The sequence below is a fragment of the Stegodyphus dumicola genome, chromosome 4, assembly GCF_044657685.1.
Source record: "Stegodyphus dumicola isolate Sdum_Otavi_A_Nest chromosome 4, ASM4465768v1".
NCBI classification, from domain to species: Eukaryota; Metazoa; Arthropoda; class Arachnida; order Araneae; family Eresidae; genus Stegodyphus; species Stegodyphus dumicola.
This window is the reverse complement of record NC_140771.1, coordinates 75314747-75734534: the sequence shown is the minus strand read 5'-3', so window position 1 is coordinate 75734534 and position 419788 is coordinate 75314747. Positions and strand designations below refer to the sequence as shown.

At 33.3% G+C, this 419788-nt stretch overlaps 1 protein-coding gene and 1 non-coding gene across 2 annotated transcripts; one reads left to right on the top strand and one right to left on the bottom strand.

Moving 5' to 3' along the window:
- Window positions 1–73008: 73008 nt before the first annotated feature.
- On the bottom strand, window positions 73009–359935 carry dysf (neuronal PAS domain protein dysfusion). The gene is made up of 10 exons (XM_085815098.1): window positions 359718–359935; window positions 214751–214932; window positions 155624–155682; window positions 128165–128254; window positions 115128–115313; window positions 104954–105138; window positions 88533–88639; window positions 86552–86705; window positions 83061–84263; window positions 73009–77443 (listed from the first exon to the last, which is right to left on the bottom strand). Exons 1-9 carry the CDS (start codon window positions 359753–359755, stop codon window positions 83063–83065), a joined length of 2202 nt encoding a protein of 733 aa, XP_085671224.1. The 5' UTR covers window positions 359756–359935; the 3' UTR covers window positions 73009–77443; window positions 83061–83062.
- A 51160-nt stretch (window positions 359936–411095) lies between these two features.
- On the top strand, window positions 411096–411354 carry LOC146997581 (RNase MRP). Its single transcript, XR_015040934.1, has one exon.
- Window positions 411355–419788: the final 8434 nt, after the last annotated feature.

The following is a 419788-nucleotide window of genomic DNA, read 5'->3' as shown; positions in this document are numbered from 1 at the left end:
TTTCTAATTTGCATGCATTCTAATATTTTGAATAAAATGGCTGATGTCTGTTTTTGGACTCTTGTGTTTCTGAAATTCATTTTCAAAAAATGTCATAAATAATTCATCTCACGTATTGTTGTTTATCTCGTTCAAAACTATATTGTAGCTCAAAAATGTGTTAAAGACTTTTTTAATAATAAAATAATTTATTCAGAAAGTATTAGAATTCATGTGTGGTATTCGTATACTTAAAAGACAGAATTAATATTTAATAAAAATAAGCAAACGAAAGAATGCTTAACTGGTTGTCCTAGCTAAAATTCTACTTTTCGAAAGCACCTGGCACGGATTCATTTTCCTTTTCTTGTAACAGTAATTTATCATGTTTTCTTCCTCTGTGAAAATTACTTCCAGTTGGGCTTTTGATGAAGACGAATATTTAGAACTGTGTGTTTAAAATCATTATTCTGATATAACTTTAAAATGCATTTTGTATTCATTTCTCAGTAATTCATCCGCAGGGTTTAAATATGTTAATGTGTTCGCAGTTAATCTGTTAACTTTGAACTGCCGAAGTCCCACACATTTGTATACGAAAACATGTAAAATAAATGGCTTATTATGATCAAGAATTCGGTCAAGAGGATCAAAATATTATAGAATATAATTTTTAAAGCGAAGGTAAAGTTGCTATAGAAAGTCAAAATAGATTACAAAATTTCGAAATGACAGAGAAATGTCGAGAAATAAGGGATTTAAGTTGCCAAATAGCATGGTTTCGATTTCATTGAACCATTTAAATGTAACAAAAATGCAGCGGCGTGGCTAGAGCTTTTGCCGCCCTGAATGGTCCTTAAAGTTACCGCCCTTCTTAATATACAAACAAATAAGAAATGTCAAAATAACGTATGGGACAATAAATTTAAAGTATGATTATTTTTTAATAAAAAATTTTAATTCCAACTAAAAATTATATTATTATCATTTTCCCCTCAAAACTATGAATGACACTGGAGCTTGATTGCTATAGTTGCTGTAATGCACTCAATATAAATACCAATTTCCCCTCCTCAATGGCGGGCACTAGCCATTATAGGCTTTGGCTACTACTAATGTCGGAAGCGTTGGTCACTTTAATTATGGAGGTTCCATATAGGTGGTCCACTATTGCTTCCTGCGCAGGAAAGACAATTTACATCCATGAATTCGGTCTGGCAGTCAGAGTCACTAACTACTTAACCACCTGGACGGCTCTTATATGCAAAGTAAACATTTATTAAACACTTCTTAAATGAAAAATAGCATTTATTGCTTTTAAATATTTCTGAAATGCAAAATTAATATTTATAACACTAAAATACTTTCTAAATAATTTTTATTTAAAAAATGGCTCACAACCAGCAGCGCTTATAGCAATTGTGAGAAAGTTCCCACTAGTATTTCACATTCCTGTTTTGTTTTCCTTAGTAATAACAGAAATAAAACTCTTGAAATTTTTCTGCTTTAACGAGGAATTCTTCCTTATGAATGTCGTCCTGGTCATAATGCATTCACGAGCTTCGCCGAAATAAAAAGGGTATAACATGAATATGTAACTGTTAAAATCCCGCGCTGATTTCTTTGAATACTTTATACCATGAGTAAAAACTTTTTCCCTCAATTTAATTGGATATGCAGTTCAGAATTCAGTTATCCTTTATATGCCTCGACGATCCATATGACTAATTCCTATAAAATAATGTTCCACGAGAAAAATGGTGTATCTCCGAAAATGCCCGCCTGATGTAGACCTCCCTTCCTCTACTCTCTAACTATGCCACTGCAAAATAGCAGCGTTACTTTGACGAGATTTTCAACAGCTCCCTTGATTTTCAGAGATTTCAAATACATTCTTCTTCTAAGTCCTTCTTCTTCAGGAGTAAAAAAAGATTTTTGCAAAAATTTTCCTCCCTGAAATAAAAATTCTCTGAAAATATCTATACTTAACATTGAGTAAATCGGTTCTTGGTAATTTGTAAAAGCCTCTTAATCGTATTCTTCACCAACGCTGGATTGGACATGCTTTACAACAGCAGATAACAGCCGTTTGCCTTGGATACACCAAACTAAAAGTTTTGCTAAAAGTTGCTAAAATTGCTAAAAATTGTGCATTGCCAAATTCACTTCCAATGGATGCTCCCCGAGCATCAAGATTAGGATTGCTAGCATCGGTCAAATAATCTCCAGAAAAGTTATGAACAGTTCATAAATGCACTTTTGTATTAAAGACATTATGAACACTCATAAACACGCTTTTGCATTTCTCTAACTAAAATTCTGTTGAACTTCCTGTTTATGTGTTTCTAATTAGTTAAATCCCGTTCATTGCTATTTTGAAGGATATTTTTTATCATCTTTTAATGTTACCATTCAGTTAATGCTATCAAAATAGCCATGGACAAACGGGATCACATTAAGCTCGACTATTATATTAAATTGTGATTCTTTTGCAAATGTTAAAGTATGCCAATGTGGTAAAACTTTGTTTTTCATGGATTTCGTATACTTGTTTATTGTTTTCTAGCAAAAGTTTTTAGTCCAAAGGGGCTTTGTCTCTGAAGGACTATTGTTTTCGTTTTGCGATTTTGCGTCGGACTCATAAACGTCGGTTCACTTTTCCAACTGTTGCCACAAAATGTTAGAGTCCTGCATTATATTTGAAGAAATTAAATAATGAAAAATCTGCATAAATGATTGTCTATTTCTCGCATTGTGATAAAACAATGGTACATAGAGCCATCGAATTTTGAATGACGAAATCCTACTGCGAATATGGGCATCTGAAATCCCAAATTTGGAATTTGTTTTATTATAGATTTTATATTTTGTAAAACTTTAACGAATTTTTGATTTACAAACTCAATGCTTTAAAAGCGAGAAATGGCAACGTTATATAGAAAGAAAATACTTTTATCTCCAGCTCGCGAGACTGTGTATATCGGAAATTCTAAAGATATGCTTAATTTAACATTATTTTGCGATATTGCTCTTGAACTGAATTTTATGGTTTAAGTGCAAAGAACATGATATTTAATAAATAAAGGTAACACTCAAAACGTTAAAAAAACGCTCCTTTGGACGTAATTTAAAATCTGAAACATTTCAGATTTCTTTTTTCAATTAAAATTATCCTTAAAAATGCATAACAGCTTCTGAATTTATTACAGATGACCATTAAATTTTTGCGTAGCATAAATATGCTCTGAAGTTTTATGATTTTCTATCGTTGCCATTCTTCCTGAGGTAAATTATCTATATATTTTTTTTTCCTTTCAGCATTCATTGTTTCCAGATTCATTTTGCTTAAAGTTTCTTTAAAATCAGTGCCTAGAATATACATAACATGCCGAGTTTATATTAATGAGAAGAAGGAAATAGTTAAAATATTTTTAACTTGGTTTTATCAAATTTTTATTGTAATGTTCTTGGCTACTGTTTGCAAAATATCTTCATACGCATTTACTTGCACTGACAGATTTCAAATAATTCTTACCAAGTTAAAATTCTAAAATTAAGAATGTATCAGGTTAAACATCGATCAAAATCATAATCTTATTCACAAATAGCTTAAAACAATTAAAAACATTAAAAATAAAAAAAAAATTAACATTAAAAAAAATTTAAGTACATAGTTTTTTAGTAAAAAAAAAAAAAAAAAAAAAATCTGAAATGTTTCAGACTTTAAATTACGTCCAAAGGGGCGTTTTTTTAACATTTTGTGTGTTACCTTTCTTTATTAAATATCATGTTCCTCGCACTTAAACCATAAGATCCAGTGCAACAGCAATATCGCAAAATAGTTTTAAAACTAACGTTGCCATTGCTCGCTTTGAAATCCTTGAGTTTGTTAATCAAAAAATTCGTTAAAGTTTTAAAAAATAGGAAATCGATCATAAAACAAATTTCAAATTTCAAATTTGGTCTTCTACATGCTCATATTCGTTGGAGGATTACGTTATTCAAAATTCGATGACTCTATGTACCGTTGTTTTATCACAATACGAGAAATATACATACATTTATGCAGATTTTTCATTATTTAATTTCTTCAAATATAATGCAGGACTCTAACATTTTGTGGCAACAGTTTGAAAAGTGAACCGACATTTATGAGTCCGACGCAAAATGCCAAAACGAAACTAATAGTCCTTCGGGATTCAAATCCCTTTGGACTAAATATGTGAAATATGCTGTGAATATTCACTCTACTTCTCTTCTCAAATAAAAATAAAATCTGAAAGCCTTTCATTTACATACACATACACGTTTCGAGAACATTTGGACTAATGTTCCTCTAGGCTAAAAATATTTAAAAATAGCCTAAATTTCGCGTGCTGGAGATATATGTATATATTTCTTTTTCTCCGTACAGTGTTGCCATTGCTCGCTTTGGAATCGTTGAGTTTGCTAATCAAAAATTCGTAAAAGTTTTACAAAATCTGAAATAGACAATAAATTCGAAATTCAAAATTCGGACGTCCAGGTGTCCACGTTTGAGTGGAGGATTACGTTATTCAGAATTCGATGGCTTTGGGCACCGTTGCTTTTTTAACAATACGAGAAATGAAGAATATTCATGCATATTCTTCATTATTTAATTTCTCTAAATATATTACAGGGCGATAATATTTGGTGGCAACAATTTAAAAAGTGAACCGACATTTATAGTGAAACACCACAAATGTCGTTTTCAGACTAATAGGCCTTCTGTGCTACCACCCCCTTGGGCGAAAATTTTCTACTATTGCTAACTCATAAAAATAAAAGTTTTGTATCAAATTACACTAAAATTTTTAAAAAATTAATTTTAAAATCTCTAGCTTTTGTTTTTGCCTCTCAATTTTTAGATGCAAAACGGTGTAAATATTAAAATGTTAAAAAATAATGCTACCATATTTTAAAAAAAAGTAAAAGAAGAAATGTGTCATAACAATATTTCATCGTCATCATTTGATTTTATTTTAGATGCAAAGGATAAAATTCACAAAAGATAAAGATTAGAAACTCTCTGAACGATGTTAGAAGCCTATTTTACTAATGCATTGATAAATAATCCTAAAATAACATTTGCTGCAAAATGTTACTAAAAAGTCCGGGTAAAAATTTTTTTCAAATGTTTGGATTGACACTCTGTTCAGTAACGCACTATTTATTAAAGATAAATTAAAGGTCTTAGGCACCGTAGATTGGCAATAACATCTATTTATAAAGATTATATTATTTATAAAATTATATAGTTAAATGAAACCAAGAACATTTCTTGGAAATATTAAAAATATGCTAGCATTGATGGAATTAATTTTTTTATTTTTGAGAATCAAACTTGACACAAGAATTACTAACAGAAGATTATTAAAATTATAAAATTTGGTTTTTAATTTCTTAGTTAACTTATTATTTTCTCTGTGTGGGGAGAGGGGTAAGAGAATCTGTTGTTTATTTGTTTTTTGAATTCACTGGAAGTTTTCACAAACGTAATATTGAACGAAGTTAGTGAAGGTTTTTCGAACTGTTACTATTTAACCCCGAAGAAATTTGAATCCATTATATGTACTTAAAAGTTACAAAATGTGTTCCCGCTGAAAAACCCTAAATCAAACATTTTATTTTACTTTTCCCCTCTCTCTTTAATTCTGATATGGCATTTTAGTTCTTTATTATTATTTTTCTTTTTTCTTTTTCTTTTTTTTTTTTTTTTTCGTGCATAATTTCCAGTTATAGAGTTATAATGCTCAAAACTTATAAGAATTTAGTTACAGAATAACAAAAGTTTTCACTATCGAACGGCAAACATTTCACCAACTATCTAAACAGTTTTGCATAGAGCGCGATATGCTGTACCCAGATATGACGTCATTTCTTTTGCCCGGGGATCGGAACCCGGATATTGAGCTCGGTATCTGATGACGTTCTCGATTGGTCATCACAGCTATAAAAAGGTGGGATCAACTCAATGCGTTTCAACCTATGAACAACTTCGAAGGCGTGTTGTCATTCGCAGAGGCGTATCTCCTTCCCGGTCTTCAAGGTTTTATCTTTCAATCCGAGACTGGGATGCCACGCCTTAAAATCTGGGGATTGCGTAATGGGCGGGGTCAAGGGTTCAAAAAGAAGTTCCAGCAAGCTGCCTGAAACGGCATACCATCACGTGATGGCATAGCTCGGTAAATTAGAGAGTACAGCCGGTTTGAATGATAGATTGAAAGTATTTCGGGGAGGGAGTATAAGGATCTAAATATATATGTGTATAAAATATAATATCGGCGAGCCTGGGAAAGCGTAGCTGTGGAGATAGATGTATTGCGGTGTTCCACCCTTTCAAAATATTGCTCAGAGGTCAGACGAGGTCCGCCGTTTTACTGCCACTGCTATTGTCTTTTCAAATAGAATACGGAGCGTTCATTAATCTTTCTGATCACTTCGCGGATGCGGTGCAGAAAATGCTACGAACCGCTTATGCGAAAGTTTTATTTATTTATTGAAGCTTTGTTCTCTGCAATTTATGTAAAATATGAACCTTTTATATTTTTAATAGAGTGTAAAAACTTTGGTTGCTCTTTCCATTTGAAGATTTAAGACTGGGAGAAATCTAATAAACATTTTTAGAGTTGGCAATGGCATCCACAAAAAATTTTCCAAGGAGCGGGCATCAACAAAGATTTGCTTAATTTAGAAAAGGGTCTTCAGAATAATGGTACAATCCGACTGCGATAAGTTGGCATATATCCTTGGAGCCATTCGTTCAGACGTTACTTAAAACTTGTAAGGGTAGACTCTGCTTAGGAATGCTAAAAGCAGATGAGGCTTTGCGACTGTACTTTTCGCTAAACGGCTTATTTGATTATAACTGTTATATTTACTAATAATAAATTTATCATCAAATTATAATTTCTCGGTTAACAGTGCCAAATCAAGAAACCAATATGGTTAGGTTACCACAGAAACATCTCTCATTGCATTTGAACGATGGAATCGTTTGCAACAGCGTGCGGCTCAAACATTTTCTTCTGAAAGCGAGCTACAGGTAATAGAAAATATATAAAGCGTACATCCATCAATACAAATACATCTTTTTTTAATCGATTCTGGGGATTCTATTTGCTTTCCTTATTCTCTGAGAACTGCCGTGCTTATTAGGCAGGTTTTCCTTTTCTTATGAAATTTGAAGGTTTAAGATCAGGATGAAGCTTTAGTTATGCATACTCGGCTTTTTAAAACAACTCGTATTCCTTTGCTCTATAAAAAAAAAAAAAAGACGCTTTTGAAGAGTATACGGTATACACTTCTGATGCAAATTTCCTTCATTAGAAAGAAATTTTGTAACAGAAGTAAATATATATATATATACTTAATTATTATTGGTCTGGCAGAGCATCGGGGAATAATCTCGCAGACCGAAATAATAAGATGAAATTCGAATATGTTAGTTAAAGGGGGAAATCTTGGGATTTGCGAGAAGACGAAACTCACGTTTTATGAATTGTTGATGGTTGTATGGAGAGATTTCAAAACTCCCCCTGAAAATTCGGGATCTTTTCATGGAATCAACCGTGAATCTTTTATTTTATTCTACTGTTTTATTTTCAATTTACCCCGCTGCTTCTTTATTCATTCCAATTATATTTCTACAATGCTTTCAAAAATGCTTTCTTAATTGCCAATTTTTAACACAATATCACACTTTTGCATTCTAAGTTTCACTTCGAATTTCCGAGAAGATAATTTCCTTTATTTTTCTCGATTACTATATTGAATTATATATATATATATATGTATATTTCCCCTTTCCTGCTTCAAAAATGCAAATTCTACAGAGACTTAGATGGGAAATTTCCGATTTATAATATATTTCTTCCTATTATTTTTTATTCCTAAAATATCTCGTTATTTTTATATAGCTGAGCTTATTATTTCGTTAGTTCCTCCAAAAATGTGATTTCTACTGTCTGAATTCATTTGAATTTCCGTTCTATTACTATAAAAGGAAAACAAGGTCATTTCTCCACACAGATACTGTTTCGCCTTACCTTAATTAAGTATGGCCTGTATCTATGGCGCGTTATACCTGTCTAAGAACGTCATGCCCCCTTCGAGTTTGCTCAACGTAGTCTTACCCTTGTAACAGTGATATGTGATCGAAGTGATTTGTATACACTGATCAAGAATGCTTAAAAATTGTTTTAAATACTTATTGCACTTGCATCTTATCAAATTATTAATTAAAACTCATCACGTCTCAGGAGAGGGAAAAAATGCTAACTATTCTCAGAAAAAGAATGCTAACGATTGAAGATTTCTCAGAACATGAGCAGATTCTTGCTACAGAATACTGTTGCATACAGAATGTCACAAAAGTGTTCGCACACTTTGGCAGAAAAAGCGCTGTAACCCGGAATTGAATTCGAATATAAAGCCCAATATTTTTTCATAGCATCTTCATGTGATTTTGAATAAAACCAAACTTCTTAATTTTTAATACTGACTTATTTTCTTTTTCTAAAATTGAAAATGTAAGGAGTCGCGAAGTCGTGGCATAGATAAAACACCCCATAAAACCGATCGTGCACCGAAACATTTTCGTAAAATTTCGTAAATAAAATTAGCGTCCACCACTTTTTTTATTTTTGCATTTTAGGGACGTTTAAAAAATTGTTTCGCTTTATTTTGTGATTGTTTATTTCGTTATATTTTGGATGATATTTAAAATGCCTCGTAGTCGTATAAAGAAGCAACGAACAGTTTTCGAAGATTGATTTTTATTTTAAATTTTATCTTTTTATCATGAGGATAGAAATTCGATCCGGGCTATCACTAAATTAGTAAATTTATCCCATTCTGCGGTGCAGTATGTGATAAAATGTTCTAAAGAAGAAAATCGGATCTAAAGTAAAGTAAGAAGAGGTTGTACGGCAAAAATAAATCGATGTGACTCAACGTGATCAGAGATTTATAGTTCGAAAAATCTGTGAAAAATCCACGTTTGAGTGTTCTAATGATTTCTACAGAATTTAATAAAACATATTCTACTTCAATTTCACTTAAAACTGTTCGATGAGTGCTCAGATTAGCTGAATTACATGGGTAAAGCTCGAAGAAAATTTTTTGGAAGTTGCAAAAAATAGATACCTTAGGCTTTTCTTCTCAAAATCAATGGTAAATAAGCTCAAAGCGCATTGGTATCAAGTCTTATTTGCAGATGAAAGCAAATGTTTTCATCCATACAATTATATTACAACCAATCATTGGAACCAGAAAGCATTTTTGGTTCCAATGAGCATATAATTGTATGGAGGAAAAAAGTAGGGAGCTTAATCCCAAGGCCCTGGTTGGCACAGTAAAGCATGGCGGTGGAGGTGTTCTAGTGTGAGGGTCAGGATTAAATAATTTAGCATTTATTGATGGCGCAATGAATCACCACTTCTGAAAACACCACTTCAGTAGCCAGATTTAAACCCAACCGAACACGTTTGGAAAGAATTAAAGTACGAACACACAAAATCAAAAAATAAATAAATAAAACTAAAAAGAGTAATGATGGAAGAATGGAGGAACACTGATGCAGATATTACAAAAAAGCTGGTTAACTCTATGCTCAGACGTTTGAAAGCTGTCATAAATACTGCAGGATAGACTACAAAATACTAACTAACAGATATGGTACAATAATTATTAATATATGCAGATTTCTTTAAAGCCTATGAAGACTTTTGTGAGCCACTGTATATATAGCGCAAGTATTAGGCAATTTATTACGATTAATTAATATATATATATGAATAATAAAAAAGAGAAGGGAAAAAAATCTGAAAACTTTCAGATTTTATATTACGCCCAAAGGGGCGTTTTTCTAACGTTTTGTGTGTTATCTTTATTTATTAAATATGTCCTTCGCACTTAAACCATAATAATAAATTCAATAGCAGTATCACAAAATAATAAAAAAAGAGCATATCTTTAGACTTTCCGATACACAGTCTCGCGCGCTGAGGATGAAATTCCTTTTTTTTTCCCCTTCTTTTTTCCATACAGTATTGCCTTTGCTCGCTTTGAAATCGTTGAAGATAATAAAACCGATTCTAGATTTGGGCTTCCAGCGGACCATATTTGAATAGAGAACTACGTTATTCAAAATTTCGTGTCTCTAGTTACCGATGTTTTTGCAATTCTACAAGACGCAGATCTGTTACTTATTCAGAAGCCATACTTAAAAGATGGACAAGTAGCCAGCTTTCTTTTCGCCTGAAGAATCATTCAGGCTACTAGCACCAACATCGAGCAAACTCCTCGAGCCGCCATTACATGCTGTAACCCAGATTGGTTCCCTATTAACATCATTATCATACTACCATCCTTCTGGAGTCTAACACCTTTACGGCTTACCTCATATCAAAGGAGGCGACTTCATCGCGTTTAATATAATATTGGGATATACTTCTACCAATCCAAAAGGACAGTATCTCACAGACTACACTGATGCGGTTTCTTTAATTCAGAACTGGGAAGCAGCAGTCGCAGAAAGCTGCTTTGACCATTAATATCACCACTTTCACATCTACACAGTTACTTCAACCATCACCATTAAGCGCTACAGACTACCTGGCAGCAAACTAAGTATTCTTAAAAGACTTCTGTCTGAAAATCTTATCACTAAAGAATTACACCTTCAGAGTTGCTCCAACCAAACGCAACTTGAAACTTTCACACAGACCTTCATAAAAGATTTACAATGCTGCTGTGACATACCCTCCAAGAAGAATGGTTAAAAAAAAACTCCAAGAGATCCTACTGTGGTCAAGACGTTTACATCAACAGAGGCCAAAATGCAGAGCATTGAAGAGAAGAATTGCCAAAACAATTGAATATTCCGAAAAAACCCATCTTCTGTCTGTTTACAGACAAGAAAGAGCTAATTATGGTAAGGTTGCTATCGATGCGGGCCGGCTCCTTCGTTGAACCACCACCATTATATTCTAGATATTGACAGTAGTCACTACCTGTTGATTGTTTAGTATACTACTACATGAAGCTTGAAAACTGCCATTTTGAAGGAAATTGATCCGCGCCCAAACAAGTTTGCATTATAAGAAAAAGAGATTTTTTACTTTTCTTCTAAGTTATCAGTGCAAAGAAAATACAGAAGTCAGTGAAACGTTAATAGTGTGTTAGTTGTTATCGATACACTTAAAACTGAGTCAAATCAGTTTTATTTCGATATATTAACAATGATTGTTTACTTTGTTATAACCGAAATCACGGACATATTACATACTGACTGCCGCTTGCTTTCAATGAGCCAGCCTGCGTTGCTATGGATGGGCTGATGGTTCAACCATGGAAACCATATCGAGGCTAATATTTTGTAACTTTTTCAGGTTGAAAAATAAAATGTCATTGTACCTGATTTAGCAAAAATCTATGAGGAGTAATTAAATCTATAATTAGATAATGCTCTCATTTTCTTTCTTATAAAACTTGACCCGTTGACGTTTCGTTCATCAAGGCATTGAGCAGTTATTACGTCAATGAAATGGAGCAGCTTTTACCACAGAGACGGGGGAAAAGAAGTTAGAAGTTGTCATCCAGTTCTATAAAGCAAGATTTTTTGGGAAAGCATATGAACAAACAGCAACAATAGAGACGTCAATAAATGGTTTTGCTGAAAGAGGATTTCTCCCAGTGAACAGAAATGTATTTAAAGACTCTGATTTTGTTGCAGCAGTGCAGTTTGGAACAAATGATGTTCCTGTTGCAGAACTTCCTGACATAAGTCTAATTGCTTCTACTAGTAGACCGTCACATCACATGCAGACTCCAGGGAGAAAATCTGTAGCAACGACCAGTGGAACAGAATCAAAACCGCTTTCAGTTGGTACTTCAACATTATTGTTAAATTTAAAGTTTCTCTTGGGTGAAATCTCTTAGATTCTATCTAAAGTCTTAGTAGGAAAAGGCTCAAACAAAGCCCCAAAACCAATACTGATAACAAGTAGCCCATACAAGCAGATCCTGGAAAAGGCTGAAAAAAAAAAAAAAAAAAAAAAAAAAAAGGAAAAAGAAGCACCGCGATGAAAAAACGACTCCCAACTTCTGGACCGGAGAAGATAGTAAAGACTAAACATTCATTGCCTTCAGTAAATAGGCCAATCAATTCCAAGGAAAATTCATGGCTCTGTACTATTTGTTGTGATGATTTCAAAGAATACTATGTCTATCTTGTAAAATGTGGATTCATAAGAAGTGTACTAGTGTCAGAAAGGTTATCAAAATGTATTATTGAGAAAAATACAGCTGAATTCATCAAGAACAAATAATTAATGCAGTAATTTGTATAATATTTATAGCCTAATGTTAAAAGTAGGCTTAAAATTTATTTTATGGTATTTGAAATTTTCAAGTTATGGTTGTTGTTCTTTTCATACTAGCCCAACTATAAATTACCTCAAATTCTAATTTTCATTAAATTGTTTCCAATAAACGAAATTCAATGTTATTTCGTAGATTCTTACATTAGGCCTATTTTATGATTATAAAGACTAAACTAACTCCTGATTCCTTGTGATTCCTTCCAACTCCTGATTCCTTGTGAGTAATACGAAGCTAGCAATACCTTTCAGTGTATTTTCAGTAGTCTGTGTTAGTTTCTAACCAGCATTTTGCATTTACGAATCATGCTCAAAATAGTTCTAAACATTTTATTGACTTGTATTAAGATTGTACTGTATTAAAAAGAAAATAGTTTCCGGCCCATTCATAGAAGCTCCCCGGCACAATGAAGGCGACCGACTTTTTTCACTGGGCCACTGGCACCTGGTTTTTTTTTTTTTTTTTTTTTTCCTAGTATTTACTGAACATCTCATAATTATAACGTCTATTCTTGTCTATTCTTAGATATGTGTAGTATGGAATGTAATATTTATATTACGTAATATGTATAAAACTGTAAAATTGCTAAATCTGGCGATTTTAAGGCTCATTTTCTAAAAGTGGCCCATTGATAGCAACCTTCCTCTATAAGCGCAACATCCTTACCGCCAAGACAAATAGCTGGAGGAAATTCTGTACTGCAAATACGAATCCTTGTGATATCCCACATCAGCTATCAACTAGTAGAGTATTCAAGACCAACCAACTCTTTTTGCAGGAAGATCAAACAAAGCACTGTAACCGCTGTGTCTCCAAAACGGCAAAAATTATTATGAATACAGTATTTCAGCAGATGGACTAGCTAATGATACTTCCATGCAGAAAGCTATCAGACAGAACATCTCTACACCCTTGACACCTGATGACATCCTCTTTACGAACAGGAGGTTGGACAAATTTTCTGTTAGTCTGTTAGTTATCTAAGTAGAAAGTACCGAGTCCTGATAACCTGGATTATAGTATTCTAAAATTAATAAAAAAACAGTTCTCGCCCTTCATTGTTCCTGCAATATTTTAACCCGCTGTTTAAGCAACAACTCTTGCCAAATCTTTCAAAACAGGTCAATAAGTTTCTGTTTATTAAAAAATACAAAGACCTACAGGACCCACTCTCCCTATGTACCATCTGCCTACTTCCAACCCTAGATAAGGTGTACGAAAAACTCTTAGTACAACGCCTTGCGTACCATCTTCAAGTCACCAACTTCTTCAGCCCATTACATGGTTTTCAACCAAGACTCTCCTCCCTACAAGCTTTGGAAGCGATACGACTCAACACCGAATTCAATAGAATACATCAGCTCCACACAGCGCCTTTCTCACAACTGACTTTATAAGCGCCTTCGATACGGTCTGGAGGCTATTCGTCAGTTATCCGCATTTAGTCACTGCACACAACCAAGCTATAACCACCAAAATAAGGAGCACCAATATCCAATAGTCAATTTACAGCTCTATGTCAACCTCAAACTGAATATCTCAGCAGAAAAGTCAACAGCTCCGATAATCCCTTAGTAGCGTACTCACCCCACACAAAATCCTTGCATGCAGCTTGAGGAAAAGAATATCAAGATCATTCCGGAGTTAATATTCTTGGGTCTTATATGGGATAAACGACTGACATGGTTTCCTCACCTGCATTGCTTAAAAACCTAAACTTAGCTATAGCACTAAAGGTTCGCCAATTACAAGGCGCAATATGGGAACAAAACCCCAACATTCGTAAAATTATCTTCAGCACTGTTATTGAGAAGATCTTCCTTTATGCAGCTGCTGTCTGGGCTCAGCCAATGAGAGGTCGAAAACGAAAGCAATTGCTTACAATCCAATGGCAGTTTGTTCTGAACCTGTGCGAGGCATACAAAACAACAGCCACAAACACCTCCACTGTTTTCGCAAGACTGATTCCTTTCCACATTCGAACAGAAGAGTAGGCCGCCTATACCAGGATCATACACCTAAGATGGTATGCCAGTTCCCATAATGAAATATGTATGGTATGAATAATTCAGTTCATGTACAGTATGAATGCCCTATAAACCCCATGCTCACGTACAGTGGCATATCTAGAGTGGGACAACGGGGGATATCTGTCCCCGGGCGCAGCATCCAGGGGGCACCAAATTGATGTTACGAAAGTTTAGAATGAATGGTTTCCATTTTTGGCACACAGAAGGAGGGAAGGCAAAATCTTCAGTTGCCCCTGGGCATTACAAATCCTAGCTACGGCTCTGATGGCTTAAGAGATTGGACACGCACGTTGAGATCAATAATGTAGTGCCGATCGCTTGGAGCTGTGAAGAAATCCAGATGACATGACGTCATTCTCTCTACTCCTACGGGCTCCTAAGGTGCCAAGCAAAAATAGGGTAATTACCGTTTTGAGATGATGGACGATTGACGTGGGAGAAGAGACACTGCTTCTGTTTAAAATGAACTTTGACGAATCATTACTTTTTTCATTCTCGTAAATGTTAAATTTATGTAATAATCGTTTGTCTAATTAAACTGTCTTTTGTTAATTAATTTGTTCATCGTTTAATCCCCAAAAAAATTTTCTCCGAAAGTGGGATGTAGCACTCCAAGGAACTGTAATTTTATTTAGGATCTAGGATTGTATCTTTTCTTCTGGCATCAACTTCTGAGAGTTCTAACCAGTAGTTAAACATTTTACCAAAGGCCCTTAGTAATCATAATAAAATAAGAGGTGTATTGAAAAATACACCACACTCGAAGGCGAGATCGCAGTCATGAGATAAACTCCGTAAATAGTAATTTTTAAATGCAATTAAATGGCATGTCATTAGCAGTGGTTGGTGCAAAATAAGTCCTAAGTTTCATAAAATTGCTGAATAAAACGTAAAATAAGACTGTAGAAGTTCAAAAAGACGAATTTGAAGAGATAATAATGTCCTTCTTCTTTAGAAACACAATTCGGGTACAGTACAATTAATTAATCACGCAAGAAAATTTATTTCCTTAAAGTTGCAGAGTAAACACCACGTGATTCGAGATGGCCAGTAGCGAGTGAAGGAGTCATAAGACCGCGAATTAAAATGTTTCACTGTAAGCAAAGTCTTTGCTATAAAACGCTACACAGTACTAAATAAATTCTTGGTTAAATAGAAATAATAAGTAAAATAAGTAAGTAATGTACGTTGCAATCAAAGTCCATAAGCTTTGTCAGAGCATAGTCCAAAACATAAGCAAAACTTGATTAAATGAAGAGTATTAAAATACGTGAAATAAGTAGAATAAAATATATATACTGTACACTACCACCATAATGCATTATGATGGATACTTCGAGGTCTTTTTACTACATGTTCCTCTGTGGGATCATAGTTTGTGAGTTCTTTAATAGCCGGGTATTGCGAGTTTTTCTTTTTTTCAAAGAAGTTGTGTGCAGTAGTTAGCATTTGATCGTGAATCGGTAGAATCTTTAAATCCTTATGAATTTGCGGTTACGCACAAACCAAGGTGCTTTGGTAATGCTTCGAAGAATCTTATTCTGTAAGACGTTTATTTTCTGACGTTCAGTTTTTCCAGCAGTCGCCCATGCAGGAACTGCATAAAGTAGAATTGGTCTGATGAGGGTGATGTAAAGTTTTCTCTTGGTGTTTAGATTTAATTTAGATTTCCTTCCAAGCAGGGAGTAAAGATACATGAATGCTGCATTAGCTTTATTGATGATATACTGGATATGATCCTTGAAATTTAAAGCTCTTTCCTGAATTACTACCGGTTTTGAAGATTTACTATTGCTCTGCTGGACTATTTTGCGATGTATAATGAGCTATGTTTCGAACAGAAACCTCGTCAAACTCATGGGAATGTATGCTGATTTACCTGAACCGAAACTGCGTAAAATAGTGAGTAAATAGTGTGCAGCTCTATTAATATTCTAGCCTGGTCCTTCATAACGCTCTTCTCTCCAAATGTTTTAGGTCGGCAGTTTTCATCATACGGGTTCGTTCTAACGCCTTTTATGGCTTTTCAGTGTGCTGATTAATTTGAGCAGGAAAAAAGTGGGTATTGTCATTCGAAAATTTCAAAATGCTTTTACTGTTACCGTTTTGTTGTCTTGAATATCGAGTGTGTACTTTCAAAAGGGGTGTGGCTTCGTAAACGAGGCGAGTGCTTATGCCGGTTATTTTTATTGTAAAGTGAGGGCAATTTCTCTAATACGTAGAGAATGAACTTGTATATATTACAAATTAATATGAGCTATTCGAAGTGGATGTCGCGCAGCACTGAACGTCTTTCCTCGCTTTAATCAATCAAGCATTTATAGCCAGGCTTGTAAATAATTCTGCTCTTGCCCTGTCGCACATGAAATAGGTTTCAAGCATTTTCAAGTTGCTCTGTTGATTCATTTTCGGGGAAATTGAAGAGTAGCTGACATTTTGTACAATATTCTATCTAAATGAAAATTTACACAGAACCTTAGAATTTTAGTTAATATTAGTTAAACAGTAATAACAGTGCAAGTGTTTGATACAGATAACTTTAAGTATTTACATACCAGACTGAAAATACGCAGGTTTAATTTCAACTTAGCAAAAATCAGTCTACACTTATCCCGCTTCATCTCATTTGAAATTTCATTTCGATTGGTTGAGCAGGTCAGGATGTGCTGTTGGGAAACAAAGTTCAAAAGAAAGCAAGTATTACGCAGAGTTTACTTCAAATAAAAATAAAACGCGGGGGGGGGGAGAGAAGAAAGAAAGAAAGAAAATCTGATGAAAAACTTCAGATTTTAACGTCACAAAAAGGCTTTCTTCAGGTTTTTTTATGCTCTTCCTGATCGTCGTGGGTTACTAATCTGCTCTTGACTCACTCCTGCTCAATTTTTTTTTTTTTTTTTTTTTTTCATTTTAGCTTTTTTACTAAGCATCGCTTTGTTCTCACTTACGCCCCATAAAATTCAAGAGCAATATCACTAAATATTAAAAAGCAGCATATTTTTCGATGAGTCTATTAAACAAAAATTCGTTAATTTTGTACAAAATATGAAATAAATCAAAACAAATTCGAAATTCAAAGTTTGGGTTTGGAAGTGTCCATTTTCGAGTGGAGACCTACGTATATGAAAAATTTGGTGGCCTCGGTGATATCGTTTTTCAAGAATGCGAGGAACATACACACATATATACACTAATATTCTTCATTATAAACCCAAAAGGAGATATTAGTCTCGAAAAGAAATTTCGCATCAGTTCACCATAAAGGGCTAATCACGTTTCGAATTGTCGCCAACAAATGTTATTGCTCTATATTATTTTTAAAGACATTAAGTAAAGAAGAATCCACATATATGTATATATTTATCCGCATATGCATGTATATTTCTTTCATGATGACGGTACTTAGAGTTATTTATCTTTTAATAACGTAGTCCTGCATCCGAACATGAGCCCGAATTATAAATTTCGAATTTGTTAGTTCAAACGGGAAGTTAAATCCGAATGAGGTGTTAATATTGAAACGGTATTTTGCATTGATTCACTGTAAATGGCGAATCATTTTTTAAATTGTTGTCATCAAATATTAGAGCCCTGTATTATATTTAAAGAAATTAAATAATTAAGAATCTGCATAAAAGTACAAATTTGGAATTTGTTTTATTATATGTTTCATATTTTGTAAAGCATTTATGAGTTTTTGATTAAGAAACACAACGATTTGAAAGCGAGCAATGGCAACACTCTACGCGGGAAAAAAAAAAAAAAAAAAAAAAAAAAAAAAAAGAAAAGAAAAGAAAAGAAAAGAAAAGAAAGGGGGAAAAAATATTTCCAGCGCGCGAGATTTTGTATCGGAAATTCTAAAGGGATGCTCTTTTAAATATTTGTGATATTGCAGTTGAACTGAATTTTACAGTTTAAGTGCGAAGAACAAGATATTTAATAAATAAAGGTGATGCACAAAACGTACAAAAATCTTCCCTTTCTGAGTAATATAAAATCTGAAAGCTTTCAAACTTTTTTTTTAAAAATGATTTCTTAAATAATACATCGCCGTTGTATTTGTTGGCAAAAGTTTGAAAATGTTTCGGACAAAAAGTGAGTTTGGAGACTCAAGCGCCGTTCCCACTGGGGTTTATCTGAGCTAACGGAGTCGGTTCCATGTGCCGAGTAGCTCCGCTGTGCCTGCAGTTCAGTTTTTTTCAACTTGCTGCCCTATGGGGAAAAACTGCTTTGGGAGATGGGTCGACTACGTTAGTTGTGTTCGTTAGCTCAGATAAACCCTAGTGGGAACGGCCCTTAATAGCACTTCTGGGGCTAACATTCGATCAACATAACCTTAGCGAAACCCGAAACTGAAGAATTATTATCGAATACATGTGATTCGAATAAAGAATCTTTATAAATAATTTTATCAAACGTATGAAATATTCATATTTGAAACGCAAATGTGAGTATTTTATACTGTTTATGGAAGAGATGCACGAATAATTAGCTAGTACATGCTGATTATAATTACTGACCACTGCAGAATCTGATTTAACCCCAACTAAAGATAAAATTGTCTGTGCATTAAGAGGAATATAAGGATAATCGCTGAAATTACCTCGAATTTGTTACTTAGCATATAATCGTTGCCCACTTAGACCAAAAACAAATTCTAGCATAAACAGGAAAAGAAATAATAATAATTACTGTACATCTGTAAGTATACAGCCTTTTTTTTTTTTTTTTTTCGCTCAATGCTTAGGAAAAGTAAGTTTGATAGAACCGTGATTCAGATTATTCTTCTGTACATATAAAGTGGATATCACTTAATATCAGTTCTATTTTTCTATTATCAAAATCGCTCTATTTTTCTTTCACATACATTACTGGCTATGTATGTTTTACAGTTTTAGAAAAAAATATTCGAAACGTTGTTAAAAAAAAGTAATTTATTCAAAACGTTTTGAAAAGAAACTCGCACAAGTATTCGGATACTTTGAATAAAGAATTTATATTTAATGAAAATAAGAAAATAATGATGCATTCAATATTTTGTTGAATACCCTTTAGCCAAAATTTTGTGCACTTTGCCATGGATTCAACTAATTTTTTCCCTGTAAAAATGTTTCATTTGTTCCATTCCAACGTAAGTAAAGATTTCGAGGATGTATCATATTTACTCGTTCTTTTCTCCAACTTATTCCATACATGCTGTATAGGATTATAATTAGAAGAATTTAAAGAAGTTTGATTACTTTAGGATAATTGCATAATAAACTACAAGCAAACATTTAGGGCTGAATGTTTAGATTGTTATCTTGATAGAATTTGAATACATTTTGCATTCCAATTTTCTTGCAGTTGTTTTCAGGTTTTCCATAAGAATATTTATATATATATATATATATGTCCTAATCGACAAATATATAAATATATAACACTAAATTTCTTGTTCCAAAGCCAGCAAAACTTCCCCAAACCATAATGCCTCTGTCCCTGTACTTAACATTCAAAAGGATTTCGAATTCAATCCTAAATTCGGATTTTGCCACATATAAATTCGCCTATCAGACCCAAGTACAATAAATTTTGACATATCTGCAAATGTAACATTGTTTCAGTATGAAAAAACTTAATTAACTCTTCCGCTAACGCCAGATGTATTTCCCATGTTTTCTTAATGACGAAGAATTCCATTCTTGCTCGTCTTATAAAATCTTCAAGGTCTAAATTTTCTGAACGTTTTACATTCAGTTTTTGTATCTTATGTAATTTTTCATAGAATAAATCTGAGATTCCTTGGTGTTAGCTTAGAATATAATCCAGACTTCAGAACATTTGCAACATTTCTACGCAAATTTCCATCGTTTTAACAGATTAAATATAGTTAAACAAAATATTCCAAAAAAATTCTTTGACGTATCAAAGAATTTTTTTTTTGAATATTTTGAACGCTTTAATTGTCTTTAAAATTGTAAATAGTTAAATTTCGAACAGAATTTCGAATCATCAGTTTTTAGCGTCTCGCCATGTTCACTTCAGATACGGAATTGCTAATTTATTTTACTAAAAAAGTAATAACTTCCAAATGCAGATAAAATTCGTGTGACCTATTTTCATTTAAAACAAACAGTTGTAGCAAGAAATATTGTCTACCGAAGCATTTCAACAAAAATTTGGGATGTCTGAATTATTATATGATTTACTGGTTAATACTTCTTGAGCAAATTATTTCAGTATAAGGAATATTTGGATGCTATTTATTTTACAAACAAGCAAGGCTTCAAATTGAGAAAAAATAAAGTATTAGGAAAAAAAATTGAAGTATCTGTTTTAATTACGAGTTCTTTGCAAATAAATTTCTAAAAAAAATTATCCGACAACAGTTCTGTATGTGTGATTAAGAAAAAGAGGAAAAGGTTGGGTATCGGTGACATGTATGGATCGATTATGACCTTAGTCTGCTTATAAGTTGCAACTGATGGACTGATATCTTTACTTTTCTGTTGGCTCAAGCGATGAAAGAATTCGAATCGCCCACAGAATAACCAAAATATTGTGTTAAATAATTTTTCGATGGCGTTTTAAAACGCGCAGAAAACATTTCGATATGAGCATTTCATCATTGAGATAAGTATGTGTAAAAAATAAGTAGCTTAGGACTCATTTAAAACAGCCTGGAGCTCTAGACACTTCGCCCTTCAGAGATCTCCGGTGACTCCTTTTCTCTTGTTTATGAAGCAATATCAGGAACTAGAAGATTAATTTAAATTTAATTTGAGTCCTAGACTCAGGCTAGTAGGAAATTAAAACATGCCTATTTTTTTACTTTATAGAAAACTTAAATTTGTTTTAAGTCAATGAAAAAAAAAGCGTAATAGATAATTTTCTATTTTATTGAAAAAACAGAAAGGAAAGCTTTAGTTCAGGATATGCCTCATATGTTAGTTGAAGACTCGTATGTTTTCAGCTCTCAGCAATACGCAGATTTAAAACAGTTTTCAGGGCTTTCATATCAGCTGCAAAATGTTCCGTCTAGCTAACCTTGACGTCTGGTTCAGTGAAACATGTTTCGGCTAGGAATCCTCAGTGGTAAGAGAAGGAAAAGCTCTTTTCTCGGAAAAGTTCATCTTAGTCTCACTCATCGTTAAATGTGAGAATCCCGTTATTAGTCGTCCCGACTCGTATCCCGGCTATCGAACTCACTTCATAAGTATTTTCCTATTGTCCAAGACAAGACAGTTCCTTTAGTAAAGTTCTCCATCCATTCTTTTAAGCAGGTAACTCGCGTTTTTGTCCTAACGCGTGTTTTGTCCTAATCCGCATTAACTAGTCTGTCTTATTCAAACCTTTCACATCAGTGAAAGCAGGCAACAAACTTGGACTTTGTCAGTGTGGCTCATCAGTGGCAGAATAGGTATGATCAATGAAAATCTGTAGTTCAATGTGGCTTCGAATCTCATTAAAGGCCCGGTGAATGGAGGTTTTGGGGTTTTCTCCCTACGCGCAATGTAAATATGATCCATATTCTCTTAAAAATCCCCTACGAAGACAACTCTCTCAGTAAAGATAGCCTTGACGTGCCTTACTATATTAAACAAAGAAACAAAAGGCATAGGAGTGATAAAAATTGACAAAGTAACATTTATGCAGGTGACGATTCCTTTCTGTGTGAAATGGAAAATGTATTTTAATACTCTGGGAATAATTTCATAAGAATTAACTGTCATAAAGGTTTCAGCACCCTTATGCAGATCGGCTGCATCGCATCGCTTTCGCATTTTTAAACATACAATCACCTCTAAGTAAATTTCAGGGGAGTAATTTAGCATAAAGCTCCCAAGATTAGCTTCACCCCACCCTTGCTTAATTAATCCGTCAGTAATGCGGATGGAAATCGGACTTGTAATGAAGAATGTAAAGAAGCCCGCACCTTTATGAAGGTTGCTTTTTTTCAAATTAGAAATTGATTTCCTTACAGACAGGCGACATAATTTAAATTAATGCTGTTGAGTTATTGGGCATACAAAGCCTTTTCGAACAGTGACCGACCTGCATATAAGGTCGCTCTTATGAAGCGGTTCCAAACCTCTTATTCTTACTTAATTATATCTGTATTCAAATTAAAAAAAAAAAAAAATATATATTATGTGGATCTTGTGCTGGTGTCACTTCTACACCGTATCGATACTCTTTGATGTCGATTGTACACTGTGATTGTAGTATTCCTATGTATATAGACCGAGAAAATCACTCTCCGCTAAGATCTTTCTCATCTCTTTTTCGGTTAATTACAAATTCTCTGAAGAGATCACTATCACGAGGTCACTACATAAAGGTTACTATTCGTTTATTCATTTCGAGAAAAGACGATTGGATATAGTTGAAAGCGGCAGTCTCAGAAACTGATTGAGACTCATTCTTCAGCTATAGTGTTCGCTCTTCTGTTGACATACAAACCCCACCCCTTAACTTTCCCCCAGCACCTCGCACCCTAGCCACCGAGGAGTGTAGCGTTCTCGGCGGGTCGCATGCACCTGTTGCCGCAAAGGGAGAGCGTGGTTTGGATCCGGTTGGGGGGCAGGTGCCAGAGGGCGACCTTGAATCATCGTCCCCATGAGAACGACGCAAAGGTGAGCGGCCTTGGCACCCGGAAACAATTAACCCGAACATTTTGCGCCGTTTGGTAATATCCCTTGGCCCGAAAAAACAGGGGGAGACATGGTTTATTCGATTATGGTTGCAATATCAGGAATGAAAATGCTACCTAAGAACCTATAAATGTACACAGATGTATTTATTTATTGATTTATTAGTTTTAAACAGAATAACATGTATACTAGCAGAAGATTATTCGAAGCTTATACAATCCTAGAATAGTATACGAAAATCGAACCAAGGAAAGAAATAATTAGAGCAAATTACAGAACTGATCTTCGTTCGCCTAGTTTCTGAGTAAAAAAGAGAAAAACTTTTTAGAAATTATCTCCACCTATTTTCCTTTATGTAACACATCATTCCAAAAGTGCATATCCACTTACAGCAGACATCCAATTTTTTCCTTGGATCTTCCCTGGAACTTCATCTCCTTTGTAATACAATTTTCAAAGCAGAGTAATACTTTTGTATAAGCACTGCAAGCAGACAAGATCAAAATCATTGTTATACAGTCTTAAATTTCGCTTCGAGACGCAAAGTGCATCCCGTAAGAGATGAAAGGTATTTAGTTGTCTGATTCTTATACTAAGAGCATGTGTATAAGAATTCATATAATTTTCTGTGTACATTTATACATTGACGATAGAGCATGCTCATGAAACCCGGGCCTACAGCCTCTTATTTAGGGAGCCCTGAACGCTGTTTGCTCACAACGCTGTTTCTCCCTGATGAAAACAGCCTTACCTTTGGCAGAAGTAGTAAGCGGAGGTAACCGGGCGGCGGAAGTGACGTCACAGAAAAGGGGCGTGGGCTCCGCCATTTTGAATTTCTCCGGAAGTGACGACACCAGCGCCATCTTGTATCACGTGTTGGAATGACATCATTAAACTTTCGTTTTGATTCTGTGGCAACGATCATTTCAAAGTTTTTATTTTTTGTGGCAACGACACTATTTTTTATGTTTATGGCAATGAGCTCTTAACCACGTGTTTGGAATGACATCACTTTTAATTTATTATTTTTAATTATTTGACATGTGATTAATATTATTTTGTTATTTGATTAATTTTTAATACGTCATTAATTTTAACTTTTTAATTATTAACTATTTAGTACATCATTATTTTACTTATTACCTTTAATGAATTTTTGTGGAAATTAATATTATTTTCCCTGAATTTTAAAAGTAACTCCACCGCTGGGATTCCAACTCGCCATCTCTGGGATGGGAGTCTAGCGCTTTACCGCTCGGCTACCCTGTCCTCTTATCAGACTTGTTATTTGATACTCTCTTTGTCCCTTTGAGTTTTTGCACCATTGATGACATAAGGCTGAAAGTCTGCGCATGCGCTTTGACATGAAAACCGCGTCACACATTTGTTTTTACACGACGGCTAGGATTTCTTTTGGCTTCTTAATCATTACTTTATTCATTGCTGTTTTAAATGTAAGTTTTTCCCACGGTTTAATTTTTTTATTATTAAGATATTTTTAATTGTTTTCAATTTTCATCTCATTCTTACTTTTTTTAAGTTATTAGTTAATTTATTAATTTTTATTTTATTTTTTTCCCTTTCCCAAACATAAATTTTATTTTTAACTTCAACAAAAGTGAATTTAAATTTTCTTTTTACTTTTTATCTTGCAAAGTTTATTTTTTTTTATATTTAATTTTCTTTTTGGTTTTACAAAAAGTAATATTTATTTTTACGAATTGAATTTTTCCTTTTCACTTTTTTTATTTTGCAAAAGTTTTTTTTTTTTTTCCAAAATATTTTCCCTTTTTGTATTTTTACTTTATTTTAATTTTTTGTTTAACTTTCTTTTTGGTTTTACAAAAGTAATATTTTTATTTACGAATTGAATTTTTCTTTTTCACTTTTTTATTTTGCAAAAGTTTTTTTTTTCCCAAAATTTATTCCTTTTCGTATTTTTACTTTACTTTATTTTAATTTTTTGTTTAAACTTTTTTTTTTGGTTTTACAAAATTAAATTTGGTTATTTTTCCAAATTTAATTTTCCTTTCCGCTTTTTATTTTAAAAAAAGTTGTTACTACACTTTTAACTTAATTTTTTTTTACAAAAGTAATATTTAGTTTCATAATTTTAATTTTTTTGAGTTTTTTGTTTACACAAATGTTTTTTTGTTACATTTTTATTTTACCCTTAACTTTTTTTCCTTGTTTTAAATACAATACGATGTTACATTTCCATTTCTCCAAAAGTAAACTTACCTACATTTCTGTGTCTTTGAAATTTTAAGCTGGAATTTACATGCATATAACTTCACTAGATAATATTTTCTGTAACATTAAGCCAATATACACAATGCTCTTTCTATATAGTTTAACTGGAATACTACATTTTTTACTTTTTTTACTACTAAGTTGGAGATACTCAGAACTTTTCCTTCTAATGCATTGTACTAACTATTAATGCCTGTATTAACTTTTTTGGCCAACTATACAAAACTTTGTTGATTCCCTTTTACACGTCTTACTTTTATTCAAAGGATTCACCAAACTATGTCTGACAAATGTAATTTTTACACTTTCCATTTACACATTTACCCTTATATTTAACTTATAAAACATATTCATGCTGTATTTCTGATTCCTTTTTCCCACAATAAATACAGACTTACACATGTTTCTTTATTGTAAGACTTACTAACTTTAAAACAAATCTTACAAGGAGCAATAAATTTTCATGGTATGAAGCCCACTCAAACCAATGCATGGAGCATTTCTACCCAGTTAAGTTTAGATACATACCAATAGTACTTCATTTTTTCTTATTTTACTCTACAGATATTTATACATATATATTCAGAACACTCCCTTTCATTCAGTAAGATTCATTTATACTACTAACACAAATTTTGCTAACTCTTTGAAATATTTTACGAAAATATCTTGTATTTTCTTGCACACATCCTACTTAAATCACCAAACATACACTGAACCTTGATTTTTCCTTCATGTGAAAACGTCACTCGGATTTTTAATATGATTCCACCATTTACCGCAGAACTTTATAAACACTACTCTATTTGAACTTATCACAGCCTAACTCTCTTAACAAGGTACAGAAGATTGAATTATATTTTAACTACAGAGAAGAATATCCACATTGTAATGAATTATTTTAAATTTGAATTATAATCACATTTTGTGAAGGAGAACTTAAAGTCTATAATACACATGGAATTAATATTCAGCCATGGAAATGAAACTTTATTGCCTTTTTCCCAATTTGAAATATAAAAATTTGTTAACTTAAAATATTTTTAACGTATTCATTGTAACTTAACTGAAAAATACTCATATTTCCCATTGTCAATAATTTATTTAGCACTGAACTCTTACAGCCTTTTGAGAACGAAATTTAATTTATCATACCTGACAAATGACTCCTACATAGTTATGATACATTACACGAAATACTGAGTAGAGTTCCAAATAATGATCTAACATAGTAATTAACATAAAAGACCTAACACAAATAATTTTAAGATAGAAATTTCAAACTGACATTGCTTACTAATGAACTTTTACAGCTTTTTTTGACTGACATTTAACTTCTCATAGATAATAAATAAAATTACACACAAATAATTATACAAAATAGGTAATAATGACAGAAAGTCCATATAATGATCTACTATAGTCACCAACTTTAAAAATTTTAACGCATTTCTAATATAAGAAAGACCACACTTTTTTGAAAAGCATTATTTTAATTAAACATTGGAGCCACGCAGTCCTGCGCACATGCATAACATCTTTATTTATCATGAGCATGACACATAATAAGTAAATAAAATTTTCACAAAGTACGAAACACATTTCTCTTTTTAACTGAACTGTACTCTTAAGAAAAATGCAGTATGTAATGCTTAGAACACTCAGGGCCACAGTTCCTCATTTCCCCACGCATTGACCAAAATATACATGTACTTTAAAATCAGTTAAACAAATTCAAATGTTAGTATTCAAAGAGGAATACTTCACAAATTAGATGAAAGAAAGGTACACGATGAACTTGAGTGAAAAATACACAAAAGCATGTAAGGACCGAGAAAAAGATGTATTCGTGGAGAACTTTTTTAAGATAAACTTGCTCTATTTTTGCACATGGGTTACATTTTGCATTTCAGATTAAGGAAACATTCAAGATAATTCCTGTATAACTAGGGATTTTATTCACACTTGTTAGTACTGTAATTTATTAGAACAGTCACAGACATATAGGACAAGTATGCCATTTCCAAGGAAAACAATTTTCCCAAGCCAGACTTTAACAGTGAAATATAAAAGGGAATAAGAATATCCCATATTTCAAACAAAATTAGTATCTGAGTATGCAAAAACATGAACAAGAAACGAATATATTTTCTGAAAATGTTCCGAATGGTTTAAGTCAGGACTAGTTTCATGAACAGAGCATGAAAAATAATGATGAATTTTTAATTTTATTTTGTCTGTAGTACATTTACTTATGCTAAAATCTTCCATTTTGGTTGACTGTACTTTACATTCAGACCTAAGTTGATAAATCAGAGTGATTTTGTGTTTTAAAGCTTCAAATTCAGAAATACTACAACTCAAAAGCAAAAAGATTAAAACGACAAGAGAATATACTGCAAGCAAGCGAACGTGATAAATGACTTTTTGGGCTGAATTTCATGAATTCATAGATGGGGTGCAAAATTTTAATGCACTGTATATGAACTATTTTTCAAATGTATTACGATCACAAACTTTACATAGACTTTAAGTAAACATTTCATGTTAATTTACCATTTTATCTATGTATTTACTAAATTTTTGCATTTTGTTTATAAATATAATAACAAAAGGACATAAGAGAACATTTGTTTCTTGAAAATGTCCATAATTTTACCCAACTGTTATTTCTTTCATAGCTTTGAAGTAACCTATTAAACACATAGTTATCTTGTATTGACCAGACAGCCGTTGGTCTTGCCAATGTCTGAGGGAAGTCACAAAGCTAGAGAATTTAAGTAATATTTTACCAGTACGGAGAACTTCTTACGGCGTTTTCGATGAAAATTGACCGAATTTAGTAGTTCATTACTAACTTAGGAGCCTTTAACTATTTTTTTATTCGAAAAAAACACACCAGAAATTATCATGAAGATTTTCCATACAGATATATTGTACTACTTTTCATGCCATTACATTTCAAATGAAATTTGATTCATTGTCAGATAGTTAAATGTTTGTTATTTTTTCGCATACGAATGCATTTTCGTGTCTCACATACGCTCATTACATATGATTTAACAAAATTACGAACAAGTTAGAAGTTAAATGAATATTTCCTGAAATACTGTACATTTCATTCCGGAAAGTTTACATGAGTACCTTCATTTCGAAACCCCTAATGTTTCTTTTCCTGAATTCAAAGTAAATTTTGAGTGTAGAATTTTCAGTTTTGACAGAAGTTATTTGTAAGTGGCTGTGATGTGTTCGTGTTTTCATAAACCGTTTTTGTGAAACACCCTATTGGTAACCTTTAGAACAGTTTAAATATTACCATTTTTTACCTTACTGCCACTGCAAATCATTGAATTTTCAAATATTTTCCTTTTCTATCGTTTACAGTGCCTCGTAAAGTCTTGAGAACAAATTTTTACTAAATACTTATATCATTCGATTTAATAATTTTGTTACACGTTTGGAAGATTTAACTTCACTATCACGCTAAACCAGAAGTTAAGAAAAGAAATGTAATTGTTATCTTAGTATTCTATGGGGATAGATTAATTTTCTCTGACATTGACGTATTCGTATGTAGATAATAGAGACTTTTAACCCAGCTCATACAGACTTGGAATATTTTCTCTAAGTCACCACGATGACAGACTTGCATTGTCATAGACGTTTTTCTCGTGAAATATATTTCTTTCTTAAAAGTTTATATACTAATTTCTTTAGAAACATGTCTAAGAAAATACCTCATCTTCATAAGAAACATCAGATTTGATTTAAATTAATAATAAAATAAGAATCATTAATTTGTAAATATATTTCTCTTTGACTCAAAAGTTTTTTATCATATTCGAAATGAACAATTAATTGTACATAACTAATATATTGTATTGATGAACCAGAGTTATATTTTACCTTACTGCATTATATTTCAAAGTGAATGTGTTTTATTGCATATTTTAATAAAATCTTAAAAGCTTAAATGAGTGTTTCATTACAAAATTTGTACTTTCTAACTTCATTCTACTGAAACGAAAAAATTCATAACTTATTACGAAGAAAAAGTTTTACATATTATACTTTTTGATTAATTTTCATACCACAGTAATATGTTTGAAAATTTGTTTCCTAATCCACTGCTAATATATTACTAATTTTCGCTCTTTCAATACACTTCGTACGTGATAAAAAAACTCAGTTTAGAAACTTTTTTTCTTTAACGCCTTGTATTGCATTGCTGAACCGGGGCCATGCTTTCATTTTTATTACATATCATGCGAATATTTTAAAAAAAGCATATTTTTTCCTTCTTTTAGCACAATTTTAACCAGCATTTTACTATTACAGAGACTTCTTTAGTAAAATTTCAAGGGTTAAATTGATCGTTTCATTATTAATTTTGAAGATTCTGGATATATCCTATTTAAAAGTTCATAACCGATTAGCAAAATAATTTATATATGTACTTTGTTGTCCTCTTGGTTAAATTTTAAAGCGTTTTTCAACTATAACACTTGATTTCTAGCGAAGTATCGAAATGATTATTTACATTCCACTTTTTCCAAAGAATTTCGTAGACACATATGTTCAGTACAGAATATTTTCCTAACTTAAAAATATTATTACCAAAATAGAAAAATATGCAAAATTTTCCTAAAAATTTATATATTTGTTTTTTAAAAACATGTACACGAATATCCACATTTAATTACTTAATGTGTACTTTCCTATATCAGAACTAAAATTTCGAACGAAAATTTTTTAAATAATGTCATATTCCATAAAATTTATGTCTTTGTGATGTCATCGTCTTTTCGCAAACGTTTTGAGAGTAGACGTTTAGACATTTCGAAACTGTTTTCTCTTTGCTATTGGAAACTATTTTATCTTTGCTGTTGGTATATGCCAATGAATTCTGGATACTTTTTTCTCTTGGTTTATCTTCAGCTTATGAGTTATTTAAATACTTAAAAATATATTTGTAGATCTTTTATGTTGACACTTGTGATAGATTTTTTTTGGACGTTTTTGGAAAATGTATTTTATTCACGTGAATGAAACTGATGTTTTCTTAAAATTTTATTATTCAGAGTGTTAGTCAATTACGATAGAATGCCGGATTTGTTCTGTTTATTCAACATTCATATGAACTTCGGTATTCCAAATCCCTCACACAAAATGTAATTTTTCTATCAGTAATAGGAAGACGAATGGAATAAATGCAGGTTATGCAGACATAAGATAAAAAATCTGGAAGTAAAAGACATTCTCCAGATCTAAACAATTCAGTAGAATGTACAAATTTTCATCCTATTCGAAGCTTATTTTTTCAATTACATAGAATATAAAATGTAAATTTAATAAAAAGAGATATAATGAAGATCGAGTATTCTGCAAAATCTGGATGGTAATTATACAAAATTAGTCATAAAGCAGGTTTTCGTAAAAAGTGGCTCCAGCGGAGGAAACACGCCGGCAGTCTCCTGAAACTCTAAGTGGTCATTTGATCTTCGCTCTTACGTAGAATTTACAATTCTACTTAGTTTTTTAAGAGCAAAGATCAGGTGCTCACTTAGAGCTTCAGAAGACTGCCGGCGTGTTTCCTCCGCTGGAGCCACTTTTTACGAAAACCTGCTTTATGACTAATTTTGTATAATTACCATCCAGATTTTGCAGAGTACTCGATCTTCGTTATATCTCTTTTTATTAAATTTACATTTTATATTCTATGTAATTGAAAAAATAAGCTTCGAATAGGATGAATATTTGCACATTCTACTGAATTGTTTAGATCTGGAGAATGTCTTTTACTTCCAGATTTTTTATCTTATGTCTGTATAACCTGCATTTATTCCATTCGTCTTCCTATTACTGATAGAAAAATTACATTTTGCGTGAGGGATTTGGAATACCAAAGTTCATATGAATGTTGAATAAAGAGAACAAATCCGGCATTCTATCGTAATTGACTAACACTCTGAATAATAAAATTTTAAGAAAACATCAGTTTCATTCACGTGAATAAAATACATTTTCCAAAAACGTCCAAAAAAAGTCTATCACAAGTGTCAACATAAAAGATCTACAAATATATTTTTAAGTATTTAAATAACTCATAAGCTGAAGATAAACCAAGAGAAAAAAGTATCCAGAATTCATTGGCATATACCAACAGCAAAGATAAAATAGTTTCCAATAGCAAAGAGAAAACAGTTTCGAAATGTCTAAACGTCTACTCTCAAAACGTTTGCGAAAAGACGATGACATCACAAAGACATAAATTTTATGGAATATGACATTATTTAAAAAATTTTCGTTCGAAATTTTAGTTCTGATATAGGAAAGTACACATTAAGTAATTAAATGTGGATATTCGTGTACATGTTTTTAAAAAACAAATATATAAATTTTTAGGAAAATTTTGCATATTTTTCAATTTTGGTAATAATATTTTTAAGTTGGAACATTTTCTATACTGAACATATGTGTCTACGAAATTCTTTGGAAAAAGTGGAAAGTAAATAATCATTTCGATCCTTCGCTAGAAATCAAGTGTTATAGTTGAAAAACGCTTTAAAAATTAACCAAGAGGACAACAAAGTACATATATAAATTATTTTGCTAATCTGTTATGAACTTTTAAATAGGATATATCCAGAATCTTCAAAATTAATAATGAAACGATCAATTTAACCCTTGAAATTTTACTAAAGAAGTCTCTGTAATAGTAAAATGCTGGTTAAAATTGTGCTAACAGAAGGAAAAAATATGCTTTTTATAAAATATTCGCATGATATGTAATAAAAATGAAAGCATGGCCCCGGTTCAGCAATGCAATACAAGGCGTTAAGGAAAAAAAGTTTCTAAACTGAGTTTTTTTATCACGTACGAAGTGTATTGAAAGAGCGAAAATTAGTAATATATTAGCAGTGGATTAGGAAACAAATTTTCAAAGATAATACTGTGGTATGAAAATTAATCAAAAAGTATAATATGTAAAACTTTTTCTTCGTAATAAGTTATGAATGTTTTCGTTTCAGTAGAATGAAGTTAGAAAGTACAAATTTTGTAATGAAACACTCATTTAAGCTTTTAAGATTTTATTAAAATATGCAATAAAACACATTCACTTTGAAATATAATGCAGTAAGGTAAAATATAACTCTGGTTCATCAATACAATATATTAGTTATGTACAATTAATTGTTCATTTCGAATATGATAAAAAACTTTTGAGTCAAAGAGAAATATATTTACAAATTAATGATTCTTATTTTATTATTAATTTAAATCAAATCTGATGTTTCTTATGAAGATGAGGTATTTTCTTAGACATGTTTCTAAAGAAATTAGTATATAAACTTTTAAGAAAGAAATATATTTCACGAGAAAAACGTCTATGACAATGCAAGTCTGTCATCGTGGTGACTTAGAGAAAATATTCCAAGTCTGTATGAGCTGGGTTAAAAGTCTCTATTATCTACATACGAATACGTCAATATCAGAGAAAATTAATCTATCCCCATAGAATACTAAGATAACAATTACATTTCTTTTCTTAACTTCTGGTTTAGCGTGATAGTGAAGTTAAATCTTCCAAACGTGTAACAAAATTATTAAATCGAATGATATAAGTATTTAGTAAAAATTTGTTCTCAAGACTTTACGAGACACTGTAAACGATAGAAAAGGAAAATATTTGAAAATTCAATGATTTGCAGTGGCAGTAAGGTAAAAAATGGTAATATTTAAACTGTTCTAAAGGATACCAATAGGGTGTTTCAGAAAAACGGTTTATGAAAACACGAACACATCACAGCCACTTACAAATAATTTCTGTCAAAACTGAAAATTCTACACTCAAAATTTACTTTGAATTCAGGAAAAGAAACATTAGGGGTTTCGAAATGAAGGTACTCATGTAAACTTTCCGGAATGAAATGTACAGTATTTCAGGAAATATTCATTTAACTTCTAACTTGTTCGTAATTTTGTTAAATCATATGTAATGAGCGTATGTGAGACACGAAAATGCATTCGTATGCGAAAAAATAACAAACATTTAACTATCTGACAATGAATCAAATTTCATTTGAAATGTAATGGTATGAAAAGTAGTACAATATATCTGTATGGAAAATCTTGATGATAATTTCTGGTGTGTTTTTTTCGAATAAAAAAATAGTTAAAGGCTCCTAGGTTAGTAATGAACTACTAAATTCGGTCAATTTTCATCGAAAACGCCGTAAGAAGTTCTCCGTACTGGTAAAATATTACTTAAATTCTCTATCTTTGTGATTTCCCTCAGACATTGGCAAGACCAACGGCTGTCTGGTCAATACAAGATAACTATGTGTTTAATAGGTTACTTCAAAGCTATGAAAGAAATAACAGTTGGGTAAAATTATGGACATTTTCAAGAAACAAATGTTCTCTTATGTCCTTTTGTTATTATATTTATAAACAAAATGCAAAAATTTAGTAAATACATAGATAAAATGGTAAATTAACATGAAATGTTTACTTAAAGTCTATGTAAAGTTGGTGATCGTAATACATTTGAAAAATAGTTCATATACAGTGCATTAAAATTTTGCACCCCATCTATGAATTCATGAAATTCAGCCCAAAAAGTCATTTATCACGTTCGCTTGCTTGCAGTATATTCTCTTGTCGTTTTAATCTTTTTGCTTTTGAGTTGTAGTATTTCTGAATTTGAAGCTTTAAAACACAAAATCACTCTGATTTATCAACTTAGGTCTGAATGTAAAGTACAGTCAACCAAAATGGAAGATTTTAGCATAAGTAAATGTACTACAGACAAAATAAAATTAAAAATTCATCATTATTTTTCATGCTCTGTTCATGAAACTAGTCCTGACTTAAACCATTCGGAACATTTTCAGAAAATATATTCGTTTCTTGTTCATGTTTTTGCATACTCAGATACTAATTTTGTTTGAAATATGGGATATTCTTATTCCCTTTTATATTTCACTGTTAAAGTCTGGCTTGGGAAAATTGTTTTCCTTGGAAATGGCATACTTGTCCTATATGTCTGTGACTGTTCTAATAAATTACAGTACTAACAAGTGTGAATAAAATCCCTAGTTATACAGGAATTATCTTGAATGTTTCCTTAATCTGAAATGCAAAATGTAACCCATGTGCAAAAATAGAGCAAGTTTATCTTAAAAAAGTTCTCCACGAATACATCTTTTTCTCGGTCCTTACATGCTTTTGTGTATTTTTCACTCAAGTTCATCGTGTACCTTTCTTTCATCTAATTTGTGAAGTATTCCTCTTTGAATACTAACATTTGAATTTGTTTAACTGATTTTAAAGTACATGTATATTTTGGTCAATGCGTGGGGAAATGAGGAACTGTGGCCCTGAGTGTTCTAAGCATTACATACTGCATTTTTCTTAAGAGTACAGTTCAGTTAAAAAGAGAAATGTGTTTCGTACTTTGTGAAAATTTTATTTACTTATTATGTGTCATGCTCATGATAAATAAAGATGTTATGCATGTGCGCAGGACTGCGTGGCTCCAATGTTTAATTAAAATAATGCTTTTCAAAAAAGTGTGGTCTTTCTTATATTAGAAATGCGTTAAAATTTTTAAAGTTGGTGACTATAGTAGATCATTATATGGACTTTCTGTCATTATTACCTATTTTGTATAATTATTTGTGTGTAATTTTATTTATTATCTATGAGAAGTTAAATGTCAGTCAAAAAAAGCTGTAAAAGTTCATTAGTAAGCAATGTCAGTTTGAAATTTCTATCTTAAAATTATTTGTGTTAGGTCTTTTATGTTAATTACTATGTTAGATCATTATTTGGAACTCTACTCAGTATTTCGTGTAATGTATCATAACTATGTAGGAGTCATTTGTCAGGTATGATAAATTAAATTTCGTTCTCAAAAGGCTGTAAGAGTTCAGTGCTAAATAAATTATTGACAATGGGAAATATGAGTATTTTTCAGTTAAGTTACAATGAATACGTTAAAAATATTTTAAGTTAACAAATTTTTATATTTCAAATTGGGAAAAAGGCAATAAAGTTTCATTTCCATGGCTGAATATTAATTCCATGTGTATTATAGACTTTAAGTTCTCCTTCACAAAATGTGATTATAATTCAAATTTAAAATAATTCATTACAATGTGGATATTCTTCTCTGTAGTTAAAATATAATTCAATCTTCTGTACCTTGTTAAGAGAGTTAGGCTGTGATAAGTTCAAATAGAGTAGTGTTTATAAAGTTCTGCGGTAAATGGTGGAATCATATTAAAAATCCGAGTGACGTTTTCACATGAAGGAAAAATCAAGGTTCAGTGTATGTTTGGTGATTTAAGTAGGATGTGTGCAAGAAAATACAAGATATTTTCGTAAAATATTTCAAAGAGTTAGCAAAATTTGTGTTAGTAGTATAAATGAATCTTACTGAATGAAAGGGAGTGTTCTGAATATATATGTATAAATATCTGTAGAGTAAAATAAGAAAAAATGAAGTACTATTGGTATGTATCTAAACTTAACTGGGTAGAAATGCTCCATGCATTGGTTTGAGTGGGCTTCATACCATGAAAATTTATTGCTCCTTGTAAGATTTGTTTTAAAGTTAGTAAGTCTTACAATAAAGAAACATGTGTAAGTCTGTATTTATTGTGGGAAAAAGGAATCAGAAATACAGCATGAATATGTTTTATAAGTTAAATATAAGGGTAAATGTGTAAATGGAAAGTGTAAAAATTACATTTGTCAGACATAGTTTGGTGAATCCTTTGAATAAAAGTAAGACGTGTAAAAGGGAATCAACAAAGTTTTGTATAGTTGGCCAAAAAAGTTAATACAGGCATTAATAGTTAGTACAATGCATTAGAAGGAAAAGTTCTGAGTATCTCCAACTTAGTAGTAAAAAAAGTAAAAAATGTAGTATTCCAGTTAAACTATATAGAAAGAGCATTGTGTATATTGGCTTAATGTTACAGAAAATATTATCTAGTGAAGTTATATGCATGTAAATTCCAGCTTAAAATTTCAAAGACACAGAAATGTAGGTAAGTTTACTTTTGGAGAAATGGAAATGTAACATCGTATTGTATTTAAAACAAGGAAAAAAAGTTAAGGGTAAAATAAAAATGTAACAAAAAAACATTTGTGTAAACAAAAAACTCAAAAAAATTAAAATTATGAAACTAAATATTACTTTTGTAAAAAAAAATTAAGTTAAAAGTGTAGTAACAACTTTTTTTAAAATAAAAAGCGGAAAGGAAAATTAAATTTGGAAAAATAACCAAATTTAATTTTGTAAAACCAAAAAAAAAAGTTTAAACAAAAAATTAAAATAAAGTAAAGTAAAAATACGAAAAGGAATAAATTTTGGGAAAAAAAAAACTTTTGCAAAATAAAAAAGTGAAAAAGAAAAATTCAATTCGTAAATAAAAATATTACTTTTGTAAAACCAAAAAGAAAGTTAAACAAAAAATTAAAATAAAGTAAAAATACAAAAAGGGAAAATATTTTGGAAAAAAAAAAAAAACTTTTGCAAAATAAAAAAAGTGAAAAGGAAAAATTCAATTCGTAAAAATAAATATTACTTTTTGTAAAACCAAAAAGAAAATTAAATATAAAAAAAAATAAACTTTGCAAGATAAAAAGTAAAAAGAAAATTTAAATTCACTTTTGTTGAAGTTAAAAATAAAATTTATGTTTGGGAAAGGGAAAAAAATAAAATAAAAATTAATAAATTAACTAATAACTTAAAAAAAGTAAGAATGAGATGAAAATTGAAAACAATTAAAAATATCTTAATAATAAAAAAATTAAACCGTGGGAAAAACTTACATTTAAAACAGCAATGAATAAAGTAATGATTAAGAAGCCAAAAGAAATCCTAGCCGTCGTGTAAAAACAAATGTGTGACGCGGTTTTCATGTCAAAGCGCATGCGCAGACTTTCAGCCTTATGTCATCAATGGTGCAAAAACTCAAAGGGACAAAGAGAGTATCAAATAACAAGTCTGATAAGAGGACAGGGTAGCCGAGCGGTAAAGCGCTAGACTCCCATCCCAGAGATGGCGAGTTGGAATCCCAGCGGTGGAGTTACTTTTAAAATTCAGGGAAAATAATATTAATTTCCACAAAAATTCATTAAAGGTAATAAGTAAAATAATGATGTACTAAATAGTTAATAATTAAAAAGTTAAAATTAATGACGTATTAAAAATTAATCAAATAACAAAATAATATTAATCACATGTCAAATAATTAAAAATAATAAATTAAAAGTGATGTCATTCCAAACACGTGGTTAAGAGCTCATTGCCATAAACATAAAAAATAGTGTCGTTGCCACAAAAAATAAAAACTTTGAAATGATCGTTGCCACAGAATCAAAACGAAAGTTTAATGATGTCATTCCAACACGTGATACAAAATGGCGCTGGTGTCGTCACTTCCGGAGAAATTCAAAATGGCGGAGGCCACGCCCCTTTTCTGTGACGTCACTTCCGCCGCCCGGTTACTTCCGCTTACTACTGGCAGAGTGTTTACAACCACTGAATGCTGAGAATTCGATCCAGGTTCTTCTATCTTGGGCTAGCTGTAAGGTTAATTTTCGTGGTTTTTTTCAGATACGTAACGTGAATATGAACCAGTTTCCCTAAGCAAGTCCTCGCGAAGGCATTTCTTCCTCTAGGCAGATAGCCCTCGTGTACTTTGAAATATTCAAATAGCTTTACTTTATAGAGACATGAGGTAATTTTTGGAAGCAGGAGGCTTGAGAAATGAGCAATACCCTCGCCGGGAATCGAACCACGGACCTCAAGAATACGCGCCGAGCGTGCAGACCACTACACCACGAAGGCACGCTAAGAAGGTTGGAGAAATACCTTTGTCTTAAACTAGGCAAGCAAGGCTACAGGAAGAGCCCTTAAAAAAGGCTGTGATTAGGGCAACAGTCGGCGCAGAGAACAAACAACGTGAGGCTAATAGACGAACTGCAGAAAAAGACTTTATTTTCGTCAGGCGTTAATTTCATCAGGAAATAGTTCTGGTGGGTAGTTCAGATACGTTTACCTGATTGGGTTTGGAGTTTTGGCTAATGGATACGTTCTCAAGGTAGGAGCTGAAGTGTTCATTTTTATTCTTTCCTTAGAAAACACAATCTATTTTTAAATTTGTCGATTTATTGGTGATAGCTGGATGGAAATAAGAATTCACACAAATTAAAAAATCATATCCAGTACTAATTGTTTTGGAAATGGAGAGTATGCTAATACAATAAACCCTCGTTAACAGTACTCTCAACCGACCAATAAATCAAGAGCTCATGTTAAATCCGTCTTAACTGGGGATTCAAGTTTTATTTTTGGAATATTTTTTTTTCCTCTACATGAACCATTTAAAGTATATAGTGACACAAGCACTATAATATATTATGCATGTTGTCATAGAAAACACTGTAGTACTACCTGAATTACTATACTGTAATTTGAAAAAATGAATTCACAGATAATTTTTTGGTGAAAAATTCCTGTATATTGCGCTGCGAAATACGAGAGCTAAAATGCCTGGTAACTTCACGGCCACCTAAACTTATGGTTTCTGTAAAACTAGAGGTCAATACGGATGTTGCAGCAAAAAATGTTACAGTGCCTAAGACGTGTAACATTTACCACATATTTTAAATACATTACATATCACATATTTTTAATTAATTTTTTCTAGATAATTATAAGTGTATATACACACGGTAAAATCATCTCTTGTAACCGGCATTCAATTTAGTAACCGACAATGAAAAAACAAAATCTGAAAGTTAGTTTTTAATGATCGCCAAAAGGATTTGTTAAGATTCTTTTACACTCTCTCTGAACTAGCAGTCTACTGCTGCACTCACTTCTGCTAACCCATTTCTTTTTGCGCTTTAGCTTTATTATTAAGCAACATTTTCTTCGCGCCTACGCTATATAGAAATCAAAAACAAAATTACAAAAAAATTTTAAAAGCATTTTTTTTTTCAGTCTTTGTCACATTCTTCGCACTTACGCCAAATAAATCCAACTCAACAACAAAATCATGAAATATATATACATATATTAAAAAAACATATCTTTAGAATTTTCGATAGACAGTATCACTCGCTGGATGTAAAAATGTTTTACTCCTTTCACTTTGATCTTAGCCAAGAGGCCGTACTCCGCATAGTGTTGCCACTACTCGCTTTCAAATCGTTGCGTTCGTTAAACAAAAATTCATTACAGTTTTACAAAATATGAAATATAAAATTCGAAGTTCCAAATTCGGGCTTTCAGATGTATACGGTGGGGTACTCGTTTAAAATTGAATGGCTCGCACTTTTTTCAGTGCAAGCAACATGCATAAATACATGCAAATTCTTCATTGTTTAATTTCTTTAAAAATATGTTCACAGATGATGAGTCCAGTGGATGACTTTCACAGATTTGTATCTGTGACAGTAATGACTGACTGTAATGATGAGCCAAAAATTTCCTTCATTATAAAAAACTTCTGGCACTCGTGCCCAATATCTTGGATTTAGTTACACATTTTCGAAGAACATTAATATTAGTGAAGAGGAGCTGCAGACCTGGATGGACACAAACAATTATTTTCCCATTATGCTCTCGCAAGATGATGACGAATCACAGATTTGTATCTGTGACAGTAATGACTGACTGTAATGATGAGCCAAAAATTTCCTTCATTATAAAAAACTTCTGGCACTCGTACCCAATATCTTGGATTTAGTTACACATTTTCGAAGAACATTAATGTTAGTGAAGAGGAGCTGCAGACCTGGATGGACACAAACAATTATTTTCCCATTATGCTCTCGCAAGATGATGACGAAATAATCGAGCATTGGGAAAGGAAAATGATGAAGGAGACGATGAAGATGAAGACACGCAAAATAAAAGTGTTACATTGAAGGAAGTTAACGCAGGATCGCAAACTTTCATAAGATTTGTCAAACAACATTCATCTGTGCCAGTACGTGTTATTATGAGGCTACTTTGCATACATAGTAAATTTTTAGAAATTTGCAGACCATCTCGCCAGCAGACACAAATTCGAACCTATATGTCATCACACTAAAAAACTGGGAAAATTCATGTAATATTATATATATAGAAATTCTTTTAATTTATTTTATTTTGAAATATATAAAAAAAAAAAAAAAAAAAAAATTGTAGCCGTTAAATTTATATAATCTGTACAATTTTCGATATTATTTATTTAATACTAGTTGATATAAAAAGTAAATAAATAAAAAAAGACGAACGGGCTTCGCATGCTGCAATTTCTATAGTTGGCATCACAAAGAATTAAAAGGTTAAGTTCTAGAATATTCAGTTACCCAGAATCTGTGAGGTGGCGTTGTTGCTGCCTAAGAGAGATTCTATTGCATATATATTAATCATGAGATAATTAATTTTATTAATTTACTTCAATTATTATTTCATTACACATTGCGTTTTTAAAATCCTTCTCAGGTTCTAGCTTCTTTTTAAAGAGGAAGTATACTTTGTGGGAGACTTGCAATTATACATCTGAAACTTCAAATTTATTTAACTCAAATTTATGACTGTGATCTCAATACTAACATATTTTGGGAAAGATTGTTTAAACAAATTCAAAAACAGTCAACCTCTGTAAAGCTAAACCTAGCGATTTTATTCTTCTGTAATGATACAAATTTTAGACTGCTGAATTCAATAATGGAAATCCTTCAAAATTCGTGCCATGATTATGAAATGTAATAAATTTTATTATTAACACTTAGCTAACGATCAATAACCTAGTGAGAGACAAAATAACCAAACTATCCTTCACATTTGTAATACTTAAGAATCGAAATAAAAAATACTGGCGTATTTAAAAATTGTGTGACATTAATCACTTTCCTTTCTACATCCTTGTGCGAAGTATATAAATCATTATAATCGAGAAAAATTTCGGGTATCATATTTCAATGGAAATATCCATTCTGAGAGTTCCTGAGCCAATTTTGATTATTTTTGTGCTTTTGATGGACGTTTGTACGTATGGACAAAATAAAGAGCTCTTTATTCCATAACAGATTCTAAAAACAATTTGAAATGGGTTCAAAATGATATCTCCATATGTATCTTGCATAACTCGGAAACGATTAGGCATAGAACTTACAAATTTTGTATATGGAACTGCTATAACATCTAGTTGCTCACCTGTCTTTTTTTATTGCAATTAAAAGTATTACTACACGCTGTGTTTTTTTTTTACCAGAAATCTCCTTAAATACTACACGCTTTCTATAATAAAATTTTATGGCAACTGCTTAATTATTTCCAATAACATTATAAACGCTCCCAAATTATTAAAGACCTAATTATTGATTTCTGTTATTTTAAATAGGAGAAAAGCAAAATTCTAATTAAAAAGCTGACTGCAATAAACATCCGGTTTATTTTTATTTATTTGAGCAATGAAGCACAGACATTCTAAAAGTATTATCTAATTACATAGCACATATTTTGAATTTTTTTTTATATAAGTATACATACATACAGTAAATCATCTCTTGTAACCGACATCAAATTAATTAACCGGCAATAAAAAACATCTGAAAGGGCTTTAGTTTATAACGGTCGCCGAAAGGATTTGTTACGTTTCTTTTACACTCTCAGGGAGTAAGCAGTCTACCACTCTACTGCTGCACTCACCCCTGCTAACCTATTTCTTTTTTAGCGCTTACGCCATACAAAAATCAACAGCAAAATCGCAAAAACTGTGTATTTCGAAAGTGTGAAGCAAACAATGCTTAATAATAAAGCTAAAAAGCTCCTCCCCCCCCCAAAAAAAAGTGGTGTTCGCAGACTGAGAACTAAACAAGAGCATAAAAATCTTTAATAAACCCTACTGGGCGACCGTTAAAATTTGAACTCTTTCAGATATTTTTACTATATTAATCTGTCTAATAATTTTCTTTAGACTGTATTTTTTCATTGTTGTGAGCATGCTTAGATATTTGTTTTTATTTTGCGATATGTGCAACTGCCGCTTTCGATGGTATAAGAATTTTCTTAATTTAAACCCTTCATAAAGTTATTATTTTAACAACTTATAAACAAAGCAATAAACTGCCTTTCTGCTTTCTAAACATTGACCGCTTTATTTTCTTTTTTGTTCCATTCTCATTTTCACTTGAAAAATAAATAAATTTAATGACAATTTTCATTTTTATGATCATACATACTGTAAAGTACGTATGTTGTGTTCGCAATAGTTTGAATGCACACAGAACCGATGAGAGCCTGATAAAATTTATTTTACCAAAATGAATGCTTTACAGTTCTGGAACTTTCCTCAAAAACACTCGTATATCTCTTCCCAGTATCACAGAGCACAATCAGTAGTTACAGTTCAAACTACTGAGAGCGTTAAACGCAGCACTGTGCAAAACCCATCTAAAAGGTAAAGCTCTCATTGATATCTCAATACTCCGAAGTCAGCTCTGAACTAACAACTGAGAACTGATGTTCTTGTACAGTTTTCCCCCGGCTAATGAAAAATCTCTAGTACTTTCTATTTCTCGAAATTACTGGAAGGTCTATACGGTTAAAGCTACATATAACGTCCGAATACGGTTACAGTTACATACACGGTTCAGTTATAGCAACTGCAAGAATTAGTTACACAGGATTGGATCCAAATCTCGCCAAAAGGTCTCCAAATTTGACGACTTTTGGAGAGACAAAAATTTCCCAGAACCATCGTCAACTTACCGATACCTCGCAAGTTTAGCGAGATAGCTATTTACCTCAAAGTTAAATAGACTTGCTCCTGTATTCTTATTTTTTTGGCATAACTTAGTCTCTTTCAAGCATTTAATGTTACACTACATACACCCAAAAAAAAAAAAAAAAAAAAAAAAAAAAAAAAAAAACTGAAATGTTTCAGATTTTAAATTACGTTCAAAGGGGCGTTTTTTAACATTTTGTGTGTTACCTTTCTTTATTAAATATCATGTTCCTCGCACTTAAACCATAAGATCCAGTGCAACAGCAATATCGCAAAATAGTTTTAAAACGAGCATATCTTTAGAATTTCCGATACAGAGACTCACGCGCTGGAGATAAAAATGTTTTTTTCTGCACAACGTTGCCATTGCTCGCTTTGAAATCCTTGAGTTTGTTAATCAAAAATTCGTCAAAGTTTTAAAAAATAGGAAATCGATCATAAAACAAATTTCAAATTTCAAATTTGGTCTTCCACATGCTCATATTCGTTGGAGGATTACGTTATTCAAAATTCGATGACTCTATGTACCGTTGTTTTATCACAATACGAGAAATATACATACATTTATGCAGATTTTTCGTTATTTAATTTCTTCAAATATAATGCAGGACTCTAACATTTTGTGGCAACAGTTTGAAAAGTGAACCGACATTTATGAGTCCGACGCAAAATGCGAAAACGAAAGTAATAGTCCTTCGGGATTCAAATCCCTTTGGACTAAAAAAAAAAAAAAAAAAAAAAAAAAAAAATTCATGAATAATTTCACAAAAATTATTTACATATATACAAATTTCATAACATTACACTCTTCCCAAGGACGACAAGTCCTGAGCAGTACAATCCCTGTCAGGTGCTCACTTAAAGTTTTAGGAGACTGCCGGGGTGTTTCCTCCGGAGGAACCACTTTTTATGAAATACTGCCATATAACTTATTTTGTATAATTACCGTCCAGATTTTGCAGAGTACTTTATCTTCATTATATCTGTTTTTATCAAATTTACACTTTATATGCTATTTCATTCCAAAAAGTAAGCTTCGAATAGGATAATATTAGCATATTCAAGTGAATTGCCTAGATCTGAAAAATTTCTTTTACTTCCAAATTTTTGACCTTATATCTGCATAACCTGCATTTATTCCATTCGTCTTCCTATTACTGATGGGAAAAATTACATTTACGTGAAATATTTGGAATACTGAAGTTCATATGAATGTTGAATAAAGAGAACAAATCCGGCATTCTGTCATAATTAACTAATACTCTGAATAATAAAATTTTAAGAAAACATCAGTTTCATTCACGTGAATAAAATACATTTTCTAAAGACGTCCAAAAAAATCTATCACAAGTGTCAACATAAAAGATCTACAAATATATTTTTAAGTATTTAAATAACTCATAAGCTGAAGATAAACCAAGAGAAAAAAGTATCGAGAAATCATTAGCATACCAACAGCAAAGATAAAATAGTTTCCAATAGCAAAGAGAAAACAGTTTCGAAATGTCTAAACGACTACTCTCAAAACTTTTGAGAAAAGACGATGACATCACAAAGACATAAATTTTATGGAAAATGACATTATTTAAAAATTTTCGTTCGAAATTTTAGTTCTGATATAGGAAAATACACATTAAATAACTAAATGTGGGTATTCGTGTACATGTTTGTAAAAAACAAATATATGAATTTTTAGAAAAATTTTGCATATTTTCTATTTGGGTAATAATACTTTTAAGTTGGAACATTTTCTATACTGAACATATGTGTCTACGAAATTCTTTGGAAAAAGCGGAAAGTAAATAATCATTTCGATACTTCTCTAGAAATCGAGCGTTATAAATGAATAACGATTTAAAAATTAACCAAGAGCACAACGAAGTACATATATAAATTATTTTGCCAATCCGTTATGAATTTTTAAGTAGGATATATCCAGAATCTTCAAAATTAGTAATGAAACGTTAAATTTAACCCTTGAGATTTTACTAAAGAAGTCTCTGTAATAGTAAAATGCTGGTTAAAATCGTGCTAACCGAAGGGGGAAAAATGACTTTTTTTAAAATATTCGCACGATATGTAATAAAAATGAAAGCATTGCTCCGGTTCAGCAATGCTATACAAGTTGTTAAATTAAAAAATTTTCTAAACTGAGTTTTTTTTTGTCACGTACGAAATGTATTGAAAGAGCGAATATTAGCAGTGGACTAGGAAACAAATTTTCAAAGATGACACTGTGGTATGAAAATTAATCAAAAAGGTATATCACGTAAACATTTTTCTTCGCAATACGTTATGAATGTTTTCGTTTCAGTAGAATGAAGTTAGAAAGTACTAATTTGGTAATGAAACATTCATTTCAGCCTTTAAGATTTTATTAAAAGATGCAATAAACACATTCACTTGAAATGTAATGCAGTAAGTTAAAATATAACTCATCAATGCAATATATTAGGTATACACGGTTAATTGTTTATTTCGAATATGACAGAGCAGAAACTTTTGAGTCAGAGAGAAACCATGTTTACAAAACAATGGTTCTTGTTTTCCTAGTAATTCAAATCAAAGCGTTGATGGTTTTTATGAAGATGAGATATTTTTTAGACACGTTTCTAATGAAATTAGTATATAAACTTCTTTTAAGAAATAGTCTTTACGAGAAAAATCTATGACAATGCAAGTCAGTGATCGTGGTGACTTAGAGAAAATATTCGAAGTCTGTATGAGCTGAGTTAAAAGTCTCCATTATCTACATTCGAATACATCTAAGTCAGAGAAAGTTAATCTATTCCTATAGTATACTAAGATAAAAATTCCATTTCTTTTGTTAATTTCTGGTTTAGCGTAGTAGTGTTGTTAAATCTTCTAAATGTGTAACACAGTTATTAAATCAAATAATATAACTATTTAGTAAAAATTTGTTCTCAAGTCTTTACGAAGCGTTGTAAACGATAAATAGAAAAATATTTGAAATCTCAATGATTTGCAGTGGCAGTAATGTAAACGTGGTAATCTTCAAAGTGTTCAAAAGGTTTATGGAAACACGATAACATCATAGTCATCCGCAAATAACTTCCATCGAAACTGAAAACTTTATGCACAAAATTTACTTGAAATGCAGAAAAAAAGAAACATTAGAGGATTCAAAAAAGATACTTTCCGGAATGAAATGTACAGTATTTCAGGAAGAATTCACTTAACTTCTAACGTGGTTGTAATGAGCATATGTGAGATACGAAATGCATTCGGATGTGAAAAAAAAATAACAAACATTTAACTATCTGGCAATGAATCAAATTTCATTGGAAATGTAATGGCATGAAAAGCAGAAAAATATATTGGAAAGATTTTCACTTTAATATTTTAAGACGAAAAATCTCCACTGTTATTTCGTCTATGAGACCATGTTATAAGTTAGTATAAAACTCGTGTTAAATTCAAAATGTAAGGGGAAAAATTTACACTTTGATTTTGAAAAGTCGAAAAAAATTCATTTAGATTTTTTTAGGTCGAAAAAATTTCACTTTAACTTTTTTAGGGAGAAAAATCTCCACTTTTATTTTGTATATGGGAAAACCCATGTTAAATTAAAAATGTAAGGGGAAAAATTTACACTTTGATTTTGAAAAGTAGAAAAAAATTCATTTAGATTTTTTTAGGTCGAAAAAGTTTCGCTTTAGTTTTTTTAGGAAGAAAAAAATTTTTTATTGGTTACGGTATACTTCATTCTTGCTCTAACCTTTTTTCTTTTGAGTTGTAATATTTCTGAACCTGAATCTTCAGAAAACGAAATCATTCTGATTTGTTAAATTCCTTCTAAGTGTAGAATATAGTCTTCAAACAGAATAGTTTAGTATAAATAAATGCATTATAGACAAATAATAAGATAAAAAATACTTCATTATTTTTCAGGATCTATTCCTGAAACTGTTTAAGGTTCTTACTCCTGACTTATCCCATTCGGCACATTTTCAGAAAAAATATTCCTTTCTTATTCATGTTTTCCATACTTAGACACTTTTTTGCCCTTCTTATATGTTATATTTCACTATTGCTCTTTGGCTTGGTAAGAAGTTTTTTCATGGATATTGCATACCTCTCCTATGCGTCTGCTGCTGTTCTAATAAATTACATTACCAACAAGTGTAAATAATATCTCTAGATATATAGTATTCTCTTGAATGTTTGCTTAATATGTAAAGTTGTGAAGCATTTCCGTTTGAATACTTGCATTTAAATTTTTCTTTTTAAAAATAATTCATACTAAAATGTATTAAAGGTTCATTTAAGTTACCAACGTTGGATCATGATATGGAGTTCGTGTCAATATTATATGTTTTGTATGATACTTATGCAAAAATGTTTCTCATATCTGTGAAAAATTAAATATCAGATGTGCTCAAAGAGCTGTAAGAACTCTAAGTAAAGTAATGTCAGTTTGAAATGCGTATCTTCAGTTAAATTGAATATATTGAAGTTACGTTGTATTAATATTTGGAAATTCATGTCAATATTTCCTGTTATGTAGGATTTTATTTGCTATGTATCATAACTTAAATCATTCTCAAAAAGCTGTAAGAGTTCAGTGTTTGTCAATTTGAAATGCATATCTTAAGTTAGAAAGAATATATTAAAAAGCTTTGAGACTTGTAAAAATAATGATATATATATATATATATATATATATATTTATCATTATATATACAGGGTGATTATAATTAAAGTTTAAGTTTAAAAACGCTATAAAAAAAGAACCACTGATGAAAATGATGTGAAATTTGAAAGGAATGTTATTGAAGAAGGCGGAAAGCGTATGGCAGAAGAAAAAATTTAGTTTTGAAAGTTAGCCACAGATGGCGCTGTAAGCGGCCGAATCACGACTAGAAATGATTCGTAAAACAACGGCTAAGGTGGAAGTTACACATTAAAACATATTGACAAATTAGAATTGTTGAATAATTTTATTTGCATGACTGTACATATCACATCGAAAGGGACAAATCGGTTTCATGAGTTTTGCGGCGACGTACCGCATAAGAACCATTCATCAAAGAAGTTCGGAACTGTCACGAGACTGGCGCAAAACATGTTCAATATGGTGTCCACCATTGTGTGCAACAAGTTGAAAGCGACAAACAGCATGTTCCACAACGGATCGCAGTGTCTCTGGGGTGATGTTCAGAATGTGTTGTGAAATGCGTGCCTTTAATTCCGCTAATTTGCAATTGGAGCACAGAACACAACATCCTTCAGATATCCCCACAGCCAGAAATCACACGGAGTAAGATCAGGCGATCGGGACGGCCAGGCTGTAGGGAAATGACGGCTGATAATTCGAGCATTTCCGAAATGGCGCCTCAGCAGCTGCTTCACGTGATGTGCAATGTGCGGAGGAGCGCCATCTTGCATAAAAATGATTTCATCCACACATCCATGCTGTTGCAGAGCTGGAATCACGTGGTTGCGCAAAAGAGACGCATACCTCTGACCAGTGACGGTTGCGGTAACAGGATCGGAAGCACCCGTCTGCTCGAAAAAATATGGTTGTAGGATGAATGATGCCGTAAAGCCACACCATACAGTGACCTTTTCAGGATGAAGTGGTACGGGGTGCTTTGCCAATGGATTTTCTGTTGCCCGTATTCGACAATTCTGGGTATTCACGTATCCTGTCAGATAGAAATGGGCTTCATCTATCCACAAAATTTTCCACGGCCATTCATTATCCATTTCCATGCGAGCCAGGAATTCTAACGCAAACGTCTCCCTAGCTGTCAGGTCAGACGGAAGCAAATCCTGCACATAGCCAATTTTGTACGGATAGCATTGCAGGATGTTTCGTACAATTTTCAGCACCGTGCTCGTAGGCCTGTCCAATGTTCGGGCAATTCCTCGTGCACTGCACGGTTGCACACCACCGGCCGACCCCTCCTGTAATGCTGGGGCCACTTCTTCAACTACCGTCGAATGCACTCGTTTTCTCCTTCTACCAGATTGCACATCAAACGAACCTGTCGCTTCGAATTTTTGCATCATTTTCTTTAGACATACGGCACTCATTGGACCAATGCCTTCTTTTATACCCTTCAGTGTCCTGAATTTTTGCAGAGCTACTCTTGCACAATCATCATTCTTGTAATACAGCTTTACCAGCAGAGCGCGGTCCTGCAGTGAAACACCCATGGCGAACGTCTGAGACGCAAAATGAGGAACAGCCTGGTACCTGACGGCTTTATAACACTGAAATTTAACTAACATTTTAATTTACGTCTTCTTCGCGCCATCTGTTGCTAACTTTTGAAACTAAATTTTTTCTTCTGCCATACGCTTTCCGCCTTCTTCAATAACATTCCTTTCAAATTTGACGTCATTTTCATGAGTGGTTCTTTTTTTATAGCGTTTTGAAACTTAAACTTTAATTATAATCACCCTGTATATATATTCCTAGCTGAGAAAGTTTTATATTCTAAGTTGGGAAAAAGATGACAAAGTTTCACTTCCGTGACTTAACTTTAATTCCATGTCCAGACATCCTTTCTTTTTAGATGTTTTACACAAATATGGCTCTATAATGAATTTAAAATATTACATTACAATGTGGATATTCTTCTCTGTAGTTAAAAATTCTGTAGCATGTTAAAAATAATATCTGTGTTAAGTTCAAATAAAACAGTGTTTACGAAGGTCTGCGGTAAATGGTGCGATCACATTAAGAATCCGGATGAAGTTTTCCCATGCTAGAAATCAAAATTTAACGCATGTTCGGTGATTTAAATACAATGTGTACAAGAAAATCCAAGATATTTTTGTAAAATATTTCAAAGAGTCAATCTGTTAGTAATATATCTGAAACCTCCTGCTCAATTAAAAGGAGTGTTCTGAATATATTCATGTAAATGTCTGTAATGTAAAATAATAGGAAATGAAATGCTGTTGGTACGTATTAAACTGGGGTAGAAAATAATAAGAAATTTCATATTGTTTCGTATGTATTTGAACTAAACTGGCTAGAGATGTCCATATATTAGTTCAAGTAGATTTTATGTTGTGAAAATTTATTCTGAATTAGAAGGTTTAATTCAAAGTCAGTAGATCTTTAAAAATTCCGTATAAGTCTGTATTTATTTTTAGGAAAAAAAGAATCAGAAATATTAACAGGGATATGTTTTAAAAACATGATAAAGGTTAAATGTAAGGCAAAATGTCTAAATGGAAAATAGAAAGTTAAAAATTTACATTTGTTTGACACATTTCGTGAATCCTTTGAACAAAAATGAGATCTGTAAAAGAGAATCCGCGACGTTTTTGTATAGTGTTTCAAAAAGTTAGTATAATACGTTAGAAGAGAAAGTTCGGAGTTTCACCCGTTAAGTGCTAGTAGTATGATGTAATACATTAGAAGAGAAAGTTTTGTATATCTTAAGTATTAGTAGCGTAAAAAAATAATAAGGAATATAATATGCTAAGTAAGCTATATGGAAGGAACATGGTACTTATTGGTTTAAATTTACAGAAAACATTATCCATGAAAGCCTCTAGAAGGAAATTATATGCGTGTAAGTTCCAGCTTAAATTTCATAGACAGAGAAATATATATGTAACTTTACTCTTCGAGAAATGGAGCTGTAACATCAATAAGTCTTTAAAACATTAAGAGAAACCTTAAGAGGAAAATAAAAGAAAGAAAAAAGAAATGAGAGAAGAAAATTCTTCAAAGAATTAAAAAAAAAAAAAACTTTCATATAAAAGAAAAATTAAAAATTACTTTTTGAAGTAAAATATAGGAAAAAAGACCGAGTTCGTAAAAAATAAATAAAATATCGTATGAAAATAAGTACAGCTTTTGTAAAACAAATAAAGTAATAAATGTAAAACATGGAAAGGAAAGATTAAACTGAAGGGAGAAAAACCTTTTGTAAAATAAAAAATAAATAAATAAAATTGTGAAAACGTATTACTTTTATAAAATCTATTACTTTTGCAAGTTAAACGTAGGGGAAAAGAATGTAAAATTTTAAAATATGGAAAAAAAAGAAAATCTTATGTTTATATATAAAAAATATGGTGTGAAAATTAGTACATTTAATTTAACGGCGAGAAGAAAAGTTATGAATTCATTCATTATCGAGGATGTACAAAGGTCTGAGCAAGTTGGAACAGAATTGCCTATGTGCAATCCATCAGCCTCATGCTGGTTTCCGCTAAGTCAGGTGAACAAAGAGGATAGATACAATCAAATAATAATCAAATAATAGGATTCAGGAGATAAAAGCACGGCTTTGTGTTATCGTCCACGTTCCGCATGCCATAGATCGCAAATACATGAAATTTACATGTAAATACATGAACGTTTTTCATTAAATACTACTATATTAAGTCAAATAGTATAATCAATTAAAAATAATGGTTAATAACTTCGTTAGGATCCACGAGTACCAATCAGAATGCACTATGGGTAAGACTACTGCCCTCTAGCGGTGATTGCTGAACTAAACAGAATGTTCTAGAAATCCTAACATGTATCTACAAGCTGCAATCAGGTTGCGGATTAAGTACATCAGAGCAGCGGGGAGTTCTACGTTAATGGATAAGCGCGGACATGAAACCGGATTACAACACAAATAGAATGAAACATGCGGCTGACGTAGCAATAGCAAGATAATCCGAGGTGATAATGCGGGATGAGGTCACGAACAGGATGCGACGCGTCCGTAGTTGGTGACATATCAACCCACACGGGCTCCTCCGTTAATTTCCTCCCCCCCCGTCCGTCGTCTGTGAGTGCCACAGCGCCACATGGCTCCAAACCGGCCTTATACTCTTATACTTACTTATACTCTTATAAATTGTAACGGTTACTTGTAGCCTATTACTTTCTTTCTTATATTGTACAATTAGTCGGTTTTATTTGTGAACTACATAGTATTTGTTGAATGGTACTGAAATCGTTCTTAATCTGTATATCATGATTGTTTTGTTCAGTTTTGTTTTGCATTTGTGAATTAAATTTAAGAGAAAGTTTTTGTAACAATTTTTAATTATTTTGTATATCTTTATGCACTTTTCTGAATTGAATTGATTCGCTTTGGTGAGTTTAATAGGTATTAGTTGTACATTATATTGTAAAAATTTGCATCCATGATAGTTGTTTTATATTAATTTTCTTTGCTTTAATCTTGAATGCATTTTGTATTTGATTTTGAAGTTCTGCATGATTTTATGTTGAAATTTTTCTTGTATTGTATTTGTTTTAGCGATGCCAGTGAACCTAATCTAGAATAATTATTTTGTATATCTTTATGCACTTTTTTGAATTGAATAGTTGACCTGGTTTAGTGAATTTGAATCGTATGACTTGAGTTCTATATTCTAAAATTTGCATTCAAGGTAGTGTTTTATATTAATTTTCTTTGAATTAATTTTAAATGTATTTGGTTTTTGAATTTGAAATTTTTTATAACTTTGTGTTGGCATTATTCTTGTACTGTATTTCTATCGCGTTGCCAGCAAACCTGATTTAGAGTTTTTATATTACTTGGAGTGGTTTTGTTTTTAAACCGAATTTAGGTTTTGTATTGTAGTAATATCTCAGGTTCTGTCTATTTTATGATAATTTTGTTCAGTTATCAAAGTTATTAGTTCTCAGTTCTGAATTTATATGACGAAATATTATTTGGCAGTTTATTATTGTCTTAGTTTATCTTTATGCATTTTTTCTAAATTGAATGGTTTTTCTTGATATTGTGAATCTAATTGAAATTAATTGTGTATAATACAGTAATGGATGCATTATATTTTGTTCGCTTGTTTGTACAATAGTTTTTATTTAAATTAGTTGGACTCAATTTTGAAAGTCTTTCGTATTTGCAGTGGAAATTCTGAAAGTATACTCGGTTTATTGTATAAATATTATAGGTACTATTTGAAACATGCTTTCTTTAGGGTTTATTAAGGATTGCAAATGGCTATGTTAATTTTACCTTATTTTAGAGACACCGTTGATTTTCTGTTCTGAATAATTGTGTGGTATTTAGATGCATGATGTAGTTTTGTTCAGAATTTTTTGTTCATCATTTATAGAAATCTATTGAATATATTTTGATTTATGTATTGACCTCCGATTGTCTCAATATGCAGCTACTGCTGTTTTAAGCCGGTCTTTTCCCTTCTTTAACTATGCAATATGGAGTTGCACTAGACTGTTTGCTTTTGTTAGGAATTTTTTTTTTGGAGGGGGGGGGGGTCTTTGATGAAAGAAACTGTTAATCAATGACTGTGATTCTGTATTTAGGTCCTTAAGGCCATTTTGGTCTTTTGCGTTGTTATTGTTAAAGTTCGATGGAATGTCGTATTGAATCAGGTTTCACCGTTTGCAATTTTATTTTTGATTGTATTGCACAATTTTTGATTCCGTTTAAAATAATATGATTATTCTTATAAAAGGTATCTAAAATTTTGCATGGTTTAATGTTGTATATTGTTAATCTAGTATGAGTCTTCACTAAATTGAACATTGGTCATTTAAAGTGTCTATCGTCCTATTTTTCATCATTGAAGTAAATTTTATTTAAAGTTGTTATTATGGTATAGTGTATTTGTTTTGATACAAATTGATATTCATGAAAATTGTCTATAATTCTGATTTATTTGATGCATTGGTAACTTTCTAATGTAGGGGTCATAGCATTATGCTCATGCATGCTCATGTATGTAGTTTTGATGTGTTTTTCCTTGAAGATAAGGTTGATTTACTAGGCTAATGGTAAACATTGATTTTTGACCAAATGTTATTGTATATATGGTTTTATTGTTCACATTTTTGTTTCCTTTTGGATTGTCACAAGTTTGACCTAAAATGGTTTATCTTAGCATTGTCTTGGTCTGGTATAAGTTTTTGTTGTTACGTTCTTTTGTATATCTTTTACGGCAGAGATTTGTCGTTTTGTTGGCAATGTAATAATTGATTATAATATTTTATATCTAGAGTAAGTGGAATTGTCACAAATTTATGGGTTCATGTATATCTGTATAGCGTAGGTAGTCAATTTCCTTATCGCCATTGATTTATTTTTCAAGTTGGAGTTAATAGACTGTATTATTATTTGTCTTCTACTATTATGGTATCAAATCTAAAATTCGAAATCTTCTGACTACTGTATATCATGACTATGTCCTGTTACTTATGTTCTTGAAGGCCTTGTATGCCACTGTAAACTTATTTTGCTTAGTGGTAATACACGGCTTCTGGAGGCAGGGCCTTTATTCCGTGTAAGGCAGGCATAATGTCAGCTAGGTAATGGAGCCTCTGTTCTCTGGTTAACAGTCTCACGGGCAGCAGTGCGATAGGTCAGTAAGAACAGAGGTAACTTCTTGTTCCAGTTCTGCTGCTTTCTGGAAACCACCCGCAAGTGGTTATTAAGGATGGTTCTATTAAACCTCTCCACCCTGCTCCTCTGAATGCGGATGTAAAGGTGTCGTTTGGGTTTTGTTAGGCCACTTTGTAAAGTAATCAATGATCACAAGGATGTAGCAGATCGTGGCAAATGTCCCAGAACATCGAATGCGATGTGTTCGAAAGCAGATCCTGCATTGGTAATGTTTCAGTTTCCTTGGCTTCGTTTCGACGGTCCTTTCCGCCGGGCACAGGCAATGCAAAATTAGCACCACTTTTGCACATGCGCCCTTGCATTTCTTCAGTAGAAGAGCTCTTGAACTCTCTGCAAAGTTTTCGTTATTCTGAAGTGGCCTCCTGTAGGGCTGCTATGTAGTTCTTTAAGGACGTTCGGGACATTGGAAGCACCAGCTAGCATTGGAACTCTTTTCACTTATGAGATTCGAAAGTCAGGTACAAGACGCCGTTTCGATTACTGAGTAAGTTCCATAGAGTCCAATATTTTCTTGTCTTAGGACTATAGATCGAAATGCCCTGCCAGGCAGATTTCTTATTTGAAGACTTCTTTAACAAAATTATGGGTTTAATGTCGTTGGCTTTCAACCAGTCTTTTCTGACTTCTTCTTCACTTTATGAATCGGGGTCAGACATTGTTCAAATTGCAATTTGACGTGCGACCGTATTAAGAAGCTCGTATTTCTCTTGACATTTTAAAAATATCCGCAACCTTTCAGGGTAGAGCTTTCTAGACTGAGTGTCTGAGAAAACATTTTGAAATTCTCGAATGACATATTCTGCAGAGTTTCTGTTTTCATCGCTTAGTTGTGCATTCTGAAACAACATTATATTAAGTCTTTCTGAAGCAAAGGAGTCCGGAAGGCTACTGTTTCCTGGAGTACATGCTGCAATCATTTCACTTTTCCATAATGACTTTCGCTTTATCACTGGCGTTGGCGACTCTAATAGGGATAACTGTCCTCCATAAGTTGACGAGTACCGAGGCTACTAGTACTCCTCGCGAGGTGTTTCAGTTCTAAGGATATTCAATTATAGAGTAGCGGAAATTTCTGTTTTCGGCTGTAGATCCAGGAAGTAAAAAATCCTGCTGGTAATTGTGGTATGGTCTTGAGCTAAGATTTGATGAACAGATTCAACTCCTTCATCATTAATTCCAAACAGGGTTATGTTCTCAGAGACAGAAAGCTGTTCGTTATTTTTAAAGTCCAAGGTAAAATTATATTTCCGTAGAAATTCAAATCCCGGTATACAAGGGTCTGTATTATTTTCTATATATGACGTATAATTGTAGGCGGCACTTCCGAACGTGATATTTACATTTAATTTTCCGTCGATGCTGATTTTATCTCCAGACGCAGTCTGAAGCATAATGCAGGGCGGCACCCGGATGAATTTGCCTTCCAATTGTTGAGCCAGATCCTTTCGGATGATAGTAGTATTGGGTCTTATGTTGATGGCTATAAGGCAAGGAACTCCATTGATATGTCCCATGATGAAAAAAAAAAGCCCATTACGGCCGCCACTCATTGCAGAAATTTGAAGTGCTTTAAAGTGCGGTTTTTCAGTATCTAACAATTATGTCTTTGCTGGCGTGGGTCTTATCTTCCGTGCCTTAGTGTATTCTGCAGTTCCTTCGCGCATAGCCTTTAGCACCGTAATTCCAGCACTTTTGGGACGGTTTCTCGTCATTCCTATTCAGTCTCACGGCGTTAACTTGCTTGTTTAAATTATTTAGACAAGAATTCACTTGACCCACTGGCTCCTGGACTTAGGCATCTGTGACTAAGTGGCGGCCGCTGGGCTGCCTCGAATTTCCGGGAGTAAACTAGATTGCTTTTTAAATCCTTGACATTCACCATTCGCAAGGCTTACTCTATCTTAGGATCCCGAATGTCAAGGTATGTATTGCAGGAACAGGGTTTCTTTCGTTTCTGATGGGCAGTTCGAAAAGGGAAGATGAGATAGCATTTCAACATCCTTGATGAGCTACTGGATTGTTTTCGAGGGCTTCTTTTGCGGAGATTTTAACTGATGCCTGCTATAGTCTTTTAAACACTTTTCGTCAAAGTGCAGCTCCAACGCCCTATATAGAGCCTCTGGTTCGAAGTCTAGCCTAGGGTTTTCAGAGTTTGGAGGATATCTGCAAGATGGCATGCTTTATCTTCGAAATCTCATCCATTTGCGTTTGCCACAATAGTGTACTGCGTCTTGAACGCTTGCCAAAAAAGCTTTCCATCATATAAGGATACTTTTAGAGGGGTTAAAAAAAATATATGTTCAAAATTTAAAGATGTCAGAATTATGACCAGCTGTCGTTATGGACTTCTTTAAACTATCAACTTTCTTGGCGACAAGAGCAGAAATTCTGTCGTTGATTTGTCGTTCAACAGCAAAAATTCTTTCTTAAAGTTCTCTATCTTCAACGATCTCTACTCTGCCTTCCATAAGGTCGAATTTATTTTCTATTCATCTTTTTATTTCCTTTTGATCTTATAATTCTTGATATTAATAATTTATTTCCTCTTGATTGGCTTTTACCTTTTCTTTAATGGAATTAAGGCTTCTTCCATCTGCACTTGGCTCGCTTTTATCTCTGCTTTAACGGAGTTGAGAGTCTCTTCCATGTTTTCGTGGAATGCAGCAAATGCCGTCACCAGCTGTCTTAGTTTCTCCTCAATCATTCTTGTCACTGGCAGTCAACCCCATTTCTGATATGAAAAGTTGCTGCGTGCGTATAGGTTAGTAATAAATTGAATTTGCACAGAATTTATGATAGCTTGATAAAATTTATTTTATCAAAATAAACATTTCACAGTTCTAGAATTTTCCACAAAAATAGTCGTATAAATCTTCACAGTATCAGAGAGTACAATTAGTAGTTACTCAACAAACTACAAAGACTGTTAAACACCATGCAGTGCAAAGCGCATCTAAAGAGAGAAGCTAACTCGGAGATATCTCAAGATTCTGAACTCAGGCTGAACTAACAATTGACAGCAGATACTCTCTCCGGTCTCATATAGTTTTCACATCGCTGTCGATAAATGTCTAGTGCTTCTCGAAATTACTGGAAGGCATATTAGGGCTGAAGACTATTACAGTTGCATATGAATACAATTACAGTCATATAGTTACAATATTTACAATATTACGGTGATAAAGGGGCCGAACCAAAGTATAACCAAGTTAAATTAACTTAAAATACGTGTATGTAAAGAATGCAGATCCGCGGGATAGCTTTCGAGAAATCCTACGTAGACAGTGACCTTCCTGTTCTTTTGATCGTCGCGTGTGCAAATTGCATCGAGACCGGAATGAAACCGTAGATTTGGATGAAAGACAAATATAATTACACTCTTCTTTATTTAGAGAGATACTTTTTATGAAAAGTCTGGATTAAATTCTCATGAAACAAGAATGATTTTAAAGACATACGTTATTATTTTTTGTTATTATTTTTTTCAACTAAAGTGAAGTTTAAAAACTGTTGCATTATTGGTCACAATTAATGAATATTCTTTGGGAGATCAGGGAAACCTTCATAAAGAAGTCAGCACATTTAAGTACATCGACTACGTTTCGAAAAGACAAAAATCTTCATAAGTGCTTGGAAAACGAAATCTGCACTAATACGCGGGCACGGTCTCGCCCAATTACTGCTGTGCAAATAGAATTGTCATTTGATTTGCAGATAAGAGTCGTGAATTTGCGCAACGGTGCCCTGATATAAAGGCAGGAGCATCGTTATGAAGGCTGCTTTTTTGCAAATTAGGAATACATTTTCATTAGGAAAACAAAACCTTCATAAAGGCTCGGACACCGTTTTGCCGGAGCATATGAAGGCTCGAGCAACTTTATGAAGTTTGCTTTTTTGAAAATTAGAAACTTATTTGTGTAAGGATGCAGACAACTTTATATCAATGCACCTTTATGGTTTTTCTAAAAGCAAACGATTTTGCTAAAGGTGCCAGTAAATTCATGACAGCTAAAAATAACATTTAATTAAAAATGTATATAAACTATATATTTCTAAAGCATTCAGTTGTCCAGTCTAGGCAACTGGATCGATTTAAGTTCTTAGTATTACGCATTTAGTCATATTCCCATAATTTAATATCACTATTACAGTAATGCGCAGCTAATCGTCCACTTCTAATCTGTGGTCTTCGAGCCTCCTAGTCGTCGCCAGCTGACCACCCACGTTGACCTTGGATTAGATGCCAGCCTAAAATCTCTCTTTTAACGATGGAAGATCCGGACATATTTTCTGAGCAGGCTTTCAAGAGCCGGGTCGTAACTTTTTCTTAAGAAGGTTGCTGGTGATATAATCCCGTCGTTAGAAGCGTTTAAGTCAGAAAAATAAACCTCGGCCGTAACCGAGTTGCCATTTTATTTCCCCATTTTCCTTTTTACACATTTGACGCAGATGTTTTTAACAGTGTAGGCTTCTCTTTAGTGTTTTCTAAAAACAGAATATTTTTGAACAAAAATTATGTTCCACAACATACAGTTCTTCTTTAGGCTTTTAAACAGTTCTTCTTTAGACTGGTTTCTCTGCTAGTTTGCATAAAATTATTAAATTAATGTTGGATCTTATTTTAATAAATTTATGTTCTTAAAATTTTGCTCACGAGTGTATTAATAATAACAGTACAATATTTCAGTTACTTTTTATTTTTTATTTATTTCCTTTTTTATTTATTTTTATCAGTTCTATTAGCTTCGACCCTAACTAATTTTCGTCCGTATCGTTTTTTAAATAAAGAGCTGTTGCCACCAAATGTTATCACCATATATTATTTTTAAAGAAATAATAGAGAGAATATAAAATAATAATTAAAAAAAGAAAGGAAGGAAAAGAAAAATCTGAAAGGATTCAGATTTAACGTTGTACCAGAGAATTTGTTAATGTTTTCTTTATGCTCTCGCTGAGCATCATAATTTACTGGTCTGCTCTTTGATCTTCTCTTGCTAATGAAATATTTTTGTCTTTTTAGTGTTATTATTAAACATTACTTTCTTCGCACGTAAACCACATAAAATTCAAGAGCTAAATCACAAAACATCTAAAAATAGCATACTTTTAGAACTGCGGATAGAATGTTAGGCGCTGTCATACATTTTTTTATATTCGCTATATTATTTCTTCGAAAAGTAGCCGCTCGAGCAATTAGCCACCTAGAAGATTTATCTTTAAAAATCTACATAACGATTTCAATGAGTCGAACTAGTGTCATTCCATAAAAATATTTAATATTTATAATTAGACATCCTCTGATTTAATTCTAATTTTACATCGCGGCAAAAACATCGCAGACGAAAACATAGCAGAGAAAACAACGCAAGGCAAAAACTTCGGGGTACAAAATATCCGTGAGAGAAAAGAAAGCACAGAGAAAACGTTGCTGTTCTAAAACATCGTGGTACAAAATATCGTGGTCGAAAATAAAGCGGTTGAGAAACGTCGATACAAGATAAATAACTGCATGAGGTAACCTCTATAAAACTTGCTTAGTTAATGATCAAATTATTTTCTTTCACATTTGTTAATCTGATATCGTTTTAGTGAAAATTATATGTTGTTTTGTTTCCGTTTATTCTTAAACTGTCATTAACATTTTTATGTAATCGCGTGCAATCAGTTTTTTTAATGTCTATTTATTAGTTAAGACGAAAGTCTTATATAATATGTCCGTATGGGATTTCAAAAACGCATGTGTGCGAAGTTATCCTCCTACGATGATTTGTAGGTACTGTATTTTTTACCACAATATTTTCGACGACGATGTTTTTAAACTGCGAAGTTTTTGAACCGCTTTATTTTCCACCACGATGTTTTCTCCCAAGATGTTTTGTACCACGACATTTTTACCTTGCGTTGTTTTCTCCGCGACGTTTTCGTCCGCGGTATTTTTGCTGCGATGTTTTCGGCTGCAACCAGCACACGCTACAGGAAATAGCTGTGCCTCCATATCTTCAAGAAATAAATTTCCAATAATATAGATCTCTTCCTCACCTAAAGCAATAGCTGCATGAAAGTCTCGTCCTGATGATGGGTCAGCCGGAGTTCGTCAAAACAGAAACCTTAAGGGGATTTTGTAACCATCTCGGCACTTTGATAATGACATATGCTTACGTGATCTTAAAAATATAATTTTTATGTAGGTACCCCCCCTCATGCAAGTAAGATTTTCATTTGCAATCAGAGTAACATACTGACACATTACTTGCGTAAGAATGACTGGCATAAGAGTGATGGAACCTTCATAAGGATATCAGTACTTTTTTGCTTAACAGTATTACTTGCGTAAGAATGCCTGGCATAAGAGTGATGGAACCTTCATAAGGATATCAAGTACTTTTTTGCAGTCAAAAACTTCTATGAAGGTTACTTATGCAGGGCACTGCTATGTAAATAATGTTTTATTTAACCCTTTGAGTGGAAACGATAACTCCCCCCCCCGCAGATATTTTCAGCTCCAAACTCGAGTTTGAAAGGCGAAGCTCACCGCATATTTAAATGCTTAAAAATCACATTTCTTCTAATTTGATAGATATATATTTACTAGTTCTTTTGCCTTCTTTTCTTTCCAAAATTGTTGTTTCATTGCATTGGGTATGTGCAGAAGTTCTACCCATTTGTGATAGGTCTCTGAAGAAAAGTGTTTTGACGTATAGATGGTACTCCAAAAGCTGGAATCGATTGTCATGATATTGTGAGAACTATAGATCAGCAACAGCAATGAGTGTGGAATAATCCTCGTATATGAATAGAATGTTGTGCGGATCAAATTTAAACTCTAGTGAGCTTGATAAGGGCAGTACTGCGGGCTTTTGCTGCACTCTCTCTATCAATGTTCAAACAAAAACTTCATTCCAAGAAGGTATTATTGAGTTTGTGGTAGGATGTGAAAGGAATAATTCATTGGGAAGTCCTAGAATCTAATAAAACCATTAATTCAACCTTTTTTTTTTATCAGCAACAGGACAGACTGAAAGAAAAATTACGATCAAAGCCCCAAAGCGTTTATCATTCAACATAGTAATGCTAAGCCTCATACTGTTGTGATGAGACGTCAGAAAATTACAAGATTTGATTTGGGAGGTTTTACCCCATACGCGATATTCCCCTGTCTTAGCCCCACAGACTTCTACTTTTTCGCGCTTTCCAAAACAAATATCTCCACTGGAAAAACCTTTGATGATGTGGAGGCTACGAAAATTGCCTTACATGTGTCCTTCAGCTTTTGAGTTCCGTTTTCTGTTGTATTCACACCAAAACCGGCTAGAACTTTTGCACGCATCCAAAAAAACTGTGAATCGTTTGAAAATAAATCATAAGGCTTAACATTACGCAAAAAAAATCAACCTTAGTTCGACGTAAATTTACATAAAAGTCGGTTTTATTCAAAACTTACGTCTTGCTCTTTTTACTAATTTTAATTTTTTCCTTGGCATGTTTCTCTTCCGGTTTCAAGTTATGTTTTAATCCTTAAAGCTCTGGATTTATTATTATAATGTATCAATAAATCGAGGAGTGTGATTAAAGTATTATAGCATATTCATAATAATTAAATAGTACAAAAAGTACATGTTAACCTCACTTAAAGGAACGAAAGCTAAGAAAGATACAGTATAAAGTTGGAGCTACTCTCCTTTATTACGGAATTAATTTTGATAATTTTTCATGGTATGTAATTTTACAAAATAGTCTACGAAGGTTGTCAGGACATCGCCATGTTGAACAATAATGCTGATGTTTGTTTGCATCTTCCTGCGATTTTTCTATTGGAACACACTCGACAATCCTTTTTATTTTCCTAACGTAAAATGTGTAGTGTTCCATGAAGTCGCTTTTCCCTCACGAACGTATATTACAGGTGGGACCAAATTTCATGTCAGTAACAGTCCCATGTTAGAATTCAGGAAAGTTGCACAGCGGCAAAAGCCAATTTTTTAAAAACCACAAATCCATATTTAAAAGTAGCGAAATAGGTTTCAAATGGAAATAATCGTGTGATTCTAAACAATCATATACTGACACTTTGCCATCAGAGTGTGATGATAAGTCGAAGACAACGCGAAGTTTTGTGACATCTTTGTTATCTCTAACTACAGCTTGTTGAGGTAAAAAGTACTCTTTTTCATTTGTTAAATACCTCGATTCTTCCCCAATATACCTTCTTAGCACAGCTTTCTAATACTCATGAAATTTCGGATTCTTAAGGTAACGCCGCTTCGACTCGTATAATTTTTCTCCGTTCTCAAAATTATCCCGCAATTCCCCTGCATGCTTGTTCCATGGCAAGTAACCTGCAAATCTCTTGTTCACAAATTTTGGGGATTCTCGAAATATTCTAAAGGAAACATCCTCTTTTAATCTGCAACTGTCTTCCGATTTTTTAGAAATTCACTAAGCTTCAAATTGCCATAAATGTTTAATCCATTCAGACTTCGATTTAACTTCTAAATTACTTTTAGCTGCCAATGTAATGTAATACACGAGTGTACTGCAACTCTCGGCTCGTGAACCCCCGCACTATTGGAACCCCTGGTACTTGATGTTGATCTGATGGTTGCCTTTTCTTTCGAAAATTTTCTCTGAGTTGGATACCCAACTACTTCACAAATTTAAAATGATTTAAACCTATACCATGTTTCGGTTTACATACTTCTTTGTACAGAATTATCCGCACAAATCTCCATCCTGAAAAGAACTGTTTTTGCCAACATTTAAGGCTTCTGAGTCAAAAAATCAGTAGGAAGCAGCACAAAGATTTGCTTGATCTACGCCGTCAATATATGCAGTTTATACAAAGAAAGCCACACTGAGCATAACAACATTTACTACCGTGAATTATTTGCACCAGCATTTTGCATCTCTTTGTTTTTAGCACTGAGTAATGTCACAATTTGTTTAGCTTTCCAGGCGAATAGTAAAATGATATTTTTTTATAAAAACAAAAATCGTTCCAATAGTTAACTCTTTCCCTTCTGAAGGTCTTACTCTGAAACCATATTGTCAAAATTCTACAGAATATAAGCCGATGGTTTTTTTTTTTTTTTTTTTTTTGCCCAATCAAATGTATAAATTAAGTAGTGTAGAACACCATCTTTTAGTGCCTAACTGAAATTTGGGGATAAAATGCAGCCTTTCATCAATATCGGCATTTTCTTTTTGTGATAACACTTGTAGAGTGCCAAAACTTTGCCTTTTGTGTATTTTGTGGAATAAAATTTCAATGTTGCTTGTGCAACGGCCAGTAAGTTATTTTCTGAACGTTGGTGGCTTCGTACATTTTGGTATCGTTGACGTGATAATTACAAAATCGTGCATCTTGTTCTCCATAAGAAATGAAGATCAATCCTTATAAATGGAAGATTTTCGAATTTCTGTAACGAGAAGATTGATAGCAGTGCGATAAAGTCATAAACATGGATGAAAAAATGAAGACATCAACACCCTGTTCCAGAAAATATGGTCGTTTTTCTCCACCTGAGACTCATCAAAATGAAGCAATGCATATGCTAATATATAGAATATCTTTGCAGTATGGCTTATGCAGTATAAAAGTTTAACCCCATAAAAAATAGCAATGCACAGTTTGCAATGTTAGACTCTGCCTGAATAATAAGAGCTGCTTTCTACTGTATCCTCAAAATTAAATGAAGACGTATAGTCTTAATTGTATTGCAGTGTAGATTCCCCATATTTTCTTAAGGAAAAAAAAATCTGAAAGGTTTCAGTTTTTAACGGTAGCCCACAAAAGGGTTTGTCAAAGTTGTTTTCGCTCTTTCTGAGCTCTCAGTTTACTTAGTCAGCTTTTGCACTTACTCTTGCTAACGCATCTGTTTTGCCTTTTTAGCTTCATTATTAAGCATCATTTTCTTCACACTTACGCCATATACAATTCAACACCAAAATACAAAATTTTTATTTAATTTAATAATAATTAGAATTTCCGATGCAGTGTTAACTTTTGGCATAAATTTTTTATATTTTTTTCGCTCTTTTCTCAGTTTGTCTTATATCAGTGTTCAGTTTCCTTACTAAGACGGCTAGCATTAACTTTTTTGTCTTTTTATTATTAACTTTGTAAGGATCTTAAGTTTTACTAACGTTTATTTTATTTTAAATCTTTACTATCACTTCTTATTTTCTACTTCCGGCCAGAATTATAAGCGTTAAGGTTTTTATGCAAAGTTTGTCTGGCGAACGCCAAGTACTTAAGTTGTGGCTTTTTGCCAAGCAAGAGAGAGAGGAAGCAGTGAGTCAAAGCAGGCCGCTTATCTTAGAAGTTACGCAGTTGCTGTTTGCCTTCCAGGCCAGAGGTTTTAATCCTCTTGATAAATTCAAACGTATTGTAATGTTCACAGTCTCTGTACTACATACGCTTCCTGTTATTATAAGGCCAATCTTCCACGTTTATTATTCTAAAGTTAAATTAGAGTTTAGTTTTATTTTTATACTTTTACGTTAGACCCCGAGTAGCGGGTCAGTGTATTCCGAAGTACGGAAGTTCTTGTATATAAAGAAAAATAAAGGGTTTTGTATACCTTTCGTCTGTATCCTGTCTACTTACCACAATTAGTGAACATAGCTTTAGTAAGCTCTCTGTTCCGAGTCAGGTCCTTGTATGTTCCCGAAGAAGGTAAGAAGGAACATTGACCCTGATAGTGGCGCCCAACGAAGAAGAATAACCATGGCCGAGTTTCAAGAAGAACCTGTGCTGCCTGCAGAAACGGCTCAGAATCCAGAACTGCCAGCTGCCGCCCTGGAAGGATTTGGTTACATCGTCCAGACCATGCGCGCTTCGATGAAACCAGAAGCAACATTTAGTGGAAACTCACCGGTAACCAGTTTTTTGGAAAAATGGGATGACCACTTCATGCTCTACCCCGTGCACGAGTTTCAAAAAGTTACCTTAGCTACCAGCGCTTTGAGGGGCCAAGCGCTTAACTGGTTCAAATGTATAGGCAGAAGTCTCTTGGGTCAAGCAGGAAGTTCCACCTATATTTACGAAAATTTCAAGACTGCCCTACTAAAAGCCTTCCCTATTGTAAGGGATCGTGCGAAATTAGAAACGGAACTTTTCAGTATATATCAACAAAGAATTTAAAACCTCTCGAGCTTTATTTTAAGAAAAATTCACGTTTTCAAGCTCTTGTATGGAAAACGTCCGGATCCTGAAATAATTCAAGTGATTTTGCCGAGGTTACTACCCCAAACGCAAGACTTTATTGAATTAAGAAATCCGACTACACTGGAAAAGTTATTTATGCTAGCAATCCAGTTTGAAAGTAGAAGAACGGCGGACGTCGAAAGAAGACGCCAGTATCAACAGCGAAACCAATTTGGTACGCCAAGACTACAGCAAACTCAAGCACATGGCTACGGAGAAAAAGCGAATCAGTGGGCAAGGAAACCCGAGCATTCAAAAACAGCCGGCGAACGTCGACAGTTCAATAGCAACCTAGGAAAAAAGTCTCAAGGCCAGTGGAAAAAGAAGGAAAGCACGGAAAGAAAAAATAATTTAAACTAAAACGGATTTCTGCTGACGAGAGGGTGCGGAAATCCGAAGGCCAAGAAAACCCCTCTTCCTACAAGTTAAATACAGTAATGGTGAAAAAATTTGACTCTTCCGAAGATTGAAGTCTTGGTGAATAATATCCCAGCCACCGCACTCCTGGATACCGGCGCGCAGTGTTCCTGTGTGGCAGAAGAGTTTTTTAGGAAGTATTTTCGCAAATACCGCATATATAATGCGGATAATACGACAGTGTTAGCGGCGCAAGGAGAAAAAGGTAAGTGCGTAGGTAAAGTACCTTTGTGTATCCGTATCAAGGACGAACAAATAAAGGTGATGTTTTTTATAGTAAAGAATCTGCAAGCACATTTAATTTTAGGAATAGATTTTCTTTCAGAAGCACAAGCTACGCTGGATTTTAATGAAGCGTCCCTTAAGCTGACAATGAAACCAGTTCGTACTGAAAACGCTGAACCGCCGATGTTAAAACTTGACCACCTGCCTAATGACGAGCAAGATAGAATCCGACAAGTGGTAAGTGAATTTGCTTCGTTATTTAGTGATATTCCAGGATTTACTCAGGTTACTAACCATAGTATTGACACCGGAGATGCAATGCCAGTTCGCCAAAAACCATACCGGTATGATAAGAATAAGGAAAAAATTATAGAATGGCATATTACCGATATGCTACGTAAAAAGATCATAACGCCCATCTCAAGTAGTTATGCTAGCCCGGTGGTTTTATGTAAGAAAAATAATGACTATCCTTTGGAGCATCCAAAGGGTGGAGATTCGCTATTGATTACCGTAAATTAAATTCCATAACGAAATATCCGGTATATCCGTTACCGATCATAGAAGAAATTTTAAGGAACATAAAATCAACCAAATTTATGACGACTTTAGACTTAACGACTGGTTATTTTCAAATAGGGGTGAGGCCTGAGGACGTGCCTAAGACTGCTTTTATAACCAAGTCTGGCACTTATGCATTTTTGCGTATGCCGTTTGGCCTTTCAGGGGCCCCAGAAACATTTCAGCGATGCATGGACATTGTGTTAAGACCTGTTCTTGGAAAGTCCACATTTATCTATTTAGACGATATCATTATTACTAGTGATAATCTCGACCAACATGTACAGGATTTAAGACAGGTGTTTTCTTTATTAAATGAGGCCGGTCTAAAAGTTAATGTCGAAAAGTGCAAATTTGCAGCCCCTGAATTAAAATATTTAGGTTACAAAATATCTCAAAAAGGGATCGAGACAGATGAATCAAAAATAATCGCTGTACAAAAGTATCCGACTCCAAACACGGTAAAGAAGCTCTCTTCTTTTCTAGGACTTTGTTCATATTATAGGTCCTTTATAAAAGATTTTGCGGCTATCGCGGAGCCATTGTTAAAATTAAAAAGGAAAAAGGCAAGATTCTCGTGGACGGCCGAAGCCAATAGTGCTTTCGAAAAATTAAAACAAGCATTAACGCAAGCCCCTGTGTTGAAATTTCCTGAAAAGGATGAGAATTTAGAAATTTCAGCGGTTCCTTCGGATTATGCGGTAGGAGCGGTACTTTCGCAAAATCAGCAGCCCTTGGCATTTTTTAGCCGAACTTTAAATCAAACACAAAGAAACTATTCCGCGATCGAGAGAGAGGCACTTGCAGTTCTGTTAGCAGTGCAAAAGTTCCGAGTCTATTTTGGAAAGGCGCCGATAACAGTGTACTCTGATCATGCGGCGGTAACTAGATTGTACTCAGGGAAATATTTATCCCCAAGGTTAATAAGATGGGCACTCAAGCTGCAAGAATATAATCTGGTAATCAAGCATACCCCCGGAAAGGAAAATATCGTAGCAGATGCCGTATCAAGAATTAAAATTGACGAACAAGGTAATGCCGTAAAGGTGGCAATGCTTACAGCATGTACAATAAATTCCCGAGAAACTGTAATAACCGAATTGGGTAAGGATCCTGAGTTTGGAACTATTTATGAGTATTTGAAGGATCCTGAAAATTTTAGCCACCAAGATATTGTGGCGATAAGAAATAGCGCGGCCCATTACGAACTAATAGATGGTCTATTATTCTATACAAAAACTACGAATTCCAACAACGAATTTCGACCTGTTATCCCAGCTAGTCTTAGATTAAATATCCTGCAGGAGCTCCATGACAGCCCTTTAGCTTCTCATGCTGGTATTCGAAAAACTATCCAACGCGTACGCGAGGCAGTCTACTTTCTTGAACTGCAAAAGTTAACAAGGGCGTATGTCCAGTCCTGCCCAACATGTCAAGCAGTTAATTATATTAATTTCCGCCCGGCCGGGTTTCTAAATAGTATTAAATCCGAATTTCCAAATGAAATAATTGGCATCGATTTATTAGGCCCTTTCCCAAAAAGTCAGTTAAATAAAAGTCGCTATCTCCTTGTTATGGTTGATCATTTTAGTAAATGGACCGAAATTGTTCCCTTAAAATGAGCCTCCGCGAAATTAGTTACTGATTCTATTTTAAATAAATATATTTTAAAATACGGGGCGCCCCTAAAAGTTATATCGGATAATGGTCCTCAATTTGTAAGTAATATATTTGAAGACATGTGCCAAAAACTGGGCATACGTCATTTAAAAATGGTCCCGTATCGGCCGCAATCAAATATAGCGGAACGGGTCAATAGAAATATAGTGAAAATTATCCGTAGTTATGTTAAAAATTTTCATAAAAGCTGGGATAACTATGTCAATGAATTTGCTTTCGCTCTTAGGACCGCAAAACATGATACAACGGGCAAAACTCCTGCTGAGTTATTTCTAGGCAGAAAGATTATAACACCATTAGATAAATTATTTTATGTGCAACAAAGAGCCCCAGAATTTAAAATGGGTGATATTGAAAAACTAATAAAAGAAGCAAAAAAGAATACGGAAGTAGCACAAAGAAAACAGAAGCTCTATTATGATTTGAAACGACGGGGAGTAACTTATAAAGTAGGGGATGAAGTTTTAAAAATTAAGCATTCACTTTCTTCAGCACCAGAAGATAAAACTGCCAAATTTTTTCCACGATTTGAAGGACCATATGTTATAGAAAAATTAACTCACGCTGTAGTAGTGTTAAAAGCCAGAAATGGTGAAACCTGTTCCGCAAACATTGATCAAATCAAGCCCTACTTCGATCGTAATAAAATGCAAATCTTTTCAGATCTTTTGCAGGATCCGGCACGGCAGACACCGCAGGTACAAGCTCCAGAGGTGGAAAAACGACAAGTACAAGGGCAGGCCAATAAGAGACAGAAGCAAGTGAAAAGAAAATTGCCCCGCGGAAAAATTGAAGGTAACAAGAAAAAGAAGCCGTTCCACCGTCCAGAAAGGAGAGTTCACGAACACCCCCAGAATGAAGAAGGGAGAAGGACGACGTATGTGAAGAGAACCAGGAGAAATGACGGCAACTATAACCCGGCTCTAAAACGAAAGATCTACTCATCCGACAGAACTCTCCGCAGCAAAAGTCGCCGAACTGCGGAAGGGCCATCCGCGGCGGAGGAAAAAGTACAAGGAAAATTTGAACGGCCAGCAACGAGGTCCAAGCAAGAACACGGAAGAAGTTTCCCGGTTCCGCCAAGACCAGCTGCCATCAAACGGCCAAGACCACAAGCAGAGGAGAAAAGGAAGGTATTCAAGGGTGGCCGAACTGGTGAAAAAAGGAAGCTTCCAGAGGAAAGCACTGAAGGGCGAGCCCGTACAAGAAGGAGGATCAACCAAGCTACTATCTGCTACACCTTTAAAGACTGGGCCCAGAAAAGGATGTCCGAATATTACAAAGATAAGTAAAATTTTATGTTACTTTGCAAACTTAAGTTAATCTTTCATTCTTACTGCAAGTGGCAGATTTCAAGAAGTTTTACCTCATGCTAGGTCTACCTTTATCGCCAAAAGGGCGAGAAATGAGTTGTGACCGATTTTCTTATTATGTTTTTCAATTACTCGCGCGTAAAACTAAAGTTGATGTATAATAGCGTTGTGTAAAGACTTAAATATTGTAAAAAGTTATTGTATAAATTTTATTTAAAACATTCTAGCAAGAGAGAAGTTTTAGTCTGAAAGACTTTTTGAAATGTATTATTTCAATGTAGAAAGAATTGGCACTTGCTTTGAAAAGAATAGAAGTTAACAATGTACTACTAATGTATGTTTCCAAATGTGTAAAATTAACAGCATGTTGATATGTTCTTATATACAATGTGAACTGTTATTTTAAATGTTAAGAAAGACCGTGATATGGTAAAAGTGAAAGTAATGTTAAAAATTTGTTATTCGTGTGACTGTAAAGACTAAATCATGGCGAATATGTGTTAAAGGTTGAATGATGTAGTTAGGCTCTCTGACGCTACACTTTAGAGTTAGCCACTTTTAGAATAGTACCTCAGGGTTTAGAGTTGAAATTAGGGTGTGTTAAGAGGTCTCGTTATGTTGAATTTTAACACGTTAGTGTTTTGATTGTAGGAGGAAGTGTGGAACACGTAGACAGAAACACATTCGTGTTTGGTGTTCTTTTACAACACACGTCAGAGAGCACGGGGAGATATAATTAAAATAGTCATGAATGAAATAAGAATGTTAAGAGAAGTATAATTGTATATGTTACTTGCCATTTCATTATGTAACATTTCATTAAACTAGTTTTCCTTCCAGATCTCTGGAAGGAACCAGAATTGAATAAAAGCTCCTGTTTAGATGCAGTACAGATGAAAAAAAATTGTTGTATATCCTGGGAGCTGCTTGTGTAAAAACAAATTTCTTTCTTTTAAATTTCTAGTTTCTAGCGAAGTATGTTTGTAAAAGATTGGCCTCGCGTTAGATTCTAGAGCTAAAAGTTTTCAACAAGATCGTTTTAGACCTCAGTTTCAAACTAATTAACTCTGGCGGGAAGTATGTAAGGATCTTAAGTTTTACTAACGTTTATTTTATTTTAAATCTTTACTATCACTTCTTATTTTCTACTTCCGGCCAGAATTATAAGCGTTAAGGTTTTTATGCAAAGTTTGTCTGGCGAACGCCAAGTACTTAAGTTGTGGCTTTTTGCCAAGCAAGAGAGAGAGGAAGCAGTGAGTCAAAGCAGGCCGCTTATCTTAGAAGTTACGCAGTTGCTGTTTGCCTTCCAGGCCAGAGGTTTTAATCCTCTTGATAAATTCAAACGTATTGTAGTGTTCACAGTCTCTGTACTACATACGCTTCCTGTTATTATAAGGCCAATCTTCCACGTTTATTATTCTAAAGTTAAATTAGAGTTTAGTTTTATTTTTATACTTTTACGTTAGACCCCGAGTAGCGGGTCAGTGTATTCCGAAGTACGGAAGTTCTTGTATATAAAGAAAAATAAAGGGTTTTGTATACCCTTCGTCTGTATCCTGTCTACTTTCCACAATTAGTGAACATAGCTTTAGTAAGCTCTCTGTTCCGAGTCAGGTCCTTGTATGTTCCCGAAGAAGGTAAGAAGGAACATTGACCCTGATAACTTTTTGTTGTTAACTTTATTAAATATCAAGATTCTTGCACTTACGTCACATGAAATTCAATTCAACAGCAAAGTCACCAGATATTAAAAAGAGCATATCTTTAGAACTTTCGATAGACATTCTCGCGCGCTGAAGATAAAAAATGTTTTATTCCGTACAGCATTGCCATTGCTTGCTTTCAAATCGTTGTGTTTATTATTAAAAAATCATTAAAGATTTTCAAAATATGAAATAAATAATAAAACAAATTCGATTCGGGCTTCTAGGTGCACATTTTCGTTTAGAGGACTACGTTATTCAAAATTTGATGCCTCTAGGGACCGTCGTTTCAGGTCATTCAGATCTTTCATTACTTAATTTGTTTAAAAATAATACAGGGCGATAATGTTTGGTGGCAACAATCTGAAAAGTGATACGTCGTTTTATAGTGATTCAACGCAAAATCCCTTATCAAAACTAAGCCTACTTGGGCTAATGTCCCTTTTGAGATAATTAAAAAAGGATTCAATTAAAATGTTTTTATTTATATATATTATTACCAATATGTTAAACTTATGACAAGCAAATAAACCTTTTTACTGACTACGTTTTTGTAGAGGAAGTCAAAGCGTAAAAGTAAATATTGTTTTTTTATTTATACATGCAGACCTTTCCTACTTTTTTTATTGTAACACTTGAGTACTTCTTATCTTTTAGCAATTCCTTTGCTAATTCGATACTTGTGTAGCATCTGTCGGTATACATGTGTAATCCTTCTGCAGTAAGAATTTTATTCAACAATTCTTTTTTTATATAACGTTAATCATCTGATGGTAATCAAGGAGCCTAGCTCGCTTTCTAGTTAAAGCACGGCAGTGGACGTAAACACAGCTCGCACTACAAATTTGCGAATTACAGATATCGTGCATATTTGGGAAGAAAAAATCGCTTAACCTCGCAACCGCCAAAGGGTTAAATGTTTCTGCAGAGCAGCCTTTCGAACGTTAACGGTCAGTATGCGATTCAGAAAGTAAAGCAAATGAAAATTCTATCTGTGTGGTAAGGTCCGTACATAAAAGTACCTGTAATTTTATGAAGGCTGCTTTATTTTTAAGTTTAAATCTAAAAGATGCAGGTACTGTTATAAAGGTTCTGTCTTCCTGAACACTTGGACGATTGCATAAAGATGTTGACGTCAGGAACGAATCCTCAGAATCTTCATATGTGGGACATTCAATTGTAGATTCCTGACCTTTTCATGCGATCAGTCACAGGCTATATTCCTTGTAACATTTTGTTGCTGGAAAAGTTACCAATTCAGATAAAACTTTAAAATTACGCAACTTAGCAACTAAGAATTCTTGCAAAAGTTTCTTACTGAGAATATTATTCGAAAAACCTTTGCGAAACGAATTTAAAAGGAAAAACAAAAGACAACTCAACAAGAAAGAAATGACAAAACAAAGGTGTGAATGAAAAATTAATTTAATTTTGTACATAAGCATCACTGACATCTGCATAATATTATAAAAACAATCGAAAACGACATGCTGATTTACATGGAGACAATGATACGCTACTCTCTTGTACAGTAACTACCATAAAAGGCGCCGGGAACAAAGTTTGTCTGTTTTATTGCTTAGCCCAGCACCAACCGGTTTGCCCCATCACGTGTGTACCTCAGAGCAACCCTGGTTTATATGGCTTTTCATAATTTCCTCGTCAAATAAAATTTACTTATAAATAAATGTAACAATACATCAAAAATACTATACCTTTTTAAGATTTAAACTTGCTCTCATGCATTTTGTAAATACATTCAACTGATTTGGTTCTTCCTGCTAGGAGAAAACTACGGAATTTATAATTTATTAATTTTAATTTTTTACGATAAGAATGATGAATTTTTGTTTACTTATAGGGAGTAATAACATTGCTTTGATATTAAAAATTTTTAGAGCATGAATTTTATCTTTTTTCATAAATGTCTAATACTTTTTATTAAGCATTTTGTATTATCATTTTTTTAACCTGTCATGAATTTCAAATTAGAGAATTTAATGTGCAAAAAACAATTAATTCTATTCTTCAATATAAAGATCATTGTTTTTTAAACATTGTTTTGTAATTATTATTGCCGACGCATGTTGCACATTAAGACAAGAGTTTTGTGGTCATAGGTCTCTGCGGTTTGAGGCATTAAATTAAATTCATTGAGTCCGTTCGCCTCTGTGTAATAGAGTTTAAGCCGCAGCCAATCAGGAAATGTGAAGTTGTCCGTAGGTAAAGTGCAGCTAACACAAGCGAAACCGTGGAAGGAATGACACTTCATGTTTGCTTTCGCTGTGATTGATCAGTTCTTATTCGAAGTTGGAATAAAGTCGAAATGTTACATTTAAACATTGGAGAACATTTAAACAAAATCCTTAAGCCAGTTTTTATAACATAGCAAGATTTGGTTTTCTAGCAACAAAGCTTGGTTTATATCGCTTATGACCGCATTGCCCTTGTCTCTTAACGAAGCCTATGTGTTCTATTAGTTAAAAGAGGTGATCAGAAGAAGTTGCTGTAACTTTTAAAGCGTATATATTTATACCTAAGCACATTGTGTACTGTGTCATACACAAATCAAGGATATAATAATTTCTCCCTTCTTGTATGAAAGAGAAACATATTTCGTTAGAAGGTACCATAAATCAGGACAGGTACTTATGTATTAGCGCAGTTACCTTAGTGGAAGTCGTAAATTTTCAGGAATGGGCCAAACTCTGGTAACTATGAGGACAACAATTCTTTAGTTTTTAACAAGTAACGCTGTCGTTTTCGTATGCGTTCTTTTTGTTGTATTCTAAGTAACAACGGCTTTTGTAAACAAATTATATCTTTGTTATAATTTTAAAGTGTGAGATTATGGAATTTGCCTGCAATGGAGAAATTGCTGTAAAATTCTAGAGGAATAGATCATTTAGCAGCGAAATCACTTAACGGAACAATTGTTTTGAATCTATTTTTTAAATTATCGCCGCGCAATTTCCACTTGAACTAAATAACTAAAGACTCACTTGGAAGTTATAAATTGTGATAAATTTTTTGGGAGATAAATACCTAATTAAAATGTAAAATGCGTATATATGCAATAAATGGTTTTATAAAACGTCATTCTTATTCTTTCTTAAAAAAAATCATCAAAACTGCACCAATGTAGTTGCACTAATACGTTAAGTACCTCGGGACACTTTTTCATATCAGCGTCTGAAAGGTGCCTATACATTTTTTATGCAATTCAGCCACCGATCGAAAAACAAAAAGCTTCATAAAGGCGCTCGTGCATAAAGATGCTCGTATCCTTATGTAAATACGTTTCTAACTCCAAACATGCAACTTCGTAACAGTGCGTTCATCTTTACACTTAGCCATTACTATACAAGTAGAATACTCCTTTGTTTTGCTAATGAGAATAACAAATTAAAATGCTACTTTTATAATGCTGCCTTGGCATAAAGATGCCAGCACATTCATGAAGTTCTTTCCTCGAATTAGAAACTGATCTGCAAAGGGTGTTGCCACATTTGTGCCAGGGCACACTTATGAAAGTTTCTTCCTTTGCGAACAGTGGCCGACTTGCATAAACTTTTATTACCATAATGAGCTTCATAAGGAACATTCTTAACTTTCGCTGAACAATGAAAATTTGCAATTGTAAAACAACATTACAAAACAAAAACAGAATAACATTTTGTACTGAATACAGGCAGTCACTTAGTGTGATGGATGTGCAGCGTGTGTACAAGATTTTGGAACTGAATTCGTAACAAATTAATGTTTGGGAAGAAAATAAAACTTTATCAAAATTTATCTTCCTATGCACATTCCTCCTAATTATACCCGTCTCATATTACTTTCGTAGAGCTTCTGTATGTCTTCAAGGAAGTAAATGCGTCACTTGTTGGCCCACTCTTTAATTCTGCCTTCCAGATAAAAACTTGCAGATGTCCAGTCTATGAGTTACTTCAAAGAGGATGATTAAGAACAGTTTTGAATTTTATTGCAGTAGGCTGGTAGAATACAGCTGACTGCACACAGAACTATTGCTGCTCAGTTTTTGAGCTTAAGATAGTATATAAGGTTATTTATAACGAATGAATCAGTTTTGAAGTCCAACTTTTATAATCTTCAAGTATCTTCATTGGAATGAGACCCTGACCATTTAAAAGAGTAGATTTCTAAGTTTTGGATTATTTCTAGCAAGTCGTTTTAGATGTGTCATCCCCTCTTTAAATTGCTTCTTAACGTCAAGGTTACTTTACTACAAGGTTTGCTCTTCCCGACAAAGAAATCTTTGAGTTACTGGCTTTGTATGACGTTATTATCTGATTCAGAGCTGTGTCTTCGTTGCTCTCAAGGTCAGTAGACAAAAAAAGTTTATGGTATTCTCAACGCTTGAATTTGCAGTAATAAAGACACAAAAGGAGTAATTGTTTTGGAGCAGACTATGAGCCAGCAACGTCACATGCTCAAAGATTTTCGGCTGGGAAAGGCAAACCTTGTAGTATAGTAACGCTGGTTTCATCCACTTTCATAAGAAAAGTGACAGGACTGAATTCCAATTTTGGAAGGAACCTTGTCTGTCTATTGACCTTCTTTTACGTTCTGAATTGCTACTCGTCAGCAAAAGGTGTTGTTCTGTGTTCTCGAATTGGTGAACATTCGGAGAGGTCTCCACAACTTCGACACTGTGGATATTTATGTAAAGGGACGAGCCTCGGATGGCTGTAAATCTAAAATATTGGAAAAAATCCAGAAAGCATTTCAGCGGAGCCCATGGCTATCCACAGCTCCAGCTAGCCGTAAACTTGCGGTACTTCAACGTGTTTGAATATTTATAGAATAAGAAAGAAAACTTTATTATCAATTTTTTACCTTGTTAAAAGTTTTAAGTTCTTAATAAAATATAGCTCCACGAAACTGATTCATTTTTTTCAATAACCCTGTATATCAACTGGGGGAAAAAAATCCCACTTAAATATTTTTTCGTAAAAAAACTGTGTTTTGCATAAAACAAATTAAAATGTGTTGGTAATCAGTGACACTGATTAGCATTAAATAACTTTGCTAAGCTTCGTAGAAAGAATTCAGTTCCAGAATTTTATAGACACTGTATATTTTATATGCTTTAAAAGTCACGATATAATCGTAAATATCAAGATCAGAACAAACTGTTACTGTCTTGCAGGCTTTGTGTATGTCAGAGGAATTCAAAGGTGCATTCTTAGTATTATATTTTCAAATAATTTATAATAAGATGGTGTTTGGAAGCAATGGAAAATTATTAAAATTTTCAATTAGATGACATCTTATTTACCAGATGGAAACGAGGTATAAGAAGATTTACATAAGTGTCAACTAAAAATCTTAAATAATAATACTGAATCGAAGTAATTTTTTGAAACTGAATAGGACAGAAATAAACGATTAACACTTTTACTCAAGGCATAAAATTAACTGATTAAATTGAATTTCTCTCTTTAAATGAGGTAAAATTTTCAACATCGCAGTGTCTCTTGCTTGTGATTTTTCACATATTATAAATAAACATCCAAATCTATTTCGTTCAATCACATAGTTTGCATACTGCGAGTTCCCAGGGAGAGAGGCATATTCTAAAACAATACTATAAGAACGAATGAAATATTTGCAGCTCTTCAATTGCTGTTGTCATTATATGAGAGATGCGAGGTGGAGATGGAAAAGTAACGGCGTAATATTCTGATGTCCAAGGAAGCAGGGTGATGAGGTAGCAGCTGGGTTAGAATCTCAGGAACTGGGTCCAATATAAAATTTTCTGGCAATATGCCATACTTCGTAACTCCTTCAAGACAGGATCATTGAAGAGTCTGTAGATTGCTAAAAAAAGGAAACAAAAATTAAATAAAGCGTTTTTTTCACTTTGCTTACAGAAGGTGATCAAAGTAAAACTAGACAGTTTTGATTTATATTCATAAAACCTTGAGGTATCCTCAAAGGAAAGGGTCTGGGGAAGTAAGGTCCAATGATGATCTAGAAAGTTAGGTCATGGGAAATTATAGAGTCTTCGAAGAAGTTTGTAAAAGTGCTTTGAGCCTTACCTCCTTTTTGATTTTTTGTTATTTGCCCAGACACTTACCCATGCACCTTAGAATATGTAAAGGAAAATATCGGAAATGAAATTAGCCATAATGATAAGAAATGTTTCGCAGTAGCATTCCAGGCTGTGGAAAGTATATGGATTATATTTGAACATGCTAGCTTTTTGCATGCACGGTAAAGCTTATTCTACCCTGGTTTCCAAACGTTAACACGCAAAGCAAATTAGCAATTTCAGAAAGCGTAGTTGAATCTGAGCGTTTGAAAGTCGCTAAGGATGCAGATGGCAGCATGCCAATATAGCATGTTGCACGTATGATGTTTCACGATTGACTGTCCGAACATATGCTAATAAGTGCAGTGGTTGAAGACGCCAGCCTTCTCAAGGGTTTGAAAAGATTCATTTAATGTTCTGGTGATATTCGTGTTTATATGGCTGAAAGAAATTGAATGGCAGACAGTGAATGCTGATATGCTGTCGAAAACATTGAAGCAGGACTGTCAGTTAAACATGTCGCTCATTTCATTGGTGTTGTTTAGTTGGTAATATGTCGAACATAGAAACAATTCCAAACAAATCAAACAGTTGTCCTGAGACCTGTGCGTGATCAATCAAGCGTTACCAACCTTATGAAGGTTGGCTACCTATAGCAATATACCAACCTTATGAAGGTTGGCTACCTATAGCAATATACCAACCTTATGAAGGTCGGTATATTGCTATAGGTAGCCAAGTGGAATCGATGAGCCATCTCAACAACTGTTATATTCTTGGTTTCAGCCTCACTTGGTAAGACACTATCTGCCAGTGTTGTGCGCCGAAGGTTTCACATGAAAAGTTTGCGTTTTAAACCGTCCAATCCATAAAAGCAAGATTAAATTCGAGTCGTCAACATCTCAATTGGTTTGCTTCAGATTGGTCAACGTCCTGTTCGCGTACTAAACCAGATTTTCCCTGGAATCGGGTGTTAAGCTTATCAAGCGTCTGGAGAGAATAAGGCACATTAAGTCAGGCCCAGAACAACACGCATTCAAAGGTGGTAGTATGGTATGGGCTGGAATTTCAATGGGATATATCACCTAGCTATATGTCTTTAAAGAAAGACAGTACTGTGACGGCTATGCGGTATCGAGAGAAAGTCCTACACCTCATTGTGAGACTCTATGCTGCAGCACTATTCCCCCTCCCGAACTTAATCCCAATGAAAATCTTTGAGATGCTCCTCGGGCCTGCTGTGTCTTCACGTTTATCTTCTCCAGCCAATCTCAGACACTAGGAATCTGCCCTAATGGAGGAATGACTATTGCTAGCACTTACCATGGTTGATCACGTCATTGAAAGCATGGGCAATCGCTGTAAAGTTCATGTATCGCTGTAAGTCCTTCACACAAACTTTATTAATGTAAGTTTAGTTTGTTGTTTTTAGCTCAATCTTTAATAACCGAAATGTGACATCTGTGTGTAATTTATGAAAATTCAATATTGTTTTTTCCTTTGTATTTAATGGTTTTTTTTCATCCATAAACACATTTTCTACCTTCCAGTGAGGTTTGGTGTTAATTAAAGCTTTTGTTTCATTTTTGTTGATTTTACTATCGCGTATTGAATTTTTGGAAGCCAACGTAGATCTTCTCTAGTTTTAATAGATTTCGGAAATAAAAATTTTCCTAATTAAATAAAAATCTCTAAGTTATGCAGATTTTAAACGATGATCCAGTCTTATTTGAAATACCCGTAATAACATTGGGATTGATGAAAAAAATAAGATAAAAGATTAATAAAAATTATTTTCCTTTCTTTTGTTTCTAATGCTATATATTAATAAAATAAATACAAAATTATAAAATGAAAATAACAGTATTAAAACTGAAGCTCCTTTTTCATGTTGGTAGTTGGTATTTGATAGGCGAGGGCACCAATGCTTTACTATAGAATCAACAGGTGCTCTTCGACTGCACTTTTTATAGCGTAAACTTATGATGAAGCACTGCTTGCTATGATGAGTGCGTGCATGAAATGAGGCTTACAATAGACCTTGTAATTGGAAGCTAATGATTTAATGCGCGTTTTATACGTGCACAAGATCTGAAGGGTGGTAAGAAACTGCTGAAGAAATGGTGTTTTTCTTCAGATGGAAAAATTCTTCATCAGGAACGTCATAAATATCTGCCTGTATTGCTACCATATTCATTATTTTGATGATGTTTCTGTATTCTTTCCTTTTCAAAAGGAGAGCCATGATGGACGACGAATGTGGAAACATTTTTTTTTTTTTAATGAGCATTTGAATAGATCATGTGGATCGTCGCTTAATTCGCCGCAGTGTGGGTATCTGTTGAATAAATGCTTCTGGAGTAAAAGTACATAGAGAATGGACTATTACCAGAGAGAATTCAATTTAATTGTGAAGTAGCTGTAAGTAGCTCTACTGGTATCACAAATGGTAAATATATTGAAAGTTCTTCTCCCCTTTTGCATGACATGATGGACAATGATATCCTATTCTCACATCCATGTTGTCATTGCTATTTTTTGCAAATTGGATTTATAGCGATACTTCCAATCTGCAAAAAATAGCAAGGTAAGTATAGTATTAGCAAGGTAAGTATAGTTGGCCAAGGTAAGTATAGTATGTCGCTGTTTATGTTTGCCTTTTCCTTAGGCACCCCCCCGGGGGTCGACGTAGAGTACTCTGCGCAGTACTGGCTAGAATCTGTACCTAGGCAGTCTCGGCCACGGGGGTATATAATTTATGAACTTGGCGGTTCCTGATGGTCCATGGGGTAGGTTTATACTTGCTCTTCATGGGCCGAGAGGTGTAAGTCCTTTCCACCAGGGTATTGGTAGCCAAATAGCAAACTGGACCATTGAGAGTCTGGTCACTGCTGTCCTTGGAATTCCATGTAAAGCCTAAGGAGAGGGGCACCCGTGTAGTGCTGGCAGGTAGCCCAAAATAACGGCCGGTCATCGACCCTAAGTTTCCATCGCCCACCCCACCGTGGTCTCGGTCCGGCCGGGACGGTGGTCTTGACCGGCCCGTGTTTAGCGGTGGTGCTTTTTGATTGTTGAGCGATCAAAAGAGGGTACCATAAAATTGTTGGTGTCTCGGGGGTGTGGGACTCCGGGCCCAGCAGGAGTGTTCGACGTCATCGTTGGGTGACGCCTTCGGGATTTATCCCGTTCCCAGAATGTGATTAAGTTCACGAACTGCGGTATAAATCTTCGTTCGTTCGTTCGTTTTCCTTAGGCAGGTGACAGATGACGGAACGCGAAGACTCCTAGTGGCTAACAAAGGTTAGAAAAATTGTCTCAGCCTTCTTATCAGGACTTTATTACAACAAAATTAATTCTGACATGGCCAGAAAAAGGCGAGAGTACATAACGGATGCATTATAGATGATTATCTTTTCCTGGTGCATAATGAACAGTTTAGTTTTACAGAAGTTATGCGAGTTTTCTAACTAAACATAAAATATGAGAGCTTGCTAATTAAAATGAAATTAATATTAAAATTTAACTAAAAAAGTATTTTTGACACAAATTATAAATTTACATTCAAAAAATTAAAAATTGTAACTCAAGTGCTAAGACTAAATACAAATTCATTTAAAGATTTTGGTGCAAACGGGTCTTTTATTTATGCATTTATATGTACAATTGTATCTAAATATTTTAAATTATGCTTAAAATGCCCATGTTATAATTATTATAATTTAAGGTAAAATTTTAATTATTATATTTAATAGTTAATTATCTGTGTCAATTCTTAGAATTTGATTTAAAGTCCCTTGGATAGTTCTTTAGCACTTGTTCTATTATACTCGTAATTACCACTTCTGAAATGAATCTATTTCTTTGAAATCTGAATCTTTTCCTTAGGCAGTTAAAAAATGGGTTTTGTGCTTCAGCAATAAAAGAATACTAATTTTTTATAATTTTTCATTTTTGATCCATCAAAGACCATGTTATATAAAATCATTGTGTAGATTTTTTAATTAACTCTGAGAAAAATGATTTATAATTTTCCTCAAGCAAACGTGAACTAAACAGTCTTATCTTCATTATAAATAATTTTATCGCAATCTTGTGAACATATACTAGTAAATGTTTAAATTGAAGAGACGGAATATTTAACAGGAAAAAAAAAAAAAAAAAAAAATTGCTACGTCCTTTGCTAGTTTACTGCTTTTTCTTTTTCTTTTCTTTTTTTCTTTTTCTTTTTCTTTTTTTCTTTTTCTTTTTTTTTTTTTTAATATAAGAGTGAATTTCAAATCAAAGTAAGAAATTCTAATATATATAGTTAATTAACTTACTTTGATTTGAAATTCACTCTTATTTTAAAATTTAAAGTAAGAAATTCTAATATATATAGTTAATTAACTTACTTTAAATTTTAAAACAGTACATAATTTTTCACTTAAAATTAAACAGAAAGATAAAAGGCTGTCTAAATTAAAATCAAGTTTATTCATTTATTGCTGTTTCAGAACAATAGCAGTTCTTTGTTACCGTTGTAGAAAAAGCAAAGAATAGTATGTCTCATTTGCTTTTAATTTGCGATATAGTTAGAAATAAATGTATTACTCTCTTTATCTTAATGAATAATATCCAGTAAATAGAACTCAAAACACCTAATGGTATTTTTTTAATGAAAAAAGCAGTTCCTTGAACGTTTTGTTCCTTTTATTTGAACATAGAAATTAATTGATTTTAATATTTCAACTTCATGTTGAAAAAAGTGCTATTTCCTACATGTGTTTTACCCTGTTTTTGTAAAACAATATAAATGTCTTATCGCTTTTTTTTATTTAAATGAAACTTTAAATATCACATTTGGCAATTCAGAATTTAATCCCATATCCATACATATTTTACAGCGAATTCCTTTGTGTTCTAGGATAATGGAGAGAAAATATGTAAGATTGTATAACATAACAGTTCGATTTTATCCGTTTTCTTTTTAGGCAGCCTTTTTCTTTGCTTCAAGTTTTATAACACTAATTGCACAGAATAATTTTAAAGGTTGGTGCAATAAGAAAACATACTTGTGACTGACATAATGAATTTGTCAATTGAATTTATTTTCTCTAATATCTGTATTGTTCTCAAATGCAGATGCAATGGTGAAATAAATGAAACTTTGACTCCTCAAGTTTTATTTATCAGATTGAAAAACTCGCCTATGCAAAATTTCATTGATAATTGTTACTTAGAGACATTTCCAGACCAAATTTACACTGAAGCAACTTACTATCATAACATCACACGTATGGAACAGTTTGAAATATAGGTTGCTTATGTAAAAGTATGCTTTCAGTCACAAGTATGTTTCCTTTTTATGGCATTCATTTTGAATTATCTTATATATATTTTGTATTAGAATTTAATGAATCGTACCGTCAGCAATCGGAACTTGCTCTGCTATGTGGAGAAGGGCTATTGCTTGGTCTGACTAGACAAGGCCTAACACCAGCATGGCCGTTACCATATACTTCTTGTTGACTTTCAACACTGCTACTATGATGGCTGTCGGAGGAGAGCCTGAGTATGTCCTCTCTCCTGGGTAGGTCGTAACCAAGGAACCGAGCCCTGAAACTCTGCTCTTGGCTCAGATCTTGATACATAGGACCTGTCTCCATGAAAGGAGATTTTGTGCACCCACCATCAGAGTAAGGGAAACAATCACCTTGAATAGGTCCTAGGTGTGGATGTGGCTCTGGACTTCCCCAGAAACTTTGTCGAATGTCCTTATCCCACTTAGAGAATCTTCTCCTGTGATCGAGATCTACTAACGGATAAGGATTCCCATATCGAACGTAAGGCAGATCAAATCGATTTGAAGCTGACCTTGGAGATGAACAGAAAAGATGACTTCGAGACCCTGTGTCATCCTGTCTCCGAATGAGATCATCTGTACAACTATCAGAAAGGACTCGGTTACTTTCTGACAACACGGATGCGATGGGTATGTAGGAAGATGGCCGATTGGCCAATGAAATCATAGCTGAAACGTCCTCCGTGTTGGCTGGGGTTAGTGACTGTTCCACGGATTCATCGTCTACTTGTTTCTGACTTCTTAAGGAAACGAGGTGTGGGTAAGAAACTGTTGCAAATACTTGCGTGCTTCCGTAGTAAGCGGATGGAGGGACGACAACTTCAGCACCGGCTGCCGTATATCCACTAGAATTCCGGATCAAGATACCAGATGTCGAAGACGAAGATGAAGCTGCTCGTGGCGGTGATTTGCTAGGACTACTTAAAGCGGGCGATGCTGACCTTTTCACTCCAGTTGGCCATCTGGCCTGCTCTGGCTCTGATGGTAAACTGGTATATGGTACACCACCATATTGTAAAACCGTTGGTGGTGGGGGAGGCTGAGTTTGTGCTGTTCCTCCATTGAGAGGAGGAGGATGTAGATGGTAAGGTGAATGGGGTACTGCGGCTTCTGTTGGCGATGGATGATAAGGCATCATAGCTGAGTAATACGTTGGCAGTCGGGATGGATGTGCCTCGTATGCTAGGCCATAGTGCATTTTGGAATGAAGTGAATAGTACTGGTACAGCCAGCTGTTGGCACGCATCACAGCTGCTTCTTTCTCACTGCAAAAAAAGGAAACATTAAGAAAAAGGCAAATAATTTCAAAAGGTAATTGCTTAATAAATAGGCTATGATATGATGAAGTAATATGTTTTATATTCTGTTAAAATGCGGTATAATTAGAAACTGCGTTACCTCTGAAATAGAAATATATTACATAACGAAGAGTTTTAATTAGGAATGAAATAAATGGCTTTACACGAACAGGTGTTCTATCTCGGTAAAAATTGCTCTTAACTGATAAAAAAAGAACTTTAAAGCATTATTAAATTTTCATGCTTTTTCATATAGATGATATTGGCATATAGATTGTGATGCGTACCCAAACATGATGCGATGTAGTGTGAACCCAAATTTCGGTCAGGTAATGGGTAGATTATTCTCATTGATTCACAAAAATGCTTGAGAAAGTTGCATGCAATGCCACATAGTGACTTTTTTCCCACCCTTTCATTCATTTTTAAACTGCAAATAAATGTGATTTATCTTAACACTTTTCCCTCCTAATTTTAATCAGATAAATATTCCTAGATAGATATAATAAATAACAATAGAATAGAATGTCATCGTGATTCAAAATTTGAAATATATTTTAAATGATAAATATTTTTATTTTTTAATACCAGTTTTTAATCTTTACTAATTAAATGTAAGAATTATTGTTTATTGAGAATATTTCATTTATCAAATACATTTACTTAAAAAGAATCTGTAAAGGCTTAGTAACAATGAAAGATACTTAACGAAATATTGCGACTAAAATTAAATACAATGAAACACCACAAGTTATTCGAACGGATGTATTTTTAAAATCATTACTAAGAATTTCAGAAAAGCAAATTGTTATATGCCATTCCGAAATCAAATGAATTATGATATGCATTGTTTGCTGTAACAAAACTTTCTTTTGTTTTTTCATTATATATGAAACGAAATCTGATGAGCTAACGGATAAGATTGGGCCCTTGTAATGTTTTCCTTGTAAATGCGTATCTCTGATAATATAGAGGTTAAATTAATTGAATATGGCAAAGCATGCGAGGGCAATTTGCCTAAGCGAAGGAATGTGTAGTGTTATTATTTAAATTAACTAGTTATTTATAATTTAATCTTCTACTATAACTCATCCTTTCCGTTTCCTCACCAGAATGTTAATGAATTAGTTAGTATTTAAGCTGAGGAAAACATTAGTGGTTCATGGCAGCCTAATTCAAGCATCAAACGATAAAGTTCATAAAAATAAAAAGATTCATGCTCGACCCCTAAAACTACGTATTTTGGTTCATTTTTGATATTTCACTCGAATTGTTTTAGGCTCGTTTGGTTTGATTTGATTTATTTGATTATAACAAAGAAAGCGAGAGCTATCTGTCTGAGAGGAAGGATGCCTTCGCGGAGGACCTTTTAAGGAACTGGCTCGCATCCACTTTACACATGGAGAAAACCACAAGATCCTATGCATCAGGGCCCGGGATTCTAACCCTTGCCGATTGTTTTAGGCATCCATTTTACTTTTCAGTATATAAAAATATTTTTAAGTTTCATTGTTAAAGATAGAAAGTTAAACATGAATTAATTAAAATTAAGCAAATCAGCAACCTTATGTTGATGTTAAAAAGTTTCTATTTGATGGACTGGTTTACTTTTTCTGTCTTGGATAACAATTTAATTATTTAGATACGCTATTTAAATTTTCATTGCATGTGGCAATACTGATACGAATTCCAATGTCACTTTTCCTACCTGTTTCTATTGAAAAACTGATAACAAGATAATCATCAGGCAACAATTAAATATTATTTCTTCAGTAAAAATCTTTCTTCCTCCATGGAACCAGTGTTGACAAATTTTTATATGAGAGCATTATGAAAGCACAAAAAACACTGCAAAGGACTTAACGGTATTAAAAAAGTTTTAACGGTAATATAGACGGAATGCATTTAATGAACACACAAAAATGTTTTAGCAAATATTCATATGAATGTAGCTAGTTAATAATTATTCAAATAAATGATCTGTAATTTACTATACAGAATATTCTGCAGTTAAAGCAGCGATGGAATTCTTCACAAGACAAAACGCTGAATTACAATTGCTCGTTAATGTTTTATACTTAGTACTAAATTTCCTCATCCGCCGCCAGAAAGTACCTCGCTTTGAATTAATAAACATGACTGACGACCTATTATCTTTGAATGTAATAAAGGACCGCAAATGTCTTTCTTTGTTAGAATAATCACCCATTTTATAATGTTAAACAAAGACATGTTTACTAAATCCTTGTCTTTACCTGAGTATTTGGTTGGTGCAGACTATCACTGATTGCTGAGTGGTGTCGGTACCGTCTTTGATCTGTAGAACCACGTGCACCCACAACCACCTCCCGGAACTGTCCTGGAGTCGAAGCAAGATGATGCAGGACCGTTCTTGTTCTGACTGCGTAACTGTAAAAAAGAGAGAACAAAATTTCTGAGATCGCTCTCTGGGAAATTTATTAATAGAAGGCCACATCGTGGACAGTTTGAGAAACGGTTGCTCTTAATGAGCAGATTAATGGGACAAGAATTAAAAAAGATATGAATTAAAAATGGCTAGGTATTGCACTATCACATTAAGTCATATTTTTATTCTTTTATATTTTATTACATATTTGCTGGGGCTTTCTTATCAGAACATGTATCAGTGATTTATTTTCTTTAAACTCTGAGAATCAAATAGGGTCCTAAACTTTTAATTCGTAATTATAAAAACTTGTGAAGGAAAAAAAAAAAAAAAAGTTTTCTTTTCTTTTTTTTCTTCCCCCCCCCCTATCTGTTTTCAGCACCACAGTGCTGTTAGTCTCAAATTTCATTCCCTCCCCCCGTATTTCCGTATCATTTTTTTATCCGTATCAATCATTTTCCTTTCCGTATCATTTTTTTATCATATCTCACTTCTCCGTATTATTTTTCAAATGTTGCCATCAAATGTCATTGTCATGTATTATTTTTAAAGAAATTACATAATCAGTATTTAAAAAGTAGGCAACATTTAATTAACATTTTACCTAGAATTATAAAGATACCTGATTTTAATTTCCATGCTTGTTGCCATTTTTAGAAACTTTAAGATATACTTAATTTTTCTTTCAAATTTAATCTGCCTTTTATTAATTAACAAACCAAGCGATTCAAAACCAATAAACGCAGTTATTTATCTTTTTTATAAATTACCAGCTGGACCCGTGAAATGAAGCCAACTAGATTTATAAAAAACATTATATATATATATATATATATATGTTGTATGATCTTAAATCCATTTAGTGCGAATACAAGTTATTATTACTTGCGCAATTATACATATTTCTTATTTCTTTTTATAGTAACTATTTTAGGCGGTCAATGATTTAAAAAATGATATGGATGGCAGAAGTGACTCTACGCAAAGTGAAGTTTAAGGATAATAGCTTTTCTAGGCTCTTAAGAAACTCTCTGGTGCGATGTTAATATCTGAATCCTTTCAGTTTTCTTTAACAATGTTTGAACTTATGTCATACTCCTAGCAACAGCTAATGGGAGGATGGGGGAGCGGGGAGAAACAAATTGGACAATTGCATTAACTAATTATTATCCTCTGTGCTAGAGATAAAACCTCATTATTATTATTTAATATCCTTATCATAATTTACCAGTTTTAAAGCAGGGCAATATTAAAAGCAAATTTTCTTATGCGCCTTTTTTTATTTCTGGACCCAACAAATTGCTCCTTAACGGTGCTCGGTGATGCAGGTACTGGCATATTTATGAGAGTTTGTTCACCGTTTGAAATGGCAGAAACTTTCATTTGAGCGCCACGGCAGTAAAGGTACCTGAACCTCTATAAAAGGATAAAAAGACATTTATGAAAGTTATTTTTTAAAAATTAGTTGGTTGCTTTTAATAAATTAAAAACTAATCTCATTATGATGTGGTCACTTCTGTGGCCGGCACGTTTTATATAAATTTTTAGATTTTCGAACAGTGTTCAGCTTGCATAAAAGTGCCAGCACCTTTATGTTGGGCCACCCTCATGAATGGACTCACTGCTAGTACTTCCATCAGTGGAGATCGGGAAAAGGGAAAAAAATTTCATCCGATTCACATATGTCATCAACTGACGACTGGCGATTAAGTTTCAAAGTTTCACGTAAATAATTGTCTGATCTTTTTTTTTCGGGGGGGGGGAACGTTGGCCATTGAAATAAGGTCTTAGAATACTACACGAGAATTATCATAAAGAAAATAACTTACTTAGTCTGTGTTTGGATTGGGCTTCCCTGAGATGCTCCCAGTGGACAAGTTCGTACCAAGAGATTCCCTGAAGACTTGACTTGCTGTAGCCCAAGTGAAACTCACCTCTAAAAGATATGAATCACAAATGAAATCATATTTATATAAAGAAATACGCATTATAAGTCTGCAAGAATTGTTTTATTTTTAATGGTAGTTCAACTTCGATTTGAGCTTTCCAAGCTTTAGCTAACCTTAATAACATTTATAAAAAGGTTTTAAACAGCAGATAGGAAAGGTAAAGTTTTTTTCAACGATTGACATGGAGGATTACTTATAGCGCGATGCTGATTCTTGATTCTAACTTAGTACTGATTGTTTTCAATACCGAACATAGTTTAGTGCTGATTATGGACAGTGTAGCCAGTACGTCCCCATTACACCTGAACTAAATGCGTGTAACAGTCTAAAATGATAAGATATTTAAGATTTGAACCTCTCATCTTGATCACTGATATGGCAACAGTGCTTATCAAGTGAATTTCAACATGGCTGTCGCCTAACTGCCACGTGACTGCCCGGGGAAGAGAATAAAGTCTGCAAGTTTACCAATTCATTGTCTCGCCTTTCTGTGATTGGTGACGAACAATGGCAGATACCAGTGACAAACAATACTGGATACACTGACTTCACATTGGAGGAGGGCTTAATGACAAGTGTGTCGATCCATGAACGGAAGCACAACAGCCAAAATATGACACAGGTGATAAATAGGTTTCGTGAAATGTCCCGTCAGAAGCCGCCAAGTCGTCAGATTTTAATCGCGTGGGGGAAGGAATTTCTTCGCATGGGAAGTGTTTTGGATTCACCAGCCCCGTATACTTGGCCGCCTTGAAGTCCGGATCTTACGACACCAGACAATAACCAGTGGGCAGGGGCGTAGCTAGAGGGGGGCAAGGGGGGAATCTGTTCCCGGGCGCAGAATCCTAGGGGCGCCAAACTGATGTTACGACATTTTAGAATTAAATGTTTTCCATCCTTGGCCAAGCAGAAGAGGGCGCGAAATCTTCAGTTGTCCCTGGGCGCTGAAAACCCTACCTACGACTCTGCCAGTGGGAGATGATCAAATCATATGTCAGGAAGAAGCGGTACGTGAACAATGATGCTCTGCGGGCAGGAGTGCTTGAAGCCTAAAAGTATGTGACACAACAGCTGCTAAAGCATCTGCATAGGAGAATATTGATGTGTATCAAGGTGTGCAGGAATAATGATGGTGCACATACGGACGTTTTAGACAAATAACTATAAGCGTTACTGAAGCTACAATGAAATGATTGCACGGGTAAAGGGACTTTCTGGCCACCCTGTATATTCTGGATTACTATTACTACCTTATTGCTTTAATTCTAGCTTCATGCTAACTACCTTCAGTACTGAAGCTAGTTAGTGCTGAATTCTAGTTTACTACCGACTCTGGAAGACTGTTGTAAGCTTATTGCTTTGATTCTGACCAAATTTTGAAGATCTTCAGTGCCAAAGCTACCTTAAAGCATCCACTGGATGTTTATCTCTAGCTTGTTGTTGCTTTGTTCTAGCTTAATACTGCAGAACCAACTCTAGATTACATTAGCATTAACATTTTTTTTTTTTGGTTATTAACTGCAGTAGACAGATATTTAGAAAACAGTAGTTCATAATATTGTATAGACATAAGGTATTTTTTGGAAGCAGGCAAGATGAAAAATGAGCAAAGCCTTTGCCGGGAATCGAACCACGGACCTCTGGAATATGCGCCCAGCGTGCAGACCACCACACCACGAAGGCATGCCAAGAAGGCGGGAGAAATACCTTATAATATGACTACACATTGCGGCAGCGAATACTTAGGTAGGTCTTGCAAGTAGCCTTATAGAAGAAAGTACTGATTTATTCAGTCAGAGAAAGTGTGAATTTATAATTTAGTTGTTTTGTTGAGTTGTCAATTATTGAACAGGAAAATTCTGATTCATAATTTAATTACTTTTAGAAGACTGAAAACTTCGTTGGTTCCTTATGTCTTTCACTTTTAATGAAAAATATAAAAAGCTAAATTTTAACCTGTCGGAACAATACTTTTAATTATAGATAAGACAAACTTAATCTTATTTATTCTTTTAATAACGCTGTTAATAAGAGATTTGATGAACATTATCTTATTTTCTCTTAGCAGCATTTTGAAAAGTACATGGCATAAACTAAATTTTATCTACTCTTTTAATTAACACTGTTCATAGCAGATTTGAAGGATTTAATTTTATCCACTTTTAGCAGTACTAAAAAAGCACATATGATCACCTCGATTTTTACCATTTTTAATAAACCTTTAATAACAAATATAAACTAATTTTGAACTTTCTTAGTAATATTTTTAAAGACATGATAATTTTATTCATCTCAATAACACTTTTATAACAATTTTAACAATAGATGTGATATATTTGACTTAATGCCCTCTTAATAGAGCTTTTTAATAATAACTATGATAAATTTAATTTTATTTCCTCTTAAAAAGATTTTCATTAACAAAAATATAAACTTAATTTTCTCCACGCTGTATTTCTGGATTTATTAGCTCCAAAGAGCTATTAATCTCGAAACACGATTTTGCATTGATTCACTTAGACTCCTAAATGTCGTTCACTGTGAATGCGTTGTTTCATTTTTCGTACAAATCTGTTGCAATTTGGCAAAAGAGATTTATTAATATTTCCAACTGTATCATTTTGCTATAAATTAACAAACTATTTAAACAATAATTGCAATTCTAAAGAATATTACTTTTTTTTACTTCTGAATCGAATTAATTTCAATAAAAATTCATTTAATTCACAATATATCTAGTTAAAAACTTTCAATATTTTCATAGAATGACGTTCAAATATGCGGAAGATATGGAACATTTCCATGTTAGTCCCAATGTCTATTCATTTAGTATCCTCTAAAATGTTTCGTTCGTCCACCTGCGCTATCTCTATTGGTAAACTCTATTGATAAACCCTATTAAACTTTAAAAGAACTTTTTTGGGCAACTGTTAAAATGTGAACTATCGTTTTTTTTTAAAATCATTATTACTGTAATTTCTGTCTACTGCTGAAAGGTATTTAATTCGTACTCATACTGATATTTTCTTTCGTCGTAATTAAGTTTGGGATATATATCGTTAATTATTCATTTCTCTGTTCACTGAATATTTATTAGAATACCAAGTCTGTTGCCATCGTCAAATAACAATGTATTAGTGTGGTGGTGAAAACAGCATAAATTACTGACGTTTCATGCACTTCATCACGCCGGTGCTATTCATCACTGCATATGAAATGATTTTTTTTATTTGCATGTAATTTATTCCGTGTAGCACAATTTGGTCTTCTGTGTCTCTTTGATTGCAGCTTGCATCTCATTTGCAGTTCTGGTCACTCGGCAAGCGCAGACTCCGCCCTGAATCCTGAGAAATCCAATAAATAAAGCGAAGTTTTCTATTTCAAATTCCGCCCCTTTTTTGGCTGGAAAACAAAGAGCGTAACAACGGTGATTTTCAATGAGACACGGTCGCAGTGAAAGCAGAGCGTAATGAGAAGATTAGATAGCCTGGAAGCAGGTGCATTGACGTCTGCCTTTGCGCAGAGAGGGCCGTGGGAACTCTCCCGGCCTCCTTGACCTGTGGTCAGCTACGCAGGTGGCGCAGGTGGTCACTTCTGTTTCGGTTAGGTGTGTGATGGTCGTCGTTTGCTTCTGGTCACGAAAAGCAGCTACCGAAGGTTCTTTTCATTACTTAAGTGGCTGCGTTAACTAAGTATACGTAGAAACGTGACTCACCCCCATTGGACCAGAACGTCTACCCTAATCAATATTGCTGTTTGTACAGATTGCACAAATGTTCTATTTGCCAAAAATGCAAGGAAGTGACTTCTACTACTTAAAACGATCACTTTCATCCTAGTGGAAAAGCTAAAACTTTTGCCTCCCTTCTCAATGCACACTAAAAAACTCAAAACTATAACAGACCGAAATGACGTATAGGAAAATAAATAAAACCTGTGCGCTCATTTTTGAAATAAAAGTTTAATTCCAACATTTTAAAGTGCCATTTTACTTATTTTTAAGTTAGCAAAATCGTGGATGACATTCTAGAAGTTTGCTTCGTGACTTCGCTCATTCTTCTCTGAACAGCACAATATTTATTAAATACCAGACACTCATTTTTAGATCTTTGGTGATTCTTCTATCTATAAAACCTCTTCTCACCGTACAAGTAATACTTACAACAGCTGTATTGGAAAATATTACAGTATTTTGAATTTCGTTTTGGAGACTATATTTTAGAATAAACTGTCAAATTTCAAAGCGATTACTTTTCGGTTTCGTCTTCCCGAGCAGTAACAGAAATAAAACTCTGAAGAATTTCTCTCTCAGTGAAGAACTCCTCCTTACTTATTCCATTAAAATTATAATTTAACTGTCATTCGTATTTCCCATTCAAAAGTTTCGATGGAAAAAGGAAGGCATAGAAATGAAGACGCTTTGTAAAATATTTATAAAATAATATAATATAAATTTCTTTATAAAATATTTTCAGTGTAAAAAGAATTCCTTTCTCAATTCCGTTTCTTATTACTATTCGGAAGCTTATAATTCTTCACTCTACAGATAACCGAGTGGTTAAGATAACTGAATACTGGTAGTTCAACCTGGAGTCAAATCCCAAACAATGGCCTGGCTGCTTTATGTGGTTTACTCTTGTATAATATAAGGTATGTAATGTATTCGAGTACGCATGATGTGGATACAAGTCAATACTCTTTTCGTAACGTTGTAGAGACATTAGGTTATTTTGAAGAAGGCGGTGTGAAAAATGAGCCATGCCGTCGTCAGGACTCGAACCACGGACCTTTCGAATACGCGCCGAGTGTGCTGCCCACTACACCACGAAAGCATGCTAAGAAGGCGGGAGAAATACCTTATAATGTGAAAATGAAAAAATGAAATGTGAAAATAATAATGTGAAAAAATTAAAAAGTTTCCAGTTTTAAGCCCTTTGCGCGGAATTTTAGTCCTTCACGAAAACATTCTGCTCTTCAGACAGATAATCGAAGAAATTTCTTTATAATCCAATAAATCTCGATTAGTCGTTCTGGTAAGAAAATGCATATGATTAGCCCTTATATTATATTTCCCATGAAAAATGTTGCCCCCCAAAATGAACCGTTCCTCTGCTGAAGCTTCCTCTGCTGTTCAAAAACTCATATTATTTCAATTTACCTTCTAACATGCATTTTACAGCTTAACAGAGTGAAAGTTAAAATAATTTTCAGCGAAGGAGGCATTATAGAAATCCACGACGTGAAAAGACAAGAAATCAAGACGATGATTTTACTCTGAAGAGGAAGGTTTTCAACAAGAGGTGGCTTTTAATAAACGTATTTCCAAATTTCCTTTCTCTATCTGAAATCGGACTAGTCTCAAAACTCTCAAAGCAGAAAGGAAAGTTAAAGCAAGCAAATAGGATGACTAATGATAGATAGCATTCTTACTGTTGACCGAGAGTAGATAGAAAATACGGGTTCACCGACACGCGGTGTGCGGTGTGGGCGTGGCCAATGACGTCACACAGAGGGCGGGACCAAAGGCAACGTCATCACACTAGGAGGCGTGGTCACGAGAGGAGTTGAGGTGTTGGTAGATTGCTGGTTGAGTTGTAGACCTCCTGCTTTTCATTTAAAGTTAGTTTTTTTAATTTGGCAACGGAGTCATGCCGTCCTCTAGGGATGAAAAATGAAAATAATCTGTTTAGGAATTGCTCATGGCGTCCTCTACGGACGAAAAAAGAAAATAATTTATTTTAGAAATTTCTTTAAAAAAAAATATTCTATTATTCAAAATATAGAATTGAACTCTCAAACAAAATATCTCACCAGCTCAGTAGTTTGAAGATTTTAACCACTAAGCTGATGTGATACATTCAGATTCAGGTAAAAAAGCCTATTTAAGAAAATGGAATTTGAATCGACTCATCAATTTATTCTGATACTTTTATCCTTTCTAGTTTTTCATGAAACTTTAACTTATTTCTCAGGTTTTCTGTTTCATAATAACATATTCATTTACTGTCATATTTTTTTAATACTTAATGTTTCTAATTTATTTGTAATATTTTATTTAATTTCCACATACTACTTTTTTTCATACCTTTCATAAATTTCAGAATACCTGATTTTTAACTTATACGTTATATTTCACAAACGTTCCCGCACGTGCTGTTTATTTGTTACATTACTTAATTTTAGATGCAATTTCACACTTTTTTTAACGTTATAATGTTCAATATATTCTGAATTTTAACTTCATTTACTTTTTTTAAACCATTCTAGTATTCTATACACACTTTAACTTAGTGGTATGAAATTGTATTTAAAAAGAAACGTTTATTTTTCATGATCTTGGTTCATTTACTAAATTTTCTACAGAATTTCTAATTTCTTTCACGTGTTTAACAATATCTTCCTTACATTACCGAATATTTTTTAAAAAAACTTAAGTCTATAACTGCTAATTGCTTTTCTTACGTTCATGATTTCCCTTCTGTGTTTATATTTCTTAATTCTAGCTTAACTTATTTATTATAATGTTTTTATTTCTGTCTCATCACTCGTAATTCCAACATTTTATCCCTTTTTATTCATTTTAACGATATGGATTGTTTTCATTTACTCCATATTCAAATATTTCCTTACAATTTTTATAATACTTGTTTTATTCCTCGATCATAATAGATCATCTACAGGTTTTACTCAGAAATTTCCATTCACAACTTTACAGTTTAATACCATTTATATCTAAATGTATTTCTTTCTCATATAGTTTTATGGTCTTCAAAGTTTCTAACATCATGTTTAGTTTTAAATCCCGATTACCTTTAAGTGTGTTGATAATTTTCATTTCTAATTTTACAACCACGTTCAGTGTTTCATCCACACATACCAAAATATTTCTTACATTTTCTGATATTTAGTCTATGTCATATTTCAGTACTTCAAATGAATTTAAACTGCTCACACTATTATTTTTTCATGTTTTAGAGACACTAACTATATTAATTTTACTATTTTTCCTGCACTAATTGCATTTATGTCAGCACTCATGATAAACTAGCAATTGTTTTGCATCACATGCATAAAGAAATTCTTAAAACCAACTTTTTCAATATCGTACTCAAATTACTGTTTTCCAGATGGGAATTACCAGTATTCTTTGGTTTTACTCTGTTACATCTTTTTAAATTTTAACATCTTACTTTTAATTCTAACATACATCTTTTAAACAGTTTTTTCTTTTAATGATAGCCTTACCTTATTTGTTCAAATTAATTCTTTCATTCACCTTCTTTACTACCTTTCAGTACCTTCATAATTCACTATGCAAACGCAATGTCTTTCACTGACATTCTGTTTAATAATACCACAAGTTTCCTTAATTGACAAAAAGCGAATTATTTCTCATTTCAAAATAGAACTACTATATTTTTGCACAAACATTACCTTTATCCATTCAAGCCACCCCTTAACCTGTAACTGACGTAGCGATAGGAAAGGAGATTCTTATCATATGCTCTTTCGACATTTGAGGTTTCTAGAACTTCTTTGACAAGTATATCAATACCATCAGAAAATATACTTAACACTTTTACCCAGTTTAAAGGCAACATACTGTTATAAGAATGGTTTTAGTTAAATTTATAGCACAAATAAACGCATTTTGTGCTAAATAGGCATAAACATTTAGATTCAGAATATTTCTTTTTAATCCGATGTAAGACTTGAATTTCATTCATGATACGGATTGTCTCTTGATTTTCTTTTTGTTTACCTTACACTAATAGAAAATTTTTATTTTACAAGTTCAGCTTTTAATGAAATAGAAATAAAAACTACGATACACCTGCTGTTTTTAAGAAAAGGAACTTTGATATATTTCTGGAAATGTAAATGCTTTTAGAGTTTTCTTTCAATAACGTTGATTTTCATTACTTTACTAACTTCAATAATTCTCTTATTAGCTAATATGAATGAAAGAAGATTGTCAAAAATGTGACACAGTATAATTCTTACGAACATACGTACCTTTACCAGCATACAGATATTACCGATTGAAATGAAGAAAGATGCAGATATTTTACTCCAATCTACATTAAATTAAAAAAAAAATATTTAAACTTTCATACATTCCAAAGAATAAAAGAAAACTCAATAGATATTGTCATGTTTGTATATATGAGATAAAAGTTTTATGAATGGTATTTAAAGTAATGCTTAGAACTTCATAAAAGCGAACATTCACTATGTTAATACACATATCATCAGTTATTTACATTAATCAATGTAATATTAATCATTACATGTACTATATGCATATATATTTAAAGTTTAATTGTCTTACAATTGAATAATTAACTATTGAGAGAAAGAGGTTCTTATATCTTACACTATTTAATTCACTTACACTATTTAATTATATATATCTTACACTATTTAATTCACATGGAACAAATTTTTCCATCAACCACATTGAACCACGTTTATTAAATTCGCCAAAGCTCTTTTATTTCTGCATTTTCACACTCACGACACATTTTAAATGTAACTATTGATTACCATTTCAAACACCGATATCATAACTCAGTGTAAAACTACATCATAACTCATTTTTTCCCTACTAACTACAGTTTTATATATTCAAGAAGTACATCTAAGACATGTTCATTTTCTATGTTCTAGCAAATCGATTCAATTGCGAACATACTATTAAGACTTGCGATTTTAGAAGACTTGCACGTATTAACTATGTCAACGTTTCTTCGTTTTTGTAAGATTCGTATCAAACCATGTCGCATTCGAATGTGGTGTAAGAGATCACTTTTTCTTTTAAACACTTGTAAACAATGGATGCAATTTATAAGAAGAGAAGTATCATGCTGTTTCAAAACATCATCATCAGCATACTTCTGTTTCTTTTGACACCGGCAACATTTAAAAAAAAAAAAGTTTCCTGAGATATTCTTCAAATTCTGTTTTACTTGAAAAAATGTCCGAACATTCAATACGATGTAAAGATTCATATTGTTTTAAATTCTTATGCTCACTAAATATTTTTTATCATGATTTACTCTTAAAAGTAACTTTATTAGTTTTCATATCCTTTTTACATGAAAAGAACTTGTGATTATTCACTACAAAATTCTAAGACGAGAAGCTTCGCGACTTTTCAAACTATAAACTTAAATTTCTTAGGACATACACTACATCTGATGTTTCTTTCATGAGATTTCAAATATCTCTTCAGATTACTCGTATTCAAGAAACCTCGCAAATATATCACATAAGTTCAGCGAATAATCGCTTCATAAACTCTTAAATTTTCAACACGAGTGAATCACTTGAAACATATACTGCACTGTAAACATACAATACTTAAAAAAATTGTTATAAAAAATAAAAATACATTCATTTCACCAAGAAGCTTTTCTATTTAAATACATTTATTTATTTCCAAAGAACAAGTTTCTGTATTATACATAAAATATACTTAGAATTTTCTTTCATTAGTTAATATCAAATTAACAACAATATCCATTTACTGATATTTGATATACATGTTTGCTTTAAAATTAAAACTAAAATTTCAATATATTTCTATTAAAAAAAACATAAGGAAAAAAAATACTCATAACATCAACCAAAGACCGAAATTTAAATAGAATAGCTGTACTTATATTAGTGCATTTTTATAATCTTCATAACATTTCAATTCAAAAAACCTATTACAAAATAAATGAAACATTTTTTTTCTGCCTTAAAGAACCTCTTATATTTTCAAAATTAATACATAAAAATATATCTTCACCAATATATTTAATTCTATCCTCAACACTTATTATAATGCAATCATGTCTTGTTTGTGAAGGATGATTTACAATGCAACCTTCGGATTTATATAGCATTTATATAACGTTCACGTTATGATAACGTTATGATAACGTGAAGCGCTTATCAAGGATCTTCCATCACTTCTGTATGTACTGTCAAATTTGGAATAGCAACAATAACCTTAAGATAATACATTCTTTCGCGTATGATTATCAGAGTTTTAGAAATTTTCCATTACTCTATCATGATAAGTGGATGATGCTTTTAAGATTCTCCTTATGCATATATGTAATATCGAGGTTCAGAATAACAACATTAGGACACTATAACTCTTTCCCACTATCCTATCATGATTATTTTTACACATATGACGCCGGAAAGACTGGCTTCACAAACAAGACAAGACAAGAATGTTTTACGATAAGTGTTGATGAAATCATTTCGTTAATGTATGTTTTAGATAATTTTTGCTATTTAAGAATGCTACGTATTTCTATATCATTCAGAATTGTCGTTAGATTCAAAAGCGAATATGAGGAATATATGTGATACAGAGTTAAATGTGGAATTATACGAAGAATTTTATTCACGAAATCAAGCTGATATTTTGCTAGATGAACTATCAAATTATGATTTTAAAAATATTAGTTTTGAAATTAATGGGACTCAGTATGTTCCACGAAGAAAAGTACTCGGTTTTGGTGATGAAGGACTTAGTTACGAATTCTCTGGAACGCGCATTTGTGCAGAACCATGGACTCAAACTCTTCTAAATGTAAAAGATTATGTTGAAACGATAACTGGCAAAAAATATAATTTTGCTTTATTGAACTATTATCCTGACGGAGTGGCGAAAATTTCAACACATAAAGACAATGAAACTTGTCTCGAACATGAAAGTGATATACCTATCATCAGTTTAGGTTCAAAACGTCAAATGGTATTTACCAGGCGAAATTTCACATCTCGAAGCGTGGACTTAACTCATGGAACTCTCCTTGTAATGAAACCCCCAACGAATCAATTTTGGATGCACGGAATACCCTCTCAACCTGACGTTAAAGATCCTAGAATTAGTATCACATTCCGAAACATAAAAATTTCGAAAATTAAAAAACGACGCTTGGAAGATAATGAGGATGAACTTCCAGAGGATGACTGGTTTGCCCACTATATGAAGTCTGTTCCTGAAAATATCTTCGTGCCGAATAATCGAGAACAGAAAAAAGAAAGTTCGAAGTTGATTGCACAGTGGACTCTTGGTTGGGGATATTTTGTGTCCATAAATCAGTTTGAAAACAGAATGAACATTCATCTACGTGAATGTGTGGAACAAAATAAAATATTATACCCTACTACACGCGGTGTTGTTATAACTCCTGCAACATGGCAAGAATTTTCCTAAAAAATATATGAATTTAATCTTGTCTATACGACTGCCAGCATCATTTGCAATAATGAGTTGGTAGTTTTCAACAAAGAAGGTGAGTGTATTTTTACACAAGTTTTTAAACAAGATGAAAATTCTTTTAAACTAAAACCTACATACCTAAAAGTAAACTGTGATATTTTAAAAAAATTGAAAGAAATTATTCCTGATGTATCTAATACTTTATATAAAAGTATTTTTGAAATTATTTTACCGTTGCAAATCAAATGTAAAAACAATTGTTCGGATATGGTAAGTGATGATGATGAACTTTTTAAAGAACTCATAAACTCTATCAAAACTGAATTAAATTCAGTGATAAAAAAGCTATATAAATGCGAAGATTGCATTGTAAATCATCCTTCACAAACAAGACATGATTGCATTATAATAAGTGTTGAGGATAGAATTAAATATATTGGTGAAGATATATTTTTATGTATTAATTTTGAAAATATAAGAGGTTCTTTAAGGCAGAAAAAAATGTTTCATTTATTTTGTAATAGGTTTTTTGAATCGAAATGTTATGAAGATTATAAAAATGCACTAATATAAGTACAGCTATTCTATTTAAATTTCTGTCTTTGGTTGATGTTATGAGTATTTTTTTTCCTTATGTGTTTTTTAATAGAAATATATTGAAATTTTAGTTTTAATTTTAAAGCAAACATGTATATCAAATATCAGTAAATGGATATTGTTGTTAATTTGATATTAACTAATGAAAGAAAATTCTAAGTATATTTTATGTATAATACAGAAACTTGTTCTTTGGAAATAAATAAATGTATTTAAATAGAAAAGCTTCTTGGTGAAATGAATGTATTTTTATTTTTTATAACAATTTTTTTAAGTATTGTATGTTTACAGTGCAGTATATGTTTCAAGTGATTCACTCGTGTTGAAAATTTAAGAGTTTATGAAGCGATTATTCGCTGAACTTATGTGATATATTTGCGAGGTTTCTTGAATACGAGTAATCTGAAGAGATATTTGAAATCTCATGAAAGAAACATCAGATGTAGTGTATGTCCTAAGAAATTTAAGTTTATAGTTTGAAAAGTCGCGAAGCTTCTCGTCTTAGAATTTTGTAGTGAATAATCACAAGTTCTTTTCATGTAAAAAGGATATGAAAACTAATAAAGTTACTTTTAAGAGTAAATCATGATAAAAAATATTTAGTGAGCATAAGAATTTAAAACAATATGAATCTTTACATCGTATTGAATGTTCGGACATTTTTTCAAGTAAAACAGAATTTGAAGAATATCTCAGGAAACTTTTTTTTTTTTAAATGTTGCCGGTGTCAAAAGAAACAGAAGTATGCTGATGATGATGTTTTGAAACAGCATGATACTTCTCTTCTTATAAATTGCATCCATTGTTTACAAGTGTTTAAAAGAAAAAGTGATCTCTTACACCACATTCGAATGCGACATGGTTTGATACGAATCTTACAAAAACGAAGAAACGTTGACATAGTTAATACGTGCAAGTCTTCTAAAATCGCAAGTCTTAATAGTATGTTCGCAATTGAATCGATTTGCTAGAACATAGAAAATGAACATGTCTTAGATGTACTTCTTGAATATATAAAACTGTAGTTAGTAGGGAAAAAATGAGTTATGATGTAGTTTTACACTGAGTTATGATATCGGTGTTTGAAATGGTAATCAATAGTTACATTTAAAATGTGTCGTGAGTGTGAAAATGCAGAAATAAAAGAGCTTTGGCGAATTTAATAAACGTGGTTCAATGTGGTTGATGGAAAAATTTGTTCCATGTGAATTAAATAGTGTAAGATATATATAATTAAATAGTGTAAGTGAATTAAATAGTGTAAGATATAAGAACCTCTTTCTCTCAATAGTTAATTATTCAATTGTAAGACAATTAAACTTTAAATATATATGCATATAGTACATGTAATGATTAATATTACATTGATTAATGTAAATAACTGATGATATGTGTATTAACATAGTGAATGTTCGCTTTTATGAAGTTCTAAGCATTACTTTAAATACCATTCATAAAACTTTTATCTCATATATACAAACATGACAATATCTATTGAGTTTTCTTTTATTCTTTGGAATGTATGAAAGTTTAAATATTTTCTTTTAATTTAATGTAGATTGGAGTAAAATATCTGCATCTTTCTTCATTTCAATCGGTAATATCTGTATGCTGGTAAAGGTACGTATGTTCGTAAGAATTATACTGTGTCACATTTTTGACAATCTTCTTTCATTCATATTAGCTAATAAGAGAATTATTGAAGTTAGTAAAGTAATGAAAATCAACGTTATTGAAAGAAAACTCTAAAAGCATTTACATTTCCAGAAATATATCAAAGTTCCTTTTCTTAAAAACAGCAGGTGTATCGTAGTTTTTATTTCTATTTCATTAAAAGCTGAACTTGTAAAATAAAAATTTTCTATTAGTGTAAGGTAAACAAAAAGAAAATCAAGAGACAATCCGTATCATGAATGAAATTCAAGTCTTACATCGGATTAAAAAGAAATATTCTGAATCTAAATGTTTATGCCTATTTAGCACAAAATGCGTTTATTTGTGCTATAAATTTAACTAAAACCATTCTTATAACAGTATGTTGCCTTTAAACTGGGTAAAAGTGTTAAGTATATTTTCTGATGGTATTGATATACTTGTCAAAGAAGTTCTAGAAACCTCAAATGTCGAAAGAGCATATGATAAGAATCTCCTTTCCTATCGCTACGTCAGTTACAGGTTAAGGGGTGGCTTGAATGGATAAAGGTAATGTTTGTGCAAAAATATAGTAGTTCTATTTTGAAATGAGAAATAATTCGCTTTTTGTCAATTAAGGAAACTTGTGGTATTATTAAACAGAATGTCAGTGAAAGACATTGCGTTTGCATAGTGAATTATGAAGGTACTGAAAGGTAGTAAAGAAGGTGAATGAAAGAATTAATTTGAACAAATAAGGTAAGGCTATCATTAAAAGAAAAAACTGTTTAAAAGATGTATGTTAGAATTAAAAGTAAGATTTTAAAATTTAAAAAGATGTAACAGAGTAAAACCAAAGAATACTGGTAATTCCCATCTGGAAAACAGTAATTTGAGTACGATATTGAAAAAGTTGGTTTTAAGAATTTCTTTATGCATGTGATGCAAAACAATTGCTAGTTTATCATGAGTGCTGACATAAATGCAATTAGTGCAGGAAAAATAGTAAAATTAGTATAGTTAGTGTCTCTAAAACATGAAAAAATAATAGTGTGAGCAGTGTAAATTCATTTTAAGTACTGAAATATGACATAGACTAAATATCAGAAAATGTAAGAAATATTTTGGTATGTGTGGATGAAACACTGAACGTGGTTGTAAAATTAGAAATGAAAATTATCAACACACTTAAAGGTAATCGGGATTTAAAACTAAACATGATGTTAGAAACTTTGAAGACCATAAAACTATATGAGAAAGAAATACATTTAGATATAAATGGTATTAAACTGTAAAGTTGTGAATGGAAATTTCTGAGTAAAACCTGTAGATGATCTATTATGATCGAGGAATAAAACAAGTATTATAAAAATTGTAAGGAAATATTTGAATATGGAGTAAATGAAAACAATCCATATCGTTAAAATGAATAAAAAGGGATAAAATGTTGGAATTACGAGTGATGAGACAGAAATAAAAACATTATAATAAATAAGTTAAGCTAGAATTAAGAAATATAAACACAGAAGGGAAATCATGAACGTAAGAAAAGCAATTAGCAGTTATAGACTTAAGTTTTTTTAAAAAATATTCGGTAATGTAAGGAAGATATTGTTAAACACGTGAAAGAAATTAGAAATTCTGTAGAAAATTTAGTAAATGAACTAAGATCATGAAAAATAAACGTTTCTTTTTAAATACAATTTCATACCACTAAGTTAAAGTGTGTATAGAATACTAGAATGGTTTAAAAAAAGTAAATGAAGTTAAAATTCAGAATATATTGAACATTATAACGTTAAAAAAAGTGTGAAATTGCATCTAAAATTAAGTAATGTAACAAATAAACAGCACGTGCGGGAACGTTTGTGAAATATAACGTATAAGTTAAAAATCAGGTATTCTGAAATTTATGAAAGGTATGAAAAAAAGTAGTATGTGGAAATTAAATAAAATATTACAAATAAATTAGAAACATTAAGTATTAAAAAAATATGACAGTAAATGAATATGTTATTATGAAACAGAAAACCTGAGAAATAAGTTAAAGTTTCATGAAAAACTAGAAAGGATAAAAGTATCAGAATAAATTGATGAGTCGATTCAAATTCCATTTTCTTAAATAGGCTTTTTTACCTGAATCTGAATGTATCACATCAGCTTAGTGGTTAAAATCTTCAAACTACTGAGCTGGTGAGATATTTTGTTTGAGAGTTCAATTCTATATTTTGAATAATAGAATATTTTTTTTAAAGAAATTTCTAAAATAAATTATTTTCTTTTTTCGTCCGTAGAGGACGCCATGAGCAATTCCTAAACAGATTATTTTCATTTTTCATCCCTAGAGGACGGCATGACTCCGTTGCCAAATTAAAAAAACTAACTTTTAATGAAAAGCAGGAGGTCTACAACTCAACCAGCAATCTACCAACACCTCAACTCCTCTCGTGACCACGCCTCCTAGTGTGATGACGTTGCCTTTGGTCCCGCCCTCTGTGTGACGTCATTGGCCACGCCCACACCGCACACCGCGTGTCGGTGAACCCGTATTTTCTATCTACTACCGAGTTCGCAAAACAACAGAATATAGTAATACATGCGGCAATAAGTAATAGAATTTAAATTACTGGTTGCAAAACAAACTGGATATATTGTCTTTAAGCGATATAAAATCTTAACTAAAGCACCACCCTAGGACGAAAATTTCTGCGATTTTACAGTTATAAATTACCTACTCTCGTTTTCTATTTTGGATACCGGGACATCTCTCAATACAGCTTTAGATAAAAGAGCTTACAACGTGAGATCCATATTACATGGGGTTGAAGAACAAGATACTTACATTCTGTCTATGTGTAGGAACTTCATATCCATGGAATGGATGGTTGTGAAGACACTTGTGCTGCCCTGGACGACGCATTCCCTAGTTTCGGGCATGGCAACTGGGGTGCAAGTGGCTAGAAACACGGGTTCGTTACGACTACATAGAGGGAGGAAGCTCACAAAATGACCCTCTACCAGCACAACCTAAAAAATACAAGAGACCGTTAAAGTATTGCAAGTTGCTGTGTCCATTATGAACTATTGCAAATCATAGCTTATTTTAGGCAACTTCAAAAAGTGGATACCAAAATAACACTCTGTTTCATACATATAAATGTAACGAATGTTAATTTATGGTATAGTTTAAAAGGTCCTTTCTCTTCAGAATGCGTGTCCATCCAATATTTTTTGTTTTGTTTTGTTTTGTTTTGTTTTGTTTAGAACAAGTAACATTGCTTATAATATAAGATATGAATCATAAAACAAACGAAAATAGCAGTCATTAAAATGGCGAACATACTTTCTTAAACTGCACATGCAGTCAGAGCACAAAAATGCAAAATAGGCGTGATTTGTTAGTTGTAAATAAAAGCGAAAGCTCCATAATACGGTGTATCTGCGTAGTACAGTAAAATGAACAGAATTTTACCTCTTAATTTACAAAATACTGACAAAAAAGCTCAAAACTGAGGATTTGCATTGAATACATATGATATATATACATATTGGTTATAAATGGTGTGAAGGTTATAAATGAAACAAACTGTTTAAAAGCGGGAAAAGTTTTTTATGTGCGTTTAATTATATATACATGTAAACTGTTAGCCATATGAAAATTGCTGATAAGTTAGGCCGAATAAATACTACCCATCAGAAAATAAGGGGCACATGTCTTTTATTTACTTCGTACTATATAATCTTAATGTATCAATAGCCCCATTTTGCATGTTTTCAAGCAGATTGTCACAGTTTATATTAGTCATCTTAAACTCAAACTGCAAGCACGTCGAACGCATCACCTGAAAACAAATGACGGGGCAGAATTTTTTTTTTTTTTTTTTTTTTTTTTTTTTTTTTTTTAAGTGAACAGCTTTACTAACATAATAAAATAGATTTTAAATAAATTTTAAATTTCGCTTACTAAATATTTATCAGCACATACTATATAAAAAATACAATTGTATTGTAAATGGAAAAAAAAAAAAAAAAAATTAGATTTACTTTCTGTCTGAAATCTAGAGTCTTGTAATCGTAAGGCATTTTTGTTGCTTTCAACTTTGTAATTCAAATATACTGACAACTAAATATTAAATTCTAAGACTGATATTTCCTTCAAATAATTCCAACGTATTTAATTAGTGAATAAATTAATTAATTTAAACTAAAAATAAACAAATTAAGAACTTTCTAAGTTTCCAGAGAAAATTTACCAAGTGAAATGGAAGTTCATTAGGAATAATAACAATTTAGTCTCCTTCCCTTATTTATTAAATTTTTCCTCGATGCATAAATAAAAATCTTATATACAAACCACGTGACTTCCTTGTACGGAATATTAAATTATACGCATATTTTTCTGCACTTCTTTAAACTTAGTTCCTCGAATTTCGTTACAGATATATTTCTCATTCAATTAATTCAGTTCTCACTTCGTGGGAAGGCAAAGATACATAAACACTCAAAACATCTTTATTAAAAATTGAAAAATATAGATAAACATAAAACACCAAATAGAGTTAAAAACAATTTAAAAAAATTTACAATTAAAATTAGAGTTTCTACGTAAAAATAAGTAATTCGGCCAGTGGGTAAGAAGGCATATTTTTCGGTGCACAAAACTAAAAGTTTATTTTTCCTCTCACTCCGCAAAAAGACACTGAAGAAGCAGAAACTGACTTAATTCACTATTCTGCTAATAAAGTTTGAAATGGAAACAAATGTCGCTCTCGTTAGTCTTAGAAAATTTAAACAATTTTTAAATTCTTGATAATTCTACAACTATTGCATACAAATTTACAAAAGACATAAAAACCTTAATTGGAACAAAAGAACAACATAATTCATTCATCAACATAAAGCAAAAAAATACACAATTTACCACCATATAACTATTAAAATAATGAACTCATCGAGCCGAGTAACAGAGTGGGTATACATATATATTTAAATTTGGTGTGGCAGATTGCAACCAAAAAGAGAGATGCACAATTGTATGCTATAGTTATATGCAGAATTTCAAGGTTCTGAGGCTACTCGTTTTTGAGTTATGCGAGATACATACCTACATTTGTACTTACAGACGTCACGAAAAATTATCTTCTAAAGCCATTTTAAATCAATTTTATAAGCCATTTGGGGAAAAAGAGTCCTTTACTCTGTCCTTACGTACAGATGTCACGCAAAAATGTCGTTAAATTGCATTAGACAGCGGTCAAAATAGATATTTTCGTTGAAATGTAATACTCGAAAATTTTCGCGATTAAAATAGTTCCTTTGCTTCATACAAGGAAGTAAAAATACATGTGTTTGGTATGTAAATAATTACAAACTTATTTCTTGACACTTGAAATCATATCGATTCTGATAAAGTTTGTAGTCTTGGAGAGGAATTAATAAAAATTACCTTCGGATTGTAAATCGGATTCTAGACTCTTACAGGATTGTAGATCGGTCATTCAGGTTCTTTTCTTGTTAATTCTCAACTGTGAATAAAAGCTGTTCCGTATAAATGCTTTCACAAGCAAAACGATTATTTTTTATATAAAAATTGGTAACTGAGTTTGTTTATATTTTGACAAGTACGATTAAATGTTAATGAAATCTGTATCTTCAAATCTTTGAATAAGATTCATGCCACATTGTAAATTAACTGCAAATTAATTACCTCCATTTATAGATTTACTGAAGCATTATTCATGCTCGTTTTGAACAGAAGTAAAAATACTATAAACTCGGACTTCAAATAATTAAAAGCTTGAAATCTTTCCTAATCCGTATTTGGAACAAACACGTATAATTGATATGATTCTTGAGCCGCGTAAAGTTGCTTTGGGGGCCGCTACTTTGAACCCACTGGTTTTATTTGACTTATGAAATATCAAACTGTTGAAGCAATGTATAAGGAAATTTAAAAAAAAAAAAAAAATTGTTAAAACAATCAGTGATAGGCAACTGGTATTCTTCTTACGAGCAATGCAAAAAAAGAGCAACATGTTGGAAAAATGTGATGAAAAATATTAACTTTTAGGTTTTCTTTAGAACTTACAACTAAACTTTCGTTTTATTAGATACAACAGAAAATTCTCCCTGATTCAATTTCTGATCAATTTAAGATACATATAAGAAACATGGCTAACAGTTTACCACAATTTTACAATTTGGCGTCCACATCACAATCAAATTCTTCTTTCGCACACTTAAGCTAGTCTGAAGCTACCGAATCACGTCTGAAAAGTTTGTTTACTCTCCGTGACCACGAAAAGCCTCTTTTTAGCAGTTATTTTATTGTCAAAAAACCGCCCAACTACCAGGTAAATGGCTTTCCGTGGCTAGAACACATTCCGCAGTCCCAGTTGCCCCAATTGCTGCTTTAAAAATCTGATTCCTGGAACCCTTTATGAAGAACAAACCTCTTCTGCCGCGATGAGTTTCTTTGTGGTTGCAAATGACTGACCAGCCAGAATGGGAGTGCAGTACAAAGTAGTCGGCAGAGATCACAGAAATTTCCGTAATGATTCTCCTATGATATCTACTCCTTCAAGATCGCCGCCTCTATAGAGCTGACGGGTGAAGATTACGCACGCAACAGCAAAGCTGTAGGCTACTTATTCACTCACTGGAAGTTACTCCTCCGATATTCCGTTCTCTTTACCCTCAACAGAACCCCTAATGAGACAAAAGATTTACCGTTCGGGAGTAGCACTTATACTGGAAAAGCATCGGATTATGTTGCCAGAAACAGGTCTTTAATTTCTCCAACAAAATGATATCATTGTTTTATTATCTTAGCTTTCTTAGGAAGGGTGCCTTTTGTTCTTGCTCCAAACAGAGAGAGGGACTGTATTTTTCATAAAAACTTTCCTAACTCACGGGCTATATTTTCTTATAATTACTTTTAGCAATAATCGGTATCTGTATTTTTTAACAGTCACGAAAACGTTTTAAGAAGCGTTATTTTTTTTAAAAATGGGTCATTTTGACCTTCCTCAGAAATTAAAAAATTATGTAATAGAGAAGATACAAATAATTTGATTATACACCGTGTCCACAGATTTACTTCCCCGATATATCAACCGTTAGCTGTCTAGCCTCTCAACTATTTCAGAATGAAATTTCTGATATTGTTATCCGAAGAAATGCGCCAGAGACTGGGATGATTTAAAAAATAGAGCTGACATGGCAAGGACACGTACCACAGACCTCTCGAAGACGCGTCCAGGGTGCTGACCACACCACGAAGGCATGCTAAGGAGGCCAGAGAAATACCTTATACACTGACAGAGAAAAATTTTTGAATAGCAACAATTTTTTTTTTTTTTTTTTTTTTTTTTTTTTTTTTTTTTTTGCGCAAATTGATTAGCGCATCGAAAACCATAAATGGCATTGGAAAGATTAGACATCTGAAAACATTTGCAAAAAAGAGCATTGTAGAGGACCCACTGACAACACAAGAAAGTGCAGGGAAAAGAACTTTCATTGCAATTATAAGTTTTCAGAGTGTACCACGTTTCAACATAGAGTCATGTACCGTAACTTCTCAGTTTCGTGGCCATGCGATTTCCCGACCTCACTCCGGTAGATTTCTGGCTCTGGGATTATCTGAAGACGCCCTCATCAAATCCACGAGATTTGTCATCGTTAAAAGATGCCATAAAACATGAAGTTATACAGATTCATCCTGCGATGCTAAGTTTGTCATTGTTATCAACAAACTCTCGTATGCGATGCGTTATCGTCTGTGAAGGTGGGCACGTTGAAAACTTTTTATTCCAATAAAAGTATATTTCGATTCTTCTCTCTTGTACTGTCACTGGTGGTATTTTTAATGCTTTTCTTTGCAAATATATTAGCCAGCAATTTTCTTCATACGTGTATCGTTTCACCGCCATTTATGGTTCTTCTATGCGCAGCGAGGAAAAAATGGCTGTTGCATTCGAAAAGTTTCACTATAACCGTAACGGTTGCAACTCTATTGTTTTAAATTATCATAATGTCGAAGGTATGGCTTCAAATAATAGTATACGAAATTTCATTTCGATTGGCTGAGCGGTTAGCTCTCTTTTAATTCATATATCGGAAAAATTTTCTTATTATTCCTTGTACTTCCAATAAAAAGAATGTTTTAGATGACGCAAGGATTCACGTTTCGACCTTTTTACATTTAAAGAAACCAGTTTTATGAAAATTACGAAGTCTAACTTTTTATATGTCTTCCCTATCCCTGTGCTTGTATTTAGGAAAATGTTACAATCCTTATAAGAAGAAAAACACGAAAAAATTCATTCTCGTGTGATCAAAATGGACTAAGACATTAAATTCCAAAATTTACTATTTCTGACCTCATTTTCAATTTAGTTAATATCAATTAATGTTAAGTTAATTCGAAGTTGGTTTTTGACCCCCTTAAATGCTATTCAGTAATATACTTTTGTGATTTATTAGTGCCTTTATTTATAATTTTTAATATTTGGTATGCCAAAAGAATGTTTACGTAAGTAAATGATACGTTTTCAAAGTTGCACTATTAATATTCTCCTGAAGTTTTATTATATTAGAATCGTAATCTGAGGATCCAAGTACAAATAGATTTCATTTTTAATTGAACGTAGCACATTTTTATCATTATTTATCTTATTGTAATGTGATTAGATTCGAAAACAATACTGCATAAATATTTTGATTATAGTTTTATTATATATATTTTTTAGTGGAAACTTTCAACCTCATTTTTCAGGTTTCCGAGATATACCCTAACAACCCTTGTTATCATCTTTCAAAAATCTTAGCCATTAATAATATTTAGTCATAATTTTGAAGCTATGGAAGTAGATTTGTTTAACTTCGTCTTCTCAAAATTAAAATCTTGGATTTTTGAAAATATTTTCGCATTGGAAGTTAGTATCAATTAAAAGTTAGTTAAAACTTCAAATAGATGTATTTCCCTATGTACTGAGAAAAAATCTAACTACTACTCTAATTAAACTCATCTTCCTTTACATTTATAGGAGATGACAGAAAACGAAGGTTGAATTGGAAAAAATACCAAAGGCATTTTCCGGGTTGAGCTAAATCGGAATAAAAGCATAAAGGCTGTTTGAAGAAAATGTTGATTTCAGATATCACCTTTTTATATAGCGGGTGGTTCGATTCTCGGCAAATGGGCTAGTTGCGTGTGATTTTTCGTGAATTTCCCCATGTGCAACGTAAATATGGCTTCTTTCATGGCGTAATTGGAAGCATATTCGGCTCGCAGTTGGAACATTCGGCGTTCGATTTCATTCGTTTGTTCCAATTCGTCTTCGCTGAATTTTCATCTTTCCTGTTTTGAAACATTTAGTAGACAGTACAATATTTGCGACCGAGCGGTAAAATCCCTGAATACTGACAGTTCGAAAGGGGCTCAAATGTCGACGAACTGCATTTACATGGGCATTTTCCTGCTATTCCCCGTGTATAATGCGGATTTGAGTCAGTTTTCCTTAGAACTTTAAATTATTTCAATATGGCAAAGCTCACGATGGCTATCTGCCTAACAGGAGGAATGTCTTCGTGGAGGACTTTCTAAGGGATCGTTTGTATTCACGTATGCTGCTGCCGATCCTTTGCAGGTACTGAAAAATAGCAATTTAATCAAGTTCTTTTCCTTTTCGTTATGCATCTTTGTTAATTATAAACTTTATCTATTATACACTGATGTTAATAATTGACGATGTCGGCACTATGCAATGTCGGTAACGTACTTCGGAAAATTTTGTACAAATGGCAACTGTTTACTCTTTCTTCTTATCCTTTTACTTCTTATTGCATCATTTAGCGTAAGCACTAAGAATTTTCTTTTAACTTATTATCCACTTATATTTGGTGTGTGTATGTGTGTGGCAAATCATATACAAATAACTACTGTCGGTCGTATGTCGGTATCCAGTCTACACAGTATGACGGTATGTCATGTCTCATCCTGTGAAATGTCGATTCTACGCAGAGATGGTTTTATGCAGTGTTGATCGTACGAAATGTGGATCCTCTGAAATGTCGATTCTTTGCAGTGTTGATCAAGTGCAATGCCGATTCTACGCAATGTCGATGCTATGTAGTGTCGATTATACACTGTGTCGATCACGTGCTCTGTCGATTCTGCGTACTGTCGATCCTGTGCAGTGTAGATTCTGTGAATGTGAGCGTAATAATTATTTTAATCCGAATAACTTTTGCATAATGGAAATATCGATATTATACTCACAAGTGAAAAGGAATATTGATATGCAAAAGAATTCCAAAGCTTCCGGCACGGCGTGCCGGAAGCTTTGGAAGGTCTTGATGTTGTTACGATATCGGCTGCACACAGTCTTCGACGAGTTCTTCGTTTCCTAATGAACAGAAAATAGCCGCTGGTGAGAGAACGAAAGAGGAGGCGGGAAACCGTAAGAGGGGAGTTGCTTTGATATCAAAATTTGCTCGGGTCGCCCCACCCCCTGAACCCGCGAGAGGTCACGAGGTCGAGAGATGGGCTCGTAAATCAATAAATACGAGGATCCTGTTGGGGGTCAAGCCTCGGGGGCACTCCCACGCCACCTGGGATGACCCTCAGTTAGGATTTTTCCAATGCTCCGCGTTTTCTTGGGTGCTGATTGAGTGCGATACGGGTCTGGGAAAGTTATTACATAACTTTTCTGTGCTGGAATTTATTGTCTGTTTATTTGTTCTTTTGATTGCTGACTTGATGATGTTTCAGTTAAAATTTAATATTCTCGTTTCCCTCTTCCCTGCTTCTTAAGAAGAAAGAATTCCAAATGAGAGAAAGCTGTGGAATATTTCGTTAGTATGACGGGGAGAATAATAGGAAGCGGGTAATAATAACTGACGATAGAGAATGACTTGTATTTAATTTCTAGACAGAGAAAACTCTCCGCAAGAGGGTAATAAATATAGTTAAAAGTCTCCGCAAGAGTGTAATAAATATGGTTAAATGTGGTCTCGTATTTTTCAGTTTTCCCAAAAAATAAAATGACTCTTCTTGAGAAAAAAGAATTTGTAGACAATGCCTATATGCATTTGAGTTTATTGTGGCACAGCATGTCTTCATAACCGTGTCCTGCCATAAAAGTGCCCGAACTTTTATGTAAGTCAGACATAGTACGGAAAGACAAACTTTCATGAGGAAACAGCAATATAAGTATGCTAACACCTTTGGGAAATCATTTTCTAACTCTAAAAAACAGTCTTCAGAAAGATGTCTGCACCACCGATGGATGGGTTTCGTAAAATTGGTGCGGGAAGCCTGAAAAGGTTCCAGCACCCTTTTCACGCTATCCGTCTTTTCCCAATGCGCAACGATTCCACGGCATAAAGTTTTCAGCATCACTAGGAAGTTCGGTATCGTGAGGAAAATATCCGTCTTGATCCGTCCTGATCAGGATTGCCCGGCCATCTATGCAAAGGTTAGCCCTAGCTAGGAATCGTCAACATGCACAAACATGTTGGTACCTGACTCAAGTTAGCAATTGCTCGCCAAGACACAGGAGCGGTCTGTCATAAAGTTACAAATGTGCTGGCATCCACATGAACACTCATCAAGGCTGCGGAGTTCTTAATCTTGAAGAGCCGTTGTCTGTTCCATAAAGTTGCCGGCACTTTTGCAATATTCTATGAAATCATTCATGTGGCGGGACATGAAAAATGCATTGCTTTTGTGCAAGGGAGCAACGAATTAGATCCAATAATTCTGAATTCGCGACGAGCTAATGACATCATGGTTAAGTCTTTGAGTTCAATACGGTTCCCATTAGTTTATGGGCCTACCAGCGGCCGAGCGGTAAAATCGCTGAACACTGGTAGTTCGGTCTGAGGTTCGAATCCCGCAAACGGGCTGGCTGCATGGGCGTTTTCGTGGTTTTCCCCATGTGTACCGTGTATACGAGCCAGTTTCCCTTAGAAAGTCCTCCACGAAGGCATCCCTCCCCTTAGGCAGATAGCCCTAGTGTGCTTTGCCGTATTCTCAATACACCACACCACCACCCATTAGTTTATCTTCTGATTCTTTTTAGGATGCAATTAAATCTTTTTCTTCTTTTTCTTTGAGTTTACCGTTTTTTGATGCACGAATTCTACAATTATGATTAACATTTCATTTTTTTTAACCGTCGGTATCAGGTAATAAATCAGCATCACACGCACCTGCTCCTCGGGAAATTTCGCTAGTGCTCGCTAATGCTCGCTAATGCTAATGCTCGGCTAATGCTATCTGTCCCAGGTTGACATCTTTAAGCCAGGAAACCACTTGCAAATAGGGTTTTAATTTGCAATCTGATTAGTAAAGTAAATGAAAATTATACGTGCATTTCACTGACCAAATGAGAAATATTACATTATAGTGACTACAGCTTTACAAAGGTTACTTTTTTAAAAAAAGGCTGGATATGGATACAAGTAACTTTTTAGTGCGGCCAATTAAATTATACACTTTTTTTCACTTCATTTAAACTTATTTCTTCGAAATGTTTTAAATTAACTAATCGATCCCTCGAGGCGGACTGATAATGACATCAAAACCTGCAAATTTCAAAAGTGAATATCCCAGTCAATTTTGTTTTACGGGAGTCAAACTTCTTAGTGTTTTAGTGTTTTATTTTCTTGTAACCAGTATAAAACTTTTCCAGATTTAGTATAGGAACTAGGAGATCGCATTAAAAGTTAAATCTTTGTTATTTGTCGAAAAAAAAATTTTTTTTCCAAGTTTACATTGCCAAAGCAGGAAAAATTTTTTCATTTAATATACTTCTGTAATTGGAAGAACGTATACGACTACAAACTATGATTACGAAATAAAGCCCTGGTAAAGAGGTTTTTAAGCCAGTTAAGGGAGTAGGTATATAGTTGTATATACATATATAGTGGTACTTGCGATAAAAAGGAAAGAGAGATGCATAACTAAGATGTTATAGTTTCAGCAAAAATTCGAATAAACAAGTACATACCTTCTGATCGCCGAACCTCATTTGCCTTCTGGCGTTCCGGGAAACGTTCATCCGACAAAGGAACATTCGACTATCGTTCATGAGGTTCAGCGGATTGGAGCTGCGCATCAGCTCCGTCTGTATGGCCTGGTGGTCTTGCTTCTCGATGATATCGTAGACACTGTCGCCGTGGATTAGCAGATCCTCCTGCAATATAAGAATAATCGTTACATGCAAATACCTCTCTTACTTTCTGTAAAACAAGAGCAAAATCTGGTATAATAGTAAGTTTTGGGCATTAATTTTCAGTTGTCTTAAAGAGAAATGTCTGCCGATTGTCCAGTGGCTACAACCGTGAAAGAATGGTAATTCACACCAGTTTCTGTTGCAACTGTGCCCATCAGTGTTCAAATTCTAGCGATTGTTTTTTTTTTTTTTTTTCCCTATGTGTAAACTGAATGTGGGCCGATTTCCCTTAGAAAGTTCTTTATGAAGTCCTTCAATTTCTTAGACAGATTGCTCTTTTGTATTTTGTCTTAAATCAATTCATCTGATATAATCTATAACCAACTATTAAATGAACAAGTTCCATGGGATGCAAATGAATGGAGACGAACATTTTTTGATAAATCCTCCACGATAGCATTTCATCCTTTTAAGCGTATTATCCAAGTATGTTTAGTTGTAATTAAAAATTCAAATTCAAACCTCAACGAAAATAGTGTTAACCTCTTAAAGAGCACATTCCAATTAACTCTAGTGAACGATACTAGAAATATGGACAGTCTAATTTACTCGAGAAGGCGTTATATGCAGAAGTATGCGCTCTCGAGTTAACTCCAGCAGCTCTGCATTTTATGTCACCATAATTACACATGGGCAGCGAATAATAATTTTAAGAAAGTCGAGATTGTAGAATAGAAAATTGTACTATTTCCCTGTTTTACAAAAATTTTTAATAATTTCCAAACGTGCATTGTGATTATTTGCATGCACCCATTGACAAATGTCATATTTCCTTTTCCCTAGATTTTCAGCCCCAGCTTCTGAAAGTTTTTAAAATATTCGTAAAAATTTCCGCTTCCCCGAGGCATTCAGAGAACGAATTCCTCTAAATCAGGAATCTCTAACTTGTTAATACTTTAGAGCACACTGTAATATGTTACTAACGGGAAGGCGGGCACTTGTGCATTTTCAGAGTTAATGTCTGGGCTGACATAGTTAATAATACACATAACATACAAAAAAGTATTCCAAAAATATAATATTAAGATATAAAAAATTACTGATAATATTTTTATAATTCTTTGTAAAAAATATAATTTTGAAATTAATCATGATATTCGCAATTGTATTTCATTGGCCGTTGCTTCATATTTAAAAGGATATGATGATGTTCCTTTTGGTAAGCAGTCATCGAGATCCTCATCTATAAGTCGAAATCTGTACTTTCATTTTATGACATTCATTAATGATTCACACAAGTATGTTAAACCAAAAAACGATTTTGTCGTGTACGATGCTTTTTTCTATTTTGCTTTATAGAAGTAGATGTTGAATGTTGTTGTCTATCTCTCCATTTGATGTTTTGATATTATTTTCTATTCTAGCAACTTTGCATTTTCAAGAATGGAAATTTGTTTCTGTCAGCTATTTTCAAGAAGTCCTCAAGTTATACACTGTATTTTAGGACAATGCTATTTTGAAGATACAAAATTTTTAGCTCCATTTCTTCCGTTCTTGCTTGAATAAGCTCTGCAACGCATGCAGTTACTTCGATTACATTTACTCAGTAAGTAAAAGGATTGATGAAAAACGTAACCATCGACCCGATAATATTAAACTGTTAAAATAGTTTTCGAGCTGGTCTTGAAGTAATTGAAAGTTGATTACAAATAAGAACAAGTGAGACTTCGCCTATCGTTTTTTCCTATTTGGGAAATGCCAAATGACTTCATCTGCAGATGAGACATCCACAAAACTAGTTCAGCTTTAAATGACCTAACAGACCCTATCATCAAAGCTATATGTTTATCTTTTTCCTGCAGCTCCAAATTTAAATAATTAAACTCATCAATGACGTCTGTGATGAAACCTAAATCAGCCAGCTAGTAAAAGTCCGTTCGTTTTTTTTTTTGTTTTTTTTAGTGATTTTTGGTATTGAGATAATTTTTTATGTCTTCAGTAAAGTTTACAAATCTTGCAAGAGCCAATGTACTTCAATATGCAGAATAAGATAATAATTTTCAGGATTTTCTTACAGGGTCTTAAAAAGGCGGTATTCCAAAGGGCTGCTCCAATAAAGATTAATTTTTGTAATTATTTTCATAGCATTCCTGGAGAGCAATATTCTACCACGCAGAGCTTTCTGGAAGAGAATACAGTGATACTAGTAGATAGAAAACACGGGTTCACCGACACGCGGTGTGGGGTGTGGGCGTGGCCAACGACGTCACACAGAGGGCGGGACCAAAGGCAACGTCATCACACCAGGAGGCGTGGATCCGAGTGGAGTTGAGTTGTTTTTAGATTGCTGATTGAGTTGTAGACCTCCTGCTTTTCATTTAAAGTTAGTTTTTTTTTTAAATTGGCAACGGGAAATATTTTCTGCATCTTAATTTTGATGATATAGCGATGCTGCCCTCTATTAATGAAAAAGTGAATTATATGTTTTAGAAATATATTTTTTAAGTCTGGTGTTAAAATTATTCAATGCGCGACTCTGAAAACAATGTAAAAGAAACAAATATAAAGAAAAGACTTTCCTTTAATGAAACTACAAGATAATTTTTTTTTATTACTCAATTTTATTCTGATACTTTTATTCTTTCTAGTTTTCCATGAAACTTTAACTTATTTCTCAGGTTTTCTGTTCATAATAACATATTTATTTACTGTCATATTTTTTTAATACTTAACGTTTCTAATTTGTAATATTTTATTTAATTTCCACATACTATTTTTTTTTCATACCTTTCATACCATTTCAGCATACCCTGATTTTTAACTTATATATTATATTTCACAAACGTTCCCGCACATGCTGTTTATTTGTTACACTACTTAATTTTAGATGCAATTTCACACTTTTTTTAACGTTATAATGTTCAATATATTCTGAATTTTAACTTCATTTACTTTTTTTAAACCATTCTAGTATTCTATACACACTTTAACTTAGTGGTTTGAAATTCTATTTAAAAAGACACGTTTATTTTTCGTGATCTTGGTTCATTTACTAAATTTTCTACAGAATTTCTAATTTCTTTCACGTGTTTAACAATATCTTCCTTACATTACCGAATATTTTTTAAAAAAACTTAAGTCTATAACTGCTAATTGCTTTTCTTACGTTCATGATTTCCCTTCTGTGTTTATATTTCTTAATTCTAGTTTAACTTATTTATTATAATGTTTTTATTTCTGTCTCATCATTCGTAATTCCAACATTTTATCCCTTTTTATTCATTTTAACGATATGGATTGTTTTCATTTACTCCATATTCAAATATTTCCTTACAATTTTTAAAATACTTGTTTTATTCTCCGATCATAATAGATCATCTACAGGTTTTACTCAGAAATTTCCATTCACAACTTTACAGTTTAATACCATTTATATCTAAATGTATTTCTTTCTCATATAGTTTTATGGTCTTCAAAGTTTCTAACATCATGTTTAGTTTTAAATCCCGATTACCTTTAAGTGTGTTGATAATTTTCATTTCTAATTTTACAACCACGTTTAGTGTTTCATCCACACATACCAAAATATTTCTTACATCTTCTGGTATTTAGTCTATGTCATATTTCAGTACTTCAAGTGAATTTACACTGCTCACACTATTATTTTTTCATGTTTTAGAGACACTGACTATATTAATTTTACTATTTTTCATACACTAATTGCATCTATGTCAGCACTCATGATAAAGTAGCAATTGTTTTGCATCACATACATAAAGAAATTCTTAAAACCAACTTTTTCAATATCGTATTCAAATTACTGTTTTCCAGATGGGAATTACCAGTATTCTTTGGTTTTACTCTGTTACATCTTTTTAAATTTTAACATCTTACTTTTAATTCCAACATACATCTTTCGAACAGTTTTTTCTTTTAATAATAGCCTTACCTTATTTGTTCAAATTAATTCTTTAATTCACCTTCTTTACTACCTTTCAATACCTTCATAATTCACTATGCAAACGCAATGTCTTTCACTGACATTCTGTTTAATAATACTACAAGTTTCCTTAATTGACAAAAAGCGAATCATTTCTCAGTTCAAAATAGAACTACTATATTTCGCACAAACATTACCTTCATCCATTCAAGACACCCCTTAACCTGTAACTGACGTAGCGATAGGAAAGGAGACTCTTATCATATGCTCTTTCGACATTTGAAGTTTCTAGAACTTCTTTGACAAGTATATCAATACCATCAGAAAATATACTTAACATTTTTACCCAGTTTAAAGGCAACATACTATTATAAGAATGGTTTTAGTTAAATTTATAAGACAAATAAACACATTTTATGCTAAATAGGCATAAACATTTAGATTCAGAATATTTCTTTTTAATCCGATGTAAGACTTGAATTTCATTTATGATACGGATTGTCTCTTGATTTTTTTTGTTTACCTTACACTAATAGAAAATTTTTATTTTACAAGTTCAGCTTTTAACGAAATAGAAATAAAAACTACGATACACCTGGTGTTTTTAAGAAAAGGAACTTTGATATAATTCTGGAAATGTAAATGCTTTTAGAGTTTTTTTCTTTCAATAACGTTGATTTTCATTACTTTACTAACTTCAATAATTCTCTTATTAGCTAATATGAATGAAAGAAGATTTTCAAAAATGTGACACAGTATAATTCTTACGAACATACGTACCTTTACCAGCATACAGATATTACCGATTGAAATGAAGAAAGATACAGATATTTTACTCCAATCTACATTAAATTAAAAAAAAATATTTAAACTTTCATACATTCCAAAGAATAAAAGAAAACTCAATAGATATTGTCATGTTTGTATATATGAGATAAAAGTTTTATGAATGGTATTTAAAGTAATGCTTAGAACTTCATAAAAGCGAACATTCACTATGTTAATACACATATCATCAGTTATTTACATAATTCAATGTAATATTAATCATTACATGTACTATATGCATATATATTTAAAGTTTAATTGTCTTACAATTGAATAATTAACTATTGAGAGAAAGAGGTTCATATCTTACACTATTTAATTCACATGGAACAAATTTTTCCATCAACCACATTGAACCGCGTTTATTAAATTCGCCAAAGCTCTTTTATTTCTGCATTTTCACACTCACGACACATTTTAAATGTAACTATTGATTACCATTTCAAACACCGATATCATAACTCAGTGTAAAACTACATCATAACTCATTTTTTCCCTACTAACTACAATTTTATATATTCAAGAAGTACATCTAAGACATGATCATTTTCTATGTTCTAGCAAATCGATTCAATTGCGAACATACTATTAAGACTTGCGATTTTAGAAGACTTGCATGTATTAACGATGTCAACGTTTCTTCGTTTTTATAAGATTCACATCAAATCATGTCGCATTCGAATGTGGTGTAAGAGATCACTTTTTCTTTTAAACACTTGTAAACAATGGATGCAATTTATAAGAAGAGAAGTATCATGCTGTTTCAAAACATCATCATCAGCATATTTCTGTTTCTTTTGACACCGGCAACAATTAAAAAATAATGTTTCGTGAGATATTCTTTAAATTCTGTTTTACTTGAAAAAATGTCCGAACATTCAATACGATGTAAAGATTCATATTGTTTTAAATTCTTATGCTCACTAAATATTTTTTATCATGATTTACTCTTAAAAGTAACTTTATAAGTTTTCATATCCTTTTTACATGAAAAGAACTTGTGATTATTCACTACAAAATTCTAAGACGAGAAGCTTCGCGACTTTTCAAACTATAAACTTAAATTTCTTAGGACATACACTACATCTGATGTTTCTTTCATGAGATTTCAAATATCTCTTCAGATACTCGTATTCAAGAAACCTCGCAAATATATCACATAAGTTCAGCGAATAATCGCTTCATAAACTCTTAATGCTATTATGCTTTTCAACACGAGTGAATCACTTGAAGCATATACTGCACTGTAAACATACAATACTTAAAAAAATTGTTATAAAAAATAAAAATACATTCATTTCAGCAAGAAGCTTTTCTATTTAAATACATTTATTTATTTCCAAAGAACAAGTTTCTGTATTATACATAAAATATACTTAGAATTTTCTTTCATTAGTTAATATCAAATTAACAACAATATCCATTTACTGATATTTGATATACATGTTTGCTTTAAAATTAAAACTAAAATTTCAATATATTTCTATTAAAAAAAACATAAGGAAAAAAAAATACTCATAACATCAACCAAAGACAGAAATTTAAATAGAATAGCTGTACTTATATTAGTGCATTTTTATAATCTTCATAACATTTCGATTCAAAAAACCTATTACAAAATAAATGAAACATTTTTTTCTGCCTTAAAGAATCTCTTATATTTTTAAAATTAATACATAAAAATATATCTTCCCCAATATATTTAATTCTATCCTCAACACTTATTATAATGCAATCATGTCTTGTTTGTGAAGGATGATTTACAATACAACCTTCGCATTTAAATAGTTTTGTAATCACTGAATTTAATTAAGTTTTGATAGAGTTTATGAGTTCTTTAAAAAGTTCATCATCATCACTTACCATATCCGAACAATTGTTTTTACATTTGATTTGCAACGGTAAAATAATTTCAAAAATACTTTTATATAAAGTATTAGATACATCAGGAATAATTTCTTTCAATTTTTTTAAAATATCACAGTTTACTTTTAGGTATGTAGGTTTCAGTTTAAAAGAATTTTCATCTTGTTTAAAAACTTGTTGAAAAATACACTCACCTTCTTTGTTGAAAACTGCCAACTCATTATTGCAAATGATGCTGGCAGTCGTATAGACAAGGTTAAATTCATATATTTTTGAGGAAAATTCTTGCCATGTTGCAGAAGTTATAACAACACCGCGTGTAGTAGGGTATAATATTTTATTTTGTTCCACACATTCACGTAGATGAATGTTCATTCTGTTTTCAAACTGATTTATGGACACAAAATATCCCCAACCAAGAGTCCACTGTGCAATCAACTTCGAACTTTCTTTTTTCTGTTCTCGATTATTCGGCATGAAGATATTTTCAGGAACAGACTTCATATAGTGGGCAAACCAGTCATCCTCTGGAAGTTCATCCTCATTATCTTCCAAGCGTCGTTTTTTAATTTTCGAAATTTTTATGTTTCGGAATGTGATACTAATTCTAGGATCTTTAACGTCAGGTTGAGAGGGTATTCCGTGCATCCAAAATTGATTCGTTGGGGTAGTTGAGTATAGAATTAAATATATTGGTGAAGATATATTTTTATGTATTAATTTTGAAAATATAAGAGGTTCTTTAAGGCAGAAAAAAAATGTTTCATTTATTTTGTAATAGGTTTTTTGAATCGAAATGTTATGAAGATTATAAAAATGCACTAATATAAGTACAGCTATTCTATTTAAATTTCTGTCTTTGGTTGATGTTATGAGTATTTTTTTTTTCCTTATGTTTTTTTTTAATAGAAATATATTGAAATTTTAGTTTTAATTTTAAAGCAAACATGTATATCAAATATCAGTAAATGGATATTGTTGTTAATTTGATATTAACTAATGAAAGAAAATTCTAAGTATATTTTATGTATAATACAGAAACTTGTTCTTTGGAAATAAATAAATGTATTTAAATAGAAAAGCTTCTTGCTGAAATGAATGTATTTTTATTTTTTATAACAATTTTTTTAAGTATTGTATGTTTACAGTGCAGTATATGCTTCAAGTGATTCACTCGTGTTGAAAAGCATAATAGCATTAAGAGTTTATGAAGCGATTATTCGCTGAACTTATGTGATATATTTGCGAGGTTTCTTGAATACGAGTATCTGAAGAGATATTTGAAATCTCATGAAAGAAACATCAGATGTAGTGTATGTCCTAAGAAATTTAAGTTTATAGTTTGAAAAGTCGCGAAGCTTCTCGTCTTAGAATTTTGTAGTGAATAATCACAAGTTCTTTTCATGTAAAAAGGATATGAAAACTTATAAAGTTACTTTTAAGAGTAAATCATGATAAAAAATATTTAGTGAGCATAAGAATTTAAAACAATATGAATCTTTACATCGTATTGAATGTTCGGACATTTTTTCAAGTAAAACAGAATTTAAAGAATATCTCACGAAACATTATTTTTTAATTGTTGCCGGTGTCAAAAGAAACAGAAATATGCTGATGATGATGTTTTGAAACAGCATGATACTTCTCTTCTTATAAATTGCATCCATTGTTTACAAGTGTTTAAAAGAAAAAGTGATCTCTTACACCACATTCGAATGCGACATGATTTGATGTGAATCTTATAAAAACGAAGAAACGTTGACATCGTTAATACATGCAAGTCTTCTAAAATCGCAAGTCTTAATAGTATGTTCGCAATTGAATCGATTTGCTAGAACATAGAAAATGATCATGTCTTAGATGTACTTCTTGAATATATAAAATTGTAGTTAGTAGGGAAAAAATGAGTTATGATGTAGTTTTACACTGAGTTATGATATCGGTGTTTGAAATGGTAATCAATAGTTACATTTAAAATGTGTCGTGAGTGTGAAAATGCAGAAATAAAAGAGCTTTGGCGAATTTAATAAACGCGGTTCAATGTGGTTGATGGAAAAATTTGTTCCATGTGAATTAAATAGTGTAAGATATGAACCTCTTTCTCTCAATAGTTAATTATTCAATTGTAAGACAATTAAACTTTAAATATATATGCATATAGTACATGTAATGATTAATATTACATTGAATTATGTAAATAACTGATGATATGTGTATTAACATAGTGAATGTTCGCTTTTATGAAGTTCTAAGCATTACTTTAAATACCATTCATAAAACTTTTATCTCATATATACAAACATGACAATATCTATTGAGTTTTCTTTTATTCTTTGGAATGTATGAAAGTTTAAATATTTTTTTAATTTAATGTAGATTGGAGTAAAATATCTGTATCTTTCTTCATTTCAATCGGTAATATCTGTATGCTGGTAAAGGTACGTATGTTCGTAAGAATTATACTGTGTCACATTTTTGAAAATCTTCTTTCATTCATATTAGCTAATAAGAGAATTATTGAAGTTAGTAAAGTAATGAAAATCAACGTTATTGAAAGAAAAAAACTCTAAAAGCATTTACATTTCCAGAATTATATCAAAGTTCCTTTTCTTAAAAACACCAGGTGTATCGTAGTTTTTATTTCTATTTCGTTAAAAGCTGAACTTGTAAAATAAAAATTTTCTATTAGTGTAAGGTAAACAAAAAATTTAAGAGACAATCCGTATCATAAATGAAATTCAAGTCTTACGTCGGATTAAAAAGAAATATTCTGAATCTAAATGTTTATGCCTATTTAGCATAAAATGTGTTTATTTGTCTTATAAATTTAACTAAAACCATTCTTATAATAGTATGTTGCCTTTAAACTGGGTAAAAATGTTAAGTATATTTTCTGATGGTATTGATATACTTGTCAAAGAAGTTCTAGAAACTTCAAATGTCGAAAGAGCATATGATAAGAGTCTCCTTTCCTATCGCTACGTCAGTTACAGGTTAAGGGGTGTCTTGAATGGATGAAGGTAATGTTTGTGCGAAATATAGTAGTTCTATTTTGAACTGAGAAATGATTCGCTTTTTGTCAATTAAGGAAACTTGTAGTATTATTAAACAGAATGTCAGTGAAAGACATTGCGTTTGCATAGTGAATTATGAAGGTATTGAAAGGTAGTAAAGAAGGTGAATTAAAGAATTAATTTGAACAAATAAGGTAAGGCTATTATTAAAAGAAAAAACTGTTCGAAACATGTATGTTAGAATTAAAAGTAAGATGTTAAAATTTAAAAAGATGTAACAGAGTAAAACCAAAGAATACTGGTAATTCCCATCTGGAAAACAGTAATTTGAATACGATATTGAAAAAGTTGGTTTTAAGAATTTCTTTATGTATGTGATGCAAAACAATTGCTACTTTATCATGAGTGCTGACATAGATGCAATTAGTGTATGAAAAATAGTAAAATTAATATAGTCAGTGTCTCTAAAACATGAAAAAATAATAGTGTGAGCAGTGTAAATTCACTTGAAGTACTGAAATATGACATAGACTAAATACCAGAAGATGTAAGAAATATTTTGGTATGTGTGGATGAAACACTAAACGTGGTTGTAAAATTAGAAATGAAAATTATCAACACACATAAAGGTAATAGGGATTTAAAACTAAACATGATGTTAGAAACTTTGAAGATCGTAAAACTATATGAGAAAGAAATGCATTTAGATATAAATGGTATTAAACTGTAAAGTTGTGAATGGAAATTTCTGAGTAAAACCTGTAGATGATCTATTATGATCGGAGAATAAAACAAGTATTTTAAAAATTGTAAGGAAATATTTGAATATGGAGTAAATGAAAACAATCCATATCGTTAAAATGAATAAAAAGGGATAAAATGTTGGAATTACGAATGATGAGACAGAAATAAAAACATTATAATAAATAAGTTAAACTAGAATTAAGAAATATAAACACAGAAGGGAAATCATGAACGTAAGAAACGCAATTAACAGTTATAGACTTAAGTTTTTTTAAAAAAATATTCGGTAATATAAGGAAGATATTGTTAAACATGTAAAAGAAATTAGAAATTCTGTAGAAAATTTAGTAAAAGAACTAAGATCACGAAAAATAAACGTTTCTTTTTAAATAGAATTTCAAACCACTAAGTTAAAGTGTGTATAGAATACTAGAATGGTTTAAAAAAAGTAAATGAAGTTAAAATTCAGAATATATTGAACATTATAACGTTAAAAAAAGTGTGAAATTGCATCTAAAATTAAGTAGTGTAACAAATAAACAGCATGTGCGGGAACGTTTGTGAAATATAATATATAAGTTAAAAATCAGGGTATGCTGAAATGGTATGAAAGGTATGAAAAAAAAATAGTATGTGGAAATTAAATAAAATATTACAAATTAGAAACGTTAAGTATTAAAAAAATATGACAGTAAATAAATATGTTATTATGAACAGAAAACCTGAGAAATAAGTTAAAGTTTCATGGAAAACTAGAAAGAATAAAAGTATCAGAATAAAATTGAGTAATAAAAAAAAATTATCTTGTAGTTTCATTAAAGGAAAGTCTTTTCTTTATATTTGTTTCTTTTACATTGTTTTCAGAGTCGCGCATTGAATAATTTTAACACCAGACTTAAAAAATATATTTCTAACACATATAATTCACTTTTTCATTAATAGAGGGCAGCATCGCTATATCATCAAAATTAAGATGCAGAAAATATTTCCCGTTGCCAATTTAAAAAAAAAACTAACTTTAAATGAAAAGCAGGAGGTCTACAACTCAATCAGCAATCTAAAAAACAACTCAACTCCACTCGAAACCACGCCTCCTGGTGTGATGACGTTGCCTTTGGTCCCGCCCTCTGTGTGACGTCGTTGGCCACGCCCACACCCCACACCGCGTGTCGGTGAACCCGTGTTTTCTATCTACTGATACTGCATTGGAAATGCATTATCTTTTTTACAGAGGGTAATATATAGATTAAAATTACCAATGTCTGATGTCTCTTGTCAGTGGTTACGCCGAACAGTTTGTGCATATCTATCTACTTTGCATATGCTGTGAATATATTGAGGATAACCACACCTCTTGTTTGTCCTTTGATAGGTAATATTTTCCGTAGATCTTCTTTTACAGTAAAGTTACTAAATACCATTCTTATTATAACTGCTAACTGTGCAGCGTCTGATGTACCTGTGTACTCCTGAATACTGCAGTCAGAACTTGTCACGTATTTTCAATTCACACTTTAACGAAGTGTGTGTGTCTTTTGAAATGGCATCGGACACCGTATTGCTTATGTAGTCTCAGATTTATTAGAAAATTTTCTTAAAATAAGGAACCAGTTAAAAATGCTTCTTTTAACAATTCATCGTCCTGGAAAGGCATTTTACTTCCTTGTACGATGTAAAGAAAGTACTGTAATTGTGAAAAATTTCGAGTATGTTATTTCAAAAAAAAAATATCTATTTAGACCGCTCTCGAATCCACCTTTTTGCCTGACATCTGTACGAACAGAAAGAGTAAAGAACTATTTTTTCTAAGACGGATTATAAAATGGATTCAGAAGGGAATTTTTTTTAAATGCCTGTATGTATATATGTATGTATGTATCTCGCATAACTTAAAAACGATTAGTCTCAGCACTCTGAAATTTTGTATGGGAGTGCTATAACATGCAGTTGTGAACCTCCTATTTTTGTTGCAATCGGCCGCACAAACATATATATATATATATGTATGTACATTTTTCTTTCTCTCTCTCTTTCTATATATATATGAATATATTGTAAGTTTTCATGTATTTTTGCCTTCCTGATGTGAGAACTGAACTGATTGAATGAGAAATATATCTCTATTGAAATTCGAGGAAATGAATTTAAATGAAGTGCAGTAAAAAATATAATTTAATAGGCCATACATGAAAAATGCTCCACGAAGGCATCCGTCCAACGGAAAATAGAAATATTATCTTTTAATTAAAGTCATTCAGCCTATTAGCCTTCATTGAATTTTTAAATTTTTTTATTCCTTTCCTAAGTTCCATTTTTTCCCGAAACTTACCCTCCTTCGTTTCTTAAAATTTTCTTACTAATTCAAAAATTTTAAGATTAAAGAAAATTACAAACTCTAATAGTAACTGTTATGGTAGAATATGTTGAGAGCATCTTGAATCGTGAAAGAACTCTTTAATTATAAAATTAAAAGAACTTACCATGGAGTGTCCCAGATATTCTGCCGCGTTATCTGATATGTACAAAAGTTTTCCGTTCTGGGTCATCATCATGAGGAAACCGCTCAAAGCCTAGACAGAGGGGATAAAAGAAAGTATAAAATTAGAATCTTCATTAAAATAAAGCCATCCACTTTCATTTATCTCTTCTCTTATTATTAAGCAATGAAGAATCTGCATGTTTCTTGCATAATGGAAAAATACTCAATTTTGAATACACGTAATCCACTACTCGAACAAGAGCACCTCTCAGCCAAAATTCTAATTTTCGGGTTCGTTTTTGATTTATTTCATATTTAATTTAATGAGTTTTTGGTTAAATAAACTCGGTGATTTAAAAGCGAATAGTGGCAGCACTATTCAGAGTAAAATATTTGTAACTCCGGTGCTTCATACTGTTGCCATTCGGCGAAATGTAAGATATTTATCTTTCAATTTTTATAATATCCAGCTTTCAGTTCAGTAATAAAAGCAACCAAGACAGCTAATAACTACTACCCTTAGGTCATATTTACATTATGAATCACCCTGGGGCGTTTTAAATCGCGAGCATGATATATATATATCATAATCATAACTGTTATATTTTCATTATTAATTAAGGAAGATTTTTTAAGAAATTTCTCGGCTAGCTTATAGTACATACTTCTACAGCATTTAAATCTTCATGTATTTTATTGTTACGAATATACAAAGGTGAATTGCATATTTGTCGAAGAACATTATTTTGGACAACATGTAATTCCTTTCTATTAGTGCGGCTTCAATATGATCAGGCAGGGTACAGGCATGACATAACATGGAACGCTAAAGGGCTTCATAGATAAGCAGTTCGTTGTCTACAGAAAGAACTCTGTTTCTAACAATTAGGTGTATGCTCTGGAAACGCCTGAATAATTGATTAATATCAACCAACGAATTCGGCTGTTCAAAAGACACGTGGTCACTGCAGAAATAAAATACTAAATACTTTCATTTTCCATTGCGCCTGAGTGTTGTCATTCTGTGAAGCGTTAATACTTTACTTTCAAATTTATTGTATCTGATTCTGATTAACAAACTAAGCGGTTCGAAAGCAATAAATGTGTTTCTTAAGAACAATTTTTTCTACTTTTTAATTAAAATGATGTGAATAATAATGAAATTAAATCATATTAGAAATATTAAATATCTTTATGAAATGACATTTTAAAACCATTTACACTTTTTTTCTTCACTTGTTTGTACGAAGTATTGTAACGAAGTATCGTAATCGCGAAAAAAATTTCGGGAATAATTTTTCAACAGAAATATCTATTTTGACCGTTCCCGAATTCTTTTGGACAGTTTTTTTTCTTGACATTTAGCGTACGGGTAGAATAAAGAAATCTTTATTTCAAAATGAATTCAAAATGCATTTTTTCATGGTGTCTGTACCTGAGTATAAACGTATGTTTCCCGAATAAACCAAAACAAATTAGCCGTAGAACCATGAATTTTGTACATGGCTCTGTTATAATATGTATCTTCTTTTTTATCGTAATCGGCAGTATCAGAAATATATATATATTGTTTCCCTTGACGAGTCAACTGATATACGGTCAATGACAATAGCTACCTTTTCAATACTTTAATTTTAATTATTTAGAATTTTTACGGTTCAAAATATATTAATAAATAATATTTAATTATTTAGAATTTTTACGGTTCAAAATATTATTTCTTTACAGTTAAAAAAAAATTTAATTACAGTAGAAATTTAAATAACTTATACTTCAAATACTGACTAAAATTTATTCTAATAATTCTTCGCTTTGATTAAATTTAATTAAAAATCATTCAGCCTAATAATATATATATATATATATATATATATTATACGATAATACGGTATATAGTATATATATATATATATATATATATATATATATATACTATATACCGTATTATCGTATATTCCGGCGTATAATGCGCACCGGTGTATAGCGCTCACGTTTACTTTCAAACTGCATTTATTAATTTTTAGGTATATTCGCCGTATAACCTTTTTCTTTAGGAAGAAACCTGAAAGATAAGTGAGTATATGATGCTTTTATTTTTCGAAATCATTCATTCGAAGACACAGGCTTTCGGACAATGGTATACTGTAATGAAAAGCGATAAGGGGAATAACACGTGTGCACTGGTAAAATACTTGAGGGAGTAAATAATTTTGCAAAGAGAGTGGGTTGTATTCAGTGCAAGTAGACACCAGAATATTATTCCAAGTTTTTGAGAAAAGATGGATAGAATTTGGGGTAAAAATGCCTTTCCGACACGAAAGAATTCGTAAAATTAAGAGTCAAATGATTCCTCTTTCTATAGATGTTTTCTCTTTCATTTGAAGCCGTGATTTTTAAATAGACATCGAAGGGTTTAATAAAACACATTTGCTTTATTTGAAATACAGTGGATTTGGTGTTCCTTTTAGCATTATATATGGTTCCTGCCAAACTAAACAACACAGTGCTGGTTTCAAATACAAAGCCATTTAATTTGCAAAAGAAAATGAAAATCGTACTGTAGTAAGAGTGCTTGGTTGTTGGTGAAAGATGGAGTGGATTATGATTATTTATTTATGGATCAGAGTGACAATGATGGTGAAGATGAAACAGAATTAGATGATGTGCCTGAAGATATTACGTTATAGATAAGCATGACGTCATGTTATCCGATAATGAAAATTTCGCGGCTCATAATATATGTCACTTCTTTTAAATAAACAGCATTTAGGTTACATGTAAAAATCTAGTTTTGTACACTGATTTTTTCCTTATTTCTAATCTATCATTTTTATATCCTGTTTATATACCACGCACCTGTAAATTTCGAATTGATGTTTTGTACTAAAAATGTGGGTTATACGCCGGAATATACGGTATATATATATATCGATGATTTCACCAACTTCGCGTAATATAAGTCGGATTGCCTTTGACACGAAATTTAATTTTCTTTTCACCTTTTTTCTTTCCCTTTGAAATTGATTATATATATCTATAAAAACATAAAGTAAGAAATTTATAGCTAATGTTCCACAAAGACGAAATTTTGAAATTTATAATTAATAATTTACTGTTATTATTATTAAAATTGTATTTATTATTAAAAAATTGTTTTGTAAATATATATATATAAATATACATATATGTTTGTATGTGTGCCCGCCTCCTTACTCGGCTTAAAAGTTCTTAAACGGCTTTTGTTAAAAAAAAAAAAAAAAAAAAAAAAAAAAAAAAAAAAAAAAAATTCCGACAAACAACGAAGTCTAATTTTTCCTGTTCCTATACCTATATTTGGGAAAGTTTTTTAAATAAAAATACAAGACATCTGACTCCCATACGAGAAAAACTGACCGGGATCTTGAATTTCACAATTTGCAATTTTTTATGTCATTTTCAATTTCCCTCGACGAACAGCTTAATTAAGTTAGAATAATTCGAGGAAATACGTTTAAATGACGTGCAGGAAAAAGAATGTATGTAATTTAATAGTCGGCTAATCTTTTTGTATTATGTGAGATACATAGATATGTAGGTACGTACAGAATTCACGGAAATGTAATGTTCGAATCCATTTTACAATCCGTTTTGGAAAAAAGAGTCCCTTATTCTATCCATACGTACAGACATCGCGCAAAGAAATAGTTAAAATGGATTCGGGAATGGTCAAAATGGATATATTCGTTGAAATAATTCCCGATACAATACTTCCTTACTTCGCAGAAGGAAGTAAAAAGGTAAAGAACTACCGAACTGAATGGTGTTTCTACTAAAAAGCGGTAAATCTGCCTGCGGCTGTTTCTCCAAAGAAGATAATCGAATTCGTTTATCGAAGAAAACGTTTAATCTATAAAAGCCCTCCGGCTATTTCCCACGAAACCTCTCTGTTTACTGCTCCATGATCAAAGCGATACGTCAGACACATCCTCCAATATATATTAAAAGTGCTGCCCCAAAATTTTACGATTTACACTCCGGCGTTGAGCGAGGGGTCGGCTTGTCACCCAAAGCGCGGTGAGCAGAAGAAATAATCTCTAACCGCGTCTAAGAAAATTGACAGCCTCAGGCTGTTGTTTGGATCATTACATGGAAAATTGCGATTCATTTTATTTATTTATTTTCCTGTTAGTTACTGTCACTCTTGAAATATGGCCTAAGCCCGTTGTCATTAACACGATCATCTTTTAACTACGGTCTTAAGAACTTCTTATGGAATAGCTTCATGTCGTTAAGATTATGCATTAAATTCGGACAGCTTTCTAAGTATTTTTAATAATAAGTTTCTTTTACTTTTATACACCGTGTTCACAAAAGAAATCCTTTTTCGGCCTTTATTTTCGCAAACGTTGCTGTAAATATATGCTTCCAATTACAAAAATGTTTCAAATAGCGCAAAGGTTCATGTTTTGGTATTTTTAAATTTAAAGGCGTCAGTTCCATAAAAATTACGAAATTTAAATTTTGATACATTCCTGGGCTCCTTGTGACCAAAATTTTGTAGTTTGGAAGGCTCCACGAGTGACACAGCAGTTAAGACCTCTATCTAGGTTCGATTCCCAGGCGAAGGGGCTGGTTAAATAGTTAGTTTTCACGGTTTTCCAATGCGGAACGTGAATCCGTTAGAAAGTCATCAAGGTTTAGCTCATAATTATGAAATGTGAATTTTTCTTTTTCATTTGATACTGACACAAATTCTAACTATGTGTAATTTCTTTATATCCCATATTTGCAAACAAGTAAATATGTACATTATAAGCAACCTTTATTACGCATTACTTTTCTACTTGACGGCGAAGCAGCGGTTCTCAACCTTTTGACTAACGCGTGCCATCTAAACAAAAATTGAAAAACCTTTTGTACACCACTACAAAGTACTACTACCATAGCTTACGAGTGTTAAAGAAAAACCTCAATCAGGATGTTGAGGTTTTAATTTTTGAATTTAACAGTTAAAAATACTTTGATTCTCGCGTACCAACCATTTTTCTCTTTCGTACCACCGTTTGAGAACCCCTAGCCTACTGTAAATCAACTGTTGACTCTTTATTTTGTCGGCGAAAGTTCTAGACCCAAATTTACCTTACAGCGTCCCCCTCCTCCAGTGTCTTCCCACCAGCTATAATGAAAGATTAAAAATAAAAAAGATAAAATGGCACGAGTTTTGATTTTCTCGTCCAAAATACCCTTAGAAGTGAGAAAAAAGCCTAAAATGGTACGATTTTGTTGTCACTCCCAGAAAGCCTAAATCAGGAAAGTTCGATATAGGATATCATGTTTTTAATATACATAGCCCTCCACCCGAAATTATGCACCTCGATGCTCGAAAATTGAATTTCGAATACATTTTCGATTTATTTCTTATTTTGTATGAATTTAACAAATTTTTGATGCACAAACTTAGCGATTTCAAAGCGAGCAGTGACAATTTTATTCGAAACAAAATATATATAATTTTTTTTAGAGTTCCAGTCTCTTGCCATTCGGCAAAATGAAAAATATTTTGGTTTTCTGTTTTAATCAGTAAACTCGGCTATTTAAAAGCAACTACTCGAAATAAAATATTTTTATATTCCACGTCCCAGCGTGCTGCCCAGCTCACCGTCAAAGCGTAAGATATTGAACGTACGAATTTGATCGGTCTGTTATCGAGTTACAAGCCAAGCGATTTCAAAGCAATAAACGCAGTTCAAGAATATTTTTTTCTACGTTTTCATCCGACTCATTTAAATAAAAATGTCTTTAAGCCCAGAGCTGTATCATTAAAAATTAGTACTTTTATGAAATGGCATTACTTTACTTTTGGACTCCATAAAATTATTTTATATTTTTTTGTATTATGATCAACTATTCTAGGCACTGGCCACGGAAGCGGCTAGTTAAAATAAAAACAAAGAATTCAGGTTTGCATTCACACGCACGTATGTGCTTTTTCTTTATATACCACTTTCCTCGCGGACAATACAAAACACGATTACGTTTCTTTCCGACCAATTTAAAATTTATAAAACAACGAAACAAACTGGAGAATATTCGAAGTTGGGAAACCGACCATTCCGCCAGCGGCATAAAGTTTTTAACAACAAGTATAATTGCATTACATGCGCTGAGCAGTCAAAACATATTACCAGATTTATGCTTCCCAAATAACCATTCGCTTTGTAGAAAGCTGGAAGTCAACACGTGAAACACAATGCGGTCGTAATTCACGTCGCATCTTTCCATCAAAAGCACCGCTTTGTCAAAGAGCTGCTTTCGCACCCATATTAAACCTCGGGTGGAAAAAAGCTAGAATAAAAAAATGCACAAGAAAAAGAAAGGGGGGATGGGGTTTTTCCTTAAAAAATTCTTACCAGCCATTGTTTTATTGAAGGAAGAATCGGTCAATTGCATTGAAAAGTCTGCGAAGAATTTCTCCATGTTCTGCAAGATTATGGCGGGAAATGACGCCATTGATTTCTCCATAAAACCTCAGCCCACAGCTATAAGCATATAGGACTCCTATGCATGTCGTCTGCGTTTTTCTTCCTCCCCCCTTCCTTCTCGAAATGATAGCGATTGTTTGTTGTTGCTCCGAAATTTAAAAGGGACTGACTCATTGTAAGAAAGCATTTTAACGTTGCATTTGTTTCTACTGCTGTTCTTCGGTCGAGCCTCGTTACCGGAGTGCTTTAAATCGTTATTTACTTTCTCCTAGCGGAAGCAGTAAGCAGCTATGTTCAAGATAAAAAGACATTTATGTCCGTAATCGGAATGTCTAGCTACGGGGCTGGAAAGCTCTCGACGCGTTGCAATATGTTTCTCGCTAAAAGGATAATATATACTCTAGAGTATTAATCAGTTTGTCTGAAGGCTTTGGAAATATGTTTCTCAAATAAACATTCTATAACCGTTGGGTGCTGTGAAAGATCCGAAATCATAAGGAAGTCGTTCTCTCTATTTCTGTTACTAAATAATGAAGAATTTGGATTCATATAAAAGTATATGTTCCTCGTATTGTAGAAAAACGACGGCATCTTACGGTTCCCAGATTTTGAATACACGTCCTTCACCCGAACATGGACACCTCAAAACAAGCATTTTGAATTTAGAATTTTTTTTATAACTTATTTCCTATTTTGCACGAATTGAATGAATATTTGATTAATAAACACAGCGATTTAAAGGCAAGCAGTGGCAACACTGCTCGAAATAAAACATTATCACCAGTGCGCCAGATTGTTGCTATTTGCCATAGTTTAAGATATTTATCTTTAAATTTGAATCAACAAACTCCGCTATTTTAAAGTAACATCTTGCCTCTGCTTAAAATAAAATACTTTTATCTTTCCAGTGCCACATGTTGCTATTCGGAGAAGCGTAAGATCTTTAACTTTCAAATTTAATCTCTCTCTTATTGATTAACAAAACAAGCGATTAAAAAATTTTTAAGAATATTTTTCAGCCTGGTTAATTAAATAGAAGTACATTTAACTCTTAAAATGTCTAATTAAAAATATTATTTTTATAAAATGACAGTACCTAATTAAAAAATGGGATATTCAAATCAATTATATATATATATCTATTTTTTCTTTTTTATGATAACCATTTCGGCCGGCGTCTTTTCCCACAAATGCGAGAAACATACATACGTGCATACATCCACATTCTTCATAACTTAATGATATAGAGATGTGTTAATGTTTTTTTTTATTTATTTTATTTTTTATTTATTTATTTTTGAAAACATAATACTTCCCAGCTTTTGAATCATGAATCAGTATTTCACCTTAGTATGCGCTCTTTCTACTGAATTTAAGACTTCCGCGAATTTTTATTTTAAACTCGGAAAAGAAATCCTTATAATTAATCGTAACTGTTTAGTTAAACGGGCGGCATCTTTAAATTTTGATCATTTTAGTTCTTGCGAGCCACACTAGATGCCACTGCTCTTCATAACTGACCGCTATGAGCATCAACAGGTAATAAGCATACGCCCACGCACTTTCACTTACCTCCAGAGCCAGTCGAAAAGAATCGTATTTGAATGGCAACTAATTTTAAGGCAACTAACTTCATTCTGAGAGCTACCTGAAAGTCGGTAGTCAGGTTCGGAAATTTTCGGCCAGCAAATTCAGATTTTATTTCATGTTGTTTTTTAAGCGTTGATATTTAAACATTATGAAATTATTTGCAATTACAATAACCGTTTCATAGATTTCGCCTACCTGCTCCACTTAAAAGATTGATTAGTGTATTGTTATTGCAATCATAAGTATATTTAAAATGTATTAGTTTATCATTATTGCAATTATTAATTTATTATTATGCTATTATAATTTATTAATTTATTGTTTATTATGTCGTCAAGTGCATGTTACGGAATCTCCTTTGTTGATTATTTCCTCTAAACAACATTTCATCGTATCAACGTCATACATGAGCATCGCAAAAAAACTTTGAACAACATTTTAATAAATAAGCTTCACTTGTAATAAATTTCTTAAAATTATATTTGCTGAGTCAAAATACCTTTTTGTTATAAAATCATCGCAAATTATTAAGGAATTATTATGAAACAGCTTAATTAATTCATTAAAAAAAGAAACATAGAAAGAAAATTTGAAAGGATTCAGACATTGCAACGAAGGAATTATTAACGTTTATTATGCTGTTGCAGAATATGGTAGGTTAACAGCCTGCTCTTGGACTCAAATACCTACTAATACAATTTGCTGTCTTTTTAGTTTTGTTATTAAGCATTGCTTTCTTCGCATTTACGCCACGTAAGATTCAATAGCAAAGTCACACAAGAATTAAAAACAGTACATCTTTAGAATTCTGGGTAGAGTGTTGAAGACTGCTATACGCTTACTTATATTCGCTATATTATTTCTTTGAAAACTAACTGTTGGAGCAGTCAGCCGCCTAAAAGTCTTGCCATTTGAAAAAAAGTATATAATTATTTTAATGAGTTCAGCTAACGTCATGTCATAAAAACATTTAATATTTTTAATTAGACATCTCAAGATTTAAATACACGTTTATTTAAATCCATCGGATTAAAAAGTCGAAAAAATATTTTTAAACATCTTAAGCTTTACTGAATGGTAAAACGCTGAAGCTTTGAGATAATGAGTATTTCGTTTGAGGCAGTGGCAACACATTGCTTTCAAATAACTGAATTTGTGGATTAAAATTGAAAAATAAATATCTTACATTTTGCATTATAGCTCGAGGGAGATGAAACTCTTTTATTTCCAGCAGTGCTGCCACTTCTAGCTTTCAAATCGCTGAGTTTGTTAGACAAAAGTTTGTTAAATTTGTACAAAATACGAAATAAAAAAAAAAAAAAACTAATTCGAAATTAAAAATTCGAGCTTCCAGGTGCCCACGTTTGGGTGAAAAAAAAAAAATCTTTGCCACTAGGTGCCGTCGTTTTTCCACAATGTGACATACATACATATAGGTTCTTCAGGAAAAAAAAAAAAAAAAAAAAACTAAAAGATTTTATATTGCACGCCCAAAGGGGCTTTTTTTTTTAATCTTTTGTGTGTTACCTTTATTTATTAAATATCTTCGCCCTTAAAAGCATAAAATTCAATTCAACAATGAAACTTAATGATGTTTCCGTAACTTTTTGATGGTTTCTGTGATGATTTATGATGTGATGTGGTTCTGTGAATCCTTTATGATGGCTTATTTTCCTTTGTGGTTCTGTGATTCCTTTATGGTTGTATAAATTTGCCAGAACCCTTATGAAGTTCACTTTAGAGCTTGGAGAAAGCAACTTCCGTCAAAGTGTCGCATCTTTTTGATAATTTCTAGGATCACCTATGATGTAATGTTGTCGTGTAATTTCTTTCATGATATTTCTATCTTGGAGAAGTATCCACCACAAAGGTTTCACTAACCTTTACACAAACGGACCGCTTTTTACCAAGCGTACTTTGGCATAAAGGTACCTTATGAAGCAAGCCGGCACCGTTATTAAGTTTAGTTTATGTCTTGAAGAAAGCAACTTTCATGAAGGTGCTGCTACCTTTATACCAGTGCATCTTTATTAGGAATCTTCGCAAAACTCCATTATAAAAGTGCCGGCATTATTTTGAAGTTAATTTTATAACTTTCAGAAAGCATCTTTTCTGGGGGTGCCGGCACCTTTATGATGAGTTCTGTTTTGACGAACAATCGCCGAGTTGCATAAAGGGGACAAATACTGGCAAGGAGGACCTTAGCTACCAGCAATTACCTTAGCTTTTCCGAATTCTCGAAAGTCCCATCAGCCACTGGTTATGAGTCATAGTTTGAGGGAAAGAAACGGCCCTGAAGTGCCTGTTCTGAAAAAACCGATTGTAGTCCAGTATTTGTCAGTTTTACTCACTTGTCCAGCTAGACTAATTTTCATGGCGCACTTTCTCTAATAAAAGTTTTAAAAAACAGTACTTGCAAAACACCTTCAGTTATTAGATACAGTAAATATCGATAAACTTAGAAATTCTCGCCTTCACTAATGTCAAATTATAAAATATAGCAGATTATCTGACTTAATAAGATACTGTAGAAGAAACAATTTTATAAACTTAATTGAAGCAGTTGTTTCTTATAAAGGGTTACATTCAAATTAAGCAAGATTTCAAAATTTATTCATGGAGTTGCCGACGGAAACGGAGCAGCTGCTCAAAGAAGGTACCCCTTGAGCATCATTCTTTGTATACCCTTTGATTAACTGCTCCATTTTTAATCCTAGAGGTAAATAAATATTATGTCAGTGAGTTTCGCCTTCCTGTAGGGTTACATAATATTCGAAATCCACCCACGGAACCCACGGAATGCCGATTTACATCAGCAAATTGTTTGTCTAATAATCGGGCTTCTTAGCACCCGACGAGCTTATTTTGACTGGAAACTTACCTTTTTGTTGGCATCACTTTTATGTCCGAATCGCTTCAAATTGTTGCCACAGAATGGCATTATTATTTAAAAATTATTATTATTTTTAAAAAAATAAGTACGTAAGTATATTACGCACAAAGGGGCGTTTATTTCGCGGGGGCTTCAAAACTGGATTTGAAAAGTGATACAGACATTCAAAATCATTCCAAGCAAAATACCGTTAGACAAGTTAACGTCTTTGCATTATTACGCTACCAACATAATACCACTAAGAAATGTAAAGAAACGTCTCTCAAAAAATGTCCGTGCTTGAAGATGCACGCGATGTGAGCGTTAATGGAACGCTTTGAAATCGTTGGTAATCAAAAATTCGTTAAATTTTTCCAAAATATGAAATAAATAAAACAAATTACGAATTTGGGCTTCAAGATGCCCATATTCGAGTAGAGGATTACGTTATTAAAAATTTAATGTCTCTAGATACCGTTATTTTTTAACGATGCGAGAGACATACATACATTTATGCAGATTCTTCATTATTTAATCTCTTTAAATATAATGCAGGGCTCTAAAATTTAGAAGTTAAAATTTGAAAAGTATTTCAGACTTCTATAGTGAACCAACGCAAAATGCCAAAACGAAATTAATAGCCTTCTGGGCTAATAACGAAGAATCAGTCTGCATGTATACGTATGTACGCATATATGTATGTTCCTCACATCATGGAAAAATGACGATATCTAGAGCCACGGAATTTTTAATTAAGACCGAATTTTTAATTGCGAATTTGTTTTTCACTTCTTTCACACTGTGTACAAATTTAAAAAAAATTTTGTTTAATAAACTCAGCAGTTTGAAAGCGAGAAGGGCAACATAGTTCGAAATGAAACATTTTTAGCCATTTGGCTAAGTATTTGACTTTTAAATTTAATGTGTCTGCTACGAGAAGCAAACCAAGTGATTGTAAAGCAGTAAACGCAGTTTTTTAAAAATATTCTTTTCTACTTTTTAATCTGAATGATTTCAATTAAAATACACTTAAATCATGACATGTCTAATTAGAAATATTAAGCATTTTTATGAAAGAGCGCTAACCAGACTCATTAAAATCATTATATACCTTTTCATTTTTATGATAACTCTTTTAAGCGGCCGGCAGCACAAACAGCTACTTTTCAAAGAGAAATAAGAACTTGTACGTAGTTTCTTCCGGTGTCTACTTTAGATCATCTTTTTTGCCAATGTTCTCATCCTTTTCTCTTAGCAAGCAGATATTTATTATGGAGCTGGGATAAAAACTGCTTGAAATCACCAGCTGACAATGGTGTACCTAGAGGCTTGGGGTGGCATTTTTCACGTGAAATATATTTGTAGGAGTTAATCATACAGATCTTGGGAACAGAAAGACTAATTGAAAATTTGTAGGATTATTACCAAGTTTACTACGGTTATCTAGCCAAAGAGCATGATGTCTTCGTGGAGTGCTAAAATTTCTCAGCGAAGGGCTGCAAAGTAGCTCGTATTCACGTTGCGATGGCGCACTGGCTTTATTCATATCCATGCATGTGTGATATGATGTTACCCACTCTACGTTATACACATGATAAATCACTTAAGGCAGTCAGCCCGTTGCTTGAGATTTGATAAATCGAACTACCAGTGTTCCGTCATTTTATCCATTCAGTTATCAATGAGGTGAAGAATTACGAGATGACGAACTCGAATACTAAACTAAATTGAGGAGAGAACTGTTTTTACTGGGTAGGGGGTATAGCAAAGAATTACAAAGAGACTTCAATAGCTTCACTTTTCTATCGAAGCTTTTGAATGGAAAATAAGAGTGAACATTAAATTGTAATCTTAATGGCAGAAATAAGAAGAATTGCTGACTATCAGGCAGAAATACATCCTGTTCTTTTTGGGGAAGAAGTTTCGGTTTTGGTTTTATTTGATTACGGCAACGCATTTGAAGGCTATTTGCCTAAGAGAAGGGATGCCTTCGTGGACGATTTTCTAAAGGAAACTGCCTCGTATACATGTTACACATGGGGGAAAAAACACTAAAACGCCTATGCAACCAGCCCATTTGCTTGTAATCGAACCCAAGTCGGAACTACCAGTGTTCAGCGACTTTACCGCTCGGCCGAGAGTGGGCCCCTTCGGAAGAAATAACGGAGAGGTAAAAGAGATGTCGTTGTGAATTTTTACAATTCATCCTAAATAGTTTTCAAAACGGAATTCCAAATATTCTAATTCAACTTCGAATTTTCCAAACAATTTTTGTAAGTTGTATTTGTTGTGAGCGGAGTTTTTGTAGATACAAACCAGCTTAGTGTTTTAGCATCTACAGTCACAAATAAACAAATAAAACGTGTCTGAAACGTCGCTTGGGCATTGTGCACGCTTGATTGCCCGTCGCATAGCAGCAGTGAAAGTGGTCAACAACACACACCCTTGCACAAAGCGACGATTAAGCGGACAGGGCACCCAATTTATCGCCCTCCGACATCCAAACAGGCGGAAGTGGTAGAGGGTCAAGACCTTTTTCTCTGAAGCGATCTTCCCAGTGGATTTGGCTGCTGCATTGTTGCTTTTTTTAGTTCTGGGGGTAAAACGAACTGACTTCCCCATTGTTCTGATAGACTCCTTGGAGAGAAGCCTTTGCAAGTTGCGCCGACATTGGATCCTAGCGGGCGTTAGTCCTTATTGTTGGGAGAGACTTAATCCTTTCAACTAAATTACTCCCGATGAAAGAGAAGAAATTTGCCCTCTTTTGAGTGAAGTAGGAAATGTTTTGAATTTCAGAATTTTCCTTTTTAAAATCTAAATAAATAAAATTTTAAAAAAAGCTCTCGAATTCCATTTCACGATTTCCGTACACGTGTTTTGAATATGTATATTTAGTTTTAGATATAGGCATATTGGGAGGTATAGGGAGAAGAAATCATCATCACGGCAGCAATTTTTTCACCAAAAAATTTTTGGAGAGACCGTAGAATTATGTAGTAAAGTTCACTAAATTTTCATGGTCTGGGATTTCCGTAAAATTTTGAGGAGGAGTATATATATTATGATATATAAATAATAAATATATATATAAATATTAGGATACAAATTTAAATATACAGTTTGATACTTGGAACGAGAAAACATGCTTTCGTCATCAGCTCTTGCTGACTGAGGTAAAATTTTTCTGAACAGAAATATATCCATTAAGAGAGCTTAAATTGAGCTCTGGCTTCGGTACTTCTCGATTTTTTTTAATAAATCGCAATTCTAATCGGAAGGCGCCGTAGCACTAAACAAGAGGGATTGCGGCACTTCTTTTATGAAACTGAACTGCAATTTCAGCAGAAATTTACTTTGCTCTTGTAAAATTTTAATTTAGTAATATTTCAGACTTGAAACGGGCGGAGCTTGAGACTTATTAGGAAAGAGAAACTCACATTCAAAATTTTATTATCTCGGAAGTACAATACACTCATGAGAGCTAGTTTGAAATTTAAACTTTATTTCATTTATGATCCTCCTGGTCATGCCATCGTATTCTCTGACTTCGTATCGTTGGTTTTAGTTAATCACGAGGAACAGTATTACGGAATAGGATAACCCTTTTTACTTCCTTGTGCGAAGTAATGGTAGTATTATAATCGTAAAAAATTTCGGATGTCATATTGCAGCGAAAATATCCATTTTGATCGCTCTCGAATCCATCTCAACGATGTTTTTCCCTGACATCTCTACAAACGGGCAAAATAAAAGATCTTTTTCCCGAAACGGATTGTAAAATTTATATAAAATGTATTCAAAAGAGATTTTTTTTTCATGACGTCTGTACGTGTGAACGTATGTATGTATCTCGTATAACTCAGAAGCGAGTAGCCTTAGAGCACTGAAAGTTTGTATATGGGATTGCTATAAAATATAGTTGTGCACCTCGCTTCTTGTTGCAGTCGGCCGCAGCAGACGTGTATATATATATACATAATCTGTTATTCGGCTCGGTGAGCTCAATTTTTTTAAACTTATATTTTTGTAAATTGTGAAATTTCTATTTTGGAGGTGATTGAATTACGTTGTTCTTATGCTCCAGTTAAGGTTTTTATGCCTTTAGTTAATATGCATGCAATAGTTGTAGAATTATCAAAAATTTAAAAGTTTCAAGTGGTGCTAACCCTAACGAGGCCGGCATTTGTCTACATTTGAAATTCTCAGTACGGAATAATGAATTCAGTCAGTCTACGCACCAACTTGTGAGACATTAGGTACTTTTTGGAAGCAGGCAAGGATGAAAAATATGCAACGCTTTCGCCGGGAATCGAGCCATGGATCTCAATTACGCGCTGAGCGTACAGACCAATACACCACGAAGGCTCGCTAAGAAGGCGGGAGAAATACCTTATAATCTTTACTATTATTTTGCAAAGTGGGACCAAAAGTAAACTTTCAGTTTTGGGCACGAAAATTTTGTCTTTCCGCCCGTCGTTAGCCGTGCTTGTTTTTTTTTTTTTTTTTTTTTTTTTTTTTTTTTTTTTCCCCGTAGAAATTCTAATTTTAACTGCAAAAATTGTTTTTTTAACTGTATTTAGTGTTTCATATTTTCCTGTATTTTACAATTTTTAATGATGATGCGTTGAGATTTTATGCATTTTTGCCTTACCGCGAAGTGAGAAATCTATCTCTAATAAAACTGGACGAAATAAGTTTAAATGAAATGGTGCAAAAAAGTTTGTAATTCAATAAGCCGTACAAGGAAGTCATATGGTGTCCGCATCACCTATTTTTTATTAATGTTCCTAAATGGGCTCCAATTTACAAGGGGCATGATGAAATGCTTGCGTTGATGAAATATTATATTTGTGAAAGACTTAGAAAAATAACTCAGATACCTTCACCGCTGTTGACTTCATACTGGAAAGAGCACCCGCACATGTTTCGAAACGATATAACCAAATATGGAGGATGCGAATGGTCACTTGCACGGAACCTTCGGTGAATTCTCAGCTAACAGATCAAACCGAAAAAAAATTTCCACTGTTATATTCGGCTCTTATATCGGCAGGGGATCGTGGTCAAAATGTATTGGGCTCTTCTCTTTTATTTCATACATAATAATTACACTTAAATTTTTTTAATTTTCTTCCATACTGTCATATTCTTTCTAATAGTTTCTATATAAGTCTTTTTTTTTAGCCATTTTACTCTCTTTCATTGATACAGGGGAAAATAATTATCTTTGTTTCTATCATTCCTCGAAAAAGTGCTTTATGTTGTATATCAGAGCTTAAATTCAACCTGAGGCTGAGGTACTCTATTTTATAGTTTTTGAATGAAATTTGGATTCCAGCCGGGGCCCCAAATAAAAAACAATCCGAAATTTTATTTTATTTTTAATTTACCTCTTTATTTAATTTCAACTATCGTGTTAACTCGCATAATAGTCGCCCCCCCCTTTTTTTTTTTTTTTTTTTTTTTTGTTTTGTTTTTTTCTATGTCAATTTTTCATTGTGAAAGTCTAGGTGCGACTATTATGCGGGGAAATCTACTACACAATATTGTGCTCTTTTGACGATTTCTTCCACTTCAAGACAGGAGTGCGCTATTACGAGACGGCGAGTAAACACGGTATTTTATTATTTTAATTTGTTATTGCATTATTTTATTTTACTTTTGTTCGTCTTCTTTGATAACATTTTATAGGACTGCGGTGCTTATAATTTTAGAAACTAAGACCTGTCTATTAAGTTAATTATTTCAGTAAACAACAAAGAAGCAAACAAAACAGAGAGAGAGAAATAGAACAAGAATAACTAAAAACATTTCACTAACGCAGCTTTGAAAATGGCAGCACTTATAAGAGATAAGAAAAATACTTTTAATTTAACGGTAGCAACACATCGTTCTTTAGAAAATTGTTAGTTTGTCTTGAAGATCCAAAAATCTTCTAAAATCATGTACCGACTAATCATAAACATATAACTGAGTTATCATATCCTGATGACTAGCAGAAAAAAATTAGAATATAGTCAACTGCAGTCCTACTTGCATAGCAGTACTTTCGCATAAAACTGTTCGCAACTTTACGAAGGTTTCATTTTACGAGCACCCTTATGAAAGTTTCTTTCTTTTCGAATTTTAGCGAAATTGCGTACAGGTGTCGACACTTTTATGGCGGAGCATCGTCGTAAAGCAGTGTTTTCATTGTTCTACTCGTGTAGAACATAGCTACGAGACAATATTCTTTTAAACGTAATCCATGAAGAAATCTCTCTCATAACTCTCAAATGGTTTCCCGTGATCAATTCTTTGCTATCCCTTAAGGAGTTATCATACCTATCGACGCATGACGCTAGAAAAACTTTTCGAGAAACAAGCTTCTCGTTTTCCTATCATTGGAGAATTTAATTTAAATAAAATACAAAATAACTTCACAGGAACCGATGTCTCGCGTATGTAGGCGGAACATTTTGAGACAAAAATATTTCGCTTAAAGTTGCATCTCTCGTACGTTTTCCCCAAAGAACTGGTTTTCACGTAGGCCAATCAGGTACTCCAAAATGTTTCAACGCGCAGTCACATATAGCTTTGAAGTTTGATTACAGTTTTAGATCTATACGAAAACAGAGGAAATACGAAATCAAGAAATGAATCTAGAAAGAAACTAGCTGTGTTCAGTAGTTTAAACATTTGGCTATTGGCCATTATGAACAATGCTACTTTATGACGAAAAGCAATAGTATTTATGGCAAAATAAATTTTATGCACTAAAAGTTACGAGACAAATTTTTCTCATACTTCCCTCTTCAATAAATAAGTAAATAAAATAAAGGCGAAATGGCAAAAGATAATGAAACAAACAATAAAAGTTTTAAGATTTAAGTCATGTGGTTTTAAAAATATAAAATCTCTTACGAACCGAATAAACAACAAGCAATAACCCTGTTCCTTTAAGATTAAACCGATAAAGAATAATTAAACGTTTATTTTTGTAAACAAAAACTGCGCTACAGACCACAATCATAGAAAAATAGACCAATTGATGTGAAAAATAGCTTTATAAAAGAAGAATAGTCAATCTTAAAATAACACTTTAGCTTGTTCGATTCAAGGTTAAAAGTTTACAATTCCAAATCTAACACATGTTGCTCACGAGGAAATTAACGTTCTGTTCAGCAACCTTTCCGTAAATAGAACAAGAACATCGCAATGAATATGGATAACTAACCGATTTCCCATGTGTTCTGACCGAGATCGTAGACAGCGATAAGATCTAAAAGTTGCAGCTACAAGTACATGACACCCACACTTAAGGGTCGGCCACGATTTTCTCCTGGGGAACAACCCGGCCACCAACAAAGCGTTTAATAGCTCTCAGAAAGAAATGACAAACCTTTGCGACGATTTAAAGTTTGTCCCCAATTGTTTCATCGAGCATTCCAAGAGCTGATAAAGGCGCAGAAGTTGGTCCGTCAGTGGCGAGCAATTGTGTCTCATCGGATCAGGAAAGAACGGTACGGAGTCACCTGTCGGCATTGACCTTGCGGCTCGGTTAACGGATTCTGCTGTAGCCAGCCAAGGGTGACTCGTGGCGCACGCAAACGCGGTCACTCTCCCTCGACTTTATACGGGCAGCTGAGCGTGACTTCGTTTCGGTGGAAAAGGGGAGGGTGCTTGCTTGTGCTCGGAGGTAATTGAGGGTAAAGCTCTAAATAGTTTGCGGATAAACTGTTGACAGTGCTCCCTTTAGTAAACCGTGATCTTTTCTTCCCACTCTCCTCGCCGCATGAGTTCCCTGATTTCGCACAGCGATGATGTCGCGACTGGGGCATCCGATAAACAAGCCAATGGAGTATTTTATTTGGTGGAGGAAAAAGGAAATTAATTTTTCATTGACCTTGAAGATCTCTACGAAGCTGTGCGCAGATTGCATCTGAATTGACATATAAAAAATTCTAGCTTTTTTTAATAGGTGTTACTGTTAGAAACGTCCTTAGCGGAGTCATTCTGGAATTTTTTAAGAGTTATATTACGCTACCATGCATTTATCATCCATGCGCCTACCATATCCTGCACTCACTGCACTGCTCCATATGAGTGCCTATCAACTCACAAGTCATCGGTGATCAATGACTCGAAAGATCATCAGTGTCCTTTAGTTTAATTCAATTTTTATAAGCCCTTTATGTTTTATATTTATTATTGGCCATAAAGTCACAAGCCGTTGATAGTAGTGTTATTGATAGATACTTATGTTTTTTTTTTTTTTTTTTTTTTTTTTTTTTTACGTCTTAATTTAGCGTGCTTCTCCATTCCGGTGATTTTACCTTTCATATGACAGTCACGAAAGTCCTATAATTTAATTTTATTTTAATAAGCTGTCTAAATTTATTATGCCCCCTTCCACCGATAGTGTAATCCTGTAAGTTACTAATGACCAACGGTATCGATGTTAACCTTTATTTTAATTTTATTTTAACAATCTATCACGTTTATTATTCTTAAAATACATTTTATTTATAATATGTATGCGGAATTGATAATTAGGAACATCTGAAGTATTATTTTGACTAATCAAAGGAGTTTCTAACACTATATATTACATGTTTCGCAAATAATCTTCTTTATATATACATCTCTGTCTCTCTCACTATATATAATATGTGTGTTATTTAAAATAAATTAAAATAAATAATAAGTTTAAAATTCACCACATATTCAGTTCGGAATAAATCACATTCAACCCCCTCCCCCCCCAAAAAAAAAGTTTACAAAGTTATCTCTCATTTTAGCGCACTAGGTTTGGTGCCTTTGCCGTAATTAATGAAGGAATCCAATCCAGATTCTCACTATAATATTATAAAGTATTTTCTCCCTCCTTCCAGCATGCCTTCCTGGCGTAACGGTTAGCACACTCAGCTCGTATTCGAGAAGTCCAAGTTCGAATCCCGGAGAGGGCACTGCTCATTTTTCACATCTCCCGTATACATATATACATATATGACTCTACAACATAACTATATTTCATTTTCATTCAAGAACCTCTCCACGACAAAGATCAAATTTCATTTTTTAGTTTTTTTTTAAATATGAGTGCCAGAGGCGCTATTAGTCACAATCTTTTCTTTGGGGGGGGGCCGTATTACCACTGTGACCGTCCATTGTGTACTTTTCGAATAAAGTGATGTTGCCACTCAATGTTATAGCCAAGCAACTTTTTTAAAAAATAACATAGAGAATATATCATAAAAGAAGGTTTAACACAAATAAAAGGATGTTGTCAACCATTATTATCGCTATGTATTATTTTTAAAGAAATTATATGGCGTATATTAAAAAAATGTATGGCAACATTTAAAACTTTATCGGGAATTCTATAAATGTGCCATTTTTAAATATTCTGTGATTTTGCTGTTGAAGTCTAAATTCGAAGAAAGTGATTAAATGAAATTAGAAAGAAAGAAAGAAAAAAAAAAAAGAGAGTGTAGTTCAACTTCTTAAGAAATGAAAAAAAAACACTTAATTGAAAAATTTTAAAAATATGCTGCTTTTAAAATTTCGTTTATTGTTGAATTTTATGTGAAGTAAGTGCGAAGAAACAGGAGTTTAACAACAAAGTTAAAAGACAAACTTCTGTTAACAGGAGTTAGTCCAAGAACAGATAGGTAAGGTGCGAGCCCAGCGAGAGTATAAAAAACTTAAATCTGAATCCTTTCAGCACTTTTCTCAAATATTTTTTTGTAGTTTTAAATGCTTTTAAATGTGTAGTTTTAATACTTGTAGAAATGTTCATTAGCAAATTCTTGGAAGAGGTTTTAAACTGCAAACTGAAGTTTTCAGTAGCAAGTGCATTTTCGTTTTTTAAAATGTAATTAGTATAAGTTATTATTCATTAATAGTGATAGAGTCTTACTGTGTAAGAATCATCAATTAAACATCACCGAATTTATATATGTTACATAGATGTCCTGTTTCACATAGCATTGCAGTTATCCGAGCTTTCATTTATCATCTCAGAACGAATTATGCTCTGATACAGAGGTATTAATGTGCATTATTATGTCAAAATATGGAACACCTCTATAAAAGTAGGAAGAAGGAAGACTGGATGATCAGAACTTAAGTACATTTTTTGAATTCTTTTAAAAGCAACCAATTTAATTCAAACGAAACTATATACAATTACTGTATACATTAACTCAGGGCAACTCTTTATTTAATTCGAAGAGAAGTCTGCTGTCACGTGCTCAGTAATAGAAACTGGCAGTGTGGAAAAGAAAAGAAAACAAAACAAATACATCGGCAAACACTTCTCTCCTTCCAAGGTCGATTTTTTTTTCATCTCCCCCCCCCCTCCGCTTTCCGAGGAGTTGTAGCTCCAGTAGGGTGTTGAGATCCACCCTGCGAGGCCGTAAAAAGATAATTTCGGACAAATCGTTTCCGTAATCAATCAAAGTAATTATCGTCTTTATCTGATGAGCCCGGATTGAACCCGGACCTGCAGTTCGACACTCAGACTCCTGCTGTCGGTGAAAGCAAACGGTTTGCTACTCCAAATTCGGTTTCGTTATTAATTTCGTTATTTAAAGGAAAAGTGGAAATATCTCCATTAACTGCTGTTGCATTTTTATTTTGCCAGGCTTCTGAACACATATGAACTAAGCTGACAGATGAAGACCATTCATCTGGAGAACGTTAACCAACGGTCTAATGAACCTCCATAGCGTTATCTTTTCATAAAGATGTAAAGTCATTAGGATGTAGAAGCAAGTGAGAGGTACAGATGGAAGTTAGACCTGCACCTCTGTAGTAGCACAGATGATCCTGTGGTACTACAGATGCTTGAGGTATTGCCGATCCTAGCTGACCATTATTAAATTTCTGCCCCAATTTTGAGAAAGAACACCCTCGGGGGGGGGGGTTGCGAGGGAACCCATCACTTCCGATGAAGTTTGTAGCTTTGGACATAAATTACTAGAAATTATCTTCATGGATTGTAGATGTTCATCGGTCATTCGTGTTCTTTTCGTATTAATTTTCAGCTGTGAGAAAACGCTGTTCACGTACATAAACGTATTCCTAAACAGAGGGATTATTCCTAGCGCAAAAATTCGTAACTGAAATGATTTTTTTTTTTCCGAAAAGTATGAGTAAAAGTTAGTAAAAATCTGCACCTTCAAGTGTTTCGATAAGATTTATATCGCAGTGTAAATTAATTAACTCCATTTATAGATTTGCTAGTGCGTTATTCATGTTCGTTTTCAATGAAAATGAAAATAATGTAATGTTCGGATAAAAATCTTGAAATCTTTGCAATATCACAGTTGAAATGTATTCACGGGCAGCATAAAATTGCTTCAGATTTGATTCCTTCTGGTTTATAAGATCAAAATACTCGAAATTAGACAAAACAGATGGATTTACAGAAATTATTCCCTACTCAAAAGAGTACTGACAATTACTTTTGGATCCCGAAGCTTAATTTAATTTATAATTTTGTGACTAATTCAGGCGTTACGAAAATGCAAAGGGGAAAATTAATCCATTACTAAATTAAATAAGTAAATTCATGAATCATCGTCAAAATTAGTTTTTACTGGAATTTTGTTTTGATTCTTAAATATTTGATTAATACTGTAAAATAAAACGAAGAATTAAGTGAAGATGTTTGAATAATGCACAACTTCTTCAACTTATGAAATCATTTATGGTGAACTGGCAATAATTTCGACGAGTTTCATTACGGATCAAGATCAGGAACAAACAAATTTTTCTCAGCATATTCAGCGTAATTGGAAATTAGCTCAAGTTTTTTTTTTTTAATTAGCTTTTTGACAATTAGTCAAATCTCAAGTTTGCAGCTAGATCGGAGAATCTATGTGACCACATAATTTTTTTCTTCCAACATAAACGGATCTCTGATTTTTAACACACTGACCATTGTTCTTATTAAACGCTAGAAAAAGAGGAATATTAAAATTTGTTTTAAATCCGACAGTATGCTTCAAAGATCTTAGCAATAAAATATATTTACTTCTAAAACTGTCAAACCATTCAAATTGAACGATTCAATTTTTAGCAGCTTATAGATAAAATTCCATGTTTTACGAATATCGAAGCAATGTTTCATCCAAGGCTGTAGCATTTTTTTTTTTTTTTTTTAATATTGGTAATATTAACATTCCTTGATTTAAAATAACTAACTTATTACTGCAAACTGGTGACAAAAGACTTCACACAACGTAAAAATACCAGCCTTAACTTTTTTTTTTACTTGTAATACTATCTGATTTAAAATGTTTCTTCGTTTCTTCATTACAGACTGGTGACAAAAATTTTACACGTCGTAAGCCAAACATATTAACTGTTTTTTACTTGTAATAATAAACATTACCTTATTTAGAATTATTTATCCCTGCAGGTTCGTGAAAAAAATTTCATGCAACATAAAAAAGGAATAAATAAATAAAATAAAATTTAACGCATCAACGGTCAAGCAGATAAAACTGCTGACCACTGATATTTCGATGCGAGTTCGGATCCCGTCGAAAGGATTGACTTCACGTTCGGCCTTTCGGCTATACGTAATGACAATACGAGCCAGTTTTCCTTAGAAAATCATAGACGAAGGTTTAGGCAGAAAGTCCAAATGTGCTTCGTCATAGCCAAATAATCCAGGAAGAATTCGCGTGGATTTCCCTAAGTGCATCGTGTATACGAGCCATTTTCCCTTAGAAAATCCTCCATGAAGGTATCCCTCTCCTTGAGCAGAAAACCCTTGAGTGCTTTGTCGTAATCAAGCCAAGAGAGAAGTCTCGTAAAAATGGAGAATAGTAACATTTCGCTTCTTCATCCAGTGGGGTTTACCAGTGCCATAATAATTGTTGTAATGGCTTTCATATTTAAATTTGTGATAGTTACAAATTATATTTGGAAACCCTCATTGTTAACAGAGTCTCACAAACGAACCGATTAACATAAAGGTGCGTAATAATTAGTGCCAGTGGTGGGTAATTATGGTTGGAATTAAAAAACTAGAGGAGGTTGACTCGAGGTAAACTGATTGCCTTTTCCTCGGTGATTTGCTAGGAAGAGTTCTCTGTTTTACACAAATTTTAATTGTCCCTGTTGTGAGAAGCCACGAAAACTTCTATGCATGAAAATCGTTTCTCCACAAAGCGCACTTTGTACAAAATAACGAGACGAATAAATCATTACAAGCACCCTTCAAGGAAAGAAGGAATCGGTGTCTTGCTTCTTCAGAATCTAATAACAGAATAGCACTATTAATCGGCCACAATTCGTTTCCCGGAATGCAGGCCCTAATATCAGCTTTCAGTCAAGCCTGGAGACGATGAAGTTTCAAAAAATGCAAATAAGCTCTTTATTATTTATTTAGTGCGTGTGCAGTCTTCGCTTTCTCCTGGACACCGAAACCAGTTGCCGATGCCCGCGGAGGTGCGTCCCGATTAGAGAGTGATCTGGAAAATGAAACTGTGGTGAGAGGATTTCGTCCTTGAGGCACTGGCTACAGGGTGTCACTGAGGCGAAGGCAGCGGCGGATGGGGGCGTGGTCGCCGGAGCCCTGGGGCGCGCGCCGCACCCAGTCATCGGCCACCAAATGATCGCGTAATTGGGATCTACTCTTGCCTCTGCTCCCCCCTTGCTCAATTTCTCGGCTCCCGTTGCCTGCCGGTCTTACGCGAGATAGGTGGATAGGACGCTTGAGATCTATGTTACCATGGCGAAGAATGACAACCCCGTTAAAGACTAATGACGATTCTTTTCGAAGGAGCTTAACGTTTACGAACGCAGACGAATGGCGCCAGTTTCATTTTCACACTCTGTATATGCTGCTCGCGTCAGCGAAATACTATGAAACCGATACGCTTTACTGAATTGCTTGAAAAAAACAAGAATATTATCTGGTTATGAATTATGCAGACTCCCCCCCCTTTTCTTTGCAGCCGCTTCATAATGGTATTCTATCTTAAAGTTTCGGCCCCTTAAGCAAATCAGCCGTTGTTCCAAAAGACAGAAACCTAAATCAAGTCTGGACAGAAGGATGCCCGTTATCATTTTACCCATATTAGTTTTTGTTGTTACTAATCTGAGCCTCAACTCGATCAGTCCACAAATTTTGTCGGGATGAAGACACAAGGATTTCTCGTTGTTATTAGTATAAGCCTTGGGCCCCTTGCAAGCGTACCAACTTGAGTTTGCCCAGCTCCGTTCCAATTTTGCAAAGAATTAGGCAGTTATTCACAGTAGTTTTCATTTCTTCGTCAGTGAAGCATGGGGGCACTTAAAATACTGGCAAGCCGACAGTCATTTTGAGTGGTTGGCGGTGGCATAGTAGTTAGTAACGTCAGCAACTGTTTGCAAGGGTTCGAATGTCAAGGTAAGGCAATAATATCTAAAAGGCCTATAATATCGATGCTGCAAGTCTTAGGCTGAAAAACTATTTTTGCAGTGTCAACGAAACGTTCATGTTGTCTATAGCTCAATTTGTTTTAATTTTTTAAGCAATTATGTATGTTATACTAATAAAATTATTATCACGTCGGCAACATTGGAAGTGTTGCCATTCTAAGATAATATTATTTTCAGTTTAACTTACCAGAATCTAGCAAATAGAATATTGTCTTTCAACAAAGGTCTTTTCTTTTAAATTTAATTAATTTGTTATTGATTAACCAGTTGGACGATTCGAAAACAATAAACGGTCTTGATAATAATTTATATATATATATATATATTTGTCAACATATCTAGCTGATATATATATTTATGCAAATCTGCACCACATTTAATTGATGCAATGTAATAATTAATATAATTCTCAGTTTTTATGAACGTGTATGTCAGTACTCTAAATAATCAAGTATGTTTCTAATCCTGTATATTGCATGGCAGTACGGAATAATCCCTTGTATGTCGGTTATCAAGTTTTCCATTCGCAGCTATTAATATATTTAGCATATAACGCATTTCCCCATCCTTTCTGTATGTCTTCGTGGTGTAACGGTACCACTCTTGGCGCGTATTCGAGAGGTCCAGGTTCGAGTCCCGTCAAGGGCATTGCACATTTTTCACGTCTTCAGCATCAAAATAATGATCATGACTTTACAAAATAAATGCACAAAACGTTATTAATAAGAAAGAGTTTTCATGTAGCACAAAAGTTGAAGCTAAAGTGTGCATTTAACCAATATAGAAGATCACTAAGAGGAAAGTCTCAGTTTAGATCAGAAAATTAATTTCTTTATTATTTTTTTTCCTCGAAGTTTTGCGTTTAGATTCCAAATCAGCTACGTCATCAACGTTACGCGAGCCATGCAACATAGATTTATCTAGAAATGACGCAGTCCAGAAATTTTTCTTCTTTTTTTAGAATAAAGAAGAAGTAACTTAAAAATGAGGAATGAAGCGGTTATTACTAAATAAAATTATAAAGCTGATTTACACATTTTTATCTTATATATGTTTCTTTATTTTATTTTAATTAATTTATAACGTAAGTAAGGAAATTAGCGTGCAGATAGATGGGATTTTTTTAAGAGTTTTATTATATACATTTTCGCTACATTTATTCATCCATTAAACAGCACTATGCAGTTGATTCTTAAGTGCATGTTTCTGCATTTGAACATTGTTAGAGTTCAGCATTTTGCTGACCTGCTACGAAACAATATTAAGACTACGTTATTCAAAATTTTATGGCCCTAGGTACCGTCATTTTTTCATACTCGAAGAAACATACATACATTCATTGATTCATACTTCATTATTTAACTTCTTTAAAAGTAATGCAAGATGATAATATTTCTTGGCAACAATGCGAAAAGTGATTCAGCCCCTTAAAGTGATATATCGCCAAATCGTTTCGTAACCCATTCGGTCTAACTCCCTTTTTGGGTTAAAAAAAGGGTTAGTTGTGAGTGAGTGCAGCGGCAGACCGGTTGACTGCGGATTCATCGAGAGTAAAAAACATTAACAAACCTTTTTGGAAGAGCGTTAAAGTCTGAAACCTTTCAGATTTTTCTTTTCTTTTCTTTTTTTTTTTTTTTTTTTGTGATAACTACTTTAGGCGGATGGCCGCGAAAACGGCTAGTTAATAAAGAAATATCATATTCTATGAGGAAGAACACACGAATATTTCCGCTAAAAATTTCTTTAAAATGTCAGTTTGCAGCAGGGGCAAAATAAATAAATAAAAATTGTAAAAAATTAACAACAATCCTCAGTCTCTTTCATATGTTATATGTATCTCGGTACAGAAAAGTAGCTCCCCTGTCGCCAACACCAAATTTTTCTTTTGCATTTTTTTATACATTTTGTGCATTATAAGTTATTACACTGATTCCTATACTGTTTAACAGCTTGTATACAACAGATTGTCGAATACGAACAGTGGATGTGTGTTTTATTTTTATCTTGTTCAATAAAACTCGTTCAGAAATGATGGAAAAGGTGAAGGAAAAGTTTCGATCGAGCATTGCACGGTACCAAAGAAGAATAATTCATTTAATTTTTTATACATATTTACCTTTGAGAAGCCAAAGTGAGGAATCATGTTTTCTTGAGGTAGTTCGTGCTTCCTGAACACTATAAAAAATAAAACATATCACTAAGAGTGCAAAATAAACAACTATGCATGAATAACTAGATAAATAAATCAGGAAATAAATAAAAACATTAAAATTTTGCAGTTCAATGCTTTAGATTCTAGTTTAACAACTGCAAGGAATTTTGATTGATTTTTACTTGACAGCAAAAATATGAGCAGTCTTTTGAGTAGTCAAAGAAATCGTCTAGATAAAATGTAAACGAAAATACTAAATTGCATTTTGTCGAGGTCAGGTTCACTTTCCGTAAAAAAAAGAATTCTAAATTTTGTCGGCTTCTGTGTTCTTATTATCACTTCGTGTGGTTTTTGTTTTTAATCTGTGGTTTGTGTCCGCTACGAAAAACATTACATCTGCAATTGATGAGGTTTATGATCTTTCATTTATCTTCCATACTACGAAAGAACATTGCTCTTGAGTGCAAAAAAAGTCAGAAAGTTATTTTATAGTACTTTTTAACAGTACTTGCTTTGCAACAAGTATTATTTAACATCATATGTGTGATAGATAACCGTTTTCTATTTCTTTTCTAAAGAGTCTGTATGCACATTTTTAGACGATTTTGCTTTGCTATTAAAAAAAAAAATCGTCTGCTTGGAAATCTTTTTAACTGCAACTATATTTTTGAAAGCATAAATTACAGTCTGCTATATTTAACAATTTTGTTTTCATGCAAAATGGCTATTTTAAAGACGCAATGGACGGAAGGGTATGTTTGTGCTCGTTCCGAAGAAAATTATTCGTGTCTAGTTATTAAAAAATGATGTGAAAGCCATGATTTTTCGGTATGAAAAGCAACAATAGACAATATTGTCAAAAAGAGAACCCATTTAATAGAAAAAATTAAAAAAAAAAAAAAACTCAAAGTTTGGTTTCAAGGAGAAAAATTGCTCAAAATACATATCCAAGATTAAAAAAAAAAAAAAAAAGGGAATATTTCGTGTATGTTGCAAATGGTAAGAACTTTAATGTTAAAAGACAATTTTCGAAATCAAAGGACAGTTGCATAATCATTAAAACCATCAGTGCCAACTGTAAACAAAGAGATTATACTGATTTGAAACGGCGAAAAAACGTAACGTGCATCGTCTTTCTTCACGGTATATCGCCGAAAACAGAACGCGTTGCAGAATTCTCTATTAGAAATAATTATTCGGACAAAAGTGGGAAAATGTTGTCACAATCATGAATCTTGGTATATTTAAATGATCGAAATAAAAAGAGATCCATTTAGTATCACCAAAAAGAAGAAGAATCTTAGAACATGGTTCAAAGAATTTGAAGAATGGTTTTCAAAGGGATTTATGATTCCTGTTGTTTTTTTTATGTAAAGGCAGATAAAAATTAAAGAGGTTATAGAAGACTTTTAAAATCAACTTTACATATTACCAGAAACATATTTTATACCTAATTTTCAAATATAAAATACCTTCTCTGTACCCACAGTGCCATCAATCAGTATTACTGCATCAAGACAAAGGAAGCAGCCGCACATCAAAATTACTGTTCATTTCCTGGAAAAAATGGAACAAGAAACGGGTTCCAAAGCCATACCCTTCACTCATATCCCTACTAAATCTCTTGATGTATCATCCACGGATGTTTGCACTTTTGGATTTTAAAAAAGCGAAATGTCCAAACGTCGACCTATAGTTCTCATTGGACTCTGGAGAGCTGTTCAAGAGGAATGGGATAAAATATCTCTTTCGATACTAAAAAAGGCTTCTTTATCTTGAAAATTACAACGTAGAAACATAGTAAAGATTAAGCGTTATCAAATGGAACATTAAAAGACAGAAACTTTGCGTAAAATATTTCTATAAATACAATGAAATTTGTCTAAAAAATGTACGAACAGCTTCTGCAATACAGCAATCGTAAACTTCTTCAACACGTTTGCATCTAAAATAAAATCGAATGGTACAGATGAAAATTTATAATGCACAGATTGCTATTCTCTAGTTTCTTTTTATTTATTTATTCAAAAAGGCATATTACTTTCTAAATAATATTTTCATTATAAGATTTCGTTACAATGTTAAAAAAATAATTACTTTTGAATAATCGAAAAAGAATATAACTTCTTAAATATTTTGATATATAATTTTGTTTGCACTCTTCTATGCTCCAAAAAGAAGTGCACAAAATTTAAAAATGGAATTCTGTCTGAGTTATGTGTTAAAGTTATTCAACAGTATAGATTATATTTTTATGATTTAGCAATGATAAATATTCATAATTAAAAAGGAAAAGTGAAATACTTATGTGACTTTTTAAATTTTTTTCAGTTTTTTAATATTTTATATTAATTATTAAATATTATATTTTTTCTCTTTCTTATGCTAACTATTTTAGGCGGCTGGCTGAGCAAATGGATATTCTAAAAAAAGAAAATGGAAACAATAAATTGAAAAGAGCGAGAAGAAGTAATGAAATCTGTATATTGCAGAACGATGGAAAAACTGTTATTAAAAATTAACAGTGTAAAACGAAACTGTCCAACTACAACAAAAAAGAAAAATGCGCGCTATGGCATGGCAGGATAGCGTATGATGTAGTATTTGGGGAGTTGGCTGCAGTGCGTAATTTAATTATACATGATCCGAAATGTGTAAACATTGTTAAATAAGTCTGTAAAAGTAAATTTCTCAATAGCGAAAATATATCAAGTGCACATCTATGAATCCTTTGAAGCATGTTATTTTAATGTGCATAACTAAATCAGCTTATTTTTCGAATTATACGGATCGGAAATACAGCTAAGCTGTTAACAGTATTTCCCTGTTAATCATAATGTGGATTATTGCAATTTCATGCGTTTTTATTTAAATGTCCTTTTTTTTTAACATGGAATTGTTCAAAAGTAGTAAATTTGCGAAAAATTGCATGATATAGTAACAATGCAACCGAGACAAAAGTTACAGACGTTCGCATTACAGCAGTCACTAATAGTCAAGTTAGATATCAATTTCTCGCACATTTTAGTATTGTATTTCAAACTCCTACTTCATTCATCTTTTTGTTCAAAATGGAAAAATCAGCTAAAATACAAATGATGTTTACACACTTTTAGAACGATTTCGATAAAGAATTTAAAAGAAGCAAATGATTTGGAATAAAAATATCTGGCGAGAGGTTATTATTTTAAATGAGAAACAGCTTCTGCTTTTTTTAATTTAATCTTCTATCAAAATGTCGCATGCAAACAAGGTATAGAATAAAGAATATGTTTTCCGAAGAGAAATATTCCTATTATGTAATTCAAAAAGTTACATAAAATGTATAGTGTTAAACCTTCTAAGCGCAAACCCACCATGATTAATGGACTCTGAAAAATAATAGAAGAGGGATGGAAAGCAGTATCCCTGGAAGTTTTACGAAGAATCCTTCTATCATGAAAACCACATTAAAAAAATAATCCTTACATTCTAAACGCTAATTAAACGGCCCCGAAATCGTTCTAAAAATGTGTTAATACAATCTGTGTGATTAATGCTGAACGTGTTTAAACAGTAACCCTCGTAATATTAAAAGCGCTAACCTCTAAAAAAATTGCAAAGATGCTTATTAAACTTAGCATGATTAATTCCTTCGAATAACGACTCTTTCACTTCCTCGTAAGTTGCTTAAGGAAAAAGTTCCTGAAAATCTTCTGCTGCAATTTTCTAACGGAAGCAAGCAGAAGTATTTGCATAAACGATGACACAACAGCAGCATAATTTATGTTCATGGCTTTTTTCCCCATTAAAAATAATCATTGACTTTTAATATCGCTGTCATTTCCAAACCCCCAAAGAACTATTGAAAGAAAGGGATTTTTACCAGTGTTTATGCCTTTTTAGAGAACATTATGCAATCTTATCTACCTGTATGTTGGGAGCACTCGGGGTCGGTGAGGAGGTTGAAAAAAAAAAAATTCTCGTCGGTGTTATCGGAGGACCACCCATGGTTAAACGAGTCTCTGTTAGCGGATTCCTTCTGCGGTGGTTGCCAACACTTTATCACTCCGACCTCCGGAATTCTTTTCACACGCACAGGTCTTGTACCCCACTCTGATGATGTCCTGTAGACAAGGATGCTGTGGATCCCTCTTTGAGGAAGTCTTGCCTACCTAGGATAACATGAATCTATGACCGGCGAAAAGTCATTGAGCTTCAGAACCCGTAATATCTAGCTTGAGTCCAGGGTTTTCAATGTCCGTAATATCCAGCTTGTTTCTAAGGTGATGTGACACTTGCGCATTTGGTAGTTCTGCACAAGTGGCTTATCATCGCTGAGGAAACATCAAATTTTCTAACAGGTGTAACCAGTGTCTGATAACAAGTGACATTTCTGCCAGTCAGAAACAAACAATGAGTCTTAAATTTTACTTAGATGATTACAAATACTATCCATTACTGCTGTCAGTGTTTCTTGTGTAATATTAGTTTTTTGATGAGTTCGTTTTAGAAAATTTATGTAAAAGGAATTTCATTTTTACTGAAATATCTAAAGGCAAATCATTTGCAATCTATCGGTATCAACAGTTTCATGTTAATGCAGATTCTAAAGTGACAGCATGCAGATGTATTAAAAGCAAAATTTTAAGATGCAGGATGGATGATGACACAAAATGTAGTAGTTTTGAAAAGATACAAAACATATCTCTAAGTACTTTTGAGTTATTTTGACATTTTAAAGGTACCCGACTTCATAAGGTATTTATCATTCTTACTAGGTTAATAAGTATATACTATTAACATTTTGTTAAAATCTATATTTGTTCAGTCTAGTAGCTTAAAATTTTACAAAGCAAATTCATAATTCAAATCGCTATTTCAAATGATCGAAAGGTAATCAAGAAAATGTGGTTTTGTGCTCAACTGCCACTAAACGATGCAAATTACTATTACCCATCTAGCAATGAATCTTACTTACTGCAAGTTGACTATCGTTAAAGAGAATAATCTTAATGGGGGTACTCAGACGTCCACACTCTTGTGAAAATTAGTTTATAAACAACCTTATGTCGGGTCATCACTATACAAAAAAAGCTTTCATTTGCTTTGCTAATCAGAACAGAACATTAAAATTTTACCTGTATAGCGGTCTTCCGGCATAAAGGTGCCAGCACCTTGATCAAGCTTGTTTCGTTCAAATTAGAAATTGAGCTGAGTGAGAATTAGGACATCATTAATGTCTTTTCGAACAGTGGCCGACGGTAGTCTGCGAAATGCCCGAAATTTAATTGAAAACCCCCTCCTTAGCTAAGTGCCAACTCCCCTACAACGAATAATAGGCAGCTTTTTATCATCCACCTTATAAAAGAAGGGTGAACAAAACAAACGTAACCCACGAACTACGCGACTTTTTCCTCTCCCCTCTTTCTAAGAACTTGAATTTCCAAGACGATGGGTGCTACAAAAAATCATTTATACTTATAATTGGAAAATTTGATTGAGACTATCAGTCTCTACTTTCATTTATCAGATATTGTAAAAATTGTGCGTACAAAACAAATATTAAATTAAAATTTGGTATTTGCTAAAGTAAAAATTAATTCCTTTTACGCTCCTATTATAGTTTTATAATGCTTAAAAGAATAATGAAGCATATCTCGATTATTGTCCCGAGGAATTCAAAAATTTCCAAATTGTAGGTTTTAGCTGTTAATATATATACAGTTTTGACATACATAAAACTGATATATTAATGACATACATAAAATTAATATATAGCATGCTCAGAGTATCAAATATTGGATTTGTAGTGCCCCTTAAATCAGTTTTGTTACCTAGATAAATATTAATAAATCTTCTTAGATAGTAGAATAATTTTTAACTTTCAAATTTACCATTTTAGGTAAATAGTTCTAAATCAAAACGCCGTGAAGAGCTGCGATAAAATTGTCATTATTTATTTTCAAGTTTTGCTCCACTTGAAAAGTTTCCGTAATTTGCTTATTTTCAGTTTAAGTGAATTACGTAGTGGCTCATTCAATATATTAGAATTATTTCAAATAAACGACAGTCTAAAAATGTAATCATTAGCTATCAGTGCAATTATAAAATGTAACCAACAGAAATTTTTTGCAGATACTAATCCTTCGATTTGAGGAAGAAATAAATATAAATGAGAATTTTTTCCTTTGTTTCATTATTATTAAGGTTTATGAACGTTTTGACAGATATTTAATAAATAAAATTTAAAAGTTAGTTAAGAAGAAATTTTGAATTAAAAAAAATGTCCCGTCAATTGCTTTTGGATTGTGTATTTGGCCCGAAAGCACTCTGAGTTCGGAGCACTGATTTAAACCATTTTTATGGTTGGAAACATATGTCTACGATTCATAGTTCAGGAGAAAAAAAAAAAAAAAAAAAAAAGTCCGGGGAAAGAACTTTTATGAACCTGGTTTATATGCTTTTGTGCATGCCATGCGTTATCTCTAATCAACATGCTATGCTGTTAAATATGCATGTACCAGAGGTTGTGAAATGCTGTTGTAGGTTTTAAAACGTGGCATTTCTATTTTTAACACAAGATTCTCTTTTATGTATATACATATATATATATGCATCGGTCGCAGGACAAGCATTCATTCTTCACCAACGAAAGTGGAATGTTTCTATGGCCAGGGCGAATGATGATTGCTTCATGTAGTGCAGCACTGGACGGTTAGAAGATAAATCGTTCTATCCCTGGACAGCGGGAGTCACAAAGCTAAGCACCTCATCGCGCCATCCCCACGAACACCTTCTTGGACAGGTGTCATTTTTCAGCTGTGGCTTCACTTTCTCCAGACACGGCTTCTTTATTAATGGCTTTAGTCTGCCTTGTTCATTTTTTTGGTGACTCTGTCGTTTGTTATTGATCCTGATCGGCTGGCCACATTGCAGAAAGGAATCCTGGGGTTGTGTCTGTATTCATCTTCATCTGTCATCGATATTTTCAGCTACCCTTGCAGACAATACCAGTTATTAATTGCAATACCAAAATCTTGCAGAGCTGCTTTTAGCACAGAATGAAAGTTAAAAGTCGAGACAATACATTTAAATGAACGTTCGGTTTTGTGATATCGCAGAAAGTCTTGAGCTGTCCAGAAAGCAATTTTAGCGCTCTTAGATACGAGTTTAGTAACTACTCAACATACTCACTAGATTTTTTTTTTTTTGAACTTCTTCAAAGGATTAAAAAATTTTGGACTTTTTCAATTCGTTGTATTACGCTACCACGCATTTATCATCCATGTGATTTGAACTTGACAGGTACAGGTTAAGGTAAGGCCGGCACCTATCCATTCTTGAAAAATATTAGGTATCCTCGAGCCTCGCTAACTGTTAAGCTACTGCTTCAATTTTGAGAGACAACACTTCGGGGAAGGGCAGTCCGAGTGTCTCCCACCACGCTTACCTTACCACCTTCCATTCGAGAGGACTTTTCGCGCATTTTTAGTGCTTCTTTGCTGCAGAAATGCTGTATAATTACAAGCATCCATGCCTTTTTCCGTATTCGAACCAGGACCTATGGGTATGGCAGTCAGCGTATGGAAGTCAGCCAAGACAGATAGACGTTACTAACATCTATACTGTCTGGGCGGCACTTGACAGCTCGACTTCATTCAACACGACAGCTCGTAATCCCTCTGGAATTTTCTAACAGGTATAACCAACCGTAGACAATAAGTGACACTTCCTCACAGCCTGCCTTACAATCAGTCAGCCTTATGATTATTGACGCGATTTTTAAGTAGTGTCCAATTCTTGTTCTGGATGTTATTCTGAATATTTCTCGTGTATTGTTTATTTTTTCCGCATTTGATTTAGAATATTTATTTAAAATGGATTTCACTTTTATGTCAAAGAAGGTATTTTATTTAAGATGTTTTAATATTTGAAATAACAAATGCAATATCAAGGAAGTATACGAAATTACATGATCGTAGAATTGAGCTTTACATTTTTTAACCATATTTTGATATTATTAAAAACAGCATGTCGAAAATATCTTTAAAATTTTCGACAGACTATCTCGTGCCCTGGAGAAATATCTCACGCGCTAAAAATATCTTAATCCCCACAGTGTTGCCACTATTCGCTTTCAAATCAGAAATAAACGCATTTTTATTATTTGAAGGAATCCGATTCATAAATAAGAAAGGAATATTCTTAAGAACTGCATCTAAATCTAAGAATTAAAATCCGCAGATTTTTTCTCTGCTCCTGAAGAAGAAAGGCCTATGTCTGATCTCCTCAAAATCAAGAGAAAAAGTGAAAAATCTACGCCAAACTAAGATTTTTTTTGGCGGAGGGCTAAATTTAAATATTTGACTAAAATCGAAAACAAAACGTTTGCCGATTTATGATACATTTTAAACTTATTTGGCGACTTTACTTCAGTCTAACAAATTTATCCTGTAACGTTTTAATCCTATTCACCGAATTGTCGAACACAATAAGTGATGTAATTTCCACGTTTTCGTATGCAAAAGAACGAGACTTCGGCAATTCAATAACAATATTCGAGTGATACCATTAATCGGATCAGTCTAGGAATCGCCAAGATACGGGAGTCAAATATCTTTCACATTTTTACTTCCTGGTACGAAGTTAAGGAAGTATTGTAATCGCGAAAAATTTCGGGTGTAATATTTCAACGAAAATATCCATTTCGACCGCTCTCGAAACCACATTTGAATGACGTTTTTGCTTGATATCTGTACGTACGGGCAGAATAAAGGACTGTTTTTGCCAAAACGGATTGTAAATTGGATTCAAGAAAGATTTTTTCTGACGTCTGTACGTGCGTATGTATATATCTCGCATAACTCAAGAACGAGTAACCGTAAAATGTTTTAATTTTGTATATGGGACTGCTATAACATGTATTTGTGCATCTCCATTTTTTGTTGCAATAGGCAGCATCAGTCGTTTATAAATAATATTCCCACTCTGTTTCCTGACTCGGTGAGCTTAGTATTTTTATTCTTATATATTGTTAAACTGTGCATTTTTGGGTTTAAAAGGGATTGAATTATGTGATGTTTATGTTCTGGTTAAAGTTAATAATATAAGAGTGGCTAGTTAAGCCTAACGAACCGCGATTTGTTTACATTTGTAACTTGGTACAGTAGTGAATTCAGTCATTTTCTGCAACCTCTTTTTGACGAGTGGGACAAAAAGTAAACTTTCAGTTTGGTGCACCGAAAAATCAGCCTTCTTACACGCCGGTCGAATTGCTTGTTTTTGCCTTGAAGTTTATTTCAATTGTAATTTTTTTTTTTAAATCTGTTTTAACTGTATTCGGTGTTTAAAGTTTTGCTGTATTTTACAATTTTTAATAAAGATGTTTTGAGTTATTATGTATTTTTGCTTTGCCGCGAACTGAGAACTGAATTAACTGAACGAGATATATAGCTCTAATGAAATCCGAGAAAATAAGTTTAAATGAAAGGCAGCAAAAAATGTTTATAATTAAATAGGCCGTACAAGGAAGTCATGTGGTGACCACATTAGATTTCATCCTTAGGAATAATATGGAAGGAAATTTTTAATGTAATACTTCGACGACCGTTAAATAGCCTATCTTGTATTACGCACATCTATTTGCATCTTTAATGTTTCTGAAAAACTGATTTTATGTAACATTACAACTATTTCCCGGAACAACCAATATTCTCTCTCCTACAACCAACCTAATAAACAGATTCCGAGAACCCAAATACGTGCGATTAAACGGCAATTGTTTTCCTTCTGCAGTCCCTCTCTGAAGATGCTACAGCGCTGCCTAGCGGTCAACCGGTCTCTTGTGGTCAGAGGTAATCTTGTCGTTGATGGCTAGATAAATGATAGCGCCATGGGAGGTCAGTTAAAAAGATCAAGGTTGCTTGCAGCTCACCAAACCTTACGGACTCGTCTGACAAGGACTTTGAGATGAGGTCGAAAACACGAAGGTAAACTTGAATTCGCTCTACAACTTATTTTTCTAGAATTTCGAAATGTCTGTTACGAGTTCCACACAGCCGAATCTGTCGTAATAGTGTGTAGGGTGATGTGTAGTTGAAGACTGTAACGGCTTGTGTCATGTGAAAAAACATGAATATTTAGACACTCGTGAATTTGGGAAATGTTAAAATATCACAAATTGGTTTACCAGTCTAGCTTAAATAGTAGTCCCTTTTCTTGCAAGCATCAGACGAATTTTTTGCGTGAAGGACATAAATACCTTATTTCCTCTCCTATTCTCCTCCTCGCTTATTTCCCCCTTTAGCTTTTTTAGCGCTTGGTAATGAAATTTAAATATTTGCTATCTTTTCCCCTTCCTCTGTTGTACATAGTTTTTCCCTCTGGTGGCTAACTTCGGCAAATTGCCTTCCCTTGACTATTTTCATTTTTATACCATGTACTCCGTTTGAACTTGCATTTTTGTATTGGCATTTCATCTATTTCATTTTACCTTGCATTTATTAATTGAAACTCATTTTATGCAGGTTCTTTGTTAAGCTACCTGGACACAGCAGGTGTTTTCAGTCTTAAGAAACTTTCCAAACATGTGATTTCGCCTAACTACTATTGTGCACTTACCTACCTCTGATGTGTTCGATCTTTTGAAATCCGAGTCCCTTCACCTTCGTTCCTTCGATGTCCCACTTGAGAACTGCGGTCAAAACTTATTCATGTGAGATGCCCCTGGGGCTTCACACGGTAACTGAGCGTCCTTTAGATATTGTAATGCTCATATTGCTATTTTTTATTAGAATGCAGGTATCTTTTAAAGAAATAATACCATAACAGCTAGTTTATCCATGACTACATTTCATGCATTATCTTCATACTGTAACAACGTTCCTCGGAAATTTAATGACTAGTATACTTTTTCCCTCTCAATTTTCAGAGGTTAAAATTAATGGGAAAAAAATGCCCAAGGAAATGCGGCAATTGTTAGCTTAAATTCGTAGAGGCAACAATCTGTTCCGTTGCATGGTATTCTGCACTTAGACCACAGGAAATTTAATGCTTGTGTAAGTATAGAAGAGATTAGTTTTGTGGCAGGTATTGTTATAGTCAATTCCTGATGAACAGGGACAACAAGAGTACGGTTTCCACGTTAACTCAAAACCCTCTAATCCGAATGCAAATAAAAAAACTTAAGAATTAGGAATAAACCGTATTATAATTAATAAAAAACTATATTAATAATTTACCGGTATATTCATGCAATTTAATCTGTAAAATAAATGCACAATACGATCAATCGTGTAAGTGGAACCTATATTCAAAACAAACAAAAAAAAAAAACGTGCGTGAATAAAGAAAAAATTAAATCTCTTCAGAAATTAAGGAATTAAACCTCTTACCTTTAGTTCATTATTTTTATTATTATTACTATTAAATAAGCCATGGCTATCGCGACTAGCCGCTCAAAATAGTTATAAAAAAGAGAAAAGTAAAAATGATTTTAATGAGCTCAACTAGTGTCATTTCATATTTCTATTTAGATATCTCATGATTTGTATTTTAATCAGTTAGATTAAAAAGCAGAAAAAGTATTCTTAAGAAATGCGTTCACTGCTTTTAGATCTCTTTTCCTCATTAACTCATTTATTACTCATCTGTTACTCATTAATAGACGCATTCAATTTGAAATGCACCATTTTGCCACTGTTCGAAGTATTTAAAAGTAGAGATAATGAAGTATGTGTGTATATAAGTATGTATGTTTCTCTCATTGTGGAAGAATGACAACACCCAAGAGCTTCCTCCCCCCCCTAATTTTGAACATTTGCAGTCCTCCACCCAACATGCATACCTCGCAACCCGAATTAGTTTTTATTTATATGACATTTTGTAAGAATCTAAGGACATTTTGATTAAAAAATTCAGCGATTTAAAAGCAATATGCGGCCACTGCTCAAGATAAAATATTTTTTTATCTTCAGCACATCAGATTTTGTCATACGGAAAACGATCGCTTTCTGAAAAATCTGCATACTTTACTTTTCTTTCAAATTTAATCTGTCTGTTTTTGATTAACAAACTAAGCGGTTTAAAAGCAAAAACACAGTACTTCATTTCAATTATTATTAATTACTAGCTGGTCCAGCAAAATGACACCAGCTGGACTCATTAAAATAATTACATATTATTTCCTTTTTATAATAAATATTTTAGGGGGCTGGCCGATAAAACGGCTAGTTATAAATCATGGTGACATCACATAATATCATTCCTAGTATCCCAGCACTTTTCTTTTGTAACTTCAGAAGACAGTTTTCTTTTATGGCTGTTTTCCCATCATTTGCAATAAAAAAAATTAACTTTTTTCTAGACGAGGCCGTTAGCCTTTAACCCCTCCCATTTTGTCGGAAAATGATTGCATGTCTAAAATTTATAATTAAAAATTTAAAGGAAAAATTATTAACGAAGAAACTGTTGTAGTCAGTGCAAACTCTGAAAAGAGAATATTATTTTTAAAATTAGCAATATTCTATTAATTAGCAAGACAAATAGCAAGCCATGCGTATACCTTCTTAGCACCAAATTTGGCTTTTTTAATTAAAAGCTAAGCCTTTTTTAAAAAAAAATTTAATCTACTAATCCACGATTAATGCATAATGCGAAGAATAAAATATACTAAGATTTTTCAATTAAGAAAATGCATTAGAAGGAAAATCAGTGAACCCTCTCTAAGAAGACCACTTACGTTTGCAAATAAATTTACTCTGGGAAGTGACCGTTACAGAAAGGTGACGATCAATACGACATTATTTTCCCTCTTAAAACTATTGGTAACTTACAGAAAGCGATCGTCTTAGAAGGTGGTCACCTGGAGAGGTTTTTATTTTAAAACTAGATAAAACAACAACCTTGTCCTTGGGGTAGATTTTATTGAAAACTTTATCGATTTCTAGGGCGTACAGGTACATCCGTCAGGAGCAAAAATAATTTCGACAAAGAGATACCCTCGATAACGATAGAATTTTAATTAAAATGTATCCCATATACAAGGCTACTTTTTGCCCAATTTTAAGTTTTACAGTTCTCTTGAAGTCTTATTGTATTATCCTATAATATTTCTTCTTGGTAAAAAGTGCTACTCAGTGATTACTGGCACGTAATATAAGAGCGGTTTTAAAAATTTCATATTTAATATTGCATAAATATATATCACAAATACAGTGATAAAAATTTAAAATTCAGTATGTAAACAGCATATGTGTCATCATTCCTTTAAGGCGAAATCATTCTGATAAACTGAGTATTTTGAATCATTTTTACGAAAAAAGAAATTAACGTCTTCAGCTGAAATAATGATCGCGCTCATTTCCGTAAACATCATCCAAAACTACCACAATGGGAATATAAATTTTCTCTTCTGTTTCTGCTGAGTCAAAATTTTAAATCTCTTCGTTTCCCATCGTCATAAATCACACAGAAAACAATATTAACGTCTTTATTCACAATTTACTGTGTCTTACAAATGGCGGAAAGAAAGAGAAATCTGTAAGAACGCAACTGTCCCGTAAAATCTACCTGAATTCCTTCCAAATGCAGCAATCACCTTTTTAGTGTAATTTATGACAAATGTCATCCATGTACGATCCATTTGCCGACAGACAAGAACAAAACTATTTTCCCCGCCGCCATACAAACAAAACCGCTCTGATAGCCACCATTTGAAAAGGAACCGACAGGTCTCTTGTCGACGTAAATAAGCGATCTGGCCCGCGAGGCGTGGGAAAAATGCTGCAGTTTACTTCCTGGACCACCCCTCGTCTACCACCCTCGCCAGGCACGTCTTGTCTGACTGTCCGATACTAATCACTCTCCGCAAAGGTGAGATTACTACTCCATTTTTGATGAGTGGGCCTCGTGAACAATGCCATCGACGAAGCCTCTTAGGTTGCGATTTAGATACGGACTGTTGAGCATCGAAAAAAAAAAAAAAAAAAAGAATAGAAAAAATTTCTGCTACCTTCTCCTTCCCACCCCCGGCGACGGAACTATTGGACTGCTCAAGCGGGCGGAAAATTTTTGGACGATAAAATTTCGTTCCGCGAGTTAAAAAGTATGTAATAAAATTCAAACGAGATGATGGAAGATGACAAGATTTTTGTCTTTTTTTACTTCCTTGCATGAAGTAAAGGAAGTATTGCAATCACCAGGGGCGTAGCTAGAGGGGGGCATCTGTCCCCGGGCGCAGGATCCAAGGGGCGCCAAACTGATGTTACGACATTTTAGAATTAAATGTTTTCCGTCCTTGGCAAACAATAGGGGGCGTGAAATCTTTAGTTGTCCCTGGGCGCTGAAAACCCTAGCTACGACTCTGGCAATCACAAAAAATTTCGGGTGACATATTTCAATGGAAATATCCATTCTGACCGCTTCCGAATTCCAAAACGGATTATTAAATGGATTCAAAATGGATTTATTTTCATGACGTCTGTACGAACTTAAGTAGGTATGCATGTATCTCACTTAAATCAAAAATGATGAGCCATAGAACGTTGAAATATTGTATACGGAACTGCTATAGCATCTATGTCCCTTTCTTTATTACAATCGGCCTTTTTTTATTGCAACCCACCCCTCTTACCAAGCTTAAAAGTCCTTACCTACTCTTTAATTTCACAGTCGTCATATTTCGAGTTAAATAAGTGTTTTAAATCAGTGCTCCGCAACCTTTTCTCACCTGCGACGCACAAAAAATCTTTCTGGAATTTCGTGGCACACCAAAGAGTTCCGAGTTATCAAGGAAGTACCGAAAAAATTCAAATGCTGACACACTTACAATCACACACACAACAGTGAAATATATAAAAACATTTAAAATAGACATTATTAAGGAAAAAAATTGTCATTGTGTATTAAATACATGATAAAAAATTGCAAAATGTCAAATACATGTATTTGATTGCGGCACACCTATATCCTACTCATGGCACATCGGTTGCGGAGTACTGTTTTAAATGACGAAAATATTTATGTTTTAGCAATATCAAACTTTTAAAAAATACCAATTTTCGAAATGTACCGAAATTTAACTTTTAATGCGGGCTTCCGGTTTCTGTACTTACATTTTAGGATAGTTTTATACTCGTTGTGAAAAATTGAAATTATGAGAAGTTTGACTACCGTAGAACAAAAATTTAAACGTATATTTAATTTCAAAATTTGCAGTTTTTATGTCGTTTTCAACTTGCTTCAGAAATCGGTTAATTAAGTTAGGATAATTCGACGAAATAAGCTTAAATGAAGTGCAGAAAAAAATTGTATTATTTAATAGGACGTACAAGAAAGTCATGTTGTGTCCAATATATACTCTTATGAAACAACCATGTGAGGAATTATTGCATTTCATTGGTGCTGTGGCCCAAATCACGGCGAAGACTTAATTGATTTTTCTAGTTTCCTGGTCTAAAATGCCTAACAAGCAGTGGAAACGTGCAGACAGCAGGATAATCTATTAATTGACTTCTGGAATATAAAGGATCCTCAACTTGCAGAATGAATTCAACCGCTGAACACTAATTGCTTGAATAAGCTCTGAATTACTGCAAAATAGGCTAGCTATGTTTGTATTTTTGTAGTTTTCTTCATGTAAAAATGAGGATAAGAGCCGTTTCTTAGAAGCTCCTCCAAGAAAGCATTCTGCTCTTAGGTACATAGCCCAGCATGTTTTGCCCAGTGCAATAAAATAATAAACTGGGTTTTTATCGCGCTTAATTCTCTCAAATGAGAATTTAACGTGTTAGAATAGTAATCACCTTTCTCGCTCATTTCGAAACAAAGCAAACAAACAAACAAACAAACAAAAACAAAAAAAAAAAAAAACAAAAAAAAAAAAACTGCCTCTGAATCTTCCAAATTTTAAATTATTCTCATCTTCCTGTGATTAATTTCATAGTTAATTATGAAATTAACCTCAGGAAGTGGGAATAATCTTGAATAACTTGAAACATATAACCAATACAGAAAAGGTAAGTGAGAAGTAAGAATTACGTAGTTATGTTTAAGATCATTAAATGTTGACCCCTACTTATTTATGCTTTTCTTACTTTTATTACTTACTACACATAGATGAAGGTCTAAAAGCATATTTCTGTAAAATAGATTATTTTCTACATATTCAAAGTAATTTTATAGAAGAAGCATTTTGATAGTCTAAGCCAAAATGTTAATATTAAAACATGACAGTGAATTTCAAATGTTTTAACGTGGATGATTTTTACTAATACATTTTACTAGATTTAGAAGAAAAAACTATATATCCAAATAAGGAAGATATTATCCTACAATAATGCTTTTTATTTCAATAATCGTCTACTGGGATTCAAAGTCATCATCACCAATAAATGTTTTCGTAAATACATAGGTACCAAATCTAAAGTGGATGTGTGTCAGACAATTTAAAATCGCATAATTAATGTTAAAAAGTAAGGCAAAATATTTCTTTAAGGGATAGTATTAACCAGAAATCTTAAACAATACTTCAGTCAGTAAACAAGCATAGAAAATCTTTCTCAGTTTGCAATACATTAATTTCTTCCTATGTAAAATAAATATAAAAATAATCCCTTCAAGGAGTATATAAGACTATTGTAAGTCCTTTTACTGTGCATGGTTTCACAGGGATAAATAGAAGGGCTAGCTCATTTCTTTGTTCGACTCCTCGCCGACGCCAGCCTAATGGGGGGACGTAACAGGCAATAATCTGACGTCACTGTGATGCCACCTGTCCTGATTTCCCGCGTTTAAAACAGTAGTTTCATTAAGCTGCGAGACGATTTTCTAGAGGTTACATATCCCAAATTAATTTTAATAATATATATATCTGTTTTCTAATAATGTATATATTTAAAATAATTTATATATATGTAATTTTAGTCAGTTTTTATTTTAAATTCTATATTGTAAAGTATCGTTTACGTAATATGTCTTTTTGCGCTGCAGTAACGTGCCGTAGCACTTACAGAAGTATGAAAGGATGAGATATTTTATTTCATGGGACGAAAGGATCCAAATGAGAGTTTGCTTTTGACGAAAGAATGGATACACAAATGTCAAAGAGAAGATTTTATTAATGTGAAGAGCGGAAAAATCTGCAGCGAACATTTTCTATGCAGTGTTTATGAAGATGATATGAAAAATCGCTTGTTTGGATAGCCACAAAAAGAAACTGTTGAAATGGAATGCTGTGCCGAAAGTAAATTATGACGACAATAATAAATCGAAATTGATGATGACAATAATAAATCGAAATTGATGATGACAATAATAAATCAAATTTTAATGATTTTGAAATAAAACTCACAAATGAAAATGTAGATCATCCTGAATGTTTAAGGATAAACAAGAATGCATTGATAATTTGAAGAACAAAATAATATCCTTAGAAAATTGTATTAAATTGTATTAAAGTATTGAAAAATAGAGAAAAGAAAAATTTTAGAATGTTTGTTCAGCGACAAAGAAGGTGAACGACATCTAGACAGAAATTGGTATCAGAAATTAAAATCTCAAATAGCGAAATTAGGGGGGGGAGCACCAATCGGAGAATTTGGAAAAATGTCTAAAGCCTATTTTTATAAAGACGCAGATTAATGCATTACTGAAAAAGAAGAAAAAAATCAGGTGGACTAATAAAAATATTTCACGTTGCATCGTCATAAGAGCTCTGTCATCTTAAAGCTATGATTTTTGGAAAGAAAAAAAATTAAGAAAAAAATTGGAATATCTTTACCTAGTATTATCAAATTAAAGAAATGGTGTTTATTTTATTTTTTAGTGTTTTCTAAATTTTAGTGTGGTCCAAGAATTCAAAGTAATGTTCTTACTCTAAAGAAGGAAAAAGGCGAATATTTGTATTCTGTAGAAAAAATATGTGTTCTCAGTTTCGACGAAATGCATATAGATTGAAAACTCTGCTATGATCTAAACTGGACTAAGTTGGTTCTTTTCAAAATGTGCAGTTTATTTTAATCAGAGGTCTCATTTCGCGCTCTGCATCAAATTACTGAGAAACCGCATTTTAGATAGAGGATTTGTTTTAGAAGATGTAACTGTTTTAAATTTTGACATTATTAAAGAGGTTTTAAACAGAGATTGAGAAGAAATCAAATTGTGTCACAAACTAAAACCAAATTATTTAATGGTCAATTGAAACGAGAGACAAAAAGTCGCTCCAGAGAAAACATTATTTTCAAAAAGTACCCCAAAAGGTATACTCTACCCCACAGGAAATCAGAAAGCATCTGACTTCTATGAGTTAATCGATAATATTTTAGGTATTATGAATAGTACCAAAATAGTACCAAGGAGAATAACAAGTATTTAACAAACTAATTTTGTTAAGTACTTGTTAAAGTTATTCTTATTTTATCCTTTGTAACTAATTATTGATTAGATTTTGTGCTAGATTAGCACTCTAGATAAAATATAATAGTATAAAACATCAAAGTAATTGGCATAAAAAGACCTGCTTCCTTTACTCACACTTTTGAAAAATTAAATAACTGTTTTAGGTACTCTGAATAAAGCTATTTTGTCAAAATTAAGGTAACAATCTTATATACATTTATTTAATTGTAATATAAATATAAGTATAAATTACAAAATTATTTAAAAAATATCTATTATATTGAGTCGGAAGAGAATTATAACAATGTAAAATTTGCAATTAGGCAAAAAATCAAACGTAGGTTAGCAGAAATGTTGCCATATATGTTTAAACCTATGTCAATGTAAAGTTGTTTTTTGAGTAAATTTAAATAGCTGCTATTATAGTTATCTTAGAAGCAGTATAAAAATTCTCTCAGTTAGCATGCAAATAAAGAAATGATTAGAAATAAACGTGCATTAAATAAAAAAAAACCTTCAAAAAAAAAAAAAAAAAAAAAAAAAAAAAACACGGAACTTTATGTTAAAAGAGTAGCACATTTTATCTATTATTTTAAAATTGAGTAAGCATTATTAAATTTTTTAATGGTTCAGTCTAAAATGCATAAAGCAGTAACATTGCCTCTTCCAAATTATATCTATTTTTCACACACAACTCATTTTAAACGCTGGTTCAAAAACGCTAATTTCCAAGCTGTGAATTATATTGGCGCGCTCAGTGTCATCTTGGCTACGTCATCACTTCTCACTTTCTGCTTCAGGGGGAAAAGCTCTATGAGCTAGCCCTTCTCTTCTAAGTCCTGATGGTTTCATCCCAATAACGAGTGATATCTTTCAATCTCTAGAAGGGTGGCCGATTCTTTCAATGTCTAGAAGGTTGCTGGTACCTAGAGCTACCATATTTTGAATATAAATAGCCCCCTACTACCTTTTGAATATAAATAGCCCTCTGGACACATTGATGCGAGATTTTGAATTTCAAATTAATTTTTTACTAATTTCACATTTTGTACGAATTTAAATAATTTTTGACTAGCGAAATAAAAGGTTTAAAAGAGACAAGTGGCATTAATGTTCGAAATAAAACATATTTATCTCCAGATCACCAAACTGCTGCCATTCAGTAAGTGCCCACCTTCACGGACGATAACGCATAGCATGCGGAAGGTTGTTGACAATAATCCCGTAACATGGCAGGAGGAATCTGTATAACTTCCCGTTTTATGTCACCTTTCAGTTGTGAAGAATTTTCTGGATTTGATTTGTGCGTCTTAGATTTCAGATGACCTCCAAACCAGAAATCCATCGGAGTGAGGTCGCGGGCTCGCGGTGGCCACAAAACTGCAAGTTAAGGGAGATGAAATGTTGTACACGTTGAAAACATTTTAATTCCATTAAAAAAAATGTCCCTCTGTCAGTTGGTCCTTTACAATATTCTTCTTTGCAAATGTTTTACTACAGCAATTTTCGTCGTACGCCTATCGTTCCAACGTCATTTAGGGTTTTTCAGTTCTTATCCATTTGCCCTGGAAAAACGTGGGCGTTGCAGATCTAAAAATTCGAAATGTTTTCACTGTAACCATAACCGTGAGAGCTGTATTGTTTTAAATCCTCACAATCTCGAGCACATACCTTCAAGTAACAATATCTGAAACTTCATTTTGATTGGTTGAGCGGATAGGCCGCTACGAGTTAAATTATCGGAGAAGTTTTTGTATATTAAAGAAACTATTTTAAGGAATTGGTCGTTCAAGCGGCTAGTCTAAGGTAAAGTTAAGTTTCGAATTATTATGAGCTCTGGATTTTAATGGTCTGAAACTATACATCAACAACCTCGCTATGATTATGTGCAAAACTGTCGAATAATAACTTTTCTAAGAGAAAAAATAGACATTAATCCAGTGTTCAGAAGCATTAAATTAATTTTGTATTTATCGAGCAATTCGCATAAAATCGAGTTTCTTTTACAAGATAACCTAAGCACCATTACCTCTTAATTGAATTAAACTAAAGTAGGCAGTAACTTAGCTGAAGAAATAATAATAATTATTATTATTATTTGGACAATGATCACTGTCTAAATTTTTGTCCGTTTATTTTCTTTTGGGAGGGATCAGGAAACAATACCCATTCATTTCAGGCTTTGCAGAGAAAAGAAAATTTTAAACTAATGCTGCCAGCAATAATAAAATACCAGTAATACTGGTGATAAATCAGTCGCATTAGCGTCGAATGCGGATTGAAACATAATTAAAAAAGGGGACCGGTTACACCATAACAACCACATCCACCCACACACTGAGTAATGTCTGCATCCGAGGTAATAGAAATGAACTCTGAGAGAACAAGTTTCAACCTCGGCCGGTGTGAAGTAGAGTCTTAACATGTAGTGCTGACCTTTCACTGGGTACAGTTCCCAGATATTTAAAACACGCAAATCATAAGGCGAATGATAAACCACTTTTACAGGTGTTTGATTAGAGGTTTCTTTTGCAATTACGTAATAAAAATGAGAAAATAGAAAGAAATTTATCTCAGGCCCTTTTATAACATTTATATATTCTAACACGATAAAATTGAGATTTCTCACCTTTCGCCGAATCTGTTTATTATTATTATTGTTGTTATCATTATTATTAATTTATTTCATATATTATACGAATTTGAGGAATTTTTGAATAACTCAGCGATTTCAAAGTATACTGCTCGAAATAAAACATTTTTATCTTCCCCGCGCCGACGTGCAACGTGTATATTTAATTTTCAAATTTAATTTGTCTGTTATTGATTAACAAATCAAGTGGTTTAAAAATATTAAACGTAATTATTAAAAATAGTGTTCCTACCTTTTAAGTTGATTAATTTAAATAAAAATACGTTAAAATAATCAGTTGTCCAATTAGAAATATTATATATTTTTATGAAATGACACTAACTGGATCATTATATATATATTTAATTATTTAAAATCATTGTATATATTTGCATTGTATATATTTTCTTATAAATCATTGTAAATATTTTCTTATAAATCATTGCATATATATTAATCAAAAATCATTGTATATATATATTTTTTAATTTTTACAAAATCATTGCATATATTTTTTTTAATTCATACGAAATCATTGTATATATATTTTTAATTAATACAAAATCATTTTAAATATTTTAATCATTAAAATAATTTTATATATTTTCTTTTCTTTAATTATTATTTTAGGCGGGTAACCGCCTTAGTGGCTAGTAACTTCAAATTAAAAAAAAAAAAAAAATTCAAATATTATGTTAATTCATGAAGTGCCTTACACAATTTGCTTCAATTATAGCTGCTGCGTTGAAAAACTTAAGAGGGTGGGGGTTGTTCAGAGGAGGTTTTGCCTTTGCGTTCACTTTGAAACAACAACAAAAAACAAGTGGAAGATTTCTGATTATAACGGTTTCCTAAAGGGGTTTGTTAAGGTTTTCTACGCTCTCGCTAGGCTCCCAGTCTACCAGGCTTCTGTTGTACTTACTTCTGTTAACTTTTTTTTTTTTTTTTTTCTTTTTAGCTTTATCATTAAATATAACTTTTTATCGCACAACAAGAAAACAAAGAAGTTCAAGAAGAAAAATCACAAAATTTTTAAAAGCTGCATCTCAGCATATGTTCAGAATTCCTGATGCAGTGTTAAGTGTTGGCATACATACATATTTCTTTCAGTCCTTTTTCAGTTCTTCATATCGATATTCAGTTACCTTAATAATGTTGGTTAACAAATAAAAAAAAAAAAAAAAAAAAAAAAAAAAAAAAAATTTCTTTTTATTATTAATTTTTTATGTGTTAACTTTATTAAATATTATGTTCTTCTCACTTGCGCCACATAAAATTTAGTTTAACAGTAAAATTACAAAAGATTTAAAAACAGCATATCTTTAGAATGCCCGATAGAGTGATAGAGATTGCCATGTATATTTTTTATATTCGCTGCATTATTTTCTTAAAAATCTAGTCATGCCGCCACCAGCCACATAAAATAGTTATCGTAAGAAAAGAAATTTACGATAAGTATTATTTAAATGAATCCAATTAGTGCTATTTCATAAAAATGTTGAATATTTCTAATTACACATCTCACGATTTTAATATATACTTATTTAAATCAATTACATTAAAAAGCAGGGAAAAATATTCTTAAAAATTGTTTATTGGTTTTAAATCTCTTATTTTATTACTCAATAATCTTCCAGATTAAATTTGAAAGTATCTTAAGCTTTGCTAATTGGCAACACGCTGGGGCATTGGAGAAAAAGTATTTTATTACAGTTTTTGCTTTTAATTTTTAATAAAACTTGTAAGGTTTATCCTAAGTTTTTAACAGTTATCTTTAGTTAAAGCTACTTTCCTGTCCCTTCTAATTTCAGCTTGCAAATTTACTGCCAGACTGTATTTTTAGAACCGCGGTATCGAGATTAATGCAAATGAAGGAAGAGCGGTGTTTAAGTCTTCCACTGACTTCCTTAGACAGCCAGAGATTCCGACTAGCGCGCGTTCACCTTTTGACTACACTTTCTCTAAGCTACTACGCTCGGCCGTATTTCAGGCCCTTGATAGCTTCGCCGTTTAGTCCGATTTTTACACTTAGGGACCAACTCCTGTAGAATTTTGATAGCTTCGGCTATATCTTTTAGTTAAGAATTAGTTAAGTTTGATTTTCTTAGTACTCTTGAGTTCAAGCCCGAGTGGAGGCTTTTCTGTACGTCCTGAGAAAGGGCCATCGGTAAATTCTTATTTTGAGCAATAAACGGCAATTAACTCCTCTTGAGTTTCTGTTTCCTGAGCTAAAGCGATTATTCGCTTACTAGTTCTCAAGGTTCCACACACATAGCTGTAAATTCTAGGCTGAAACCCTAATCAATGTCAAGTCTAATAAACTTAATATATTTTATAACATACCCATCTGATAATTTTTGTGAACATCTGTATGATTATTACAATTAATAAACTGCTTACTAGTGCCATACATAACGTATTTTGAATATAATCTTTATATATATAGAATGTAACCTTTTGTGCACCATTAAGCAACATGTCTTTTTAGTTTATGTAATTCATGTGACTTATAATACAGTTAAATGAAAAATCTTTTGGTACTGAAGATTGTATAAGAATGGGAGATGCACAATTAGATGTTATAGCAGCCCCATATACAGAATTTCAATGTCTTACGGCTGATTGCTTTTGAGGTATGCCAGATACGTACGTACAGTGTCACGAAACAAAACCCTTTTGAATCCAATTTTAAATTCGTTTTGGGAAAAAGAAGCCTTTATTCTATCTGTACGCATAGGTGTCCCGCAAAATAATTGTCGAAATGGATTCGGGAACGATCAAAATGAAATGAATGGTTTCCGTTGAACTATGATAGCCGAAATTTTCCTCTATTACAAATACTTCCTTTACTTCGTACGAGGAAATGAGAAAGAACAACTGGATTTGGGGGGGGGGGAGGATGCGGCACAGGATCTACATTAGTTTTAAATTGATAGGCCTTTATGTTGGCCCGGAGTTGATATTGGATCTTATGCCGATGTCAATCTTAGGTAGTTGCATTGCTGTGCAAATATAGGATTTTTGTTTGTTTCATGAAGCAGGGTAAAAGACTAATAAACTTATCTGTGTAGCGATGCTCCGGCTCCCATATATCGAAAGTAAATGTGGGGAGGATGAGCTTCTTCCAAAACGATCTTGTTAGTGACCTTCCAGGAAGAAACTCCACTGCTTAAGTAGGTAAAATCGTTAAACACTAGTAATTCGTCTTAGTTTTGTTCTCAGCGAAATGGCTAACTGCTTCCTGCTTTTTTTTATATGTTAGTGTGACTACGAATCAGTTTTATTTAAAAAGTCTTCCACGAAGATATCTCTCCTAACGTAAATCCTTCTTGTTCTTTGTCAATTAACCAGCCATCTCTAGTGGAATCCATAGACTCAAGACTGAGCAGTGGCCACCATCGAATAAAATAAACTAATGCAACCAAAAGCTGCGTTCTGTAGAAACATAAATTTCTTGGATATCCAGTACAGAAGAAAGCTTATATATAAGATGAAACTCTAGTTAGTATATTCCTAGTAAAAATTCTATTCTCAATTAATGCTTTCACTAGAAAATTTCGGAAAATACATGAACGTTTGAATGCATGAACTTGTGCATCAATCAATTTTTTCCAAGATGGCATGGCGTAAAATAAACAATTCTATTCGTACAGCAGCTAAAGTTATTTGATATACCTGTATCAATCTTATATAAACCATAAAATTAACTTAATCAAGTTCTTATGCTCTGATTATGCGCTGTTGTTAATTGTAAAACTTGTACTCTATAGGAATGTCGATGAATGCCGGTGTTTAATCTTATGCACCGTTCGATCTTTTGCCTGTGACTGAAGTATGCAGGTGAAAAATGGGTATTAATCCTCTTTTTCATCAACATATCATTATCAAAATTTCATTTCATTGTGTCGATCATTCATTCATTGTGTCGATTGTTTCATTGTGTCGATTGATGTCGATTTTGTGGAGATGTCGACTCTATGCACTGTCAATCCTATAAATGTAAGCAGTACGGGCCCCTAAAATTAAGGTATGTCTATCAGGGGCGAATACAGTAGTCCGACTGGGAAGATGAATTTGGGAAAGTGCTAGCTACCTTATACAAACTTATTCGCTGAAACAGAAGGGTACCTCAACATTAAGGTACAAGACACCGTATGAAGTTCAGCTTATTTTTCACGAGGAATGCACCTTCATCAAGATGCCAAGACGCTCATGTGAAAATCTTTATCTTGGAGAACAATCGCCGACTTGCATAAAGATGTCAGTATCTTTATAAAATCTTCTAGGTGGCGGCATATAAAATTTCTCTGCTTTTATGTAAAGGATTAGATACGTAAGTTATGAATTTGAGGCGATCTAACGAAGACGTGATTAAGACAATCAGTTGAATATGTTTACCAATATTTTGTTTTTGTTTTGTTTGAGTGAGGTTTATTGAGCCATTTTCTTCCAGCTAGTTTATTGCTTTTGCTGCAAAAATCCTATAGTTATGCTTAATGTTCCAGCCGTTTCCAAGTCATCGTTATCAGGTGATAAGACGGACTTATGCCCACCGGCGCTTCCTGAAATTTCCCGAATTCTCGATAAGCCTCATCCGCTTCCAGTGTATATGCTTAAATCCAAAACCAAGCGGACGAGTTCTTGGCCTGCGTCGTCGTTTCGCAATGTCGGAGTTGCTCACTCTGCTCAGAATACACGCAAACCGGAATGTTTTTCGGTGTAATTATTCTTGAAAGTTCTTTCTTTTTTGCGCTTTTATTCCGGATCTGGCTTCAGACCTTGACCGAGTATGGACGGTTGCGTGGGAGGAGACGGGACCAGCCCATCCGAATTCTTTGTCTCGTTCCATATTAACCCATTAACCGCCATGCCATGTTCGTTGGAAGAGAGAGAGAGACTTTCCTTTTCGAAATGGCAGTTTTTCTCTTGCGGCTGACTTCTTCCTCAGAGATATAACTGTTTTCGAAGAATTCTAATATAACATCTAGTTCCTCATTCTTTCATGTGTAAAGATCCGTTTTGTTTACGTAATATTTACTTTCATGTGCAATAACTGATTTCTAGCTGAAGTATACTTATTTAATGCCAGTATGCATAGAAAAACCGCAAAAAAGGAGCACTCCATGCATTCTGATTTTACGTGAACTTAAGTTTAACACAAGTGAGCAAGCCAGTTTATAGTATTTTTCTTTCATTTTATTTAGTTATTTATTTATTAGCACTAGCTATTAATTTCAGACCTCACTTTTGTGTCCCGATCACTTTTCAAATTGTTGCCATCAAATGTCATCGCCATATATCATTTTTAAACAAATTAAATAAAGAACAACCTATGTTTGTATGTATGTATGCATGGATGGATGTTCCACGTACTGTGGAAAAAAAAGCTACAGCACATAGAGCCACAAGAGCTTATGTTTAGTCAAATACCTAATAGAAATGTTTACGCCTGCTTACGTCTTTACGGGACTGGGCAAATTTTTTGTAAAGCAGTGATCCAGGGAATAATATAGGACCTTTGTTTTCACACGATTTTGAAAGGTACGCAATAAGCGAATAATTTCCTTTGGTTCTTTTATTGGAATTTTGAAATTTTGATTCATGATATTCCTGTAATTCTCCGTCGTGTTTTGATGAAGATTTTATGTCTGCCACAATTTCTGCGTTTCTTAAAAGTCGTGCATGCAGTGACTGAAGTGTTCACAAACAGCCCCTCAAAAACAAAACAAAAAAATGAATTTAATTTTTAATTCCAAAATTTAATTTAAAAAAATTCCTGTCGTTCTGAAGGTATTTTTCTTTCCTGAGCTTCATCAAATTTAGAGTTTTAATTTTCTTCTCTGAAATTATCTGAGAAGTGATATAATAGTGATATTCTTTAATAAGTCAGGATTGTACTGGAGGTAAAAGATCGCAGAAAATTCCCCACACCGAGCATTGTTATAGGCTTTGGATGTCCTGTCTTTTAGACCACATGGGGGGGGGGATTCTGAAAGGTTTACAGATTTTAACCTTCGCCCAAAAAGATTTGTTACGGTTTTTTATGCTCGCTTTGAGCTCGCAGTTTACTAGTTTACTCTTACACTCATTCCTACTAATCCCTTTTTTTCTTTCTTTCTTTTTTTTTTTTTTTTTTTTTTTTTTAGCTTTATAATTTAAAGCATAATTCTCTTCGCACTTACGCCATATGCAATTCAATAGCAAAATTGCAAAAATTTTAAAAGAAGCGTAACAGTATACGTTTAGAACTCCCGATGCAGCGTTTAGTGTAAGCATACATTCCCTCCTTCCAGTCTTTTCTCATTTCATCATAACAATGTTCAATTTTCTTACTAAGATGGCTGTAAATTTTTTTTTTTCCTTTGATTATTAACGCTTTGTGTGTTTACTTTATTTATTAAACAAGACACTTTTGGCACTAACGCCACATAAAATTCGATTCAACAGCAAAATCACAAACTATTTAAAGACATCATATCTTTAGAATTTTCGGCAGACATTCTCGCGCGCTGAAAATAATTTTTTTTTTTTTTTTTTTTTTTCTTTTTTCGCACAATGTTGCCACTGCTCGCTTTGAAATGGTTGAGTTTCTTAATCAAAAACTCATTAAAGTTTTATAAAATGTGAAGTAGACGATAAAACAATTTCAAAATTCGGGCTACCAGGTGTCCATGTTCTTATGGAGGATTATGTTATTCAAAATTTTCTGGCTCTAGGTACCGTCGTTTTCTTACAATGCGAGAAACAAACATACATTCATAGAAATTCTTCTTTATTTAATACCTTTAAAAATAATACAGGGCGATAATATTTGGTTGGGAACAATTTGTAAAGTGATAAGCCGTTTAATCTGAAAAGTGACGAAGACGATAATAACGATGATGATGTCAACAACTTGCAAGCTATAGCAGATGACACAAACAGAAGTACCGGCTGCACCAAATAATTTGAGGCCAAGAGTGACTACTCTTGGTCAAGCACAGGACAAAAGTAAGAGTGGACGAGATTCAAGATGTAGAAAACAGAAATGAAGATATTTTATTATGTCTTGCTATTGTTAATATTACAACGTAATCTTATTGGATTATAGGGTTTTTTTAATAAATAATATTGTGGATAGTTATAGGTAGTTTTTATTTGTAGTTAATACTTTTTATTTGTAATGCTTTTGTTGAAACCGCTTCCTTCGGAACCCTTTCGATTTTCGTATGATATAGTTAGTAAGGAAATGGTACTCCAAAAGACAGCGAAATTCCTTGCCCATGAAGTAATAAAGCACTTCACGGTCCTATAAAACACAAGTATTTGCTTTTTTTTTTTTTTTTTTTTTTTTTTTTTTAAGAGAAAATTTTTTGCCCCTGAAACTGGTCGTAGAAATTTTTCTTCTCCCTCTTCACCAGCTGTCAAAACCTATTTAGAAAACCGCCCACTTGTCACACTCAAAGATGTTAAACATCGTCTCCATACCCAGAGAAAAATACGCCTGTGTTCCTTAGTCTCTTATCGGAAAATTAACAAAGACGATCCCCTGAAGACACGCTTTCCAATAAGCAGTAGTTCCACTGCAATGCCAGCTGAAAAGAGGCTAGAAGAACGTTGTTATTTCCCGTATTTTTTTAGGTGAGCTTTCCTTTGTACAAAGATTTCCAAATCATCCTCTAGTTAACGCCTCGACAAAGAAACAAGGATATTAAGGTTCCTGAGGCAATGCTATGCCCTGGAACTCAGACTAGTTTAATCGTATTAAATCAACCATCTAATGAAATCGATCTCGAATTCATAGACATGTTTGCGAAGGAAGTTTCTTAAGTCATCTGAAAGCCGACAACGCAACAAAGTTAGCAACTCGTGTTACTATGGCATGAAGAAGATATGTCTGTTTGAGGTTTCAACAACTAAACGGAAACTGATGCTAAAACATCTTCCCATTCTCGCAACAATTACGCACGCTGAGTTACTTTGGACGGCGGGAAATTTCCGAACCCATCAACTGTCCTGGTTCGTGACTCTCGTGCCACGCTCACGTGAACGACACGCGCGTCGCCGTGCCACTTGATCACGAAAGACTCTGGCCCTCCCCGCCTGCACAAAGTCCGTCGAGACTCGAGGACAGAAAGTGAATAATCACGATAATCGTGCCGTTCACATATAGTGATAAAGGAGGTCTGAAACTTCACACGCCTCATTCGTTCGATCCTTCCTTCATTCATTTGTCATGAACACAAGGATTACGACCCCATAATTTCAAGTACGAAGTATCAGCGTTTTGTTAACTTTTCCCGTTTAGTTTTTATATTCTTTATAACTACTTATTGCAACATTTCGAGGTTCAGATGTCGTGGACATAGTGAATTACTTTTCAATTGATTGATTTTAAAAAATGCATTTCATTCGGAGTATATCTAATTAAAAACATTCCATATTTTTTTATAGAGTTACATTCCATATTTTTTTCACTTTTTAAATTTACAGATCGTATAGAAAGTTCCTGTGTTAATGCACAGCCTTCCGAGCAAATGCACATCCCTCTAATAGCCTATAAAATACTTCGCTGTTCCACGTGGGCCATCTCTATTGATAATCTGTACTGATAAACCCTATTTAACTTTAAAGGAGCCATTTTGGACCATCATTAAAATCTGAGCCCTTTCAGAACATTTTTTTTTAAAACTTTATTTTAATTTTACCAGTTCAGCATCGATAAACCTTATTTTTTTTTTTTTTTTTTTTCCGTTTTCATAACTATTAACATTATCGACCCAAAGGGTCAATTTGCCCAAAAGGGTTATTAATTTCGTTTCACTATAAACGGCGAATCCCTTTTTAAATTGTTACCACCAAATATTAGAGCCCTGTATTATAGTTAAATAAAATAATGAAGAATCTGCATAAATGTATGTTTATTTCTTGCATTGTGATAAAACAACGGTACCTAGAGACACCAAATTCTGAATAACGTAGTCCTTTATTCGAATATGGCCATCTTGGAATATGGAATTTGTCTTATTATTCATTTCGTATTTTGTAAAGCATTTATGTTTTTTGATTAAGAAACTCAACGATTTCAATGGCAACACTGCATGGAAAAAAAAATTATCTTCAGCGCGCGAGACTGTGTATCGGAAATTCTAAACATATGTTGTTTTAAATATTTTGCAATATTGCTGTTGAATCGAATTTTGTGGTTCAAGTGCGAAGAACATGATATTTAATAAATAAAGGTAAAAACGTTAAAAAAACACCCCTTTGGGCGTAATATAAAATCTGAAAAAGCTTTCAGATTTTAATTTTTGTTTATTTATTTTTTCTTAAATAATCAAATTACAATATTATTAAAGACTACTTCTGAAATATTATTATTATTGAAATTACAAATATTTAAATAATTAATTTTTTGTTTAATATTAAACGAAATGGCGAATCTTGTTTTTCATCTGAAATGAAGTGGTAGATTTTTCTTCCTAACACACGTGCCTATGAGACATCATAACAGCAGTTAAGGATTATATTTTTCCTCAAACATATAGAGCTAGGTTAAATAATAAGGGATTTTTTACGTGCTTTAAAAAAAAGCATTATGAATTTCCGATTACCATGCATAATTATTATATCTATTAAAGCGTTAGGCTGCCGCGGATTTTGATTGAAAGTAAAACTTTAACAACCACTGTTCAACGAACAAGTTGCTAGACACATGTAGAGACAAATTTCTTTAAGCTTACTTTATGAAGGTTTCACATGTCTAAAATAATAATTATGTCAAGAAAAAAGAAAGGAAGAGAACACGTTCCGTAGTATTTATTCCGATCCATAATTATTCCCGTAGGAATCACAAATCTTCGATAGAGATTGATTTTTACCATTGGAAACACGAATTTTTTTTTTCAGCTTCCAGACTGAGTGGCCCGGTGACTTCGTTATCTCCTGAACAAGGGGTGGACAGCAACGGACCGACAAACGGGAACGCGATCGCAGGTCCATTTATGGCCGACCTTGAGAAAGCTGCCGTTTCGCAGGTAGCAGAGTCGCCGGGGTCCTTTCATCTTCGCCGCGGGGAGGGAGGGAACCCCCCTTGTTTCCCACCCCTTACTACTGTTTGCTAATGATTATTTGGCTTCAGTTCTGTCAGCCGCAATTACGTCAGCGGACCCGGTCCGTTAAGGGACCGCCGCCGAAAAAGCCAATAAACAGCAGATTAAGCCGAGAAGGAGGCCCACCCGCAAGCACGTGTTTCTTTATGCTTTATGAGCGAGTGCATGGCGCAGACTCGGAAGGGGGGGGGGGGCGATCGCGCAAAAATGTGAAATGAAAACTACGCCACGCTTACGCGGATGTTGTTAAGACCGTTTTTATGGCACAGTCCTCCTCCTCCCCCCATCTGTAACAAGTTTATGCTATTTTTTTCTCAACTTCTTTTTTTCCTCTTCGGCGCCGATTCCTTATTCCTGGGAATTTGCAAATGGACCACAAAAAAGAGAAACTAATGACTTAACCATTCGCTGAGAAAAGTGGAGCATTTAATTTGCACTCCACCGTCTTGTCTAGGCGACGAGGGGGAGGGGGAGAATGAAAAAGGCCTCCTTGGTGCATAAATTAATTAATTTAATTAACAATCTAAAGTGCAACTGAATTAATTGGTGGTGTGAGATTTGAATTATACATACAGTATAGGACATCCGCAGGAAGTGCATCGTTTGTTTCTTAAAAGCACTTATGATATGACTGCGCCACTTTCCAGAAAAGAATAATTTACGAAAAGCCTTTTTTTATTGCTCTTTTGAGTGAGATCACGAAAAGGTTAATGGAATTTACGGTGATGGCTGGGACATCTGTTCGAGATTCTGGAAAATGTTGCAGCGAGAATCTAAAGCATAGCAAATACACTATTTTATTGGTTGTTCATTTTTATCTATTTATCTCTGCCGACTCTAATATTGTCGTAATTACTTCATGGCTTTTATTAAGAATTACTCCTCTTAAGTAAAAAGGCAAGAAAAGCATTTTGATTTTTTAAAAAGATAATAAGATACCGGAAATTATATGCAAATGAATGTAAAAATAGTAGACTACAAAGGTAATTATAATATGCTGAATTGTTGTTGCTCGGTCACAGTTTCGAAGACCTCATGACGCTTGTAATTTATACAGTGCTTTTAGAACAGGTGTTCTCAACCAGGAACAAATTACCTCTGGAGTAGAGGAATATCATAGTTTCAGGGAGCGAATGTTGTCAGCCTTTTGTTTAGTCAGCCTGTTAAGTATTTAGTTTTAGTTTATAAATATGCAAAATCGGCTTTTATTTAAGTTTTGGTATTTATCAGAATTTCCTATACTTAATTTATAAAAACACAATAAAAAATCAAAATCTAAATGAATGTATATTCATTTTTCGAGTTTTGAAACCACGCTTTTAGTAGGTTTTTGAAATCTTAGAGACTATAATTCTTTGTCATAGCTCTTGAAAACTTTCAAAACAAATCTGGAAATAAAAATGTTTGGTAAAATAAAACATCTTTCCCCCCTCCCAAAAAGTACTAAATTAATAAGTGAAACCAAGGCCCCTTTGCTCTGCCACATCTTTGGAATCTGGCTTGAATTTCGAAGGAAGTATGCACGTTTGTAAATGCCTATTCTCGTCTCTGCAGGTGTAATATCAGCGTAATACATCCTGGTTAACGTTTTCGCCGCCAAGGCGGTATAGTGGTTTGCTGGTTGTCGTACAGAAAGGTGCGGGTTCGAATCCTGGAGAAGTCAGAGATGTTTGTTAGCGTATAATAGTGTCTAGGAGGCAAGGGGGAACTTAAAACACACGGCAAGTCGAAATTCTTCTCGAGAGGTTAGCAGTATAGAAAGAGTGGAGAAACTCGGACCGTCGTCCCCCCCCCCGGAGTGTCTCTCAAAATTGGAGTGGACCTGGACAGTTTATGTAGCAGCACTATCTATACCTGTACGACCACGGGGAAACTATTAGTTTCCCATTCAACCTCTACCTGTATCTGACTAACGTTCTCGGCGAAGAGACGGTTCGTGTGGCAAGGGCCGGCTGGACCGTGTGGCGGAATTTAAAGGTGGCAAAATTTTTAGGAGAAACACCGAGGAGCAAAATACAGGGATGACGAAATTTTTATAATTCAGGGAACCGAATTTAGAGCCAGCAAAATTTTAGAAATTGGGATGACACCGAACAATGGAATTCAGAACGCACAGAGATTGCACCAGCCTCGCGTGACATTTCGTGATGAATGCTTAACAAGCAAGTGTCCCACCATTTGGGAAACAATTTACTGACACTGTGGAGAGCTCGGTAGCTACTACAGCATTCGCTTGTTGATTGATAGGTTCTAGGTTGAAATTCTAGTTCTTTTACACATAGAAAAATATTTCCTCAAAATCTGAAAAAAATATCTCGTCCAGGCATTACACAAGGACCCCTGTGTTTTCTTATAATCCTGAAGCTCACCAGCGACCAGAACGGTAATTCGCTGCACTCTGGTAGTTCGCGATGTGTGTTCGATTTCAGGCGGACGGGCTGGCTGCAGGGCCGTTTTCGTGGTTTTGCCCATGTGCAACCTAGCTACGAGCCAGTTTCTCTTAGAAAGTCCTCCACGAAGGTGTCCCTCCCTTTAAGCAGATAAACCTCGTCTGCTTTGCCATATCCAAATAAACCAAATCAAATATAACTACCTTTTTTCCCCTCGTAAAAAGGAAATTAGGCATTAGGACGCCTAAAAATGCTTTGCCTATAGGCACTCTAAGACCTATAGGCTGCCAGTGTCTTAATCGGGTAGTGATTCCAAATTCAATTTCGAAACTCAGAGAATTTTAAATTTTGTCAAGTCATTACTCTTCTTTGCACCGTTTTTGTCGGTGCTGTTTAATTATTTAAATGACCTTATAAGCCGAAAAAAGCGGAACAGTATGGAATTAGTATAATTCACTGTGGAGTAGTAGTATCTCAATGGGAGAGTTTGCTCTGGGTTCGATTCCAGACGGGCTGGTTGCATGGTTGTTGTTGTTTTGGTTTACCCTATGTGTAATGTAGAAATGAGCTTATTTCCTTTAAAAACTCCTCCACGAAGATATTTCTCCCCTCAGGCAAGGAGCCTTCGAGCGCTTTTCCATCATCAACCAAAAGAAAGTAACCTTTAGATCCGCGTTGTTGGAAAATTTTTCAGAATTATACGGCCAACTTTCGTAATTGTCGCAGTTAAAGTTATTTTCCTCTCAACTGGCTAATATTGAAAATCTTCTATGAATCTGTAAACCTATCTGAAGGCACAAAAGCGCCTATCTCAGCAGCTGTCAGTTTTTCTTTTATAAGAAATATGAATTTATAATTTCAACGGCTGACACTCCTGAACTTTAATGACTTAATTAATTTCTTTGACTGCATGATAATTTAATTTGCCGCTATACAAAATGTAGTTGTAGAGGATAAGCTAAGTTGCTAGGGGGGATACTATTTTCTTAAGTTCAGGGCCTACCAATGGCTGACCGAATGAAACCTCTCGATGCACACTGGTACTTTAACCCGTCTTCCTAGAGAACGCGCTGTTTGCATGGGCGTCTTGGTGATGCTACGGATGTGCAAAGTGAATATGAGCCAATTTCCCTTAGAAAAGTCTTCACAAGGCCATTTCTTAGGCAAATATCCCTCGATGTATTTTGTCATAATTGACTAATCTTCAGACAAATCTTTGCATCCAGCATATGTTCCTCTTTTGTACATAATATTCTAATTCTTAAGTAAATACTTTTTTATAATCCTGAAATCTGATTTTCACTAGGCAATTTTCATGTCATGACAAAATAGAAATATACAGTAATAAAACATACACGGTAACATACACATACAGCAATAAAATAAATAATACGTATGCAGCAATAAAAGCGATATTATACTAAAAATTGAGGAAGGAATGCTTTTATTTGGGACACTAATTCTGAGAGACAATTTTTACTTCCTTGTACAAAGTAAAAAGGAAGTATTGTAATCTCGAAAAGTTTCAGGCAGGATATTTCAACGAAAATATCCATTTTGACCGCTATCGAATGCAATTTAAACGATGTTTTTGCGTGATATCTGTACGTAAGGACAGAATAAAAGACTCTTTTAATCCAAAAAAATTATAAAATTGCTTTAAAATTAATTCTGAAGATAATTTTTCGTGGCGTCTGTACGAACGTCCGTACGTACGTATCCAACACCTCCTAGAACTAACTGAACTAGTTAGTTCTAGGTGGTGTTGACGTATCTCGCATAACTCAAAAACGAGTAGCCTCAGAACGTTGAAATTTTGTATACAGGACTGCTAGAACATGCAGATGTGCACCTCGTATTTTGGTTGCAATCGGCCGCACCAAACGTATATAAATATATTTATATATATATCCACACTGTTACCCGGCTCAGTGATCTCAATTTCTTTACCCTTATATACTTGTAAATTCTACATTTTTTTGCTTTAAAAATGATTGAATTATGTTGTTCTTATCTTCCGGTTAAGGTTTTTATTCCTTTAGTAAATCTGTATGCAATATTTTTAGAATTATCAAATTAATTAAGAATTATCAAATTAAAAAATTAGTATGCTTAGCGGCACTTAAACAACAATTTTAAAGTTGTTTAAGTGCCGCTAAGCATACTAATTTTTTTGATGGCGGCCATTGCTTGTTTACATTTGAAACAGCAGACTAGTGGATTTGTTTCCAATCTAGAGAAACTCAGCTTCGCAACAACAAAGATAACGCCTTCATTTATTATTGCCAATTAAATCATGCTTAATCCTTTCTGGAATTTTTTCGAGGAAATAAGTGTTTAAGAGTTACTTCGTAATTTTTATTCCAGATATTTTGAGATTTTATGTATTTTTGCCTTCTCGCGAAGTGAGAACTGAATTAATTGAATGAGAAATACTCAATCGTCTGTGAAAAACTGTTTCTTTTTTGTTTTGTATCCTTAATTTCTTTTATACATCATTCTACCTTTATTACAGTATTTGAATAGAACATGTGGCAACGATTAGATAATTCTTTTCTTTAAATGATATAAAGTTTGCTCATTCTGAGTTATAATATGAACGAAATATAATACTGTTAAGTGAATTCAGCGCCAGTGTATTGCTATGGTAAACAAATACTAGAGTGAATTTTAAAGAATGCATTTATTCTACTGTGGTTTATGCGCTGTCGGTGAAGTAGATTCAATTCAATCCAATAAGTTTAAATAAAATGCAAGAAAAAAAATGCGTATAATTTAATATTCCGTATAAGGAAGTCATGTGGTGTACACATCAGATTTTTTCAATTAATGTTCAGGTGCTATTTTGTGCATCTTTTGCTTGATATAAATTTCTACATAAATATATTCCATTTACAATAAATGCAAGCAAATCATCCATTTTAAGGGAAGAGCTAAATTCTGTTTGGATAGCATTAACTTAAATGATATCTGTTTGGATAGCATTAACTTAAATATTTTGTCCAAATCAACTTCAATACACTGCTGCATTTTCCTATTTATAAAAATACGCATATGACCGTTAACGATCGTATATACTATTTATTACTTTTATATTGATGTGCAGTTGATGCCGCTTAATGTGATCGCGATTAATATTGTCATTCAGAAATCGTTAATTGCCGAAATCCAGCCAGTTTGTATAGAAAAACATACAAGATGCGTTGCGTATTGTGATCAAGATTTCCGTCAATATGACCAAAATATTATGTATACCACTTAAGACGTCGCTCGAGGGCGGGAGAGACGATGCTAAAAAAAGAGGGCGGTAAAGAGGGCCGTAACCTCAGAAATGAAATGAAATAGAATAATATGTTTGTTTTAAATTAAAGTAAAGTCGCCATATAAAGTCAAAATAGATTATAAAAATCGACAAGTGACAGGGAAATGTTGCCAGGTAAGGAATTAAGAAATCAAACAGCTTGGTTTCGATTTTAAGCAACCATTTAAAATTAAAATAAAACAAAAACGAGAGAAAGGAAAAAAACAAAAAAAAAAAAAACTTCGCATAGATTTTTGAATAATTCTATCGATTTCAAAACATCTACTAAGTAGTTTTTTTGCTTAATTTTTAATTCCACATTGGCGTGCTTTCTTTTAACGACGAGTGTCTTCCAACTATTAAGATTAGGTGGTTCAAATAATTTCCAGAAAAGTTATGAACCTTTCATAAAAGAACTTTTACATTAAAAAAATCGTGAACTATTTACGAACAAATTTTTTATATTAAATTAGCTAAGTTCCATTGCTATTTTGAAGTGCATTTTTCATCGCTTAATGCTATCATTTGATTGTATTAACAAACTAGTCGTGGACAAACGTGATCACATTAAGCGGAGCGTACTTTATAGTCACGACTTTTGAGTCATCGCTGAGTACTTCAAATCTATCATCCACCGAAGTTTTTATGGTGAAAGACGGCAAGAAATACTTTTGTCTAAACGAAGGAAAGTTGGCAAACAGCAAGCCAAGAAAGACATCACCCGGCAGCGTGTTATGTATACAAAAACAACTTCAAATATATTAGCAACCGCTCTTTCTACAAAACAATCGGAGATATATGCATACCACCATTCAACGCAGCAGTTTTATAGTTTATTAAGCAATACTGCCTGCTAAACTTTCCTTTCTGCGAAAGAATACCATCCATCAACAACATTTCTCTGAAGGTCTCTTAAGAAATCGCTGGCAATGCTCCTTTCCTGTGCGAGTGGAAGAAGGAAGACAAAGTGGCGAGACAAAAGCTCAACTTTTAATAAGCGAGAGAGAAAGTTTCCCCCCATGAATCAAACCTGCGACGCAGATGAGACGGCCGCACGCAACGACCAACAACACGCAAAAACCAGGGCTCGAACCCGATTGAACCGTCGGTTCCGGGAGGGGAGTTGCCTTTCTGCCATTCACTCCATTTGCGTGTGCTTGCTTGCTTAATAGTCCATCCTCTTCATTAACCCCACTCTCTTTCTCTCAACCGCTGTGTGCGTATTCCACGGAACTCGTTCCCCTCCGAGAGATAGATGTATTGCACTCTTTCAGAGGATCTCTCATTTCGGAGACCGTCTGGAACAAAGGCCGATTGCCAATGTGCCAGACACCTCGTTTAATTAGCCATTCACTTTTCGTGCTACGGTAAAGTAGAAGCCTCAAGCAACGAAACTTCTTTCGAGCGTTGTGCTACCTCGTGCTTACACAGTATCTCTGGCAATTGCTTTCGAATCTTCATTTATGCAAAGAAATACGTTTCTTAATATATAATTTTGTCCTCGCTTTTTCCTAGATGTCTATGCTAGACATACTACACTAAACATCGCAAGTTTAGCATAACCACTCAGTTATCTCCTCTGAGAGAGCATTAAGGTTTATTAGTCATATTACGTAAGATAAATGCGCATTGTCAACCTTTTGAAAAATGTATTTACCTAAAAGATTTTTATTGAAATAGCACATATATGTATATATATAAGAACCCAAAAGATATTTTGTCTATGGAGATACATTAAAAATATATATCAACTAGAATTAAGTCGGAAGAGAACGATAAAAATCTTAGTTTGGTTTGGTTTATTTGGTAATGACTAAACCAATGAGGGTTTCTCCCTAAGGATGCCTTCGTGAAGGACATTCCGAAGAAAATTGGCTCATTTCACATTATACATGGAAAAAATTACAACAATACCCTTGAAGCTGCACTTACAACAATACCCTTGAAGCACATGTGTGACGTTCTTTTACGGTGGCCCCTTTAATGACCGAGTGGTTAAGACAGCTGAATACTGGGAGGCTTGTATTCGATACTAGGCGAAAGGACTGGGTACATTGCTGGTTTTCGTAGTTTCTTCATGTCTAACTTGACTACGGGCCAGTTTTTCGTTAAAAAGTCCTCCATGAAGGCATCCCTTCCCTTAGGTAAATAGTCCTTGGTCAACCAACCAATTATTCACAGGGCTGTCTAAAATTCATTTTAAAGGAAGGGACAAGCAGATTTGCTTATATTCTTCGTGGAGTACTGTATAGTATGAAAAGATACTTAAGAAAATCTAAGACAGTATCTCAAAGGAATAGATCTTAAAAGCTGAATGCTGTTCATGTTGAAGCACAGAATGATATAGATTGAGACCTGCGTTGTTTTATATTTATTAATAAAATTTATTCTCTAATTTCACAATTCCGTAATCTATATTTTTGAAGAAATGCTGTCGAGTAGTCGGTCAATCGCGTGAAAGCTCCGAGCTGCGAAGAGTTAAAGTCAAGGCCGGATAAATACCTTCAGCAACCCTATATCACTTAGAAGATTTTGGAACCTCCAACGTATGTTTAGGCTAGTTTTTTCTTCATTCCTTCTTTCTCTTGGTTTTGGTTTAGCTGCTCCATGCAGTCAATGGTAAAACTAGCAAAGGGAAATTTTTTGGTGCCACTTTCCTTATATTGCTAAATGCCTAATCCAGCCCACAGGTAAGTATACTTTTCCGCCAGTGAGAGCTGAAGGAGCATTGCTGATCCTAAGGAAAATAGGGGTGCACTAAAAAGCAATAAGACAATAAGAAACGCTTTATGAATTTGGTTTCCTAAACATTATTTAAACAAAAACTTATTTACCTGACTAGCCACTTGCTCGACCAGCTGCATAAAATAATTGTCATTAAAAGATATATATATATAATGATTTTAACGAATTTAGTAAATGCCATTTCATAGGTCCAGCTAGTTATTAACAATAACTGAAATTAATCTGTGCTTATTGCTTTTAAATCGCTTAGTTTGTACATTAATAACAGAAGGAATTCGAAGTAAAAATTAAATTCTTACGCTTTGATGAACGACAACGTACTGCCGCGTGTAAGGTAAAATATTTTAACTCGGGTAGCGGCAACGCATTTTTTTGAAATCGAAGAGTTTGTTCATTCAGCTCGGAAGACCAATATATTGCGCTTTGCCGATTAGCAGCACACTTCGTTTTATCGATGAGTTTTATGATCATACTTGAAACGTAAATATTGTGGAGTGGCAGCACAAAGCTTGCAGTATCATTGAGTTTTTAATCAAAAGTTCCTTCAGTTCACACAAAATGGGAGATAAACAAAGAATAAATTCGAAGCTTAAGGTTCGGGCTTCGAGGTACCCACATTCGGATGAAGACTAAGTGTGGTCAAGAATTGGTGGCTCTGGATGAAGCCTTTTTCCCACAGTGCGAGGAACATACATACATGTATATATGTTCCTCATTATTTAATAACAGAGTCAGAGATTATACAAGTATTCCAGTTTGCATCCTTGCAGGAATCATATCTAAACATTACAATCAACCCTTCTTTGCATATTAACTTTTAGCCGGCCAAGTGTTGTCTTTGACACCATATTCTGTTTACAAGCTTCCTACGCTTGTTCATGTATCATGACGGAGAATAGATTTTTATGCTGCCCACTTGTAACTAATTTAATTGGTATTCATTTGGTTGTTGTTGTTGCTGCTGCTGTTTTCTTTTTTTTTTTCTTTTTTTTTTTTTTTTTTTGAAATATGTGCAATATAAAAATGTAAAACTTATAAACACAATAAAAAAATACAAAGAACGCAAAACTGGAATCTAGAATGGAAGAAAGGAAACAGATTGAATATTTTTGAACGAGGTGATTTAAGAATTCAACTAAACAATTTTATGATAAACGTTAAAACAATATGGCACCAATACATCATCTGCAGCCATCGCATTCATTAAAATCGAACTTTCATGCTATTAGAATCTGAGACTATTTTTCTGAACACTTGTTTGTATTTGTAAAATTAAAAAATAATCGTAATGCACAATATAATTAATAATAAATCTAATAAACTTTTTTTCTCAAAACTTTATAGATTGTCTTAACCTAGCTGTTAGCTTTAAGTCATTTATGTGGAGTTATTTGTACTTTGATTATTTGCATACTGTATATTATAGAAAAAAAAAAATGAGAAATAAATGAAGAAAGTCATTCCTTTAAAAGGAGTCGATCCAAGAAAAAGATTAGAATCTCCTTATTATATTTTATATTGCGCCACTCTTCCTGTTTTCCGGTACTTTTTTGCATGTTTATACTAAAATTGCCATAAAAATATTGGCAACTATTCTGTACAAAAACAAAATGACAGAATTTGATGCAAGTTCTTTCAAGTCAATGGAGGATTTATGACCTACCTTAAGTACTACTTATGACTACTTACTACTACTACTTTCATGTTACTATGGATTATTTGATTTGATCTCTTCTTTGCTTTAAATCTGTGAAACAAATTTTTCAACAATAAGTACTTTGGAAAATCAGGGTTATTACGAGATGTAAATTTGCATGAAATTTGCTAACGCTTAGGAGCACTAATTAAAAAAATGTCTTCTAATTGTTTATGACCTCTCTTCCACACACGGCAAACACTTTTCTGTCAAAACGGCCTCTCCATCCCTTCCCAAAAGCTGCGCCCCCCCCCGTATTCATACGCAACGCGCAATATTTCCAACTGCAGTTTACTGCTTTCTCTGACCCTTGACCTCCTCACTCATTATATCCCTCCGCGGCGAGTAGAAACAAAAAAGTATTCCCTGAGAAACCAAAACGTTTTTCTCTTTCCGAAGAAATACAAGGGAAAAAAAGATAAGGTTAAAAAGAAGAAAAGGAGCTAGGTTTAGGGGTCGTGGGGTCGGCGCTTAGCGACCACGTGGTTCGAGGATACTTAAATGGGGCTATTTACACCCGGCCATGCCCGGGTAAGCGCCCGAGGCCCCGTGGGGCGCCGCAGAGGCGCGGTCGGGCCTACAGGCGCAACGGCGAAGAGGAAAGGAGAAGTGCGGCAAATTACCTGTGGGCACTTATGGATCCGGTGGACTTTTTGTTTCGATTTTTAAAAGCCCTCAGAGATTTATGATGACGAGGCATTACTGAATTTCTCTGTTAAATTATTGTGAGAGTTGGCTAATTTGTAGCGTGGCACTGATTTGACGAATGTTCATTTCTGTTATTATAGTACTCTCATTTTAAAGGCATGTTCCTTCTTTTTATCAATCAAAATTCCTTTTTTTTTTCAATATATTTAGTTTTATTTATTTATTTATTATTTGCTTCTTTGTTTAGGTCAAATACTGATATCAGTTTTTCATCTTTTTTCTTAAACTGATTTTCTCAGAAATTCTATGCACATGTGTATTTGAAATATTGACGTACAATATTCCAAAGCGATTTTCTTTTTCAAAATTCCCGTATAATTTGTTTATTTATTTTAATTTCAGCTTACTCCATCAGACCAATTTTCCTTAGGTAAAACGCTTTAACACTAAGAAAAACTTTTTTTTTTTTAAATGTAGCATTTGATTTCATTTTTACTAATCAAAAAAAACCTAAGTGTGTATTTCTTATATTTAGAAAAGTTGTAACGCAGTCAAAATATACTAATGACGGAAGTATTTTTTTCTCTGAAAGTGTCTAATTGACACAAACATTTATGTAGAGAGATTTGTTTGGTACGTTTTATCTTTCAATGGCGAAGATGTGCCAAGATAAGATAGCCACCAGCATTCAGATCATACCTGGACTGAATCGAACTAAGTGTCTCGTATTTCACGTTATATATAGCGAAAATCCCGAAAACCAGTCATACGAATGTTACCAGCCCATTCGCCTGGGTTCGAACCCTGAACGAACTACCAGTTTTCAGCAGTCTTTAACTGCTTGGTTACTTGCGGGAGCTTATCAGTACAGTAGATAATCCATATCTTTTTAGCTCCTTAATTACCGTGCCAATCGAGACGAGTTTCGCTGAGGAATCAACCTCAGATTAGGGTTTATATACTGCTTAAGGTCCTACTAAAAGCCTGGGTCTACGACCGTAACTTTTAGTAGGCCCCAAATCATTCTAAAGTTCCTCTTAACAGGGCCCGAACCATAGCCAGAGAAACCAGTGCGGCTACAGTGAGCGGCAGAACTTATGAGCGAGAAAATGTCCGGAATTTGGAGAAGCCGCAAAATTTTGGAATGGTAAAAAGTTCTAGAATGGAGCGGCGGTACTAGGCAGCTGAATTACGGATTCTCAGAAATTGCACCGTGAGGCAAAATTCCTAGCTCCGGTTCTGACCCTTAATTATGTTTTAATTTCAAGAAAATAAAGCAAGAGAGCATTGTGTGCCTACAAAAAATCTCTGTGCCTAATTATCTTAACCGAACACAGTGGTACAGCTACGAAACACCAAGGGGACATCGTCCCCGGGCGATAAATGCATATTCATCATTACTTAATTTCTTTAAATATAACGCAGGGCTTTAATATTTGGTGACAACAATTTGAAAAGTGAACCGACATTTATAGTGAGCCGATGCAAAATGCCAAAACGAAATTAATAGCCCTTCTGGGCAAATATCCCCTTTGGGCTAAAAATGCAATATTTTTAAGAACAGTAATTGTTGATTTTAAATAACTATAGTTTACTAATCAGTAACAGACACATTGGAAAAAATCATCTTATATTTTACAGACTGGCAAAGGAATTGAATGAAAAGTGAAACAAAATAAAATCGGGTTTCGAGACTAATAGCATTTGGGCTAAGGTATATTTTAACTGAATCACATTCAAAAGCAAAAACATGTTTTGACAACTGCATCTGTTGCTTTTAAATGGCTTAGTTTGTTCATCAGTAGCAGACAGATTAAATTTGAAAGATCTTACATTTTTCCGAATGGAACAGACTCGAATGAAAAGTGAAACACCGCATTAAAAAGAAACAACGCAAAACCGCATTTCGAGACTAATAGCCCTTTGGGGATAACAAATGTGTTGGCATTCAGGAATATTCAATATTTTTGTCTTCAGTGTTAATCAATAAACTCAGCAATTTAAAATAAATGTGTTGCCATTGCTAAATTTAAATATTCTTATCATCCACGCGGCTCTGTGTTTTCCTTCGGCAAAGCGTAACGTAATATTTACTTCTTTTTTTCTAATTTAATCTGCCATTAGTTAATAAATTATGCAATTTAAAAACTATAAACGCAGATTCATTTCCGTTATTACTACGTACTGCTATACCCGTGATATGGCATTGGTTGGACGCATTAAAATCCTTATGAATATTTTTCTTTCCTAGTTTTCTCGAATATGAGATCTGCATTACATCCACTACAATGCACCAACAGGTCCTGGGTTGAACTAGAAATTTTGGCAAGATCATTACTCCGTAACAAAACAACAAGACGTACCGAAAAAGAAAACTCCATCAGGCAAACCGTTCTCTACCCTGGGGTCAAAAATCGGTCCAGAAACAATTGCTCATCATTCTGAACCAAAGGTATGATATCTTGCCACAAAAACCATAATGGAAAGGAAACAGAAAGTTTCTCCCCCCCCCTTACTACACAGAAAGAGCCCGGATTTCAATAGTCAGTTGACGAGACTTGGGTCTCCCACCTAATAATCATAAAAATAGGGTAAAAAGTCGAAAAGCATATACTTCTACGGGTGTAATGTGTATTATCAGTGCTGCTGAAGTAGCAGCATGACGCAGCAAGGGCCACTTTGCGCTGTAACATGAATTTCCTGCCCCCCATCAGCCCCCAGATCTCTCTTCTACCTACGTTTCCTAATAAAGCGCAACTGGTGGTTATGCCACAGTCTGTCTGTCTCCTAGGGACCCATAACCCATCCACAAGTACACAGAAGTTGCCCTTCCCCCCCCCCGTGAAGGTTGTAATGAACGTAAATAGTTTTCTACTTCGAAGGCGCATGAGAAAGTTCGTCGGGTTAAATTACTCGGGGGTATAGATCAACGGCCACGGAATGCAATTCTTTTGGTTCATTTTCTTGTTTCAGTGAACCAAAACGATGTAAAGTAAAATGTATCATAAGCAAATGCAAGTTGGTAAAAGATTATAGTATTTTACAAGGATTTTATGTTAATGTTCATCAGTAAAATTAGAAATGTTACTTTTTCTTTTCCAAAAGTAATTTTAGCAAGCAAATTTCATTGTGTATTCCCCCCTTTTTTTGCTAATTTTATTATTAAAAAGTCGAGAAGGGAAAATTTTGTGAACCATTTAATTTCTGAAGGCTACGGTTAGAGTAAGAACATAACAAAAAAAGGGAATCATGGATAAACTACCCCTAACTATCCCAATATTACTTCTTTAAAAGAAATCTGCATTCCAGTGAGAATGCATAGCGGTATTAATAAGATATCTTCATTTCTACTTCTCTGTAATTTGAATCTCTCAGGTTCTTACTGTTGTCTTTGCTACTCCTTAGGTCTCACATCATCCACAAATAGTTAGAGAACGTGAACCCTGAACCAGCAGAATCGTAGACTGAATGTCAATTTATGTTTACTTGCAATTAATGGGTCGGTTTTTGTATTAGGCTGGCATAAGCTCAGCAATTAGAAGGAAAAGGTTCGACGTGACGTTCACATTAGTTTGCGAGGGTTTGTCTTAGTTAGTAACACGAAAACAATCGACGCGTAGACGAAACAGTTTTCAGAGGAGTTGGGAAAGAGAAAAATTAAGCAAATATTTTTAAAATTTTCAGAACCCGGCTCTAAAAAAGCTACAGTGGAAAGTACGCGAGGAAGTACTGCACTATTACCGAAAGCGAAATTGTGCAACAATAGACTATTTATCGGCATTTTTTCCTTTTATCTGAAACGCAAATTTGTATTTGTATTTCATGCTATAATTCTGTAGTCTAAATATATTAGAATAAATTTTACCTACTCAGATTGTATATCATTGTTATCTGAGTGTTATTTTCGTTGCGTTATTTAATTTAAGGTTATATATATGTAAGTAAATCTATGTATTTCGATTCTGAGCATATTAATATCTTAAAATATAATATGACGCTTTATATTTAATAGAGGAAAAAATTGGAGAATGCGAAATTGTTGATTCGGGAGGTAATTCGGTGAGTATAGTTTTATTTGTAGAACATAGTTGGCAGTTATACATTATCTGCCAAATATGTTCACGAATCTCATTTCGAAAAATCCTGAGTCTTATTAGGAAATCTCGAATTCTTATTCTTAAGAACCGTAGATCTTTACATTTCGGGATTCAAGATTCTCGGGAGGGGGAGGGGAAGAGAAAACTCAATAATTTAAAAGAAATTATTTCAAGTCGCTTTTTTTTAGGAGATAAATAAAAAAAATTCAAATTTCTTCTGAATTTTTGTTTTTCTTATTCCATCCCCTTAAAAGGGTTATAAAATATATATAAATAAATATATATAAATAATGTTATAAAATATATGTATACATCGAAGCAAATCTAAATCTTAAGGGGGAAGGGAACTTAATTTTATATTTTGCTTTCCCCTCGTCTCTTCCATAGGTAGGGTTTAAACGTTTATATATAGATGTTCATGTGCTCAATTAAATATATAGTCTTCTTCCCCTTCGTATGATTATTTATTTCTATTTTATGACTTTAAGTATTGAATTATTTAGAGGATTAGATTATTTATTTAAGGTAAAGCACTGCAGGACTATCTGCGTAAAAGAAAGGGTGCTTTCGTGAAGGACTTCCTACTGAAAATTGGCTCATATATATGCTATACATATTTTATGTAATACGTGGAGAAAGCCATAAAGACGTCCAGGCAACCAGCCATTCATGGGATTAAAACCCTAGTCGAACTACGAGTGTTCAGCAGTCTTACACAGTCGGCCTGTATTATTGGCGGAAGTACATACTCGGGATAAATCTGAATGTGAGGAGTATAGGAGAATACTAAAATGAAAAGAAAAAAATTTTTTGAAGAATATTGAAAAATGATCCTCTTATTTCCATAGTTCTTGCTTTTGTTATCAATATTTTAACTTTTTTCCCACTTGGCATTGTTTAATTTAACATTTCGCTGTTATATATCAGATGTTTTAATTAATCGTATGCCTTTAAACCAGTTTTGTTTTTACAAGAGATTACAAAATATAATGTTTTCCTTTGTAAAAATGTAAAGAAAATTAGTGTTCAAAACAGTTTGCATGGTGCGGGTGGACAAAGCCTTTCATTATAACCCTTCCCAAGGAAAGTGACGATCTTAGGTGAAAACGACAACTAAAACCCTACTACTCATTCTGTTCTTCCAAGTTCTAGACTTGCCCTGTCAGAAAGCTTCTTATCAGTAATTACTCTCGGAAGACTCACCGTCTGCGGTCCACTCTTACCCTAAGCTGTTGGAACTGGTTGCTGTGGCTTACCTGCGATTGTTTTCTAGATTGTTGTCTAATGACTACATCTCTGCAGCTGAAAATGAGGTTGATCTTTTCTCTTTCTTGCTTCCCATCATGATGGGACTTTCAGACATATTTGGAGAGGATACACTTCAGATTGGGGTTCTGTGATGAAACCTGATTTTAGACAAACCGTCTCTTCTCACCCACATTCGAAAATGATTTCCCTTGATAACGTATTCCATAATTTTCTACAAGGAGTTTAATGAAGTCTGCACCATAAAAAAGGATCATTAGGAAAGTACTTTTCATGTCGAGATCTTCTTTTTTCTTGTTTAATGTTGTGTCCCAGACAGCTGTTGATGTTTCAGCCGTATTTCTAAAATGATGATATTGGTTTAACATGAGATCCTACACTCTGTTTCGAGGAAAACTCTTTCATGTTTTACCTGAAAGCTTCCTTTATTGAAATACATTCTTAAAGAGAAATGTATTTTAGTTCCCATTCCCTCCGAGCTTGTGTCTTTTCTCAAATTCAGCTTTAAACTCTTGAAATTTCGAAAGCATATGTTTAATATGGAAGCAGCAAAATCGAAACAAAAGGCTGAATATTTTTTGGGACTCAAAAAAATATTTTGCATTTCTATCAAAGCGCTTGGATAAGACCACTGAAAATTGGCAGTTTTGCTTGGTTTTGAATCCCAGTAAGCGGGCTGACTGCATGCATATTTTTCTAGTTTTTCCTATGCATAAAATGAATGCGAGCAAGTTTCACTTAGAAAGACCTCAATGAAGATATCGCTTCCGCTGCCATTTCAGTATTAAATTATATAAAATTGAGTAAAAAAGTACCTTTAATTTTACCAAAATTTTAATATACCCCATTTTTATTGCTGCTTGCCAAATAAAGAATAATCTTAAAAAAAAAAAAAAAAAAAAAATATGCTCACTGACTGAAGTTTTCAACCAGTATTCAATGCCGTAAGTACTCCTGTTAATTATTTACAAATGATCACAGAAACCCTCAAAGCCGACCTCCTCTACTGCAAACAAAATTCATCTGGAATCACAGATGATCGTCTTAAAGGAAGTTCACTGTATTTTTTGCAAACCTCGAACGCGGGCGTTGCAGAGAAAGATTATAATTGTTGCGTATAAAAAATTTAAATCTTTTCTTTTCTTAAATTTTCAATAGAATAATATTTAGCAATATTTTCCTCTCAACTGGGAATTTATAAAATATGTACGCATGCAGTGAGTATGTCTGGAAATATATCAGGAATTTTCTCCCTCCTTTCTGCATGTCATCGGGGTATTCGAGAGGTCCAGGTTCGAGGGCATTGCACATTCTTCACGTCTCTTGCTTCAAAATAAATAAATAAATAAATAAATAAATAAATAAACCATTTTATGTTAAATAAAAGCCTAGTTCATAAAATACTTTATGAAAGATATCAAGGATAAGAATAAATCTCTGATTTACATCAAAATCGACTTACGACAGAAATGCTGCAACTGTACTTCTCGAAAGTCCAATACTATCTGCATATCTTGTGCACATACATATATTACTGTCACTTATACACTACCGTTGTTAAAAAAAATACTAATGTTGTTAAACAAGAAGTGAATTTAAAACTTTTATTTTTTTAGAATGAGGAAAGCAGCAGAGAACAAATAATATGATATAATTTTTATCATTTATTCTGATATCCTTTTGGCGCATAAATAAAGGATATGACTTCAAACATTATTCAGGCGTTTTGATCACAGCCTTCTAAATAGCCCTAATGGTACTTAATTTTAAAATATAATAAAAAATATCTTCATGTAATGCAAAAAGTTGAAAGACGGTTGGGAAATATTTGCTAACTTCTTTCCAAACGAGATGCGTAACCTTTGCCCTTCGCCGGTTCTAGATAGCCTCAGGTAAATAACTATTATTGCTACTACGCATATCGCCATATATCTCTAAAAGGAAGGCACAGATGAGAGAAAGTGAGATTAGATATTATTCGCCAGACGCATTCCATCACTGCGCACTCACCATCTTCTTCCCCACGTTTTCCCATCCTAAATGGGAGGATTATTATCCGTCCCCACTTAACCACATTACCAGGAACGAACAATTAGTTTACCAGCCCCTTTCCTCGAGGCAGCAGAAACACTTACTGGATGGGTGGAAAAACAGGAGAAAAAAAAAAGTCTAACCCCCCGAAACTATTTTTTCCCATGCTCGTCCAATTTCACCCCCAATTAATTGATGGACGATGCACATAAAATTCAACAACAGTCGATCACACCACTCAGAAACTACAGGTGATCAGAATTCAGCTGCAGCGGAGGAGGTTGTTTTTTCCTTATTATCAGCATTCTGTAGAGAATTTTTTACTTATTTATTTTCATTTCGGGATGTGTTATTAGGTCTACAAAGTGGCCGCATGGTTTTATCGTGACCGACAGGGCAGCTGCGAGCGGGGATATTTGTGGTTCGCCACTTTTTATGCAGACATCGTGAAGAGTACGGCCCAGTGGTTCAGGAGTTCATGGAGCAGCTACTGATGGAAGCCGATGGTACGAAGCGTTGGAAGCATCGGAATATCGTATCCAAAGAGATTCGATTTTAGGCCTTTAGATGCGAAGATTCATTCGCAAATTAAATTTAATGCATGGGTACTCATGGTTTGTTATCGACTGTTATAGTAATTGCTTGAATGACATTAGTTGTACTTCTTCACCAAGAGATTCTATCTTGGACATTTTGATGCTAAGATTCACTCAAATAAAATTTAATGTATGGGTATCTCATGAATCATTATTAGCTGGTATCGTAATTATTTGAATGACACTGGCTGCATTTCACTTCAATTTTCTTTTGTCGTGTCCCCGGGAATCCTGTCTTGAAATTTATATGCTACCTACAAATTTATTTTAATTTATGGTATTCTATGACTTATTCTTATCAGAAATATCTGAATGGTAATGGCTGTTGCCATGGCTATAGAAAGTCTTCTGCTCGCTTTTTCCTTCACCTTATGGTACTTAACCGATGTTGACACGAGTTGATCTATCTTTAAACTTCTGTAATTAATTGTTTACCTTTCAATGTTTTACGAAACTCATCAGTTTTAGCCATTAGTTATTATTTTGATTTTTCTCGTACTTGTACTTGCCATAAAACGCATTATTCGGCAGAAATTTTGCGACCATTTGAATACGGTAGAAGACTTGTAATCTCACAGAAATAATCTCAAGTCCTGTTTCACTTAAATGCTTAATAAAAGAATTTATAATGCAAAAAGAATACCAGTTCTAAGAAAAACAAGTGTAAAATCCAGATTTAAAATTCGTAAATTTAGTGAAGCTTGGTACTGGTTCTCACTATTTTGCAAAGGCATACTTTATACAGAGATAAGCTGCTCTACAGTTTTTTTAAAAGAATAGTTTTCCAACAAGTTGCGGCTACTTCTGACTTTATCAATTATTTCCGCACTTTTCTGGATAATCACTTCAGTGCAAGATTGCATACTATTTACCCAAGTCTATTTGATATTTTATTTCTGAAGTTTCATTAAAAATCAGGTACACGTTAGAGTAATGTGTAAAACGGAAAAGGAAACATTTAGAAGGTAGTATTAGTATATTTTTGTGCTTGGACAGTGAGGTTTGGCTACTTTATAAAATGTAATGCAAGATAATTATTTAAAAGTTCCGAGCTCTTAGCATAAACTGATATAAAACGAAAGAAAAACCAGTCCCCTCCTGTGAAATACTTGAAATCATTTTCGATTTCCTTGAAAGCTGTATATTTTGCATGCACGTCATGCTCAGGAAAGCGCCAGTTCGGCAAAGAAATTTGAAAAATTTTGTTTATGTTTTTATTTCTATTGCGTTAGTTTGTTCCATAAATAGCTACATTTTTTGCCAGTACAAACACATCTGCGATGCTTGGAACTTATCCCTGTGACAAAAGTGATTAATTTATACGTAGAAATCCGGGCAAAATTTGTGCTGTTGCTAATATTCCGACACGTAACTGGTTTTTAAAGGCGTAGATATAGGTAAAATTTCGTTCTGCATATTCACCTCTGCAATAGTAGATCTCATATTAAATTAATTAATGTTAATATTAGATTACGCATTTATCAGTGATTACGGTCATGTTATACGTGAATTATTTATCAAATTCTGAATGTGATTCAAAGGCTTTTGGAGCTTTAGGATAACTGTAGCTTTAGTGCCGCCTCGTCATCTGATTAAAGACTGCTTAAAAATTAATGAACGTTAATCATAATCGTAGGATTCTTGCAGCAAATTAAATAATAAGCTCATCAGAAGAAAAACATTTATTAGCTGCCCCCTCTAAAAAACACCTATACATTGATGGTAACATACTAAACCCGTTGTCTTAACCCCGTCCTCAGTAGCTCATCGGGAATTCATAATTATTGGATGCATTTCTTTACTGCGTAACATTAAAGCTGGGAATTTTTCTGTTTCAATATATTGATGACACATCGATGGACTGTCGTTAAGATTTCTGCACCTTTATGCAAGTCGGTGATTATTCGCCAAGGTAAAGATTTTCACAACAGCTTTCCAGCATCTTGATACAGGTTAAATTCTTCGTTATGTACGCTGAATTTCATAAGGGTGTCCTATGCCTTTGTGCCTTTATCTCAAAATACCTTTATGTATTCGTGATCAATAGCCAGTTTGCAAAAAGTGCCTGCACATTTTTGCAAACTGACCGCGCCGGTTTAATCAGCCCCATCCGCACTAAAATGCATGTCCCAAACATATTTTAAACTCAGAATGCATAATAGCTTTTTCATAAAACATCTAAGTGAAATACTTAATATCTGAAGCAAATATGAGAGTTTTGGTAGTAAGTTTATCGCGATGTCTTAGTAAAGATGCCTTAGCATCAAAATGTTGGATTTCTTACGCAAATCAGCCAGTATCATCCAATATAGAAACCTTGACTAGAACGCCTAGGCATAATGGTGACGACACCTTGGTGTACAAGATTTTTCACTTGGAGTGGGTGGAAACTTTACAAAAAAGCCAACACTCTTATAAGCACGAGGAGTGCTATTAGTCTCAACCCTTACTTTTTTTAACATATCACTTGAAATTCCTTTTTAAATTATAAGGTATTTCTCCCACCATCTTAGCATGCCTTCGGGGTGTAGTAGTCATCACGCTCAAAGCGTACTCCACAGGTCCGTGGTTCGAGTCCCGGCGAAGGCTTTGCTTATTTTTCATCTCTCCTGCCTCGAAATAACCTAATGTCTCTACAAAACAAAAGGACGATTATATTGATAAATGTCTGTACGTACAGACAAAATGAAGAACACTTTTTGTCCAAAATGGATTGTGAAATGCAATTAAAATGGGTTTAAAACGGAATTTTTTTTTTTTTCGTGACCTCTGCACATACTTATGTATTTATCTAGTATAATTCAAACACGATTAGCCGAGAAACGCTGAAATTTTGTTTATGGAACTGCTATAATATCTAGTTGTGCACCTCCCTTTTTTATTGCGATCACCGGTACCAAAAGTTTATCTACACATATACCCACTCTCCTCAAACGGCTTTTATTTTTGCAATGGTTAGTAGTAGTCATATACTTCCAGTTACGGAGGTGTTTTAGATGACGAAAATATTCATGTTTTGACAATGTCAAATTTAAAAAAATAAAAAATAAAAAAAAAAATTATTTCGACAAATAATGAAATTTTACTTTTAATGCAGCCTTCGGTATCTAAAGTCATGTCGTCATAGGAAAAAAAAAAAAAAATTATAAGAAGTTCGATTTCTGTATGATAAAAATTGAGCGGGGTATTTAATTTCAAAATTTCCAATTTTTGACGTCATTTTCAACTTGTTTTGAGGGATTGTTTAATCAAATTAGAATAATTCGAAGAAATACATTTAAATGAAATGCAGCAAAAAATGTGTATAGTGTAATACACATACAAAGAGGTCATGTAATGTCCACATCAGACTTTTATATTCCTTCGTATAGGTAAAAATGCTTTAAAACATTCCTACGTATAGGTGCACATACTTATATTCTTCGGAAGACTCTCCACACTGAGAAAAGGCCCGATTCTGTCCGTCCCTGCAGTCGGGTTCTTATGCGTCGATCTTAATGTACCCATAAGACCGGAAGGATTCGAAATCGGTTTCAGAATGGAGAGGATGCAGAGGTCTCTCCCTCTAGTAAAGAGCATCATCTGATTATTTCCGACGTTGCGATTATTTCTGTCGCCATTTGGATGCTAGCTGCTGCCTTAACACCTGGCTTCATATGCGTCGTGACTCCAGACCTGCTGCAGCTGCCTTTTCAAAATGAAGCAAAGTTCAAAATGAGTGCCCGGTATTGCACTCCAACGGATCGTGAAAGGCTACTGATAAGCAAGCCGATAGAAATCGGGGATCCAGCGGATGAAAAGCCCTCGAAGAGCATTTCCTCGACGGAGATTGATGTGCTTGCAGAGGAATCTCTCTCTTAACTAAGGGGTATTCGGAAAAATGCTATTATCGGAAATGATCTAATTTCTGAGAGGAGGCAGAGAACTTGTGAAATCTGATACCTGTACTGTAATTTACATGGACTGGAAATTTTCACGGTTACTTTTTGTTGCTTTGTGTTTTTATTGTTTCAGTATCTTGATTCATTTACTATAATGTGATAAGAAAATCACTTTCGTACCTCAAATTTCTAGTTTTTTTTTTATATACAAGGAACTTTTATTTTCTGGATACATAATTAAATCTAACGCTGTTAAAACTCGATATAGTAAAGTCTCTCATAACTGGTACCAAACTAACCGGCAATATCAAAATAACGGTACTTTTGAAGGTCTAAATTCAAAACAGAAATTTAGGTCCAGAGATTAAAAGAAAAGAGAGAGAGAGAGACCTGATGGGAACACCACATAACTTTTCTGTACAACCTATTAAATCACATACATTTTTGCTGTACGTCAGTTAAACTTATTTGCACGAATTTTTTCAGTTAAATTAATCGAACCCTCTAGGCAAGTCGAAAATGACATCAAAAACTGTAAATTTTGAAACTAAGTGACCATGTCAATTTTTCCCGTCTACGGCAGTCAAACTTCTCGTAATTTTATTTTTTCATCACGAGTAGAAAAATTTCCCAAATGAAAGTAGAAGAACCGGGATACCGAATTAAAAGTTAGATTTCGTAATTTGTGTAAAATTAATTTTTTTAATATTTGATATTGCTCAACTCGATTTTCGATATTATTCCTTTACTTGTGGCAGACAGATCAAGAGCATGACCTATGAACTTCGCATGCTGCAATATCTATAGATGGATTCACAAAACATGAACATGTAAGTTCTAGAAATATGTATTCGGTTATCTGGAAAAATCTCTTATCCAGAATTGCTTCGGTCTTTTTGCTACCAGTTAAATGGGATTCCACACAACATTCAATATTAAGGAAATAAATGTATAGGAAACTTATAAAGAGCGTTCATTTTATAAGGAATTAAACGTGATTTCGCTGTCTAATACTGAGCAGCAACTGGAATACCTTGATTCCTGATAACACCATAGTTGGTTTTTAAAGATTCCTACTAAGTTTCTCCAAAGGAAAAAGGACTTATAAATCTGTGTTTTACTACTGTTTGGATAGATCTCTGATATCATTTTTAAAACTTCAGAGAGAAAAAATTCAAAAATGATTTGAAATCGATGTTATTGTTTTCATTGCCAGAATTTCGCGTATTGGGAAAATATAAATATACTCGTGATCAAAAAATAAGCAACAAACGTTTAAAAGAAAAGATACGAATGTAAAAAGAGGAATTAAAACATACAATTTACATATAAGGCAGAGACGAAAGCAAAATAGGCAGCTAAAATTAGCATAAAACGCAATCCCGCAGTTACACCGCAACGCTTTAAAATGAGGCATAGCGGATGTAAGCTTCAGTTCGCAAGCAGCGACAATTCCGTGTAATCCGAGGTACCCAAGTGGGAAAGCATAAGCCGAAGACACCATCTGCTTAATGAAATGCGTTGGAAGGCTGTCAGGATGTTGCAAGCTGGCGCAAAACAGTTCGCTGTTGCGAGATAGCTGAATGTGCATCGTGATGCCATGAGTAGACTGTGGAATCGTTACCAAAAGGATCAAAATCACTGCGAAAGGCGTGGGTCAGTACGTCTGAGGATTACCACAACGGGAGACGACCGCTTCCTGTTGCTATGTACAAGACACCGTAGATCATTAACAGCATGCTAGTTGGCGTCGCATCTCTGCTGCTGCAGGACGGCCCATATCCCGCCAAACTATGTCGTGTCGACTGCATGAAGGTGGACTGTATGTCCGACAATCTGGAAATTACGTTCCTTCGTCCCTATCGCATGTCAGAGCACGGTTGAATTGCACTCGTGAATATTGCAGTTGGGCTACGTACTCCTTACACGAGTAAAGAGTACTCGATTTAGCATCATCGAGAACGGTTACCGAAGGTCAATAATATGGCGAGAGCAAGGAATGTGCTATCGGACGCCAAACATTATCGAAAGAGACTATTACAGAGGTGGAGGCTTATTTGTATATACTGGGATAAAACGAACAGCCGCACCGATCTCTACGTTATTTCTGGTGGGTCCGTTACAGCCGTTCGATATCGTGACGAAATTCTACATCTTTTTGTGCGTCCTTTTATCGATGCAATGGATACCAAAGTGATATTAATGCACGATAACAACCCGCATACAGCTTGGATGGTGCGGAATTATCTGGAGAGTGAACCATTCTACATCTGCCGTGGCTTGCTAGATCACAGGATATAAATCACATACAGCATGTGTGGAACATATTGAGACGAAGGACAGCAGGTCGCAGTGTGCCGTCAAGCACCCTACACGAGCTCCTACATGCATTACTACAGAAATGGGCGCTACTGCCACAACAAATGATCAAGGACACTATTGCCAGCTCGCTTCATTGCTGTCAAGCCTGCGTTTCAGGTAGAGGTTATGATACTACATTTTTCGACTTATTTGGCATTTCGCGATGTGATGATCGTAATATACGTGTTTTTGTATATCTTCGCTTTTGCTTGCTATGTAAATTAGCAATGCAACATTAACCTTTCGGATTAATTTCACACACATCCATTATATAGTTTTTGTTTCTGTGTTTTGACTTTGTTGCTTGTTTTTTGAGCAGGAGTGTAGTTGCCATTTATATTTTGCCAAGTTAGTAACAATTAGTATAAATTTGCGTAAATAGTTGACTTACGGGAAATAGTTGTTGTAAACTTTGTGTGCAAGTAATGTGGCGATTAAAAAAAAATAGCTAAGATATGACTAAGTAAACAGTTTATTTACTAAAAACTGCAAAAAGGTCTCTGCACTTAAATTATGAAAAAATAATACAAAAGCAAGTTTCCCTTCCCTAAAGTTTAACACTGAATTTCTAATCAACTCATTTTAATCATTATCAAAATCTACGATATTTGAGTAATTGTTTTTGAATCTATGATTCTATACCTTGAACCCTTGGTGATTAAATTAGAAAGCTGATCTTTACTATTTAGTTTAAATCTACTTTAGGTATTAAACCGGAATCTGAATTCCGATTGCAATTGCTTTTATTTGTATTTCTTTATCATATTACTTTTTCCAGCAGTCTCTTAAAATTTCTCTTTCAAAAGTATTTCCTCTCCAAGCTAGAAAACTTTCGAATGATTCGTCTTAATTGATTAAACAAATAATCATCAGACTTCAGAAGTTCCAAGAACATTAAGATCTTAAGAAACCATTCTACAATCTAATGTAAGAAAAAGGAAATCAGTATGAAATTTAAAAGTAAGCAAAACGGCAACTTCAATTTGGCGTAGTTTTCCAATAAGTGTATCAGTTTCAAAGGCAATCAAGCACAAGTTCCTCTTCTTCAGGTGCAAAAATTTCTTGTTTTCTTTGCCTTCTGTTGTTGAATAATTTTGGTCCAAATTTGCTCAGCAGGGAAAAGTTTTTATTCTTTAAAAAGAGAGCCTTATGTCAAATCGCCTTTGAAATCCAAACAGTTTATTCAAAATCTGCGCCAAAATGTCCCCCCCCCCCGATTTTAAGCCCTTTTACAGTGCTTCCGAAGTCCATTATACTTCTTCCTAACAAAGATAATTTTGCTAGTTTCTGTCATATCATTAAACTAAAAAAAACTATGATTGAAATTACGTTTTTAATTAATCATTTTCATATTTTTGAAAATAACAATACATTTTTTGTGCATTTACACTTGGAATTTTATTAATTTACGCTTTTACAACTAATTTTCGTTGGGGGAAAAAGTTCGGGCAAATACACCTAAAGTTCGTATTCTAAGGGAAGAACAACCTCGATGAAGAAAAATGAAAACAGCTCTGAGAACATTGATGCTACCCTTGCTGACATATTTAAGGTATTGGTTGAAATTCAGAAATTATGCACAGAATATTCCATCACTGACATTGTTAAAATTATTTAGGGAAGACTTGGGAAAATCAAGGCAGCCCCACCTGCAATAGGCGAAATCTTTGTATTGGTAAATACTTTTGAAGAAATATTCCGTGGAGGGAGCACTAGTAGTTTAATTTATATACTTGGTGATGTATATTCGAGGTATTTTACTATGTGGGGGGTTCTTGTTGGCATTTGGTATTTAATCCTCTTTCTGTACTTTTATTTGAAGTTCAGTATTTGTTATTTAAGGAGGATTACATTTCTTACAATTCGTTATGTTGTCCTGTTGACTCATACTTGCCTTTCATTGGTATCATTGATTGTATGTACTCTAATAACCAGTCTTGATTGTATGTACTCTAATTTGCAGTCTCTTCTGTATCCAAATTTTAAGTTTCTTTCCTTATCTTCAGTTTAGGACCTTGTGCTATTTTAAATTGATCTGGGTTATTTTAGCGTCTACACTGCTATTTCGGGACTAAGTGCGAAAGCTGACAATTTTTGATGGAGGTAGGCTCTTCGAGCCGGGTACTCTGGTGTTTCACCACTAGCAAGAAAGGAGCAGCATTTAACATCATGCATTTTCAATATAGGATAATACATTAATTGTACACAGCAATAAATATAACTGAATACGATTAAGAAAGTCGGTGTCTTGGATTTGGAAAATAAGTCTCGCTTCTTCAATACAACGTCTCGGAGATTTGCTCTGTAAAGATCAAGACTTTTTTTGCCATCTGTAACGAGTAATGATGCGGCTTAGAGTATTCTGCGTAACATTTTTAACCTTCTGATGAATCTCATTTATTTTTAAGATTCTTAATAACATAACATGCGAATGAAAACTTGAGTTTTTAAGTGTTTGCTGCTACAAGATCAGTGGAATTGAATAAGAGCTACTAAATGTAACTAAACGTGAAAGAACTCGACCGGGTAAGGAAGCAAACAATCTTTATTTGGATCATTGGGAAATCACGTTTGTACTCGCGTTTGATATTATAATATATATATAGCAGCCTTAAAAATGCAATTATTCAGAAGACTGTGGATGTTTCCCAAGACACACATAGCATCAAGGCAATTGCACCAGAAACATAGCAGCAACGCCGTGATTGTCATGAGGATATTGAAGAAATGAGACTCTTTCTTGAATCCAAGGCACTGATTTATGTAAACATTTTTAACTCCATTTATTACTGTGTGCATTAAATGTGTTATCTTACGCTGAAAATGGCTGCAGTTAAATGTTCCATCTTTACAGATGTGATAAATTTACTCAACTACTAAGTTAGATCAATAAAAGCTATCGATTCCAGTATCTGCAAGAGAGATATGATTTAGCTTGGGTAGAAACAAGAGAGAAAATGGTATCTCTTGGTACTTACCATGCTGAAAATAGTTGGCTTTCCTTACGTACACGCAGACGAGGGCCATCAACTGCAACTGCGAGAGCCGCTGCCTCGTGGACGAAGGCAGAGGCAGGAGATCCCTCAGATTGGCGATCTCCGCGTTGATGAGGTCTCGGCGAAGTTTCGACGCCCCCTTCGTCGATTTATTCGCATCGAAACTGCATGGAAGAGAGAGAGAGAGAAAGATAATCTATTAGTCTCTTAATACATTATTAGAACGCAAGTTAACAATTACATTGCAAATATATAATTTATATTTTAATCGTTTTCTGATGCATTCGTTACATGACAATGACTGTTAGGGGTCAAGTATATAAAATCGTCGAATGCCGGTAGTTCTACCTGGAATCAGATCATGGATACTATCCTGTCTGGGAGTTTTCGTGATTTTCTTCATGACGAACACAAGCCAATTTTCTTAGAAAATTTTACACGAAGGCATTCCTCTCCCTTTAGGCAAATAGCCCTCGTGTGCTTTTCGTTATTCAAATAAAGGAATTATTATATAACAGTGGCCGAATGAGTAAGATATCTGTGCGCTGGTAGTTTTCATTAGTTGTGCTGGTTGATGTGTGCTGGTAGTTTCACGGTTTAAGTCTCGGTGAACGAGCTGATTACGTGGGCATTTCATAGTTTTTTCCATCTGCAACGTGAATACGTACCAGTTCCCTTATAAAGTCTTCCATGAATGTATTTCTTCCATTACAGTGATAACCCTATTGGACTTTACTGTAATCAAATAAATCCAAATCTAGTGGCCGAGAAGATAAACTCGCTGAAAGTTAATAGTTCTGCATGAGCGGATGGTTTGACCACGAGGGATTTTTCGCGTTCAATTGTCTCTTCAAAAAGTCCTCCAGGAAAGTATTCTGTCCTTAGATACTGTGACTTATTGACCAACCAAACGATCATTACACAATAAGTTCTACAAGCGCATTTTAAAATTTTTTATAACTGTATTGATGCACTGTTCGGTGATTTTTTTCACCCCAAAGGGTGTGTATTGTTTTCCTTTATTCTGAAAATTCTTATCCTAGTAAATTAAAAATTAAAATCCGTAAACACAATAATGTCTTATAAACGTATACAAGAGACAGCGAAAAGAATCTAGAAGCAATTCTCGGCAAGTGTTCCCAATGAGTAAATCATAACACCTTTAATTTATTTTTCACGAGCCCTTGTTCATAGCCTATTCTCATACTGTTGTCATCTGACAAAGCATAAAATCTTTAATTTATCTTTCAAATTTGATCAGCCTGCATTAACTAGCAAACTGAGTAATTTAAAAGAAACAAAACATTTGTTAATAATTTAAATTTTTATTTTAAAGTTGTTTAATTAATATAAATTAATACGTATTTAATTTATAAATTTATTTATTTATTTATTATTATTTGGCAGCATATGGTATTTGAGATATTGGTATTTGAGTTGTATATTGGTATTTGAGGAGGCGAAAGAAGGAAGTGGGATATCTCAAACTAGACAGAGGTTCAAATTTGGTGATGCATGGAAGAAAGTTGCTCGGAGGGATAGAATAGTCAGTAGAGTCTGCTGACTACATAGGTTTGCTGATACGAGAAGCTTTATTACTGTGCCATTTGATGAGTACATTTTAACAGAACTTTTTGCTCTAACCCGTGTTTTCTTTGCGCTTTGCTTGTTCAACGCTTTATTTAAAGCTCAAAATCAAACCGCACACCAGATAAAATTTATATATATAATATATATATATATATATATATTAGGAAAAACTCAGATGTACACCTGCGTCAAAAACTTCCTAGAAAATATTAATTTATTCTAGATGAGTTGCTGAAATTAAATTATGGTCATTTTTCTTTTTGTATCAAATATTACAATTTAAATTCTTATGATTTACGAATTTCATTTTTAACCAAAAGATCTGTATAGTTAATATTTTAAACAAACTAAAAGCAAGATGATAAAAATAATTTTTTTAACGACAGTACTGCAATAGGAATAAAATTCTGCAATTAAAATTCTGGAACTAAAATGTAAATATTACATTAATTAAAATTATTAAATGTAACACAGTAAACGTTACATTATTGTATTATGCCTAATAATATTAAAAAAATAATTTTGCCAAAACCATTGGCCTTTGAAACTTGAAGCATCCCTATCTCTACTGATTACTAACTCCTTTTTTAGCAATCCAAAGCCCTAAAGGGAGTGGTATCGCTCACTTTGAGACGCATTAATATAATAAGTAAAGTAGAATTCATGAAACACATGTAAACGTGTTTAGGTTTAGTTGATAAATTACCCGTGGCAAGACATCACTATTATAAAGTAAATTAATAATAAAATTACTATATGATTAATAGCATAGTTACAATGTAACGTTTTGTTTCTGTCTATCTTTTACTTAATGAAAGTAAAGAATTCTTTCGTTTTGTTCTAATTTTAATGAGATAATACAGCAATCACAAAGTATTGCACTATTATCTTACAGTACCATATATATAGCTGTAAATCTGTTTCTTAAACTATTCTCGATTCCAATTAACCTGCATACAAATAAAAATTTAAAATTAGACAAAGTTATTTATTTTTTCCACGTCTTATGAGTTACAATTAAGGTCAAATAAACAAGTAAAGATTCAATAAGGTGATCAGCTTTTATAATGGCTATTATCAAATTCAGCCCTTCTCAAAAAGTTTACAGACGAAAAAATCGCTGGCAGAAACGTTGAGTCGGAAGCAACATAAAGGGGAAAACATGGCCGTACAAAACATCGTGGTTCTCCGTGATGAAAAAACCTCAAAAGAAATCAAGGAGAAAACATCGTGGTAGAAAATAAAGCGATTTAAGAAATTTGCAGTTTTAAAACACGGTTTGAAAACATCGTGGTAAAAAAATAAATCGTCTATAGCTCAATCGCCTACATCATCGTATGATGATAACATCGCAGACATATATTTTTAGACTTTCAGATATGTTTTATGTAACGATGTTTTTTCCTTGCGTTGTTTTCTCCGCGATATTTTCCACGGGCACGTTCGAAAGAGACCCGTGGTTTTAACTCCTTCCCGTAATGTCTGTAAAAGGTCCTTACCAACCTGGTGCAGCAAACTGGAATCGTTTCAACCTTTGACAAACACTAATTTTACCAAAACAGACTGGTACTAGTTCTGTTTGGGAAGGATAAATTCGAAGTAACCTTTGTATCATTTAAACTCTGTTTGTGTGCTTTTAATTTGCATAACATTAGACTCGAAGCGAATATATGCCACGTAAATTAAAAAAAAAAAAAAAAATTATATATATATAGATATATATCTATATCTATATATATATATATATATAATTGGCACTTAGTTTAAATTAAGCTTGTAGTTAAACTTGTAGTTTAACTTTTAAGATAATTGTTTCCCAGTTTCATCAGAAAGCAAAACAAAAAATTTCATGTTTTTGCATCAACTAAAGGCACAAGCAAAGAAACGCTTCGAATAATATGTGGGTGTTTTTGCTCATGATATGAATTTTGAGGAAAAACACACCTGGACAAGTTAAGGCTGTACTGTATTTCAATAATTAGCATTTTGTACAGTTGCAGGGTCAGCGCTAAACATTTTGCTTCCCTGTGTAATCTCAGCGTGTCCTAAATTCTGCTGCCTAGTGCCTCCATGAATTCTAAAAATAGCTAAAAATAGTACCGGCTCTAAACTCTGATTCTCTATGTCTCCACTAAAATTCCACAAATTTTTCCATCTCTAAATTTTGGAGTTCAGTTCTTCTGTAAATTCTAAAAAAATTTACAATCCCTAAATCCTGCCGTCCGGTGCTACCGCGCTAATCGCAGCGGCTTCGGCACTGGCTCTTACAGTCTGTTACTTTAAAATAGGCACTGGAAGGTCGTAACAAGTCTCCTCTCACTTGTGATCTTAACGCGTGTCGTCATAACCGCTTAGAGGGAATTAGGAGATTTTAACAAATTAGAGGATTCGTTACCATGCATCTGAGTCATGGACTGAGGAGGAGGAAGAAATGCCTTACAAATGCTCTTGAAATGCCTAACTTAACGTACTCTAGACGCCTGTTTTGTTACTTATTACACTTTTTTTGGGGGGGGGGAAAGAAATTTTTTCATGATATGGTAAATAACGGAGAACTAAAACTCCAAAGCCAACGGTCGCGGGAGCACAATTACATTAGAAGAGTAAAAAACGGTCTTTCCGAAAAAGATCTATTAGAAATTTAGTTCTTAATCTCGCAATTCAGTTTCTTCGATACACAAAAAATCTTTTCTACATAGCAAGAATATGAAATTTCATTTTTCTGCCCGCTTTTGTTATCCGTACGAGAAATACCAGTTTAAAAGTAGCTGTGAAACAAATTAAAAGTTCTTCACCGAGCCCGGCCATCAGCAACACCCTAACCCAAACAAAAAAACAGTCCACCCTTCATTGAAGTGCGTCGACGGGAAGAAGGGGGGAGACCCAAAAAATATAATTCTTCCTAACAAAAGCTTGACCATCGTATTCATCTTTAGCGACACCCACGCTTTCAAATCACACCCAAACCGCAACAATACACCACACCGACTCCCATGGGAGATTTTAACAATGCCTTTTAAATAAACAAATAATCAACCAATTAAATACCAGTATCTGGAAGGGATTCATTTCACCACCAGAGCTTTCTTCGCGTGGAATATAATAGCTGCTTCTTTTCTTTTCTTTTTCTTTCACTATTTTTTTTTTTTTTTTTTTAAACGAGATCATTTCCGACAAACATCTGAGTTTATACATTTAAATGGAGAGGGCTTTACTCTTTGCAAAGGAATTGAATCTTCCCTCCCACACCCGCGAAATAAGAGTAAAAAACGGAGACCATAAAAAAAGCCAACTTACTACCAACCTGTAATTGAAGGGGTCTACCGGACTGCAACGCCCTGTATTTTGAGGAAGGAAAAAGCCGCTGGATAAACGCTTTAGACTCATTTCCGCACGTGCCAGGCTCTTGAAGGATTCATTAAAATTCGCAGCAGTTTCATGGGTTAGTTGAATAAATAAATAAAAAAAAAAAGTTATTTTAAAAGCGTTAGTAGCGTCCAACGGCTGTCGCTGAAACTCCGCTATATTCATATATACGGTGCAAAATACGGTAGAATAATGTGTACGGTAATGTGCGGCCAAGGACGGAGCTAGGCTTTTCGTTGCCTGTGTGCAAACTCTGCGCCATCTCTGTGTATGACAACGGATGTACTACGGCTTTCCCCCCCTTTTTTTTTGTTGTTGTTGTTGTGTGTGTGTGTGTGTATGGCAAAGCCTCTCCAGTACACGATCGACAAGACAGCACAAAAAATGCTTTCAATGCAATGCTGATGTGATCCTAAACAGAACCAAAAAATTTCGAAAACTTAATTAAACCCAAAAAATATTATATAATCGGAAACAGGGATTCCCTAATGGGTCGATATTGATCCCTGTGGATCAATGGCATTTTAAAGGGGTTCTATGGTGATCAAAGAGTCGGTAGATGAATATGTACCGACAATAGACTGACATAATCAAGATACCACTCATTACAAAAATAAATAAATAAAAATAATAAAAAAATTGATAATTAATTGTTTGTTGATATAAAGCTATATCATTCTTAGCAAGGAAGAAATCATATGAATGCAAGGGAGAAAATAGGCTAAGATTACTTAATGCATTTTTAAAATGCACAAATTTTTTGTGCGATAAGTGTAATATAAAAAAGTATATCTCAAGAAACATTATAGGGGAAAGAAAAGAATAAAGCAAAATTAGATCTGAAACAAGGAACAGATTTAATTATTTTGAAGGAAGTGAGTTAAGAATTAAGAGCTAGGCTTTACCAAATATTAAAAAATTAAATAAATTATTAATAAATTAAATAATTACCAAATATTAAAAAATTATATCGATACATCAAATATAACCATCACAATAATTAAAATCGAACTTTTTTGCAATTAGAATCTGCTATTTTATTTTCGAGAACATGTTCATATTTGCAAAAATAAACATAATAATAACAGAAGTAATAAAACATAAAAATCTAATAAATCTGTTTTTAAAACGAATGTTGCTCATGTTCTTAATCTAATTGCTACGTTTAAATTATTTATAGGCCATGATTTGTATTTTGATTGTGTTGTATACTGCGCATTATTTAGAAAAATGTAAGGAAGTCGAAGCAGAAGACCACTGATTTAAAGTGGTCAATGTAAGGAAAGGATTGAAAATCTGTATTCTAAAAGGTTGAGCGAATCCCAGAATTTTATGCTGAATGTCCCAAAAGTTTCAAACTTGCAAAGTGCATATTATTGATAAATTGTTTCACTGGACGACACCCTTGTATTTTTACAAATAATTATAGCTTGGAATTTCTGTTTTAGTTTATGCTTTTGGCCTTAAATCCGTCTCCGTCTTACATAACCAGAAGAAATGTTTATGATTGACAGTAACTTGTAATATTGAAGTATAATAAAATATTGAAATCACGCGAACAAACAGTGTAAAGGAAATGACATCTCTATCAAATGTATGCATTGCGAAGTAATGCTCAAACGTAAAAAGACATTCTTGAGCATATCTCACATCAAATAAAGGGTTTTAAAAGCTAGCAGCGTAAACCTGCAACTGCAGTATCAACGATATGTTAGTTGTAAGAATATAGCCGTTATCTATTGAAACGATTTACAATTATCTATTCTGGAACTTACACAGTTTTTGAAAACTTGATGTAGGCTACTTCTGGATCACCCTGCATAATATTACTTGTAATTCTTTTTTGGAAAGTTACATAGCGAAAAACTGTAACAATATTTTTAGAAAAATATATCATTTAATTTTGTCAATACGTATGTTTTGTTCTTCTAGAAGAAATATTCCTTTCAGTTATCTTAAATTCAGTTGGATTATGCTAACTTGATTGTTACACAAGCTGAAATTAACAGAAATTGATTTTGCGGAAAGGGGGAGGGCAAATAAGCTTCTCAGCACAAGTTTTAGATTAGGTTATTTGAATATGGCGAAACGCAATATCTGCAAAACACACAATATGGCTATTTGCCTATGGGAAGGGATGCCTTTGTCGAGGACTAAGGAATATTGAATTCTATTCACATTACAGTTTCCATGTAGCCTACCCTTCCTCGGGATTTGAACCCGTGTCGAACTACCAGTGTTTTGCGATCGAAACCACTCGGCCACTGGTGGGTCACAAACACAAATTTTAAAGCAAATTGAATGTATTGATAACAAACAAAGCTTATTCGCATTCCAAACAAGTCTGACTGATGAATGGCTTGGTTTATTTGATTATGGCAAAGCACTCGAGGGTATCTACCTAACGGTCCCTTAGATATGCCTTCGTGGAAGATTATCTAAGGGAAACTGGCTCATATAGATATTATACATATGGAAAGCCATGAAAAGCCCATGCAGCTATCCCATTCACTGGGATTCTAGCCCTGGACAGAACTGCAAGTGTTCAGCCGCTAGTAGATCGCCTAACTGATGATACGCGGGGAGTGCAAATTAAGTAAATCCTTGCCGGTAAGCAAATATAAGACAGCAGAAATACAAGTTACAGTGAACAACAGCCTAAACTGCCAGTCGCTTTCCGATGAACTTTGAAACGATTCTTATTTATAGTTTAAACATTTCTTAAATTGTGGGTTAACAACGTAACATAGCAGGGGTTCTTAAACTGCAGTATCAGTCGCGACCGCAAATGGTATCGCAAAAATTTAATTCAGAAACATGAATTTTTAAAAAAACTTACATTAAAAAGCTTTTAAAGGAATTACATTAATTCACATTTATGAGATTTATGACCTGCCATATAAAGCTCAAAAGGAATTATTTGAGCTACCAAGCGGCTGAATCCAAAGCTTGAGTTTCCACAAAAAAATCCTGGACTGAATTCCGAAACGAAGCTAGAATTGAATTTTCCACAACTTCTGAAATTGCATCAAGTGTTCTTCCGTCATTCAGCACAACATACTTAATGTAAAACGATATTTTGAGCTTTAACGCTTATTAAATCCAAATATCGTTTAAGCTGAAAAGAGTTCAATATGCTTTACATCCAGAGGTGTCAAATACTGCACCAAGATTCAATTTGTTATGCAGCAAAAACACATGCACTTTCGTCTCAGGCTGAGTTTCTTTCATTATATTTTTATACTTGAAATAAATCCTAAAATTACTTTTCGTATGTATATTGCTTACCAAAGAAATAAATTATTTATGGGATAAAATTTATTTTCATATTTTTATTCTATGTTTAATTGCTGGGGTCGCAAAAGTATATGGTAATATAAAGGGTCATGAATGAAAAGGTTTAAGAAGCGCTGCTTTAAAATGATTTGTATTGTGGTGAACGTTGACGTAAAGTAGAAGCATAGAACATCCAAAATAATAATAAATAAAATACTATAAAAAGTTATAAAATAATCATTCTTTTATTTACACTTAATTTGATAATTAGTTTTTAAGTTTGGCCAGAAAAATTGTTCCGTTTGGTTATGGAAAAATCACGGAAAATAAAAAAAAAAAAAAAAAAAAAAAAAAAAAAAAAAAAAAAAAAAAATTAAAAGCAGAAATCTAGTAGAACGAAACCTATGAAGTTCCGAGTTAAAAACACGATCTACCGCTCAAAAGTCCACATAAAAACATTATTTCAAACCCATAATATTATAAACACACAGTCTGCATATTCTTCTTTTATAGACAAAGGAACAAGACTATTAACCTCAATGAGAGCAAACATTAAGAGTTATTTTTACTGACACGCAAGCAGTACATCCGCAATCCTCCAAAATCTGCCCGCATCTGGCCAATACAAAAATTTCGAGCTTCTCGGAACACTGCCGTTAGAAGTTAACATCCCCTCTGCCTTTTCCTGGGCATTTGCATAAAAAGAGCCTCCGTTATCGCTTCGTGGTGAGTTCTCAGCTTGCAGCTGAACAAGCCAGTAGCCACGGAATACTCGGTAATTCTTCATCATTATTCAGCTTGATATGAGAAGCTTGAGTTCAAGTTTCCAGAAATAAAGAAAGTTATGTTATTAAAAACGGAATTCGGAAGATGTATTTCCGAGTAAGGATACGAGGATACAGAGGGTGCTTACACGCATTTAGAAAGATTTTGGGTTCATTTAATTAATGTTCAAAATATAAGAAGTATTTTTCTTTTTAAATATTCGATCTGATAGCCCTTTTTTTATGGGCATTGTGATTTTCCTGATAGAAGAGCTTTTCCTTACTGATTTTCATGCCTCTTCCACTACTTTCCAGAGTCCATCAAAAGTGTTAGGTTTTCACTTAAAGTTCTTTTCAATAGAGCAGAGGCGCAACGTTCCATAGGTTAAAATATCAGAATTTGTAAGAATATATTGAAATCGTACATATGCAATACATGTGTCAGTCTTCATTTTTCCAAGGAATGCAGTGATCCTTTTCGAAGTAAAATTTATTGCTCGTCTTGATGAAGTTTCACTTTTGAAAGTCATTGAGATAAAGAAATAGAATTTCTTCTCTGTAAATATCGAAAGTAAAACTTTCTCTTGATAGTCCATTGAGTTGATTTTAACATTTCCCCCCTCTCTTCTAAATTTAAATTTCACACTAACAGAATCCTGCGACAATCGTAAACCCCTTATTGGAACTTTCTTTGCATTAATAAAATCATGTTTATACATTTTTTTTCTTTGTTTTCGATAATAAATAGACCTTTTTTTGTTGTAGTTATTTAGGCAAATCCATGCTTCATCGAGGGTCACAACGTATTTTCACTTACCCCACATACCACGGGAAAAAACTTGGTTTATTATTTTATTTATTGTTGTAACAGATGTATTTAAAGACTTTTCAAATGATTTCTGCGACGATGGATTTTCTCTTGTTGCCAGTGATTTAACTTTAGAAGCATTAGAAATAGTACATAGTTTTCCTCTCTTAAGCTCTTTAGTACTTCGTTTTAGTTTAGGAGTATTTAAGAAAAAAAAACTAATTTTGCTTAAGTTTTGGTACTTATCAACATTTTTTCCACTTTTTCTTATTTGTTTTATAAAACACGTTAAAAATAATCTAATTTTAAATAAATATACCATACGAACATTTCGAGTTTTGGAAGGAAGAGGGGATGATTGTCTAGATTATCTAGCAATTGAAAGAAGTGCACGGAGGAAAATAGTTTGAGATCATTGCTTTAACTTTTAATCCTTAATTACTTAATAATAAAATGCTTTTATGAAACTTAGCTGTTCAGAAACCAATAAAACTAACTTCCCAACATAACCACTTTTACCAAGTTTCGATGGCGCATATAAACAGAAAAAGGGTTTAAAAGTCATACGTATTTTTTTTTTTTTTTTCTTAAAAAATAATGCGCGTGATGATACTTTTTCCTTGAGCAAACATCAAACATAACAGTTGCTGATATTTTTTAAGTAAAGTTTCTAAATTGTGTGGTACCACGATATTTATTTAGCTCTCTCATTCACGAATGCTATTTAAACGCTAGTCACAGATAGGCAGCCTGTTTCTGTCAGTAATGATAAGTCGCTGAAAATGTAGAAAAACTCAACCGTGAGGTTTTTGACCCATTTCTTTGTGATCAAAAATCAATTTTATCTCTTGGCCCATTACAATTGTCACCAACCGATAACCAAAAACGTTCTTCGAACTGAACTTCGAGAATCAACAAATTAATCATTTCCTCTTTTATGAACAAGTTAACTTCGATTTCGAGTTACTGTACTTCCTTTCGTATTTCTTCCTTCTTTTAATTAATTTTATAGTATAATATAATCGAGAGGAAAATTGTAAAGTAATTTAATTTCCAAAGAACATGGTTACAATATAAGAAAAGAATAGTTTTTAATAATAAATAACAAATAAAAAGTAGTTATGGATAAACTACAGATAAAACTCTCACAATATTATTTCTTTAAAAGAAACCTACATTCCAATAAGCAATATTAACATCACAATATCTGACGAATATTGAGTTGATAACGGAGGGTATTAATTGAGACGAACGCGTCGTGCTTCGCCTCAGTTACGTTGTAAAATCCCAGAGGCACCTTACATGAATGAGCCTTGACAACAAATTTCTAAGAGAGAAACACCGGAGGAATGAAGGCGAAGGGGGCGAACAAAAGGCCCGGATTTCAAAAGACCGAACATATCAGCAGTAGGTAACGGTATAATGAGCTGGAACAGCAATAAGGTGAAATCATATGTTTTTAAAGTGTCTTAAGTGGCAGAACACTTGCCACTTCCGCCTTAACAAAGAATCTGCATAAAGTACGTTTCAAATCATAAATGCTATGGAAAATAAAATGGATAACATGTAATACCAAAATACAAATACATACCGAATACCCTGAATGGAAATGAAAATAAGCCAGAGAATGCAATTTACCAATAAACTCGGCCTCAAACGGAAAAACAATGTACAATAGAGGAAACCGGAAATTATACGAATATTTTTTTAATTTTCAGAACCTAGAACTAAAAGGCTAGAAGGGACAATGAGAGAGGAAATACAGTATTATTTTTTAGCGCTCTGAAAATAAAAGTTATAAAATATTGATAACCTATGATTATAATGAAACAGATTTTCTTTAAGTGAATGATTGCTTTGCAGAGCTTAACTTCCACATGAAGTTTCTATCGAAGACTTTATATAAGCAATATATAAGCTGATATAAGCAAAAGAATTTGGGTTTAACTACAACTAACTTTTATTATAGTTTTCTTTATCAGACGCAACCACTAAGCATGTAACTTCAAAACCTCTATTAACTGGGCCTTTATTAACCAAGCTCTCAGAGGAGCCGGATAACGCATTTAACCGGCTCCTTCGAGACCGCGTAACGGAAACGGATATCTCTACTATTAAAAAATGAAGAATTTTTTCGTTAATTCCTCGCACTGCAGAAAAACGGTGACACCTAGAGCTACCGAATTTTGAACCAACCGAACATGGGCACCCGGAAGCCGGAATTTTAAATTTCGAATTTGTTTTTGATTTATTTCGAAATATTTCATATTGATTTAATGGATTCTAGATAGATTCACTTCGCGTTTTGAAAGCGAGTAGTAGAAACATTGTTCGAAATAAAACATTTTTACCTTCAACACCCGAGACTGTTGCCGTTCAGCCAAATATAAGATAATAGTATTTCAAATCAATAAACTACTACGCTGTCTAAAAGCAATGCGTTGCCTCTCGCGTAAAATAAATCCTTTTATCTCCAACATCCCATCCCAACGTGTTGCCATTCCGTAAAGCGTAAGACATTTAACTTTCAAATTTAATTTGTTACTGAGTAACAGCCTGAAGGGTTTAAAAGGAATAGCTGCAGATCTTAAGAATAAAATAACAATAATAATTTTGCTCAAGTTTTGGTACTTATCAACATTTTCTCCAATTTTAATTTCTCCAATATTCCATTATTACTATTAGAAATACTATTATCTTATATTTGGATGAATGGCAACAATCTGATTAAAAAGTACCATTCTACTTTTTAATCTGATTGATTTAAATGAAAATATATTAAAATCATGAGATATCTAAGTAAAAGTATTGAATATCTTTATGAAATTACACTAGCTGAACTCATTAAAATCACTGTACACTTTTCCTTTTTTTTATGATAAATATTTTAGGCTGCTGGCCCTGCAAGCTGCTAGCACCAATAACAACATAAGAGAAGAAAGGAGGGGGTGGGAAACTGTGATTGGAATTGCAAGTTTTCAACATGTCCACCTTTCCACATGATGACGCGTTGCATGCCGGAAATTGTTGAAAGCAATGCCTAACGTATCATCACAGGGATCTGGATAACACCCCGCTTTGTGGCATCTTTCAATTCTGTCAAATCTCGCGAATTTGATGTGTACACCTCAGATTTCAGATAACCCCAGAAATCCATCGGAATAATGTCTAATGTCGGAAGATCGCGGTGGCCAGAAACTGCAAAGTTAGGGAAGATGACTCTATCTTCCAACGATGTGGAAATGTAAATCTATTAAAGCATGTAATGAAAGCATGTAACTCCATTAAAAGTTTTTTCCCCTCTCCTCTCTTGTGTTATGAATGGTCCTTTACAATGCTCTTTGCAAATGTTTTACGCCTGCAACTTTCGTCATACGTGTATCGTTCCTGTGCCATTTATGGTTTTTGATACGCTTATCAATTTGCGCAGGAGAAAAGAGGAACGTTGCCATTCAAAAATTTCAACATTTATCTGTAACCGTAACTGTGAGAGCTCTACTGCTTTAAATCTTTACAATCTTGAGCGCATACCTTCAAATAACAGTATTAGATATTTAATTTCAATCGGATCAGCGGATCGGCCGCTAGTGTTTCATATATCGGAGAAGTTTATTTATGACCACCCTGTATTTGAATAAGTAATGTGAGAAAAACATTCAGTTTCTCTTGACAAAAAGTATAGTTATACATTTGGTTACTACACTTGTAAAATGGTTAGCGTGAACGAAATGCTTAACTAGAATTTCTAATTATAAGTATAATTAACAAGCAACTTTAATTTTGTATATCAAACTTTTGTATCATAAAACAATATCAATTATTTTTTAAATTTAATTTTTGTGCCCTTTTTTTAAGCTTTCTACCGACCTACAGAGCCAAAAATAATTTTCATTTTGAAACCTAAAAATTTATGCAGTAAAGCAATGGTCTCAAACTTCCTCTACTTCGTAGAAAGAAGTAATAAATAAAATTTGGCCAGTCAGCTGTTTTGCGATCGTGTATTCGCCCCGCAGGCAATTTGAATTTGAGATCGCTGCAAAGATGGATTAATTAATCAGCTGTCTGATTCAGGAAACTTTCTTGAACCTTTCAGCATTTTTCAGCTGAGCATATGAAAAGGAAAACATAATTGTTTAGAAATTTTTTTTTTTTTTTTTTTTTTTTTCTTACTTAAAAAATTTGGGGATGCGCTGTTTTCAGACAATAATAGTGGGTGAAGATTTCTAACACTTAAGAATGCAGTAGTGATTATTGTTCATTTATCTAGCGTCTTTTCAATTCATTTGCATCCCAAGGCAATATCATATGATGCAATGCAAGCTGAGGAAGGTAGCCACCGCCCACTATCTGGACGTGAGAACTAAATGACCTGAAAAATCTAGACCTCAAGAATCGAACAAGTTCTTTTCTATTTACATTTCCTTTCTTTCACCACATTCCGAAAAGGTACAAGCCAGAACAAAAGTAAGAAATTCCAGTGACAGTTTCGGGACGTTTCAAAAAGAAAAGTCTTTTATTTCCTTGTTTATTTATCAGTATCGCTTCTAGAGCATTGTTTATTTACAGCAAAACGTCGTATAGAATTATCTGGTATACAATAAGTTAGAAAATAAATTTTATTAGTTTGTCAAACGGGGTATAAAAAAAGGTTTTAATTAAAATCATAGTTATTCAAAAGTTGAATTTTTAAATATAACTAACTAAAGCTCTAACTAACTAACCTGCGGAGTTTAGAAAAATCCAGAAATGCGGGTAAGTTGCCGTTATTATTATAATTATTTATCCTTATTTTTTTAAAAAAGATAACGAGTTTGTTTTATAATAAGTAAAAATTCAAATACCGGATTTCCTCGCATATTTATCCTCCTAGCATTTTAGCGCCCGGATCTGCACATTTTTAAAATATTGGCGTCCTTTCCCTTCTTCTTCAATGCTCTCTGAAAACTAGCTCTCCTAAACTTTAAAATAAATTCGTCCCCTTAGTAATTGTTTTCGTCTTACAACTAACACCGATAAAACATCGCAAATTACTTGCGAAGGTCATGACAAACCTTTTCCTTCCAACTGTTGAACTTTATGCCAGTATAACACAAAAACCGATCCTCGCGACGAAGCATATACGAACTGACATTTAAATCTACGATTTCGGCCAATTCGCTGCACATTCACTTCCTTAATTATTTATGGATGGTTTGAGACCTAAAGAGTAGCACAGACAACAATAAAAACGGGTGAGATTCAAGTTTTAGGGAAGTAAAAATGAAGTTATCTTATTAGATATTTTACTGCAATGCATATTTCTTTTTAAAAATAATATATTGGGACAGTTACCTGTAGTTTATTAATGAAAATTGTATTATATTCTTAATCTAATCGCCTCCTTTGGAAATTAAATTCTTTATATAATTTTTCCCTTTCTATCTTCGTATGATAAAATTTGTAATATCAAAAATTTCAAATATATATAAATGTATCAAAAATTTCAAATGTTTAAATATATGCATCTGTTATAAGAAATCTGTCACATCAGATGCATTTTTGGGTGTTTTATGGAATTTGAAAATAATGGACACGAATGGTCGAAAGGAGTGATACTCGCAAAATCTCCCCAAACCAATAAATCATGTTCAAAATTCGGCAAAAACTTCATTTTTTCTCGCATGATATGTTGGTGCAAACAGTTAAATTCTAAGATTTTAAATTTATTCGTTATGCAAAAATATGTGAGAAAAATTGGTAAAAATCCCTTGAATATTAAATGAAAACAGTTAACTCGAATATTGAAATAAGTAAATAAAAACATCGAGATGCGCACCTCCATCGTTCAGGCAAAATATGTACCAAATTTCATAGCTCTGGGCTGAGCGACGAACTCGCATACTGATTATGATTTTAAGGAATCAAGCTAGTGTCATTTTGGGGGTATGGCTAGCAGTTAATAAGAAACTGAAACTGTTTTTATTGATTTTAAATCGCTTGGTTTGTTAATCAGTAACAGAAAGATTATATTTGAATAACGCTTTGCTGAACGACAAAACACTGCCACGTGGAAATTAAAAATACTTTAATTCAGGCCGTGGCAATAGATTTCTTTTTAAATCACTAAGTCTGTTTAAAAAAGAAAAATATATTGCGACTGGCAACAAATTTCTTTTATATCGCCGATATTTGTGATTAAATTTGGAACATAAATATTTTATACTTTCAGGAGCGGCAACACAATGCTTTGATCAAACATATCCTTAACACTTTATTACAGATTTCTTACTCATGTTACTCATGCTTATATTGCTTATTTTCATTTTGCTTCATTTCTTCTCTTCTTATTACAATAATTTTTTTATAAACTAATTTTTTAAGATTTTAATAATTTTCTTAAAAAAAAGTCTCAATTCAGAAGAAATAAAGCAGTTAATTATTTATTCAGAAAAAAAGCAAAGCGTTCTGTAAAAGCTTAATCACTTCACACTGCGTGATCATTAGGGGGTGTCATTTCTCCACATTCTCACTCACCGGGACGCAGTTGGCTTGTGGAATGCGACTGGACAATGCTATCTTCTGTGTCTGCAACAATGGTTAGAGGGACAGCCAACACCCCCACCCACTGAGTCGGGAACGTCTCAATTTCAAAAGACGAGATTTCTCTTTTGTTGGAAGTTAGATATTGTATGACGGACAGAAGTTGGAAGTGAGGACCACAAAAGAAAACTTATCCGGGACTTGAAAGGTTAAAAAAAATGCGTGAGCATCGCGTTAGGCAAGTTCTTTGAAGAGTCTTCGTTTCTTACGTGAAGAACTTTTTTTTTATCATTTGCTCTAAATCTGTTCAAAATAATGCCGCTTTCTCATCCTTATACTCTTTTGATATCATGATCTTTGCAATACCTTGTCAGTTTCACCACTTCAGGTTTATGACTGATGTCTGCGAATTTACAGGGAAATTTCTGATATCTAAATGAAATTGTTCACTTAAAGAAAATGCGTCGCAAAGAGTTTAATATTTGAAAACAGAAGAGAAACACGCTAAGTGAAAAACAAAATTAGTAACACAATAACCTCGGGCTTGCGTAGATTTATGTCAAAACCTCAATCGATTTTGGCCACTAATTTTAAGTTTAATATTTTCCCACGATAAAAATTTAACTTTAAATATATATAATTCAACAAAAAATTTTTACACTTTTTTAAATTTATTATTTTAAAATTTGAAATTTTATAAAAAAATTATTTTACTTTTTATTTTCCCCTGTATGTGAGTGTATATAATGTGTGTGTGTATAAAATAAAATTATGAAAGCGAGTTTCAAATTTTAATTAGCAACAGCCCTCTTTTTCATCATTTTAATTTGGTCATTTTCCCTTTCCACCCTAAAAATAATAACTATTTATGATATATTCAACCTAAAATGTGTCATTTCAAAATTAATTCGCATCTGCAATTTTAACCCTCTGAGTGGTACAGGATTTTAGATCCGTCAGGAAGACCAGTATTTAAACAGCATTTATTTATTTAGTTTGTATAATTACTTATTTTAGTCCGTATTTTTATAAACTTACATTCATTAAGATGATATTTACATTATTAAAGAAAGTAAGAAAGCAAAATATCTTAAATTGTAAGCTAATATATGCCAAGTAGCAAAACTTCTGATGACCGGATAAACCCAGTCATAACGCTCAGAGGGTTTTAACGTAACAATGTTGGTATGTTATGGCTAATCACTAGTTAGAGAACGAAACTTTTTTACCTATGCTTTTTTCTAAATGTGTCACTTTCTGGCTTGCTTCTCATGCTGCAGCTGATGCTCGCTTCTCTATGTGTCAAGTTTTCGGGATACATATTGCGCGCATGATGATGTGACTGAGATACTGAGTTTCCAGAATTACTTTATCCCGAAATAAAATCGGCTACTTCTGTGTGCCATCACTCTATCTACGCAGTGCCCACCAGCGGCCGAGCAGTAAAGTCGCTGAACACTGGTAGTTCGGTCCGAAGTTCGAATCCCGCGAACGGGCTGGCTGCATGGGCGTTTTCGCGGTTTTCCCCATGTGTAACGTGTATACGAGCCAGTTTCCCTTAGAAAGTCCTCCACGAAGGTATGCCTCCCCTTAGGCAGATAGCTCTCGAGGCTTTGCCATAATCACACTCGATCTACGCAGTAAAGCTTCTCCGAGTTATTACAAAGAACTAAATCATCGCCAATCTATTAGCTATCTCCAGATCTATTACATATATCTATATATACAGAGAAAAGGAATGAAAATAAAAAAAATAAAAATAAAAAAACCTAATCTAAATTTTAAATTTATATTCACCTTAAACAACAACAAAAGAAACAATTTTAAAAAAATCAGAAAGGTTTCACATTTTAACGTTCGCGCAAAAGGGACTTTTTTTTGTGTGGGGGGGGGGATTTTTACCTGTAATTTTAACTCCTCGTGTTCCACAAAAATCTAAAATTAAATTCTACTAACTTTCTCAAAGGAAATAATAAATTCAATAATCCATTAGTAATTATATATGTACATATATACATATTTTTTGTTCAGTCTTTCCTCAGTTCAACATATCAATGTTCATCTTTTTTGTAAGATGACTTAAAAAACTTTTCTTTTTTGGGTTTTTTATTACTAAATTCCTAACTCTGTTCAAGTAAAACATTTTATCTCCACTGTGCGCGACTTTCAAAATGTAAGATGAGTCTTTCACTTTTAATTAACAAACTTAGGTCTATGAAAGCGATGTGCTGCCGAGGTTGCAAACAAATACTTTTATCTCCTACGCTTCAGAGTGTAGCCATTCAATAAAGCTTAAGATACTTCCAAATTTAATCTGGAAAGTTACTGTGTTTTAAATTAAGCGATTTAAAAAAAATAAGCATAGTTCTTAAGAATACTTTTTAAAAAAATATTAATGTAATTGATTTAAATAGATTTAAATAAAAGTGTTAAAATGATGAAATTCTAATTTAAATATTCAATAGTTTCCTGCAATTACATTAGCCGGACTCATTAAAACCACTGTAGCCTTTTTTATCTTAACTATTTTAAGCTGCTAGTAGTAAGGGGCTCAAAAAAATATTACAGCAAATATAAAAATATGTATGGCAACCTCTAACTCTCTATCAGCAATTCTCTTTATATATACTGTTTTTAAATATTTTATGATTTTGCTAATGAACTGAATTTTACGTGGCGTAAGTGCGAAGAACGTGATATTTAATAACACATAAAAAGTTAATAATAAAAGCATAAAAAAATTGTTACCGTTCTCACTAAGAAAACTGAATACTGATATGATGAACTAAGAAAAGACAGAAGAAAAACACGTGTCACTTAACACACATTGAAATTGAAAAAAGAAAAAAAGAAAAAAAAAAAAAAAAGAAAGAAAAAAGAAAAAAAAAAAAAATGCCAAAACGAAACTAATAGTCCTTCGGGATTCAAATCCCTTTGGACTTTAAAAAAAAAAACCCTCAAAGCTTTCAGATTTTATATTTTTATATTACACACAAAAGGACTTTTTTTTTTTCACTTACGTACACATACACGTTTCCAGAATATATGGGCTAATATTCCTTCGGGCTAAAATTTTAAATACAGTTTGTCATTAGAATTTCCGATAGACAGTCTCGCGCAGTGGAGATAAAAATGTTTTTCCTGTACAGTGTTGCCATTGCTCGTTTATAAATCATAGAGTTTGTAATGGAAAATTCCTTAAAGTTTTACATAATATTAAATAGGTAATAAAACAAATTTCAAATTCCAAATTCGGGCTTCCAGGTGCCATACTCGGATGGAGGATTATGTTGTTCAAAATTTGATGACTACAGGTACCGTTGTTTTTTCACAATGTGAAAAACATGCATACGTTTATGTAAATTTTTTATTATTTAACTTTTTTAAATATAATACTGGACGATAATATTTGGTGGCAACAATTCGCAAAGTGGCTCAGACTTTTAGAGTGATTCCTTGCAAAATACCGTTTTGAGACTAATAGACCTTCTGGGCTCCTTTGGGCCACAAAAGTGTTAGTAGGAGCGAGTGGAACAGCAAATTGGTAGACAGGCTCAGCGAGAGCGTAAACAACTTTAGCAAACCCTTTTGGGCGACAATTAAAATCTGAAACCTTTCAAATTTTATTTATTTATTTATTTCTGTTTATTTGTTTATCTTCTATATTTCCGACATCTCATAAGGAGTGCGGCTTTTCTAATTTCAGAAATCGAGTTCCGATTTGAGAACGTTAGTGTTAAAATTTTTCTCATAACTATCCAGAAATGAATTCAAGGACATTAGCGAATAGCGAAGAATAAACCGAGGTCGATAATAAAATTAATCATGTGTCAGAAAAGAGCTCGAAATAGGAGGAAGACGATAATCAACGCTTCTAAAGGGAACATAAAGTGCTTAATAAAACCTATTCCCGTTTTCTTTTGCGATGAACCGTTAAAGACATCATCCGACAAACAGAGCCAACAAACGCACCGTAACGCTAGGTTAGGCCGTAAAGGGGCGTCACTCTATTCCTTGCCTCTGAGTTTGCTTACCAATAAAAGACAATCCGTCACGCAAAGGGAAACGAAAAATCACGATTCCGACATATAACGTAATAGCCGAATTAGATATTTAATCAGGACTGGAACGATCAACAAATCGAGATTCACAGAAGGCAGAAGAGTTGTTTAGTCGGGAGCAGGAAATAGCATTAAACAGTAAATCTTTTTTACTGCATTGCATATGTATATAAAATAGTAATAGTCGAAGAATTTAAAAAGTGTACTGTTTAAAGCCATTCAGTATATTATTAAGATTTCAGTAATAAATAATACAGCAAATATACAAACAAACTGCGCCATTTTGTTTTACTTAAGTTAATCTCACCAGTGTATTCAGTACACTGACGCAGGCTTTTACAACAAATTGATTCTCAGTTACAAAGATCAGATAGAAATTAAAAAAAAAAAAAAAAAAAAAACTTTTTTTTTTTTTTTTTTTAATAACAAAGGTGCTTTGGTCTCAAGACTCACTTTTTGTCCTCACCACTTTCGCGCTCTAAACACTGTTAAAACGGTTGCCGCCAAATAGTATCGCCATGTATTCTTTCTTTAAAAAAATTAAATAATCAAGAATCTGTATATTGGCCGCCCAGCCGTTATGGTGATTGGTGATCCTGACTGCCGTAGCGACGGGCCCGGGTTCGAATTCCGAAGAAGGCATAGTTGTCCCTTCATAGGAGGTAACGGTTCACCCAGCTATTAGATGCTTCCACAATGAAATGGACACCATTTCGGGCCATCTGTAAAGGCCTAATGGTTATTAAATAAAGCACCCCGCCATTAAAAAAAAAGAGAGAGAGAATTTGTATATATAAGGGCGAGTCAAATGAAAGTGAGCCAATGCGAATATATGACAAACAGAGTACTTTATTTAAAGGTAGTCTCCATGAACATTGAGACATTTATCCCATTGACAAATGAGCCGCGTGATCCCCGTCTCATAAAACTCCTTGGGCTGTCGATTCAAAAAGTCTGTAACCGACTCTTTAACGGCGGCGTCCGACACGAATCTGGTACCCTTGAGATGTTTTTTCAGTTTCCCGAAAATGTGAAAGTCGCATGGCGACAAATCTGGGCTGTATGGAGGATGTTGCAGCGTGTCCCACTTGAACTTTGCCAGTTGTGTCTTAACCACATCAGCGACGTGGGGACGAGCATTGTCGTGTAGCAAGATCACACCATTCATCAATCTTCCAGGTCGTTTGTTCTTGATTGCGACACGCAGCCGATCCAGCGTTGCACAATATCGCAAACTATTGATAGTCTTTCCACGTTTAGCAAATTCAATCAGTAATGGCCCCTAACGATCGAAAAAAAAAGTCAATAGCACCTTTCCCGAGGAAATGACAGCCTTTGCTTTCTTCGGGGGTGGTGAATTCAAATGTTTCCACTGTAAGCTTTGCCGGCGTGTTTCAGGTTCGTAGTGGTGGCACCATGATTCGTCTCCAGTCACCATTGCAGACAAGAAGTCGTCACCCTCATTGTGATACCGGATGAGATGAGTCAGAGCAGCGCCGAACCTCTCTGTCTTCTGGCGGTCGTTCAAAATCTTGGGCATCCATTGAGCACACAAAAGCCGATAACCGAGATGATCATGAATTATGGTGTGAACCGAACCGTGACTGATGTTCACACGCTCTGCCAGTTCATCGATGCTTATCCTCCATTCTTGTCTAATCAGCTCATCAACCTGTGCAATTGTGTCGGGGGTGATTGCAAGGTGGCTTTGGCCCGGTCTTGGAACGTCTTTGCAACTTTCACGTCCTTCTCTGAACCGTTTGCTCCAACGCTTCACAATGGCCAATGCGATGCAATGTTCACCGTACACAGCAGTCATACGGCGACTAATTTCATGTTGGGAAACACCTTCAGCTGTCAAAAACCTGACCACACCAGGCTGTTCCTCTTTTGGAGCGTCCATTATGTCACGCTACCGTCTTCAACCCAGTGTAAGAGCGCCTTAAAGAACTTTAACCTCACACTTTCGCGCCACTTTCGTAAATGAAGGCTGTCTCTGTGCTACGCGCATGCGCCGCAGTTGATGGACCGAACCATTCTTGCTGAGGAGGGGTTGGCTCACTTTCATTTGACTCGCCCTAATATATTTCTCGTACTGTGGAAAATGACAGCACCTAGAACCACGGAGTTTGCATATGCATAGTCCTTTGACCGAAAGATGGCACCACGAATTCCGAATTTTGAATTTCGAATTTGTTTTTGACTTATTTCATATTATGTACAAATTAAACGAATTTTTGCTTAACAGACCCATCGATTTGGAAGCGCAAAGTGGTTCGAAATAAAACATTTTAATCTCCAGTGAGATTAAAATGTCATTCGTTACTGTTGTCATTCGACAAAATGTACTTTTATTTTTCCATTTGCATCCACAAATTCGACTATTTGAAAGGAATTTGTTGAGAACACTTATTATCTTTACGAAGCCAGCTTGCTGCCATTCAGTAAAGCGTAACATATTTAACTGTCAAACTGAATCTTTCTGAGTAGCAAACCAAATGATTGAAAAGCAATAAACGCAGTTCTTAAGAATACTTTTTCTGCTTTTCAATCTGATTGATTTAATTAAAAATGCATTTAAATCATGGGATGTCTAACTAGAAATATCAAATATTTTCATAAAAGAACACTAGCTGCATTCATTAAAATAATTATACGCCTTTTTCTTTTTTTATCGCAACTATTTTAGGCTGCTCTCCCCCCCCCCCCCGAATGGCTACTTGTCTAAGAAATGATGTAGCGAATGTATAAATATGCATGGTAACCCCTAACACTCCAGAATTCTAAAGACATGAAGTTTTTAATAATGATGCTGATCTTGAATTTTATATGGTGTGTAAAGCATTTATTTATTTTATCTAACCAGTTATTTTATATTATGCATCTTTACTGTCAGTTCTCCCTTTCCGTTTTCCTGCCAGAATGTAAATTTTACCTCGCGCTTATTTAAATTAGATAGAAAAAGATAGCATTTAAACGGAAGTTTTAATTTACTTAGACAGTCCGTGTTCCGCCTGCTGAAGGCTACGCTGCTAGTTGAAATTCTACGATTAGCAGTCTGTCTTCGGCGTTGCTTTATTCTTGCCAATATCACGCCGGTACAACTCAGGCAGGTGAAGGAAAATCGGGTTCTAAATTGCCATACGGAATTAAACTGAGGAGAAAAGAGTTTTTATTCAAAGAAATCACGTCGTGATTTCAACAGCTACATACATTTATCATAACGTTTTTATTCCGTAAAAGCTTTTTGAGGCATATTACGAATATGAACTAAATTAAGCTCACGGTGCCATTTATAAGGAGGAATTCCTCGTTAACAAGGAAATATTTCAAATTTTTATTTCCGTTATTCTTAGGGAATGTGGAAAGGCAGTTCTTCTGAATTTCTACGGTTTAATATAAAGTACGATCTCCAGCAGAACAAAGTTCCAAAAATTGTAATATGCACTAGTGCGAATTTTCCTCTTAATTGCTGTAAATGTTGCTAGTTGTGGCAAGCGTTCACTTAATAGCAGTCAGTTAAGAAGTAATTAAGAACTACAAATGAACATTTGTCATTTAAGAAATCTTCCTACTATCTACAAAACAGCAAGAGTAATAAAATAAACCTATCTCTGCAATGTAACGGATAATTTAGCTAATAAAAAAAATTAAAAAAAAAAAACTCAAAATGGAAGAATAACTGTTAAATGAGAGTAGACAGAGGATTTTAAATACTAATTTCAATTTATTTAACTATGTAATTAATTTTTATTTGGCATTTTCTTTTAAATTATTTCATGAAAACCCTTTAAATATAATTCAGAAATGTAGCTCTCTTGAAAATTCTTCAAGTGCTTCTTGAAAAAGAGATCCTCAGTTTGTTATAAATAATTTTTATTATATTATTTTGCAGATTTTTTTCAGTTTTGTTGTATGTACATCCTGTTAGACTGTTGATCCCTTTTTTTGATTTATTCATTACTGTTGTTAATTTAATTAATTTTTCAGCATATTACACGAGTTTAATAATTTATAATCTTAATATGAAATTTCTAAACTTTCGTATATATTCATAACTATTCTAGGCGGCTAATAAGCAAGCGATTATTCTTTTAAACGGAAAAAAAAAAAAAAAAAAAAAAAAAAATGCTTAAATATAGTAAGGGAATTCATTCGATGATGTAAGAAAAAATACTGAATACCCGGATTCTGACCTAACCAATAAAGAAACGAATTTACACGGCAGGTGATTTATCGTAAACTCGAAGAGAATTTGGGTGCTGTTAAGTTATTGGTGACTTATCGGATTGGCCAGGTGTTTTACGGCGGGAAGAGTGGCGGTGAGGGGGTAAGCAGAGGGTGATAACATGGAACCCAAATAACAAAGAGAGAGATTGAGAAGCTGCGATTTAATCGAAAGAAGAATCCATCTTTTTCCAAGACATGGCTGTGGAGGAAGAAGTAGATGGGTGTTTGGACAGCTGATGTTCTTTCTTCCGAGAACTGATGTTTTCAACCATAATGAGGATACAATGGCAGATGTTCCGAGTATAGCTATCAACAGACGCATTGTTTCAACTTGCTTTTCGGTCAAATATACCGTAATTGTTATTTCGAAATAAGAAGCGAGGGGGGATGCTGTTATTAGAACCCTTATGGTTCCTGAGTATGTGTTGCTTTCGAACGTAATGGGGATTTCACACAATGGAATACGGAGTTTATTAGAGGGCGAAAACAAGGCAGACGATTGTTCCTTTATGCTTTAAAAATTTCCACTTAATATACTCATCAGCGTAGCCAATGGGAGGCAGTAATAAAATTTTATCAAAGCTTCTTTTCCGCCCTCCAAAATATACCAGTTTATCTACCTCGTTCCCAATTTGCTTAATTTCTGTGAATCCAACACAACAATCTATTGTTTTTATAGTAGTAAATAATTACGTTAAAAACTGCATTATTCATTTTATAAGTAAAATAATTACTAATAAAATTTAATGTAATAATAATTTTTTATATAAATTTATTACTTAAGTCCAAATTTGTGTGTATGTATGCTAAACAAAACTCTTATATCGTCCATCGTTCTACATTAAACTTGGCATGGGTACTTTTCGCTATCTGTGTTATTAAATAATGAAAAGTAGACACAATATTCTTCAGAACTCCGTTTAAATATATTTTGCTGAATGGCAACAGTCTCGCGTGTTGGAGGTAAAAATGCTTCATTTCGAATAATGTTGCCACTACTCGCTTTCAAATCGCTGAGCATGTTACTAAAAAAATTCTCTAAACGAAATACGAAATAAATCAAAACCAAATTCAAAATCCAAAATTCGGCCTCCGAAGTGTAGAAGTTCGGGTGGAGGAATACCTGCTTTAAAAATTTAGTAAATGTCTACGTCTCGCCGTTTTTCCACAGTGCGAGAAGCATGTATACATAAAGGTTCTTGATTATTTAATAAGTAAGATGTTAAATTTTTAACAGGGTGCCAATTAGAAACTTGCAATCGATGATGAGACAGTTTTACATGGCCATTTTCCTTCACTGTCAGTTCAATAATTACCTAAAACCCAAGTAACAAATACAGTTAATAATCCATCATTAAGGCGTTTTTTTTAATCCAAAAATGAGGCAAAAAGTTTTTGTGACAGCTATTTAACTTAATAATAATAATTCTTAACTATAAAAACTGCTTTGCTAGAAAGGTAAGAAATATTTTGGAAATAAATTATTAAAGGCATAATGAATATTTTTTTAATCTTTCAGTATTTTATCTTTCAATGCATAAAACATATTTTTATAATAGCAAAAAAATAAATATGAACCCGATCACACTTTCTTTTCTCTTCGACAACTTTATTCACACTATTTTTTAGAATATCGTATCGCTAATATCGATATAGATTCAACTGCCACTAGTTTTTAATCCCCCTCGTTTTATTGAAGAAATCATCAATAAAGAATGAAATGACAATGCCCTAAAATCGTGAACAATCAATTATATTATTTTTTAAGCAAAATCACATCTCATTTTCTCTCGCTCTCCCACTTTCTCGATGAAATGTGGTTAAACTTTCTCATGCAGCACTAAATATAGAAGTAGGGGGAAAGAAAAACAGATAAATAATAGCACATGGTTTAGGATGGGTAGTTAAACCAAGCCAAGGTGGCTAAGTGTTGGCTTGCGATTATGTTGACAAAATCTATTATTCTTGGTTGAATTTCAGAATTGGTATGTATTTTTCATACTTTAGATCAGAATTTCTCAAACTTTTTTTAATTTTTACCACTTAAATGTGAATCAAATATATTTCTTCCATCACGTACTGATATACGTACCAAGGGGAGCGCCGTTTTATAATCATTTAAATCTCTTTTGTAAAAATTAACCCCCTTCCAAATTATTTTATGGACCATTAGTGGGCACATGTACCATAGTACTGAATATTCATGTAAATCTTTTGCATAAAAACTGTATACCATCAAAAGTAATGTGAAATATGATGTATCATTAGTAGTACATGTACTATGAGAAATTATGTTTTAAGCACTTTAGAATTGCATCCATAGAGAGATGATTTGAAGAAAATACCATAAGGATTTTAAAATTTTATTATTGCAACATACATTCCTAAATATTTGCTAAACATGATCAGTTGTGCCAACCGTGGACCAAAGACAGGCAGTTTTACAATGATGCCCATCATAACGGAGCTGGCACCTCCACGCAAACTGTACACTGTTCGAAAAGACAAAAATATTCGTAAAGCTTATAGTACCTTTCTGCAGGGGCATATACAAGTAATATTTCTGTTTGCTTTATAATCAGAGGAGCGAATTAAGATTTTACCAATTTTACATGCAAATAACGGTACCTCGATGTAAAGGTGAAACCGATTTGTAAAACGATACGGGCACCATTTTGCTGCGACATCTTTATGAAGGTTTCTGTCCTTTCGAGCTGTAGCCATCTTGAATAAAAGTGCTGGCACCTTTATGGCGCGACACCGTAATGAAGGTGTCCCATCCCAAGACGCAACTTAAATCGACTTACCATGTATTCCAGGTCGGAATATGGATCAAGTGCAGTGGATCAAGAACTTAAACTGGCTGCCGTAATGAATGCTGAAGAATTTCAGTGCGAATTACTAACGCGGCCCCGTTAGTTTCTTTTATCGTTATTTTTTGTATTTCGCTTGGCAACGCGAGGAAAATTTGAGGCGGCGCATATCTCCGATCGCGGAAGGAGGTCTTCTCTCCGGCAAGTTCTGCACTAGAGAAAAGCCCGTCAATGTCCCTTTTATCGAGTGAGGCTGCCTGATTGACGCTCAGGGTGGACGGGCAGCGCCGACATCAAGAACGCGGCTGGGGGCACTTGTCACACTCCGTAAAAGAAAAGGCATCCACGTGCTTCCTCTCTCTCTCTCCTTCTTTCTCTCCCGCATCAGAAAACGGCCTTATTCCCACTGACAGCAGGCCATGCGGTAAGGACCATCACCAGAAATCGAAACGGGAGGGACTGCTCATAAATTTTCAAATGATTTGATCTAGGTCTTCTATGGGTGAAAATATGATTTGGTAATGCAGTGAAATTTATTTCCTAATGAAGCGTTATATCTTTTTGTCACAGTTGGTTTAGAACAGCTAACATATAAGCTGCGTAAAAGTTTTCGTAGTTTTATCCCATGAACAGCATGAATGCAAGACGATTTTCTTTAGAAAATCCTCCATGAAGGATGATTAAAAAAGTAATAAACCAGTTACAAAGTATTTTTCATCATAACAAGAACCCGCTAAATAACGCATTTATTACATGATTACAGGTCAGCAGAAGTTCATTCTAACACTCTTTTGCGCAGGGTGTTTCCCAAGTTCTAGGAATTTAGGTGCAATTTTTTTATTTCGTCAAATTTCATCAATATTACAATGTAATTTTTCAGCGTAATCCCCATTTATTTCAGTGAACTTATTCCAACGGAAAACTAATTTTTTAAAACTGTGTTCAAAGAATTTTTTCTGTGTTTCCTCTATCCACTTGTTTCACATACTTTTTGTTTATAGCACGATTAAATTCTCAACCTGCAAGTTTTCTTTTATTGTAGTAGGCTTTGAAGAGTTTCTGAAGTTACTGTTTCCACAAATGGAAATAATTGCTCTTCGCATCTTCCGTTGTTACAAAAACAACACTACAAAGATATTCCTGTAGCAGTCGAGCAATTGCACTGAATAATATTGCACGGAATAGTTGCATAAGCATATAACGACCTGTCTCTGGCCAATAGCATTGGCTATAAGTTTGAGGAATTGAATTAGAACTTAATTCCTAAAATTCTGGAAGCATCCTACTATATGGTTTCATTACTCTGATTTTTTGCTTACATTAAATCCTGAAACGTTTGATTGCCTTTTAATGAGCTAATTTTCTTAAAAGTTTTCACATATACTTGTTTGCAATAATAATACAATATTTCACAGTAACCTTTTTCAAAATCTGATAGAGATTTTTTTTTTTTACTGTTGAATTTTTCTCCCATATTTCTGCATAATATTCAAAAAAATTTTTAGCAGAATTTCGAATCTTTCCTTGCTTTCTTTTCCTCCACGATGTTTTGTACGCCTAAAGTTTTCACCCTATAAATGCTTAGCATATCGAACTAGGAATTCAGCGATACATAGTGCGAAGCCCAGTAAGTGTACACTTAATTTGCCCCAGTACTGTAGCTGCAAAAAACTTAACGGTTTTAAGTGGCGTCCGAATTAAAATACTCGCCGTCATCCGAATTTCTATCGATTAATCTCTCGTGACTTTTCAGTGACCCATTTAAGTAGGAAAGAATACTAGGAAGTATGCCATTTACTCGTGCGGTAAGTGTTCCAAATCACAGTCGAGTAATCTGTGGTTCGAATCCAAGCGAAGTCCCAGTGATTTTTCATATTTCATCTTCCAAAAAGCGTCATAGCATATATGTCTTCTGGGGGGGGGGAATCCAAATATCTGTATTTTTCGAATATCCACATGAACGCCGATCCCAATCATAACGAGTATTTTGAATTCTATTATGAAATAAGAAAATATATTTATTTAGTAAATGCGGCTAACTTCAAGATCTGGCTCGCTGTTAAAAATTTATGACGCAACCGAAGCAACATTTACTTTTTTTATTTTTTTTCTTTCTAATACGGAACGTTGTAAAAAAAAAGTGCTGTTCTTTTGTAATATAAACAAGAGTTACATAAAGAAGCGAGCTAATATTCTAATCACTTTATTAGGACAATAATTACTACAATTAACCACTCCCGTTCAGGCGTATTACGATAGAGTAGTTTATTGCTGTTAAATATTTATGACGAATACGAAATGTAAAATAACAATTGCGATCGCGTTTTAGATACGAATCATTATCGAAGTAATTCGAATCGAAAAATCTTTTCGGCTTTTAGTTGCTCTTAAAAATAGCTTTTTAATTTTAGAATCACGAATGTTTTATCGATGGTTGATAAATTTTCTATTTTACTTGTACTCTTACAAAGATAGATTTAAGTAATAAACTATTTGTATTTTACTATTTAGATTTTTTTTTTCTCTTGTGGATGTTAGCATATAAAAATAGAAAATTTCGTTTTAATCACAATTTCTTTGAAATATCCATAATTATCTTTTATTGTTAATATCATCATTTTGTTTGAAACTTTAAACTTCCCGGCCAAATTGTTTCAAATTGTTTGAAACTTTAAACTTCCCGGCATGGTTCCGCTACGTAGACGATACTTTTACCCTGTTTGAAGGTAATAAAGATGATTTAAATGGAGTTCTTTCAACAATGAATTCTATTGATCCTGCTATTCAGTTCACTTTTGAACTTGAGACTTGCAATTCTCTTCCGTTTCTCGACATTCTGGTCACACGTAACACATCCAACTTCAGTACTACAGTTTACCGTAAACCTTCATCGGTTTGCCTTCCACCACACTTTAAATCATGTCATCCGACTAAACAAAAGTTAGCTTCATTTTATTCCTATGTTTTCCGTGCTCTTCAAGTTTGCTCCTCCAAACTAGCCCTTGATGAAGAACTAAATTATTTAAAAGCAATAGCTATTGACAGGGGCTTTTCACCCAACATTATTAATCAAGCAGTTAAAAAATTCTCATCTCAACACACTAAAAGCCACACTCTTATTTTAGGAGATTATAAAAATTCTGTTGTCATTCCCTTCTTTCCATCAATTAGCTATAAAGTTGCACATATTTTGCAGAAATTTAACTTTCGGGTAGTTTACTCTCCCATCAATAAAATTCCAACTTCTATACTCAAGGACCCCATTCCGGATATGAATTCCTGGGGTATTTATAGGATTCCTTGCCAATGCGGTTTAATTTACATTGGCCAAACTAAGAGAGCCTTAAAATTTCGCTTCAAAGAACATGAGGCATATGTTAGAAAAAAGGAAACACAGAAGTCTTCTGTTGCTCAACATTGTTGGTCCGAAAATCACACTTTTAATTTTTCTGCTGCCAAAATTATTCAAAAAACATCTTCCATTGGAGAACTGGATTTTCTAGAGGCATTTCACATTCATAAAAATCTTTCTGTTCTAGTTAGCGATCCTAATTCCAATCCAAATTTGCCTTCGGCTTTTAGAGAAATTATGTTTTAGTTCTGGTTTCGCCAACAGATGGCGCCACTTACTTATTCTTGTCCAGGCTTTCTTATCTTATCTAAACATTATTTCCTATCTTGTTCATTTGCGGTTTTGCAGCTGAAGATGATGGTTCGGTAAAACCATCGAAACTAGTCCTGTGAAAATTTTGTGAATTAACGCTGATTTTTGTTGTTTGACTTCTGAATCATCATCATTTGTTATTAAGAAACTTGAAAAACTTAAATTTTGATAAAAAAAAAATCTAATTAAATTTTTTTTTTGTTTGTTTAAGTCAAATTTTGAATAAATTTTTGAGGAATTCTGGAAGCTCTACCAAGTCGAATTAGAATTTCTTGAAGATTCTCATGCATATATGCAATACAATATCTCAACAATTTTTTCAAGATTTGATACGGATTTTTTTATTCATCATTAATGCGATTTTTCTATAGTTGTCTTACATAGTTCTGTTTAAAAATCAAAATAACTACGGCAGACTTTCGATCTTTGCATCATCCAATAGAACTGGAAAACAATCTTTAAAAACACTTTATTGACTTTGAGCTTTTTTTTGGGGGGGAGGGGGGTGCTTCCAAGCATCTACTCGATTTCGCAAAGAGAGCTGCGAAATTTAGGATCACATTTGTGTATTTTCCAGAAAATTAACGATTTTCCTGTTTTTTGTTTTGTAAAATATTTTACATTAGATCTCAATTTGTTCGTTTAAGTCAACGGTTCTTAACCTTTTTTTTTTTTTTTTTTTTTTTTTGTCCCCACGCTCTCCTTTCACAATTGACAGATGATCGTTCCCCCCTTTCCAAAATTTGAAAAATACAAATACGTCTATTTAAATTTAGATTATTTTTAATGCGTTTATTATTGTTTGATTTAACTAGATATTGCGATTTAGTCCTTTATTTAAATTTTTTTTTCGATTTCTTCACCAGGAATGTAAACTAATTAAAGAGAATTTAAATATAGGGTTTCAACAGAGCGTGTTTCAGCCTGTCGAGGTCACGTCACTAAGTTTCGCCAGCTCTGATAGGAATAGGATCGGAATTCTTCGACTTTGCGGTATTGCTGCCGACATTAAATATTTAAGCCGATGAGAAGTTAGGCTTTAAAATCAACTGTATAGCCTTTGACTACAAGGTTTAATTTTAAATTTGAATTTAACTTTTACTTTAAATTTCATCGCCACAAGTGGCAGTTGTTTTGTTAAATACAAAAAGTACCTTTTATCTTCCAGGTCTAATTTAATGAAAAGTTATTTTAACCTTTTCAAATGTATGTCGTTAACTTCAGACACCGCGATAATTCGCTCCAAGTCTGTTAGAAATTTGATGCTAGTTAATTTAACCAAAAAATGTTTATATTTATTACTCTAAAATATTGATATATATTAAAACTTAAATGAAAGTATTTTTTATATTCATAAACTAAATCATTAATAGGTAGATAAATGCCTTATCGCGTTCCCCTCTGAATTTCGCCCATTCCTTCCTGGTTGAGAACCCTACTTTAAATTAACATTTACTTATTCTCAACTTAGTTTTGGTATTTTTTGTCTGATTCACTCTGTGACTTATGCAGCTAAGTTATGCAATTATAGCATTAATCTAGAAGTTAATGTCAAGCTAAGAAAACAGAATCTGGATTAAAAAATTGTTAGATGAAGATATACTTAACTGATTTCTAATTACTTGCAACTTCTTTTCGTCCTAAGAAATTGCCCTCCAGATTGAATTTATTATGCGTTCATTCTTCTATGTTTTCTGAATAGAAACATTCCTAATTGGCCAGAAAAATGTCTGGTTTGACAGAGCAGAGATGCTAAATAATTTCATTTATTAAGGATCGTTTATCGTTAGGTTTTGAAATAAGTAAATATAAATACAATTTGCTAGAACCATAACTTGCTATGGTAATGGGATTTTGTGTTGCCATCAACAGCAGTGGTATCTGAGCTTTATGTTTCTCTCCCAAATTCAGTAACATTTTTCTTTGCCACGAAAGCTTACCAAACTTTGCAATAATTCTATAGGATGTATTAAAACATTCCTTTTGCAGCTTTTCGAAACTGGATGCGATCTCTTTGGATCTATTATCAGTAATACTCATCAGAAAAACCATTCCAGCCATTAGAATCAATGTTTCAAGGACATTTGTTTCACGCTCATCATCGGATCTGCGATATTTGCCGAAAAGAATCAAACTTCCTGCTTCTGAGAAAATCTCAAAACGCTAAGAGGATATTCAGACCGAAATCTAACCCAAGAACTAAGAGATCCAACCCAAAGACCGAGATGGCTTCTTGGAAAGAAATAAAGAATAGAGGGGAAAACAAGGGCTCTCTCTGAATACGAAAAAACTAGAAAGATCAAGATGACATTTAATTTGAGATATAGCTCCAAGAGATCCAACCCAAGGACAGAGAGGATTCTTGGACAGAAAAATAATCTAAGAACAGATGAAAAAATCAAAGGCTGTGAATGCGAGAAAGCTAAAAAGTTCAAGATAAGATTTAAAATGAGAATATAGCCCAAACCGGTCCAAGAATCGAAATCACACCTTGGACAAACCGAGGATGAGATCTTGAACAAGAACTCAGCAGAAGAACAGATGGAAGAATCAATGTCTTCAAGCAGCAGTGAATCTGGAGCTTTTCCCAACCAGGTATCTGTATTTGCTGCTCCTTTCCTTACATTCGGGAAATACTACAAAATATTAAAACAACAGGTAAGTAAATTAAAACTCTATGTTTATTTTTTACATAAAATTTTAATTTCAAACGCACTGAAATACTCTTCTGCTCATTTGCTGTTAGCAAAATTGTTACTAACATTGTAGAAATCTATATCATTACCGCAGTTGCTATTCGGAGGACACTATGGCAAGATTTAAACGCTAGGTACTAATTTGTAATTCTTAATAATTCTTTATCAGCTTTTATTTAGGAAATATCCTCTCATAACAAATGAAACTAACATTAATTATGAGGGAAAAACTGTGCAATAGTATTACGATACTTGGAGATGCTTTCTGGAGACTATTTTGCAAAAGTTCAAAGGGCATAATTTCCACGTCTGTTTTGTCTCCCTTAGCAAGTTAATATTTCCGTCTCGGTGATGAGTTTTTTTCTACTTAATGTCATCATGATCGCCATCTAGTTGACTTCCTATTTGCATAAAAAAAGAATAGAAAAATAAGAAACTGATGAAATATCGTTGTGATTCTGTCCAGTGTAAGAGCCATCTCTCTGCTTCGATGATTTAAGACCTATAAAAATTACGTCTCCCGTGAAAAATGCAGACTCTAAAAATGTGCTGCCTATGGTCGACCCTTCTTTCGCTCCCTCAGGCTACGCCACTGTCCTTATGCTTGGAAAGTCTGGAAAGACTGCGAAGGCAATCCAAATGGCGTGAAGCCAAAGATTTAATTCAAGAATCAAAAGCTTCAGTCGAAGTGTAGAGTCATTAGGTTAATTAGAAGCAGAAAAGATGAAAAATATGCAGCCCCCTTCGCCGGGAATCGAACCACGGACCTCTGGAATACCGGGCCAGCGTGCTACTGTTACACCACGAAGGCACGCTAGGGAAGTGGGAGGAATACCTTATATACTCCCCTTTTTAAAGGGCGACTAGGGTTTTAGGGGACCTAGTCGCCAAGTCCTAAGTGCGGAGAATCATCATCCACAACCCTTTTAGTTCGGGCGCCACTTGTAGAGTCATTAGGTGTTGTGGAAGCAGGAGAGATGAAAAATATGCAACCGCCTTCCCCGGGAATCGGACCACGGACCTCTGGAATACCGACCCAGCGTGCTACCGTTACACCACGAAGGCGCGCTAAGGAAGTGGAAGAAATACCTTATAGAAGGATCAAGATAATATTTTGGATTGAAATTTAATCCCAAACTAGTTGGATAACTGAAGAAAGATGATTTTGAGAATGATTCCATTGCTTGAAGAAATATATCGGAATTGATCATGTCTAAAAGGAAAAACGCTGAATAATGAAGTTTTTAAAAGGAGAAAAATAGTAATAACTGGCTTCTATTTAGTTTTGTGAAATTTAATAATGTTTTTAGCCTTCCCGCATATTTTTCCTTGTATGAAAACAGCGCTATTATTATCGATGTTTATAAACAAGCAGTTCTCTATCTAACGACAATTTGAATTCAAATAAAATCCCTTAGACGCACCATCTAAGTATTCAACACTCCAATTAGTTTAGTTACAATAAAATATTTGTAAAGGATCCCTCATGTTTTGACGAAATAAAGTAAACAAATGAATAGCGAAACAAAAGTTCGAGAGAAGGAGTGGGGGAGGATGAGAAGGGGATCGGTATCATTTCTCAAGGTTTCATCCGATGGACGTGTTTACCGGGGAAACAAAATAAAAAAGAAAAAACGAAACGTTTAGTTTAAAAGAAAGAAAGAAATGAACAGAGTTGAAATCCGGCTTCACGCAGTTTCCGATGCAAAATACGAGCTCCGTAGGGATCTTATAAATGGTCTGGTAAGTTTTATTGACAGCTGTGCTTTTCCGACTACTCTGTGAAGGATGACTCAGCTGTGGACTTCTTGGAGACATCAACCGGTTGACTCCTGACGGATCTTGAATCTTCTGCAGTCTAACCTCCAGCATCATTATGCACTATTAACTATGCTCTAGTATTCTGGTGGTTCTGTTACCACTCTTACGAAAGTAAAGGCAGCAGGAGATATATGATATTTGGTATAAGATTGGGAAATGAGAATCTATGATTTTGCATGACAATGTTTTGAATAATGAGACAAAAATACATACAAGCATTATTTGAAAATGGCAAAACAGTGCTTCGCAATTCTCTAAAACACCTTCATACCTTACAAATTACGCTAGAAAGATTATTTGCGTTATAATTAATGCAGCCAAAGATGAAATCTTCACATAAATCTCGGAAACATAGCGATACCAATTTGGGAAATTTTATTGACACTGTAATAATACTAGGTACCTGTTGCCCAGTAGCATGTATTTAGGACTTTATATATTCCCATAGGAAGAAGTTTCGTATCGATAGATCGACAAGTCAATACGTAATCAAATATCAGGAAACACCTTTAAAGATCATTCCCACCTACCCTTCAGGTACTGAGAATGTTTACAAACTTTTAGAACGATCTCGCTAAAGGATTTTGGAAAAAGGCAATGTTTTGAAATAAAAATTTCTGGCAGTAGCTTATTATTTGAAATGAGAAATATTGTCTGCTACTTTTAAATTTATTCTTCTTTCAATATGTCGCATGTAAAAAAGCTGCGTATTGAAGGATATGCTTTTGAGCTCTCCAAAGAAAATATTTCTATTCTATAATTTAGAAACTTTGAGAAATGCCAAAAATGGTATTAAAATTCTACGGTATTATAAATTTTAAAAGAAAAATAAGCAACATTACTCATTGGACAAGGAAAAACAGTCAGTCTACTTCGAAAGAAGTCTCCAAACGAGTACCCGAAAAAGCTACGTTCTGTTTCTAATGTTTCGAAAGTTAAATCGTCAGCAATAACAGAAAATCCGTCAACAGAAATTAATTGTAAAGTTTTTGAATACGACTGTTGCAACAATAAATAGAATAATAAACCAATATTTGTAGCTTGAAAAAGCTAAAAAGCATAATGTTCACCAGCTTTTGCCGATGGCTCAGCGCAGAACAATTTGTAGAACTACGTATGAAAACTATATAGCTGGAAATAAATTGAAATACATTGTGACTCTTTATGAGGCATGGGTTTACCAAATTTATTGGAAAAAAAAAAAAAGGCCTATTTATCAGCAAAAACGAAGGAAAAAAAATGTACAAGCCTGTTTCTGCCAGCATAAAGAAAGTTTCAGTATAAGGGGTTTATGATTGTTACCGAAATCTCTCATAGTGAGGAATTAAAAATAAAAAGAGTGGGGAAAAATGTTAAAATCAACTCAGACAATTTTAGATCGGATATTGACAGAAGAAATTCCATCTCTTTATCCCGATTACTTTCAAAAAGTGAAATTTCATGAGGACGAAACAACAAGTCATACTTCAAGAAGTACCACTACATTCCTTGAAAAAATAAAGACGAGTATTGCATATATACCTTTTCAATGTATTCTTGCGAAATCTCCTGACGTTTAACCTAGATGAACCATTGGGGCTTTGGTCTCTTAAAAAGAGCTCTTTCTAAGTGCAGACCTACCATGATTTAGTCTGGAAAGTAGTGAAAAAGGAATGGAACACCCAGAAATTTTACACAAACTGCAGATCACTTTTGGGTTACCATGGAAACGGGAAACCAGTTCTCCATTACAAATGATGGTTGATGAAAGATTCGATGCTGATAGCTGATGGATTCTTGAAACCGAACTTACAGTTCTTTGCGAAGGGGAAGAAAATATCGGATGTCTTTTTTTCAGTGTTAAAACAGTCAGGGGAAAAAAAAAAAAAAACTTCAAATAATTGTTCGTCCGAAGCAAATGGATGTGTGATAGCAGTCTTACATTATTGAAACTAATATCGATTTCAATATATACTACTTGAACATGCTACAGAATGTTTTGTTCCGCCAAATAAAAAGATCCGATGTGAATAGCACATAACTTCTTTATATAGCCTTTAAATTACGCAGATTTTTTGCTGCACTCCATTTAAACTTATTTCCTCAAATTATTCCAACTTAATTAACAAAATCCTTAAGGCAAGTCGGTAATGATATCCGAAATTGCAAGTTTTCAAGTTAAATATCTCAGTCAATTGCTGTCGTACGGGAATCAAACTTCTTATAATTTCATTTTTTCATAACGAGTATTACTAAATATAAATATAAGAACAGGAAAACTGTATTGAAATCTAGATTTCGTAATTTGATGAAAATTAATTTTTTTAATATTTAATATTGCCAAAACGTAAATATTTTCGTGATTTAATATCGATAATAAAAAAATTCCAAATTTCAAATTTGGGCTTCCAGATGCCCATATTCGCAGTAGGATTACGTCATTCAAAATTGGATGGCTCTAGGTACCGTTGTTTTATCACACTGCGAGAAACATGCATACATTTATGCAGATTCTTCGTTATTAAATTTCTTCAAATATAATACGGAGCGATAATACTTGGTGGCAGCAGTTTCAAAAGTGAAACGGACATTCAGAGTGATTCGATGCAAAATCGCAAAACGAAAACAATAGTCCCTCAGGGACAAAACCCCTTTGGACTAATAATACAATTAACGGGATGTTAATAAGCCTTATTATTATAATCTAATCTTATGATTTGTATTCAGCGAACTGTTTTGATGTTAATTTTAAGATATCATGAGATGAATGAGCTTTAAGGCATGAGTTGCCTACTTTTAGTTATTATTCATCGTTACTTTAGTTATTATTCCAGTGACATCAGCATCTTAGCAGAGATTTATGAGGTCCTTTATTCAATTCGTTAGAGAATCGGGGGTTTACTAATAAACTATATAACAGTTAATTAGAGTTATCTTTTAAAACTGTTTCAGTTTCTATAATTTTTGGGTAGAATTTCTCTGCACATTTCGAAACATGATTTTGCGTTGTTACAACTTTCATTTGAGTCTGCTGCCATTCAGAGAAATGTAATATATTTATCTTTTAAATTGAATGTATCTATTACCATTCAACAAACGGAGCTATAACATAGGATTTTATTCTTTCATAATTAATCTCTCTATTATTCATGAATAAACTAAACTATTTAAAAGTAGTTCTTACGAGTAATATTCTTTTATTTTGAATTGGATTGATTTGAATAAAAATGCATATATTTCATGATATAGAATTACATTATACGTTTTCCTCTTTTTAAATATATGGAAGATATATAACATTCCCTTGTTTATCTAAATGCATATTCATCTAATATGATATAGAACGTTTGGTTATTCCAACTGGCCCACCTCTATCGATAATCTGGATTGATAAACCATATTAAACTATAAAAGAGCCCTTCTAAGCGATCGTTATAAAATCTGAAAAACTTTCAGTTTTTTTTGATAATTTTTATTAATAATTTTCCATTTAAAAATTAAACGGCAATTTTTTAAACATTTTTTAGATTTTAATGAACTAAAGTGCAAATTTCATTTAATTTGCAAATATGAAATCGACATCCAAATTTTCTGCATATATAGTCAAAAATTCATGTATATGTCACACACATATAAAAAACTTTTGATCAAAAATATGAAAAGTATCAGTCCTATATCAAACTGAATGAAACTTGCTTTGTAATCCTCCCCCACCCTGTCGTCTTCCTTACTGTGATTAATTACCTCTGGTGAGAAAACTAGTTCTTTCAACCTTATTGAATTTTCTTAAAGAGGACTGTTGAATTAATTAGAATTAATTGAACCTGTAATTACTGTATTATTAACAACGTTTTTCTGTTTCTGTCTCTCTGTTTTCCTGTTGTTTTTGCATTAATAGGTATTTAATTCTTGTTGTTGCTGCTAAACATGGCAGCAGAAGCGGAAATGTTAAGAAGAAAACTGAGCCGTTCGATACCAAAACTAAACCAAAATTTTCCTTTCCTTATTAGTAAACGAGGAAATGTTAAAGGTCGTCAACGCATAAAGAATAAATTGCAGGATTTTTTTCCCAATGCATTTATTCTCAAATTTTTATGAAGCTAGTGTATAAATCTTGTTTTTTCCAGACTGATATTTTGCGCTTTAAAATCCTGCTTCTCTAATGAAAAAATTATTACTTTATTATCTCTCCTGTTAAACAATGGAAAATCTCTCTCTATATATGTAAGTATGTTTCTCACAATGGAGAAAAGGATGCGTTTAAAGCCTCCAAATTTGAACACACATAGTCCTCAATCCAAATATGTGCATCTCGAAGCCACAATTTTCAATTTCGAATTTGTTTTTGATTAGTTTCGTGTTGTGTACGAACGCAATGAATTCTTGATTAACAAAATGAGCAGTGGCAACACTGCTCGAAATAAAACAACTTTATCTCCAGAGAACCAGAGTGTTGCCATTCAACAAAATGTAATACTTGTCACTTTCAATCAACAAACTCGACTGTTTCAAAGATAATTTTCCTACTTCTCAATCCGATGGATTTAAATAAAACTGCATTTCAATCATTAGATGTTCAATTAGAAATATTAAATACCTTTTGAAATTACACTAGTTGGAAACGTTAAAATCATTATATATTAAATACCTTTTGAAATTACACTAGTTGGAAACGTTAAAATCATTATATGTTCTTCCTTTTTAAATATATAGTTACTGAACTCAAATGGACCTTAGCCCAGAAGGGCTATTAGTCTCAAAACGCAGCATTTTGAGTCGAATCACTTTAAATATCTAATGACTTTTCAAATTGTTGCCACCAAATTTCATCGCCCTCTATTATATTTAAAAAAAATAATAATGAAGAATCTATATTAATGAAGGGTAAGTTTGCTATCGATGGGCCGGCTCCTTCGTTCAGCCACATTCATTATTTTCTAGTTATTGATAGTAGGCGCTACCTGTTGACTGTTGATTACATGACGCTTGAAAACCGCCATCTTGACTGTGAGTTGATCCACGCTCAAACAAGGTAAGATTTTTGTACTTTTCTTCTATTTATATAAAATAATAGAAATATAGACAGTAAAGAAAATATAGATATCAGTGAGACGTTAATAGTGTTTTAGTTTTTACTGGTAACATTTAAAATTGTACCAAATTAGCGTTATTTGACTATATTAACAATGGTTATGTACTTTGTTATAACCGAAATCATGAACGTATTACGAGTACATACCGACTGCTAATTGATGAGCCAGACTGCGTTGCTATGAATGGGATGGTGGTCCAACCACGGAAAATATATCGAGGCTAATATTTTGTAACGTTTTCAAGTTGTAGAATAAAAGTCACTGTATCTGATTCAGTAAAAAGATATCAGTAGTAACTAAATCTATAATTGGATATTGATTTCATTTTCTTCATTATAAAATTTGACCCCTTGACTTTTCGCTCTTCAAGCCACTGAGCAGTTTTTTTCATCAATGAAATAAAGAAGTTTCTAGAACAGAGAGGGAGAAAAAAGAAATTAGAAGTTGTCACCCATTTCCATATAGCAAGATTGTTTGGGAAAGCGTATGGAAAAGCAGCGACAATAGGAAGGCAATGAATAGTTTTACTAAAACTGGAGTTTGGCCAGTGAACAGAGATGTATTTAAAACTCTGATTATGTTGCAGCAGTGCAGTTTGAAACAAATGATATTCATGTTGTAGAAGTTCCTGACACAAGTCTAATTTCTTCTACTGTGGACTGTCATACGACATGCATGCTCCAGGGAGAAAATCTGTAGCAACGACCAGTGGAACAGAATCAGAACAGCTTCCAGCTGGTGGATCATCGTTGTTGTCAAAAATTAAAGTTTCTTTGGGGGAAATCTCTCCAATGCCATCTAAAGTCTCAGCTGGAAAAGGGTCAAAAAGCCCAAAAAAGCAATACTGATAACAGAAATCCCATACAAACAGATCCTGAAAGAGGCTGAAAGAAAAAAAAAAAAAAAAAAAACTCCCGTTTGGGCGTAATATAAAATCTGAAAGCTTTCACCTTTTTTTGTTATTATTTTATTATTAATTTGCTAATTATTTTAGCCAGGTAGCAGAGCAAGCGACTATTAATAGCAATATTGCATTTGAATATTGGTTCTCAGTGGAATATTATATCATCATTGCTCCCGAAATGTCAATAAAAATTAATCCCGGATTTTGACGGAATCAAACAGAGATACCAACTGAAATAAAATCATTCGAGACAGTTTAGTGACAACAACAAAGAATTCATTTATTTCTATATTAAAGAATCTAAAAGATTGCGGAAACGATAAAGAGAACATGTTCTTCAACTCCTCAACAATACAAAGTGAAGGAAGAAAACCCAACCACGGAACACTGTACAATGCGTTGATTTTACCTGTCTCATCAGCAGAATGTATGATGGATGGGATTTAAATGAACGGTCGTCACAGCTGGTGAGTCGTTTTGTTGCTGGTGTAGAATTTGTATCGGATGGTCGTATCTAATGACAGTTCTTCTCTCACTACTCAGTTGGTATTTCTTCTTTTCTATCTCCTTGCGAAGTTTGAACTCTAAGCAGCAGTGCAGGGTATAGTACTGTACATGCCATGTAATTTAATCTGTTTTTTCTTGTAGTTTTGAGATAAGTTAGCTTCAGAGGTTTTAGGAAATTTGTATAGTTTCTTTTACATAGGTATTGCAATCTTTTTCAGTAATTTGTTATACCTTGTTGATAGGATAGAGTTTCTTCCAGAGAATTTTTGTCTCCGTCAAGAAAGAAGTAAAATTTTTGGCTTGTCCTTTCTGGAGAAACTATAATTAGAAAAACTGCACTTTTTTGCACTTATTCGTATATTGCGATTTCTTGAAAAACATATTCTATGTAAAACAAATAAAAATTTCTTTTTGAACACTTTGAAGAAATATTTATTGGTTGCACTTAGTAGGAACTTTATTTGTAAAACTAGAAGTGCCGGAGCTCTATGGAAGACCCTCAAGAAAAATTAACAAAAATAAATAAATAATAAAATGTTAACATAATTAAAATAACGAAAATTAAATGTTCAATAACACGGAAAATGATAAGTAGTTAATATATATGAGATATAATAAAATTAATTACTCGACCTCATCTTATAGTGACCTCCGGCTGGAATTACAATTTCACTCAAATCTAATATATATATATATATATATATATATATATATATATATATATATATATATATTATATGCTATTTCAAGGGATGATTCTTTTTCCAACACAGTAATGGAAAAAAGGTAAAACGGTTAAAGTATCACTAATGAGAATAGAGAGAATACTAGAAACATTAAGACAATACGGAAGGTAATTTTAGCGGAGATGTTATGAAAACAATGAAAGAAGAGTCCAACACTTTCTGACCATGATCTCCTGCCGATGTAATTCTAGTTGTCAAGTAGAATAGGACAAGGGATCAAATTTCCCCTGAATCCTAGGATTGATCGACAAATTGAGAACAAACATAAATTTTTATTCAGGGGACAATTTTTGATACCCTTGTTACGCAGTTCTAAAACGACTAAAAGTGATCTTTTCCGTGGTCGTAACCCCGTTTCCTCATTAAGCTCGCTGTGTGTGTCGTCCTCACCGCAAAGCGAAAATTAGAAGATTTTCGCGAATTAGTTGTTTGACTTTTTCACCAGCACTCGTTGTCGTAGTTAGAAGTCAATGTTTGGCGGGGAGGGCCTGGAATGGCCTCGAAGTGCCTTTTCTAAAATAATAGGCATTTGGTCGTGCACAACAAGGACTGATCGCTTCTAATAATTTCCGAAATAAAAAATTTACACTCTCACAAATTCTGGAGTTCACTCAATTTCTGGAAAGCTTCTGGTATGGATGGAGATTTTTCTTTTTTTCAAAGTCCCAGCCTCCGTCAAAGGGTTTGTTTCCCAGGAAAGGCAGACATACATTTAGAAGTTAGAACCCATTTTTAAGGCTTACTTAATATCAAAATAAAAATTTCAAGATAAAAATTTTCTGCCGAAAATGTGATTCACCTGCAAGGCTCCAGTATAATACAGGTAGGATTAACGATTCATCTCAAAAAACGAGCGGGCTCCGGTAGTCTCCAAAGCAAATGAAGCTCTGTCACTTATGTAATTGTAATTTTCATGTCCTGACAAAATAAGAAGTATTGCCATTTGAGGAAAATGTTTACTGCAACCTTCCTGCGCAAGAGACCCAGTGTATTTATTGCACAGTTATAGCTTAATTATAACTAATAATTAAGTGTCTTTTTAATACTTAACTAAATAGATCTAAAGGGGATGATAATTCATGTTAAAATATATCTAGCAATTTGTTTCCTAACATTTGGTATGTTTTGAATAGATCATTTTTAAATATACAATTTTCGGATCTGTACCTCGAATTTCTGGGCGTTAACTCAGATACAAAGATCAAATATGACTCTTTTCTTTTTTTCGTTCTTTTTTTCAATTTTATGACTTATATTTTTAAAATGAAATTTCTTTTAACTTTTCAAAATTTCAAATTTATTCATTTGCGAATAAGAAAGTGTTGCTGAAAATGAATTATCGCGATGCGAATACGACTCTTATTTTTAAACGGTAATGATGAAATATATACAGATTGGGAAAAAATATTTTAAGGCACAATTGGAATATACAGAACACTGCAAAAATATTTAAATATTTTGCTTTTAATAAGAATAAATTACAGAGATACGTAAAGAAAATGAGTGAAATGTATTACATCATTGATTGTGAATTATGACTCAGGAGAGAGAGGACGAATTAAAGGCTTTATGGAATAAAAATATCAATCAAGGAGTCACAAATTGTATAGCAAGTGAAGCTGGCAATACTGTGACTGATTTTAACGTTCTGTAATTTTGTTTCCTTCATCAATTTTATCTTAATAATATAACTCAATATATATGCTGATTTTTGTTGCACATATATTTAGATCTCTGAGGTAAAAATATTCTATATGCATGTCGATTTTTGCTCTTGAAATGATTGTAGGCTTTCCTTTCACAAAATTTCTTTTACGGTTCTTTGCATCTGATATCATGGTAGTAGCTCCTATTAAAGATTAATTTTAAAGGCGTTTAAAATCAAGTGCTGTCTTTCATTAGAGCTTCGAAACAAACATAAATAGTTAAGACACTATAACACGCCGAATAAATACTGATTCAGAAGTCAAACAACAAAAATCAGCGTTAATTCACAAAATTTTCACAGGACTAGTTTCGATGGTTTTACCGAACCATCATCTTCAGCTGCAAAACCGCAAATGAACAAGATAGGAAATAATGTTTAGATAAGATAAGAAAGCCTGGACAAGAATAAGCAAGTGGCGCCATCTGTTGGCGAAACCAGAACTAAAACATAATTTCTCTAAAAGCCGAAGGCAAATTTGGATTGGAATTAGGATCGTTAACTAGAACAGAAAGATTTTTATGAATGTGAAATGCCTCTAGAAAATCCAGTTCTCCAATGGAAGATGTTTTTTGAATAATTTTGGCAGCAGAAAAATTGAAAGTGTGATTTTCGGACCAACAATGTTGAGCAACAGAAGACTTCTGTGTTTCCTTTTTTCTAACATATGCCTCATGTTCTTTGACGCGAAATTTTAAGGCTCTCTTAGTTTGGCCAATGTAAATTAAACACATTTTGTTTTCCAAAATAAATATTACAAGCAAACTGAGGGATTAGCCATGGGAAGCCCCCTCAGTCCCATCCTGGCTGATATCTACATGCATTATTATGAATCAAAATTGTTTGAAACTTTAAACTTCCCGGCATGGTTCCGTTCGTAGACGATACTTTTACCCTGTTTGAAGGTAATAAAGATGATTTAAATAGAGTTCTTTCAATAATGAATTCTATTGATCCTGCTATTCAGTTCACTTTTGAACTTGAGACTTGCAATTCTCTTCCGTTTCTCGACATTCTGGTCACACGTAACACATCCAACTTCAGTACTACAGTTTACCGTAAACCTTCATCGGTTTGCCTTCCACCACACTTTAAATCATGTCATCCGACTAAACAAAAGTTAGCTTCATTTTATTCCTATGTTTTCCGTGCTCTTCAAGTTTGCTCCTCCAAACTAGCCCTTGATGAAGAACTAAATTATTTAAAAGCAATAGCTATTGACAGGGGCTTTTCACCCAACATTATTAATCAAGCAGTTAAAAAATTCTCATCTCAACACACTAAAAGCCACACTCTTATTTTAGGAGATTATAAAAATTCTGTTGTCATTCCCTTCTTTCCATCAATTAGCTATAAAGTTGCACATATTTTGCAGAAATTTAACTTTCGGGTTATTTATTCTCCCATCAATAAAATTCCAACTTCTATACTCAAGGACCCCATTCCGGATATGAATTCCTGGGGTATTTATAGGATTCCTTGCCAGTGTGGTTTAATTTACATTGGCCAAACTAAGAGAGCCTTAAAATTTCGCGTCAAAGAACATGAGGCATATGTTAGAAAAAAGGAAACACAGAAGTCTTCTGTTGCTCAACATTGTTGGTCCGAAAATCACACTTTCAATTTTTCTGCTGCCAAAATTATTCAAAAAACATCTTCCATTGGAGAACTGGATTTTCTAGAGGCATTTCACATTCATAAAAATCTTTCTGTTCTAGTTAACGATCCTAATTCCAATCCAAATTTGCCTTCGGCTTTTAGAAAAATTATGTTTTAGTTCTGGTTTCGCCAACAGATGGCGCCACTTGCTTATTCTTGTCCAGGCTTTCTTATCTTATCTAAACATTATTTCTTATCTTGTTCATTTGCGGTTTTGCAGCTGAAGATGATGGTTCGGTAAAACCATCGAAACTAGTCCTGTGAAAATTTTGTGAATTAACGCTGATTTTTGTTGTTTGACTTCTGAATCAGTAAACATAAATAGATTAATGAAACTTCCAAATACTACTAATTAATGAAGAATATGTATACATTTATGTTTGTATGTTTTTAACGTTTTGCGTGTTAGCTTTATTTATTAAATATCCTGTTTTTCATACTTTATAAGGTATTTCTCCCACTTCCCTAGGGTGCCTTCGTGGTGTAACGGTAGCACGCTGGGCCGGTATCCAGAGGTCCATGGTTCGATTCCAGGCGAAGGCGGTTGCATATTTTTCATCTCTCTGCTTCCAAAAAAATTCCTAATGTCTCTACAACTTAAACCATAAAATTCAGTTCAACAACAATATCGCAAAATAATTTTTAAATGAGCATATCTTTAGAATTAAAGTTACACATTCTCGCGCGCTGGAGTTGCCATACAGTGTTGCCATTGCTTGTTTTGAAATCTTTGAGTCTGCTAATAAAAAATTCGTTAAAGTGTTACACAAAATATGAAATAGATAATAAAACAAATTCTGAATTCGGGCTTTCAGATGCCCATATTCGGGTGGAAACGTACGTTATTTAAAATTAGATGGCTCTAGATAAAGTTGTTTTATCAGAATGCGAGAAACATGCATACATTTATGCAGATTCTTCATTCTTTAATTTCTTTAAATATAATGCATGATTCTAATATTTGGTGGGAACAATTTAAAAAATGATTCGCCGTTATAGTGAATCAACGCAAAATGCTAAAACGAAATTAATAGCCCCTCTGGACAAATATCCCTTTTGGACTAAAAATGTATGGAATCGCACTAGGTGAACTCATTAAAATCATTATAATTTTTTTTAATAATAACTATTTAGGCCGTACAAACGGTAAGTTAAATAAATAAAGAAAACCAACACACGAAGAATTTATTTCACGAGTTAGGGAGAGATACTTTTTTTTTATTAATGTAGTGTAATTAATTAGGCAATTTTCTACTATTTGGGGACCTTGAAAATGTATATGATTTCTTTTAACAAAAAGCTTAAATAAAAGCATTTCGAAATATGTGGCAGTAAATTAATCAAAAGAATTCAATCTTTTGAACAAACGAAACTACATAATTTAAAGGCATTTTTTTAAGCAGAAAAGACTTGCTAAAAAGTCCTTCTTAAATTTAAATAGACTTTTTGATCTATCTCCTTAACTTAAGAATTTTATAACCAAAGGGCTATTACTTAAATACACGTGCACAAAGTAAATAAATAAAAGAAAAATGTTATTTAATCAGCATTTTCTCTTTCTAGCGTTTGCATTCCCATTCGTTTTTTAAGTCCACCTGTACCATATATTGCCATTTAAATAAATATTTTAGATGCATTGCTCACTGAAATACTTTTATATAGGCAGTTTAAACATTAAGCTATATTTTAAATTCATACTATTGTTATTTTCCACATTTGCATAATATAAATATATTTACATTAAATCTAATCTGTGAGGTATCTTATTTCCGGTTTTAAACGAGCACTATTTTTAGAAAATAATTTCAAACTAAGAAGTAGCACAAAAGAAAAGTATGCAAACAGCAAAGTATAAAATTTTTAAAAATTTTCTTAAGAATATATAGTTACTCTCAATTTTTAATACTGTGGGTTTGTAGTTCCTTTTCATACCGAGATTAAATTTATTTCGCATTTTATCGAAATTAAGTAAAAATTAAGATCTTAAAAATAACCATTTTTGATAGCATTAATAAATTTTATTTAGACTTGGGAAAAAAAAACATACTATAACTACTACATCTTACCCAGAACTACAAAAGTAAAATATGTATATCAAAATCCTTAGAACATTCTCCTGAAGTTACCATTCCGGCAAAGAATAATTCTGTTTCCTTCATTTGTCGTTCAAGATGTTTATCTTGTTTTATCATCTCCAAAAGCCATTTTAATTTTACAGTTCAGATTAATTCTGCACATATTGCCCACCAGTGAATAAGGTCACTGAATACTATTCTATTAGTTCATCTCAGCTTGAAATCCCTAGAATAAGTTTGTTGCATGACCATTTTAGCGTTTCCGTTTGTTTGTAACATGAATACGAACCAGATTCCTTCAAAGGATCTTTCTCCACGAAGGCATTCCTCGCCTTAAGCAGATAATCCTAGTGTGTTTTGTCATAATTAAATAATATATACATATGCAATTTAGCCACAAGTTTCTCCTTATTTCATTACGATCTTACGAAAGTTTGATAATTTGAAAAGAGACCGGATACTAAACCAACTTTAGTGCTTGAGGTTCACAGGCAATTCATCTAAAATCTCTATTTTTAAATAGTGAAGAACTTGTATGTATGTATGTTCTTATAATTGTAGAAAAATGACGGCACCTAGAACCACACAATTTTGAATAAGCGTAGTCCTCCACCCGAAACCGTTCATCTCGAAGTCCAAATTTTGAATCTGTTTCTATTTATTTAAAATTTTGTGGGAATTTAATGCATTTTTGATAAACAGACTCGGTGATTTAAAAGCGAGCAGTGGTAACATAGTTGAAAAAAAAAAAAAAAAATTTCTATCTCCAGACGTCCAGATTATTGCCATTCACAAAAATATAAGATATTTATCTTTCAACTTTAATCAACACTCTCGGCTATTTAAAAGCGCACATTGCATCTGTTATCAAAAAGTTTCGAGGGGGCAAAACTAAACTTTTCTCAATTTAGCGTCCCATCTATTGCTAACAAGTGGTGGAAATAGGTGGAAACAGGGGCCCTTACAATATGTTTAGTCTTTCGCTGTTAACAGAGTCATTGAAATCCTTGTTACAAATGTTAATTGCTTTATTACTAACACTGCACTAATGATTGCGAAAATTGAGCCAGATAATAAAATGCACGGAGGTGCACAATATCTAAGTTTCCCTTATAAATTCATTCTACATCTCACGCTGTGTTATACCTACCCTGTCTGGGCATAATAATTTAAAATTAATTGAAAGGCTTTGCAAATTGCACAGAACGGCCCATGGTACATTACAGATTATGACAGAACGGTCCATAGTGTGTAAGAAATAATAGGATTCGTGGAAACTTAGATATTGTGCAGCTCCGTACTTTTTATTATCATCTGGCTCAGAATTTTCGCAATCGTCAATGCAGTGTTAATAATAAAACAATTAAAATTTGTAACAATGATTTCAACGATTCTGTTAACAGCGAAACACTAAACAAATTGTAAGGGACACTAATTCCACTTAATTGTATGTTACATATTTATAGTACCATATAATAGAACTTTCTATACTGTTTATTTATCTTCTTGTTTAACATAATAAAGTATAATTTAAATACAATAATTTTTTTTTTTTTTTTTTTTTTTTTTTTTTTTTTCTGTAAACATTTGAGGAGAACATTTATTGATAGGGTTAGAGTTTTCTGCACTGATACCACACTGTTCAACATGACATGGTATTTAAAAGCAGTTTATTGCCTCTGCCAGATATAAAATGCTTTTATCTTCCATGGACCAGAGTGCTACATTCAGTAAAGCATATAACTTTCAAATTTAATCAGTGTTACAGAGTAACAAACTAAGCGATTTAAAAGCAATAAATGCAATGAATGAAATTTCAGTTATTTAATTTGATTGATTTAAATAAAAATGCATTTAAATAGGAGGTACATAATTAGAAATATTAAATATTGTTATGAAATTATATGAAGTGGGTTCATTAAAACCATTACATACGTTTTCATTTTTCGACGGCTGGACACGCGATTGGCTAGTCAATTGAAAAATGACTCTAAAATCATCAAACGCCAATTAATAGGCTATTATCTAAAATTTTCTACATAAAATGCTTTTGCAACTGTTTTGAACTGAAGATCTGTCCATCAAGGAGGATCTCATTCTAAATCAAGAAGTTGCTGCTCATACCACCAGGATCTTTCTATACTTAGTGACAAATAATATTTCCATCCAATCCCAATGCCTCGAAAAGAAAAGTGAGCCTTTTCACATCGGAGAAACGTCTCGACTTATTGAAGCTGTCCACCACCGTGATATGCAAGGAGAAACAACCCCACCCCACGCGCGATCGAAGCCGGCGATAAAGTTCTCAATGACGCACTCCAAGCCAATAAAAGGAATACATCCTGCAGAGCAGCGTTTCCGTCAGGAAGAATTATTAAACATGGCTTAAAAAGAGAGATGTCTTGATCTGACCCCTGACCCTCCCGACGGGGGTGGACCAGTTCTGGACCATGCTGCTTCCCACCCCCTCTCCGCGCGCAGTTGGGGGTACTTGCAACAGGTAACCGCTGTCACTCGTTGCAGTGTCCCTGTCCCCAGAAGACGAGTTCCCCGCTGAGGCAAGAGGACTCAGCAAGCTGTCAACAGAAAGATGTTGCTGCGTAGAGGCAGTGACGTCACTGTTGTCCAAAAGCAGCCATTTTGTTATTGTTTTGGTTAATCTTGATTGTGGAATTCAAGTTATGTGAACGGATATGTACCCCTTTTCCTATCCTAGAACCACTCGAGGTAGAATAACATTTCTACGTGAAGCAGGTCTTCATCTTCTGCTGCAGATTACCAGATTTAAGATATAATTCTTCTGTTATTTTACACATTGCTAGGACTGCAGCTGCGAGAAAGTTAATTATTAGGGAATGAACACACATGGACCCCCCTAAAAGAGATCTGATGCGAAAGAATCGAATCAATAACATTATTCGTTAAAGATAGGAGATATTCAGGTAGCAATAATGGTGTATAACATGAAAATTTTTGAGGTTTCAGGTAATAACCCTTTGGGGCTGCTATAGTTTATGATTTACACTAAATATTATATACAAAAATTTTGATCGGGAATTACACTAACGCATTTAACATATACAAAGTGCATATAAAATATTAGAAATAAAAATAACTAGTACCGGATCAATAAATGTAATATAAAGTTTATTGTTTAAGTAACTAATTATTTGTATTTCTATGCGTTCTTTCTTAAATTGTCATTCTATGTCTTTTTTTTTTAGATTTTTGGATGGTAAAGAGGTTAAGGAAGATTAGCTGCAGCTCAGAAACCGAGAATATAGGTTGACTTTAGTCTAAAGCTCGCTTGTAGTAGATTATCTTCCTTTCCCCATCTTCGCGAGTGTAATATCTGTTAGTAGTAAGCGGAGGTACTCGTGCTACGGAAGTGACGTCACAGAAAAGGGGCGTGGCCTCCGCCATTTTGAATTTCTCCGGAAGTGACGACACCAGCGCCATCTTGTATCACGTGATGGAATGACGTAATCATGTTGAGTTTCGTTTTGATTCTGTGGCAACGATTTTACGTTTTCAAAGTTTTTTTTTTGTGGCAACGACACTATTTTTTATGTTTATGGCAATGAGCTCTTAACCACGTGTTTGGAATGACATCACTTTTAATTTATTATTTTTAATTATTTGACATGTGATTAATATTATTTTGTTATTTGATTAATTTTTAATACGTCATTAATTTTAACTTTTTAATTATTAACTACATCATTATTTTACTTATTACCTTTAATGAATTTTTGTGGAAATTAATATTATTTTCCCTGAATTTTAAAAGTAACTCCACCGCTGGGATTCGAACTCGCTATCTCTGGGATGGGAGTCTAGCGCTTTACCGCTCGGCTACCCTGTCCTCTTATCAGACTTGTTTTTTTAAACTCTCTTTGTCCCTTTGAGTTTTTGCACCATTGATGACATAAGGCTGAAAGTCTGCGCATGCGCTTTGACATGAAAACCGCGTCACACATTTGTTTTTACACGACGGCTAGGATTTCTTTTGGCTTCTTAATCATTACTTTATTCATTGCTGTTTTAAATGTAAGATTTTCCCACGGATTATTTTTTTTATTATTAAGATATTTTTAATTGTTTTCAATTTTCATCTCATTCTTACTTTTTTTAAGTTATTAGTTAATTTATTAATTTTTATTTTATTTTTTTCCCTTTCCCAAACATAAATTTTATTTTTAACTTCAACAAAAGTGAATTTAAATTTTCTTTTTACTTTTTATCTTGCAAAGTTTATTTTTTTTTTATATTTAATTTTCTTTTTGGTTTTACAAAAGTAATATTTATTTTTACGAATTGAATTTTTCATTTTCACTTTTTTATTTTGCAAAAGTTTTTTTTTTCCAAAATTTTTTCCTTTTTGTATTTTTACTTTATTTTAATTTTTTGTTTAACTTTCTTTTTGGTTTTACAAAAGTAATATTTTTATTTACGAATTGAATTTTTCTTTTTCACTTTTTTATTTTGCAAAAGTTTTTTTTTTTCCCAAAATTTATTCCTTTTCGTATTTTTACTTTACTTTATTTTAATTTTTTGTTTAAACTTTTTTTTGGTTTTACAAAATAAATATTTATTTTTCCAAATTTAATTTTCCTTTCCGCTTTTTATTTTAAAAAAAGTTGTTACTACATTTTTAACTTAATTTTTTTACAAAAGTAATATTTAGTTTCATAATTTTAATTTTTTTGAGTTTTTTGTTTACACAAATGTTTTTTTGTTACATTTTTATTTTACCCTTAACTTTTTCCCCTTGTTTTAAATACAATACGATGTTACATTTCCATTTCTCCAAAAGTAAACTTACCTACATTTCTGTGTCTTTGAAATTTTAAGCTGGAATTTACATGCATATAACTTCACTAGATAATATTTTCTGTAACATTAAGCCAATATACACAATGCTCTTTCTATATAGTTTAACTGGAATACTACATTTCTTACTTTTTTTACTACTAAGTTGGAGATACTCAGAACTTTTCCTTCTAATGCATTGTACTAACTATTAATGCCTATATTAACTTTTTTGGCCAACTATACAAAACTTTGTTGATTCCCTTTTACACGTCTTACTTTTATTCAAAGGATTCACCAAACTATGCCTGACAAATGTAATTTTTACACTTTCCATTTACACATTTACCCTTATATTTAACTTATAAAACATATTCATGCTGTATTTCTGATTCCTTTTTCCCACAATAAATACAGACTTACACATGTTTCTTTATTGTAAGACTTACTAACTTTAAAACAAATCTTACAAGGAGCAATAAATTTTCATGGTATGAAGCCCACTCAAACCAATGCATGGAGCATTTCTACCCAGTTAAGTTTAGATACATACCAATAGTACTTCATTTTTTCTTATTTTACTCTACAGATATTTATACATTTATATTCAGAACACTCCCTTTCATTCAGTAAGATTCATTTATACTACTAACACAAATTTTGCTAATTCTTTGAAATATTTTACGAAAATATCTTGTATTTTCTTGCACACATCCTACTTAAATCACCAAACATACACTGAACCTTGATTTTTCCTTCATGTGAAAACGTCACTCGGATTTTTAATATGATTCCACCATTTACCGCAGAACTTTATAAACACTACTCTATTTGAACTTATCACAGCCTAACTCTCTTAACAAGGTACAGAAGATTGAATTGTGATATAGCCGTTCCTCAATAGACACTAATGCCGGCTAGCTTTAAAAGGATTTATTAACAGAGCACACAGGAACGGTTACAAACAAAAGAAATATATATAAAAATGAAACATAAACGAAATGGAACATCAAACATTGAGAATAACATAACATAGTAAGCTATCATCATGGCGGCTGGAGGTCGACTGACGTTTTTTCATATCGCCACGAGATGGCGTTTAAATAAAATAGTTCGGTTACAGTTCATGAGTTCATGGCGTGAATAAAATAGTTCAATTACACTTAAATAGGTCTGTTACAGAATTATATTTTAACTACAGAGAAGAATATCCACATTGTAATGAATTATTTTAAATTTGAATTATAATCACATTTTGTGAAGGAGAACTTAAAGTCTATAATACACATGGAATTAATATTCAGCCATGGAAATGAAACTTTATCGCCTTTTTCCCAATTTGGAATATAAAAATTTGTTAACTTGGAATATTTTTAACGTATTCATTGTAACTTAACTGAAAAATACTCATATTTCCCATTGTCAATAATTTATTTAGCACTGAACTCTTACAGCCTTTTGAGAACGAAATTTAATTTATCATACCTGACAAATGACTCCTACATAGTTATGATACATTACACGAAATACTGAGTAGAGTTCCAAATAATGATCTAACATAGTAATTAACATAAAAGACCTAACACAAATAATTTTAAGATAGAAATTTCAAACTGGCATTGCTTACTAATGAACTTTTACAGCTTTTTTTTTTTTTTTTTTTTTTTTTTTTTGACTGACATTTAACTTCTCATAGATAATAAATAAAATTACACACAAATAATTATTCAAAATAGGTAATAATGACAGAAAGTCCATATAATGATCTACTATAATCACCAACTTTAAAAATTTTAACGCATTTCTAATATAAGAAAGACCACACTTTTTTTTGAAAAGCATTATTTTAATTAAACATTGGAGCCACGCAGTCCTGCGCACATGCATAACATCTTTATTTATCATGAGCATGACACATAATAAGTAAATAAAATTTTCACAAAGTACGGCCTACCAGCGGCCGAGCGGTAAAGTCGCTGAACACTGGTAGTTCGGTCCGAGGTTCGAGTCCCGCGAACGGGCTGGCTGCATGGGCGTTTTCGTGGTTTTCCCCATGTGTAACGTGTATACGAGCCAGTTTCCCTTAGAAAGTCCTCCACGAAGGCATCCCTCCTCTTAGGCAGATAGCCCTCGAGGCTTTACCATAATCACACACACACACACTATTCACAAAGTACGAAACACATTTCTCTTTTAACTGAACTGTACTCTTAAGAAAAATGCAGTATGGAATGCTTAGAACAAACACTCAGGGCCACAGTTCCTCATTTCCCCACGCATTGACCAAAATATACATGTACTTTAAAATCAGTTAAACAAATTCAAATGTTAGTATTCAAAGAGGAATACTTCACAAATTAGATGAAAGAAAGGTACACAATGAACTTGAGTGAAAAATACACAAAAGCATGTAAGGACCGAGAAAAAGATGTATTCGTGGAGAACTTTTTTAAGATAAACTTGCTCTATTTTTGCACATGGGTTACATTTTGCATTTCAGATTAAGGAAACATTCAAGATAATTCCTGTATAACTAGGGATTTTATTCACACTTGTTAGTACTGTAATTTATTAGAACAGTCACAGACATATAGGACAAGTATGCCATTTCCAAGGAAAACAATTTTCCCAAGCCAGACTTTAACAGTGAAATATAAAAGGGAATAAGAACATCCCATATTTCAAACAAAATTAGTATCTGAGTATGCAAAAACATGAACAAGAAACGAATATTTTTTCTGAAAATGTTCCGAATGGTTTAAGTCAGGACTAGTTTCATGAACAGAGCATGAAAAATAATGATGAATTTTTAATTTTATTTTGTCTGTAGTACATTTACTTATGCTAAAATCTTCCATTTTGGTTGACTGTACTTTACATTCAGACCTAAGTTGATAAATCAGAGTGATTTTGTGTTTTAAAGCTTCAAATTCAGAAATACTACAACTCAAAAGCAAAAAGATTAAAACGACAAGAGAATATACTGCAAGCAAGCGAACGTGATAAATGACTTTTTGGGCTGAATTTCATGAATTCATAGATGGGGTGCAAAATTTTAATGCACTGTATATGAACTATTTTTCAAATGTATTACGATCACCAACTTTACATAGACTTTAAGTAAACATTTCATGTTAATTTACCATTTTATCTATGTATTTACTAAATTTTTGCATTTTGTTTATAAATATAATAACAAAAGGACATAAGAGAACATTTGTTTCTTGAAAATGTCCATAATTTTACCCAACTGTTATTTCTTTCATAGCTTTGAAGTAACCTATTAAACACATAGTTATCTTGTATTGACCAGACAGCCGTTGGTCTTGCCAATGTCTGAGGGAAGTCACAAAGCTAGAGAATTTAAGTAATATTTTACCAGTACGGAGAACTTCTTACGGCGTTTTCGATGAAAATTGACCGAATTTAGTAGTTCATTACTAACCTAGGAGCCTTTAACTATTTTTTTATTCGAAAAAAACACACCAGAAATTATCATCAAGATTTTCCATACAGATATATTGTACTACTTTTCATGCCATTACATTTCAAATGAAATTTGATTCATTGTCAGATAGTTAAATGTTTGTTATTTTTTCGCATACGAATGCATTTTCGTGTCTCACATACGCTCATTACATATGATTTAACAAAATTACGAACAAGTTAGAAGTTAAATGAATATTTCCTGAAATACTGTACATTTCATTCCGGAAAGTTTACATGAGTACCTTCATTTCGAAACCCCTAATGTTTCTTTTCCTGAATTCAAAGTAAATTTTGAGTGTAGAATTTTCAGTTTTGACAGAAGTTATTTGTAAGTGGCTGTGATGTGTTCGTGTTTTCATAAACCGTTTTTCTGAAACACCCTATTGGTAACCTTTAGAACAGTTTAAATATTACCATTTTTTACCTTACTGCCACTGCAAATCATTGAATTTTCATATATTTTCCTTTTTTATCGTTTACAGTGCCTCGTAAAGTCTTGAGAACAAATTTTTACTAAATACTTATATCATTCGATTTAATAATTTTGTTACACGTTTGGAAGATTTAACTTCACTATCACGCTAAACCAGAAGTTAAGAAAAGAAATGTAATTGTTATCTTAGTATTCTATGGGGATAGATTAATTTTCTCTGACATTGACGTATTCGTATGTAGATAATAGAGACTTTTAACCCAGCTCATACAGACTTGGAATATTTTCTCAAAGTCACCACGATGACTGACTTGCATTGTCATAGACGTTTTTCTCGAGAAATATATTTCTTTCTTAAAAGTTTATATACTAATTTCTTTAGAAACATGTCTAAGAAAATACCTCATCTTCATAAGAAACATCAGATTTGATTTAAATTAATAATAAAATAAGAATCATTATTTTGTAAATATATTTCTCTTTGACTCAAAAGTTTCTTCTTTATCATATTCGAAATGAACAATTAATTGTACATAACTAATATATTGTGTTGATGAACCAGAGTTATATTTTACCTTACTGCATTATATTTCAAAGTGAATGTGTTTTATTGCATCTTTTAATAAAATCTTAAAAGCTTAAATGAGTGTTTCATTACAAAATTTGTACTTTCTAACTTCATTCTACTGAAACGAAAACATTCATAACTTATTACGAAGAAAAAGTTTTACATATTATACTTTTTGATTAATTTTCATACCACAGTATTATCTTTGAAAATTTGTTTCCTAATCCACTGCTAATATATTACTAATTTTCGCTCTTTCAATACACTTCGTACGTGATAAAAAAAACTCGTTTTAACTTAACGCATTGTATTGCATTGCTGAACCGGGGCCATGCTTTCATTAGTATTCATTATATTCAGTATAGAAAATGTTCCAACTTAAAAATATTATTACCAAAATAGAAAAATATGCAAAATTTTCCTAAAAATTTATATATTTGTTTTTTAAAAACATGTACACGAATACCCACATTTAATTACTTAATGTGTATTTTCCTATATCAGAACTAAAATTTCGAACGAAAATTTTTTAAATAATGTGATATTCCATAAAATTTATGTCTTTGTGATGTCATCGTCTTTTCGCAAACGTTTTGAGAGTAGACGTTTTCTCTTTGCTATTGGAAACTATTTTATCTTTGCTGTTGGTATATGCCAATGAATTCTGGATACTTTTTTCTCTTGGTTTATCTTCAGCTTATGAGTTATTTAAATACTTAAAAATATATTTGTAGATCTTTTATGTTGACACTTGTGATAGATTTTTTTTGGACGTTTTTGGAAAATGTATTTTATTCACGTGAATGAAACTGATGTTTTCTTAAAATTTTATTATTCAGAGTGTTAGTCAATTACGATAGAATGCCGGATTTGTTCTGTTTATTCAACATTCATATGAACTTCGGTATTCCAAATCCCTCACACAAAATGTAATTTTTCTATCAGTAATAGGTCTTCCTATTATATATATCTGTATATATCAATATATCTGTATGGAAAATCTTGATGATAATTTCTGGTGTGTTTTTTTCGAATAAAAAAATAGTTAAAGGCTCCTAGGTTAGTAATGAACTACTAAATTCGGTCAATTTTCATCGAAAACGCCGTAAGAAGTTCTCCGTACTGGTAAAATATTACTTAAATTCTCTAGCTTTGTGACTTCCCTCAGACATTGGCAAGACCAACGGCTGTCTGGTCAATACAAGATAACTATGTGTTTAATAGGTTACTTCAAAGCTATGAAAGAAATAACAGTTGGGTAAAATTATGGACATTTTCAAGAAACAAATGTTCTCTTATGTCCTTTTGTTATTATATTTATAAACAAAATGCAAAAATTTAGTAAATACATAGATAAAATGGTAAATTAACATGAAATGTTTACTTAAAGTCTATGTAAAGTTGGTGATCGTAATACATTTGAAAAATAGTTCATATACAGTGCATTAAAATTTTGCACCCCATCTATGAATTCATGAAATTCAGCCCAAAAAGTCATTTATCACGTTCGCTTGCTTGCAGTATATTCTCTTGTCATTTTAATCTTTTTGCTTTTGAGTTGTAGTATTTCTGAATTTGAAGCTTTAAAACACAAAATCACTCTGATTTATCAACTTAGGTCTGAATGTAAAGTACAGTCAACCAAAATGGAAGATTTTAGCATAAGTAAATGTACTACAGACAAAATAAAATTAAAAATTCATCATTATTTTTCATGCTCTGTTCATGAAACTAGTCCTGACTTAAACCATTCGGAACATTTTCAGAAAATATATTCGTTTCTTGTTCATGTTTTTGCATACTCAGATACTAATTTTGTTTGAAATATGGGATATCTTTATTCCCTTTTATATTTCACTGTTAAAGTCTGGCTTGGGAAAATTGTTTTCCTTGGAAATGGCATACTTGTCCTATATGTCTGTGACTGTTCTAATAAATTACAGTACTAACAAGTGTGAATAAAATCCCTAGTTATACAGGAATTATCTTGAATGTTTCCTTAATCTGAAATGCAAAATGTAACCCATGTGCAAAAATAGAGCAAGTTTATCTTAAAAAAGTTCTCCACGAATACATCTTTTTCTCGGTCCTTACATGCTTTTGTGTATTTTTCACTCAAGTTCATTGTGTACCTTTCTTTCATCTAATTTGTGAAGTATTCCTCTTTGAATACTAACATTTGAATTTGTTTAACTGATTTTAAAGTACATGTATATTTTGGTCAATGCGTGGGGAAATGAGGAACTGTGGCCCTGAGTGTTTGTTCTAAGCATTCCATACTGCATTTTTCTTAAGAGTACAGTTCAGTTAAAAGAGAAATGTGTTTCGTACTTTGTGAATAGTGTGTGTGTGTGTGATTATGGTAAAGCCTCGAGGGCTATCTGCCTAAGAGGAGGGATGCCTTCGTGGAGGACTTTCTAAGGGAAACTGGCTCGTATACACGTTACACATGGGGAAAACCACGAAAACGCCCATGCAGCCAGCCCGTTCGCGGGACTCGAACCTCGGACCGAACTACCAGTGTTCAGCGACTTTACCGCTCGGCCGCTGGTAGGCCGTACTTTGTGAAAATTTTATTTACTTATTATGTGTCATGCTCATGATAAATAAAGATGTTATGCATGTGCGCAGGACTGCGTGGCTCCAATGTTTAATTAAAATAATGCTTTTCAAAAAAAAGTGTGGTCTTTCTTATATTAGAAATGCGTTAAAATTTTTAAAGTTGGTGACTATAGTAGATCATTATATGGACTTTCTGTCATTATTACCTATTTTGAATAATTATTTGTGTGTAATTTTATTTATTATCTATGAGAAGTTAAATGTCAGTCAAAAAAAAAAAAAAAAAAAAAAAGCTGTAAAAGTTCATTAGTAAGCAATGCCAGTTTGAAATTTCTATCTTAAAATTATTTGTGTTAGGTCTTTTATGTTAATTACTATGTTAGATCATTATTTGGAACTCTACTCAGTATTTCGTGTAATGTATCATAACTATGTAGGAGTCATTTGTCAGGTATGATAAATTAAATTTCGTTCTCAAAAGGCTGTAAGAGTTCAGTGCTAAATAAATTATTGACAATGGGAAATATGAGTATTTTTCAGTTAAGTTACAATGAATACGTTAAAAATATTCCAAGTTAACAAATTTTTATATTCCAAATTGGGAAAAAGGCGATAAAGTTTCATTTCCATGGCTGAATATTAATTCCATGTGTATTATAGACTTTAAGTTCTCCTTCACAAAATGTGATTATAATTCAAATTTAAAATAATTCATTACAATGTGGATATTCTTCTCTGTAGTTAAAATATAATTCTGTAACAGACCTATTTAAGTGTAATTGAACTATTTTATTCACGCCATGAACTCATGAACTGTAACCGAACTATTTTATTTAAACGCCATCTCGTGGCGATATGAAAAAACGTCAGTCGACCTCCAGCCGCCATGATGATAGCTTACTATGTTATGTTATTCTCAATGTTTGATGTTCCATTTCGTTTATGTTTCATTTTTATATATATTTCTTTTGTTTGTAACCGTTCCTGTGTGCTCTGTTAATAAATCCTTTTAAAGCTAGCCGGCATTAGTGTCTGTTGAGGAACGGCTATATCACAATTCAATCTTCTGTACCTTGTTAAGAGAGTTAGGCTGTGATAAGTTCAAATAGAGTAGTGTTTATAAAGTTCTGCGGTAAATGGTGGAATCATATTAAAAATCCGAGTGACGTTTTCACATGAAGGAAAAATCAAGGTTCAGTGTATGTTTGGTGATTTAAGTAGGATGTGTGCAAGAAAATACAAGATATTTTCGTAAAATATTTCAAAGAATTAGCAAAATTTGTGTTAGTAGTATAAATGAATCTTACTGAATGAAAGGGAGTGTTCTGAATATAAATGTATAAATATCTGTAGAGTAAAATAAGAAAAAATGAAGTACTATTGGTATGTATCTAAACTTAACTGGGTAGAAATGCTCCATGCATTGGTTTGAGTGGGCTTCATACCATGAAAATTTATTGCTCCTTGTAAGATTTGTTTTAAAGTTAGTAAGTCTTACAATAAAGAAACATGTGTAAGTCTGTATTTATTGTGGGAAAAAGGAATCAGAAATACAGCATGAATATGTTTTATAAGTTAAATATAAGGGTAAATGTGTAAATGGAAAGTGTAAAAATTACATTTGTCAGGCATAGTTTGGTGAATCCTTTGAATAAAAGTAAGACGTGTAAAAGGGAATCAACAAAGTTTTGTATAGTTGGCCAAAAAAGTTAATATAGGCATTAATAGTTAGTACAATGCATTAGAAGGAAAAGTTCTGAGTATCTCCAACTTAGTAGTAAAAAAAGTAAGAAATGTAGTATTCCAGTTAAACTATATAGAAAGAGCATTGTGTATATTGGCTTAATGTTACAGAAAATATTATCTAGTGAAGTTATATGCATGTAAATTCCAGCTTAAAATTTCAAAGACACAGAAATGTAGGTAAGTTTACTTTTGGAGAAATGGAAATGTAACATCGTATTGTATTTAAAACAAGGGAAAAAAGTTAAGGGTAAAATAAAAATGTAACAAAAAAACATTTGTGTAAACAAAAAACTCAAAAAAATTAAAATTATGAAACTAAATATTACTTTTGTAAAAAAATTAAGTTAAAAATGTAGTAACAACTTTTTTTAAAATAAAAAGCGGAAAGGAAAATTAAATTTGGAAAAATAAATATTTATTTTGTAAAACCAAAAAAAAGTTTAAACAAAAAATTAAAATAAAGTAAAGTAAAAATACGAAAAGGAATAAATTTTGGGAAAAAAAAAAACTTTTGCAAAATAAAAAAGTGAAAAAGAAAAATTCAATTCGTAAATAAAAATATTACTTTTGTAAAACCAAAAAGAAAGTTAAACAAAAAATTAAAATAAAGTAAAAATACAAAAAGGAAAAAATTTTGGAAAAAAAAAACTTTTGCAAAATAAAAAAGTGAAAATGAAAAATTCAATTCGTAAAAATAAATATTACTTTTGTAAAACCAAAAAGAAAATTAAATATAAAAAAAAATAAACTTTACAAGATAAAAAGTAAAAAGAAAATTTAAATTCACTTTTGTTGAAGTTAAAAATAAAATTTATGTTTGGGAAAGGGAAAAAAATAAAATAAAAATTAATAAATTAACTAATAACTTAAAAAAAGTAAGAATGAGATGAAAATTGAAAACAATTAAAAATATCTTAATAATAAAAAAAATTAAACCGTGGGAAAATCTTACATTTAAAACAGCAATGAATAAAGTAATGATTAAGAAGCCAAAAGAAATCCTAGCCGTCGTGTAAAAACAAATGTGTGACGCGGTTTTCATGTCAAAGCGCATGCGCAGACTTTCAGCCTTATGTCATCAATGGTGCAAAAACTCAAAGGGACAAAGAGAGTTTAAAATAACAAGTCTGATAAGAGGACAGGGTAGCCGAGCGGTAAAGCGCTAGACTCCCATCCCAGAGATAGCGAGTTCGAATCCCAGCGGTGGTGTTACTTTTAAAATTCAGGGAAAATAATATTAATTTCCACAAAAATTCATTAAAGGTAATAAGTAAAATAATGATGTAGTTAATAATTAAAAAGTTAAAATTAATGACGTATTAAAAATTAATCAAATAACAAAATAATATTAATCACATGTCAAATAATTAAAAATAATAAATTAAAAGTGATGTCATTCCAAACACGTGGTTAAGAGCTCATTGCCATAAACATAAAAAATAGTGTCGTTGCCACAAAAAAAAACTTTGAAAACGTAAAATCGTTGCCACAGAATCAAAACGAAACTCAACATGATTACGTCATTCCATCACGTGATACAAGATGGCGCTGGTGTCGTCACTTCCGGAGAAATTCAAAATGGCGGAGGCCATGCCCCTTTTCTGTGACGTCACTTCCGTAGCACGAGTACCTCCGCTTACTACTTCTGTTACATCCTGCACTGCACTGTGGACAACATTCTCGGTGATGAGACGACTAAAAGATCAATAGATTGCCCCGTTCGTGAAGAATGCTTAAATAATTTGGCTATTTAGGAGATGGAGAGACGTGATTCTTAAACTGACACTAAACTATCGAAATTCATACGTTATTTGGATTCTGAATGTTAGCCATGTCGTTACATGTAATCAGGATTACCAGCAAAGCGGAAGGTATTTTGGTAAATTATATTATGTATACAATGATCTTCTATCTGTCTGTCGTCCCGAAACACGTCTTTGTATTTTAAATTTGCCCATTCTGAGGTTCAAAGATAAATCCAAAGTAAAGTTACAGAGAACTTTTTGTTATAAACAGTAAGATGCCTTATGAATACGGATCGTGGTGGACAAGGTGAAAGAAAATGACCAGCGAATGAGATTATTTTGACTTCATTTAAATGATTCTCAGCAAAACTGTTCATCGAGTCACTGGATTCATCGGAAGAAGAAATATAAACAATACGCATTGCCTCGCTAGGATTCGCACTCCGGACTTTCTGATTGTTAACCGGACATGCTTTCCAGTTGTACATGAAGGTATAAACTCAAAAATGAAAATCATTAAAAAATGGAAGTTATTTTTAAAAAATCTGTTCTGGATATCGCATGACTTCCCTATAACTAGCCTATTAAATTACATACATTTTTTGTTCCACTTCATTTAAAAATTTATCCTCGAATAATTCTAACTTAATTAACCGATACTTCGAAGCAATTTGAAAATTATATAAAAATTGCAATTTTTTTAAAATTAAATACCCCGGTCTATTTTTGTCTTAGTTAAAATTCTTAGAATGTTATTTTTTCGTAACGAGTATAAATTTTTCCCAAATTTTAGTAACCGGCAGATTTCGTTAAAAATTAGATTTCGTTATTTGTCCAAATTTAATTTATTTTTTATTATTTATTTATTTATTTTTTTATTTAGCATTGTCAAAACATGGATATTTTACTTGTTTAAAGCACTTACACGTTTGATAGTGCTGACTCCAATAAAAAGGGAGGAGCACAATTAATAGATATTATAGCAGTCCCATGCACAAAATTTTAAAGGTCTACGGCTAATCTTTTTTCTATTATGCGAGATACATACTTATATACGTTCGTACGCATGTATGTAGTATCTCGCACGTTCAGATATCACGAAAAAATCCATTTTAATATTTTATTCCCATTTTACAATCTGTATTTTTTCATCAGAAATAATGGAAAGTTTTTTGAAAAATATATATATAAAATATAATGTATAATATAAAAAATCTGAAAGGTTTCAGATTTTAAATAACGTCCAAAGGGGCATTTTTTTAACGTTTTGTGTGTTACCTTTATTTATTAAATATCATATTCTTCGCACTTAAACCATAAAATTTCACTCAACAGCAATATCACAAAATATTTAAAAGAGCATATCTTTAGAATTTCGGATACACAATCTCGCGTGCTAAAGAAAAAACGTTTTTTTTTTTTTTTTTTTTTTTTTTTTTCCCTTCCCCGGTACAGTGTTGCTAACGCTCGCTTTGAAATCTTTGAGTTTGTTAATCAAAAAGTCGTTAAAGTTTTACAAAATATGAAATAGATAATAAAACAAATTTCAAATTTCGGCTTCCAGATGTCCATATTCGAGTGGAAACGTACATTATTCAAAATTGAATAGCTCTAGGTACCGTTGTTTTGTTACAATGCGAGAAACATGCAGATTCTTCATTATTTAATTTCTTTATATATAATACAGGGCGATAATATTTGGTGGCAACAATTTGAAAAGTGAATCGGACATTTGTAGTGAACCAACGCAAAATGCCAAAACGAAAATAATAGTTCTTCAGGGCAAATTGACCCTGCGGACTAAATATATATATATTACAATGTAATATGTAAATCTGATGTATAATAATTTAATATAAAAATGATACATTAAAAATTAGGAAAAGAAGAGCATACAGAAATTAGATTTGCTGCATAAACCTAAATGCTGTTTATTTAAAAGTAATGACATACCTTGTGAACTTAAAAATTTTGATTATCGGGTAATTTCCTTGACATGAAGCATATTCATTATTTTGCTTTCATTCACTGAGAGAAAACATCTGACTCCTAATACCGGAAATTCGTTCGCGTCGGAATCCCCTTCTACCCCCACTCGAAACCCTAGAATAACATGCTTGTGTAACACCTGCACTGAATACAACCTACCCTCTTCGCAGAATTATTTACTCCCTCAAGCATTTGCTTCACACACATATCGTCTCCCTTATCTCTTATCAATTTAGAAAACCATTGTTCGAAATACTGGGAAAAATATTGGAATGAATGACTTCAGAAGATAAGAGCATCGCATGTACACCTTTTAGGTTTCTTCTTAAAGAAAAGAGTCCGCGTTATACGGCGAATATACCTAAAAATTAAAATAATAATTTATTTCCTAAACAATATTGATTAATACGCCGGACTATACGGTAATAAAAAAATGAATGCGGGAGATACTTGCTTTTAAGTATCTCCCGCATTCATTTTTTTATTTTTGATTGTGTTTCGTCGAGGCTTTTAAGAGGAAACTGGTTTGTATTTAAATTTTGTATGCTTATTTCGATACTTTTAAAAATTCATTTGTGACTTTTATTTTACATCCCTAATATTAAAATATTTTAAATAAAATACCATTTCTTGTCATCCACATAATATTGTAATATGTATTGCACATAGCATTACGTAAACAAATTAGTGTTTTCGGCTTATTATTATATTTTATAAAAGAGAAAAAAAAATGTACGATTAAAATGACCTACGTTTAAAATAACATAATTATACTTTCTTAGAAAATAACATTTTATTTAATTATTTTTTCCGTAGCTCCAAAATCGATTATTTTTTTCTATAATTAGAGATCATTCATTTAACGTTTGTCTCTTTTTTTAAATTAAATTTAATTAATTAATTTATTTTTATTTTTATTCTGACCAATGGGTTCGGTGAAATCGACCATGCAAGCAAGAAAATTATGAGAAATATGCTGTCAGAGCAGGAACGGACACTATGCTAAGGAAAAATTATAAGGCTTTCTGAAAGGCTGTGTGGAAATATCACTTATCCATAAAAGGTTGTCACAAATAAGAAAGTAATCATAAAATTGCCACGAGGTTAGGTGTTGGGGAAATATGATCAGGTGTCGCATTCTTTCTTCCAAAAAACTCAGCATTTTTGGTAACTCTCCGCCCTCTAAGCCACATTAGATTGAGTTTGCAAGACGGCTCTATAGTAATAGCAGAGGGGAAGGAATTAGATATCTGGGGATAGCTTCAAAAACACTTTTTGAAATAAATAAAACACTTTTGAAAAAGAAAAAAAAACACTTCGAAACACACACACACAGACAAAAAAAAAAAAAAAAAAAAAACCGCTTTTTAAAAATACCAGAATTACTAAATGTCAGGGTTTTTAAATTTTTTTTTATTCCCAGTGAGAAAAATTTTAAATGCCGCGTCTAGACTTCGATCATCATTCTCATTTTCTTGTACCCAAACTTGTAAACATGGCTGCACAATTCACTTGACCACCCCGTTGTCTGGTTTTTAACTAGTAATAGGATGGATGATATATATCCAATTCGAAGAGGGCAAGAGGAAGTGAAGATTTGCCAGCGACGAATTTTCACCTTTCCTTTACTCGTTTTTCCGGCTAAAAATTGTTTTTGTTTTCTCGGTCATCCTCCACATTCATCCTCGTCTTTCGGATCTCCGGCTTCCATTTTGGTGCAGGTGTAGTACAGTTTTATAAATTGGATTTAAATGAAGACGGCCCGTGCATGGCATACGTAAAAACGTTAAGAAAAACAGCTCTTGACATGACGGATTCTTCTTCTGCGAAGGTGTTATTACTCGTTGTTAAGCTGATGGCTTTTATTTTGTAGATTTTGTTTTGTTTTGTTTATTTTTGTATCTACAAATGTTGGGATGGTGAATAGCTTTGTGATCAAGATTTCGTAGCAAATATTACATTATAAATCGTACGTAGATGAGTTCATGTTATTGTTATTTTTACTATATTATTATTATTATCAGCATTATTATCTCTGTTATTAAAAGGATATGTGTATGTGTATATATGTATGCATATTTTTAGCAATGTGAAAAAACGACGGCACATAGGCACACAAAGAAAGTAAAAAAAAAAAAAAAAATTAAAAAAAAAAACCGGCGATAGTACTTCATCCGAACATATGAACCTCGAAAACAGACTTTAAGCTTCGAATTTTTTATATTTTTTTAATTATTTATTTCATATTTTCTGCTAATTTCTTATTTTTCACTCATATTTGCCAAAGGACAACATAAATCCGTTACATCGCTGAGCTTTTCACCAAAACCTCATTGAATTCCTAAAAATACGAAAAAATGTGATATGGATACCACATGACTTCTTTGTACGGCCTATTAAATTATGCAGATTTTTTACCGCTCTTCAGTTAAAGTCGAAAATGACAATAAAAAACTGCAAATTTTGAAATAAATATCCTGGTCCATTTTTGTTGCACAGGATTGAAACTTCTTAGATTTTTTTTCCAAAACGAGCATGAAACTTTCCTAAATATAAATATAGAAACCGGCAGATCACATTAAAAGTCATATTTCGTTATTTGTCGAAAATTGATTTTATTTTAAATCTGACAAAATATGTAAATTTTCGTCATTTAAAACAGTTCTGTAATTGGAAATGTATAACTACAACAACGATTGCGAAAATAATGGCCGGGTAAAGACTTTTAAACCAGGTAATGGTGTGTGTGCATATATATATATGCATATTTCAAAATATAACTTACTAGTATGGATTCACTCTTTTAAAATAATTCTACTTTAATTAAACTTAGGAGATAATATAATCAATTAATCAATATTGTTTAGGAAATAAATTATTATTAACTTACTTTGCAGCAATTGCGCAAGTAGTAGTAACTTGTTTTCGCACTAAATGAATTTAAGATCATACAACATTTTATAATATGCTCTCAGAATTTAAATGATATTCTAAATTAGTTCGCAGCAATAATTAATCATTTATTTGCATACAATAAAATTTCATAGTTTAACATTTAAATTTTAATTAACATTAAATTTGCTTTATACGAATAGAGAATGCATGTTAAATATATATATATATAATAAGAATTTTTTTAATTTTGTATTTAAAGATTATTTCATTCTAAGAAAAACTGTAAACGACAACAATACTGTTCCTTGTTAATTGGTAATGATAGATTAAAACTGACGACTATTTTTTTTTTTAAAGGATAATTAAAATTTGGCCCACCAGTGGCCTAGCGGTAAAGACGCTGAACACTGCTAGTTCGGTCTGAGATTCGAATCCAGCGAACGGGCTGGCTGCATGGGCGTTTTCGTGGTTTTCCCCTTGTGTAACGTGTATACGAGCCAGTTTCCCTTAAAAAGTCCTCCACGAAGGCATCCCTCCCTTTAGGGAGATAGCCCTCGTGCGCTTTGCCATAATTGAATAATCTTAATCCTAATTAAAATTTGAAAAATGTATTAACTGATAATTAAAGTTTGAAAAAGTATTACTAGCAGAAACAAATAAAAATTATTAATCACACTCTGTTTAATGTTTCAAATAAAACTTTTCAAGGGACTAGTATTTAAAACATCAAACCTGGACGATTAAGGAGTGCCGAACACACGTTTCGTTCTTCCTGCCATTATGCTGCTAATTAACAGTCTTAAACTGTTAAATAATCTTTCTAATTATATATATATATATATATATATATATATATATATATATATATACTTTATATATATATATATATATATATACTTTTCGTACTACCGATTCCAATAAAAAAAGGGAGGTGCACAACTATATGTTACGGCAGAAGTCCTATATATAGAATTTAAACGTTCTACATTTAATTTACATACGTCTCGCAAAAAAATAATCAAAATGAATTCTGAAAGGATCGAAATCCATATTTTCAAGGAAATATGACATCCGAAATCTTTGAATTTTTTCGCGATTACAGTATTTCCCTTACTTCGTATGGAAGTAACAAATTTAAAAAAAAAAAAAAAAAATTCAAAATTCAAAATTTCGGCTTCGTAGCGCACATGTTGGAGTAAGGACTATGCGCATCCAAAATCTGGTGGAATTTAAGATTTTTAATCATTTCTTTGTAGATATAAACGCAGTTCTTAAGAATATTTTTTCTACCTTTTTAATCCGATCGATCTGAATAAAAATTCTTTTCAAACAAGAGATGTCTAATTAAAAATATTTAAAAATTTTATAAATGACATTACTGGACTACAGTTAAGTAGCTGGACCTGTGAAATTACATTTATACTAAATTAATATATACTTTTTATTTGTTTATGATAACTATTTTAGGTGGTTGGTTTAAAAAAATATATAACAGTTATATTAAAAGTTAAATGCAAAAAGGCATGAAAGGTTGGTATGTACTTAAACATTAATATCTGATTATTTCAGCCTCCATTTGCTGAAAAATCAAATTGAAATTTAATTGAATAAAATATAACGAACAGAATTCTTGAAAAATGCAAAGCAAAGTTACTCTTCTAGACGAAATGAAAAATTCGAGAAGTCCGAACGTTAACAGGGTTTGCGAAGTAATGTTCACACAGCGAGAGAACTCGTAATTCCAAACTGACGGGCTAACCTCAGCGTTGGAATCGACTAAATCGTTTGCATTAGTGAGAAGAAAACAATCGTCGGAACAAGGTCAGAAGTCGCAACCCCAAACAATCGCCGGCAACTGATTCTCGAAGTTTTTCGCCGATGTTATCAAGCAGACGAGCTCGCAGAAACAACGGCCTGGCGCTGGAGGAATCTCTCCATCAAGATAAAAGGCAGGCAAGAGGAAAGCGCGCGCTCCAACTCCGGCCGAAAGAAACCGGACTAATTTATTACAATTTTCCGACTCGACCGCAAGTGTGAAAACGTTTCCCTAAACCGGATCCTCGTAACGAGGATGCCGACGCACTTCCACATCCGGGTCCCAAGATTTGCGGAATTCTTGCTGCATGAAGATCTGTCGTGAGTAAATTCCCGTAATCGAGTTGGAAAGATTGATCTGAAGCTTGGTCAAGATTTGAAAGACCGATTCTAGGGACTATGAAACAGTAATTAGAAGTTCACATTGCTTGAAAATGCATGAGAAGTCGAACCGCCAGGCAAGGGTGGATGCGCCTAGTCTGGCCTGTAAGGCCAACTTTCACGAAACGTTCCGGTACCATTTAACACGTCGAACACAATTCACTAAAACAAGGGAATCGCAGAATGAAGTCGCAAAAGTGCCGATACCGTTTTACATTTTGAACACGATTCACTAAGACAGAGGAACCCCGTAAATGTGCCGGTACCATTCCGAAATTCCATGAAGAATACAAGCTTCATTGAAATACCAAGGCGCTAACTATGTGAAGGCCTTTTATCTTGGTGAGCAGTCGCTGACTGGCATAAAAGTGCCGGTATCTTTATGAGATCATTAGAGAGACATGAAGACTATCCACTTTATGCTATATGGACTAAGTATTGGATCGAACAGTTATGAGCTGTTGTCGAGCTATAGTCTGTTTTTTAAAATAGGTACTCCAAGGTCATAGCTATCCCCAACCCATCCATTTGCAATCGTAACTCGTCATCATCGCATAACATTAAATTTTCTGCACGTCATTTGAAACTATAATTTAAGTCAGTCTTCATTCGCGGGCTTTTTATGTCACATAAGCTAAAGGAAATGAAGTATGTGTGTGAATGAAGGGGGAGGAGAATTAAGTCAGTCGCCTTTTTTCGCGCAGCTATTGTTTCCATAATTACGCGTCAAATCGGGAGGCGGAAAAAGTAGCAGTCTATAACAACAAAGGATTAAAATGGTGAGTTTAATGTGTTTACCATTAGTTCCTATCTCTCGCAGTACTCTTTAATGAGCGAGGAGTAAGTTCAAAATATGATATTAGACAGAACGTAGCTACATATTTTTACTTACTTGTTAGAAGTGAAGGAAGTGCTGTAATCGTAAAAAAAATTAAGGAAAACTTTATTTTGACCGTTCCCTAATCCATTTTGACTATTTTTTGCGTGACCATCTGTACATACGCCATCTGAACATCATTTATTCCGAAACGGATTGAAAATGGATTTAAAAGGGATATAAAAATAGACTTTTGGTGACATCTGTACATGTGCATGTCTTCCTCTTTTTTTTTTTTTTCTTTGCAAAATTATTTAATTTTTTGATTTTTTACTTGTGACATCTTCATTAGATCTTGACCAATTTAAAATCTAATCAATTTAAAATTAAGAAAATTAGTTAATAGTTAGAAAAACAATTATAAGATAAAGCAAATTAAATTGCACATTAGTTGCCGAACTCCGGCAGGCCGGGGATGGAAAAATAACAACTGGCGGGGGGGGGGGAAGGGATCATTTTTAACTTTTATCAATTTTATGAAATGATTGTATAATCTGTTTCGGACGAATTTCGTTTTTGCTATAACTTAACTGTATTTGACTATGATTTTCGAATTTATTTTAAATTTAAATTTGAAATTATTACTACAGAATTGCAGAGCTTTCAACATATGATTTAGCCACCGATTTATTAAAACTTATTATTTGCCATTTTTATTTCATTTTATTATATATATATGCGGAAAGTAAAAGAGATATTTAACTCCAGATATAGGGTGTTTTAACAAAAGCGCCCGATCTAATATGCCGGCAAGGGTACTTTATTCTAAAAACTAGGAAATATTTTTAGATACCTAAAAGAGACAAGTATTTCGATATAAAAATATCCTGTTTGATTTGACCTGGTAACATGAGCATTTTATAACTGTCAATCATTTCAGCTTAGTCTACGTGGAGCTCTACACAAAAATTGTGAAAATTCTCTATCAAGAGATTTGATTGTGAAACTTCATTGTAAGAATGGCCAGATGTTATACACAGACTGTTAGAAAGCTTCTTGAAATCTTTGGACGTGAACGTGCATCTAATGAAATAACACTTTGCAGACTGATAAAGAAGATAGATTAGTTTATTTGATTATGGCAAAGTACTCGAAGGCTGTCTACATAAGAAAAGGAATGCCTTTGTGGAGGATTTTCTAAAGGAAACTGGCTCGTATACTCGTTACACATGGGGAAACTACAAAAGCCCACGCACCAGCCCTTTAGGCTGGATTCAAAGCCCGGATCCATTTACCAGTGTTCAGAGACTTTACCGCTCGGCTACTGGTGAGCCAAAGAAGTTTGGAGACACAAGTTCGGCGACGTTAAATCATTACTCTCTCGATCTAGCTGGTTTGTTGAAAAGGTCGCTAGTGACAAGCCGAAAGTCCTTTCGAGAGGTTGATTGTAAGGAAAGACCAGATGGGAGACCCTCGGACTGCCCTTTCCCGGGGTGTTCTTCTCGAAATTATTAAATTAACAGTTAGATAGGTTCAGCAATTACCTGTGGTACTGCAGAGCTGCTGGCCTAGCTTCTACCTGTGCCTGTAAGTGACAACATTATTCCCAAAATTATTTGTTTCTCTTTAACTCTGGATTCCCAAAATCCAGAGTTAAAGAGAAACAAACAAACACGCAAAATCAAAGAAGAAATCGATTATATCATTACCCACCTAGATAGGCAGATACATGAAAATGTGATTACGAATTTAATCGACAGAGCTTCAAGCCATGGAGGATATATGTCATACATTATTTTTCGTTCTTAAATCGGAGCATTTAACGGTTGTACGTTCAAATACTTTCCATTTTCGGAAAATAAAGCATCTTATTGGACATATTAAACCCGACACTTTTGTTTGGACACCCTACATATATCTGCAAATTGCTTGATTATGCTTGATTATATACTGAGTTTTTTTAATATTTTATTATTATTAATACTAGTATGCATTAATAAATTGTTTTTAGTTTCATACGTCTCACATTTCAAAATCAACCAGTTAATACATTTCTATCCGGGGATGGACAAAAATTCCCTTCGTGTGTCTTACAGTTGCATTTCTTTATAGAGTAATATATGTTTAAGCGAGCGAAAACAATTCCTTAGCCTCGTATCTGGGTGAACTGGACAGTTTCTATTCGGAATTCTCGACATGCATACCGAATGGAAATTGGTTCTGTTCTCGAGGCCTTGTGTGCAGATCTCTTTCCATGTCCTGGCACAAAACAGTGTTCTGGAGGTGGGCGATGTCGTCTTTCGACAACCCCGGAAGTGGCACAACAGCCATAAGGTTCTCACGCCCTCCTCATTCATATGCATTGGAATGGCCGATGCACTTTCTTCACTCTTCTTTTTCCGCACCTCCTGTACACCACCACTTAACTTCTTCGGCGCTCATTGTTGTGAGCACGAGACACTGCTCTTAATACTCCGCACGGCCACCCCTCTTCCCCCAGCGCTCTCGTAACTTTTCCACCAGCCATTGGATCGCGTCGAGATTTCCGGGTTGAAGAAATTCACACCCATTTCGAGAATGTCACGATCTAACGTCATTCTGCCTCCAAGAGGGTCTATTCTGCCTTCGTACAACAGGTGAATTGTACGCAATAAATAAATAAATAAATAAATAAAAAATAACTAAAAATAAATGGTCAGATAGTGGCATTGGACATGCATCAGAACAGAAAATTCACGAGATCTGCCTGTAAATTTACAGCATTTCCTCGGGTACAATATTTCCTCCCCTTTTGATTAGTAATATTATCGTCTCAATTTAAATAGGGGAAATTATGCAAATAATATAATTTCCGAAGAACGCAGCTACAGTAAAAATATAATAAATGAAAAATAGTTTTGAATAAACTGCGGGTATCTATCACAATATTATTTCGTTAAAAGAAACCTGCATTTCAATTCGAATGCATAGTAATATTAACATTACAATATCTAATTAGATATTCTCATCCCTAGAACTAGAATCTTTTCCTTTCTTATAATTATCTCTTCTATTCTTTAAGACTCAAATCATCTATAAATAATTTTAAAATATGAGCGTGGAATCGACTGGGCGAAATCGCAGACTGAATGTCGTCAGTTCATGTGAATTAGTTCTGTTTCGCGATTCCTCTTTCCGCGTTTTTCAAATTTTTTCCTGTTGCCACGAAATCGGAGAGTACAATTCGCCCTCCACAGCTCCTCAGGGAATGTTATGATAAGTCATTAAGAAGAGCTGGACAGTTTCTTTATAAATAAGTTGGTCTTCATCTTGACATTGTGTCTTAGTTTAGGCTCCTCTCGAAATCTTTAGTTTCATTCTCTTTGTAATTCTGTTACAATATTAAGCGTTATTTTCACATCTAATCTTAATCAATATCTTAATGTATCTTTTAAAATATCCACCGTCACAATGCACCAAAGTCACTTCATAGTTGCTTTAAAGAAGTTAACTCTAATTGAATTCAGTTACAATTGTTGAACCAGTGTTTCCGATTTTTTTAATATTGCGACCATAGGAATAAATTTAATTTAATTGCGAACCGCGTTTAGAGTTGGAATTGCAGGTGACTCACAAAGTACAGTTTCTCTTAAAAAAGAAGCTTGATGAATAGAAGACTTCGAAAAAAGAGCATTGTAAAATGAAATAATATTAAATAAGTTGATAATAATTAGCTGTTTCCTTATATATATATTTAAAATTAATTTTAAATGACATATATATATATTTAAAATATACTCTATAACTGCTTATATTTACCGTCAATATCTGCTTACAAGTATATATACATAATCAATTCTTTTAAATTATTATGACAAATACATACAATCACTGCTGAATCGTGCGCCATACTTCTGAAACTTTAAATCTTTGAAACTAACAAATTTACTTGCCACGATTGCTAAATTTAACAATGATTTCTATTAATGTATTTGGATATTCCGATGAATGCAAGTAAAGCAAGTCCATTCAATCGAGGTTCAGATGTTATCAAGGTTTGTCAGAAGCTGAGATGATATTCGAAGTGCATTTTATTTTAATCCGCCTTTCTTTTCGTAACGAATGTTTATTCTGAAAGATTTTATTATAACCCACTTTTATGCAGAATTTCGGAGGAATATTATTTTTATTTTAGGAATTTTATCTTTTAGTTCATTGATAAAATCATCGCAGAGTTTGACATTTCTCTGTCCCCTTTTAAATACACTATTAGCTTCATTCATGCAAAGATCTGAGATGTAAATATTTTTCGATTATTTCTTTTAAAAATTCTTTTTTTTTTTTTTTTTAATCTAAAAATTATTTGCTTTCCTACATTTCGGGAGAGGCCGAGGCCCAATCGGCCCCCACTATGTAATCTTTTTGGGAAAGGGGGTAATGAAGATTGATGATTTCGCGGAAACAGGAACATTTTTGACAACCGCGGGAACAGGAAGACACCTGTTTATGTTTGCTTCGCTATGATAGGGTGTTTAATGTATTAGGCTGGAATGAATTTCAACAGTTAGAAAGGAAAGGTTGGGCATGAACTCCGCTGGTAGTTTGCCTTTGTTAGTTGGACGAAAACAATCCCTACGTGGAGGAATCTATTTTAAAATTTCGGGGAGCTTATTCTGTGAAAGCGATGAGAAAGGGGAAAATAACGCAAATATTTTCAAAGTTTTATAACGGCGCCAAAATCTAGAACGGAATATACGTAGAAAGTCTTTAGTATTTTTTAAAACGCGACAAATCTCTCTACCAGTGTGAGTACCGGTCCAGAATTTATGAAAGAGAGATTCAGGGTAAATTACCTTAATAAGGGTCCTTTTAAATTATTTTTAGTAAGACAGATGTCGCGGATGGAAATTGTACTTCATGGAATAATTTACTTTATGGAATAATTTAATAATTCAGCATTTTTCCATTTACAATTGTTTAAAAAAATTTTATACGTTTCTTTTGGGATTATCCTCCTCCCCCCCCCAAATGGTCTAGTTAGGGAAAAAATTATCTTGCTCTTAACTTTATACTTTAAATCAGCGTTTGTCAATCTGTGCTGTGTGGATCATAAGCCGTCCTCGAAGTCTGACCTTGTGGTCCTCCTAGATACCCCCCCCTAAAAAAAAAGTCTGATGTGGACACCGCATGACTTCCTTTGTATGCCTATTGAACTATACATATTTTTCTGCTGCACTTCATTTAAACTTATTTCTTCGAATTGTCCTAACTTAATTAATCAATCTCTCGAGTCAAGTTGAAAAGGACATCAAAGGATTCATGCAACAAGACTTATAAACTCACTGGAAGAAAAAGAGGTGCTAATAATATTAGCCCAACCAAATTATTAGAAATCGCCAAATTTTCAGAATGCACCAAACTTGGGAAACTATGCTTGCGATAGTTCTAATTTTAATAAACAACGTCGCCGTTTTCGTGTGCGTTCTTTTGATTGCGCTTCAACCTCTTTATTTTTTATTTTCCCCCTAAACTCTTTTCGTCTGCCATGGATTGTAGTAAAAATATTCTAGGAATACTTTATTTTGGTTCCAAATCGCTGAAGGAAACGTTTGTTTTAAACCTATTCTTAAAGTAATCGTCCCAAAATTTTCACCAGAACAGAAGAAAAAAATGCCTTGTAAATAAGTCTATGATGTTTTTTTTTTTTTTTTTTTTTTTTTTTTTTTTTAAGACAAACACTTAATTAAAAAGTAAAGTATGTACGTATCACCGACAAAGTATGAAACGCCGGCATTCTGTAGAATGCCTAAGCATTGTATATAATGCCGGACGATTTTAGGTAAAGCATGAAATAAGAGAATTTTTACATACTTTACTTAGGCATTGTATATAATACCTAGGCATTCTTTAGAATGACAAATGCTCTTTAAATGCTCCTGTAAAGTTTTTGTAATTGCTTGAAAGTTCTTTCGACATTCTGTCACGTCGTTCCTGTGCATTACTCAAATGAGTTTTCATGAAATACGGAAAATAACTCAGCGTCCGTGACGCAATACTGCATAGTACTGACGCTTTCTTTAACAGGATAAATGAATGTACTTTTGTTTTCCACAAACATCACAACCTAGCGATTCGGCGGCCAGTAGTCTTATGGTTCCTTCTTAGTAGTCATTTTGACCTATTTTACATTCTTCGCACCGTGTAGAAACGACGGTGCCTAGAGTCATCTGATTCCGAATAACGTAATCCTCCACCTCAAAATGTCCACCTAAGAAAGCCCGAATTTCGCCTTTGTTTTATTATCTTTTATTTCATGTTTTCTAAAGCTTTAATGAATTTTCATTAACAAACTCAACGATTTGAAACAGCACAACAGCAACACTATTCGAAATAAAATATTTTAATCTCCAGCGCGCGAGATTGTTGACATTTGGGAAAATGTAAGATGTTTGTCTTTCAAACCAACGTGTTGCCGCGCCGCAGAAAATAAAGTACTCTTTGCTTCCCCACGGCAGCGTGTTCGCAAAGCTTAAGATACTTTCAAATTCAATCTGGGAGGTTACTGAATAATAAACTAAGTGATTTAGAAGTAATAAACACGTTTTTTAAGAATATTTGTATCTGCTTTTTATTGTAATTGATTGAATTACAGATGCATTAAAATCATGAGGTGTCTAATTAAAACTATTAAACATTTTTATAAAATGAAACTAGTTGATTTAAATAAAATTATATATATTTCCCCCTTTTTTTTTATATGATAACTGTTTTAGATGGCTGACGGTGCGAGCGGCTAGCTTTTTAAAAAAATGATAAAATAAATGTAAAAGTGTGTATGACAACCTCTAACAGTCTATCGGGAATTCCAAAGATAAGCTGTTTTTAAATATTTTGTGATTTTGCTGTTGAATTGAATTTTATATGCGAAGAAAGTGATATTTAATATATAAAGTTAGAATATGAGAAGTTAATAATAAAAAGACAAAAAAATATTAGCCATGTCACTAAGAAAACTGAATATCGATAAACCGAGAAAAGACTGAAAAAATATAGCACCGCATCGGGAATACTAAGCATATGCTGCTGTGCAGCTTTTAAAATTTGTATGATTTTTTTGTTGAACTGTATGTGGCGTAGGTGCGAAGAAAACGATGCTTAATAATAGAGCTAAATAGACGAATAAAAAAAATGAGTTTAGCAAGGAGTGAGTGTAATGGCAGATTGATAGACTGCGACCTTAGCGAGAGCGTAAAAATACCTAACAAACTCTTTCGGGTAACCGTTAAAATCTGAAGAACGTATCAGATTTTTTTTTTTTTTTTTCTTTAACTACCAGTCATTGTTCTTTCTTCTATAAAAAAATCTCCAAATTGTGCCATGGCTGCTGCTCTAATACTTAAGTAACCGAAACATTTAATGACACTAGTTTTTTTTTAAATAAAATAAATAGATTCGAAAGATAGCTCCTCATCATTACCCCGTCGCAAATTCAAAACTGTTTGATCTAATTCTTTACTCCTTAGCCCCAAAAGTGGAGAATTTTCCTGCTCTCTTTACTTTCATAGTTTCATAAAGATGCCGGCACCTTTACACTATTCAGTAAGATCTTCACCTGGGGTTTCTCACTGTCGCCATGATTATTGTTAGAAAAGAGAAACACTTAGAGACAAAGAAGCAGAATAGGAAGATCCCGGTTCAGATTAGTTTGCGTAAATTATTTTAGGTATGTTATTTTATTTCATAATGCTTAAATACATCTTATCTAATAATCAAAGATGAAAAATTAAACTTGTGTCCCAAATCCTTCCTACACTGATAATCATTATTTTAGTTATATGTTCCTGTGCTTTCTAATGCATATACTTTCTAATGCTTTCTAATGCATATTTTTGTTTCCATGCTTAGCAGCAGCATTTTTTTCCCTGTGTTTCTACTGTAACATACGATGACAAGAGTAATTTACAACTACGCTCATCAAGACTTTCTCTTTAGTCATTTCTGTTTATTTTTACTAGGAAACTGGGCTGAGCAAGTATCTAATATATGTGGGTTAAGTAAACGCACAGTATATTTATGGAGACTGAAGAATTTTCGTGCAAATTATTAGTAAGGATTCGACTAATTTACTTTACTTTTTACCCGAAATAACGTGTTGTGTTTCAGTACAATGCACTTGTAGTACTTCTTCTTAGAATTAGAAACAAGAATTTGATTCCTGGAAAAAATATCTCGAGGAAAATAAGGCCGCTTAAAACGGAGACCTGTAAAATTTATTGCATTTGAATTCTGTCTCATCTCTTTATGTAATGGGCAGAGTTTCACTGTCACACAAATTAAAACTCAGGGTTAAATACTCGGTGGTGTGAGATGGTGGAGAAAATGGAAAAAAAAAAAAAAAAAAAAAAGCGAGAGAGAGATAGAAGAGCGTTAGATAGGGAATATGGTTTTGCGTAAAGAAGAGAAGAATACTAACAAAAGAGTAGTTTTGCAAAACGTGATGAGGAAGTGATGCTCTGGAGAACCTTAAAAGTTTTATTTAATTTTCAAAGTAGGAGAGGGTTATACACCACCGCCCACTGCAACAGATGCACGAATATGTATATAAATATAAACATTTGTTGCTCTACGTTACAGATTTTATGGACTGACTTCTGTTTTCATTTTTCATTTTTTTTTAAATATTTTTTGGTCAAATTTTCATTACTTTTTCTTATGCATTTCATATGTATAATCTATAATTTTTCCGTATGTTGGATTGCTTCTGTTTTACTTGTTTTTGGACTCAGTGCACTTAACATTGAAAATTATTATAAGTATACACTAGATTACTTTGATCGCTTTCTGATATTATTCTAAGTTTTAAACTTTAGTTTGTGTCTAGTTCAGAAACAAGCTGATGTATTTACTTCTTTCGTTAAACGTCCAAATTTCTTTTTACATCATTTTCCGTTTTGGCGTATTTGGCCCCTTTTTCTTGAAGTTTGTTACCGTGCAGCGTGATTTATTCCGAATTGAACATGGGATGAATTTTAAACGCATTATTTATTATAACTCATATTAATTTATTTAGCGTCATATATATACATATATACATATATATATGTATATATATATAATTTAATACTTAAAACAAAATAGGCAAAATATGACATAAAGTTGAACAGAGTTTGAAAAAGAAGATATATTAAGAGTTAATGAAAACTATTACATTACCTTGGATTAATAAACTCACTCCAAAAGGAGAGAAAATTTTTGTTTGGTTTTGTCAAACGATCAAAAAGGACGAAACACATTTTCAGAACTCTATAATTATTCGGATTTAATTTTTGAGATAAATACCTCCTGACCAGTTACTCTCAAACATTAAATTATGAATAATCAAAATGCAGTTTGATATAAAATATTTTATATAAAAGATGTTTTTAATCCTTAAATTAAAAAAAAAATTATTTAATTATATTTTAGCTTTCATTTTGCGTAATTTTAATTTCTATTTACTTCTGAATATTTTTACAAGTCCTTTTCACACTCGTTTTACACTTTCCAGATAGAATATTCAATTTTTGAAAAATTAGCTATATATACGAGTATATACTATTTCCGATAGCATGTACATTAATATTTATTTTCGAGTAACATGTATACTCCTATCTATTTAATAACCTTATTTCTAAGGCTATTAAATAGATAGGCCTTACTAATAAAACCCTTATGACTCGTGTTTCCATGTTAGCGTATTAGTATCAGCCTCAAATTTTGTGAGAGCAATCGTAATATTTACTATTCTGTAATTATGTTTTACTTTAAGCATCCTAGTTTGGATATTGAAAAAAAAATCGTAAAGGAAAAGTTAAAAAAAAATGTAAAAATTAAGAAATGGCCTTAAAATTTATATTGATCATCCGGAAAGTTCTGCGCCTTTTTACTTCCTTCTACGAAGTAAAAAGGAAGTATTGTAACCGCGAAAAGTTTCAGGCAGCATATTTCAACGAAAATATCCATTTTGACAGCTATCGAATGCAATTTAACGATGTTTTTGCGTGATATCTGTACGTAAGTACAGAATAAAAGACTCTTTTAATCCAAAAAAAATTATAAAATTGCTTTAAAATTAATTCTGAAGATAATTTTTCGTGGCGTCTGTACGAACGTCCGTACGTACGTATCTCGCATAACTCAAAAACGAGTAGCCTCAGAACGTTGAAATTTTGTATACAGGACTGCTAGAACATGCAGATGTGCACCTCGTATTTTGGTTGCAATCGGCCGCACCAAACGTATATAAATATGTTTATATATATATCCACTCTATTACCCGGCTCAGTGATCTCAGTTTCTTTACTCTTATATGTTTGTAAATTGTACATTTTTTGCTTTAAAAATGATTGTATTATGTTGTTTTTATCTTCCGGTTAAAATTTTTATGCCTTTAGTAAATCTGTATGCAATATTTTTTGAATTATCAACAATTTTAAAATTGTCGAAAGTGCCGCTAACCCTTTTTTTATGGCGGCCATTGATGTTTACATTTGAAACAAGAGACTAGTGGATTTGTTGCCAATCTAGAGAAACTTAGCTTCGCAACAACAAAGATAACGCATTCATTTATTATTGCCAATTAAACCATGCTTAATTCTTTCTGGAATTTTTTCGACGAAATAAGTGTTTAAGATTTACTTCGTAATTTTTAATATATATATTTTGAGTTTTTATGCATTTTTGCCTTGTCGGGAAGTGAGAACTGAATTAATTGAATGAGAAATACTCAATCGTCTGTGAAAAACTGTTTCTTTTTTGTTTTGTTTGCTTAATTTCTTTTATACATCATTCTAGCTTTATTATAGTATTTGAATAGAACATGTGGCAACGATTAGATAATTCTATTCTTTAAATGATATAAATTGTCTGCATTATGAGTTATAATATGAACGAAATATATAAGTTAACTATTATATAATTATTGGATTATATAACAGTTAACTTTGTTTCCGTTATATAATTATTATATAATTTAACTATTATATAATTATTAATACTGTTAAGTGAATCTAGCGTCAGAGTGTCGCTATGGTAAACAAATACTAGAGTGAATTTTTAAAGAATGCATTTATTCTATTGTGGTTTATGCGCTGTCGGCGAAGTAGATTTAATTCAATCCAATAAGTTTAAATGAAATGCAAGAAAAAATTCATATAATTTAATATTCCGTACAAGGAAGTCAGGTGGTGTACACATCAGATTTTTTATGATAAATATGAATGAAGAGGTACAAAAAAGATAAGGAAATTTCATTGAAGCCCATGAGCGTTATATTGTTTTATGACTTTTCGTCATCTCTCAGTTATATAATTCCTTCTTTGGTTCCTTGTTAGGAAGTATTGTAATCGCGAAAGATTTCGGGTATCGTATTTCAACGGAAATATTCATTCAGACTGTTCCCGAAATCATCTGAACTATTTTTTTATCTTCAAAGTCTATAGAACTACATCGAATTACTCTCTATGCATTCTCACTGGGATACCTCCCCTTCATTTAATTGCAACGAAGGATTTGATAAAAGCCAAAGTACTTCAGTTGAAAGAAGATGCTTACCTGAACGGCACCACCTTTTATGCCTCAAAATATTAGTCTTCAGCCATACCATTGACCTACCATCCTGCAAAGTATTGTAATTTAATAATCAATACGGACGCATCAGCAATCAACAGTCAAGAATGTTCAAGAGCATTTACAGACTGTTCTAAAATTCATGGAGATGTGGACGCAGCGTCAATAATCTATTCATCTTCCTCTATTCCAACAATATGGCAAGGAAAATTATCTCCAGAAAATTCTGTTTATCAAACTGAGCAGTCAACAATTCAAACTGCAGTAAATAAAACCTTATCAAATAATTTCAGGACAATGACAATCTATTCAGACAGCCAACCTGCATTATATGCCCTGAAGGACAGAAACAATAAGAACCAACTGGTTCAGGATATTCAAAATACATAAGCGCCCAACCAGAAATCCAGTTTTTCCTCAATTGGGTGAAAGTCCATAACGGGAATGTCGGCAACGAGGCAGCTGACCTCCTTACAAAGGATGCATCGACTAACATCCATAGTAAGGTGATTCATGTCCCGTGGCCCAAGTCCCATATAAAATTTACATCGAATGCCATTGTCGACTCAAAGTGCCAAGAAGAATGGGATTCTGCATTGCAAGGCAGAAGAGTCCACGATTTTTTTTCCTAAGAACTGACAAAGAGGCACTGCACTATGACCATGTTCTGAATCAGTATACCACAGGGCAAGTTCCTTTCCCCAACTACTTCCATGACAGAGGCATGTGCCCCACGGATCTCTGCATATGTGGCGAAAGGGGCGACCCTGATCATTACATTTTTGACTGTAATCTAGCAGACGGTAAACATCTGATTAAGCCTAACAACAATCTAATACCATTTAAGAAGTACGCAATAAAGAACAGACACCTTAGGGCCAAAATCAGGACTCGACTGGATATTTGTCATATCTAATGCTTATTCATCTTCATATGTTACTAAAATATATTTACTTAATTTTTTTAAAATTTATTGTTCCAATAATTTAATTTTTCTTTGCAATGCTGATGGACGGGATCTCTAAAGACTTGTTTATTACACTTTCTGCTTTAGAAAGGACAGTTGTTCATACATTGACTTTTGGAAAGTTGTTGAACTTTTCAAGGACAGTCTTTTCTCAGTATAATTTATGTACTCTATTAATACCAGAAATAAGTTATCTCAGAAAATCTTCTCAAGGGGTTGATGGTAAAAAAGAGGGGCAGGAGATCCTCGGACCACCCGCGGGGTGTTCTTCCTCAAAATTGGGGTGAAAAGCTAGCTAGGTTCAGCAATACCTCAATTACCTGTGGTACTACGGAGGTGCTGGCCTAGCTTTTACCTGTACCTGTATGTACGCACAGAATAAAAGATTTTTTTTTTTGCAAAATGATTGGCAATATGGATTTAAAATGGATTTCTTCGTGAGTTCTGTACGCACGTATGTATGTATATCACATAACTCAAAAACGATTAGCTATGGAACGTAATATCTACTAGTTGTGTGCTTCCCTCTTTAATGAAATTGGCAGTTACAAATATATGTATATATCCTCTTACCCCTGGCTTAAAAGTCTTTAACCGGCGTTTATTTTCGCAGTTGTTGGTCGTAGTCATATACTTCCAATGACGGAGTGTTTTAAATGACAAAAAATATTCACGCTTTCACAATGTCAAATTAAAAAAGAATATTTTGGACAAATAACGAAATCTATGTTTTGATGCTGCGTTCCGATTGCTATACTTATATTTTAGAAAGTGTTATACTAGTTATGAAAAAATAAAATTACATAAGATGATTTAATTTCGAAATTTGCAATTTTTGTTGTCGTTTCCAACTCATTTGGAAGGATCAGTGTATTAAGTCTGATTAATTCGTGGAAATAAGTTAAAATGAAGCGCAGCAAAAAATTTTGTGTAATTTAATAGGCCAAAGTCGTGGTGTCGACACGACTTCGGCCTATTAAATTACGGAAATCGTGGTCTCGACATTGGATATCTTAATTTAGCCTAACCTAGGTACATGAACTGCACTCTGTATCTGTTAAGTAGCCTATATTCTAATGTGAAGTAACTTATGGTCCCAACGAAAAATTACGGTACTCCGAAGGTTCCGATAATGGGAAATGTTTGAGAACCTTTGCCCTAAGCCTTATTGGTTAAACAGAAGCTATAATTATAATAGTTAATTGTCTACCGTTTTATCTTTATACATCCTGCGGTAGTAATGGCATTTTGGGACACAACTCGACGCTGAGATGCGAATGATCGCGGCATTCATCCGGACGAATTTAGACTGCGGCTTCGGCAAGCGATGTTGCACCAAGGGGATAAGCAAGCGTACAAAGCCAGCCAGTCAACAAACAAAAGAAAACGCCGTTCCGAAGTGCCAATCTTCCACAGACCGAACAACCAGCCACGGTATCATTAAGGGACTGCGGACTGTATGGTCTACCGTCGCTCCGGTTATTACCGACCTGGGCTGATGTCTTTCTACTGCCGCGACTATCGCATTACTGACGAACAATGGCCATTTCATTATTAGGGAAAAATAGGGGGACCTCATTTCTGCCTCACTCCTTCATTGGATCAAACCCACACCTGCAATTAGGAAATAAGATTTTTTTTCTCTTTCTATCTAGCTTTTTCTACCAGCGCGACCCTACCCTTCTTTGCCGGATTTAACTCGACTTCGGTGTCTTTTTTTTTTTTTTTTTTTCTTCTTTTCTCCTTTTGGGATCTTTATTTTCCACCGCTCTCTTCCAGGTTGTCTTTTTTTATAATTTTGTGCGAGGTTTTTCTGCAAGTGGAATAAGTGGGTGGTATTTTTAATAGAGGTAAGAAATTCCAACCTTTTTAATGTATTGTGGATTTTATTTGTGTGTTCATTTGATGGTAGCCGAGGAATGGGAAGGTGACGAAGCGTCTGTATTCCCTGAGTGAGCGGCTTGCCCGTTATGGTGAGTTTGAAACGATGTATATAATCTCAAATATTATAATTCATGCTTCGGAGCAATATGTTTTTGCCAGGAAAGCATTTAAGTGGTACAGTAGGCGCCGCTTAATGTGATCACGTTTGCCGGCAACAATTTTGATAACATTAAACGACGAGGAAAAAATGCTCTTCAAAATAGCAACAGAATCTAATTTAAAATAAATATAATCAGAAACATAAATAGGTACTTTCACAGCATTTTTATTATGAAAACGCAAAAGTTCCTCTATGTTCATAACCTTTCTGGAAATTATTTGACCGATGCTGAGACCCTAATTTTAATATCCATTCTTAATGGCATTCCTTCTTAAAAGAGAACATGCCAATGCAAATTTAGAATTAGGAAAAAAAAAAAAAGAAAAAAAAAATCTGATGTGTACACCACATGACTTCCTTGTACGGAGTATTAAATAATACGCATTTTTTCTTGCATTTCATTTAACATTATTGGATTTAATTACATTTACTTCGTCGATAGCACATAAACCACAATAGAATAAATGCACTCTTTAAAATTCAATATATTTGTGACCATAGTGACACTCTGGTCCTAGGTTCACTTAACAGCGTTACATTTCATTCATTTTTGAACTCAGAATGCACAAATTTAATATAATCTTAAGAATTAATTAATCGTTGCTACACCTTCTATTCAAATACTATAATAAATCTAAAACGTTGTATAAAAGAAATTAAGCAAACAACAACAAAGAAAAGAAACAGTTTTTCCCAGACGATTCAGTATTTCTCATTCAATTAATTCAGTTTTCACTTCGCGACAAGGCAAAAATGCATAAAAATTCACAATATCTGTATTGAAAATTATGAAGTAAATCTTAAACACTTATTTCCTTGAATAAATTCCAAAACGGATTAAGCAGGATTTAATTCGAAATCATAAAAGAAGGCGTTATCTTTGTTATTGCGAAGCTTACTTTCTCTAGATTGGCAACAAAGTTACTATTCTGCTGTTTTAAATGCAAACAAACATGGCCGCCATGACAAAAATGATAAGCCTTAGCGGCACTTAAACAACTTTTAAATTGTTGATAATTCTAAAGATATCGTATGCAGATTTACTAAAAGCATAAAAACCTTAACCGGAAGATAAGAACAACATAATTCAATCAAACAAAAATTGCACAATTTACAAACATATAAGACTAAAGAAACTGATATTACTGAGTCGAGTAACAGAGTGGATATACTATATATACATATATTTATATACCTTTGGGGCGGCCAATTGCAACCAAAATACGAGGTGCACATCTAAAATGTTAAAGCAATCCTATATACAAAATTTCAATGTTCTGAGTCTACTCGTGTTTGAGTTATGCGAGGTACGTACGCATGTACATACGTATGTACGCACAGACGCCATGAAAAGTTCTCGTCAGAATTCATTTTAAATCAATTTTATAATTTTTTGGGTGAGAGTTCTTTATTCTGTCCTTACGTATAGATGTCAAGCAAAAATATCGTTAAATTGATATCGTATGATGCCTGAAGTTTTTCGCGATTATAGTACTTCCTTTTTACTTCGTACAAGGAAGTAAAAAAAGCAACTTTGGTTAATGTTTTCATATTTTTTTTTTTTTTTTTTTCCTTTTTTACAGAAAAGAGGGAACACGGCAGAATTTTCTTCACCTTTCTGGAAAAGAGGGACTTTGGCTAACCGAGCTAAAAGTGCATAGAGTTATTCAAAATCTACGCTAAACTTAGGTTGCTTTTTTACTCAATTTTAAATGATTGATTAAAATCAAAACCAATTCGTTTAATAACTTAATCTGTAAATTGGGGACATTTCTCTGTCGTTTGCTAATTTTATAATCTGTTTTGACTTTACTTCAGATTTAAAAAAAATATTCTATAATATTGTGATTAAGCCGCATTAACCGATGTTTGTATGCAAACGGGCGGCGGCGATTCGCTAATAATATCCGAATGTTAACATGAACTGCGATCACATTAAGAGGCGTCTACTGTATGTATGTATTTAAAAAGTGCTTAAAAATATTTTTTTTTTTTTTTTTTTTTTTTTTAATTTTCTATATTTTCAACACCATTAATCGCCGGCTAAGCTAGTCGCCTGTAATAGTTACTATAAAAAAGAAGGAAAAAACTAATGCTTTTAATGAGTCCAACTAGTGTTATTTCACGAATCCAGCTAGTAATAAGGATATTTTTTTAATTTGCTTAATTTGTTAATTAGCAACGGAAAAATTAAATTTGGAAAATAAATTAAATATCTTACGTCTCACCAAACAGCAACAAACTGCCGCGCGGAAACTGCCGTTCCCATTACTTTATATGGGGCAGTGGTAACAAATTTCTTTAAAACCGTTTAGTTTTTATTATTGTTATTATTGTTAAGTTTAAAATACAAAAAACCGTACGCTTTTCCAGGTGACAACACATTTCTTTTAACTCGCTGAGCTTGTTATAAATAAATAAATACCAAACTCAAAATTCAAAAGTCTCGATGCACGATGCGCATGTTCGGGTGCCGGCCATTGTGTGTTTAAAACTGGATGGCTTTAGAGGTCACCATTTTTATACAGTGCGAACAAAATACATAAATACAAATTCTTTATTATTTAGTAATAATTAGGTTAGGTTACGTGAATATGACCCAGCCATGAGGGCTATCTGTCTAAGAGGCATGCCTTCGTGGAGGAATTTCTGACTGAAACTTGCTCGCATTCACGTTTTGGGAAAACCAACCATGCATGCAGTAAGTTTGCACAGGTACGCCAAACCAGGTCGAACTACTAACATTCAGCAGTTTTAACCAGTCGGCCACTGGTGAGGCCTTTTTACTTCCTTGTACGCCATCACGTGGCATATTCTCTGGTTCCTCGTGATCAATCTGGCAGCTGAAAAATTCCCCCCCCCCCTTTTTTTTTTTTTTTTTTTTTTTTTTTTTTTTTTTTTTTTTATTTATTTGTGGAAAATAAATGAAGGTAGTGAAAGTGTTTTAATAGCGAAAAATTTTAGGTATTATATTTCGACAGAAATATCCATTTTGACCGCTCTTGAGTCCATTTGGACGAATTTCTGAGTTACATCTGTATGCACGGACAGAACGTTTATATGTATGTATATATGTATGTATATCGCATGACTGAAGGGGGTATGTCTATATACCGCCGCTTAAAAGTCCTTACACAGATTTTATTTTCGCAATCGTTGATCGAAGTTATATACTTCCATTTGCAGAAATATTTTAAATAGCGAAAATATTTATGTTTTCGCAAACGTTAAATTTAAAAAAAAAAAAAAAAAAAAAAAAAAAAAAAAAAAAAAATTCTACAAATAACGAAATCTAAATTTGAATGCTTTTTTCCGATTCCTTTAATTACTCATACTTGGGAATACTTGTTGAGAAAAAATAAAATTAGAGGCTTGGGTCCTATACGACAAAAAGACTGGACTAGTTAATATCGAAATTTGCAATTTTCGATGTCATTTTCAACTTTCTTTGAGGGATCAGTTAATTAAATTAAAATAATCCTAGGAAATAGGTTTAAATGGAGTGCAACAAAAAATTTGTATAATTTAATAGACCATACAAGGAAGTCATGTGGTGTCTACATCATATTTTTAAGTAAAAGAAAAAGTTTAGTAATTTTAGTAAATTGTTATTATTTTAAATTTTTAATAAAGTTCTGTCCGTCATAAGTAAACATTATTGCCATTTAGCAATCCATATTAACTAAAGTAGATTTTTAACACCTAATAGATTACAAAATTTCTATTTGACTGTCTCCTCCTAAGATAAAATCTAATGGTTTTACTGAAATGCTGTAGTAATGTACGAAATGGAAGTTTCTCTGCATGTTTCAATTTTATTCAAACGGCAATACATTTTTTAAATACTGTGATATTTTTTGTTTATTCTATGTTGCATTTCCAGCAAGAAATAAAGAAACAAAACAAATACCGGTGCTTTTTTTTAAATTGATGTCCCCCTCAGCAGGGTTTTAATTTTATTCCGAGAGTAAAGATTCATTTTCACGAATCTGCAACTTTATATATTACTTTTATTTAAGAAGATAAGAGAAATTCTTGTATGGTAGTTTTTCTTTTTTTCTTTTTTTTAAATTTTTATGCATTTTAATTTTAAAAAAGTGTTTAATAGTAAACATTATTAGGGATTTTAACATAATCTGAAGTTTTCGCATTGTAACTCCCCGTTCCAAATTGTGTAGTTTTGAAAGTTATTATGCAATTTTTCTTTCCTCATTTTTAACAGAAATGATAAATGAAGAAAATACACTGTTTCAATTCCGTTTAAAGTGCTAAGGAATTAAATAAAAAATAAAAATAAAATAAAGTTCAACGCTTATAGCCTTTTATAAAAAATTTAAACTATGCATGTAGTTGGGCTTAGATTTTACATTAAATTTATGTTATATTTATATTTACATTTTACAAAACTCCTGGAAGCATACATAATATGGTGTTTCTGGATTGCTGGTGCAGAACCATCATTTTTAATAACTGAGTATCAGTAAACTAAAGTTCATTTACTACGTGACTAACAGTACACAGTAACTCCAGAAACACCATACCATATATTGAACACAGTCTCTATTAATTGACTTTCGGATGTTCTTTCTACCCATTACAAATATATAAAACGTAAGCACAGAAGTCCATATCTGGCCTTTAGTTTCGTAAGTGTTGGTCGTAGACATGTATTTTTATTTTCAAAAATGTTTCAAATAGTACCAAAATTCATTATATAGCATTTTTTAATTCAAAGAAATCAATTTTGCAAAAATTAGGAAGGGTAAATTTTTATAAGTTCTTGAGGCCGTCATACTTGTTTTAGAAAAATACTGTACTCATTATAAAGAACAAAACACAAGAAGTCTGACTCACGGGCATAAAAAACTAGTCAAGATATTTAATTTCCAAATTTGCGATTTTTGATCTCATATTCAATTTGCATGGAACCCTCTGTTTCTAAATAAGAAAGAACAATTCGAGGATGATTTTTGGCCCTTAAACGTCATTGAATGATTTTTTTCTTGGGGGGGGGCGGCTGACTTATGTCTTCAATTTATATTTTTGTTTTACATTTGATATGCAGGAAGAATTTTCGCATAAATCATTTATAAGCTTTTAAAACTCGTTACTCATATTCCCGTGAAGTTTTAGTATCGTAGAACCATAATCTATATAAAAAGTTCAAACTACAAATGTTTTAAATTTTTAATTAATGCGAAAAATAATACTGTTTAGGTTCGCTCCAATATTGAAACTCAGCAGTGTTTTCGAGAACACGAATTCTGGAGGATTCTGTGAATAAGATCTATTTGAAAAAGAGATTACATGGATGAATATTTTTCATAACAATCTGCCCTTTCATAATAATCAGAAATGTTCTGCGGGTAATCTCTTAACATCAAAAATCTTTTTCAAAAGAATATTTTATTTTTAGTTGAGTACATATGCACAAATTTCGTTCTTTCGATTTTCGTACGGCCTTTGAATATGATTCCTGGATTTTGATATAAAATACCTCGGTAAATTTTTGTCAAACTTTTTTTTTTATAACAAACCCATAATTTTCCTGAGTATAGGGACTGGAGTAAAACCTAAAAATTTACATTTCGCTACTTTTACAAAAGTGATTTCTTTAAATTTTAAAAACACCAAAATTCGAATCTTTGATATAACAATTTTAATAACGCAGAACTCTATGTCTAAGACCAACGACTGAGAAAATAAAGGCCGGGTAAGGTGCTTTTGTGAACATGGTGAATAAACAGAAAAAAGTTAAAGAAGTTTTCGCTTTGAGTTCACATAACTTAAAATATAATAAAAATAAAATGAAACAAAAAGTGAAAATTCTAGATAAATGTAGTACTTCTCCTTTCTCAGAAGCGAATTTTATAAATAGCTTTCTATGTTGCTTCGAATCTCCCCTGTGACAGTTCGAGGATAAAGTAGAAAGAGGTTAACAACTTCTCTCCTCTCCTATCACTTCCATAGACGATCCTTGCTTCCCTCTATTGTGCTACCCATACAAAGGTTACGATAGCCATCACCGGCATTTTGCTCCACAGTTTAACGGATGCCATCGCCTTACATTTCCCAATAAATAAAGCAGCAAGGAATAATCTCCCGTACGGTACAACATAGAACGGCTGTGGGCGATATTTTCGATTCCCTTCCCACAGCGACATCCGGTGGCCCAGATCGGCCCGAGGAATCGATCCGACACCCACAAGGATACCGGATTAATCGAGGATGGCCCATTGTTCGAAGCTATTATCAGCAGCCAAAGCTATAAAGATGCCATTATTACGAATGAGGGATTTTGTTTTGTTCACCCGGCTTAATAAGTGTTTGAATGAGCAGCGATTTGTGAAGGTAAATGCTTCCTCATCCTTTAGGTCCGGTCCCTCTTCAGTACTTCTCCTTGATCGGCAAGAAGAAGAATCGGAAGATACGATCTCGAAATGGCTTCCGAAACAAAATACCTTCCGTAAGAGAATATAAATATAAGAAGCGTGTCGTTGTCGGTGGTATAGCACGAATATTATTACCTGCGAACTATTTATTATTTTTATTATTATTAGGGTGTTAATAAATGCATGCTTCCTGCTAAACGGTTTCGTGACTTGAGGAGCACGACGAAAGCTTCATGAGAAGTAAGGAAGCGCAACTCATAGCAGATATAAATAAAATCTGCTTAACTCAGAGGACCATATTTTTTGCTTTTAAGTGCAGCGAAAATGATTATCCGTTGGTGGTTTCATGACTTTAAATAGCACGGCTTCTAGCATTTGAGATAAGGATTCCCAGAATAGTTGCATTCAGATTCAGAAGAAGGTTTAAAATGTTTTTTAAAGATATGATTTGAACCCGCTGTTAATTATTTTTTCCCGTAGAAAGCATTGTTATTTAACGCTTTCCAACATAATGGCTCTCCGGTGTAGTTGCGTTTCTCCAGAACGAAATCCTTTTTCCTGGAACTGATGCGTTTTAAGCGGTGATATTCCAATTCAATTTTTCTGAACTCCCCACTGATATTTCTCACCACTGATCCTGATATTTCGATCTCAACCCGAGCCAAAAGTGTCCTTTAGACGTCATATTCCCAATTCAGCCTTCTATACTCTCTTATAAACGTAACTTACCCTCTTATAAACGTAAAGGAATGTGAATATTTCATTCTTCATCCTCCGTTTCATGTACCGAAGCAATCAAGTGGTGTGTATTAGCCTATTATTGCGTTTGAGCTTTCATAATGACTCAATTTTACTACCATCAAACACGGTTTTAACAAATTTGAAGTAACGGGAGTTTGGTTCACTATATCCAGGGGTTTGTTATATTGATTCCATACGAAAAATGGAACTTATCTCTCAAAAATATGCAAAAGTCGACTGATGAATCATTGATTGTTTATTGTGTGCAATTATTATCATTATTATTTTTAAAATTTTAATAGTCCAAGACAGCTGATATAGTCTCGAAATTCGATTTAGCATTTATTCACATTCATTGCGTTGTTCTACTTTTCATTTGAGTCTGTTGCCACTCCATAAAACGTAAGATCTTTCAATTTAATCTGTCTGTTATGAATTAAAGAACTAAGCTATTTAAACGCAACGCATATAGTTCTTAAGAATATTATTATTTTTTTTTTTACTTAAGCGAAGGGACTTCAATAAAAATGCATTTAGTTCATGATATACTTAATTAAAACCGTTCAGTACTTTTATAGAATGACATTACACATTTTCCGTTTTTCAAATTAAAATAAATACAAGCTATATAACTTTCTGATGTTAGTTTAAATGCATTTTCATCTAATATCCTATAAAATGTTTCTCTATATCTTCTGAGCCATATCTGTCGGTAATCTCTACTGATAAACTTTATTAAACTTTAATAAAGGCCCTTTTGGACGATAGCTAAAATCTGAACCCTTTTAAAAATTTTTAATTTTATTTATTTATTTTCACGTTAATAACGTTTTTCACCCCACGTTCATAACTATACAAGACGATGAATTACTTAGCATTCCTGTTTCAGAATTTGCTGTCGAAATACATATCTCCTCTAAAATAGACATTATGATCATAAATACTCCTTTTCATGATAGCTAAGACATATGTATCCTGATTTTCCAAAAACTAGATGTCACAATATTCTAGTAGCATTTATTTGTGGCGTAGGTAAAAATAAAGATGAAGATAAACATAAAAGTAATTTTCGCTATCCTGATACCCTAATCAGGAAAAGTTAAAAGGGTTAGAAATTTTTCACTTAAAATATGAAGAAATTCTGCCAAAAATTATGAGAACCACGAAAAAAAAAAAGAAAATCAGACGATGGCATGCATAAAGTTTGTTTCATAGGTTTGGAATTTCATTGTCGCCATATAGAGTAACATTAAAGTTGAAACTGGATGGTTTCAAAAGGCTCGTTCGTTATAGCCGAGGTTTTGTTCTATATATCCGTATATCTTTTTTTCTGCCAGTAAATACCGTAGAGGTTGTTATAGTTGTATTCAATCAATTGAAACACACACCCAGTAACTATTGTCTGTGACTTTAATATAGGGTCATAGCGATCCTCTCCTCATTTACTAACGTTATCAGGTTCAATGTTTCTTCTAACCTTCTTCGGAAACATAGAATGACCTGACTAGAACAGAGAGCTTACTAAAGCTATGTTCACTAATTGTAGTAAGTAGACAGGATACAGACGAAGGGTATACAAAACCCTTTATTTTTCTTTATATACAATGACTTCCGTACTTCGGAATACAATGACCCTCCACTCGGGGTCTAACGTAAAAGATATCAAAATAAAACTAAACTCTAATTTAACTTTAGAATAATACACGTGTAAGATTGGCCTTATAATAACAGGAAGCGTATGTAGCACAGAGACTGTGAACACTACAATACGTTTAATTTATCAAGAGTATTAAAACCTCTGGCCTGGAAGGCAAATAGCAACTGCGTAACTTCTAAGGTAAGCGGCCTGCTTCGAACTCACTGCTTCCTCTCTCTTGCTTGGCAAAAAGGCCACACATAAATACTTGGCGTTCGCCAGACAACTTTGCATAAAATCCTTCACGCTTATAATTCTGGCCGGAAGTAGAAAATAATTGATAAGTGATAGTAAAGATTTAAAATAAAATAAACGTTAGTAAAACTTAAGATCCTTACATACTTCCCGCCAGAGTTAATTAGTTTGAAACTGAGGTCTAAAACGACCTTGTTGAAAACTTTTAGCTCTAGAATATAACGCGAGGCCAACCTTTTACAATCATAACTTCGTTAGAAACTAGAAAATTTAAAAGAAAGAAATTTGTTACAATAGCAGCTCCCAGGATCTACAACAATCTTTTTTTTTTTCATCTGTACTGCATCTAAACAGGAGCTTTATTCAATTCTGGTTCCTTCCAGAGATCTGGAAGGAAAACTAGTTTAATGAAATGTTACACAATGACATTGCAAATAACATATAGAATATACTTCTCTTAACATTCTTATTTCATTCATGACTATTTTAATTATCTCTCCCCGTGCTCTCTGACATGTGTTGTAAAAGAACACCAAACACGAATGTGTTTCTGTCTACGTGTGCCACACTTCCTCCTACAATCAAAACACTAACGTGTTAAAATTCAACATAACGAGACCTCTTAACACACCCTACTTTCAACTCTAAACCCTGAGGTACTATTCTAAAAGTGGCTAACTCTAAAGTGTAGCGTCAGAGAGCCTAACTACATCATTCAACCTTTACCACATATTCACCATGATTTAATCTTTACAGTCACACGAATAACAAATTTTTAACATTACTTTCACTTTTACCATATCACGGTATTTCTTAACATTTAAAATAACAGTTCACATGTATATAAGAACATATCAACCTGCCGTTAATTTTACACATTTGAAAACATACATTAGTAGTACATTGTTAACTTATATTCTTTTCAAAGCAAGTGCCAATTCTTTCTACATTGAAATAATACTACATTTCAAAAAGTCTTTCAGACAAAAATTTCTTTCTTGCTAGAATGTTTTAAATAAAATTTATACAATAACTTTTTACAATATTTAAGTCTTTACACAACGCTATTATACATCAACTTTAGTTTTACGCACGAGTAATTTAAAAACATAATACGAAAATCGGTCGCAACTCATTTCTCGCCCTTTTGGCGATAAAGGTAGACCTCGCATGAGGTAAAACTTCTTGAAATCTGCCACTTGCAGTAAGAATGAAAGATTAACTTAAGTTTGCAAAGTAACATAAAATTTTACTTATCTTTGTAATATTCAGACATCCTTTTCTGGGCCCAGTCTTTAAAGGTATAGCAGATAGTAGCTTGGCTGATCCTCCTTCTTGTACGGGCTCGCCCTTCAGTGCTTTCCTCTGGAAGCTTCCGTTTTTCACCAGTACGGCCACCCTTGAACATCTTCCTTTTGTCCTCTGCTTGTGGTCTTGGCCGTTTGAAGGCAGCTGGTCTTGGTGGAACCGGGAAACTTCTGTCGTGATCCTGCTTGGACCTCGTTGTTGGCCGTTCAAATTTTTCTTGTACTTTTTCTCCGCCGCTGATGGCCCTTCCGCAGTTCGGCGACTTTTGCTGCGGAGAGTTCTGTCGGATGAGTCGATCTTCCGTTTTAAAGCCGGGTTATAGTTGCCGTCATTTCTCCTGGTCCTCTTCACATACGTCGTCCTTCACCCTTCTTCATTCTGGGGGTGTTCGTGAACTCTGTTTTCTGGACGGTGGAACGACTTCTTTTTCTTTTTACCTTCAATTTTTCCGCGGGGCAATTTTCTTTTCACTTGCTTCTGTCTCTCATTGGCTTGCCCTTGTACTTCTCGTTTTTCCACCTCTGGAACTTGTACCTGCGGTGTCTGCCGTGCCGGATCCTGCAAAAGATCTGAAAAGATTTGCATTTTATTACGATCGAAGTAGGGCTTAATTTGATCAATATTTGCGGAACAGATTTCACCATTTCTGGCCTTTAACACTACAACAGCGTGAGTTATTTTTTCTATAACATATGGTCCTTCAAATCGTGGAAAAAATTTGGCAGTTTTATCTTCTGGTGCTGAAGAAAGTGAATGCTTAATTTTTAGTACTTCATCCCCTACTTTATAAGTTACTCCCCGTCGTTTCAAGTCATAATACAATTTTTGTTTTCTCTGTGCTACTTCAGTATTCTTCTTTGCCTCCTTAATTAGTTTTTCTATATCACCCATTTTAAATTCTGGGGCTCTTTGTTGCACATAAAATAATTTATCTAACGGTGTTATAATCTTTCTGCCTAGAAATAACTCAGCAGGAGTTTTGCCCGTTGTATCATGTTTTGCGGTCCTAAGGGCGAAAGCAAATTCATTGACATAGTTATCCCAGCTTTTATGAAAATTTTTAACATAACTACGGATAATTTTCACTATATTTCTGTTGACCCGTTCCGCTATATTTGATTGCGGCCGATACGGGACCATTTTTAAATGACGTATGCCCAGTTTTTGCACATGTCTTCAAATATATTACTTACAAATTGAGGACCATTATCCGATATAACTTTTAGGGGCGCCCCGTATTTTAAAATATATTTATTGAAAATAGAATCGGTAACTAATTTCGCGGAGGCTCGTTTTAAGGGAACAATTTCGGCCCATTTACTAAAATGATCAACCATAACAAGGAGATAGCGACTTTTGTTTAACTGACTTTTTGGGAAAGGCCCCAATAAATCGATGCCGATTATTTCATTTGGAAATTCGGATTTAATACTATTTAGAAACCCGGCCGGGCGGAAATTAATATAATTAACGGCTTGACATGTTGGGCAGGACTGGACATACGCCCTTGTTAACTTTTGCAGTTCAGGAAAGTAGACTGCCTCGCGTACGCGTTGGATAGTTTTTCGAATACCAGCATGAGAAGCTAAAGGGCTGTCATGGAGCTCTTGCAGGATATTTAATCTAAGACTAGCTGGGATAACAGGTCGAAATTCGTTGTTGGAATTCGTAATTTTTGTGTAGAATAATAGACCATCTATTAGTTCGTAATGGGCCGCCCTATTTCTTATCGCCACAATATCTTGGTGGCTAAAATTTTCAGGATCCTTCAAATACTCATAAATACTTCCAAACTCAGGATCCTTACCCAGTTCGGTTATTACAGTTTCTCGGGAATTTATTGTACACGCTGTAAGCATTGCAACTTTTACGGTATTACCCTGTTCGTCTAATTTAATTCGTGATAGGGCATCTGCTACGATATTTTCCTTTCCGGGGGTATGCTTGATTACCAGATTATATTCTTGCAGCTTGAGTGCCCATCTTATTAACCTTGGGGATAAATTTTTTCCTGAGTACAATCTAGTTACCGCCGCATGATCAGAATATACTGTTATCGGCGCCTTTCCAAAATAGACTGGGAACTTTTGCACTGCTAACAGAACTGCAAGTGCCTCTCTCTCGGTCGCGGAATAGTTTCTTTGTGTTTGATTTAAAGTTCGGCTAAAAAATGCCACGGGCTGCTGATTTTGCGAAAGTACCGCTCCTACCGCATAATCCGAAGCATCCGCTGAAATTTCTAAATTTTCATCCTTTTCAGGAAATTTCAACACAGGGGCTTGCGTTAATGCTTGTTTTAATTTTTCGAAAGCACTATTGGCTTCGGCCGTCCACGAGAATCTTGCCTTTTTCCTTTTTAATTTTAACAATGGCTCAGCGATAGCCGCAAAATCTTTTATAAAGGACCTATAATATGAACAAAGTCCTAGAAAAGAAGAGAGCTTCTTTGCCGTGTTTGGAGTCGGATACTTTTGTACAGCGATTATTTTTTATTCATCTGTCTCGATCCCTTTTTGCGATATTTTGTAACCTAAATATTTTAATTCAGGGGCTGCAAATTTGCACTTTTCGACATTAACTTTTAGACCGGCCTCATTTAATAAAGAAAACACCTGTCTTAAATCCTGTATATGTTGGTCGAGATTATCACTAGTAATAATGATATCGTCTAAATAGATAAATGTGGACTTTCCAAGAACAGGTCTTAACACAATGTCCATGCATCGCTGAAATGTTGCTGGGGCGCCTGAAAGGCCAAACGGCATACGCAAAAATGCATAAGTGCCAGACTTGGTTATAAAAGCAGTCTTAGGCACGTCCTCAGGCCTCACCCCTATTTGAAAATAACCATTCGTTAAGTCTAAAGTCGTCATAAATTTGGTTGATTTTATGTTCCTTAAAATTTCTTCTATGATCGGTAACGGATATACCGGATATTTCGTTATGGAATTTAATTTACGGTAATCAATAGCGAATCTCCACCTTTTTGGATGCTCCAAAGGATAATCATTATTTTTCTTACATAAAACCACCGGGCTAGCATAACTACTTGAGATGGTCGTTATGATCTTTTTACGTAGCATATTGGTGATATGCCATTCTATAATTTTTTCCTTATTCTTATCATACCGGTATGGTTTTTGACGAACCGGCAATGCATCTCCGGTGTCAATACTATGGTTAGTAACCTGAGTAAATCCTGGAATATCACTAAATAAGGAAGCAAATTCACTTACCACTTGTCGGATTCTATCTTGCTCGTCATTAGGCAGGTGGTCAAGATTTAACCTTGGCGGTTCTACCTTTTTTACACGCACTGGTTTCATTGTCAGCCTAAGGGACGCTTCATTAAAATCCAGTGTAGCTTGTGCTTCTGAAAGAAAGTCTATTCCTAGGATTAAATGTGCTTGCAAATTCTTTACTATAAAAAACATCACCTTTACTTGTTCGTCCTTGATACGGATATATAAAGGTACTTTACCTACGCACTTACATTCTTTTCCTTGCGCCGCTAATACTGTCGTATTATCCGCATTATATATGCGGTATTTGCGAAAATACTTTCTAAAAAAGACTTCTGCCACACAGGAACACTGCGCGCCGGTATCCAGGAGTGCGGTGGCCGGGATATTATTTACCAAGACTTCAATCTTCGGAAGAGTTAAATTTTTCACCATTACTGTATTTAACTTGTAGGAAGAGGGATTTTCGTGGCCTTCGGATTTCCGCACCCTCTCGTCAGCAGAAATCCGTTTTAGTTTAAATTATTTTTCTTTTCCGTGCTTTCCTTCTTTTTCCCCTGGCCTTGAGACTTTTTTCCTGGGTTGCTATTGAACTGTCGACGTTCGCCGGCTGTTTTTGAATGCTCGGGTTTCCTTGCCCACTGATTCGCTTTTTCTCCGTAGCCATGTGCTTGAGTTTGCTGTAGTCTTGGCGTACCAAATTGGTTTCGCTGTTGATATTGGCGTCTTCTTTCGACGTCCGCCGTTCTTCTACTTTCAAACTGGATTGCTAGCTCAAATAACTTTTCCAGTGTAGTCGGATTTCGTAATTCAATAAAGTCTTGCACTTGGGGTAGTAACCTCGGCAAAATCACTTGAATTATTTCAGGATCCGGACGGTTTCCATACAAGAGCTTGAAAACGTGAATTTTTCTTAAAATAAAGCTCGAGAGGTTTTCCATTCTTTGTTGATATATACTGAAAAGTTCTGTTTCTAATTTCGCACGATCCCTTACAACAAACAGGGAAGGCTTTTAGTAGGGCAGTCTTGAAATTTTCGTAAGTATAGGTGGGACTTCCTGCTTGACCCAAGAGACTTCTGCCGATACATTTGAACCAGTTAAGCGCTTGGCCCCTCAAAGCGCTGGTAGCTAAGGTAACTTTTTGAAACTCGTGCACGGGGTAGAGCATGAAGTGGTCATCCAATTTTTCCAAAAAACTGGTTACCGGTGAGTTTCCATTAAATGTTGCTTCTGGTTTCATCGAAGCGCGCATGGTCTGGACGATGTACCCAAATCCTTCCAGGGCGGCAGCTGGCATTTCTGGATTCTGAGCCGTTTCTGCAGGCAGCACAGGTTCTTCCTGAAACTCGGCCATGGTTATTCTTCTACGTTGGGCGCCACTATCAGGTTCAATGTTTCTTCTAACCTTCTTCGGAAACATAGAATGACCTGACTAGAACAGAGAGCTTACTAAAGCTATGTTCACTAATTGTAGTAAGTAGACAGGATACAGACGAAGGGTATACAAAACCCTTTATTTTTCTTTATATACAATGACTTCCGTACTTCGGAATACAATGACCCTCCACTCGGGGTCTAACGTAAAAGATATCAAAATAAAACTAAACTCTAATTTAACTTTAGAATAATACACGTGTAAGATTGGCCTTATAATAACAGGAAGCGTATGTAGCACAGAGACTGTGAACACTACAATACGTTTAATTTATCAAGAGGATTAAAACCTCTGGCCTGGAAGGCAAATAGCAACTGCGTAACTTCTAAGGTAAGCGGCCTGCTTCGAACTCACTGCTTCCTCTCTCTTGCTTGGCAAAAAGGCCACACATAAATACTTGGCGTTCGCCAGACAACTTTGCATAAAATCCTTCACGCTTATAATTCTGGCCGGAAGTAGAAAATAAGAAGTGATAGTAAAGATTTAAAATAAAATAAACGTTAGTAAAACTTAAGATCCTTACAACGTCACATGTGTTATCATCACCACATAGGTGAGCTAGGATATTTTAGCAAATCAGAGGACTCTACCTTTTTCCCGCAACAAATGTTGCCATGGTTATGCGTCATTAGTTGGGGAAAAGAAATGGCTTTGAAATGCCTATTTTAGCTTATTGATCTATGTTGTACTTGTTATGATAAGAGTTCTTTTAAAAGTGCCTTATGAAAAATAATCAAAAGCATATCTTTTAGATTGAACTATATCTTAAAAAAATGAATACATAAATATTTTTTTTTTAAATATTTGAAATAAGTATTGGTTTACCAATTGGGGCCTACCTTTACAATTACCTTGTTTTGTCATTTCATGGGTAAAACTTTACAATATACCAACTGTAAAAAAAATTCTCTCACAAGTTCAGATTATTATTCCTCCTTTTTAATAAGAAATAAATAAATTAAAATTAATTAAAATTTTTTAGATATTCTTCTTTTATAAAATAAAAATAAACAAATAAAGGGAAAAAAAACGGAAATTACATTTTAAATTAAATGAAAGAATATTTTCAAACTGGGCTAAGCTTGGAATAAAATAACGGATAATCGTCTAATGTTCCGTACAGAATAAGCCCCACATTTGTGGCTGAAGGGTTGACACCGCTGAATACTGATAGCTTTGATCTCAAGTGAATGGGTTGGCTGCATGGTTGGTTATCGTATTTCTTCTTATGTCTAACGTGAATAGGAGACAATTTTCCTCAGAATGTCCTCTACGAAGACACTCCTTCCCATAGCTAGATAGTTCTCGAGTACTTTATCATAGTCACATAATCTAATCTAACCTAGAAATAAGACTGTCAAAGCTGAGTCGTGAACGAGCTGAAATGGTACTAAACCGTTTCAAACTACATCCGATTTAATTGATTCAATATAAATTGATTTCTAGCTTTTACTGAAAATCGAGTGTACACACAATTTTTGCGAGAGTTTGGCTGCATCTGAATTTATTCTTGTTTGGTGCACCTTATAATTAGCAGAAGAAATTGTGATTTTGTTTAAAAAAAAAAAAAAAAGTATTATATTTTCACGCGTACATTTCTTTTTTTCGAAGGGGGGGCATTTTTCTGAACATTATATAATATTTGAATATTTTTCACCTGAAAAATAGAGGACTAGGGGAATATTAAATACACGCATCTAAACAGAAAGTTGAAAAAGGAGCATAAATGGTTATGTCTGCAAATTCTAGGAAGCTCAAATTCAATCACATAACCAGGTTACATCTCAATTAATTAATCTTTCAAAAATATAATACGAAGGTTTTGCGCAAAGTGAATAGTGGGAAGATGACCACAATATGACGCCTAGAAGTAAAATACAACGGCCAAATTTTAAAATAATGCGCAAATTTAATTTCATAGGTAACTGAGAAGCGTTTTCAAGAAAATCAGAGCAGACAACTTTAAATGCCAACATCTATGTGTCACTAGACGAGCAACTTACCAGATCAAAAAAATTAAAAATTCATTAATATTTCGATTTTCAGAAGTGTTCAGTCTGTTGACAGACAAAATCATAACCAAACCCCCTCCATTATTTCCCACGCCAGATGCCGGTACCTTTATGCAAACCGGCCAATGCTGGCTAAGATGGAATCTTTTCCAAGGATGCTCTGACGCACAGATAACAGCACTTTCATGAAGATCAATTTTTAACTTTTTAAGGTATATTTTAATTTTATAACAGTTATTTTAATTTTAAAGTGCTTTCCTATCCACTCGTGTTTCCACTTAAAACTTCCTATCAGAATGAGGTTTTAGAATCGCGTTGAATGCAAATGAGTTAGAAGTATTATTTAAGGAAGGTTCAACTTACTTTGAGAGAGATAGCTAAGAATTCTGATTAGCACGTGTTTGCCTTCGGGTTAAATCTCTGTTGAAGCTGTTACGCTCGGCCGTATATTACATGCCTTTTGATATTTTCGGGCTAGTTTAGATAAGGGCCGAGACTGCGTTAGATACTTGTGTTAGCTTCGGCTAAGTCTCTTAGTTAGTAATAGTTTAGTTCTTATTGCATATTTTGAGTTCAAGCCCAAGGGAGGTTTTGTTGTAAGTCCTAGAAAGGGGGCCAACTGTTATTCTTATTGAGTGAAATAAAGGGTATTTTAGCCCTTCTTGAGTCTGCAACTTTAGTTATTTGAACTGAGCGATAAGTCGCTAAAAGTTCACTAGGTTCTTCGACATTCCTTTTAGTACAAAAAGAGGGAAGAATCCGACAACTTGAAGAAAACAATTATCTTAAGAGTGCTGCCTATTTTGTGCCGGAACACTGCCATGCGAGTACGGTTTTTAGTTTTCAACTCTGTTCTAGTTCAAACCTGATTTTCTTAAAACTGCCCGGCACCCTCATGCCGAGACACCGTTATAAGAGTAGACTTTTTGTTCTCTACTCTAATAACCAAAGTAAATAAAAGACTACTGTAGACTATTATAGTCCTGGCATATAAAAGTGCGGCCACTCTTATAAAAGTTACTTACTGCCGCCAAATTCAAACATCATCATCGTAAGGGTGCTGGCACCACCATGTCGGGACACTTTTGGGCATATTTCTTTTTTGGAGAACAGACACCAGCTTGCATATAAAGTTGCCACTGTTAAAGTCACATAAAAGTCTCCACTGTTAAAGTTTTATAATGCTTGCTTTTTTATAATGCACAAGTTTTATAATGCACAAGCATTTTATAATGCTTGCTGATTTTCTAACGTTTATCCTAATATGACGGCTTCAGAGACTATTTTTATTTATTATAAACACATTCCAAATCAATCTTTAAAATCCAAAATGTACATTCAAAAAGTCCTTCTCACAGCGTCTCTTAGTGTCGCAGCCGCACCATCTAAATTACTACGGTATCCAATTCCATATTCTCTTCAAATTGCAGACCACGCTTTAATTGCAACCGACCGGGAAAGGATTGCGTGTGGCGCCACGGGGTGATCGAGGTTCCCATCAACGGACTTGACCTCATCAGATGGTGAAAACAATAGGGTACCTGAGAACCACATTGCCCCTTCGGCCTTCGTCTCTCGTCCACGCCGACTCCGTTGCTGCCTTTTGGAGAGAATATTTCTTCATTTCGCTTCCTCCATCTCGCTTTTGCAGCTCTTAGAAAATCTGCACCATTTCACTAATTTTAGTTATTAGCCGGCATCTCTATTTTAAGGCTCATCTGAGCATCTTCAAGAATTAAGAAATGCTGACAAGAAACGATTACAGAGCGTGTGAATTGCTGCTGAGCGAATTTATTATGCAGGTTAGGATGGCAGCAATCCTATTAATACGTAATGATATTTAGTTTGCATAAATTAGAAAATATTCTAAGAGCTTAAACAAAATTTTGCTATTAAGCATTTCAAAAATTGTTTAAATAAGATATTTTAAAGATTTAGAAGAAAAAAAAAATAAAATCTGATTTTGAGTTCAAATTTCACTTTAATAATTCAGTTACCTGAAAAAAATATTATGTTAAGCTGTTATGACAAGCGCTACTAATTTAAAAATTTATCTCTGGAAATTCAAGGTAAAGAAGATAAGAAAATGTTCTATCCTAAATTCGGTTCCTCTTCGATAATCCTACACGAAGACACTTTTCCTCTTTGGCAGGCAGCCTTAGTGTAATTTCCATGATTAATAAATCTAGTGCATCCCAAACTTATAACAGGGATAATTTTACACTTACTTAATAAAGAAATTCGACTGCTTACAACGTTGCTGTAATTTATCTTCAATGATAGCTTACGCACAAGGTTTGCTACAAGCATTTTTCGGAAATAAAATGTAATTTCTATTTTACCAGGACATGAAATTTCTTGAGTAAAAACAATAACATCTCTTTTGAATTCTTAATAGCGAAGTTATTAAGATAAAAAGAATTTAAATCAAGTGATTCTTATCTTAATTGTTATAAGATCAGAAAGATAAGGACTTGAGTTAACGTCATATGGAGAATTTTGTACTTATTTAAGGAAGGAATTAAATTTTTTAAAACGTTGCGGTGATTTATCTTCAATGAACGCTTGCGCACGGGGTTTGAAACAAGCAGTTTTCGGAAATAACGTAATAACAATTTCTATTTTACCGATGCATGAAATTTTTTGAGTGAAAACAGTACGACCTTCTTTGAATTCTTAATAGAGATTTCTTTGAAGTGTTGATAAAAGATGTTAAAGATTTTTATCCTTTAAAATATACAAAGATATTAAACCAAGTTGTGATTTGTCGATGCTACGACAAATCAGTCGGGCGCTACCTCCTTGCAAAGATGTAGCAAACGTACATGGGATATAAGTAGGAAGCAGAAATTATATAAAGGAAAAGGTGACTAGTTTTTAAACAATATTTACATGCGTAAAACCAAATTCAATTGTAGTACAAGGAGAAATACTCAGTTATTCTCAATGGATAATCAGCGATCCCTTCTTTGAGGATGCTCAAACATACCTAGATATTCAAAAACATTTTTTTACCCTTACCTTTCCTCCCCACCTTCAAATTATCCTCTTTTCATTAGAACTTCTTAAAATTCAAAATTTATTATATTTAGTTGTGAAAGGCTTCAGCTTAGCGAAATGATCCTCATTATAGGAGGCACAGAAATCTTTTCGCAGTTTTCCTTAATCTTGTTCTTTTCCTCGTGAAAAAAAGATAAATGGATGTAGGGGGGTGGAGAATGTAATAGTCGTGAATAAAGGATCCTGAATAAATATTCTCCTGACGACTTCGAGCTGTCTCTACCGACCTCTACTATCGACCTGAATGTTATACCCATGGTTGTCTTAACAGAATCATGGGCCTATAGGTTTTTACATGGCTTCAAGCTCTTGTTTGCACTAATTCTACCGAGCGTAACAATGAATTCGCTGAAATGCGGCTCCGTAAACCCACTGGGCTCCCTCCAGTGTCCACAGTATCCATACATTAAGACGGCACAAGGTACAACGCCCTTAACTTGTATCACGACCCGATTTCCAAAATTGGTGCCTTCCTAAAAGTGAAAGCCCAGGGCACATGCTTCGTTTGGGATTGTGCTAATCAGGTTTTGAAATGGATAAGACAAGTCCATTAGCAATTCCCCACCACCAACCCGAGCTAAAAAAATTCTTAAAAAAGAGCGAAACAAGTAATAAAGAAATGCTTCGAACTCAGAAAATGCAGAACAAAGTTTATCATTTTCGTAAATAAAATAACAAGGTATTTAAAATCTTAAGCTTAATCAAAAGAAGCGTTGCTCCTAAGCATTACCAGAGCTATTTAAAAAAAGCTTGGCAGCTCGCTAGCTCGTTGAATTCGTAAGCAGATAGCAGAGGGAGAGATAGAAGCATCTAGGCGTGTCTCGTATAGTAGATAGAAGACTTCGAAATGAGGAGGACAAGGGTTTCTTCTCCCTCGCTTGAAGAAAACAGCAGAAGAAAGTAGTTCCGGTTGAGCACGCGCCAAACCACGTGGTCGGCAGCCACACCTCGACCGAAATCGAGCGCTGGCTGGCTACCGAACAATGAGAAGAGGCAACAGGTGCATGGGGGTCCGTTGCCAAATTAACGGATGATGGTGCATCCTAAAGCAAGCATCGTTAACACGAGTTTTCTGTTACAATGTTACAATCCCTGCTATACAGAATACGCAGTCTGCTAGTTAGGAACGTTGATGAAAAACCATCATGGAAAAAGCTGAGTTTGTGAGTTTGGTAGAAATAAATGTATTGGTATTTGAAGATGAATACTTCAGGTATTCAGCGGCATTCAAAAATGCATGAAATAACGGTCTGGAAACTGGGACTTAGATATGTAAAATACCGTATTTTTTCACGTATTTTCCTTCCTAGCTTGAAGAAAGTTTCCAGTAACCTTTTACAAGTGGGGACGCTCCGGTCGGACCACCCTCTGTCGGCCACCGTTTACATTCGTAAGACTTCTGCGAAAAAACAAATTGCCCACAACATTATGCAAATCAGTTTTTAACTTTAGAACTTTTCTAAATATGCTGGCATCGATGTGGAAAAAGAAATTGAATTTATTTTTGATCAGAGTAGCAAACTAAATCCTGCCGCGCACTTTAAGAAGATTGCTTTATATAATTTGCAAACTACTCTTCATCAGCGTGTGATCACCTTTACGCAGATGTAATCTCATGAAGGTGCAGTGATCGAATTGCCTAAATGTTCCGGCACTTTTGGTTATTACCGCTTTAAAGAGTTTCTCATTCTGTCTACTTGTCTTGTAATAGCAGAAGAGGAAAAACCAAGGCTGTATTGAACAAGATTGCTTCAAAGAATTTTTACTATTTCTGAAAGTTTTATGATTTAGTGACTTTTGATAGTTGTGAAACTAAATTCTAATCTCACCCCCTCACATAATATTTATTTTATATTAACCTCTTTTTCACGGTTCGCGCTAAAAGCAAGATATGCAATAAAATTTTCTCCGCTTTCCAAAACTCATTCAGTTGTGTGTTTCCTCAGCTGCTTTAAATCTCACCGCTTCTCTGCACTTCATAAATTATCTGCTTCACAAAAGAAGCACAAAGAGTACCTGTCTACGGATGTCACTTCTGTGGGGTGAAATGATAGCGTCTTGAAGCAAAATTGCCTTTTTTTTTTTTTTTTTTTTAAATCAGGTTCGTAGTAAGTGCAAGTGATTGCAGATATTGACTTCACAGTTCACTTTATTGTTGCATCAGCAATTTAGAATGATTTAGTATGTATTATTATTAGGGTCGTAAGTTTATCGCTTCCAGATTTCCAATTATTTTCATATTTCATATGTAATGCGAATATAAAATTTTCCAGAGAGCTATCAAAATGGATTTGCGAATTTCAAAATTTTTCTTGTGAATTTCTGATGCTTATTGTAAATAAGATAATTTTTCCTATCTAAATAATATTAATTCAACTTTCATACAATTTTGCCTGCACAAAACGAGGAATGGGTAGGGTACTGGATTTCGGTCGACTCCGCTCAATGGATCGCGGTTAATATTGTCAATCGAATGTTGTTATCAGATTGCAGAAGTCTCACCCATTTGATTGCGAAAACATAGAAAATACTTGGCTTAACAATGCGGTTAATATCAAAATAAAGTCATTCTTTTAAATTAAATAATAATAAGGTCAGAATAGATTATAAAACTTTCCAGCTGACAGAGAAATGTCGCCAAGTAAGGGATTAAATCACCAAACAGCTTGATTTTAATTTTAACCGACCTTTAAAAGTAAAAAAAAAAAATTAAAAAAAAAAAAAAATAGCAACCTTAGTTTGACGTAGATTTTAAATATTTCTATCGACTTTGAGTGAGGTCAAATACGGGAGGAAAAATAAAACCTGCAGAATCGGACCTCTCCCAGTGTATGAAAACATCTACTAAGGTTGCCTTCTTCCTCCCTAATTTTTAATTTTATATTAGCTTGCTTTCGTTCAAAGGGGAATGCTTTCCGAGTACTAAGCTCAGGAGTTCAGCATCGGTCAAATAATTTCCAGAAATGAACTTTTGCATTAAAGGCATTGCGAACAGTTCACAAATAAATTTTTACTTAATTTAAATGCTGTGAAAGTACTTAGCATTTAATTTAGTTAAGTTCCATTGCTACCTTGAAAGGCATTCTTTTCCAATCATTTAATGTTATCATTCGGTTAATATCGGGAAAATACTCGCGGACAAACGTGATCACATTAAGAGGTGCCAATCTTATTTGGATTACCACAGTGAAGGATTTTTTAAGGAAGTATTTGTGCACATGTAACACATGGGAGGAAACCACAGAATCTCCTACGCAGGCCAGGGCGTTCGCCAAGACTTGAACCTAGGTCAAATTGCCAAAGCTCAACGGTTTCCTCGATCGACCACTGATAGGATACCAGAAAGGTTTGCAGTGTAATCCAATTCAAAAATTTAATGAACTTTCATTTACCCTTGAATATCTATTGAGGGTGAGATTCTAGATCCAATCGAGGCTTTCTAGACTCCTGAAGTATCGTCTTCTAAAATATAAAGTTGCAGTCCGTTGAAAGAACCTTTCTGTAAATTTAAGAAGGTGTTAAGAAACAACGGGAAAAAATTTTCTGTGGGTGTAATATCGTCCAGCTATCCAGTTAAGTGTATTGGATTGAATTTATTGGATCACGCAAAGCATAGAAGGGCTAAGGAAAGAGATGACTTCATGGAGGACTTTTAAAGGAAGTTAGCTCTCATTTGCCTTACACATAGGAAATATCACGAAAATATGAATTTAGCCAACCCCTTTCGGCGAAACTTTAATTTCAATCGGAATACCACCTCTCAGAACTCTTTTATGGCTTTTATTTCAGAAACGATATACTCTCGCTCTCTTGCACGTCATAAAAATGCTGGGCTCTCTTGTGCAAGTCGGCCAGCGTTCTCTAACTTAAAAACCTTCTGAATGGTACGAAAATCAGTTTTTGATTTGAAAAAAGCAACCTTTATACATGTACAAACATCCTTATGCATGCACCCTCAGGCTCAATTAAAGCTTTTTAATTCGGATTTGGTTTGCAAGGGAATCACAAATTTCTTTTGCATAAGGATGCTCAGCATAAAATTACTGGTACTTTTACGACAAGTACTGGCATCTTATGAAAGTTGTTTCGAGATGCTGTCACCTTTATGAAAGTTTCTGTCTTAGGTGAACATTGATGAATTTGCATAAGGATGCTGACAGCACGCAGTTTAGTTATCTCGTCACTTCAGGCATTTCTCAACGGAAATAAATTGCAAAATGCACTATTAATTGAAAATCTTATTCTGAGTACAAAAGTGAAATGAAAAATTCACTTTTTCGTGTCGAAATTATTTAACTTCATCTCTGAAACAGTACCTTTTAAGACACTAAAGTTATAAATAGATTTTTAATCCTTTAAAGATTTCGGTATGTAGCATTATCATCGCTTAAAATATTATCTTATATTAAGACAGGCGAATGTATGGGCCAAGACACAACCAGCCGATCAAAATCAAAGGGATTCTCTTTTTCCCTCCTTTCACATGAACAAAGTATACATTTAATTCAAAATACTGCACATGTGCATTTAACTGAAACTTTGTGTACAGTGAAGTTTTTGACTAGTAATTTGATAAGTTGATTTGTTTTGTTACCTTGATTGCTCGTTGTTACGCGTTTTAATAATATTTTAATTGATCCACTTTCGTTTAATTTCATTAAATATTGTTTATTTATTATTTAATTTCGTTTATAGCCAAATTCTCAAAATATGTATACAACTTTAAAGTTGGATTGATTCTCTATTTGTTAATTCTCCCATTCTCATTGCTGTGTACTTCACACCGTGCGATAGTTTCATCATGAGTTCGCTTATTCGATTCGTTAGAGAATCGGGGGGGGGGGTTACTAATATATTATAAAGAAATATAACTGTATTACTCTGCCCTAATATAACATTAGTTTGTAAAAAAAACCTTTCCTCCGGAAAAAAAGGGCCGAATTATTATGTTTTCTGTATCACATGGAACGTTAATTTAGACATAACTACTTTGATTTGATTTGTGCACACTCCATCCATGACAAAGAAGAGAAAAGAGGGTGAAAGGAAGATTCTGCGCCACACCCTTGGGATGGCGGTCATTAGTAGGGTAGGTTACTTATGGGCTGACCGCAAATACCACCTCTCACTCAAACACGTTGAAAATCTGCCGTCCGCATATAAATATTCATCGGTATTGCCGTATCTTACCTGTACACCACGAAACTGTGTTAGTTCTTTTCTCCCATGACTTCTCACACCCGTAAAAAAAATTTTCATTTTTATGGACGTGTTTATGGGCATGCTTTATGCAGTATTAGCCTGAATTAGTGATTAAATGCGAAATCAGTAGCAGGTTCGGATACTGATGCATAATAAATTTTGATTTTGTTACTGCCTTCATTTAGTGGGATTTATATTCTCTGTATTATCATTTAATGCAGAAAATATAATTTTTCGTAAATTGGTAAATCAGATATATATCTTTTGCTATTAAAAATATATTCCTTCGTTTTACTCGGAGAAATTTTCGTCTCCTATTTATTCATGATTAAGTAAATAATAATTATTTATGATTAAATAAATAAATAATCATTAAGTGAATAGTAATCATAAATATTTAAATTTCAAAACTTAAACAAAATTAAAAACAAGTAATATAAAAAAAAAATTAAAGTCAATTCCTACTTAGATCAACAAAGATAATTTTATTTTAGTTACTTTCTAGTATTAACATTATTAACATTTTTTCGTTTCTAATTTATGAAGCTGATGGTTTTCGCACGTCTCAAGGCGACATATGCTTGACCTGCTGCGATGAGTTTTTGTCCTAGATATATTACTGCATAATATTACATAATACAAGCAATCTTGTAATCGTAATTTGCGTTGTTCTTGAGTTTCATTTTTTTATTGACAGTGCATGTCTTTGACGATCAGCTAATAATCGAGTTTCGCGCTGCTCTTGAGACGCATCTTGTCATCTTTGATTTCGTTTATCTAAGCGTTGGCGCTTTTCTTCTTTTGTTTCATTTGAAAGCTTTTCTTGGCGCTTATGTCTTCTTTCTCTAATTATCGCTTATGTTGTAGTTTCTTTTCGCATTCTCCGTTTGTGAAGCAAGGGTCATTTTAAAGGGTTATATTTTAATCATATATTTGCACAGAAGAGGAAACTAAAAATTAGCTAATGCTTTAAAGCACATTTGATTCTGCAGTTCCATAGTAAAGAAGTTACACCAAGTATAAACAAAAATACAATATTAAAGCAGTAAAAGTTAACGCGAAAAAAAACGCACTATAATAATTACAACAATATATACTTCAAAAGCAAAAATGGATTGAGTAAAGACTAAAAAATGTTTTACAGTCAAAAACTTTATATCATGTACGCAAACAAAAGCATTTTAAAGGCAAAGAAATTATTTACAAAGAAGTGCGAAAAATGGTAAATTAGCCCAATTCGAGGTTTCTTACGGACTTACCAGGGACAAAGCGCAAGAAAACTCCAATTTTTAGCCAATTTCCTTGACGCGTTTCGTCAAAAGAAAACAATTGAGACAGAAAGCGGAATTCATTAATAGATTGATCAAATTAAATTATCTTAATATAGTTAAATCTCAATGGCTTTGCTTCTTTTCCCGACGCGCCTGCAATTGAAATTAAAATTGTACATAAAGAATAGAATAGAATACAAGAAAAAAAATATGGTTAAAAAATATTTAAAACTTGCAACTGAAGCACGAAAAACCTATACTAGGTAGCCTTGGTTGGCAAATGTACAATTTAAAATAAATAGTTTAAAAGCTATTAGTCGAAAAAATACACAATTTTAAATGAGAAGAATAAAAACTTTGTTAAAAAGAAAATTAAATTTAAAATAAAAATAATAAAAATAACGACTTATTTGGGTCCTGCTAAGACCAAAGACAAAGAAAAATAGAAGAAAAAGACTAACATATCTGTGTCCTATGCTATTGTTTTTTCAAAAACAAAATCATATATTATTATCACGTTAACATAGAAATATGGGGAGAATTTTCGCTACATAATGGGACATTACATCCGCATCATCCAACTCTACAAAACTACAATTCTTTAATTCTATACAATTTCAAAAAATCTTCAGAACTCTGTCTTACTATTGCACTCATTTTTGTTAAATATTACAGTCCCATTTATCACAGTCATGTACTATTATTTATAAGTTGTTATAAAATTAATTTTTACAGCACGTGAGAATTCCTAATAAACGGTCATTATTTGTAAGTCTTATATAAAATATTTAAAAAAAAAAAAAAAAAAACAGCATATCTTTAGTTCCGATAAACAGGATTAAATAAGTAGGAATTGACTTTAATATGTGAAAAACTGTATTAACATGAAGCGTCATCCAATACAAGTTTTAAAAAATGTATTTGAACTTGAGCGGATGAATAAAAAGTATTTTATTAACGGTTAAAAATTTGAACAAGATATAGGGAGAGTGTGAGCTAATAGTAGGAATTTAAAAAGGGGAGAATGTGCGTTTGGAGCAATGAAACACGATAGTTAGATGGAGCTGGCCTAACTAAAAAGAATTTTGAGGACCAAATTTGATTCATTCAGCAATGAGAAGCAAAAGTTATGTGAAATTCGCTTAACTAAAATGATTTGAGAAAATCGGTTAATTTCTAATTCTTATTTTAATGCTTATTTCCGACTTCTCTGATATTAAAGCATTGCTTTAGAATACTAAGCAAGTTCGAACAGTTATTTGGAGGCGAATGCATAATCATTGCAATATGTAAATTGGGCCAAAATGTCATCAAAGATTAATTGTCTGCGCAATTTTATTAATGTAAAATTTTAAAATTTTTCATCGAATTTCAGTTGATTTAACTACTCCAATGATTCATCTTTGGCTCGTTCATTTAGAATGATCATTAGTACTGTCAATTTTTTCATAATTTCAGTCTACTTAATTTACAGCAATTGAAGTCAGTACCCCTCCCCGCCAAGAACTGTATTTGAATCTTTAAATCCATGGGCATTGATATTTCAAATATAAATGACTTTGCAAGGATGTTAAAATGTTAGGGCCATTCACAGTATTCAAAATCTGGTGAAGATATATATTTTTTAATATCCAAATTTTCAGCAAAACTCGAAGATATTTGAAGAAAAAAAAATCTGATGTGACAAGAATGTAAAATCCAGCCAAGCCAATTCCAGGTTAAGACATAGAATTTGGAAAATAGTAATGATATTTTTTAAAAACTATCACTTCTGGTTGTTTGTTTGAAAATAAAATCTAATTTGTTTACAAACTTTATTACTCAGTGTTAATTATAAACTACACGTTTTTTATTATTCTGTTTTCCAATACATGAGCAATGTTAATTATACTTACTCATGTTCACATCCGTTCTCATGCTTTGATGTCAAAATATTGCGTCAATCGGTAGTCTGGTCATACAATGTTTCGAATTCACAAATCGATGACTTCATAATCACGCAATTTTTAAAAAGCAGAGTGTCTTTAGAATTCCCGAGAGAGTGTTAAGTGTAGCCATACATTTTTTTATATTTGCTATATTATTTATATTTACTATATTATTTCTTTCAAAACCAATACATAGGGAGAATATTTCGGGGCAGCATCTTTTTATTTGAAAAGTGATTTGACACAAAAGTGAAACGAACGCATTGAGAATGAAGACTATTACATTTAATTACTTCATAACGAAAGCTCGTCTTCATAATAAGCTTATTCTCGTCGTATTTGGCATAATTCTAAAAATATATTTAATGTTATACACTTAATAGGTTGTTCTCAATCAGATGCCTATTTTATAACCAAATCTGAGAAGTTTTGGATCATCCCATAATATTTTTCATTTTACCAAAATATGTTTAGAGCTTCGAGTAAAGTACCAGCTTCGGTTTATTTATTTTAGCCAAAATCTGAAAGCTTGTTCCTATTGATAAAATTATCTTAAATATGAAAATTGAAAAGTTTCGGATTATATTTTAATATAGATTTTCATTAAAAACGTGTATGGATTTCAAGTAAAGTACCAGTTCCGACTGTCTAGTTTTACCCAAAATCCTTGAATGCAGTAAATTTAAATACCGAAAACAAAAATATTTGAAAATTTCATATAACAGTTTTCGAGGATGAAAAAATGTCACACAGACAGGCAGACATAGTTGTAAAAACAGTGAAAACGTTTTGAGGGAGCTTAATCTGTGCTTATTCACTGAAAACTCATTATCGAATTTTTGAACCGAAAACTTTACTCACTTACCTATTTATAAAGGTTGGCGGAAGCTAAAGAGATTTAATTATTTATATTATAAGAGTAATAATATTATACAACAAATTAGGAACAATAGAATGAGATTTGTTGGATTCATTACAAGAATGAACATAAGAAAATACAATGACCTCTAAAATTTTTAATCATAAACTAACAGGTAACAGAACGCTGGGAAGACTCAGTTTTTGAGATGGCTAGAGGAGGGTAAAAATGATTTTAAGCTCATAAATATTAAAAACTGGAAATCTTTTAGCCAAAGAAGATTGGAAGACCGTCCTGAAGATTCTGGGACTGTTACGCCATTACTGCTAATGAGAATGAATGGCCTAAATTTTGTCAAAAAGACTAGGTCAAGGTATAATACCATTTAAAAAGGTACTCATTGGATACTTATTGGGTACCCGTCATGAAGATGCCAGTATCACCATATTGAGACATCAGTAGGCAAGTAGGTTTTTATTTTGGTTCTGTGATTAATAAAAAAAAATTTTCCTGCATAGTGTTATACCACTACAAAAGTGCCAGCACATTCATTGCCTCACGACAACAAAGATGTGTTGTCCGACGGCTATTGAAAGGTTATCACACAAGTTGTCACGCGACACAAAATTGACCCAACAAGCAAATTTGTCCTATGACAAAAGTGCCGGCAATTATGGAGGGTTTTCTTCTCCCCAAAGTTAAAAACTGATTTTCATACACATTCTGGCTGACCTGCGAAAAGATGCTGGCATCTTTATAACAAGATATTGTTATCCACCGTCAAATCTTCAACAAGATTTGTTTACGACATATGTGAAATGAGCAAATTCTCCAACGCAAGCCGTGACAGCATAGAGAAGGATAGAGGCTATGGGGAAGAATGATTTTTAAGTGTACAACGAGTATTGCAACCATGAAAATAGCTTCTGTAATAGACCAAAGGACTTCCAGTAGCATTTTTTGTTATGTCACATGACCTTTGTTGCGCTTAAAGCAAAATGGTTGAATTCCCCAGCGTTTCCTAAAAAATCATTACAATATCACGGCTTCTTTGTGAAAGTTTTGTATGCGAAATTAGATTAAATGTAAGAATTGTGAAGATTTCATTATCTGGTTGAAATAATTTGAAAAGAATAAAAGTATAGTCTGGATACTAAGAAACAAATGCGAAATAAAATGTAAACAACAGTTTTCATATATTCAGTTCCACAAGAACTGTGGAACTGAATATTCCGTAGAAGTACAGACCTAGTGGTCTGTACTCGGAGCCATTTCCTTGGTTGCAGTACCGATGGGCAACTAAGAATTATGTTATTGGGAATTTCTCGAGACACCGATGACAGCAAAGAATATGAATGTGAATGTCCCAATTCAAACTCTTTGGCCATAACACCGCCTCATCTAATATGGATGGTTTAAAAAGGGATGAAATATTAATTATAACTCTCTGAGTTATGCAAAAAAAATTAACCAATTTATTAAAAGAAAAATTTAACGGTGCTGCTCTTTCCTCACCCCCAAAACATGTAAACTGACTGTAAACATACTAAACCTATCGTCTTAACTCCATCATTAATAGCTCATCGGAAATTCATAACTATTGAATTTACACCATAGCATAAAAGCAGGAAATTTTCATGTCGCAACAGCACGACGATTTCAAAACAGTGGCCTATCATAAATATGCCGATACCTTTATGCAAGTCAGTTATTGTTTGCAAAGATAAAGACTTTCACATGAGTGTTCCGGCATCTCGATGTTGGTTGCATTCTTCGTAATATAAACTGAATTTTTTTTTAAAGATAAGGTACAGACACCCTTGTATCTTTATGTCAAAACAAGTCTTGCAGAGCTATGGCCAATTTGAAATTTAAAAAAAAGTGTCGGCACCTTTTTGTACATTAATCACGTTAGTTCCGCCAGCCATATCCACTCTCTAGTGTAGCTTGAAATCATGAAGTTCAAAGCCTCCGAAGTGAAAACGAAACTGAAAACCCAGTCGAAATTAAATTGAAACACAGCCAAAACGTAAACTGGACATCACACAAAACTCGCTTTTTAATATCCGCTTGAACGTCTTTCGAACTTCGAATTCCTCCTCAAGTTATCGAGTCGTTAATTTATCTTCTGTAAAGAAAAGAATGCTTCACAAACTCCAAGAATTCTCAATTCGAATTAAGGTGTCATAGAAATCCTAAATCCGAATTGGTGTGACGTCACAAGCAAATAAAGATACGCAGGAAACAATATTCGCTGACGCCATATTGATTTCAAGCTTCTTGGTATCTGTATGACACATCCTACACCGAAGCAAAGGGTTTTTAAACCTTCGATTACCCCTACCGGCACACCGTTACTGGGAATCGTCAGCGATTGTCCGCGGCGGCGCAAAAAAGTGTGCAACAAACTTGGAGAACTTATAAAAGAGCAAAGCAGACAATAGCGCATCTGCCTCTCACAATTGCGATGATTCAACGTTACGCGGTCTGCAGAAAATATGGAGGCTTTGTCTACAGTCGCCATCTCATGAATACAAGAGAATACCGCTTGTCAGTGCTCGCAACTATAAAAAATCGTAAATACTACTCGCTTCTATAAACGAGGAGGGGACGGGAAGGTAGGAGGGGGAGAAGAAATCTCTTCTTGTGTCCGTCGCCTTCTCTTCGGAAGGAATAATTTGGAAACTGTCATTGAAAATTCCGATTTAAAATTCTTTTGGTTAAGGTTAGAATAATTTTGCGGTCTTTAAATTTTGTCAACTCAGAAAACACTTGGAACTTTATTTTTCCTGGAACTCCTAAAACCATAATTTTTCAGTTGTAAAACCAAAGAAACTATAATTTTTGGGGGAACTCCGAAAACTATAATTTTCTTTTGCAAAACCCATTTACTATAATTTTTTGATGGAACTATAATTTTCTTTACGGGACCTCTTCAGACTAGAATTTTTTGTGGAGGAACTTCTACAATTCTGAAAAAAATAAATATTAAAAAAACATTCAAAATATATCAGTATTGTACTCACTTTATACGAAACATAAAAAAGAAATATAGACTTCGTTACAATTTGATTCACTATAAAAAAATTAAAATACGTTTTTATAAAATAGGCTTTATTAAAAAAAACTTATTCATTAATAAACCAAAACGGGAAAATTAATTTATCATATAGTTGAATGAGAACAAGAAATTAAATAATCTCTTTCATAAAATCTTAAGGCAGCCTTGATAAATATTATAGGATAATAGTTATGCTTTTAACAAAGCCATTCGATCAATAGATACCGTTATTTAAGCGGCCACTCTTTTATTGTTCGTGATGTAAAATTGTAGATCGAATTTTGTAAAGAGAGTTATTTAATCTCTTGCTCCCAGTAAGAAGAGAATTATGAGAAAAATTATTTTTTTCTTTTTGTTCATTGCGCCCGATATATCGGCACTAAAGTCGCTAAGCACTGCTAGTTCGTCCCCGGTTCGATTCTGGGATGACTGCTTGTGCGTTTTCTTGATTTTTCTCATGTGGCGAGTCAGTTTCCCTTACAAAGTCCTCCACGGAGGCATTCCTCATTTTAAGCAGATAACTCTAGAGTACATTGCCATAATCAAATAAAGCAAATCAAACCAACGTTTTCGTTTATTAATATTTTATGAGTTTTTAATAAAACTTTATTTTATGAAAACTTAAATTTTTAAAATTTTTATCTTATTTATCTAAATGACAATTTAACAGTTAAATTATTGAATTAGAAAATCGTTTTTCATCAATAAATAATCGCGGTTTTACTCCTAACGATTATGCAACATCAAATGGTTGAAAACTCCAGCGATTTTGCTAAAAAAAATAAAAACTTTATTAAAAATCCCACATAAATTTCATTTAAAAGATTTTTTTTCCTCTCTGATGGTGAAGCGAGTAAAATTTTGAGAGGTTTAACATCAAGACAGTTGAAATACTCCATTGTACGTCACTTCTATAGATCGATTTTTTTAACACCCGGATGTAGGTCTTGTTTCATTACACGAAATTTTTGTTCTCGCAAAATAATAATAGTCGCTACTTTACTCGTCAGGAAAGTTTATTTTAAACCTTATTTGGAAGTGATCTTGAGAAAATACGTACAGTTACCTCCGGCAAATTAAATTCTTCTTCATTAAATAAGCGCAAAAATCTTCATATTGTGTTAATGTAATGGAATAATATCCCAGGACTTTTTTCCTTCTTTCTTCTGTGTGCCATTTCACATTGCTATGTGAACAGTTCATTTAATTTTAGGTTTTATTGTTTAATGTTTCAATTTTTTAACTGTTCTATTGCTAATAATATTCTGTTGCTGGACTTGGAAAGGAAATGTCCATATGTATTCACCGCAGTCCTTTTGCTATATTAAGCTTTGAAACATGACACAAAGGATTTAATCTCTCTAATACGATTGAATCTGTCTAATACGACACATGTGAAAGGTGATGAGTATTTTTCAGAACACAAATAAACACCCGTGTTGATGCTTCCTTTCTAATATGATTAGACCCAAATCATCTGAAACGTGTGTGGTCGTCTTAGAGAGAGTTCACTCTAGTACCTTCTGTAAAATTATCCAGTGCATTTTGTCGCCTAGTTCTTTTCTTACTATTTGTTAAGAAATTTCGAGCCAATTCAAAATTTAATTTTTAATTCTTCACTTCTTTTCCATGCTGTCAATATTTTGAAATTTACCTTAACTATTTTATTAAAATGATGATTTTCCGACATTGCTATGGAAAATTCTAAAAATGAATATAAAAAAATTTTCAAACTCGTAGAATAATAAAATTTAGCCTTTTTCCACGCTGTCACTTAAAAATATTTATAATTTATTACATATACCTTCTTCAAAGCATTAGTTTATTATAATCTGAAGTTTCTAGATTATAATTTTTTGTATTAGATTCTTTTCGTTATGGTGTATTTTTATCTGTTGCATCATGCACATAAAAGTTTTCAGAACCTCATTGGTATCGAAAGTATGATATTATTTTCTTTTAGTGTTAACACGCTCCTGCTTCTTCGAAGTTCGATTAATTAGTTAATAACGAGGAGGTTGCAGTTTTGCTTTTTGCGACCAAGTGAAAAAGAGAGAAAGAGCTAATATCACGATCCTCGTGATGAGAGACACGCTCCCAACTATACCTCCACGCATGCGTACACGTGATTTTCATACTACTCAATCTGATTTCTTTACGTGCTTACTGTTTAAGAGGGAGGGGAGTGAAGAAGTAAACAGTATTTGGAACATTCTTGAAAATTTAAAAGACGAAAAGAGTGACTAAAAATAAAAAAGAAAACCTGATAGGATTTAGATTTTACTGTCGCACCAAACGGTTTGTTAAGGTTTTTTATGCTCTCGTTGAGCTCGAATTTCTTTGTCTGCTCTTGAACTCCCTCCTTCTGACACAACCTTTTCTATCTTTTTAACTTTACTATTGAACACCACTTTCTTTGCACTTACGCCACATAATATTTAACAGCAAAATCACAAATATTTTAAAAACGGCCTATCTTTAAAATCACAGATGCAATGTTAAATATCCCTATACATTTTTAGCTCAGATGAGCTATTATGTCCAAACGTCCTGAACCTTTCAAATCACTTTTGTTGTCCGTTTCCCAGTACGGCCAGTTGGGTAAAATAGCTGCTATAAAATAGAAAATATGCATATATAATGCTATTAATAAACCCAGCTAGTATTATTTTCACGGGAACAGCTGGTAATTAATAAAAGATATCAATAATTGCATTTATTACTTTTAAATCGCTTACTTTGTTTATCAATAACAGGCTTAAATTCAGATTATTTTTCTACTGCTGGATAATATTCTATTGCTGGACAGAGGAAGGAAAAGTCAGTGTGTATTCCAGCAATCCTAAGCTTTGAAACATTTAATGCAATGGATTCTTTTGTTGCGACCATTTCTGTCCATTTCCTTTCTCAAATTCTAAAAATTTTTTCTGTCCATTGCCTTATTTAAAATTTAAACATTTTTGTATCCCTAAATTTTGCTGCGTGTTACTTCCTTAAATTGTAGAAATTTTGCCGTCTCTTATTTCTGCTGCCTTGGGTCTTCTGTAAATTCTAAAAATTTTGATACATGACCGGTTCTGGCGGCAGTACATTTATGGGTTCCCCCCTCCCTGCTTTCGAGTTAGAAACTGGTTTTCATGACAGAGCATCTTATGAAGGTTTCGTATTTTTTTCGAACTTTGGCCGACTTATAGAAAATTTTCGGTACTTCTTCGGCAGACAGGAGCATTTTCAAACGGAAAACGACTTACATAAAGATACCGGCACTTTTCACGGCAGAGCACCGTTACGAGGCGTCCCCACTATGCTTTTTTTGACTTGGAGCCAACAATTAAATTTCTGTTACAACCAGCACACCACAAGGGATAAAAATCTGGGAACATTTAAGTCTCACATATTATATTTTAGTAAAGTAAATAAGCAAAAAACGAGGTGCATATAACTATTAAGCTAATAACTGCACATTACTGCTTTCGTTTTCCTACAGAAATTTTATCTTTACCTATCCAAACCGATAATTTCAACAGCCATAAATAACTTCGTCTTTTTATCGTCAAACAACTTTGCTACCGTGGCGCTTGCTTGTCTCATTAACAGCAGCATTTTACGATAGGCAGAGCCCGGCAAGCATAATTGCGTGCCGCCAGTACACTCAGCATGGTAATTGTGTGCGACGGCATACAATTACGGTGATTGATAATCTTCAGACGACGTCTTCTTACAACCAGTCAATTTTTTAGGCCAGCAAAAGGAAGATTTCTGAGAAGTGACACTTCCTTTAGGAAAAAGGTACAGTTTTTAATGTGTTTTTAAACAGTATAAAGTACACTAAATTCCTTAAAAATAGGGTCGATGATATCGTCGCGACTTTTTTTTTTTTTTTTTTTTTCCAGTCTTTTCTCAGTTCATCTTATCTATATTTTGTTCGCTTACCAAGATTGCTAACATTTTTTTTTAAATTTTTAAAGCGAATATTTTGATTAAGTTTTGTTATTTTTTATTTTAACTTTATTAAGTAAATATCACGTTCTTCGCTCTTACACCACATAAAATTCAACAGCAAACTGCAATAAAAAAATCGCAAAATATTTAAAAACGGCATATCATTAGAATTACCGACAGAATATTACAGGCTGCCACACGTACTTTTGTATTCGCTATGTTGCTTATTTAAAAATTAGCCGCGCAAGCACCCAACCTTTCAAAAGAGTTATGAAAAAAAAAGAGTATATAATGATTTTAATGAGACCAGTTAGCTTAATTTTATAAAAATATTGAATATTTCTTATTAGACATCTCATGATTTTGATACATGATTATTTAAATCATTCAAATTAAAAAGTATAAAAAACATTCTTAAGAACTGTGTTTATTGCTTTAAATTGCTTAGTTTGTTTACCCAATATCCTTCCAGAGGAAATCTGAAAGTATCTTAAGATCTACTGAATCGCAGCACGCTGACGCGTGGAAATTAATAGCAGTATTTTATTTCCGACCGTGGCAATACGTTGCTTTCATAAAGCCGACTTTGTTAATTAAAACTGAAAGGCGATGAATGTCGTAATGAAAGTCGTAATGAAAATTGTTATTATTTCCTTACAATTTTCCGAATGGCAACAGTCTCGCGTGCTTAGAGATAAGAATGTTCTGGTTCAAACAGTGCGGCCACTACTTGCTTGCAGATCGTTGAGTTTGTTAATGAGAAATTCATTTAAGTTTTATAAAATAATAAATAAATAAATAATAAAACAAAATACATTAAAAACTTTCAGATTTAATATTACGCCTAAAGAGGCGTTTTTTTTTTTTTAAAAATTTTTGTGTGTTACCTTCATTTATTAAATATCATGTTCTTGGCAATTAAACCATAAAATTCAATTCAACAGCAATATCACGAAATATTTAAAAGAGCATATTCGATGCACAGTCTCTCGCTCTGGAGATAAAAATGCTTTTTTACGCACAGTGTTGCCATTTATTTCACATTTTACAAAATGTGAAATAGATAATGAAGCAAATTCCAAATTAGGGCTTCCAGATGCACATATTCGGGTGCAGACGTACGTTATTCAAACTTTGATGGCTCTAGATACCGTTGTTTTATCACAATGCGAGAAACATACATACATTTATGCAGATTCTTTAATATTTCATTTCTTTAAATATAATACCGTGCTCTAACATTTGGTGGCAACAATTTAAAACGTGATTCGCCGTTTATAGTGAATTGACACAAAATGCCAGAACGAAATTAATACTCCTTCTGGGCAAATTGCCCCTTTGGGAAAAAAAAAAAAAAAAAAAAAAAAAAATTTGAAATTAAAAATTCAGGCTTCCATGTGCACATGTTCCATTGGAGGACTACGTTACTCAAAAATGGATGGCTCTAGGTACAGTCGTTTTTCATAATGCGAGAAAAATGCGTACATACATACAAGCATACAATTCAGATTCTCTGTTGTTTAATTTCTTAAAGAATAATAGAGGGCGATAAAATTTGATGGCAGTAATTTGAAAAATGATACGCCGTTTATACGCAAAGTACCGTTTCAAGAAATATTGCTCCTTCTGGACTAAATTAAAAAAACGAAAATCTGAAAAATTCCAGATTTTTAACGGTCACCCCAAAGGGTTTGTTAAGGTTTTTTATGCTGAGCTCGCAGTCTTACCCAGTCTTCTGTTACACCCATTCCTACTAGACCTTTTTTTTTTTTTTTTTTTTTTTTTTTTTTTTTCCCATTGTTATTAAGCATCATTTTCTTCGCACTTACGCCGTATACAGTTCAACAGCAAAATTACGAAAAATTTAAAAGCAGCATAGCAGTATAAGTTTAGAATTCCCGATGCAGCGTTAAGTGTTTTTCTGTTTTTTTCAATCCTTTCTCAGTTAATTGCATCAATGTTCAGTCTTCTTACTAAGATGGCTTTTTAAACTTTTTAATGGAAATTTTTTATTAACGTTTCGTGTATTTATTTTATTTATTAAATATCACGTTCTTCATGCTTACGGCCTATAAAATTCGATTCAATTGCAAAATCACAAAATATTTTTAAACAGCAAATTTTTAGAATTTCCGACAGACAGTCTCGTGGGCTGGAGATAAAAATCTTTTATTCCGTGCAGTGTCGCCACTGTTCTCTTTGAAATAATTGAGTTTGTTAATAAAAATTCGTTAAATTTTTAAAAAACATTAAATAGATAATAAAACAAATTCGAAATTCAAAATTCGGACTTTCATGTGCACATGATTTGGGGAAGGTCTACGGTATTTAGAATTTGATGGTTCTAGGTACCTCTATTTTTTCACAGTGCGAAAAACATATATACATTCATGCAGAATATACAGTATTATACATATACTTTATTATTTATATATAGTATGTATATATAGTATATACAGATGATAATGAACTGATAGAAGAACGAGAAAATAATTTTTATAGCTCCCGTGTACATTAATTGGCTCTCACAGCGTCTTCTATATTAAATATATTAAAAGTTTTAATAAAACTTCTTTCTATGAAAAAATTTCAAAGTATCATTAAGCAAATATAGAAGATAAAAGAAGATATTAAAATAGATCAAAGAAGATATTAAAATGGCCTATTGTGATCGCTATAATTTGGAAAAGAAAAATATTTTATGCCATGCGGACTAGCAACAGTTACACTTGTATCAAGAAAATGATAGTTTGTTCCTTATCTCATCTGAGTGGAATTAAAGAAGTATTTATTTGCATAGGTCTGTATTAAATGACTTTTTTCAGACAGAATTTTTTTTCTGCTATGGTATTTTTTATCTATTTTAAAGCCTGCTTATTGCAAGAAGGAACTATTTTCGTTAATAAGAAAGCAAGGAAGGTACTTCTGGCTTTCATAGAAGCCATGGTTAGGGAAGATGTATCATAAAGAAAGATGTTTGATTTGCAGACATGTCGAAATTTAATATATTTGGGTTCAACGGACAAATTACTGTGTGGAGAAAGTCGAATGAATAATTGAATCCCCCCCCCCAAAAAAAAACTATTGCCAGTACGAGGATCGAGATATAGTGGTTTGGGGATGTTTCACTGCCACTGTGGATAAATAATTCAGTTTTTATAGAAAATAATATGGATCAGTATAAACAAACATATAAATAGTATTCTTAATGATGGCCTGAAAACATATGCAAGAAAACTTGAAAGGCAAAACAGATTCAAATTTTATCGGAATAATGATCCTAAACATATAACTCTAATTGTTTGCTCGTAGGGTATAAAAGTAACACCCATTGGCTTCATTACTTAGTCATGTATTATACTTATCATTTTCCTGGTATAAACGAACTTCGAATTCATTTTTAGCATTGATGGACTTCAGCTGATAGTTAAAAAGTTTTCTTTAGACAAATAGTTTTATAATAAAATTAGAAACAGAAATTTTTAAAAAAATTCTGAAAGCTTTCAGATTTTTTATTGAGCCCCAAAAGAATCCCCCCCATTTACACACATATACACATTTCGAGAGCTGGAAACAAAAATATTTTATTCCGTACCGTGTTACCACGGCTCGCTTTGAAACTGTTGAGTTTTTAAATAAAAAATTCGTTAAATTTTACAAAATATGAAATAGATTATAAAATAAATTGGAAATTCAAAATTCGGGCTTCTAATGTGCCTATCTTTGGGTGGTGGACTACATTATTTGAAATTTGATGGCTCTATGTACCGTTGTTTTTTCACAGTGCGAAAAATAACATACATTCATGCAGATTCTTCATTATTTAATTTCTTTAAATATAGTACAGGAAAATAATATTTGGTGATAACAATTTTAAAAGTAATGTAACGCTTTTAAATGTATCGACGCAAAATGCTGTTTCGAGACTAATATTCCATTCGGGACAAACGTCCGTTTTGAACCAAAGAATTGTTTCATAAAAAGAAGGGACTGATCACTTTGTTATGAGTTGATGGAGACTAAACGTTAACTTTAGGGCTACCTCGCTCAATTTCCGTTACACAGTGCAGGTTTCTGATCCCGCAATTTTGCAGGCAAGTCGATTAACCTCTCCTGAAACATGAAATGTTGTTTCATCACTGAATACGATTTTCTGGGGAAACTGATCGTCATTACTGTTACGGCCAAGAATGTCTACAGAAAGTCGAATGACTCGACCATTAGGTTTGATTTGTTGAAAAATCTACAATATATGCGCAATCAGTTTCAACTATTCCGTGACAATATTATGTACAGTCGATCTGGGAATTCCTGTTTGCGGGCTGGACGGCGAATGCATTTACTGGGACTGCTTATAAACACATCTCGAACGGCAGAAACATTTTCATTTCTGCCTCTTGGTCTACCTGCATCTCCTGAAAAACATGTCTCTCAAAACTGTTTTAACTATCTTTTTAATTGATTGTTTCGTTCGTGGATGTTTATTAAATTCATGTCGGAAGCGCCACTGAACTTTTTTCGAAGATTTCGTTTCCCATAATCAGAGAACGTAGTTTGCTTTGTCACTGCATGTCACCATTTTGTTTCTAAGCAAACAAGCCTTCTGTTGCCTTTCCCTAAAATGAACAAATAAAATTCCTTAACTAAGGATTATAACGATATAAATTATATCCTTTCCATCGTAAAATTACGTTTTGATTTAATTTTGGTATCCGGTGATTAAATTAAAGGAATCCTGTATTTATTTTATTTTATAGAATTGTTTTGTTTTTGTTTCAATTTTAATGTATGTTCTTCCTGTTAGACTGGTAATAACCGAAGCTGTATTTGATTATTGTATCTTGGTTATTTATTATATAGATATATATAATGCATATAATAAGAATTTCGAAATTTTAAAATTATTAATTATTAAAGTTGGCCATTATGCTGCTAAACTAGTTAAATAATCAAAAGATAACACACCTTTTTGACTTAATTTTTAACTCTTACTTATATAATATATATAGAGAGAGAAAGAGAGAGTGATAGCTCAGTATACTTTCAATTTGAAATACTTTCTGGTATATATCATGTTTGGGTGAACGGTAAATCCATTTCCTACGTGGCTGAAACCATTTTGAAATTTAGGGGAACTCGTTCTTTGAACTCACTGAGAAAGAAGAAAAATTACACTAATTTTTTTTTAAATTTTCAGTATCTGGTGCTAAAAAACTAGTGGAGAAAATACGCGAGAAGAAAAAATACATGAGGAAGTGTATGGAAGCTGGCCACTCCCGAACTAGACTGTAGATCAGACAACATGAACAAGTACCATACGTTGAGGACTTTCTTGCATAGCATTACCATATTTCTATGAGGGCATTGTTGAGAAAATCAATATGCTTAGGCATTGCCGTCTGGCATATAAACCACTCTCTTTATATGCGAAAGAGAGGATAATCCAAGTTATAATGAGTTTGTAATGCCAAGACGCATGAACAAAATTACACATATTGAGGAACTGTACAAAGCTGTGCAGAATCTTTATAAAGGAATGCAAGAGTTGAATCATCTTAATTTAAGAATTTCAGGACCTTTCTTTTCCTTTTTTTATGACAACTTTTTATTCCATTTCATTTATTAATACGAAGAAATAACTCGATCTACGTCTACACTTTAAAATGAACACCGAGCGATTGAAAATTATGATACTTTGACCAAAACTTAAATACTGTAAACTGAAATTCGGATGTAAATGTTGGAAGTAAGGTCACAGTGCACTTTGATCAAGCCCTGCTATAATGAAATTCAGGGGACCAAAACTTTGGTTCGTTATATCCGATTCCTCTCCCCCCCCCCAAAAAAAAAGTAGATTACTCCACAGATATATAAAAATGGTGCTTTTATATTTGCATAAAAAAATTACAAAAAATACTGACGAATTTACCTTAAACTTTTACTGAAAATATGTAAGATTACAAAGAGAAGATTCAGAAACTTTAACAAACAATATTTTATGTTTTCAAAAGACGTAAGGAGTGCAAAATTCCGATTAAGAGGGAAGAACTCGGATGGCATTTATACGCAAATAAAAATAAAAATCCAGATAAGGATGAAAAATTTTCAAGTTCAAAGTTTTCAATTCAAAGGCGAATCAACTGCGTAACCCAAACTCATAAAATTCACCACTTCCTCGTTTCCCAAATATCGAAAATTTCAAATTTCCATCCTAAGTATCAGCCTTCAATAGACCTCTATCTGACAACTCCCTCAAAGAATTTGGATGGAATCAAAGCACTCACTCACGTTCTTTGATTTAATGGTCACATACACCATATACAAAGAACGCCATACGGTGTCCTAAGATTTGCTTACTCGTTCTCATTCGCTTAGACTGAGATTCTTACTTATTCTGAACACAGAGAAAAGTGAGTTTGAACATAAAAGAAAAGCAGTGTAAAGATGTTTTCCTTTGCGGATGGAATGTGGATCTTAACATCCTAAACGTCTTTAAGGTTTTAGTGATTTTTCCGTTGAAACTTACAGAAATTATGGAAAAATGTGAAAAAAAAAACCAAAAAATTCAATCAAGGTTATCCTAATGTTCATTACATTATTCCATTTTCATATCTTTGCTCGCTACAGCAACTATCCCCCCCCCCATAGATGGTATCCACTTTTCTTCGGCTATAACATTTGTTTGTTTTAGCCGATGTTTGCACCAAATGGGAGTTGTTTGGTTCCAAGTTTCCTACTCACTTTGGTAACTAGCCACTTTGCAATTTTTCAGCGTCTAGAATCTTAAATTTATAAGGATGTCGGCATCTTTGTGCAAGTCGGTGACTATTCGCTCAGATCTTCACACGGACTAAGATCTAAAAGCCTCCTAAAGAAAGTTGCATTCATCATAGTATAAACTGAAGTTCATAAGCGTGCCGGGCATTCTTTGTATCTTAGTGAATAACGTCCATCTTTATGCAAGTCGGCGACTACTCGTTGAAATCTTCCCAAAGGCGTCCTCAGCCTCCTAATAAAATTTGCATTCTTCATGATATGAACTGCACTTCATAAGCGTGCCAGGCATGTCCTGTGTCTTAGCGAACAACGGCCTTCTTGGCAAAGGGTGCCGGCACCTTTAAGCAGGTCGGCTGCGCCAGTCAGAACAGCTATATTCGCCTCTGTTCATACTCATTTTAGTAACCATTTTGAAACTTTTCATGACTAGAATATTAACAGGATCATCCATGAAACGCCAGCTGGTAGATACTGGAGCTAACTTTCACCTGATGAGGCGATAAAAAAAAAAACTGCTGCACTGGTCTGCTATTAAACAACAATCATTTCCACAACCTGTTGCAGCCAAGCCGTTTGGCAGGAACACCCCCTCCAACAGGTGTTAAAGAAAGGAGACCACCACTTCGATTTCATTGATGGATTAGAAAATATAAAGGCTTTTGTTTCTGAGGACCAATGAGAAAAATCCAAACAGCAGTTTTTTTAGCAAAATAACCCTTAAGGGACAACATAAGATGAAGAGCTGATGAGTTTGAGTGTTTGACTTGGATCTTGTTGTCTATTCGGTATACGTTTATGAATCAACCAAATTCTATTTCATTCTGAGTGTTCTTTTCTCTACTTTTAAGGAGGCAGAAGATAACATTATTCCTTGCTCAACATGACTTGTACACTACTCTCTTTATAAAATGTATACTATGGATGTTATTAATCAGTTTTAATTGCATCAGTTTTAGCTTTTAGTTGCATTTTTCTATTTTCATTTTTCTCCTTGACTTATCTAGAATGTAGAAAAATGAAAATAAAGATGACTTGCTTAGATAAACAGATATAAATATAACAATAAAGCGGAAACTTGCTCTAAGAGAAAAAACAAATTCAGACTTCAATACTGTTATCAAGTACAACAGTATTTCGGTATACGTCGTACTGCGACGCGAAAATTTGTGTTTGGTAAACAATGTTTGTTTAGAATACGACTCGAGTTCGATGAGTTACGACTGCCTGGACTACACTCGTTCACCTCTTTCGTGACGCTATAAATGCATATCCATGAGCATTATTATGCCTACTCGGTAAACAATCCGCGCTTTAATTCTTGATTTTAAAGTAGTTTCGTTATTTTCGCGTAAATTATTTGCATGAGTTTTAGGAAAGCTAATGAGAAGAGTCAAGCAACGAAGAAAATGGTTAGGATCACTATGAAGATTAAGGAAAAAAAGTTTTTGAAGAGTACGAAGATGGCATGTGTATTCGAGACTCGGTTACTACATGCCACATGCCGATGGTGTCTACGATTGTGAAAAACAAAAACACTATTAAATTGGCTAGCTAGCAGACGAAATCGGTTCCCCAAACAAAGATCATAGCCTTTAGGGCGTGTTGAAAAACTGCTCTTTTGATCTGAATAGCAGAAACACATTTGTATGCAGTGTATCATTTATGTACAGTATATATTTCCCTCACTGCATTTGTATTTTAGTAATAATCAGCGTTATAATCATAACAATTGGGTACTCCTTGTACGAAGAAATCCTTGTACGAAGAAAAAGGAAATATTGTAATCCCAAAAAATTTCTGTCATCAGATTTCGACGGAAATATCCATTTTGACTCTTCCCGAATCCATTTTGACTCTATTTCCATTTTGCACATGGGACTAATACTAGTATGTGAGAAAATCTAGTTGTACATCTCCCTTTTTATTGCAATCGACAAATTCAGACTATATACCAGAATTATATACCAGAAGTATATAATGTTTTTACATTTTGCATAACAATTGAATTTTTACTATATGTTTATACTTTTTTTTGCAAAGGAACGAAGCTTTAGCTCGTAGGATATAGCTTGAAGAATTATTTTTTAATTTTATTTCAAATTTTGCAGCTCAATGCGCAAAATTCTTGATCTCACAAGTCCTTTTTGTTTAGTTCATAAGCTTTTCTTATACACCCCTTACCTTGCTGAAGAGTTACGCGACTTTGATTTTTCGCAACCGTTTATGGTAGACGTATATTTCCAATTATAAAGAGTGTTTTAAATGAGGGATTTATTCACTTTTTGCCATTTTTAAAAACATTAGTTTTTGTAACAAATCACGAAATCATCACATTTTATGCGTTTCTCCAATCCCTATACTTATATTTAGGAAAATATTTTTCTGGTTATAGAAAAATCGCATTCATTCGTCAAACAAAATGTCAACAAAAGTTGTAGGAAACAAAAGTTAAAAATCAATCCAAAAGTTGCTTCGGTTTTGTATTTCTCTAAAAGGATACTATAAAACTAAAATGCATCTATAATATTCGACAATAATGAAAAATCTGTACATATTAATTGATACTTCCTTTTTCTATCTTTGAAATAGTAACTATTCATAACGTATCAAGCTAAACTGCGTCATTTCAAAATTAATTCGTATCATGTTTTTTTATGTAACCCTGTAATGACGGTATGTCATAGCCAATCACTGATTAAATTTCTGTTCCGAAATTTTCCGATCCCTCCCACTTTCTTCTGAATATGTCATCACTTTCCTCCCTTGCTTAGCTGCTGTTAATACATTTCGCCTAATATTTGTATGGTTTGGTTTGGTTTACTTAGTTACGGTAAAGCACTCGAAGGTTGTCTGCCTAAGGGGAGGGATGCCTTTATGAAGGACTTTCTAGGGAAATCTGACTCGTATACACGTTACACATGGGAAAAAACCACGAAAACACCCATATATAGCCAGCCTGTTCGCTGAGATTCGAACCACGGACCGAACTACCAGTGTTCGACAACGCTCGGCCGCTTTGGGGCTAATATCTCTCTATCATTCACTGTATGTCTTAAGAAGTAAGACTCCAAATATTTCGTGGTGCATACTCTGCCAATACTGATGTGTAAATAAGAATATGTGTCTCAAGAATTAGCTGTCCAGCAATAAAATTATGTGAATCTACGGCTGCGTCTGTCTGCAGGTTTCATCACTTTATCTACGTAATAAATCTCAACAAATCTATTACAGCCATGCCTTCAATGTATTACATGTATGGGTACCTTCCTCGTATTGTGGAGAAACGACAGCATCCTAGAGCCATCCAATTTTGAATGCAGGTAGTCTTCCACCTGAAATTGTGCACATCGAAGCCCGAATTTTGAATTTCGATTATTTTTTATTTATTTATTTACTTCATGTTTTGTACGAATTTAATCAATTTTTGATTAACAAACTCGGCTTTTGAAAGCCAGCAGTGGCAATACCGCTCAAAAAGAAGCATTTTTATTTCAGCCTGCGAAACTGTTGCCATTAGATTAGTCTCTTAATTTTAATGTCTATTTGTATGCTGCTCGCATTGCGAAAAAGTAGCTATCAACTTTTGAACACACGTAGTCCTCCACCCAAACATGTATATATCGAAGACAGAGTTCTGAATTTCGAATATATTCAGATTTATTTCATATTTTTTCTTAATTTGAGGAACTTTTTGAACTCATAGATTTGAAAGCCAACAGTAGCAAGACCTTAAAAAAAAAAAAAAAAAAAAAAAAAAAAAAAAATTGGTTATTGGTCATCAGGATACAATAGGCATTTAGCATTTAAGCTTTTACCAATATTTTAAGTTTTTGCCCGAGGGCGCTGGCGTTATTTAAATGTTTAAGAACACAGAAGTGTTCACGCCAGAAAGGCGAATACATGGACGAGTGCCGTCACTAAAATATTTTTATTCCCAGGCCGTGATACTGTTGCCATTAGGCAATATATAAGACATAAGTCTTCAATTTTAATGACAAACTCCGTTATTTAAAAGCAATGTGTTGAAAATGCCCGGAATAAAATACTTTTATTTTCTACGCACCAGAATGCTGCCATTCTGTAAAGCGTAAGTTATCTAAGTTTCAGTTTTAATGTCTAGAATAGAGCTAAAATAGCTTTAATTTTTTTTTTCCTAATTTCAGTTTCTAATTTTGTAAAAACAGTATTTGTCTAAAGGAAAATTTTTAACTACCACAGCTGAAGTCTGGATGCAAAAAATGAATTCGCAATTCGCTTATACTAAGCAAATAATAAATGCATTACAAGTGAAGCCAATGTGTGCTAATTTGCACTTCACAAGCAAGTATTTAGGTTTGTATATTTAGAATCATTATTCTGATAAAACTTGAATCTATTCTGTGTTCCAAGTTTTCTTGCATTGTTTCCAGGTCTTCATTAAAAATATTTATATGTTTATACTTATCCATATTATTTTCTATAAAATCTGAATTTCTCATCACATCTCATCTCATCATAAACATCCCCATACCACCATGTCTCCGCTCCTGTGCTTAATAGCAGGCAATAGGTTTTTTGGATTCAGTTTTTAATTCGACTTTCGCCACACAGTAATTCATACATTGGACACAAAAATATTAAAATTTCGACATGTCTTCAAATATAACGTTCTTCTGTATAATAAGTCTTTGCTAACCAGGGATTTTGCGACAATTAGACGTACCTTTCTTGTTTCCTTTATTAACCAAAAAATTTCCTTCTCTTTGATCGCCTTATTTTCCATTTACACTTATCACTCCTTTAACAGTTTTAGGGTTAACTTTTATTGCAAACCGTTCTTCTAAATCCGCGGCAAGTATTAGCACTTTTTTTTTAGACCTTGTTTGATTTTTCATATAATAAACCTGGGATTCCAAATGTCAGCTTGGAATTTGGCTCACACTTCAGTGCATTTTCAACAGTTCTACACTATTTTCATCGCTCTATAACGTCAAAGATAATTGAGCACTTTATATCAAGAATGTTTGGAATATTTCGAATAATTTGACCATTTCTAAAACGATGAATAATTCAATTTCTGACATGACTTTTCGTTAATTCGTAGTGTGTTCATTAATTTGTAGTTTGTTAATTCATTTCAAATAGGGAGCTGTTAATATAGTTTAATAAAGAAGTAATAATTTCCAAATACAGACGATTATTTTTGTGATATATTTTCATTTAAAACAAAAAATTATAAACAAGAAACATAGTACGCTAATACATTTCAGCAAAACTTTTCAGTGTTCGAATTACTGTGTAAGTTAATGATTAACTCTTCTTGAACGAATTATTTTATTACTTTATTATTTATTTATTGCATGATTTTATTATTTCAATAAATAATTAAGGAATATTTTGATATTTGTTTTGCAACAAACAAGGTTTAAAAAAAATGAAAAATACTGTCTCAGAAAAAAAAATTGAATTCTACATTTCAATATCTAATACAAGACCTATGCAAATAAATTTCAACAATACATGTGTCCGAAAGCAAGTATGACCCACTGTAGTAAAATTTTAACCCTTTCAGGAGATAATCGTTCATTCCACTCAGATGTAGAGACATGAGGACATTTTGGAAGCAACAGAGATTGAAAAATTAGCAACGCATCGCTGGGAAGCGAAACGCGGACCACTGGAATACGCGCCCAGCGAGCAGACCACTACACCACGAAGGCACGCCAAGAAGGTGGGAGAAATACGTTATATGGTAAGGGAGCAAAAGAGCATTTTCTGGATAAATATGCAACTGTTGCCAGTTGCCGCTATAAAAATTAACAGCTGTATCAAAAATAAAAAGTAAGGATAAAATTCTATAGTAATAAATAAATAAATAATAAATTATGGTTATTTTTAGCATCTTGAAAAAGTGCCAAAAAATGAGTTTTCTGTTATTAAATCATTTTAAAAAACATTCTACATATTATACTGTTATTTTTTAACAATTGTTATTTTACAATATGAGAATCATAAATAAAATGAATTTTTAGAGCTCTATAACAGATCGACTACCGAAGTTCTAGGTTTTATTTTTTGCGCGCATATCGTCCGCATTGAAAATGAAACATAATACTTATGAAGAAAATTTCATTAAATATTTATATTTTGATTTTACTGAGATTTGATTAATGGGTCGTTTAATTTATTAAATTTATTCAATTTAATTTATCAATTAATTAAAGATTAAGTAATTAATAAGGTTAAAATAACGTTTTTAGTCCTCAATTAATCTTTTACTTTTAGTTAATTTGATTAATTATTAAAGTTTTACTAATTAATCTTAATTTAATTATTGATCGCATTTATATTTCGATTTGATCTGATCGCCTTTTTGTGCATTTCTGGTTTTAATTTAGTTCACACAACAATATACATTTTTAAACATTTTGATAGTTTTCTAACATCTGATACTTTTTAACTTTGTTTTTTTTGGGGGGGGCGACAGGTGGGCAGAGGGGAGATGAAGAATGATATAAAGTTGACTTTTTACAATTAAAAAAAGTAAAAATAAACACCAGAGTTCTTAAAATTTAATTTTTCTCTTTGAGTTATATTTTAATTTCACTCAATAATAATGACCTTTTTTAAGAGATGGCAACATTTGAAGTTTTTCCAGTAGCAAATTAATCTATTTTTAGTCCAAAGGCACTTTGTACCTGGAGGGCTATTGTTTTCGTTTTGCGATTTTGCTTTGAATCATTATAAATGTCCGTTTCGCTTTTCAAACTGTTGCCACCAAATGTTAGAGTCTTGCATTATATTTGAAGACATTAAATAATGAAAAATCTGCATAAATGTATGTTTATTTCTCGCATTGTGATAAAACAACGGTACATAGAGCCATCGAATTTTGAATGACGTAATCCTCCTACGAATATCGGCATGTGGAAAACCAAATTTGAAATTTGGAATTTGTTTTATTATCGATATCAAATTTTGTAAAACTCTAACAAATTTTTGAGTAACAAACTCAACGATTTAAATGCGAGCAATGGCAACACTCTACGGCGGGGGGGGGGGGGGACCTTTTTATCTTCAACGGGCACGGAACTATGTATCGGAAATTCTAAAGATATGCTCATTTTAAAATTATTTTGCGACATAGCTACTGAACTAAATTTTGTGGTTTAAGTGCAAAGAACATGATATTAAACAAATAAAGATAACACACAAAATGTTAAAAAAAAAAAAAAAAAAACACGCCCCATTGGACGTAATTTAAAATGGGCCCCATTGGACGTAAAAATTTCTGAAACCTTTCAGATTTTTCATTAAAGTTCTGTGCAGAAGTTTCTAATCTTTTTTCCTACTCATTTTTTTTTACTGGATAATTCATTTAAAATTCATAAGGTTCAAATTTAACGATGACGGGGGGGGGGAGAATCTAATTTTCTGTCGTTTTTATCATTCAGTAATATAAACTTTTCTTTTCATAAACCCGAAAAGTTGTCATCAGCGGCTGAAAAGTGTGCCAGTTTGGGAATTATTTCCCGATACTTCCACCGGTAAGAAGCACTTCAACTCTGCCGGAGACGCCGCGGAGTTTGTACGAAACTTCTGCGGACAGGTGCGGTGTCACAAGCGGCAGACCGTGAAATCACGCACGCACGACGGAGAGGGCGGCGTGTGGGGGGATAAAGCGCTTTTGGGGGAGAAGCTCTTTCGCTTACGGAAGCCGGTATTATACTCCCGATGTAGAAGGAAGAGAAAAGCCGAGCAGATCCCGTAATCCTTGCTATAGCAGCAACAATCGAGTTACATGACTTTAATACCTACAGCATTCTTTAAAAAGGTAAATTAGTGGGATTTTTTAATTATTCTTTATTAGTTCAAAACCGCTATTAATCTTGAAATGAGATCTTGCCCCTGATCATTAAAAATGCAGCTTTTGACTCATGGAGATTCTGTTGCCTCTGGGTAAAATGTAAGATGTTTATGTTTCAAATTGAATCTTTGTTGTGGATTAACAAACTAAGCTATCTGAAAGCAACAGATGCAGATCTTAAGAATATTCGTTTCTAACTTTTGAATCGGATTGATTCAAATAATAAAAATGCATTTAATTCATGATCAATTTATTTTAAAATTTCAATATTTTCACAGCGTGATAATATATATTTTGTTATTATTTGTTCCATATTTTGTAAGACCTTTAATGAGTTTCTGATAAACAAACTCAACGATTTGAAAGTGCGCAGCGACAACACTGGACAGAATAAAGCATTTTTATCTCCAGCGCGCGAAATTGTCAGTCGAAAATTCTACAGTTCTGCTGATTTTAAATATTTTGCAATTTTGCTGTTGAATTGAATTTTATGTGGCGTAAATGCGAAGAACGTAATATATAACAAATAAAATCGGAAACGTTTCAGATTTTAACGTTCACCCAAAAGAGTTTGTTAACGTTTTTTTACGCTCTCGCTGGGCTCTCAGTTTACCAGTCTGCTATTACACTCCCTTTTACTAAACCATTTTTTTAACCCAAAGAGCCGTTAGTCCAGAAGGGCTATGTCTTTAAACGGCATTTCGCGTCAGTTAACTATAAATGTTCGTTTCACTTTTTAACTCGTTGCCACAAAATATTATCCCCCTATATTATATTTAAAGAAATTAAATAATGAAAAATCTTCATGTTTCTCGCGTCGTGAAAAATCAACGGTACCTAGAGCCATCAAAATTTGAATAACGTAGTCCTCCAACCAAATATGCGCACGTGGAACCCCGAATTAGGAATTTATTTTATTGGTTGCATATTTCGTAAAACGAATATTTTATTAACAAACTCAACGGTTTCAAATCAAGCAATGACAACACTATACCAAAATAAATAAATAAATAAATAACAATTTCCAGCCCACGAGATTATCTATAGGAAATTCTAAAGATGTGCTGTTTTTAAATATTTTTAGCCCAAACTGACATTAGCGCAAATACTCTCGAAACGTGTTTATGTGTCTAAATGAAAAAAACGCAGCTGTGGGCGTAATGTAAAGTTTTAAAGCTGTCATATATATATATATAGAGAGAGAGAGAGAGAGCTTTATTATTAAGCATCATTTACGCTACATGCAATTAAACAACAAAATTACAATAAAGTTTAACACACAAAACGTTAGACATCATACTAAGAAAACTAAACATTGATATGAAGAACTGAACAAAAACTGAGAAAATAGAAAAATGCGTGCGAACACACTGCATCGAAATTTCTAAACGTAGGCTGCTATGCTGCTTTTAAAATTTTTGTGATTTTGCTGTTGCATTACATACGGATAAGTGAGAAGAAAACGATGCTTAATAATAAAACTAAAAAAAAAAAAAAAGGGGGGGGGTAGTAGCAGTGGGGGTAGTACCCTTTTGTACAACCGTTAAAATCTAAAAACTTTCAGGTTTTAAAATTTTCTTTTCTTCAATTTTTTAATTAGATCCTGTTCAAGGAAGCTGCTGTTTGGCAAAAGGTCACATGATTTTTTATTCATCTTTCATATCATTAAATAAGCATTGTTTATTAACATCACAAAGGAAATCAAACAATAACGGTACCCAGAGCCATCAAATTTTGAATAACGTACGTCTCCACCCGAATATGAGCATCTGAAAGACCAAATTTGAAATTTGTTTTATTATCGATATCGTATTTTGTAAAACTTTAACGAATTTTTGATTAACAAACTCAACGATTTAAATCGAGCAATGGCAACACTCTACGGCGGGGGGGGGGGGGACCTTTTTATCTTCAACGGGCACGGAACTGTGTATCGAAAATTCTAAAGATATGCTCATTTTAAAATTATTTTACGACATTGCTGTTGAACTGAATTTTATGGTTTAAGTCCAAAGAGCATGATAATAAATAAATAAAGGTAACACACAAAACGTTAAAAAACGCCTCTTTAGAGGTAATTTAAAATCTGAAACATTTCAGATTTTTTTTTTTTTTTTTTAATTATTCTTAAGAACTGCGTGTATTGCTTTTAAATCGCCTGTTAATCAATAACAAACAAATTAAATATCTTAAGGTTAGTGAATGGCAGCAAACTAACGAGTGGAAGATAAAGGTAAGCAGTGACTACACATCGGGTTTTAAAAAGCCGAATTTGTTCATTAAAAGCGAAAGATAAATAAATATCTTGCATTTTATCGCGTGGCATCAGTTTGGCGCGACAAAGAGGCTGTCTCTCTCTGGCTTTTTACAGCTTTAAATTGGCCACGCGAGACAATTCTAGCAATTTCTGGAAAGCAAAAAGAGTAGAATTACGGTTACAGATAACATAGTAGTCAGTTACATTTATTCAAATTAAATATCAGTTATAGAGATTAAACTTTTATTCAATGTTAAATGAACGTGCTCTAGAAATTTTTACTTTTTCGGCGTAGCTTTCTCTTAAAATTTGTCAAGCGCTGCATTACACGGCGAAATAAAACAATTTTAATTATAATTCTATTTAAAATATTTAGCTAAATACAAAATCCGTAACAAGTATTTTCTGTTAACTATAACATGGTATTTCCTGCATTCCTGCATTTTTTTTTAACTGGCATCTCCTGTATTTTTATTAACTGCTTTCGAACTATAATTTTCTGTCAACCACCTGTATTTCCATGGATTTCCGTGGTAAATATTATATATATAATATTTCCGTTTTCTTTTATTATTCTTCAAATATATAATGTAACATGTAATAGTTACTGTTATTAACTATTTGTTTATGCTGCGTGTTTCATAAAAACTCGTTCTGTTAATATTATTCATTATTGTTATTACTATCATCATCATCATTATTAAGAAGATATAGAAGAAGGTATTATTGTTTGCATTATGCAAATTTCTTAACCTTGCAACATAGAAATTGTTGCAATTTCAGGTGTGGAGAATATTTATTGCAAACGATACAGTGAAAAGAATTGCATAAATACGTCTTGAATAATGAAATCTTTTTGTTATTGAATAAGTGCAGAAGCTCAACATGACATTAATTTATAATGCAATAATATTGTAAGAAGTTTCCGCTTATTGCGTTAGACTGTTATTTTAAAAAACTCCTTGTAATTGCATTTTTTGTAATGTTCTGTACTTGAACTCCTGACAATTCCTTCTTAATTTAAGCCTATTGTAACTGTTCAAGTAAAAATAAAGTGTTTCTGACGCTAGACTGGAATTTGAATACGAAGATTAGAGGGCATTTTAAACTTGCCAGGTCATTTAAAACTTTTAAAACATTTAAAACTTGCCATTTTAAACTTTTTTTTACATTTAAAATTTTTTTATATTTAATTTTTTTAAATTTTAAATAGTAAACTATCCTTCTCGTGGTAATCGATTGCAATTTCAATTTTTAAAAATAGTTTTATACCTTACATTTTTTATATTTATCTTCGCTACTAAGTGTTTTTGACTACTGATATACTAAGACAGCCTTCGAGTGCTTCCAAGTAATAACTAAACTTTCTAAATTTAACTTTTTTATCACTGCTAGAGTCTCTTCTCAAGCTCTGCTTATATCAAAATCTTTACTTAAACGTTAAACAATGTTTCATTGAAATAAAAAAAGTCTGATATGGGCAATACATGCACGTTTCTTACTGCCGATTGCAATAATAATGGGAGATACACAACTAGATATTGCAGCAATCCCAATTTGAAAATGTTAATCTTTTTTTTTTTTTCCAGTTATGCGCGATTACATACATAGGTATCCGTTTCGGAAGAAGAGTTCTTTATTCTGTCCGTACGTACAGACGTCACGAAAAAGAATAGTCCAAACGGATTTGGGAACTGTCATTGGCAGGAGATATGATAGCGTAAATTTTTCGCTTTTGCAGTACTTCCTTTACTTTTTATAAGGAATTAGAAAGGACGTTAGTTTTGCAGTATTTGTGTATTTTTCTGAACTTGGCTTCAGTATTTAATTTCTTTTAGAACCTAATCTCCTAAGCTACACAATTCTCCCATGTGCGAATTTCACAAAAGCACACTGGTATCGTTACCACGGAAGAGGCTTCTAAAATTCAAAGGACTTCAACTACGGAATTCGCTTACGTTTGAAAAAAAAGAAAAAAGAAAAAGAAAAAGAAGAAGAAGAAGAATCCATCTTCTGAAGTCCTAAGGAATATCTGACACATATTAATATTTTTTCTAAATGTAATAAATCAAACACTGATTTTTTTCTGTATGTCAATGTAATTTTTAATTATTTCGAAAAAAAAAATTAAACAACAAAATTCTTTAGTCAATTACTAATCGCTGACAAAATTCTCGGGAAGGAGTAGAATTTGACTGTCAAGTCTCAGAGAAAACTATTGCAGTTGGTCCAGTGAGGGAAGCCCCTTCCTCTGTTGCGATAAGAATGTGCAGTTATAAATTCTCCTGCCGTACTCCACCGTAGCTCAAATATAATCAAATATTTTCAAGTATAATCTCTTTCTTAAATGTACCTCAAGTGTATACTATATCCTCACATTTCTTTAACTCCACAAATCAGGAATGTGACTCATACGATATTTTTTCGCTTTAATTCCACTTAGAAAGCACACAGTCTTGTGAATGAATTAAATTGCATTTGCTACGTCGTCTTAGTTGTGAAATATTTCTTAAAATAGGAAAGAAGAAGCTGGAGTTCTTACAATTAAAAACTTAGAGTTGAAGAAATATTTCAACATTTTACCTGGTTAAGATAACTATAAAATTTTTGGGTTTTATAAAACTACATTTAAAAAAATAATAATGAATTCCCATACATTTATAGTAGCATGGACGGAATTTTAGAAGAATATGCTTTACATCTTCAACGCCGCTTTCACAGCTGCACAAAGCACTTGAAGCATGTCCAAATCGCTTTAAATAGCTCTTAAAATTCTCACGTCCAGTCAAAAATTGAGTTACTTTAAAATCTGATGGAAACGGAACAATTTTTATTCTGTGAAAAACTGTAAGAAAAAGAAAACTTTTGTTCCAATATGCTTTTGATTAGGCCAGATATTCTGTGCTCAAAATACAGATAGCATCATTTCCATAAAAACCCTTGCAGTCAGAAACAGGAGCATGGAGATTTAAATCAATGTGAAGTGTCGTAGCTAGCTTTGCTAGAGCATCAGCCCGCTCATTTCCAAAATTTCCACAGTGCCCACGAACGTAAGCAAAATGAATGTCGATGTCAAGGTCTTGCAAAGTCATAATAATAACCTGAATTTCAACAGCAAGTTTCTCTGAAACACTAATTTTCTGTAATAATTGTAGCGAAAAAAGTTAATCAGTACACATTAAAATGCGCGTTGATCTCAAACCACTACAAGAATTCTGAATCCATTTCAGAGCAAGATTTAAGAGCAGCAACTCAGCCTGAAAAACAGAGCACTTATCATTAATTCTGAACTAACTGAAATCTTTTTCTTTCCTATCTTTTTAAACAACAAATGCAAGCCAAACCTTGTCATTCGTTCCATTTGTAAAACAAATTAATTTGTGCTCTTCAAGAATAGCATCGGAATATAAAACAACTGGTATACCAGCTAAGATTCTTATTAAAAGGAAGCGGCAAAGAAACTGGAAGATTGCAGTCAACAAAATTTGATGAGGATTGCCTGCAAATACTTTTCTTCATCGTAGTATTGTTCAAAATCTCAATAGCTATGCGTGGAATACCAGTGACAGTAAAAATTGGCCCATTTTTGTGGAACTCCTAACACTATCAGTTTTGTGGAATTCCTAAAACTACAATTTTTGATGAATCCTTCAAATTATTACTTTTTGTGGAGCCCCTGGAACTATCATTTTTGGATTTGGGAATGGCCCCTGGAACTATGATTTCTGAGAAAAATAAACATGAAAAAAGCATTGAAAATGTATTAATATTGCATGCATTTTATATGAAAAATGAAAAAAAAAATTCATTGCAATTCTATTCAATAAAAGCAGATTTATTTCCTATTACTTTTTTAAATAGTAAAAAGAAGAGACGGGAAAATATACTATTATAATTAATTACCTTAGGTTGTTACTTTCGCAATCAACTTGGTATTCAAAAACTCTTTCAAGTTTTCATTTAGATTTGCGGAATCCTAAAAAAGTTGCTTAAAGCTCCTCGCAAAGCACTCAGCTGATAAATACGTAACAATATTTAAAATTGTTTTTGCCCGAAACTTTGTGCACAGAGAAGTTTTTAATTCGTTTTATGAGTTAATTTATTTTCTTAACTTTGCTGCTCGCTGCTGCACAAAGTTTGATTTATGTTGTCAAATAAAATAATGAAATGAGGGATCCACTTTCGCTCAATCTTTATTTAATTTATTATTTAATCTTCATTTAATCTGAACTCCGTACCTCACAATATATATACAACTTTAAACTTGGATTTATTCTCTACTTTTTAATCCTCGCATTCTCATTTCAATGAAATTCCTACCTAACGAGTTTCACGGGTTCGCTTATTCGATTCGTTTGAGAATCAAAAGCCCACTAGTATTCAAATAAATAATCTTAAATATTAGATAATTATTATTATGAATCGTAAAGATTAATTATTAACTATTATTATAAAATTAATAACCGTAAATATATTTTAAATTAATAGACCTCCTATTTGAATTACTGAAAAGGGTTTTTTAATCTTTAAATGCAATTGTTTCTAAAGGAGAGTAGGAAAGAGAGAAAAATTTTTTGTTTTAAAATTAATTTTTCTTTACATATTCATTTCGTATTATGCTGCACCTAAAATGATTCATGAAGTTCATTATAAAAATAAGTCCCAATTACTTGCAATCAATTAATTATTATATGTACATAAACTTGCAATTAATTAATTAGGACATAATGCATTACTAATTTAATTACGAATATATTGTTTTAGAATTTCTAAATCGAAAATTACGGGCATTTTGCTTTTAAGAAATATTTTGCATATAGCTTAAACCAGTGCCTGGGTAGTTACTATGGATTTCAGCAAAAAATTTTCAATGGGTGGGGCATGGATTTAAACAGTTAAATTAAGAATTGGTTTTTAATTATTTTATTTGGGGATTCATAGTTAGATTCTAAGATACAATGTTGAATCAGCATGAAAAACGCGTATATTATGCATGAATTAATTTTGTACTCGATTGCATTAATCCATGCCCCGTGTACACACTTGAGGACTCCCATTATAACTAAAAATATCCTAGTAGAAAACTATGAATATCTTCTTTTAGATCAAACCTTCACAACCAAATAATGCACAAGAAAATGTTAGATTTAAAATATAACCCTTTCTGGCTTTTGACGTAACCCCACACGTTTGTAGAGTTATCTAGAATATAAATTCTCAAATTATGGTACATGTTGTAACGTCAGTAATTTCCAGATTGCATCATTTTGGATGGTACAATTTTTACACAAGAGATTTAAATGAGGGTGAAGTGGCACTTCTTTTGGTACATATGTAGAATGATACATATAATTTTTATTCATATATGTGTGGTACAAACTAAAAACGTTTGAGAACATTTGAGCTAAAATCAAAACATGGGAATCTCCTATCTACCCTGGTTCGCACATTTCCGATCGGAATCGATTGCAACACCGATACCATGCGTGGGATGGGGGTTTACAAAAATAAACATAACCTAAACGCTAAGAAAACAGTTTTCTCCTCAAAGTAGGTTTATGTTGAAATGAAATGAAAATATAAGGTATTTCACATTACCTGCACATCTGTAGTATGTTGGAAGTGTTGGCCAGCATCTGCGATTAAGCTATCCACGTATCATGAGGCAACACACCACACCACGCCTGATGACAACAACAACAATATCGGCCGGCGCGCACACTCCAACCGAGCGCACGATGCGGTAATTAAATACGACAGCAATAACAACACTAAAACTGCGGTCACGGCTGGAGGTACACACACCCGTACGATGGAGCTGCCAGACGAGGCACTGAGACCATCATCCCATCGACCGGCAGCGCGTAAGATGGACGCCATGCGCATTGGGTCGCGTATCCGTGACGTCAGGAATTGGGTGGGACCTACCAATTGTTTTAGACACACCCCTGACGTGGCTTTAGACGTTCTGTTTTGAAGTATTTATTGCCGGCGTGATAACTCCAGCGTCTAAATGTTCGGCGGTTTGTTTTCTTGGTCAACTCCTTCTCCCACTGAGCCCAATTTAGCGTCATTTTCAGGATTAAGTTATTCTCGCTTTTGACATATTTGTAATTCTTTTCACGATTCTTGCGGCGCCTGAAAGGAAAACATCCTTACTTATTTGCCTCTGTCTCGTGGCATATCTTTATCATCCCGACAATGCGAAGGATTCGCGGAATAATTAACTCCGAATTATGCTGTGGTTCACTCTTTTAATGAAAATATCTACACAGTACTGCTTTTCAAAATTAGATTTTACGATAGGAGAAAGTGAATTCCACTATACGAGCAAATTTTTGTTGCTCAGTAACATCTTTTCTTAGTTTCTTAAACTTGGAAGAGATCATTGTAAAATATTATATTAACTGTCAACAATTGCAAGATATCTTGGTTTTTAAAAAAAAAAAAAAAAAAAACCAATTCAAATTACACATAACATAAATGAACATTACGAATCAGATTTCTAAACTGCCAAGTTTATTCATGTCTAACACACATTTAACTGGCGGTGCCAGATCCAAGAACAAGAAGTATATATACATCATGAAAGATTTACGCCCTCTTTGGCAATTAAAATATATTTCCACATAAAATTTCTTACACACTGGGCCCGGCTGAACTGTAGTTCAGAACAATCAAGATTATCAGTGTTACATGAACATTTTCAAGAATTATTTTCAAGAATCATTATGCATTTCAATACAAATTCAAGTTTTTGTAATCAAGAAATGTCACATAAATATCAAGAACATGTAAAACTTACCATATGTTTCAAGAATATCAAGTAAATTTTCAAGTAAATTTCATCAAAAATTATTGTCATAACATTCCTATTCAAGCATCAGGATTTAAATCAAGAATTTATATAACTCAAGATAATATTATACGAATGATTTCAAAATCGAGATTATCATAATTCAACTAAAATACTAGAATTATTACAAAAAATCTGTCCCCCCCCTTTTTTTTTTTTTTTTTTTTTTTTTTTTCAGTATTAAATTAAAATTTTAAATACACTTATACATTTCTACAACCTTAAAATTTTCTAATATATACATTTCTTTAAATATTAAATATACATTACTTTAAATAGCAATTAAATAAAATAGATACAACATTAGTAGCATTACGATTACAATTTCAGTAAGAAATATACTATCATACAATATTAATACTCTTAGCACTCTAAATTTAGATAGAGGTAATGGTACTATGACTTGTCGCATTGGTCAGGAGTTATAACGCTGACACAGTACACAGTTTCTTATAACACGTTTCACATTTTGTCTGGATCTAATTATCCAGTACTTTTCACGGAGGAACATGAGAGTACTAGCTACACCTGTATGAAGAACTCGTTCATGTGCATCACGTACCAGAAGATCTGTAAAATGAGTTTTTGAAGGAATAATTATAGGATGCTTTTCATGATAACTTAAAGTTGATTTTTGTAGTCTTCCTCCTACTAACAAAACTCTTTCCTCACTTAGAAAAGGATTTAGTTCATAAATGTTTGAGCTATTTGAAATCAACTGTCCAGACTTTATCAAACTATTAATTTCATCAGAAAAATGTTCATATTGAACTTCTTTTATCAAATATAATTCTGCGGCAAAAAGTTCTTCTGCTATCAAGGGTCCGGTTTTCTTGTCAGTTTTATTTTTCAGATTGTGAATAAACCTAAATATCCATGCAGTTACTCTAATAGCTCTAATTAATTTACTATAATTTTCAAGATTCAACAGAGAATTAGATTTTTCTGCAATATAGACGGTAGTATTGTAGTATTATTTATACACGTTTTCCGCTCTAATTCAGCATCAGTAAACTCCATTGTCAGGATAAATTTACTACGCCAAGCACTCACTGATTCAACTAACCAGTCTGGCCCAAACTGCCATAATCTTGAGGACAACAAATATTCGGCTGAACATCCTCGAGATAAAATGTCCGCTGGATTGGACTTCCCATTACAATGTCTCCAGTTATTTGGGCAAGTTAATGATTGTATTTCAGATACTCGATTTTTTACAAATTTTTTCCATCGTTCAGAAGCACTATGAATCCAGTGAACCACTATTATACTGTCAGTCCACAGATAAATATTTTCTTCATGAATTGAAAACAGCTCTTTTAAATGTTTAGCAAGTCTTGCTGATGTTAATGCTCCTAGCAACTCTAACCTTGGAAGTGTGAGTTTTTGTTTTATTGGCGGAATTCTAGATTTTGCCATAATGAATGCTACCTGTCCTTCTTCAACTAACCTAAAATATGCAACTGAACCATACGCTTTAATAGATGCATCACAAAATAAATGAAGTTCGATATCCTTATTTTGATTCAATTTGCCGGGGAAATATTCTCGAGAAATTTCAAATTTCTTTAACTTTTCAATTTCATCGCTTCACTCGGACCACAACTGCTTACATTCAGTTGGAACTTCGTCGTCGATTTCTAAACCCAACTGCCAAAGGTTTTGCATTATCAATTTTGCACGTAGTACAAATGGCGCCAAGAAACCTACTGGATCGAAAATAGTAGCAGTCACCTTTAATATATTTCTTTTTGTGGTTTTTCTACAACTATTTAATGTTTCGCACAAGTTGTCTATGTTCAAGGAAATTACATCTTTACTCGTACACCAGTTAAGCCCTAGTACTTTTAAAGAACTATTTAGTTCATTTTCTGATTTAATTATTCCACAATTATCCCAAAGTTTCTTTAGTTTCTCGGACTTTGTATTAAACTGACGCAAATTCATTCCAGCATCTTTAAGCACACAATGGGCTCCAGTACTTAACTTATGTAAAAGCCTGTTCTACAGAATCTGCACCATAGAAAACATCATCTACGTAGATCAAACAGTTCAACATCTCAAAAATATCTGCATTTTCTAACTCTATTTCCTTTATATGGTTTTTTATAGTGCACTCCAGAATGAAAGGGCTACATGATACACCGAAAGGAACGCGAGTCATTCTATAATGTTTCAAATTGTAATTATTATCAAAGTATAAAAACCGTAATACATCTCTATCAGTTTCAGAGATCCCAATCTGGAGAAAGGCCTTTTCAATGTCTGCTGAGAACGCATGCTTGTATTTTTTTAACCGCAATATCAAGTCCAAAACATAAGGATTCAAATTTGGGCCAGGCATCAAACAACTGTTCAGAGATACCCCATTACACTTCGAAGATGCGTCAAACACGATACGGATTTTAGTTTTTGATACATTTTTTCTTACAACTGGAGCATGTGGCATGTAATACATTTTACTACTATCACAACTTTCAATTTCGCACTCTTCAATTATTTCATTTTTTAACTGTTCGTTTATTATGTTATCATAATTCGCCCCAAGCCATTCATCACTTTTTAGTTTATTAACCAAAGATACTAGACGTCGCTTGGAATTTTCTAAATTATTACCCAAGTTTGCATGATGTGATTTCCATAACAAACGAGCTACATATCTACCATTAGTAAAATGCAATTCTTTTTCAAATTTCTCAGTGACTGATTTATCGTCAGGATTCTCGTTCTCCTCTAAACCCAAATGGTCCAGAGTCCAAAACCTTTGCAAACAGTCATTAACTGAATTATTATCTTCCTTCAAGTAATGAGAAGCACCAGTTGTAAAAATACAGGCACTAGACTGATCACCTTCTAAACATCCAACCAAGGACCAACCAAATATAGAAGACCCGCAAATAATTTATTAGTTACTCTTTTCTTTTCGCCTGTTTGCACTTCCCAACATGAATCAGATCCTAACAATACTTTTATTTCAGCTGCTTCACCATTATCGTCTAATTTTAGATTTTCTGATTTTAATATTTCTAAAATGTTTTTGGAGGGAATTTTTATGATCGCTCCAGAAATTGTATCTGTAACAAGAGCTTCAATAGTGATTGAGTCATTAGGGCAATGCATACTTTTCAGGGCAATTTGAACAACATTATATTCCATTAGTCTACTCTGGATGTACCCAAATGAATAAATATGTAACCTTTCTTTCCTTAAAGTCCTTAATTTTAGTTCTTTATCCAAATCAGATCTAATAAATGACCTCTGTGATCCACCATCAATTAAGATTTTTACTATTTGGCTTCTAGTATTATCTGTATCCGAAGTGTTAACAGTGCAAGTTTGTAAATATACACCTTTATCAGCAGTTTCAGAAACAGTCTCAGAGTTAAACGACAGGGATGCAACTACATTCTGCTTAGAATCTGATACTGTAACTACTTTCTGTTTAACATCTGAAACTGCTTCCACTTCAGGAACAATATTTCTACAAAATAGCTTATTATGATTTAAACCATTACACAACTCACAAGGTTGAAGTTTCATTTTACATCTGGAAGATACATGGCCTCTCTTAAAACATCTGTAACAACGTCCATGGTATTTTAATATCGCTATTTTTTGCTCATTTGTTTTCTCCCATTTTCCTACATCATGTGTATTTTGATTACAATAGAAACAATACGGCTTAGTCACTGTAGCTAACGCCGAAGCAGTAGGAACACTTGCCCCTTTTAAGTAATTATTTTTATTCTCCTTAACACTGTAATTTGTGTCTCTTTTCTTAGAGTTTATTATTAAATTAGAAGCTTCCCGACTCTCAACTTCCAATCTAATGAATTCGAGAAGTTCTGTTAGGCTATATTGCAGTTTAGAGTTTCTTTTTCTGTTAAACTCCAGATTCATATCGTCTGGTAAAAACTTTAAAATAACAGGTCCTAAAAGGGTTCCGTAAGCTTCCGACACAATACCCAATGAATTTAAGCTTCTTATATTGATTTCACAGGAATCGTATAGTGTTCTTGGTGCTTTTACAATGGACGAACTTCTAACCGATTCAAGAGTTTATTCATGTGCGAAGATATTACCAAATCTGTTCGTCCAAATCTTTCTTTAATTAAACTTATAGAAGCGTCATAATTTTCATTAGATAGTGCAAACCCGGATACTGCACTTAAAGCAGGTCCTGCGAGTAAGGATTTAAGATAGGTAAACTTCTCGACCTTTGTTAACTCATTATTATTATCAATAGCATTTTCAAAGGAATTATAAAATTCCCAAAATAAACTAGAATCACCATAATATTTAGGAATTGAAATTTTAGGTAATCGAATGTTAGTTTTGTTTTCGACCTTTACGGCAGCAGTATGGTTACAAGGCGATTCACTTTCAATGCTCACTATCTGAGAATTTAAATTGTTCGGTGTCTGAAAAAGTATTGCTTGGCAGCATTGTTTTACGCCAAGCAGAGTTTGGCTTTAGTGTAAAGTTATTTCGTTTTTGCCTTATTAGTATGTATGATTTTTGACTTGATGTAAGAGCATATGGTTGCTCGCCTTTAGCTAAGTTACATAGGTAACTATAAGCACATGCGTGTGCTAGTATTCAATAATGTTGTTTTTGTTATAATAAATTTGTTATTGTTAATATTACAGTCCACTTACTGAAGTTAAGTATCATTAAATAAGTTCGAGCTATCTTCAATAGGAACATAAATTAAGTTTCTTTTTAGCCCTAAAAATACATAACTTATTTTTTTATCATACTCTAACACAGTATTACATTCTTTCTCAATTTCAGACTCAACCCCTTTAAAACAATCCAATATTTTTTCATTAATTTCTTTTAACGCAGACTGTTTAGAAGTAAATAAAAACACATTTTCTTCTACCATATTCTTATCCCAAATGTCTATTTAATTGCAGGTTCTACAACATTTATTATTTTAGAAATAGCTTGTCTCATGATTTTTCTAGTAGCTTTCAATTTAATAATATCGTCTGCCATAATAACAACAAAAGTAATTTTATTCTCTTACCTGATGCAGGCTTCAAATGGTATAATCCAAATTTAGTAACTCGCTTTCCTGGTTAAGCACATATACAAGTATTCTGAACGTTAATCCTGCCACGTTCAGTGCAAAGGAATAATTTTTCAGTAACACGAAAAACACCACATTCTAAATCAAAAAAATTGTTCGTGCCCCACGTTGGGCGCCAAAAAATATAAAATATTATATTAACTGTCAAGAATTGCAAGATATCTTGGTTGAAAAAAAAACACCAATTCAAATTACACATAACATAAATGAACATTACAAATCAGATTTCTAAACTGCCAAGTTTATTCACGTCTAACACACATTCAACTGGCGGTGCCAGATCCAAAAACAAGAAATATATATACATCATGAAAGATTTACGTCCTCTTTGGCGATTAAAATATATTTCCACATAAAATTTCTTACAATCATCAACTGGTTCTCAGCTTTCAAACTTTCATTTTGACTGATTAAATTTCATCTTTTCTCTATTATTGAATAATGTACGATTTGTAGTCATACATTTTTCAATCTGATACGATACGGAGCCCACATAAAAATTTCCATAGAAAAATAAGCTAATGCTCTCTCATATCAGCAACAATGGCGTGCAGTTTTAATGATTTTCGTCTTTCTAATCAAATTGTCATAAAAGCTGAAGTTCCATCCAATATTTCACCTATACTCAGTTTTAGTCGATTAAATGTGACAAAACATTTATCATAATTGACCAAAAATCAATAACGCGAACAAAAAACAACCCCCCCACCCAAACGTACAAACAGACATTCTTTTTTTATATGTATAGGTTTGTTAGAACTTACAAATTTTTGATTGACAAACACTACCATTTGAAAGCGAGCAGTAGCGACACTTTTCGAAAATAAATCATTTTTATCTCCAACTCCCGAGACTGTTGCCCCTCGGAAAAATGAGTGCGAAAATTAGCGCTTTCAGAGTTTTTGATTAATATTTCGGCTGATTAAATCCGTACGAAGATGGGAATAGTCGAAATGGCTTGGAATCTAGAATAATGTATTTAATGTTTGGCAATGCTATTTTTATTTCATTGTAAAATTTTTTATTAACAAACTCAACGATTTGAAAGCGAGCAGTGGCAACAACTCTCGAAATAAAGAAGACTTTCATCTCCAGCTTGCGAGATTGTTGCCACTCTGAAAAATGAGGGTGAAAATTGTCGTTTTTCCTAGTTTTCAATTAATATCTCTGATTTTTTTTTTTTTTTTTTTTTTTTTTTTTTTTTTTTTTTTTTTTTAGTGGATGTTAATTTTTTCCAGGATTTAGTAAAGAATTGTAGAAAATTTGGTGACGATAGCTATAGTAGTGACTGAGTTATTAGCGAACACACAGACTTTCTTCTTTGTATATACATAGATATAAAGGCTGTTTGCACATTGTTTAGACGATTTACATTGTATTTATAGAAATACTTTACTTAAAATATTTGTGTTTTGTTAGTTTTATGTGATATCCATTATTCTTCACTATCTTTCTACACCGTAATTTTCAAGACAATAAAGCCTTTTGTATCGCAAGATATGTTTTGTCTCATTCCTCTTGAACAGCTTTCCAAAATCCAAGGAGAGTTCTAGGTCGACGTTTGGACAACCCGATTTTTAAAAGCCCCAAAACGCAAAAACCCATCAGGAGATTTAGTAGGGATGTGTGTGTAGGTTTCATGTTCCATTTTTTCCAGGAAATTGACAGTGGATTTTGACGCGCGGCTGCTTGCTTTGTCTTGATGCAGTTCTACTGATTGATGGCATTGTAGGTAAAGAGAATTTATTCTCTATTTGAAAACTATGTATAAAATATGTTTCTAATAATATGTGAAAATGATCTGAACATTTTTCTCGACTCTTTCTATTTTTATACCATTATTTGAAAATCAGCAGCAATCATAAATCCCTTAGGAAAACTTCCGTTAGATTCTTCGAATCATTTTTTTAAGAATTTTTTTCCTCCTCTTTGATGATAATAAATGGATCTCTTTTTATTGCAGTCATTTAAACCGACCCAAGGTTCATCTAATTGTGACAACATTTTTTCCTTTTCATCTGGATAAATGTTTTTCATAAATTATTCTGCAACGCGTTCTGCATTCGGTGATACGTCGGGAAAAAAGCCAATGCACATTATGGTTTTTCGCCTTTTAAAGTTTCATATTAGCACTAATCACATTTTTTACAACTGATACTGAGATTTTAATTATTTTGCAGCTATCCTTTGAATTGGCGGATTATCTATTAATATTAAAAGTTTTATCTTTACAAAGTTCGAAACATTCCGTCTTTTCCTTGGATGTGTATTTGAAACATTTTCCCCACTTGAAGCCAAACTTTGACATTTTCTTGTTTCTTGTTGACAAGAGTACCTATTGTAGCTTTTTATATCGAAATACCATGGCTTTCAAAGTGTTTTTAATAATAAGATAATTTTTCCTTAGAATTAAAAGATGATTTCCTTTAGGATTTTTAATTAAAAAGATAACTAATAATTTTCTTCGAAAAAAGTACAAAGACATCCTCCTGTCCATCGCTTCTTTAAAAGCGACATTTTGCATAAAACAAAGCTGTTAAGTAGCAGACGGTACCTTATACTTTCAAGAATATAGCTGCAGTTAAAAACAAATAGTTTTCAAACAGTCAGTTTCTTTTATAGAGAAAATCAAAATAGTCTAAAAAATGTGCGAACAGACTCTAAATTAATGATATCCCGCAACACTCAACAATTCAGCAGACAGCACTTTTTGCTGATGATACAGCTATTCTGGCACAGGCCACAACACTTGAAAATATTCACTGTGAACTGTAGATAAATACTGCCATTACTCTTCGTTAAATGGCAACACGCTGATTTTCGGAATATAGAGCAGATTTCGTTGATTAAAATTTTACTGTCAGATTCATCGTTATTTTAATTTGTTAGTTGTATGGCTTACAGTTTGGAGAATTTTCAATAATGTTAACAAATCTGATGCGATTCTATTTCGTAAAGGCCATTCACTCCATTTACCATCTAGTCTAACATTATTTTACGACGAATTACACTGGAAAGAAGTTACATCCCTACGCATTATATACTTGACAACAAACTTCGATAGGCCTCATTTTGCTGAAGCTGAAAATAAATTTAATATTTCCATGGCTAACTGAAAACCTCTTCTCAGCAAACATAGCATAATATTATGTCTCCTCCACATGCGAACATGCCAAATCTAAAACAGAACTATCAGGAAATATACAGTGCTCTGTGACGTTCAGACATATGCACTCTCGGACTTCCAGGTACTTAATGAGAACTATCTATTTCTCAGCGACAGAATGGACAGCAGACCTTTGAAAGAAAGGTGCTGCGGAAACCCCCCTAGTGTGGTTTGCCGAACATAAGGGACTAATTATTCTCTTTCCAGGTTTTTAACAAAACGAGGAGAGAGCTTTGTGTAAAAAGCTTTTGATGCTGTAAACGAGTGAAAGCAGACGCATTTTAGCGTCGTCGCGGCCTTTGTATGAATTATGGATGAAATGATTTAATTATTTTAATATTTATTCAAGAATTTCTTATTACGTTTTCAAAATAAATATTTTAAAAGACAGCCTGTCTTTTCTTGCATCCAACACGGGTGTTCTGACGTTATAGCTCCTTGGTTTATAAGGAATAGCGCATCCCATACCAATTTAAAAATCGAAAGCATCCAAAAATACATTTCGAAAACTGCTCACAATATTTATAACATCATGAAAACACTATAATTTCACAGTCACAAAACATGATCCCCAATAAAAGCACGCGTTCTCTTCTTTCATAAATATTAATATAATTTTAAGGCGACATTTTGGCGTCTTTCACCCAAAGAAAAATTTAAATGGTTTAGACGGGCATCCCACTGCTTGTTATTACGCTATCTGCAACAGAGTAAAGGAACCTGCTTTCCGACGTTTCAAATACTTTGAATAAAGAAATGCGTTCCTACTTACTGAATTAAAATACTTTTATCTTCCACGCGCCAGCCTGTTGCCATTTAGTAAAACGAAGCTATTTAACTTTCAGACTTAATCTTTCGGTTGCTCAGTAGCAAATGAGGACTGAAAAATAATAAACACAGTTCTTAAAAAAACTTTTTCTAGTTTTTAGTCGGATTGATTTAAATAAAAATCTCATGTGAACAGACTTCCTTGTACGGACTGTTAAATTATACACATTTTTGCTCCATTTCATTTAAATTTATTTCGTCGAATTAGTCTAACTTAATTAAGCGATCCTTCAGGGCAAGTCGAAAATGACATCCAAATTGCAAATTTTGAAATTAAATATCCCGGTTCATTTTTGTCGTACGGGAGGTACACTTCTTAAATATTTATTTTTTCATAGCGAGTATAAAACTTTCCCAAATATAAGTTTAAGAATCGGAAGATCGCATCAAAGGTTATATTTCGTTATTCATCTAAAATTATCAGTCCAAAGGGAGTTAACCCAGAAGCGCTATTAATTTCGTCTGGGCATTTTGCGTCGATTCACTTTCTGCGTTGATTCATTTTTCAAACTGTTGCCACCAACTATTACAGCCCTGTATTATGTTTGAAGGTATTAAAGAATGAAAAATCTGCATAAATATGTGTATGTTTCTCCCATTGCGATAAAACAAGGGTACCTAGAGCCATCCAATTTTGAATAATTTATCCTCCACCGAATATGGGCATCTGGAAGGCCGAATTTGGAATTTGTTTCATTATCTTACATATTTTGTCAGACATTAAAGAATTTTTGATTAACAAACTCAAAGATTTCAAAGCGAGGAATGGCATCACTGCATAAAAAAAAAAGAAAAACAATTTTATCTCCAGCACGCGAGACTGTATTGCTTTTGAATTGAATTTTATGGTGTAAGTGCGAAGAACATGATATTTAATAAATAAAGGTAACACGCAAAGCGTTAAAAACACGCCCGTTTGAGGGTAATGTAATGTTTTTTAATACTGTTTTTAATCTTTTGGATAATAGGACTATGACATACAATTGCGAAAATAAAAGCCGGTTAAGGACTTTTAGTCAGATAAGACTGTATATATATATATATATATATATATATATATATATATGTACTTTTGGTACTGTCGTTTGCAATAAAAAAGGTAGGTGCACGACTAATGCTTTAACAGTCCTTTATACAAAATTTCTACGTTGGCTAATATGTTTTAGAGTTACGCGAGAAGTACATGCGTACATACTTACGTCATGAAAAAAAAAATCCATTGTACAATTGGTTTTAGAAAAAAGAGTCCTTTATTCTATCCGTAAGTACAGACATCACGCAAAAAATAGTCAAAATGGATTCAGAAAGGTTCAAAATGGGTATTTTCTTTAAAATATGATACTGCCTGAGATAGACGGCCAGCACGTTTTTTCTGACCCCTTAGCAATCATAAATGTATGTATGTTTCTCGCATTGTGTGAATATTTTCATATCGTTCCTGATGTCATCGGAAAAAACACCAAAAAACGAATGAAAAACGTACCATCGTTTTTTCACAATGCAAGAAACACCATAAAATTCAGTTCAAGAGCAATATCGCAGCCATTTCTGTTCAGTCAAAGTATCTCCAAATTTTTTCGATCATATGCGGAAAGTCTGGCGGGACTGGACGTTAAAAGGGACATTTCTCCTTTCAGTTTTGGTCAATGATCCCAATGGTTATAATTCAAAATGTTTTTCGAAAAATTTTAAGCAGTGATAGCACACGCCCGAGGCACTCCCTTCCGCATGGTTCTCGGAGCAAGATCCGATGCTCCATTTCGTTTTAAATTGTGCAGTTTGAGTAAAAATGTGCAAGAAGATTTCCAAAATAGTGAGCAATGCAGAGAAGCTGTGCTTACAAACGTTTCCTTGCAAAACAATTCGTTTGCAGAATTAATGTCAATGCAGCCTTTATAGAATGATGATGGAACCTGTTGTGCTTAAGGCAAAATGCCAAAACGAAATTACATTAATAAATGAATGCATTTGTTCCTATATAAGGGATGGAAGGGATAAGCACAGAATTCCGTTAAAAAAAATGCCGCATATGACTTCCTGAACATCAGAAACTCACCAGTCTTCTGCTTGTATAGTATCATCTGCATCTCAAATTGCTTTGTTTGGCTACCTTTATGGCTCATAGGTACTGGTCCCCAATTGCTTGTACACCTGGTCATGTACGCTATTATATATTGTACCTTCTTGTCCAAAAACAAATTTGAGAAGTTCTTGAGATGTTAGCTGGTCTCATTAAAACTATTATATATTTTTTCATTTTAATGAGAGCTATTTTAATACAATTAGCTCTTCAAGTTGTACTAAACATATAAATATAACGTAATTTTAATATCTCTAGGAAATCCAGTAAATTCCTAGAAAGGAAAAATCAATAAAATGTGTGCAATAATCCCAGAAAAACGGGATCTCATTTTGCCAGAAAGAAACCTTAGCTATTATGCAAAGATACAGGCAAAGGAAACTTTGTCCTACTCCTCAGAATTATCTCTTTATTATTTTAATTGATATAAATAGGCCTATATTCTTGATGTGTAATCAGTGATAGCCACATCCCTTTCAATGCTATTTTAGTCTACGTTCGTCGTGGAAAGTCGCTTGATTTTCAGCCTCTACTTTCGAATTCTGAAGTGTTTTGCAACATAAAAAGTGAATCCAGTACGTAGTTTTAGAACAAAGTTTGTACAAAATCGGAAACTGAAGGAAACGACATTATTACTTCTTAGCCATTAATATACAATTTTTATTAAGTGCGTATGAAGCTTGACAATTCACATTTGCTTGATATACTGCTCAAGTCTCTGGTTCGGAGTCTATTCGTAGCTGCTAAAATAATCACATTTGAATTTGAAAGAGACTTCTGTGCAGGCAAGCCTCCACATTATTTAGCGTCAGGTGTGCTATCCGCAACCGCTCAAGGACAACAACGGAAAAGATTGCAACAACCGGTTTCTCGCTCTTCTGCTGCTGGCGTTCGAGGGTGTAGGACGGGCTTCGGTCTGTCCTCTCCCTGGCGATGTGCCATTTTTCTGCTTCTCTTTGCTATTCCTTCGATGCTGTCTGCCATACATGAAAATCCTTTTAGCGAGATTTTTACGTGAAGATTCAAGAAAATAATTACTCCTGTTTCCTGTACATCATTGTAGAAAATAATTTTTGTTCAGCTTCTTCCTCCTTTCAAGAACTCCTCGCGCGCACGTGTTTGTGAGATCTGAAACTTCCTGATTTAAAGACAGAAAATGCAGAAATACCAGGATTGATCAAATATGCTTAATGACTGCCATCAAAATTTGATTATTCCTTTTACAACAAGACTTTGTTTCGAGTGGATCGAGAAAGATTGACTTTATTCTGAGTGCAACGTTAATTCTGGTGATGCGCATCACTCGTGCTTTGATGTTCAAATTTATTCGTCTGTCTGGTTGATAATTTTATTTATATTAATGCTTATTTCAATATTAAAGATGAAGAATAAAATATAATTGATTTTGTAACACACAGTTGTCATACTTTGGGGTAAGTACTTTGATTTCATATTTCCTTATAGATCACACATTTTGATCTGCACGTTAGTAAGTATTTATGGGTTATTGCTACACAACGCGATTTACTAAGTAAGCAATTCATTTGATTTACATTTGCTAATAAAATTCAAAATTCAATTAATTCAAAATACGCCAAGTGACTATTTTTGGTGCTCAAGTAATTCTAATTCATTACACTTAATTCTATTTCCTTTTTACATTTAGCACCGCAACACACCATCCATTATAACGGTGGCTTTGCAAATGCGGTCAAGAGCAGGAGACTGACGTTAATTACGGAAGGGGAAAATAAACGGCTGTGTCAGGGATCATAAGGGGAGATATATTTTAAAAGTGTTTTTAGGTCTCATTCAGTATCAGTATATCAGAAATAAAATCCTCAATGGAGTTAGAGTTCTCTGTTCTTCACTGTAAGTCAGTAATGTGTATAAGGATGCACATGGTATCAGAATGGAGACAAATTGCATAGGATACGAAAAGCTATATTTATTTGTTTATTAATATTTCATTATTACATTGTTGTCGTTCAGGAATTTCCTTTCACCCCCATCTGAGCAATACATACAGGTTTTTTTTCGCACGTTAGTCTGAATAACCTTTAAACCCGATGAACAGTATATTTCTGTGACAAGGCGAGCTTTCTGACTGTACAATCTGTTTTACATTTAGCGAGCTTGTGCCGAATAAGTTTATTCGCTATTTTATGTAATTTCTGCAATATTTTGTAATTCTTTTATTTTTTTCATTTAAATTTTATTTTTTTAAGACAATTTCTTTTTATTCACAAGTATTTATATTTTCTATTTTTCTAATAAGTGAAACATTTAATTAGATTCTGATATTTTGTTTTCATAAGATAAACCTTTGCTAAAATTTTCATAGCTCACTGTAGTTCAGTGACCGTATTTTAATGTGCCTTTTTTTTTTTTTTTTTTTTTTTTTTTTTTTTTTTTTTGCGAGTCCATTCATCCGATTTGAAACTTGGAAATGAATTAACAAATCGATCTTTCCATTCAGTTGGTCCTATCGACTTGAATACAGTGAGCCTGAGTAAACGGGAAGTATCTTTCGTAAATATAAAAACCATTATAAGTGCATTTCTAAATAATAATTTTAACGGGGATGGCTGTATTGGCGTTTACGAGATTTTCCCCACGTGTAAGGTGCTAAGAGTCAGTTTTGCTTAGAAAGTTCTCCACAAGGCACCCTTACCCTTAGGCAAATAACCGTCGAATGCTTTGCTATAATCAAACAAACCAGACCAAACAATAGATATATAAATAAGTAGCTTAAAAAACTGCTGCATTTTATGTATACTTATCAAGTAGTATTTAAATATATATAATGATTGAAAGAAAGGAAAAGTCGGATCTTAACTGATTCAAGTCTGATTTTCACCCTGTCTTTGCCTCTCCTGGTTCTGAGCTTCGTCTGTGTGTTTAAATGGACTTGTGATGTCATGCTGTCACCCCCTCTTCGCACTACTGACGCCTCCTTTCAATTGTCACTGCTTTCTACCGTCATGCGCCTTTGGGCCTAAGTATCATGAGCCGGAAACATTGCGTAAAAGCAGCAATATGCCGGCAATATCGATGATGATGATGATGATGACTTAACTGATTGTATATAATGTAATCCCTATGAAGGCCTTAACAATTCTTTCTCACTTAAAGTCGTAACCCAAAAAGAGAACAAATAAAACTTCAGATACGTATACAATACTGAATCTAATACAAAAAATACAAAATATAAAAATAAATTATATATGTACGAAACCTAACTAACTATTTATATTGATATTACGTAAATTTACGTATGGTAATGAACATTGTATAATAAAGATATTTTATACCTTGATCTATATTTGGTTCCATTTATATATACCTGTACATAGATATATATAATTTAAGGATTCCATTTAAGGATTATAGTAGTAGTTAATACTACTACATATAAAACCCAAAAGTGCATCAATAATGTATTTTTCAGTATTATTTAACTTCATTCTGAAGAATTTTCTGCTGTCTAGTTTGCGTTATTTTATTCATAAGTCTCAAATAAAAACAATTATTGTTTATGTGTCATTAGAAAATTAACCAAAAAGCAGCGACCACAATGTAATTGAAAAACAGTCCTTTTTAGACGTGAAAAGGTTGAAAGCCATTCGGTTATGACTATTATCTCACATACTCATCTTCTTCGCATACATGGAACATAGCATTCGAAATGAAAACCTCAATATTTACTACAAATTCATTCGTGTAACATATTTTGCAGAAATTTAACTTTCGGGTTGTTTATTCTCCCATCAATAAAATTCCGAGTTCCATACTCAAGGACCCCATTCCGGATATGAATTCCTGGGGTATTTATAGGATTCCTTGCCAGTGTGGTTTAATTTACATTGGCCAAACTAAAAGAGCCTTAAAATTTCGCGTCAAGGAACATGAGGCATATGTTAGAAAAAAGGAAACACAGAAGTCTTCTGATGCTCAACATTGTTGGTCCGAAAACCACACTATCAATTTTTCTGCTGCCAAAATTATTCAAAAAACATCTTCCATTGGAGAACTGGATTTTCTAGAGGCATTTCACATTCATAAAAATCTTTCTGTTCTAGTTAACGATCCTAATTCCAATCCAAATTTGCCTTCGGCCTTTAAAGAAATTATGTTTTAGTTCTGGTTTCACCAACAGATGGCGCCACTTGCTTATTCTTGTCCAGGCTTTCTTATCTTATCTAATCATTATTTCCTATCTTGTTCATTTGCGATTTTGCAGCTGAGGATGGTGGTTCAGTAAAACCATCGAAACTAGTCCTGTGAAAGTTTTGTAAATATAACGCTGATTTTTGTTGTTTGACTTCTGAATCAGAAGTATCATATTTGCTTTTAAGCAATTAGCTTTAAAAATTTCCTTTTTACTATATACACAAGATTCATAACGATATTACTGTTTCAGGTTTAATCAGAAAATTTAGCAGGAAGTGTGTTGCTACACGGCAAAGATGTTTGTCTTTCAAATTTAATCAACAAACTTATCAGTTTAAAAGAAATACGTTGCCACTATTCGAAATTTTAAAAAAATATTTACCACGTGCCAATGTGTTGTTACCATTCAGCAAAGCTTAAGTTATTTAATTTTTCGGTACTTTTTCCGTTTCGCCGGCGCAAATCTCGCCAAGCAGACTTTGTTGGCGACAGCATACAGTATACACATAAAAAATTTTAGTTCTAAGAATTTTTTTTATGTTAAAGGCATAAACATATTAATATGATTTAAATTTTTTTAAAAGCCAATAAATTTGTAAAAAGACATTAATTTAAGAATTTACTATGCTTTCATGGTTCAACCTCCTGATTCGCCGGTTCGTATCAGATGACCCAAATTGATCTCATCTCAAAAATATAATTCTCTACGCTACAAAAATATAATTCTCTCAGTAATTATTACATTAATTTCAAGTTAAGTCTTAATTTGGAATACAAGTTTAAATGCAAGAATTATTTCAATTTGTACGAATAGCTTACTCAGAAATTATGTAAAACCGCAGTGCTTTACTTTGCTAGTGCATTCTCATTAGAATGGTTGAATTTAATCCTTAATTTTGCCTTTCCTATATTTTCGCCATCGGGTGAGCGGTGTGATTGCATCCTAATCGACTTAATTACCGCAAATGGTCTTACAATTAAGGCATCAATGCAACAATAAACATTGCATTACAATAACCAACAACATAAACAATAACTGCAGTAAGTAGCTTAAGTCAAATCAAATACTATCAAATACCAAACACAAATCAAATACTAAATACAATTCAAATCAAATACTAAATTTAGAAACAAAAAAGACCATGGTCTTATACTATTTACAATACTATGAACAATTATGTACAGTACGTATTATGGCCATAGTAAGGAGCTAACCTGTCGTAATGGACGACTTTAGGCTTACAGTCAGTTCGACGACTTACGGATCCGAACCACGACGTCGTTCAGCCTGTTTAGGACTGTAGTTTCGGACAGAATCCTTCTCGTCGAGTCAGATTCCACAACCACACCTTGTCTCCTTTGTTCAATCGATATTCAGTAGCTCTATTGTCATATCGGGTATTCATTTTCTCCGTGGCCAAATTGACCGGCTTTCGTGCAAAATTGTGCATCAGTTCAAACCGGTCCTGGCGATGAAGGCACATCCGAAAGGCGACCGAACAAAAGACCACAAGGTGGACGAAGGTCACGACCGAAGAGCATCTGGGATGGAGAACAGCCGGTAGTCTGGCATTTCTCTTCGACCCTAGTATGATTTCGGCAGGTTTCTGAGTAGGGTCTTTCAGATAAGATGAGCCCACCAGCGGCCGAGTGGTAAAGTCGCTGAACACTGGTAGTTCGGTCCCAGATTCGAATCCCGCGAACGGGTTGGCTGCACGGGCGTTTTCGTGGTTTTCCCCATGCGTAACGTGTATACGAGTCAGTTTCCCTTAGAAAGTCCTCCCTACCCTCAGGCAGATAGCCCTCGTGTGCTTTTCCATAATTAAATACACCAACACCACTTTCATATAAGGAGTTGGCGTTTCCAGGTGAGGATCCCTTCTGATGTTGGGCAATTATGTCCTCTGATGCTGAAAGCAGTTTTTGAAGTCCAAGGAAAAATTATAGTTAAAGTCCAATCCGAGTATGCAAGGATCTGTAATATCTACCACATGTTAGGCGGCACTTCCAAGCGTGATGCTCTCGTTTAACTTTACCTCTATATCGATCTTATCACCAGACGCAGTTTGGAGGGTAACACAGAATGGCGTCCAAATGAGTTTTTCTTTAAATTGTTGAACTAAATCTTTCCGAATGATTGTAGCATTAGCTCCTGTGTCAATGATCATATTGCAAGGAACTCCATCGATATGTCCATTGATGGATAGGCCATTACTGTTGCCCCTTGCTGGAGAAATTCTAAGCGCTTTAAAACGGGTTTTTTTCACTATCATTCAAACTCCGCTCCGTGATATGATCATTAATTTGTTTGCTGCATTCCTGCATCGTTACTTTGAAATAATCTTATTTGCCGTGCCCTAGGGGTGTTCTGCAGTGCCTTCGTACGTGGCCTTGAGCTCCGCAGTTCTAGCACTTTGGTTTCTCGTCACTCCTTTTCCGTCGCATGGCATTTAACTTTCTGTTTAAATCGTCTGTCTTAATTTCCGTGCTCTGGTGTGTTATGCAGTTCCTTCGTCATCCCCGGTAGAGTGGTGTTTGTGACACCAGGGTGCCTAGGCCAAAGGCCTTACCCCTTCTAGAACGTTTTAGTAGCTACGAAAAATGTCAGAGAAATAACCAGTTAATTTCTAGAACACAAATGAAGAAACAACATAAGTGGTGATTAACATGGCATAGAGAGTTAAGTAAAAATTTTGGTTCTGGGAAGCTGAAAAACAAAAGATTAGTAGCAAGTTAGACATGAACCGTCGAGCTGGTGAGTAAAGTCCTGTGCTTAGTCGTAACAAGTCCTGTCGTTAGACTGGTAACTGCTCATTCGTCGGAGCCAGCGACGTGGGAGGTCACACTCCCAGAAACTGACCCCGCTCGATGCTGCTTTAAAAACCAGTAAACTTGTACTTAGAATAAGTGTAGAAATGTGAAGAATTATAAAAGTAGAATGTAGAATTACTGCATTTCCAGCGAAGTAAAATCCTTAATAGTCTTCATCTGCGATCTTCACCAGGTACATGGCGGCTTTAAAGCCGGAGGAAAGTTTCTCTGCAACAGTTTTCATCCTCTTGATATTTTCAATGAGTTGTATGATTTTTCCAAGAAATTCTTGTATCTTATCGTCTCACAGCCAATTAATAGCTTCACTTGTGTCTGCAGGGACTTGATTATGTTTATTCTTTAGTTTCTCACTGAACAGGGCCTCCTGAGATGGGGGATATTTCCTTCAGCATTTTTTGTAGGATGTGGAAAATCATCATTCTTGAAAGTATATTCAGTCGCATTGCGGGGAGTTGGTTTTCTGTTGAATTTCTTTTGTACACTTCGCACCCACGATAACTGGATACATGATTTTTCCTGCAAAATAAACATGTGGGAGTTCCGTCTTGCTTCTTAGGGCAGGTATTGTTGCGATGTTTGTTTCCGCATTTACAGCATCTGACTTCATTTGTGCATAAATGTTGGGAGTGCCCTCACTCCTGACATCTAAAACACTGCTTCGGGCGTTTTCTGGGGCTATACTTTTCAATCTTTATGTTCACGCTAAACATGCAGTTTAGCTGATGTATAGCATATCCTTCCTCGTTTCTTTTGAGTTCAATAAGCCAAATTGGCAATTTTTCCGAGTTGTACTTTTTGCTCCGGCAGAATTGTTTGACCTTTAAGACTGGAAACTTTCTTCTTACTAGATCATCATAGATTGCTTCTTCAGTAACTTTGTCTGGAAGATTTTTCAGAATGACTTTTGAGTGGTTTTTCATTTTCCGTTAAATAAGTATGAAAAGGTATTTCATTGGCTTTAAAAAATTTCAATGCATTTTGATAATCTTCCATCTTTTTTGTGTTCACATAAATGAGTTTTACCTTCATGTTTGCTTCCATTTCGTCCGTGCATATTTCCCTTAAGTCACGTTCGACTATCATCCAATCTATCAGCTGTGCCATTGCTTTCCGGTGCTTTCTGGATTTCTTCTATCGATAATTTCTCGAATCTGTTTTCGTGGGTGATTTCCATCTGGGTAGTTTCCGGTAATTTCTTTGCAGTCTTTTTCGGAGATTTCCATTCATTTTCTTTAGGTTGCTCATCCTCTCTCTGTTGACTGTTTTCAGCTGAGGTAGTTTCCATTGCTGCAGGAGTTGGTTTCTTTCCATTTAAGAGGTTCAACATTTCAGTAACACTATGTTTACGTATCATTATCATAACTTGTTCCACCACGTCTTTCATGTATGTAGTAGCAGTTGTCTTATTTTGAGAAACATCAGGCTCGGACGTATTCATCACTTTCTTTTCCTTGCTTTTCCTCCTCGGTGACTTGATAAAATCTTCTCTACGGAATGGAAATTGCATAGATTTGCTGGAAGTCATGGACCGGTCAGATACCATATCGTAATCGGATGATTCGCCATGTGTCCTAAAAAGGACATTTTGCTGTACCCAAGGGTACCTGAATCAGTTTAGGATATATCGCAATAAAATAACTAAAAACTTAGCTGTCCGCCTACTGGACTGGGACAGTTCACCGAAAAATTCAAGAGCAGTTCGCTATGCGTGCTTCACGTTCGCTGTCTCAGCTCCGAATCCCCTTCGTATGTGGCCTCCAGCACCGCAGTTCCAGCACCACTGGTTCGTGGACTTGCAGAGCTCTGACTGGTTGGCAGTCTCTACGAATTGCTTGTTGGGCTGCCTCGAATTTCATGGAGTACACCAGAGCACTTTTTATATCCTTGACATCCTCCATTCGTAGAGCTTTCTGTATTTCAGGATCCCGGATGCCATCGTTAAAATACTGCAGGGACAAGATTTTCCTTGTTTCTCTTGGGCACTCCGGAAGGGCGAGGTGAGACAACCTATCAACATCCATGGCGAGCTCCTGGATTCTTTTGGTGGGTTTCTGTTGACGGGATATAAATTGAAGCCTGCTGTAATCTTTTACACATTTCTCTCCAAAGCGCAGCTCTAACGCGACGGATGAAGCTTCGAAATCTAGCCTGTGGTTTCCGGGAAGAGTTTGGAGGATATCCGCTGAGTCTGCTGTCAGAGAAGCGGCGAGATGAATAGGCCTTAGCATGGGAATCCCATCCATTCGCTTCCGCCTTTATAGAAAATTGTGTCTTATACACTTGCCAGGAGATTTTCTCATCATATACCGATACCTTCAGAGACGGACGAGCAAGCATGAATAAAAATTTAAAGCCCTCAGAATTGCTTCCTTCTGTCGCTATGCATTTCTTTAAGGTGTTAACTGCTTTGGCGACAGCAGCAGAAATACTTTCATCAATTTGTTATTGGACGGCAGAAACTCCTTCTTCAATTTGTTGCTCCACCGCAGAAACTCTTTCTTGAATTTCTCCTTTGTCTTCAACTGTATCTATTCTTCCTTCCATAGCCTCGAACTTGTTTTATACTATACAGGTAATTTCTCTTTTCATTTTTTAACCTAGTTTTATTTCTGTTTTAAGAGCTTTTATCTTTGTTTTTAACGGATTCTTCCTTAGCTGGAACGGTTTTCATCTCCTCTTTAACGGATTCTTGGCGAGGATTCATCTGCTCTTTAACAATTCTTGGCAAGCTTTTATTATTTCTATAACGGAAACTTTCATCTCTTCTTTAAATGCAGTAAAGGCTGCCATGAACTGTCTTAACTGCTCCTCCATCGCTCTAGTTATTGGCATTCAAATTCGACTTCAGACACTAAAAAATGTTGCGTGCGTACGGGTTCGTAACAGACTGAATGCATAAATTCGATAAAAAGTTAATAAAATTTATTCTTATCACAAGAAATGTAACAAAAACGCTAGGTTTTTTTTTTCTCTCAAATTTATTCGGACAATATCGCAATATCACACAGTAGTTATATTTTAAACTACTAAAACGTTAAATACAACACAACCCAAAGTGGAGAGAAAGCTAATCCGATCTCACCGCGAATTCGCTACAATCAGTAACAATAATTAAGTAAACAGCTGAACTGAGATGTTTCTATCCGGCTTTTTGAAGATTTTTAATCGTGCCACGTTCTCGTGTTCTGTTAATTTCCGTTTTCTCGAGATTTCTGGATAGCAAAAGAGAAGAATTACGAGATACCTACTTATTAAATGTTAAATGCGCGTGCTCCTGCATTTTTTCTTTTCCGGCGTAGCATTCTCTTAAAATACGTCTCGTGCTGCATTGCAAGCACGAGAAAACAATTAAAACAATTAAAACAATTTTAATTATAATTACTGTTGTGGTGATCCACGGTTTGAAAATGGTTTCTGAATCAGAAGAGATTCGTGCACTAACCTAGTGCTTCGCATTAGAGAGTAAAGAACATCTATGATATAAAAATATACTTTTATTTACACAGCGAAAACGCGCAGCAACATTATTAACGAAAGCTCATTCTCCTAATAACATACTTCTTTTTACACTCCGCTTGCGCATGCGCACTGACAATTACCAAAGGAGCTTGGCAGATACTGCCATCTGTTGGATAAACTATTCGCTACATATTCCTCCCACCTGAATTTACTGGGAGGTAAATTCACACATCTGTTAAGTATAATATATGCATAATAGTACAGTATACAATATTGAAGTATAAAATTATGCCTACGAAGATGTTCTAATTAAATTGAAATACAAATTTACCTGGAGATGCAGCATTCCATAATTATCTAGACATATTAACAGATAATACTAAACCTAGAAAAATAAAAATAAATCAAATTATTACAAAGTATTCAAACAAGTACAAAACATTTCACAGACGTATCACTGGTTTCACAGTTCTACCACTGCTGGTAGTCATAGGAATATTTTCAGTCATATCCTTTTGGACTGGGTTATCCAGCTCAAGTCTGTACAGTCTTTGCACTGGTCTCAGAAACTCAGAAGTCTCTGTTTTTATGACAGCAAGTCTTATTTGTCCATCACGACCAGGTAGCAGCTTTATGACACGCGCCAGGTTCCAAAAAGCACGTTTTTTGTTGTTATCTTCAAGTAGAACAATTTCACCTACCTGGAGAGGTTTAGCTATAGAGTTTTTAATGGACTGCTGACGTAACTGTCCTAGATATTCCACACGGAATCTTGCTCTAAGTTGTTCTCTCACCTTTTGTAGATACTTAGCTTGTTTACTCAGTTTTTCCTTATCCACTGTATCGATATCAGGTACTCCTGATTTGGAAATCTCCCGCAGGAACATTTCTGGAGTTAATGGGGATGAATCTTCAACGTCTTCCGACACGTAGGTAAGTGGCCTAGTATTGATTACTCTCTCACAGTCGCATAGTACTGTAAGCAACTCCTCGTAATCCAGGGAAGCACGACCTAGAACTTTTCTCAGAATCTGTTTCACCATTTGAACTAAACGTTCCCACCAACCGCCCCACCAAGGTGCGGAAGGAGGAATAAATTTCCACTGAATTCTTTGCTCAGCGGCCTTTGATCGCAGACTCTCCCAATCAATTGTATGCAGAAGGCTCTTCGCTCCTTTAAAATTACTGCCATTGTCTGAGTATATTATACATGGTCTTCCGCGACGAGAAATGAAACGTCTCAATGACTGGAAAAAAGCTTCAGTTGTCAAGGATGTTACTGACTCCAGATGAATGGCCCTATAGACCGCACATGTGTAAAGAACAATATAAGCTTTTCGACCATCTTTAAGGTAGAGGGGTCCTGCCAGATCGACACCCACTATCTCAAAAACATTTGCATCACGTACTCTATCTTTCGGCAAAATTCCTGGAGTTACATCACAACTTTTGGATTTAAATCTTTGACATTTAACACATTTTCTAATGCAGTTTCGTACTGTCTTACGAGTTTTGAGGATCCAATACTTTTCCCGCAAATGAGACATCACCATAGAAGTACCAGCATGCAGCAGCTCATTATGTGCATTCCTTATTAGTAATTTTACTACTGCATGATCAGATGGCAAAATGACAGGAAACTTAAAGTCATCAGTATCGTCGCGATAAGAAATATTGGTTTTAGCTCTGATCAAACCATCACGATCAACTATAGGTCTGAGGTCTTTAATTTTATCATCGTTCACACTCTTAAATGATTCTCTTTGAACCAATAACATAAGAGTTATCTCAGCTCTTTCAATTTCCGAGACTGACAAAATTTTGGAGGTTTCGTTTGTAATTCTTCGTAATTTAAAGTAAAACCTAAGAATCCAACCTAACATGCGTACAATTTTCTTTATGGATGAAAAGTACCTGTAATACCAATTGTCAGGTTTAGAATCTTTGTTAAGAGTTGTCAATACTGATTTACGCCTTTCTGGATTTATGATCTCTTCGTCCGGCAAATCGGTGCCTCTTGACCATGACGATTCTGGTTCTAACAGCCATGATGGGCCCTCCCACCATTTCGACAGCAAAAACTGTTTAACTGAACAGCCTCTAGAAGGGAGATCGGCGGCATTCAGCTCCGAAGGGATGTAATGCCAATCTTCTATTTTTGTAAGTGTTCTGATTTCTTGGACACGATTCCAAACGAAAGTTCCCCACCGTACGTCTCGCTGGATCCAGCACAAAGCGGTTGTTGAGTCAGTCCAGAAGAATGTTCTTAAATTTGGCATGTTCAAATCTGAAAAGACCATACGTCCCAAGCGTGCTCCGATTAAGCAGGATAATAATTCCAAACGAAGAATGGATATACTCTTTAAAGGCTTAACTCTACTGCGTGCTTGCACAAAATTTAAATAAACCTTATTTTCGGTCTTCACTCTTAAAAAAATACAGGTAGCATAGGCATGCTTGCTGGCATCGCTGAAAACATGAAGACTTACATCTTCGTTAACCGATCTGTCAATATTAAGCCATCTAGGAATTTTGACATCAGACAGCAGTTTCATTTCCTTTACACATTGTATGGACTTCTTTTCTAAATGTCCTGGCAATTTTTGATCCCAATTTAATCGTAATTTCCAACACTCTTGCAATATCACCTTTGGGAACAGGGTAACGGGAGAAAGGAAGCCTACTGGGTCAAATAACTTATGCGTGCAAGAAAGGAGTGTTCGTTTACTCGCGACAATCTCCTCTTTCTTTAGTGACTCAATTTTACAGGAAAGAGTATCATCCTTCAAATCCCAGTTTAACCCTAAAACGCAAACGAATGTATCTAATTTAGAGTTGGGAATTATTTCGGTTTCACAATTCGACTGCCATCCTCTAAGATTAAACTTTCCCAGTGACAATAACATTCTCGATTCTAGTACAAATCCATTCAATTCTTCAACATTCTTAAAACTAGTCAGGCAATTATCAACATAGAAGGACTCCTTCAAAATGTTGGCTGTAACTGCAAACTGATCTGGGGCACGATTTAAATGATAGTTCAACGTAGCGGCTAACAAAAATGGACTACAGTTAAGCCCAAAAACCACGCGACTATGTCTGTAAATTTTAGTATTCTCTTCTTCTGCACCTTTCCAAAAGAAACGCAAATAATCTCTATCCTTCTCTCTTATACCAATCTGCAAGAAGGCTTTCTCAATGTCTGAAATTACTGCAATAGGATATTTCCGAAAACGATTCAACAATGTTGGAATTATTTCTATTAGGTTGGGACCTTTCTCAAGACAATCATTTAAGGAAAGTTCTCCTTTGGCGTGTGCCGAAGCATCAAAAACTGGCCTTACTCGCGTAGTTTCACTAGATTCTTTAAAAACCGGCCTATGAGGCAAATAGTGCTCTTTATCTACTTCGCCTTCATTTACCTCTTCAATAATTCGTTCCTTCAACCACGTATCAAATACTTCCTGATAAACTTTAATTTGATTCGAATCTAATAATTTCCTTCGCGTATTAGTCAGGCGTTTTTCTGCCAACGTTTTATTATTAGACAAGCGAGAGGGGTCCAGTACCCAAGGTAATGCAGTTTCATATCTCCCGTCTGAATCCAAATTCAAATTTTCCTCAAAATATTGCATGGTCTCCTCATGAATTTCAGCTTTCTTTTTAGACTCAACTGGGTCATTTATACCAATAACGTCTAACTTCCACAAGTTTTCTGCTGATCTTTCGTTTAGCAATAAAGAAACACATGCAAGAGAATCATTTATACCCGAAGATTCCTTCGCTGGAATTTTACCCATTAAAATCCATCCCAAACTTGTTTCCATCGCGACCGGACCACTTTGTAAACATTTAATATTTCCGGTGAATAATTTTCCAGCAATATCAGAACCTATCAACAATTTAATGTCACTTTCGTTTTTGGGAGCATTACCCTCTACATCTGACACTTGAATATTTAATTTACGAAGTTCTTTCAACAAAGGACCTTTAGGTATTTTCTTAACATCAGAACAGATAACAGATTCACTTAAACAATGCACACTACATACATATTTATTATCAAGGCTACTCAAATTAACTATATATTTAGAATGCAATTTTTCTTTTGTTTCTACACCTCCGAATAATTTATGAACTAATGTCACTTCACCAACACTGTTACATTTCAAAGAATCTGTAATATCTTTCGTTAAATAACTTCTCTCGCAACCCGTATCTATAATCCCTCTGACTATCCTTTCCCTGTTGCCATTTTTTACCCTTACGATTAATGTTTGTAGTAACACATCGGAGCTCGCGGATCTGCTAGCCAAAACACTGACCTCATTTTTCGCCACAGGCTCTACTTGTTTAGTCTCTTTCAATTGAGAAGGAACTTGTTGACACATTACTGCCAAATGCCTTTTCTGGCAAATTAAACACTTAACCTTGGACTTACAGTTACGAGAAATATGGTTTTTCTTCAAGCATAATAGACATAAACCCTTCTTAAATATTAAATCTTTTTTATCCTGATATGTAAGCGTACTAGCTTTAAAACATTTTTCTGTTAAATGTGGCTTATCACAAAATAAACACGATTCCTCAACTTTCTTAATAGGAGCATTTTCTTTAAATTTGTCTCCTGTATACAAATCATTACAAGTAGGAATATTAGACTCATCATTAATGTAACTTTTAGATTTTCTACTTTTATCAAAAGAAAAACGCGCTAATTTAATTCTCTCTTCAGATATCACTTCATTTTTCAAAAACAGAAGAATAGATTCAAGATCGCTCTTACCTTGTTGTGACGAGCTCTCCCGTTCCCTCTCCCACACGCGTAAGATGTCAGGGGGCAGGCAAGATTCAACTAACGGAAAAATAACACTAGCGTATTTATCTTCAGTCACACCGAGAGATTCCAGAGCACGCAATTTTGTTTCTAAACTGTCGTACAACGATGATAGCGCAAAGTCCTTTTTGGTTGCATTATTATTTATCAACACAAGATTCAATAAATCCCGAACGTACACTTGTATAAGAATATCTTCACGTTCCAAAACGATTCTTTAAATGTTCGATGACTTTCGGATAATTTTCTTTAGTTTTCGGGAAACTCTGCACTATTTCCCGTGCTTTCGATTTGGCAGCAGTAGCCTGGATCAGATATACGAATTTCAAATGATCATCTAGCACTGGATCTTCGTGTATCTTACTAAAGGTATTCCAGAAATTCAACCATTGTCGTGGATCACCTGTAAATTCAATCAAATTTATTTTCGGAAGCTTCAAATTCGTTGCCGTTGTTCTTGAATCAACAGTTCTGGTTTCATTTACCGATGCATGAGTCAGTAAATTTTTCTCTATTTTCACAGTGATTTGCTTCACTTTCATCCTGGCTGCTATTAATTTCTCCTTGTAAGTCTCACATGAGTCAAATTCTTTAGTATATTCTTCTTGCGAGACTTCTTGTCCATGTAGGCTATTATATGCTTTCGTGAAGGCTGCACGCAGTGGTATTCTTCTTACTTTCAAGGCTTCCATTTCTGCTGTTAAACCATCAAAAGTGTCCTTTACCTAACTAATGCGTCCTGTCGCGGACGCCACTTTTTGTTGTGGTGATCCACGGTTTGAAAATGGTTTCTGAATCAGAAGAGATTCGTGCACTAACCTAGTGCTTCGCATTAGAGAGTAAAGAACATCTATGATATAAAATTATACCTTTATTTACACAGCGAAAACGCGCAGCAACATTATTAACGAAAGCTCATTCTCCTAATAACATACTTCTTTTTACATTCCGCTTGCGCATGCGCACTGACAATTACCAAAGGAGCTTGGCAGATACTGCCATCTGTTGGATAAACTATTCGCTACAATTACGCTAAAAATAGCTAACTAAATACAAAATCCGTATAACAGTATGTATATATCGAGTAACCGTCCCCGACACTTTCATGTTTATGCATTTGAGTACTATATTATTTGTAGAAATTAAACATTGGAAATTGTCATTATGAAATCGAATTCAAAGTAAAGTTGAAATAAACATAGAAGATTATAAAAAAAAGATAAATAATGCAAACTTTGTAAAAACAAATCAAAGAAAATATAAAAATAATATAGAAAATAATATAAATAAGATCAGTGAATGTACATGAAGATATAAAGGCCAGAAAAGGTATTAAGTAACTTACATTCTTTCTAGTGGGGGAGTTGGCAAAGCGTTCTCTTCGTTTCTGACTCAGAAGTGTAGGGTGTCCGAAAATTCTTAGCGGCAGTAGGGGCTTTGAATAATATCAGTCGGTAAGACTTGGGTGAAGTAATTTATGGTAGTGGGTGGGACTTGGAATTCTTGAGGGATGTATTTTGTGGAGTTCTTATCTGAGAGAGACCGTCTGTTAAGATTTTTTTGAAAATACTAGTGAATGGAAATTAATTAATTTCTGGCTAATTGTCGTGTCTCAATGATTAAGAATTTAAGAAAGGAAAAAGGCATTTTCACTGTCCAAGAGCTAATAGACAGTCTAAAGGCATGAAATAGGCCCATTTTATTAGTAACAGTATAGTAACAGTATATGTCTGAAGACAATTAGCTTTTTACAATATATACAATTGAGTAATTACACTATATACAAATCTTCCAACTGACAGTCATCCAACTTATACCGCCTTCTCAGGTTTAGGAATAAATTATCATATCACTATCAGTTAAATGATTTAGAGTGAGTATTTAACGCCTGCTCTTTTAAGGCAATGGTTGATAAATTGAAAGGGAATTAGATTATTTTTGAGAATTTTGATAAGGATCAAAATTTCGCGTTGTAAATCTATTGTATCTGTGCATATAGTTTTAATTCGTTGTATTTGATTAATTATAGTATTGTTAATTACTTTTTTGGATATGTTGGAGTTCCAATTTATTAATTTGTTAGTATTGAAATTGAAGTTTCTTGTTTTGTCAAAAAGTAAAATTTTTTTTGTAGTTAATGATTTGAAGATCTAGAAAGGTCTATGCTTTTTTGTGAATTATTAGTTTTATTAAGTGTAAGACAATTCGGATAAATCTTGGAGTGTTCAATTTTACCAAAATTATTAATTTTTATAAGGTCATCAATATATCTGTAGGTGTGTTTGTAGTAATTTAACTCCTGTGGTTGTAGATTTTTTTGGAAGTTAAATTCTTTGACAAATAAAAAGATATTACAGATCGAGGTGCTGGAATGTAAGCCCATTGGCAATCCTCTGACTTGTTTAAAAAGTTGATTTTGAAACTTGATGTAGTTATGAAAAAGTGTGCATTTTAGGTAGGTTTTCCATTTGTCAAGAGTCATGATATTGAGTATATTAGGGAAAAGGTTTGGTAGATCAAGTAGACTGGTATAGATTTCTTCTAGAGGAAGTGAGGTATATAAGTTTTCAAAATCATAGCAGTTAATGTTTTGGATGTTAATGGTATGAATGGTAATAATGACAGGAGTGTTATTATGAATGATCCAGCAATAGTTATGATTAGTGTTACAATCATTGAAAATAAATTTACAGATTTTATTAAGTTGAATTGAAAAATAATACAGTCAAAAGTCGTTAATCCGGACTCGTCGGGACTTCGGCGATTCCGGATTATCGATTTTTCCGGATTACATATCATCAGTTTAAAACTGGTAAAATGGCATGCAGAAATTATAAAATTAAAAATATGAAACCGTAATTTACGAAATAAAGAAAAATTATGATTTAAAGGGTATCAAAATTTACAAAAAAAAAAAAAAAAAAGCTTAATATTTATTTGTTTACTTTATTAAACATTTCTTTCAATGTAAGTTGTTTAAGTTGCTTCGTTTTTTATGTTATAATACATTCTCTTTAATTCTATAAACAGACATAATTTCTTGTTCAGTTACAAAGTTCCGCTGTTCAAGTCCTATAATTGCTGTGTCGAGAATATCGACTAATTTGTCAATCGAAATTTTTTCGTTTTCAATAACCTCTGTCACTTTCTTCGCTATCGGAAGCGAATTATAATGACGAGGCATTTGATTTAAATCATATCAAAGACGAGATGAAATACTACATTGAGTAAGCAATTATAAGCCAAATAAAATAAAAACATCTGCCCTTAAGATAAGGATAGTGCTGACAGATCAACTTCCAATTCAATGCACGCCGCCGCGGCGTTAAAGATAAACAAAGGTTAAAGTTTAGATAAACTTTATCCATTTTTTGCAGCAATTCCACTTTTTGTTTAATGGACTCCGAAAGATACTTTCGCTTTGTATATCCTTTACATATTAGTAAATATATATCGGAAATTCTATTTGACATAATCGAAAGTTCAAGCTTACTTTTATAAAATTGCTCTAACAGTCTGCAAAAAATAATAATCCGGATCCAATTCGAAGATTAAGGAACAACGCAATCTGCAACATTAACTGAAATAGATAATTAGATAATTTTAGCTTAGCTTATCCCGTCCGTTATACATTAAACGCGCATTCGTAAACGTATTTTGCGCACGCGCACACGCAAATTAGCAGCGGTAAAGGTCTTACGCGCATGCGTCAACGCGACGCATGCGCAGAAAGTTTGTAGCTTTGAGGTCCGGATTATAGATCATTCCGTATTATGGGTGTCCGAATTAACGACTTTTGACTGTAGTCTACATTTTTCTTGTAATTATTAGTTCCATTAGCTATAGAATCTAAATTTTAATGGTGATTTATGGAATTTGGGAATCGCATAAAGATTAGTAAATATGTTGTAGTTTGCATTGAAAGTAATATTGAGTTTCTTATGAAAAGTTTTAATCCTGTTTATTATAGATGTTTCTGTAAGGTTGGCTAATTGATAAGTAGTTGCGTTGAGAAGTTCTTTATGAATAATTTCAACGTAGAATTGTTTTCATATAATGCTAAAGTTATTAGTTGCTTTATCTATTTTTGTAATAGTAAAAAGCTGTATAAATTTATTAATATCTGATGTAAGTTGCGACCAATTCAGTGTACTTTTAAATTTGAGGTGACTGATTTCGGTGGATATGCGTTGAAGAATTTTAGCTTTCCATTTTAAGAAGGTATCTATGGGTAAATTCAGTTGATAGCTTGCTTTAAATTCGTTGATGTTGTTTTCGAAAGTCTTGTAACAGTAATTTGTAGTCATGTTTCTGACTGGTCTAAATTTTGTACCATAACTCATTAGTGTTTTTAGTTGATGGTTTTGTATGATATTCAGGTTGCCAGTAATTATGTGCTGGTGATGAGAATCCACGTAATTGCTGTAAATTGGTGTCTTACAATGTCATTCTGCAGTTAGGATTTCTCTACAGTAATTGATTTTTACTCCAAATTGAATTGACTAAAATGCTTCATAAGAATATGTTCTTTGAGTATCAGCATTGTTTCATAATTCCTACTATTCGCGGAAATATTTGCCCTGACTAGAATTGCCGGTTTGGCTTTAACTTATAACTCGAGTAAAGACGAAACACTTTCGTATTTACGTATTTTTATCAATTATTGTTCATTGAACGGGAGTTGGTTTGTTCCCCTTGAAAAGGCTACTAATTTCCGATCAATGACAATGATTACATGTTTTAATTTTTCCTTTTACAATTGAAATATTATTCTTCGTGATGATTTAACTCCAGTCTCCGTTAAAACATTATTAACATTTTGCTTTCAAATTACTTCAAAACATCTTTCAAAATATAACTTACCAGTATGAATGCACACTTTTAAAATAATTCTACTTTAATTAAACTTAGGAGATAATATAATCAATTAATCAATACTGTTTAGGAAATAAATTATTATTAACTAACTTTGCAGCAATTGCGCAAGTAATAATAACTTGTATTTGCAATTAATGGATTTAAGATCATACAACATCATATTGATTAAATTAAATTGATAAATTTAATTTAATCAATTTATTATTTAATTCAATCAATTAATTGATAAATTTAATTTAATCAAATAAAACAATTGATTAAATTAAATTCTATTAATATTGCTTAATAATGTGTTGGCGATTCTTTACCTAAATTGCATCCCTGTTCCTAAATTTTGGCGAAATGCTTTCTTTAGTATAAAATATATTAACCTGTTGGCGCCCGCCAAATCGCCAAACTCATAAATCTGTCATATTACATAAAGTACTTAAGAACACTCCTGATGAGAAGATAGCGTCACCTCGTGATTTCAATTAATATCGCTGATTGGAGGAGCCTCGTGACGTACACATATGTATAAGTAGGGCTTCTGCTCAAGGTACGAGGAGAACGCTTGTGAGATGGATGCTAAAATAAACCTACCACTTTATATTCCAAAATTTGTCTCATTCCTGTTGCCCCGGCTGCACAAAACAAATAATGTATGAGAAATTACATTTCAGAAAGCCGGTAGGATCCCACCTTCAAAGGGATTATCTAGAAAAGAAGATACCCCAAGGATTATACGGATAAAATGTTACGCACTTAAGATGAATTTGCCGCTGTGCTACTTCTATGTTTCTACATTTTTCTGTAGGCGTTCTTGCTTCAAGAGAATCATCCTTCTGTTACCTGTATTCTGGTATTCTGCAGATTATTTTACGTCCAGAGAAACACCCTTCTGCCCCTGTGATGTGTGATCTGTGTTTCCAACGAAAGTTCGTCGTTCATCAAATGCGCTCTTACCGTTGACCTACTTTTGAGGATGGAAATCTTTCCCTACGTCTACGGCGTTCTGTGTTGCTCTCGAGAGCTTTGTGCTTGTGTGGTGATTGATCGTGTTTTGCGAAAATCTAATCAAGAGTGCACAAAAATGTGTATTTTCGTGTCGATTTCATCACTCGTATTCTCGTCACGATAAGTCAAACAGAAGCAATTAGTAAAAAGATTGGCGATGCAAATGATATTATTACTATTGAATTATAATTACTGATTTAATAATAGTGTTTTTATTTTGAAAATTTTAAAAAGTATTATTTTGTTATAAATGTTTTTTAAATTTGGTATTTAAAGCATGTATTTTGGTTTTAATATTGTTTTGGGAAAATTTAAAGAGTATTATTTTTGAGTTAGTTTTATTTATGAAAGTATTATTAGTTTTATTTATGAAAGTATTATTAAGAGAATAATGGCTAATGAAAACATCTCTGATCCTGATGATTCATTAAGGGCAGCTAGCGCTGAACCTGAAACAAGTATAATTCCCTTTGACGCGCAGAATGATATGGATATAAATTCATGGCTTGAGTACTTTAACAAAACTCATTTAGAGAAAGATGAAACGTGGAAGCTTAATAATGTAGCTCGATATCTAAAAGGTAATGCACTTAGCGTATATGTCAAAAACTGCCATAAAATTACTAAATATGTGGAATTAGTCCAAATTTTAAAGGAAAATTTTTTCGACCCCACTTTAACTACGTTTGGTGATTTTGCCATTTACAAGTACAATCATAAAGAGGACATAACGCAATATTTTCGCAAAAAATTAGATATTGGTAAAAAATTAAATCTAACTCATGAAATGATACTAATTCAGAAGTCTAAACAACAAAAATCAGCGTTATACCTACAAAATTTTCACAGGACTAGTTTCGATGGTTTTACCGAACCATCATCTTCAGCTGCAAAACCGCAAATGAACAAGATAGGAAATAATGATTAGATAAGATAAGAAAGCCTGGACAAGAATAAGCAAGTGGCGCCAATTGTTGGCGAAACCAGAACTAAAACATAATTTCTCTAAAAGCCGAAGGCAAATTTGGATTGGAATTAGGATCGTTAACTAGAACAGAAAGATTTTTATGAATGTGAAATGCCTCTAGAAAATCCAGTTCTCCAATGGAAGATGTTTTTTGAATAATTTTGGCAGCAGAAAAATTGAAAGTGTGATTTTCAGACCAACAATGTTGAGCAACAGAAGACTTCTGTGTTTCCTTTTTTCTAACATATGCCTCATGTTCTTTGACGCGAAATTTTAAGGCTCTCTTAGTTTGGCCAATGTAAATTAAACCACACTGGCAAGGAATCCTATAAATACCCAGGAATTCATATCCGGAATGGGGTCCTTGAGTATAGAAGTTGGAATTTTATTGATGGGAGAATAAACAACCCGAAAGTTAAATTTCTGCAAAATATGTGCAACTTTATAGCTAATTGATGGAAAGAAGGGAATGACAACAGAATTTTTATAATCTCCTAAAATAAAAGTGTGGCTTTTAGTGTGTTGAGATGAGAATTTTTTAACTGCTTGATTAATAATGTTGGGTGAAAAGCCCCTGTCAATAGCTATTGCTTTTAAATAATTTAGTTCTTCATCAAGGGCTAGTTTGGAGGAGCAAACTTGAAGAGCACGGAAAACATAGGAATAAAATGAAGCTAACTTTTGTTTAGTCGGATGACATGATTTAAAGTGTGGTGGAAGGCAAACCGATGAAGGTTTACGGTAAACTGTAGTACTGAAGTTGGATGTGTTACGTGTGACCAGAATGTCGAGAAACGGAAGAGAATTGCAAGTCTCAAGTTCAAAAGTGAACTGAATAGCAGGATCAATAGAATTCATTGTTGAAAGAACTTTATTTAAATCATCTTTATTACCTTCAAACAGGGTAAAAGTATCATCTACGTAGCGGAACCATGCCGGGAAGATTAAAGTTTCAAACAATTTTGATTCATAATAATGCATGTAGATATCAGCCAGGATGGGACTGAGGGGGCTTCCCATGGCTAATCCCTCAGTTTGCTTGTAATATTTATTTTGGAAAACAAAATGTGTTTGTTTCAAACAGAGTTGAGTGAGAGAAATTAGCTCATCAATTTCGATGCAAGAGAAATGAAATTCGCGAAGTCTGGTTTCTAGATTTTCCACTCTATTAGACAATAACATTTACACCATAAAAAATTCAATAGAGTTTGTAAAAAAGGTTAAAAACATTTCTCCTAGTAATTTACTCATGGTTTCTTTTGATGTAAAATCATTATTCACCAATGTCCCAGTGGAGGGTGCATTAAGATGTCTAGAAACCAGACTTCGCGAATTTCATTTCTCTTGCATCGAAATTGATGAGCTAATTTCTCTCACTCAACTCTGTTTGAAACAAACACATTTTGTTTTCCAAAATAAATATTACAAGCAAACTGAGGGATTAGCCATGGGAAGCCCCCTCAGTCCCATCCTGGCTGATATCTACATGCATTATTATGAATCAAAATTGTTTGAAACTTTAAACTTCCCGGCATGGTTCCGCTACGTAGATGATACTTTTACCCTGTTTGAAGGTAATAAAGATGATTTAAATAAAGTTCTTTCAACAATGAATTCTATTGATCCTGCTATTCAGTTCACTTTTGAACTTGAGACTTGCAATTCTCTTCCGTTTCTCGACATTCTGGTCACACGTAACACATCCAACTTCAGTACTACAGTTTACCGTAAACCTTCATCGGTTTGCCTTCCACCACACTTTAAATCATGTCATCCGACTAAACAAAAGTTAGCTTCATTTTATTCCTATGTTTTCCGTGCTCTTCAAGTTTGCTCCTCCAAACTAGCCCTTGATGAAGAACTAAATTATTTAAAAGCAATAGCTATTGACAGGGGCTTTTCACCCAACATTATTAATCAAGCAGTTAAAAAATTCTCATCTCAACACACTAAAAGCCACACTTTTATTTTAGGAGATTATAAAAATTCTGTTGTCATTCCCTTCTTTCCATCAATTAGCTATAAAGTTGCACATATTTTGCAGAAATTTAACTTTCGGGTTGTTTATTCTCCCATCAATAAAATTCCAACTTCTATACTCAAGGACCCCATTCCGGATATGAATTCCTGGGGTATTTATAGGATTCCTTGCCAGTGTGGTTTAATTTACATTGGCCAAACTAAGAGAGCCTTAAAATTTCGCGTCAAAGAACATGAGGCATATGTTAGAAAAAAGGAAACACAGAAGTCTTCTGTTGCTCAACATTGTTGGTCTGAAAATCACACTTTCAATTTTTCTGCTGCCAAAATTATTCAAAAAACATCTTCCATTGGAGAACTGGATTTTCTAGAGGCATTTCACATTCATAAAAATCTTTCTGTTCTAGTTAACGATCCTAATTCCAATCCAAATTTGCCTTCGGCTTTTAGAGAAATTATGTTTTAGTTCTGGTTTCGCCAACAATTGGCGCCACTTGCTTATTCTTGTCCAGGCTTTCTTATCTTATCTAATCATTATTTCCTATCTTGTTCATTTGCGGTTTTGCAGCTGAAGATGATGGTTCGGTAAAACCATCGAAACTAGTCCTGTGAAAATTTTGTAGGTATAACGCTGATTTTTGTTGTTTAGACTTCTGAATTAGTATTTATTCGGCGTGTTATTGTGTCTTAATTCATGAAATGATCTTGGAGGGTCTGACGGATGGCCTTCCTATAGAATTAAAATCCTTAATGACGATCAACGCACCCTCTGACCCCATTTCTTGGCTCACTCATGTCCATAAGCTTATTAAGATTAGCGAAAATCAACAAATCAAAAGTGAACCTCGCAGATTTGTTACTCCGATTGGGAACAGTACCCAAGATTACAATCGATTTAATAGAAGTAGAATTTCAGCTTCAAGTTATGAAACTACTGAGAAAGAAGATATGTCTGGGCTTTTCCCTCTAAAAGTGTAACTTCAGAAACCTATGCCAATTGTCTAAAACAAATATTTCAAATACAAGTCCCCGAAAAAATTCTGAGTGACAGGAATGCAGTTTTCACTTCCTCTAGATTCAAAAAATTTCTTAAAAAGCATAATGTTAAACACCTTTTAACTTCATCTCACCATCCCCAGACAAATGGTAAAGTAGAAAGAGTAAGTCGACTAAAATGTAAATTCTTCTTCTAAAAAAGTACCATGGACTAAAGTGCTAGAGCAAGTTGTTATCGAATATAACAACTCCCCTCATACGGTAACTAAGTTCACCCCAGCATACTTACTATTTGGTAACCTCCCTTTTGAATCTCCAATTGATCAAAATAAATACCCTTCCTTAAATGAAGCAAGGGCTTTAGCAAAGAAAAGAACTATCGAATACCACCGAAAGAATAAAACTAGATATGACATCAGATTTGTAGAATCTAAATTTCAACCTGGAGATTTTGTCCTTTACGAGGAATTTGAATACCCAAATACTAGAAAATTGACTTCACCCTATTCAGGCCCTTATCAGATTATGAATAAATTATCTGAAGTTAATTATGAAATCGACAGGGAAATTTTCACACGAAGAAACCAACTGAGATTGTACATGCGTCAAAATTAAGGTTCTATTATCCACCCGAGAACTTTAAATTACATCATGAATAAATCTAAATTTATAAATCAATAAACTATCCATAACCCTTCTTTTAGTTTTCATCCTGTTATCCCCCTTAATAGTTGATATATTTCTCAGTGCCTGAAAAGTTTGTCTGCCCTTTTCTTTTACTGGGCTCCTTCAAACTTGAGTTTCAGGTTCAATGCACTTTCCGTATGGGAAACACTCAATTGAGACTATACTACAAGTAGAGTACTATACCCTCACATTTCCTTGAGCTCATGTTTTCCTATGTTTGTATTATAAATTGTAGCAACAGTTGAAAAAGTTAAATTTCAGTTGTTGAAACTTCTGAATTTCACTTTATGTTTCTGCAGCATCGTGTACAGAAACTGGTATGGATGTTGGAAGTTAAATTTTGTTTTGTTATCATTAGAGAAAAATAGAGTGACGAAATATGTTAAAAACCTAGCAAAATGTGTATTTTCAACAAGAGTATAAGAGCTCTAGTATCGTGAGATAAAAACTCAAATGTTTTCAGAGCTAATGCTAATCCATAATTCTAGCGCTAATTAAATGATCCGGAGATCTCCAAAGACCAGTAAAAGACTGAAGATGAGCCTGAATGACAACTCTAATGATTGTACGGACTCATACACAAACTGTGAATGGCATGCCCTAAGATATAAACTTACAAATTCAGTTATATTACTATTTCCTATTGCCGCGTAGCTAACAAACAATATGTTATTAGTGCTTTATTTGTTCTGCACTTAGTTACTATATTATAATTTCATTAATAATTTATTATATTTTATATACTGTATTAATTATATTCAAATATTTTATGTCATATTTTATGTAAACATTTTGTGTGCCTTGAGGTAAATCCAATCAGTTTTCCTACTCACTTAATTTCCTAATAACTAAATTTTCTGCTCTCACTATCTGTACTGTCTTGGGTCGACGGCCGCGACTGCAAGCCTTTTCAGATGGGGGGGATAATCTGTAATGATATTTTTAAATCAATTGATTAAATTAAATTCTATTAATATTGCTTAATAATGTGTTGGCGATTCTTTACCTAAATTGCATCCCTGTTCCTAAATTTTGGCGAAATCCTTTCTTTAGTATAAAATATATTAACCTGTTGGCGCCCGCCAAATCGCCAAACTCATAAATCTGTCATATTACATAAAGTACTTAAGAACACTCCTGATGAGAAGATAGCGTCACCTCGTGATTTCAATTAATATCGCTGATTGGAGGAGCCTCGTGACGTACACATATGTATAAGTAGGGCTTCTGCTCAAGGTACGAGGAGAACGCTTATGAGATGGATGCTAAAATAAACCTACCACTTTATATTCCAAAATTTGTCTCATTCCTGTTGCCCCGGCTGCACAAAACAAATAATGTATGAGAAATTACATTTCATATATATATATATATATATATATATATATATAATTAAAATAGAAATTGAAAAGCTAATAAGTAAAGTGTGGTAAGACCTATTTGGTCTTAAAAATTTGTGCAAAATGCTGCAAAAATATGAAATAATAGGAAGAAATATTGTAGAGAGCTCGCTAAAAAGTTACCAGGAGCTGTGACTCCAAGAAATAGTCCAACGCAGTATTTTTAAAATAAAATGTTAACATGGAAGTAATTTTTTTAAATATTAACATGGAAAGGTGAAAACACAGCCTACACGCGAAATAAAATACAGAACAAAAAACTGTTAAAATCAATTGTTGCAAACATGTGAATGCTCAAAAAAAAAAAAAAAAAAAAAAAAAAAAAAAAAAAAAAAAAAAAGAGCAAAACCTATCGATGTGATATGTGTAAAGTTAATACTTATAAAAAACTGGCCCACCAGCGGCCGAGCGCTAAAGTCGCTGAACACTGGTAGTTCGGTCCGAGGTTCGAATACCGCGAACGGGCTGGCTGCATGGGCGTTTTCGTGGTTTTCCCCATGTGTAACGTGTATACGAGCCAGTTACCCTTAGAAAGTCCTCCACGAAGGCATCCCTCCTCTTAGGCAGATAGCCCTCGAGGCTTTGCCATAATTACACACACACACACTGTAAAAAACTGATCGACGGAACAAGTTAAAACAAATTTAAAACATAATAATAAAACATAAATTGCAAAAACTATAAAATTATAAAAATTACAAAGCGGAAAATGGTAAATTAGCCCAATTGGACCTGCAACCAGGCTTTTCAAGGGAAAATTAGTTGAATGTCGAATCTAGCTAAGGCCATTACGCGTTTCGCCGAAACAGACAATTGAAGCTCTTGTTTGACGAAAAAATTTTTTAAATAATATGAATTGTCCCGAAAAAATCTTTTTTTTTTTTTTTTTTTTTTTTTTTTAAGCTTCAATTCTCTGTTCCATTTTCCCGACGCGTGCACAGAAAAAAACACATTAAGGTGTAAGAAAAAGTAAAAGCAACACTGAGCAGAACAAAATTAAAATTAAAATAAAATAAATAGCGGTTTGCTATTAGTCAAATTATACAATAACGTACGGGCTGGTCCTGCTAGCTTAAAGAATAAAACCTTTATAAATATTATGGTATTGAAATCAAAATCTAAAGAAATTAAATACTAATGAAAACAAACGTCGTGGGTCTTGCTAAGACAAAGATTTAAAAAAAAAAACACAAAAAAACATAAAAAACAGACCTGTGGCTGAGCCGTCCTCTTGATCGCGAAACATATTTGAAAAAGGGGTGTAATCCCCTCCGAGTCGTACAAAGCCATCCCTCTCGTCGTGTGATGTAGGCGTTACATTGTCATTTCGTATCAGCTAATGCGATTAGATTGTAATTCGCGGGAACTCGCATTCCCTCGTGTGAAAGAGGGGTAGAAAGACTCGAAAAGACATGGAAAGAATTCAAAATGGCGTCAGTCAAGTTGTTAGAAGAATAAAACAGTTTTAAAATGTGAAAATGGCTAATTCACAGATTACTCGACATGGCCACAAAAGTAAGAGTAAAATGGAAAAATGTCATTTGTTAATAAAAGTCGTAATTCTTCAAGCTAGAGGGCGATCAAGCTACAATGAAAAATGAAAAGGCCCGATTTGTTAATAAGAGTAGAATTTGGCCATCTAAGTAATTCGAAACTATTAAAACAATAGTATTAAAGTATTGTGCCAAAATCTTTGGAGGAAAGAAAACGTTGTGACAAGAATTATATGTACATTTTTACATTAGATTTTCTGAATCAGCCATCCACTTTATACCGTCCCATTGGGCTTTAAGCATAAAATTTTATTATCTGAATCAAATTATCTAAAAATTGGTAAGGCTAATGCCAGCTTTTTTTAAGGTATTTTTAATTATTTTATGAGGAATTAGGTTATTTTTCAAAATTGTTACGAAGTAAAGTATTTCTTCTTGAAGGTGTTCTTCTGTTGTGTTACATATTCTTTTTATTCTAAACAGCTGTGAGAACATAGTGTTTATGATGATTCTTTTGAAAATATTAGAATTCCAGTTGGTTAACTTAAATAGATTTAGTATAGAAAAAGTGAATTCTCTCCTCTTGTCGTAAACTTTGATAAAATTGTAATCAATAATATTTAAGGTAGACTACATTATTTTGCATCGTATTTGTATTATTTAGTTTCAAGCAAGTGGGGTAGATATTAGCAACTTCTATTTTGTTGTGGTTGTTAAAGGCAATGATGATATCAATGTAACGATATATGTGTTGGTAAAGTTTATGTTCTTCTTTACTTAGTAAACGGACAAAGGTCAATTCTTTTGTAAAAAGGAATAATTCACATACAGCACTGGAAAAATTACCTCCCAGTGGAATTCCTTGAATTTGTTTAAAGATGCTATTGTTAAAGTGAATAAAATTATTGAAAAGCACGCTTGAGAGAAAAGTTGCCATTTTTCGGTACTTATTATTGTCGAAATTTGTGGAATAATATCCAGTAGAACAAGTAAGCTTGTATATATTTCTTTAAGTGGTAAGGTAGTATAGAGGTTTTCGAAATTGTATATGGTCTATTTAAAAAAAATTAATAGTGTGGAGAACTAGCTCGTTACTTGAAATCATCCAGTTGCAATGTAGATCCTTAAAATCATAGTTATTAATTAAGTCACGTATTAAACGATGTTTTTTTGCAAAAAGATAATCTATTTCTTTAAGATAACTTTTGGTACTATTGGCAATAAACCTGAATTTAATAGGAGACTTATGAAATTTTGGTAGTGCATAGAAATTTGCAAATCTGTTATTATATTTCCGGGGATGTATTTTTAGTCTTTTATGTAGTGCGTTAAATTTATTGAGAAGAATTTTAGTGTTGGCAGTAATTTTTTGGTAAGTGCAATTGCTATTTAATTCATTATGCATAAGGTTAAAGTAAAACTTTTTTCAAATATCACTAAAATTGTTGCTGGCTTTGTCAATTTTTGTAATGATAAAGTTATCTTGCTGTTTTTTAATAAGATTATATAGTTGCTTTTTATTGTGTAAAAAGTGGAAATAAGGCCACTTGAAAAGTAAATGTTGAAATTCTTTAATTAGTGCAGCTTTCCATTCAAGAAAAGTAGTAGTAGGCAAATTAGATTTATTACTAACTAAGATGATAAATTTATCTAGATCTTGATTGAATTGTTTGAGGCAAAAGTGTTTATTGATGCTGAAATTAGGACGAAATTTGGTGCCAAGTTGTATAAGGGCTCGCAATTCTAAGTCTTCAATGATATTGAGATCTCCAGTGATATATATATATATATACTCCTAGGATACCCGGTCTCCAAGCGATACCCGGCCTTTATTTTCGCAATCGTCGGTCGCAATCGTACACTTCCATAATTGGTATTCTTCCAATTATGGAAGTGTTTTTAATGGCGAAAATATTCATGCTTTTGCAATGTCAAATTAAAAAAAAAAAATAATAATAAAATCATTTTGAACAAATAACGAAATCTAACTTTCAGTGCGGTTTCCCGGTTCCTATATTCATATTTAGGAAAGTTTCATACTCGTTATAAAAACAATGAAAGTAAAAATATACAAAAATTTTAAAAAATCTGAAAGACATATCAAATTTTGTATTACGGCCCATCGGGAGGGTTTTTTTTTTTTTTTTTTTTTTTTTTTTACATTTATAGACATATTTACGTTTCGAGACCATTTGAGCTAAACCCATATTGCGTTAAAAATATTTAAAAATAGCATATCTTTAGAATTTCCGATAGACAGTCTCGCGCGCTGGAGATAAAAAAATTGTACTCCCTACAGTGTTGCCATTGCCATTGCTACTTGTTAAAATTGTTGAACTTTTTAATCAAAAATTCGTTAAAGTTTTATAGAATATGAAATAGACGATAAAACAAATTCCAAATTCGGGCTTCCATGTGCCCATGTTCGAATGGAGGACTACGTTATTCAGAATTTGACGACTCTAGGTACCACTGCTTTTTCACAACGCGAGAAACATACATACGTTCATTTAGATTCTTCATTATTTAGTTTGTTATATATATAATACCAAGCGATAGCATTTGTCGGCAATAATCTGAAAAATGATTCGGGCATTTAAAGTCATTCGACGCAAAATATCGTTTTGAGGCTAATACCCCTTCCGGGCTAAGTCATGTGCTGATCACATCAGACCTTTTTTTAAAATTTTTATTGAAATGATTTTTTAGTTGTAATCAATACATATTTTTTAACCAGGTCGGAATTTTTACATAGATTATTAAAAAAACTGATGTGTACACCACATGACTTCCTTGTACGGAATATTAAATTATACGCACTTTTTCCTGCTTTTCATTTAAGCTTATTTCCTCGAATTTCATTAGAGATATATTTCTGAATCAATTAATTCAGTTCTCACTTCGCAACAAGGCAAAAATACATAAGAACTCAAAATAACTATATAAAAAACTGAAGGATATAGAAAAACATAAAACACCAAATGCAGTTAATTTTTTTCCCTTGCAATTTCTACGCAAAAACAAGCAATTCGGCCAGCGGTCAAGAAGGCAGATGTTTCGCTGCACAAAACTGAAAGCTTACTTTTGGTCTCACTAGGCAAAAAGATACTAAAGGCGTAGAAACTGACTTAATTTGTTGTGGACGCTATGCTGAGTCAATATATGAGATAGTTTAATAACTTAAATGAGAATTCCAGAATGGATTGAGCATAATTTAATTCGCAGTAATAAAAGAAGATGTTACTTTGTTGTTGCGAAGCTTAGTTTCTCTAGATTGGCAACAATCCACTATTCTGCTAAGTTTTAAATGTAAACAAATATGGCTGCTATGGTTTAAAAAAAAGGATTAGCCGTACCTAAACAACTCTTAATTTGTTCATAATTTTACAACTATAACATGCAGTCAGTTTTAAAATTCGTTTGGGGAAAAAGAGTCCTTTCTTCTGTCCTTACATACAGATGTCACGCAAAAACATCGTTACATAGCGGTCAAATTTGTTATTTTCCTTGAAATATGGTAGCCGGAATTTTTCGCGTTTACAATACTTTCTTTACTTCGTACAAGGAAGTAAAAACACATCTCGTAACCCAATTCACACCTCTCTACTAATATCCTTTCTCTAACGAATTATTGTCTCCGTAACTAACTAGAAAGCACAACTGCTACGTTAATAACATGGACAAACAGTAAAAACATAAGAAGTAAAAGTTTTATTAAGTTATGACTTGAATTACAGTTTAAAATGAAACCAATATCTGCGATGTCTTAATAAATAAACTATTTAAACGAATAAAGCCAGGGCCGTTCTTAGATCATTGGCTACCCGTGTACTTTCCTAGAATTCATAGGATTAAAAAAATTGTTCAATTATTAATAAAATGTTTATTTCATATTTGCTAAGTACTTACAATGAATTTAAAATATTTAGTCGTGGTATCGCGAGAGTCCGGCCACCCCTGATTTTCGCCTCCCGCGTACTTTTACGCTCTGTACCCCCGCTAGGAACTCCCCTGAGTAAAGCACTTGGTTTTAATTTTCGACAATGAAAATGGTTCCAGCAATCTAACTGTATACTCTAATAAAGGCAGAATTACACACCAATATGCATAGGTCCCTCTACTTTAACAAACGAATTTTGCCAAAATGGGACGAACAACTACGTTAACGGAATCAACTAAAAAAAAAAAAAAAAAAAAAAAAAAAAAAAAAAAAACTTCAAGTATAAAACATACAAAAAAAGTTTAAAATTTTGAAAAATGATTATAAAAACTAAAATTTCATTTTACTGTTTATTTTTATCTCTATCCCTAACCTTTCTCGAGTATATGTGGCTCCCTCTAGCTTGCATCAAATTTTCTTATTTCTGCTCACTTTAAACCATAGGCACTCCGTAATTTGAAATCATTGGCATTGGCATTATGGACGAAAGAAAGATAGAAACGAAGATAACGCCATCTGTCGAGGAAGACAGTAATGATAAGTGATAAAGCTATGCATTAGGTGAGCGGTTCTATAAGCAAGCTATTAGGTGGTTGCTACAGACTTTCTTTAAATTAATAACAAAACAAAAAAAAAAAAAAACAAAAAAAAAAAAGAAAGAAAGAAAGAAAGAAAAAGGAAGCGTGAATAAGCACCAGAAAATATATAAAGGTAGCTTACAATGTGAAATCAATCTTATTCAAAGACTTGAAGATACAGATTTGATTAACGTTTATTCGTATTTTATCAAAAAATACGTTAGTTATGAATTTTTTCAGAATAATCGCCTTTGTCTGGGAATATATTATACATGAACAGCTTTATTTCATGGTTGAAAAATGGCAAGAAGAGAACACAACTGGCCAATGATCATCAACAATCTGTGATACAAATAACTCCTCTCCAAGGCAGAGTCGTAGCTAGTGTTTTCAGCGCCCAGGGACAACTGAAGATTTCACGCCCCCTACTGCTTGCCAAGGATGGAAAACATTTAATTCTAAAATGTCATAACATCAGTTTGGCGCCCCTTGGATTCTGCGCCCTGGGACAGATCCCCCTTGCCCCCCCTCTAGCTACGCCCCTGCTCCAAGGTTATAAATTTTATCAGTATTGAATCAAGCGTCAAGTTGTAGTAAGAAATAAAGAAGTTTATAGTTAGTTACACACAAACATGTGTATTTTTATTTATGCGTCGAAGAGCAATTTAATAAATAAAAGAAAGAGACTAGATTGTTATTATTCATTCATAAGTTTGTCCCATTTGGGAATTTTTTTCTGAAAACTTAGAAAATTTTCGTAATTTGTTTATTTTTAAAGTACGTTATGTAATGATTAATGAAGCATGTTTGAATTATTTTAAAGAAACATTAGTCGAATAATTTATAATTTAAATCTCAGTGCACTGAATTACAAAGGGTAACCAACAAAAATCTCTCACAGAAACGAAACTTTAGATTACAGATAAAAAATAAATATAAATTTGAATTTGAGATAATATTATTATGTATCTTTGTATTTATGTATGTTTGTAATTATGTATGTTTGTAATTATGTATGTTTTGATAAATATGTAGTAAGCGAAATTTACAATTCATTTAAAATAATTTTATTTTGTAAAAAATGTTTATTTTGTTAAAAATAAAATTCTCAGCCCTCAACTATTAGATCGAGCATTCGGCCTGCATGCAATTTTAGTCTGAGGCTACCAGCTTAAGCAGCTCTTCATATTTTGTCTTTTAATGCATTTTATTCTTTTGAATATCGTGAAAAGCTCTTTTACTGTATTATACATCTCCATGGACAACTCCCTATATGAAATATGATAGAACCCTTTTTCCTTCCGCGGAGAAAGATAAAGGGCAAAAGAAATTGAACTTTCTGGGCAACACGGGAAAGGTCCCTTTTCCACTGAAATATCCATCTCAAAACTCACAATCTTCATATCTAAAAGAGAAATTCCTGAAGTGGGCAGTTCCTCTCCTCCACCGGATATTTCGATAACACCCACTTTAGGAAATGTTTTAGATTAACCCCTTTCACATATGCAGACCAAATAAATGCTATACTAATGTACAGTATAAGGAACAAATATGTACCTATTGCACTAAACAATTAAAACCACGCAAAAAAAAAAAAAAAAAAAAAAGTAACCTTAACACATATCGGCTAAGTTAAAGGAGCATTAAAATTTCTCATCAAAGATCAGGAATATGTTCGAAATCTAGAAACAAACATACCTTTGATAGCTAATTATATAGTTGATCACTTAACCACTATTTTGACTTAAATTCTGGGAAATTTATCCAGAAAGGTCTTTTAGTTGGTGTAGCTAAATTTCCTTAAAACTTTTATCATTCACAAAAATTTATATCTAATTCTCCTCAATATTAAAAATATATATATAAACATCTTTTTTTTTTTTTTTTTTTTTTTAATGTTTCTCGTTTGCTCCATATAACATGTAATACTTCGTGAGAAATTTAGGAAAGGGTTTTAATAACAGACACGTCATAATAAAGCACACATTAATTATATTTTTTTAGGTCCTCAAGTTTTCCTCCAACATATTTAATCAATATCCTATAATAAATACTGTGTGATTATCGAAGGAATTTTTACGAAAGGATAAAAAGTGGGATGGCAGAGAAAGCTATTGCTCATATATGCACTTACCGTAGTATAACATATTGAAAGTAATTTAATTTTTTTTTCTCTTTTTGTCAATAAATCCTTGGTGTTTTTTAAAAGCTATTTCACTGCTGCTAATAATGACGAACTTTTAAATCAAAGTATTTAATATTCATACATTTTAAGAGAAGATTTCTCAATCAACCGAAATTTAAATGAATTTTTAATTCAATTTTCCGTCATTGGATAAATTGGTATACCTTAAAGACAAACGGCGCTACATACTTAATTGCAACACTGAATTAGAAAGAAAAAAAATCTGAAAGCTTTCAAATTTTATATTACGCCCAAAAGGGGCGTTTTTTTTAACGTTTTGTGTGTTACCTTTATTTATTAAATATCATGTTCTGCTCTCTTAAACCATAAAATTTAGTTCAACAGCAATATCGCAAAAAAATATTTGAAAGAGCATATCTTTAGAATTCCCGATACACAGTCTAGCGCGCTGGAGATATATTTTTTTTTTCCCCCGGTACAGTGTTGCCATTTCTCGCTTTGAAATTGTTGAGTTTCTTAATAAAAAACTCATAAATGCTTTACAAAATATGAAATAGATAATAAAACAAATTCCAAATTCGGGCTTCCAGATGCCCATATTCAGTTGGAGACGTACGTTATTCAAAATTTGCTGGCTCTAGGTACCGTTGATTTATCACAATACGAGAATTAGATATACATTTATGCAGATTCTTCATTATTTAATTTATTTAAATATAATACAGGCTTTTAATATTTGGTGGCAACAATTTAAAAAGTGATTCGCTGTTTACAGTGAAACAAAGCAAAATGCCAAAACGAAATTAATAACCTTTCTCGACAAATTGCCCCTTTGGGCTAATAATTTTTCTTCATTCAGACGCATTTATTTCTTTATTATTCTCTCTGCTTCCATTTTATGAACTAAATGCAAATAATATATACATACATATAAACTTTTTTTAATTACACGGCTTTAATTTGAAAATGACGTTTTAAAAAACTTAGATATTTTAGAAGTAACACAGGCAGGACCGGCGCTAAAGATTTTGCCGCTCGGTTCAAATTCTAGAATTCCGAAATTCTGCCATCCGGTTCCTTCCTAAATTGTAAATATTTTATCGCCCTAAAATCATGCCTCTCGGCGCGGCTGCACGGGTTGCACCGGCTCTAGCGCGAGCCCTGGACATATGTAACAGCATAGGAATGACATACATATATTCTATTTTTACAAAAGTAATAGGAAATTTTAATCAAATAATTTTTTTCCTATCCATCCAGTTTCACAGCCTCAAGTAATGTAGATGAACACAATTCGTAATTTAATTTTTAAAACTATTTTTTAATATCAGTGATTTAGCATTTCACAAGCTTTATTGCAAGAATGGTCATATAGCACCATTTTATGAAACCCATATACTGCTTCTTATCGGCGCTTTACAAAGTAGGCGGAATAAAGAAATTAGGCACCGCCCAATATTGAAAATAGGTTGCTATTTAAGCAAACATTTTTATGTAAGGATTTCTTAGTCATTTAGACCCTCTCTTTAAGAAAAGGAAATAATTTATGAAACCCATACACTACTTCTAACGTATACTTACTAACAAAAGTAATAGGAAATTTTAATCAAATAATTTTTTCCCTTTCCATCCAGTTTGTCAGCTGCTAAAGTAATGTAATGCTAAAGTAATTATGAACACAGTTCGTAATTTAATTTTTAAAACTATTTTTTAGATATCAGTGATTTAGCATTTCATAAGCTTTTTTGCAAGAATGGTCATAGCACCATTTTATATAGCACCATATACTACTTCTTATCGGCGTTTTACAAAGTGAGCGGAATAAGGAAATTAGACACCGCCCAATATAGAAAACAGTCTGATATAGCAAACATTTTCATGTAAAGATTTCTCAGTCATTTAGACCCTCTCTTTAAGAAAAGGGGTTAATAAAGAACTCAGTCAAACGTGAAAGCAGAATTAGGCTTTTCTTTAAAGAATGTTTGTATATTATATTACCTTAAAAAAAAAGAAAAAACTGATGAAGGAATTTTAAACTTTTATTCATGATTCTTTGCTAAAACAACTTTAATGCACGCATGAGCACGCATTGAATTTTTCAAACAACTTTATTTTTGAGGATGAAACGTTTAAAATTAATTTATATAGTTATAGCAAAAAAAAAAAAAAAAAAAATTCCCTCGTTTCTGAAAATTAATTATTTTAATATGATAATGAAGCATAGTTACCAAGGTCAAATGCAAGCTAACAGAACAAAAAAAAAAAAAAAAAAAAAAAAAAACAGTGAAATTACTAAGAATATAAAAAATACTTAGTTTTAAAAATTATTATACATTTTTTATAGATTCAAAAAACTGTATTTAACTAATAAAAACAATAACAATCTCATCTAAAAAATTAAAACTGCATTTAAGTTGCTTTGCGAAATTTATGCTATTACGTTTTTATAAGTATTATAACATGTCATACACAAAGTAGAGGAAATATTCAGCTAATTAAAATACTTAGCGTGCAGGCTTAATTAATAGTAATTACAACTTCTAGTGTTGTTTATAATTGATCATTGGCTAATTGTTGCCGATTTTCATACGAGGGTGAAGCGACTGTGAAGATGTGTAAACAAATACATACTTGTAGACCTAAATAAAAAATAATAAAAAAAAAAAAAAAAAAAAACCAGGCATTTCTGCCATGAAATAATCCGAAACTTCCAACACGAATAATAACTAAATACTGAAAGCAATAAATAACAAGTGATGAAAGAACAATACATTTTTAATCGCATTGGGTTGCAGATAGTTACGAGCTTTCTTAGTTAATAATTTTACTCTCAAATTATAGAACATCAAACCACGAAATTTAAATTTGTAGACTTTCTTAGCTGATGTTTGTTACCTGGTTAACTCTTATATCCAATATTTGACTCTCACAGTTTGGCACTAATAACCCATTATTTCAAGCAACGAGATCTTCGCAATGCCATGCATGTAACGAACGGTGTGCCACCTATTATCATTTAATTGAATTAAATATCACGTTGATCTTTAGAATTAAAATACGAACGGTTTTTTTTTTTTAAAAACAATCACAATGAATCATAGATTGCAGCTCAGATAACATCTAAAATTTTATTTGAGGTTTCAATAAAATAAAGCGATATTTAACTGTATTTTAATGACGAAAATAGTAAAATTAATCTTGTGAGAAGCAAAAATAGTTCAAAATTTCATTCTCTAAATAAGCTGGCTTATTATTTGAATTTTCATTGGGTAATTTTTTAATCTTATTTTTCAAAAGCTGCATTTATTAAAAAAATGTATCTCTCGTACACATAATTTTTTATATGAAATATTTATAAAAGCATTCACTAGATGGCGCTACCATTTAGAACCTAGATTAGATTTTAAAATAGAACATGCATATTTGTCACTAAAATTATATAAATTAAATAATTTTGTTAAACTTCAGTAAGAATAACACGCATTTATTACTTATTAAAAATATTTTTCCAAAAAATTTTAACCACCGCTGAAATAAATTGCTTTGCAATAGGGAGATATAAATACAACGAGGCGATCTACTCGCGTGTAGATTCGCTTTAGGCTTGCTTTCGGAGCTACGAACGGGTCCGCGTGACTCAATCGCTCTGGGGAAAGTCCCCGGACACACTGGTATTGCGTACCGCATGGAAAACTGTGTTGTCCTTCTCTCAATCGAACCCGAACTTTGAAGGCATTTGCTCGAGTGGGTGTGGTTGTTATTAGGAGAAGAAACTTGTCAAACTATAAAATAGTTATGCAAGCGAGACATTCGTGTCTTAACTCAATGGGGCTTACTCAAAGCGGATCTCGGCACCTTTTGCAGAATTTCAATGATTCTAATTCATAATTAACTAAATCTGAGATTTTTTTTTTTGTCGAGATCAAAAGAGAAAAATATGCTTTTAAGATCTATTAGAATATTTCACAAATAACATCTAATTTAAGCAAGATATATTTATTACCACAAAAACATATTTACATTAATTAAGGAAAACTATATTTTTTGAAATTAGCTAATGGTTGAAACAATGAGATACAAGTGTTGCAATAGATATTCCGATAATTTATTTAGCAATAAGTCTTCAATAAACACAGATAATTTCCATGTAATAAAAACATTCTAACATTTCAAAGACAGGGTGGAAAAAAGTCTCTTTATAAAATCTATTTTCTTTATTATCCAGCAAAAAAATATATTCTTCTTTCACACACACATATTATTTTTGAGCTAATGTAATAAATAATGATATTTATATTGCATATTTTTACAAACATACTATATTATTTATTAACAACAAATATTAAATTATCTTTATAAACATATTATTTATTCACAGAAGTGATGAACACTCGTGTATTTCCAAAAATAACATAAAAAATTTTAAATGCATTAAATTGAAATTATAAAATGCAATTTTCCTTGAAGCAACATTAACAAGAACTATCTTTTCCAAAAATCAATATTTTATTTTTAAGGAAAGGGAAATAATGTAACAAACATAACAGAATCCTACTAAAGATGGCAAAGAAAATCATATATAATAAAAACAATATTTATAACACTTTTAGGCATTGAAACAAAATAGGCAATATTAGAAGAATAATCTTGAATTCCTTAATAAAGTTTTTAGAGAATTCATGTTATTTTTACCATGATTCTCTAAAATTCATATTCGTTATCACAGCGTCTTCATCAAAGCATCTTTAAATTAGAAAGCGACCAATTAATTTTATTAGAAAAATTATTAAAATAAAATTTACCAGTATAAAATAATTCTCAGTTTTTGACGCAAAATAATAATGTTCAAATCGACAGAATTCAAACCTGAAGAAGCCTTAGATCAGCACAGATGTCGTTTGGAATGCAACACAATATTGTCTAAAGTAATTAAAATAATCGAAGACTGGGCATTCTTAAACATGAAAATAATTGCTAATCAAGTACAAGATTTGTTAATCGAAAGACGCTTAATATGCTAAGTACTATAATGGCTAAAGGCAAGTTAAAAATTCTATATCAGTAAAGAAAATTTCAGCCTCCATCTTCCCCCCTCCCAAATTTATGAGAAATGAAACTTTTGAATATTGGAATAAAGTAATACTTGATAAGAAATGCTAATTTAATTGCCTTTGTGAAATTTTAGCTTATAGAGGAGCTAAATATCAGTTTAAAAACTGTAATTAGTTACAGAGTTTGTGGTTTTTCCCAGTTTTCCATAGAAATTCGTCCATGAAAGCTTCTCCTCCTTTAAGCAGATGGACCTGGCATGCTTTGCCATAACTAGACAAAAAAAACAAAACCAACTCCATCCAAAAGAGAATATTACTTTTTATATGCTCGATAGCTTATTTGGGGGAAAATATTCAGTTGAAAAAGAACACTGTGCAAACATAGATTATATGATTATGGCAAATCACACGCAGGCTATCTGGTGACACAGGATGCCTTCGGGGAGAATTTCTAAGAGAAAATAGTTTATATCATAAAGGTGAAACCATGAACACCAACCAGGCAGCCAGCCCTTTCACCTGGGTTCACATTCAGCAGTTTTAACTACTTGAACCTCATCTGTGGCTTTGATTTAATTTTCATGATCAAGATTTATACATCTTCAATTTTTGCTTCTTCTTTTGACACATTTCTAAGTGATGTAGTATTTAACACATATAATCAGCTACAAAGCTTGAAATTGCATTGAGTAGTCTTCCAGGACTAAGTTGATAAGATTATCTAATACTGAAGTTTGATCTTGGTTCATACCCTAGTGAGCAGTTGGCTACATTACATTTTTATTATTTTCTCTCTATGTAAAGTGGACCCTGTGGCCGAGCGGAAAAATCGCTAAACACTCGTAGTTCTGACATGGGTTTGAATCCTGGCGAAAGAGCTGAACTCCATGGGCATTTTCGTGGTTTTCCCCATGCATAAAATATTTACGAGATAGTTTCTCTTAGAAAGTCCTCCATGAAGGCATCTCTTCCCTTAGGCAGATAGCCCTAGTGTGCTTTGCTATAATCAACTAAACCAAACACTATGTAAAGTTAATACAAGCCAGCCAATATCCCTTAGAATGTCCATCCTGATGGCATTGCAGATTGAATTATTTTGTAAAGTCACTCATTAAACATAGATATGCACTCGTATGCTGACAACTGTATGTTATTATAAGTGCTTATAGATTCAGTTCTGCATCTCGCAGGTAATATTAGTAATGAAGATAAAAGCTCTGCACAACATGACAAATGCTAGCGCCTTTTATTTTTTATAATATTTTTTTTGCAAAAAATTCTTAGCAATGTCTGTTGCGCATTTATCAACAAAATCAGTTTTACTACAATTCACTTGCTCAGATTTTATTTTCTTCCCTTTTTCAGAATAGCTTATTTAAGTTTCTTGTAAAGATAATAATGTTCTAATTCATATCTAAATTAGAACAATGGCATGTAGGCAGTCCGCTAACATTTCATGCATTAACACTTTAAAGGATATATTAAAGTTTGCCTAATCTTCAGAAGCATTAATGCCGCATGCTATTTAGTCGGGCTTCCACAGGTACTGGAGGAGCTCAGGTCTCGCCAGTTCTATGCAAGAAAGGACTACCTTCCTTGCATAGACCTTTACATGTGTAAGCTAGTTTTAGTTACACGTCTAAACTAGGCAACACGTGTAAACCTAGTTTTCAGCTTTCTCCTAATTGCCTTAGATAAGCTGTTAACTGCTGGCGGTGGAACTTAAGAAAATTTTAATTTCCTCGCGATTCCTTATAATCAAAATTAATTTAACTTTTAGTACAATTTTGGTTTATTTACACGAAAGCATTCTTACAGTACATGAAATAGTACATAACGTTGAAATAGTATATGAAATATCTCTAGTACTTTGCCTTGTTCGAAATTACTGGAAGTCATGTGAGAGTCGGATATGGTTAAAGTTACATGTAGGGGATCACTTGCATTCATTCAACCAGAATACCAATTACAGTTATGCATGGACGAGAAGAAAATGTAACCAAATGATCACCAAGTTTGGCAATTTCTCGCAAATTTGGCACTAAAATTCATCGCCAAAAGCATCTCCAGCTTGGAGATGTCTCGCCAATTTAGCAAGCTAGTCATTTACCCCTGTATTCTTATTTTTCAAACAGAACTTCATCTCTCTCAAGCATTTCATGTTATATTATACAAAGCAATACTACAATTTCAAATGTAATTCCACTAAAATTATTTACATACATACAAAATTCGCAACACTGTTCCCCTTTCCAAGGATTGCACGTGCCGGAGATCCAATCCTGGACAATCCCTGGACAATAATTACAATCCCTGGACAATTTACAATTGTACAATCCCTGGACAAGAAGTCATGTTTACAACTAAGGAAAAATCAATACAACAACAATTTCAATAAATAACATACAACAAATAGGACACTAAATCAATAAATAAATGCATGAATTTACAGATTTGTATACAAATAGGACCATGGTCTTACTATACTATTTACATTACATACACTATGGGAACTACGTACTATGGAAATAATAAAGGGCTAGCCTACCGTAATGAACAACGTTAGGCTTAGACAAGCGGTAAACGTGATGACTTATGTATCCGAATTATGACGTCGTTCAGTCTTCCAACTGGTCTTTCTTCACTTCTTTATCACTCCATGGGTCTCGATCAGCCTATGTTGGAGTTGAAAGCTTGAAGTGCAACCATATTAGCCAGCTCGTATTTCACTTCGACGCTGGAAGAATGTCGGTGCTTTTCTTATAGACACGACATAGGCATTTCCGTGTGACGATCCATTCTTATTGACGAATACTTATGTCATATTCCTGGAATGTAATCCATCTGGCTATTTAGCCTTCAGAATTTTTGAAATTTAACAGCCAGGTCAACGATGCCTTATATGTACGGAGCAGGAATTTTCTGCCATAGAGATAATCATGAAAATGTACTACGGCTTTAATGATGGCAAGCAACTCCTTTCTGGTGACAGAGTAACTCCTCTTTGGTTTTGATAGACACTTGCTCTAGTATGCTACAGCACGTTCCTGACCGTTTATTTCTTAGCACAAAACAGCACCAGCACTCACATTGCTCGCACCCGAGTCAAGAATAAATGGTTTGTCAAGTTGAGGATGTGTCAAGATTGTCGCAAATGTTAAAGCTTCCTTAAGTTTTTTAAATACATCCTCACATTCTTTAGTCGACAAGAACTTTTGCTTGCTCTCTGTCAGCTTGTGAAGGGGTCATACAATGGAAGAGAGTTCTTCACAAATCTCCTATGGTAGGTGCAAAGCCCCAGGAAACTTTCACAGCTGATGGACATTTTCGAGGCGTCTCCAATCTTTAACTGCTGAAACTTTTTCTAGATCTTTACGCACACCTTCGGCATAAATGACATGTCCAAGATAAGTCATTTCCTGTCTGAACAATTTACATTTGGACAATACAGGACTTAATTTTAGATTGGCTTCCATCAAATTCTGAAGCAACTTCCTAATATTTTATAAATGCTCTTCAAAACCCCTCCTAACAATAATGATGTCATCCAAGTACATCAGACAGGCTCCAATGTTGCCGACGCATTACATAATCCAAATGGCATCACTTTGAACTGTCAAATTCCTTGTCCAGTAGTAAATGCTATCTTTTCTCAGTTATCAGCGTGTATCTCTACCGGCCAATGTCTATTCTTTCAATCAACTGTCGAAAACCAAAGCTTTCAGAAACTGTCCAGAATGTCATCATTTCTATTAAAAAGGCAACGCAAAATATAGTTGATCTATCTTTCTTGCTGACCAGGATGATGGGAGAGGCCGAAGGACATGTTAAAGACTCAATAACATTGCTTTCTTGCATATCCTTTAAAAGTTTTCCCACCTGGTGATAATCTGTATCCATTCTATCCTGTGTCAAAGGGATTCGAGTTATGTCAGAAGATAAGCGGGGGTAAACATCCTGAAATTCTTGAATGACACTTCGGCAGGACTCCTTCCTTCATCGCTTAGTTGTGCATTCTGCAATAACTCCGAAGACACAGAGACTAAGGAACTATTGGTTCGTTTAACGCAGGTCACTGGAGTACATGCTGCAACCACTTCGCCTTATCTGTCACATTGGTAATTCTCACCGGTATGACGTTTGCCGATAGGTCGACCAGTGAACAGGCTACTAGCGCTTCTTTTGGACTGTTACAGTTCTTAGAATATCCCATTTTGCCATACCAGAAATTTCTATTTTCAGCTATGGCCCCAAGTAGTAAAAATTCTGTTCCTTGCTGGTAATGTGATATCGTCTTCAGCTATTATTTGACGGACCGATTTCACTCCTTCATCTTTAATTCCGAATAATGTTATGTGCACAAAAGCAGAACGCAGCTTGTTATTTTTAAAATACAAGGGAAAATTACATTTCTTTAGAAATTCTAAACCGAGTATGCAAGGGTTGGTAATATATGCTATATATGCCATATGATAGTAGGCGGCAGTCCCAACACTTTCCATCAAGTTCGATTTTATCACCAGACACAGTGTGCAGGGTAACACAGGCTGGTGTCCAAATGGGTTTATCTTTCAAATGTTGAGCTAAATCTTTTCGGATGATGTAACATTGACTCCAGTATCAATGTTCATATTGCAAGAACTCCATTGATAAATTTCATGATGAAACATCCATTACTGTTGCCACTCACTGCAGAAATCTTAAGTGCTTTAAAATGTGGCATCTCAATATCCGCTCCATGAATTGGCCGTTTCCTGCAACCTTGTTAAGAAACGATCTTATTTTCCATGCTTTAGGATGTTCTGCAGCTTCCTAGTATGTGACCTACACCACCGCAAATCCAGCAGTTCAAGGTTGGTTTGTTTCCACTCCTATTCCTCCTCAAGGGATTGATTTACCTGATTAAATTATCTAGACGAGCAGTCACTTGATCCACTGGCTCCTGGATTTGAGCAGATTTCTATGAGTAACTTGTTAGGCTGCCTCGAATTTCACGGCGTACACTAAAGCGCTTTTTAGATCCATGACAGCCGCAGGGCTTTCTGTATCTCAGGATCCCGCATGTCATCGATAAAGTACTGCGGGGACAGGATTTCTCTTGAAAGAACTCCTGTCGGACAGGATTTCCCACGAGCAGTCTGAAAAGGCCCAATGAGACAGGCTTTTAGATTCCGTAGCAAGCTCCTAGAGTATCTCTGAGGGATTCTGTTGGCGATATTTCAACTGAAGGCTGCTATAGTCTTTTAAACACTTCTCGCCAAAGCGCAGCCACAAGCAACACTTCAACACCCCGTAGAACTTAAATCATGTTCATTCTAGGGGTAGCAGGACTGATACATCTTTGAAATCTAATCTTTGGTTTTCAGGAAGTATCTGACGGATATCCACTGTGTCTGTACTCAAAGAAGCGGCGAGACTATCCATCACGTCCGCCACTATCTAGGAGATCTTACCATCATACGTTGATAGCTTTAGAGAGGGACGTGAAGACACTGCAAAGAATTTAAAAGCATCATAATTGTTTCCTGCTGTAATTATAGATTTCTTTAAGCTGTCAACATTCTTAGGGACTGCAGCAGAAACTCTGTAATTGATTTGTTATTCGACAGCAGAAACTCTTTCTTTAATTTGTTGTTTGGCAGCAGAAACTTTTTCAATTTCTCCAACCGCATCTATTCCGCCTTCCATAGCTTCAAATTTGTTTTCTATTACGGCAGTAATTTCTTTCTTTTTTCCTCTTGACCTGCTTCAGTCTTTCTCAACTGACTTAAAGGCCCCTTGCATCTTTTGACTCACTTTCCTCTCTTCTTTAATGGATTCTGGGCCTTTCATCTCTTCTTTGAATGCAGCAAAAGCTGTCATAATTGCTAATCCCACACTTATCACCGGCATTCAACCCCACTTCCGACACCAAAAATTGTTGCCCGCGTACGAATTCATAATAAACTGAATGCACACAAAACTGATAATAGCTTGATAAAATTTATTCTTACCAAAAGGAACACTTTACAGTTCTGGAACTTTTCACAAAAATACTCGTACAGGTCTTATCAGCATCACAATCAACAGTTACACTTCAAACTAATATGAAAGTTAAACACAACGTAATTGACAGCACATCTAAAAAAGGAAAAGTTCCAACGGAAATCTCTCAATTCTCCGAATTCATGCTGAACTAAACAATCGAGAAAACTGAGAGCAGATGCTCCCTCCTGTCTTATATAGTTTTATCCCAGCCGCTGAGAAATCTGTAGTACCTTCTCGAAATTCTTGAAAGTTTTATGGGGGTCGGATACGGTTATATTAGGGATCAATTACATTTATTTAATCACAATACAATTACAGTTATACAGGGATCCGACCAAAATGTCACCAAGTTTGGCGATTTCTAGCCAAATGTGGTGACAAAATTAACCGCAAGACCCCTTGCCAGCTTGGAGATATCTTGCCAATTTAGCGAGATAATCATTTACCTCAATGTTAAAGAGACTTATCTCTGCATTCTTATTTTGCTGTCAGAGCTTCGTCTCTTTCAAGCATTTCATGTTACATTATGATACAAAAAATACTACAGTTTACCGTATAATTTCACTAAAATTATTTACATGCATATAAAATTCGTAACAATATTTAAGTGACGGCAAATCTGCTGCAATTTCATATCATTCATTAATGTTTAAAGTGTGAAAAAATATCAACTAAAAATGTATATCCATTTCTGTATGGTGTTATATGCTACATGTTGATTGATAAGGTAAGTAAGATTATTTTTGTATAATTGTCTAATTTTATCTGCATAAATTTTTGAATTTCATAATTTGACATTTAGTAATAGCATACCCCCATTACTTTTGAAACAATTGTCTAAGTTGCACCTCTAAAGCAATAACCTGAAAAAAAAAAAAAAAAAAAAAAAAAAAAAAATTATCTTATATATAACCACCTGTAAAAATAAATTATCTTATTTATAACCGCAGACTATATCTGTATTGAATATGGGCAAGGAGTATGTATAAAACCTAAAAGCATTCTGTTTCAATGCTAGCTTTGTTTGTGATCTCAGAATAATGTTAAAAGAAACTCATGAATTATTAAATGTTGGTTTGAAATAACTTTTTCAAAATAGAAAGTATCTTAAGTTGTACATTTACTATCTATTCGTGTTCTCTAACCGGCAGGGTTGTATATATATATATATATATATATATACGACCCTGACGGCCCTATATAT

Excerpts from the sequence above, each read along its gene's own strand:
- dysf (XM_085815098.1), bottom strand. The coding sequence starts at position 359,755 with ATGCTGGCCAACACTTCCAACATACTACAGATGTGCAG. Across the intron at positions 128,255-155,623 it reads CTCACTTTGGCTTCTCAAAG|GCTTTGAGCGGTTTCCTCAT; the intron begins GTAAATATGTAT and ends CCCTCTGTCTAG. Across the intron at positions 86,706-88,532 it reads CCAATCCAAACACAGACTAA|TTACGCAGTCAGAACAAGAA; the intron begins GTAAGTTATTTT and ends TCTTTTTTACAG.